Here is a 498,495-nt window from a genome sequence, read left to right as displayed (position 1 = left end):
AAATATGTTAAAAGTGTGGTGTGTATTTGTATTCAGCCCTCCTGAGTCAATACTTTGTAGAACCACCTTTCGGTGCAATTACAGCTGCAGGTTTTTTTGGGGATGTCTCTACCAGCTTTGTACATCTAGAGAGTGACATTCTTGCCCATTCTTCTTTGCAAAATAGTTCAAGCTCTGTCAGATTGGATGGAGAGCATCTGTAAACAGTAATTTTCAAGTCTTGCCACAGATTCTCAACTGGATTCAAGTCTGGCCTTTGACTGGGCCATTCTAAACACATGAATATGCTTTGACCTAAACCATTCCATTGTAGCTCTGGCTGTATGTTTAGGGTTGTTTTCCTGTTGGGAGTTCACAGTTCTGGAACAACATCCTATGGACAAATGAGACCAAGATCAACTTGTACCAGAGTGATGGGAAGAGAAGGGTATGGAGAAGGAAAGGAACTGCTCATGATCCAAAGCACACCACCTCATCAGTGAAGGTTTAAATACTTTTTCACGGCACTGTATAAGAGAGCCAAACTAAGATCTAGGGAATCTGTTACTTGTAAGTGCAAATCCCTTCAATGTTATCTCCTCATACATAAGACGACATAACCAGTTAAGTAAAATCATAAAATACTGGCATTTGCTCAACGCAGAACCAAAAGTTTTGGGTTACATCATGGAAGCCCCTGAATTTTTATATAAATTTGTTGCCTCGATTAAAGATAACTTAGTAAAGAGCCACTATCTGAAATGTAAACGGGTTCAGCTATGTTTAAAAACAGGCACAAACAAGTGTGGGTCATGCAAATACATTAACTGACAACACATGCAGCCGCCAGCAAGAGACAGGAGGGGGGAAGGGCGGACTGAAAGAGGAGGCATGGCATGGGACAGGGGTTAAGGGGAGGCACAGGCTGCAGCCTTGTGAATGTGATTGTCAGCCAGATAAAATCCACGGTGCTGCACAGACAAAGTTGATACTGCCAATGTTTACAGGTAATGTAAAAGAACAGAACAGGACTCTGGACAAGCAAAAGAGCAATACTGTAGACTTGCGGATTCAATCAGCAGCCATTCAACTGCCTTATCACATTCACAAAGCTGTGCAGGGGATCCGCTCTACAGCCGCCAAGTTTACACATCGTCTGGATGCAATTCTCAAGTCATTTGGCTGCTCATCACATCAATTCAGTAAAATACAAAAAGTCATGTGCAATTTGAGTAAGCTCATGGTGCTGAAGCCACCATGAGTTTACAGGCTTGGAAAATGCAGTTGAAGTAAGGGTTACTGATTTGACCAGCTGCAGGCAGTTCTTAAGTTGGGGGCAGCAAATGGGTTAAGGTTTCTTTACATCACAGGTCAGCAGGTGAGCTTCTGATAATGTGACCACTGCGATTAGCTGAGATCGTAAGCAGTGACTGGGAGTTGTTGGTGACAGTTAATTCACAATGCTGGAGTCACGGAGGGCACTCCCAGTATAGAACAGCAGCATCAGCTGTACGCATATATGTGGCAGCATGGTTTTAAAGCCACAAAAATTGTGTACAGCCTGTGGCAACAAGTTAACACATGAAATTTATGGCCTCCTCTTATGTAATCTTCATAGACATACAGTCAGGTCCATAAATATTGGGGCATCGACACAATTCTAAGCTTTTTGGCTCTATACAACGCCACAATGGATTTGAAATGAAACAAACAAGATGTGCTTTAACTGCAGACTTTCAGCTTTAATTTGAGGGTATTTACATGCAAATCAGGTGAACGGTGTAAGAATTACAACAGTTTGTATATGTGCCTCCCACTTTTTAAGGGACCAAAAGTAATGGGACAATTGGCTGTTCAGCGTGTGTTATTCCCTCATTATCCCATTTACAAGGAGCAGATAAAAGGTACTGAGTTCATTTCAAGTGTGCTATTTGCATTTGGAATCTGTTGCGGTCAACTCTCAATATGAGATCCAAAGGGATGTCACTATCAGTGAAGCAAGCCATCATTAGGCTGAAAAAACAAAACAAACCCATCAGAGAGATAGCAAAAACATTAGGTGTGGCCAAATCAACAGTTTGGAACATCCTTAAAAAGAAAGAACGCACCGGTGAGCTCAGCAACACCAAAAGACCCGGAAGACCATGTTAAACAACTGTGGTGGATGACCAAAGAATTCTTTCCCTGGTGAAGAAAACACCCTTCACAACAGTTGGCCAGATCAAGAACACTCTCCAGGAGGTAGGTGTATGTGTGTCAAAGTCAACAATCAAGAGAAGACTTCACCAGAGTGAATACAGAGGGTTCACCACAAGATGTAAACCATTGGTAAGCCTCAAAAACAGGAAGGCCAGATTAGAGTTTGCCAAACAACATCTAAAAAAGCCTTCACAGTTCTGGAACAACATCCTATGGACAAATGAGACAAAGATCAACTTGTACCAGAGTGATGGGAAGAGAAGTGTATGGAAAAGGAAAGGAACTACTCATGATCCAAAGCATACCACTTCATCAGTGAAGCATGGTGGTGGTAGTGTCATGGCGTGGGCATGTATGGCCACCAATGAAACTGGTTCTTTTGTATTTATTGATGATGTGACTGCTGACAAAAGCAGCAGGATGAATTCTGAAGTGTTTCGGGCAATATTATCTGCTCATATTCAGCAACATGCTTCAGAACTCATTGGACGGTGCTTCACAGTGCAGATGGTCAATGACCCGAAGTATACTGCAAAAGCAACCAAAGAGTTTTTTAAGGGAAAGAAGTGGAATGTTATGCAATGGCCAAGTCAATCACCTGACCTAAATCCAATTGAGCATGCATTTCACTTGCTGAAGACAAAACTGAAGGGAAAATGCCCCAAGAACAAGCAGGAACTGAAGACAGTTGCAGTAGAGGCCTGGCAGAGCATCACCAGGGATGAAACCCAGCGTCTGGTGATGTCTATGCATTCCAGAATTCAGGCTGTAATTGACTGCAAAGGATTTGCAACCAAGTATTAAAAAGTGAAAGTTTGATGAATTGTTAATCTGTCCCATTACTTTTGGTCCCTTAAAAAGTGGGAGGCACATATACAAACTGTTGTAAGTCCTACACTGTTCCCCTGATTTGGATGTAAATACCCTCAAATTAAAGCTGAAAGTCTGCAGTTAAAGCACATCTTGTTCGTTTCATTTCAAATCCATTGTGGGGATGTATAGAGCCAAAAAGATTAGAATTGTGTCGATGTCCCAATATTTATGGACCTGACTGTATGATCAGAGAATTGTGCAGTCATGTGAAACTGTTTGCTACTACATTTAATTTAGTAGCTTAGTCCACATGGAGTTGCGTTTAATATTTTTAATATTTAAAATGTAATATTTAGCAATAATCCAACTCCTAGCAAATAATTGCTGTTGATTTTGCTTTATATATGTTTTTTGCATTCCTCTGGTTTACCTGTGGTATAGGTACAAAGTATATATGGATAGGGGCAAGTGGCGCTACCTATCGTATGGTACCTATGGCATAGGGTTTTGTTCATTGTCTATTGGTTGAACTAGATGGATTTTTTTTTTAGTCTAACTATGTGAATATTTAACTATGATTTTAGTAGCACAAATAGGTTACTAAAAAAACTTTCCCTAGCCTCTAGTTAACCACTTAAGCCCCGGACCTTTTGGATGCCTAAAGACCAGAGGACTTTTTACAATTTGGCACTGCGCTGTTTTAATTGGTAATTGCACGGTCATGCAATGTTGTACCCAAACAAAATTTGTGTCCTTTTTTTCCCCACAAATAGAGCTTTATTTTGATGGTATTTGATTGCCTCTGCGATTTTTATTTTTTGCGATATAAACAGAAAAAGATAAAAAATTTTGAAAAAAAAATTGATATTTTCTACTTTTTGTTATAAGAAAAATCCAATAAACTCAATTTAAGTCATACATTTAGGTCAAAATGTATTCAGCCACATGTCTGGTAAAAAAAAAATGTCAATAAGCGTATATTTATTGGTTTGCACAAAAAGTTATAGGATCTACAAACTAGGGTACATTTTCTGGAATTTACACAGCTTTTAGTTTATGACTGCCTCATTTCTTGAGGTGCTAAAATGGCAGGGCAGTACAACCCCCCCCCCCCCCCCCCATGACCCCATTTTGGAAAGTAGACACCCCAAGGAAATTACTGAGAGGCATGTTGAGCCCATTGAATATTACATTTTTTTGTCCCAAGTGACTGAATAATGACAAAAAAAAAAAAAAAATCACTAAATGATATATTGCTCACACATGCCATGTTATATGTGGAATTGCACCCCAAAATACATTTTGCTACCTCTCCTGAGTACGGGGGGATACCACATGTGTGGGACATTTTGGGAGCCTAGCCGCGTACGGGGCCCCGAAAACCAAGCACCGCCTTCAGGATTTCTAAGGGCGTAAATTTTTGATTTCACTCCTCACTACCTATCACAGTTTTGAAGGCCATAAAATGCCAAGATGGCACAAACCCCCCCAAATGACCCCATTTTGGAAAGTAGACACCCCAAGCTATTTGCTGAGAGGCGTGTTGAGTCAATGGAATTTTTTATATTTTGACACAAGTTGCGGGAATATGACAAACTTTAAAAAAAATTTTTTTTTGCACAAAGTTGTCACTAAATGATCATATTGCTCAAACATGCCATGGGCATATGTGGAATTACACCCCAAAATACATTCTGCTGCTTCTCCTAACTGTGGGGATACCACATGTGGGACTTTTTGGGAGCCTAGCTGCATACGGGGCCCCGAAAACCAATCACCGCCTTTAGGATTTCTAAGGGCGTAAATTTTTGATTTCACTCCTCACTACCTTTCACAGTTTCGAAGGCCATAAAATGCCAAGATAGCAAAAAAAAAAAAACCCCAAAATGACCACATTTTGGAAAGTAAACACGCCAAGCTATTTGCTGAGAGGCATGGTGAGTATTTCGCAGCTCTCATTTGTTTTTGAAAATGAAGAAAGAAAAGAAAAAACATTTTTTTTTTTTCAATTTTCAAAACTTTGAGACAAAAAGCGAGATCTGCAAAATACTCACCATACCTCTTAGCAAATAGCTTGGGGTGTCTACTTTCCAAAATTGGGTCATTGGGGGGGGGGGGGGTTTGTGCCATCTGGGCATTCCATGGCCTCCAAAACTGTGATAGGCAGTGAGGAGTGAAATAAAAAATTTACGCCCTTAGAAATCCTGAAGGCGGTGCTTGGTTTTCGGGGCCCCGTATGCGGCTAGGCTCCCAAAAAGTCCCACACATGCAGTATCCCCGTACTCAGAAGCATCAGAATGTTTTTTGGGGTGTAATTCCACATATGCCCATGGCATGTTTGAGCAATATATCATATAGTGACAACTTTGTGCAAACAAAAAAAAAATTTGTGGTATCTACTTTCCAAAATGGGGTCATTTGGGGGGGTTTTGAATTGTCCTGGCATTTTATGCACCACATTTAGAAGCTTATGTCACACATCACCCACTCTTCTAACCACTTGAAGACCAAGCCCTTTCTGATACTTTTTGTTTACATGAAAAATGTATTTTTTTTTGCAAGAAAATGACTTTGAACCCCCAAACATTATATATTTTTTTAAAGCAAAGGCCCTACAGATTAAAAGGGTGGGTGTTTCATTTTTTTTCACACAGTATTTGCGTAGCGATTTTTCAAATGCATTTTTTTGGGAATAAACACACTTTTTTAAAATTAATGCACTAAAAACACACTATATTGCCCAAATCCTCTGCCTTCAAAGCATCTGACCACACCAAGATCGGTGTGATAAAATGATTTCCCAATGGCACTGTTTACATCCACCGAAATCTAAGTCATGAAATGCTCGTAGCTTCCGGTTTCTTAGGCCATAGAGATGATTGGAGCCATTCTGATCTCTGATCAGCTCTATGGTCAGCTGGCGGAACCACTGGCTGCATTCTTATGTTGCCTGTTGGGACAGGAGAGCCAGAGAAAACCAGGGAAGACGTGGGGGGGGGGGGGACATTCCCTCCCACTGCTTGTAAAAGCAGTCTAGAGGCTAATTAGCCGCTAGGATTGCTTTTACATGAAAGCCGACCGCTGGCTGAAAAGAATGATACCAAGATGATAACTAGACCTGCAGGCATTATTCTGGTATAACCACTCAAAGTCCAGCAACATGCCAGTACGCTGCTGGTCCTTGTTGGGCATATATTGCAATCTTTTTTTTCATGCAGCCTGTGGGCTGAACGAAAAAAAGAGATTGATCGGTGGGTATGCCCACCATTAGAATACCTCTCTTCATCCACCCACTTCTAATGATGGCCATACATGCACCATTTTGCTTTTAACTGTGGTGGTGAAATCACCTCCTACAGAGCTGGATTCACGGCTTTATGTATCGTGGGAGCAAACGCTGTTGCTGCCAGGATAAATAAATCCGCACTGCAACTGAATGGCGTACCTGCTAAGCAAATGATGGTTAACAATAAAACAAAGTAACATTACAGTATAACAGTAAGACATACCATACCTGCAAAGCAAATACAAAAAAAAACATAGTAAAAATAAAATAAATAATTTTTTTAACGCAATCTGTGCCTAAAATATATATACAGTGGAACCTCGGATTACGAGCATAATCCATTCCAGGAGTATATGCTCGTAATCCAAAGTACTCGCATATCAAAGCGAGTTTTCCCATTGAAGTCAATAGAAATGAAAAGAATTAGTTCCGCATTGACTTCAACGGGATCCAATACCGCATGCGGTCAGAGGCGGGGTGCGCCGGAGAGCCTCGGAAAAGGCCCGAGCACACTTCGGCTGACCTCGGCAAGACTCTGTTCACGAGCTTTTCCGAGGTCAGCCGAACTGTCCTCGGGCCTTTCTGAGCATTTCCGAACGCCGACGATCGGCGCTGTTCGGCTCCGGCACCCCCCACCTCAGGCCAAAAGCGGTACTGTACACCGCTTTTGGCCTGAATCCTGCTTGTTTTGCGAGACAACACTCGCAAAGTGAGTTAGGATTTTTGGAAATACAGTGCTCGTTTTGCTAAATGCTCGTTAACCATGTTACTTGCAAACCGAGGTTCCACTGTATGCTGAAGCATGGGGGCATCCGCCCCAAAAGTTAGGAGCAAATCGCTCCTCCACCCCTGCTGCCCCCATGCTTTGGCATATATGCTCTTTTTTTAAACTGTGGTGGTGAAATCACCTCCGACAGCGCTGGAGTCACGGCTTTATGTATCGTGGGAGCGAACGCTGTTGCTGTCAAGATAAAAAAAATCCGCGCTGCAGCTGAATGGCGTACCTGAAAACAAAAAAATGGTTAACAATAAAACACAGTAAACAGTAAAGTTTAAAAAAATTACATACCTGAACAGCAAACATGATAAAACATAACAATAAAACATTGCAGAATAGAATACAGTAAAAAAGAGCAGAACAATAGAGAGAATAGAGAGAGAGAACAATATAACGACAACTATTTTTAGTTTTTTTTTTTATATATTTTTTTTTTACACACTTTTTTTTGTAACTGTAACGGTTCCAGTTTCGGGTCTCTCAAAATGCAATGGCATCATGGAGACCCTGTGAAAGTGTGTCCTAGTCTGTGCAGTGCTGTACCCGAACGCTAATACTCAACTAGTGTACAGTAGTTACATATAGTTACATAGTAGGTGAGGTTGAAAAAAGACACAAGTCCATCAAGTCCAACCTATGAAAGTAGTATTAGTGTTCAAAACATTCACCAATGCAAAGACCAGGATTGTCAGGACAGGAGGGACAATAATAGCGGGTGTCACGCCTATATCCGTGCTTGCTGCAGACACGACATCTTCTTTGGGGGGCTTGTTGGGTAGGGGTACTCGGGAGGACATACGGAAAATGCCTTTCATGCAGCCGGCTTACTGCATTTGGATTAGGAAGGTGACAATGAGCACAGTCTGGAAACAGAAGGGCTCTGACGATCTCTTCCTGGAATTTAAGGAAGGATCCAGTCTGTCCTGAAGCTCTGTATAGCACATGAGCGTTCAGCAAAGCCAATTGAAATAAACAGACACTTTTTTGTACCAGTGTCTGGCCTTACGGGCAACTAGGTACGGCGCCAACAACTGGTCGTTGAGGTCCACCCCTCCCATATTTTGGTTATATTTGTGGACACAGGGGTTTCTCTACAACACCAGTCGCTGTATGAATTTGGACCGTCGTGTCTGCAATCTGTCTCCAATCTGATGATCAAACAAGTGACTTAAAGTGGCACACTCGTGTAATAATTGTCCACATACAATTGGTACCCCTTCCCGAATAAGGGTGACACCAAGTCCCACACAATCTTGCCAGCGCTCCCTATGTAATCTTGGCAGTTCTCCGGCTCTACGTGGCTATCTTTTTCCTTGTAAACCATAAAACTACATGTATAGCCTGTGGCCCTGTCACAGAGCTTATACATCTTGACCCCGTATCTGGCATGCTTTCTGGGAAGATACTGTTTGAAAGACAAGCGGCCAGAAAACTTAATCAGGGACTCATCAACGCAGACAACTTGATGGGGAGTAAACAAGGCTGCAAAACCTTGGTTAAAGATGTTTACGAGGGGCCGAATTTTGTAAAGCCGATCGTATCCAGGGTCTCCACGAGGACGACAGAGTTCATTGTTGTTGAAGTGCATGAACCGCAAGATCTGCTCGCATCGTGCCCTGGCCATGGAAGCAGAGAACACAAGCATATGGTGAATTGGGTGAGAGGACCAATATGATTGCAACTCACTCTTTTTAGTTATGCCCATGTCGAGGGATAGGCCCAGAAAGATCTTAAATTCGGAAACCGTAATTGGTTTCCAATCTCTGGCAAGGGAGGACTGGGGATTAGCGGCGATGTATTGACCAGCATACAAATTACTTTGGTCCACAATAGATCTTCGGTGAAAAACAGTGAATAAAAATCAAGTGACGTAAAATCAGCTGTTTCCACCTGAATGCCGGGTTGGCCAGTGAATAGGGGAAGTAAAGGTGCTGCAGAAGTGGTGGGTTCCCAATAAAGATTGGCGAATGCAGCAGGAAGGGCACTATGGGCTCAACGGGCCTGTCTGTCTTCTTGGTGGCAGCGGGACACTACTTGTGCTTGCCACCTCACAAGCTTGAACTGCACTTATGGGACTCGCCACGTCACAACGTTACTGCAGTAGTGGTTTGACTACGACCAGGGTGTACTAGGCTACTGGTGCTTGCCAGTTCACCAGAAGGATGAGCGGCACTAATACTTTTCGGCTCAGCAGAAGATTGGGGTCTGGTACGCTTGACCTTGGCAGGGACCACAACTCCGTCGTCAGAGCCATCTGTCATGGAGCTGCTGTCTACAGGATGAGTGACTTCCTCTTCACTATCGGTCATGCTCAGAAACGTGTAGGCCTCTTCACTACTGTACTTTCGATTTGCCATTTTGGGCTCTAAATTTACTGGTACAGTAGTGAGACTCACAGGTAAAAAAGCTCCTAGGCTGTCAGCAACTGTAACAAACGCTACCAAAAAAACTTTTGCGGAGGGGCAAAATGCAGGTGCTAGCAGGTATCTGGGCTGATCCCGCTAACACTGCGTTTTTGGGAACCCTAAACTGCTGGGGACGCTAGCATAGATCTGATCAGATATTGATCAGTTCAGATACTATACCACTAAGGGAGGTGTATATTGCGTGCGTGGGTGTTAGTGGTACTGGCACTAACCTGACGCTGCCTGGGGAGACGCAGACCCTAAAACCTAACTGATATCACCTGCCAGGCAATCAAGGGGGTTAAACCTTTATTAGATAATAAACGGCGGGTATAAAAAACAAACTAACTAGCGTCACCCGTTACAGTTACACGGTGATCACTGGTGAAAGGGTTAACTAGGGGGCAATCAGGGGGTTAAAACCTTCATTAGGTAGTATATGGGGGTACCTGACGGTGAACCTACTTACCTGGCTACCTAGCGTCACCTGTGACACTAATACGGCAATCAGAAAAAAGATTGCTTAGTGACACTGGCGACAGGGGTTAACTGGGGGGTGATCAAGGGGATAAACCTTTATTAGGGGGGTACCCTAGATCTAAAAGGGGCCTACCGCTAACTGCCCTACCACTTATAACAGTCACAAATGACACCAATGCAGTATTCAGTAAAAAAAAAAAAAAAACAACAAAAAACTGCTATTGGTGTCACTGTGACAGGGGGTGCAGGGGGGCTGATCAGGGGGGGGGGGGGGGGTTATGTGCCTATGTGTGCTAGTGTCAGTGTAGTGTTGGTGCAGACTCACAGTAGATGTTTTCTCTCCTCGGAAGTCGGAACGAAAAGGCTTCACAAGGAGAGATGACACCACTTCCTCTGCTTCTGTTTACATTACAGAAGCAGAGGAAGCTTCAGGCGCGATCGCGAGGGGGTGGCCATGAATCAGTGGCCTCCCCCTCAGCACGGATCGCTGCTGCCTGCCCGTGCCATTCTGCCGCAGTATATCTGCGTGAGGCGACCGGCAAGTAGTTAAAATTCTCAGTGGCAAGAAATTAAAATGTCTCATGTAACCAAGCCAAACTAGCTACATGGAGTTTGCCTGTTCCCCCCTCTTTGTGTGGGTAGTCGCAGGATGATTTGGTTTCCTTTATACGATGGGAGGGACATAAAAGTGTAACATCTTTTTAAGTCAGGGAATTCTGTGAATAGTTCAATACTCTCTGGAAGTTATTGTAAAGAATATATTGCCAACATAAATTGCTATTGTACTAAAACTACAAAAGAGCAAAAGTTAACTTTGTGTCTGTAGACTGATAGGCGACAGACTGTATAGACGGACAGGCCCCAACATTTTTGAACAGCTCTCAGCAAAATGCCTGTACACAATGGCTATAGACTACAAATTAGCATTTTTAGAGTTAACTAAATTTGTTGTAAACATTACAAGTTTTTTTGAGCTCTAAAGGGCTTTGTAATGGATACAACCCATATAGCCAACAAGCATACCATAAATTAAAAGCATTAAAAAGGAAAAATACACACTGTTTTACATGTAAATCAATATTTATTTTGGACTTGCTTTTTGCTCCATGATGAAAAACAAAAAATAGGCAACAAAAAACCTACATACAGAATTAAAAACAAAAAATTTGCAACATACTAATGAAATTTACATTTATACTAAAAGGAAACAATTGGTGAATGAAAAACGGCAGCAGCTTTAAAATATTTTGTACACATATTGAATGGGCAATTAACACTTGAAGACAATGTAAATATTTTATTATCTTACGTAAAAACTGTGGAGCATGTCACTTCTGGCTTCCTCACAATCATTAGCAACCTTGCAATTAAAAAGAATCTGCCATAAAGCACAGGCACCTATATTAAAAAATATTGAATAAATTGTAGCGCTAAAAACACACATACACGGAAGGTAAATAAAAAGTTCTAAGTGCATGTAAACGTAATGTCCCAAAAAGTAATATATAATCCAAAAGGACGATAGTCCACAGTGAAAGTGAATGATCCGTGTATCAATCCTGTCTGCTTCCCAACCATCAACTTGTATGTCATCAACTTTAGTGAATAGATGGAATACGCTTACCAGAAAGGTTGGATTCTACTGCCATAAGCATAGAATGGAGCTTGATGCCACCCAGGGCAAAGTGGTACGGTGTTGGAGGCAAGGGTAGAGCCTCTGCAAGGCCGGGATGTCCCCTCTTTATCCACCGAAGCAGAGCCAAAATGGATTCCAAAAAACAGAGTGATTTCTCAGTTCCCCAGGATATGTGGAAAGAAAAAGGAATGCTTCCACATAGTGTAACTCAGGGTATTTTTATTACTAAAAAACCACGATACATATAAAAAGTGATCACAAAGTAAAAAGCAGTGTATAGGGTCTATAAAAGCCCCCCGACGCGTTTCGGTCAAATGACCTTCAACATGCCCCTGTTGAAGGTCATTGGACCGAAACGTGTAGGGCGGCTTTTATAGACCCTATACACTGCTTTTTACTTTGTGATCACTTTTTATATGTATCGTGGTTTTTTAGTAATAAAAATACCCTGAGTTACACTATGTGGAAGCATTACTTCTTCTTTCCACATATCCTGGGGAACTGAGAAACCACTCTTTTTTGGAATCCATTTTGGCTCTGCTTCGGTGGATAAAGAGGGGACGTCCCGGCCTTGCAGAGGCTCTACCCTTGCCTTCAACACCGTACCACTTTGCCCTGGGTGGCATCAAGCTCCATTGATTCTATGCTTATGGCAGTAGAATCCAACCTTTCTGGTAAGCGTATTCCATCTATTCGCTAAAGTTGATGACATACAAGTTGATGGTTGGGAAGCAGACAGGATTGATACACAGATCATTCACTTTCACTGTGGACTATCATCCTTTTGGATTATATATTACTTTTTTGGGACATTACGTTTACATGCACTTAGAACTTTTTATTTACCTTCAGTGTATGTGTGTTTTTAGCGCTACAATTTATTCAATATTTGTTTTCCTTTTTGTCACATGGTTTGTAGCAGCTGGTTTTGTTTCTTTTGGGTAGCGCATTAATCATCCCCTTTTCATACCTATGTTAAAAAGTCACTAACGGAAGCTCCAAACCACACAGTGGTTTCAGGGTAGTGACTTCACAGGGAGTAAAGCTGAAGAGAATACTCTTGGAAGAAAAAACATTGCTATCATATAATGTTTTAACAAAGCATCATTAGAAAACTGATAAAATTAGTATTGCTGATAAAAAAAAAATGTGAATTAAAAAGTAATTATTTTGTGAAACTACTTAAAAAGGAAAGAAAATCAGAGCAGAGTATCCACGGTAAAGTGTTTACTATTGCACGTTTGAGCTGCAGATATTCTACAAAACATTCAATCTTATGTGAAATATGTTTCATTCAGCTTTTAGCACATTTCATATCCAAAGTATACATGCAACTGTAAATTAATAAGTGACCAAGCAACATACGATTACTAAATATTCCCTTTAGCTGAAATTACATAACCATGTACTGCATAGTTTAAACACGTTGGTGTTAAACAATTATGTTCCCTTGTATTTTTATCAAAGTGCTGTGCAAAGTTTACTTTTATATTAGTATTCATTTTTCTACTTGCCATGGGATACCACTGTAGTCTTCTGTAGTATATAAAGCTGAATATGATAACTGCTCTGTTTTGAAACATTAAATTCATAATGTGATCAATTTTGCATTTATATAATTTAAATGTTGTTTATTCTAACCACTGCTAATGACTGTGAATAATAAAACTATGGAGTCAAGTTTCATGTAAGTGCAAAAATGTTGGACAATTACATAACAGAAAAAAAAATCTAAACAATTTAGGCCTGTTTAATTGGCAGTGGAAGAACTGCTTAACATTTCCACAGTGCTATGTTTTTCTGTAAATGTATGCTCTTATTTTCAGGGTAATACTGTATGTCTCCAATGTACAAGGATTGGTTAGAATTACTCAGGATATAATGTCAAATGACTGTGGACTGGGACGGGTGACCATCTCATGTCCACAGTGGCAGGTAAACACTCAGCAGCTGACAGTTCTCAGTGGGAACATTGACAGAAGATGCTGGAAAACCTGTTCTGCTCAATACTGTTGTCTCACCAATAAGCAGTGCAAGCAACAAATCCTCTCCCAATTGTACTGATAAACGTGCTAGGTCAGCAGAACAGATTTAAAGCATCAAAACATTCAACTGCTTTCTAAATTTGGGTCTGGCTTTTGTAACCATCACACACATACAATACTTTTTTTACCCACTTTTCTTGCAATGGCAGAACAGCTAGTCTCTAGTTGAGTAATTAAGTTTAATGCATTCTGTCTGACCACCACGCACTCCTCAACATTATCCACTATCACACAGCAGGAAACTACTACTGCATTATTTAACAATATTTTTATTCCTGATTAGCCATGTCGTGAGAGCAACGGACGTGGAATTTTTTTCCCTTACCACATGAATGGAATGAATAACCAGGATTTATCCTTTAAAAGACCCTTCAAGTACAGATAAGTTTATCTGACAGAAATGCACTCAGTTCCTAATTTCTGTTTTGGCTGACTACATAGCAGCGCCTTTTCTGATCAGAAATCGCATGAAATGGTTTTAGCCCTGTTCATTTGTCTCCTGGTAAACTACAGAACACCTCCCACTTATCTCTATCATTGTTTTGTAGTCCACAATATAAAATAAACAGGACATAAAACAGTTAAGATTTTTTTTTGTAATTATTGAACAAATATAAGAAAATCCTTTCAATGGTATGGCAGACCAAAAGGGAGCAAATAGGAGGTAACAGGAATATGTTAGGGTGTACATACATTTTATTACCTGGCTTAGAGGTTACCTTTAGTAAAAGTAATATGGCAAAAAAAAAAAAAAAGAAATACAGGCAGCTGACAGTACATGTCAGTCAAGCTTGAACTTGCCTACCCCTCCCTTTATATTACAACAGGATCACAGCCTGCCAACAGCAAGAACTCCCATTAAATTGTATGATATGTTGTAAGTATACTTTCACAACTGTACTGTTACCCTGATTGCCCTAGACCTAGCCTAAAAAAAACAAAAAACAAAAACAACAAAAAAAAAACAAAAACAAAAAAAAGACTTGACTCAGAATGTGAAGATGGTGGCAGGCCTTTGGACTTGGAGTTGTAAGTATGCATCTAGCTGCCTTTTGCCATTATCTTGTGAAATACAGACAAAATACATAATACAATCTTGTTAGGATGCAGTTAATTAGGTCTATAAAAGTGTACTCCATTAGAAAGATGAAAGATGAAAGATTTAAAGTAGAAATCTATCAGAGAAAACAAGTTGTCAATGTAAACAATATGAACCAACTCAATATCTATGTCCTTACATAACAAATGATACTGGGGATAAGATGTGTCTAATGTAGAAAAATGCATAACAATATAGCATAAAATACACATCATACGACCATATTGATCAAGGTTAATGCATTAGTCGTCTAAAAATATGTTATAGTTATTAAAGAGTAAAAATAACACTGCATTCAGGAGTCTTCCCCTTAACATGATAAATAAAAATACACAAATCTCAAACTTTGAAACATGCACAAGTGCAACATATTGGCCTGAATACTGTTCGATAGCACATCATACAATTTATAAAGTAGAAACTGTTATACCCCTTTTCACACCGAAGCGCTGCTAAAACAGCCTCTAAAGATTGATAGTTTTTGCTGTGCTTTTTGGGCGCTAGTGGGTCGCTTTTTTAAGGTCATGTGCGAACAGTACTTAAGTGGATTTTGTATAATATACACTAACCCAAAGTTACTAACAGGCCAGCAGAAACCATTTTTTTTTCAGGAGAACAGCATTACTGTGTACCTCTTGCCACAGCAGACAGCTTTTAGGCTTAAGAATAGATTGGAAATTCTTTTTACGGAATGTCTGGGTCTTCTTAGCTCCGGCTGTTTGCATATATTGGGACCCAGGCCTGGACTGGGACAAAAATTTGGCCCTGGACTATATCCAGACCGGCCCACTTTAATTTTGCAAACATGCACAAAAAGAAGTGAACAAGTGAAGTGGGAGGGCTAACATAATTTCAGAAACCGGCATTGCCGCACAGCCATTGGCTGCCTTTCAGCAATGCAGCGGCGCTGAGGCTGAGCCGGGTTGCGCACCATGAAGTGAGGTGATGGGCAGTGCGGATGACAGGTCTCTCCGGTACCGGCCTGCCAAACCACCCTGGCCGTCCAACCCTGATGGCCACCCAAGCTCCCCCCCTTCACTGGCAATTAGCTGTTCTACTTTATTTCTCCTATAGGCAGGGCTGGCCCAAGACATTGTGCTGCCTATGTCCAAGAATAAAATGCAACTCCCCCCCCCAAAAATAAATAAAAATCACGCCCCACATCCATTATTTTATATCATGAGATGGTGAGAGAGAGGGAGTGAGAGAGATGGGAGTAAGAGGGGGGGGTTGAGGGAAAGAGGGTTGAGGGAAAGGGGATGAGAGAGAGAAGGGAGCTGAGAGACAGAGAGAGGGGGGCTGAGGGACCACATAGCACTGTCCCTGGGGTGCTCTCGCTGCTCTGCTCTTTCCAGCGGCTCCTTGCCAGCCTCCGCCTCCAGCCTGTCCTGCCCCCCAGTCAGCCTGTCCTCCGGCCTCGAGGTTCTGGGAGCGCCAGGGTGGCCGCGCCCGCTCTTGTTTGCCTCTTCGGTGGTCAGGGAGGGGCTGGAGCTCTTCTCCCTCCCGGGCTCTCACATCTAACTGCCTTTCTCGCTGGCCACCTTTCCCAAATCCTCGCCGCTGTTTGCTACCACGCTCCTGCTACCGCTGAATTCTGCATAAAAACCGAGCCACTGAGCCATCGGCCCACCGCGAAACTCCCGGTAGTCCCGATGGCCAGTACATACCCGTTGGGACAAAATAGTAAATAAAAGTTGAGGAAAATGGCCATGAAGCTTGCACCTTTAAAAATATATCAAAATCCATCTCTCTAATCTGGCATGTTCCACTTAAAAAGAGAATGTCACTTTACTTAGTCAGGACCCACTCATACTTATCTTCTCAACGTCAATGTCCCCCACACAGCAACAAAGTACTCAGAAATGAGGAAGCCTGGGTACTTTTTCTATAACACAGTGCTTCTTCCTAGGGAGAGGAGAGACTCGACCCTATATAAGCTCCAACACAAAATATTGGTTGAACTGGATGGACTAGACTATGTAACAATCCGAGAAAAAGCTTACATGATTAGGACTGCAATGGAGTGTGGGAAAGGTATGGACAGGATAAAGTGGACTTTTGCTGACATAATTTGTAGTGCTTATATTTTTTATTTTGTGAAGTTTAATAACATGTTTACCTTTTAAGAGAAAAAAAATCGTTTATATATCAGTGCAATTTGTATTTGATCACTTTTATACTAGACTAAACGAGAAAATATTCCTGAAAAGTGCGATTTTATATTCAGCTGTTAGATAAAACTATATATCTGTATGAAACTTTTGTTTCTGCTGTTTGATAAAACTATATGGAACTTTTGTTGTCTCATCTTAAAATGAATGGGTCATTGCACATTTTTACTTACATGTACTGTAAAAATAGAATTAGATGCATAAAAACCAAGTTAAAACTGTACATTTGTCCTAATCTCATAAATCGCACATTAAATTTATCCACCCTAAGAGACAAGTTATATGTACTCTACATAAGCAATGATAGGAGCTCGGAACAATCTGCTACCACAGACAAGGGCAACAGCTGATTAATCATATCAACATGCTCAAAACACCAAATCGCCAAACTGATACAGGATTCAGATGAAAGCAGATCCTCTATAGGGTCATTTAACAAAGAGGGACTTCTGTGTGTCCATGAAAAATACATCTTCTGAAACACGAGGGAGGTCGTTCAATGGAGATGGAAAATTCCTAGGTAGGACACAAAACTGTAAAAGAAAAAAATCATTGTTATTAAAAAATAGTCAAGAAACTTAACCACTGCACAGTAGTGGCTTACATATGAAAAATTCTGTCCAGGAAATGATTACTGTTGCATATGACAACCATATTTTTTTCAAGATATGCACTACAAAATGGTGATGCTGACTTTTTAATCTACACAATCTGCTGACACTGGATCCCCTTAGGTCTATAAATATAGAAGTCACATTTTCTCAAGCCCCGAGGAAGGAGGGGTGTGTGAAAGACCTTGAAATTTGATGGACTTGTATTGCTAATAAATGTTTCTGGACTCTAATTTCACTTCCAGATGTTTCCTGCCGCTTGTTGCATGGAAGTAGCCTCACTTAAGAAATCCAGCTGAGTAAGAGCCCTTTCATACTGGGGCGGTTTGCATGCGCTATTGCGCTAATAATAGCGCCTGCAAACCGACCCGAAAGTGCCGCTGCTTGCATTTCAGTGTGAAAGCCCCGAGGGCTTTCACACTGGAGCGATGCGCTGGCAGGACGGTAAAAAAAGTCCTGCCAGCAGCATCTTCGGAGCGGTGTGTATACCGCTCCTGCCTATTAAAATCAATGGGACGGCGCGGCTATACCGCCGGCAAAGCACCTCTGCAGAGGCGCTTTGCGGTGGTATTTAACCCTTTCTCGGCCACTAGCGGGGGGTAAAACTGCCCCGCTAGCGGCCGCATACCGACAGTAAAACGCCGCTAATAATAGCGGCGTTTTACCGCCGACGCCGTCCCCCGCCCCAGTGTGAAAGGGCTCTAATAGTAAAGTAGGTCATTCATGTTTCTGGAAATGAATGATCGGAGATCTATTGGCTCTTATATATGTATTCAGAAACAGAAACCTGGCAGAGGTTTTAACCCTTACACGTGCAATCCAAGACAAATGAAAAAGATGTGGACGCAATTGAAGTAATCAGCTGAAGCAGAGCCACAAAACACTTATCTGGCCAGCTCACCCAAGACCTTATTTATACAATAACTAATTACCTGTAAACTATCAAAATTACTAATCATTAAAACATCTTCACAATTGTATTGCTGCTCAGAATAAAAACTGCAGTGAAACTTTCCTTGCTGTTTGATATTCCCAAAAAGGTTAAAGTTGATGTAAACCCTTACATATACCAAATGAAGTGACTAGCCTCACGTAATACACAAAGATAAAACAAATCCTTTTACATAATTTGCACTCAGTCCTCTATGGCTTCCTAAAGCACACGTTCGTTCCAGAAGGCGGGGGCGGGGATCTGGGGTCACATACTGCAAAGCATAGAGCAGGGAGCTGAGTGTAATCTGAGAGGAGGGAAGCAACCCCAACTCTACACAGTCTCAAAAGGAAATATGTACAGCTGAGGCTATTAATCACCTGCTCTATGCTGGGGAGTGTTAGACAGGGCTGTCTCCCACGATTGCAGATATAGACTGTCTGAAATGATAGCAGAGGAATGACTGAGCAGACAGACATTACACTAGGTGCTTTGGATAAGTACACACTATAAAAGGCTTTGCTATGTTCATTTTTCTTTTCAGAGGTTTACAACTACTTTAACTTTAAAATGCATTCATATCAACCTTTCTAACCTGTTCCCGAGTTGTACTGTGGCAGAATGGCACGGACAGGCGAATCGCCGTCATACAACGTCAGGCGCGCGCGCCCCCTCGGCGGCCGTGATGATCGGATTCGATCCAGAAGCGATCAATCTCCAGGCCCAGGCCAATGAAATCTGGCCTGGACCTGGTGATCGGTCCTGGTGAATGAGATCCTTCCCCTGTCGTGTAACTGTAAACACTGACAGGGGAAGTGATGTCATCTCTCTTCGTGTCGGTCTTTTCCGTTCCAGACCAAGGAGAGATAACATCTAACAGTGAGTTGCACCAATACTACACTGACACCAGGTCGCGTAGGCACACAATTCACCCCCCGATCACCCCCCCAGTTAACCCCTTCACTGCCTGTCACTGTGTCACCCAGTACAGTATTCAGATTTATTTTGAACGCTGTACTGGTGTCATTAGTGACAAAAATCAGCGTTCTGGTAATTAGTCTTAGGCCCAGATAGGTCTAGGGACCCCCTTTAACCCCCCCAAATAAAGGTTTAACCCCTTGATAACCCCATCACCTGTGATCACTGTATAAGTGTCACGGGTAACGCAGTTTAGCTAGTGTCAGATTAGCGCCAGTAGCGCTAACACCCACGCACGATATGCCTCCCTTAGTAGTATAGTGTCTGAACAAATCAATATCTGATCAGAACTATATTAGCGTCCCCAGCAGTTTAGGGTTCCCAAAAACGCAGTGTTGGCAGGATCAGCCCAGATATCTGCTAGCACCTGTGTTTAGCCCCTCCGCCCAGCCCAGCCCACCCAAGTGCAGTATCAATCGATCACTGTCACTTACAAAACTGCAGCGTTCGCAGAGTCAGGCCTGATCCCTGTGAACGCGAACAGTGTTTTTGGTAGCGTTTGAATCATTCGCAGACAGTCAGATGCTATTTTTCTTGTGAGTCTCAAAACTGTACCAGTAAATTTAGAAACCAAAATGTCAAATCAAAAGGTACATCAGTGGAGAGGCCTACACGTTTGAGCATGACAGATAGTGAAGAGAAAGTCACTCATCTGTCAGATTCAGGCTCAGAATACAAACCTGTAGACAGCAGCAGCACCCTGACAGATAGCTCTGACGACGGAGTTGTGGTCCCTGCCAGGGTCAGGCGTACAAGACCCCGTTCTTCTTCTGCCGTCATGAGGTGCGAGAACCGCAGGTCCCTCATAGGGAGCAGAGAGCCAGTATTAGCACCGCTCATCCTTCTGGTGAACTGGCAAGCACCAGAGGCCTAGTACATCCTGGTTGTACATCCAGCACTGCAATAACACTTGGTGATGTGGCGAGTCCCATAAATGCAGTTCAAGCTGGCGAGGTGGCAAGCACAAGTAGCGTCCCGCTGCCACCAAGAAGAAGACAAAGACAGGCCCGTCGAGCCCATAATGCCCTTCCTGCTGCATTCGCCAATCCTAATTGGGAACCCACCTCTTCTGCAGCACAGGTACTCCCCCCCCCCCCCCCCCCCCACTGGCCAACCCGGAATTCAGGTGGAAACAGTTGATTTTATGTAACTTGATTTTTATTCGCTCTTTTTCGCCGAAGATCTCTATAGATCTATTGTGGACCAAAACAATTTATATGCTGGTCAAATCATCCCGCGAATCCCCAGCTGACCCTTGCCAGAGAATGGACACCAATTATGGTTTCCGAATTTAAGACCTTCCTGGGCCTATCCCTCCTCATGGGCATAGCTAAAAAGAGTGAGTTGCGGTCATATTGGCCCACTGACCTAATTCACCATAAGCCCGTGTTCTCTGCCTCCATGACCAGGACACAATACAAGCAGATCTTGCAGTTCATGCATTTCAACGATAATGAACTCTGTCGTCCTCGGGGTGGCCCTGAATTTGATCGGCTCTACAAAATTCGGCCCCTCGTAAACATCTTTAACCAACGTTTTGCAGCCTTGTTTACTCCCCATCAAGTTGTCTGCGTTGAGGAGTCCCCGATTAAGTTTTCTGGCCGCTTGTCAAACAGTATCTTCCCAGCAAGCGTGCCAGATACGGGGTCAAGATGTATAAGCTCTGTGACAGGGCCACAGGGTATACATATAGTTTTATGGTTTACGAGGGAAGAGATAATTACGTAGAGCCGGAGAACTGCCCTGACTACATAGGGAACGCTGGTAAGATTGTGTGGGACTTGGTGTCACCCTTATTCGGAAAGGGGTACCACTTGTATGTGGACAATTATTTCACAAGCTTGCCACTTTTTAGTCACTTGTTTAATCAAATTGGCGCATGTGGCACCGTGCGATCTAATCGCGGTGGCGGCTCTCCTTAGCGGCTTGTAGATTCCCGTCTTAGGCTGGGGGAGAGAGCCTGCTTGAGATGTAATAATTATCCCTCCATTTCACAGTGAGCAAATAAGAATCTTTTTGTTCTGTCCTCCCTTCACACAGACACGATGGTCCAAATTCCTACGGCGACTGGTGTTGTGGAGAAACCCCTCTGTGTCCATGAATATACAGTGGGGACGGAAAGTATTCAGACCCCCTGAAATTTTTCACTCTGTTATATTGCAGCCATTTTCTAAAAACATTTAAGTTCATTTTTTTTTCCCTCATTAATGTACATACAGCACCCCATATTGACAGAAAAACACAGAATTGTTCACATTTTTGCAGATTTATTAAAAAAGAAAAACTGAAATATCACATGGTCCTAAGTATTCAGACCCTTTGCTCAGTATTTAGTAGAAGCACCCTTTTGATCTAATACAGCCATGAGTTCTTTTGGGAAAGATGCAACACGTTTTTCACACCTGGATTTGGGGATCCTCTGCCATTCCTCCTTGCAGATCCTCTCCAGTTCTGTCAGGTTGGATGGTAAGCGTTGGTGGACAGCCATTTTTAGGTCTCTCCAGAGATGCTCAATTGGGTTTAAGTCAGGGCTCTGGCTGGGCCATTCAAGAACAGTCACGGAGTTGTTGTGAAGCCACTCCTTCGTTATTTGAGCTGTGTGCTTAGGGTCATTGTCTTGTTGGAAGGTAAACCTCCGGCCCAGTCTGAGGTGCTGAGCACTCTGGAGAAGGTTTTCTTTCAGGATATCCCTGTACTTAGCCGCATTCATCTTTCCCTCGATTGCAATCAGTCATCCTGTCCTTGCAGCTGAAAAACACCCCCACAGCATGATGCTGCCACCACCATGCTTCACTGTTGGGACTGTATTGGACAGGTGATGAGCAGTGCTTGGTTTTCTTCACACATACCGCTTAGAATTAAGGCCAAAAAGTTCTCTCTTGGTCTCATCAGACCAGTGAATTTTATTTCTCACCATCTTGGAGTCCTTCAGGTGTTTTTTTTAGCAAACTCCATGCAGGCTTTCATGTGTCTTGCACTGAGGAGAGGCTTCCATCGGGTCACTCTGCCATAGAGCCCCGAATGGTGGAGGGCTACAGCGATGGTTGACTTTCTACAACTTTCTCCCATCTCCTGACTGCATCTCTGGAGCTCAGCCACAGTGATCTTTAGGTTCTTCTTTACCTCTCTCACCAAGGCCCTTCTCCCCCGATAGCTCAGTTTGGCCGGACGGCCAGCTTTAGGAATGGTTCTTGTTGTCCCAAACGTCTTCCATTTAAGGATTATGGAGGCCACTGTGCTCTTAGGAACCTTAAGTGCAGCAGAAATTTTTTGTAACCTTGGGCAGATCTGTGCCTTGCCACAATTCTGTCTCTGAGCTCTTCAGGCAGTTCCTTTGACCCCCCATCATTTGCTCTGACATGCACTGTGAGCTGTAAGGTCTTATATCGACAGGTGTGTGGCTTTCCTAATCAAGTCCAATCAGTATAATCAAACACAGCTGGACTCAAATGAAGGTGTAGAACCATCTCAAGGATGATCAGAAGAAATCAGAAGAAATGGGCAGCACCTGAGTTAAATATATGAGTGTCACAGCAAAGGGTCTGAATACTTAGGACCATGTGATATTTCAGTTTTTCTTTTTTAATAGATCTGTAAAAATGTCAACAATTCTATGTTTTTCTGTCAATATGGGGTGCTGTGTTTACATTAATGAGGAAAAAAATGAACTTAAATGATTTTAGCAAATGGCTGCAATATAACAGAGTGAAAAATTTAAGGGGGTCTGAATACTTTCCATCCCCACTATAACCTTAAAATGGGAGGGGTGGACCTTAACAGCCAGTTGTTGGCGCCGTACCTAATTGCCCATAAGGCCAGACGCTGGTACAAAAAAGTGTGTATTTCAATTGGCTTTGCTGAATGCTCTTGTGCTATACAAAGCTTCAGGATGAACTGGATCCTTCCTTAAATTCCAGAAAGAGATCATCAGAGCCCTTCTGTTTCCAGACGGTGCTTTGGCCCAACTTCCCAACGCAAATGCAGTAAGCCATGAGAGGCATTTTCCGCATGTCCTCTCTGGTACCCCTACCGAAAGAAACCCACAAAGAAGATGTCGTGTCTGTAGAAAGTGCAGATATAGGCATGACACCTGCTATTATTGTCCCTCCTGTTCTGACCAACCTGGTCTTTGCATTGGTGACCGTTTCGAACGCTACCACACACTAGTTGAGTATTAGCATAGGGTACAGCACCACACAGTCCTAGGCACACGTACACGGGGTCTCGAAAGATGTGATGGCCATCACATTTTGAGAGACCCTAATCTGCAACGTTCAGTTTACAGTTTTTTACAGTTTTTATAAAAGTGCAAAAAGTGAAAAAAAAACACAAAAAAAAAAAAAAAACACACAAAAAAAAAAAAAAAAAGCCAAAAAAATAGTTGTGGTTGTATTTTTCTTCTCTCTCTATTGTTCTCTCACTTATGTTCGCTCTCTAATGTCCGCTCACTATTGTGTATATATATATATATATATATATATATATATATATATATATATATATATATATATATATATATATATATCCATATATATTTTGGGGTGTAATTCCACATATAACCATGGCATGTATGAGCAATATATCATTTAGTGACAACTTTGTGTATTTGTCATTTTTGAAACACTTGTGATAAAAAAAATAAAATATTTAATGGGCTCAACATGCCTCTCAGCAATTTCCTTGGGGTGTTTACTTTCCACAATGGGGTTATTTGGGAGGGGGGTGGTGTACAGCCCTGCCATTTTGGCACCTCAAGAAATAAGATAGGCAGTCATAAACTAAAAGCTGCGTAAATTCCAGAAAACGTACCCTACTTTGTAGACGCTATAACTTTTGTGCAAACCAATAAATATACGCTTATTGACTTTTTTTTCACCAAAGACATGTGGCTGAATACATTTTGGCCTAAATGTATGACTAAAATTGAGTTTATTAATTTTTTTTTATAACAAAAAGTAGAAAATATTTTTTTTTCAAAATTTTCGGTCTTTTTCTGTTTATATCACTAAAAATGCCAGAGGCAATCAAATACCATCATAAAAAAAGCTCTATTTGTGGAGAAAAAAAGGAAGCAAATTTAATTTGGGTACAACATTGCATGGCTGCGCAATTACCAGTTAAATCAGTGCAGTACCAAATTGTAAAAAGTGCTCTGGTCATTGAGCAGCCAAATCCTCCAGGGCTGAAGTGGTTCAAATCTCATATGGGAGCTCTGTAAGCTCTAACTGTGATATCAAAACATACAACACGAAAAGATAATAATAATAAAGCACACCAGAGGCTACTTATTGCAATTTATTTTGGACATAAGAAATAACAATTGACTGTATGTGTCCCCTTTCCCCCTAAGGGGGATCCCCCAACAACCCTCCCACCAGAAACCCAACACTTAACCCAAAACCCCCCAACCCCCACTAAGGCTCACCCCCCACTCCAGCAACCTGGAGCAAAAACTGTCCCCTATGTCTACCCTAATCCCCAGATAGAAAAGATTCTCCGATATCCCGCTTTTGAAGAGCTGTATAGAAAATGAATGCTACCAAGCCCAGTCCTTGATACGATGAATAAAACCAGCCACTAGGTAATTTTGTAGGTAGATAATGGAAGTTCCCAATTATCTTAAAGTCCCATATGAAACTCTATGCCTAGATGGATATCGGGCTTAAGCCGGCCATAGATGGATCAAATCTTGGTTGGTTTAGCAGGGACCAGCCGAGATTCGATCCATCTATGGGCAAGCTGGTTGTACTAAAGTCGATCTATGGAGGTTCCCCCCCCTAAATCGAGGTTCTCCCCCCAGCGTGCAACGTGCATTCATATTTTTAGCCCCCAAGTGCATTACTTTACATTTCCCTACATTGAACCTCATTTGCCATGCATTTGCCCACCCCTCTATTTTATCAAGGTCTTCCTGCAGAGTTGCTATATCCTGTTGTGAGGTTTTTGTCCTGCTTAGCTTTGTATAATCAGCAAACGCTGAGATTGAACTATTTATCCCAAACGCTATATCATTTATGAACGTGTTAAACAAGATTGGTCGCAGGACATAGCCCTAGGGTACCCTACTTATAACTGCAGACCATTGAGGAGATACGCTTTTCATCACCACTCTCTGGACACACTCCTGAAACTAGTTTACTATCTAGGTACTATCGTCAACACCAACAGACCTCAATTTGTGAACTAAGCATTTATAGAGTATTGTGTCAAATGCTTTGGCAAACTCTAGATACACTACATCCACCTGCCCTCCTTTATCCAGATTACAACTCACTTCCTCATAGAATGGCAATAGGTTGGTCTGGTAAGTATGATTTTTTTATAAATCCACGTTGGTTACTACTAATGATACTACTCTTATCTGCAAATTCCTGGATATGGTCCCTTTCATTCTATCCAATAGTTTGCAAACTATTGATGTTAGGCTGACTGGCCATTAGGTACATTTAGAAACATCTAGGCCCATTTTTGAATATTGGTACCACATCATCCTTTAAGGGGACAATATGTTCTGACTGCCTTTTTTTTTTTTACTATTAATATAGGTACATTTTTTGGGGATTCTTTTTACGCTCCTCCGCTATACATCTCTTGTGGTCTATTTTTGCTGCCCTGATCACACTCTTTCAAGGCTTATTGCATTCTTATTGGATCTACAATATACAGGCACTTACACAGCCAGGCTAACAGAGTACACAAGCGTAGAATTCCACACCAACCAGACACGGCAGGTGTAATTACATCACGGGTAGGCCCTGCCCAATGTGTTTCACTACCAATGAGCATCTTCAGGGGAATGGAGCATGCTCCATTGTGTATTGTGGAGTTAAGTAATAAAAAAAAATTGTGTGGCAGTGCAACACTATGATGGCTTCTTTTGGTTCTTCTTGTAGAATGAATATGCTGCATAGGCTCTGCTTTTAACCTTTTGGTGTCTGACCAGCTGGAGTTGTGAATTATTGCAGTAGTCCTGACAGGTGGCTCTTAAAGGGATATACACATCGAGCGCATATTGATCTCCATTAACCCAGGAGATTAACAACTTTTTGTAAGAGGCTAAGTAATTCATGGTCCACGTGGACTTTACACTTTAATCTTTAATTTTTTGCACTATGAAACTTGCACTAGTTTTCTATCTATTGGTTACTTTGATGTAGTGATTTTGGTATCCATTTGCATATTTGTTTATGTATGGTTTACATTTTCACTAGCACCTGTGGTTTATTTATGGTTTATACACTCACCGGCCACTTTTTTTTTTTCTTTTTAGGTACACCTGGTTAGCACCGGGTTAGACCCCCTTTTGCCTTCAGAACTCCCTTAATTATTTTGTGGCATAGATTCAACAAGGTGTTGGTCCATATTGACATGACAGCATCATGTACTTGCTGTAGATTTGTCGGCTGCACGTCCATGATGTGAATTTCCCATTCCACCACATCCCAAAGGTACATTATTGGATTAAGATCTGGTGACTGTGGAGGCCATTGGATTACAGTGAACTCATTGTCTCTTTTTAAAGAAACCAGTTTGAGATGATTTGAGCTTTGTGACATGGTGCATTATCCTGCTGGAAGTGGCCATCAGAAGATGGGTACACTGTAGTCATAAAGGGATGGACACGGTCAGCAAAAATACTCAGGTAGGACATTGCATTTAAACAATGCTCAATTGGTACCAAGGGGCCCAAACTGTGCCAAGAAAATATCCCCACACCATTACACCACCACCACCAGCCTGAATCATTGATAGAAGGCAGCAGGGATCCATGTTTTTATGTTTATGCCAAACTTCTGACCCTACCATCTGAATGTCGCAGCTGAAATCGAGACTCATCAGACCAGGCAACGCTTTTCCAATCTTCTATTGTACAATTTTGGTGAGCCTGTGTGAATTGAAGCCCCATTTTCGTTTCCTTAGCTGACAGCGTGGCACCCGTTGAGGTCTTCTTCTGCTGTAGCCCATCTGCTTTAATGTTCGATGTGTTGTGTGTTCAGAGATGGAATTCTGCATACCTTGGTTGTAACGAGTGGTTATTTGATTAACTGTTGTCTTTCTATCATCTCGAACCAGTTTGCCCATTCTCCTCTGACCTCAACAAGGCATTTCCCTCCACACAACGTCTGCTCACTGGATATTTTCTCTTTTTCGGATCATTCTCTGTAAACCCTAGAGATGGTTGTGCGTGAAAATCCCAGTTGATCAGCAGTTTTTTAAATACTCATACCAGCCTGTCTGGCACCAACAACCATGCCACGTTTAAAGTCACTTAAATCCCCTTTCTTCCCCCATTCTGATGCTCGGTTTGAACTTCAGCAAGTCATCTTCACCATGTCTAGATGCCTAAATGCACTGAGTTCCTGCCATGTGATTGGCTGATTAGCAATTTGTGTTACCAAGCAATTGAACAAGTGTACCTAATAAGTGGCCAGCGAGTGTATATGCACTAGCATTTTTTAAGTATTTGCAAAATTTGACATTGTTACAATATATGGATTTTTTGCTATCATATTGATTTATTTATTGTTTTGTATACCCATAGGCTACTATATAGGAAGTGCACCTGTTTATATAAATAAGGTCTTTCAGTTTCTTGTCTTCAAACATTCAGTGTGCTGCAGTCAAACATACACTAAGTGCAAAAACTCTCTCTTCATATATAGCTTTTATATATGTTGCCCATTGGAATATACAGTGGGGACGGAAAGTATTCAGACCCCCTTAAATTTTTCACTCTATTATATTGCAGGCATTTGCTAAATTCATTTAAGTTCATTTTTTTCCTCATTTTGTACACACAGCACCCCATATTGACAGAAAAACACAGAATTGTTGACATTTTTGCAGATTTATTAAAAAAGAAAAACTGAAATATCACATGGTCCTAAGTATTCAGACCCTTTGCTGTGACACTCATATTTAACTCAGGTGCTGTCCATTTCTTCTGATCATCCTTGAGATGGTTCTACACCTTCATTTGAGTCCAGCTGTGTTTGATTATACTGATTGGACTTGATTATGAAAGCCACACACCTGTCTATATAAGACCTTACAGCTCACAGTGCATGTCAGAGCAAATGAGAATCATGAGGTCAAAAGGAACTGCCTGAAGAGCTCAGAGACATAATTGTGGCAATTCACAGATCTGGCCAAGGTTACAAAAAAATTCTGCTGCACTTAAGGTTCCTAAGAGCACAGTGGCCTCCATAATCCTTAAATGGAAGGCGTTTGGGACGACCAGAACCCTTCTTAGAGCTGGCCGTCCAGCCAAACTGAGCTATCGGGGGAGAAGAGCCTTGGTGAGAGAGGTAAAGAAGAACCTAAAGATCACTGTGACTGAGATCCAGAGATGCAGTCGGGAGATGGGAGAAAGTTGTAGAAAGTCAACCATCACTGCAGCCCTCCACCAGTCAGGGCTCTATGACAGAGTGGCCCGACGGAAGCCTCTCCTCAGTACAAGACACATGAAAGTCCGCACGGAGTTTGCTAAAAAAAAAAAAAAAAAACACCTGAAGGACTCCAAGATGGTGAGAAATAAGATTCTCTGGTCTGATGAGACCAAGATAGAACTTTTTGGCCCCAATTCTAAGCGGTATGTGTGGAGAAAACCAGGCACTGCTCATCACCTGTCCAATACAGTCCCAACAGTGAAGCATGGTGGTGGCAGCATCATGCTGTGGGGGTGTTTTTCTGCTGCAGGGACAGGACGACTGGTTGCAATCGAGGGAAAGATGAATGCAGCCAAGTACAGGGATACCCTGGCCAAAACCTTCTCTGGAGTGCTCAGGACCTCAGTCTGGGCCGAAGGTTTACCTTCCAACAAGACAATGACCCTAAGCACGCAGCTCAATTAACGAAGGGGTGGCTTCACAACAACTCCGTGACTGTTCTTGAATGGCCCAGCCAGAGCCCTGACCTAAACCCAATTGAGCATCTCTGGAGAGACCTAAAAATGGCTGTCCACCAACGTTTACCATCCAACCTGACAGAACTGGAGAGGATCTGCAAGGAAAAATGGCAGAGGATCCCCAAACCCAGGTGTGAAAAACTTGTTGCATCTTTCCCAAAAAGACTCATGGCTGCATTAGATCAAAAGGGTGCTTCTACTAAATACTGAGCAAAGGGTCTGAATACTTAGGACCATGTGATATTTCAGTTTTTTTTTTTTTTTTAATAAATCTGCAAAAATGTCAACAATTCTGTGTTTTTCTGTCAATATGGGGTGCTGTGTGTACATTAATGATGAAAAAAATTAACTTAAATGATTTTAGCAAATGGCTGCAATGTAACAAAGAGTGAAAAATTTAAGGGGGTCTGAATACTTTCTGTCCCCACTGTACTGGCTAATGCCATTACCTAAAATGTTCTTAAAGCATTCCCATGTATTTTTGGTTCTATAATACCTTCCCATTTAATGTCCGACAGTATGGAGAGCAGTTTGGTAAAGTTTGCTCTCATAAAATGTATAATACTTGTGCTACCATCGTGTCTGCTTTTCCTGTGCTTTACAGTTAACATAATTGCCCTGTAATCATTGTTTCCTACGTTATCCCTTACTTCTGACATGGACATTCATTGTACTGTTCATTTAAGCACAAGAGAATCCATTTTGTTCTCACTGTTGAAATGTGTTCTGTAACCTTCACGTAACACACAGACACTTCTCCTACTAAACGCTCTCTACTCCCCCCTCCCTTTTCAAGGTTTTACTTTTGCAATTGTTCTATTCGCTAGTTTTTAATAATATATTTCTATTTTTTAGCTTTTAATAACATATTGCTATTTGTTAGTTTTTAATAACATCTCACACCACCCCTTTCTTATCTATGTATAAAATAACATGTAATAATAAATTTTTCACTGAACGGACATTTTAAACACAGTGATTGAGTCCTGTGAATCTGTTCCTGCAGCTGCAGTATTAACTTTGTTTTAGAGTCCCAATCAGAAATCAGTCATATCAGTCTTGGCGAGCCATAACAGGAGTTTGGCAGAGTCTCCAGAAGGAACCGCGCTTCGATCGGGATCATCGGGAAACGCAGACCTCAAATGCCGGCTAGGTAAGCTGCCCTTAAGCTTGCTATATTTCTGCCTTTTCCTATGTATCCTATCTGTCGGTTCTCAAGGAAACCAGACCACTCTCGGACCTTTCTGGTTGGGTAACGTGTGTGTGTTTGAATGTGTTTGTGTCCCCCTTCATGGGTTGGACTGTGTGTGGATAGGGAAAATCCTCTGCAGTTCCCTGCGTTGACTCCTTGTGGGCGACCTGGGTCAGAGGCGCATGGTAGAGTCAGATAAAACTCACAAAGAGAAGAGACGAGGAGGGTCTCTTAACCACTTGACGACCGCCTCACGCCGATGTACGTCGGCAAAGTGGCACGGACAGGCAAAATCACGTACAGGGTACGTGATTTGCCTTCCGCGGGTGGGGGGTCCGATCGGACCCCCCCCCGGTGCCCGAGGCGGTCGTCTTTTGTCCAGCGGCGATCGGTGATGAGGGGGAGACCATCCGTTCGTGGCCCCCCCCTCGCGATCGCCGCCGGCCAATGAAAACACTCCTTTGCTGCTGTATGCTAAACAGCAGCAAAGGAAGTGATGTCATCTCCCCTCGGGTCGGTATTTTCCGTTCCGGCCCGAGGAGAGAAGACATCTATGTGAGTGCACCAACACACACACACACAGTAGAACATGCCAGGCACACAAAACACCCCGATCCCCCCCCCGATCGCCCCCCGATCCCCCCCCAATCACCCCCCCCCCCCCTGTCACAAACTGACACCAGCAGTTTTTTTTTTTTTTTTTCTGATTACTGCATAGTGTCAGTTTGTGACAGTTACAGTGTTGGGACAGTGAGTATTACCCCCCTTTAGGTCTAGGGTACCCCCCTAACCCCCCCTAATAAAGTTTTAACCCCTTGATCACCCCCTGTCACCAGTGTCACTAAGCGATCATTTTTCTGATCGCTGTATTAGTGTCGCTGGTGACGCTAGTTAGTGAGGTAAATATTTAGGTTCGCCGTCAGCGTTTTATAGCGTCAGGGACCCCCATATACTATCTAATAAATGTTTTAACCCCTTGATTGCCCCCTAGTTAACCCTTTCACCACTGATCACCGTATAACCGTTACGGATGACGCTGGTTAGTTTGTTTATTTTTTATAGTGTCAGGGCACCCGCCGTTTATTACCAAATAAAGGTTTAGCCCCCTGATCGCCCGGCGGTGATATGCGTCGCCCCAGGCAGCGTCAGATTAGCGCCAGTACCGCTAACACCCACGCATGCAGCATACGCCTCCCTTAGTGGTATAGTATCTGATCGGATCAATATCTGATCCGATCAGATCTATACTAGCGTCCCCAGCAGTTTAGGGTTCCCAAAAACGCAGTGTTAGCGGGATCAGCCCAGATACCTGCTAGCACCTGCGTTTTGTGCCTCCGCCCAGCCCACCTAAGTGCAGTATCGATCGATCACTGTCACTTACAAAACACTAAACGCATAACTGCAGCGTTCGCAGAGTCAGGCCTGATCCCTGCGATCGCTAACAGTTTTTTTGGTAGCATTTTGGTGAACTGGCAAGCACCAGCCCCAGGCGTCAGGTTAGCGCCAGTAGCGCTAACACCCACGCACGCACGCAGCATACGCCTCCCTTAGTGGTATAGTATCTGAACGGATCAATATCTGATCCGATCAGATCTATACTAGCGTCCCCAGCAGTTTAGGGTTCCCAAAAACGCAGTGTTAGCGGAATCAGCCCAGATACCTGCTAGCACCTGCGTTTTGCCCCTCCGCCCGGCCCAGCCCAGCCCACCCAAGTGCAGTATCGATCGATCACTGTCACTTACAAAACACTAAACGCATAACTGCAGCGTTCGCAGAGTCAGGCCTGATCCCTGCGATCGCTAACAGTTTTTTTTGTAGCGTTTTGGTGAACTGGCAAGCACCAGCCCCAGGCAGCGTCAGATTAGCGCCAGTACCGCTAACACCCACGCACGCACCGTACACCTCCCTTAGTGGTATAGTATCTGATCGCATCAATATCTGATCCGATCAGATCTATACTAGCGTCACCAGCAGTTTAGGGTTCCCAAAAACGCAGTGTTAGCGGGATCAGCCCAGATACCTGCTAGCACCTGCGTTTTGCCCCTCCGCCCGGCCCGGCCCAGCCCACCCAAGTGCAGTATCGATCGATCACTGACACTTACAAAACACTAAACGCATAACTGCAGCGTTCGCAGAGTCAGGCCTGATCCCTGCGATCGCTAACGTTTTTTGGTAGCGTTTTGGTGAACTGGCAAGCGCCAGCGGCCTAGTACACCCCGGTCGTAGTCAAACCAGCACTGCAGTAACACGTGGTGACGTGGCGAGTCCCATAAGTGCAGTTGAAGCTGGTGAGGTGGCAAGCACAAGTAGTGTCCCGCTGCCACCAAAAAGACAAACACAGGCCCATCGTGCCCATAGTGCCCTTCCTGCTGCATTCGCCAATCCTAATTGGGAACCCACCGCTTCTGCAGCGCCCGTACTTCCCCCATTCACATCCCCAACCAAATGCAGTCGGCTGCATGAGAGGCATTTTTATGTCCTCCCGAGTACCCCTACCCAACGAACCCCCCAAAAAAGATGTCGTGTCTGCAGCAAGCGCGGATATAGGCGTGACACCCTCTATTATTGTCCCTCCTGTCCTGACAATCCTGGTCTTTGCATTGGTGAATGTTTTGAACGCTACCATACACTAGTTGAGTATTAGCGTAGGGTACAGCATTGCACAGACTAGGACACACTTTCACAGGGTCTCCCAAGATGCCATCGCATTTTGAGAGACCCGAACCTGGAACCAGTTACCGTTATAAAAGTTAGTTACAAAAAAAGTGTAAAAAAAAAAAAAAATATGAAATAAAAAAAAATAGTTGTTGTTTTATTGTTCTCTCTCTCTCTATTCTCTCTCTCTATTGTTCTGCTCTTTTTTACTGTATTCTATTCTGCAATGTTTTATTGTTATTGTTATTGTTATTATGTTTTATCATGTTTGTTTTTCAGGTGTGTAATTATTTACACTTTACTGTGCTTTATTGTTAACCATTGTTAACCATTTTTTTGTCTTCAGGTACGCCATTCACGACTTTGAGTGGTTATACCAGAATGATGCCTGCAGGTTTAGGTATCATCTTGGTATCATTCTTTTCAGCCAGCGGTCGGCTTTCATGTAAAAGCAATCCTAGCGGCTAATTAGCCTCTAGACTGCTTTTACAAGCCGTGGGAGGGAATGCCCCCCCCCCCCCCCCACCGTCTTCCGTGTTTTTCTCTGGCTCTCCTGTCTCAACAGGGAACCTGAGAATGCAGCCGGTGATTCAGCCAGCTGACCATAGAGCTGATCAGAGACCAGAGTGGCTCCAAACATCTCTATGGCCTAAGAAACCGGAAGCTACGAGTATTTCATGACTTAGATTTCGCCGGATGTAAATAGCGCCATTGGGAAATTGGGGAAGCATTTTATCACACCGATCTTGGTGTGGTCAGATGCTTTGAGGGCAGAGGAGAGATCTAGGGTCTAATAGACCACAATTTTTTCAAAAAAGAGTACCTGTCACTACCTATTGCTATCATAGGGGATATTTACATTCCCCGAGATAACAATAAAAATGATTAAAAAAAAAAATATGAAAGGAACAGTTTAAAAGTAAGATTAAAAAAGCAAAAAAATAATAAAGAAAAAAAAAAAAAAAAAAAAAAACACCCCTGTCGCCCCCTGCTCTCGCGCTAAGGCGAACGCAAGCGGCGGTCTGTCGTCAAACATAAACAGCAATTGCACCATGCATGTGAGGTATCACCGCGAAGGCCAGATCGAGTGCAGTAATTTTTCCAGTAGACCTCCTCTGTAAATCTAAAGTGGTAACCTGTAAAGGCTTTTGAAGGCTTTTAAACATGTATTTATTTTGTTGCCACTGCACGTTTGTGCGCAATTTTAAAGCATGTCATGTTTGGTATCCATGTACTCGGCCTACGATCATCTTTTTTATTTCATCAAACATTTGGGCAATATAGCGTGTTTTAGTGCATTAAAATTTAAAAAAGTGTGTTTTTTCCCCAAAAAATGCGTTTGAAAAATCGCTGCGCAATTACTGTGTGAAAAAAAAAAATGAAACACCCACCATTTTAATCTGTAGGGCATTTGCTTTAAAAAAATATATAATGTTTGGGGGTTCAAAGTAATTTTTTTGCAAAAAAAAAAAACTTTTTCATGTAAACAATAAGTGTCAGAAAGGGCTTTGTCTTCAAGTGGTTAGAAGAGTGGGTGATGTGTGACATAAGCTTCTAAATGTTGTGCATAAAATGCCAGGACAGTTCAAAACCCCCCCAAATGACCCCATTTTGGAAAGTAGACACCCCAAGCTATTTGCTGAGAGGCATGTCGAGTCCATGGAATATTTTATATTGCGACACAAGTTGCGGGAAAGAGACAAATTTTTTTTTTTTTTTGCACAAAGTTGTCACTAAATGATATATTGCTCAAACATGCCATGGAAATATGTGAAATTACACCCCAAAATACATTCTGCTGCTTCTCCTGAGTACGGGGATACCACATGTGTGAGACTTTTTGGGAGCCTAGCCGCGTACGGGACCCCGAAAACCAAGCACCGCCTTCAGGCTTTCTAAGGGCGTGAATTTTTAATTTCACTCTTCACTGCCTATCACAGTTTCAGAGGCCATGGAATGCCCAGGTGGCACAAAACCCCCCCAAATGACCCCATTTTGGAAAGTAGACACCCCAAGCTATTTGCTGAGAGGTATAGTGAGTATTTTGCAGACCTCACTTTTTGTCACAAAGTTTTGAAAATTGAAAAAAGAAAAAAAAAAAATGTTTTTTCTTGTCTTTCTTCATTTTCAAAAACAAATGAGAGCTGCAAAATACTCACCATGCCTTTCAGCAAATAGCTTGGGGTGTCTACTTTCCAAAATGGGGTCATTTGGGGGGGTTTTGTGCCACCTGGGCATTCCATGGCCTCCGAAACTGTGATAGGCAGTAAAGAGTGAAATCAAAAATTTTCACCCTTAGAAATCCTGAAGGCAGTGATTGGTTTTCGGGGTCCAGTACGCGGCTAGGCTCCCAAAAAGTCCCACACATGTGGTATCCCCATACTCAGGAGAAGCAGCTAAATGTATTTTGGGGTGCAATTCCACATATGCCCATGGCCTGTGTGAGCAATATATCATTTAGTGACAACTTTATGAAAAAAAAAAAAAAAAAAAAAAAAAAGTGTCACTTTCCCGCAACTTGTGTCAAAATATAAAATATTCCATGGACTCAATATGCCTCTCAGCAAATAGCTTGGGGTGTCTACTTTCCAAAATGGGGTCATTTTGGGGGGTTTTGTGCCACCTGGGCATTCCATGGCCTCCGAAACTGTGATAGGCAGTGAAGAGTGAAAGCAAAAATTTACACCCTTAGAAATCCTGAAGGCGGTGATTGGTTTTCGGGGCCCCGTACGCGGCTAGGCTCCCAAAAAGTCCCACACATGTGGTATCCCCATACTCAGGAGAAGCAGCTAAATGTATTTTGGGGTGCAATTCCACATAGGCCCATGGCCTGTGTGAGCAATATATCATTTAGTGACGACTTTTTGTAAATATTTTTTTTTTTTTTTTTTGTCATTTTTCAATCACTTGGGACAAAAAAAATAAATATTCAATGGGTTCAACATGCCTCTCAGCAATTTCCTTGGGGTGTCTACTTTCCAAAATGGGGTCATTTGGGGGGGTTTTGTACTGCCCTGCCATTTTAGCACCTCAAGAAATGACATAGGCAGTCATAAACTAAAAGCTGTGTAAATTCCAGAAAATGTACCCTAGTTTGTAGACGCTATAACTTTTGCGCAAACCAATAAATATACGCTTATTGACATTTTTTTTACCAAAGACATGTGGCCGAATACATTTTGGCCTAAATGTATGACTAAAATTTAGTTTATTGGATTTTTTTTATAACAAAAAGTAGAAAATATCATTTTTTTTCAAAATTTTCGGTCTTTTTCCGTTTATAGCGCAAAAAATAAAAACCGCAGAGGTGATCAAATACCATCAAAAGAAAGCTCTATTTGTGGGAAGAAAAGGACGCAAATTTCGTTTGGGTACAGCATTGCATGACCGCGCAATTAGCAGTTAAAGCGACGCAGTGCCAAATTGGAAAAAGACCTCTGGTCCTTAGGCAGCATAATGGTCCGGGGCTCAAGTGGTTAATGAGTGTTTTGTCTATTGTCATAAACCCCTTCTATCCACGTAGATAAGTGGAGACTATTCTTGTAAATCTGCAGATTTGCTGTACTATTTGTTTTAGAGGCAAGAGGGTATAGGCACAAGTAGAGAAGAGAGAAGACTGGCCAGTCATTATGGGCATTAAATTAATTAAGGGAATGAAGGGAGAGAGGCCTTCAGAAAATGCCCAGCGCAAGATGAGCGCTAGAGAATATATGAACCGAAGGTAGGGTTCTGCCTATACTGAGCCCCTAGATAAATGGGTAGAATGGACAAAGGGAACAGCTAAACCTTTAAAATCTGAAGGGACTTTTGATTTAAAAGTATGGCAAACTTTTCTGCACGATTATGGCCCACTACTGTGCAGTGAAGGAACGTGGAGAATAGCTTGCACATGGGAGACAGAAGCTAAAGTAGCAAATCAAACTGGCTTGACGGAGATATTTAATAAAAGTACTGCCCAAATTTACTACGTTTGGCCAGAAGACTCTGTAGAGGAGGACCCCCCACCTTATGTGGCTGCCAGTTTGGCTTTAAGGGGTCCACGCACAAAAGCTAAAGAATTAGATTACATGGAACACACAAAAGATGAGCTATGCAATATAGTAGAGAGCAGAGGTTTAACAGCCCCATATCAACCTACAAAGAGGGATTTGGCTCGTATCCTAGAAACAGATGATTGGCATAAATCAAAAGGCACATATGCAAACCTAGATCTCTCTGAACTTAAGGCTTTGGCCAGAGAAAGAGAGATAGAGTCTGAACTTCCAGAGCAAACCATAATTTCCAAATTGTGGCAGCAAGATGAAGAGAGAAGGAAGGGAAATGCCAGCCCTTCTGCCCCTGGCATAGAGAAATCTGTTGCAGTTTATCCTGTCAGAACCCAATTCGTTTTTGAAGGTGATGCTGTTGACAGTAAGTCTCAAATTAAATGGCATGTACCTTTTAGTCCCCAAGATATGAGAGCCATATTAGAGGGATTGGGAGATCCTAGAAAGAATCCAATTGGGTTTGCAAACAAACTTAGTGCTGCACAGGAAGCATATGAGGCTTCTGCTACTGACATTCATCAGCTTCTTATTAAAGCAGTGGGAAGCAACATGTCTGGCTATATACTTAAAGAATGTGGTGTAGACGTCAAAAATCTAGGTAAGATGGTTAGTGGACGGGAGGTTTGTGAGAAATTGAAGGAAAAATTGCCCCAAATATATGGACAAACCAGACATGCTGAATTTATGAATGCTAAGCAAGGGAAAGAGGAAGCAGCAGGGGCTTATTGGAGGCGGTTAAGTGATATGGCTGAGGAAGCAGAGAGGAAAAGGAAGAGGAAGAGGCAAAGGCAATTTCAGAAATCATGGCAATCGGGGACCAATTATATGCTACAATTGTGATGGGGAAGGACACATAGCCAAATTCTGCCATCTTCCTGACCGTAGACTAGAAAAGAGCTTAGAGGCACCTCATGCTGATCCCAGTTCTCTGCCAAAAGCAGTGGATCAGGCATAGGAAAATGGCATGCCAGTATCAATCATGTTAAATAGGGGAGACAATGGTCCCGAGGCCAGAGTAAAAGTATTTTTACAAGAACTCCCCTTTCCTGGAGGAGAAACAGAATTAACCTGTTTAATTGATACTGGTGCAAGCCGAAGTGTTTTTAATATAGAGGACTTACCTCCAGGATTATTATCTACAAATGTTATCTCTGGTGTTGGCCTAACCGGGACCTCTACTGATTTGGTTGAGTCCAAGCCACTTAAACTCAGGCTAGGACAGCAAACAGAAATTGTCACTAAAGTGTTAGTTTCAGACACAGTTCCTACCAATCTTTTGGGAGCTGACATTTTGAACCAAATTTTAGCAAACATAGACTACACTCCTACAGGAGTCCAAGTGGTCAGTAGTCTATCAGGAGAAGTTTTAAATTCTGCCTGTGGAGTATTTTTAATCCAAGACTCCACTCTGCCATTTCCACCAGAATTGAAAGAGATTCCCACTGAATTATGGGCCACCAGTAAATATGATGTAGGTCTGCTGGATTGCACCCCAGTCATGATAAAAATTAAACCAGGAGCCCATCTCCCACAGATTAAACAGTACCCACTGAGTATTGCTCAGACTGAGGGGATAAAGGATCAAATCACTCAACTGAAAGCAGCAGGGGTTGTTGTACCAATTAAGTCCCAGGTCAATACACCCCTGTTCCCAATTGCAAAGAAGCCAGACAAGAAGGGTGGGCAGGTGACATATCGCATGGTGCATGATTTGAGAGCCATTAACAATATAATAGAGGCAGATACCCCGATCGTGCCCAACCCCCACACTTTACTAAGTGGAATACCTGCCTCCAGCACCTGCTTTACAGTGATTGATCTTGCAAATGCTTTCTTTTCGGTGCCCCTGCACCCAGATTGCTGGCACCTTTTTTCATTTACCCATGATGCCCAAAAGTTAGCATGGACAAGATTGCCCCAAGGCTGTGTGAGTAGCCCCTCTGAATATAATACTGCGTTAAAGCAAGTATTGGACCAATGGTCCCCCTCACACCCAAACACTGTTTTGCTTCAGTACATAGACGATTTGCTTATTTGTTCTGATACAAAGGACATTTGTAGCAGAGAAACAGTAAGCCTTCTCCTGTTTCTCTATAACAGTAACAACAAAGTTAGCAAAGATAAGCTACAATACTGCCAAGAGAAAGTGATCTTCCTGGGTCACTGCATTTCACATGGAATCCGTCACCTAACCCCAGATCGAGTTAAAACTCTACAAAACTTTGAAAAGCCAAGAAATGTCCGGCAACTACGTGCCTTCCTGGGGTTAGTGGGATATTGTAGGGACTGGATTCCAAATGCATCAGAACTTATGGCTCCTCTATATGAGGCTACCACTAGAAACCCTTTCAAACTCACATGGGACAATGAATTGCAGATGAAGGAGCTTATTAAAATTTTGTCTGAAGCTCCCGCCATTGGACTTCCTGACTATACTAAGACTTTCTCGTTGTTCTGTCATGAAGTCAATGGATTTGCTGCAGGTGTACTCACCCAGCTACATGGAGACAAACAGAGGCCTGTGATGTATGTATCAGCCTCATTAGACCCTGTCATCAAAGGCTCCCCCAGTTGTATGCGAGCCATAGCAGCCTGCATTTTGCTGCTAGACAAAGTAACGGAGCTTGTACTAGATTCTGCTCTGATCCTGTATGTGCCACATGCAGTACAGGAAATTATGAATCAAGTAAATACTAGACATGTGTCTGCCAGTAGATTTGACAAGTACCAGTCTGCTCTTTTTGCTCCATCGAATTTAACAATCAAACGATGTGTTACTTTAAATCCGGCTACTCTTCTTCCTATAATTGATGAGGAAGATGCAACAAATAGTACTGATGTAGAACCTGAGAGTTTTTCTCATGATTGTTACATAGTTACATAGTAGGTTACATAGTAGGTGAGGTTGAAAAAAGACACAAGTCCATCAAGTCCAACCTATGTGTGTGATTATGTGTCAGTATATAGTTACATAGTAGGTGAGGTTGAAAAAAGACACAAGTCCATCAAGAATTGTATGGCTCTTATGGAGGTAGAAAGGGCCTCTGTCACACCAGCCCTTATCAGATTGTGACACACACTTATTCGTAGATGGTTCCAGATTTTACACTGATGATGGTCAGCCACACACAGGGTTTGCTGTAACCACTACAGACACCATTTTACATCAGGAAGCATTGAAACCCCAGATGTCAGCACAGGAAGCGGAGTTGTATGCTGTAGTCAAAGCATGTCATCTCCTAGAGAATCAAAGGGGAAATGTTTACACTGACAGCAGATATACATTTGGAATAGCCCACGATTTTGGGCCTATCTGGAAAGCACGGCACTTTCTGACTAGTGCAGGGAAGCCAGTGAGACATGCAAACTCATAGAGCGGCTATTTGAGGCCTTTCAGAAACTAGCAGAAGTTGCCATCTTGAAGGTAAAAGGGCATGCAAGGGGAAGTGACATGACAGCCAGAGGAAATGCTTTAGCGGACCAAGCGGCAAAGGATGCTGCCCTTATGGCATTTAGAGTCACATCCACTGTAGGGGTCGCCCAGGTAGCGGGGACAGTTTCCCCTCATCAAGAGCAGTGGGATGTAGAAACTCTAATTCAGTTGCAGAACCAGGCCCCTGATGAAGAGAAGGATAAGTGGATCAAATGTAATGCTACCCAAAATCAGCAGGGCCTGTGGAGCGCTGACAACAGGTGGTGTCTACCCAGGAGTTTGTACCCAGTTTTAGCACAGCTGGCACATGGCGTCAGTCATCTTGCTAAGGGCGCGATGGTGGCACTTACTGACTGCTATTGGATAGCACCTGGATTTAGTGCATTTGCAGCCAGGTTTTGTGCTTCATGTCTCACTTGTGCTCTGTACAATGCAGGGAGGCCTGTTCATGTTCCCCAAAGGCATTCTCCAAAGCCAGATTTCCCTTTCCAAAGAATTCAAATAGACTACATTCAGATGCCCAGAATAGGCACCTATGAGTTTGCTTTAGTGTGTGTTGACATGTTTTCAGGTTGGCCCGAGAGCTGGCCAGTAGCCAAAGCAAATGCAAAAACAACAGCAAAGAAAATTTTGAATGAAATAGTTTGTAGATATGGAGTTCCTGAAACTATTGAGAGTGACAGAGGAACCCATTTTACTGGGGAAGTAATGAAAGAGGTAATGGAAGCACTTCACATACAGCAAGCTTTCCATACACCTTATCATCCACAAAGTAGTGGTAAAGTTGAGAGACTTAATGGAATTTTGAAAAACAGATGTGCAAAAATTAAAGCAGATACAGGAAAAGGATGGGTGGAAGCTTTGCCATTAGCCCTATATTCTGTACGAACTACCCCTAAACAACCACATGGGCTGTCCCCCTATGAGATTTTATTTGGAGGGCCACCCAAAACAGGGCTATATTTTCCCCAACAGTTGCAGGCTTCTCACTCTAATCTGTTAGAATATGTTCAGATTTTGCAAAGAACATTGAATAAAATACATGAAGGTGTTTATAAATCTATCCCCGACCCAGATTCTGTTTCAGGTATTCACAGAATCCAACCAGGTGACTGGGTGGTGGTCAAGTGACACGTCAGAAAGCCACTAGAACCAAAATTTGACGGACCACATTTGGTGCTTTTGACAACCGGTTCTGCTGTCAAGTTGGAAGGAAAGCCCACCTGGATTCACGCCAGTCACTGCAAGAAAATCCTGAAGTGATGATATCCTTTGAAAAAAAGATGATAATGTTTCTTTTCTTTTTGTTGTTTGTGAGAACTGAGACATGGAAAAATAACCCTTTCATCCAAATGTTAAAATTGTATGCAACCCATAGCAACGCTAGTAACTGCTGGGTGTGTTCTCACTTACATCCCCAAACAGGAACAATACCCATGATAGCAATGCCTCTCAATTTCACTGATCTGAACAGGACCAGAAGAAATTGCTCAGCTTAAAAAAGTAGTATTAGAGCACAGATTAACGCTAAATTATCTCACTGCAGCTCAAGGTGGGATGTGTAAGATATTTCGCACTGACTGTTGTATATACATTTCTGATAATGAGGACATTATTAAAGGGCATCTTGCTAAGATAAGAGAACTACAGAATAAGGCCAGAGATATTGCTAAAGATGGATGGAACCCCTTTCAGGGTTTAGGAGGTTTTGGTGATTTTTTATATGGCATAGCAACATGGTTACAGAAACTAGGCGCTTACATTGTGATGTTCCTATTTCTCATGTTTGTTATTTACTTCCTCATCAGGCTATGCCTCTGTGTGACTACCCGCTGTACCAACAAATGTACCACCAGCCCTGATGAACCCATTATTGTGAGAAAGCTAGGAGAGAGCTGAACAGGACGCCGTCTCTCTGCGCCAATGTAACAGGAGTTACCAGCAATCGGCTGAACGTAACGCGGAGAAGAATGGTGTCAAATAAACAAAAGGGGGGAAATGACATGGACATTCATTGTACTGTTCATTTAAGCACAAGAGAATCCATTTTGTTCTCACTGTTGAAATGTGTTCTGTAACCTTCACCTAACACACAGACACTTCTCCTACTAAACGCTCTCTACTCCCCCCTCCCTTTTCAAGGTTTTACTTTTGCAATTGTTCTATTCGCTAGTTTTTAATAATATATTTCTATTTGTTAGCTTTTAATAACATATTGCTATTTGTTAGTTTTTAATAACATCTCACACCACCCCTTTCTTATCTATGTATAAAATAACATGTAATAATACATTTTTCACTGAACGGACATTTTAAACACAGTGATTGAGTCCTGTGAATCTGTTCCTGCAGCTGCAGTATTAACTTTGTTTTAGAGTCCCAATCAGAAATCAGTCATATCACTTCCACATCTGCTATCAGCTCTGGATTGTTCTTTGCGAATAGTAGGTCTGGCAGAGCCTTGTTTTTAGTTGGGGCATCCACCAACTGACACACAAAATTGTCCCCAAGACAACCCTTTCATGACTAAGCCTATTTTTGAAATTTGGTGTTTACAAGTTAAAAATCCGTATTTTTTGCTAGAAAATTACTTAGAGTACCCAAACATTATATATATTTTTTTAGCAGGGAATCTAGAGAATAAAATGGCGATTGTTGCAATATTTTTTATCACACGGTATTTGTGCAGCGGTGTTTTAAACGCAAATTTTTGGAAAAGGGACACTTTCATGAATTTTAAAAAATCCAGACAGTAAAGTTACCAATTTTTTTGTATAATGTGAAACATGATGTTACGCCGAATAAATAGATACCAAACATGTCACCCTTTATAATTGCACGCACTCGTGGAATGGCGACAAACTACAGTACCTATGAATTTCCATAGGTGACGCTTTAAAATTTTTTTACGGTTAACAGGTTTGAGTTACAGAGGTCTAGGGCTAGAATTATTGCTCTCGCTCTGACGATCGCGGTGATACCTCACGTGTGGTTTGAACACCGTTTACATATGCGAGCGCGACTTCCGTATGCGTTTTCTTCGCTGCGCGAGCTCGCGGGGACAGGGGCACTTTGAAAAAAAATTTTTTTTTTTTATTTATTTTTTTACTTTATAAATTGTGTTTTAAAAAAATTTTTTTTTTTTTTTTTTTTACTTTTATTGCTGTCACAAGGAATGTAAACATCCCTTGTGACAGTAATAGGTGGTGACAGGTACTCTTTATGGAGGGATGGGGGGTCTAAAAGACCCCCCCATCCCTCCTTTACACTTCAAAGTATTCAGATCGCCGAAAACGGCGATTCTGAATACTGTGTACCTTTTTAAATTCGGCGCCATTGGCAGCCGAGTAAACGGGAAGTGACGTCATGACGTCGCTTCCACGTTTACAACAAGAAGGCTGGAACGAAGCCGCTCACAGCTTCGTTCCAGCCCGCCCCCAGCCGCCGAAGGTACCCGATTGGACACCGGGCCTCCCGATCGCACGGGAGGCCCGGTAACAGCGGCGGGAGGCAGCGGGAGGGGGGGGTGTCCCCTCCCGCTCCTCCGGTATAACAACCGAGCGGCTTTTAGCCACATCGGTTGTTATACACGGGTAGCCGATCGCCCACTGTAAACAACGGTACCGGGATGATGCCTGCAGCTGCGGGCATCATCCCGGTATAACCCCGGAAAGCCGAGTACGCATATCTGCGTACGGTCAGCGGGAAGGGGTTAAAGAAGTGCCGAGCCTTAGAAGCATGGCCAGATTAACATAGGGGCTGATGGAGCTGCAGCTCCAGGCCCCTGTCTTAAATATCAGCCCGCCCAGCCAGCAGTATAAGCCCGATTTTCTCCTGTCCATAAACTTCTTAAAGCTGTGTGTAAATGTAGGGGTGTCTGGCTGCATCTGTGTTTGCTCACTGTGGTTATTACACTGTCACAGTGCACAGTTCCCCCCTGCACAAATGGGAGAGGCTGAGTCGGCTCTGCCTTCCCCCTCCTCTCTCCGAAGTCTGTGCAGTGAAGGAGCCGTGTGGGTGGGAAATTATGAACAGAACATCGGTAGATAGAAGGTGAACAGGATATCTGAGTGATGAGCCTCCAGGAACCATCCAAATGTGAGCTCAGTGACTGGACTCTTATGTCCCTTCCCCTTGTTTTTAACTTTTTTCTCCAGCAGTAGCTGTTATAACTGCAGCCAAAGTGTTTAGAATTGTGTCATCAGCATGTGGTAGTGCTTGGTCCCTTGTGCTTTTAGGTGGGTTCACACTGATTTGCTATGTTTTGGCCCATTGCTGGTGTATCCACATTTTTCCTGCGTTTTACCCACAGTCCTATTGATTTCTTTTAGGTTGTGTGTTTTTTCTGCATTTTCTGAAAGCGCACTAAAATTTCTACAGGCTACATATTATCTTTGGCGCACTGTCAGAAAATGCAGCAAAAACCTGCAACCTGATAAAAATCAATAGGACTGTAAGCTAAAACTGCAGATATACAAGCAGTGCGGCTGACTACAGCACACCAGTGTGAGGCTGTGAGCCCAAAGGCTTGCACACACAACCCCCCTGTATAACTTGGTCTGATCAATACTCCTGGCATACACACACACACAGCCATACCATCCCAGCTCAGGAGGGGTGGGGGCTCCAGGGATTTGATTGACTATGCAGGCCCTGTCCCTTTTATCCGTCCGGGCAGAGTCCTGGAGGCAGTGGCACACCGTATCTGGTGGCATGCTGCACACAGTTTCTGGTGGCATGCTGCTGATGGCAAGTGGCACACCGTTTCTGGTGGCAGGTGGCACACTGTATCTGGTGGCAGGTGGCACACTGTATCTGGTGGCAGGTGGCACACTGTATCTGGTGGCAGGTGGCACACTGTATCTGGTGGCAGGTGGCACACTATCTGGTGGCAGGTGGCACACTGTATCTGGTGGCAGGTGGCACACTATCTGGTGGCAGGTGGCACACTGTATCTGGTGGCAGGTGGCACACTGTATCTGGTGGCAAGTCGCACACTGTATCTGGTGGCAGGTGGCACACTGTATCTGGTGGCAAGTGGCACACCATGTCTGGTGGCAGGCTGTGGGTGGCAAGTAGCACACCGTGTCTGGTGGCAGGCTGCTGGTGGCAAGTGGCACACTATCTGGTGGCAAATGGCACACCGTATCTGGTGGCATGCTGCTTGCAGCAAGTGGCACACTGTATCTGGTGGCAGGCTGCTGGTAGCAAATGGCACACCGTATCTGGTGGCATGCTGCTTGCGGCAAGTGGCACACTATCTGGTTGCAGGCTGCTGGTGGCAAGTGGCACACCGTATCTGGTGGCAGGCTGCTGGTGGCAAGTGGCACACCGTATCTGGTGGCAGGCTGCTGGTGGCAAGTGGCACACTGTATCTGGTGGCAGGCTGCTGGTGGCAAGTGGCACACTGTATCTGGTGGCAGGCTGCTGGTGGCAAGTGGCACACTGTATCTGGTGGCAGGCTGCTGGTGGCAAGTGGCACACTGTATCTGGTGGCAGGCTGCTGGTGGCAAGTGGCACACTGTATCTGGTGGCAAGTGGAACACTGTATCTGGTCGCATGCTGCTGGTAGCAAGTGGCACACCGTATCTGGTGGCAGGCTGTGGGTGGCAAGTGGCACACTGTATCTGGTGGCAAATGGATCACCGTATCTGGTGGCATGCTGCTTGTGGCAAGTGGCACACTGTATCTGGTGGCAGGCTTCTGTTGGCAAGTGGCACACTGTGTCTGGTGGCAGGCTGTGGGTGGCAAGTAGCACACCGTATCTGGTGGCAGGCTGCTGGTGGCAAATGGCACACCGTATCTGGTGGCATGCTGCTCGTGGCAAGTGGCACACCGTATCTGGTGGCAGGCTGCTGGTGGCAAACCGTATCTAGTGGCAGGCTGCTGGTGGCAAGTGGCACACCGTGTCTGGTGGCAGGCTGTGGGTGGCAAGTAGCACACCGTATCTGGTGGCAGGCTGCGGGTGGCAAGTAGCACACCGTATCTGGTGGCAGGCTGCGGGTGGCAAATGGCACACCGTATGTGGTGGCATGCTGCTGGTGGCAAGTGGCACACCGTATCTGGTGGCAGGCTGCTGGTGGCAAGTGGCACACCGTATCTGGTGGCAGGCTGCTGGTGGCAAGTGGCACACCGTATCTGGTGGCAGGCTGCTGGTGGCAAGTGGCACACCGTATCTGGTGGCAGGCTGCTGGTGGCAAGTGGCACACCGTATCTGGTGGCAGGCTGCTGGTGGCAAGTGGCACACCGTATCTGGTGGCAGGCTGCTGGTGGCAAGTGGCACACCGTATCTGGTGGCAGGCTGCTGGTGGCAAGTGGCACACCGTATCTGGTGGCAGGCTGCTGGTGGCAAGTGGCACACCGTATCTGGTGGCAGGCTGCTGGTGGCAAGTGGCACACCGTATCTGGTGGCAGGCTGGTGGTGGCAAGTGGCACACCGTATCTGGTGGCAGGCAGCTGGTGGCAAGTGGCACACCGTGTCTGGTGGCAGGCTGCGGATGGCAAGTAGCACACCATGTCTGGTGGTAGGCTGCGGGTGGCAAGTGGCACACTGTGTCTGGTGGTAGGCTGCGGGTGGCAAGTGGCACACTGTATCTGGTGGCAGGCTGCTGGTGGCAAGTGCACACCATATCTGGTGGCAAGTGCACACCATATCTGGTGGCATGCTGCTGGTGGCAAGTGGCACACTGTATCTGGTAGCAGGCTGCTGGTGGCAAATGGCACACTGTATCTGGTGGCAGGCTGCTGGTGGCAAGTGGCACTGTATCTGGTGGCAGGCTGCTGGTGGCAAGTGGCACTGTATCTGGTGGCAGGCTGCTGGTGGCAAGTGGCACACCGTGTCTGGTGGCAGGCTGTGGGTGGCAAGTAGCACACCGTGTCTGGTGGTAGGCTGCGGGTGGCAAGTGGCACACTATATCTGGTGGAAGGCTGCTGGTGGTAAGTGGCACACTGTATCTGGTGGCAAGTGACACACCGTATCTGGTGGCATGCGGCACACTATCTGGTGGCAGGCTGCTGGTGGCAAGTGGCACACTGTATCTGGTGGCAGGCTGCTGGTGGCTAGTGGCACACTGTATCTGGTGGCAGGCTGTGGGTGGCAAGTAGCACACCGTGTCTGGTGGTAGGCTGCGGGTGGCAAGTGCACACCATATCTGGTGGCATGCTGGTGGCAAGTGGCACACTGTATCTGCTGGCAGGCTGCTGGTGGCAAATGGCACACTGTATCTGGTGGCAGGCTGCTGGTGGCAAGTGGCATACTGTATCTGGTGGAAGGCTGCTGGTGGCAAGTGGCACACTGTATCTGGTGGAAGGCTGCTGGTGGCAAGAGGCACACTGTATCTGGTTGAAGGCTGCTGGTGGCAAGTGGCACATCGTATCTGGTGGCAGGCTGCTGGTGGCAAGTGGCACACAGTATCTGGTGGCAGGCTGCTGGTGGCAAGTGGCACACCGTATCTGGTGGCAGGCTGCTGGTGGCAAGTGGCACACTGTATCTGGTGGCAGGCTGCTGGTGGCAAGTGGCACACCGTGTCTGGTGGCAGGCTGCTGGTGGCAAGTGGCACACCGTGTCTGGTGGCAGGCTGTGGGTGGCAAGTGGCACACCATATCTGGTGGCAGGCTGCTGGTGGCAAGTGCACACCATATCTGGTGGCAAGTGCACACCATATCTGGTGGCATGCTGCTGGTGGCAAGTGGCACACTGTATCTGGTGGAAGGCTGCTGGTGGCAAGTGGCACACTGTATCTGGTGGCAAATGGTACACCGTATCTGGTGGCATGCTGCTTGTGGCAAGTGGCACACCATATCTGGTGGCAGGCTGCTGGTGGCAAGTGGCGCACCGTATCTGGTGGCAGGCTGCTGGTGGCAAATGGCACGCTGTATCTGGTGGAAAGCTGCTGGTGGCAAGTGGCCCGCTGTATCTGGTGGAAGGCTGCTGGTGGCAAGTGGCACACCGTATCTGGTGGCAGGCTGCTGGTGGCAAGTGGCACACCGTATCTGGTGGCAGGCTGCTGGTGGCAAATGGCACACCGTATCTGATGGCAGGCTGCTGGTGGCAAGTGGCACACCGTATCTGGTGGCATGCTGCTGGTGGCAAGTGGCACACCGTATCTGGTGGCATGCTGTTTGTGGCAAGTGGCACACCGTATCTGGTGGCAGGCTGCTGGTGGCAAATGGCACGCTGTATCTGGTGGAAAGCTGCTGGTGGCAAGTGGCCCGCTGTATCTGGTGGAAGGCTGCTGGTGGCAAGTGGCACACCGTATCTGGTGGCAGGCTGCTGGTGGCAAGTGGCACACCGTATCTGGTGGCAGGCTGCGGGTGGCAAGCAGCAGGCCCTGTCCCTTTTATCCGTCCGGGCAGAGTCCTGGAGGCAGTGGCACACCGTATCTGGTGGCATGCTGCACACAGTTTCTGGTGGCATGCTGCTGATGGCAAGTGGCACACCGTTTCTGGTGGCAGGTGGCACACTGTATCTGGTGGCAGGTGGCACACTGTATCTGGTGGCAGGTGGCACACTGTATCTGGTGGCAGGTGGCACACTGTATCTGGTGGCAGGTGGCACACTGTATCTGGTGGCAGGTGGCACACTATCTGGTGGCAGGTGGCACACTGTATCTGGTGGCAGGTGGCACACTGTATCTGGTGGCAAGTCGCACACTGTATCTGGTGGCAGGTGGCACACTGTATCTGGTGGCAAGTGGCACACCATGTCTGGTGGCAGGCTGTGGGTGGCAAGTAGCACACCGTGTCTGGTGGCAGGCTGCTGGTGGCAAGTGGCACACTATCTGGTGGCAAATGGCACACCGTATCTGGTGGCATGCTGCTTGCAGCAAGTGGCACACTGTATCTGGTGGCAGGCTGCTGGTAGCAAATGGCACACCGTATCTGGTGGCATGCTGCTTGCGGCAAGTGGCACACTATCTGGTTGCAGGCTGCTGGTGGCAAGTGGCACACCGTATCTGGTGGCAGGCTGCTGGTGGCAAGTGGCACACCGTATCTGGTGGCAGGCTGCTGGTGGCAAGTGGCACACTGTATCTGGTGGCAGGCTGCTGGTGGCAAGTGGCACACTGTATCTGGTGGCAGGCTGCTGGTGGCAAGTGGCACACTGTATCTGGTGGCAGGCTGCTGGTGGCAAGTGGCACACTGTATCTGGTGGCAAGTGGAACACTGTATCTGGTCGCATGCTGCTGGTAGCAAGTGGCACACCGTATCTGGTGGCAGGCTGTGGGTGGCAAGTGGCACACTGTATCTGGTGGCAAATGGATCACCGTATCTGGTGGCATGCTGCTTGTGGCAAGTGGCACACTGTATCTGGTGGCAGGCTTCTGTTGGCAAGTGGCACACTGTGTCTGGTGGCAGGCTGTGGGTGGCAAGTAGCACACCGTATCTGGTGGCAGGCTGCTGGTGGCAAATGGCACACCGTATCTGGTGGCATGCTGCTCGTGGCAAGTGGCACACCGTATCTGGTGGCAGGCTGCTGGTGGCAAACCGTATCTAGTGGCAGGCTGCTGGTGGCAAGTGGCACACCGTGTCTGGTGGCAGGCTGTGGGTGGCAAGTAGCACACCGTATCTGGTGGCAGGCTGCGGGTGGCAAGTAGCACACCGTATCTGGTGGCAGGCTGCGGGTGGCAAATGGCACACCGTATGTGGTGGCATGCTGCTGGTGGCAAGTGGCACACCGTATCTGGTGGCAGGCTGCTGGTGGCAAGTGGCACACCGTATCTGGTGGCAGGCTGCTGGTGGCAAGTGGCACACCGTATCTGGTGGCAGGCTGCTGGTGGCAAGTGGCACACCGTATCTGGTGGCAGGCTGCTGGTGGCAAGTGGCACACCGTATCTGGTGGCAGGCTGCTGGTGGCAAGTGGCACACCGTATCTGGTGGCAGGCTGCTGGTGGCAAGTGGCACACCGTATCTGGTGGCAGGCTGCTGGTGGCAAGTGGCACACCGTATCTGGTGGCAGGCTGCTGGTGGCAAGTGGCACACCGTATCTGGTGGCAGGCTGCTGGTGGCAAGTGGCACACCGTATCTGGTGGCAGGCTGGTGGTGGCAAGTGGCACACCGTATCTGGTGGCAGGCAGCTGGTGGCAAGTGGCACACCGTGTCTGGTGGCAGGCTGCGGATGGCAAGTAGCACACCATGTCTGGTGGTAGGCTGCGGGTGGCAAGTGGCACACTGTGTCTGGTGGTAGGCTGCGGGTGGCAAGTGGCACACTGTATCTGGTGGCAGGCTGCTGGTGGCAAGTGCACACCATATCTGGTGGCAAGTGCACACCATATCTGGTGGCATGCTGCTGGTGGCAAGTGGCACACTGTATCTGGTAGCAGGCTGCTGGTGGCAAATGGCACACTGTATCTGGTGGCAGGCTGCTGGTGGCAAGTGGCACTGTATCTGGTGGCAGGCTGCTGGTGGCAAGTGGCACTGTATCTGGTGGCAGGCTGCTGGTGGCAAGTGGCACACCGTGTCTGGTGGCAGGCTGTGGGTGGCAAGTAGCACACCGTGTCTGGTGGTAGGCTGCGGGTGGCAAGTGGCACACTATATCTGGTGGAAGGCTGCTGGTGGTAAGTGGCACACTGTATCTGGTGGCAAGTGACACACCGTATCTGGTGGCATGCGGCACACTATCTGGTGGCAGGCTGCTGGTGGCAAGTGGCACACTGTATCTGGTGGCAGGCTGCTGGTGGCTAGTGGCACACTGTATCTGGTGGCAGGCTGTGGGTGGCAAGTAGCACACCGTGTCTGGTGGTAGGCTGCGGGTGGCAAGTGCACACCATATCTGGTGGCATGCTGGTGGCAAGTGGCACACTGTATCTGCTGGCAGGCTGCTGGTGGCAAATGGCACACTGTATCTGGTGGCAGGCTGCTGGTGGCAAGTGGCATACTGTATCTGGTGGAAGGCTGCTGGTGGCAAGTGGCACACTGTATCTGGTGGAAGGCTGCTGGTGGCAAGAGGCACACTGTATCTGGTTGAAGGCTGCTGGTGGCAAGTGGCACATCGTATCTGGTGGCAGGCTGCTGGTGGCAAGTGGCACACAGTATCTGGTGGCAGGCTGCTGGTGGCAAGTGGCACACCGTATCTGGTGGCAGGCTGCTGGTGGCAAGTGGCACACCGTGTCTGGTGGCAGGCTGCGGGTGGCAAGTGGCACACCATATCTGGTGGCAGGCTGCTGGTGGCAAGTGCACACCATATCTGGTGGCAAGTGCACACCATATCTGGTGGCATGCTGCTGGTGGCAAGTGGCACACTGTATCTGGTGGAAGGCTGCTGGTGGCAAGTGGCACACTGTATCTGGTGGCAAATGGTACACCGTATCTGGTGGCATGCTGCTTGTGGCAAGTGGCACACCATATCTGGTGGCAGGCTGCTGGTGGCAAGTGGCGCACCGTATCTGGTGGCAGGCTGCTGGTGGCAAATGGCACGCTGTATCTGGTGGAAAGCTGCTGGTGGCAAGTGGCCCGCTGTATCTGGTGGAAGGCTGCTGGTGGCAAGTGGCACACCGTATCTGGTGGCAGGCTGCTGGTGGCAAGTGGCACACCGTATCTGGTGGCAGGCTGCTGGTGGCAAATGGCACACCGTATCTGATGGCAGGCTGCTGGTGGCAAGTGGCACACCGTATCTGGTGGCATGCTGCTGGTGGCAAGTGGCACACCGTATCTGGTGGCATGCTGTTTGTGGCAAGTGGCACACCGTATCTGGTGGCAGGCTGCTGGTGGCAAATGGCACGCTGTATCTGGTGGAAAGCTGCTGGTGGCAAGTGGCCCGCTGTATCTGGTGGAAGGCTGCTGGTGGCAAGTGGCACACCGTATCTGGTGGCAGGCTGCTGGTGGCAAGTGGCACACCGTATCTGGTGGCAGGCTGCTGGTGGCAAATGGCACACCGTATCTGATGGCAGGCTGCTGGTGGCAAGTGGCACACCGTATCTGGTGGCATGCTGCTGGTGGCAAGTGGCACACCGTATCTGGTGGCATGCTGTTTGTGGCAAGTGGCACACCGTATCTGGTGGCAGACTGCTTGTGGCAAGTGGCACACCGTATCTGGTGGCAGGCTGCTGGTGGCAAGTGGCACACTGCATCTGGTGGCAGGCCGCTGGTGGCACACTATTTGGTGGCAGGCTGCTGGTGGCAGGTGGAACACTGTATCTGGTGGCAGGCTGCTGGTGGCAAGTGGCACACTGTATCTGGTGGCAGGCTGCTGGTGGCAAGTGGCACTGTATCTGGTGGCAGGCTGCTGGTGGCAAGTGGCACTGTATCTGGTGGCAGGCTGCTGGTGGCAAGTGGCACTGTATCTGGTGGCAAGTGGCACACCGTGTCCGGTGGCAGGCTGCTGGTGGCAAGTGGCACACCGTGTCCGGTGGCAGGCTGCTGGTGGCAAGTGGCACACCGTGTCCGGTGGCAGGCTGCTGGTGGCAAGTGGCACACCGTGTCCGGTGGCAGGCTGCTGGTGGCAAGTGGCACACCGTGTCCGGTGGCAGGCTGCTGGTGGCAAGTGGCACACCGTGTCCGGTGGCAGGCTGCTGGTGGCAAGTGGCACACCGTGTCCGGTGGCAGGCTGTGGGTGGCAAGTAGCACACCGTGTCTGGTGGTAGGCTGCGGGTGGCAAGTGCACACCATATCTGGTGGCATGTGGCACACTGTATCTGGTAACAGGCTGCTGGTGGCAAATGGCACACTGCATCTGGTGGCAGGCTGCTGGTGGCAAGTGGCACACTGTATCTGGTGGCAAGCTGCTGGTGGCAAGTGGCACACTGTATCAGGTGGAAGGCTGCTGGTGGCAAGTGGCACACTGTATCTGGCGGCAAGTGGCACACTGTATCTGGTAGCAGGCTGCTGGTGGCAAATGGCACACTGTATCTGGTGGCAGGCTGCTGGTGGCAAGAAGCACACTGTGTCTGGTGGCAGGCTGCTGGTGGCAAATGGCACACTTTATCTGGTGGCAGGCTGCTGGTGGCAAGAGGTACACTGTATCTGGTGGAAGGCTGCTGGTGGCAAGTGGCACACTGTATCTGGTGGCAAATGTCACACCATATCTGGTGGCAGGCTGCTGGTGGCAAATGGCACACTGTATCTAGTGGCAGGCTGCTGGTGGCAAGTGGCACGCTGTATCTGGTGGAAAGCTGCTGGTGGCAAGTGGCACGCTGTATCTGGTGGAAAGCTGCTGGTGGCAAGTGGCACGCTGTATCTGGTGGCAGGCTGCTGGTGGCAAGTGGCACACCGTATCTGGTGGCAGGCTGCTGGTGGCAAGTGGCACACCGTATCTGGTGGCAGGCTGCTGGTGGCAAATGGCACACTGCATCTGGTGGCAAGCTGCTGGTGGCAAGTGGCACACTGTATCTGGTGGAAGGCTGCTGGTGGTAAGTGGCACACTGTATCTGGTGGAAGGCTGCTGGTGGCAAGTGGCACACTGTATCTGGCGGCAAGTGGCACACTGTATCTGGTAGCAGGGTGCTGGTGGCAAATGGCACACTGTATCTGGTGGCAGGCTGCTGGTGGCAAGAAGCACACTGTATCTGGTGGCAGGCTGCTGGTGGCAAGAGGCACACTATCTGGTGGAAGGCTGCTGGTGGCAAGTGGCACACTATATCTGGTGGCAAATGGCACACCGTATCTGGTGGCATGCTGCTTGTGGCAAGTGGCACACTGTATCTGGTGGCAGGCTGCTGGTGGCAAGCGGCACACCATATCTGGTGGCAGGCTGCTTGTGGTAATTGGCACACCTTGTCTGGTGGCAGGCTGTGGGTGGCAAGTAGCACACCGTGTCTGGTGGATGGCTGCTGGTGGTAAGTGGCACACCGTATCTGGTGGCAGGCTGCTGGTGGCAAGTGGCACACCGTGTCTGGTGGCAGGCTGCGGGTGGCAAGTGGCACACCGTGTCTGGTGGCAGGCTGCGGGTGGCAAGTGGCACACCGTGTCTGGTGGTAGGCTGTGGGTGGCAAGTGGCACACCATATCTGGTGGCAGGCTGCTGGTGGCAAGTGCACACCATATCTGGTGGCAAGTGCACACCATATCTGGTGGCATGCTGCTGGTGGCAAGTGGCACACTTTATCTGGTGGCAGGCTGCTGGTGGCAAGAGGTACACTGTATCTGGTGGCAGGCTGCTGGTGGCAAGAGGCACACTGTATCTGGTGGAAGGCTGCTGGTGGCAAGTGGCACACTGTATCTGGTGGCAAATGTCACACCATATCTGGTGGCAGGCTGCTGGTGGCAAGTGGCACACCGTATCTGGTGGCAGGCTGCTGGTGGCAAATGGCACACTGTATCTAGTGGCAGGCTGCTGGTGGCAAGTGGCACGCTGTATCTGGTGGAAAGCTGCTGGTGGCAAGTGGCACGCTGTATCTGGTGGAAAGCTGCTGGTGGCAAGTGGCACGCTGTATCTGGTGGAAGGCTGCTGGTGGCAAGTGGCACACCATATCTGGTGGCAGGCTGCTGGTGGCAAATGGCACACCGTATCTGATGGCAGGCTGCTGGTGGCAAATGGCACACCGTATCTGATGGCAGGCTGCTGGTGGCAAGTGGCACACCGTATCTGGTGGCATGCTGCTTGTGGCAAGTGGCACACCGTATCTGGTGGCAGGCTGCTTGTGGCAAGTGGCACACCGTATCTGTAGGCAGGCTGCTGGTGGCAAGTGGCACACTATTTGGTGGCAGGCTGCTGGTGGCAGACGGCACACTGTATCTGGTGGCAGGCTGCTGGTGGCAAGTGGCACTGTATCTGGTGGCAGGCTGCTGGTGGCAAGTGGCACACCGTGTCCGGTTGCAGGCTGCTGGTGGCAAGTGGCACACTGTATCTGGTGGCAGGCTGCTGGTGGCAAGAGGCACACTGTATCTGGTGGAAGGCTGCTGGTGGCAAGTGGCACACTATATCTGGTGGCAAATGGCACACCGTATCTGGTGGCATGCTGCTTGTGGCAAGTGGCACACTGTATCTGGTGGCAGGCTGCTGGTGGCAAGCGGCACACCGTATCTGGTGGCAGGCTGCTGGTGGCAAGTGGCACACCGTATATGGTGGCAGGCTGCTGGTGGCAAGTGGCACACTGCATCTGGTGGCAAGCTGCTGGTGGCAAGTGGCACACTGTATCTGGTGGAAGGCTGCTGGTGGTAAGTGGCACACTGTATCTGGTGGAAGGCTGCTGGTGGCAAGTGGCACACTGTATCTGGCGGCAAGTGGCACACTGTATCTGGTAGCAGGGTGCTGGTGGCAAATGGCACACTGTATCTGGTGGCAGGCTGCTTGTGGTAATTGGCACACCGTGTCTGGTGGCAGGCTGTGGGTGGCAAGTAGCACACCGTGTCTGGTGGCAGGCTGTGGGTGGTAAGTAGCACACCGTGTCTGGTGGATGGCTGCTGGTGGTAAGTGGCACACCGTATCTGGTGGCAGGCTGCTGGTGGCAAGTGGCACACCGTATCTGGTGGCAGGCTGCTGGTGGCAAGTGGCACACCGTATCTGGTGGAAGGCTGCTGGTGGCAAGTGGCATACCGTATCTGGTGGCAGGCTGCTGGTGGCAAGTGGCACACTGTATCTGGTGGAAGGCTGCTGGTGGCAAGTGGAACACTATCTGGTGGCAAGTGGCACACCGTATCTGGTGGCATGCTGGTGGTGGCAAGTGGCACACTGTATCTGGTAGCAGGCTGCTGGTGGCAAATGGCACACTGTATCTGGTGGCAGGCTGCTGGTGGCATGAGGAAAACTATCTGGTGGAAGGCTGCTGGTGGCAAGTGGAACACTGTATCTGGTGGCAAGTGGCACACCGTATTTGGTGGCATGCTGGTGGTGGCAAGTGGCACACTGTATCTGGTAGCAGGCTGCTGGTGGCAAATGGCACACTGTATCTGGTGGCAGGCAGCTGGTGGCAAGAGGCACACTGTATCTGGTGGAAGGCTGCTGGTGGCAAGTGGCACACTGTATCTGGTGGAAGGCTGCTGGTGGCAAGTGACACACTGTATCTGGTGGAAGGCTACTGGTGGCAAGTGGCACACTGTATCTGGTGGCAAGTGGCACACCGTATCTGGTGGCAAGTGGCACACCGTATCTGGTGGCAAGCTGGTGGTGGCAAGTGGCACACTGTATCTGGTGGCAGGCTTCTGGTGGCAAGTGGCACACTGTATCTGGTGGAAGGCTGCTGGTGGCAAGTGGCACAATGTATCTGGTAGCAGTCTGCTGGTGGCAAGTGGCACACTGTATCTGGTGGCAAGTGGCACACCGTATCTGATGGCATGCTGCTGGTTGCAAGTGGCACACTGTATCTGGTGGCATGCTGGTGGTGGCAAGTGGCACACTGTATCTGGTGGCAAGTGTACACCATATCTGGTGGCAAGTGGCACACTGTATCTGGTAGCAGGCTGCTGGTGGCAAGTGGCACACCGTATCTGGTGGCAGGCAGCTGGTGGCAAGTGGCACACTGTATCTGGTGGAAGGCTGCTGGTGGCAAGTGGCACACTGTATCTGGTGGAAGGCTACTGGTGGCAAGTGGCACACTGTATCTGGTGGCAAGTGGCACACCGTATCTGGTGGCATGCTGGTGGTGGCAAGTGGCACACTGTATCTGGTGGCAGGCTTCTGGTGGCAAGTGGCACACTGTATCTGGTGGAAGGCTGCTGGTGGCAAGTGGCACAATGTATCTGGTAGCAGTCTGCTGGTGGCAAGTGGCACACTGTATCTGGTGGCAAGTGGCACACCGTATCTGATGGCATGCTGCTGGTTGCAAGTGGCACACTGTATCTGGTGGCATGTTGGTGGTGGCAAGTGGCACACTGTATCTGGTGGCAAGTGCACACCATATCTGGTGGCAAGTGGCACACTGTATCTGGTAGCAGGCTGCTGGTGGCAAATGGCACACTGTATCTGGTGGCAGGCTGCTGGTGGCAAGTGGCACACTGTATCTGGTGGCAGGCTGCTGGTGGCAAGTGGCACACTGTATCTGGTGGCTTGCTGGTGGTGGCAAGTGGCACACTGTATCTGGTAGCAGGCTGCTGGTGGCAAATGGCACACTGTATCTGGTGGCAGGCTGCTGGTGGCAAGAGGCACACTGTATCTGGTGGAAGGCTGCTGGTGGCAAGTGGCACACTGTATCTGGTGGCAGGCTGCTGGTGGCAAGAGGCACACTGTATCTGGTGGAAGGCTGCTGGTGGCAAGTGGCACAATGTATCTGGTAGCAGTCTGCTGGTGGCAAGTGGCACACTGTATCTGTGGCAAGTGGCACAACGTATCTGATGGCATGCTGCTGGTTGCAAGTGGCACACTGTATCTGGTGGCATGCTGGTGGTGGCAAGTGGCACACTGTATCTGGTGGCAAGTGCACACCATATCTGGTGGCATGCTGGTGGCAAGTGGCACACTGTATCTGGTAGCAGGCTGCTGGTGGCAAATGGCACACTGTATCTGGTGGAAGGCTGCTGGTGGCAAGAGGCACACTGTATCTGGTGGAAGGCTGCTGGTGGCAAGTGGAACACTGTATCTGGTGGCAAGTGGCACACCGTATCTGGTGGCAAGTGTGAGGTGGATTCAATGAGTGGCCGGCGGGGGAGCTGAGAGCGAGGCCCGACCCCAAGGGACAGTGTTCCTTACCTACTTTTGATCCGCTTCCAACTCATATAAAGCCTGCTTATCACCGTGAGTCGGTAAGCACATTCTACAGCCACGGTGGTGGGGTTTTTTCACTTCCCTCCCCTCCTTTTTTTGGGTGTTGTTATGTGCACACCAGGGTGTTTGGTATGTCTGTCTGTCCATGCCTAACATTTTGATATACTACACTATGGCCAGTTTTCTTTTGTTTGTTCTTTCTCCTGCATCCATTGAGGGGTTTTTAATTTGAAGACGGACGCTGCTGACTGGTCCACCACTTTAAAGGCCCTGGCAGGGTTTTTGCCATCCGCTCATATTACTAATACTTCTGGTAAGAGCAATCATCGCTCATTTGGATTATTACTCACATTCAAATTGAACATCCTACCATTTTGAAGAGTTGGACTTTATATCATTATTTTTAACTATTTTCAAATATTTGCTGATGTTAGGTTATACTACCATCTCACTTTATTTTTAGGATTTTTGTTTTAGCGCAGTTTATAATTTCTTTGTTCTGATTGGTGTTGTCGCACTGTTTACTGCTGCTTATCCCTATATGCTTCTAGCGCAGAATTTTTTGTTACTTATCTGGTGGCATGCTGGTGGTGGCAAGTGGCACACTGTATCTGGTGGCAGGCTGCTGGTGGCAAATGGCACACTGTATCTGGTGGCAGGCTGCTGGTGGCAAGAGGCACACTGTATCTGGTGGAAGGCTGCTGGTGGAAAGTGGCACACTATCTGGTGGAAGGCTGCTGGTGGCAAGTGGCACACTGTATCTGGTGGAAGGCTACTGGTGGCAAGTGGCACACTGTATCTGGTGGCAAGTGGCACACCGTATCTGGTGGCATGCTGGTGGTGGCAAGTGGCACACTGAATCTGGTGGCAGGCTGCTGGTGGCAAGTGGCACACTGTATCTGGTGGCAGGCTGCTGGTGGTAAGTGGCACACTGTATCTGGTGGCAGGCTGCTGGTGGCAAGTGGCGCACTGTATCTGGTGGAAGGCTGCTGGTGGCAAGTGGAACACTATCTGGTGGCAAGTGGCACACCGTATCTGGTGGCATGTGGCACACTGTATCTGGTAGCAGGCTGCTGGTGGCAAATGGCACACTGTATCTGGTGGCAGGCTGCTGGTGGCAAGAGGCACACTATCTGGTGGAAGGCTGCTGGTGGCAAGTGGAACACTGTATTTGGTGGCAGGCTGCTGGTGGCAAGTGGCACACTGTATCTGGTGGCAGGCTGCTGGTGGCAAGTGGCACACTGTATCTGGTGGAAGGCTGCTGGTGGCAAGTGGAACACTGTATCTGGTGGCAAGTGGCACACCGTATCTGGTGGCATGCTGGTGGTGGCAAGTGGCACACTGTATCTGGTGGCAGGCTGCTGGTGGCAAGAGGCACACTGTATCTGGTGGAAGGTTGCTGGTGGCAAGAGGCAAACTGTATCTGGTGGAAGGCTGCTGGTGGCAAGTGGCACACTGTATCTGGTGGAAGGCTACTGGTGGCAAGTGGCACACTGTATCTGGTGGCAAGTGGCACACCGTATCTGATGGCATGCTGCTGGTTGCAAGTGGCACACTGTATCTGGTGGCATGCTGGTGGTGGCAAGTGGCACACTGTATCTGGTGGCAAGTGCACACCATATCTGGTGGCATGCTGGTGGCAAGTGGCACACTGTATCTGGTGGCAGGCTGCTGGTGGCAAATGGCACACTGTATCTGGTGGCAGGCTGCTGGTGGCAAGTGGCACACTGTATCTGGTGGCAGGCTGCTGGTGGCAAGTGGCACACTGTATCTGGTGGCAGGCTGCTGGTGGCAAGTGGCACACTGTATCCGGTGGCAAGTGGCACACCGTATCTGGTGGCAAGTGGCACACCGTATCTGGTGGCATGCTGGTGGTGGCAAATGGCACACTGTATCTGGTGGCAGGCTGCTGGTGGCAAGAGGCACACTGTATCTGGTGGCAGGCTGCTGGTGGCAAGAGGCACACTGTATCTGGTGGAAGGCTGCTGGTGGCAAGTGGCACACCGTGTCTGGTGGCAGGCTGCGGGTGGCAAGTGGCACACTGTATCTGGTGGCAGGCTGCTGGTGGCAAGTGCACACCATATCTGGTGGCAAGTGCACATCATATCTGGTGGCATGCTGCTGGTGGCAAGTGGCACACTCTATTTGGTAGCAGGCTGCTGCTGGCAAATGGCACACTGTATCTGGTGGCAGGAGGCACACTGTATCTGGTGGCAGGCTGCTGGTGGCAAGAGGCACACTGTATCTGGTGGCAGGCTGCTGGTGGCAAGCGGCACACTGTATCTGGTGGCAGGCTGCTGGTGGCAAGTGGCACACCGTATCTAGTGGCAGGCTGCTGGTGGCAAGTGGCACACCGTGTCTGGTGGCAGGCTGTGGGTGGCAAGTAGCACACCGTGTCTGGTGGCAGGCTGTGGGTGGCAAGTAGCACACCGTGTCTGGTGGCAGGCTGCTGGTGGTAAGTGGCACACCGTGTCTGGTGGCAGGCTGCTGGTGGCAAGTGGCACACCGTATCTGGTGGCAGGCTGCTGGTGGCAAGTGGCACACCGTATCTGGTGGCAGGCTGCTGGTGGCAAGTGGCACACCGTATCTGGTGGCAGGCTGCTGGTGGCAAGTGGCACACCGTATCTGGTGGCAGGCTGCTGGTGGCAAGTGGCATACCGTATCTGGTGGCAGGCTGCTGATGGCAAGTGGCACACTGTATCTGGTGGCAGGCTGCTGGTGGCAAGTGGCACACTGTATCTGGTGGAAGGCTGCTGGTGGAAAGTGGCACACTGTATCTGGTGGTGGGCTGCTGGTGGCAAGTGGCACTGTATCTGGTGGCAGGCTGCTGGTGGCAAGTGGCACTGTATCTGGTGGCAGGCTGCTGGTGGCAAGTGGCACTGTATCTGGTGGCAGGCTGCTGGTGGCAAGTGGCACACCGTGTCTGGTGGCAGGCTGTGGGTGGCAAGTAGCACACCGTGTCTGGTGGTAGGCTGCGGGTGGCAAGTGGCACACTATATCTAGTGGCAGGCTGCTGGTGGTAAGTGGCACACTGTATCTGGTGGCAAGTGACACACCGTATCTGGTGGCAGGCTGCTGGTGGCAAGTGGCACACCGTGTCTGGTGGCAGGCTGTGGGTGGCAAGTAGCACACCGTATCTGGTGGCAATCTGCTGGTGGCAAGTGGTACACTGTATCTGGTGGCATGCTGCTGGTGGCAAGTGGCACACTGTATCTGGTAAGCTGCTGGTGGCAAATGGCACACTGTATCTGGTGGCAGGCTGCTGGTGGCAAGTGGCACACTGTATCTGGTGGCAGGCTGCTGGTGGCAAGTGGCACACTGTATCTGGTGGCAGGCTGCTGGTGGCAAGTGGCACACTGTATCTGGTGGAAGGCTGCTGGTGGCAAGTGGAACACTGTATCTGGTGGCAAGTGGCACACCGTATCTGGTGGCATGCTGGTGGTGGCAAGTGGCACACTGTATCTGGTAGCAGGCTGCTGGTGGCAAATGGCACACTGTATCTGGTGGCAGGCTGCTGGTGGCAAGAGGCACACTGTATCTGGTGGAAGGCTGCTGGTGGCAAGTGGCACACCGTATCTGGTGGCATGCTGGTGGTGGCAAGTGGCACACTGTATCTGGTGGCAGGCTGCTGCTGGCAAATGGCACACTGTATCTGGTGGCAGGCTGCTGGTGGCAAGAGGCACACTGTATCTGGTGGAAGGCTGCTGGTGGCAAGTGGCACATTGTATCTGGTGGAAGGCTGCTGGTGGCAAGTGGCACACTACCTGGTGTAAGGCTACTGGTGGCAAGTGGCACACTGTATCTGGTGGCAAGTGGCACACCGTATCTGGTGGCATGCTGGTGGTGGCAAGTGGCACACTGTATCTGGTGGCAGGCTGCTGGTGGCAAGTGGCACACTGTATCTGGTGGAAGGCTGCTGGTGGCAAGTGGCACAATGTATCTGGTGGCAAGTGGCACACCGTATCTGATGGCATGCTGCTGGTTGCAAGTGGCACACTGTATCTGGTGGCATGCTGGTGGTGGCAAGTGGCACACTGTATCTGGTGGCAGGCTGCTGGTGGCAAGTGGCACACTGTACCTGGTGGAAGACTGCTGGTGGCAAGTGGCACAATGTATCTGGTAGCAGTCTGCTGGTGGCAAGTGACACACTGTATCTGGTGGCAAGTGGCACACCGTATCTGATGGCATGCTGCTGATTGCAAGTGGCACACTGTATCTGGTGGCAGGCTGCTGGTGGCAAGTGGTACACTGTATCTGGTGGCAGGCTGTGGGTGTTAAGTGGCACACTACATCTGATGGCAGGCTATGGGTGGCATCTGGCATGCTGCATCTGGCGGCAGGCGATGGTGGCAAGTGACATGCTACATCTGGTGGCAAGTGACAAGCTCAGGTTCCCACTGATTCTGCATCATGGTGAGTTGAACTATTTCACTATATATTACAATGTAGTAAAAGAAATAATGGAATTTTATCATCCGGACGCTATATCAAGCATAGTGTCAGGATGATTTTAAGTGCCAACACCAGCCATTTGCCCGAAAAATCACCCCCGCCACCTATTTCCCTATCACCTCGAGACTACATCTCCCCTCATCTTTTTTTGGGAAGGGGGGATGTCCCTGAATGGCAGTTTGGAAATGTGGTCACCCTATGTTGCTGTTAGTGTGAGACTGCATAGCAGGTGGTGTTACATAGTTACATAGTAGGTGAGGTTGAAAAAAGACACAAGTCCATCAAGTCCAACCTATGTGTGTGATTATGTGTCATTATTACATTACATATCCCTGTATATTGCGGTCATTCAGGTGATTATCTAATAGTTTCTTGAAGCTATCAATGCTCCCCGCTGAGACCACCGCCTGTGGAAGGGAATTCCACATCCTTGCCGCTCTTACAGTAAAGAACCCTCTACGTAGTTTAAGGTTAAACCTCTTTTCCTCTAATTGCAATGAGTGGCCACGAGTCTTATTAAACTCTCTTCTGCGAAAAAGTTTTACCCCTTTTGTGGGGTCACCAGTACAGTATTTGTAAATTGAAATCATATCCCCTCTCAAGCGTCTCTTCTCCAGAGAGAATAAGTTCAGTGCTCGCAACCTTTCCTCATAACTAAGATCCTCCAGACCCTTTATTAGCTTTGTTGCCCTTCTTTGTACTCGCTCCATTTCCAGTACGTCCCTCCTGAGGACTGGTGCCCAGAACTGGACAGCATACTCCAGGTGCGGGCGGACCAGAGTCTTGTAGAGCGGGAGAATTATCGTTTTATCTCTGCAGTTGATCCCCCTTTTAATGCATGCCAATATTCTGTTTGCTTTATTAGCAGCAGCTTGGCATTGCATGCCGTTGCTGAGCCTATCATCCACTAGGACCCCCAAGTCCTTTTCCATCCTAGATTCCCCCAGAGGTTCTCCCCCCAGTGTATAGATTGCATTCATATTTTTGACACCCAAATGCATTATTTTACATTTTTCTACATTGAACCTCATTTGCCATGTAGTCGCCCACCCCATTAATTTGTTCAGGTCTTTTTGCAAGATTTCCACATCCTGCGGAGAAGTTATTGCCCTGCTTAGCTTAGTATCGTCTGCAAATACAGAGATGGAACTGTTTATCCCATCCTCCAGGTCATTTATGAACAAATTAAATAGGATTGGTCCCAGCACAGAACCCTGGGGGACCCCACTACCCACCCCTGACCATTCTGAGTACTCCCCATTTATCACCACCCTCTGAACACGCCCTTGTAGCCAGTTTTCAATCCATGTACTCACCCTATGGTCCATGCCAACGCACCTTATTTTGTACAGTAAACGTTTATGGGGAACTGTGTCAAATGCTTTTGCAAAATCCAGATACACCACGTCTACGGGCCTTCCTTTATCTAGATGGCAACTCACCTCCTCATAGAAGGTTAATAGATTGGTTTGGCAAGAACGATTCTTCATGAATCCATGCTGATTACTGCTAATGATATCATTCTTATTACTAAAATCTTGTATATAGTCCCTTATCATCCCCTCCAAGAGTTTACATACTATTGATGTTAGGCTAACTGGTCTGTAATTCCCAGGGATGTTTTTTGGGCCCTTTTTAAATATTGGTGCTACATTGGCTTTTCTCCAATCAGCTGGCACCATTCCAGTCAATAGACTGTCTGTAAAAATTAGGAACAACGGTCTGGCAATCACCTGACTGAGTTCCCTAAGTACCCTCGGATGCAAGCCATCTGGTCCCGGTGATTTATTAATGTTAAGTTTCTCAAGTCTAATTTTAATTCCGTCCTCTGTTAACCATGTAGGTGCTTCCTGTGTTGTGTCATGAGGATAAACACTGCAGTTTTGGTTACTGAAGCCCCCCGATTCACTCATGAATACTGAGGAGAAGAATAAATTCAATACCTCTGCCATCTCCCCATCCTTTGTAACCAGATGTCCTTCCTCATTCTTTATGGGGCCAATATGGTCTGTCCTCCCTTTTTTACTGTTTACATACTTAAAGAATTTCTTGGGATTTTTTTTGCTCTCCTCCGCTATGTGTCTTTCATGTTCTATCTTAGCCATCCTAATTGCACCCTTACATTTCTTATTGCATTCTTTATAAATTCTGAATGCTGTGGATGATCCCTCAACCTTGTATTTTTTGAAGGCCTTCTCCTTTGCTTTTATATGCATTTTTACATTGGAGTTAAGCCATCCAGGATGTTTGTTCGCTCTTTTAAATTTATTACCCAATGGGATACATTGGCTAATGCCCTTATTTAATATGCTCTTAAAGCAAACCCATCTCTCCTCTGTATTCTTTGTTCCTAATATTTTATCCCAATTTATGCCTTTTAGCAAGGTTTGTAGTTTAGGGAAGTTGGCTCTTTTGAAATTCAGTGTCTTTGTGTTCCCTTCATGTCTCCTATTTGTGTGATTTATACTGAAACTAATTGACCTGTGATCGCTGTTACCTAAATTGCCCCGTATTTCCACATCTGTTATCAGGTCTGTATTGTTGGTAATCAGTAGATCTAGTAATGTTTTATTTCTAGTTGGTGCGTCTACCATCTGACCCATAAAATTGTCCTGCAAGACATTAAGGAACTGGCGAGCCTTAAATGAATGCGCGGTTCCCTCCGCCCAGTCTATGTCTGGATAATTAAAATCCCCCATTATGATAACACTTCCCATCCTTGCTGCTAATCCAATTTGTGATAGGAGATCCGTCTCCACTTCCCCCCACAGGTTAGGGGGCCTATAGCATACTCCCAGTATTATTTTCCCCTTAGCTTCATCCCTTTGGAGCTCTACCCATAAAGATTCCACCTCCTCCCTAGCCCCCTCAGTGATGTCATCTCTCACATTCACTTGTACATTATTCTTGATATATAGGCATACCCCTCCCCCTTTTTTACCCTCTCTATCCTTGCGGTATAGGGTATACCCTTGAATGTTTGCCAGCCAATCATGAGAGCTGTTGAACCAGGTCTCTGAAATTCCCACAAAATCCAAATCCTCCTTGTACAACAGTATCTCTAGTTCACCCATCTTGTCCGCCAGGCTCCTGGCATTGGTGAACATGCCACATAGTTTAGACCGGTCACATATTGTCCTCGTATTGGGTGTTTCAAGACTGCAACTTGGACTTGCTACTATACTCACCTTGTGTTTTTGTGCTTTGGTTAACCTACCACTAATGCCCCCAATACTACCCTCTGGAATATCTTCCGCGCTGGCTATCACTGTCTCTGGACCCTCCCCCCCATCGCCTAGTTTAAAAACCCCTCTAACTTTTTGGCCATCTTCATTCCCAGCAGATCTGCACCCTCCTCATTTAGGTGCAGTCCGTCCCTTCTATAGTACCGGTTACCGACTGAGAAGTCGGCCCAGTCCTCCAGGAACCCAAACCCCTCCTTACTACACCAGCTCTTCAGCCACTTGTTTACTTCCCTAATCTCCCTCTGCCTCTCTGGTGTGGCTCGATGTACCGGTAGTATTCCTGAGAACACTACCTTGGAGGTCCTTTTCCTCAATTTAGCTCCTAAGTCCCTAAAATCGTTCTTTAGGACACTCCATCTGCCTCTGACTTTGTCATTGGTGCCAACGTGCACCATGACAGCCGGGTCTTCCCCAGCCCCTGCCAGTAATCTGTCCACAAGATCCGTGATGTGCCGAACCCGAGCGCCCGGTAGACAACATACTGTTCGGCGCTTCAGGTCTTGGTTACAGATTGCCCTCTCTGTCCTTCTAAGAATTGAGTCCCCTACCACCAGAATTTGTCTTTCCTTTCCCTTTGCTGCCCCCCCACTCTCACTGGAGGAGTTCTTCCCCTGGCAGCTAGGAGAGTCCCTCAACTCCAGCAGTGCTGGTCCCTGACTGGTTACACCAATGTCACTCAATGGAGCGTACTTATTGGGATGCTCCAGTCCTGGATCGGCCTCCCTGGCACTTCCCCCTCTACCCCTCCTGACTGTCACCCATCTACTCTTTGCTAGTGCCTGCACCTCTTTGTCTCCACCCGCCTCTGTGCTGGCCCCTGCCGGCACCTGCCGTGTACGTTCCTGGCTCACCTTTAGTATGGAGGGACTTCTCAGTGCTGACAGTTGCTTCCCCAGATTCAGAACCTGGGCTTCCAGGGAAACAATGTGCTTACATTTTGCACAGCAGTATTCGCCCTCGATCGGATGATCAAGGAACGCATACATGCGGCAAGATGTACAAAGAGTCGCCTCTCCACACCCGCCGGGCATCGTACCTATTAAATTTAGTGAGGATTTGGGGATTTTACCCTGTCCAAATTACCTAACAACTAGCTTCCTGGCACTAATACTCAAGACAATACACAGGTACACAATACACAAGTACTAACGATCCACACACACTACTCAGACAACACTCAGATACTCACACTACACAGGTACTATGACCCCTGTTATAACCTCCTGTTTTAAACTCTTGTTTATAACTCCCACTTAAAAAAGCTCCACTTACACCAAGCTCCACAGCTTCAAACTGAGCACGCTCAACTGAGTCCTACAACAAGTTAAATAGTCACCTGGGAGCAATTAACCACACCCTTAATTGATAGACTGATGAAACAAAAAAAAAAAAAAAAAAAAAAGCTATTTAAAAAGTGACAGCAAAAGGCAAGATAAAAACTAAAAGGAAAAGTCCCCAAAATGCAACCCAGCAAACACCAACAGACAGCAGCAATACACACACCAACAGACAGCAGCAATACACAGTTGCTGCTGCTCAGAGGCTGCACGGCTTATATTACTGGTGAGAGTATATTTAATTTGTTTTAGCAAAAAATGTTTGCATTTTCATTTTGTTTCCATAAAAAGGCCCACCAAAATCCTCAGCACCAGGCCCATGATGCTCTTAATCTGGCCCTGCTTAGAAGAGTGAGCAGTTCAATATCTGCACAATTGAAGTGCCCCGTGATGATTACATTACCCTGCCTTGCCACAATTTCCAACTGAAAAGAGATTGGTCTCCTCTTCATCCTTCAGGGTAGGGGGCCTGGAGTATACCCCCACTATTCAATTTCTTTTTGTTTCTTCCCTTTGAAGTTCCAGCCACAAGGCTTCCACCTCTTCCATTGCACCATTAGTAATATCATTCCTCGTGTTCACAGTACATTACTCTTGAAGTACATGCACAACCCTTCCCCCTCTTCTATCTACCAAGTTCCTTTGATAGAGGGAGTACTCCTGGACAGTTGCAAGCCAGTCATGTGCTGTCAAACCAGGTCTCTGTTACTCCCATGAAGTCAAAATCTACCTCATGTTGTATGAGTAGTTCCAATTCCTCCAACCTTCTAGCATTAGTGAAAATGCCTTTTAGTTTTGTAAGGCCGCATTTTATTTTATCCCTATTCATTCCGAACCTGCAGTAGGATTCTGCCAGCCCACACGTGTTGAACCAGTTACACTGACCACTGTTCTACTTCCTGCCCTTCATTTACTAGCTGAAAAAGCCCCCCCCCCCATTAACCACCTAGTTTAAAGGTTCCTCTATTTTTTCTTGGCCATGCTATTCCCCAATAGAGCTGCACCCTCCACATTTAGGTGTAATCTGTCCCTGTCAGAGCTGGTAACCGACTGAAAAAGTCTTCAGGTCAGTGTCTGAAACAAGCTGGGCATAATAGCAGCTATACTTAGCAATAGTTTTATTCGATGTTAGGAACTGCCAAGCCACCTTGAAGCCTATGGGTGTAAAGAGTAGTACGAAGGACTCTAGGGCTTTTGTGGGCCCAAATAAAGGTTAAAATCCGGTTCTGGAGTAGATGTAAATAAAAAGCTGGAACATTGATCAGCAGTGTCTGAAAATAACAAACCTTGCTTCTAAAAGGAAGTCCAAATAATTGACACAAAGACGACTGGAGTCACTGGAATTTCAGTTACAAGCAGCAAAACAGTCTGCAATGTTCAAAAGGCATCTGAGGGAGGTCCCGATGTGCAGAAATACATGTTACCAGGTGTGCAGCATAAACGAAGGGAACAAGTCGTCCAGTTTGGAATAGTCCCCAGAAGCCTTGTAACGGTTTAACCATTTGCCGACCGCGTTGTAGCTGAATGACAGTTACAGCGCGGTCGTTCATTTCTGGGAAGGTGTCTATTGACGTCCTTCCAGAAACGCAACCCTGTGATGTGCATCCGACAAGCTCTAGGATCACTGTGATCTTCGGAAACAGCTGATCACAGATCAGGGTAAAGAGCCAGTCATCGCGGCTCTTTACCAAAGGATCAGCTGTGTCCAATTACAGCTGATCACGATGCAGCCTTTGAATGGCCGTCAGTGCAGCCTTTGAATGGCCGTCAGTGCAGCCCATTAGTGCAGCTTAATCAGTGCACATAAGAGGGAAAAATTACCGGTTTGCTAAATTTCATAACAATGAAGAAAAACTTTTTTTTTTCAAAATGTTTGATCCTATTTAGTTTGTTTAGCAAAAAAAAGTCCCAGTGATAATTAACCACTTGCCGACCGCTGCGCGACAATGTACGTCGACAGAATGGCACGGGCAGGTATATCTGTCATGGAGCCGCTGTCGTCTACAGGATCCTCCCAGCAGGCGGGGGGCCCAATCGGCCCCGCCCCCGGTGCCAGCGGCGGTCAGCTTCATTTCAGGAGCGATCCATGCTGAGGGGGAGGTTACAGATTCATGGCCACCCCCTCGCGATCGCTCCTGACGAATGAGAAGCTTCCTCTGCTTCTGAAATGTAAACAGAAGCAGAGGAAGTGATGTCATCTCTCCTCATGCAGCCTTTTCGTTCCGGTGCCCGAGGAGAGAAGACATCAATATGAGTTTGCACCAACACTACACTAACACTAGTACACATAGGCACATAAATCACCCCCCCCCCCCCAGTTAACCGCTGCACCCCTAGTCACAGTGACACCAATAGCAGGTTTCATTTTTTTTACTGATCGCTGCATTGGTGTCATTTTGTGACTGTTATAAGTGTTAGGGAAGTTAGTGGTAGGCCCCTTTAGGTTCTAAGGCAGTGATGGCAAACCTTAGCACCCCAGATGTTTTGGAACTACATTTCCCATGATGCTCATGCACTCTGCAGTGTAGTTGAGCATCATGGAAATGTAGTTTCAAACCATCTGGGGTGCCAAGGTTCGCCATCACTGGTCTAGGGTACCGCCCTAACCCCCCTAATAAAAGTTTAACCCCTTGATCGCCCCCCAGGTAACCCTTTCACCCCCTATTGCCAGTGTCACTAATCGATCATTTTTCTGATCGCCGTATGTGTCACAGGTGATGCTAGTTAGCCTGTTATTTAGGTTCACCGTCAGCTTTTTATAGCGTCAGGTACCTCCAAATACTACTCAAAGGTTTTAACCCCAATTGCCCCCTAGTTAACCCTTTCACCAGTGATCACCACAAAAGGTGTTACGGGTGACGCTGGTTAGTTTGTTTTTTATACCCGCCGTTTATTACCCAATGAAGGTTTAACCCCCTGATCGTCCGGCGGGTGATATCAGTTAGGTTTTAGTGTCAGATAGGGTCTGCGTCGCCCCAGGCAGCCTCAGATTAGTGCCAGTACCGCTAACACCCTCGCACGCAGCATACACCTCCCTTAGTGGTATAGTATCTGAATGGATCACTATCTGATCTGATCTATACTAGCGTCCCCAGCAGTTTAGGATTCCCAAAAACGCAGTGTTAGCGGAATCAGCCCAGATATTTGCTAGCACCTGCGTTTAGACCCTCCGCCTAGCCACCCCAGTGCAGTATCGATCGATCACTGTCACTTACAAAACACTAAACACATAACTGCAGCGTGCGCAGAGTCAGGCCTGATCCCTGCGAACGATAACAGTTTTTTTGGTAACGTTTGATGCAGTTGCTGACAGCCTAGGAACTTTTTTTCCTGTGAGACTCACTAGTGTACCAGTAAATTTAGAGCCCAAAATGGCAAATCGAAGGTACACTAGTGAAGAGGCCTAGTAGTGAAGTGAAGAAGTCACTCATCTGTCAGATTCAGGATCAGAATAGGATCCTGTAGACGACAGCGGCTCCATGACAGATAGCTCTGACAACGAAGTTGTGGTTCCTGCCAAGGTCTAGCGTACCAGACCCCATCTTCTTCTGCTGTTGTTGAGGTGCAAGAACTGCAGGGCTCTCGTATGGAGCAGACAAATATTAGTGCCGCTCATCCTTCTGGTGAACTGGCAAGCGCCAGCTGCCTAGTACACCCTGGTCGTACATCCAGCACTACAGTACCACGTGGTGAGTTCCATAAGTGCAGTTCAAGCTGGCGAGGTGACAAGCACAAGTAGTGTCCCGCTGCCACCAAGAAGACAAAGACAGGCCCCATAGTGTCCTTTCTGCAGAATTCGCCAATCCTAATTGGGAACCCACCACTTCTGCAGCACCCATACTTCCCCCATTCACTGGCCAACCCAGAATTCAGGTGGAAACAGTTGATTTTACGTCACTTGATTTTTATTCCGTTTTTCATGGAGGATCTCTATAGATCTATTGTGGACCACAGCAATTTATATGCTGGTCAATTCATTGCCGCTAATCCCCAGTCCTTTCTTGCCAGAGATTGGAAACCAATTACTGTTTCCGAATTTAAGACCTTTAAGACCTTTCTGGGCCTATCCCTCGACATGGGCATAGTTAAAATGAGTATGTTGCGGTCATATTGGTCCACTGACACAATTTACCATATGCCTGTGTTCTCTGCCTCCATGGCCAGGGCATGATACGAGCAGATCTTGTGGTTCATGCACTTCAACAACAATGAACTCTGTTGTCCTCGTGGAGACCCTGGATAAGATCAGCTCTACAAAATTGGGCCCCTCGTAAACCACTTCAATGAACGTTTTGCAGCCTTGTTTACTCCCCATCAAGTTGTCTGCGTTGATGAGTCCCTGATTACATTTTCTGGCCGCTTGTCTTTCAAACAGTATCTTCCCAGCAAGCGTGCCAGATACGGGGTCAAGATGTATAAGCTCTGTGACAGGGCCACAGGCTATACATATAGTTTTATGGTTTACGAGGGAAGAGATAGTCACGTAGAGCCGCCGAACTGCCCAGATTACATAGGGAGTGCTGGCAAGATTGTGTGGGACTTGGTGTCACCCTTATTCGGAAAGGGGTATCATTTGTATGTGGACAATTATTACACGAGCGTGCCACTTTTTAGTAACTTGTTTGATCATCAGATTGGCGCATGCGGCACCGTGCGACCTAATTGCCAGGGCTTACCCCAGAGGCTTGAAGATTCCCGTCTTAGGCTGGAGGAGAGAGCCTGCTTCAAGTGTAATAATTTGCTCGCTGTGAAGTGGAGGCATAATAAGAATGTTTTCGTTCTATCCTCCCTTCACGCAGACACGACGGTCCAAATTCCTACGGCGACTGGTGTTGTGGAGAAACCCCTCTGTGTCCACAAATATAACCAAAGTATGAGAGGGGTGGACCTCAACGACCTGTAGTTGGCGCCGTACCCAATTGCCCGTAAGGCCAGATGCTGGTACAAAAAAAGTGTCTGTATACCTTTTTCAATTGGCTTTGCTTAATGCTCATGTGCTATACAGAGCTCCAGGACGGACTGGATCCTTCCTTAAATTCCAAGAATAGATCGTCAGAGCCCTTCTGTTTCCAGATGGTGCTCTACCTCACCTCCCAATCCAAATGCAGTAAGCCGGCTGCAAGAGAGGCATTTTCCGTATGTTCTCCCTAGTACCCCTACCCAACGAGCCCCCCAAAGAAAATGTCGTGTCTGTAGAAAGCGCGGATATAGGCGTGACACCCGCTATTTTTGTCCCTCCTGTCTTGACAATTCTGGTCTTTGCATTGGTGAATGTTTTGAATGCTACCATACACTAGTGGAGTATTAGCGTAGGGTGCAGCACTGCACAGACTAGGACACACTTTCACAGGGTCTCACAAGATGCCATCGCACTTTGAGAGACCCGAACCTGGAACCGAACCGTTACAGTTACAAATAAAAGTGTGAAAAAAAAAAAGTAAAAAAAAAAAAAAAAAATCTAAAATAAAAACAAAAATAGTTGTTGTTTTATTGTTCTCTCTCTCTTTCTCTCTATTTGCTCTCTATTGTTCTGCTCTTTTTTACTGTATTCTATTCTGCAATGTTTTATTGTTAACCATTTTTTGTTTTCAGGTACACCATTCAGCTGCAGCGTCGATTTATTTATCTTGACAGTAACAGCGTTTGTTCCCACGATACATAAAGCTGTGACTCCAGCGCTGTAGGAGGTGATTTCACCACCATAGTTAAAAACAAAATGGTGCATGTATGCCCATCATTAGAAGTGGGTGGATGAAGGGAGGTAGTCTAATGGTGGGCATACCACAGGCTGCTATATGCCCATCAAGGACCAGCAACGTACTGGTATGTTGCTGGACTTTGAGTGGTTATACCAGAATGATGCCTGCGGGTTTAGGTATCATTCTTTTCAGCCAGCAGTCGGCTTTCATGTAAAAGCAATCCTGGCGGCTAATTAGCCTCTAGATTGCTTTTACAAGCAGTGGGAGGGAATGTCCCCCCCACCGTCTTTCCGCCTTCCATGGTTTTCTCTGGCTCTCCTGTCCCAACAGGGAACCTAAGAATGCAGTCGGTGGTTCCGCCAGCTGACCATAGAGCTGATCAGAGACCAGAATGGCTCCAATCATCTCTATGCCCTAAGAAACCGGAAGCTACGAGCATGTAAACAGCACCATTGGGAAATTGGGAAAGCATTTTATCACACCGATCTTGGTGTGGTCAGATGCTTGAGGGCAGAGGAGAGATCTAGTGTCTAATAGACCCCAATTTTTTCAAAAAAGAGAGTACCTGTCACTACCTATTGCTATCATAGGGGATATTTACATTCCCTGAGATAACAATAAAAATGATAAAAAAAAAAAAGGAACAGTTTAAAAATAAAATAAAAAAGCAAAATAAATAATTAAAAAAAAAAAAAAAAGCACCCCTGTCCCCCCCTGCTCTCGTGCAAAGGCGAACACAAGCGTTGGTCTGGCGTTATATGTAAACAGCAATTGCACCATGCATGTGAGGTATCATCTCGAAGGTCAGATAGAGGGCAGTAATTTTAGCAGTAGACCTCCTCCGTAAATCTAAAGTGGTAACCTGTAAAGGCTTTTAAAAATGCATGTAGTTTGTCGCCGCTGCACGTTTGTGCGCAATTTTAAAGCATGTAGTGTTTGGTATCCATGTACTCGGCCTAAGATCTTTTTTTTATTTCATCAAACATTTGGCCAATATAGTGTGTTTTAGTGCATTAATATTAAAAAAGGTGTGTTTTTTCCAAAACAAAGCGTTTGGAAAATCGCTGCGCAAATACTGTGTGAAAAAAAAATGAAACACCCACCATTAATCTGTAGGGCCTTTGCTTTAAAAAAAATTTGTTTGGGGGTTCAAAGTAATTTTCTTGCAAAAAAAAAATATTTTTTCATGTAAACAAAAAGTGTCAGAAAGGGGAAAGGGCTTTGTCTTCAAGTGGTTAGAAGAGTGGGTGATATGTGACATAAGCTTTTAAATGTTATGCATAAAAATGCCAGGACAGTTTAAACCCCCCCCCCCCCTCCCAAATGACCCCATTTTGGAAAGTAGACACCCCAAGCTATTTGCTGAGAGGTATGGTGAGTATTTTGCAGACCTCGCTTTTTGTCACAAAGTTTAGAAAATTGAAAAAAGAAAACAAAAAATAAAATTTTTCTTTTCTTTCTTCATTTTCAAAAACAAATGAGAGCTGCAAAATACTCACCATGCCTCTTAGCAAATAGCTTGGGGTGTCTACTTTCCAAAATTAGGTCATTTAGGGCGGGGGGGGGTTTCACATATAACCATGGCATGTGTGAGCAATATATCATTTAGTGACTGTGCAAACAAAAAAAAAATTAAAAAGTTTGTCATTTTCCCACAACTTGTGGCAAAATATAAAATATTCCATGGACTCAACATGCCTCTCAGCAAATATCTTGAGGTGTCTACTTTCCACAATGGGGTCATATTTGGGGGGTTTTGTGCCATCTTGGCATTTTATGGCCTTCAAAACTGTGATAGGTAGTGAGGAGTAAAATCAAAAATGTATGCCCTTCGAAATCCTGAAGGCGGTGCTTGGTTTTCGGGGCCCCGTACGTGTCTAGGCTCCCCAAATAGTCTCACACATGTGGTATCCCCATACTCAGGAGAAGCAGCAGGATGTATTTTGGGGTGCAATTTCACATATAACCATGGCATGTGTGAGCAATTCATCATTTAGTGACAACTTTGTAAAAAAAAATTTTTTTTTTGTCATTATTCAATCACTTGGGACAAAAAATTAAATATTCAATGGGCTCAACATGCCTCTCATCAATTTCCTTGGGGTGTCTACTTTCCAAAATGGGGTCATTTGGGGGGGTTGTACTGTCCTGCCATTTTAGCACCTCAAGAAATTAGATAGGCAGTTATAAACTAAAAGCTGTGTAAAGTCCAGAAAATGTACCCTAGTTTGCATGGTGGGGATTAGAATAATTGTAGTGTAGTGTCTACCAGAGAATCATTAGGTTGTTTAAGAAATGTTCACAGCTATCTAGTGTAAAGCCAAATCACTGAATGTTTATGCTTAAAGCGGAGCGCCGCCAAAAAATTTTTTTTTTAAAGTCAGCAGCTACAAATACTGCAGCTGCTGACTTTTAAAACATGGACACTTACCTGTCCAGGGCGCCCGCGATGGCGGCAACCGAGGCTGAAGCGTCTCTCCGTACTCGGGTGCTGCCGCCTCCATCTTCGGTAAGGGAATCAGGAAGTGAAGCCGTGCGGCTTCACTTCCCGGTTCCCTACTGCGCATGCGCGAGTCGCGCATCGCAATACGGATGGTCCCTGCTGCCTCTGGGACCCGTGTGTTTCCCAGCAGGCAGCGGCATAAATAACCGCAGATTCTGCGGCTATCTATGCCGGAAGTGGGTACAGATACCTGTAATATACAGGTATCTGTACCCCCCTCCCCCCTGAAAGGTGCCAACTGTGTCACCGGAGGGGGGGAGGAATCTGATGAGTGGAAGTTCCACTTTTGGGTGGAACTCCACTTTAACGTCAGGATACGGAGATGGTCAGGATCCAGGCATAGCAAAGTCTAGGAAATTACATGCAGGCATATAGGCCGCAGGAAGCATTTGAAAGAGAATTGCTCTCTAGGGCTTATCTGTTTGCTGTGTAAAAATGCTTATTTGCAATGTCAATATGCATTTTTTACAGTTTGATTTTCAATACATTACCATACAAACTCTCAATTTGCTTATGCTTGTGCCATTTCAGTTCAGAGCCCCGATGTCTAAAAGTGCCCATCTACAGCAGTATCATTAGTACTATTCTTGCTATTTCTATCTATGTGTTCCCTAGTGGCCTTAAAGTGGTTGTAAAGGCAGAAGGTTTTTTTAATGCATTCTATGCATTAAGATAAAAAAGTCTTCTGTGTGCAGCAGCCCCCCTCAGCCCCTCTAATAGTTACCTGTGATCCATCTAAATCCAGCAAAGTTGCAGGAGTGTCTTGGCTGCCTGGGACTCCCCTCCTGTCAATCAAAGTCAGTCAGCCTATGAGGAGAGAAAGGGGGCAGGGCCGCAGCTCCGTGTCTGAATGGACACAGAGCTATGGCTCGACTCGGGTGCCCCCAAAGCAAACTGCTCGCTGTGGGGGCAGTCAACAGGAGGGAGGGGCCAGGAGCAACGAAGAGGGACCCAAGAAGAGGAGGATCTGAACTGCTCTGTGCAAAACCACTCCACAGGGTAGGCAAGTATAATATATAAATATAATATATAAATACACGTCCCGTGTCTGGAGGGAAGTGCTGGCTTGGCTCCAAGAGAATGTCAAAGACACTGAGCTTCACAAGTGCCACTAGCCTGCCCGCCCTGACAGCTTCTTTAAATTGCACAGCACCCCCTAGATCCAACCATGAGGAGGAAGAGGAGCAGAAGCAGCTCTCTCATACGAGTGAGAGGGGAGGAGGGAACTGTCAGCGGCAGTGCTGGTTCTGCTGAGCAGCTCTATCTGACTGTGATCCAGAGCTGTCAGTGAGCTCCCACCCCTCGGTGAACCAGTCCTGATCACAGCCCATTATCTCTCCACAGACCTTTTAGACCTCTCCCTGGAGCAGTTGAGCGGATTGTACAGCAAACTGGCAGGGACTCAGCACTGCGCTAATGGGGGATCCTTGCTGCCAGCTTAGGTGGCAGCTCTTAATTGGGCAAATTAGATGGCCCCTGTGAGTGCGAGGTCTTAGGCGACCTCCTAACTTGCCTAATTAAAGAGCCGCCTCTGGATGAAGGGGAGGAGGGGTTGATTAGAGGGAAGTAACTCAGAGGGTGAAGATCTGCTTTAAAAGGGAACTAAACCCTCCTATACATTACAACCAAGGAAGCGGCAATTGAGCGGCCTCTGTTTGACCTGCAGTTGCCATGGTGCTGCACAAGTGATCAGCTGTGACACCAGCCGTTTGATGGCTTCACAGTTTGGTTGAGAGCACAAGCAAATGTGACAGTTATCATTCAGGCTGGATTCACACCTGGGTGTTTTGAATATTGGGCAGAATGATGGTGATTTCAAAACGCTCTGCTAAAATGACAAATCGCACAATGTGAATTTCAGATGTTGTCATTTGAACACCTAAAAATGCGATTCTGCTGCGGTTGTAATGCACCAAATCACACTGCAAACGTGGCAAACCGCAAATAAGCTCCTACACAAGCTTCACGAGATGCGATTTTGCCACGATTCATTAAAATGAACGGCATCTGAAATTCGCGTTGTGCGTTTTATCGTTTTAGCAGAGCGTTTTGAAATCCAGGCAGAACTGCTAAGAGGGACTGAGGTTAGTTTTTTCACATTAATATGAGTCATACTCTCAATGATTTAGGGCTTTTAATGGTGTATGCCAAGGCTCACTGTTGGGACTCTTAAGGCGGGTACACACTAACAATTTTTTCCATGCAACCCAGCTGGTTGCATGAAAAAAAAACTGACAGCTCCGGTTCGAGCTGCTGTACTAACCATGCAAGGTTAGTTCAGCGATCTCTCCTGCTGAGCTATGGTGTTCAGACAGAAGGACGACCCCCTGCCAGATCACTCCGATCAGTGCTCTTTACCATTGGCTGAGCGCATTAATCGGAAGTTGGTCGGCTGTGGGTTTTCCAGACCGACATACACACAGGCCAAAATGTCAGATTTTGTTTTTTTTGGTTTTTTTTGAACCGGTCGTTTTCTCCTGACATTCGGCCAATGTGTATGGGGCTTTACTTTTTAACATAATTAAGAATAATAGAGTTTAGGATAAAAAGTACCATTTCATTGTTTACAGATGAAATTATGTAGTACAATAACATTCTTACAGGATGTCTACAATGTAAAAGCTGACCACAATGCACTAATTGAGCAACTATGTGGCAAATTAAGTTTAATGTTAACAGATAAATGTAAGTTATGCACCTGGGGTTAAAAACAGGAGAAGGAGAACAGATGCAAAGAGCATATAAAAAAGTTACAGAACATACCTTTTAAAATGTAGTCAGTTAGCAATGTTGGAACTTTTTCACTATCCTCTTTCATTGCACTGAGAACTGACGATGCAAAAAGAAAAAAGATATAGTTACATGAAAAAAGTTATTTCAGAGAACAGTAAATAAAATTATAAAGCATTATCAAAGTTGCACTAATACAGAACAAAATTATTTCTGGTTTCTCAAAGCCATCAGATACTTCATGGATCAACATTCTACAATGCTATTTCTTAGAAATCAATAGTCATATATACTATTATGTGCCTTATTTCAAATTTGGTCATTTTTCTTCTCAACCTACTGAGTTTTAACTAACTTGCGTTGAAGACTATTCCACATTTTTATAGCTTGAACTCTTTCTGTATTTGAAGGGTAAACCCTCAAAACACACACTAGTAGTTTTTTTTTTTTTTTTTCGTTTAACCCAGAGCGCTGAACGGAAAAAAAAACGATAAAATTTGAATCCCCAGCCACTTGCAGGGAATTCTGATTTTTAAAATACCTGTCTTCCGATGATCCGCTTTATTCCCCCACACACACACAGCTGCTGCATGAGGAAAATCCGGGGGGGGGGGGGAATGGTCGGTTCCAGTAAAAGCCTCTCCTGCTGGGGGTGTGGCTGGTATGGTACCATATGCTGATATGGTATGGTGAGTGCAAGAGCACGCGTGGAACTGGAGCTCCTGATCCCGTTTTATCTACGGGCTTAGCCTGCATTACTGGGTGACCTTGGCACCCCAGATGTTTCAGAACTACATTTCCCATGATGTTCAACTACACAACAAGTGCACGAGCTTCATGGGAAATGCAGTTTCAAAACATCTGGGGTGCCAAGGTTCGCCATCACTGGCCTAGAGCAAGCAGCGCAACACCCGCTCTAAACCGTCTACCCCCCACCTTTCCTCTTTGGCTGCCATCTTGCCCATGAGGCCTCTACACACCACCATGTCTGTTGGCACACAGACCTCCCTGGGACCTGAGGTGGCTGCCTCCCCATCGGGCGCAGACATCCTGGCTGCTATTACCACCAGCACGGAGAAGTGGACAGCCAAAATAGACTTCTTGGCCACGGACATCAGTCTAATCAGGAACGATCTGGACAGATTTTGCTCCCGGGTGACAGTATACACAGATTCCAGAGAACTGCGTGCTCTACAACTGCAAGTCGAAGCCCTGCAAGGAAAGAGTGATCAAAACTGAAAACTGCCTCTGGCGAAATAATATTTGGATCCTGAGCTTGCCAGAGTGTGCAGAGAGGAACAAGCCTGCGGAGTATGCCGAGCAGCTGAAGGTATTTGTTTAAGCTTGGTAATTTGCCATCCACATATGTGGTCAAGCAGGCACACAGGGTCCCATGGTTCCCCCTTGCCCTGGGAGCCCCCCTGCGACCGTTCCTGCTACGATTATTAAATTACAGGGATCATGACTGAATACTGGCTTCTGTGTGGGTGACCCCTGAATTGAAATTTGGGAACACCAAACTTCTCTTATTTCTTGATTACACGCAAGAAATACAGCTGCAGATCTTTCACTGAAATTCGTAGGAGGCTCTGGAAAAAGCGCATTCGGTTCAGCATACATTATCCCAGCAGATTGAGGACCGTTGGTGGTTGGGCCCGTTTTTTTTCGGCACCCCCCGAGGCGACCTCGAAGTGGCTTGACGCACGTTAAGACTGGTATGATATCTCAGTCCTGAGTCGAGGTTCCACCTTTGGCTGTACTACTTGTTTTTAGGCTAAATGACCGCAGCACCCCTCTATTCTGTTTGTTTCGATTGTTCTCGATTTTGATCTTCTCCCTTCTCTGCTGTGAGTCAAGTTATGCTGACCAATAAATGTTATCTGCCCCCCCCATCTTTTCTTTACCCACATATAGTGGCATATGCCGTTGAATACATCATTGAAGCTCCAACTGCTTTGTCAGGTTTTTCTGACTGTATCAACTACAAGCCGCTCGCAGTTCTTCTGCTCTTATCCACAAGACTTGGCTGTAGCCTGGTTCCAAATCACACTCTTCCGAAAAACTCCCCCTCCCGGTTCACATGTTGGCACTATAGACTGTAACCTTTAGGTCTTTCATATTAGACTTATTTAGTGCCTTACTGATCATAGTTTGGTTGCAATCACCAGTTAGTATAAATCTGTTATGGGTATTAGGCTCCTTATCTTCACCCTTCTTTGTTTTTGGGAAGCTGTTTTATATGGGCAGGGTATGCAATTCGGTGCTGTTTGGGGTTATGTTGCTTCCATGTTTTGTGGTGCTGCCCTACATGGATCTTGCTGCTCACGAGTTGTCCTAAATTGCAAATCTTCCTCCCTGTTTCCATAGTACTGTGTGTCCACTATGACTACCCGTGATATTGCCTCCTTTACCGTTCTTTTGTGGAATGTTCGGGGGCTCAACACTAAATTTAAAAGAGCTCTCTTATTTTAATATCTGAAATCTCACTCTCCTTAGTTAATTCTTTCACAAGAAACACCTCCTGGGCAGCAAAATCCTAGCTCTAAAAAAGCCATGGATACAAAAAGGCATTTCATGCCACTTATTCCACGTTTGCTAGGGTAGTGTCGGTGCTGGTACACAAGGGGTTTCCCTGCCTGATTGAAGAGATTCATACAGATCCCCAGGGTGCTAGTCCTTACTATGTGGTCTCAGAGATATACAATTGTTGCGATATATGTCCCTCCCCCTTTTCACCAATAGTTCTCAGTTCTGTATACCGTTCTGGAGAGGAACACCCCTTATTGTATTGCAAAAGTAATATTTATGGGAGACTTTAATGCCATTTTGTCGCCTGACCTAGATAGACCTGCCCCCCCAAATGCTTTTCCGCTGATCTCTCTGCCTGGGCTCAGGCAGCGGGGGACTGACTGAGGTTTGGCGATGGAAACATCAAAATACTAGATCTTACTCTTATTTCTCTGCCTCTTATAAGACTGCCTCCCGTATCGATCTGGCCTTTGCCAATTCCTCACTTCTCGTGGATGTAATGGAGGCATCCTATTTGCCTGGCGGTCTATCCGGCCATAGTGCCCTAGCTATAGTGCTTCACTCCCCTGCTTCCTGCAGTGCTGCTCTGTGACGGCTTTGTCCTCACTGGATCTCTCATCCAGACCTAACTGAAAAAAATCCCACCTCTATTGGCCGAATTCTGGGAACATAATGCGGGTCCTCCTCTCCTGAAAATACATAGGATGCCTTTAAGGAAGGACTCAAAATTTCAAGCCCTGAGCTACTAGCCAGGCCTTAAGGGTTACTCACCACCAGTTACTCCACCCAACCCCTGCCATGCCCCGCCCTAACCACGCCCTTATAAATTATCTCATGAAATTAAGTTACAAAAATAAATATGAACAACAACTTTATCAGTGCCCATCAGTGCAGCCTCATCTGTGCAGCCCCACCTGTGCCACGTGCAGCCTCACCTGTGCAGAGGAAGAGGCGAGCCGTCCGGATCAGCAGAGAGCAGAATAGCCCACTGTAATAGCTTTCATTTGAATTTCCCGTGTTCCACGCGTCACATAGCCCCACCTCTTGGCCAGACGCCTTTGATGACATCACGCGTCCCGCAATGGACTGGTGTTCTATCAATCCCAACAGCTCGCCTCTTCCTCTCCTCTCTTCCCCTGGCTGGGAAAACGTGCCAGAGGAACTCGGACCCGGCCCCCTCCTTTGCTCTGAGGCAGCCCCATGAACGTTAACAGCCATTTTCCAAAATGCGAGTGGAAAATTTGAGGGCTTCTTTAAGGCATATACTAGAGGGCAATAAATCTCCTCCATTGCTGCTAAGAAAGAACAAATGGCCACCACTCAACAATCGGTTACTGATCATACCACAATGTACAATACCAATCCTACAACTGGCAACTTTGACTTTGATAGCTGCCCAGAGGGAATTACAACTTCACCTGACAGAGGTTACCAGACTTGACATGTTCAAAAACAAACAGCGTTTCTTCGAGCAGGGTGACCAAAATAGTTGACTGCTGGCCATGATGGCCCAACATAAATCGACCACTCACACTTATCCCTGAAATTACTACCCCTGATGGCGAGACTGACACGCCCTCATCATTTTAGAAACGTTCAAAATGTTCTATGAAACATTATATAACTCCACTCTTTCCTCCGATTTTCAACTGAGTGATCTAAATGATTTCTCAGATCTCCTGATGCTTGGTTGGCTCTCGGATGTGGAGCGAGAAGTGCTGGTACAGCCTTTTATCGCTTTGGAAGTCCTAAATGCAATCTAGTCCTTCCCTTCAGGGAAAGTACCAGGCACAGATGGTCTCCCGATTTACTTTTATAAGTCAAACAGCGAGCTACTGGCACCACTTTTAAACTCCTTATATAACTCAGTGCCTCACAGACGGAAAATTACCTGCCTCTATGTATCATGCCCATTTAACGCTTATATACAAGTCCCCTGAGACTTCAGTCCTTCAGACCCATTGCTTTATTAAATAATGATTTTAAAATCCTTACGTAGCTACTCGCTCTTTGATTATACCCAATGTTATCTTCTGTGATAGACTCAGAGCCACAGATGTTAACCTCCGCAGACTGCATATTAACATACATGTCCAACAACCCAACACAAGTTCGCGAATGGTGACCTCGCTGGACATAGAAAAGGCCTTTATCGAGATGCATCATAGAATGGATTTCCCTCTGGCTTTTATAGAATGGCTCAAGGTGATATACAGTTGTCAAACTTCCTCGGTGCGATTGGGAGGTGGTCTTTCTACCCCCTTCGGGCTACAAAGGGGAACTAGACATGGGTGCCTTCTCTCTCCTTGTGTTATTCGCTATAGCTATCAAACCAGTGGCAGGGGCTCTGCACACCTCACCACCCATCAGAGGTCTTCGTATTAGCTTACTGGAGGAGAGGGTCGCCCTATACGCAGATGATATGTTACTCTCTTTACATTATGCAAGTTCGCCACGGCAGGGTGCCCTACAGGTTTTAAACTCCTTTGTTACAGTCACCAGAATTAAAATCATTGTAAAGTCTCGTTTTTTAAAAAATAAAAACAACAAATATGTTATATTTACCTGCTCTGTGCAGTTGGTTTTGGACAGAGCAGCCTGGATCCTCCTCTTCTTGGGTCCCTCTTCTAGGCTCCTGGCCCCTCCCTCTTGTCGAGTGCCCCCACAGCAAGCAGCTTGCTATGGGGGCACCCAAGCCGAGTCACAGCTCCATGTGTCCATTCAGACACAGAGCTGCGGGCCCGGCCCCCTCTCCCTTCTTATTGGCTGACTGACTTTGATTGACAGCAGTGGAAGCCAATGGCGCCACTGCTGTTTTAACCAATCAGGAGCGAGAGTCTCGGATGGCAGAGACATTCGAGGACATAGCTGGACAGAGATGGGGCTCAGGTAAGTATTAGGGGTGCTGGGAGGCTGCCACACACAGAAGGCTTTTTATCTTAATACATAGAATACATTAAGATAAAAAACCTTCTATCTTTACAACTCCTAAACTTGTTTCTTGTTTTTAAGATGACCACGGTCCCCTTAAGAGCTGACTCCTTCCATACTCACTACTTTGCGTGCCTGGAGGGTAGGTCTAGCTTGTGGGGGTTACCAAAAAACTGCTTTTTCTCCTAATGGACCGTTATCCATAAGTTACCAGATCCCTAAACTTGTACCAAGTATGGTGTTAAATTGATCTCACAAGTGGTATCACACAAGTCGTTAACCTCTTTATCTCAACTCTCTTCCACGTATAATATCCCTCTGCATTACCTCTTCCATCACTTACAGCTCTCTCATGCCTTTACTGCTCAATTCCCGCAGTCCTCCTGTATGGTTGTCCAATCGGAACTGGAGCAAGTACTCCCCACAGAGTGTGATAAGAAGCCTGCCTCACACTTATATTCCCACCTAATATTTGTGTCCTTACCCCCTCTTGAAGGGCTCTGGACTCGCTGGCAAACTGACATTCCTGCATTGGACAACCATGTTTGTGATGATGTCTGGGATTTCCCCTTCTGATCCTTGGTCTCAATACAATTCTTGTACAATTGTCTCAATACAATTCTTGTACAATTTAAAATAGTACACAGAGCATACTTCACGCCTCATAGGCTCCACATGATGAACCCAGATATTTCACTGGAACGTTGGAGGTGTGGTATCTCTCAGAGATTTCTCACACATTTTCTGGCACTATCCCAAGGTTAAGTTATGTTGGGAAGAAGTACATTGCTCCTTTTATATGCTAGAAAGAACATTGCAATGCAGTGGAAAAAGCCCTCTCCTCCATCCCTTTTCCAGTGGAAACTAGCAAATAATAGTCTCCCTTTGTACAAAGATACGTACATAAATAGGAGTTGCCCCAAAAAATATGATAAGGAATGGCGCAAATGGTTGGAGGAACACTCGACCGATTCGGCCATGTTGTGAGAAACCACCTTTTTTTCTGCAGTTAAGATGTTCCGGTTGAACACAAGTTTTGTCTGAGGTCATCTAAACTATGGTTACTATAAGGCAATGCCATCAATATGAGGGGCATTACTTTATTACATGGTGCATCCAGTGCCTTTCTGTCCTAATTCTGTTATGCATGTGCTATACGCATGCTATCCTAATCTTGTTCCTTTTTTTTTCTGCTGCCTGGCTCCCCTTTCACCAAAGCCCCCCCCCAACTGGGCTCCTAAATTTTTTTTTTTTTTTTTTTAAATAAAAATAAAAACTATTGATACCATCCACTGCTGCCCTACTGACACTGTCCACTTTTAACCACTTGCCGCCCGCCATATAGCAAAATTACATCAGCAAAGTGGCTTAGTTATCTTGGATCCGGATAATGAACCGGCGCACAGCGCGGCAATCGGTGGTTTGGCGTGTCAGTCTGACACACCGCAACTCTAATCTAGGTAAAGAGTCTGACGGAGACTCTTTACCGTGCGATCAGCTGTGTCCAATCACAGCTGATCAAGGTGTAAACAGGAAAAGTCATGTATCGGCTTTTCCTCACTCGCATTTGTCAGACGCGAGTAGAGGAGAGCCAGTCGGCTGCTCCTCTGACAAAGGGGGGTTTACGCTGATCATCAGCGCAGCCCCCCCCCCCCCCCAGAGGATGCACACCCAGGACACCACCAGGACCACCAGGGATGCCCACCACTTGTGACCACCCGGTATGCTATCTATGGCCACAAGGGATGCCAATCAGTGCCCACAACTGATGCCAATCAGTGATGCCCATCAGTGCCACCCACCAGTGCTAGTCAGTGCCGCCTCGTCAATGCAGCCTCATCAGTGCCCGTCAGTGAAGGAGAAAACTTAATTACAAAAGTTTTGTAACAAACGAAAAAAAAAATTTTTTTCAAAATTTTCATTTTTTATTTGTTTAGCAGAAAATAAAAATCCCAGAGGTGATCAAATACCACCAAAAGAAAGCTCTATTTGTGGGAACAAAATGATAAAAATTTTGTTTGGGTACAGTGTAGCATGACCGCGCAACTGTCATTTAAAACTCAACAGTGCTGAAAGATGAAAATTGGCTTGGGCAGGAAGGGGGGAAAGTGCCCTGTATTGAAGTGGTTAAGGTAGGCAAAGTTTATATTTTTACAGTGACATTTGTTTTACTATATTTTTTCTTACTATTTGGTTAGGCCTTGCCAGATAATTTCTGGGGAAAAAAATGGTGCTGAACCCTAGTGATCTTTGATCTCTCATGTTATTCAGGTAGATGTCCACCTCTCAAAGGTTGCCTACCCCTGCTATAGAGCATGATTATGGTTTCTTTCTTGAGTCAATGATTCTAATAATTCAATAAAAAGCAGAATGCTGTATTGTAACTACAAGATGGCATTGCATATTATTACATTTATACTCCAACTGGACACCAAGACCCTTCTCCACCATTGATTTACCCAGAAATGCCAGGAAAAAATGGCAGAAATAGGATTTTTATAACAGCTTACCTGTAAAATCCTTTTCTTGGAGTACATCATGGGACACAGATAATACTATGTGGGTATATAGGCACCTTCAGGTGATGGACACTGGTATACCCAATACAGGAAGTTCACTCCCTATATAACCCCTCCTCCCAGGAGTACCTCAGTTTTTGTAGCAAAGCAATATACCTAAACCCCAAAAGGGGTTTAGGGACTTTGTATCCCATGATGTACTCCAAGAAAAGGATTTTACAGGTAAGCGGTTATAAAAATCCTATTTTCTTTATCGTACATCATGGGACACAGAGCACCATAGTAATCACTATGTGGGACGTCCCATAGCAATGCTATTTGAGGGGAGGGAGAGACAACCCGTAGGGCACCCCCAGACTTGAGGACCTATAATGCGGCCTGCAGTACACTGCGCCCAAAGGCAATATCCTCATACCTCCTTACATCCACTTGATAAAACTTGGTGACTGTATGTACTGAAGACCAGGTTGTGGTATTATAGATCTGAGCCATGGGAGGCCTGGTGACGCATTGCCCAAGAAGAACTAACTGCTCTGGTAGAGTGCGCTTTGACTTGAAATGGTGGAATTTTACCCCTTAAATCATAAGTCTGAATTATAACCTGCCAAATCCACTTAGCGACAGTGGATTTTGACGCTGCCTGTACATTCTTAGGACCTTCAGGGCAGAACAAATAAGACATCAGTCTTTTGAATCTGAGCAGTCATCTTTAAATAGACTTTGACCGCTCTCACTACATCAAGACACTGTAGTGGCTACTCTTCCCTGAAACATGGTTTGGGAAAAAACGATGGCAGGACAATATCTTGGTTCAGGTGAAAACCTGAGATCACTTTTGGCAAAAAAACTGAATGAGGGCGCAACAGCACTCTGTCTTCATGAATAATCAAGTATGGCTCTTTAGAAGAAAGAGCAGCCAATTCCGAAACCCTCCTCGCTGAGGATATAGCAACCAAGAACACCAACTTCCTTCCTAGACTAAGGGAACATATTGTATCGGTTCAAATGGCTGTTTTTGTAACACTGACAAAATGAAGTTAAAGTCCCAAGGGTTCAAAGGTGACCTAACTGGCGGATTAATCCACATCACCCCTTGCATAAAACCCTGTACTAAAGAAAGTGTAGCAAGCGGTCCTTGAAATAAGACCGATAAGGCTGAGACTTGGCCCTTAATAGTACTCAAGGCCAACTACATCTCTACCCCTAATTTGAAGAAAAGGCAAGAATTCTGTCTATGATACATCTCCGAGGATGTCAACCCTTGGATTCACACCAGGAAACATAAGCCCTCCAGATTCTATATTATAAAGAGCTGGAAGCTGGCTTCCTTGCATTAATCAAGGTAGAGATAACTGACCCGGAAAGCCCACGTTTCTTCAGAATGTGGTTTACAATAGCCAAGCTGTTAAATCTGGCATTCGTAGGGTAGGATGGAATATCGGCCCCTGTGAGAGTAGGTCTGGCCGTAGTGGAAGGGACCATGGACCCTCCACTGCCATCTTTACAATTTCTGCATACCATGACCTTCTGGGCTACGCTGGGGCTACCAGAATTACCAGCTTTTTTTTCCAGTTTGATCCTGCAAAGAAGCCGTGGCAGCAACTGAATAATAAAAAAAAAAAAACCTAATTAAGTGAAAACTGACCCTGTGGGGTCACCACGCATCTGTCTCGCATGCGAGTAGATCCCTTGTCCTTGACATAAAGTTGACCAACTACATGTTGAACCTGGACGCCAAAAGATCTACGTCCGGGATCCCCATCATTGGCATATAGCCAGAAAGATTCCGGGGTGAAGGGACCACTCCCCCGGGAACAACTTACGTAGTCCGCCTGCCAACTCTCTATTCCCGGAATGAAGACTGCCGTTAGGCAAGAAACATCCCTCCCAAGCTAGAATATGGTCCCCCACTATGGTCCCTGGACAGTTGTCTTTTCCAGGACTGCTCTTCAACCTGAAAGGTTGGCATCTGTTACCAGATACTTACAGTAACTGGTATGAAGGTGTTTTTCTTTCTGCAGATTCCCGGATACCGAGCACCAACTGAGGCTCTGGTACCTTTGGGGACAGCCGCATTGGCAAATCTAAAGCTTGAACCGTTTTGTTATAAGCAGACAGGATACTTGTCAGAAACCATGAATCAGACCGAGACAGAAGTACAGTTAATCACACTTGTTTAATAATAATAAAAAGGTAAACAGAGTAAGTGTAGTCAATACATAGCCAGCGTTCAGTAACCAGATCAGGTAGTCAGCCAATGTCAGAGAGCCAGAGATCAACATAGTAGTACAGCAAGCAGGATCAGGAGCTAGAAGGGACGTCAGCCGAGCAAGTCTTCAACAGGAACTCAGGAGAAAGACTCTGAGATGTGACCAAAGGCGAAGGCAGAGATGAAGAGAGCTGGACGGCTTTAAGTAGGGAGGATTGATGAGCAGATCAACAACTGAGTCACTGTGGAGAGAAAGGAGCTGGCAATTAGCCGACAGCTGAGTGGCCAGCTCAGAGAAGGGCTGAGCCCAGCCCTGACAGTACCCCCTCCTCAACGACCCCTCCCCCTCAAAGGACCACCGGGCTTGAGGGGAAAATGTCTATGGAAATCATGGAGGAGGATAGGGGCATGTACATCCGAGGACGAGACCCAAGAGCGTTCCTCCAGACCGTACCCCTTCCAATGCACCAGGTACTGTATGCGCCCACGGAACCTACGGGAGTCAACAATGGATTTTAATTCATACTCCTCATGGTTCTCAACCTGTATAGGGTGAGGACGTGGCACCGAGGTGGTAAAGCGATTGCAGACCAAAGGTTTCAATAAGGAGACATGAAACACATTAGAGATGCGCATATTAGGAGGTCCAACGCATAAGCCACTGGGTTAATCCTGGGAAGGATACGGAAAGGCCCAATAAACCGAGGTGCGAACTTCCAAGAAGGAACACTCTGTCCCCAACCTGGTAGGAAGGCGCAGGCAGGTGTCTGCGGTCATCATGGAGTCTGTACCTATTGTTAGCATGTCACAAAGCCTCCTGGACTTGTGCTCAAGTGGAACGAAGACCACAGAGATGCTCCTCTAATGCAGGAATACTCTGCAGAACAAACGAGGCAGGCAACACGGAAGGTTGGAAACCATAGTTCGCCATAAACGGGGACAACTGGGAAGCTGAATTCAAGGCACTATTGTGAGCAAACTACGCCCACGGTAAGAGGTCTGACCAGTTATGACGGTCAGAAATATAGCAACGCAGAAATTGCTCCAAGGACTGATTGGCTTGTTCTGCAGCCCCATTAGACTGCGGGTGATACGCAGAGGAGAAAGCAAGCTGAATACCCAACTATGCACAAAAGGCTCGCCAGAACCAGTACACAAACTGACTACCCCTGTCCGAGACAATCACCTTGGGTAGCCCATGTAAGCAGAAGATCTCCCGAGCAAAAATAGAAGCAGGCAACTTCTTGAGTGGAATACAATGCGACATTTTTGAGAACCTCCATAATCAAAAGAAAAAAGGGGAATATTTGGGACTTTAAATGAGACGCAACGGGGAATATTGCACCTCCATCCCTTGTTGCTTTTGTAAAAAAGAGGGGGGAGGGTGGGACTTTAGATGAGGTGCGTGGGGTAGAGCCAGACAAAACCATATACATATGTAAAAAATTGTATTCTTTATTAGACCAAAGATAGGGCATGGATCAACCCATATAAACGCATAATAGCACATTGGCATATAAAATACAAAGTATCAACGTACATATTGAGGATAGTCACCAACATGACACAGAAAGCAAGTATTATAAATCACAGTCCCCCAAATGGAGTAGGCATAACATTATATCAGGGTAATAGAGCAATAAAAAACATCTAGAATTATAAATATGAGATGGATGCATCAAAATAAGCTCAACGTTTCGTGGACTTCTATCCACTCATCAGGAGCAAGTGCATCCCATATACTAAAAAAGGGATAAAAAAAAAAAATCAACATTATAGTTTGATATAACCACAGACTGGAGGGGTTGAGGGATTAAAGATGATGATGAACAAATAAACGGCCATAACTGAAAGTACTCACATAAGAGCTGATACTAGGCCATGAGGTACCACCTGCTGGAGGTCAGCCAGATAATTATGTCCAGCACGGGAGCTGAGGAAAGGACCCAAGCATGGATCAGGAGCACACACGCAGTCCCCCAAAAAAAAGTTTGTATGGAAAAATCTTGATGTAACCGTGGATGGGATTTCTGTATTGTATACAATAAAGTAAGTGGTTTGTTACCATACTGGTATAAATAAAAAGAAATGTCATATAGAGTAGATCCATCACCACAGTATAGAAGTATATTGTGGAGCATATCAACAAGGTAAACAGAATGAAAAAAATAGGGTGCCCGTATAGTAAGAATAGGGAAGAGGAGATTAATTTCTCCTGATTTCAGGAATCTCATGAAAAAGAGTAAAGAAATAATAGGATTTTTTAAAACAGCTTACCTGTAAAATCCTTTTCTTTCGAAGGACATCACGGGACACAGAGCCTCAGTAATTACTGATGGGTTATATAGGTATCACTGGTGATTGGACACTGGCACACCCTATCAGGAAGTTCAACCCCCTATATAATCACTCTCCCTTGCAGGGATACCTCAGTTTTGTAGCCAAGCAATATAGTGTATTAAAAGAGGGGTGGGACTTCTGTGTCCCGTGATGTCCTTCGAAAGAAAAGGATTTTACAGGTAAGCTGTTTTAAAAAATCCTATTTTCTTTCTCGAACATCACGGGACACAGAGCCTCAGTAATTACTGATGGGATGTCCCAGAGCAATGCTACCTGAGGGGGGGGGAACCACGACCAAGTAGGGTGCAATCAGACCTGAGGACCCTGTACCGCTGCCTGCAGCACACTACGCCCAAAGGCGATATCCTCATGCCTTCTCACATCCACCTGATAGAATCTGGTGAATGTATGAACTGAAGACCAGGTTGCGGCCTTGCAGATTTGAGCCATAGAGGCCTGGTGATGCACTGCCCAAGAAGCACCAATAGCCTTGTGGAATGTGCCCTGATCTGAAACGGAGGAATCTTCTGTTTCAAACCGTAAGCTTGAATGATCAACTGTCGAATCCATTTAGAAATGGTAGCTTTTGACGCTGCCTGTCCTCTATTGGGACCCTCTGGCAGCACAAACAAAACATCCGTCCTGCGGATCTGAGCAGTTGCCCCTAGATAGGCCTTAACTGCTCTTACTACATCCAACGAATGTAGAGATCTCTCTTCCGGAGAACAGGGATCTGGAAAAAAGGAAGGTAGAACAATGTCTTGGTTTAAATGAAAATCAGAAACCACCTTCGGTAAAAAACTAGGATGAGGGCGTAGTACCACTCTATCCTTGTGTATAATCAAATAAGGCTCCTTACAGGAAAGAGCTGCTAATTCTGATACTCTTCTAGCAGAAGAGATGGCCACCAGAAAAATTTACTTCCTTGTCAACAAGACCAAAGGAATCTGACTTATTGGTTCAAAAGGCTGTTTCTGTAACACAGCCAGGACCAAGTTCAAGTCCCAGGGGTTTAGGGGCGCTTTAACCGGAGGATTAAGACGCATCACCCCCTGCATAAAGTTTCGGACCAAATAATGCGAAGCAAGCGGCCGCTGAAATAATACTGATAAAGCAGAGACCTGGCCCTTGATGGTACTCAAGGCCAGCTTCATCTCTAATCCTAATTGTAGAAAATCAAGAATTCTACCTATGACATATTTCCTGGGATGCCAACCTCTGGATTCACACTAGGTTATATAAGCTTTCCAGACTCTATGATAAATCATCCTGGAAGCTGGCTTCCTTGCATTAATCAAGGTAGATATGACAGGACCTGAGAGCCCACGACTCTTCAGAACGTGGGTCTCAATAGCCAAACCGTCAAATTTAGCGTTTGTAAGGCAGGATGGAACACTGGACCTTGAGATAACAGGTCTGGGCGTTCCGGTAGTGTCCACGGGGAACCTACTGTCATCCTTACTATTTCTGCATACCAAGTCCTTCTGGGCCAAGCGGGGGGCCACCAGAAGTACCGACTTCCTTTCCTGCCTGATCCTGCGAAGGAGTCGTGGTAATAGCAGAATAGGCGGGAATGCGTAAATCAGTGAGAACCGATGCCACGGAATCACCAACGCATCCGTCCCGCATGCAAGAGGATCTTTTGTCCTTGCCACAAATCTGTCTATCTTTTTGTTGAATCGGGATGCAAAGAGATCTACATCTGGAACCCCCCATCTTTGGCATATGGCCCAAAAGACGTCGGGATGCAGAGACCATTCCCCTGGAAGTAACTGCTGGCGACTTAGATAGTCCGCCTGCCAATTCTCTATTCCCGGGATGAAAACTGCCGATATGCATGGCACATGCATCTCTGCCCAGACTAAGATCTGGTTCACCTCTTTTTGAGCAGCTCGGCTCCGGGTGCCTCCCTGATGATTGACATAAGCCACTGCTGTGGCATTGTCGGACTGGATCCTGACCAGACAACCCTGTAGCCTGATAGTCCAGGCCTTTAGAGCTAGATGTATCGCCCAGATCTCCAGAATGTTGATGGGTAAGGTCCTCTCTGTCTTGGACCATACCCCTTGGACCGCAGCCTGTTCCAGAACTGCTCCCCAACCTGACAGACTGGCATCTGTTGTTACCATCGTCCAGGTAACCGGTAGAAAGGATTTCCCATTCTGCATGTTTTCGGGTATTAGCCACCAATTGAGGCTCTGACGCACCGCATGCGACAGGTGCATCGGAAAGTCTAATGCCTGAACTTTCCTGTTCCAGGTTCGACAGAATACTGTGTTGCAGCATTCTTGAGTGAAACTGAGCATAGGGAACTGCTTCGAATGAAGACACCATCTTCCCTAGTAGCCTCATACAAAGGCGGACTGAGGGACCCTTCTTGGTCCTTACTGTCAGAATCAGCTCTCTCAAAGCAGTGATCTTTGCCTGGGGTAGAAATATTTTCTCCTGGCCTGTATCTACAATCAGACCTAAATACTCCAGTCTTCTTACTGGTTTTAGGAAAGACTTTTCTAAGTTGAGGATCCAACCCAGGTGTTCTAGATACCTGACTGTGGTCCTCAAGTTTCCATTCAAAGAGGCTACCGACCGGTCTATCAAGAGCAGGTCGTCTAGGTATGCTATGACAGCTATACCCTGAGCCCTTAATCTGACCAGAGGAGGAGCCAAGATCTTTGTGAACACTCGAGGTGCAGTGGCTATCCCGAAAGGCAGAGCCACAAACTGGAAATGGCGCCCTCCTACCTCGAAGCGCAGAAACTTCTGGTGAGCAGGAAAAATGGGCACATGCAGATATGCATCTCTGATGTCTATTGATGCCAGAAATTCTCCTCCCTGCAGGGTGGGAACTACTGTTCGAATTGATTCCATGCGGAAGGATTGAATCCTTAGGAATCGGTTCAGATCCCTTAAGTCCAGAATGGGCCTGACATCCCCATTTGGCTTTTGGACCGTAAAAAGGTTGGAATAGAAGCCCAATCCCTGGTCCTTTGCGGGAACTATCATAATGACCTCCTGCGACAAAAGTCGCTCTAACGCTAGAAGGAGCGACTCCTTTTTCTCTGGGTCTCTGGGAACACTTGATCTGAGGAACCGAGGAGAGGGGAATTCCTGAAACTCCAGCTTGTACCCTAAGGTTACCGTGGAGATTACCCATCTGTCCTGGAAGTCCTCCTGCCAGAGCTCTGAGAACTGTTGCAGTCTTCCCCCCACTCGAGTGAGCGGGGGCGCCCCCTCATGCAGAGGTCTTAGTGTTTTGCCTAGTAGGCTTCTTTCCCCAGGACTTCTTTTGTCCCTGGGGTTGACTCTTGTCTCTGGACCCCGATGGAGGCGGCCGTCGAGACTGCCTTGAGGCTGAAGCCCCCGACGCTGGGGAAAGAGTCCGTTTGAAAGAGGGACGCTTACTCTTCTTCTTGACAGGTAAGAGAGTGCTTTTCCCACAAGAGATTCTCTTGATATAGTTATCCAAGTCCTCTCCAAACAACCTTGCACCACGAAATGGAAACCCAGCCAGTAGCTTCTTACATGGTGCTTCGGCTGACCAATTTTTCAACCATAAGATTTTACGTATATGCACCAACCCCAGTGAAAGACGGGAGGTTTGCACGATAGAATCTCTAATGGCGTCAACCACAAAGCATAAGGCCGCTGGAAGGTTAGCAAACCCCTGGGCCTGCTGTTCAGGTAATACTTTGATGACCTGCTTAACATGGTCTCTTAAGTATTGACAGACTCCAATCGCTGCTACTGCAGGTTGGGCCACTGATCCTGCTAAGGAGAAAACATCCTTCAATAGGGATTCCATCCTTTTATCTACAGGATCCCTGAGCATCTGAGCATTGTCTACAGGACAAGTCAGGCTATTATTTACGGAGGAAATGGCGGCATCAATAGCCGGTATTCCCCACATTTTAATAAACTTTTGTTCCATCGGATAAAGTATTGAAAACTTTCTCGGCGGAAAAAAACGTTTGTCTGGGTGATCCCACTCAGAATAAATGAGCTTTTCAAGTAAAGTATGAACAGGAAAAGCATGTGCTGCTTGGAAAGGTTTCAGTGACCCCAAAGCAGAAGAGGATTCTTTAGCAGTTTCAGGTATGGGCAACTTAAATGTGGAGCGGACCAATCCAGTAAGGATATGCACTAAGACTTTCTCCTCTTGGGAAGTCGCAGAGAGTCCCTCTCCACCTGATTCCTCCGAAGAGGAATCATCCGTCCCATCCCGATCCTCTGAAAGGGATTCATCTCCTTTATCCCAGAGCTCCTCTGTCTGAGGGTCTTGGGGAACAGAGGAAAGCCTAGTGCGTTTTCTTCCACTGAGTGAAGACGTAATCACGGCCATTAATCTTTCCTCTAGACCATTAATGGTTGAGGAAAAAACCTCTTGTGTAATATATACAGGGGCTGAAGTGCCAGAAGCAGGTGTAGCCCCTGACCCCGATGGCTCTCCCTGGCTATCTTTAGGGGGGGAGGATGCTGCCGACAGGGGGCCCTCAGAACCTGAATGAGATCCCCTAGTGTCTCTGGTTCCTGGGGTGCTTGAACCTCTTCTACCCATAGTGCAAAGCAACAAGGTGTGAGGTATACAAATGAACACTGCCCGCTGAGCGATGTAGTCTGGCTAAAAGCCTTGCTACCCAATGCTCAGTCTGGTGTTACTTCAGTAAATGCTGCCTAGGAGAATGCCTGTGTCCCACCTTACATGCGACCGTCAGCTCTGTGTCTCTCAGAAGGCTGTGTGCACCTGTACAGAGTGCCTTTAATAGCCTGCAGCTGGCCTGAGTGGGAGTCTAAGCACCTGTGCTGACGTCCCGCCCCCTCCTCTACCGCCCCCCCCTTCGAGTTTTGAAAAAAACGAGTGCTTCCCGCGCTGGCCGACTCTCCTGTCATGCTTCTGGAGAAAGGCTGGGGGAGGGGAGAGAGAGAGGCTGGTAGCAAGATCTGCCTAAATGGCTATCTTCAGAGATGGTGGCCATTAGGCCACAGAGTCCGGGTGGTATAACCACTTTCTAGACCCCTGTGGCCCCTCTCTAGCCTGGGGGGGGAACATTCAAACATGAGAAATCCCCCCTTCCATCTTACCTTGCAGCCGGCTTGAGACGCTGGGACATAGACAGCGATGAAAAAACACTGAGACAAACAGTCAGCATGTGCAGGTTTGTGCTCTTGGCAGCTCCCGGTGGTCACAATAGGCATAGCATGCATTTACCTTAAAGGAGAAAAGCCACTAGAACTCAAAAATTCTGTGGAATCTCCTCTTACCTTATCCAGCTGCAGGGTGCTGTTTACACAGACCCAATCTTCACCTCTCACGGTGGGCTCCGTTTGAAAAAACCGTCAGAGACTGGGGCCCCCTACGAATAGGGGGATCCAACAGTTCTGGGACCGTAAAGCACCTCGCCAGAAATTAGGAAGTTTAAAGCCATTTTCTGATCTGCGGGGTCCAGCTCTCTAAAAAGAGAAGCATTACGGGTAAAACCTCGTTTCTTCGGACACGAGGCCCGGGTACCATTCAATTCGGCCATGAAAAGACACTTTGAATGGATCCGGTTCGCCTGGCTTGCCCCAGTATAGGATCTTAGGATATTCCCTTTGGAGCTCAGCACAGGACATCTTTACACGTCCATCACCTAAGACACTGGCGTAAAAACTGAGGTATCCCTGCAAGGGGGAGGGATTATATAGGGGGTTGAACTTCCTGATAGGGTGAGCCAGTGTCCAATCACCAGTGATACCTATAAAACCCATCAGTAATTACTGAGGCTCTGTGTCCCGTGATGTTCGAGAAAGAAATTAGTAATGCTTGTTATAGAGGAATTTAAAAATAAATCAAGAGCTTGCTATGTATTTACCCATGTAGGTCCTAATGGGATATGAACCAAAAATGGAGTGCAGTGTGGGACTGCTGAGAAAAGGTCACTGAAGGGGAACTGCAGGGTGAGCCCAGCGGGCAGCGGCACACTCGGCGTCGCACGCATGGCGTGGAAGGTGTGGCGCCGATGCACGGAGAAATCACCCGCCCAATCCCCCATCCCCATAATATGTGAGAAAGAGGTGAGAGGGAAGGCATGCAGTGTGCATCGCAGCTCCCGTGCAAACAAAACACCGGCCAACCTGTCAGCTGCAGAACACACTGAACCAATTCAGCTCAAGGGAGTAGAGACAATTACAGCAGCAGTGTGTCCATCAAAATCAGCTGTGTTCAATGTGGTATATGGTAACTTGACCACTAGGGGACAGATACAAGGAAGTGAAGGCTCTTGAACCACACACACCTCCATCCCTAATCAGTATCAAAAGAAAAAAGGGGAATATTTGGGACTTTAAATGAGACGCAACGGGGAATATTGCGCCTCCATCCCTGGTCAACCACCATAAGGATAACGGTGTTGCCCTGGGAGTTGGGTAACTCCACAATGAAATCCATAGGCAGGTGGGTCCAGGGCCTCTCTCCATTGGGTATGGGTTGTAGGAAGGTGTCGTGGAGTCTTACTCTAAGCACACACGGAACAGGAAGCTACGAAGGCGGTTACATCAGCACGTAGACTAGGTCACCAGAATTGTTGGTAAATGGCCCAAAAGAGTTGATTCTTCCCAGGGTGGCCAGCAGCCTTGGGAGAATGGTAAGTCTGGAGCACGGCAGTACGGAGACTCTGGGGAACAAAGCAGCGGTCACAAGCAAGAATTTTGTCCCCCAAAGGAGAAGTAAGACTGGTGCGAACCATAGCCAGAATACGATCAGGAGGAATCACAAGAACTGGTAATGACTCAATCTTGGAAGTGGAGGAAAATTGTCGTGACAAGGCGTCAGCCCTTACATTCTTAGTACCGGGTAAGAATGAGACAATGTAATTAAAAATCAAGAAAAGAGCCCATCGCGCCCTTCTGGGAGACAGGCGCTTAGCTTCAGACAAGAATGTGAGATTCTTATGGACAGTAAGAAGGAGAACTGGCACAGTGGTATCTTAAAGGAGATGTCTCCATTCTTTCAGGGTTAAAATGATCGCCAACAGCTTTCTGTCACCAATCTCGTAATTGCACTCTGCCGGTGACAATTTCTTGGAAAAGTAACCACATGGATGCATAGCGCACTCAGAGTTAGGACGTTGAGACAGAAGGACGCCGACTCTAGTCACGGATGCATCAATTTCTAGGATAAAAGGCAGCGTAGGATCAGGGTGTGACAACACAGGAGCAGAAACAAAGGCAACCTTGAGACTCTCAAAGGCCTTAACCACTTCAGCCCCGGAAGGATTTACCCCCTTCCTGACCAGAGCACTTTTTACAATTTGGCACTGCGTCGCTTTAACTGCTAATTGCGCGGTCATGCAATGCTGTACCCAAACGAAATTTGCGTCCTTTTCTTCCCACAAATAGAGCTTTCTTTTGATGGTATTTGATCACCTCTGCCGTTTTTATTTTTTGCGCTATAAACGGAAAAAGACCGAAAATTTTGAAAAAAAATGATATTTTCAACTTTTTGTTATAAAAAAAAATCCAATAAACTCAATTTTAGTCATACATTTAGGCCAAAATGTATTCGGCCATGTCTTTGGTAAAAAAAAAAGTCAATAAGCGTATATTTATTGGTTTGCACAAAAGTTATAGCGTCTAGAAACTAGGGTACATTTTCTGGAATTTACACAGCTTTTAGTTAATGACTGCATATGTCATTTCTTGAGGTGCTAAAATGGCAGGGCAGTAAAACCCCCCCCAAATGACCCCATTTTTGGAAAGTAGACACCCCAAGGATATTACTGAGAGGCATGTTGAGCCCATTGAATATTAATTTTTTTTGTCCCAAGTGATTGAATGACAAAAAAAATAAATAAAAAATTTACAAAAAGTTGTCACTAAATGATATATTGCTCACACAGGCCATGGGCATATGTGGAATTTCACCCCAAAATACATTCAGCTGCTTCTCCTGAGTATGGGAATACCACATGTGTGAGACTTTTTGGGAGCCTAGCCGCCTACGGGGCCCCGAAAACCAATCACCGCCTTCAGGATTTCTAAGGGTGTAAATTTTTGATTTCACTCTTCACTGCCTATCACAGTTTCGGAGGCCATGGAATGCCCAGGTGGCACAAACCCCCCCAAATGACCCCATTTTGGAAAGTAGACTATTTGCTGAGAGGCATGGTGAGTATTTTGCAGCTCTCATTTGTTTTTGAAAATGAAGACAGACAAGAAAAAAAAAAAATTTTTTCTTTTTTCAATTTTTTTTCACCATACCTCTCAGCAAATAGCTTGGGGTGTCTACTTTCCAAAATAGGGTCATTTGGGGGGGGGGGGGGGGGGGGGTTTGTGCCACCTGGGCATTCCATGGCCTCCGAAACTGTGATAGACAGTGAAGAGTGAAATCAAAAATTTACGCCCTTAGAAAGCCTGAAGGCGGTGCTTGGTTTTCGGGGTCCCGTATGCAGCTAGGCTCCCAAAAAGTCTCACACATGTGGTATCCCTGTACTCAGGAGAAGCAACAGAATGTATTTTGGGGTGTAATTTCACATATTCCCATGGCATGTTTAAGCAATATATCATTTAGTGACAACTTTGTGCAAAAAAAAAAAAATTGTCTTTTTCCCGCAACTTGTGCCACAATATAAAATATTCCATAGACTCGACATGCCTCTCAGCAAATAGCTTGGGGTGTCTACTTTCCAAAATGGGGTCATTTGGGGGGGGTTTTGAACTGTCCTAGCATTTTATGCACAACATTTAGAAGCTTATATCACACATCACCACTTCTAACCACTTGAAGACAAAGCCCTTTCTGACACTTTTTGTTTACATGAAAAATGATTTTTTTTTGCAAGAAAATTACTTTGAACCCCCAAAGATTATATATTTTTTTTAAAGCAAATGCCCTACAGATTAAAATGGTGGGTGTTTCATTTTTTTTTAACACAGTATTTGCGCAGCGATTTTTCAAACGCATTTTTTGGGGAAAAAAAACACACTTTTTTTAATTTTAATGCACTAAAACACACTATACTGCCCAAATGTTTGATGAAATAAAAAAGATGATCTTAGGCCGAGTACATGGATACCAAACATGAAATGCTTTAAAATTGCGCACAAACGTAAATACATTTTTAAAAGCCTTTACAGATTACCACTTTAGATTTACAGAGGAGGTCTACTGCTAACAATACTGCCCTCGATCTGACCTTCGCGGTGATACCTCACATGCATGGTGCAATTGCTGTTTACATTTGACGCCAGACCGACGCTTGCGTTCGCCTTTGCTTTTTTATCTTATTTTTAAACTGTTCCTTTCTTTTTTTTTTTTTAATTTAATCATTTTTATTGTTATCTCAGGGAATGTAAATATCCCCTATGATAGCAATAGGTAGTGACAGGTACTCTTTTTTGAAAAAATTGGGGTCTATTAGACCCTAGATCTCTCCTCTGCCCTCAAAGCATCTGACCACACCAAGATCGGTGTGATAAAATGCTTTCCCAATTTCCCAATGGCGCTGTTTACATCCGGCGAAATCTAAGTCATGAAATGCTCGTAGCTTCCGGTTTCTTAGGCCATTAGAGATGTTTGGAGCCACTCTGGTCTCTGATCAGCTCTATGGTCAGCTGGCTGAATCACCGGCTGCATTCTCAGGTTCCCTGTTGAGACAGGAGAGCCAGAAAAAAAACACGGAAGACGGTGGGGGGGGGGGGGCCATTCCCTCCCACTGCTTGTAAAAGCAGTCTAGAGGCTAATTAGCCACTAGGATTGCTTTTACATGAAAGCCGACCGCTGGCTGAAAAGAATGATACTAAGATGATACCTAAACCTGCAGGCATCATTCTGGTATAACCACTCAAAGTCGTGAATGGCGTACCTGAAGACAAAAAAATGGTTAACAATAAAACACAGTAAACGGTAAAGTATAAAAAATTGCATACCTGAAAAGCAAACATGATAAAACATAACAATAAAACATTGCAGAATAAAATACAGTAAATAAGAGCAGAACAATAAAGAGAGAATAGAGAGAGAGAGAGAACAATGAAACGAAAACAATTTTTTTTAATTTTATATATTTTTTGTTTTTTTTTTTGTTTTTTTTACACTTTTTTTTTGTAACTGTAACTTTTATAACTGTAACTGGTTCCAGGTTCGGGTCTCTCAAAATGCGATGGCATCTTGGGAGACCCTGTGAAAGTGTGCCTAGTCTGTACAATGCTGTACCCTATGCTAATACTCAACTAGTGAATGGTAGCGTTCAAAACATTCACCAATGCAAAGACCAGGATTGTCAGGACAGGAGGGACAATAATAGCGGGCGTCACGCCTATATCCGCATTTGCTGCAGACACGACATCTTTTTTTTTGGGGGGGGGGGGGGTTCGTTGGGTAGGGGTACTCGGGAGGACGTAAAAATGCCTCTCATGCAGCCAACTGCATTTGGTTGGGGATGTGAATGGGGGAAGTACGGGTGCTGCAGAAGTGGTGGGTTCCCAATTAGGATTGGCGAATGCAGCAGGAAGGGCACTATGGGCACGACGGCAATGTTTGTCTTCTTCTTGGTGGCAGTGGGACACTACTTGTGCTTGCCATCTCACCAGCTTGAACTGCACTTATGGGACTCGCCACGTTACCAAGTGTTACTGCAGTGCTGGTTTGACTATGACCGGGGTGTACTAGGCCGCTGCTGCTTGCCAGTTCACCAAAACGCTACCAAAAAAGGTTAGCGATCGCAGGGATCAGGCCTGACTCTGCGAACGCTGCAGTTATGTGTTTAGTGTTTTGTAAGTGACAGTGATCGATCGATACTGCACTTGGGTGGGCTGGGCTGGGCGGAGGGGCAAAACGCAGGTGCTAGCAGGTATCTGGGCTGATCCCGCTAACACTGTGTTTTTGGGAACCCTAAACTGCTGGGGACACTAGTATAGATCTGACCGGATCAGATATTGATCCGTTCAGATACTATACCACTAAGGGAGGTGTACGGTGCGTGCGTGGGTGTTAGTGGTACTGGTGCTAACCTGATGCTGCTTGGGGCTGGTGCTTGCCAGTTCACCAAAACGCTAAAAAAAAAAAAAAACTGTTAGCGATCGCAGGGATCAGGCCTGACTCTGCGAATGCTGCAGTTATGCGTTTAGTGTTTTGTAAGTGACAGTGATCGATCGATACTGCACTTGGGTGAGCTGGGCCGGGCGGAGGGGCAAAACGCAGGTGCTAGCAGGTATCTGGGCTGATCCCGCTAACACTGCGTTTTTGGGAACCCTAAACTGCTGGGGACGCTAGTATAGATCTGATCGGATCAGATATTGATCCGTTCAGATACTATACCACTAAGGGAGGCGTATGCTGCGTGTGTGAGTGTTAGCGGTACTGGAGCTAACCTGACGCTGCCTGGGGCGACGCATATCACCGCCGGGCGATCAGGGGGCTAAACCTTTATTCAGTAATAAACGGTGGGTGCCCCGACACTATAAAAAATAAAACGAACTAACCAGCGTCACCCGTAACAGTTATACGGTGATCACTGGTGAAAGGGTTAACTAGGGGGCAATCAAGGGGTTAAAACCTTTATTAGGTAGTATATGGGGGTCCCCGACGCTATAAAACGCTGACGGCGAACCTATATATTTACCTCCCTAACTAGCGTCACCAGTGACACTAATACAGCGATCAGAAAAACGATCGCTTAGTGACACTGGCGACGGGGGGTGATCAAGGGGTTAAAACTTTATTAGGGGGGTACCCTAGACCTAAAGAGGGCTAACACTAACTGCCCTACCACACTGTCACAAACTGACACCAACGCAATAATCAGAAAAAAAAAAACTGCTTGGTGTCAGTGTGACAGGGGGGGGGGTGATTAGGGGGTGATGGGGGGTGTAATGTGTGCCTGGCATGTTCTACTGTGTGTGTTTTACACTCACATTGATGTCTTCTCTCCTCGGCGCCGGAATGGAAAATACCGAGCCGAGGAGAGATGACATAATTTCCTCTGCTGCTGTTTGGCCAGGAGCGATCGCGAGGGGGGGGCCACGAATGGATGACCTCCCCCTCACCTCCGATCGCCGGGGGAGAAATGCCGACCACCTCGAGCACCGGGGGGGGGGGGGATGGGGTGCGATCGGACCCCCCCGCCCGCGGGAGGCAGATCACGTACAGGTACGTGATTCTGCCTGCCCGCGCCATTCTGCCGACGTATATCATCGTGAGGCGGTCGGCAAGTGGTTAATGGACGCCGGAGACCAACTCTGTGTGTTGCCATCTTTCCTGGTCATATCAGTCAGGGGCTTGACCAGAGAAAAGAAGTTATGAATAAACTCCTGATAATAGTTGGCAAAGCCAAGAAAATGCTGCAGAGGACAGAAACCCACGGGTCGAGGCCACTGTAGGACCGCTGAAAGTTTCTCTGGGTCCATCGAAAAACCAGCAGTGGAAATGATATAGCCCAGGAATCTCACCTGTTCACAATGGCAGCATCAATGAACAGGCCTGCAGCCCCAGAGTCGATTAGAGCCTGTATCTTGATGGACAACTCAGCCCAAGATGGGGCAATCGAAACCAGGGGCTTATCTTTCTGGAAAAATGGAGACAAAACAACGCCACCTAAGGTCTGTCCGTGACAGGACCTCAAGGTTTGGGCGTTCCCTGGACGGGTAGGACAAGACTTCAAAAAGTGACCAGCTACAATAAAGCCACAATCTCTCCCTCCTCCTAAGGGCTCTCTCATCCGCAGAGAGACGCGTGAAGACCAAGTGCGTGGGTTCATCTTCACAGACCGACTCGGTATAAGGAGGCATGGGAGGTGAGGGAGGCAAGGGTGGGACTGCAAAGCTCAGAGTCAAATGTACAGGAGGCTTCTGCCAGCGCTCCTTAAAAGAGTCTTTTTCTGAGTCTGGAGTCAATGAGGATGGCAAATGTGATCAACCTCTCCAGCTCAGTGGGTATATCTCAGGCTGCTATCTCATCCTTGATGTTAACCGAGGGACCATGAGAGAAAGCAGCCACAAGGGCCTCATTGTTCCAAGCAACCTCTGCTGCCAGAGTACAGAATTCAATGGCGTAGTCGACAACAGTTCTCGTACTCTGATGGACATGAGGCTCTTGGCAGCAGAAGTGGAGCGTGCGGGAACGTCAAATACCCTTTTGAAGGAAGCCACATATTCTGGGTAACTCAGGACCACGGGTTTTAGCGTCTCCCAAAGAGGGTTTGCCCAGGCCAAGGCTCTCTCAGAAAGCAAAGCTATCACAAAACCTACTTTGCTTCTGTCTAGGGGAAATGCCTGGGGTAGCATCTCAAAGTATATCTCAACCTGGTTGAGAAACCCTCTGCACTGAACTGGATAGCCCCCAAATCGCTGGGGAAGCGGAGCAGAACCAGACATGCCTGTTATAGAGGTAATACTCGAGGCGGGTGCCTGCACAGAGACTGGAGCAGCAGCAGGGACGTACCGGAGCAGCCATAGTGGAAGATTCCAGGTTAGCTGTGCGACTCAGGAGCATTTGTAACGCCAAGGCAAACTGATCCATGCAGTGATCCTGGTCATCCAATCTTGAAAAAATATTACCAACAAGTGGACTGACTGCATCTTCTGAATTCATGGCCTTCACCTACTGTCAGAAACCATGAATCAGACCGAGACAGAAGTACAGTTAATCACACTTGTTTAATAATAATGAAAAGGTAAACAGAGTAAGCGTAGTCAATACATAGTGCGTTCAGTAACCAGATCGGGTAGTCAGCCAATGCCAATGTCAGAGAGCCAGAGATCAACGTAGTAGTACAGCAAGCAGGATCAGGAGCTAGAAGGGACGTCAGCCGAGCAGATCTTCAACAGGAACGCAGGAGAAAGACTCTGACCAAAGGTGAAGGCAGAGATGAAGTGAGCTGGACGACAACCTCATGCAAAGGCGAATGGAGGAATCTCTCTTTGACCTGACCATCTGCACCAGCTCTCTTATGGCGTTGATATTGCCTGGGGCAAGAATGCCTTCTTCTGGGCTGTGTCTATGATCAGACCCAAGTACTCCAGCCTAACATTTTTTAAGGAAAACTTCTCTAATTTGAGAATTCAACCCAGACTTTTCAGGTATTTGGTTGTAATGCGCACGCTTTTCTCCAAACGTGCCACTGACTGGCCTATTAGCAACAGATCGTCTAGGTATGCCAAGACTTATACCCTGTGGCCTCAACCTGGCTAGAGGTGGGGCCAGAACTTTTGTAAACACCCGGGGTGCTGTAGCTAGCCCAAAGGGCAAGGCTACAAACTGAATTTGCTGATGTTATACTTTAAACCGCAGAAACCTTTGGTGAGCGGGAAATATAGGGACATGCAATATGCATTCCTCAGGTCGATAGTTCTCCTCCTTGTAGGATAGAAACTGCTGACCTGATCGACTCCATGCGAAAGGAGCGGATTTTCAGGATTTAGATTCTATAGTTCTAGTTCTCACCAAACTTTAAAAGGAGGCTCCTTTCCACACATTGTCAGTAGTAGTAGAGAATCTCCGGCCCCAAACTGGAACACATAATCGAGATATGATTAGTCACAGTATATATATATATATATATATATATATATATATATATATATATATAAAACAATAGGGCGGGATGCTGCTGTCCTGAAAGACTCATGGAAAACAAGTTACCGGTAAGTCTAACTTGAATTTTCCCTTATCGTTTTTCAGGACAGCACTTGAGAGGATAATAGAGACTTACCCCCCTAGGGAGGGACCACAGCCTACAAAACCTTTCTGCCAAAAGCCTGATCCCCTGCTGACAGGAGATCCAGTCTGTAATGACGGACAAACGTTAAGTAGCTTGACCACGTAGCCGCCTTACAAATCTGATCTGGGGTGGCACCAGCTCTTTCTGCCCATGTAGTGGCCTGGGCTCTCGTTGAATGAGCCCTAATTCCCAGCGGGGAAGATAAACCCATTTGAGAATAGGCTACAGAAATAGCGGTCTTAAGCCATCTAGCCAATGATGCTTTCGATGCTTGTTGGCCTTTTTTTGTTTTCAGAAAAAAGAACAAATAATGAATCTGAAACTCTATACCCTCCTGTTACTTCCAAATAATGTAATAGGATACGTCCTACGTCCAAATTGTGAAACTGCTCTTCCTTTGCACCCGAAGGGTTAGCACAAAAGGTTGGTAGAGTAACCTCCTGAGACCTGTTACTAAAGCTTGCCACTTTTGGCAAAAACCCTGGATCTACTTTAAGGACAACTCTATTAGGAAAAACTGACAAAAAAGGCTCTTTTACTGCTAGGGCGTGCAGTTTACTAATCCTTCTTGCTGAAGTAATTGCGACTAGAAAAATAGTCTTCAAAGTTAAATTCTTTAGGGATATGGCCTGTAAAGGCTCAAATGGTTCTTTTGCCAGAGCTTGCAGAACCACCGAGAGATCCTAATTTGGGAAATGCCTCACCGGGACCGGTCTAGACCTGGAAAGTGCTTTGAAAAATCTCATGATCAGAGTTTCTGAAGATAAGGATCTCTCCAGATAAACTCCAACGGCGGCCACCTGCACCTTGATGCCCCATACACACGGTCGGACTTTGTTCGGACATTCCGACAACAAAATCCTAGGATTTTTTCCTACGGATGTTGGCTCAAACTTGTCTTGCATACACACGGTCACACAAAGTTGTCAGAAAATCCGATCGTTCTGAACGCGGTGACGTAAAACACGTACGTCGGGACTAGAAACGGGGCAGTGGCCAATAGCTTTCATCTCTTTATTTATTCTGAGCATGCGTGGCACTTTGTCTGTCGGATTTGTGTACACACGATCGGAATTTCCGACAACGGATTTTGTTGTCGGAAAATTTTATATCCTGCTCTCAAACTTTGTGTGTCGGAAAATCCGATGGAAAATGTGTGATGGAGCCTACACACGGTCGGAATTTCCGACAACAAGGTCCTATCACACATTTTCCGTCGGAAAATCCGACCGTGTGTACGGGGCATTAGAGTGCTGACCGCCAGATTCTTGTCTGCACCTTTTTGCAAAAACTCCAGCACTGAAACTAGGTCTTTAACCTCCCTATTTTCAGAATGACAGAAAGAAACATAGACTTTCCATACTTTGGCGTAAATATCCCGGGTTACCTTTTTCCTACTGGAAAGTAACGTAGTAGTTAAACGTTCTGAAAAGCCTTTGCATCTCATTAACTGCTCCTCAGATACCAGGCAGTGAGTTTTAACTTGCCTACATCTGGATGATGCACTGGCCCCTGAATCGACAGATCCTGACTGAGCGGAAGATGCCAACATGGTTTGATTGCCAACTGAAGAATCGTGGAAAACCAAGCTCTCTTTGGCCAATATGGAGTAATCAAAATTATTGATACTCTCTCTCTCAGAATTTTTCTCAACACTAGAGGGATTAACCTGAATGGAGGAAAAGCATACCCTAGGTGAAAATCCCACGGATGTGCCAGAGCATCTACCCCAAGAGCAATTGTCTCTGTGAAGGGAGAAAAAATTTGGGAGCTGCGCGTTTTGTTTTGAAGCAAACAGGTCTACCTGCGGAAGGCCCCAAGCACTGGTGATTAATGCAAACACCTTCCTGTTCAGACTCCACTCTGATTCCTGAACTTTCTGTCGGCTCAGATAATCCGCTACTTCGTTTAATGTGCCTTTTAGATGGACTGCGGATAGAGGTAGTAAGTGGTTCTCCGCCCACTCCAGAATCTCTACTGACAGTAAGTGAAGAGCCCTGCTTCTTGTGCCTCCCTGTTTGTTCAAGTAGGCTATGGTAGTGGCATTGTCCGACAAAATCTGGACATGGCAACCTATGAGGTTTTGAGAGAAGAAAGCTAATGCTCGGGCAACCGCTTTCAGCTCTCTCCAATTTGAGGATTTTTGGGCCTCGAACTGGGACCATGTTCCCTGCGCTAAGGCCTGACCCATGTGGGCCCCCCATCCCTGCAAACTGGCGTCTGTTGTGACCACTTTTCCGGTCGGAAAAGACCAAAGACGACCTCTTTGCAGCAACACCTGACTTTTCCACCACCAAAGTGAACGTTTGACTCTGGTGGGGATCTTTATCTTTGTATCCAAACTCTCTGTCCTGTGGTTCCATGTCCTTAGAAGGAACCTCTGGAGAGCCCTGAAATGCAGCCTTGCCCGTTGGATGGCTGGCATGGAAGAGGTTAATGTCCCCAGAGCCGACATAACCTTTCGGACTGAAATCATTTGATTTGTTTGTAGCGCCGTTATTACCCTTTGAACCTTGATCTTCTTCTCTTCTGGGAGAAAAATCTTTTGCTCCACCGAACCTATCAAGTAACCCAGAAACAGTACTTGCTGAGCTGGGATGAAATTTGATTTTTGAACATTCACTATCCACCCTGGTGACTCCAAATGACTGCGGACTTTGTTCAAATCCTCCTGCAACTTTTCCCTGGATGGGGAAAAAAAGAGGTTGTCCAGATATGGAATTACCGCAATCCCCTGGAGTCGAAGAGGGGCGAGAGCTTCCGCCATTATCTTCGTAAAAATACGAGGAGCTGACGACAGGCCGAAGGGAAGGGTCCTGAACTGAAGATGTATAATCTCTTTGCCCATATTCACCGCAAACCTCAGGAACTTCTGGGACTGAGGTGCTACAGGAATATGAAGATAAGCATCTCTCAGATCGATTGATGCCATAAAACAATCTTTTGTCAGAATGTTCCTGACAGTGAAAATTGAGTCCATACAAAACTTTTTGTACAGGACTGACTTGTTCAGGGGTTTTAGGTTGAGGATAGGACGGAAGTTTCCGGATGGTTTTCTTATCAGAAAGATGTGTGAATAGAAACCCTGACCCTGTTCTCATGGGGATACTGGTATCACTACCTTCTGGTGCCTCAGATCCTTTAAAAGGTTCTTCATGGCCAGAGCCTTTGTTAGATCCCTTGGTAGGTTTGTTACAAAGAATCTTTCTGGCGGGCGATCCGAAAACTCTATCCTGTAACCTTGGGACAGCATGTCCAAAATATATAGACTTTTTGTCATGCTGGCCCAAAGGGGAAGGAAACTTTGAAGCCTTCCCCCCACCGGTACACACAAGTCATTGCATTTTCCCGGAGGCTGCAGGAGGATGGAAAAGGACATTTCTTTTTCCCTTACCCTTCTGCGATGCCCAATTTTTTCTTTTCTTCTGGGGTTTGGTTTGTTCCTGAGCCCTTTGGGAACGAAAAAAAAAACGTTTAACTGGCTGTTTTTTCTTTTTGATGGGAAAAGACTTCTTTTTATCAGCTGTTCTATCTAGAACAGCATCTAAGTCAGGTCCAAAAAGCAAGTCACCCAGGAACGGTATCCCACACAGCTTGTTTTTGGATGCCGCGTCCTCCGGCCAAGTTTTCAACCACAGAGCCCTTCTGGCCGAGTTGGCTAGGGCAGCAGATCTAGCTGTCATTTTAATCGATTCTGCTGATGCATCAGGTATAAATGCGACAGCGGCAGACAGAGTCGAGAATGAATCCAAAATTTCTTGTTTTGGTGAGTCTGCTGAGATATGGGCCTTAAGTTGATCTAACCAAAACTCCATATTCCTGGATATCACCGTAGTTGCCATAGCAGGTTTAAGATTTCCCATGATGGATTGCCAAGCCCTTTTTAGTAGCTGGTCCATCCTTTTATCCATGGGATCTCTCAACACCCCCATGTCCTCGAATGCCAAATCTGTTGACCTCGAAACTTGGGAAAACGCGGCATCTAGTTTGGGGTTTTTGTTCCAAACCGCCGCTGGATCTTCATCAAAAGGAAAACGCCTTTTTAAGGCTTTGGGAAAGAAAGGCTTTCTCTCTGGCTCTGTCCACTCTTTCTTAATAGCTTCAGAAATAACAGAGTGTACTGGAAAATTGCGATTTTTGTGTTCGCTAAGCCCTGCATACATTTTATCATGCAGAGATAACTCCTTTCTTTCCTCCTCCAGACCCAGTGTGGTATAGATTGCTTTTAACAGGCCATCTACCTGTTCTAAAGACAATTTAAATTTTGAAGGTAAATTTTCTCCTTCCTCCCCCTCATCAGAATCCTCAGATTGAGAGGGGAAATGTCCCTCTGGGGTAGAAGATGCCTCAGTCTCCACCGCCGGGACTATAAGTGAGCCTTGAGAGGACTGTGAGGTAGTAGGCTGACTCAGGGATGGGTTTGCTAGCGAAGAGCGAAATGATTGGATAGTCGCATCAAGTTCTTTTTTTTAACAGATGCAATCAAGTCGCTGCAAGCGGAAGAAGCTTCTACTTTAACTAGCAAATCAATACAGGCTTGACATAACGTCTTCTTCCATCCTTCAGGTAGCTTGGATTTACATGAAGGGCATTTCCTTTTTGCCACTGGATCAGAGCTCTTGGCCTGCCATGAGACAAAAAGAAGAAACCATCCCAGTGAGACAACCTGTCCTTTTCCCAAGGATGCTCACCACAGGTGCACAGTAAGAACTAAACTGCCTTATGTGCCCAGACAAGCCCCTGCCACCGGGGGGGGAGAGATAGAGAGAGAGACCCCACAGTACAAGGAGGACAGTATACAACTGCCCCTTACCTGGGACTTGCTGGTGCCTGTGCCTGTCCCACTCGCTGCCGCCATCGATTCCATCGAGGAGCGCTTGCTGCGTTGTGTGGCTAAAACGCCGGTTCCGGACCCCAATAGCGCCAGTGCGCCGGACCGGAACCGCTAAATAAGCACCAGCCCTATTCCTCCCCTTTCCCTTTGCGATTTCCAGCGGAAATGACGCGGCACGCCTGTTCCGTGGGCGCCGCCCCCTTTCCGGATGCCTCACTTCCGGCGGATGGAGCCCCGCTGCCATCCCCAAGATGGCGGCGGTGCAATAAGCAACAGGCAGTGGACCTGAGAAAAAAAACACAGTAAACGGCCACCGCCTGTCTTGCCGCCGCCTAGGAGCGATGCCCACGACAGTCAGACTCACCCTGAGCCCAGATGAAGAGGGAGAGGGAGCCCAGCCAGCAGCACCTAACATCAGCTGTGGAATGGGAGGAACAGCTCTCATGAGGTAAAAAGCATTTGGTGAAAAACACTGGAAACCTGAGCTCCCAGGACAGCACCTGAGAGCCCTGACTTCCCCACGAAGTGTTCCCTCCGGAGGAAACACAAAAACTGAATGTGTGGAAAGGAGCCTCCTTTTAAAGTTTGGTGGAAGAGGTGTTTCCTGTTTGCAAGGGGAGGAGTCACTCTCTCAAGTGCTGTCCTGAAAGACGATAAGGGAAAAAGAGGATTTTAACAGGAATTCCAACCTTTTATCTGTTGGATCTTTAAGCATTTGTGCATTGTCTACTGGCAAGTTAGACTATTATTTACACTGGAAATCGCAGCGTCAACTGCTGGTACAATCCATTTTTTGGAGAATTTCTCCTCCTTGGGATAGAGTGCTTTAAATCTCTTTGAGGGAGAAAATGCTTTCCCGGGTGATCCCATTCAGCATAAATAAGCTTTTCAAGTAATGCATGTACAAGAAATGCATGAAAAGGCTGTGAAGGTTTTAAGGAACCTAAAGGAGAAACAGAACTTTCAGCTGACTCCATTAGGGGTAGCTTGAAAGAGGCATGAACCATCTCCATAAGAGATTGTACCAGCAATCTCTCAGATTGCGAGGCTGAAAAAAGGTTAATCTACCGTTGTTTCCTCTGCAGAGGAGTAATCGGTTTGCCTTTCCTCCTGATTGCCTGAGGGTAGCACCTCATCCTCTACCCACTATTCCCTTGGTAAGAGGTCTGAGGGGACCTAACACGCTTCCTATCCTTTTGGATAGGGATGCGATTAAAGTCGCTAATCTTCCTTCTAGGCCCTGCAGAGCAGAGGAAAACACATCTTCAGTCATGTATACAGGGGCTGAGATGTGAGGTTACTGTTGTACCTCCCTTCTCCAGGGGGGAATTGTTCTAAATGAGGAATCCCCCCTGGCTTGCTGAGACCACACGTGCTGTTTAGCTGGTACTTCTGAGCTGACTGAGAAGCAACTAAGGTATGCATTTACTACCTCTAGTGGAGACTTTAGGCATGACAGCATTTTACATATGGAAGAAAAAAAAAAGCATAGGTGAACTTTTTACAGATACTGCTGTAACAGACAGATCCAAACTTCACCCATCACGGCAGGCTGTGTTAGCAAACCTTCAAGAACTGGGTCCCTATTATAGGGGTTCCACTCCCTTGGACCTGTATAGCATCCCACAGGAAAAACTTTAGGTAATGTAGCATGACCAAAAAGTCCTGGGTCCTGGGGTCCAGCCCTGCAAGGAGGCGTTGCAGGCAAAACCTTGTGCTTCATATACGAGGCCCGGGTACCATCCACCTTTGTTTCAGTGGCACTTTGGATGGATCTGGTCTATGGAGGCTGTTTAAATCCAGCAGGGATCCCTCCAGGTTTGGAGCTCTTCAGAGCACATCTTCACTCGTGATCAACACCTTAGACACTGGCGAAAAAATTGAGGTACTCCTGGAAGGAGGAGGGGTTATATAGGGAGTGAACTTCCTGTATTGGGTATACCAGTGTCCATCACCTGAAGGTGCCTATATACCTATATTTTTATTTAAAGTGGTTGCAAAGGCAGACTTTTTTTATCTTAATGCATTCTATGCATTAAGATAAAAAACCTGTGTGTAGCAGCCCCTCTCAGCCCCCCTAATACTTATCCGAGTCCCATCTCTATACAGCTATGTGCACGAGTGCCTCGGCCGTCCGGGCCTCTCCCTCCTGATTGGCGCCATTGGCTCCCGCTGCTGTCAAAGTCAGGTAGCCAAACAGGAGAGAGACGCGGCGGGGCCAAACTTCGGCTCCGTGTCTGAATTGACACAAGCTGCTTGCTGTGGGGGCACTCGACAGGAGGGGCCCAGAACGTCGGCGAGGGACCTAAGAGGAGGATCTGGGCTGCTCTGTGCAAAACCATTTCACAGAGCAGGCAAGTATGACATCTTTGTTATTTTTAAAGAAAAAAAACAAGACTTTAGAATCACATTAAAGCGGAGTTCCACCCAAATTTTGAACAATATCTGTATGTATTCTCTTCCTTGCCTAGATGCTGACATGCCGTTTAAAAAAATTTAAATCGCCGTAATTACCTTTTATTTTTCTATTCTTCTTTGCACTTCCTGGTTCTCCTCCCGTGGGAGTAGGCGTGTTTCTAGCCTCTCCCAGACTTCCCAGGATGCCACTGAGCATGTGCGGGAACGAGCAGTGAATGCTGGGAGCACAGCATTCACCACATCCAGGAAATAAATGCTTGTGGGCTTCAAATGCCCACAATGAAGATGGAAACCGCCTGCAGTGAATAATATAAGTTATTCTTTCCGATGAAATCTGACACAGGCGGACATATTACACACAATATGTGAGTATGTAATGCTGAGAAGAAAAGTTTGTGAATGAACTCAAAAAAAAAAAAAGGATAGATAGGTGGACCCCCGCTTTAACATCCACTGCTCGGATTTCAATAGATCATGTGCACAGGGACTCCTGGGAGATTTAACAAGCTTTTTTTCATCTGGTGGCAGTGCTTCAAAATAATTGAGCTGAACTCTTTGAGGACTCATAGAAGTAAGCCATCTGGAACATGTGATTTATTCAAATCAAAATCTCTTTATTAGATTACAGTAGCAGGAAAGGTTAAAAAATTTAAGAATTTTATTCTTTGCTGCTTTTGAAATATAACGAAAAGTGCATGTTTCCCCAACATTTCATATTTCTGACGAGTGTCTGTATATCTAGCTTACCACGTACTTGTATTAAAAAGTATCCTATTCTATTTGCATCGCTTTCTTTGTGTGAAATACCTGAATATCCTGCCACTCCCACCTGCTTTCATATTTCAAACTGACAATGCTAGGCATGAAAGCACATCCAATCCAGTTTGGCTAGATTTCTTTGGATTCTACTTGGGAGCACAGCTTGCCTGTCATCCAGTGGTCACATATGTGTTGCCACACCCCCCACACAGCTCTTCACTGGGAAGAACAGCGCACTGCTGTACACCTTGCATTTCAGTTTTAAACTGAATGGGATGTATCTTCTTTCGGATTACACTAAAGACAGAGACCTGAACAACTGAGACGTGAGACCCATGCTACATTTTTCAGAGTGACAGCATAGTGGGATTTCCTGAAGAAACCTCTCCATGGTGTTTGCTCTTTGCGAGTGCATCACGATAGAAGCGCAGGACAAAAAAGCATAGTTTGAAAAGCAATTGCGGGATACGGTGAGTTTAAAACATTTTTTTTTTTTTTTTTTAATTGTTTATTTATATTCAGAACCCGATCCCAGTGGACCAACAAGTTACACAAAACCACATTTATCACAAATCGATACAGAGTGATATAAAAGAAATAAACATACATTGCGGTTTCACAGCTCCATTAATCCTTCCACCAATACTTTATATTACAAGTTAGAGACCGCTGCTATTAAGAATATGCACTCTTTGTTACTCAGTTGGTTGTATAGAGTATTACTGTCCACTGGTTCGGTTCTCTTTTCTTTAATATAGAAACTAAGAGAAAATATATAGGAAAGAATAAGAAAATAGCAAGAAAAAGAAAGAGTAAGAGGGGAGGAAGGGGGATAGAGATGGGGTAGAGATATAAGGATTGGGGGGAGAAGGGGTTAAAAGGGGGGTTAAACCCCCCCCCCCCCGGCGGGCACGGAGTCTCTCGCGTTCTAAGTTTTTCTGGGGTTGACATTTCAGCTGGGGAGTATCAGTAGTGTGTTGTGAGTTTTGCGGTCATGGGGCCTCATCAGTCCTTCTCAGTGCTTGGCCCTCAGACGAGTATATAAACATGGTCCACAATTGCCAAGTTTTAGAGAACGTTTCTTCTCTATGTTGTGCCGTCAGAATAAGGTCTTCCATTTTTCTTATTTCCTCCACTTTCCCTAACCACATGTCAATAGTCGGCGGGGTGGGAGATTTCCAACAGAGCGGGATGCAGGCTTTAGCTGTGTCCAATAGGTGTCGTATCACCGATTTCTTATAAATTTTATCGGGAGTGTCTGTGGCGTGCAATAAAAAGAATGCAGGGTCATCAGTTATTGTCCTGTCAGTAAAAAGTTGAACTGTTTCTCGCACCACTTTCCAAAAGTGTGCTAATTTGGAGCAAGTCCAAAAGATGTGCAAGAGTTCCTTTTTCCCTCAGACACCTCCAGCAGTTATCCGATGTTGCAGGAAAAAATTTATGTAATATTGCTGGGGTTTTGTACCATCGAGAAAGTATTTTGTAGTTTGTTTCTTGGATCTTGGCGCAAATCGAAGACTTGTGCGTGAATCCAAGAATACGTTGCCTCTTTGTGGTGTCAAACCTACAATCTAGTTCTATTTCCCATTTCAACAGTCTCGGGGGTATAAAGTCCGTGGGAGGGGTATTTATAAGATTATAGGCCACTGATAACGTGTGTGGTAGAGCACCCTCCTCAGTGAGGAGTGACTCCAGAGTTGTGGGGATTCGATTGTTCTCCTCGGGTGGGGGTGGGATAGTGTTGAGGAAATGCCGCAGTTGGAGTGTTCGCATAAAGTCTAATCGGAATAGGCCATTAGGGTCAGAGAGTTCTCTATGTGTTCTCCAGCGTCCTCCAATGATATAGTGGGATGCTAAATGTAGCCCTGCCTCGCCTAGTTTCTGGAAGATTCCGTCTTCCAATCCCGGTTTGAATAAAGGGTTACCTATTACAGGGTATAGAGGTGAATTTTGGGATGTGAGGGTCTTCTGGGCATATTCGTGCCGTATTACCGATTAGCGGGTGTCGTTTAAGGTCTATTGGTATGCCCTGATAGCACCATGGAGTGCCCCCCAGTGGAATACTGGCACGAGATTGTTCTATATGGATCCATATCTTGGTCTGTTGGTGACGGCACCAGTCTATGAGCCTTCCCAAGTGTACCGCATGATAATATGCACGGATGTTCGGTAGCGCAAGACCTCCTGATTTTTTGGGGAGTACAAGTAATTTGTTAGGGAGCCTGGGTCTCTTCTTTGCCCATACAAAATCTGTAAAGACTGATTGTACCTGTTTAAAAAAGATGGAGGGGATATGTATGGGAAGTGCCTGCATAAGATATAAAATTTTTGGCAATATGGACATTTTCAAAATATTGCATCGGCCTAGCCAAGAATGTAGACCATTTTGCCAATTGGACAATAATGTTTTGATTTTTGCTAGCAATGGGGGGAAGTTAAGTTCATATAATTTGGAAAATGTTGCAGGGATATATGTACCTAAATATTTTAGGGCTTTATTCGTCCATTTTAGCTTGAAACTAGACTGGAGATTTGCAAGTTGTGCAGGTGGAATCCCTATCCCCATCACTTCCGATTTCGCTAGGTTGATTTTCAGGTTGGAGAGGGTGCCGTAAATGGTAAATTCTTTCAATAGGTTCGGGAGTGAGATTACCGGATTTGATAGTGAAAACATCAAGTCATCCGCGTAAGCGGAGACTTTATGTTGAGCTTGATTAATATACACTCCGGTTATGTCCGGGTTCAGTCTGACACGACACAGGAAGGGTTCTAATGAGAGTGCAAAGAGTAGGGGTGAGAGTGGACAACCCTGGCGCGTACCGTTCGTTATTGTGAAGGCATCTGATGTTACCCCATTAACCCTGACTCTTGCTGACGGTTCAGTATAAATCGCTGAGATCCAGTTTAGCATATTGCTTCCTAGGCCTATATGTCTAAGTGTGGTAAATATGAACGACCAGTTAACCCAGTCAAATGCCTTCTCGGCATCTGTGCTAAGGAAGACAGTCGGTGTGTTAGTTTTGGTGGCTTTATAGAGTAAATTCAGGACTTTGGTAGTGTTGTCCCTCGCTTCCCTAGATGGGACAAAACCTACTTGGTCAAGGTGTATCAGACTAGGTACCTGTTGTTGTATTCTAGTGGCTAGTATTTTAGTAAATAGTTTTAGGTCTGTGTTCAAGAGGGATATTGGACGGTAACTCCCGTATTGCGTCGGGTCTTTATCTTCTTTGGGTATCACTGCTATTTGGGCTTGTAGTGTATCGTGGTGGAGCTTCCTGCCTTTACCTAAGTCATTGAAAAGTTTAAGTGCTGTCCTAGTGACGGGAGTAGGGTTTTATAATATTGAATGGTCAATCCATCCGGACCTGGAGATTTTCCTTTTTTCGTATTTTTTATCGCCATATGTATTTCTGATAGCGTTATAGGTTCGTCAAGAAGGTCTCTCGTCGTGGTCGGTAGTGTTGGCATTTGGGAGTTTGTTATATAGTCTTTTATGTGCTCGGTGGGAGGTGTTTTCGTTTGTAGGTTGTATAATGTCTTGTAGTAAGACATAAATTCATGTGTAATCTGCTGGGGTAAAGTCTTCTTCTGTCCCGTAGGATTATAGACGTGTGGTATATATGACGCCGTTTTTTGCGCTTTTAGCGATTGTGCAAGTAATCTACCGCACTTATTGCCCGACTCGTATATCCTCCTACGGGAAATTTGGATTGCCGCCTTTGCTTTATAGTGTAAGAGGTCTGTTATCTGTGCGCGTATCGTGTCTAGTTCACTTCCCCGCATTCTGGTCGGTGTCTGTTTGTGGTCTTTTTCCAAGTTCTGTAGCTTAGCTAGTAGTGTTGTTAATTGTGTTGTCCTTTGTCTCTTCAACCGTGCGCCATGCTTTATAAGCACCCCGCGGATCACCGCCTTGTGTGCTTCCCAAATCAAACCCCCGTCTCCTTCAGTTGAAGTGTTAGTGTCAAAGTAGTGTGTTATTTTTTTTGTCACATCTGCGACTACATCTGGGTCTTGTAATAGACTTTCATTAAGTCTCCATGGGTTCCTTTGTCCCTTGAAATAGTCAGCTAGTGCACATTGCATTGAGACTGGCGCGTGGTCAGACCAGGTGATAGATCCAATTGCCGAACCCTTGACAGCATGCAATTGATTTTGAGGGATTAGAAAAAGATCAATGCGTGAATACACTTGATGGGGACGAGAGAAGAAGGTATAATCCTTCTCGCCCGGATGGGAGAGGCGCCAAACGTCTACGAGTTGTGTTGCATGGAGTGCAGAATGTATCCCCTTGTGTATACCTCTGGAGATCGATGAGGACCCTGTGGAAGTGTCTTCTGCGGGCAGTAGGGGTATGTTAAAGTCACCGCCAATGATAAGTTGACCCTCCGTAAAGTTTTGGAGTAAGGCTAAATGTTTTTTCACAAAAGAGTCCTGGTGGACATTTGGGACATAGAAGTTGGCGATGGTCACTTTAGCACCACCTATGAGGCCTTTTAAATATAAGAACCTCCCCATTGTGTCCGCCTTCATGTCTGTCAATGTCCACGGGACTTTTGCTGAGATCTGAACAGAGACACCCCTAGATTTAGCTGTTAAGTGCGTGGAGGGATATACTGTTGGGTAGTATCTGTTTTTAAGTATTGGGAGTTTATTTTCTTTAAAGTGTGTCTCCTGTAGCAGTATAATGTCTGCTTGCATTCGCTTCATGTCATTTAGTAGTATACGTCTCTTCTCAGGGACGTTGAGCCCTTTTACATTGAGAGTAATCACATTTAGTACCTCCATGCCCGCGTGTGGGTAGGGGGGAAAGGGAGGAGAGTAGGGTGGAAGAGAGTGAGATAGAGCAAGCAAGAATAAGTAGAGGAGTTGAAAGAGATAGTAGTTTGGTGTGCCTTGAGGGTATCACCCTCAGTCAGCACCAGCCAACAAGAGTTAAGGCTAAGAGTTTTAGCAAATAATTGCTTCAACGCCCACCAGGGAAATCCAGGTGAAGGCGTATGCCTATGTGGAGGTGAGTTCAGCAGGAGCCAAGAATGGAGGACCCTACCCTCCCCCAATCCCCCACAGACCAATAATTACATATGAGTATGTGAACAAACATATAATGCTTGTATGTGCCGGGTTAATATGTGGATACCAAGTGATACCGGTATTTAGTAACCCTCACTAATGACTAGCATGAACGATAACAGCAACATAAGAACATTTACAGTAAATATTTCAACCAGATATTTTTGCATATTACATCAACGGATTCTGTTTGCCCTTCTTATGATTAATAGTAATGCCTTCCCTTGCCTGTCCAAGATTAGCATGTCTAGGGGTGTGTCTTTCGACCTCCCTGTCTAGAGGCAGTGTATATGGGTCCTAGTGGCGATGTCCGGGAGGACCACCCATGGAGTATGCGTTATGTCGCCCTGCCATCTATCGCCTAGATGGGCTCCCAGCCACCACCCACCAGATCCCACACCATCGACCCTCCTCGCTACAATGCAATGGCCTCCCCAACTCCCCCCTCTCCCGCAGCGTAAAAGATATCCCTATTAAACGTCAGATTGCCATCCATCACTTCAGCACTTCCCTCCCCCTCCCCCCACACGTGTCCAGCCATCAACCCACATCGTCCTCCGAGGAGGTCCCGTGCGTGAACTGGATAACCAATCAGGAGAATGTCACTCACGCACGGTTCTGGCCAGGATCTCTGTTGTCCTGATTGTGGATCTACTCTGAGAGTCTCCTGGGGTTGTTCGTGGCTTGGAGCGCTGGAGCGCCTCTCTCTCCTCTCGGACAGATGCATTCTCGTTCGGACGGGGGGAGGGGGTGGGTCACCAGGGGGAGAGACAGTCACAATTCCACTTCCCATCTTTACCGCCCCATGTGTTCTCCACGGCATGTTAATCCCGCCAGGTCCAGACAGAGTAGAGAGCGGTGGATCACTGTGAATTGCTGGCAAGATGGGGGCCCGAGCAGACGTCTGCTGCAGGACAAAGGGGGCGGGGTTACATCCCGTACAGATCGACAGGGTCGGGTGGTGCAAGATCACTCATTTAGGGCTGTCTTTGGGGCAGTGCAAGTGTTCGCCAGAGCAAGTAAAGAAAACGAAAGTTAAAACTGAGTAATGAAAAGAACTAAAAATGCAACATTCTGTTCTCCCTCTTTACTGTTAAGACTCACGGTTGTTGTTTCCAGGCCTAATGCGAGAACGGCCTCTGGAACGTTGGGTGCGTGCAGGTGGGTTGGATCTTCCCATAGCCAGGCTAGGTCGACCAGTAGGTCGAGGGATTTTTTGCAGCCAGTCCGGTACCGGGATCGGTTCTGCCTCCATGAAGGCAAAGAGTGCTGGGAGATCTGCTGGAGTGCGCAGCATAAAGGATGCCCGTTCCGATCGAAAGGAGACTGCTAGCGGGTATCCCCACCTGTATGTATAGCCTTGTCTTCTTGCCACCTCCAGCACAGGCTTCAGCATGGCGCGGCGTTGTAGCATGGCTCTGGAGAGGTCCGGGAGGATTTGGATGTGTGCGCCGTCAAATTCAATATCTCCCCGGTCCCAGGCTTTCCGCAGGAGGGTCTCTTTTTGCGCGTATCGGTGAAGCCTGCATAGCACATCCCGGGGTCTGGCCGGGTCAGTAGATCTGGGTCCTAGGGTGCGGTGAATACGATCGATCTCCAGGTTGGGAGGTGGGTCTTCCATGAGTCTGTGGAAGATTGCCGTTGCTGTTTCGGCTAAGTCTTCAGGACCGGTGGCCTCCGGGATCCCACGTAGCCATAAGTTATTTCCGTGGCTACAGTCCTCCATTTCCTCGAGGTGAAGCCGCATCTCCTGGGCCTCGAGTATATGGACCTGCTGCAGTTGTTCAAGAGCTTGCACTTTGTCTTCCAGAGCAGAAAGTTTGTTCTCGCCGGCGGAGACTCGATTCTCCACATTGTGTAAATCCGCCTTTACCTCCTGAATGTCCTTACTGTGTGCCTCCTCTATCCTCAGGATTAAGGCCTCTATGTCTGCTCTTGTAGGGAGTGCTCTGACCATGCTGCGGAGGTCTTCCTCCACGGGGATCTGGGACGGTTGTGAGACCTCCATGTCTGAGCCGAATATCGCCGGCGTCCCCGTGAGGGAGATAGGTGTCTGTGTGGTTGCTAGAGGGAGTCTCTGCGATCCGACAGATGTGGTAGCCATGGAAGTTCCACGAGGTGCGGCTACAATGGCGCCCAGGGATGAGACCGTTTTGCCGTTGAAAAAGTACGGTATCCCTGGTTGTGTAGTCCGGTGGTTAGTTCCACGGGTAGCTGATCTTGTCCTGTATCGTTTGGCGCTGTACATGCCTCTTTCACATGTGTTTAAAGGTGTTATTTGGGCTGTGTAGGCAGGTTCGGGCAGGGAGCTCCAGCAATACACGTCCTACTCGGCCATTGCTAAGCCACGCCCCCCCAGTTTAAAGCATTTCTGATTGATTTTCTTAAATTATTTTTTTAAATGTTTACCATTATTATTAAAAGTAAAAGAAAATCTCCACTACTGGGATGTCCCCAGAAAAGTACTATAGGGGGAATCCATCAATGGGGACACTAGTTACATAGTATGTAAGGTTGAATAGGTGTACGTGTCAGTGTCGATAATAATTTCCCATATCCTTGTATGTTGTGTTCTTTAAGATGCACGTCCAAGAGTCTTTCAAAAATATCAATACTCCCCGCTAACACCACCAATTGTGGAAGAGATCCTTATCGCCCGGACAGTGAAAAAACCCCTGCGCAGCTTCAAGTGATTGTAAGCATTCGTTTTTTTTTTTTTAAATAAAAAACATAGCATACTTACCTCCACTGTGCAGCATAGGATGCATTAAGGTGAAAAAACACAAAGGTTTACAAACACTTTAGGTTAAACGGCTTCTCCTCCAATCTCATTGTGTGGTCCTGTGTCCTCTTACACTCCATGAGACTAAATTGTTTTTTTCCTACGCTGGGATCACCACTGAGGTATTTGTAAATCGCCATCATCTCCCCTCTCACCTCCAGCGAGAATAAATTTAGTGCTTGTAGTCGCTCCTCGTAATTGACGGACGTCCTCCAGTCTCTATTAATTTTGTTGCCCTTCTTTGGACTCTCTCCAGCACATCCTTTCTGAGGACCTGTGATCAGAACTGGACAGAATACTTCAGATGTGGCCTAACCAGAGTTTTATAAAATGGCAGGATTATAGTTTTATCTCTGGAGTATATCCCCTTTTTTATGCATGCCAAAATTCTGCCGGCTTTGGTAGCTGAAGCTTGACATTGCATGCTATTGTTCAGTCTGTCTTCTACTAGGACCCCCAGATCTTTTTTCATCCTGGATTCCCCCAGAGGTTCTCCCCCTAGTGAGTAGTTTGCGTTTATGTTTTTAGCCCCCAAGTGCATTACCTTACATTACTCCACATTAAACCACATTTGCCATATAGTTGCCCACCCCATTATTTTATTCAGGTCTTTCTGTAATATTTCTATATCCTGATGTGAAGTTATTGCCCTACTTATTTTTGTGTCATCCACAAAAACTGAGATTGAGCTATTTATCCCACCCTCTATATCATTTATGAATAAATTAAACAGAATTGGTCACAAGACAGAGAGCCTTGGGGTACCCCATTTGCCACTCCAGACCAGTCTGAGTACACGTTATTTATCTCCACCCTTTGGACATGCCCCTGTAATCAGTTTTCTATCCACGAGCAAACCTCCATACCTGCAGACTTCAGCTTGTAGATTAAGCGTTTATGGGGAACTGTATCGAAAGCTTTTGCAAAATCCAGATACACCACATTCACAGATCTCCCCCTATCTAGATGACAGCTCTCTTCCTTGTATAATGTTAACAGATTGGTCTGGCAGGAACAACCCTTTTCAACCACTTAAGCCGCGGACCATTTGGCTGGCCAAAGACCAGAGCACTTTTGCAATTCGGCACTGTACCGCTTTAACTGACAATTGCGCGGTCGAGCGACGTGGCTTCCAAACAAAATTGACGTCCTTTTTTTCCCACAAATAGAGTTTTCTTTTGGTGGTATTTGATCACCTCTGCGGTTTTTATTTTTTGCGATATAAACAAAAAAAGAAAGACAATTTTGAAAAAAAAAGCATTATTTTTTACTTTTTGCTATAATAAATATCCCCAAAAAATAAATAAAAAAAACTATTTTTTTCCTCAGTTTAGGCCGATACGTATTCTTCTACATATTTCTGGTAAAAAAAAAAAAAAAAAAAATCGCAATTAGCGTTTATTGATTGGTTTGCGCAAAAGTTATAGCGTCTACAAAATAGGGGATAGTTCTATGGCATTTTATTAATTTTTTTACTAGTAATGGCGGCGATCTGCGATTTTGACTGCGACATTATGGCGGACACATTGGACAATTTTGACACATTTTTGGGACCATTGTCATTTTTACAGCGATCAGTGCTATAAAATTGCACTGAATACTGTAAAAATGACACTATCAGTGAAGGGGTTAACCACTAGCTGGCTAGGAAGGGGTTAAGCATGTCCTAGGGAGTGATTCTAACTGTGGGGGGACGTGGCTACGAGTCACACGTCACTGATCACCGCTCCCAATCACAGGGAGCTGTGATCAGTGACAGCGTCACTAGGCAGAACAGGGAGATGCTTGTTTACATTAGCATCTCCCAGTTCTTCCTCTAACCGAGACGATCGCGGGTATCCCCGCAGACATCGAGTCCGCGGGACCAGCGATCCTACTCACTGATGTCGCGGCAGGCACGCGCGTACGCGATGGCACGGCGACAAATTCAAAGGGAAGTACAGGTTTGCCCATTTGCGCAGCTGTGCCATTCTGTCTACGTAAATGTACAGGCGGCAAGCTGTTAAACCCATGCTGTTTACTACTAATGATACTGTTATCTGCAGAAAAATGTTGGATATAGTCCCTTATCCCCTCCAATAATTTACCTACTATTGATGTATTGATGTTAGGTTAAGTCTTTTTTGAATATTGGTACCACATTGGCTTTTCTTCAATCAGCTGGTACAATTCCAGTCAGTATGCTGTCCACAAAGATTAGAAATAATGGTCTAGCTATAACCTGACGACTTTGAGGATTCTCGGGTGTAAGGAGGAAGAAGGAAGGTGTTTTGGAGGAAGAAAAATGCTATGACCCTAAGGACACCATCCCTACAGTCAAGCACGGAGGTGGAATGATGGCATGATGCTTTGGCGCTTTTTCTCTGCTAAAGGTTGCCAAATGCAACCTGTTCACAGGAGACCATCAGGAGAGAGACACACGCTGAATATCTTTATTCTTAAGTGTCTCCTTGTATACTAATTGGATGAAAGACATCTATTTCTAAGCCTGTCCATGTGCATATGCCCAGGATAATGGCGAGCTCCAGTGGCCAAAATATTCCGTTCGATGCGGTTTTTAATTATATGGAGAGTGCCGCAAGCATCTGATTGCTGCAATTAGTCTCTGCATCCTAGTTACCCCTGAGGAAGGAGTATCTTTTGTAGACTCTGAAACGCGTCACGTGAAGGATCAATTTTACTATCATCTACTTCCACTACTTGCAGTATCAGTTAAGGTTGACATGTACACTCCATGTATTTTCAATAAATTTTGATCTTTTTCTATTATACTATTTTGTGACTCTGTATAAGTGCCGTTAAAGTCCTACCCCAAGAGGAACCCTCTTTTTCTCTATATTCTGATATTTGGATGTTGGCACTGTGAAACAGTCATTGCTATTTCTTTATTTTTCTCTGCTAAAGGTACAGGCTGACTTTGCCACATTGAGGGGTCAATGGACGGGGCCATGTATTGTAAAATCTTGAATAAGAACCTTCTTCCCTCAGCCAGAACACTAAAGATGGGTTGTGGATGGGTCTTTCAGCATGACAATGACCCAAAATATACCACCAAGGCAACAAAGGAGTGATGTAGTCAGTCTCCAGACCTTAATCCTATAGAAAATGTATAGAGGGAGCTGAAACTGAGTTGCCAAGAGACTGCCAAGAGACAGCCAAGAAACCCTAAATTGTAAGTTCACCTTTACAGAAAAATCTGTAAGGTGAACTTACACAGTGTGGGGTGGGGTCCTGTGTAAGTTCACCTTACAGGTTTTTCTGTAAAGGACACTTTAAGTACTTAGAGAAGATCTGTAAAAAAGTGGACCAAAATCCCTCCTGAGATGTGTACAAACCTCATCACTAACTACAAGAAACGTCTTACCTCTGTGCTTGCCAACAAGGGTTTCTCCACCAAGTACTAAGTCATGTTTTGCTTGGGGATAAAATACTTATTTTACCCACTGAACTGCAACTTAAATTATAGCATTTGTTTTATGTGTTTTTTCTGGATTTTTGGTTGATATTCTATCATTTAAAATACACCCATGATAAAAATTTTAGACCCTTCATTTCTTTGTAAGTAGGCAAACAAAATCTGCAGAGGATCAAATTATTTTCGCCACTGTACCTCTGGCTCCTGTGCGTTAATATCTCCACCCTCCGCTACACTGGTCCCACCAGCACCTGCTGGGTAATGTCCAAGTTCCTTTCTATGTTACTGATGCTTCTCAGTGTTGCACCTGATTCTCCAGAACCAGGATCTGGGCTTCCAGAGAAACAACTCGCTTATATCTCACACAGCAGTATTCGCCCTTGAAAGTTTCATCAAGGAACGCATACATGGAGCAGGATGTGCACTGAGTGACATTTTGTCCGCTATTCTAGTGGGGATAAGGAAAGACTTGCTATTGGTACTCTACACTACTCCAAGCTCTCCTGGTGCTACAGCTACTCCAAGTTTCTCACAGTCACTCTCAGCTCCCAGTCTCACTCCCAGCTCCCAGCCTCGCTCCCAATGCTACTCTCAGCTCCCTGCGTCACTCCAAGTACTCCTACAAAACTACAAAAAGTTCCCAAGGTGCTCCAAGTTTCTATATTATGCAAATATTACTTCCAGTACCCAGTTACTATATTATGCAATACTCCCAGTACTTTAAGTTACTGTATACGCAAGGTACTCTCAGTACTCCCAGTTACGCCAGGTACTCTGTGCTCCCAGGTATTCTCAGTTACGCCAGGTACTCTCCGTGCTCCCAGTTACACCAGGTACTCTCAGTGCCCCCAGTAATGCCAGGTACTCTCATTGCTCCCAGTTACACCAGGTACTCTCAGATACTAAAGGTACTCCAAGGTACTAAAAGTACTCCCAGTTACTCACTATGATACACACTAATCACAGCCCCTTTCCCTCCTCTGTCAAAAAAACAAACAAAAAAAAAAACCCACAACTTTGTTACACACAATCACACAGCCTACTGTCCGTTTTCAGTGGCTGCTCCGCTCCTCCTGCTTGGCCGCCCCTGTACAGCTTGTCAACTCCAGCAGCCTCCCTCGGTCAGCCTGTGTCTCTCTGGTCTCGTGCCTGCCGCTTCTCCTGGTCCGACTATCACACCCCCAGGCCCTCTCCGGATCAGCTAATCAGCCCCACACTCACGGTCTCCCTGTCAGGTCCCGGCCTCTGCCGCCTCTCCTGAGCAGCTGATCAGCTGTCTCACTCCCGGTCCCCGCTGCCTCTCCCGGTCAGGTCAGTGTCTCTCGCTCCCTGGTCCCTCTCTCCAACGCTCACCCTGCTCTCACACAGCATGTCTCTCTCCCGCCTCCTGTGTCAGCTTAAGATAAAAATGAAAGGAAAAAAAATTGTGTATAGATATTTATAATCTTTTTTTTTTATAAGGGATTGCATTCCCTCTGTTTTCAGCTGCATAAGAGCTGGTGGGAGGAGAAGCAGCATCACACTGGTCTTTCCAGTGAATGGCTGAAAAGGGTGGGGGATGCCAGGACAAGCAGGAGAGAAGGCACAGCTAGAGAACTGACCAGGGTGTGTTCTGCTTAGTGTGGTCAGTTTTTAATAGGAAAGCAGAGGAACTGACAGCAACACCAGGGATTTCACACAAGTGAAGCAATACATAGAGAACAGAATACTTTTTCACACAAGTACATGGTACAGCAAGCACACATCAAAAATATAAAATGATAGGAAAACAAAGACTTAAAGTAAATCTCCCCAATTAAACACAGATGGCAAAAAAAACTGACATGAGTTATATTTAACCCTCCCTTACTCTATCCAAAATTAAACTAAAAATTAAAAAAAAAGTTGTGCCTGTGGTTCAACTTTAAGAGAAGTAGTAACTCTGTAGAGTTTACTCTGTGGGGTTTGCTTTTTGGGAGTGCAGCAGGACAGAAGTGCAGCAAGACAAAAGTTAGTATAGCAGCAGTTTGAAAACAGCACGAGTTTGAAGACAATTATCTTTGTATGGTAACAGTGTTTGAGTTTAAGTAAATATTTTTTAAATGTCTGGTTTAGTTCAGTGCAATACTTGCTTGGCATTTGTTTTTCGGGGTACTTTTTGGAAGCTGGTCTGCTGTCCCATTTGTATGCAGATTTCTAGTCCAGACGACAACATTGCTTGTCTAAATTTCTTGGTTTGCGCCCTCCTGAAATCAGGAGGCTGACTAAGCCAATTTGTTCTGTTGAGCTGCCTTGCAAAAAGCCACCTCTTCCTCAAAGACTGCGCAGGAAAAGGACAGAGTGGACAACTGGAAGAGTGAGGCCTGTGGACCATAAACATGTAGCTTTTGGCGAGATGCTGCATTACATTGTAGTAGGTACAAAGTTTGCAAACATAGCTGCTTTTGAGAATGGCAAACTTTCGCTGCATAGGAAGGCGGTCCCTAAGAAATTGCTTTGCCAAAAGTAACTGTTGTATCTGATGTTGCAACCCAAGCAAGTGTTGTAGAGAAGGCTCCTAAAAGGAGAAGTCATCTTCTTGTTGGTGATTCAATTGTAAAAATGTTTCTTTAGGAAATCGCGTGGAAATGTCAAAGGAAGTTAGGTGCTTACCTGATTCTACTGTTAGGAGAGATAAAAAGGTGTGTAGGTAGGTTTCCTACTGTGTTGATGTTAGCCATACTAGTGTGGCTGCCCTAAGGAAGGGGTTAACTCTACTTTGCATCCCCTGCTCACATTCGCAGGCTTTTGGGGTCCAGCCTCCTGTCCTGTGATATATAAAAAGGCAGAGGTTCGGGTCTCGAGAGCGTGGGTCACAGGCAGTTCGCCAATTAAATGCTGACCTTCAGAATACACCCAAGCCATGATTTTCTCCAATCAAGTTGTGCCAGCTATGGACTTCACCCATAAGAACTTTACCTATGCAGATACTCTGAGGCAGCCACTGTTTGAGTGAGTTAGTTAGGGAAAGGACATTGTGCCATGTTATGCTCATCATGCCAAGCTTTTAGAATAAGTTGATTAACAGCATAAAAGCCTGGTCTGACGTTACTCAAGGGGGTGCATATGGGGTCCTGCCGCACATACAAGGGTCGGAGTCTACTACCGCACATACATTGATGCCAGTGAGTAATTCAAATTAGTCTTCAATCCCCATTTTGGTTGTTAAATTTCATAATAGGTCTAATCCTTTTAGGGGTATCATTTTCACCCTGAAAAAGTAATCGCTCCCTGGGGTTGGTCTTCGCTTTCCTATATGCTTTCTTCTAATGATCTAATGGTTTCTATACACCTGGCATTTAGATATTGTCATTTAGGTATAAATTTAATCAGATGTGGGGGAAGGGCATTCCTGTAATGAAGGAGAAAGTTACCTTCTGTTTCTTTTCAGTATAAAATCTGTATCAATTTTTAACCTCAATATCTATTAAAATATATAAATAAAAATAAATAAAAAAAAAAAAGAAGACATTTTTTGGCCCACAAAAACGTAAAAATTCATTGATGTTTAATAGTTTAATAAATGCGATCAATAAATCACTAGGACCCGTCCAAAAAATTAGGATGCAATTGATATACCTATGCCACAATAAAATGTGGCGCAGGTAGATTGACAGGACATCAGAGGAAAAAATGTTCAGTTCCCACCCCTCCAGGTACAGGTTTGCATATGATGGGGCACACGTAGTCCCCAGCACCACTTCCCACACCTGAAGGTAGTGGGAACCCTCAAAAAATACACATTATGGGTTAATATGAATGAAAGCATTTCCAGGATAAAAGCGTTATAAGATGCCATCCCCACGCTTCTCTCCGGAAGAAATGATGCCACAACAGAAATTCCCTTCTCGTGAGGTATGCTCGAATATAAAGCTTCAACGTCGATAGAGGCGATAATAGTGTCTGCAAATGAATGGTGTCCTCCAAATAAGATGGAAGACTCTCAACGTGAGGGCATAAGTAATTGTCAATTAGCAAAATTGTTTATGCGTCAAAGAGCCTACTCCGGAGACAATGGGTCTCCCCAGTGGATTCTGTAGGTTTTTGTGTTTTTGGGAGCGTATAAAATGTGGGTTTGATGGGATGTAATACCTTCAGAAAATCTTTTGTCTCCCTGGAAATGAGCCTGTTTCCAAATGCCCAACCAACAATTTGAAAGAACCGTCTTTGGAAATCCCAAAACTGTGATCATTGATATTTTACAATACCATTGATTATTTGAAAGGATTTTTTTGCACATAAAAATACATCCAACCTCAGTCATGACTGAAAAATTGTTATTACAAGCAGAAGGGATGTAATGAAAGCACTGAATGTGGTTTCCCTAAAACAGTTATTAAAAACCTTAACCTGAGGTGATCATGTCCTAGACTTGGTACTCACAAATGGGGATTGACTGTCTGATGTTGAGGTGGGAGAAAATGTGGGTTGTAGTGCTCACCAATGTTTTGGGCTTAATATTAAAACAAAAGCTAAAAAATTAGATACAAAAACAAAAAAGTTTTAGATTTCAAATAGGACAATTTTTTCTGAAATGGGAGTAATTTCTAAAAAAAAAAGAAAATGAATTGAAAGGTTGGAGTAAAAAGACAGGAGTAAGTAATCTGTGGGCACTGTTAAAGCCTACCACCCTGGAGGCAATTATATGTCAGGAAGGTGATAAGAATAAACGGAAGTAAAAAAAAAACAATATGGCTCACTAAAGTAGGATAGTAAAGGAAAACAAATCAGCATATTGAAGGTTCAGGGAAATAGGAGATGTAGCTGACAGAGAAGAGTATAAAAATAGACAAAAGAAAGCCAAGCACGTCATCAGTACTGCCAAAGCACAGAAAGAGGAGGGAATTGCCAAATCTTTTGAAAAGGAGGTAAAACTTTTTTTTTTTTTTTTTTTAGGTACATTAGTGATAGCAGGAAATAATACGAGATCACTAAAATGAAAACTGGGCACAATACCTATGCTGAGGGAGACCTGGATGCAGCAAACCATTTAAACAATTACTTCTGTTGTGTCTTCTCAGAAATAAATTGTACTAACAATAAGGCCACATGCACATGGGGCTTTAGAAAAAAAGGGCTGCAAAGCCACTACCAACGCCAGGAAAAAGCGTCTGTAAAAACATGGTTTAAGAAGATTTATGCATTGGCGTTAATGCGCATTTAGCCGCGCTAGCTTTTAGCAGCGTTTCTCTGCCTCTATTCAAAAGCAATGGTTCCCTATGGAAGCCTATTGATTTGAATAGAAGTCACACCAGAAGTTGGATCAGGATAATCCGACTTCAGGTGCGGCTTGTGTGCTGAGGATTTTGAAGGGGAAACCCTCGCCAAAATGAAAAAAAAAACAAAAAAAAAAAAAAAAAAAAAACTGGTCTGGAGTGGGGCCACCCTGTAACATCATCCAGAGGCCCCGCCCCTTGTGATGTTACCGCCCCATCATGCAGTGGGCTGTGATGTCACAAGGGGTGGGCCTCAGGATGAGGTCACCGGGTGGCCCCACCCCATGTCCATAAAAGGAATAGCACATGGCGGCAATAGCATTACACCGGGAGAACGTGTCGAGACAACATCGGAAGAACAGAGGCAGAAGACAGCGGATAGAGGATACCCAGCAGAGGCAGAAGACAGCACAGAGAGGAGAAGAACCAGAGAGGGGAAGAAGACATCAAAGGAGGAGGGAGAAGAACCGGAGGATGAACACATTGCCGGAGGGAGAAGAAATCGGAAGAGACACCGGCGCTGCCTTAATAAAATTACTTTAAAAACCTGTGTAGTGCTTTCATTCTTGACACTTTTTTTGGGGTGAATGGGTAGGGGTACAATGTACCCCATACTCATTAACATAGGGTGGGGGGCCAGGATCTGGGGGCCCCCTTGTTAAAGGGGACTTCCAGATTCCGATAAGCCCCCTGCCCGCAGACCCCGACAACCACCGGCCAGGATTGTCGGGAGGAGGCCCTTATCCCCATCAACATGGTGACAAGGTGATTTGGGGTGCGCACAAAAACAAAAACACAATTTTGAAATAAAAAAAAAATGTAACTTTCGGCTATAAAACATATCCAATAAAAAAATGGAAAAAAAAAAAATCAAATTTCTCCATCAATTTAGGCGAATATGGATTCTGCTATTTTTGATAAAAAAAATCCCATTAAGCATATATTGATTGGTTGTGCAAAAGTTATAGCGTCTACAAACGATGAGATAGATGTATGGAATTTTTTTTTTTTTTTTTACTAGTATGGTGGCGATCAGAGACCAGTGACACTAAATACAGTGATTGGCGCTAAAAAATTAAAGACTAATTACTGTGGCTGGGTAAGGGTTAACATCAGGGACAATCAAAGGGTTACCTGTGTAACTTAGCACTTAGCCAGTGCTTGTGCACTGTGTGGGAGGTGCTTTTACGAGGGGAAGGCATAGATCATGTTCCTGCTACTGTAGAGCACATCTAAATCTGCCAGACTTGCTGATTAGAAGCTGAACCATAGGAACCTTGAGTGGAGTGTGAGAACAAGTTTTGCTTTTGACTGCTGTGTTGCATATTTCGTTTTTTTTTTTTGGGGGGGGGGGGGGTTTCCTTGCAGGTTTTTAACACCCTCTGTGTCACTTTTTAAAAAGCCTTTCTTTTTTTTTTTCTTTCCTTCCTTCAGCCTAGTAATTAAGGGGAGTGGTTAATTGGTCAAAGGTGCTTGAGAACTATATAAAACTTTCTGTAGAACTCATTTTGTGCCTACTGGAACTTAGACGAAGTGGAACTGGTATAAGTGGTGAGTTAAAAACCAGAGTTGAAAACAGGAGGTTATAACAGGGTTTAAAGTACCTGTGTAGTGCGAGTACAAGAGTGTTGTCTGAGTAGTGTGTGGATCGTTAGTACCTGTGTATTGTGAGTGCATGTGGGCCGCGAGCATACGCGGTCTGCAAGTACCTGTGTATTGCCTTGTTGATTACCTGTGTATTGTATTGTATTGTTGAGTAGTACTGTCAGGAAGCTAGTTGATGGTCATTTGGGCAGGGTATAATCCCAATCCTCATTAAATTGGTAGGTACGATGCCTGGCGGGTGTGGAGATGCAACTCGGTATACATCTTGTGGCATGTATGCGTTCCTTGGTTATCTGATCGAGGGCGAATACGGCTGTACAAAATGTAAGCACAATGTTTCCCTGGAAGCCCAGGTTCTTAATCTAGGGAAGCAACTGTCAGCACTGAGAAGACCCTCCACACTAAAGGAGAGCTGGGAACGTACCCGGCAGGTGCCGTCAGGGGCCAGCACCGAGGCGGATGGAGACAAAGAGGTGCAGGCACCAGAAAAGAGTAGATGGGCGACAGTCAGAAAGGATAGAGTGGGAAGTGCCAGGAAGGCTGATCCTGGGCTGGAGCATCCCAATAAGTACGCTCCATTGAGTGACATTGGTGAAACCAGTCAGGGACCAGCACTGCTGGAGCTGAGGGACTCTCCTAGCTGCCAGGTGAAGAACTCCTCCAGTGAGAGTGGGGGGGAAGGAAGCGAAGGGAAAGTTTAGACAGTTTCTGGTGGCAGGAGACTCAATTCTTAGAAGGACAGAAAGCAATCTGTGACACAGACCTGAAGTGCCTAACTGTATGCTGTCTACCCGGCGCTTGGGTTCGGCACATCGCGAATCTGGTGGACAGATTACTGGGATGGGGCTGGGAAAGACCTGGCTGTCATGGTGCACAATGGCACCAATGACAAAGTCAGAGGCAGATGGAGTGTCCTAAAGAACGATTTTAGGGACTTGGGAGATAAATTGAGGAAAAGGACCTCCAAGGTTGTATTCTCAGGAATACTACCGGTGCATCGAGTCACAGTAGAAAGGCAGAGGGAGATTAGGGAAACAAACAAGTGGCTGGGGAGCTGGTGTAGCAAGGGGGGTTTGAGTTCCTGGAGGACTGGGCCGACTTCTCAGTCGGTCACCAGTACTATAGAAGGGACGGACTGCACCTAAATGAGGAGGGTGCAGATGTGCTGGGACTAAGGATGGCCAAAAAGTTAGAGGGGTTTTTAAACTAGGCGACCGGAGGGGGGGGGGGGGGTGGGTCCAGAGGTAGCGACAGTCAGCGCGGAACATAGTCCAGAGGGTAGTATTGGACGCATTAGTGGTAGGTTGAGTAAAGCACATAAACCCCAGGTAAGTATAGTAACAGGTCCTAGCTGCAATCTCGGAACACCCAATAAGAGGATAGTATGCGACCGGTCTAAACTACGTGGCATGTTCACCAATGCCAGGAGCCTGGCGGACAAGATGGGTTAACTATGTATGTGTAGAGTGCTTCATAAATTGATGCCACTATATGGGTACCTTAAATAAAAAATAGGGATAATTGTAGACACGCACCCACACTCACTCAGGTTGAACTGGATGGACTGGTGTCTTTATTCAACCTTACTAACTATGTAACTAGAGATACTGTTGTGCGAGGAGGATTTGGATTTTGTGGGAATTTCAGAGACTTGGTTCAACAGCTCTCACTATTGGCTGGCAACCATTCAAGGGTATACCCTTTATCACAGGGATAGAGAGGGTAAAAAAGGGGAAGGGGTATGCCTGTATATCAAGAATAATGTACAAGTGAATGTGAGAGATGACATCACTAAGGGAGCTAGGGAGGAGGTGGAATCCTTATGGGTAGAGCTCCAAAGGGATGAAGCTAAAGGGAAAAATAATACTGCGAGTATGCTATAGGCCCCCTAATCTGAGAGAGGAGGGGGATGCGCACCTCCTATGACAATTTGGATTAGCAGCAAGGATGGGAAGTGTTATCATAATGGGGATTTTAATTATCCAGATACAGACTGGGTGGAGGAAACCATGGATTCGTCTAAGGCTCGCCAGTTCCTAAATGTCTCGTAGGACAATTTCATGGGTCAGAAGGTAGACACACCAACTAGAAATAAAGCGTTAATAGATCTACTGATTAACAACAATACAGACTTGATCACGGATGTGGAAATACAAGGCAATTTAGGAAACAGAGATCACAGGTCAATTGGATTCAGTATAAATAGTAAACATAAGGGAAATACAGACACCGAATTTCAAAAGAGCCAACTTCCCTAAAATACGAACCTTGCTAGAAGATATAAATTGGGATAAAATCTTAGGAACAAAGAACACGGAGGAGAGATGGGTTCGCTTTAAGAGAATATTAAATAAGGGCATTAGTCAGTGCATCCCATGAGTAATAACATTAAAAGAGTGAACAAAAGTCCTGGATGGCTTAACGCCAAAGTAAAAATGCACATAAAAGCAAAAGAGAAGGTCTTCAAAAAAGTACAAGGCTGAGGGATCATCATCAGCATTCAAATTTTATAAAGAATGCAACAAGAACCGTAAGGGTGCAATTAGAGCGGCTAAGATAGAAAACGAAAGACACATAGCGGAGGAGAGCAAAAAAAAATCCCAAGAAATTCTTTAAGTATGTAAACAGTAAAAAAGAGAGGACAGATCATATTGGCCCCATAAAGAATGAGGAAGGTCATCCAGTTACAAAGGATGGGGAGATGGCGAATGTATTAAATTTATTGTTCTCCTCAGTCTTCATGAGGGAATCGGGGGGCTTCAGTAACCAAAACTGCAGTGTTTATCCTCGTGACACATCACAGGAAGCACTCTCATGGCTAACAGAGGATAGAATTAGAAATAGACTTGGGAAACTTAACATTATTAAATCAACGGGAACCAGATGGCTTGCACCCGAGGGTACTTGGTGAACTCAATCAAGTAATTGCCAGACCATTGTTCCTAATTTTTACTGACAGTCTACTGACTGGAATGGTACCAGCGGATTGGAGAAAAGCCAATCTAGCACCAATATTTAAAAAAAGGGACAAAATACATCCCTGGGAATTACAGACCAGTTAGCCTAACATCAATAGTATGCAAGCTCTTAAAGGGTATAATAATGGACTATATACAATATTTTAGTAATGAAAATGGTATCATTAGCAGTAACCAGCATGGATTCATGAAGAATTGTTCTTGCCAAACCAATCTATTAACCTTCAACGAGGAGGTGAGTTGCCATCTAGATAAAGGAAGGCCCGTAGACATGGTGTATCTGGATTTTGCAAAAGCATTTGACACAGTTCCCCATAAACGTTTACTGTACAAAATAAGGTCTGTTGGCATGGACCATAGGGCGAGTACATGGATTGAAAACTGGCAACAAGGGCGTGTTCAGAGGGTGGTGATAAATGGGAAATACTCGGAATGGTCAGGGGTGGTTAGTGGGGTCCCACAGGGTTCTGTGCTGGGACCAATCCTATTTAATTTGTTTATAAATGACCTGGAGGATGAGGTAAACAGTTCAATCTCTCTGTATTTGCGTACGATACTAAGCTAAGCAGGGCAATAACTTCTCCGCAGGATGTGGAAACCTTGCAAGAAGATCTGAACAAATTATTGGCGTGGGCAACTACATGGCAAATGGTTTAATGTAGAAAAATGTAAAATAATGCATTTGGGTGGCAAAAATATGAATGCAATCTATACACTGGGGGAGAACCTCTGGGGGGAATCTAGGATGGAAAAGGACCTGGGGGTCCTAGTAGATGATTGGCTCAGCAATGGCAAGCTGCTGCTAACAAAGCAAACAGAATATTGGCATGCATTAAAAAAGGAATTAACTCCAGGGATAAAGCGATAATTCACCCACTCTACAAGACTCTGGTCCGGCTGCACCTGGAGTATGCTGTCCAGTCCTGGGCACCAGTCCTCAGAAAGGATGTACTGGAAATGGAGCGAGTACAAAGAAGGACAACAAAGCTAATAAAGGGTCTGGTGGACATTAGTTATGAAGAAAGGTTGCGAGCACTGAACTTTTTCTTGCTTGAGAGGGGATACGATTTCAATTTACAAATACCATACTGGTGACTCCACAATAGGGATAAAACTTTTTCACGGAAGAGAGTTTAACAAGACACATGGCCACTGATTAAAATTAGAAGAAAAGAGGTTTAACCTTAAACTACGTAGAGGGTTATTTACTGTAAGAGCGGCAAGGATGTGGAATCCCCTTTCACAGGCGGTGGTCTCAGCGCGGGGAGGGGGCATCCATAGTTTCAAAAAACTATTAGATAAGCACCTGAACGACTGCAACATACAGGGATATACAATGTAATACTGACATATAATCACACACATAGGTTGGACTTGTAAAGGAAATTTGTAAGGTCTAAGTTCTAATTGTATTCTATTTTGTATGTATTGCACACGGCACTAATAATGTTTTCAGTACATGTTTGCATTCTTTCGAGTCCCGATTAGAATTAGCCTGCCTATGTTACGCCTCTTGTTACCATAAGACCCCTTTCACACTGCCGGCGTTTTTCAGGCGCTACAGCACTAAAAATAGCGCCTGCATAGAGCCTGAAAAAAGCAACTCCATTCACTCCCGTGTGAAAGCCCGAGGGTTTTCACACTGGAGCGGTGCGCTGGCAGGGCGTCAGAAAATGTCCTGCCACGGCAGCTTCTTTGGAGCGGTGAAGGAGCAGTAAACTCACCGCTCCTCCCCCGCTGCTTCCCCATTGAAATCAATGGGGCAGTGCTGCAATACCAGCGGCGTTTTGCGGACAGATTTAACCCCATTTCGTCCACTAGCGGTGGGTTAAAACCGCCCCGCTAGCGGCCTAATAGCGCCACTAAAACGTTGGTAAAGCGGCGCTAAAAATAGCGCCGCTTTACCGCTGACGCCCCAGGCGGCTCGGTGTGAAAGCCCTCTAAAAGTACAATTTTAATATTAATGTGATACCTGTGTATTAAAAAACCTTCAATTGCGTCATAATAAAGCAGAACAGTTATTTGGAAAGATGCAGAGTATCTTTTGTGTCTATTCCCTTCTGCAGTAGTTATTAATTTGGAACCACTAATCAATATGAGGATAGGAGCTGCCTATCTATAAATTTCCAGGTCAGGTGGCGAGCTTTGCCTAGGAGAGGATTTACAGGTGACCCTGAGAATCCGAAACGAGGAGCTTGAGACGATCTGGGAATTTCTGATAATCAGCCGGCTGAGGTAAGCCTTTTGCTTACATTTGAGTTATCAGACTTCCTTGATCGGTAAGGCATTTTCGGGACAAAGGGTACCCATTTTACCCCCCTTAATCGAACTGTATCGATTGGTGGTTATATGTTATTTTGTCACTGTCTACGGTCCATCGGAGTGTTATAGATAAGAAAGGGAAGACTAGTGCTGTTAACAGGTTATATGTAGTACACATCTGCTAGATAAAGTAGTTTAGAGGCAAGAGGGTATGGGCACACGTAGACTGGCCAGTCATTGTGGGCATTAAATTAAGTAAGGGAATGAAGGGTAAGAGACCCTCAAAAAATGCCCAGTGCAAGAGGAGCACTATAAAAATATAAGAACCGAAGGTGCTGCTTCACCTATACTGAGCTCCTAGATAAATGCTTAGAGTGGACAGGGATCCACAACGGGTTACCAAAGTCCACAGGGACCAAGAATCATGCAGAGTAAACAGCTAGAGAAACAGCTATCTATGTGTGGTGGATGGATCAAGGGTGACAATTAACACTAGGACATTTTGATGTTAAGTTGTGTCATGAATTTGGGGTCAGGCACTACAACTAGTAAAGGTAAAACAGAGAAATGAGAGTTAAAACAGAATACTTTATATGTTGTCAGAGAGGGAAGATGGGAGGAGCACTGTGGCTGCCCGTCTGCACATAAAATCATAGAAGCTAGAGTATGTGAAGTATGGGATTACAGTACATTGGATGCAAAGGATATCAAAACAAAATAAGGAAAGCAGAATTTAAGCAGGGAAATATTAAAGCGTTAAAAGAAAGTGAGAGAATGATATCCATGTTTTTTGCACAAATGGGAAAAATGTAAGCGATTTTAGAGAGATATTCGTGTATGTGTGTGAATGCTGAAACCTTTAGGTTCATCTCTTGTGTCATGTATGCAGATGTGACCCCCTCCTTTGCGCTCTTAGTTAAAGATTGTAGCTGGGATGTGAGATCAGTGATAAGCTGGAAGGACACTATGCCAATTTCTGTTTTTTAGACAAAACTTTTATAATAAAATGTGCCAGGTTAATTAATCTAATGACAAACATTGTGATCACAATTATTTTGAATCTGTTTTCCAAACATGGTAAAATGAAGGTTACATTTAATTGTGTATTACACAAATTGAATATCCTTTGATAGTGGAGACAGTGCATTTAAAAAAGGGAAGTAAAATGTCCTCCTTTAAGGAAATATATCTGTGGATATACTGTATATTAGTATTAGGGTGTGATATTGAGATTATCACTTGAGTATTAAATTTCTAATATGAGTTTAACAATTTTATTAATAATATAGATATATTGTAACTGGTTTAGACAACCTTTGGTTTGAAATGAAATCCAGGTTATTGGGGAAATTTGTAAGATGGGATTCATTTAGATTAAGATAACAATTTTGTAATTTAACTTTTATACAATAGACCCTTATTGAGTGGAAAAAAAAGATTAAGATGAGGTTGTTAATTGGAATACAGCTGCCATAATATTTTACAAAGCCAAGATGGATGGGATACATAGGACGTTTTTCTACAGAAATAAAATCTAAAGGGCTGATTATAACTTGATGTGCGGGCCATGATGTGAGACTAATAATAATTAAAATTTAAATATAACAGACCCATCACATGAAGTCCACACACCCTGTTAGAATAGATGCCACCTGCAGCCAATTGTATAGTTTTTGATGTGGCTGAGAGCTTTCTGTTCTGTCAGATTGTTGGTCCTTTTGTTTTTATTTTTGAAATCCAAAGCAGAATGTGTGGATTGTGAAATGGTGTGCCCTTTTTCCTTGTAAGTGCAGTGGTATAAGCAGAAGAATATTTTGGATTTAGACCCGCAGGGTATTTTTATTTATTATTTTCCTAATGTCATAACATAAGGTCAGATGGAAACTAAGGACTTGTGTTATCTAGCTAAAACTAACAACAGAGCAAGCAATGAGAAATGTATAACCACTTGATATCCGCGCTATAGCTGAATGACGGCTACAGCGCGGACCTGAATTCCCGAATATGACGGCCTCCCCTGTGCACGTGCTCCGCGCGCGCCCTATAGGGCGCGCGCTGTGATCACCGAGTCACTGAGACTCGGGTGATCACCGATCCAAGTAAGGGGCCGGTCCCGGCCCCTTACCATGTGATCAACTGTCAGCCAATGACAGCTGATCACATGATCAAAACAAAAACTCTGTGATCTTTTTTTTTTCTCCTTGCGCTGACAGTGCGAGGAGAAAAAAAAGCCGATCACTGGCTCACCAGCAAGGGACATCGGTCCCGAAGAGGAGGAGGCAATAATGCCTCAATTGTGCCACCAGTACCCCCTGCCAGTGCCACCTTACATTGCCTCATCACAGTTCCCACAGTGCCCACCAGTGCCACGTATCAATGCCCATATGTGCCACCTATCAATGCCTACAAGTGCCACCTATCAATGCCCACCAGTGGTGCCAATCAGTGCCACCTAGCAGTGTTGCAGATCAATGTACCATATCAGTGCCCATCACTGCCACCCATCAGTGCCCATCACTGCCACCTATCAGTGCCCATCACTGCCACCTATAAGTGCCCATTGGTGCCGCCTCATCAGCGTACATCAATGAAGGAGAAAAATTACCCTTTTTAAAATTTTATATCAAAATATAAAAAAAAAAAAAAAATTTTTTAATTCGGTCTTTTTAAATTTTTTTAACAAAAAATAAAAACCGCAGAGGTGATCAAATACCACCAAAAGAAAGCTCTATTTGTGGGGAAAAAATGAAAAAAAAGTCATTTGGGTACAATGTTGTATGACCGCGCAATTGTCATTCAAAGTGCGTCAGCGCTGAAAGCTGAAAATTGGTAAGCAAGTGGTTAATATTGAAAGGAAAAAGTTGTCTTTTTGAAACATGAAACTGGAGTTCTTACACAAACAGCATGATAGAAAACAAGCCATTGTAATATATTTATGCAAGCTGGACCCAGTAATGAAGGGTTCACTCCAATATATCAGAGCTGTAGCTTTATGGAAAGGTGCTATTAGACAAAGTTACAGACATTATTTTGGTCAAATATATAATTTTTAATGGTCCCACATTCTGCGTAGCAAATATACAGCTAACTAAATGTTTGTCTAATGAAAGGTTCAAAATATGAATTTGTTTTGTTTATGTACAAATCTAACAATGAAAAATGCGTACATTTGAATCCAGCCACCTTATTGCCTCCATTGGAGGATGCTGGAGACAAAAGGAAAACCACACGTGTTAAATTGATGATGTAGGAATCAGCTGCTGTGAGCCCAGTGCAGGACACACTTCCTGAAGACCCAGATATTTAATATTTTGTAGATTTGATTCCCAGTTTTATACTGAGTATGCAGTTTATCACCCAGAAGGATACACTGTATTCAGAGTCATTGGATCCTTTTTCCCCAGCTCAAGAAGCGGAGCTCCATGTTTTAGCAAAGCCTGTGAGCTATAAAGAGAGTATATATACTTATTTCAATAGTCGAGATATAGAGAGCTTTTGGTTCCATTTGAAGGGCCAGAAGTTTGTTTTTACTTCGGCAGGTAAACCAATCAAGCATGCCAAGTTTGACAGTAAAAATAAATATTTTTAATGTACATGAGTATTAAGTTGCGTAATGTTATATATAACAAAAAATTGCTCAGTGCATATGCAGACATCTTGGGAAGTAAATTGCATACATATAAACAGAGTGTAAAACATGATTGCCATAACAGGGGGACCATAATACATATTTCATGAGTATAACTTAATATACAGTAAAATTCATAGTAAAATTCATAAAAATCTTTGTGGAAATGTGAGGGGTTACATCCTCAAAAGCTTGACGTGTTTTGTCGGTAAGCCGACTCATCAGGAGCGGATATTAAATATCTGTAAATAATGGAGATGTTCTAAATCAAAAAATGGGGCCCATGATATGGAAAGTATTATATGTAAAAAGATTTATATAGAGCGAAGAGATGGTCAAATCCACAAACTTACATCCCATTGGAACACTAAACTCCAAATAATCCCGGTGTGCAGGGGTCACCATATGCACACCGGGATTATTTACTGTATATTACAAGTTATACTCATGAAATATGTATTATTGTCCCCCTGTTATGGCAATCATGTTTTACACTCTGTTTATATGTATGCAATTTACTTCCCAAGATGTCTGCATATGCACTGAGCAATTTTTTGTTATATATAATGTTATGCAACTTGATACTCATGGACATTAAAAATATTTATTTTTACTCTCAAATTTGTGTTTGAATCTGCCTCATTTAAAGTCCCATACTCTTATTATTTTTTGAATTTATAATTAGGGATGGAGGCGCACTACCCCCCTTTCCTTGTGCGCTTCATTTAAAGTCCCAGTATATGGAGATATATATTCCCCCCCACTGGTAGACCAAAGGCCTTTAGACAGGAAGCGATCCCCTATAGAACCCCTCCGATACAGGAAGTACTTCAGTTTTGTAGCAAGCACTGAATCCTCAAAAAGTGGGGAGGAACCTCTGTGTCCCATGATGTACTCAAAAGAAAAGGATTTTACAGGCAAGTATGATTAAAAAATCAACAGCCATCAGACCTTAAACGGCAGCCCGCAGTACACTGCGGCCAAATGCCGAATCCTCGGCCGCTTGATAAAATTTTGTGAACGTATGCACTAAAGACCAGGTGGCAGCCTTACAAATCTGAGCCACAGATACCCGATGCTGAAAAGCCTAGGAGGTTCCTACACCCCTGGTAGAATGAGCTCTCACCGTAAAGGGAGGAGCTTTACGTTTCAGACCATAAACCTGAATGACCAATTGACGGACCCAATTGGCAATGGAAGCTTTGGAAGCTGCCTGCCCCTCCTTGGGTCCTTTTGGTAAAACAAAAAAGGAGACTGATCCTCAGATCTCCACAGATCTAGACAAAAAAAAACCTTGACTGCCCAGACAACGTCCAAAGAATGCAGTCGTGTCTCTTCCGCCGAACGAGGCTGTGAGAAAAAAGAAGGCAAAATAATGTCCTGCTTTAAATGAAAGGCCAACACCACTTTTGGCAAAAAGAATGGAACAGGTTGTAACATGACCCTGTCGTGGTGAAGGATCAAGTATGCACGAAAGGGCCAACAACTCCAACACCCTTCTAGCCGAGGTGATGGCCATAAGGTAGGCTAGCTTGCCTGACAGCAAATCTAATGGAATTTCCTTGATAGGCCAAAATGGTTAAACACCACTGGACCCGAGATGCCACGGTCCTTTAACACCCTGGCTTCAATAGCTATGCCGTCAAATTTAGAGACTGTAACTTGGGGTGGAATATAGGACCTTGAGACAGTAGATCGGGGCAACGTGGAAGCATCCATGGCCCATCTATTGTCAGTCTCACAATCTCCAGGAACCAGGGCCGTCTGGGCCAGGCTGGTGCCACCAGAAAGACTGGAACGCCCTCTCTCTGAATCCTGCGCAACAAATGTGGAAGGAGAGGGATCGGAGGCAAACCATAAACCAGGCAGTACTGGCTCTACCAGAGCATCTGCTCCGATTTCCAGAGGATCTCTTTTCTGGGACACAAATTGCTGTAGCTTGTTGTTGAACCTGGATGCCAGTAGGTCGACCTCTGGCCATCCCTAACATTGGCAAATTTCCTGAAACACCCCTGGGTGTAGGGACCATTCCCCCGGGCAGATCTGCTGGCGGCTGAGATAATCTGCCTTCCAGTTCTCTACTCCCAGGATATGGACTGTCGAAAGAATCAGCACATGTCCTTCTGCCCAGGCTAGTATGTGGTATACTTCCTTCAGAGCTGAACGACTCCTGATACCACCTTGGTGGTTTATATAGGCCACTGCAGTTGCATTTTTGGACTGAACACTGATAGAGCAGTCCTGAAGCTCCTCCGTCCAAGACCGTAGGGCTAGATGTACTGTCTGTAATTCCAGGACTCAAGTTACCGGGAAGGATCTTCCCTTTTGCAGGTTCTGATCTTGCAGCCACCAGTTTAGGCTAAAGCGTGCTCGAGGCGATAAGAACATTGGATAATCCGGGGCTTGTCCTCTCCTGTTCCAAGCTAAGATGTCTTGTTGTAAAGGCCTGGAATGGAACTGGGCATAGGGCACTGCCTCGAAGGAGGATACCATCCTCTCTAGAAGACTCATACAGAGCCGAATGGAGGGTTGTCTGGTGCCCCTAATCTGATGCACTTAATCCTTCAGGGCACAGATACTTGCGGGTGGCAAGAATACTCTTGCTTGGAGCATATCTAGGATCAGACCTAAATACTTTAGACTTTGAGCTGGTCTCAAGGTTGACTTTTTGGTATTTGTGATCCAGCCTAAGCTTTCAAAATACCGCACTGTGCATGTTATGCTCTGTTCTCGAGCCTGTAGCGAGTGATCTCTGAGCAGGTTGTTGTCCAGATACCCGAGCACTAGGATCTCTGGGGCCTAAAAAGACCCAGTACTGGTGCTAGGACTTTGTGAACACCCGTAGAGCTGTAGCAAGCCCGAAGGGTAGGGCCACAAACTGAAAATGATGTTCCTCTACTGCAAATCGCAGGAACCTCTGGTGAGGCTGAAAGATAGGTACGAGTAAATACGCATCCTTTGTATAGATGCAGGCTAGAAAGTCTCCCATCTGGAGTGAGGCTACTACTCAGAGGACAAACTCCATCCGAAAGGACTGGATCAGTAGATACTGGTTCAGGGATCTTGGGTCCAAAATGGGCCTTGTGTCCCAGTTTGGTTTTTGAACCGTAAATAGGTTCGAGTAAAACCCTGCGCCCCTTTTGGGTACAGGAACCTCTACAATCACTCCTTAATGAACTAAATGATGTAGTGTCTGAAACAATGTCTCTTTTTGTAGGCTCTGAGGGAACGCTGGATCTTAAAAACCTCTGAGGGGGAACCCCCCGCAACTCCAGCCTGTAACCGCGGGATATAGTTGAGGTGACCCACTCGTCCACATTCTCCAAATGTCCACAATGTGCAGCAGCCATCCCCCCACTCGCTGGAGTGGGGGCATCCCCTCAAAAGGAGGGCTTGGTGCTGGGTTTAGAAGAATTTTGGACCCAGGGCTTTTTCTGGCCCTGGCCTTGCGGCTTGCCCCTGGCCCTAGCGCCCTGTTGGCGGGGGAACTGCCTTGGCGCTGACACTTGAGGAAGTATTGAATCCTTTATGGTGTCAAAACACAGTGCTCGAGGAATATCTGCCTTATTTTCAGGCAGATCATCCTCCCGGTTAGGCATGTCAGGACGTCTGATCTGATCCTTTACGGACTGGCAGATACCAATTGCTGCAACAGCTGGCTGAATAGCTGAACTGGCCAAAGAAAAGGAAGCCTTTAATATTGACTCCAGTTTCTTGTCAACAGGGTCTTTCAAGCCCTGTGCGTTATCTACCAAGTTGAGTTCTTGTTTAAGGAGCAGACTGCTGCATCTAAGGCTGGCATGCTCAACTTCTCAACAAACTTTTCATCCATGGGATATAAAAGGGAAAACCTCTTAGGAGGAACAAAAATCGTGTCAGGATGTTCCCAATCAGCATACACTGCCTGTTCCAACAGAAGGTGTAAGGGGAAAGCCTATGTGGCCTGAAGAGGCCTCAGGGATCCCAAAAGAGGACCAGGGAGGCTCAGTAACCTCTGCAAGAGGCAACTTAAAGGGAGAACAAACCATTTCAGTCGGAGTCAGGATCAAAAGCCTCTGTGATTGAGAGGCAGACTCCAACTGGAAATCATCTTGTCCAGATTGCTCGGAAGCAGATGCATCCGCCAGGCCATCCACAGAATCCTGAGCTTTAAGCTCATCCCCATCCTCAACCCATTCCTGCTACAGACTAGGAGGCTCTGGGGAGGGGGGGATCTGTCACGCTTCTTGCCACCCTGCAGGATAGAGGAAATCATGCCAGCAATCCTGTGCTCTAACCCGGCTAGGGTTGAGGAGAGTGCACCCTTAGTGATAAAGGGTGAAGCAGTAGCGTTGACTGTAGGCACAATCCCAGATAGGCGCAGCGGCTCAGATTGCCTGGAAGCCTCTGGTCTTTTAGGGGATACAACACTAGGGATACGACTAGGTTCATCAGGAACTACTGATGACATAGGTGTGCCCTTCCCTGTAGTGTTAGTTCCACTAATCTTTTTTGAAGACATTTACTAGCCACAAAAAGGGAGTACCTGGGTGTAGTATTAACACACCTCAGAAGGGAGACCCTTTAACAGGGCTCACCAAGCCCCTATGCAACAATCCTGCTAAGCAACACCTGGTGACTCACGTGAACCGGGTAAGGAGAAATGAACCACTGCAAGTGCCTGGTTCAGAACCTGCTCTGTGTCCCACAGCTGCCTTCTGGAAGCACCGCATGCTTGGCATACACAGCAGAAATAAGCTGGCTATGCGCCGGAACGTTGCCGTATCCGCGAATGACGCAAATCTTCGTGCGCCGAACATAAAGGCTATGGCGCATGTGTGGTGAAGCCGCGTGCGCCATGGCCGCCAAACTGCTGAGCCCAGCGGCGCTTTTGCGAATGCAAGTGGGCCATGTGAACCAAGGCGAAATGGCGCACCGTCGCGCGCCATCATACAGATAAAAAAAAAAAAACAGCCAGACACCAGCAAAAAAGGTACACTTTGCAAACACCCACAGCTAGCGCGAAAACTCCCTTGTATGGTCACTGCACACAGGTGTCTAGTCTCTAGCTAGCTTGACTGATTGTTACAATCACTGGGACACCTCACAATAATAATAAAGGGGTTTCACTTACCCGTCCAAACTAAGAAACTAAGAGCCCAATCTTCACCCTTTACGGCGGGTTCCTGCCACTTGAGGACCTTCAAGGACTGGGTACCCTTTTAATATTTAGAGTCCACTCCCTTGGACCTATACAGCACCCTGCAGGAATGCCTTAGCGCTGTAGTGTCCAGGATTTCACTTTTCAGGGACCAGCGCCCGGAGGCCGCATTAAAGGCAATACCTCGCAGGATCTTGAGTCTTCTTTGCGAGGCTCGGGTACCATTTATCTAAGAAACATAAAGCCTGTGTCAAATGGATCCCATCAGTCAATCCCTTGATTCATTTAAGAACGGTTTGTGGGACTAGAGACCTGGAACTCAGACAGCTCAAAGAACCGTGCCATTCACCTTGCAGACACTGGTAAAAAAAAAAAAAAATGAAGTATTACCTGTATGGGAGGGGGTTATATAGAGGATCACTTCCTATCTAAAGACCTTTGGTCTACCAGTGTCCATTCACCTGGAGATAAAGTATAACCAGCAGGTAATGAATATTAGCCTAACTCTGTGTCCCATGATGTATGAAAAAGAAAATCTTCATTTTATTGAAAAGCCATAGTGCACAAACGCAGATAAAAACAGTCGATGCGTTTCAGCCTATAAGGTCTTAGTCATAACTACATTAGAGACATGAAACTTTCAAATAAATAGTAGCTCTAAAGATCACAGACTCCACCGGTTGTCTTGATTGGCCACAGGCAATCAAAAAAAAAAAAAAAAGAGAATCAGCCCCAATACATACTGGGTGATGTGTATGTCACTAATTTTCACACACCTTGTGGTGATCATATGAACATGTATGTACACACACACACACACACATATATATATTCATACACACATGCACAAGAAAAAACACCATAAAATTCAAAAAACAAACATTAAATTAAAAGAATATGATAATAACAATCCAGTTATGTGAAAGACCCCAGAGGAGAGAAAAGGCACTGGGGGGAGGCATTCTAATGTAGATGCAAATCCAGATCTCACCTCAGGTTTAACCCCTGAGGCAATCTAGTTTTTAATCTAGAAATCTCTCACCAGTAGCCTTCTCTCCCTATCACCTCCTCTGGGTGAGTGAGACAACCGTTCTATTCTTCTAAAACGAAATGAGGAAAGATCGCCCTGATGACATGCTCTACAGTGACGTGTTGCATTCAACATATTTCTAGCATTCAGATTATTTGTGCCACGATAATGTTCCCCTATGCGGGCTCTCAAAGGACGTGTGGTACAACCTACATATTGGAGACTGCATGAAATACAGGTGATCAGGTAAATTACATAGTTTGTGCCACAGTTAATATATTGCTGTATAGTGAATTCTTCATCTGCAGCAACAAATGTTTTACCCAATACACACAAGCTGCAGTAGTACCTATAGGTTTTTGTGTTACAAGGGTAACCTTCCAGGATAGAAGAGCCAGGTGGACTGGCATTGTTTATATGAAAAAAGACTAGGTGATAGTGCAGTCCCTAGTGTGGGGGCACGTTAGGCTAGAGAAATGGCAAGAGTCACTGTTGACTCACTACCTCTACTGGAAGTTTCTTTCAAGCATTTAAGGGTAACTCCACTTTCGTGGGAAAAAAGCAAATAAAAATTAATTTAATGCATACAATTGTGAATCAAGTCATATTGTAATTGAAGGCGTTTAAAAATTAAATTTCCTTTTCAAACTACAGCGCTGTAATTTTCTGTAAAAAGCAATATGGCTACCTGGAGGCGGTCTGTACACAGATGGTGCACAGAATACCCCCCAGAAATATCTTTTTCTGCTTGTGTTATTGGCCTACTGATTTTCCCATAAGTCTGCATTAAGATACAAGATGTAGACCCTGCCACTTTTCTCATTAGAGCCCTGCGGGTGCAAGCAGCTGACTGATAATTGCAAACCCACTTCCATACAGATTCATTCTGCACATGGTTACAAACAAACCTATTTCTTCAGAATAACAAAAGGTAGGAATCTGCAACAAAGTTTGTTAAAATCCCTGCTACGTTCAAAGATTACCCAGTGAGGAATGTTTTTTTTCCTTAACATAAGTGGAGTTACTCTTTAACTAGCCTTTCGGTAAAAAAGTATTTCTAAGATTTGTTTTGAACTTTCCTCCTGCTAATTTGAAGTCATGTTACCGTGTTCTTGATCTTGGCTTTATATTGAATATACTGACCTGCCTTCTTTACACCCTTGAAGTATTTAACACTTTAACCCTTAGGACGCATCTGTACATCTCAGGTTGAAGAGGTTATACTGGTATCAATATTTTCAGCTGTCGATGGACTTTCAAGTGATCCAGGCGGCTGTACAGCTGCTCAATCACTTCTACAGGGCGTGGAATGGCCACCACCACCTGTATGGGGCGCTCCCATGCGATTGGGGAGCCCGGTACCGCTGACACTTGAATACCTGGTGCACTCAGAGGGGAGGGAGGTACATCTATACCCGCCTCCCCTCTGTGATGTAAGAAACCGAAAGTGATAAGGATTTCCATTATTTTGGTTTCGCTTTGATGTTTACAAGCAGTACAGGCTTGTAAAGCATCTGGTCAAACCAATCTTGGTTTAATCAGATGCTTTTAGGGCAGAGGAGAGATCTGCAGTCTAATAGACTCCAGGATAGCAGTTTGATGAGGAAATCCCTCCTGTGGAGCAAGGGAATCCCTCCCCCTGGCGGAGGGCCGAGGAGTCATCCTGGCCGGGAGAACACACAGCGATTATTGCTAGCAGCTATAGCTGCTGGCAATATTCGCATAAAACATCGACAGGCTGGTTGTACCCAAGTTGATCAACTAAAGGTACAATAAAGCCTGCCCATACATGGTTCAAATCTCAGCCGGTTCAGCTGGGACTGTCACAGTCTATGGTGGCTTAAGAGTAACCGATCTGGAAACTACTAGACAGTTCAGGGCAATAAGCAGTCAGATCAGATAAGATAAGATAACTGAGGCATGAGGGTTGGAAATAGAGGGCTGGCTTAACATTTTTTTCAAGTTTGTCAGTGTTCAAACCTCCTGAAGGTGACAGCATAGCCAAAATGTTTTTTTTTTCCCCCTGGAATTCAGTATGTGTTCAATGACTGTCAGTGGAAAGGGCAGTTACTACAGTAAGCACCCTTTCCCATTCAAAAACAAATGAATCTAGGATGGAAAAGGACTTGGGGGTCCTAGTGGATGATAGGCTCAGCAATGGCATGCAATGCCAAGCTGCTGCTAATAAAGCAAACAGAATATTGGCATGCATTAAAAGGGGGATCAACTGCAGAGATAAAACGATAATTCTCCCACTCTACAAGGCTCTGGTCCGGCCGCACCTGGAGTATGCTGTCCAGTTCTGGGCACCAGTCCTCAGGAGGGACGTACTGGAAATGGAGCGAGTACAAAGAAGGGCAACAAAGCCAATAAAGGGTCTGGAGGATATTAGTTATGAGGAAAGGTTGCGAGCACTGAACTTATTCTCTCTGGAGAAGAGACGCTTGAGAGGGGATATGATTTCAATTTACAAATACTGTACTGGTGACCCCACAATAGGGATAAAACTTTTTCGCAGAAGAGAGTTTAATAAGACTCGTGGCCACTCATTACAATTAGAAGAAAAGAGGTTTAACCTTAAACTACGTAGAGGGTTCTTTACTGTAAGAGCGGCAAGGATGTGGAATTCCCTTCCACAGGCGGTGGTCTCAGCGGGGTGCATTGATAGCTTCAAGAAACTATTAGATAATCACCTGAATGACCGCAATATACAGGGATATGTAATGTAATACTGACACATAATCACACACATAGGTTGGACTTGATGGACTTGTGTCTTTTTTCAACCTCACCTACTATGTAACTATGTAACTATGTTGTCAAACATCCGTGAACAGGTTATCAGGCATGTAACTGTGTTTTATGAATAGAGCAAATGTTGCCAAATTAATTGTGTGATTGAAAAGTGCAGAAAGTTTTTATTTTTGTTCGTATTCCTGCTGAGGAGACTTAGCACATCCACCAGGACAGAAAATGATAAGAAATTCAAAACTTTACTACTGTCACCAGAAAGCGAAAATCATCAAAGTGGAACATCTGTTGAGATGGCAACTGTTGTATCACACAATTTCACTTTAGAGATATTTCCGCTTACTTTTTGTTGCGTCTCTGGGACAGAAGTGAAGAACTCAGAAAATCCCAAAAACTTGATAGGGGATTTAACAATTTCCTACCCTATCCAAAAGTGAAAAAGTGACTTCAGAAAAAAGGAAAATGTAACTGTTTTTAAACTCTAGCACAAAGTAAACAGAGACACGCCTACTTACTTTTGGTTAGTATCTGGAGATCTTCAACAGAAGGTGGAGTATTTTTTTTCTCATAGGGAATAACTGTGGTTAAATACTGTGAAAAAAAATATAAAACACTTTTGTTAACTATATTATAACTCTGCATTTCACATCTTGCATCACAGATAACTTAAATTGCACTCCTAGGAAGTGTCCTTATAAGTAACAATGATTCTCCTGTAGGACCATGAAAAAATGAAAGCCAAGGGGTGTCCATATGAACCACTCTTCATGAGCTTATAAGCTACACTAGAAAAATACCCGGTGTCTCATTTTTCATGCAAAACACCCTCATCTTTTTGAGTACAGAAAGAAAAAGCCTTAAAGTAGACATCCAGGCTATTACCAATTAGAAGGGGTGGGAGCAGGTTTATGCTTAAAGGGTAAGTTCACCTTTACAGAAAAATCTGTAAGGTGAATTTACACAGGACCCCCTCCTCATCCCCCCCCCCCCCCTCCAGTCCCGCTGACCTGGATCACGGCAATCTCCCGTTCTGAGCCCCGGTATATCTGCATCAGGAGTCCGGGGCTTAGAAATCCCTGCAGCTGAATCTCCAAAATGTTCCCCGTCTGGAGGGGCATTTTGGAGCAATCTAATTGGTCGGTGCAGTCACATGGGCGGCGCCGACCAATCAGAAGCCGCATAGCCTGTCCTGTCAGCTGGAAAGATCATGCATGGATACCGAGGGGATTTCTAAGGCCCGGACTCCTAACGCGGATATACCGGGGCTCAGAATGGGAGATGGCTGCGTTCCTTCTTTTACCAAGGGTAGAACCTCAGTAAGACTTTTACTGAAGTTGGTGTCTTTCTGCGCCAGGCATGTAATTTTCACTCATGTGGATTACTTTATTGTTCTGTTTCTTTTTCCCCAGTTCTCAACACCTGCTAGACCCTTTCCTGTGCAGCTCCCTTATTCTGGACTCCCTTCAACATGCACTTCAGGCATTCCATAAGCATCTAAATTTTTGCAGACTAAAGAAGTGCATCATATAATTTTGTCCTCCACAAGCTATTCTGTATAGACAGCACAATGTAGTTTAGATACTAGCATTAGGTGAAAATAGAGTTTTTGAATAACCAGCAAAAATCATTTCTTGGGGTACAGTATGGGACACCGCCTACATCTAGATCATATGCAGCTACCTTTAGGTGATTAGAAACTGTCAAAAAAAAAAAAAAGTTTGCAGGGATATCCTCTTATTTAAACCCTCCCAGCTAGACTGTAGGAAAAATATGGAGAATAGCAGGAACAGAGCAGAAGGACCAGTGGACTGTATTGTATTCCAAGAAACAGATTTTACTGAAAAGCCAAAAATCCTATTTTCTCAGTCATACAGGATAGGCCTAAAAACAGTGCAACTGACTAATGGGCAACACTGCAAACAACGGCAACAGGCTCACAAACAAATGGGTCAAAAAAGCCAATGAAGCATTAAACAGATCTGATACAGTGTGCCCTAACATGGAAGGGAGAGAGTGCATCTTTCATACTATAAGACCTAATGATAACTAGTCTGATCTACCTAGCAATGGGTGGTGTGAGGGTCTATCAAGGGGAATGTTGCTGCAGCCTTGGTTTTGTTTTTTTGCCAGAGATCAATCACCTTAAGATAGCTGCATGTAATCCAGTCGTAAGGATTAAAGTGGTTGTAAAGTCGTTTTTTTTCCTATAAAAATAACAAACATGTTATATTTACCTGCTCTGTTGCAGTGGATTTGCACAAAGCAGCCCGGATCCTCCTCTTCTCAGGTGCCTCTTCTATGATCCTGGCCCCTTCCTTCTGGCAATACACACCAAACTGAGCATGTGCAGAGTTACTCCAAAGGCTCTGTCTTATCAGAAGATAGACTGGGCACAGTGGAAGTTATCAGGAAGATCAGATCAGGAAGATCAGTTTTTTTTTTTCTTGAAAGGGTGCATGTGATCAGCACAGGGCCAAATCAGCAATGTCCAGAGGGTCAGGGGTCCTGCAGCCTCATAGGACAGTCAGAGAATGAAAACTCCTACAAGCTTTAACCAGATACCGATAGAAGTGACAAGACTGTTTTAACTGCTGATGAGAAAAGGTATTTAGCAGTGTATATTTACTAAAATAATTGCATTTCCATGTTCTGTGTATTGTGGAAGACCAGATATAGTGAATGCAGGGTCCTGGGTTTAGTAACACTAACTTTATTTTTTCACAAGTACCTACATTTTTTGCAGAGTACTATGTATTCAGGAAAACTAGGTACGTTAATACCCTTTCAATTTCTTGCTCTCCCATTGTCTTTTGAAAGATACACTGGAATCATGAAAAGTCCAGTTAAATTTACTTTAATTTGCCAATAAAAGTTTAGTTGCACTCAGGGCTTGCCGCATAATGAGTACATATTCAAGCTGGCCAACTGCAGTAAAGTGATCCTTCTCTGGCTAGACCCTATCAGACTTTACAGATTGACAAATTCTTACTTGCAATATTTGAAAATAAAAATCCTTATTTAAGCAAAAATTTGCTAGGAATGTATATGGGTATATGGTAGTGTGCAGAAGGATAACTGATACTAATTATGGAACGGGAAAGGATAACATACCACTCAAAAACATACCCAAGTACTGCAACATCTCAAAGGCTTAAAGCAAATGTGGTCCTACTTCAGAAATCTAATTTGAAATGCAACGAATGCATAAATCCTGGGTTGGGATGGTATTTGGCTTCCCTGTGCAGGGCTGCAGGTCTCATACTTAACAAAAATCTCCTCTGCCAGGTACTACACCAGGGATCTGATTTGGTGGAGAGCAGGTGGGCCTACCTGACCCTGGATTTGGTAAATAAAGAAATCCCTGACCTCAATCTCTATGGCCAGGGGAGAATCATGAAATCAGTGGGCCCGTGTTCAAGATCACAAGTGGGCCCTGTGATTGAGCACAAGGAGCGTGCTGTGGCTAAAAGTGGGTGTGGTTTAACCGCTTGCCTACTGTGTGTGTATATATGTATATATATATATATATATATATATATATATATATATATATATATATATATATATACATACACACACACACACACACATATACACACACAGAGGTTCTGTATGTATGTAATCCTGCACTTCCAGGTTGCGCACACATGCTGCCAGCGACCTGCTTCCTCTGTGATTGGACACAGTGGAAGCCAAATCAGTGGGTCTGGCGGATGCGATGTCCGCCGGGACCCGCCGATCATTTGGGACACAGGCAGAACAGCGCTCTGCCTATGTAAACAAGGCAGATTGCCATTCTGTGAGAAGGGAAGGTTGAGCTTCTGTGTTCCTACAAAGCAGGAACATGGATTTCTGCCTTCCCATAGTACAAGCACCCCCACACAGTAAGCACTCTCTAGGCACACATTTAACCCTTTGATCGCCTCTGATGGTAACCCCTTCCCTGCCTGTGTCATAGTACAGTGACAGTGCATATTTCTAGCACTGATCACTGTATTAGTGTCACGGGTCCCCAAAAAGTGTCACTTCCTGTCTGATTTGTCTCCCACAATGTCGCAGTTCTGCGATAAGTCTCTGATCACCGCCAATCCTAGTAAAAGTTTTAAAAAAATGCCATAAAATCTATCCCATAGTTTGTAGACGCTATAACTTTTATATTACGCTTATTTGGGAATTTTTTTTTATTATTATTTTTATTTTTATTTTTTTTTAACAAAAACATGTAGCAGAATACATATTGGTTTAAATCGAAGTACAAATTTTTCCATTTTTTTATTGGATATGTTTTATAGCAGAAAGAAAAAAATATTGTTTTTTTTTCAAAATTCAATCTCTGTATTTGCAGACGATACTAAGCTAAGCAGGGCAATAACTTCTCCGCAGGATGTGGAAACCTTGCAAAAAGACCTGAACAAATTAATGGGGTGGGCGACTACATGGCAAATGAGGTTCAATGTAGAAAAATGTAAAATAATGCATTTGGGTGGCAAAAATATGAATGCAATCTATACACTGGGGGAGAACCTCTGGGGGAATCTAGGATGGAAAAGGACCTGGGGGTCCTAATAGACGATAGGCTCAGCAATGGCATGCAATGCCAAGCTGCTGCTAATAAAGCAAACAGAATATTGGCATGCATTAAAAGGGGGATCAACTCCAGAGATAAAAAGATAATTCTCCCACTCTACAAGGCTCTGGTCCTGCCGCACCTGGAGTATGCTGTCCAGTTCTGGGCACCAGTCCTCAGGAAGGATGTACTGGAAATGGAGCGAGTACAAAGAAGGGCAACAAAGCTAATAAAGGGTCTGGAGGATCTTAGTTATGAGGAAAGGTTGCAAGCACTGAACTTATTCTCTCTGGAGAAGAGACGCTTGAGAGGGGATACGATTTCAATTTACAAATACTGTACTGGTGACCCCACAATAGGGATTAAACTTTTTCGCAGAAGAGAGTTTATAAGACTTGTGGCCACTCATTACAATTAGAAGAAAAGAGGTTTAACCTTAAACTACGTAGAGGGTTCTTTACTGTAAGAGCGGCAAGGATGTGGAATTCCCTTCCACAGGCGGTGGTCTCAGCGGGGAGCATTGATAGCTTCAAGAAACTATTAGATAATCACCTGAATGACTGCAACATACAGGGATCTACAATGTAATACTGACACATAATCACACACATAGGTTGGACTTGATGGACTTGTGTCTTTTTTCAACCTAACCTACTATGTAACTATGAGTTCGACTCGAACATTGGCAATTTGCCCGTTCGCCGAATAGCGAACAATTTGCCGCGGAACACCCTTTAAAAGTCTATGGGAGAAATCAAAAGTGCTAATTTTAAGGGTTAATATGCAAGTTATTGTCATAAAAAGTGTTTGAGGACCTGGGTCCTGCCCCAGGGGACATGTATCAGTGCAAAAAAAGTTTTAAAAACGTCCGTTTTTTTCGGGAGCAATGATTTTAATAATGCTTAAAGTGAAACAATAAAAGTGTAATATTCCTTTAAATTTTGTATCTGGGGGGTGTCTATAGTATGCCTGTAAAGTGGCGCATGTTTCCCGTGTTTAGAACAGTCTGAGAGCAAAATGACATTTCTAAAAGGAAAAAAAGTCATTTAAAACTACTCGCAGCTATAATGTTTTGTCGGTCCTGGCAATACACATAAAAGTCATTGAAAAAAAAACAGCATGGGATTCCCCCACAGGGGACCCGGAACCAAAATAAAAAAAAAAAAAAAAATGCGTGGGGGTCCCCCCAAATTCCATACCAGGCCCTTCTGGATATTAAGGGAAACCCCGCGCCAAAGTTTAAAAAAAAAATGGCATGGGGGTCCCCCTCAGAATTCATACCAGACCTTAAGTCTGGTATGGAATTTAAGGGGAACCCCGCACCAAAATTTAAAAAAAATGGCGTGGGGGCCCCCCCAAAAATCCATACCAGACCTTTATCCAAGCACGCAGAAGGGCGCAGGAAAAGAGGGGGGGGACAAGAGAGCACCCCCCCTCCTGAACCGTACCAGGCCACATGCCCTCAACATTGGGAGGGTGCTGTGGGGTAGCCCCCCAAAGCACCTTGTCCCCATGTTGACGGGGAGAAGGGCCTCATGCCCACAACCCTTTCCCGGTGGTTGTGGGGGTCTGTGGGCGAGGGGCTCATTGGAATCTGGAAGCCCCCTTTAACAAGGGGACCCCCAGATCCTGCCCCCCTGTGTGAATTGGTAATGGGGTACAAATGTATCCCTACTATTTCACAAAAAAAGACAATTCCCTTATTAATGTCTTCTTCTTTCCCGCTTCTTCTTCTATCTTCTTCTGGTCTTCCTTTGGTGTTCTTCTTCCTCCATCTTGTTCTTCCCCCACTTCTTCCTCTGCTTCTTCCTCCGGTCTTCTCGTCCGGCATCTTCCTCCAGCTTCTTCTTCCCCGCTTTGTCCTCCTGACGATCCGCCTCAATGGGAGTCTCCGGCTGTGTGACGCTTCTGTTCTTGTGACAGCTCTTATATAACGGAGGGCGGGGCAACCTGGTGAGCACGGGGACTTCCCTATGGCTTTCCCCACAGTGTCAGAGGGGGCAGGGTCACCATACCTGGTATGGATTTTTGGGGGGACCCCCACGCCATTTTTTTTTTAAATTTTGGCGCGGGGTTCTCCTTAATATCCATACCAGACCTGAAGGGCCTGGTATGGAATTTGGGGGGACCCCACACATTTTCTCTTTTTAATTTTGGTTCGGGGTTCCCCTGTGGGGGAATCCCATGCCATTTTTTTCAAGGACTTATGTGCATTGCCGGGACCGACAATTCATTATAGCCGCGAGTAGTTTTAAATGACTTTTTTCCACCCATTAGAAATGTCATTTTGCTCTCAGACTGTTCTAAACGCGGGAAACATGCGCCACTTTACAGGCATACTATAGACACCCCCCAGGTACGAAATTTAAAGGAATATTACACTTTTATGCCCCGTACACACGGTCAGATTTTCCGATGGAAAATGTGTGATAGGACCTTGTTGTCGGAAATTCCGACCGTTTGTAGGCTCCATCACACATTTTCCATCGGATTTTCCGACACACAAAGTTTGAGAGCAGGCTATAAAATTTTCCGACAGCAAAATCCGCTGTCAGAATTTCCGATCGTGTGTACACAAATCCGACGCACAAAGTGCCACGCATGCTCAGAATAAAGAGATGAAAGCTATTGGCTACTGCCCCGTTTATAGTCCCGACGTACGTGTTTTACGTCACCGCGTTCAGAATGATCGGATTTTCCGACAACTTTGTGTGACCGTGTGTATGCAAGACAAGTTTGAGCCAACATCCGTCGGAAAAAATCCATGGATTTTGCTGTTGGAATGTCCGATCAATGTCCGACTGTGTGTACGGGGCATTATTGTTTGACTTTAAGCATTATTAAAATCACTGCTCCCGAAAAATCGTCCGTTTTTAAAACTTTTTTTTTGCATTGATACATGTCATGTCCCCTGGGGCAGAAGCCAGGTCCCCAAACACTTTTAATGACAATAACTTGCATATAAGCCTTTAAAATTAGCACTTTTGATTATTCATGTTTGTGTCCCATAGACGTTAACGGTGTTCGAACAAATTTTTTGCATGTTCTGGATGTGAAACCATACACCATTTTCCTTCCACTTCACAATTATGTGCCACTTTGTGTTGGTTTATCACATAAAATCCTACTAAAATACAATTCAGGTTTTTGGTTGTAACATGACAAAATGTGTAAAATGTCAAGGGGTATGAATACTTTTTCAAGGCACTGTAATACTGATATCTGTATACGGAGTGCCACACCGTGTACATATATCAGTGTTATATATAATGAATAGCACTCAGTGTATAGAGATTAGTGTTACAGTATCTCAGAAAAGTGAGCACACCCCTTACATTTTTGTAAATATTTCATTTTATCTTTTCATGTGACAACACTGAAAAAATTACACTTTGCTACAATGTAAAGTAGTGAGTGTACAGCTTGTATAACAGTGTAAATTTGCTGTCCCCTCAAAATAACTCACACAGCCATTAATGTCTAAACCGCTGGCAACAAAAGGGAGTACACCCGTAAGTGAAAATGTCCAAATTGGACCCAAATTAGCCATTTTGCCAGCCCGGTGTCATGTGACTCAGTGTTACAAGGTCTCAGGTGTGAATGGGGAACAGATGTGTTAAATTAGGTGTTATCGCTCGCACTCTCTTAGACTGGTCACTGGAAGTTCAACATGGTACCTCATGGCAAAGAACTCTCTGAGGATCTGAAAAATAAAAAAGAATTGTTGCTCTACATAAAGATGGCCTAGGCCAGTGATGGTGAACCTTGGCACCCCAGATGTTTTGGAACTACATTTCCCATGATGCTCCACTACACTGCAGAGTGCCAGAGCATCATGGGAAATGTAGTTCCAAAACATCTGGGGTGCCAAGGTTCGCCATCACTGGCCTAGGCTATAAGAGGATTGCCAAGTCCCTGAAACTGAGCTGCAGCACGGTGGCCAAGACCATAGAGTGGTTTAACAGGACAGGTTCCACTCAGAACGGGCCTCGCCATGGTTGACCAAAGAAGTTGAGTGCACGTGCTCAGCATCGTATCTAGAGGTTGTCTTTGGAAAATAGACATATGGGTGCTGCCACCATTGCTGCAGAAGTTGAAGGGGTGGGAGGGTCAGTCTCAGTGCTCAGACCATACGTTGCACACTGCATCAAATTAGTCTGCATGGCTGTTGCCCCAGAAGGAAGCCTCTTCTACAGATGATGCACAAGAAAGCCTGCAAACAGTTTGCTGAAGACAAGCAGACTAAGGACATGGATTACTGGAACCATGTTTTACCGGGGGTCACTTACTTTGGGCGGGGGGCCTGTGGAACCCAGAATCTCTTGGAGAGGTTGGGAAACCCTTGTTTCAACTCTTCATGCACCTCCTATTTCTAAGTCATCCTAGGTTTATATATATAAAAAAAACTATTACTGGTTTATTTGATTCTGAACTTGACATGTTAACTGAAAGAGCTGATGACAGGCCTCTAGAATTGTGTGGGAGTCGAACAGTCTACTCCTGCTATAGTCTGTTGCCTACTAGGAAGAGGGGGGAGACCACGGTTTGTATTGTTAATTGTAATTAGGTCTTCTGCTATTGTTTGAAGGTTTGCTGTGTTTATTCTTATGATAATGTTTGTCTACAGTTAGCTTGAAGTCGTCAAGGCTGGTCTGCAATGTGACATCTGAGTCATCCAGGTGGATAGGATTAACCATGGGTCAGCCCTACTTTGTTAGCTAAACCATTGTGAGATGTTTTGGGTAAATATTTGGGTAATTGTGTATGTAGGGACTGACATACTTTTCAAGTGTATAAAAAGGCTGTATACTTGTCCAATAAATCATTTCATGTTCAAGCTGTGTAACTGAGCTAGTCTCACCTGGTTCTTCGTTACAATATATTGGCTGTAATATCTGATATCAGAATGCTCAGACTGGAGGAGGCTGTGTACTGACGGAAGCACAAGCGGAGTGCGACGGTGTTCCGTTATAAAGCCTAAAGCCAGCCATGCATATATCGAAATTTGTCCGGCCCCTTATTCACCGGCCGACAGTGTATTCTGGCGGTGGGGGTGGGGTGGGGGGGTTGTGGATGTGTAAATCGCTGGATAACGTGGATGGGGAAATCTAACCATTTTCTTTTGTTTATACAATCAAATAAAAGTGCAGCACTAAAAATATATACAGTGAATGATTAACCAAAAATTAAAAACAGCAATTAATGATCAAAGTTCAAAAGTGCATTGTGATAAAACAAAAAATCAATAAGTCTATTAAAGTGTCTCTATTGAAAAGAACTGGAAAGAGTTCCAACATGTATCAGACTTCAGCTGGAAGTTAGCATCTCATACAAAGGACATTCCACCCAAAATATGGTCTTCTCCACTGTGATATTCCTCCACCGGTATATAATGCACTCACCAGAAGATGAATAAAGATGAGCCTTGTATTATAAAACACGTGGACAGAGGTAGATAGATCTCAGCCGAATCTTGCATCAATGAAGGTGCAGCAGCAAAACAGCAGTACATCGGGGTACCCCTTCAGTGGGGTTAAACTGTGTAAAAAAGCTCACCAGGAGCCAAGAATGTAGCAACTATGGTGTAGTATTTATTAGATAAAATAGAAATACATGTACAAAAAGGCTATAAAACTTGTATAAAGTTGCAAGAAAAACACTGCTCCTGCCACGAGGTCCTGGTGGCAATAACGTCACTGTATAGGACCCTTCCCGACACGTTTCGTGCTCAAACACATTGTGAAAGAGATCTGCCCTTTGACAATATGTTTGACCACGAATACACATTGGGACATTAATGGGACATTAATTGATGTTTCACTTTGTTTTGAATTTTTGGCTAATCATTCACTGTATTTATTTTTAGCGCTGGACTTATTTGATTGTATATTGTTTGAGGATTGTATATTCACCTTTTTGTGCTAGCGGCTTTTTAACTGGTACACTGAGCGCTCACTTATTTTTGAATTTATTTTCTTTTAACCTTCTGATTGAATGAAAAAAAAATTTTAAAAAATGACTCATGTATGGACAGCCTAAGGGCAGGACGTTTAAGCCCACAAGAGACTTTTCACAGCTGTGTTATACAGCTGTGAAAAAATCAACAAAAATTAAATCAGTCCTAGGTTCAGATAAAGAAGAGCTAAGGGACTTTTTTTTACCTAAAATGCAGGAAATGCTTTAACCACTTGCCGCCCGCCATATAGCAAAATGACGGCGGCAAAGTGGTTTCAATATCCTGACTGGGCGTCATATGATGTCCTCAGGATATTAAGCCGCTGCGCACCCCCGGGGGCACGCATCGTGGCGATCGTTGTTGCGGTGTGTCAGTCTGACACACTGCAACTACGATCTCAGTAAAGAGTCTCTGACGGAGACTCTTTATCACATGATCAGCCATGTCCAATCACGGCTGATCACGATGTAAACAGGAAGAGCTGGTGATCGGCTTTTCCTCACTCGCGTCTATCAGACGCGAGTAGAGGACAGCCGATCGGCTGCTCCTCTGACAGGGGGGTCTGTGCTGATTGATTATCAGCACAGCCCCCCTAGGATGCCCACACTGGACCACCAGGGATGCCACTGGGACCACCAGAGATGTCACCACAAGGTATGCCACCCTAGACCACCAGGGATGCCAATCAGTGCCCGCAATAGATGCCAATCAGTGCCCACAATGGGCATCACTGATTGGCAGGCATTATTGTTTGGCACTCATTGGCATCCATCAGTACCATACATAACAGTACATCAGTGCCACCCATCAGTGCCCATCCATGCCCATTCACGCCCCAATATCAGTGTCACCTATTAGTGCCCATTATCAGTGCCACCTCATCGGTGCCCATCAGAGCAGCCCCATCAGTGAAGGCGAAAACTTACTTATTTACAAAGTTTTTTAACTGAAACAAAAAAATAAACTTTTTTTTTCACATTTTCGGTCTTTTTTTATTTGTTTAGTAGAAAATAAAAATCCCAGAGGTGATCAAATACCACCAAAAGAAAGCTCTATTTGTGGGAACAAAATGATAAAAATGTAGTTTGGGCACAGTGTAGCATGACTGCGCAATTGTCATTTAAAGTGCGACAGCGCTGAAAGCAGAAAATTGGTCTGGGCAGGAAGGTGTATAAGTGCCCTGTATTGAAGTGGTTAAGGCAGTGGTTCTCAACCTTCCTAGTGCTGTGACCCCTTGATAAAATTTTCCAAGTTGTGGGGACCCCTAACAGTAAAATTATTTTCATAGCGTGGATTGTCAGCACCGAAGGCAAGACAAGTAATTTGCGCCCCTAACCCAAGGATATTTAGCACTCCATGAGTCCCTTTCACTTGTACAGTATTAAAACCCCTTATGGTACATTGTGGATGTACCACTCTTCCTTTGCTCTCCTTTCTTTCCCTTTTATCTCTCTCTACCCTAATTTCTTGTTTTTTTCCCCCATCCCTCTCTCTAGCCGTCTTTCTTGTTCTTTCTCTTATTCTTTCTCTCCCTTTTTCTTTGTTCCTCCCCCTCTTTTCCGCTCCCTTCCATGTATTCTCTATTTTTATTCCTTCTCTTACTCCTTGGTGGGGGGGGGGATGGGATGAGTGGCAGTGCTGGCGGGGAGTTGGGATGAGTGGCAGTGCTGATGGGGGGGGTCGGATCAGTGGCAGTGCTGGGAAAGTTCTGATCAGCCAACTTAGGTGCTCTTGATCAAGGTCATCTGCTGATCTGAGAACTGTAGTGGGGACTTTTAATGGCAACTATAATCACAGGTAGTGTTACTCACTGTGTCTCTGGCTTCACCGTGTCTCCGACTTTGTGGTGTCTCGCAGCAGTAACCCCTACGCCGAAATCAGGAGATAGGGTCTTCTTCACCCCCTCCCACTTCACATTCCTCACCAGTCAGCTGAACTCTAGTCTCCGCCCCCCCCCCCCCCCAGCCATGAACTGAATGGGCGGCTGCGAAGAGGCTGAGTGGGCGGCCGCAGGCTCCAGGAACAGGCCAGCTGGGTGGCCACGAAAAGGCTGGGAGAGCCCCGGGAACAGCCCAGGATTTGGTGACCCCTAGCAAATCGTCATTCGACCCCCAGGTTGAGAACCACTGGGTTAAGGTAAAAAACGTTTTGGCTTTAAAACCACTTTAAGCTTAATTTTTCTCATGTCCTCCCCAAAAGCAGAATCTAAGCAACTCATATGCAAATACAAAGGAGTTTTTGCATAGTGTAATGCCTTTATATTTAAAGCACCAGGAAAAATACAAGCAACTTGTTGTAAATTTATTTTGCTAAGGCACCTGGCTATCGAGAATTAAAATAGAAAAATTTTAAGGAACAAATAGATTTAATAAAAGGATTACAAGAAATAGAAGCAAAGAGAGATCTTAGACCCAAAAATAAAGTGGGAGGGATAATTATTTTAGACAATAAAGAAAAAATGAAACCAGGATAAAGACTTTTGGCGGATAGGAGGTTCATTAAAAATATTAGGGGGAGATCAAACTAAGAAGTATTAAGGAACTAAAAAAAATTATTAAGGGATATCAGAACTAAAGATTATATAAGAGAGCAGATACTTGTTGCCCTTAAAGCGGAGTTCCGTTTAAAAGAAAAAAAAATTAAAAGCCAGCAGCTACAAATACTGCAGCTGCTGACTTTTAATAAATCGGACACTTGCCTGTCCCAGGGTCCAGCAGTGATGCGGGGGAACGAAGCCCCACTCATCTCCCCCTCCTCTCTGTGGTGCTGGCATTGTCACTGTGGGCGCCCGGCTGTGGCTTTAAAGCCGGGCACCCACTGCGCATGCGCAAGCTGCGCTGTGACTGGCCAGGCAATCATCTGGGACCTGTGATGTGTCCCAGATGATTGCCTAGAGGGAGGGGGGAGAGGTGAACTTACTTCCAGCGCCGCGATGCCCCGGGAGGAAGTGGGAGCTGGAATCCTCTAGAAAGAGGGTTTCCGCTCCCCCCCCCAAAAAAAATGGCATGTCAGGGGGTCACCTTCCCTTAAAGGGGAAATTACATTTTGAGTGGAACTCTGCTTTAAGCTCCAAAGATCCCAACCATTTACCAAAAATCCATTCTCCTGAAAGACTGATTATACATGCGAGGTTGTAAATATATGGACACACGTTTAGCAAATGTCCCATTTGTTCACGACAATTGATGTAACATCAATATATATGGGGAAATTCAACATGCCATTTACATTAAATTGTTTGGGATATTATTTGCTTTCAAAGACGTGCCAGGTACCATGACAAAATATTTACAGTGCCTTGAAAAAGTATTCATACCCCTTATTTCCATATTTTGTCATGTACAAAATGTATTTTATTAGGAATTTATATGATAGACCAACACAAAGTGGCACATAAGTGTAAGTGGAAAGAAAATGATAAATGGTTTTCAATTTTTTTTTTACAAATAAATATCTGAAAAGTGTGGCATGCATTTGTATTCAGCCCCCTTTACTCTGATACCCCTAACTAAAATCTTGTGGAACCAATTGCCTTCAAGCGTCACCTGTAAATTAGTAAATAAAGTCCACCTGTGTGTAATTTAATCTCAGTATAAATACAGCTGTTTCGTGAAGCCCTCAGAGGATTGTTAGAGAACTTTAGTGAACAAACAGCATCATGAAGGCCAAGGAACACACCAGACAGGGATAAAGTTGTGGAGAAGTTTAAAGCAGGGTTAGGGAACAAAAAAAATCCCAAGCTTTGAACATCTCACGGACCACTGTTCAATCCATCATCCGAAAATGGAAAGAGTATGGCACAACTGCAAATCTACCAAGACATAGCCGTCCACCTAAACTGACAGGCCGGGCAAGAATAGCATTAATCAGAGAAGCAGCCAAGAGGCCCATGGTAACTCTGAAGGAGCTGCAGAGATCCACAGGTCAGGTGGGAGAATCTGTCCACAGGACAACGATTAGTCGTGAACCCCACAAATCTGGCCTTTATTGAAGAGAGCCATTAATGAAAGAAAGCCATAAGAAGTCCAGTTTGCGAGAAGTAATGTGGGGGATACAGCAAACATGTGGAAGAAGATGGTCTGGTCAGATGAGACCAAAATTTAACTTTTTGGCCTAAAACCAAAATGCTATGTCTAGTGGAAAACTAACCCTGCACATCACCCTGAACACAGCATCCCTACCGTGAAACATGGTGGTGGCAGCATTATGTTGTGGAAATGCATTTCTTCAGCAGGGACAGGGAAGCTGGTCAGAGCTGATGGGAAGATTGATGGAGCCAAATACAGGGCAATCTTAGAAGAAAACTTTTTAGAGGAGTCTGCAAAAGACTTGAGACTGGGGCAGAGGTTCATCTTCCAGCAGGACAATGACCCTAAACATACAGCCAGAGCTACAATGGAATGGTTTAGATCAAAGTATGTTCATGTGTTCATGGCCCATTCAAGGTCCAGACGTAGATCCAATTGAGAATCTGTGGCAAGACTTGAAAATTGCTGTTCACAGGCGCTCTCCATCCAATGTGACAGAGCTTGAGCTATTTTGCAAAGAATGGGCAAAAATTTCACTCTAGATGTGCAAAGCTGGAAGAGACATATCCCAAAAGACTTGCAGCTGTAATTGCAGCGAAAGATGGTTCTACAAAGTATTGACTATGGGGCGCTGAATACAAATGCACGCCACACTTTTCACATATTCGTAAAAAAATTGAAAACCATTTTTCATTTTTCTTCCACTTCAAAATTATGTGCCACTTTGTGTTGGTCTATCACATAAAATCCCAATAAAATACATTTACGTTTTTGGTTGTAACATGACAAAATGTGGAAAATTTCAAGGGGTAGGAATACTTTTTCAAGGCACTGTAATATTTAATTTACATATACATGTCGTCTTTTGTTTAGAACAGGGGTCTCCAAACTATCTAAAGGGCCAGTTTACGGTCCTCCAGACTTTAGGGGAGCAGACTGTGGCCATTGACAGTAGAAATTGTACCGGCATCGGTGAGAGTAAACAGTGCTTATTTGGCATTAGAGGGCAGAATAGTGCACCATCATTGGTGTCAGTGGGAGGAATAGTACCCTGTTGTTGATGTCATAACAGGAATTATGCCTCTCTGTTTGTGTCAGTGGCAGGAAGAGTGCCCCAAAGGCCGGATAAAAGCAAGCAAAGGGGCCGCAGTTTGGAGACCACTTAGAAAATGGAAATGGATTACATTATGCAAGCCTCCTTTATTTGCTTATGAGATTAAAAAAAAAAAAAAAGCAAACCACAGGCAGTTAATATTTAACCACTTGCCTACTGGGCACTTTTACCCCCTTCCTGCCCAGGCCAACATTCAGCTTTCAGCGCTGTCTCACTTTGAATGACAATTGCGTGGTAATGCAACACTGTACCCAAACAAAATTTTTGTCATTTTGTTCACAAAAATAGAGCTCTCTTTTGGTCGTATTTAATCACCATTGGGCTTTTTATTTTTTCTAAATAAATGAATAAAGACCAAAAATTTTGAAATACTTTGTTATAAAATTTTGCAAACAGGTAATTTTTCTCTTTCACTGATGTGCACTTATGGGCACTGATAGGCTGTACTGATGGTCACTGATGGAGGCACTGGTGGGTACTGTTGGGACTACACTAATCAATGCCCTGATTATCAGTGTACATGTCCCCTTTACACAAGCCGGTTATTGGCTCTCTTCTCCTCATGCTGTCAGCATGAGGAAAGGAGTGCCGATAACCGGCTTCTTTTTACTTGGACATGATTGGACATAGCTGATCACGTGGTAAGGAGTCACTGATTGGTCCTTTACCTCAATCTGTGATAAGCAGTGTCCAGAGGATACTGATCACAGACCTTGCCACCTGTGCCCCGCAGCAGGCGCAATCATGGGAGGCCGTCATAGGACAACCTCCTAGAACTGGACGACTCCATTGTAGCCGTCATCCGTCTATAGCGCAGTCGGCAAGTGGTTATTACAACACAGGGGTGGCATGTAATCAAAATCTGGGAGTTCATTAGGACACATTGCAGGGTAATGGCCATTATGATTAATCCAAACCTGGAAGTGCCCGAATGGCTGTGTAGTACATATCAGAAACTGGGGGTCAGGTAATACACAGAGCCAAGTGATAGTCATAACTGTAAATATTTGGATTTGGAGGTTTGGTAAGAAACCAAGCAAATATCTGCTGGAGTGAATTGGATATTCTGGATGAACCTGAGGGTCCAGTATGACAATGCCAGCAGCAATAATTAAAAAGAATGATTGCCTTCAAATCATTGACCTAACAGAGCTGCAGAGAGACGTTATACCTCCTAAGGGCACCAAGCTAAAGTAACTAAAGCTAAAGTGAATTTATTCAGGATAGCAAAGGTTTATAGCCACAAGATGGGGACGTGCCTTTGAATTTACTAGAGTCCACCCTGCTAGAGGCAGATGCACAAACCCAGAGGTTTAAGTGGAACTTCACTCTTAGCTAACATTGACTATTTGTAATCCTTACTGTAATTTTTTTGTCAGAATTTTTTGATTTTTGGGGAAAAAAATAAAAACAAAAAGTTTCCTTTTTTTTAACATACGGTCAACGGTGCAGTACAGCGTTATAACGGGTGTGGTGGTAATCAAGGACACTGACTGATGACAGGAAAAAAAAAAATGAAAACTATTAGTTTTTTCCGATTTTTATATTTAAACACACAGTGACCAGAGCAATATAATGTTACCCTAGTAACATTGTAATACTCGGGAAGTGACCAGGATTTTTTTTTTTTTTTTTACATTTTGTTTGCTTATAGCAGTGCATTACATTGCTATAAGCAAGCATTCTTTACTGAATGAAACGGATTCAGTCTGTTTTGTTTTGATTAGCTGTGATTGGCCAGAGCTAATCACATGGTACAGATGGGCTATGATTGGCCCTGTCTGTACCATGTCATCACACTGGCCAATCACAACTAGCAACATAGTTGTATCCAATGGATGGCATGAAAGGAAGCCATCCATCATATACAACTGTCATATGACCGGCTGTGATTGGTCACAGCGGTTACATGGTACCGGCTGCGAGCCAGTACTCTGATCGGTCATGTCCCGTGGACATGGCCGGTGACAGATCACACCATTGCACGACCATGTGAATGGCGCATTCTGACAGGACGTCATATGATGTCCAGTTCAAGATAACAAAACCACTGTTTGGCCTGGAACTGGTTATATATAACATCTACAGTACCTAATATCAAAAGATTTGGAGAATCTGGAGAAATCTCTGTGCGCAAAGGAAAAGGTCAAAGAGCAATATTCGATGCCCATGATCTTTGGGCCCTCAGACAGCACTGCATTAAACGCAGGCATGATTCTGTGATGAACGTCACTGCATGGGCTCAGGAACACTTCCAAACATCACTCTGTCAACATAGTTCAGCGTGCCATCCAAAAATGCAAGGTAAAGCTCTATCATGCAAGAAGAAGCCATATCTGAACATGATCTAGAAATGCTGCCATCTTCTCTGGGCCAAATCTCAAGTAAAATGGTCTGTTGCAAAGTGGAAAACTGTTCTGTGGTCAGACGACAATGAGCACCGCACCCTCCAAACTAAAGAGGAGAGGGACCTTTTGGCTTGTTATCAGTACTCAGTTCAACAGCCTGCATCTCTGATGGTATGGGGGTGTATTATTGTGAATGGATTGGAAAAGCTTGCACAATTGGAAAGGTATCATCAATGCTGAAAGATATATACAAATTTTAGAGCAGCATATGTGCCTATCCAGACAATGTCTTTTTCTGGGAAGGCCTTGCATTTCAGCAAGACAATGATAAATTGCATACTTCATGTATGAAAAATAGGATTTTTATAACAGCTTACCTGTAAAATTATTTTCTTTTGGAGTACATCACGGGACACAGAGCCATAGTAATTACTATGTGGGTTATAGTCCACCTTCAGGTGCTGGACACTGGCACACCCTAAACAGGAAGTTGCCTGCCTATATAACCCCTCCCACTATTGGGAGTATCTCAGTTTTGTAGCAAAGCAATACATGTGTATACTAGAAAGAGGGGCGGGACCTCTGTGTCCCGTGATGTACTTCAAAAGAAAAGGATTTTACAGGTAAGCGATTATAAAAATCTGGGACACAGAGCCAATGTAATTACTATGTGGGATGTCCCAGAGCAATGCCAACTGAGGGGAGGCAGACACAAGTAGGGCACCATGAGATCAGAGGATTTATACCGCTGCCTGCAGTACACTGCACCCAAAGGCGACATCCTCATTTCTTTTTACATCCACCAGATTCTTTACAAGAAAGAGCAGCCAATTTCGATACCCTTCTTGCAGCAGATATGGTTACCAGAAAAAAATGTTTTTTTTCTTTTAAAAAGGACCAAGGTAATATGTTGTATCGGCCCAAAAAAAAAGGCTGTTTTGTAATGCCAACAAAACTAAATTCAAGTCCCAAGGGTTCAGGGGTTACCTAACCAGAGATAAAGCCGTGTTACCCCCTGAATAAAGTTACGAACCAAAGAATGCGAAGCAAGTGGTCGTTGAAATAATACCGATAAGGCTGAGACCTGTCCTTAGAAGCACTCAAGGCCAGCCTTATTTCTCACCTTATCTGCAGAAAGTCAAGGATTCTACCTTTGACCTATTTCCTGGGGTGCAACTCCTGGTTTCACACCAGGACACATATGTTTCCCACACTCCATAATATATAATTATGGAGGCCGGCTCCCATGCATTAACCAAGGTAGAAACTACTGAACCTGACAGCCCACGCTTCTTCAGAGTGTGGGTCTCAATAGCCAGACCGTTTAATTTGGCGTTTGTAAAGTAGGATGGAACACCGGACCTTGAAAGAGAAGGTCTGGCCGTGATGGTAGGGTCCATGGGTCCCCTACTGCCATCTTTACGATCTCTGCATACCAAGATTACCTGGGCCCCGCCGGGGGCCACACGAATCAACGACTTCCCTTCCTGCTTGATCCTGCGAAGTCATCGTGGAAGCAGGCAGAATAGGAGGGAATGCATAAATCAGTGAGAACCGATTCCACGGGAATAGCAAGGCATCTGTTCCGCATGCTAACGGATCCTTTGTTCTTGACACAAAGTTGTCGATTTCGTTGTTGAACCTGGATGCAAACAGATCTATGTCTGGGATCCCCCATTTTTGACATATTGACAGGAAGATATCAGGGTGAAGGAACCATTCTCCCGGGAACAACTGCTGGCGACTCAAATAGTCCGCCTGCCAATTTTCTATTCCTAGAATGAAGACTGCCGATAGGCAAAGTACATTGTTTTCTGCCCAAGATAGGATATGATTCACCTTTCTCTGGGCCGCACAACTTCTTGTGCCCCCTTGGTGATTAATATAGGCCATTGCTGTGGCATTGTCGGATTGAATCCTGGCAGGACAATACCGTAAACTGAACGTTAAGGCCTTCAGGACCAAGAGCTCTGCCTGAATTTCTAAAATGTTAATGGGCAAGGCCATTTCTGATCTAGGCCACTTCTCTTGGACAGTTGCCTCTTCCAGGACTGTTCCCCATCCTAAACAAAAAAGGTTGGCATAAGTTGTTACCACTTCCCAGGTAACTGAAGGAAGGATTTTCCCCTTAGTAGATTTTTGGATATTAACCATAAACTGAGGCTCCGGCGCACCCAGCCTACAGCACCTGGTATTTCCAGGTGGTCTCTCATCCGGGTACTAACCAGGCCCGACCCTGCTTAACCTCCAAGATCAGACAAGATCGGGCGCTATCAGGGTGATGTGACCTTAGGCTTTGGAGTCAGACACATTGGGAAAGTAGAGCTCGAACTAAGCCGCTAGGATACTGTTTTGCAGCAGTCTCGAATGAAACTGAGCATAAAGAACGGTCTCGAATTAAGCCACCATCTTTCCCAACCGCATGCAAAGTTGAATAGAAGAAATTCATCTTGCTTTGACCACCTAAACCAGTTCCTTTATGGCGCTGATCTTTGCCTGGGGTAAGAATACCCTTTTCTGGGTGAACCTATGATCGGACCCAAGTATTTTAGCCTTCATGTTTTTAAAAAAAGATTTCTCCTAGGTTGAGAATTCGACCTAGATATTCCAGGTAGTTGCATGTGGTGACCATACTTTGGTCTAAGCGGGCCACCGACTGGTCTATCAAGAACAGATCGACTAGGTAAACTATAATCGTTATACCTTGGGCCCTTAATCTGGCTAGAAGAGGGGCCAGAACCTTTGGAAACACTCAAGGTGCAGTAGCTGGGCCCAGAAAGCAGAGCTACACACTGAAAATGAAGATTTTCCACCTTGAAAAGTAGACATTACTAGTGAGTGAGGAAATAGGCATATGGGAGGTATGCATCTTTGATGTGGATTGACGCCAGAAGTTCTCCTCCTTGTAGGATGGAGATAGCTGATTTGGACTGACTCCATACGAAAAAAAGAGTGGTTATATTCAGAAATTAAATTTAGATTTTTGAGATCCAGAATGTCCATTCGGATTTGGCACCGTGAAAAAAAAAAAAAGAAAAAAAAAAAAAGGAGGTTTGGATTAAACCCTAACCTCTGTTCTTACATGGGGACCCCCATGATCACGTTTTTCTTTTTCTCTGGATCCTTAGAAACGTTTGAACGAGAAAACAAGGAGACGGGAACTCTTACAGGGAAATACAGTTTGTACCCTGGAGCCATTAGGAAGTCCCCCATTCGTCTTGACACTCTTCCTGCCAGATCCTTGAGAACAGCAGAAGAATTCCCCCTATTCGATTGAGCCTGACGGTGGAAACCGCCGTGACTGCCTGGAGGCTGATGCCTCTGGCACAGGAGAAGGAGCTTTAATACGAAAATACATTTACTCCTTTTCTAAAATGGCAAAAAGGGAGCTTTCCACTAGAATTTCTTTGGATGTATTATCCAAAACATCCCCAAATAGTGTTTCACAGCAAAAAGGAAGATTAGCCAGGAGCTTCTTACAAAGCGCTTAGTGAAGGGCGCAATGCCTGAAGGATAGAATCTCTCATAGCAACTATTGCAAACATAAAGCTGCCTCCTGGGCCTGCTGAGCAGGATAACCTTGAACACCTGTTTAAACTGGTCTCTCAACGATTAAGCAATTACTGTCAGAGCAGGCTCAGACACTCAATCTGCCAGTTCTTTTTTTTCCAATAGGAATTCACAGAGGATATAGCAGCGTTAATTGCTGGTATACCCTACTTAGTGAATTTCCTCCAACATAGGATAAAGTGTGAAAACTTTTTAGGAGGGAAAAAATGTTTATCTGGGTGATCCTCAAATAAAAAAGCTTTTCCAGCAATGAATGGACAGGAAAAGGCATGCACAGCTTGAGGAGGCTTTAATGAACCCAAACACTCAGTTAAGGGTACATAAATGCGGAGCAATCATTCAGCAAGAAATTGCACCATCAATCTTAAGATTGGAACAGCTGATTCTCCCGCATTTGACACCTCAGAAGAGGAGTCATCAGCCTCACCACAGTCCCCTGAGGGAATTCATCTTCTCCTGTCCCTAGTTCCTCAGTTTGAGGGTCCTGGGTAAAGGAAGAGAACCTGTCGCATTTTTACCCACACTGGGATGCGATTAACCACTTCGGCCCCGGACCATTTGGCTGGCTAAAGACCAGAGCACTTTTTGCAATTTGGCATTGCGTCGCTGTCATGGTTATGCAGTAATCTTTCTCTGTCAGCTTACCTTCTCCTCATGTGTTCAGACTAAGATCAGCCACTAACACCTGGCTGGTTTTATAACCTCTCCTCTAAGCATGGCCCCACCCCAGGCCCTATAAGGGAACCCTATATTAACCTGTGCACTGCAAGCCAGCAGTGCTGATCAACCATTGTGTGTTAGCTTTCGTGTGTACTTGCTGTGTTTCCTACATCTGATTCCAGTTACCGACTTTGGCCTGTTCTCAACTATTCCTGTCTGCTCGTGACCCTGACCTTTGGCATGTCCCCGACTATCCCTGTTTGCCTGTAACCCTGAACCTTAGCGTGAACTCTGTTGCTCTGTTGTCTTTGTCTGCTTGTGGCCCCGACCTTGGCTCTTTCTCTTACTATCCCTATCCTCCTGTTGCCTACTGTGGGTGTGAGCTGGGGGAACCTGGGGGTCGCGACCTGGAGCCAGTTGCAGCCCAGTCCATCCTCACCACTAGAGGCTCTGGTGAACATCTGCTGGCTCTGCGCCCCAGGGAATCTTACACTCTAACCCCGGTGGGATCCGTGCTGGTGTTCCAGCGGCCCTGCCTTCCTTACCACCCTGACTCCCATCCGCAGCAGTCAGCTGTAGGGTCCACTACCTTGCGGTGCACTCCTGATCCCAACAGTGTGCATCTGTCACCTAGCATCAAGGTGACCTGACAGTCGCTTTAACTGACAATTGCGCGATCGTGCAACGTGGCTCCCAAACAAAATTGACGTCCTTTTTTCCCCACAAATAGAGCTTTCTTTTGGTGGTATTTGATCACCTCTGCGATTTTTATTTTTTGCGCTATAAACAAAAAAAAATAGCGACAATTTTGAAAAAAAAAAAAAAACGCATTATTTTTTACTTTTTGCTATAATAAATATCTAAAATATATAAAAAAAACTATTTTTTTCCTCAGTGTAGACCGATACCTATTCTTCTACATATTTTTGGTAAAAAAAAAAAAAAAAAAACACGCAATAAGCGTTTATTGATTGGTTTGCGCAAAAGTTGTAACGTCTACAAAATAGGGGATAGTTTTATGGCATTTTTATAATTTTTTTTTTTTTTTACTAGTAATGGCGGCGATCAGTGATTTTTATCATGACTGAGACATTATGGCGGACACATCGGACAATTTTGACACATTTTTGGGACCATTGGCATTAATACAGTGATCAATGTTAAAAAAATTGCATATTATTGTAAAAATGTCACTGGGAGTGAAGGGGTTAACCACTAGGTGGCGCTGTAGGGGTTAAGTGTGCCAGTGATTCTAACTGTAGGGGGAGGGGCTGTGTGGGACATGTCACTGATCACAGCTCCCGATCACAGGGAGCTGTCATCAGTGACAGTGTCATTAGGCAGAACGGGGAGATGCTTGTTTATATTAGCATCTCCCGTTCTTCCTCACCGTGAGACAATCGTGGGTATCGAGTCCGCGGGACCCGCAATCACGGTCACGGAGCTCCCGGTGGATGCCCGCAAGCCGCCTCTCAAAGGGTCACATACTGGTACGTTAATCTGCCTGTACGTGCCCTTCTGCCGAAATATATCTGCATGAGGCGGTCGGGAAGGGATTAAAGTCGCTAAACTTTTTTTTTTTTTAATTATCATAAAATAAACAAGGGCTGCAGTGTTAAAAACATTTGCAGACATTTTATGGTCCTGATGCTCACTCTGGCATCCTACCCTGAGAGGGGGTGACTGGTCATTTGTAGAGATGAGTAGGCTTTCTAGAGCTTGAGGGAGACCCTTTTAGCTCTTTTTTGGGGGTGTTTCAACCCCCCCTTCTGACCACAGACCGATGCACAAAGCAGAGGTACTACCAGAAGAAATCGCATCCACTGCTTGAGCAATAGTCCAGCTACTGCCGTTGCTATTAATGCTCAGCCTGATGCAAATAGTAAATGTGTCACATAGGAAATGCCTGTATCACCAAAACCTCTTTCATGCTCTTCTTTGCTCTTAAGTCTCTCCGACAATTTTGCAGCCAGCATAAATGGAGTTCTTCTTTTTAAAAAAAAAAAAAAAACATACAGTACTCCCGTGTCGGAGGACGCCAAGGCTGTGCTAAGCCCCGCCCCTACATCACACCCCCCCTCCTTTCTTTTTCAAAAAATAGGATTTTTAAAACAGCTTACCTGTAAAATCCTTTTCTTGGAGTACATCATAGGACACAGAGCCTCAAGTAATTACTTAGTGGTTATGGGCCTACCTTCAGGTGTTGACACTGGTATAACCAATACAGGAAGTTGACTCCCCTATATAACCCCTCCTACTTCCAGGAGTCCTCAGTTTTTGTAGCCAAGCAATATACTCTCACCCCATAAAACAGAGGGGCGGGAGCTTGGTGTCCTATGATGTACTCCAAGAAAAGGATTTTACAGGTAAGCTGTTCTAAAAATCCTATTTTCTTTATCGTACATCATAGGACACAGGGCCTCAAGTAATTACTTAGTGGGACGTTCCATACCAATGCTACTAGGGGAGGGAGACACAACCCGTAGGGCATGCCCAGATCTTGAGGAATTATACTGCTGCCTGCAGCACACTGCGCCTGAAGGCGATATCCTCATTCCATCTTACATCTACTTGATAAAATTTTGTAAATGTATGTACTGAAGACCAAGTCGCGGCCTTGCAGATCTGAGACATGGAGGCCTGGTGACACACTGCCCAAGAAGCACCAACCGCTCTGGTAGAGTGCGCCTTAACTTGAAAAGGGGGAATCTTTCCCTTTAAATCATAAGTTTGAATTAAAACTTGCCAAATCCACTTAGCAGCAGTGGGTTTGGAAGCTGCCTGTTCTTTTTTTAGGACCCTCTGGCAGAATAAATAAGACATCAGTCTTACGAATCTGAGCAGTTTTCTTTAAATAGATCTTCACTGCTCTCACCACATCAAGACAATGTAGTGACTTTTCTTCCTTGGAACATGGTTTTGGAAAAAACGATGGCAGGACAATATCTTTATTCAGATGAAAGCCTGAAAACACTTTTGGCAAAAAGCCTGGACGAGGGTGTAACACCACTCTGTCCTCATGAATAATCAAATATGGCTCTTTACAGGAAAGAGCAGCCAATTCTGAAACCCTCCTTGCTGAGGATATAGCAACCAAAAATATCAGCTTCCTAGTCAGAAGGACTAAAGGGAACATTCTGTAATGGTTCAAATGGCGGTTTTTGTAACACTGACAAAACTAAAATTTAAGTCCCAAGGGCTTAAGGGTGATTTAACTGGCAGATTAATCCGCATCACTCCTTGCATGAAACCCAGGACTAAAGTATGCGTAGCAAGTGGTTTTTGAAATAAAATTGATAAGGCTGAGACTTGGCCCTTAATAGTACTCAGGGCAGACTTCATTTCTACGCCTACTTGTAGAGAATTCTGCCTATAATATATCTCCGAGGGTGCCAACCCTTGGATTCACACCAGGAAACATAAGCTTTCCAGACTCTATAATATATAGCTCTAGAAGCTGGCTTCCTTGCATTAATCAAAGTAGAAAGAACTGCCCTGGAAAGCCCAAGTTTCTTCACAATGTGGGTCTCAATAGCCAGATCGTTAAATTTAGCATTCGTAAAGTAGGATGGAATATCGGCCCCTACGATAGCAGGTCTGGCCTTAGTGGGAGAGGCAAAGGACCCTCCACTACCATCTTTACGATCTCTGCGTACCATGACCTTCTGGGCCATGCTGGTGCTACTAGTATTACCGACTTTCTTTCCAGCCTGATTCTGCAAAGAAGTCGAGGTAGCAACTGAATCGGAGAAATGCATAGATCAGTGAGAACTGATCCCACGGGGACACCAATGCATCTGTTCCGTATGCGAGTGGGTCCCTTGTCCTGGACGCAAAGTTGACTAGGTTCGTGTTGAACCTAGACGCTAGAAGGTCTACGTCCGGAGTCCCCCATCTTTGGCAAACAGCCTGAAAAATCTCGGGATGAAGAGACCATTCCCCCGGGAATAACTGCCCCCGGGACTCAAGTAGTCCGCCTGCCAATTCTTTACTCCCGGAATGAAAACTGCCGATAGGCATGGGACATTCTTTTCTGCCCAAGTTAGAATCTGGTTCACCTCTCTGAGCTGAGAGACTTTTGGTGCCCCCTTGGTGATTGATATATGCCACGGCCGTGGCATTGTCAGATTGGATCCTGACAGGACAATTCTTTAACCTGGAGGTCCAGGTTCTCAGAGCAAAATACACTGCCCGAATCTCTAGGATGTTGATGGGCAAGGCTCTTTCAGTTCTTGACCACTGTCCCTGGAAAGGCTGGCGTGTCGTTACTACTTTCCAGATAATTGGCCTGAAGGACTTTCCCTTCAGCAGGTTCTGAGTTAGTAACACCAACTGAGGCTTTGGGACACTCTTGGGGACAGCCGCATTGGTAAATCCAAAGCTTGAATCGTCTTGTTCCAAGCAGACAGAATACTGTTTTGAAACAGTCTCGAATGGAATTGGGCATAGGGGGAACTGCTTCGAATGAAGCTACCATCTTTCCTAACAACCTCATGCAAAAGACGTATTGAGGGATTTCTCTTTGACCTGACCATCCGCACCAGCTCTTGTATGGAGCTGATCTTTGCGGGAGGCAAGAACACCCTTTTTCTGGGCTGTGTCTATGATCAGGCCCAGATACTCCAGCCTTTTTAGTGGCTTTGAGGATTTCTTCAGGTTGAGAGTCCAACCTAGACTCTCCAAGTAACTGCTTGTAATAGCTACATCTTGCTTCAAGCGAGCCACTGACTGGTCTATTAACAACAGATCGTCTAACTAAGCCAAGACAGTTATCCCTGTGCCCTTAACTATGCTAGAGGTGGGGCTAGTACTTTTGTGAATACCAGGGGTGCTGTAGCAAGCCCGAAGTGCAAGGCTACAAACTGAAAGTGCCTTTGTTCTACTTCAAACCGCAGAAACCTATGGGGAGGAGGAAATATAGGGACATGCAGATATGCATCTCTAATGTCGAGCATGAAAGCATGAAAGCAGAGCGAACCATTTCAGTAAAGCTCTGTACTTCAGTTTGTGAAGCTGAAACATCAAGTATTGTTTCCTCTGCAGAGGATTAACCGTCTTGTCTTTCTTCTAAATTGTCTGAGGGTGATACCTCATCTTGTTCCCACAATTCCTTTGGACCCTCCATTGTTTGTAAAGTGTTTAAGGTGGGGGAGGGGGACCTAGGACGCTTCCTATCCACCTGGATGGAGGATGCGATTAAAGCCACTAATCTTCCTTATAGGCCCTGCAGGGCTGAGGAAAATGCATCTTCAGTCACGTATACAGGGGCTGAAGTGTGTGAAACAGTTGCACAACCGCTAGCTTCCAATGACTCGCCCTGTCTTGCCATGTCTGGTATCTCCGGAGAGGATGACAGTATGGTGGCATGACTGGGCCTGGGGGTGGCACCTTAGGTACCTTTACAGTAGCTCTGGAAGTCATAGTGCAAGGTACAAAAACAGAGGTAACAGAATAGATCTTTTTTGTTTTAACAACAATTTTCAAAAAGACAATGTCACCATAGGATCAGTCTTTTAAAATGCTGATAACAATATATTTCTTGTACTGAAAATGCCTGCTTTACACCCCTTACGTGCCCAGCGCTGCTGTGTCTCCTTAGTGTGATGTGGCCGTAGGCTGTAACACATTCTTATCAGCTTAGCTTTGCATACTGAGAGCGTTTGTGTTACAAGCATCAGGTGAAAAAACCTGATTGGCATCCTCAGAATCTTATCCCCTTAGCACCGTGTGTTTCCAGACTGTTCAGCTGTGTGGACGTCTTTACGTCCTACACACGGCATCACCTGTCTGTAAGAACACGCCCCTTAGCAACCCGCCCCCTCCTCTTCAGTATAACATAATCTGTGTGCACGCACGCACGCTGTTCTTACTAAAACACAGACAGGAGAGGGGGAGGCGGTGTTGCAGACAAGAGCCTGCAATGCCTGTAAAGCCGCTGTACGTACTGAAAGTACTGCCTGTAACAACAGGCTGGCTATTTTTGCATAAATACCCAGCAAAGGTAAGTGTATAAGGGCAAGTTTTATATATATATATAAAAAAAACTGGAATTGGCCACCGTGCCTCCCAGTGGAGGGGGGGGGGGGATAACCAGCAGATATATAGTCTTACAATAGTAGCTGTATCTACATGACATGATTTACATGAAGCAGAACTAGTAGCTTGTGGATAAAAATCCTATGCCTGTGTACTTCAGTTTGCTCTTGTATGGAGCTGCTGCATTTGCTGCCAGAGTACCTATAACCTGTAAAATTGCTGCTTCTGTAACTGCTGTATCCCCTTGATTCCTCTAGAAGAGGCCCTTGTTCACTGAGAACCCCACTCTGGCTGCTGAGACCACACATGGCTGTTGATAGCCAGACACAGAGCTGCTTGATGCATCACAGTAAGGTATGTGTAACTACATTTTAAAGGCATAGTTTTTAATATGGAAGGAAAGCATAGGCACCTTTTTACACTACTTAGCCTCTTCCCTTACCTTTTCCTTGCTGCAGGATACTGCTGACTTAACAGACAGATCCAACTTTCACTCATCACGGCAGGCAGCGTAGTTAAACCTTCAAAAACTGGGGCCCTCTTTAATAGGGGTTCCGCTCCTTTGGACCTGTATAGCATCCCTCAGGAGCAGCTTTAGGTAATGTAACAAGAGCAAAAGAGTCCTGGTTCCTAGGGTCCAGCTCTCAGAGAGAAGCTTACAGGCAAAACCTCATTCTTGAATCGAGGTCCAGGTACCATCCTATGGCCTCAGTGGTGAGAATGGATCTGGTTGTGGAGGTTTTTTAAATCCAGCATGGATCCCTCCCTGGAGCTCCTCAGAGCACATCTTCACTTGTGACCAACACCTTAGACACTGGCGAAAAAACTGAGGACTCAAGGAAGTTATATAGGGCAGTCAACTTCCTGTATTGGTTATACCAGTGTCAACATCTGAAGGTAGGCCCATAACAAGTAAGTAATTACTTGAGGCTCTGTGTCCTATGATGTACGATAAAGAAAAAGTTTTCCCGTGCAAGCACAGGCCTCCGATCCCACGGGATCGACTGAGTGAGGGAGGGATGGCGTGGAGGAGACCTGGAAGCCGCCGCCGTGTAGGGGCGGTGAAAGAAAAAACGGCATTGCCAATCATTTTTAGTTCTCCCTTATTCTCAGACTCATCAAGAGGGGAAGAGTTCAGCTCAGGTGGGGGTGTCTGGAGGAAGCAAAACCCCCCAACTTACAGAAAGTCTGCCTGCTAGCCGGAGGAAAGTCTGCTGCTTCTGTGACACAGCGTGACAATGAGCAAAGCATGAGAAGGTACGTGCTCCATACAGCCCCCCAGCGGTGACACTTAGGCAATGCCAACATTTACTTTAAAGGAGACATTTCATAAGAAAATTTAAAAATTCCTTAGAAAAACTCCACTTACCTTTCCCGCTGCAGGGTTTTCTGTGGTAAAACCAACAGACCCAATCTTCACCCTTGACAGTGGGTTCCGTTAAACCTTCAGGAACCGGGGACTCTCGGGGAACCCACGATCCTGGACCTGTAAAAAGCACCCCGCCAGTAAAACTTTATGGCCTTAACACCAAAAGTACTGGAGCCCGGGGTCCAGTTCTCTAAAAAGAGAAGCGTTACAGGCAAAACCTAGTTTCTTCGGATACGAGGCCCGGGTACCATTCAATTCAGCCTAAAAGACACTTTGAATGGATCCGGCTGCATAGCTAGCCCCAGCAAGGATTGCTTTAGAGGAGCACACAAAAAAAGAAGAAATGACCAAAGACCAAGCCTATTTGTAAAGAGGTGAATCTGAGTAACTAACGGGGCTTACCATTTACCCACTCACATTAAGAACACCTGTATGTTTAATCAACCTCTATATTGAGCGGCAATAATATTGCCGGACATAGGGTGATTGTCCTCTGAACTAGTCAAACATTTATACAGAAAAAACAGCAAAGAATACTGCAAAGCAGTTCTTCAACAAGGAACAGCTACCATATTGTTTACAAATCTTTATTAGTTATCAAAAATAAAAACAAAAATTAGAAAAAGGCAACTATGTTGCAGATAACTCATCCACATCAGATTACTATTACTAACAACATATAATTAAAATAAGACTAACGTCTTAAAGGACTTGGGTGGCCACCAGTACCTGATACACACATCTCACACAAACATCTACCATACACATGCAGATACAATCTTGAACCCGGGTTCGATATATGCTTCAATAGTCCAGAAGGGCTCCAGTTCAAATGGATATAGTGAAGACATCAAATGGTCAAGTAATGTAAATAATTGTCTGCATGAACTGGATTATTAAGATGGATATAAAGTTCACATACACGTGTTTTATTCCCGGTTAAACATGCATAAAGCAGTGCTGATATTCACAGCTAAGAAGCAAACTGTAATCTGGAAATTCAAGTATCTTCAGTGCTATTTGAAAATCACTGATCCAAGTGTGTACGTTCCCCAGTAGTGGGATATATAAATAACTGAACAATAGAAGAACCTATAGTGGTTGATTCTTACTCACATAGACTCCCGTCCATACATGGTCTCCTCGTTCAGAAAGAATATACGCTGACACGCTATGCTCTTGCGTCTATGTTGATTGACTGCAAAGTCACAGCATACGGTGAGCGGCAGAGTTCATATCAAACCAAGCAATGTCCATGGGCTGTGTAGAGCATAGAACGGAGAGCAGTATCCAGGTTCAGTGAATAATCATTAAGTGCAGAGGGCCGCTTCCGTAATGCTTCAAATTGTGCAGTATTGTTGCGGTTTTTTCTGTATAATTGCTTTAGAGGAGCTCAGCACAGCACATCTTCACTCGTGTCCAACACCTTAGACACTGGCGAAAAAACAGATACTCGCAGTAGTGGGAGGGGTTATATGGGGAGGCAACTTCCTGTTTAGGGTGTGCCAGTGTCCAGCACCTGAAGGTGGACTATAACCCACATAGTAATTACTATGGCTCTGTGTCCCGTGATGTACGATTAAAGAAACAGCATTGCTTCAAAGTAGAGGAATCTGGGTTCTTAAATGGCCTCCCTGCAGTCCAGACCATTCACCAATTGAAAAGATTTGCTGCAGTTTGAAACTGAAAATACCACAAATTAGGCCCAGGCCTGCAGTTAGAATCCTAAATCAGGTAGCATGGAATAACATTCCTCTCCCATTACTCCAGCTACTGGTCTCCTCAGTTCCCACACGTTTACAGAGTTTAAAAAAAAAACTCTGTAAAAAAAACTGTAGTAAACCTGGCCCTTTCCCAACTTTGTTGAGATGTGTTGCTGCCATCAACTTCAAAAATACCTTTTTTTTGTAAAATGGTACATTTTCTGAGTTTAAACATTTGATATGTTTTCTATTGTGAATAAAATATGGGTTTATGAGCTTTGCAACTCATTGCATTCTGTTTTTATGTAGATTTTACACAGCATCCCAACTTTTATAATTGGGGTTATACATCCCAGGAGTCTTCTGGAGGGGAGGAGGGGTTTTCTCAGCTAAGCACACCCACCTGCCTGCATGCCTTAACTAAAGACAGATGGATTCCAGCATGTAAATGCTACATGAATCATCTGCCAGTACACAAGATAGCAATGACAAGTAATGCTAGGGGGTGTTTTTCAAAGTGATTTCTCAACAAAATAAAGCATGTAGACATGAATGGATGAGTGAGACTGCTTTGAATATTAAAAATGAATCAAATAGTGTTTTGGTGCTCAGATGCAGTGTGGTTTTACTTTAAAGATTGTGCCCTCCATTGAATGCTGGGAGAAAAGGTGCATTAAAGGGCAAGTCAGAAGATGGATGTAAAAACTTTTCCAAGACCCTAACTATGCCTTAGCATATAGTTAATCAGCTATGAAGAAATACATTATAGCACAACAGGAAATTTCCAAAAGCAGGCTGTCCACCATATGAAATGACCGTACAAGGAAGAGACTAGTAAGGAAGGACAAGAGCCCTATGACAACTATTAGAGCCCTTTCACCCAGCGCGGCCGAGTCAGCAGGAAAACGGCACTATTTTTAGCAGCGCTTTTCCATTGTTTTAGAGGAGCTTTTTGGCCACTAGCAGCCGAATAAAGGGTTCAAAGCGCCCCAAAGATGCTGCTTGCAGGACTTTTTTTTTTTTTTTTTTTTTTAACGTCCTGCCAGCGCACCACCCCAGTGTGAAAGCACTCAGGCTTTTACACTGGGACTGCAGGGGGGAGGCATTTTTCAGGTGCTTTACAGGTGCTATTTTTAGCGCTAAAGCGCTTGAAAAACGCCTCCAGCGTGAAAGGGGTCTTAAAGCAGGATTCCGTCCTAAAAAAAAATAAATTTTAAAGTCAGCAGCTACTAACACTGTAGCTGCTGACTTTAAATAAGTACTTACCTGTCCTGGGTGCCCGCGATGTTCGCCGCCCGAGGCCAACCCGTCCCTCGGCTCTCGGGTCCCGGCACCGCCATCCTAGGAAAGGGAAACAGGCAGTGGAGTCTTGCGGCTTCACTGCCAGTTTCCTACTGCGCATGCGCAAGCGGCGCGGCGCTCCGTTCTGTGAATGGCCCCGTGGTGTTCTGGGAACACACAGTTCCCAGAAGACAATGGGGCCGCTCACCGAGGAGAAGAACTCACTGCGAAATAGGAAGAGGCAGGTTAGGAAGACTGCCTAGCAACAAGGGTTTAGGTAAGTTTAATTTTTTTTTTTTTTCCCAAATTTTTTTTTTTTATTTTTTTTTAGGATTTTTGTTGATTTTTTTTTTTTCAGGGTGGCCCTCCACTTTAAGGTAAAATCGTCAGTAACTGAGACTGAAGAAACTATGCATATAACTATTGCCTATTTTCTTCATTAGTCATAGCTTTATGACAGAGTAGCAAAAAATTGTTGACAAAAACTCTCGGAATCTTGCCTATTTTCCACATAGCTCGTGAGAAACTCTGAAGTAAAATGGTCTGAGGAGAACAAACTGAGCTGTTTGACCATCATAACTATATTAATGCCATGTATTATGTAAGCTAAACACTGCACATAATCATGAACATACCATACTCACTGTTAACCAGGTGGTAGAATTATACTGTGGGTAAATATAAACGGAAATCTTGAAGAAATACTTGATGCACTCTAAAGGCCTCTATCACACGGGGCAGATCCGCTCCCTCAGTGGGGGGGATCTACCCGTTGATCCCCGCTGAGCAGGCACACAGGTCCGTCTCTGCTCACTGTGCAGGGATGGACCCATCAGAGCCCCACTGTTCTCTATGGGAAGATCAGATGATGCATGCTGTCCATTTTCATCCGATCCAATTGACGGATGGCAAACGTATCACCATCCGTCTGTTTTGAGCAGATCTTGTTGGTTTTGTGGCAGGCAGGTGTCAGTGGACACATCTCCACTGCCATCCACCTGCCCTTGCAAGTCAATGGATGGCATGCTCAGATTGGCCTGAAAAACGGACAGGCGGATATTTGCAGGCCAATTGTGTGAAAGGGGCCTAAAAGAAACCCGAGCCCTTGGAGAGGATGGGCCTTGCAACAAAACAATGACCTCAAGTAAAGCTAAAACTTCTGACACAGGAATGAGAAGATTAACTCAACTATAAGATGCATAATCTTGGGTCTGCTCTGAGTAAAGAGTGGTAACTGTCAGTCACTGGCTCTGTGCTCTGCCTCTCCACTGCTCACTGGAACCGGCTGGGCTCCGGCTCATAGCAACACACTGATAGGCTGAGCCAGCTGCCAGTCAGGCAGTTGGGTGGATCCCGTCATTTTCGGGATCACTGCAGAGCCTGGACTAGCTCTGTGACTTCAGCCAACAGGAGACTTTAACCTGCTGTCAGCTGAACCTGGGTCACAAGAGTGCAGGACTAAGGGCACTCCGGTGACCCACAGGAGAAGTATGGCCAAAAGAGCTTGGGTCATTCTTCTCGTTCAAGCCACTTCACAGACATCTGTTTACCTTTGCCATGAAAAGGGTCTATATCTCTTGAACTAAGTAAAAAAAAAACAAAAAAAAAAAAACAAAAAAAAAAAATGTAATATATTAACAATATTAATAAATATATAAAATCCACTGCGATTCAACAATATTTTATAGGAACTGTATAAGTACTGTCTTAAACTTGAAAATTATATTCTGAAGTCTGAAGTAGTTCTTTAGTTCTTGAACCCATCACGGTTACCCCCTAGAAGTGTATAAATTACTGGCAGGTATGCACGTACAAAAACAAGTGACAGATGAAGTGAGGAAATAAGTTAGACAGCAGAAATAAGAGAAAAGAATCCCAGCACCTGTTTCTCGCCACCTGAACTCCCAAACGTCTGACGAAAACTATGCTGTATGACATTTGACAGACCTTCCATGCTGAAGCGCTACAGAGGCACAGAAGTACAGCAAGCAGTGGAGAAAGTAAGAGAAAGGTGGTTAGCAAGGTCTTTTATAATTGACATGTTATTTCAGACAAACTTGCAAGAAATGCAGTAACACTAACATCTTGTAAGCATTAGAAGAGGCTGGAACTATTTGACACTAGCGTGCACTTGGTTCAACTAAGATACCTAAACAAATTCCCTAATAAGCATACTATGATTTTGATTTGAAACAGAAAAGAAAGTATTACTGAAGTGATTAAGTATCTTCAGACACTGGACTGCCCTTATTTGTCCCTTACTTGACACAGCACAGTCACATTAGGTATAATTTTGTAACATTATGTATGTTTCTAAACAAAATACACGTCTGACACTGGGCTGATGAATTATTGTTCTTCAGTTAAAACATCTAAAACCTTAAAGCATCAACACCGGTACCACGTTTAGCCGCGTTTGCGTTTATAAGTGTTTTTAAAAGGAACCCTATTTTTTGGACCAGAAAACACAGAAATATGATGGTAAACTGCAGCAGAGAATGACATTTTGCGACCCGACTTTGACTCAGGGCCACTTGGTGCTACGAAGCCCAAATTTGGTGTGCAAATACAGTGGAACTAGCACAACAACATACCCAAAGTTGGGTTTCCTAGCACCGAGTGGCCCCAAGATACGGGGTCCCAAAGTCGGGTCAGAAAATGTTAAGCACTTTTCTGCAGCAGAGAATGACATTTTGCGACCCGAATTTGGGGCCCCATATCTTGGGGCCACTTAGTGCTAGGAACCCCAACTTTGGATATGTTGTAGTGTAGTTCCACTGTGTTTGCACACCAAATTTGGGGTTCCTAGCACTAAGTGGCCCCGAGTCAAAGTCGGGTCGCAAAATGTCATTCTCTGCTGCAGTTTACCATCATATTTCTGTGTTTTCTGGTCCAAAAAAAATTTGCACACCAAATTTGGGGTTCCTAGCACTAAGTGGCCCCGAGATATGGGGCCCCAAATTCGGGCTGCAAAATGTCATTCCCTGCTGCAGAAAAGTGCTCGGGGAGGGTTTTTGTTATCTTAACTAAACGCTTCTAGACGCAAACGCGGTAAAACGCGGCTAAACGTGGCATGCAAACACGGCAAAACGGGCATTTCTAAACACTGGTTTCAGCTTTTAAAAACATGTGTTCAGCATAGTTTGCACCTGTGTCTCGTGTGCATGGGGCCTTGAGGTGGATCCTCACCCTCCCAGTGAACTCTGCTCCTCTCCACAGCACTGATACTGGGTTACTGTTTTTTTTAATGAATTCACTTTTTTTATGGCTTAAAAGACTCGGCCCGCCCCCAACTTCAGGAATTTGCCTAGGCAAATGACACGGTTCCTCCTGAGATGCACGACGTGCAGTCCCATGCAGTAAGGAGGGGCTAGAGGTACCTACACCTGGAAGGGTCAGCAGCCGTCAAAGGCAAGATGGCGGTGCTGGACATGTGCAGCGGCTGCAGAGAGAAGGATCCCAGCAGCTCAACGCTGAACCCACTGGCTAGGTGAGTATCCTTACTGTGCCGAACACAGTATCAGGTAAACGGGGAAAGACTGAAGTTCTCTAAGTATTTGGGACAGAAAGTGAAGTAAAATATTCCCAATGGGATAAACAGCAGTAAAAACATATCTAGTCTAAAATAAAAAAATATGTGATTAACAGGGATAAAATCATTTTTCTTCACTTACTGAAAGAAGGAATTATGAGGGTTGCAGACCCCAAAAGCAAATAACCGGATTTCCAACAGACACTTATTAGCTTACTTCAAAACATTTCCTTCCTTGAACTGCATTCTAAACTCAAAGACTTAAAGTGTATTTCCACATTTGTAGCCAAATTGGGATAACACCTACTTAATATTTGTTACATGTGCCCATTTGCACAGCAGAACTTTAAAAAAAAAACCAAAAAACAAAATTGCAGATTACCTGTTTAGATACTCTGTTCCAGTCCCTCCAATTAATTAGGTATTCTTCTTTGATTATGAGGGGGCAGGGAGCAGGGTTTGCCATAACTAACCCTGTCTGCACTGTGCAGGCAGATCTTTATTATCATTTGCAAATAGATTTTAACACTATGACCTAACAAAGGGTTAAAGATGTAGAGACTGGGCTTCTAACATTGTATGGTAATGAGGATAAACTTGGGACAGGCTCAGTTTAATAATGTTCAAAAAACCTTGCAGTCAGACATGACACCTTCCCCTGAGAGAAAAACTAAAAAAACATTTAAAACACATTTTTTGTTAGCCATGTTGTACGAATGGGAATAGATCAGCATAGTATAGGGTTTTCTCAAAACTGGCTGCCAAAGTAGAAATGCACTTTATAAACCAAATATGTTGTTGCACACATTCCCGTAATGTCAAAATGTTAATCTTTTTCTTGTACATACACTATTGGCAAAAATTTTAGAACAGCGCCACTTTTCCAACTTATTGAATTCAAGCAGTTCAAGTACAGTGAATAACCTAAAATGGTACAAAGGTAAGTGGTGCTTAAAAATTGAAAAAAAAAATTAAATGTTATAATGTTAAATTGACTGCTTCCCATACCTAGGCTTCCCTCAAAAGGGAAGCAGTTATACCAGGATGATGGCTGCAGCCATCATCCTGGTATTGTACCTTAGAGTAGGTGATGGGTTTTCTGTTAAAAGTGATCGAATAGCTCTACAGCTACCCAATCACTTTAACAGGGGGTGGAAGAGGGTTTCCTTTCCATCACCACATTTCCCAGACTCTCCTGCCCCACTTCCATTCCCTCCCCCCTCTGTGATGTCAGAAAGAAAATGACAAGGATTTCATCACTTTCAGTTTTGGTTGCTTGTAAAGCAGCCGATCAAAACTATCTTCGTTTGATCGGCTGCTTTGAGGCCAGAGTAGAGTTTGAGGGTCTCTCTATAAAGAGGACCTGTCACTGCCCATGCTATCACAAGTGATGTTGCTCATAGCAATAGCAATAATGGTGATAGCAATAAAGTTCAAGGAAAAAAAATGTAAATAAAATAAATAATGAAATAAACAAAAATTGAAAGCTCCTTCATCCCCCGTGCTCATGCAAAAACGAGAACAAAAGGTCCCACAAATGTATATGGTGATCGCACCACATAAATGAAGAGGAATCGTCGTTAACATCAGAGTGAGAGCAACAATTCTAGCGCCAGACCTCCTCTAACTTTAAACTGGTAAACCTGTAAAGCCTTTGGATAATTTAAAGCAGAGTTCCACCCAAATTTTGAACAATATCTGTATGTATTCTCTTCCTGGCCTAGATGCTGACATGCCGTTTAAAAAAATTTAAATCGCTGTAATTACCTTTTATTTTTCTATTCTTCTTTGCACTTCCTGGTTCTCCTCCCGTGGGAGTAGGCGTGTTTCTAGCCTCTCCCAGACTCCTGGGAGCTAGTCTCAGGCTTCCCAGGATGCCACTGAGCATGTGCGGGAACGAGCGGTGAATGCTGGGAGCACAGCATTCACCACATCCAGGAAATAAATGCTTGTGGGCTTCAAATGCCCACAATGAAGATGGAAACCGCCTGCAGTGAATAATATAAGTTATTCTTTCCAACGAAATCTGACACAGGCGGACTTATTACAAACAATATGTGAGTATGTAATGCTGAGAAGAAAAGTTTGTGAATGAACTCAAAAAAAAAAAAAAAACGATAGATAGGTGGACCCCCGCTTTAATGTACTGTAGTGTTTTTTTTTTGCCATGTGCAATTTTATATCTATTTACTCAGCATAACATCTTTTATATTTTACCAAAAAATTGGGTATTATATTGTGTTAGTGTGCCTAAAATTCACGAAAGCAAATTTTTTCCTGAAAATTTGCATTTGATGAACCACTGCACAGATATTGTGTGACATAAAAAATTGCAATATCCAACATTTTATTCTTAAGGGCCTTTAATTTCTGAAAATATATATTGCTTGTGGGTTCTAAGTAATTTTCTAGCAAAAAAGGCAGGTTTTTACATGTATGTGAAAAATATCAGCATTGGACTTTCAATTAGGAAAAGAAAGTGGGACAGAGACAGGACTGGCAGACCAAAATCCACCAGAATCAGAAGACAAGTTTCTGAGAGTCAACTTGCATGATAGGCAGCTCATAGGACAAGAGCTTCAAACATCAATAATTAAGAAAGCCTCACTTAAAGAGGAACTACAGCCTGCTCACATAATTTGCACATCTGTGCCATTCTAAAGCTTCCCTCCAACCACTTTGCATATTATTTTATATATATATATATATATATATATATATATATATATATATATATATATATATATATATATATATATATATATATTATATAAAAAAAAAAAAAAGTATACAGAACAGGCCTTCAGTACACTACTCAGCGCCAAATTGTACCACCACTCTTGAGTCTCCTTCTCAATTTCTAAAGGCAGAAAATAATTATATGCGATATATATTAATAGCAGTGATGCTATAAGCCCATTAATCCTTTAACTGTATCAGGAATCACGTGAGGTAGCAGCCGTTTAAAGTACAGTAATAGGTATTACCATACAGTACAGTAATAAAAGGATCAAAATAGAGAAACATACAAAAAACAGTCTTAATTAATAAAACAGTCCAATGTTAAAACAGCGCTAATGCTGGATAAGTGTCCAACTCCACAGAAGAGTATATTCTCAGTTATGATGATGTAGCAAAATGAGTCTATAGTGGTGGGTGATCCTAGGTAGTGGATTGCATGTGCACCCTACACCAACTCCCAGTCTTCACCACGTGAGGAACTCTTTCCCCAATGGGGTTTAAACTCACCAAAACGTTGAAATAAATCAGCCTTAATCAATCATTTCCTTCAACCAGACTCCTATCATCATCTTAGAAGGCAGGCAAATGTTGTACTCCAAAGGGGTTCATAAAAACACAGAAATGCTTAAAATGAAGCCCTCCAGTGTCTTTATTATAAGCTTAACTGTGGATGTGGCTGGCCACACTGACGCCGTGCTTCTACTGCAACAAGCCAGCTTCATGAGTGTGTCCCTGTGAGCCACATCCACAGTTAAGCTTATAAAAAAAGACATAAGCGTGCCCCCTTGTCCTCTGTTGACCTTAAAGTGAAGAACTGTTTACCATGTTAAATATATGGACCACATATGTATTTATACATGTTGATAATATCCCCCCCTCTTCTCAACAGAGAGTAAACTCAGCTAATTTTTCCTCAAAGCTGAGCTCTTCATGTCTTTTATTAGTTTGTTTGCCCTTCTCTGCACTTTCTCCAGTTTCCCAATATCCTGCTTATAAACTGGTGCCCAAAACCGAACTGCATATTCCATATACATCACAATACAGAAAAGAATTTTGTAAACCCCAGCTAGGCATTGGATGCTATTATTAAGCCTTTGATCTACCAGAACACCCAGATCCTTTTCCACCATTCATTCCCCCAGTTGCACCCGCCCAAGTGCATAACTTTACATTTATCAACATTAATCCTCATTTGCCACACAGTTGCCCAACTAAACAGTGCATTGAGGTTGGCTTGCAAGTTTGATAAATTCTGTAAGGATGTTACCGTATATACTCAATTATAGGTCGATCCGAGTATAAGTCGAGGCCCCTAATTTACAACAAAAAACTGCGAAAAACGTATTGACCCGAGTATAAGCCGAGGGTGAGAAATGCAGCAGCTACTGTAATTGGAAAAAGAGGGTCAACAATGCCCATCTGGAGCTGTATACCCCCCTGTGGCCTGTGCATGTGTCCCTGTGTCCTGTGCATGTGTCCCTGTGCATGTGTGACCTACCTGTGTCCTGTGCATGTGTCCCTGTGTATGTGTGCATCCTACCTGTGTCCTGTGCATGCCTCTGTGTGCCGCTCTGCACCGATCAGGGCGTGATAAGGCCATTCTACTGTTCAAAAGCCGCTCCGCCTCCTCGTTCGTGATAGGCAGAACACTCCATTTCCCAGCAGTCAGCCTATCATGGACATTCTCTCATCCTCATACCACGACGAGGATGAGAGAATGTCCGTGATAGGCTGTACACTGACTGCTGGGAAATGGAGTTTTCTGCCCATCACAGACGAGGAGGAGGCGCGGCTTTTGAACAGTAAATGGCCGCCGAATGGTAATATCACACGCTGGCCGCCGTCTGTCTACATGACACGCTGATCAAGTAGGCAGACGGCAGGGACTCAAGTATAAGTCGAGGGGGGCACTTTCAGCCCAGAAAAAAGGGCTGAAAATCTCGACTTATACTCGAGTATATACGGTATTCCACTGCATAGCTTGGTGTCATCTGCAAAGATTACATAGGTGAGGTTGAAAAAAGACAAGTCCATCAAGTCCAACCTATAAAAATTGAAATGGTACTTTTAATCCCAGACCCTATATTATTTATAAATAGGGTTGCACAGATACCACTTTTGTAAGACCAAGTACTCGCCGATACTGATTCTTTTTTTGTTAATGTCATGCGACAGTGGTACGTGTCAGAAGTTTTTATATATATATATATATATATATATATATATATATATATATATATATATATATATATATATATATATATATATATATGATATATATGATATATATGATATATAGGGCTGCGAAAATTAACGATTAATTCCTCGATTAATCGTTAATTTTTTTGATCGGTTCTCACCTCTCCATCGGCTTCCGGGTCTTCAGGGAGTTCCGTCGGAGATCCGGTGACGTCACGGACATCGACGTCACCGGACTCCAGCCCCCCTCCTCCCCCAAGTGCCTCCGTCTGCTAAAGAAGGGAAGGGGGGAGGAGTCCGGTGACGTCGATGTCCGCGACATCACCGGACAGCCTGGACAGTGTTGGTAAATATGGATGTGGTTAACTAGGATCATTTAGTGAGCTAAGTTTAGGCAAATTTGATAACCTCCGTTTTTAACATTGTTGTCCTTGGAGGCTGATAAGCTGTGATATTTTTGCCGTGTGGGTCGGCTTCTGCTGTTGCCATGATGGCGGCGCTTGCTTTTGATTGACGTGTGACGTCCTAGCCATGCCCCGCTATGTCCGGCTTTGGCCGTTGCCATAACAACGGTGCTATTTAAATAGACTGTAGGGTGACGCCGTAGCCCCACTGAGGAAGTTCTGATTGAAGTAAAGTAGTTGGATCTGTATGTGCGTTATAATTAATCGAAATTAGTCGATTAATCGATTAAAAAAAAAATTGATTAATCAAACACGAAGATTTTAATCAGTAACAGCCCTAATATTTTATAATGCTCTTTTTTTGGGGGGGGGGGGGAGTGGATGGTGTCAGTGCTTATTTTATTTTACAACTTAACTTTGAAATATATATATATTTTTTTAAGCCTTGTTGGGGAGGGGGCTTTGGTGAGATATCAGGGGTCTAAACAAACCCCTGATATCTCCCCTTTGGGGCAGGGAAAGGGACTGAGGACACAGATTCCCCAGCCCATTCAGCTACACTGAAGATGAATGGACAGGAGACAGCGGCTCCTCTCCACTCATAAACTGAAGCATTGTAAACACAGTACGAAGGCGTGAATATACCAGTAAGAGGATCCCAGAGTGATATTTAAAGGCTGGATATTCCTTTATAATTTGAGGCTGGATATTCATAGGTTTAAGGTGAGAGTTCTGAGAGCACATAACAGTTGTGTGAAGGCACGAAATGAATACATATTAGAGACACCTCTAGCATGAAGAACTATGTGGATTGCATGTTTTTGGGACTTGATTTAGTACACCAATTTTGCACATTTATATTATATTATTGTTTGTGTTATTTTATTACTGCGCAAGATCACTTGTTATTAAAACACAGTACGATGTTTCAGCCATGAATGGACAGAGTCCGTGATCATGGACTCTGTGCATTTGGAAAAGGAAGGAGCCGGTAAATGACAGATTTACCGGCTCCTTCCTCCGCTTTCCATCCTTAAAGATCCGAGACATGGGGGGGACTAGGAGCACACAGCAAGAACCTGGGGAGGACATGCAGGGGGACCCAGGAGGAGGATACATACTCATGCAAATACTTATCAGCACCGATACTAGTATCGGTATTGGTGCAACCCCATTTATAAATACATTAAATAGTAAGGGTCCCAACACTGAACCTTGGGGTACAACACTAATAACTTTAGACTATTAAAATTATGAATCATTAACCACTACTCTCTGAATTCGGTCTTTAAGCCAGTTTTCTATCTATTTGCAAAGATTTTTCCAAGCCTTACACATTAGCCGTGTACCTTCAGCCTTGATCCTGCAGAGCAGGTGAGGAAGGGATTTTAGAGGAGGAACAGAGTAGATCACGCTAAAGAGAGCCCTCTGAGTCACCAGAGCATCCACTGCAAAAGCAAGAGGATTCCTGGACCTTGAGATAAACATTCTCAGTTTGTGTTGAACCAAAAACCTAGGTGAAGTTCTACGAGCCCAGACACTGAACACTGATGAAATCTGCTTGAAAATATCCCACGCCTGGGAAGTGCATAGCGTACAGTGCAGACACATACCAATGTAACATTCTGCCCAAGCCAGGATCTAATCACCTTCGCTTCAAGCTGTGAGACTTCTGTTTTTTCCCTGATGTTAGATATAAGCCACTGCCGTAGCATTTCCAAATTAAATCCTATTATGGATTACCTAAAAAAACTCTCAGGTCCAGCACTGAGGGGATAAACAAAATGTTCAGAGCTCCAGAATACTGATCAGGAGACAAGCTTCCTCTGGTGACCACATCCCTGCACTGAGAATATACCCAGCCTGACTGGCTGGCATCTGTTCCAAGAACCTTTCAAACCAGTGGAAGAAAGGATTTGCTCAACTCCAGCTTTGTACTTGTGCTCCACCAGGGTATGCCTAATTTTGTGGCACAGGTGAATGCAACAGCCCAGTGCCGGCCAGCCTCATGCTGTCAGAATGTTGTGTTGCAATGGTCTAGATTGACATTGGGCATATAGAACTGTTAAGAAAGAGGCCACCATTAAGCTTAGAACCCTCATGGAAAAAAGGAGGGTTGGCAGGCTCCTGGGCTCTAGAGTTCGAATGTGGAAGCAGAGGGGGTCTGCAGTCTATTGTGGAAGGAAAATTTAGGACAGGGTTGTGTCCAGGCCTATGTACTGCAAGCAATAAAATTAATTCTAATGCTTACTTCTGAATATTTAGTATCCATCTGAACTTCTGTAGGGTCTAGATAATTTGTTGGACATTGGCTGATAAAGCCTTTACAGACTGATCTTCCAGAAGAAGCTAGGCCACATATCCCATTATGGGGATGCTCTGAGAGTGAAGAAGAGCAAAAGAAGGGGCTAGCGCCTTGGTGAAGACCCATGGATCTGTGGCCATGCAACAAATTGGTTATGTTGTGTGCCCACTGCAAAAGGCCAACACCTGTTAGAAGTGTGAACTGGAGAGTGTTAGGTAGAGTGCAGGAAATAAATCCCCTTAAAGAAAGTCTTTGCACCGGTGACAGGCATACCTCCTAGAGGGTTTTCAGGGACAAGCTTCTATCAGTGGGTACAGCACAGCCTGTAAAGTTTTTTGGCTGACTCACACGTTACAACAAGAGTTTCAGTAAAGCCCAGAGCTCAAGGTCACAGTATAGGCCAGTCCTACTTATTCCTTCACAGTAGAGTCGAGCACATATTCCATGGCAATGTTCAGGATCAGACAGACAATTTGGAGAGCTGCCAATTGAGCTCCTTCAGGCTCTGCAGCAACTGTAGAAACATTCTAGAAGAAAAAGAATCTTCAAGTACAAAGAATATAGGAAAAATGTTTGCTTCTTTCAGAGGAGAGAGAACTGTTCACTAGCAAAAATCCCAATGTATTGTACCTGAATGATTTCATCCTGTGTCTCCTAAATACTTCCAGTCCAGGCCAATTCTGACATTTTTCACTAATGTTAAAATCAGATTTTTTTTTTTGCTAGAAAAATTGTTAGAACCCCCAAACATTATATATGTTTTCTGAAAGCAAAGGTCCCGGAGAATAAAATGGTGGTTGTTGCAATTTTCTTATGTCGCACAATGTTTGCACAGCCATTTATCAAACTGGCAGGAAAAAATACACTTAAATGCAGTTTAGTGCACACCAACACAATATGTGTGTATAATGCCACCTTTATTTTTTTTTGGTAAATATAGAAAAGATATTACGGCGAGTAAGTAGATACTCAACGTGCCACACATGCCCATGGAACTACAACAAACTATAGTACCCAAAAATCTGAATGGGTGACATTTTAAAAGCCTTTACAGGTTACCAGTTTAGATTTAAACATGAGCTCTGGTGCTAGTATTGCTCTCACTCTGACAGTCAAGATGATACCTCACATGTGTGGTGCAATCACCATTTACGTATGCGTACGGGACCAACATGCGCATTTGCATATGAGCACTGGGGACAGGGGTGCTTTCATTTTTTAAATTATAATTTTATTTACTCTTTTTTTTTCTTTTTCAACTGTATTGTTATCACAAGGGAGGAACAACATCACTTGTGATAGCATGGGCAGTGACAGGTACTCTTTATTGAGAGATCTGGGATTCATTAGACTCTTGATCTCTCCTCTGCCCTCCAAGGCAGTCAATCAAACCAGTACAGGCCCGAACAGGAGAAATCGAAACCAGGAGTGGCGTAATACACGTCACTTCTGGCTTCATTCGTCACAGAGGAAGGGAAAGAATGGATGTTCCTCCTGTCCTCTGTCTGCAGCTGGCCTGACCAAGTGCAATGGTCCCATGTTCCATGGTGAAACGAAAGAGCCCAGGAATGGCGACAGGAGGTGGCTGGGCCCCTCCCACACCCTGCAAAAGTGATTAAATGGCTGTAGGAGGTGCTTGGAACAGAGTTACATGAAATCCCATCGCCATCTACAAATTGATACCAGGATAATGGCTGCAGCTATGATTCAGGTATAACCACTTGTTCCTAAGGACGTACAGGTACGTCCTAGGGATGAGAAATAACTAAATGTACAATTAAATCCCAACTCCATGCAAAACTCAAAATCAGCCTGTATATTGGCAATAAGTTACCTTTCCTCTGTGCCTTTAGCAAAAATATATTCTTGAGACAAACAGTGATGTCCTCTTTCAAAGTCATGGTTTCCTTGCACTTTAATCCTTATTTTCCTGTCTTGTGACCAAATGCATTTGCCTGCTCTTGATCTACACAGGAACTGGCACCCCATACCACACCTTCAGTTCTCAGCGCTGTTGTACTTGACATAAACGTGTCAGGCCAGTTGTACACAGGCGTAATACTACTGAGGTTTACTCAGGAACCCGATGACAAAGTCCATGAGCAAAAAAACTGTGTGTAAAGACTTGAGTAATGTTGAGTAAAGGCAAGTAAATGTGTGCAAGTATATAGATGAGTAAAAATTTTTTTCAGTGCAAGTGTTATCATATACTCATTTATACTCGCATAAACATGCTTACAGACAAGTAAACACGCGTATAAGAGTAAATGACGGCACTAAAATGAAAATTTTCTATTTTTTTTTACTGCTCTGTACTCAACGCTGTATTACTGTGCACAGTTCCATTAATACAGGGTTGGGTCCAGAGCAGTGAAAAAAAAAAAATTTTTTTTTTTTTTACATTTGGAGTGCAGTAATTTATTTGCATACACGTGTATAATCGAGTATATTACAACACTGGCAATGAAGAAGAATTTTACTCAATTACACACTGATGCACCTTTACTTGCCTATACAGTACTCAACATTATTCAGGGATGTACACAGTTTTCTTTACTTACGGCTTTTCTGTCAACAAGTTCCCAAGTAAATCATTACACTCATTTACAACTGGCCTTAAAGTATTAAGATGTGCAGCATGCCAGCCATTTTCCAAAAAGTAAAAAGAGAAAAACGGGCAACTCTGAGCTTAGACTGTAAGCATTTAATAGAGTATAAGTACAATAAAAACTCACATAAGAGGTGTCACTAACCTTTTGTGATGGATGTCCGCCCATGCTATATGCTGTTCCTGGGGCTCACATAACCTTTTGTGATGGCTGTCCTGGCCAGCAAGATGCTGTGGCGTTCAAGTGAGATCGAAACCGAGGGCTGAACACAGCTGGAACACAGCGTTGGATGCGATGGCGTCACTGGTGTGCATGCGACGCATTTTGGAGCATGCGCACTAGGGAGATGTACACAGTATACACTCCTTTTTCAATCAACTCCCTAGTGTGCATGCTCCAAAACGCGCCGCGAGCAAGCCAGTGACGCCATCGTGTCCAACACTCCGTTGCAGCTCCCTCCACCCCTCAGTTTCGATCTCACTTGATCGCCACCACGAAAGGTTATGTGAGCCGCGGGAACAGCATAGAGCACAGATGGATGCCAGCGTCGTAAACGGGACTAACACGTGTCTGTTTACCGATACCTCCATAAATGCTTACAGTCTATGCTCGGGGGCGCCTGTTTTTCTCTTCTTTTCCACATGTTTGGAATCTGCATGGGTGCCCCCAGGGAATGCGGCTATCCGTGGGGGCACTCGAGAAGAGCAGGAGCTAGGAGCACTACTGAGGGATCCCAGAAGAGGAGGATCGGGGCCACTCTGTGCAAAACCCTTGCACAGAGGTGGTGGTAAGTATGACAGGTTTATTAAAAAAAAAAAAAAAACAAACACACACACACACACACACACACACACACACACAACCTTTACAATGTGACCAAAAGATAGCAGATGTAAAGCAATCCATCTAAACTGAAACTTTATCTCATTAGCCTGAACTGCTGCTTGCTCTCTTAGGCAGAACAGATGATATGATATGAAGCCAGTGTATTAGAAGGGTTAAACAAAGAATTGCCTTCTATAGAACTAAAAACATTTTTTTCTACACTTACTAGCATTAATGGTCAGTATGAGAGATCCTGCCTGTTTGCCTCTAGCACTGGCCCGGTAACAAGTGTTTCAGCTGGGGAGCAGAGAAAGATCCAAACAAGCTCTCCATAGCTCTGGACAATTTGGTTACAAGGCATGGCAGTGCTAAGAACAAAAATATTTAAACAGAGTAGCAGCAAGCCAGAAGAGAAGATTAAAAAAAAAACAAAAAAAAAAAAAACTATTTTCTCTGTTTTTCATTGGAAGACAAAAGTCTGTTCTAGATAATCCACCCTGACATCTCAAAGCAGTGCCACAATGGGGTGGGCAAGTAAACAGAAGGGAAAATAATGGTTTTAAAAAAAAAACTACAGGACAAACTGGCTGCAAAACTTTACATTGGCTGATACTGCCACATCCAGCATATAATATGGAGTCTGTATGAAATCAGCTGATACTGCCACATCCAGCATATAATATGGAGTCTGTATGAAACAGTAACAGAGTGGCTGCCTTATAAAAATTAGAAATTTAATCCTGATGGTAGAATGCCCAGGATACACTTATTGCCCTGCTTAAGTGTGCTGTAACTGGAAACAGTTGTTCTTGGTGCTCGATGGCATACATTTGGACATTGGATTGCTCGATTGAGCACGAGATAGTAGAAAACACTGCAAGGTCTTTATGTGGGCCCTTTACAATTAAGAGCAGGTTGTCTGCCCTATGTAACTTGGCTGTGGACTTTGAGAACTCCTAAACTGTCCCTACTATATCCAAGGCATGTAGGGCCAATTCCTTAGGGTGTACTGTTTTGGGACACAGTGACAGAAGCATCGAGTCCCCATTCAGGTGAAAGGCAAACACCTCTTATGGCATAAAGGACAGTCCTAGCATCCAGCGTTACTATTTTGTAGCACCATAGTAGAGAGAAATTAGTATATAAAAAGTAAAATACAGCCATCAGTATAAAACTAAAATATAGTATATAGATAAACCTACCCATCTATGTAAGATATTTTAGTTTTATATTGATGGCTGCATTTGACATGCTTTTTATATACTAATCAATCTCACACGGCAGCCAACATTTTTTCAAAGGTACATTTTGCAGCTTATTTTGTTTCTCTATCTACCCGTAGCTCGTATATGGCTAGTCTTTCACAGCAGACCTTTTTAAATGTTCTGCCTCACTTTTCTGAAATGTGACCTGATGGTCTGTATTACCTTTCTAGGACCTACTGAGGGTCACTGATATCTAACCTGTGAGCGTTTCCTTTTTTGGACCATCTGTTCTGTACAGTGTGCTCTGTATTTCCTCACAATATCTTTACTAGGCGAGTAAATATGGCCCTTTTACATAGTGGCGTGTACACTGAATTAAGCGTTTGGGCTTTCCTTACATTGTGGAAATAGACCCCACCCTTTATCTACCTATAGGTTTTCATTCTTAGATGCAGTATCTTTTTAAGCACTACTTGCACTCACTCTTGGTCCTAAACTATTTTAAGATAACCTTCCTGATGTTCAGCTCTGCTTCACTTCCCATATTCCCATAGTATGGAACTACCGCTATGTGGGACTTATTTTGGTATGTGTAGTATGCATAGACCAGTAATAATTTTCTTTTTTTTTGATTGGATATTGACTTACTATTTATGTCATATCTACATTTAGACATCTTATGGCTTAGTAGCTCGCTCCCATGCTCGCCCGGCAGATGCTACTTTTGGGGTCTCCATGGTAAATATCAGCTGTTTCCATCTGGCCTCTGGAGTAATCCCAGCAATCATATATAATTCTGTATATAAATAGTATATTATATTGTATAATAGGTGCTATTGGTATTATGATGTATGTTCTTTTTGATGTTTATAGAATCCAGCTCCCTCAAATAGACTCCTGAAGAAGCGAGCGACCACAAAACATGGTCCGTCAGACTACATGCACACTTTCATATAGGTTTTACACCTAATGGTGCCAATGACATCTACTGCGTTGGTGTAGTGCAGTTGTATAGAGGGCTAAATATATGTCTTTTGTAATTTTAAATCCAGTGTTATATCTGTACCAAGTAACATCCTCTTGCCCCTCCATTTTTCCTGTTTAAATACAGTTGTGCTCATTAATTTACATACCCTGGCAGAATTTATGATTTCTTGGCCATATTTCAGTGAATATGAATGATAATCCAAAAACGTTTCTTTCACTCATGGTTAGTGTTTGGTTGAAGCCATTTATTATCAATCAACTGTGTTTACTCTTTTAGGCTCGATTCACATCTATGCATGTTGCTTTTGAGCGTTTCTGCAGTGTTTTTTGCGGTGCTTGCAGCGTTTTTACAGCGTTTTGCTTTTTTTTTTTTTTTTTTTACAATTTTTTTTAATACTGTATACAGTGTAAAAAAAAAAAAAAAACGCAAAAAAGCAAAACGCTGTACTTGTGTTTTTGATACTGGTCCATTGAATTCTATTACATCCAAAACGCTGCATTTTGCATGAAAAAAAGTCCCTGACCCTTTCTAAAAATGCAGAGGCACAAAAATGCATTGATGTGAACATGTTCCATAGGAACCCATGTTAAAAAATTCCCATGCATTTCTGAAAAATGCATCAAAAAACGCATTAGTGTGAATGGAGCCTAAATCATAATGACAACAGAAACTACTCAAATGACCACTCCAAAGACATGCTGGTAGGTTAATTGGCTTCTGTTCAAAAAAATTGGCCCTAGTATATAAAGGTGAGTTGGGGACCTTGGATTGTGGGCTCCTTGAGGTAGGGACCGATGTGAGTGTGCAATGTATGTGTGGAGTGCTGCGTGAATTGGTGGCGCTATATGGGTACCTTAAATAAATAGGGATGATTGTAGACACACACCCACACTCACTCAGGTTGAACTGGATGTACTGGTGTCTTTATTCAACCTTACTATGTACGACCCAGATCAAAAGTTTACATACCCCAGTTCTTAATACCGTGTATTGCCCCCTTTAACATCAATGACATCTTGAAGTCTTTGGTGGTATTTGTGGACGAGGCTCTTTATCTTTTCAGATGGTAAAGCTGCCCATTCCTCTTGGCAAAAAAGCCTCCAGTTTCTGGAAATTCTTGGGCTGTCTTGCTTGAACTGCACGTTTGAGTTCTACCCAGAGTGGCTCAATGATATTGAGGTGAGGAGACTGAGATGGCCACTCCAGAACCTTCACTTTATTCTGCTGTAGCCAATGACAGGACGACTTGGCCTTGTGTTTTGGATAATTGTCATGTTGGAATGTCCAAGTACGTCCCATGCACAGCTTCCTGGCTTATGAATGCAAATGTTCTCCAGTATTTTTTGATATCATACTGCATTCATCTTGCCATAAATTTTGACCAAATTTCCTGTGCCTTTGTAGCTCACACATCCCAAAACATCAGCAATCCACCTCTGTTTCACAGTAGGAATGGTGTACCTTTCATCATAGGCCTTGTTGACTCCCTTCCAAATGTAGCGTTTATGGTTGTGGCCAAAAAGCTCAATTTTGGTCTCATCACTCCAACTGACTTTGTGCCAGAAGGTTTGAGGCTTTTCTCTGTGCTGTTTGGCATATTGTAAGCAGGATACTTTGTGGCATTTTAGTAGTAATGGCTTTCTTCTGGCAACTCAACCATGCAGCCCATCTTTCTTCAAGTGCCTCCTTTTTGTGCATCTTGAAACAGCCACACCACATGTTTTCAGAGAGTCCTGTATTTCACCTGAAGTTAGTTGTGGGTTTTTCTGTGCATCCCGAACAATTTTCCTGGCAGTCGAGGCTGAAATTTTAGCTGGTCTACCTGACCGTGGTTTGTTTTCAACAGAACCCCTCATTTTCCACTTCTCAATTAGAGTTTGAACACTGCTGATTGGCATTCTTAAGTCCTTGGATATCTTTTTATATCCCTTTCCTGTTTTATACAGTTCAACTACCTTTTCCCACAGATCCTTTGACAATTCTTTTGCTTTCCCCATGACTCAGAATCCAGAAGCGTCAGTGCAGCACAGGATGAAAGATGCAAGGGTCTGTCAGGAGTCCAGAAACTCACTGACCTTTTATAAACACACACACTAATGAGAAGCAAACAGATCACAGGTGAGGGTGGTTACCTTTAACCACTTGCCGACCGCCGCACAGCAATTTACGTTGGCAGAATGGTACGGGTGGGCAAATGGGCGATCGCACAACCCCTCCGCTTGCCTACAGCGGTCGGATTAGTTAGAAGACTAATCAGTCCTCAGGTCACGGCCAATGGTTTATGGCCTGGACCTAATGATCGGTTCTAACAAATGAAATCTTTCCCCTGTCTGTGTAAGTGCAAACACAGACAGGAGGAAGTGATATCTCTCCTCGTGAAGTCTTTTTGATTCCAGTGAGAGGAGATTGGATGTCTTACGGTGAGTTGCACAACACTACACTAACACCAGTACACATAGGAACACTTGCCATCCCTGTTAGGGCAGTTAGTAGTAGGCCCCGTTAGGTCTAGGGTATCCCCCTAAACCCCCCTAATAAAGGTTTAACCCCTCGATGGCCCCCCAGTTAACCCTTTCACCCCCTGTTGCCAGTGTCACTAATAGATCTTTTTTCTGATCCCTGTATTTGTGTCACGGGTGACGCTAGTTAGCCAGTTAGTTGATTAGTTCCACCGTCAGGTTTTTATAGCATCAGGTAGCCCCAATATATTACCTAATAAAGGTTTTATCACCCTGATTGCCCCATAGTTAACCCTTTCACGTTGTCACCAGTGATCACTGTATTAGTGTTACGAGTGACGCTGGTTAGTTTGTTTTTTATAGCATCAGGGCACCCGCCGTATATTTCCCAAAAAGGTTTAAACTCCCTGATCACCCGGCAGGTGATATCAGTAAAGTTTTAGCGTCAGTCAGGGTCTGCGTCGCCCCAGGCAGCGTCAGATTAGTGCCAGTAGCGCTAACACCCACACACGCACCATACACTTCCCTTAGTAGTATAGTGTCTGAACGGATCGATATATTTGATCTGATCGTAACTATATTAGCATCCCCAATAGTTTAGGGTTCCCAAAAATTCAGCGTTAGCGGAATCAGCCCAGATACCTGCTAGCTCCCGCGTTTAGCCCCTCCGCCCAGCCCACCCAAGTGCAGTATCAAGCGATCACTGTCACTTACAAAAACACAACACACATAACTGCAGCGTTCGCAGAGTCAGGCCTGATCCCTGCGAACGCTAACAGTTTTTTTGGCAGCATTTGAATCAGTCGCTGACAGTCAGGAGCTCTTTTTCCTGTGAGTCTCACTAGTGTACCAGTAAAATTAGAGATTAGGATGTCAAAACGAAGGTACACTAGTGAAGAGGCCTATACGTTTCTGAGCATGACAGACAGTGAAGAGGAAGTCACCTATGGCGGCACAGTGGTGTAGTGGGTAGCACTCTCGCCAAGCAGTAAAAAGGGTCGCTGGTTCTAATCCCAACCACTGACACTACCTACCTGGAGTTTGCATGTTCTCCCTGTGCCTGCGTGGGTTTCCTCCCACACTCCAAAGACATGCAGGTAGGTTAATTGGCTTCTGTCCAAAATTGGCCCTAGTATATGAATGTGAGTTAGGGACCTTGGATTGTGGGTAGGGATCGATGTGAGTGTGCGATGTATGTGTGGAGCACTGCATAAATAGACGGCACTATATGGGTACCTTAAATAAATGATATAATAGATGAGCATCTTAATGATACGCAATGTGCAATTGTGTATAGGGACAATTGTAGACACTCACTCAGGTTGAACTGGATGTACTGGTGTCTCTATTCAACCTTACTAACTATGTAACCCATCTGTCAGATTCAGGCTCAGAATACAAACCAGTAGACAGCAGCGGCACCCTGACAGATAGCTCTGACGATGGAGTCGTGGTCCCTGCCAAGGTCAGGCGTACCCAACCCCGTTCTTCTGCTGCTGTTGAGGTGCAAGAAACGCAGGAGCAGAGAGCCAGTACTAGTGCCACTCATCCTTCTGGTGAACTGGCAAGCACCAGCGGCCTAGTACACCCTGGCTGTAGTCAAACCAGCACTGCAGTATCACATGGTGATGTGGCGAGTCCCATAAGTACAGTTTAAGCTGGTGAGGTGGCTAGCACAACTAGTGTCCCGCAGTCGCCAAGAAGACAAAGACAGGCCCGTTGAGCCCATAGTGCCCTTCCCACTGCATTTGCCAATCCTAATTGGGAGCCCACCACTTCTGTAGCACCCGTACTTCCCCCATTCACTGGCCAACCCGGAATTCAGGTGGAAACAGTTGATTTTACGTCACTAGATTTTTATTCGCTGTTTTTCACGGAAGATCTCTATAGATCTATTGTGGACCAAAGCAATTTGTATGCTGGTCAATTCATCGCTGCTAATCCCCATTTGACTCTTGCCAGGGAATGGAAACCTATTACGGTTTCCGAATTTAAGACCTTTCTGGGCCTATCCCTCATGGGCATAACTAAAGAGCGAGTTGCGGTCATATTAGTCCAATGACCCAATTCACCATATGCCCGTGTTCTCTGCCTCCATGGCCAGGGCATGATACGAGCAGATCTTGCGGTTCATGCACTTCAACGATAATGGATTCTGTCGTCCTCAGGGTGACCCTGGATACGATCGGCTCTACAAAATTCGGCCCCTCGTAAACCACTTCAACCAACAGTTTGCAGCCTTGTTTACTACCGATGAGTCCCTGATTAAGTTTTCTGGCCGCTTGTCTTTCAAACAGTATCTTCCCAGCAAGCGTGCCAGATATGGGATCAAGATGTATAAGCTCTGACAGGGCCACAGGCTATACATATAGTGTTTTGGTTTACGAGGGAAGAGATAGTCATGTAGAGCCGGAGACCTGTCCAGATTACAAAGGGAGTGCTGGTAAGATTGTGTGGGACTTGGTGTCAACCTTATTCGGAAAGGGGTACCACTTGTATGTGGACACTTATTACACGAGCATGCCACTTTTTAGTCACTTGTTTGATCATGGAATTGGCGCATGTCGGACCGTGCGATCTAATCGCCGGGGCTTACCCCAGCAGCTTGTAGATTCCCATCTTAGGCTGAGGGAGAGAGCCTGCTTGAAGTTTAATAATTTGCTCGCTGTGAAGTGGAGGGATACTCGGAATGTTTTCCTTCTGTTTTCCCTTCAAGCAGACACAACGGTCCAAACTCCTACAACGACTGGTGTTGTGGAGAAACCCCTCTGTGTCCACGAATATTTAACCTTAATATGGGAGGGTTGGACCTCAATGACCAGTTGTTGGCGCCGTACCTAGTTGCCCGTAAGACCAGATGCTGGTACAAAAAAAAAAAAACCCCAAAAAAACAAAGTATCGGTATACTTATTTCAAATGGCTCTGCTAAATGCTTATGAGCTATACAAAGCTTCATGGACGAACTGGATCCCTCCTTAAGTTCCAGGAAAAGATCATCACAGCCCTTCTGTTTCCAGACAGTGCTGTGGCCCAACTTCCCAATCCAAATGCAGTAAGCCGGCTGCATGAGAGGCATTTTTCGTATGTCATCCCTGGTACCCCTACCCAACGAGCCCCCAAAGAAAATATTGTGTCTGTAGAAAGCGCGGATATAGGTGTGACACACGCTATTATTGTCCCTTCAGGGCTTTGCATTGGTGAATGTTTTGAATGCTACCACACACTAGTGGGGTATTAGCGTAAGGTACAGCACTGCACAGACTAGGACACACCTTCACAGGGTCTCCAAAGATGCTGTCGCATTTTGAGAGACCCGAATCTGGAACTGAAACGTTACAACCACTACAACCGTTACAGTTACAAATAAAATAAGTGTAATAATATATATATATATATATATATATATATATATATATATATATATTTTATTCATTTCAGGTACTTATATAGCGCAGTCAATTTACACATCGCTTTTACATATACATTGTACATTCACATCAGTCCCTACCCTCAAGGAGCTTACAATCAAGGGACAATTTAGACAGGATCCAATTAACCTACCGGCATGGCTTTGGAGTGTGGGAGGAAACCGGAGTACCCAGAGCAAACCCACGCAGGCACAGGGAGAACATGCAAACTCCAGGCAGGTAGTGTCATGGTTGGGATTCGAAAAAGTGACCCTTCTTACTGCTAGGCGAAAGTGCTAACCACTACACCACTGTGCCACCCATTATATATATCAGCAAAAATTGTTATTTTATTGTTCTCTCTCTCCATTGTTCTGCTCTTTTTTACTGTATTCTACAATGCAATGTTTTATTGTTACTATGTTTTAACATGTTTGCTTTTTCAGGTATAATTCTTTTATACTTTACTGTTTACTGTGTTTTATTGTTAACCTTTTTTTTTCAGGTACGCCATTCAGCTGCAGCACTGATTTATTTATCTTGACAGCAACAGCGTTTGCTCCCACGATACGTAAATCAGAGACTCCAGCGCTGTAGGAGGTGATTTCACCACCACAGTTAAAAAAAAAAAAATGGTGCGTGTATGCCCATCATTAGAAGTGGGTGGATGAAGGGTGGTATTCTAATAGTGCATACCCACCGACCAATCTCTTTTTTTCGTTCAGCCCACAGGCTGCATGAAAAAAAAGAATATTACAATGTATGCCCAACAAGGACCAGCAACGTACTGATATGTTACTGGATTTTGAGTGGTTTACCAGAATGATGCCTGCAGGTTTAGGTATCATCTTGGCATCATTCTTTTCAGCCAGCGGTTGGCTTTCATGTAAAAGCAATCCTAGCAGCTAATTTGCCACCAGACTGCTTTTAAAAGCAGTGGAACCCCCCCAACTTCCATGGTTTTCTCGGGCTCTCCTGTCCCAACAGGGAACCCGAGAATGCAGCCGGTGGTTCCGCCAGCTGACCATAGACCAGAACAGCTCCAATCATTTCTATGGCCTAAGAAACCAGAAGCTATGAGCATTTCATAACTTAGGTTTCGCCGGATATAAAAATGCCATTGGGAAATTGGCAAAGCATTTTATCACACCGATCTTGGTGTGGCCAGATGCTTTTGAGGGCAGAGGAAAGATCTAGGGTCTAATAGACCCCAATTTTTTTTTTTTTTAAAAGTCACTAAGTATTGCTATCATATTTACCATTCCCTGAGATAACAATAAAAATGATCAAAACAAGGAACAGTTTAAAAATAAAATAAAAAAGCAAAATAAATAATAATAATAAAAAAAAAAAAAAAAAAAGAAAAAGCACCCCTGTCTGGTGTCATATGTAAACAGCAATTGTAAATTCTGTAACGCCCTTAAAAAGCCTGAAGGCGGTGATTGGTTTTCGGGGGTCCTGTACACAGCTAGGCTCCCAAAAAGTTTCACACATGTGGTATCCCAGTACTCAGGAGAAGCAGCTGAATGTATTTTGGGGTGTAATTTCACATATGCCCATGGCATGTTTGAGCAATAGATCATTTAGTGTAATTTTTTTTTTTTGGTCCTTTTTCAATCACTTGTGACAAAAAAAAATATAATATTCAACATGCCTCTCAGCAATTTCCTTGGGGTGTCTACTTTCCAAGATGGGGTCATTTGGGGGGGGGGGGGGGGGGCGGGTTGTACTGCCCTGCCATTTTAGCACCTTAAGAAATGAGATAGGCAGTAAAACTAAAAGCTGCGTAAATTGCAGAAAATGTACCCTAATTTGTAGACGCTATAACTTTTGCACATACCAATAAATATACGCTTATTGACATTTTTTTTATCAAAGACATGTGGCTGAATACATTTTGGCCTAAATGTATGACAAAAATTAAGTTTATTGAATTATTTATTTATTTATTTTAACAAAAAGTAGAAAATATAATTGTTTTTCTAAATTTTTGGACTTTTTCATTTAATTAAAAATAAAATAAAAAAGCAAAATAAATAATAATAATAAAAAAAAAAAAAAAAAAAGAAAAAGCACCCCTGTCTGGTGTCATATGTAAACAGCAATTGTAAATTCTGTAACGCCCTTAAAAAGCCTGAAGGCGGTGATTGGTTTTCGGGGGTCCTGTACACAGCTAGGCTCCCAAAAAGTTTCACACATGTGGTATCCCAGTACTCAGGAGAAGCAGCTGAATGTATTTTGGGGTGTAATTTCACATATGCCCATGGCATGTTTGAGCAATAGATCATTTAGTGTAATTTTTTTTTTTTGGTCCTTTTTCAATCACTTGTGACAAAAAAAAATATAATATTCAACATGCCTCTCAGCAATTTCCTTGGGGGTGTCTACTTTCCAAGATGGGGTCATTTGGGGGGGGGGGCGGGTTGTACTGCCCTGCCATTTTAGCACCTTAAGAAATGAGATAGGCAGTAAAACTAAAAGCTGCGTAAATTGCAGAAAATGTACCCTAATTTGTAGACGCTATAACTTTTGCACATACCAATAAATATACGCTTATTGACATTTTTTTTATCAAAGACATGTGGCTGAATACATTTTGGCCTAAATGTATGACAAAAATTAAGTTTATTGAATTATTTATTTATTTAACAAAAAGTAGAAAATATAATTGTTTTTCTAAATTTTTGGACTTTTTAATTTAGATCGCAAAAAATAAAAATCGCAGAGGCAATCAAATACCATCAAAAGAAAGCTCTATTTGTGGGAAAATAAGGACGCAAATTTCATTTGGGTACAGCATTGCTTGACCGCGCAATTACCAGTTAAAGCAGAGCAGTACCAAATTGTAAAACAAGTCATTGAGCAGCCAAATCCCCTGGGGCTTAAGTGGTTAATAGCCATTCAAACCCCTTTGTGTCAACTTGTGTGCATGTTATCAGGCCAAAATCACCAGGGTATGTAAACTTTTGATCAGGGTCATTTGGGGAGTTTCTGTTGCCATTTTGATTTAGAAAAAGTAAGCACAGTTGATGGATAATACGTGGCTTCACTCATGGCTAACCATGAGTGAAAGAAATGTTTTTGTATTATCATTCATATTCTCTATAAAATGGTCAAGAAATCAAATTCTGCCAGGGTATGTAAACTTATGAGCACAACTGTACATGACTATAAGATGTTGGTACCAGCTATTTATTCATTCTGAGAATTTGACCTTTTTTCCACAAGAAACTGAATAATTGACATGGTAGTGTGGGTCGAGCTGGTTTTTAAATAGTGACAGTGGGTGTGGGGAGGAGATCCACAACCCGCAGTCACAGGGAGGGGGGTGGGGGTCGGGTGAGAGCTGCAGATGCTGGGCATGTAACATGTTCCAAAAGGTGAACTTGTCCTTTAAAAGGAAAAACATCAGACTTCATTAAGGAGTCAATCTACCAAAAACTGTTATTTCGGTCACTGGCCTGTTTAAATTTTTAAGGAGCTCCTTTGGCAAGATTTCACAGGTCTCCTTTACTACAATAAATAGTGAAAAAGTCGCTCTCTTTCTCTGTTATGATGGGAGGAGAGGATGCTGTAAAACTCCATTGTAAAGGGGCTGATCAGAATTGGAAACATGAATATCTACCCACGTCCATAAAAAAATGAGAGTGCACAATTCAACTCACTAGTGTGAGAAATATCAGTTCTAAGTGATCTGTCCATTAAATCTAAACCTATGAGAATAGAAATATAGACACTGCTCTGCCCCATCTCGTTTCTGTAAAGTGCAGCCTTCACGGCTGACATCCTGATGTTGGATTTAATATCTCGTGAATCAATGACCAAGCATGCATGGAACAAGCAAACAGCCCAGTCCCATTCTGTATACTTGTTCCAGGTTAGTGAAGCCAAGATCAGGATTAGTGTCTGGGACATACGCCTCTATAAACCAAAACAGTAGTCGCAACCCCCATATTTTGTTCTCACAGGTCCCCTGTAAGAGTTACTGTAAAATTCAATTCGCAAAGGCAAATGCAGCTTTACACTATAAATACTTTTCACAAAGACACAAGATTAGGAAAACATATGTACCGTTCCTGGTAAATGACTTCTTTCCTGCTTGCCATTCTGTGTGCTGTTACTTTTTAGCTTTTTCTTCTTTTTCACATTTTCCTTGTGCTCTTTTTGTTTATTTTGAACTTCAATTAGGACAGAAATGAAACTGTTCTTTACTTCTTTCTCAAACTCAAGCTCATCTCTTAAGGCCAGATGCTGTACCAGTTCCTCTGAATAATTCTTAATGGCAATCTCAATTTCCTCCAGAAGATCATTTAGCTCTGTAACAGTCATCTGCTTCACCCCTTTGCAAAGAAGACGGCAAAAAAAAAAAAAAAATCAAATTACAAAATATGCATACAAACCCACATTACATCCCAATTCTTTTCAGGAACGTGCAATTTGTAGTACCATCGTTTTACTGCACAAAAATGGACACACGTTTGTTTTTGATTGCCCCTGTCCACTGTGTTGCGTTTGAAAATGTATGTATGTGTGTATATATATATATATATATATATATATATATATATACACATATATATATATACACACACATATCTACACACACATAGATAGATAGATAGATACACACATATATATATATATATATATATATATATATATCTATCTATATATATCTATAGATCTATATATATATAGATATATATATCTATATATATAGATCTATATCTATATCTATATATCTATATAGATATAGATATATATATCTACAGTGGCTTGCGAAAGTATTCGGCCCCCTTGAACTTTTCAACCTTTTGCCACATTTCAGGCTTCAAACATAAAGATATAAAATTTTAATTTTTTGTGAAGAATCACCAACAAGTGGGACACAATTGTGAAGTGGAACGAAATCTATTGTATATTTTAAACTTTTTTAACAATTAAAAAACTGAAAAGTGGTGCGTGCAAAATTATTCGGCCCCTTTACTTTCAGTGCAGCAAACATACTCCAGAAGTTCAGCGAGGATCTCTGAATGATCCAATGTTGTCCTAAGGCTGGGTTCACACTGGTGCGACACCACAGCCGTCCTACTTTGGATCCGACTTTGCCCTGCGACATAAAGCCGGCATGTGTCCGACTTTCAATGAACGGGGATCCGACTTGGATCCCCGCCAATGCCCGGCATTGTTTGGTATTAGGGGGAACTCCGCGCCAAATTTTAAATAAAAAACCGGCATGGGTTCCCCCTCCAAGAGCATACCAGGCCCTTGGGTCTGGTATGGACCTTGAGGGGAACCCCCTACGCCGAAAAAACGGCATGGGGGGTCGCCCCCAATCCATACCAGACCCTTATCCGAGCACGCAGCCCGGCCGGACAGGAATGGGGGTGGGGACGAGCGAGCGCCCCCCCCCTCCTGAACCGTACCAGGCCGCATGCCCTCAACATGGGGGGTGGTGCCTTGGGGGAGGGGGCGCGCTGCAGCCCCCCCACCCCAAAGCACCTTGTCCCCATGTTGATGAGGACAAGGGCCTCTTCCCGACAACCCTGGCCGTTGGTTGTCGGGGTCTGCGGGCGGGGGCTTATCGGAATCCGGGAGCCCCCTTTAATAAGGGGGCCCCCAGATCCCGGCCCCCCACCCTATGTGAATGAGTATGGGGTACATCGTACCCCTACCCATTCACCTAGGGAAAAAGTGTCAATTAAAAAAAAACACTACACAGATTTTTAAAGTAATTTATTAGACAGCTCCGGGGGTCTTCTTCCGACTTCGGGGGTCTCTCCGGGTCTTCTGCCGGGCTCCTCCGCTATTTTCTGCTCTTTTGCTATAGCGGAGGAGCCCGGTCTGCTGCCTTCTTCTCTTCGGGGGTCTCTCCGGTTCTTCTCCGCGCTCTCCGGACCTTCTGCCGGGCTCCTCCGCTCTCTTCTGCTCTTTTGCCGCTCTTTTGCTATAGCGAAGGAGCCCGGTCTTCAATCTTCTGCCTTCTGCTCTCTTCTCCTGATGTTGACACGACGCTCTCTGGGGCTGGAATGCACTCTGAGCGCTCCGCTCTGACTTATATAGGTGGTGACCACGCCCCCTTATGCCGTCACAGTCCCTGGGCATGCTAGGACTATGACGGCATAAGGGGGCGTGGTCATCGGGTGATGACCACGCCCCCTAAAACGTCACAGTCCCAGCATGCCCAGGGACTGACGGCATAAGGGGGCGTGGTCACCACCTATATAAGTCAGAGCGGAGCGCTCAGAGTGCATTCCAGCCCCAGAGAGCGTCGTGTCAACATCAGGAGAAGAGAGCAGAAGGCAGAAGGCAGAAGATTGAAGACCGGGCTCCTTCGCTATAGCAAAAGAGCGGCAAAAGAGCAGAAGAGAGCGGAGGAGCCCGGCAGAAGGTCCGGAGAGCGCGGAGAAGAACCGGAGAGACCCCCGAAGAGAAGAAGGCAGCAGACCGGGCTCCTCCGCTATAGCAAAAGAGCAGAAAATAGCGGAGGAGCCCGGCAGAAGACCCGGAGAGCGCGGAGAAGAACCGGAGAGACCCCCGAAGTCGGAAGAAGACCCCCGGAGCTGTCTAATAAATTACTTTAAAAATCTGTGTAGTGTTTTTTTTTTAATTGACACTTTTTCCCTAGGTGAATGGGTAGGGGTACGATGTACCCCATACTCATTCACATAGGGTGGGGGGCCGGGATCTGGGGGCCCCCTTATTAAAGGGGGCTCCCGGATTCCGATAAGCCCCCGCCCGCAGACCCCGACAACCAACGGCCAGGGTTGTCGGGAAGAGGCCCTTGTCCTCATCAACATGGGGACAAGGTGCTTTGGGGTGGGGGGGCCGCAGCGCGCCCCCTCCCCCAAGGCACCACCCCCCATGTTGAGGGCATGCGGCCTGGTACGGTTCAGGAGGGGGGGGGGGGCGCTCGCTCGTTCCCACCCCCATTCCTGTCCGGCCGGGCTGCGTGCTCGGATAAGGGTCTGGTATGGATTGGGGGCGACCCCCCACGCCGTTTTTTCGGCGTAGGGGGTTCCCCTCAAGGTCCATACCAGACCCAAGGGCCTGGTATGCTCTTGGAGGGGGAACCCATGCCGGTTTTTTATTTAAAATTTGGCGCGGAGTTCCCCCTCAAGAACATCTGAGCACAAGTCGCGTGCCGAAGTCGGATCATGCAAGACGGCAATCCGACTTTGATCCGACTTCAATGATAGTCAATAGGCTGAAGTAGGATCAAAGTCGGACCAAAGTAGTACAGGGAGCATTTCTAAAGTCGGAACGACTTGTGTCGGACCAGTTAGGACGGCTCCCATAGGGAAACATTGGATTTCACACGTCATGCGACATGAGCTCCCAATGTCGGAGCGTTTGTCGGACCAGTGTGAACCCAGCCTCAATGACTGATGGTGATAAATAGAATCCACCTGTGTGTAATCAAGTCTCTGTATAAATGCACCTGCTCTGTGATAGTCTCAGGGTTCTGTTGAAAGCGCAGAGAGCATTATGAAGACCAAGGAACACACCAGGCAGGTCTGATATACTGTTGTGAAGAAGTTTAAAGCCGGATTTGGATACAAAAAGATTTCCCAAGCTTTAAACATCCCAAGGAGCACTGTGCAAGCGATCATTTTGAAATGGAAGGAGTATCAGACCACTGCAAATCTACCAAGACCTGGCTGTCCCTCTAAACTTTCAGCTCAGACAAGGAGAAGACTGATCAGAGATGCAGCCAAGAGGCCCATGATCACTCTGGATGAACTGCAGAGAACTACAGCTGAGGGGGAGAGTCTGTCCATAGGACAACAATCAGTCGTACACTGCACAAATCTGGCCTTTATGGAAGACTGGCAAGAAGAAAGCCACTTCTCAAAGATATCCATAAAAAGTCTTGTCTAAAGTTTGCCACAAGCCACCTGGGAGACACACCAAACATGTGGAAGAAGGTGCTCTGGTCCGATGAAACCAAAATCGAACTTTTTGGCCTCAATGCAAAACGATATGTTTGGCGTAAAAGCAACACAGCTCATCACACTCAACACACCATCCCCACTGGCAAACATGGTGGTGGCAGCATCATGGTTTGGGCCTGCTTTTCTTCAGCAGGGACAGGGAAGATGGTTAAAATTTAGGGGAAGATGGATGCAGCCAAATACAGGACCATTCTGGATGAAAACCTGTTGGAGTCTGCAAAAGACCTGAAACTGGGACGGAGATTTATCTTCCAACAAGACAATGATCCCAAAGATACAGCAAAATCTACAAAGGAATGGTTCACAAATAAACGTATCCAGGTGTTAGAATGGCCAAGTCAAAGTCCAGACCTGAATCCAATCGAGAATCTGTGGAAAGAGCTGAAAACTGCTGTTCACAAACGCTCTCCATCCAACCTCACTGAGCTCGAGCTGTTTTGCAAGGAAGAATGGGCAAGAATTTCAGTCTCTCGATGTGCAAAACTGATAGAGACATACCCCAAGCGACTTGCAGCTGTAATCGCAGCAAAAGGTGGCTCTACAAAGTATTAACGCAAGGGGCCGAATAATTTTGCACGCCCCACTTTTCATTTTTTTATTAGTTAAAAAAGTTTCAAAAATCCAAAAGATTTTGTTCCGCTTCACAATTGTGTCCCACTTGTTGGTGATTCTTCACAAAAAATAAAAATTTTTTATCTTTATGTTTGAAGCCTGATATGTGGCAAAAGGTTGAAAAGTTCAAGGGGGACGTATACTTTCGCAAGCCACTGTATATAGATATAGATATATATATCTCTATCGATCTATATATCCACACACACATACATATACACACAAACACTAATGACTTTATCAGACTAGTTTATTTTAACAGAGCTCAGATTTGTCTGAGGGTGTTTCTCAAACAAATGCCTTAGTAACAATGGGAACTCTTGATGGTTGTTGAGGTAAATAAGTTTGTAACCATTGTCAACAAACTGGTAAACCACCTGACACATAAAAGGGGTTGTCAGGCATAAGCTGGGAGCCTCTTATTATGCCTTAAACACCAAGGACAGTCTGTAATACCAGAAGGCTCCATAATCCATTTACATCGTAAGACTCATCTGTAACCAGTTAAGAGGAAGGCACCTGATCGCCAAAAGAAGAAGCCCGAGTCCAAGTTGTCAACGGAGATCACGAACACACAGTAACCGGAGTTAAGTAATTTTTAAGCATACTTTGACTGTGTATAGACCATAGTTTATTTGCTAGGCATTTTGCTTGTTATAGATATCTGTCAGTCTTGTATTGTATTCCTAATATTGCAATAGTTTTGCATGTACGGTATTTTTTTTCCAGTAAAAGCACATTTACAAACTGCAGAGGTCTCAGCTTCCTTGCTTATACCACAAAGCAACCTTGCTAGATAGATGCAAGCAAAACATTTGGGGGCTCGTCTGGGATCTGAGCTACAATTCAACTGAAGCAGACCTGTTTTTCTGTGGTGTGTTGTGTAGCTTGTACTAGGTAAAAATGCTGCGTAAGCTGTTTAGGGACAGCAAGGCTGCAGAGGGTTCTGGTGTCCATAGGGGAGTGTGCAGCTTACCTATCTGGGCCAGAGACAATGAGTGGGAGCCTCTTGGTAAAGAATTGGCAAAGTATGCTTCTCTCTTGAAGAGGAGGTAGAGGAGGAAGAGGAGGAAGAGGAAGAAGAGGAGGAAGAGGAGGAGGAAGAGGAGGAAGAGGAGGAGGAAGAGGAGGAAGAGGAGGAGAATCACAAAGGAAGAAGGGAGAAAGCAGAGGCAGAAGTTAAGGTATTAAAAGACCAGCTAGCAGTTGCTTCAGAGTGTGTTCATTCAACTGCTAGTCAGGCTGATGATTTGCAAGTGCGGTGTATAGCCTTCATGGCCAAATCAATTAATGCTTTAAGGAAAAGGAAGGGCTGTAAACCTGTTAGTAAAGCCAGGGTACGTGCCATTGTCACATCCCAAAACTGGGATTGTGAGGATGTGCGCTCCTCAATTGATAGTGAGGATGAGGAGATAGAGTTCGATGTTTCTGATGATGATCAACCAATGGGAAAGAAAAGGTGTGCCAGACTTCTCATTACTAAGCATAGGAAAAGGCAACATGATAGAGAGGTTATGGCAGATAGGGAGGTGCATTACCGCAACCCCAGAGATGTTGAATTTGAAGAAGTAAAAGGAGTCTACACAAACTGAACTCCATGAGCTAGCAAAACAATACAAACAGAGGTCCGGGGGAATCCCTATTGAGTTGGCTCCTATGTTTTTGTGGGATGAAGGGGCAGACAGTGTTCTTTTGTCAGGTAAGGAAGCAGTGGCTATGGTGTTAACCCATAATCCCCAACTGCGTCAGGCCATGAGAAAACCCCAAGAGTTTAGTGTCCTACACATGTGATGTCTTTAGCTGAAACTGGAGCTAAAATTACACTTTTGTAAGGAAATCTTTCACATCACAAAGGAGAATTGATTCATGTAGAAGGTTTGGGAGGGAAAACCACACCAGCAGTTAAGACACAAGTGAAATTGGCTATTAGCAAGGGACCTTGATTTTGGACAAAATGTTTTGGTATCAGATTTACTCAAAAATATCCTTGGGATGGATGCACTTCTAGGTCAGTCTATTCAGATAGGGTACATTCATATTCAGATATCCTGATAAAGCGTGCCTGATTAGGGTGGTGAAGGCTGTGGTAAAGGTCATGCGAAATGGACCCCTGTCTACATTCCTCCACCAGAGAAGCCAGTCTGTCTCAAGCAGTACAGACTTCCTGGAGGCCACAAAGAAATTGGGGAGACTATTCAAGAACTGTTGAGAATAAGGATCCTTAGACCTGCTGTAAGTCCTTTCTCGTCTACAGTGATCCCAGTAAAGAAACCTGATGGGACATATAGAATGGCTGTGGATTACAGAGGTCTAAACAAAATAGCACCTCCATTGAAGTCAGTTATACCTGATATGATCTCAATCATTGAGAAAACTGCTAAAGAGGCAGAAGAATATTATGCTGTGATTGACATTAATGGTTTCTTTTCTATTTTGATAGACCCAGAGTGTCAGAAGCAGTTTGCCTTTGTGTTGGATGGCCGCCAGTACACTTTCACCGTGCTTCCTGAAGACTATGTTCATTCTACAACGATTTGTCATGGACTGATTGCCCGAGATTTAAAGCGTAACTTCAGTAATTTTTTCATGTTTCCATCTATTAAATCTTCTGCCCTTGTTTTTTTTTTTGCAATTCCTTTATTTTCCATAAGTTGCAATTCAGAGTCAAACAAAGGAGAAATGAAGAAATGCAGCACAATAACAATGCAAACTCTGAAGAACACATGCCGACCGACCAAACATAACATAATATAAAAATGGTCAAATAAAGCAAATTGAATATGGAAATGGTCGCAATGTACACAGCCCATTTGGCAGATAGTAGTAGTAAGAGAAACCAGTAATAGACTCATGTGCTTGAAGCTATGCAACTACATTTCATCAAAATGATACATTTGTACCAGGAGGTATGCCTCCCGGTGGCCAATTGGACCCAGAATGAGGTCAGAGAAATTGAGCTAATGCAGATCAGGATATTCACATATGTGTAGAAAAAAATAGCACCTCGAACTGAGTCAGGTAAATGGTAAATGGGGTGGGAAGTAAAAAAGAGAGGGAGGGGGAGGGGGAAGAAAAGGAAGCAGTCATGAAGGGTACAAGTAGTGGATCAAACGTCCTTTGTACAGAAGGAGAAAAGGTTTTAAAAAGAGAAAGATATAGCCTCTTGCCCACGGAAGAGGACTAAGTCCAGGGGGTCAGCCAGGTTGCGAGACCTCTTGAAAACAAGCATCCGTGTACACAAAGTGTTCCCACGGTCTCCAGGTGTCACGGAAGGTCTGCTCTCGGTTGTGCAAATGTAGCTGTGCGGTCCTCCATGTCCCCAAGTTCATTCACTTTGGAAAACCACAAGAATTTTGACGGCAGATTCTCAGATCTCCAGCACAGGGGGATGCAAGCCTTGGCCGCATTCAGTAGCTGAATAGTGAGGGAAGCCTTATATTTCTTAATAGGATGGTGAGAGAGATGCAACAGGCAGGGTACAGGGTTCACCTCCAGGTCAACTTTGGTCAGTTGTTTGACAGTATCGATCACACCCCGCCACCCCCCGTAAATCAGTAAGAGACAGTGACGGGTCGGCTCTTTCCTATGGCATATGTGCTCTATTTCCGTGAGCTGGCGAGAAATGCCTGATGAGCGTAGGCACTTACGGAGGAAATTGCGCAGCTGAAGATTGCTCCAGAAATCCAAAGGGGGGTCCGCAGCCGTCACGCAGGCAGAGGGGGATAGTTGTCCATCCAGCTCCAGATAATCACATAAATGAAGGTGGTCATACGAAGCCAGTCGCTGAAAAAGGGTGTTTTGGAGACCTGGTACAAATTCTGGATTGCCCAGTATAGGCACCATGGGGGGAAGGTATTGGTGATATTGAAGAGTGCCTGAAAGCGTCCTTCACAACCAGCAGCGTGCTGCTAAGAGTGGGGTGGTCCCTAAGGGCTCTCGGCAGGGGCAAGGTGGTCCATGGCCAGCTCTTCGCCATACCATGGCCACCCTCTGTTTCGCTTCAGCATGGCAATGCCAGTCCACTATCCTAGTAAGATGTTCCGCCTTGTAATAAGCCCGTATGTCTGGGAGACCAACTCCCCCCTGATGCGTCGGAAGATGGAGTTGAAGCTTGAGGCAAGGTCTCAGGTGGAACCATACAAATTCCCTGAACATAGAGCTTAAAAAAATACCAGGGGAAGGCCGATAGGCAATGCCTGCAACGAATATAACACCTTAGGCAGCATGGTCATAAGAGCATTGCAGAGCCCAAACCAGGTCAGGGTGATTGAATGCCAGTGAAGCAAATCAGTTTAAAGACGGAGGAGCAAAGGAACAAAGTTGGCCGAATAGAGAGCAGAGGGGCCAGGTTAATGTCGACTCCCAGATAGCGGATGGAGGCAGCCGCCCAACACAGAGAAAGTGAAGAATGCAAGGATGAGGCCTTTACATTGTCCATCATCAGAACAGATGATTTGGACAAATTAATATGGAAGAAGGAGAGGGTGCCATAATCCTGTAAAGACTGAAGTCATTTCGGAGAAGCAAGCGGGTTTGTAAGGAAGTAAAACAGATCGCCTGCAAAAGCAGAGCTTTAGTAATTTTTTCAACTTTCCATCTATTAAATCTCCTTTTTGTTTTAACTTTGGATAGTAAAACATTTTTTTCTGACAGTAAATACTTTATACAGCCCACTTCCTGTTTCTTTTCTGGTAAAAGGCCTAGGCTTATGACATCATGCCCAGCTCGCTCTTACTCTCGTGAGAGTTTGCCAGGAAGCGAGGGGGATGAGTCATAAGAGGGCCAATGAGAGCTGCAGAGCTGGAGGTGTGCCTCTGTGTGTCTGTGTAAATCCAGGAAATGAACAGGCTGCAGCCTAAGCTGCCCACAGTTAAAATGGTTGCAGCAAGACTCAGTGGAGGGAGATTTCTGCAGCATATTTAGCAAGTACAGAATCACAGTATATATAAAGGTTTGAGGGAAGCTTCAGAACAAAGATGTTTTTATTACAAATGTGAGCAGACTACAATTGCTCTTTAATTACCCTGAATTTGAAAGTCACTGTGTTTCACTACATTGATGACATCATGATCTCTGGGACAAAAGAAGATGTAACTGAAGCACTGCACCTGCTAAAACAGCACATGGAGAACAGAGGACGGGCTATCAAAAGACAAAGTCCAAGGACCTGCCACAGAGGTGAAATTCCTGGAAATGATGTGGACTGGGCCACAGAGGAAATTTCCAGAGACAGTTGTGCAAACTGACCAGGCACTGTCACCCCCTACTACCAAAAAGGAGGCACAGAAGTTCATTGGAGTTTTGGGAGTCTGGAGATCGTTCATCCCACATCTTGGACTGATCCTGAGGCCTATATACAATGTCACCAGAAAAAAGGCCGAGTTCTCATGGGATCCAGAGCAGCGGACCACATTCCTTGCTGCTAAGGAAGCCATTTTGAAGCATCAGGGAATAGGACCCATGAGACAAGGAGTACCATTTCAGCTGGATGTAGTGGAGCAGGATAGTATATCTTGGAGTCTGTGGCAGCCAAATGAAAAGAAAGGACTAAGAGCAATACCCATCGGATTCTGGTCCAAACAACGGACATGGTCACAGAAGAGATGCACGCTCCTAGAGAAGTACCTGTTTGGGGCCTAAACAGCACTTCAACATGTAGAGACCATTGCAGGAAAGGACACAGTCACTATCCATACTGCACTGCCAATAGCAGGATGGGTAATAATGGACTGACCACTAGGGCAGCGGTATCCCAGAACCATACACTGATTAAATGGACGTGGTACCTGCAAAAAAGAGGGGGTATTGCAGCTGGGGATGTCAGAGACATTTCAAAACAGTTGGCGGGGCTTGCACCCAGCCAGAAGAAGAAATCCCTGTGCTGCAGTCATTCCCCATTCAAGAGGCTCCACCCTTTGAGTCTCTGTCGAAAAATATGAAAGAGTCAGCATGGTTCACTGATGGTTCCGCCATAGTTACCTCGTCTGAACGCTAATGGACAGCAGCATCCTACAACCCAAGTACAGTCCTGCAGGAGACCGGAATTGGAGGTTCTAGTTAGTATGCAGAGAGAAAGCTGTAGTGATGACTTCAGGAGGATCCTTCTCATGTCACCATCTACACCGACAGCTGTGCGGTCTTTAAAAGACTGACAACTTGGATGCCCACCTGAGAAGTCCAATGAATGGATGATTCATGGAAAGGTGGTGTGGGGAGGCTAAGGAAGTCTGGGACTACATGTGGACGAAAGCTCACTCCCGCACCATAACAGTGGGGCATGTTGACGCACATGTGCCCCTGGTACCCAGACTTTGAGAACTATAACAGAGTGGCAGATGAAATTGCCAAAGTGAATACAGTTGTGCCAATTGATCTGTCTTGATGACACTATCTGGCATTTGGGGCAGAAAGCAACATATAAATGGGCACAAAGTATTGCCTATATCCATGTACATGATAAAGTCTGTAATAGGGAACTGTACAGTGTGTGGCAAAGTGCGATGATGGTCATTGCAAAAGTTCTCCACTGGGTTGATTAAGAGGCGCGAGAAGCCTGCAGAGATCTGGCAGATTGACTTCATCGTTCCCTGCCCTAGGGAAACAATTGAATGAGATATTGTACTGCAGTGGACAGCTATTCAGGACTTTTGCTTGTTCATCCTTGCAAAACGTGCAGATCAAGCCACAACGCTTCAACTGCTCCAGAAACATGTCTTTGCTTATGGTTGTCCCAAAGTCCAAAAGAGATAATGTCTCACACTTCGCCGGATCAACAGTAAAGCAATGGGCCAAAGATTCTGAAGTGTACTGGTTGTGCCACATCCCATACCATCCACAGGCAGCTGGTTTGATAGAAAGATACAATGGGCTATTAAAGGACCAGATACGCAAACCTACATCCACACATACACTAAGGGGGTGGGATTGGGTCTTCACACAGGCAGTCATGTTAAATTCCAGTCCAAAAGGACACCATATGAGAGGATGGTGGGGGCTGGGGTGCAGAGCTCAGTATTTACGTAAGGTTCCTGAAAGAACAGGGCTTAACAGGTACAATGTTACTGTTTCACATGACATAGAACCAAAAGTGACATATCTGAAGCCCATCTAGGAATGAGAGGAAATCCAGCAGGGGGGTTTGAAGTTATATCTGTATGAGCTTCAGGATAGTGGCTGGGACTCCGATTGGTTAGTGGATACTTCTCAGCAAGAGTGGAAAGTGAGGCTGTATAACATCAAACTAAGAGGTGCACCAAAATTTTGGCCGCCGAAACTTATCGGCCGAAAACTGTGTTTTTTAATTTGGCATAATGAAAAAAAAGCCGATACCGAAAGGGGGCATGGGCCGCCCATTGCGGGAGTGTCATCCTGGCGCGCCCAGTCTTCCACTCCCTCCTCCTCACCTCGATCTCCGTGTTACACGGAGCTGAATTGCCCGGCCACATTAGCAATGTCCCGTTATCCTGTGATAGACGGCACACTGATCCAATGGTGGGACACTGAATCAGCGTGACGTGATTACAGGAGGCGGGACATTGTTACTGCGGCCCGGGCAATTCGAATCCAGCTCCATGACACAGATTGCGACTGATGCGGGCACAGGCAGGCTGCATATGATGGGCACTGGTGGGGCTGCTGGGCAATGGCAAGCTGCATATGATGGGCACTGGTGGGGCTGCTGGGCACTGGCAAGCTGCATATGACGGGCAATGGTGAGGCTGCTGGGCACTAGCAAGCTGCATATGACAGACACTGGTGGGGCTGCTGGGCACTGGCACTGGTGAGGCTGTTGGGCACTGGTGGGACTGCTGGGCACTGGCAGACTGCATATGACGGGCACTGGTGGGGATGTTGGGCACTGGCAGGCTGCATATGATGGGCACTGGTGGGACTGCTGGGCACAGGCAGGCTGCATGCGACGGGCACTGGTGGGGCTGCTGGGCACAGGCGGGGCGGCATGCAACGGGCACTGGTGGGGCTGCTGGGCACAGGCAGGCTGCATGCAACGGGCACTGATGGGGATGCTGGGCACAGGCAGGCTGCATGCGACGGGCACTGGTGGGGCTGTTGGGCACAGGCAGGCTGCATGCGATGGGCACTGGTGGGGCTGCTGGGCACAGGCGGGGCTGCATGCGATGGGCATTGGTGGGGCTGCATGCGACGGGCACTGGCGAGGCTGCATGCGACGGGCACTGGTGGGGCTGCTGGGCACAGGCGGGGCTGCATGCGACGGGCACTGGCGAGGCTGCATTGATCTCTTGTATCATGCCTGGTAGAGGTCCTCCAAATGGAAATTTTGCTAATAAGCAGTGTGTTTAAGTTTAAGTAAGAGATTGCAGACATGATACAAGAAGTGGATAGAGATTGTAGACTGCATTTTTCTTGACCTTTCTTGCATTAAAAGGTGCCAATAATGGCCAACAATAAATTCATATTAATTTGATCTGATATTAATTAAAAAGTTGAATATAATACAATTATATATAAAAAAATTTTAAAAACTTATTTTCAGTATCAGTTTTCGGCCTATTGCATCCTTCATTTTCGGCACCAAAATTTCCATTCGGTGCACCCCTACATCACACCTTCCAAAATAAACAGCAGTGATCTTCTGGGAAATATCAGTATATTTTCTCTCCTCCCTGTTGATGTTCTTTGGAAGGGTCAGAAGTAGATACAGGCAGGTGGCAAAGTGCTGGTCAGAGAGCCAGGCAAGAAGTTAGAGGAGAGATTGTAGCTATAAGGCCGGGGTCTACTGTTTATGTATTATTAGAAGGAACAGATAATGCGTTTGTTTTCCACTCCACAGGCAGTCTCCTATTTGATCCATAGGAAGCCCAGAGAAAAGTGGTTTCATGATAGACAGAATGATGGAAGACCGCAAGAGCTGTGGAGAGCAAACCTGGACTTGTTTCTAAAGAACTTTAGAATTGACTTTATAATTAACTTTTAGCCAAAGACTGAAAGGCATTCTCAGTGACAGGAATATGGGAGGGGTTCCATTCAAGAAAAATGTTTAGAATGAGTTTAGTAATGAAGAGATTTTGTGTGTGTAGTTTGATAGAAAAATCAAGGGCGGAATGTGTTGCATTTGATTAATATATATACACACACACAATATATATATATATATATATATATATATATATATATATATATATATATATATATATATATATATATATATATATATATATATATATATATATATAGATATATATATCTATAGATATATATATCTATATATATATATGTATATATATATATATATATATATATATATATACACACACACACACATTCTCACAAAAGTGAGTACACCCCTCGCGTTATAAATATTTTATTATATCTTTTCATGTGACAACACTGAAGAAATTACACTTTGCTACAATGTAAAGTAGTGAGTGTACAGCTTGTATAAAAGTGTAAATTTGCTGTCCCCTCAAAATAGCACACAGCCATCAATGTCTAAACAAAAAAAGTGAGTACACCCCTAAGTGAAAATGTCCAAATTGGGCCCAATTAGCCATTTTCCCTCCCTGGTGTCATATGACTCGGTGTTACAAGGTCTCAGGTGTGAATGGGGCGAAGGTGTGTTAAATTTGGGGTTATCGCTCTCACTCTCTCATACTTGTTACTGGAAGTTCAACATGGCACCTCATAGCAAAGAATTCTATGAGGATCTGAAAAAAAGAATTGTTGCTTTACATAGCCTAGGCTATAAGAAGATTGCCAAGACCCTGAAACTGAGCTGCAGCACGGTGGCAAAGACCATACAACAGTTTAACATGACAGGTTCCACTTAGATGTACGAGTACTGCCAGAATTGCTGCAGAGGTTGAAGGGGTGAGGGGTCAGCCTGTAAGTGCTCAGGCTATAAGCCGCACACTGCATCAAATTGGTCTGCATGGCTGTCGTCCCAGAAAGAAGCCTCTTCTAAAAATGATGCACAAGAAAGCCTGTAGTTTGCTGAAGACAAGCAGACTTGGTGGGAGTGTCATGATCTGGGGCTGCATGAGTGCTGCCGGCACTGGAGAGCTAAAAGTTCATTGAGGGAACCATGAATGCCAACATGTACTGTGACATACTGAAGCCAAGCATGATCCCCCTCCCTTCGGAGACTGGGCAGCATTCCAACATAACGACCCCAAACAAACCTCCAAGATGACCACTGCCTTGCTAAAGGTGATGGACTGGCCAAGCATGTCTCCAGACCTAAACCCTATTGAGCATCTGTGGTGCATCCTCAAACAGAAGGTGGAGGAGCGCAAGGTCTCCAACTTCCACCAGCTCTGTGATGTCATATGTCAGTGGCAACCTGTGAAGCTCTGGTGAACTCCATGTCCAAGAGGGTTAAGGCAGTGCTGCAAAAATAGGATTTTTATAACAGCTTACCTGTAAAATCCTTTTCTTTGAAGTACATCACGGGACACAGAGCCATAGTAGTTACTATGTGGGTTATAGGCCCCCTTCAGGTAATGGACACTGGTACACCCTAAAACAGGAAGTCCACTTCCTATATAACCCCTCCCACTACTGGGAGTACCTCAGTTTTTGTAGCAAAGCAATACACGTGTATGCTAGAAAGAGGGGCGAGACCTCTGTGTCCCGTGATGTACTTCAAAGAAAAGGATTTTACAGGTAAGCCGTTATAAAAATCCTATTTTCTTATCGTACATAACGGGACACAGAGCCATAGTAGTTACTATGTGGGATGTCCTATAGCAATGCAAACTGAGGGGAGGTATACACAACAGAATTAGGGCAACATGAGACTAGAGGAGTTATACTGCTGCCTGCAGCACACTACGCCCAAAGGTGATATCCTCATGCCTTTTTACATTTACCTGATAAAATCTGGTAAAATGTATGGATTGAAGACCAAGTTGAGGCCTTGCAGATTTGAACCAGGAAGCTTGGCGATGCACCCCCACGAAGCACTAACAGCCTTAGTGGGGTGTGCTTTAATATGAAAAGGTAGAACTTTCCTCCTTAAACCGCTTTTCGAATCCATTTAGAAATAGTAGATTTCGATGCTGCCTGTCCTCTTTTAGGAAAAAATAGTGTAGCGCTATGTGCATATACAAATCATAAATATAACATATATGAACAGTGGATTAGTTCGTCCTTTGCGGGACAAAAACAGTATTGAAAGAACACTAAGTGGTACAAATAGGCATATGAAAGTGACTACAATAAATGGATAATATAAATCCGTATTATAAACACAAATATTAAGTGTATAAAAAACGTATATATGTAATAAATCAAATAATATAGTCCATTTAATATTTAGGTCAATAGTGACTTGTGGAATAGAAAACCACCACCAAAAGTCTATAAGGATAAAAATGAAAAAAATATATAAATGAAAAAAAATATAAAAGTAAAAAAATTCCCAGGGTTTCCTCCTAAGCGAAATGGTTCACTTCTAATAGATGAATATGCACTTGAGACGGCGGCGGCACACGGGCAGCATTTGATATGGCACAGTGACTGCGATTGATGTTTTTTTCAGAATTTTTCAGTTCGTTTGCGCCCCCATATAAATTTTGAGCACCAGCCGCCACTCGTTCGGACAACTGAAGTCATCCTGCTCATCAGGGGTCACAGCTGCGGTGAGACCCCCCCTCCTCCCCCTCTTTTTGGAAGCCGAGGATCATCTGACGATTTACCCTGCCAGACCTGGTGGTCATTAAGCTTTCTTAGACTTGTGAGACGTAAGTCTTCTCAAGTCACCTGATTCCGGTAAGCCTCCTTAGATGCTTCGGTAATGGTCCTGCCACCTATCTAGACCTTTCACCCATCTGTGATCTATCTATTCATCTATTAGAAGTGAACCAGTCACGTGTCTTCATCCCCCTGATGAAGACACGTGACTCCCCGTGTCGAACACGCTTAAGGGAGGGGCCAGGACGGAGCGGACAGCACAGAGCTGAGTTGTGAGAATCTGATACCCCACAGCACGCCGATCGCAATTTTTAAACCTATATTGTATGGTGCACAGTAGCACCTGGAAAATGTGAGTACCCCATTGTGGGGAGTGTGTGTTTTTTCATTTTAATAAATATTGTTTGGCGGAATTACACTATATAGTCTCTCTTTACTTTCTGGTATGATGTCTATGGAGCCATAGGGAGCCTGATTGGAGGTCGTATCTTGCTTGCTATACAGAGCCCGGGGGTGGCTCCACAGCGTGATTTGACACAGCTGATTACTGTGTCACACGCTCTAAGGTGAGCGCAATCACTTTGGGGGTCACTGAGGCACATCACGGCATGTTTTGTGACACCTGGACTCAGCACGTTGGATAATCTGGACATTTAATTTACTCTTTGAACACGATTATGCACAGAACCTTCTTTTGGAAATTTTTTCTGAACACTGTTATATAAAAAAAAAATTTTTGGATGATATTTCACCATTAGGGATTACATTGATTTATTTAAGACTCACTTGTCACTCATATGAATGTATTGAAGTATTGCATGTTACACTTGTGTGAAGTATTGCAAGTACTGCACGTCTTTTTATTATTTTTATTTATCCATTCATTCATTATATGCAGAATATTTATAACTAGGTGTTTTTTTGATTCACTTCGTATTAATTTGTCTATTTATTTTATGCACACATAGTATGATTATGTATTGAAATAACCTATTTTATGCACATTGCACTTAGGAGGAATTAGAGATATATTTATATTTATTTTTTATATTTTATATATTTTTTATGGTTTCTGGTATCACTATGGTGAACAGTTACATATGATATACACTTAAGCGCAGCGCAATTTTTTTTTTTTTTTTATGGTTTTAAAGAAGATTTCTTCTAGGTTGAGAATCCGACCTAGATATTCTAGGTAGTTGAATGTGGTGACCATACTTTGCTCTAAGCGGGCTACCGACTGGTCTCTCAAGAACAGATCGTCTAGGTAAACCATAATCGTTATACCTTGGGCCCTTAATCTGGCTAGAAGAGGGGCCAGAACCTTTGTAAACACTCAAGGTGCAGTAGCTAGAATGAAAAGCAGAGCTACACACTGAAAATTAAGATTTCCCACCTTAAAAAGTAGATATTGCTAGTGAGCGAGGAAATAGGTACATGGAGGTATGCATCTTTGAGGTCGATTGAAGCCAGAATTTCTTCTCCTTGTAGGATGGAGATAACTGATTGGATTGACTCCATGCGAAAAAAAGAGCGGTTATATTCAGGAATTGAATTTAGATTTTTGAGATCCAGAATATCCATTCGGTTTTGGAAAAAAGGTTTGAACAAAACCCCAACCTCTGCTCTTACATGGGGACCACCATGATAATTTTTTGCCAAAAGATGGTCCAATGCTTGAGAGAAAGACCTCTTTCTCTGGTTCCTTAGGAATGTTTGATCTGAGAAAACGAGGAGACGGGAACTCTCGGAACTCCAGTTTGTACCTTGGAGCTATTGAGGAAGTCCCCCATCTGTCTCGACACTCTTCGAGCGAGCGGGGGCGCCTCCTCATAAGGAGGCTTCAGTATTTTGTAGTTTTCCTCCCCAAGACCTCTTTTGTCCCTGGGGTTGACCCTGAGGATTACCTTTTGAACTTGACGGCGGAGGTCGTCATGGCTGCCTGGATAATTTAACCACTTCAATACAGGGCACTTATACACCTTCCTGCCCAGACCAATTTTCAGCTTTCAGCGCTGTCGCAGTTTGAATGACAATTGTGCGGTCATGCTACACTGTACCCAAACTACATTTTTTTCATTTTGTTCTCACAAATAGAGCTTTCTTTTGGTGGTATTTGATCACCTCTGTGGTTTTTATTTTTTGCTAAACAAATAAAAAAAGACCGAAAATTTTGAAAAAAAATAAAAGTTTTGCTTTTGTTTCTGTTAAAAAAAATTTGTAAATAAGTACGTTGTCTTTCACTGATGGGCACTGATAAGGCGGCACTGAAGGGCACTGATACGTTGGCACCAATGAGTGGGCACTGATATGCGGCACTAGTAGGCGGCATTGATGGGTGGCACTGATGGGCACTTATGGGTGGCACTGAAAGGCGGCACTGCTGGGCACTGATAGGCGGCACAGCTGGGCACTGATACGTGGCACTGATGGGCATCCCTGGTGGCACTGGCAGTGGTAGGCATTGGAGTGGGCACAGATTGGCAGCTGCCTGGGCACAGATTGGCAGCTGCCTGGGCACAGATTGGCATTTCCCTGGGGGTCTAGGGGCATACCTGGTGGTCCAGTGTGGATGGCTTTCCTGGTGGTCCTGTGCTGATAAACAATCAGCACAGACCCCCCCCTGTCAGGAGAGCAGCCGATCGGCTCTCCTCTACTCGCGTCTGTCAGACGCGAGTGAGGAAAAGCCGATCACCGGCTCTTTCTATTTACATCGTGATCAGCCGTAATTGGACACGGCTGATCACGTGGTAAAGAGTCTCTGACGGAGTCTCCGTCAGAGACTCTTTACCTAGATCGGTGTTGCAGGGTGTCAGACTGACACCCCGCAACAATGATCGTCGCGATGCGAGCCCCCGGGTAGCGCAGCGGCTCGATATTCCTGATCACGTCATATGACGTCCGGTCAGGAATATCAAAAACCTCTTTGCCGCCGTCATTTGGTAATAGGGCGGGCGGCAAGTGGTTAAAATACATTTACTCCTTTTCTTAAATGGCAAATGGGTACTTTTTCCACTAGAATTTCTTTGGATGTATTACCCAAATCATCCCCAAATAGCTACCGCAAAAGGAAGACTGGCCAGGAGCTTCTTGCATGGTGCTTAGCGAAGGGCGCAAGGCCTGAAGGATAGAATCTCTCATAGCAACTATTGCAAACATAAAGCTGCTAGTAGCTTGCCAGATCCTGAGCCTGCTGGGCAGGATAACCTTGAACATCTGTTTAAACTGGTATCTCAACGATTAACCAATTACTATCAGTGCAGGCTGACACACTAAATTTTCTCCACCATAGGATAAAGTGTGAAAAAACTTTTTAGGAGGGGAAAAAATGCTTATCTGGGTGATCCCACTCAGATACAAAAAGTTTTTCCAGCAATGAATGGACAGAAAAGGCATGCACAGTTTGAGAAGGCTTTAGCGAACCCACTCAGTTAAGGGTACATAAATGTGGAACAGACCATTCAGCAAGAAATTGTACCATCAATTTTACAGATTGTGAAAGATGATCCACCTGCATTTGACATCTCAGAAGAGGAGATATTAGCCTCACCACAGTCCCTGAGGGAATTCATCTTCTCCTGCCCCTAGTTCCTCAGTTTGAGGGTCCCTGGTAATGGAAGAGAACCTGTCGCATTTTGTCCCACACTGGGATCCGATTAAAGATGCTAACCTTTTTTTTTTTTCAATCCTATCATGGCTGAGGAAAAAAGACCTTTTTAGTAACATAAACAGGGGCTGCAGTGTTGAAAACATTTACAAACATTTCATGGCCCCGATGCTCACTCTGACCAGCTACCCCCTCTCAGGGGAGGATGCCATTGTAGAGAGGAGTAGGCTTTCCAGAGCTTGAGGGAGACCCTTTTAGCCCTTTTTTGGGGGCGTTACAACTCCTCTTCTCACCTTAGCCCAATTCACAAAAGGAGAGGTACTATCAGAAGAAATCGCATCCACTGCTTGAGCAATAGTTCAGCCACTGCTATTAATGTTCAGCCTGATGCAAATAGTAAATGTGTCAAATAGGAAATGCCTGGGTCACCAAAGCTCTTTCATGCCCCTCTTAGCTCGTGTCCCTCCGACAACTTACAGCCGGCACAAATGGAGTTTTTACAACACACTCCAGCATCGGCGTTGGAGGATGTCAATGCTGCGCCAAGCCCCGCCCAATCTGTCACATCGCCCCCCCCCTCCTTTCTCTTTCCAAAAAAAGATTTCTCACGCAAGTGCGGGCCTCCGATCCGCAGGGATCGGCTTGTGTGGGAGGGAGGGATGGCGAGGAGGCGATCTGAAAGCTGCTGCCACGCTAGGGGCAGTGAAAGAAAAAAAACCAGCATCGCGGATCGTTCTTTAGCTCTCTCCTAATGTTCAGCCTTTTGAAGAGGGGGAGAGTTCAGCCCAGGTGTGGGGGGGGGGGGGTGTCTGGTGAAGCAAAATCCCCCACCGAACTTACTGGAGCCTGCCTGCTAGCCGGAGGAAAAAAGCCTGCTGCTTCTGTGACACAGCGGGATCTCTGAGCAAACATGAGAAGGTACGTGCTCCATACAGCCCCTAGTGGTGACTCTTAGGCATGACAACATTTTACTTTCTAAAGGAGACATTTCATAAGATAATTTTAAAAATCTCTTAGAAAAACTCCACTTACCTTCCACTTACCTTTCCGGCTGCAAGGTTTTCTGTGGTAAAAACCAACAGACCCAATCTTCACCCTTTACGGTGGGTTCCGTTAACAAACCTTCAGGAAACGGGGACCCTCGGGGAACCCACACTCCTGGCCCTGTAATAGCACCCCACCAGTAAAAGTTTATGGCTCTAAAATACCAAAATACTGGATCCCGGGGTCCACGGCTTCTTCGGACACAAGGCCCGGGTACCATTCAATTCGGCCTAAAAGACACTTTGAATGGATCCGGCTGCAAAGCCCCAGCAAGGATTGCTTCAGTGGAGCTCAGCACAGCACATTTTTACTTGTGACCAACACCTTAGACACTGACGAAAAAACCGAGGTAGAGGGAGGGGTTATATAGGGAGTGGACTTCCTGTCTTAGGTTGTGCCAGTGTCCATCACCTGAAGGTGGTCTATAACCCACATAGTAACTACTATGGCTGTGTCCTGTGATGTACGATAAGAAATAATGGTGGCCACAAAAAATATTGACACTTTGGGCCCAATTTTCACTTAGGGGTGTACTCACTTTTGTTGCCAGCGGTTTAGACATTGATGGCTGTGTGTTGTTATTTTGAGGGGACAGCAAATTTACACTGTTATACAAGCTGTACACTCACTACTTTACATTGTAGTAAAAAATATTTACAAAAATGGGAGGGGCGTACTCACTTTTGTGAGATACTGTGTGTATGTATATATATATATATATATATATATATATATATATATATATATATATATATATATATATATATATATATATATATATATATATATATAATATCTCTGTCTGTCTGTCTATAAACTAATGACTATCAGACTTTTTTTTTTTTTTTTTTTTTTTTTTTTTAACAGTGATCAAGTTTGTCTGAGGATGTTTCTCAAACAAATGCCTTGGTAACAATGGGAACTGATGGCAGTTGGTTGTTTGTAAACAAGTTTGTAACCATTGTCAACAAACTGGTAAACAACCTGACACATAAAAAAGGGGTTGTGAGGCATAAGCTGGGAGCCTCTTATCATGCCTTAAACACCAAGGACAGTCTTTAAGACCAGAAGGCTCCATAATGCATCAACACAAAAAGACTCATCTTTAACCAGCTAAGGTGGTATGTGACCACCATGTCAGACCACCAGCGCCAAATGTCAGGGACCGCCAGCGCCAAATGTCAGCGACCGCCAGCGCCAAATGTCAGGGACCCCCAGCGCCAAATGTCAGGGTCCGCCAGCGCCAAATGTCAGGGTCCACCAGCGCCAAATGTCAGGGTCCACCAGCGCCAAATGTCAGGGTCCACCAGCGCCAAATGTCAGGGTCCACCAGCGCCAAATGTCAGGGTCCACCAGCGCCAAATGTCAGGGTCCACCAGCGCCAAATGTCAGGGTCCACCAGCGCCAAATGTCAGGGTCCACCAGCGCCAAATGTCAGGGTCCACCAGCGCCAAATGTCAGGGTCCACCAGCGCCAAATGTCAGGGTCCACCAGCGCCAAATGTCAGGGTCCACCAGCGCCAAATGTCAGGGTCCACCAGCGCCAAATGTCAGGGTCCACCAGCGCCAAATGTCAGGGTCCACCAGCGCCAAATGTCAGGGTCCACCAGCGCCAAATGTCAGGGTCCACCAGCGCCAAATGTCAGGGTCCACCAGCGCCAAATGTCAGGGTCCACCAGCGCCAAATGTCAGGGTCCACCAGCGCCAAATGTCAGGGTCCACCAGCGCCAAATGTCAGGGTCCACCAGCGCCAAATGTCAGGGTCCACCAGTGCCAAATGTCAGGGTCCACCAGTGCCAAATGTCAGGGTCCACCAGTGCCAAATGTCAGGGTCCACCAGTGCCAAATGTCAGGGTCCACCAGTGCCAAATGTCAGGGTCCACCAGTGCCAAATGTCAGGGTCCACCAGTGCCAAATGTCAGGGTCCACCAGTGCCAAATGTCAGGGTCCAAGTGCCAAATGTCAGGGTCCACCAGTGCCAAATGTCAGGGTCCACCAGTGCCAAATGTCAGGGTCCACCAGTGCCAAATGTCAGGGTCCACCAGTGCCAAATGTCAGGGTCCACCAGTGCCAAATGTCAGGGTCCACCAAAAAAAAAAATATAAAAAATATCATAGTTTGTAGACGCTATATTTGCGCAAACCAATCAATATACGCTTATTGGAATTTTTTTTTACCAAAAATGTGTAGCAGAATACATATTGGCCTAAACTGATGAAAAAAGGACAATTTTATTTGGGTACAGTGTTGCACAACTGTCAGTTAAAGTAACGCAGGTCCATATCGCAAAAAATGGCCTGGTCATGAAGGGGGTAAATCTTCCGGAGGTCAAGTGGATAAACACTCCAGTATGTTCCCAACTATAGAAATTAATCTAACAGGTCTATAGTTACTTAGTAAAAACTGTGACCCCCCTTTTAAATATAGGCACCACATTGGCCTTACACCAATCCTGTGCTACTATGCCAGTCATTGGAGTCCCTAAAAATTAGAAACAATGGTTTTGAAATGACAGAACTCAATTGGGAACACTATCATCATTTAAATGCTACAAAGAATATAACAGAATATGTAAAAAAAAAATTAAAAAAATCAAGGATGCAAAAATTTTAAACGACATATTGAAGAAATTTTTGGAGTTTGTCCTATCTTTTGCAAATATATTAATAAAAAAGGTCAGGTCTGAGCATGTAAGCCCTTTACAAAATAATCTAGAGTGGATGACTGGGGACAAAGAGAAGGCAAATGTATTAAATACCTTCTTCAGCTCTGTGTATACAAAGGATCATGGGGGAGCTCAAGTTCATAATGGGGGTGGTAGTGACACAGCCCCAAATGATCCACAATGGCTAAAAATTAATATGGTCCAGAAATATTTAGACAGAATAAAAGGTGAATAAGCATCTGGACCAGATGGCATACACCCACTGATCCTAAAAGAATTGAGCTCTGTCATTTCAAAGCCATTCTTTTAAATTTTTAGGGACTCTTTAAATGACTGGCATATTACCACTGGATTGTCATAAGGTCAATGTGGTGCCTATATTTAAAAAGGGATCAAAGTCTTTAACAAGCAACTATAGACCTGTTAGTTTAACTTCTATAGTTGGGAACATACTGGAAAGTTTAATAAAAGATCTCACAGATGGGTTCTTGCTGGAAAAAAAGTATTTTAAACAGACAACTTCTTCATGAAAGACAGAAAAGTTGTCAAACAAATCTGATTTCTTTTTGAGGAGGTAAGTAAAACCTTGTAAAGAGGGGTGGCTTTGGACGTAGTATACTTGGATTTTGCAAAAGCGTTTGACACAGTTCCCCACACACAGCTAATGTGTAAGGTAAAGTCTACAGGCCTGGAAAGATCATTTTGTAAATGAATAGAAAACCTGTTAAAAGACTAAATTTAGAGAGTATTCGGGGTTACTGATTCTTACTCTGAATGGTCTAAGGTTATCAGTGGTGTACCCCAAGGTTCAGTGTTGGGACCCTTACTTTTTTGCTTATATTTATAAATGATATAGGGTCTGGGATTAAAAGTACCATTTCAGTTTTGTTTGCAGATGAAACCAAGCTATGCAGTGCATTACAAGCCGGCCTCAATGCACTGTTTAATTGGGCAACTATGTGGCAAATGAGGTTTAATGTTGATAAATGTAAAGCTATGCACTTGGGGGCTAATGCCCCGTACACACGTTTCGATTATCGGACAACAAAAGTCGCTTTGAGACAGATCGTTTGAGAATCTGATCGTTAGTACACAGCTTTCAACAGTCCATCCAACCAAATCCAAAAGGGACAAACAGGAAAACTTTGGTCGGACGACAGCCCATCGTACGACAATCATGTAATCAGTACAGTATGCATCTGCTAAAAGTCGATCGACAAACACCACGCATGCACGGAAAATGGAAAATAAACCAGAAGGACACAGGGGTCACACGCATTTGACATCATTTAAAATACGTAGCAACGCACAGCGGAAGATTTTTCCAGAATCGTACGACAAAAATCTTACACACATTTTGCACTGTTGTATTCGATCTTAGTCTTATGCAACAAAATGCGAACGATCTGTCGTTTGATAATCGGATCGTGTGTACGGGGCATAAGCATGTGCATGCATCATACATACTAGGGGGAGTGCAACTGGGGAAATCAATGGTGGAGAAGGATCTGGGTGTTTTGCTAGATCATAGGCTTAATAATGGCATGCAATTCCAAGCTGCGGTTTCCAAAATTAGCAAAGTATCTTGTATTAAAGTATTACCAAACCCGCAACAAATCTGTCTGTATAAGCAGAATAACATGCTTGTTATACTCACTGTGGAACTTAAGGGGTTAATCCTACACATTGTGTAAAAAGGCAGTTTGATCCTGTATGGACAGATCTTCCCCCTCCTGCAGGGTCTATCTTGGCAAGGCCAGATAAGACACAGTGAGGGTAGTACTGCTGCACATGCTCAGTTTGGTCTCTATTGCTGGAGAGAATATTTCCTGTTTGAGCTGAGCTTTTCAGATCACATGATATTAACGTCACACATGTGGGTGTGTATACAGATCCTAAATGACAGCCCAGTCCCTCCCTCTTCCTCCATGCCCAGTAACTAAAAAAGAACACAGTGGGTGGGATGGCACATTTAAATCGGGCAGACCCTGCAGTTTATCATGTGAATGTGGTATACAGATCAGCCAAAAAGGCATATAGTGGCAGTATTTTAATGTAAAAAGATGATTTATAAGGGTGCAATAAGGGCCTGGAGGCAAAGATAGAACACAAAAGAAACATAGCGGAGGAGAGCAAAATAAAATCCCAAGAAATTCTTTAATTATGTAAAAGAGGGAGGACACACGTTATTGGCCCCATAAAGAATGATGAAGGCAATCTGGTTACTAAGGATGGAGAGATGGCGAAGTTATTGAATATATTCCTCTCCTCTGTCTTCACAAGGGAATCGGGGAGCATCAGTAACCAAAACTGCAGTGTTTATTCTCATGACACATCTCAGGAAGCACCCTCATGGCTAACAGAGGACAGAAATAGACTTGGAAAACTTAACATTAATAAGTCACCAGGACCAGATGGCTTGCACCCGAGGGTCCTTAGGGAATTCAGTCAAGTAATTGCCAGACCATTGTTCCTAATTTTTACTGACAGTCTACTGACTGGAAGGGTACCAGCTGATTGGAGAAAAGCCAATGTAGCACCAATATTTAAAGCGGAGCGGCACCGAAAAAAAATGTTTTAAAAGTCAGCAGCTACAAATACTGCAGCTGCTGACTTTTAAAACATGGACACTTACCTGTCCAGGGCGCCCGCGATGTCGGCACCCGAGGCCGAAGCGTCTCTCCGTCCTCGGGTGCTGCCGCCTCCATCTTCGGTAAGGGAATCAGGAAGTGAAGCCGTGCGGCTTCACTTCCCGGTTCCCTACTGCGCATGCGCGAGTCGCGCAGCGCAATACGAATGGTCCCTGCTGCCTCTGGGACCCGTGTGTTTCCCAGCAGGCAGCGGGGGGGGGGGGAACAGGATGTGGCGTAAATACCCGCAGATTCTGCGGCTATCTACGCCGGAAGTGGGTACAGATACCTGTAATATACAGGTATCTGTACCCCCCTCCCCCCTGAAAGGTGCCAACTGTGTCACCGGAGGGGGGGAGGAATCTAATGAGTGGAAGTTCCACTTTTGGGTGGAACTCCACTTTAAAAAAGGGACAAAATACATCCCTGGGAATTACAGACTAGTTAGTCTAACATCAATAGTATGCAAGCTCTTGGAGGGGATGATAAGGGACTATATACAAGATTTTAGTAATGAAAATGGTATAATAGCAGTAATCAGCATGGATTCATAAAGAATCGTTCTTGCCAAATCTACTAACCTTCTATGAAGAGGTGAGCTGCCATCTAAATAAAGGAAGGCCCGTTGACGTGGTGTATCTGGATTTTGCAAAAGCATTTGACACAGTTCCCCATAAATGTTTACTGTAAGGTACGTTGGCATGGACCATAGGGTGAGTACATGGATAGAAAACTGGCTACAAGGGCGAGTTCAGAGGGTGGTGATAAACAGGGAGTACTCAGAATGGTCAGGGGTAGAAAGTGGGGTCCCTCAAATTTCCAACTTTTCAGCGTCCAGCCAGCAAAATGTGAAAAAATAAAAAACCTTTTCCGCACACCCACAGTAGTTTTACTGCAAGTGGGTGCCAGCTACAGGCCAGGGACCTACCTGTGCATCACCCAGCACATGCACACTGGTGCAAATGTGGCTTGTTGCTGCAATCACATGATCACAATGTAAACACAACTGTTGTGAATGGTTTTCACTGTGCTGTGCTTCATATTGTGATGCAGTGATTGACCCTCAGCTATCACATGGTACCTGAGCCAATCACAGCACCCTGTACCATGTGATAGCTGTAGGCCAATCACAGCATCATAATATTAATCACAGCTGTGAAATGAAACCCATTAATGACAGTTCAAAGCATTGCTGTTACAGTGATCGGTGACAGTATGTAAAAATTAAAAAAAATGTTTTATTCATTTTCCAAAATTTGTGACAAAAAATTACAACTTGCCCCTTACTAAATACCCCAGACTATCTAATTTCCAAAAAGTGGTCATTTGGGGGTATATGTATTGTCCTGGCATTTTAGGCCATCAAAAAATGAGAAGAGGCTATCAGGATTGATCAATTTCAATTATATATACCATTGTTTGTAGATGCTATAACTTTCGCACAAACCATATACAATATACATTTTTTGTATTTTTTTTTTTTACCAAAGCCATGTAGCTAAATACATTTTGGCCCATTTATGAAGAAATTTGATTTTATTAACCACTTCAATACAGGGCATTTAGACACCTTCCTGCCCAGACCAATTTTCAGCTTTCAGCGCTGTCGCAGTTTGAATGACAATTGCGCGGTCATGCTACACTGTACCCAAACTAATTTTTTATCATTTTGTTCCCACAAACAGAGCTTTCTTTTGGTGGTATTTGATCACCTCTGCGGTTTTTATTTTTTGCTAAACAAATAAAAAAAGACTGAAAATTTGGAAAAAAATAAAAGTTTTGCTTTTGTTTCTGTTAAAAAAAAATTGTAAATAAGTAAGTTTTCTCTTTCACTAATGGGCACTGATAAGGCGGCACTGACAGGCACTGATACGGCGGCACCGATGAGGTGGCACCAATGAGCGGGCACTGACGATGGGCATTGATGGGTGGCACTGATATGCAGCACTGATGGGCATTGATAGGCGGCACTGATGGGCACTTATGGGTGGCACTGGTTGGCACTGAAAGGCGGCACTGCTGGGCACTGATAGGCGGCACTGATGGGCATCCCTGGTGGCACTGGCAGGCATTGGAGTGGGTACAGATTGGCAGCTGCCTGGGCACAGATTGGCAGCTGCCTGGGCAGGATGCTCTTGATCAAATGTAAAGAAAAAAGTCTTAGGGGAAAATAAATTAAAGTGGTTCTAAAGGCAGAAGGTTTTTTTTATCCTAATGCATTCTATGCACCTCACACAATTGTCATGCAAAGTGCAAGAGCGCTGAAAATTGCCCTGGGCAGGAAGGTGGTAAAAGTGCCCTGTAGGCAAGTAGTTCATGACACAGATTTCAAAAACGTTCCTTTGCGAGTCTGGTGCATGCTGACATCATTGCATAACACAGTTAGTGCAAATTTGTCAGCTGCACATTCATGCTGAAAATCTCATGTTCAACAACATCTTAACCACTTCCTGCCTGGCCTATAGCAGAATGACGGCCGGGCAGTGGTTCCGTTATCCTGACGTGTTTCTAGATAACAGGCCAGCGAGTGCCTGTGGGAGCGTGCAGCGCTGCAATTAGTGGTGCAGTGAGTCAGTGACACACCGCAACTCCGATCTAGGTAAAGAGCCTCTGACGGAGGCTCTTTACCACGTGATCAGCTGTGTCCAATCACAGCTGATTACTGTGTAAACAGAAAAAGCCATGTAAATGGTTTTCCTCTATCGCGTCTGACAGACACGAGTAGAGGAGAGCTGATCGGCTGTTCTTATGAGGGGGGGGGGGGGTTTGCGCCCCCCGCCCCCAAGGATGCCCACCCAGGACCACCAGGGATGCCCACCATGGATGACCAACAGGTATGCCACCCATGGTCACCAGGGATGCCACTCAGTGCCCATAAATGAGGCCAATCAGTGCCCATCAGTGATGCCCATCAGTGCCACCCATAAGTACCCATCAGTGTAGCCTTTTAGTGCTGTCTATCAATGCCCATCAGTGCTGCATCAGTAGTGCCCATTAGTGCCACCTCATCCGTGCCCTTTAGTGAAGGAGAAAACGTACCTATTTACAAACTTTTAGAACAGAAACAAAAACTTTTTTTTTTCAAAATTCAGTCTTTATATTTGTTTAGCAAAAAATAAAAACCCCAGTGGTGATCAAATACAACCAAAAGAAAGCTATATTTGTGGGAACAAAATAATAAAAATTTTGTTTGGGTACAGTGCTGAATGACCACGCAATTGTCATTTAAAAAGAGACAGCGCTGAAAATTGGCTTGGGCAGGAAGGGGGGGGGGGTGCCCTGTATTGAAGTGGTTAAAGGACTTTTATTGGATTCAGATGTGGAAAATGACAATTTGCGTGCCTCAGCAGAAATTGAGTCATCAGACCAGGATACATTTTTTTCAGTCTTCAATTGTCCAGTTTTGGTCAGCCTGTGCCCACCACAGCCTTAGGCTTAATGTACACGGGATGTTTTAAAACCTCTCCTGAACGATTCTCCTTGACAGATAGTAACGAAGTTTAAAAATGTCAGTTTTGGCGCATTTACATGCCCCTTTAAAAAAAAAAAAAAAATGATATTCAAATAGTCAAAAATGTATCTCCATTAAAAAACACCTGTAAAACGAAAGGCGGCTAAACACGAGTTACCGTGTTTACAAGCATTTGCTGTTTCAAATGCCTCTGAACATCCGTCCTGAACGTTTTTTACTGCTTTCCTAAAAATGCTTCTAAACTCAGAAACGACTATAAACAACCCTGTGTACAGTGTAAGTTAGAAGCTGATTTGCTACCATTCACAGCTGCACCAGATTTTGCACTCTCCAGTTTTAATAAATCAACCCCAATGTGGTCATCCTCATCAAGGTTTGACGTATGCTGCATTGAGATGTTTTTTCCCCGATTCCTCTGTCAAGATTGATAGCACTATCATCAGCCCATACTCGCACACCAAAGTTCTAGTTGTAATCCTGGACTCTGAACTATCCTTTCGGCCCCACGTCCAAATCACCGTCCAAATCTTACCACCTCAGCCTCCAGAATACCCCCCTTGCTAACCAATGACACCACAAAGCTCCTAGTTTATGCCCTGGTCATCTCTTGGGTTTTAAAATTCTAACAACTTACAAAGCCATCCACAACTTCTCCTGTATTGAAACTGTACCATCTGCCCTCATGTTGTAAAGTGCTGCGCAAACTGTTGGGGCTATATAAATCCTGTATAAAAATAATAATAATAAATCGGGCAGAGAAGCGAGAGACAACACCCTAAAAGCCATTAATATTGACAAATGGCTAACCTCTATTCAACAACATGGATTTTTTCTATCCCTGGATGCAGAGAAGGCGTTCGATAGAGTGGCATGGGACTACCTGTCAGAAGCACTTAAAGTATTTGGCATACGAGATCGCATGCTACAATTTATCTTGGAACTCTACTCCTCCCCAACTGCTAAGGTCAGAGCCAACGGCCACCTATCGAACGACCTTCTCCATAGTGAACGGAACTCACCAAGGCTGCCCTCTCCCCATTAATATTTGTTCTCATCTTGGAACCGCTACTCAAACGCCTTAGGTCCAACCCAGACATCAAAGGAGTGACCATCTCCAAGACTACATAAAAGTTAGCGGCATTCACAGACGACATCCTTTTGTTTCTGACAGAACCACACATTACACTGCCCAACTAACTTAAGTAATTTGCCACGTTTAACACACTAACCAACCTACAAATCAACCTTGCGAAATCGGAAGCTCTGAATATTTCCCTACAAAAAGAGGCCCTAGCGCACTCTCAAAGTAACTTTTTGTTCAGGTGGAACCGAGATTCGATCACCCATCTTGGGATCCAACTGACATCTCAGTTATCAGAATTATATACCAAAAATTACTTCCTGATCCTTCACCACATTCAGAATGACCTGAAGTCATGGTCGCCGGGCATCTTCTCATGGTTTGGGAGGGCGTCCATAATCAAAATGAACATCCTCCCGAGAATACTGTATGTTATGCAAATGAAATTAAAAGGTGGCACAGGCTTTCCCTATATTGTCAAATATCACTGGGCGTGCCAATTGACGAGAATAATAGATTGGAATGTTCATACCCATACGAAAGCATGGCCGAACATCGAAAATGCATTCTTCCCCATACCAATATGGCAACTACGGTGGACCACCCCAAGGTATGTTCCACCAGGTTGCAAACAACACCCCCTGATTTACAACACTCTACAAATCTTCCAGAAAGCATGCCGTCAATGCCAAAATTTCCTCCTTACTGGGCCCACTAACCCCCATCCGTAACAACCCGGATTTCCCATCAGGCCTATCAGATTTGTTCCTTTCAAAAACCTGGCCCCATACTGACATGAAGGCAGAACACTTCTTCTCCAGGGACACCTTTCTGACTCTACCCAGATGTCAGGACAATCCTTCCCATTCTGTACATACTGCCAGCTCCGACATTTACTCACTCACCCACAAACACGCTCCGACTATGCTAGACAACTCACACCTTTCGAAGAGATTTGTACCAAAAAAGAACCGCAAATTCATTTGATCTCTGACATAAAGTCTATCCTATTCTCGGACCACAACCCCAAATCCAATATCGCAAGCCGTAGCTGGGAAAGGGAACTCTCGATTAACCTCTTAGAGAATGGGAAAACATCTATTCTTACAGTGCCTTGCAAAAGTATTCAACCCCTTGGCATTTTTCGTGTTTTGTTGCCTCACAACCTGGAATTAACATGGATTGTTTGAGGATTTGCATCATTTAATTTACAGAACTTGTCCACAACTTTGAAGATTTTTTATTTATTTTTTTTTTATTGTGAAGCTAACAAATAGGACAAAATAACAGAAAAAAAGTCAATGTGCATAACTATTCACCCCCCTAAATTCAATACTTTGTAGAGCCACCTTCTGCGGCTATCACAGCTCCAAGTCGCTTTGGATAAGTCTCTTTGAGCTTGCCACATCTTACCACTGGGATTTTTGCCCATTCCTCCTTGCAAAACTGCTCCAGCTCCTTCAAGTTGGATGGTTTGCACTTGTGAACAGCAATCTTTAAGTCTGACCACAGATTTTCTATTGGATCGAGGTCTGGGCTTTGACTAGGCCATTCCAACACATTTTACATGTTTCCCCTTAAACCACTCATGTGTTGCTTTAGTAGTGTGTTTGGGGGTCATTGTCCTGCTGGAAGGTGAACCTTCGTCCTAGCATCAAATAACACACAGTAGTACAGGTTTTACTCAAGAATATCCCTGTATTTAGCACCATTCATCTTTCCCTCAACTCTGACCAGTTTCCCAGTCCCGACTGCTGAAAAACATCCCTACAGCATGATGTTGCCACCACCATGGTGTTCTTTGGGTCATGTGATGTGTTGGGTTTGCACCAGACATAGCGTTTTCTTTGATGGCCAAAAAGTTCAATTTTAGTCTCTTCAGACCAGAGCACCTTCCTCCATACATTTTCGGAGTCTCCCACATGCCTTTTCACAAACTCAAAACGTGCCATATCTTTGTGAAAAAAAAAAAAAAAAGTGCCATTTTATTTTTGCTGAAATTAATGGCTTTCTTCTGGCCACTCTGCCATAAAGCCCAACTCATGTACAGATACTCCAGTCTCTGCTGTGGAACTCTGCAGCTACTCCAGGGTTACCTTAGGTCTCTGTGCTGCCTCTCTGATTAATGCCCTCCTTACCTGGTCCGTGAGTTTTGGTGTGTGCCAGTCTCTTGGCAGGTTTGCTGTTGTGCCATGTTCTTTCCATTTGGTTATTATAGATTTGATGGTGCTCCTAGCGATTATCAAAGATTTGGATATTTTTTTATAACCTAACCCTGACTTGTACTTCTCAACAACATTGTCCCTTACTTGTTTGGAGAGTTCCTTGGACTTCATGGCAGTGTTTGGTTAGTGGTGCCTCTTGCTCAGGTGTTGCAGCTTCTGGGGCCTTTCAAAAAAGGTGTGTATATGACAGATCATGTGACACTTAGAATGCACACAGGTGGACATAATTTCACCAATTATGTGACTTCTGAAGGTAATTGGTTGCACCAGAGCTTTTTTATGGGCTTCATAACAAAGGGGATGAATACATACGCACATGCCAATTATCAGTTTTTTATTTCTGAAAAATAGTTTTATGTATATAATTTTCGAATTTTACTTCACCAGACTATTGCGTTCTGATCCATCACATATAATTCAGATTAAAAAAACATTGAACTAAAGGCTGTAATGTAACAAAATAGGTAAAATGCCAAGGGGGGCTTTTGCAAGGCACTGTATATCTACAAGGGGTCAATCAATGTATCCGCGCAGGAAAATGGCTTCAAAGTCTTTTCTAGATGGTACAAGACCCCCCTTAGACTACATAAAATCTCCCCCACTATTCCCCCCAATCCAAAATTTAGGGAAAGAGGTACAACGCTTCACTCCCCTAATCACAACCTACCAGATAGAATTTACCCCAGCCCAAATGCTTCTACACCACTCCACCATCCCAAAGAAAAAGATCAACACTCACTATCTCTACACCTTATAAAAGCTGCAAAAATGTGTCTCCTAACTCGCTGGAAGTCCTCCGAACCCCCAACCATTGCGGACTGGATCAGACGCATAAATAAAGTGGCAGAAAATGTAGGACTTCGTTTACCAAGCCAAAGACTCGCTCCGACCAAATTCAGGAAAATCTGGTCTTGCTGGCATCACTTCAAAACAACGGATGAATACGCCCACCTATTGTCTCAGTGATACTTGAGGGAACATGTCAGGTTGGAGGAGGAAAAGTAAACCCTTTTCTCCTTTAAGCTACCCGCCACACACACACACACTTCTCCTTTCCTATTCTTTCATACACATACCACACTGAGTCCAAATAACATATCTCTACATAAAATACGATACCAACCACCAACTTCTACCTAGGCCTTTTATCCCCTCCCGTTAACTAGATCTGCTATAGCAATCCTCACCCGAGAGGAGCTTCTCTACCTTAGGTCCCCTCTCCCCTCCCACTCAACTGACCTAATAGGTTCTCCCCACCGACTCAATTAACCTACCTGAACGCAGAATATGCTCACTAGATTCACCTTCACCTGTGAATTGCTAGTGGTCCGGTGACCGCAATCCCACAGGACCTAGAAACATTAGACACCTAACCAATGGACACCACTGTGCATCCAACCCATAGCAGCATACAACTATCTCTAAAAGGGAAACATGACCAGTAAATCTATACTCACCCCCTATTATCGCCGAAGCTCTCTAAAATGTTTACCCTCGACCAATTCCGATATAGTGAAAATACCCCAAGAAGCATGAGGGTTCACAGCTACCCTAACGGTCAAAGCGTACTACAATTTAGACATTTTACAAATGTACTAATATTGTGCATTATATATTTTGTATACAATAAACTTTGATTTTGGAGGGGGGGGGTGGGGGGGATTATATACAGTGGGGCAATAAAGTATTTAGTCAGCCACCAATTTGTGCAAGTTCACCCACTTAAAAAGATGAGAGAGGCCTGTAACAGTCATCATAGGTATACCTCGAATATGAGAGACAAAATGTGGAAACAAATCCAGACAATCACATTGTCTGATTTTTGAAAGAATTTATTCGCAAATTATGGTGGAAAATAAGTATTTAGTCAATTTTAAAAGATCATCTCAATACTTTGTTATATATCCTTTGTTGGCAATGACAGAGGTCAAAACGTTTTCTGTAAGTCTTCACAAGGTTGTCACACACTGTTGCTGGTATGTTGGCCCATTCCTCCATGCAGATCTCCTCTAGAGCAGTGATGTTTTGGGGCTGTCGCTGGGCAACACGGATTTTCAACTCCCTCCAAAGGTTTTCTATAGTGTGGAGATCTGGGGACTGGCTAGGCCACTCCAGGACCTTGAAATGCTTCTTACGAAGCCACTCCTTTGCCCGGGCGGTGTGTTTGGGATCATTGTCATGCTGAAAGACCCAGCCACATTTCATCTTCAATGCCCCTTGCTGATGGGAGGAGGTTTGCACTCAAAATCTCATGATACATGGCCCCATTCATTCTTTCATGTACACGGATCAGTCGTCCTGTTCCCTTTGCAGAGAAACCCGCCCCAAAGCATGATGTTGCCACCCCAATGCTTCACAGTAGGTATGGTGTGCTTTGGTTTGCAACTCAGCATTCTCTCTCCTCCAAACACGACGAGTGTTTCTACCAAACAGTTCTACTTTGGTTTCATCTGACCATATGACATTCTCTCTTCTGGATCATCCAAATGCTCTCTAGCAAACCTCAGACGGGCCCGGACATGTACTGGCTTAAGCAGGGGGACACGTCTGGCACTGCAGGATCTGAGTCCCTGGCGGCATAGTGTGTTACTGATGGTAGCCATTGTTACATTGGTCCCAGCTCTCTGCAGTCATTCACTAGGTCCCCCCATGTGGTTCTGGTATTTTTGCTCACCGTTCTTGTGATCATTTTGACCCCACGGGCTGAGATCTTGCATGGAGCCCCAGATCCAGGGAGATTATCAGTGGTCTTGTATGTCTTCCATTTTCTAATTATTGCTCCCACAGTTGATTTCTTCACACAAGCTGCTTGCCTATTGCAGATTCAGTCTTCCCAGCCTGGTGCAGGTCTACAATTTTGTTTCTGGTGTCCTTCGACAGCTCTTTGGTCTTCACCATAGTGGAGTTTGGAGTGTGGCTGTTTGAGGTTGTGGACAGGTGTCTTTTATACTGATAACAAGTTCAAACAGGTGCCATTAATACAGGTAATGAGTGGAGGACAGAGGAGCCTCTTAAAGAAGAAGAAGATACAGGTCTGTGAGAGCCAGAAATCTTGCTTGTTTGTAGGTGACCAAATACTTATTTTCCACCATAATTTGCAAATAAATTCTTTCAAAAATCAGACAATGTGATTGTCTGGATTTTTTTCCACATTTTGTCTCTCATAGTTGAGGTATACCTATGATGACAGTTACAGCCCTCTCTCATCTTTTTAAGTGGGAGAACTTGCACAATTGGTGGCTGGCTAAATAATATATATATTAATAATAACGTAGCCACTTCTGGAATTATTCTTTAACTGAAGCCGCCCCCCCCCCCCCCACCCGACTTGCATCTTCATGATTTTACACCATCCACATGATCTGATTAGATAATTGCCTGAATAAATTGGTGTACAGACATAGATAATCTGCTCAGAGTGTACTGTTCAATGAGTAAAGCCTAGTACACAGGGGCCAAATGTCGGGCGGCATAGGCAGGTTCAATAGAAACTGTCCGACATTCAGGCGGTGTGTACCGCAGACGGTTCGGCCGGCTTCTGTTGATGGGGCATGAACGAAAAAGGTCTGCTGATCGGCTCCCGATCAGCGCTTTCAGCCAATGACAGAGCGCTGACTGTAGAGTTCTGACGGGGGGGCATCCCCCTGTCAGGACACAATAGAAAAAGCAGGGGAGATCGCTGTACTAACATTGCATACAGCCATCAGTTTGTTTGTTCAGCCCTGCTGGGTGGAATGAAAATAAAAAACTACCAGTGTGTACTAGGCTTAAGTTCCACTTATACTTTAACATGATTCACGGGAGAAATTCTGCCTTACCAATTTTTGGTAAAATATAAAAGTTAATGTTACGCCGAGTAAATAGATGCCAAACACGTCACACATTAAAATTACGTAAGCCCATGCAACCCCCTTAATGACCAGGCCATTTTTTGCTATGCAGCACTGCATTGCTTTAACTGACAATTGCGCAGTCGTGCGATGTTGTACCCAAACAAAATTGATGTCCTTTTTTCCCACAAATAGAGATTTCTTTTGGTGGCATTTGATCACCACTGCAGTTTTTATTTTTTGCGCTATAAACAAAAAGACAGAATTTTGAAAAAAATATATATATTTTTACTTTCTGCTATAATGCATATCCAAAAAAAATATTAAAAAAAGAAAAACAAAATGTTAGGCCAATATGATTCTGCTACATAGATATTTTTGGTAAAAAATAAATAAATCGCAATAAGCGTATATTGATTAGTTTGCGCAAAAGTTCTACGCCTATAAAATAGGGGTTATTTTTATGGACTTATTTTTCTTTATGTTTTTACTGGTAATGGCAGCGATGTGCGATTTTTAGCGGGACTGCGACATTGCAGAGGACAAATCTGCCCCCAAGTGACACTTTTTGGGGACCAGTGACATTATTACAGTGATCAGTGCTAAAAAAAAAAAATGCACTGATCAATGTATAAATGACACTGGCAGGGAAGGGGTTAACACTAGGGGGCGATCAAGGGATTAACTGTGTTTCCTGGGTGTGTTTTAACTGTGCGGGGGATGGGCTCACTGGGACAACACAGATTGCTGTTCCCGATAACTAGGAACAGCAGATCACCTTGTTGTTCTCCGTCATAACGGGGATCAACCTTGATTACATAGGCAGATCCCCATTCTGCCTCTCTGTGGAGCGATCACAGAGTCCGCCGGACCCGCGAGCTCGCTCCTGCGGTGCGCATCAGGTCCACGTGTGCCCACAGTATCTATTACATGGAACGACGTACAGGTACATCATTTTGTGCAATAGAGCCGACCTACTGCAGTATATGTACGGTGACTGGTCGGCAGGTGGTTAAAAGCCATTACAGGTTACCACTTAAGATTTACAGAGGAGGTCTGTTGCTAGAATTACTGCCCATGATCTGATGTTCGTGGTAATACCTCACGTGTGGGACGATCGTTGTTTGTGTGAGGGACTGACATGTGCATTAGTCTTTGTGCAAAAACACGGGAGAACAGGGGCACTTAAAAAAAAAATTTTATTACTTTTACACGGTCACTTTTTTTTTTAATCACTTTTATTGCTATCACATGCAATGAAAACATCGGTGAGATCACGTGTTTTTGATTTTTTTTAAATGGTGCCGTTTACATCCGGGTAACCCAGAAGTGATTTAAGGTCATAGTTTCCGGGTTACTAGATCAGAGCCCAGCAAAACTGATCAGGTCTTTGCTGGGCTATCTGATCAGCTGGCAAACCACTGGCTGGTCAACTGGGACTCCCAGGGGGACGGGAGATCCCGATCGAGCTTCAGAAGGCAGCGGGAGGGGGGGACATCCCCTCCCACTGCCTGTAAAAGCAACCCAGTGGCTAGTTATCAGGTAGGATTGCTTTTACAAGAGAGCTGACTGTCGGGTATATAAAAAAAAAAAAACGGTATTGGGATGATGCCTGCAGCAAGCATCATCTTGATACTCTGAAGGTAGGAGGAGCTGCGAGCGCCACTGGGGGACCCCAAAAGAGGGGGAAAGGGATTTCTCTGTGAAAAACCATTGCACAGAGCAAGTATAACATGTTTATTATTTTAATTTTTCTTAAAAAGAACATTTACAATACTATCACTTTAACAGGAATTTGCACGCAATTATAGGAAAAAAGAAAAGTAATTTTTTGGGGTAAAAAAGTGAGTTTACTTTGCACCCACAAGATTGTAGTGTTGCATAAAAGGAGATGACTTTGAAGTCACATTTGGTAAAGTCCCCACTGGCTAGGTTTCTCTATCACTGTTGGAGGAGTAAGTTTCATGCATGTTGCATATCTTGAGGCAATTTTCATTCAAGGACACAGCATCTGCCTTTTACTTTCATGTTGGATATTCTGCTTTGTTAATCTACATATTAATGAAAACTATCCAGGTTACAAGAACGTTTTGCAATCTAATGCTGGGTAAACATGGGCTAAAAATCGGCCTCACAACCAGGTTCTGTCGAACAAGCATGCTGGAAAACCAATCCCTGTGTCAGAACACAATAGCTTAGCGGGCGAGATCATCATATACGGTGACCGCTAGGTTGAACAAAAAACGTAATGTGTGTAACAGGCTTTAATTTACCCTCACTTTGCTAGAATTATACACACAAATATTTTATGAAAAAAAAAAAAAATGCACCCATCTTATAGGGGGGTTGATTTACTAAAGGCAAATAGACAGTACACTTTGCGTGTGCAGTTGCCCTCTGCAAGTGCAGTTGCTCCAGAGCTTAGTAAATGAGGTAAAGCTTTATTTTACAAAGAATACACAATCACATGCAAGGAGAAAAAAAAAAGCATTCTGGTTTGCACAACATGACTGGTTAATGGAAGTCAGCAGAGATTTACCACATTTACTAAGCCCTGGAGCAACTGCACAGTCTGTTTGCCTTAAAACGGGATTCTGGCCATGAATTTTTTTTTTTAAGTCAGCATCTACAAACACTGTAGCTGCTGACTTTAAATAAATACACTTACCTGTCCTGGGTGCCCGCGTTATCGGCCGCCTGAGGCCGACCCGTCCCTCGGCCCTCGGGTCCCGCCACCTCCATCCTAAGGGAGACAGGCAGTGGAGCCTTGCGGCTTCACTGCCAGTTTCCTACTACGCACGCGCGAGCGAGCGAGCGGCGATCTTTGAATGGCTCCGTGGTTTTCCGGGAACACACACAGTTCCCAGAAGGCAACGGGGCCGCTCAGCTAGGAGCAGAACACGCCGCGGAATAGGAAGAAGCAGATTAGGAAGACTGCCTAGCAACTAGGGTTCAGGTAAGTTTAAAAAATGTGTTTGTTTTTTTCAAATTTTTTTTTTTTTTTTTTTTTTTTTAAGACTTTTCATGCTATTTTCTGTTTTAGGGTGGCCCTCCACTTTAAGTAAATCAACCTCTGTCTTTTTATTGAAGACTCCCATCTGTTGTATTCAGCACTATGCCTACTATGATTCTCTTTGCTTTGCCTAAACTCTTGTACCTAAACTCTTCATGTGGATCTTTATACACACTGCAAATCCCAGCAGCAGGAATCTGTGAAAGAGCTATGGCAATGCTAGAGCTGCACAATTAATCATTAAAAAAAAAAAAAAAAAAACACGCTCGATTCAACACCCCTCACGATATTAATCAGGCATTTCCACGATTATATGTAAACAGTGCAGGGCTGTTTTTTGCTCAGAGCTGTAAAAAAAAAAAAAAAAAAAAAAGCCTGCAAATTTTTATCAACATTGGTCATCACTGAGAGATAGCGAAGAGAAGAGATACAATGTAACATTTATTTCTTTTAGATCAAAGGGATGAACATCAGTCTGTAAATGAGGTCAGTTTAACCACTTAAAAAGAGGACCCGTCATTGGCTACAGCAGAATAAAGTGAAGGTTCTGGAGTGGCCATCTCAGTCTCCTGACCTCAATATCATTGAGCCACTCTGGGGAGATCTCAAAAGTGCAGTGCATGCAAGACAGCCCAAGAATTTACAGGAACAGGAGGAATGGACAGCTTTACCATCTCAGAAGATAAAGAGCCTCATCCACAAATACCACAAAAGACTTCAAGCTGTCATTGATGTTAAAGGGGGCAATACACAGTATTAAGAACTGGGGTATGTAAACTTTTGATCAGGGTCATTTGGGTAGTTTCTGTTTTCATTAAGATTTAAAAAAAAAAAAAAAAAGAGTAAACACTGTTAATTGATAATAAATGGCTTCAGCCCAACACTAACCATGAGTGAAAAAAAGTTTATGTTTTATTAATTTTCTCTGAAAAATGGCCAAGAAATCATAAATTCTGCCAGGGTATGTAAACTTTTGAGCACAACTGTATATATGCACGTCTGTGGGGAAGTGGTTAAAGTGGGACTAAGCCCTGCTATCTTTTACAGCCAAGGAAGCGGACATTGTGGCCTCAAATTAATCTGCAGTTATCATGGTACTGCACGTGCGATCAGTTATGACACCAGCTAATTGACAGTTCAATTGAGAACCCAACTGACAGTTAGCACTTTCAGCATGCTTTGAATGTAGCTGTTTTGAGAAACGGTTAAATGGAAGAGTTTAGTTCTGCTTTACCTACAATGAATTGCATGCAAGGTTTCATATAAAGACACAAATATGGCATGCCATAAATGCTAGTGGATTGACTCCATAGACCCTGTGCACAGAACAGCAGGAGTAGAATGAAAAGATTGGCATATGATCCATTCATGAAGTCGGGATAGAGTTAAGTTAATCTAATAGTAAAGGCAGGTTTTAAATGGATTTATGGAAGGCTGGGTTCACATATATGCAAATTGGACGCATTTTAAGCCACATCCAATTCGCCATGTGAACGGCTCTCAATGGAGCAAGTTTACACATGTCCAGGGCAGCCATGGTGTGGTTTCAAAAAGGGTCTTGTGCATTTTTGGGTCCAGAATCGCACCTGAACCAGTAAACAGGACCGCCGCGGATCGCAGCTGCACACAGAAAGGCAGTGGGAGATCCCACCAGAAAGGCAGCAGGAGTGTCAGGGCTGCCTCAGCCCTTCCTTCTCTGAGCTGGCCACACAGCTGTCGGCTAATTGCCAGCTCTCCTTTCTCTCCACAGTTAACCAGCTGTTGTGGATCTGCTCATCAGTCCCACCTACTTAAAGATCTCCAGCTCACTTCATTCCTGCCTTCGCCTTGGTCACATCACCAGAAACCATCTCCTGCGTTCCTGTTTAAAGACTGGCTTTTGCTGACATCCCTTCTGGCTTCTTATCCTGCTTGCTGTTCCTCTACTTGGATCCCTGACCTCTGGCCTGGCTGATTACCTGATCTGGTTACTGAACTCTGGCTTGGCTGATTACACGATCTGGTTACTGAACTCTGGCTTGGCTGACTACCCGATCCGGTTACTGGACTCTGGCTATGCTTTGACTATGCTTATTCTATTTACCTTTTTATTTTTATTAATAAACAAGTGTGATTTTACTGTACTTCTGTCTCGGTCTGGTTCATGGTTTCTGACAAGGAGATCCCACCAGAAAGTCAGCGGGAGATTAGGGAAGTAAACAAGTGGCTGAGGAGCTGGCGTAGAAAGGAGGGGTTTGGGTTCCTGGAGAACAGGGCCGATTCTCAGTCGGTTAACGGCTCTTTAGCAGGAACAGACTGCACCTAAATGGGGAGGGTGCAGCTTGGCTGGGAGAGAAGATGGCTGAAAAGTTAGAGGGGCTTTGAACCACCTAAGGACCGAGCCTCTTTCTGAGATTTGGTGTTTACAAGTTAAAAACATTTTTTTTTGCTAGAAAATTACTTAGAACCCCCAAACATTATATATTTTTTTCTAACACCCTAGAGAATAAAATGGTGGTTGTTGCAATACTTTGTCATACCATATTTGTGCAGTAAGGTTAGTCCAATTTTTTTTATATTGTGAAAGATAATGTTACGCAAAGTAAATTGATACCAAACATGTCACGCTTCAAAATTGTGCCCGCTCGTGGAATGGCGACAAACTTTTATCCTTAAAAATCTCCATAGGCGAAGTTTAAAAAATTCTACAGGTTGCATGTTTTGAGTTACAGAGGAGGTCTAGGGCTAGAATTATTGCTCTCGCTCTAACAATTGTGACGATACCTCACATGTGTGGTTTGAATACCGTTTTCTTATGCAGGCACTACTCACATATGCGTTCGCTGCTGCACGCGAGTTCGACTAGACGTGTTTTTAAAAAAATCAATTTTTTTCTTATTTATTTTACCTTTTATTTTTACAATGTTCTTTAAAAAAAAAAATTGTGTCACTTTTATTCCTATTACAAGGAATGTAAACATCCCTTGTAATAGATAAAAAAAAAGCATGACAGTACCTCTTAAATATGAGATCTGGGGGCAAAGATGCAATAAAAAAAAAAAAAAAATAATAATAATAAATAATAATAATATTAAATGTCATTAAAAAAAAAAAAAAAAGTCCCTTTAAGAGCTATGCAATGTTATAGGAAACTTCCCCTCACTCGTCTTCATGCCTAACAGGAAAGCAGACCCGATCGCCTCCACCGATGCCGGTGGCTCCGGTAAGCGGCGGTAAAAGTGAGCTCGCCGCAGAGACCACTTTTATCTGAAAGCGGACCGCCCGCTGAAGAAGAGGTTACTGGGGTTATGGCAGCTAGCTGCTGCCATAACAAAGATAGTCCTCTTCAAAGTAGTGACGTAAAATGTCGGCAGGCGGTCTGGTAGGCCTCGGTTCACACTGGGATGACTTGTCAGGCGACCTAGTGTCCTGTTCAGTGCAATGGAACCATTCTAATCGTAGCGACGCAAGTCGCTCCGACTTAGAAAAAGGTTCCTGTATGACTTTGGGGGCGACTTGCATTGACTTCTATACAGAAGTTGTTTTGCAAGTCACCGCTGAGTCGTGTTCTGGGTCGCCTGAGGCAGTCGCACTGCAAGTCATGCTGCCTCAGTGTGAACCGACCTTTAGTGGTTAAACTAGGTGATGGGGGGGGGGGTCCAGACGTAGAGATAGCCAGTGTGGAACAAAGTTGAGGGTAGTATTGGGGACAATAGTAGTAGTAGGTTGACTAAAGCACCTAAACCCGAGGTAAGTAAATTAATAAGTCCTAATTGCAGCCTCAGAACAACCAACAAGGAGTACGCGGCCAAACAAAACTATGAGGCTTGTTCACTAATTCCAGGAGTCTGGCTGACAAGATGGGAGAACTAGAGCTACTGTTTGAGGATTTCGATTTTGTGGGAATTTCAGAGACTTGGTTTAAAAGCTCCCATGATTGGCTGCCAAACCATTCAAGGGTATTCCCTATATCGCAGAGATAGGGAGGGTAAAAAAAAAAGGGGGGAGGGGTAAGCCTGTATATAAAAGACTGATGTACAAGTAAGGCCCCTTTCACATTTGTGCGACCTGAAAGTCGCGTGACTTTGTCACAATTTTGACAGGACTTGAAGCAATGTTAATGTGTAATGTTAAGGTCTATGGACCTCAAGTTGCATCAAAGTCAAACCAAAGTAGTACAGGAACTACTTTGAAGTCACACATCTGAATGGTACTCATTGAAAATCATGGGATACGACTTGTCATGCGACTTTGCAGTCCCAAGTCGCAGGACAAGTTGCACATGCGTGAAAGGGGCCTTAATGTGAGGGACGACATCACTAATGGAGCAAGGGAGGAGGTGGAATCCTTATGGGTAGAGCTTCAAAAGGGAGAAAACCAAGGGGAAAGTAATACTGGGAGTATGCTATAGGCCCCCTAACCAGAGGGAGGAGGAGGAGGCGGATCTCCTATCACAGTTTGGAATGGCAGCAAGGATGGAAAGTGACATTATAATCGGGGAATTTTATTATCCAGACATAGGGCGGAAGGAACCGCGCATTCGGCTAAGGCTTGCCATTTCCTAAATGTCTTGCAGGACAATTTCATGGGTCAGATGGTAAATGCACCAATAAGAAACAATTCCTTACTAGACCTACTGATTACTAACAATACAGACCTGATCGCGGACGTGGAAATAGGGGGGCAATATAGGAAACAGCGAATACAGGTCAATTAGTTTCAGAATAAATCACACAAATAGGAAACACAAGGGTAATACAAAGACACTGAATTTCAAAAGAGCCAGCTTCCCTAAACTGTGCTCCTTGCTAGAAGATATAAAATGGGATAAAATCCTAGGAACAAAGAACACGGAGGGAAAATGGGAGCGCTTTAACCACTTCAGCTCCAGAGGATTTTACCCCCTTCCTGACCAGAGCACTTTTTGCGATTCAGCACTGCGTCGATTTAACTGACAATTGCGCGGTCGTGCGACGCTGTATCCAAACAAAATTGATGTCCCCCAAAAATATATTTTTAGGGGACCACCACTTCTTAAAGGGGACGTACTTGTACGCCCTTTTGCCTACCAGCTCCATTCTGCCGACGTACACCGTAAGCGGTTAAGAACATATTGAATAAAAGGTATTGGCCAGTGCATCCCAATAGGAAGTTGTGACGGGGGTCACTTTGGGCGGGAGGCTTGTGGAACACAGCTTACCTTGGAGAGCACTGGAATCTCCTTGTTCAGCTCCCTCAGCGCCTCCTATGTGTAAGTGACCCTGTCTCTATTAGGGGCACAGGGTGACCGAGAACGCCAGTCTGATCTGCACTAGTCAGACTCACTGTACACCCACATTGGAATAGTGGGTCTGTGTGTAATAATAATATATAGTCTCATACTGTTGTAGACTCTTTGCTAGATCGTTTGAAGTGTGGCTGTATCCCATTGTTCTGTTGTTTGTGTCTGCCTTGGGAGCAACCCATTATGGGATGTATATAGTTACATAGTGACATAGGTGAGGTTGAAAAAAGACACAAGTCCAACCTATGTGTGTGATTATATGTCAGTATTACACTGCCTGTGGAAGGAAATTCCACATCCTTGCCGCTAATACAGTAAAGAACCCTTTTCACAGTTTAAGATTAAACCTTTTTTCTTCTAATTTTCATGAGTGGCCACATGTCTTGTTAAACTCCTTTCTGCAAAAACGTTTTATCCCTATTGTGGGGTCACCAGTACGGTATTTATAAATTGAAATCATATCCGCTCTCAAGCGTCTTCTTCAGAGAGAATAAGTTCAGTGCTCACAACCTTTCCTCATAACTAACATCCTCCAGTATTCGCTCCATTTCCAGTACATCCTTCCTGAGGACTGGTGCCCAGAACTGGACAGCATACTCTAGGTGCGGCTGGACCAGAGAGTCTTGTAGAGCGGGAGAATTATTGTTTTATCTCTGGAGTTGATCCCCTTTTTAATGCATGCCAATATTCTGTTTGCTTTGTTAGCAGCAGCTTGGCAATGCATGCCATTGCTGAGCCTATCGTCTACTAGGACCCCCAGGTCCTTTTCCACCCTAGACTCCCCCCAGAGGTTCTCCCCCCAGTGTATAGATTGCATTCATATTTTTGCCACCCAATATGTCTCTGGATCAGCTGTGAGGGGGGAGGGGGCATTTTTCCAGCAGCCCCTCCCAAAGACAGTCTACTGATGAGAAGTTGGAATACACCTGTGTCATGCTACTGCTGGAGGTAAAGTCTACCCCGCCCGGTTTTATTATGCAAAGAAGGGGGATTGTCCTCTGAGTGTATATCTGTGTGCCTTTGTTCAAATAAACAGTTCATGTTCCAGCTTTGTAGCCAAAAAGAATACTGCCTAGTTCTTGGTTGCAAGTGGCTGTAAAATCTATATTCAGACTGGAGGAAGCGGTAAATGACTGAAGCACTCAAGTGGAGTGTGGGACATTCCGTTACATTGGTGGCAAGCAGTGGGAGGCTTCCTGCAGTCTGGAACATCCAAACCTCCACAAGGTCTGGGTAGCAGGAGAGGAGAGGTACAGATACCAGCCCCCATGGAAGAGGAATTCGGAAGGCGGTTGCGAGAGATGCGGATACAGCACAGGGGGACCAGTGTCACAGCAAGTCCTGCTGAGATGGTAGGATTCTGTCCGCTGGGAGCTCTGGAAGGAAGCGCTAGGCCGTGAGCAGCAGCATCAGGGAAAAAGTCTCTCCTCCTTCCAGGAAAGGTACTGGTTGCAGTACGGAGTGCTAATGGGGCTTTTGGGGAGACAACGGCACAAGGACTGGAAAGCTGAGTTAACCAGGCTGGTCCAGGCAGAGATGAGGTTGGATGAGAGCTACAGAGCCCTCCGCTGCTATGTAGCCCAAATGTGCCTGTGGACAGCAGACAACACCCCAACAGAAGGCTTTGGCTACGCCGGCCTGGGGCTGTTATTAGGCTGTCCGAGGACCCTGACATTGGGAGAGATTTGGGGTGGAGTTAGGAAGAAATCTTCCTTTGCACAATGTCATAAGCCTAGGCTTTTTACCAGACAAGAAACAGGAAGAGGGATGCATAAGGTATTTACTGTCAGAAAAAAATTTTTACTATCCAAAGGTAAAACAAGGGCAGAGGATTTAATAGATGGAAAGATGAAAAAAATGACTGAATTTCCACTTTAAATAATGTACATGAAACAGTTGATTAAACGCAAAGAAATGTAAAAAACATGTAAACTATCTAAATAAAATAATCAAAATAAAGACAGCATTTTAGGAGGTTTCTGTGGAACTCAACAAAAGGATGTTTTAACATATGTGTTAGCTTGATTACTTACGATCTTCATAGTTACTATTTGTAGAGGACTTCTTTAGTGTCTGGATCTCCTGTGAAAGCATAGAAAGTCTGTCTGACTGGTAAGGAGTATCTTCCTCTTCTGGATCAGGAGATTCCTGCATCATTTCCTCAATCTCTTCTATAACCTATACAGAGAAAAAAGGATAGGAGAAAGGATACAACCGACTAGTAAGCATCATAGTTCTGAAGGTCTATAAACCCCTATAGCCTTAAAAGAGAATTGGAAACAAAACTTAAAAATGTAGGAAACCATGGGTAAAATTGAAGAACCAGCAATTTAGATGCCATGCAAACATTTAGCCCACCATCTACCCGATTAAAGTAGTTTTGCAAATAAAAGTCACCGCCAGCAAGACGCAAAGACATTCAACTTACATTCAATCTAGAACCTAGGTAAAAAGTATGCCTGTCAGTGGAATTTGGAAAGTTGAAAAAAACTATCAACTCATTTGGTTGTATGCTTGTTCTGGTGGATCACTGGAGCATCTACAATGGAGACCAACTTCCCTTTTAAAGCAATGGACTCCATCACATTATCAAGCAAAGGCCAATGATAGTTTCTTTAAAGTCTTCGTAGAAGAATGGACTAAATTCGCTAGAGGCAATAGGAGTGTATGAGCTGAGGACACCCATTACAGTTGCACCACATGGCAAAAAACTAGGTCCAAAATAAGGTAAGGCCTTGTTTTCTCACAAACTCAAGCAGCTGGTGCTAATGAGAGTGGCAGGCAGCCAGAGGTAACCAAAGTCAAGGTAGGCCGATGGTGAAATGAGACTGAAGACCAAACGGTCCACGTGGTGCTTCAGAAGCAGCAATGGGATGTTTCTTCCCTTCAGTAGAAAGAGCATGCTAAACCCTTACTGTAGTGAAACCAGCTGTGATGGGATTTTTTTTCCCTAAAAAGTAAAAAAAATTGAAACAACAAAAAAGATAACTCCAGGTGCTAAAGCTCCACTGGTATTACGCGCAAAGTAGGTCTTTAGAAACTGGGTTACACCTAGGGCTCTGACATGGCTATGGATCCAAATACCACTCTGTGGCTAAATAACAGCACACAAAATTTATGTAAAGCTCCACAATGCAAAGCCCTGAACTACAAAGTCACATTCCAGGCTAGCCCCAAAATCCTCAAGTCCAGAAGAGTCAAGGTATGGTCTCCAAAATTGTTGCTGAGGATACACTGATCCAAACAGCTTGCTGTGTAGAAACTAGCTAAAGCAGAAATTCTTGAGTGAAATCACTAAATTAACTACGGTGTAGATTTAAGTTAACAAAGATAAAAAAGAAAACAGAAGAACAAGGCCCCTTTCACATGGGCGTCGGCCGCCGTGTCCTTAACAACCGATGAGTCAGCTGTCAGCTGAATGTGAGGAAAAAAAAAAAAAAAAAAACACGGCGTGGGACCCTCCCCCCGGGCCTTTGGGTCTAGTATGAATTCAGAGGGGACCCCCCATGCCACTTTTTTTTTTTTAAATGGCGTGGGTTCCCCACCCAAAATCCATACCAGACCCTTATCCGAGCATGCAGCCCGGCAGGTCAGGAAAGGGAGGGGACGACCTTGACTGTCACTGTCAGCTTTTTTAATTTAATTGCCAGCTTTTTTTCCCTTGGGCTTTAGAGCTGTCATTTGGGGAGGGGGGGGTGGTGTACATATAGTGAGGGGGCAGTCTGTACAGACAGGCTCCCTCACTTGCCGATGCGGACTCGTCAGCTTTTAAATCTAATTGACGCCTTTTTTTCTATAAACAGTGCAGAACCAGAGCTGTCAAAGAAAAAAAAAAAAAAAAAAAAAAAAAAAAAGACATTCCTTGGCGCAGAGAGATAATGAAGAGATACACTGCATCTCTCCGGTTCATAGACCCAAGGAATGAACTTCCGTCTGTAGATGAGGGCAGTTTAACCACTTAAAGACAACCTTTTTCTGACACTTGTTGGTTACTAGTTAAAATCTGTATTTTTTGCTAGAAAATTACTTAGAACCCCCAAACAGAGAATCAAATGGAGGTTGTTGCAATATTTTATGATCTTTATTCTAAGCAAATAGTGATTCTCATTTTATCCAGAATCATGCAGCTTAACCACTTGCCGACCGCTGCACGCCGATATACGTCGGCACAATGGCAGGCAAATGGGCGTACCTGTACGTCCCCTTTAATTGGCGGGGGTTGTGGGCCTGTGCCGCGGTGGGTGTCCCACGATCGTGTCATGGAGAGGCAGAACGAGGAGATGCCTATGTAAACAAGGCATTTCCCCGTTCTGCCTAGTGACATGACAGGGATCTACTGCTCCCTGTCATCGGGAGCAGTGATCGCTGTCATGTCAGTGGTAGCCCACCCCCCCAGTTAGAATCACTCCCTAGGACACACTTAACCCCTTGATCGCCCCCTAGTGTTTAACCCCTTCCCTGCCAATATCAATTACACAGTAATCAGTGCATTGTTATAGCACTGATCGCTGTATAAATGATAATGGTCCCAAAATAGTGTCAAAGGTGTCAGATGTGTCGGCCATAATGACGCAGTCACGATAAAAATTGCAGATCACCGCCATTACTAGTAAAAACAAAATAATACAAAATGCCATAAATCTTTCCCATAGTTTGTAGATGCTATACATTTTGCACAAACCAATCAATATACGCTTATTGCGATTTTTACTAAAAATATGTAGAAGAATACATATCGGCATAAACTGATGAAGATTTTTTTTTTTTTTTTAATTCTGGGAGATTTATTATAGCAAAAAGTAAAAAATAGGTTTTTTTTTCAAAACTGTCGCTTTTTTTGTTTATAGCGCCAAAAATAAAAACCGCAGAGGTGATCAAATACCACCAAAAGAAAGCTCTATTTGTGGGAAAAAAGGATGCAAATTTTGTTTGGGTACAGTGTCGCATGACCGCGCAATTGTCAGTTAAATCGACACAGTGCCAAACTGAAAAAAAAGCGCAAGTGGTCAGGAAGGGTGTAAAATCTTCCTGGGCTGAAGTGGTTAAGGACTCTCGGGTATAAGCCATCTGGTCCCGGTGATTTATTTACGTTAAGCTTTTTCTAATCTTTTCCCAATTCCAGTCTCTGTTAGCCAGAGGGGTAGATCCTGTGGCTAGTTGCTAACCATACTGTCTTGGTCGGTATATTTCTCCTTTTCCTGTGTGAAGGCTGAGGTGAAGAAAGCATTTAACAGAGCTGCCTCCTCCTTATTTATAACCACCTTCCGTTCCTCGTGCTTTATGGGGCCTAAGTGTTTCGTCCTCACCTTTAATATATTTAAAGGCGAGGATATATTTAAAAAAAACTTCTTGGGATTAGGTTTACTCTCCTCCGCTATGTGTCTCCCATATTCTTTTCTAGCCGCCCTAATTATGTTCTTACATCTCACATTGCATTCCTTGTATTGTTTGAATGATGACAATGACCCCTCTGCTTTGTACTTTTTAAAGGCAATTTTTTTGTCCTTTGTATATTTTACTTTTTGGTTCAGCCACCCAGGTTTACCCTTTGTTCTGCTATATTTATTACCCCTTGGAATGCATTTGGTGATACATTTATTTAATATGTTCCTAAAGCATTCCCATTTTTCCTGTGTGTTTCCGCAATGTTTCAAGGATTTGGTCCCACTTAATATCCTGCAGCATTTAGCGCAGTTTAGAAAAGTTGGCTCTTTTGAAATCTAGTGTTCTTGTACTCCCCTCATGCCTCCCTTTTCTATGATTTATTTGGAATGTAATAATCCTGTGGTTGCTAGTTTCCAAGTTGTCTCATATTTCCACAGCTGCCATGAGATCTGTATCATTTGTAATTAAAAGATCTAGCAATGCGTTGCGCCTAGTCGAGGAATCTACCAATTGGGACATGCTGTCCTCTAATGAGTGGGCTGTCCTTTCTGCCCAGTCAATGTAGGGATAGTTGAAGTCCCCCATTATGACGACATTTCCCTGTCTTGCTGCCATTTCTAATTGTAAAAGGAGATCCAACTCCACCTTTTCCCTCAGGTTAGGGGGCCTGTAACATACCCCCACTAGTAACTTCCTGCTTACTTCCATCCTCTGGAGTTCCACTCATACGGACTCGACCTCCCCCCTTGCCACGAATGTCATTCTGCTCTTCTACCCATAAATCATTCTTGATATATATATCAAGACAAACCCCTCTCCCTCTCCTACCCTCCCCTCCGATACAAGGAATACCCCTGGATGTTTGCCATTAAGAAGTTTAAAGCAGAGTTTGGTTATAAAAAAAATATCCCAAGCTTTAAACGTCTCACGGAGCACTGTTCAATCATTCATCCAAAAATGGAAAGAGTACGCACACCTACCAAGACATGGCCGCCCACCTAAACTGACAGGTCGGGCAAGGAGAGCATTTATCAGAGAAGCAGCCAAGAGGCCCATGGTAACTCTGGAGGAGCTGCAGAGATCCACAGCTCAGGTGGGAGAATTTGTCCACAGGACAACTATTAGCCGTGCACTCCACAAATCTGGCCTTTATGAGTGGCAAGAAGAAAGCCATTGTTGAAAGAAAGCCATAAGAAGTCCCGTTTGCAGTTTGTGAGAAGCCATGTGGGTGACACAGCAAACATGTGGAAGAAGGTGCTCCGGTCAGATGAGACCAACATTTTACTTTTTGGCCCAAAAGCAAAACACTATGTGTGGTGAAAAACACTGCACATCACCCTGAACACATCTTCCCCCCCCCCCCGTGAAACATGGTGGTAGCAGCATTATGTTGTGGGGATTCTTTTCTCCAGCAGGGACAGGGAAGCTGGTCAGCGTTGATGGGAAGGAGCCAAATACTAGGCAAACTCAGAAGAAAACCTGTTAGAGGAGTCTGCAAAAGACTTGAGACTGGGGAAGAGCAGGACGACAACATACAGCCAAAACTACAATGGAATGGTTTAGAATGGCCCAGTCAAAATCTAGACCTAAATCCAATTGCGAATTGGTGACAAGACTTGAAAATTGCTGTTCACGGACACTCTCCATCCAATCTGACAGAGATTGAGCTATTTTGCAAAGAAGAATGTGTAAAAATGTCACGCTCTAGATGTGCAAAGCTGGTAAAAACATACCCAAAAAAGTCTTGCAGCTGTAATTGCAGCCAAAAGGTGGTTCTACAAAGTACTGAGGCTGAATACACATCCTCAGATATTTGTAAAAAAAAAAAAAAAAATAGAAAACCATTTATCATTTTTCTTCTACTTCACATTTTTATGCCACTTTGTGTTGGACTATCACATAAAATTAATTTACGTCTCTGGTTGTACTATGATAAAATGTGGAAAAAAGTCAAAGGGTATGAATACTTTTTCAAGGCATTGTATCTTTTGTTATATTCAGGGCTAAAATGGACAGCTGCCGGAGAGGTAAACAGCAGCAGCTTCCTCTCCGGTAGCTGTTCATTCCGACTGTGGTAGGGAGCAGTGTAATGCGCGATTCAGTGCATCACACAGCTCCCTTTTTTTTCTCACTGAACTTTATTTGAAGTGTACAAAAGTACACTTCATTCCTGTCACTATACGGTGCACTGCGATAAAATGTAGCACGCCTGCATTTTATTGCAGCTCCGGACTGCAATGCAGTGTGAACGGGACAAATGCGAAAAACAATTATTTTCTGTGTGTCCTTGTGGTGACCAGTGTTAGTGCAGCAAAAAACACTGGTCACCACACCAGTGTGTGATTCAGCCTCACTGTGATGACTAGAAGGAAAAAAGGGAGAGCATTACTTTACCTGCTCGGCAGTGAAGAGTGGCTCTTCATTTATGCATGATACAATGATTGAATGCATGTCTAATTGTTCCCTTAACTCCTCGTCATCAGATAGGTCAATATTTAGACTGTCATTTGTCTGGAAAAAAAAAAATGAAATTTTGAACAGTATTATGTTTTGTTTGGATTGCCACAAAGTACAAACAAGAGAAAATTCTATAACTGCATTTGTGTTTCGGGTCTACATACCTGCTGAGGCCCACTCTCATTCTCCTATTTAGATTTTATAATAAAAGCGGAGTTCCACTCTTTTGTACGTTTATTAAAAGTCAGCAGCTACAAAAAAATGTCTTATTAAAAACAGGCATTCACCTGTCCCACATCCAGCGATGCGGCCGCCCAAAGCCTCTCCACGGCGCCAGCACTGCAAGTGTTGCCACCCGGCTGTGACAGCCTCACAGCTGGGTGCCCACTGCGCATGCACGAGTCGTGCTGCACTCTTAGTGGCCAGGCAATCTTCTGGGACCAGTGACGTGTCTCAGAAGATTGCAGAGAGGGAGTGGGAGAGGAGCAGTTGTGGAGGGGGAGAGGAGGAGTCACCTAGGTGGCAAGGTGACGAGAGCAGGAAGTGGAAGCTGGGTACCTGTCAAAACCAGGTACCCACTCCCCCCACCCCCCCCCAAAAAAATGACATGCCAAATGTGGCATGTAAGGGGGCAAGGAGTGCCTAACCATTACGGACCGCCTGCCGTCATTATACGGCGGCACTTTGAAGAAGAATATCGTTATCGCAGCAGCTAGCTACCATAACCCTGGTATCCTCTTCTTCAGCGTGCGGTCCGCTTTCAGATAAAAGTAGTCTCTGTGGCCGATTGGCTGCGAGATCACTTTTATCAGGTGCCCTCTGATGCTTACCGGAGCCACTGGCAGTGGCGGAGGTGATCACATCCTCTCCCCTCTGTGGTATGGAGCTGAGTGAGGGGAAGATGGCCCCCACTTGGCTCCCCACCATTGCAGGATGGAAGCGACGTCAAAACGTCACTTCCGCCCATAGCTTTTAAAAAGGAACATTTTTTTTTTTTTTTATTGCATTTTAGTGTAAATATAAGATCTGATGTCTTTTTGACCCCAGATCTCATATTTAACCACTTGACCAATGAGCACTTAAACCCCCTTCCTAACCAGACCAATTTTCAGCTTTCGGTGCTCTCACGTTTTGAATGACAATTACTCAGTCATGCAACACTGTACCCATATGAAATTTTTGTCCTTTTTTCACACAAATAGAGCTTTCTTTTGGTGGTATTTAATCACCACTGTTTTTTTTTATTTTTTGTGCTATAAAAATAAAAAAAAACGAAAATTCTGTTAAAAAAAAAAAAAAAAAAAAAAAAAAAAAACACATGCATTTTTCTTAGTTTCTGTTATAAAAGTTTGCAAAATTAGTAAATTTTCTTCATATATTTTGGCCAAAATGTATACCGCTACAGGTCTTCGGTAAAAATAACTCAAATTGGTGTATATTATTTGGTCTTTGTGAAACTTATAGAGTCCACAAGCTATGGTGCCAATCTCTAAAAATTGATCACACCTGATGTACTGACGTCTTATCTCATTTCTTGAGACCCTAACAAGCCAGGAAAGTACAAATACCCCACAAATTACTCCTTTTTGGAAAGTAGACATTCCAAGGTATTTAGTAAGAGGCATGGTGAGTTTTTTGAAGTTGTAATTTTTTCCCACAATTCTTTGCAAAAATCAAAATTGTTATATTAGCAGGTTCTCACACACAGCATATGCACAGCACAAATTACACCCCAAAACACATTCTACTATTCCTCTTGAGTATGGCAATACCACATGTGTGAGACTTTTACACACAGTGGCCACATACAGAGGCCCAACATGCAGGGAGCGCCATCAGGCGTTCTTAGAGCATAAATTACACATATCATTTCTTGACTACCTCTTACACTTTTGAAGGTCCTGGAGAACCAGGACAATGGAAACGCCCCAAAAATGACCCCATTTTGGAAAGAAAACAAGCCAATGTATAATCTATGAGGCATATCGAGTCTTTTGAACATGTCATTACGGCGATACCACATGTGTGAGACTTTTCCACATCATGGCCTCATACAGAGGCCCAACATGCAGGGAGCACCGTCAGGTGTTCTAGGGGCATAAGTTTCAAATCTAAGTTGACTATCTATTACACTTTTGTGAGACACTGTATGGATATGGCATGGATGATAGCTGATGTGGCATGATGGGGATGGATGAGCCGTGGCCAAGTATGGCCGAGTACGGCTATTGCTGAGGATGAATGAATGGCTGAGCATGGATGGATAAGTATGCTGAGCATGGATGAATGAGTATGCCGAGCATGGATGGCTGAGTATGCCGAGCATGGATGGCTGAGTATGCCGAGCATGGATGGCTGAGTATGCCGAGCATGGATGGCTGAGTATGCCGAGCATGGATGGCTGAGTATGCCGAGCATGGATGGCTGAGTATGCCGAGCATGGATGGCTGAGTATGCCGAGCATGGATGGCTGAGTATGCCGAGCATGGATGGCTGAGTATGCCGAGCATGGATGGCTGAGTATGCCGAGCATGGATGGCTGAGTATGCCGAGCATGGATGGCTGAGTATGCCGAGCATGGATGGCTGAGTATGCCGAGCATGGATGGCTGAGTATGCCGAGCATGGATGGCTGAGTATGCCGAGCATGGATGGCTGAGTATGCCGAGCATGGATGGCTGAGTATGCCGAGCATGGATGGCTGAGTATGCCGAGCATGGATGGCTGAGTATGCCGAGCATGGATGGCTGAGTATGCCGAGCATGGATGGCTGAGTATGCCGAGCATGGATGGCTGAGTATGCCGAGCATGGATGGCTGAGTATGCCGAGCATGGATGGCTGAGTATGCCGAGCATGGATGGCTGAGTATGCCGAGCATGGATGGCTGAGTATGCCGAGCATGGATGGCTGAGTATGCCGAGCATGGATGGCTGAGTATGCCGAGCATGGATGGCTGAGTATGCCGAGCATGGATGGCTGAGTATGCCGAGCATGGATGGCTGAGTATGCCGAGTATGGATGGCTGAGTATGCCGAGTATGGATGGCTGAGTATGCCGAGTATGGATGGCTGAGTATGCCGAGTATGGATGGCTGAGTATGCCGAGTATGGATGGCTGAGTATGCCGAGTATGGATGGCTGAGTATGCCGAGTATAGATGGCTGAGTATGCCGAGTATGGATGGCTGAGTATGCCGAGTATGGATGGCTGAGTATGCCGAGTATGGATGGCTGAGTATGCCGAGTATGGATGGGTATGCTGAGTATGGATGGGTGAGCATGGATGGATGGATGTGTATGCTGAGGATAGATGGATGTGTATGGATGTATATGCTGAGGATAGATGGATGTGTATGGATGTATGAGTATGCTGAGTAGGGATGGATGAGCATGGATGGATGAGTATGCTGAGCATGGATGGATGAGCATTAATGGATAGATGAGTATGGATGGATGAGTATGCCAAGTATGGATGGATGAGCATGGATGGATGAGTATGCCGAGTATGGATGGGTGAGCATGGATGGATGAGTATGCCGAGTATGGATGGATGAGTATGCCGAGTATGGATGGATGAGTATGGATGGATGAGAATGCCGAGTATGGATGGGTGAGCATGGATGGATGGATGAGTATGCCGAGTATGGATGGGTGAGCATGGATGGATGGATGAGTATGCTGAAACAAAAAGAAGAGAGGGCGCACCGACCTAGCGCATTACCACTGGTAGCGTTTATTAAAAAGTAAAATAACAAGAAACATACTCACAAACGAGCTTGAAATACAGGCATGGACATGGACTGCAGGTTTGTAGTAACAAACACCAGAATAAAATGGGACCAGACGTCAAGTAGATGCGGCAACGGCTAACGCGTTTCGGGGGCGAGCCCCTTTCCTCAGAGCCTAAGCGGGTGGTGACTGCTTACAAGTAAGAGCTCCTCTATATATGTGTGCATACATGCAACCAAGCCTCCCAATGATCACCAGCACCAGCCCACCATGGCCCCACCCCCTTCCCAAAGGCAAAAAAAAAAAACAACAAAAAAGCCAAAACAAACCACAGAAACCCTCCCAGCTGAAAGGACCCTCTCAGGCGTCACCATGTATTCATGGTAACACTATAGTAGTCTCACATCCGAGAAAAAGCGTGCATATAAGTCGATATTCCTAGATTGTAAGCTCTAACGAGCAGGGCCCTCTGATTCCTCCTGTATTGAATTGTATTGTACTTGTACTGTCTGCCCTAATGTTGTTGTAAAGCGCTGCGTAAACTGTCGGCGCTATATAAATCCTGTATAATAATAATAATAATAATTATTGGTATAATAAATGTACCCAATCATAGTGCACAATAGAGGACTTTTCCTGCGGGCTAATACAGGTCATCTGGGACTATAATATGGCCACCTGGTAAGTATAAATGTGAAAGTAGGCAGGCAAAAGTAACCTTATCAACTCATCTGTGTCACCTCTGCAGATCAAACAGTCATAATGCACAAGAAAGGACTATATCTACGTGCTGATTAGGGACTGTCCAGGGCTATACCACAGTCCCATCCCAAGTATATAAGTATAGGTGTGGACAGGCAGAGGTAGCAGTACCACCTGTGCCACCTCTGCAAGTAGGAAAAGTAATACCAGCTGTACTTACCGAAGGGGGCTCCAGAGGACCTTCGGATGGCTTTAGAGGGCTCCAGATGCCGGTGGAACGCACGCTGCCTTGAGGACCCGGAAGTTCGGATACAAATGCGCTCCACCGGCGGTATCCGGCTACCCAAACCGTCATTTCCGCCCGCGCATGTGCAGTAGACACAGGCCGGAAGAGCGGGTGGATATGCGTTCCACCCCACTACCTCCGACCACTTCAGCCCATACTCGCTGTGAGCGAGAGTGTATGGGTGCGCACGCATATCCTCTGCGCAAACTCGCAGATGTAGAAGGATGTGTGAGGCTGGTCGTCACCTGGGTAGACTCAGCATAATGACATACATTGCTGATGCAATGGTAATGAAACCACATCATCAGAGAGGGGGAGGGAAAGGGGAGGGTCAGAGAGAGACTGATGCTGATGCCGGGAATAATTCAAGGGACACAGGCAACATACCCATAATGCACAGAGGAGATCAGCTTACCGAGCAATCGCCAGAGAGTCACTTGCCAAGAATATACAATTGAATAAAATTAAATAAAATATTAATGTTATATTAATAGACTACTCGTTGTAGTCAATGTAGAAACAGTTATTAATGGCAGATATGAAATGTATCCGCAAAAATATATTGAAAAAACCTACATAAAAATTAATATTTATATTAAAAAAAAAAAAAAAACGATATAGAAATCAAATTTAAAATAAATTGAATGTAATGAAATGAAATGAGAGTCGCATGTGCATCTACATACTGCATAGCAACACATAATGAATCGCAAGGCAGACCTCAACTAAAGGCTATCGATATATGTGTATGTATACACACATGCCCTCTCAAGACAAAAACTAGTAAGTCAATGTTGGTATACATGAGAGAAGTGATTAACCTTACTTGATCCAACAATGGGACATAACATTAAATAAATAGGGTTAAATTGCAAGCAATATAAAAATATTGGAAAGTACACCAATCCATTCATTGGCTTCATATCGCTTGTGTTAGTAGTATCTCCCCCTTTGTTCCTCTACTTCTGTGTTGTGGTTTTTTGTTTTTTCTTTCCGACCCCTCTTCCCCCCTCCTTATCTTAGAGTTTCCTCCCTTATACACATCTCCCATGGCCATGGGAGATATCGAATTTCTACCCTAAGTGCCGGTTCACACTAGACGCGGCACGACTTGCAGGTCGCCTCACCGAGGCGACCTGCACACGACTGCCGGGGCGACTTGCAAGACGACTTCTGTATAGAAGTCTATGCAAGTCGCCCCCAAAGTAGTACAGGAACCTTTCTTCTGAGTCGGAGCGACTTGCGTCGCTCCGATTAGAACGGTTCCATTGTACAGAACGGGAGGCGACTTGTCAGGCGGCTAGGTCGCCTGACAAGTCGCCCCCGTGTGAACCGAGCCTTAGACTGGGAGGGTCTCCATCTGAAATGCTGGGGCCCCTTTCCCTGATAAAAATATAAATTAGTTAGATATCCACCACATGTAGTATAAGGTTTTTTATGGCTGATTTATGCGATTCTATGGGGGGGTTGTAATTATACTTAATTTAATTTACGTTATTTACTGCTATATTTACTTTTCGTGCATTTGCAACAGTATATGTGTTCTTCTTATTGGGTAGAGTTCACATCACCTGTGATCTACCAGATACCAGCGGGGACATGACGCTAGAGAGTCCTAGGTTAAGAATATATCACCTACTTTGGTGCAATTTTATTTATCCATTTGTTTTTTGCTATAGCTTCGGCTATATACGATATATGTTTAGAATGGGTCGACAGGAGCGCATCTATTTGTGCACATATGTTGTGCTCACCTCCCTATTTAATAGTTTTATGATTTTAATACCAACAGAAATCATTGCGTTTCGTTTGTAAGAGCATGGATGGATGAGCATGCAGAGCATGGATGGATGAGCATGCAGAGCATGGATGGATGAGCATGCAGAGCATGGATGGATGAGCATGCAGAGCATGGATGGATGAGCATGCAGAGCATGGATGGATGAGCATGCCGAGTATGGATAGATGAGTATGGATGGATGAGAATGCCGAGTATGGATGGGTGAGTATGGATGGATGGATGAGTATGCCGAGTATGGATGGGTGAGCAAGTATGCCGAGTATGGATGGGTATGCTGAGCATGGATGGATGGATGGAAAAAAAAATAAATAAATTTAACGTTCCCTGTCCTGCCAAGCTCGTGTGCAGAAGAAAACACATACATGAGTAGCGCCCGCTTATGAAAACTGTGTTCAAACCACACATGTGAGTTATCACCGCGGTCGTTCGAGCGAGAGCAATAATTCTAGCACTAGACCTCCTCTGAAAACATGCAACCTGTAGAATTTTTTAAACATCGCATATGGAGATTTTTAGGGATAAAAGTTTGTCACCATTCCATGAGCGGGTGCAATTTTGAAGCGTAGAACGTTGGGTATCAATTTAGTCGGCACAACATCATCTTTCATAATATAAAAACAAATTGGGCAAACTTTACTGTTGTCTTATATTTTTAATTTAAAAAAGTGTATTTTTTCAAAAAAAAAAAAAAGTGTGCTTGCAAGACCGCTGCGCAAATACGGTGCAACAGAAAGTATTGCAACGACTGCCATTTTATTCTCTAGGGTGTTAGAAAAAAAATATATAATGTTTGGGGGTTCTAAGTAATTTTCTAGCAAAAAAAAAAAATATATATATTTTTTAACTTGTAAACAAGTTTGAAAAATAGGCCCTGTCTTAACCACTTCAGCCCCGGAAGGATTTACCCCCTTCCTGACCAGAGCACTTTTTACAATTTGGCACTGCGTCGCTTTAACTGCTAATTGCGTGGTCATGCAATGCTGTACCCAAACGAAATTTGCGTTCTTTTCTTCCCACAAATAGAGCTTTCTTTTGATGGTATTTGATCACCTCTACGTTTTTTATTTTTTGCGCTATAAATGGAAAAAGACCGAAAATTTTGAAAAAAAATGATATTTTCTACTTTTTGTTATAAAAAAAATCCAATAAACTCAATTTTAGTCATACATTTAGGCCAAAATGCATTCGGCCACATGTCTTTGGTAAAAAAAAATGATGTCAATAAGCGTATATTTATTGGTTTGCGCAAAAGTTATAGCGTCTACAAACTAGGGTACATTTTCTGGAATGTACACAGCTTTTGGTTTATGACTGCCCATGTCATTTCTTGAGGTGCTAAAAAGGCAGGGCGGTACAAACCCCCCACAAATGACCCCATTTTGGAAAGTAGACACCCCAAGGAAATTGCTGAGAGGCATGTTGAGCCCATTGAATATTATTTTTTTTGTCTCAAGTGATTGAATAATGACAAAAAAAAAAATTACAAAAAGTTGTCACTAAATGATATATTGCTCACACAGGTCATGGGCATATGTGGAATTGCACCCCAAAATATATTCAGATGCTTCTCCTGAGTACGGGGATACCACATGTGTGGGACTTTTTGGGAGCCTAGCCGCGTACGGGGCCCCGAAAACCAATCACTGCCTTCAGGATTTCTAAGGGCGTACATTTTTGATTTTACTCCTCACTACCTATCACAGTTTTGAAGGCCATAAAATGCCCAGATGGCACAAACCCCCCCCCAAATGACCCCATTTTGGAAAGTAGACACCCCAAGCTATTTGCCGAGAGGCATGGTGAGTATTTTGCAGCTCTCATTTGTTTTTGAAAATAAAGAAAGACAAGAAAAAACAATTTTTTTTTCTTTTTTCAATTTTCAAAACTTTGTGACAAAAAGTGAGGTCTGCAAAATACTCACTATACCTCTCAGCAAATAGCTTGGGCTGTCTACTTTCCAAAATAGGGTCATTTGCCACCTGGGTATTCCATGGCCTCCGAAACTGTGATAGGCAGTGAAGAGTGAAATCAAAAATTTACTCCCTTAGAAAGCCTGAAGGCGGTGCTTGGTTTTCGGGGTCCCGTACGCGGCTAGGCTCCCAAAAAGTCTCACACATGTGGTATCCCTGTACTCAGGAGAAGCAACAGAATGTATTTTGGGGTGTAATTTCACATATTCCCATGGCATGTTTGAGCAATATATCATTTAGTGACAACTTTGTGCAAAAAAAAAAAAAATTGTCTCTTTCTCGCAACTTGTGTCACAATACAAAATATTCCATGGACTCGACATGCCTCTCAGCAAATTAGCTTGGGGTGTCTACTTTCCAAAGTGGGGTCATTTGGGGGGGTTTGAACTGTCCTGGCATTTTATGCACAACATTTAGAAGCTTATGTCACACATCACCCACTCTTCTAACCACTTGAAGACAAAGCCCTTTCTGACACTTTTTGTTTACATGAAATTTTTTTTTTTTTTTTTGCAAGAAAAATTACTTTGAACCCACAAACATTATATATTTTTTTAAAGCAAATGCCCTACAGATTAAAATGGTGGGTGTTTCATTTTTTTTTTCACACAGTATTTGCGCAGCGATTTTTCAAACGCATTTTTTTGGGAAAAAACACACTTTTTAAAATTTTAATGCACTAAATAACACACTATATTGCCCAAATGTTTGATGAAATAAAAAAGATGATCTTAGGCCGAGTACATGGATACCAAACATGACATGCTTTAAAATTGCGCACAAACGTGCAGTGGCAACAAAATAAATACATTTTTAAAAGCCTTTACAGGTTACCACTTTAGATTTACAGAGGAGGTCTACTGCTAACAATACTAAATAAAAAGTGTAGCGCTATGATGATGAAACAGATGTAGGGTGTAGGACAGAAGGAAGCCTGTTTACATTTGAAGAAACCAATAACTTCATCCAATCCAAAACCTATATGTGCTAAATAGTGCCGTGAATATGGATATGACATCCAATATCATCACTCGTGTAAATAAAAAGATGCTCTATCTCGCTAGGAAGAGCAGAAAACATCAAAAAAAACTGAATGTATAAAACGGTTAATATTGATTACAACATCCAAACTTATCAGTGATAAAGAAAATATATAGTGTCAGAAGTGTCCATAATGTAAATGGATGAAACTCCCAAATAAACAATATAAACATATTAGTCCATATGTTATACGGTGTGGTTGGCCCAAATTAAATCCCAGGCGGGTGGCATCACAAGGAACTATCCAATTTTCAGTAAAAGATGGAATACTCTTACCGACTTTGATGGACTCACAGGCCTTTGGCGGTGAGTCAACTAGGCTTGTACTGTCTTATGATGGATGACAGTGACAGGATGGCTTGTACTCCAGAAGGGTTCTCCCTCAGATGGGGGGCCAGGAATCCGCCCAAAAAGGTCTCCGCAGTCTCCGTCTTTGTCAGCATGCATGGACCATATATGAGGAAAAAACAAGGAGCCTCCACATGGTGTAAATCCAAAAAACTATTTTTCCAATAGCATTTATTAGATCACTCAAGATCCTCAAACAGTCCAACAAAGTTAAAATTAGCAGAATCGATTCGGGTAATACAAAGTAGATAAAAGTTGGTAAGCGTGGTAAAGGTGGCTGGGTACAGCAAAGAAACCCGACCGGTTTCGTCTAAAAAGACTTCGGCTGGGGTATATGCTGTCCTGCCACCTCCACGCTTTTATACATACACAATAATAATCCATTAAAAACAGCTGTTACAGCGTCGTGCACGCTGACTTCCTGAAACAATGGCGTGCGTTCCAACCTTAGTCATGTGTTATCGAAATTAGCCAATGGGGAGACGAAATATTGGGTCCGCCTCTACCCACCAAGCCTCGATGTGGATAACGTCACGCTATGCGCACTCATTGGACAGGAGAGTGCGTTCCTCAGTAAATCACCCAATCGGAGCCAACGCCGTATGACGTGCACACGACCAACATCATGTGGTAACGTCTGACGTGCTGGTAGGTGTACATCATTGTATTATACCGGAAGTAAAACACACATCGCGGAGGCTGTTGGAGCGCAAATGCGTTCCAAAAGGGTCATAGAGGAAGGAAGTAATAAATGTACAAGTTAAAATAAAATAAGAATACGGCTATCATTATACTCTGCCGCAATAGTAGAAGTATGACCCCAGATTTGGAGTGTAATTGGATACCCCGTTAATTAAACTAAACTATCAATTCTGGAAGTCAGTAAGCATTACGGCAGCATTATACTTATTCTTAAATATATACATATATGCATGAAATATGCATACATATATATATACTTTAATACTCATCTCAAATTATATCAAGTCATGGCACATAGGTGATTAGTGTCCCTGGAAGGAACAGGGAACCATGCTAGAACTCCATATTAACAGTATTTCTCTAATTAATTTAAAATTATAAAAAAATATATATAAAAAAATGTATTTTTCTTGAGCATAATGTTAATGGTAGAACTAATCTCTATATGTAAGGGGCCACCTTATATTAATTGAAAATGAACCCACAAAAGTGTCCTAACATAAATGGGGTTGATTTCAACCAATAATATTATCAGTATAGCTAGGAGTAAATGAATAAAAGGAAAGGATCAAGATTGATTGATGAATGAATTGATGTCCCACTCAACATTCAACCCATATGGCGTGAAACATCTTAATTGATAAATCCAAAAAGTTTCAAGCCTTGATACTCCTCTTATGCATGACTCTCCTCTCCAGTGGGGGGTAAATTTGTCTATAATTTGAAACTTAGTGCCAGTAGGATCTCGATTGTGACAAACTAAATAGTGGTTGGGAACACTATGATTTGTACGTCCCTTTTTAATAGATTTAATATGTTCATTGACCCTTATAGCAAAAGTACGAATAGTCCGCCCCACATACTGCTTCCCGCAAGGACAAGTGATGAGATATACGATATATCTCGTGGAACATGTAACAAAATGTTTAACCAAATATTCTTTCCCCGTGATGGTTGATCTGAAGGTATCAATCTTCCGAGATTTAAGTGTATTGTATTTACACACCCTACATTTTCGACATGGAAAAAAGCCCTTCATATTTTGGAAAAATGAAGGGACAACTGGGGGGTCAGTTACATTGGGTGCAATTTGTCCCCTAAGGGGCATAGCCCCTCTGTAAATCACCCCAGCTTGTTCCGGGAGCACTGGTCCAAGGACGATATCGTTTTTCAGGACATTCCAGTGCCTACGGAAGATATCCTTAACTTGTTTGTGTTGAGTTGAAAAATTCGTAAGGAAGGACCATTTATGTTTATTTTCTACAATGGGTTTAGGTTGTTCAGAGATAAGTGAATTCCTATCTACTAAGGCGACATTATGTATCACTTCATCTATCTCTGATGCATCATACCCTTTATCAATAAATCTCAACTTCAACACATCAGCTTGGTTGAAATAATCGGTGAGTTTTGAGCAGTTGCGTCTGATCCGCAACATCTGACTCCGGGGAATAGATTTTAGCCATGCTGCGTGATGGCAGCTGTCGATCGGAATGTACCCATTCCGATCGGTGGCCTTGAAAAAAGTTTTGGTGGTGAGGTGGTTATCAACCACTGAAATCTCTAGATCGAGGAAATGAATGGTCGACTGACTGGCCTCATAGGTCAACTCTATCCCGATCTGGTTGTTGTTCAAGAAGCGTATAAAATCGTCCAGAGATTCCATGCTACCTTTCCATAGGAGGAGGATGTCGTCAATGTACCTAGCCCACAACACCAGTTGCGGAGGGTCTAGGGCATAGACGACATCCTCCTCCCATTTGGCCATAAATATATTGGCCAGACTAGGGGCAAACTTTGCCCCCATCGCTACCCCCTTTTTTTGGAGGTAGAAATCTCCACTGTACCAGAAGTAGTTGTGTTTGGTGGCAAAACACAATAAATCCATAATGAACCTCTTCTGAGTACCTGGAATTGTACCATTCCTGGAAAGGAAAGAGTGGACCGCTTCAAAACCTGCATTGTGGGGTATACAAGTGTAAAGCGCCTTAACATCCGCTGTAGCAAGAATAAGGTCCTCACTGTATGTGACACGTTCAAGTTTGGCAATAGTGTCCTTAGTGTCCCTTAAGTAAGACGGTGTGGATTTCACTAGCGGTTGGAGAAAGAAATCGATATATTTCCCGATACGGGATGTTATAGAATTTATGCCACTTATGATGGGGCGACCAGGGGGTTGGGTGACATTCTTGTGGACTTTCGGTAAGTAGTAAATGATAGGAATGCGTGGAGCAGTTGGGACAAGGAAACTTTTCTCCTTCTTGTCGAGAATTCCCAGCTGAGAACCAGTGTCTATCAAGTCCACCAAAGTTTTCTTAAACTCAAATGTAGGGTTTTTAGTTAGTTTAAGGTAGGTGTCTGTGTCGCCAAGAATTCTCATCATCTCCGTATGGTAATCTGCTTTATCGAGAATAACGATCCCACCCCCCTTGTCAGCTGGACGAATGACAAGGTTTTTACGTTCACAAAGGGATTTGAGTCCAATTTTTAGGTTGGGATCATTATATATTTTTTTATCTGGTAACTTATCGAGATCTTTAAGGACCAGATCTCGAAATACTTTAATAGAGGGTGCCACTGAACAGGGAGGATTGAACAGCGATGGGTTAGCTAGGCCTGAATGGACAGCATGTGATGTAATATCAGTAGTCCGAGGTTTGATAGGATTGGACATGATATATCTTTGGATGTTCAACTTCCTGATGTATTTATGTACATCTATGAAAGTTGAAAATTTATTTAATTTTTTTGGGGGTACATATTTCAGCCCTTTATCAAGTACTGATTTTTCGGCTTTTGTTAGTTCTACGTTGCTCAAATTAAAAATGCCACTGTCTTTTAGACACGTTTTCTTTTTCCTGGCGCGCCACCCCCCTCGGGTGCCGCGCCCGGATTTGGGTTTCTTGAGTAGTTTTCCCCCTCCTTGTGAAAATCCTTCCTCAAGGATGGTCCTGGCAGGTTCTGATTGTAATTAAATGGTGATCTCATATGATATCCATCATCCCTATCAGAGTAGGGGTATCTGGAATATGGGTCATCTAATAAATGCTATTGGAAAAATAGTTTTTTGGATTTACACCATGTGGAGGCTCCTTGTTTTTTCCTCATATATGGTCCATGCATGCTGACAAAGACGGAGACTGCGGAGACCTTTTTGGGCGGATTCCTGGCCCCCCATCTGAGGGAGAACCCTTCTGGAGTACAAGCCATCCTGTCACTGTCATCCATCATAAGACAGTACAAGCCTAGTTGACTCACCGCCAAAGGCCTGTGAGTCCATCAAAGTCGGTAAGAGTATTCCATCTTTTACTGAAAATTGGATAGTTCCTTGTGATGCCACCCGCCTGGGATTTAATTTGGGCCAACCACACCGTATAACATATGGACTAATATGTTTATATTGTTTATTTGGGAGTTTCATCCATTTACATTATGGACACTTCTGACACTATATATTTTCTTTATCACTGATAAGTTTGGATGTTGTAATCAATATTAACCGTTTTATACATTCAGTTTTTTTTTATGTTTTCTGCTCTTCCTAGCGAGATAGAGCATCTTTTTATTTACACGAGTGATGATATTGGATGTCATATCCATATTCACGGCACTATTTAGCACATATAGGTTTTGGATTGGATGAAGTTATTGGTTTCTTCAAATGTAAACAGGCTTCCTTCTGTCCTACACCCTACATCTGTTTCATCATCATAGCGCTACACTTTTTATTTAGTTAATGTGCACAAATACAGTCGTTTTGTAGTGTTGGCTGCTTCATTTGTTGGATTGGCGCGGTATTCCACTTATCCATTTTGCTGACTTTTCCGACTTTATTACTGCTGCCTTTCCTTGTTTCTATAGTCAAGGGTTGAAATCATAATAATGGATATCTTTGACTATCGGAGCAATCGTACGTTTAACATCGAAGGTGTTTTTACACCCCTGAATAGTGATTCCGAAATAGGAGGGCTATTTTTAAGGCTAAAAAATCTGATGGTTTCCGAGCTTCACTTGGAATGGGACATAGCCTTTCTTGAGCAATATATGAAGGAGCGTTTAGTCCCAAGAGGTTTGAGATGGAATATCCATCCCCAACAGGGTGAATTAGACCTCGAATCCTGGTTCCGTTATTTTAACGAGGCAGGACTCTCCCTACTTGGGTTCCTAATTGAAAAAAAGCGTTTAAGGAAAATAACCTTAGACACAGAAATCAAAGAAATCAGGGATAAGCTCCTCCCCCATAAAAAATCAGCTGAATATAACTCACTCTCTACTAACCTTAAAGACCATTTAGAAAAGGAAGAACGTGAACAGAGGGTTAAAAAACAGAAAAAGTACACAAGGGACATCTGTGACTATAAGAATGGATGTGTGTTTAATTGGCAGGATAAAAATCCACCAATCACGCCCCCAGAGACAGGGCAAGCACCCATTAACAGTCTAGCCCCTCCAAGTTCACAACAAACAATGAATAGAATTGTATCTATTAAACATGATGTATACCATTCACCAGTTAGACCCTTCACACCCATACCCCAACATAAGAACCCAACCTCCAGTAATGGGGGAAGGGGGAGGAATAACAGAGGTAGGGCAAAGGGAAGTAGGAACCAAAGACCATATCATGAATATCATAGACAGGATTCGTCCCCCTGGAGAAGAAATAATGACCATCACGATCATTACTCAGATTATCAATACCCTCAGAGAACTCCGGTTCATACACAGAACAGGTTCTCACCTCTTAGAGAGAGAAGATTTAATGATGACCCATATTCCAGATACCCCTACTCTGATAGGGATGATGGATATCATATGAGATCACCATTTAATTACAATCAGAACCTGCCAGGACCATCCTTGAGGAAGGATTTTCACAAGGAGGGGGAAAACTACTCAAGAAACCCAAATCCGGGCGCGGCACCCGAGGGGGGTGGCGCGCCAGGAAAAAGAAAACGTGTCTAAAAGACAGTGGCATTTTTAATTTGAGCAACGTAGAACTAACAAAAGCCGAAAAATCAGTACTTGATAAAGGGCTGAAATATGTACCCCCAAAAAAATTAAATAAATTTTCAACTTTCATAGATGTACATAAATACATCAGGAAGTTGAACATCCAAAGATATATCATGTCCAATCCTATCAAACCTCGGACTACTGATATTACATCACATGCTGTCCATTCAGGCCTAGCTAACCCATCGCTGTTCAATCCTCCCTGTTCAGTGGCACCCTCTATTAAAGTATTTCGAGATCTGGTCCTTAAAGATCTCGATAAGTTACCAGATAAAAAAATATATAATGATCCCAACCTAAAAATTGGACTCAAATCCCTTTGTGAACGTAAAAACCTTGTCATTCGTCCAGCTGACAAGGGGGGTGGGATCGTTATTCTCGATAAAGCAGATTACCATACGGAGATGATGAGAATTCTTGGCGACACAGACACCTACCTTAAACTAACTAAAAACCCTACATTTGAGTTTAAGAAAACTTTGGTGGACTTGATAGACACTGGTTCTCAGCTGGGAATTCTCGACAAGAAGGAGAAAAGTTTCCTTGTCCCAACTGCTCCACGCATTCCTATCATTTACTACTTACCGAAAGTCCACAAGAATGTCACCCAACCCCCTGGTCGCCCCATCATAAGTGGCATAAATTCTATAACATCCCGTATCGGGAAATATATCGATTTCTTTCTCCAACCGCTAGTGAAATCCACACCGTCTTACTTAAGGGACACTAAGGACACTATTGCCAAACTTGAACGTGTCACATACAGTGAGGACCTTATTCTTGCTACAGCGGATGTTAAGGCGCTTTACACTTGTATACCCCACAATGCAGGTTTTGAAGCGGTCCACTCTTTCCTTTCCAGGAATGGTACAATTCCAGGTACTCAGAAGAGGTTCATTATGGATTTATTGTGTTTTGCCACCAAACACAACTACTTCTGGTACAGTGGAGATTTCTACCTCCAAAAAAAGGGGGTAGCGATGGGGGCAAAGTTTGCCCCTAGTCTGGCCAATATATTTATGGCCAAATGGGAGGAGGATGTCGTCTATGCCCTAGACCCTCCGCAACTGGTGTTGTGGGCTAGGTACATTGACGACATCCTCCTCCTATGGAAAGGTAGCATGGAATCTCTGGACGATTTTATACGCTTCTTGAACAACAACCAGATCGGGATAGAGTTGACCTATGAGGCCAGTCAGTCGACCATTCATTTCCTCGATCTAGAGATTTCAGTGGTTGATAACCACCTCACCACCAAAACTTTTTTCAAGGCCACCGATCGGAATGGGTACATTCCGATCGACAGCTGCCATCACGCAGCATGGCTAAAATCTATTCCCCGGAGTCAGATGTTGCGGATCAGACGCAACTGCTCAAAACTCACCGATTATTTCAACCAAGCTGATGTGTTGAAGTTGAGATTTATTGATAAAGGGTATGATGCATCAGAGATAGATGAAGTGATACATAATGTCGCCTTAGTAGATAGGAATTCACTTATCTCTGAACAACCTAAACCCATTGTAGAAAATAAACATAAATGGTCCTTCCTTACGAATTTTTCAACTCAACACAAACAAGTTAAGGATATCTTCCGTAGGCACTGGAATGTCCTGAAAAACGATATCGTCCTTGGACCAGTGCTCCCGGAACAAGCTGGGGTGATTTACAGAGGGGCTATGCCCCTTAGGGGACAAATTGCACCCAATGTAACTGACCCCCCAGTTGTCCCTTCATTTTTCCAAAATATGAAGGGCTTTTTTCCATGTCGAAAATGTAGGGTGTGTAAATACAATACACTTAAATCTCGGAAGATTGATACCTTCAGATCAACCATCACGGGGAAAGAATATTTGGTTAAACATTTTGTTACATGTTCCACGAGATATATCGTATATCTCATCACTTGTCCTTGCGGGAAGCAGTATGTGGGGCGGACTATTCGTACTTTTGCTATAAGGGTCAATGAACATATTAAATCTATTAAAAAGGGACGTACAAATCATAGTGTTCCCAACCACTATTTAGTTTGTCACAATCGAGATCCTACTGGCACTAAGTTTCAAATTATAGACAAATTTACCCCCCACTGGAGAGGAGAGTCATGCATAAGAGGAGTATCAAGGCTTGAAACTTTTTGGATTTATCAATTAAGATGTTTCACGCCATATGGGTTGAATGTTGAGTGGGACATCAATTCATTCATCAATCAATCTTGATCCTTTCCTTTTATTCATTTACTCCTAGCTATACTGATAATATTATTGGTTGAAATCAACCCCATTTATGTTAGGACACTTTTGTGGGTTCATTTTCAATTAATATAAGGTGGCCCCTTACATATAGAGATTAGTTCTACCATTAACATTATGCTCAAGAAAAATACATTTTTTTATATATATTTTTTTATAATTTTAAATTAATTAGAGAAATACTGTTAATATGGAGTTCTAGCATGGTTCCCTGTTCCTTCCAGGGACACTAATCACCTATGTGCCATGACTTGATATAATTTGAGATGAGTATTAAAGTATATATATATGTATGCATATTTAATGCATATATGTATATATTTAAGAATAAGTATAATGCTGCCGTAATGCTTACTGACTTCCAGAATTGATAGTTTAGTTTAATTAACGGGGTATCCAATTACACTCCAAATCTGGGGTCATACTTCTACTATTGCGGCAGAGTATAATGATAGCCGTATTCTTATTTTATTTTAACTTGTACATTTATTACTTCCTTCCTCTATGACCCTTTTGGAACGCATTTGCGCTCCAACAGCCTCCGCGATGTGTGTTTTACTTCCGGTATAATACAATGATGTACACCTACCAGCACGTCAGACGTTACCACATGATGTTGGTCGTGTGCACGTCATACGGCGTTGGCTCCGATTGGGTGATTTACTGAGGAACGCACTCTCCTGTCCAATGAGTGCGCATAGCGTGACGTTATCCACATCGAGGCTTGGTGGGTAGAGGCGGACCCAATATTTCGTCTCCCCATTGGCTAATTTCGATAACACATGACTAAGGTTGGAACGCACGCCATTGTTTCAGGAAGTCAGCGTGCACGACGCTGTAACAGCTGTTTTTAATGGATTATTATTGTGTATGTATAAAAGCGTGGAGGTGGCAGGACAGCATATACCCCAGCCGAAGTCTTTTTAGACGAAACCGGTCGGGTTTCTTTGCTGTACCCAGCCACCTTTACCACGCTTACCAACTTTTATCTACTTTGTATTACCCGAATCGATTCTGCTAATTTTAACTTTGTTGGACTGTTTGAGGATCTTGAGTGATCTAATAAATGCTATTGGAAAAATAGTTTTTTGGATTTACACCATGTGGAGGCTCCTTGTTTTTTCCTCATATATGGTCCATGCATGCTGACAAAGACGGAGACTGCGGAGACCTTTTTGGGCGGATTCCTGGCCCCCCATCTGAGGGAGAACCCTTCTGGAGTACAAGCCATCCTGTCACTGTCATCCATCATAAGACAGTACAAGCCTAGTTGACTCACCGCCAAAGGCCTGTGAGTCCATCAAAGTCGGTAAGAGTATTCCATCTTTTACTGAAAATTGGATAGTTCCTTGTGATGCCACCCGCCTGGGATTTAATTTGGGCCAACCACACCGTATAACATATGGACTAATATGTTTATATTGTTTATTTGGGAGTTTCATCCATTTACATTATGGACACTTCTGACACTATATATTTTCTTTATCACTGATAAGTTTGGATGTTGTAATCAATATTAACCGTTTTATACATTCAGTTTTTTTTGATGTTTTCTGCTCTTCCTAGCGAGATAGAGCATCTTTTTATTTACACGAGTGATGATATTGGATGTCATATCCATATTCACGGCACTATTTAGCACATATAGGTTTTGGATTGGATGAAGTTATTGGTTTCTTCAAATGTAAACAGGCTTCCTTCTGTCCTACACCCTACATCTGTTTCATCATCATAGCGCTACACTTTTTATTTAGTTAATGTGCACAAATACAGTCGTTTTGTAGTGTTGGCTGCTTCATTTGTTGGATTGGCGCGGTATTCCACTTATCCATTTTGCTAACAATACTGCCCTCGATCTGACCTTCGCGGTGATACCTCACATGCATGGTGCAATTGCTGTTTACATTTGACGCCAGACCGACGCTTGCGTTCGCCTTAGCGCGAGAGCAGGGGGGGACAGGGGTGCTTTTTTTTTTCTTTAATATTTTTTTGCTTTTTTATCTTATTTTTAAACTGTTCCTTTCATTTTTTTTTTTTTTAAATCATTTTTATTGTTATCTCAGGGAATGTAAATATCCCCTATGATAGCAATAGGTAGTGACAGGTACTCTTTTTTGAAAAAATGGGGGTCTATTAGACCCTAGATCTCTCCTCTGCCCTCAAAGCATTTGACCACACCAAGATCGGTGTGATAAAATGCTTTCCCAATTTCCCACTGGCGCTGTTTACATCCGGTGAAATCTAAGTCATAAGATGCTCGTAGCTTCCGGTTTCTTAGGCCATAGAGATGTTTGGAGCCACTCTGGTCTCTGATCAGCTCTATGGTCAGCTGGCTGAATCATCGGCTGCATTCTAAGGTGCCCTGTTGAGACAGGAGAGCCAGAGAAAAACACGGAAGACGTGGGGGGGGGGGGCATTCCCTCTCACTGCTTGTAAAAGCAGTCTAGAGGCTAATTAGCCGCTAGGATTGCTTTCACATGAAAGCCGACCACTGGCTGAAAAGAATGATACCAAGATGATGCCTAAACCTGCAGGCATCATTCTGGTATAACCACTCAAAGTCGTGAATGGCGTACCTGAAGACAAAAAAATGGTTAACAATAAAACACAGTAAACGGTAAAGTATAAAAAATTGCATACCTGAAAAGCAAACATGATAAAACATAACAACAATAAAACATTGCAGAATAGAATACAGTAAAAAAGAGCAGAACAATAGAGAGAATAGAGAGAGAGAGAGAGAGAACAATAAAACGACAACTATTTTTTTATTTTATATTTTTTTACACTTTTTTTTGTAACTAACTTTTATAACTGTAACCGGTTCCAGGTTCGGGTCTCTCAAAATGCGATGGCATCTTGGGAGACCCTGTGAAAGTGTGTCCTAGTCTGTGCAATGCTGTACCCTACGCTAATACTCAACTAGTGAATGGTAGCGTTCAAAACATTCACCAATGCAAAGACCAGGATTGTCAGGACAGGAGGGAAAATAATAGCGGGTGTCACGCCTATATCCGCGCTTGCTGCAGACACAACATCTTTTTTGGGGGGGTTCGATGGGTAGGGGTACGCGGGAGGACATAAAGAAAATGCCTCTCATGCAGCTGACTGCATTTGGTTGGGGATGTGAATGGGGGAAGTACGGGTGCTGCAGAAGTGGTGGGTTCCCAATTAGGAGTGGCGAATGCACCAGGAAGGGCATTATGTGCACGACGGGCCTGTTTGTCTTCTTCTTGGTGGCAGCGGGACACTACTTGTGCTTGCCACCTCACCAGCTTGAACTGCACTTATGGGACTCGCCACGTCACCAAGTGTTACTGCAGTGCTGGTTTGACTACGACCGGGGTGTACTAGGTCGCTGGTGCTTGCCACTTCACCAAAACGCTACCAAAAAAATTGTTAGCGATCGCAGGGATCAGGCCTGACTCTGCAGTTATGCGTTTAGTGTTTTGTAAGTGACAGTGATCGATCAATACTGCACTTGGGTGGGCTGGGCTGGGCGGAGGGGCAAAACGCAGGTGCTAGCAGGTATCTGGGCTGATTCCGCTAACACTGCGTTTTTGGGAACCCTAAACTGCTGGGGATGCTAGTATAGATCTGATTGGATCAGATATTGATCCGTTCAGATACTATACCACTAAGGGAGGCGTATGCTGCGTGCGTGGGTGTTAGCGGTACTGGTGCTAATCTGACGCTGCCTTGGGCGACGCATATCACCGCCGGGCGATCAGGGGGCTAAACTTTTATTAGGTAATAAATGGCGGGTGCCGACACTATAAAAAATAAACGAACTAACCAGCGTCACCCGTAATAGTTATACGGTGATCACTGGTGAAAGGGTTAACTAGGGGGCAATCAAGGGGTTAAAACCTTTATTCGGTAGTATATGGGGGTCCCTACGCTATAAAACGCTGGCGGCGAACCTAAATATTTACCTCCCTAACTAGCGTCACCAGTGACACTAATACAGTGATCAGAAAAATGATCGCTTAGCGACACTGGCGACGGGGGGTGATCAAGGGGTTAAAACTTTATTTAGGGGGGTTAGGGGGGGTACCCTAGACCTAAAAGGGGGCTACCACTAACTGCCCTACCACACTGTCACAAACTGACACCATGCAGTAATCAGAGAAAAAAAAAAATTGCTTGGCGTCAGTGTGACGGGGGGGGGGGGGGGTGATTAGGCGGTGATCGGGGGGGGATCGGGGGGTAAAGGGGGGTGTATTGTGTGCCTGGCATGTTCTACTGTGATTTGTTGTGTTGGTGCACTCACATTGCAGTCTTCTCTCCTCGGCGCCGGAACGGAAAATGCCGAGCCAAGGAGAGATGACATCACATCCCCTGCCTCTGTGTACTACACAGAGGCATGGGAAGAATCTCATTGGCTGGGAGCGATCGCGAGGGAGGGGGCCACGAATGGATGGCCTCCCCCTCATCTCTGAACGCTCCCAGATCAAAGCGTTAGGCAGTCGGCAAGTGGTTAAAGCGCAAGTTCCACTTTTGGGTGTAACTCTGCTTTAAGAATGTAGTGGGATGTGCTAGATGCACAAACATGTGTGAGAACACACATAACTGCCCAATGGCAGAAGTTCTTCCAGTTGGAGTATCCAAGATATGCTAACACATATCACAGTCAACCAGAGACAGAAACAAACAACATTGACTATTCAACAATATGTTGATTTTCTTACAAGCCATCAGTGATTTCACAATTGCTCACGATATTTATTAGGCAACGTCAGCAAGAAATGAAACCATGACAAATCAGAGGCAATACCAAATAACCTATACTACAGTGAATTGATTTATTTTCAAATTGAAAAACATGAATTTTTTGGGGTCTAAGACCCCATGTACATGGGACGCTGAGGCAAAGTCCTCTGAACAAATTTGTTTGCCTGTGTCCTGTGTATATGTGCATGCGTCATGTACCTGTGTCCTGTGCATATGTGTCATGTGTCCTGTGTATATGTGCATGTGTCCTGTACCTGTGTATATGTGCATGTGTCATGTACCTGTGTCCTGTGTATATGTGCATGTGTCCTCTACCTGTGTCATGTGTATATGTGCATGTTGCATGTGTATATGTACCTGTGTATGTGTTTGTGTGCATGTGTCTGTGTGCATCCTACCTGTGTCCTGTGCATGCCTCCGTGTGCTGCTCTGCACCGATAAGCGTGTGCTATTCCTATTCGGCGGCCATTCACTGTTCAAAAGCCGCACCTCCTCGTCGTCCATGATAGGCAGAAAACTCCATTTCCCAGCAGTCAGCCTATCACGGACATTCTCTCATCCTCATACCACGGACGGGGATGAGGGAATGTCTGTGATAGGCTGTACACTGACTGCCTATCACAGACTAGGAGGCACGGCTTTTGAACTGTGAGAGCCAAGAGCCGCTGCCGAGTGGTATGCAGCACACGCTGGCCGCCGTCTGCCTGCATGACACGCTGATCATGTAGGCAGACGGCGGTGACTCGTGTATAAGTCGAGGGGGGCACTATCAGCCCCAAAAAAGGGGCTGAAAAATTTGACTTATACACAAGTATATATGAGATTCATTCTCTCTCTCTCTAGAGAGAGAGAGATATATCTATATATAGATATATATCTATATATATCTATATAGATATATATAGAGATATATAGATATATATAGAGATATATAGATATATATAGAGATATATAGATATATATAGATATATATAGATATATATATATATATATATATATATATATATATAGACATCTCTATCTATCTATATATCTATCTCTATCTATCTATCTAGATAGATAGATAGATAGATAGATAGAGAGAGAGATGTATTTTGTTTTTCCTTTATTTTTTGTATAAAAAAATATTTTGTCTATTTTCTATATTTAAACGTTAATTCAATTTTTTTATAATTTATAAGATTTTTTTGGGGGCAAAATTTGTTTAATATTTATAATAATTAAATATTAAATTGATTAATATATTTATTGGATTTTCTTAGCTGTATATGGTATTATTTTTGTTTTTAAATTACTTTAAAAAAAATATTTTGTCTATTTAATGAAAATTTAAACGTTAATTCAAATTTTTTATAACATTTTTGGGCAATTTTTTCTAATATTTATAATAATTAGTTAAAATGGAATTATTAACATAAATTTGACCAGGGCAAAATGGATTTTTTTTCAATTTCATGAAACTGTTTGATCAAGTTGGGGGTCAAGCTCAATAGTAGGGTCATCTTGGTCAAATCTGAATATATGGGTCAAATTCCAATTAAAATTTGGATAGAGCAATGCCAGTGGTGTATTGTATTGCATCAAGGGCTATATATGGTCTATGAATCAATCAATCGCAAGTAATTAAAACATTTCTAACTATATTTTTTTTATGTTTTTTCATTGTTTTCCATCATATTTTCAGGTCTAAAATATAGGGTACCTTTAAAAACGCTTATAAACGAAAGGGCGTCTAAACGCAGGTACCCGCTTTTGGCGTCTGAACCCATTTTTTTGCTTCCAAAGAAACGCTGTTAAACGCAACTGCATAAAAACGGCAATAAACGAGACTGTGTACATGGTCACATAGGATAACATTGAGTGAGTTCAGGGGCAGTTGCAAAAAGCATCCAACTGCTTCTGAACGTACGTTTAACAGCGTCCCGTGTACATGGGGCCTAAGGCCTCATATACACTGCTAAACGGACGTTTAGGATCAGTTGGGCATTTTTTTTCAACTGCTCCTGAACTCTCTATGTTCTTTTATCAGTACATGTACACAGAGTCGTTTCTAGGCAGTTTAGAGGCTTTTTTTGGAACGCAAAAATATGGGTTTAGAATCTGAGTTTAGAGGCATTTCAAGCACCAAACACTTCTAAACACGGCTAAATGCGGTAACTCGCGTGTAGCCGTGTTTCGTTTACAGGCATTTTTCATTTTTGGCTATTTTGAAAAAAATATATTTTTTTTAATTTGGTTTTAAAAACGCTTTTAAAAATGCAAACACGGCAAAACGCCGCTAAACGCGGCATGTAAATGCAGCAAAACGGACGATTTAAACGTGGGTTACTATCTGTCAAGTTAAATCGTTCAGGAGAGGTTGTAAAAAACGTCCTGTGTACATGAAGCCTTAATGTGATAGGATTTCCTGGGGACAAATGACCTATTTACGGTTAAATAGAAAAATTTACACTAATCTAGTGCAACATGGATAAGAACAGCCTCAAGTGTCCTCTGTTTCCAGATAACTAAACTGGGCTATTTTTTTTGTAGGAGCTTCCCAGCATCAGGAAAAAACAGATACATTAAAGTAGCAGAAAATATTTATGTTATACAAATAACAATTTTTATTAATCATAAGAGCGGGTAAATAGACATGAAGTTGACACTATTTGACTTCAGCATAACAGCAATAGGACCAGTGTATATCGAGTAACAGTAAACAATAAAACAGACAATAGGGGGTCGTTGCTGGCTCCATATAAAAATGTTAGTTATCAAATAGGGTCTGCTATGGACCACGACAAAACCCAAAGAGGAGAAAAAAAAGAAAGGAAACAGCAGAAAAGAGAAAGATAGGGGGGGGGGGGGGGGGGAATATAGGAAGGCTTAACTATCAGCTCAGGGCAGATCCTCTCGTCTGCCATTCCTCCCAAAAACTTTATCATGCATTTCCAGCCTATCCTGTAATCTGGCTGTCATTTTTTTCCATCAGCTCTATGCAGGGCTTTTTTTCTCAAACAATAGGTGCTGGAACATAACCACGGCCCCACAAAACTCCTTCCTTCCCTTACACACACCCTGCAAATCACATCAAATAGTGGGTGTGTTCAGTCAAATTTAAAAAAAAAAATACGAGGGTCTTAAAGGGGCATTAAATACCAAAATTGCATTACATACAGAGTGCAGAGTTGTCACTTGTAAACACAGAAACCAGACTTCTGTGTTTACAAGCGATTGTGGTGAGCAGGCACCGAAGGGTCTGAGCCAGAGGTGGTGGAACTGAGTTCCACCAAATTCCCCCTGAAAAAAAGCCCTGGCTCTAGGTCTTTTATTCTAGTATACAGTAAAAAAAATGTACCACAACTAAGAGAAGATTGTAAAGTTCTGCACTTATGTCTGCTTTCTTGCATTACACAAGTGCATGTGTTGATTGTTCACATAACACATAGAACAGATTTTTATAAATTTCCTATTGCAAATGTTAGTTGCCTGGCAGCCAAGCTGAAGACATTAGATATACATGTAAAACTTGTGTAGGGAGATTTGTTTCATCTCCGTGTATCATCCTAAGGTATTCACTTCTCTGGGTATATGTGAGGGTTTACATCCACTTTAAATTAAACCTTCATTAGAGGAAATATGGGGCTACCATTGGCAGCTTTCTGAAATTGCTAATTTACTGGCTGTAGTTCTGAACCTTGACTGTTCTAAAATGCAAGTGACAGGGTAAGCCTGGCTGCCTAAGAGCTGGGAAAAATGTGGAATAGACTGCATCGAGAGCTGGTTCTGGCCAGCTCAGTAGATTGCTTTAAAAAAGGCCTGGATTCTTTCCTAAATGCACACAATATAACTGGGTACTAACATTTATAGGTAAAGTTGATCCAGGGAAAATCCTATTGTCTCTCGGGGGCAGGTATTTTTTCCACCTGCTGTAGCAAATCGGATCATGCTTTGCTGTGGGTATAGAACTGGGTATATGGGATTGTATGATTTTTTTTTTTCTCTTTTATTGGTTGAACTAGACGGACTTGTGTCTTTTTTCAACCTAACTATGTAAGTTTTACTTCTGCGCTCCTGAAATGCAGCCAGCAATACAGCAATGATATCGAACACATGCGCAGTAGTGGCCAGTCTGTACTGCAACTACTGTCCATGCTCAGGATACTGCTGTCATACAGTGATGTCAGAAATGTGGCAGTAAGATCCCACATGCAGGGGATGTTGCCATGTTTTTTGATGACATACTATGGAGGCAATGCATTATGCAAGCACAGTAGAAGCAGTACAGACCAGCCACTACTGCACATGCTTGGGATCACCACCATATATTGCTGGAGCACAGAAGTGAAACCACAAGTTGCATTCCCAATATGTACACCATACGCATGCATGGGCAGATACTGACTTGTACTGAGCGGGTGCAGGGATATGGAATATAGCACAGTGGCAAATGGCACACATATAGGTGATTATAATGCACATGTGCAGAATCTTGCCACCACATTGCTGGAAGCCCAAGGAGGCTTAAGCTGAAGAAGAATAAAAGAAAAAAAAAAAAATCACTCACACAAAAACCTGCAACAGAGCACGGGGAGGTTGATTTAATAAAACTGGAGTGTGCAAAATCTGTTGCAGCTCTGCAAATAAACCATTCAGCTAGCTTCTAGTTTTTTTTGTGTCAAAGCCTAATTGAACAAGCTGAAGTTAGAAGCCAATTGTCTACCATGCACAGCTGCACCAGATTTTGCACTCGCCAGCTTTAGTAAATCAACCCCTATGTGTCAGGCATATGTACAAAAGGGTAGAGCTGGGCAATTTTCTCCAAAAAAAAAAAAAAAAACTTGATTCACGATTCAAATTTTTTTTTTTTTTTTTATGGACACCGAGCCGGTCCTGAGTAAGCGGCGGAGACAGCCGGAGAACGGCGGAAGCCCTCTCCCTCCCCCGATAAAAGTGATCTTGCGGTGAATCCGCCACTGAGACCACTTTTATCTAAAAGTGGACCGCTGGTAGTTTTTAAAAATACCGGGGTTATGGCAGCTAGCTGATGCCATAACAACGGTAACTAATGTCAAAGTAGCGACGTATAATGACGGCGGGCGGTCCTTAAGTGGGTAAAGCTGAGTTCCACTCAAAAGTGGAACTTCCGCTTATCCATCTGCCACCCCCCCCCCCCCCGGTGCCACATTTGGCACCTTTCAGGGGGTGGGGGTACCCGTTTTTGACAGGTACCGGCCCCCACTTCTGGAGACGGCGCCGTGTTCACCCCCCTCCTCCTTCCTCTGCCGCCGGGCCAATTAGAAAGCACATGCACAGTAGGGAACCATGCAGTGAAGCCGAAAGGGGACCCGGCAGTGAAGCCGAAAGGGGACCCGGCAGTGAAGCCGAAAGGGGACCCGGCAGTGAAGCCGAAAGGAAACCCGGCAGTGAAGCCGAAAGGAAACCCGGCAGTGAAGCCGAAAGGAAACCCGGCAGTGAAGCCGAAAGGAAACCCGGCAGTGAAGCCTTTCCAGGAATGCCGGCGGCTACACACAACAGCAGATCCAAAGATCGGCTGAGGTGCCGACATCGCATCGCAGGCTCTCTGGAGAGGTAAGTGTCAATATATTAAAAGTCAGCAGCTGCAGTATTTGTAAAAGAAAAATTACGCTGCGCTAGAATGTACTATATTGCGCTAAATAATAAATCAAAATGTGTATGTATCTACAAACATAAGAAAAACTTAAATGCACGTAAAATAAAATAATTAAATGTATACCCCCACTGGGTAAAGCACAAACAGTGGTGAATAAATGATTTAAGGTGAATAAAATTACTCCTAAATATAAATATACACAAATATATATGAACACACTAACGTGCAATATGCAAGATCAAATCAAACAAACATGCTAAGGTGCATTATAAAAATATAAAATAAATAATTCCAAAAGTGCTAAGTGCCACACAGTACATGTGAAGAGAACAGTCCTTATTGCAACGATAATAAAGGTGATAGTGAAATCCTGTAGATTAATAGCAAAAAGGTGCTTAAGCTAAGTGTCCAATGTAGTTATTTTCCAGCATGCTCACAACTTTCTCTGTGCCACAAAACCATGCTTAGGTGCAATCCGGTGGCCCCCCAGGTAATGTGCTCACCTTGGAGCGTGTGATCCAGCTGCTACACCGAGTCAAAACACGCTTTTGAACCACACCAGATCTCAGGCTCCAATGCGGTATGCAAAAAGATATATGAGAAAAAAAAGCTTGATGGTGTGATATTGTTTTAAATTTATTAAATCAATATAAAAACACACTCCCCAAATGGGATACTCGCAATATTAAGGTGCGTCAGTGCACCGCTCTATAGAAAGCGTACAAACAATGAACCGGTCTAGGAGTATGGTATGCGTCTCAACACTGGCAGATTCACTAACTCTCGCTCTGTCCTGGCCTGTCCCCTACGTGTGTTCGACACAGGGATCACGCGTCTTCATCATGGGGATTGAGTATTTGTAACTGCTGACTTAAATTTTCGTGGGGGGGGGCTGGACCGCCTCTTTAAAGAAATAAAAACGTAACCACTTGCTAACCGCATCACTTACACATAAGGCGGTAAGGTGGCTCTGCTGTGCCAGATCACATACTAGGTATGTGATCCAGCACTTTCGGTGGGTGGGGGGGCCCACTGGCAACCCGGCTGTGCTGTGATTATACACAGCAGATGCTGATCAGCGGAAGACTGTTGGCACCCACCAATCAGGAAGACACACAGGACACAGCCCTGCCTATGTAAACAAGGCAGAGCTCTGTCCTGTCAGTGGGGAAATTACGGATTTTCTTTCCCCGCAAAGCAGGGAATCAAATCTATTACTTCCACATTCTCGGAAGACGGAAATGCCTTCTTAGCATCCTGCTTGCACTAAGACACTGTATACTAATGTCCCTTTTCTGGGGTTATTCACTCCTCCACTGGTGAATCTGCCCCCCCCCCATTTACTCTCCCCTTTTTTTCTTCCTTTCTCTTCTCCTTACCCATATGGTTATTATTATCCCAGATCAATGATCTAGAGAACAGATCCAGAAGGGAAAACTGCAGAATCAGGGGACTCCCAGAATCAATCACTGACACCATGTCTGTGGTGCAAGACTTTCTCCGACAGCTGATCCCTATCATCTCCTCACACAAACTGGAGATCGATCGAGCACACAGAACTCTGGGACCCTCCAGGAAACATGGCAAACCCAGGGACATCGTAGTAAAGCTGTGCAGACATCAAAACCCCCTCACTTGCAGGGGGCATGCCGTTCAAGTGTTTGCCGATATCTCACTGACCACGATACAAAAAAGGAGAGCCCTGAATCCCCTTCTTGCAGTACTGTCTCAACGTGACATTAAATATAGGTGGGCCTTCCCCTTTGCTCTGAAATTTGACTACAAGGGCAAGACGCACTCGTTTCACAGCTTCCAAGACGGAGAATGACTCCTATTAGAATTAGACCTTCGCCTCATCTCACAAGAAGCAGCGATGGACCTCGGCAACTCCCCTGCAGGATCTGCCAAACGCCCCTCACAAGCACTCTGACAAATGTTTGGGACAAACCTAAATTCAAAAGATCCAAGGAAACCAAACTACCATGACACTCCAAGGCAAGCTTTTTCACAACAATTTAAAAGGATTTACTTTTTACAACCCCCCCCCCCCCGAGTTCAGGAACGATTCATATTTTTTTTTTTGTTTTTTGTTTTTTTTCTCAGCCATATCATCTTTTGCTTCTTGATCCCATCCCCTCCTCCCCTTTTTTTTTGTCCTTTTTCCCTATAATTGCAGTTCAAGAGGCAGTCCGAGTTCCCAAAGGTTTTTTCTCCTTTCTTTTCCAAGTTCCAGCTTGATTACATGGACGTTAATGTTGTTAGTAAGCTGTTATTTTATACCTTTTGATCATTTGCTCTGCACAGGGCTGTGGTCTTTTTCCCCAATGGTGTGTTCCTGGGAGGCCTGAACCCCCCCTCCCGTTTTTTATTTTGGGAGGAGGGACGGGTAACTTGGGGTTGCGCCCCCGGAGCCTCCTGACCCCCCAAATTATAATGCTGTTATTTTTTTTACACAGTTATTTCTAAGGTGCGCCGAGGTTGGGGCAGTGATGCTGACCCACCAGCCACTCCGTTAAGAGTAGCAACCCACAACGCTCAGGGTTTAAACTCCCCCACCAAGCGCAGGAAGGTTCTAGACTATATGAAATCACGCAAAATAGATGTCCTCTTCCTGCAGGAAACACAGTTCCCGACCAAATACAAGCCCACCTTCCAATTCCCCCTGTTTTTCTTAGCGAGTGCTGAAGATAAAACTAGAGGGGTGGCTGTTCTTATTTCAAGAAACTGTAGGTTCTCATGAAGTCGGAACAGAGGGATCCCGAAGGGAGATATATTCTAATCAAAGGCACAATTGATGGCCATCTCTACTCCTTGGTAACCTACTACGCCCCCACCTCAAACTTTTCAAAAACTTGGAACCCCTGCTAGAGGGCTCCATAATCCTAGGCGGGGACTCAAATGTAGCTTTTGATCAGGGTCTAAATAAATCCAAACCCCCCCCATGCCCAAGCCATCCGCTGAACTAGGAGTAGTTCAAAGATTACCAAAATGGTATTTCAGCAGGGCCTCACAGACATTTGGAGAGAACCGAACCCCTCTAAAAAGGATTACACGCATTTTTTACATGCACTTCAGTCCTATGTCAAAATTGATCATCTTCTGGTCTCGAATGCCCTTATTCCTTCGGTTAGTAAAGCACAAATTATTGACAGGGTTTGGTCAGACCATTCCATGTTAAATATTGCGATAACTAACCGAAACCCTACAGCTAAATCTCCCTACTGCCGACTAAATGAAACAATCCTATAGAATAGAAATTGGTCATCTCTGAATATTTTTCACTGAACACAGCCGACATCTCGGCAGAGACTCTACGGGCAGCACATAAAGCCACTATTAGAGGTAAAATCATCCAAATCACATCCCAAATTAAAAAGGCGAAAAGGGTTGACATTGAGAACCTGGAAAAAAGCTTCCAGGCGCTCCGTCTGGAACACAAGAGAGACCCATGTTGCTTCCCCTCGTCCCGCCTGGACTCTGCCTACCTTGAACTGAACCTAGCACTAACAGCCAATGCAGACAAAAGTATCAGATGGCAAGGGGCAAAATACTACCATCAAAAAGGACAAGCCTGGGTCTCTTTTGGCTTCCAAAGTTAAACCGCGCTCCTGCACAAACACACCTTCCCCAAAATAAATATAGCTGGCCAACCACCCACGGCAAACCCCATCATTATCATGGAAGCTTTTCACAAATTCTATGCGGACTTGTATAGTGAACAAAAGGTGAAAAGGTTCCCTGATCTCACTTTATCGGAGGACCATAGAGACAGGCTCGAAGCTTCAGTCACAAAGGAAGGAGTGTTCGAGGTGATTAAAAACCTGAAAAAACACTCTGCCACGGGTCTAGACGGGTTCTCCATTCCCTACTACAAAGCCTTTGCACACACAATAGCACCATATTTGGCAAAATTTATCAACTCCAAATCCAAAGGAGACCCCCTGGACACGCATTTGAATGCAGCGTTCATAACCGTCATCCTTAAACCAGACAAAGACCCAGGTGAAGTAAATAACTATAGACCCATATCCCTGATCAATAATGATCTAAAAATAACGACTAGAGTAATGACCGAGCGCCTTGCGTCCTTTATCGGAACATACATACACAAAGATCAAGTAGGGTTCATCCCCGGAAGACAAGACCCTGACCAAATTAGAAGAGCAGTGGATGTGGTATCTATTTTACAATCTGGGTGGGATGGCGGTCATGATCAAGCCTGGATGCTGTTGTCGTTAAACCTGCAAAAGGCGTTCGATTCAGTCTCTTGGGCCTACTTATTTGCAATACTAGAGCGATGGGGCTTTGACTCTCAATTCACAGGACTCCTCCAATCTCTATACTCTACTCCCGAGGCCAGGATCAAATTGCAGGGGCTATATTCAGACCCCATCAAAATAGCAAAAGGAATGCGCCAGGGATGTCCTTTATCCCCGCTGATCTTTGCTATAGCAATTGAATCGCTAGAAATTGCCATTCACTCCAACCCAAACATAGCAGGGGTCCGATGTGGACCCAACGTCCATAAATGTGGCTTGTTCGCAGATGATCTCATTCTCTTTGTTACCTCCCCCACCACATCCCTGCCAGTCATATGTAAATTTGTGGAAGATTCTGCTGGGATCTCGGGTCTACAAGTTAACTATACCAAGTCACAAGCACTTAACGTCTCTCTCCAGCCGTCACTGGTGGCCCAGTTGAAGGACTCATATCGCTTCTCGTGGAGAGAATCCTCCATCCGATACCTCGGAATAAGTCTTACCACCAAATTTGAACAACTCTACCAAGCCAACTACCCCCCCCCATCTACAAAAAACTTGAAACAGATCTCAAAACAGTGAACAGTGGCACCCACATCAGCTCTCCTGGTTGGGCAGGATTAATTCTATCAAAATTACCCTACTTCCTAGACTACTATATCTCTTTCGCTCACTCCCAATATCCATTAGAAAGGAACATCTTTCATCGTTCCAAAGTAAAGTAGTTAAATTTATCTGGGGTAAATCGGGCCACCACCTTGCACGGCAAACCCTATAAAGACTGAGGAATAAGGGGGGATTGGGCCTCCCCAATCTGTTCTGGTACTACCAAGCAGCCAGACTAGCTCAGCTTTCCATGGTTTACTCTTGAATGGTTAGACCAGACAGGGTAGATATGGAGTGACAGGCGGTCCCATCCTTCACTCTAGACTTTCTCCTATAGTGCTCTCCCAAGGCTAGGCCTCCTATCCTATCACCTTCCCTGCCACACACTTTGGCGATATGGGATAAACTCAGGAACTCCCAATCTTTAATTTCTCCTTGCAAACCCTTAGCACACATTTTCTATAATCCGCAATTTCACCCGGGCATGGACATCAGAGCATTTTGGTGGTGGCTTGACAGGGGAATGTATCGGATCGGGCACTTTTTCACTTCTGCAGGACACATCTCCCTCCCCCATTGTATTAAGATCCTTGATCTACCCGATTTACTTGTCACTTGCTCTAAATAGCAGGAAATCTCCATATATGCTGGCATGGGAGGCAGATACGCAGGAAACCTGGGACTTGGACACCGGGCATAAAGCCTTTTCCAGATCATTCAAGGGTATCCTCAATATATCATTAGCAGAAGCTAGTCTGAAGGTCATCAGATGGTACATGACCCCCCTCCGGCTTTCTACTATGTTTCCTTCAGTCTCCCCTTTATGTTTCCGAGGATGCCAAATGAGGGGAACTATAATGCACATATGGTGGGAATGCCCCAAAATCAGAAGTTTCTGGAACAAGATCTTTCAAATAGCCTCCAAAGTCACAGGACTTGTGGTTCCCAAGTCTCCCTCAACAGCCCTTCTAAACCGATTAATTCCCAATATTCCAAAAGTCTCTCAAAAACTATTATTCTTTATCTTCCTGGGTGCCAAACTCACCTTAGCTAGAGCCTGGAAGCTTCCCAAGATCTCAATCATAGCGGCCAAACGCAAAATATCTTGGATTATGTCCCAAGAGAAGATGGTGAGCTCCATATCGAACACCTCAACCCAGTTCAGGGAGACTTGGGAACCTTGGGCCGTCTATATGGGAGTGGGCAACTCTCCGATCACGCGTCAACCGTAAAGATTGTTAAGGTCTGAATGACTGACTGCACATCCCCTTTCTCTTTACTTCCGACTGTCCGCTTTCTACTCTACCCCCTTAACTTCCCCACACCTACTTTTTATGTTTGGGCTTTGTCCCCTTGTTTTGGTGTCCTGTAAGCGGACACACACTTTGTTCTATTCAACTGAGGGCTATAACCCCGTTCACACCATGTGATAACATAGGCCTTACGACACTAAGTTCAAATCTAGATGTATATGGAGCTTACAGATCTCACCAACGCCTGGTGGAGTTCCGTTAGGAAGCGGACCAGTGGGTAGGGGTCCATTCATCCCTCCCTTGCACAGTTAGATCCCTTTCGGTGTGAGGGGGAGATTGATCTATACCCCAAGACCTACTGGGTTTCCGGCTGTCGAGTTGTTAATATACATGCACCCCAGGCCATAGTAAAGCTAGCACCAGATTACATGACAATTCTTTAGATCTTCTTCATATGACAGTGTACTGCTGTATATTTTTTTTCATGTGTTGGTATGTTTTGTTTGTTACTTGAAAAACAAACATTCGAAGGTAAAAAAACGAGGCTTGTAAATACCAATTTAGTGCGATCTTCAGGCCGGTCATATGACTCGCAGCCGCTACACAGCTCCAATGAATGGCTTCTGCAGGAGGGGCAGAGATCTCCCTCTGAGGTCAGCCAGGGAGGTTGCATGGCCACTCAGCCCTTCCTGCAGTAGTCCTGGAAACCGGTCGAGAGTCAGGTGACCAGGCCTGAAGATCATGCTAAAAAAAAAATAAAAATAAAAAAATAATAATATATTAATAATATATTCGATATTTACAAGCCTCGTTTTTATAAAAGGATTTATACAGTGTGCTATGCCCAACTATAATACAGGGGCTGGCAGTGACCATATATAAACTTTTATTTCTTCTAATAGCAGTAGGGATTGGGGGGGGGGGCGACAGAGACACAGACACGGAGCTGACAGGCAGGGAAGAGGGGGAGAGAGGAGAGCAGAGAGCACAGCTGTGGATGACGAAGGGAAGTACACTGATCACTCTGGTCAGGAGCCCTGATTATCGTGGTCAGCGCAGAGAGGGGGATACAGGAAGTGGCAGGATCAGGCAGGTTTTTTTTACAGTTTAGAGAGGGGCAGATTCTTATGGACAGTGTTGCATGACCGCTCAATTATCAGTTAACCACTTTAAGACTAGGCTTTTTCTGGCACTTTTTGTTTACAAATTTAAAATTAGTATTCTTTCCTAGAAAATTAAATTTAATTTATAACCTCCAAACACTAGTTAGGTCCATAAATATTGGGACATCGACACAATTCTAATCTTTTTGCCTCTTTACACCACCACCATGGATTTGAAATGAAACAAATAAGATGTGCTTTAACTGCAGACTTTCAGCTTTAATTTGAGGGTATTTACATCCAAATCAGGTGAATGGTGTAGGAATTACAACGGTTTGTATATGTGCCTTCCACTTTTTAAGGGACCAAAAGTAATGGGACAATTGGCTGCTCAGCTGTTCCATGGCCAGGCGTGTGTTATTCCCTCATTATCCCATTTACAAGGAGCAGATAGAAGGTCCAGAGTTAATTTCAAATATGCTATTTGCATTTGGAATCTGTTGCTGTCAACTCTCAATATGAGATCCAAAGAGCTGTCACTATCTGTGAAGCAAGCCATCATTCATCATCAAACCCATCAGAGAGATAGCAAAAACATTAGGTGTGGCCAAATCAACTATTTGGAACATCCTTAAAAAGAAAGAACGCACCGGTGAGCTCAGCAACACCAAAAGACCCGGAAGACCACAGAAAGCAACTGTGGTGGATGACCGAAGAATTCTTTCCCTGGTGAAGAAAACACCCTTCACAACAGTTGGCCAGATCAAGAACACTCTCCAAGAGGTAGTTGTATGTGTGTCAAAGTCAACAATCAAGAGAAGACTTCACCAGAGTGAATACAGAGGGTTCACCACAAGATGTAAACTATTGGTGAGTGCTCAAAAACAGGAAGGCCAGATTAGAGTTTGCCAAACAACATCTAAAAAAGCCTTCACAGTTCTGGAGCAACATCCTATGGACAGATGAGACCAAGATCAACTTGTACCAGAGTGATGGGAAGAGAAGAGTATGGAGAAGGAAAGGAACTGCTCATGATCCAAAGCATACCACCTCATCAGTGAAGCATAGTGGTGGTAGTGTCATGGCATGGGCATGTATGGCTGCCAATGGAACTGGTTCTCTTGTATTTGATGATGTGACTGCTGACAAAAGCAGCAGGATGAATTCTGAAGTGTTTCAGGCAATATCTGCTCATATTCAGCAAAATGCTTCAGAACTCATTGGACGGTGCTTCACAGTGCAGTTGGACAATGACCCGAAGCATACTGCGAAAGCAACCAAAGAGTTTAAGGGAAAGAAGTGGAATGTTATGCAATGGCCAAGTCAATCACCTGACCTGAATCCGACTGAGCATGCATTTCACTTGCTGAAGACAAAACTGAAGGGAAAATGCCCAAGAACAAGCAGGAAGTGAAAAAATTTGCAGAAGAGGCCTGGCAGAGCATCACCAGGGATGAAACCCAGCATCTGGTGATGTCTATGCGTTCCAGATTCAGGCTGTAATTGACTGCGAAGGATTTGCAACCAAGTATTAAAAAGTAAAAGTTTGATGGATGATTGTTAATCTGTCCCATTATTTTTGGTCCCTTAAAAAGTGGGAGGCACATATGCAAACTGTTGTAATTCCTACACCGTTCACCTGATTTGGATGTAAATACCCTCAACGTATACATTTGTCTTGAGCAGAGACCCTAGGGAATAAAATGGCGATCGATTGGGCAAAAAAATACACTTCAATAGGTTGAAGAAAAAACATAATATATACCCCAATTTTTTTGTAAAATGTGAAAGATGATGTTACACCAAGTAAATAGATACCCAACATGTCACAGTTTAAAATTACGCACACGTTTGTGGAATAGCAAATTCCGGTACTTAAAAATCACCATAGGCAACGATTTAAACATTTTTACAGGTTACCCGTTCACAGTTACAGAGGAGGTCTAGCGCAAGAATTATTGCTCTCGTAATATTTGCAACGATAAATCACATGTGGTGCAATACCGTTCACATATGCGTGCACAACTTGCATATGCTTTCGCATCTAAGTGCGAGCACGGAGGGAAGGGGGGCGATTTAAATGTTCACATTTATTTTACTTTATTTTTACTGTCCCTTTATTTTTATTTTTTGCTCACTTTTTATTCCTATTAAAAGGAATGTAAACATCCCTTGTAATAGTAAAAAGGATGGCTGGTCCACTTTATGGAGAGCCCTAATCTTTACTTTACCTGTAACCACTTCAATACCAGGCATTTTCGCCCCTTCCTGCCCAGGACAATTTTGAGCTTTCAGCGCTGTCGCATTTTAAATGACAATTGCGCAGTCATACAACACTGTACCCAAACTAAATTTTTATAATTTTCTTCCCACAAATAGAGCTTTCTTTTGGTGGTATTTGATAACCTCTGGGTTTTTTATTTTTTGCTAAACTAAAAAAGACCGACATTTTTGAAAAAAAAAAAAAGTTTTTCTACGTTTGTTATAAAATTTTGTTTTCTCCTTCACAGACAGGCACTGATGAGGGGGCACCGATGGGCACTGAGGCGGCGGCACTGATATGTAGAATTGATGGGCACTGACAAGCGACACTGATATGCAGCACTGATAGGCGGCACTGACTGGTGTTAATACTGGGCACTGATTAGCACAGTGATGGACACTGATTGGCACTATGGTGGGCACTGATTGGCACTGGCAGGAGGTTATGATAGGGCACCGATTGGCAGCTTATGGGTACATTTGATGGGGTCTGTGCTGATAATCAGCGTGCTGATTATCAGCACAGACCCCCCCTCTGACAGGGAGAGCCGCTGATCATCTCTCCCTGTCAGTGCGAACCGAGGAATGCAGTTTACCGGCACTTCCGGGTTCTCGCGATGATCACCTCTGTCCGAGGCTTCTTATCACGATTGGAGATGTGGTGTGTCAGACCCCGCGGGCATGCGCCGACATGTTATTCTGCTAGACATCATATGACGCCCAGTCAGGATAACAGAACCACTTCCCAGCCATCATTCTGTTATAGGCCGGGCGGGAAGTGGTTAAGAAGCAAAAATCATACTGATATTGGTACATCCCTAATTTGTATACTTACCTATTCTCAGAACACTCTGGCCCAGTCACATCATTGGGTTTTAGCGCCTTCTTCAGTGTAGAGGTGGGACAGCATACAACGGATGCCCCATAGTTAGCCTTTTAGGTAACGTCATCGCACAGGCTCTGCAGCTGTTGGTGGCCATCTCTCCTCTTCACTGAAGCTGGTGCTGAGACCCGATTCATGTGACATTTACAGTGCTATATGGGTACCTTAAATAAATAATATTATAATAGACGAGCATCTTAATGAGACAATGCACAGGGGTAGGGAGAATTGTAGACACAAACCCATACTCACTTGGGTTGAACTGGATGGACTGGTGTTTTTATTCAACCTCACTAACTATGTAACTATGTAACACAGGTATTTTAGGTGATAAAGGGGGCCAAATTACACAGCACAATCACTGTGCTGTATAATATGTTTTTAAGAAACGGGATCCACTTTTTTTTTTTTTTTTAGGGTTATAAACACGAAGTATAGTTGGTGTTTGACTGAACTTTAACTAATAAAAACTGCAAGAAGGCAGCTCTTTATTGCAGGAGAAATAAGCAGTAAGAACACACCTATCTGCCTGCTCGCATCTTCTACTGAATGGCCACTGAGCTGTGTATGCGCAGCTCAGCGTGCATTCCCGACATAATCCGGCTGTGCCAGAATGACAGACCTCCATGCACTTGCAATCCCCTGACAAGCCAGTCAAGAGGCTGAAAACCCAACACCGGGAAGTACCCAGGGAGAAGATGGCAGCGGCCGGCGAGGGATTTACCCATTGCATCCCTGAAGTGGAGGCGAGTATTTCTGGGAGTTTAGCTCCACTTTAAGAAAAGCTCAACATTATACCAAGTTTCTTCTTCTCCCCCCAGTCAGGAAAAAACAAAAAAGGATTACAAAGTACTGGATTTTTTAGCGTTTTTTTTTCCACTTTCTTCTTTTATACATGTACAACTGTTGCTGCATGCATAGAAGTGTAAACAGGCCGTAAAAGCTAATTTGCCACCATCAATTTTAATACTTACAGCTTTCTCCGCAAGGTTTAGTGTTGGCAAGTGCAATGCTCTCGTATGAGAGGATTTCCAATCCACAGGCATTACATTGCCATAGTTGTCATTCAAAGCGTTCCAGATTCTGAAATGGAAATACACAAAAAAAAAAAAAAAAAAAAAACACACTGTAAATGAATAAGCTGATATGCAGTCTACTCAAATTTACAACCCCCAACTCCAAAAAAGTTGGGACATAAAAAAAAAAAAAATACATAAAACAGAATGTAAAAATTAGCAAATCTCATAAACCCATATTTTTTCACAATAAAAGAAAAACATATCAAATGTTTAAAATAAGAAAATGTACCATTTTTAGGAAAAAAAAAAACAAAGGAAATTGGTAGCAACACATCTCACAAAGCTGGCAAAGTACAACCACAGTGTAATATCCCCTTTATTTTTAACACTACCCTGTAAACATTTGGGAACTGAGACCAGTTGCTGGAGTTTTGAGATAGAAATGTTGTCCCATTCTTTCCTGAGCATATGCTGCTCTAAAACCTGGATATATACAGTATCTTTCAGCACTGATGGTCTCTCCTGATGTGCAAGCTGCCCTTTCCATACACTCGAATGCACCCCCATACCATCAGAGATGCAGGCTTTTGAACGGAGTTCTGATAACAAGCCGGAAAGTGCCTCTCCTCTTTAGTCCGGAGGACGAGGTACCCATGGTTGGCAAAAAAAAATAAAAATGTGAAATTTCAATCCATCTGACCACAGAACAGTTTTCCATCTTGCAACAGACCATTTTAAAATGAGCTCTGGCCCAGAGAAGACCAAGACGTTTCTGGATCATGTTCCGATATGACTTTTTTGCATGGAAGAGCTTTAGCTTGCATTTTTGGATGGCACTGTGAACTGCGTTCACAGTCAGTGATTTTAGAAGTATTCCTGAGCCCATGCAGTGATGTCCACAGAATCATGCCTGTTTTTAATGCAGTGCATTCTGAGGGCTTGAAGATCACCGGCATCCAACATTGCATTTTGGCCTTGCGCACAGAGATTTTTCCAGATTCTTGTAATCGATTGATATTATGTACTGTAAAATGATGATATATTAAAAATCCTTGCAGTTTTATGTTGAGGAACAATAGTTTGACAATTTTTAGATGCAAAGGAAGGGGGAATGGGGGGGGGGGGTTAATGGGACTTTAGGTGAAACCCATCATTGGGGTAGAATGAATCAATCAATATTAGTAAATACAATATTTATTAGTACAGATGTACATAGTGCAAGGTAATATGATAGTAACTCAGAAGGTAACATACAGAATTATAATAAACATGATTGGTAAATCACATAATATAAAAAAAGATGCATTATATAACCTTATTCCACATGATTTATAATAGAATAGCAGTATACCCAAATATGTACAAACATGATTGGATCATGAATCAATTATTTATTACCAAACAAGTAAAAAACCCATGGTAAAATGCATGATTGCTGTGACATAGCACCAGTAAAAGCTTGACGCGTTTCGTGGATAATTTCCACTCATCAGGAGCAGCTGTACACAGGAAGTATCTATAATAAAATGTAAATTGGCCGTTAATAGTAGTGACTATAGGTTTTTTTGTTCCCTCTTCCTGCCTTAGTTACTACTATTAACGGCCAATTTCCATTTACGCGTCAAGCTTTTACTGGTGCCATGTCACAGCAATCATGCATTTACCATGGGTTTTTACTTGTTTGAATCATGAATGAATTTTTTATTACCAATCATGTTTGTACATATTTGGGCAGTGATGGGAGTAAGTCACACATGTGCAAGTCACAAGCAAGTCTCAAGTCTTAACCTTAAAGTCACAAGCAAGTCCCAAGTTACTGTGGCGAAAAGCAAGCAAGTCAAGTCGAGTCACAAATTAAGGCGAAATACTGATCTACCCCGAAGCCGGGACTCGGGGGGAGCTTTCTTTTGTGTGTGTGTGTGTGTGGGGGGGGGGGCGGCTTTTGCCTAGGCCAAGACACAGCACTGGTGGTGCCAAGTCATTGCAAGTCAAATAGCCCAAGTCAAAGTCAAGTCGCAAGTTATTAGTGACAAGTCAAAGTCAAGTCGAGTCATTTATTTAATTTTGTCAAGCAAGTCGCAAGTCCTCAAACAGGTGACTCGAGTCTGACTCGAGTCAAGTCATATGACTCGAGTCCCCCATCTCTGGGGTATACTGCTATTCTATTATGAATCATGTGGAATAATATTATATTATGCAATAACACTACAGTAGCTGCCATAGCTCTTGTGGAATGTGCCACAATGCCCTCTAGAACTGCCTGTCCTGAAACCAGATAAGCCTGCCTGATTGCCAATTTCAGCCACCTTGCAAAATACCTTAGAGGCCCTACAACATTTCTTGGCCCCTGAAAATAAAACAAAAAAAAGGTACGAGTCTTCCTATGGTCCTTAGTCCTAACCAAATACTGCAGGTCACCCCTCCTACCATCCAACATGTAAAATTTCCTCTCCTGGTCACAAGAATGATTCAAAGCAAAAGAAGGTAAAGTAATATCTTGACCCAGATGGCAGCTAGAAGCCACCTTAGACAAAAAAAAAAAAAAAAAAGCTAGATCCGTTTTAAACATCACCGAAATCGAGAACAATCTGTAGAAAAGGAGGTCTTGCTCACAAAGTCTCCAGTTCACTAACCCTCGTAGCAGTCATCACAATGAAAGAGCAGATCCCCGACGCGGCAACATCCAAGGAGGTTCCATCGTCAGATTGGAGGAGACAGAGAACCAAGGTCTACTGGGCCACTGCAGAGAAATTAGAATCAAGGTGATCCTCTTGTTCCGAAACTTCCTCAGGACCACCAGCAATAATGCCGGGGGGGTAACAGAGGAAACTGGCAAGGCTTGACTAGTGCATCTACCGCTAAACGCTATGTCCCACCTGTTTACGCCTTTTCTCCTGACACAATCAGGTCTATGTAAGGGGAACCCCAGCCTTGTGCGATGACCTTGTAAACTTCCTGATTGAGACTCCAATTAGACTCCCTCAGAAGTCTTCTGCTGAGAAAATCTGCCACCTGGTTCAAGTTCCCCTTCAAATGAACTGCTAAGACTGATGCTACATTGTCCTCTGCCCATTTGAGGAGCTCCAATGACAGCAGCCATAGAGTGCTGCTCCGGGTTCCACCTGCCTGTTGACATAGGCCACACGGTCTAAATTTGCATTTGCTGTTCTTGGAGCTACCTCTGGAAGGCTTTGAGCTGCAATCAAAGGGTTTCCTTGCTTCCTCTGCCTGCTAAGTGCCCTGAACTATCGCCAACTCCAAATGGGCTCTGCACCCCATTGTGCTTGCATCTGTTGTCTTCCTCTTGACTGGGAAGACCCACAGGAGCCCCTGCAAAAGGTTTGCCCCTCCTCCACCAGTGTCTTTTTTTTACCAGAGTCAGAAACTCAAATCATTGAGTCCAATGACTTAAGGCGACTATCCCAAACCTCCAGGATGAACAGTTCCAGGGATCGCAAATGCAACCCCGCCCACTGCACCACCGGAATAGATAACAGGTCTAAGACCAACATAGCTTAAGAAAACCAACTGATTTCCTAGTAAAAAAACTGACTGCCCCGATTAGCCTCTCGATCTTTCCCTGTGGAAGATAGACTTTCTGGTCTGTCGAGTCGAGCTCATACCCCAAAGATAACTCCCTGTGCCTGGACCAGATTCAACTTCTCCAGATTCAGGAGCAACCCCCAGGTCCTCCAAATATTTCTGCTCCTTCCTCAGATCTTGTAAAAGTTGATCCTCTGCGCCCATAAACAGGTAATCCAGATATGCCACCACTGAAATGCCCCTGGGGTGTAGAAATGCCAAGGCTTTCGCCACAACCTTGGTAAACACTCTGGGCGACGAGGAGAAGCCAAGGGCCAGTGCTCGAAACTGAAGATGAATCATAAGTCTATTTAGACCATAACAGCCTGGGGGAAGGAGAGATCGCTGGAGAGACTGCTGAAAAAAATCAAATCCATCCGGAAGCTTTTGTATGCAATGGACTCAGAGGTTTCAGATTCAGTATCAGCCTTAACTTACCTGATGATTTTCGAACAACATTAGAATAAAATGCCCTGCCCACCTCCGTAGGGGGAACTTTGACTATCACCTTGTGATCTTTTAACTCCTGCAGTGATGAAAGTAAAGCTGAAGCTTTCTTTGCACGTCAGCAAATCTGCAACCAGCAACCTCTGCAGCGGGGGGGGGGGGGGGGGGGGGTGTCTCGATAACAAAATCGGTAAACCCTCCTCACAATTCCTAAAATGAATTGGTGGTGACCACCCAGCCTTCCTCCCACGCGGGATGACCATCATTGGGACTTCTGGGCCTGGTTGGATGATTGTGGGGGGGGGAATAAATCGTTCCCCCCTTCCCTTGCCACTTCTGTGACCACGATTTCATACACACTATTAGATTTTCTGCAGATTTTTGTCATTAGATTTCCCAAAACCTTGTAGTACAAGGGCCTGCCTGATTGCATACAAACTGAAACTCTTAAGGTTTAACCTCATATTATAAGTTTTTGGTAAATCTGAAAACAAAAATCTGCAGAAAAATCGGAGTTACTTACCGGTAACGACCTTTTCCAGGAGTCTTTCAGGACAGCACCATACAGAGACCTTGGCTCCTCCCCTTTTGAGGAAACACCGCCTTCAAATTTTAGATTTAATCCTCGCGGCTCCCCCCGGCCCCTCAGTTCTTCAAGAGGACCTCCGGCTAGCTGGTGAGACACAAGAACACGTCATAACTTTTTATCTTACCTGACGTTCTTCTGTGACGAACTCTTCAGAAATGTCCCTGAACTAGGGTGGGTATCTGTGCTGTCCTGAAAGACTCCTGGAAAAGGACGTTACCGGTAAGTAACTCCGATTTTCCCATCTCCGTCTTTCAGGACAGCACCATAGAGAGGATAAGCGAGCACTTTACCTTAGGGTGGTTCCTGTTCCCTCACAGGATTCAAACAGAAGGTGGGCAAAACAATTTCCTGGCCTTTATGAAAAACCGAGGCCACCTTTGGCAAAAAAGCTGGATCGGTTCTAAAAATTACACGGTCTGGAAATACCTGAAAAAAAAGGTGCCCTAATAGAAAGGGCTTCAAGTTCACTCACTCTCCTTGCCGTAGTGACTGCCACCAAAAACACCGTTTTGAGGGTAATCCATTTTAACGTACAAGTCTCTAATGGCTCAAAAGGTTCCCCCGTAAGGGCCTGTAAAACCAAAGAAAGATCCCACATTGGGAAGGGAGAGACCCTCAATGGTCTCTGCCTACTCAATGCTCTAAAAAAATCTAACTATCCACGGATCAGAGGCTAGTTGTCATCTAGAAAAACGCTCAGAGCGGAAACTTGTCCTTTCAGGGTGCCAAGGGCTAACCCCTTGTCCGCCCCTGATTGCAGAAACTCTAAGACCGCTATGGAGCTGTGTACATCAAAGGAAGTTTCTGTGCACCAGCTATTAAAACGCTTCCACGTTTTTTGGTAGATAACCTGGGTTTCCTTTTTTCTGCAACTTAGGAGGGTCTCCACTAAGCGATCCGAGAAACCCCTGCCCCTCAGCAATTCCTCTTCAGTAGCCAAGCCGCAAGGCTCCATCTCTCCACCTGGGGACAACAGATTGGCCCCTGGGAAAGAAGATTCTCCTGGACTGGCAGAAACCAGGGAGGTTCCGCTGCCAGACTCCTTAAGATGGAAAACCAAGGCCTCCTGGGCCAATGCTGCGCAATTAGAATGAGGGTTGCGTTTTCCAGCTGGAACTTCCTCAGTACGGCTGGGATCAGTACCGGAGGGGGGAAAGCATAACAACTGGCGAAAGGCCAGTTCTGAGCCAGTGCGTCTACTCCTAGAGCTCCATCCCATCTGTTCAGGGAGAAGAAAAGATGAGCCTTCTTGTTTTCTCTCAACGCAAAGAGGTCTACGCATGGCCTTCCCCACTTCTGAGATATTGCCTCGAAAACCTCCTGGTTCAAAACCCAGTCGCCTTCTCTCAGCACCTTCCTGCTGAGGAAATCTGCCATGAGATTTTGTTCTCCCTTCAAATGCACCGCCGAGAGGGATAGATACTTCGGCCCACCTGAGAACGTTTTCTGTCAGGGCCCACAGGGGTCTGCTCTTGGTACCCCCCTGCCTGTTTATGTAGGCTACAACTGAGGAGTTGTCCGACCGGACTCGCACATGCTGCCCCTGAAGTTCCTTCTGAAAGGCTCCGAGAGCTAAAGCTACCGCTCTCAGTTCCCTCCAGTTCGAGGATCTTTTTGCCTCTTCCCTCAGCCAGACGCCCTGAACCATCCGGGCATCCAGATGCGCACCCCAACCTGTGCCGCTTGCATCGGTCGTAACACACCTGGACACTGGAAGAACCCACTCCAGACCCTGTGAGAGATTGGCCCCTCTTCTCAACCACCATAAGGATCTCTTGATCTGACTTGGCACCATTATCAGGGAGTCCAAAGACCCCTGACTGTGGTCCCAAACCCTCAGGATGAAGAGTTGTAAAGGGCGAAAATGCAACCCTGCCCACTGAACTGCTGGAAGCGCTGACGTCAGTAAACCCAAGGCTGACATAGCCTTTCTTACTGATATCTGTTGGCTGCCCTGGAGTAACAACATCGCCTTGTTCTCTTCTGGATTTTCTCCAAGAGAAGGAAGACCTTCTGTTTCGTTGAATCCAACAGGTAACCTAGAAAGATTACCTTTTGTGATGGAATCAAGTTGGATTTCTCCAGGTTCAAGAGCCAACCTAGATTTTCCAGGGTGTCTCTTGTAAACTGTAGGTCCCGCGACAATTGTTCCGGGGAAGAGGCAAACAGGAGCAAATCGTCTAAATATGCGATCACTGAGATGCCCTTGATTCACTGGAAAGCTAAGACTTCTACCATAACTTTGGTGAAGATGCGGGGGGGAAGAGGATAGCCCGAAGGGAAGGGCCTTGAACTGCCAGTGAAATGTCCCTTCTCTGGTATTCATCGCCAGCCTGAGGAACCTCTAACACCCTTCTGCGATGGGAATGTGTATGTAGGCATCCCTCAAGTCCACCGATGCCATGAAGCAGTTTGGGGGAAGGAGTGTTCTCACCGAATAGATAGAGTCCATTCGGAACCTCTTGTAGGTGAGCGAGACATTCAGAGGCTTCAGGTTCAGGATGAGTCTGAACTTCCGACGGTTTGCGCACCACAAAGATATGGGAATAAAAGCCTCTGCCCGTCTCTCCTTCTGGAACTCAAACTACCACCTCCTGCTCCTCCAACTCCTGGAGAGAGGAAAGAAGAGCTGCTGACCTTTCTGCGCATTTTGGAAGCGGGGTGATCAGGAGTCTGCGTGGTGGCAATTCTGCAAACTCCAACCTGTACCTTCTTCTTATGATCTCCAAAATAAAATGGTTGGAGGTGATCCTCTCCCACTGTGGGAGGAAGCACCCCAATCTTCCTCCTACCGTGGTTCAGTCACTTACTCTTTTTGGGCTGTACAGGAGGGCGAAAAATAGCCCCCCCACGCCCTTTACCCTTTTGTCCCCAACCCTTTTTCTGTTGTTCAGATTTTGGGGGGTCCAATTTCTTCCAGGGCCGAGACTTTTTTAGTCTCTGCAAGTTTCTTTTTAAAAGGAAAAATCCTTTTTTCTGTCAGCCGTCCGATCCAAAACGGCTTCCAGACCTGGTCCAAACAACAAGTCCCCTGTGAGAGGAATCCCGCAAAGTTTAACTTTAGATGCGGTATCCCCCTGCCACGTCTTAAGCCATAAGGCTCTTCTTGCTTAATTGGATAATGCAGCTGATCTTGTGGACATACGCACCGATTCAGCCGAAGCGTCCGCCAGATAGTCCACCCCTTTAAAGAGCATAGGAAAAGATGACAGGATCGTTTCTTTAGAAATCCCTGCCTCTATGTGCGCTTTAATCTGCGTCAACCAATATTCCATGTTCCGTGCCACCACTGTGGACGCCATGGCGGGTTTGAGGTTACCTAGGGAAGAATCCCAGGACTTTTTCAAGAGGGAATCTATCCTCTTGTTCATGGGATCTGGGAGTGCCCCCATGTCCTCAAAGGCCAGGTCGGTATGCCTGCAGACCTGCGAAAAGGCTGCGTCTAGTTTAGGAGATTTATTCCATACCAGCGCCTCCTCTTCTGCGAAGGGAAATCTACGTTTAAGCGCTCTTGAAAAGAAAGGTTTCCTTTCGGAGTCTTGCCACTCTTTTTTAATGGCGTCGACCAAGACCTCGTGTACTGGGAACACCTTCTTCTAATGTTCCCCTAGGCCCCTATACATCTGGTCGTGGAGTGATAACTTCTTCCTTTCCTCCTGGATTCCTAAAGTGGTATGGATGGCTCCTAGGAGCTCCTCCACTTCCTCCAGGGAAAGTTTGTAACGAGAGGATCTTGTGGATTCCCCCTCCACCTCCTCTCCCTCTGATTCCTGGGAATCTGAAGAAACGCTATCAGGCTCCTCCTCAACCTCGATTCTGGCGCCTCCTGGATTCACTCCACTTCCCGAGGGAGCATCCATTAAGAATTGAGGAATACTGTTGTGCTGGTGGAGAAATAACCTGAGGCTGTGGCAACTGAAAACTGGAAAAAAGTGTTTTAAAAGATTGCACAGTGCTAGAAAGCTCCTTGACGGACGCTGCTAGATCCGAACACTGTTCTACTGACCGCTCCCTCACTAACCCCTCTATACACTCCTTACAGAGGGGCTTGGACCAAGAATCCCCCATCGTGGTTCTACATGAGGGGCATTTTTTCTTGGTATTGTGGGGCGACTTGCTTTTCTCTGTAGACTTGCCCTGTAAATAAATATAAACGAGAGGGCAATCAGCCAAATTATCCACCAGCACTACTTTGGAGGGCCACCAGGGGTGCACTTCCCAGGACCAAGCACCACCAGGGACCCGGTCACAACCCTTCCCCCCCACCACCAAGGGGAGATTAACACCTGTGGAGCTTACAGGAAAAGGTAAGGGAACACCACCCCAGGGTTCCTCTTAGAGTGGCTGGTGCAGGATTCTCTTGGAGCGGTTCGTGAAGCCTCTGCTTCCGACATCTCCTCTGAGGAATGTGGTCTCCCAAGCCTATGTGCGGTCCACCACAGCAGAGATGAGGCAGCACCAGCCGAACGTGCGGTCCGCTTTCGACTCTGTGACCGGAACCGGAAGTCACGGGTCAGACGGAAGCACTGACCTCTGCTGGAAATGACGTCACCCGCCCTCCAACCCAGCGCTCAGAGCTCCCACGCTGCCCGCTAGTGCAGGGCGGTCTCCTGTGCCTCTGCCTATGCCACCGCTGGGCAGACGAAAGCGGACCCCTCCAGCTTACAGATTCGCAAAGAGAAGCAGGAGGAGCGTGATGTGCAGACATTTGAGGTACCCAGACACACTAGCCTCACAGACTGCAGTGTAAAACAAGAGAAAGAGAAAGAGAGAGAGAGAGAGACAGACACCTTTGTCCACCCCCCTCAGCTCATCCTGTACTTAGCCTCAGCCTCCCTGGCTGATCCAGCCTTGGCCCCTTGCGATGTCTCCCCACCGGAGGAAACACCAGAACTGAGGGGCCGGGGGGAGCGGTGAGGATTAAATCTAAAATTTGAAGGCGGTGTTTCCTCAAAAGTGGAGGAGCCAAGGTCTCTCTATGGTGCTGTCCTGAAAGATGGAGATGGGAAATCTAATAGTGTGTAAAAACCCAACCCTGGGCCAAACAGTAGTCCCTTGTAAATGGGAGACCACAAAGTTTGACCTTCAAGGCTGTGTCTCCCTGCCAGGTTTTCAGCCACAAAGCCCTACACACCTAATTAACCAATGATGAAGACCTAGCAGACATCCTCACTGACTCTGTGGAGGCATCTGCAACATAATCCATCCCCTGCAACAGTATGGATAAAAGAGGCAAATATTTTTTCCCCTAGGAGTATCGGCCCCTCTATGTGTGCTTGCAGCTGTGAGGGGCCAATACTCCATGTTGCAGGCGACTACCGTTATAGCCATAAGCCATAGCCGGCATAAGATTTGCCAGTATCCCATGTTTTTCGAGTCCATTCTCCTATTCATGGGATTCATCAGCATTCCTTTGTCCTTGAAAGCCAAAATCGGTCTTTCTGCAAAAAAAAAAAAAAAAAACAAACACACATCCAGGTTGGAACATTTGGTCCAAACCAATGCAAAATCCTTGTCAAATGGAAACCTTTGTTTTAAGGATCTCAAAAAGAAAGCTCTCTCGGGGTCTTTCCTTTCTTTTTTAAACGGACTCAACCAAAAGTTTGTGTACAGAAAATACCTTTCCATTTCTGTTCCCCCCAGACCCCGATACATCTGGTCATGCAAAGACAGGGTATTTTTTAACCTCTTGAATGTCCAAGGTGGTATAAATCTCCCCTAGCAGGTCTTCCACCGCATCCAGAGAAAAATGTATACCTTTGAGGTCCCCCTAGAACCATCCTCAACCCCCTCAACTTCAGATTCTGCCTGGGAGCCAGTGGCTATACCATCATATTCCTCCTCACTTGTTCTCACTGTAGTCCTCGCACTAACAGACTGGGGGGGCTGGGGGGGACTGGCAGTGGCCCTGCTGAGCTATTAGCCTGGGGCTGCGACAGGGAAGTTAGCTATTAGGGATTTAACTGACTGTAAAAGTAGCTGATTGCTCCCCCTAACATAAGTCACCAAGTCGTTACATTGAGAGACTGACTGCTCCCTGACTAGCCCCTCCACGCAGGATTTACAAAACACTTTAGTTCGAGACTGAGTCTAGCTGCACGATGGGGCACTTCCTCTTCATCCCGTGAGAAGTAGGTCTGGGTTTTCTCTGGGGTTTTAGCCTAGAACGAAACAATGTTGGAAACCACCTTAAAAACTGGGCTGCTCATCCCTCAGCTACCCCCACCACAGTGCAAAAGATAATGGTCCGCCACTGGGGAGCTCTGTCGGCCCCTGTGACAATTCAGTGTCCCCCACCAGGAAGGAAGGAAGGAAAAAGAAAGTCTTGCACTCTTCTTCTCAAACTAGGTGACAATGCATACTCAATTTGAGTCAGAGTACGATAAGGAGAGCAGGAGGCTGCTTCTTGGAGACTTGGAATAGACTACAACCCTGAACAACAGGATTTTTGTTACTCACTGTAAAATCCCTTTCCCAGAGTTCATTGAGGGACACAGCTCCTTATTTATCCATTAGCAAACAGGGTTTTATAGCACCAATAGGACACCAAGCAGGGGGGGGGGGGGGATCGGGACCTCCTATGGGCAGTCCTCTCTGGGCATAAAACTCCCTCTCTGCTATAGGCTTCCAGTCAGTCACAGTGTCAAAGGAGAATTTCCATAGAGGGGTGGGTGCTGTGTCCTTCAATAGAGAAAGGGATTTTATGGTAACAAAAAAAAAAAAAATCCACTCTTACGTCTTCTTTTTCCATTACCAAACAGGGATGTCCTCGAGCAGTGCCACAACAATGGATGGGCAAACCAACTACTGGAGAAATAACCCAGGGCAACCCTGCCAACCCCAAGGGGTGCCTGAGAGCCCAAAACAACGGCCTGTAAAACTGAGGTCAAAAAGTCATGCCTTTCTTCGGACCGTCCATGAGTACAAAGAGAAATCGAACCTCCGAAAAGCAGCCGACACAGAAAAGAATGCGCAAATCAGGCAACCCCAGTTCAAGGAGTGCAAGGCCACCTTTGTAGGTACGACAGCCAAGGACACAGGGAAGAAAAGGATAATGCCCTCATTCAAGTTAAAACCCAACACCACCTTTGGAAAAAAAAGAAACGGAGGGTCGAAACCCCACCTTGTCCCTTTCCAAAACCAGATAAGGTGGTATACAGGAACAGAGCCACCATACAGGACAAGGCCGCCAACACAGACACTGCGCTGAAAAGATAGCGCCTAGGAAGGCAACGTTCGGCAAGAGCGCAAGCAAGGGAATAACCCAGATGCTCTTAAAAAGGGAGGCTTCAGAAGAGCCAACACCAAAATCAAGGTCCACGCGGCAACAGGGAACACACGGGGAACCCCTTAAATGAAGCTGCAGACCAAAGAATGCAGAGCCAAGTGGCGCTGAAAAAAAAAAAAAATAGCCAGAGAAGAGACTTGGGCTGTGATTATACTTAAAGCAAGCTTCTGATCCACACCACGTTGCAAGAAGGCCAACACCTGAGCCACCAAGAAAAGGTGAGGCTGAAACCCCAGGGCTTTTTACTAAATGACATAGGCCATCTAGGTGCAATGAGAAAACTTCCAGAAGGTAGACTTACGAGCCTTTGTCTTTCAAAAGACAAGCATTTAATGGTCTTTGACTTTTGATATCTACTTATATTGTCTTCTACATTGATGGACCTTCATACATCTTATACGATTGGATCCATGTCCCCATGTTGGTAACTGGGTACCTGTTGACCTACTGTTAAGTAGAGGGTGTTGTAATGATTTTAGTATGTGTGTGGTTTTAACACTAATTGTAATAAAGTTTTTGTTTTGTTTTTACACGTACTGCCTCATTTTGTGCCCATGAAGTTCATTCTTTTTTTGAGATCGTATATTTCACTCTCTCAATCCTTTTTTCTCCAATAGTTGGACACTGGCAAGGTGAGGGTCCTCCTTCCTTGAGCCTTTAACAGAGTCCAGATCACTGAAGCAGTCAACTCCCTGTCCATCCTGGCTTACAACAGCCATGCCATCAAGCCAACAACAATTAAACAGGGCAGAACATTACGTATTTGTTATGTGTTCCCATTCACCCAAAACATACCTAAAATAATTTTAAAAGCTTTTTACCAATTGCAACAAGTTCACCCACAGCATGGCTGTCCCAAAAACCCCATGTAACCACTTTGTCAGCCCCTTGGCGATTCTGTATAACCAGGATTTTATACGTACAAATAAAATGTGTACTATGAGAAGGAGTTTGTTTAATCTCCCTTCCTACATCTAAAAGTATAGTTTTGTCTCTGTAAGAATTTTTGTTTGCTGCCACTAACTTGTGCGCCATCCTGGGAAGGTGATTTGGGGAAAACAACTTAAAGTGTTACTAAACCCACAACCATAAAAATTAGTCTGTTTATGCAGTAAAGCATGCCTGTTATACTCACTGTGGAACCTAAGGGGGATAATCCTGTGCATTTTTTTAAAAAGCGGTTTAATCCTGTCTTCTCTGAACCTCCCCTTCTTTTACTGTCCCCAATCTGCTGATAGAACAGAGCCCTAGGAGGCACTCTGCACATGTTTCTCCACATTTTTTTGGGAGGATGCATGTGATGAGGAGTAAAGAAAGTATGTAGCTTGTGGGGATTCTAATAAAATAACCCTATTGCTTTACTCTGTCTGCCAAGCACAGTTTGTGTAAAGGCCAAGTTCACCTTTACAGAAAATAAATGCACACATTTTTGCAGAAAAAAAATTTGCTTTTATTATTTTTTGCCTGCAGGAGCATGGAAAGCATTGCACCTATGATCAACAGATCACGGGTGCAATGTGTCCAGCCCATACCTCTATACAAGCCAGCTGACTACAAGAGCGCTCATTGGTGCACCTGAAGCCCATTGAAACTGCAAGTCTGTCTGCCATGGAGGAAGACAGTACTTGTAGTTTATTTTTAGCTTATTCAGTCACAGAAATCTGTGAGGGAATAAAGCGACTGTGTGGGTGGAGCCAGACTAAAACTCTCCATTAAAGATGTGCATATTCTGCTGGCCATACTGTGGAATGCTTTGATGAAAATCACTGCCTAAACTCTGTTCAGAAACTAACACACAGTGGCGGAATTACCAAGGTCGCAACAGTCGCACTTGCTACGGGGCCCGCCTCTCATTCCGCCTCTGTCAGGGGGCCCCAAGTGGGGGTTCTAGTCACACGGCTCTGAGCAGACAGTGTCTATCTAATGGAACAGCACAGAGCCAGCATTGACAGTTCTATCTCCCCCTCCGTCCTCTCTCGCACGGGATGAGACAGGACACAGCCGATCTGCTCCCCCTCCCGTGTGTGCTCCACGGGAAATGTGAGCTTGTAAGCTTCGCACTTGACTGCCCGCAGAGCACACGCGCGTGCGTGCACACACACACACACACACACACACACACACACACACACACACACACACACACACACACGAGAGGGGAGGGGGAGAAGGGGGAGCAGATCGGCTGTGTCCCGTCTCATCTCCTGCGAGAGGACAGAGGGGGAGTTAGTCAATGCCAGCTCTGTGCTGTTCCATAAGATAGACGTGGTCAGCTCAGAGCTGTGCTGAGAAGGCAGACAGCACTGATGAGTATTTATAGGAGGCACCGATGAGCACCAATAAAAGGCATTGATGGGCACTGATGAGCACTGATAGGCAGAACTCATAGGTAGCATTGGTGAGCACTGATAGGCAGAACTCATAGGCAGCATTGATGAGCACTGATAGATGCTGATAGGCAGCACTGATGAGCACTGACAGATGGCACTGATGGGTAGCATTAAAGAGCACTGATAGGTGGCACTGATGGACACTAATAGGCGGCATTGATGAACACTGATAGGCAACACTTGTAGGCGGAATTGATGGGCACTGATAGGTGGCATTGTAGAGCACTAATAGGTGACACTTATAATTGGGGCACGGATTATAAGTTTAAACAATTTACTGACATTCTTGATGGTTAAAGGCAGTCCATTCCTCACACAGACACAGCGTGGGAGGAAAGGGCAGCGGATATCTGGCAAGTCTGTTTACACGTGATCAGCTGATCACATGGTAAAAGGGCCACTGTGATTGCACTGAATGCACGTCCCAGGGGACACACGGGAGGCAGGGTTCTGGGAGGATGTCCAATTTTGGGACACCCTCCCAAAATTGGAAGCCTGGGGCTCATCATGGTTTCTTGCACAGGGGCCCTGAAGGTTCTAGTTATGTCTCTGCTAATTGAGAGGTAAACAAGAAATCCTGGACAGCCGCACTCAAAAGTAATCATCAATCTTAATTTAAATATGATCATAAAAATACATGCCACAGCATCACAAAGCAGGAAAGCTGACGCATTTCACACTGTAGTCAGTGCTTAATCATAGCTATGATTAAGCACTGGCTACAGTGTGAAACATGTCAGCTTTCCTGCTTTGTGATGCTGTGGCATGTATTTTTATGATCATATTTAAATAAAGATCGAAGATTACTTTTGAGTGCGGCTGTCCAGGATTTCTCGTTTACCTCTCAATTACCAGCATTGCCTGCACCTGTTACTTACAGCATGGCAAAAATGTTTGTTCCTCACAGACCCTTTTCAGAGAGGCGATATTTTTCTCTCTCTACGTCTCTGCTAACACATATGGTAGTGTTGATCTCTAAAGGTAGCCATTCACGGTAAGCCTGTGGTGCTGTACGAGCCTGTATGTACAATAATCTACATTTATTCAAATGCAGTCATGTCATCTTCTGGAACAGCGCCTTTTGAACCACTGGGCCTAATCTCTGATGCACAGCAATTATAGCTGTCCTTAAACGAGTACTTGTCCATGGAGCCTGCTCGTAGTGCTTTGGCAACACAGCTGTCAGTGATTTTATCCCATGAATTTTTCTCCCGTGTCATGACCTCTTGCAGGCTAGGCTTCAAAGTTTCCATGCTGATTTCTCTCCAATTTTCAATGTATTCATTGATTTCCATGCGGACCAATAGTTCTTGAATGGCTTGTTTATTGCAATATCAAGAGTCTGGAGATAAGCAGTCATTCCTGCGGGAATCATTACTTGATCTATTCTTCTCTCTACAAGGAAGTTCATGTCTTTTGCTGGCTGAATCTCAGACTAGCAGACCTCTTTGGCCACCTCTCAAAACAAGTGGTAGCATTAAAATCGACCCACTTCCTTATAACTGCTTGTGTACACCAGGCTTTTGGTTTCCAAGGACATAAATGCCTGAAACACGTTCAATCTTTTTCAACCTTTCTTTCTGTCCTGACGAATTGCCAAAATACAGGCAACATGTGCACTTTCATAACCAGTGGAGGGAAAATAGATTGACGAGGCTCTCCTCTGATCAATTGTCGTTTGAGATCCTTGGCCCATAAAGACTGCAGTTTCATCCATTGCAATTATGTTGGATAGTTCATATTTGGACAAGTCAATGCCATCAACAAAGGACTTGAATGCAAGTTTAACAACTTCAGTAGCTTCCAGCTTGAACAGTGTTGTCGATCTTCCTAGAGACAGGTAATTTCACTGAAGGAAGCCATCCAGCCAGTGGTGTGATGCTTTGAATTCTTCTGGGGATATGTCAAACGGTGGTGCAATTGCAAGGGCAAATATTTAAATATCAGCCCTGCGCACAACCAACAGCAATCCATTCACAGGTGATGTCTTCCAGCTCAAGAAATAATGGCTGCTGACCTGACCCACACTTGCGCTTCTTAGCATTTCCCCTCCACCTTTTGACTGAGGTTACCGTACTCTGCTCGCCATTTTCAGACCATTTGGAGATCTAACTTCATCTCTTTGCAGAAAGCCGTAAGATTCTTGCCTTGGGAGTGCTCAACGATCCCTTTCTAGTACTCGACGGAATATCGCTTTCTTTTTGAAACTCATCTTGTCTGGGGATCAAAATACCATACCGTATGAATACTGTAATATGCATCAGGTGCACACCAAGTCTCAAGTCTGTTGTGCAGTCTTAAAGTGGTTGTAACCCATAATAATAATAATAATAATAATAATACCTGTTCCTTTAAAGCATAATATAGACAGTACAGTGCTTGTGCTGTGTCATTTACCCCTCTTTTTTCAAAAGTTCCTGCGTCCCCCGTCTTCTCTCCCCTCCCACTGTCAGGTCAGGAGTCAGTTTTTTTTTAAAATGATTAAAATTATGTCAAAACATCTTGCTTAAAATCCTTATAAAATTATGTAATCCATTTTAATAACAAGATTATACTGGTATAAAAGGTGCAGCGTGTTTCCCTTTGTAACAGTTTTATGGAAAATACCTTTGTTAACAGCTCCCCTGGTCTCTCACATGATCTGCTCTTTTTCGCCGCTCTGAGATCCCCGCTGACGTTCGCCCGCTCCGAGCACTGCAGAGGGAGGAGCCACAGACGTCAGCCGGGTGGAGAAGAGAAGAGCCGAGACCCCCGCTGACGTCAGCCCGCTCTGTGCACTGAAGAGAAGGGGCCGCAGATGTCAGCCGGGAAGAGAGAAGACCTCCGGGTCAGCGGCGGCTGTAAAATATGGTATTTTTTAATACAGTTACAAAAGGGAGAGACACACTGCACCTTATACCAGTATTATCGTTTTACAGTTTTTTATGTACTTAACCAAGGCTTATTATCAGGGTAGGGCTTACATTACAGCCCTCCCTGATAATCACGCTAGGTCTTATTTTCAGGGTAGGGCTCATTTTCAGGGAAAACACAGTAGGAGTCATCCAGGACAACACAGGAGAGTACTTCCCAAGAAAGGCTTCTAAAACAAAAAAAAAAAAAAAAAAAAAAAACCCACCACAACACACTCGTCCAATGCAATGTTATAACAGCATATGGTCCAAACTTGTCTTGCATACACACGGCCACACAATTGTTGGCCAACAACAATGAATGAACATGTGACGTACTATACGTACTACGTTGTTTTTCAGCTCTTTAGCGCCACCCTTTGGGCTCCAAAAATTGTGGAGAATGCTTGGATATGTGTTTTTTACACCCAAATGACAGTTTGGGTGTAGGCAGTTACATTTAAAAAAATACAATGTAAAATTGACAAGGGACACCAACATAGTTGTATCTTCGATCTTAAAAACTACGGGATAATGGTCCTGTGGTAACTTGCCCAAATAAAAAATAAATAAATATTAAATAAAAAAAAAAGCATAATAATATATTATTCTCGATATCACTAGAAAAAAAAAAAAAGCCTTTGAAAATTTGTTTGCAATAACTCCATCAGTATCACCAGCAAAGCAGCTTCATTATTATCCCATTAAAGATGATATAAAAATGAAGGAACACTAGTGTCGTTTAAATGTTACAAAGAATTTAACAGAATATGTAAAAAGGAAATCAAGGATGCAAAAATTCAAAACGAACGACAGATTGCAAAAGATAGTAGGACAAACCCCAAAAAATTCTTCAACTATATTAATAGTAAAAAGGTCAGGTCTGAGCTTGTAGGCCCTTTACAAAATAATCTAGAGTGGGTGACTGGAGACATAGAGAAGGCTAATTTATTAAATACTTTCTTCAGCTCTGTGTATCCAAAAGAGCATGGGGGAGCTCATGTCCATAATGGGGGTGGTATTGACACAGCCCTGAATGAGCCACAATGGTTCATTCAGGGCATCCACCCACGGCATCCACCCACGGATCCTAAAAGAATTGAGCTCTGTAATTTTAAAGCCACTGTATCTAATTTTTAGGGACTCATTAATGACGGGAATAGTACCACTGGATTGGTGCAGGGCGAACATGGTGCCTATATTTAAAAAGCGATCAAAGTCTTTACCAAGTTACTATAGACCTGTTAGTTTAACTTCTATAGTCGGGAAGATACTAGAGCATTTAATAAAAGACCACGTAGACTAGTTCTTGCTGTAAAAAAATATTTTAAACAACAGACAGCATGAATTCACGAAAGACAGAAGTTGTCAAACAAACCTGATTTCTTTTTATGAAGAGGTAAGTAAAACCTTGGACAGAGGGGTGGCTGTGGAGGTGGTATACTTGGATTTTGCAAAAGTGTTCAATACAGTTCCGCACACACGGCTCATGTGTAAGGTAAAGTCTACAGGCTTGGAAATATCAGTTTGTAAATGGATAGAAAACTGGCTAAAAGACAGAATTCAGAGAGTAGTACTTAATGATTCTTACTCTGAATGGTCTAAGGTTATCAGTGGTGTACCCCAAGGTTCAGTGCTGGGACCCATACTTTTTAATATCTTTATAAATGATATTGGGTCTGGGATCAAAAGTAACATTTCTGTCTTTGCAGATGACACCAAGCTATGTAGTGGAATAACGTCCTTACAGAATGTCTCCAATTTACAAGCCGACCTCAATGCACTGTCTAGAAATGTCAAGATACGCACTTGGGGGCTAAGAATATGCATGCATCATACATGCTAGGGGGAGTAAAACTGGGGGAATCCGTAGTGGAGAAGGATCTGGAGGTTTTGGTGGATCATAAGCTCAATAATAGCATGCAATGCCAAGCTGCGGTTTCCAAAGCTAGCAAAATCTTTCTTGTATTAAGAGAGGTATGGACTCCAGAGAGAGAGATATAATTTTGCCCCTATTCAAATCATTAGTAAGACCTCATCTGAAATATGCAGTTCAGTTTTGGGCACAAGTTCTCAAAAAGGATATTGGGGAACTGGAGAAAGTGCAGAGAAGGACAACCAAACTGATAAGAGGCATGGAGGAGCTCAGCTATGAGGAAAGATTAGAGGAACTGAATTTATTCACTCTTGAGAAGAGGAGAATAAGGGGGGATATGATCAACATGTTCAAATATATAAGGGGTCCATTAGGGTGTTTCATTTTTCCAAAGATGTGATTTTTGTATGACTTTGCTTATGCCCCGAGTCTCAGTGATGTAAAAGATATATATGCCAAATTTCAAGAAAATTGGATACTATTTAGGAGTTGCACACACTGATCACTTTTATCAAAGCAAAGTCTGTGGGCTTCACTTGATAAGAAGTCATATACAACAACGCTGGATGAAGAAAGTTCCGTTCAAGGCTTTCTAGAAGAACAAGTGAAAATGGATAACTACACCCAAAATGTCCTAAAAGATGGAAGTCATACAAGAGAACACTACAAAGAGTTATTACAACTCTCACTCCTGTACTTAGGAGGTTGGTCTAAAAACGACTTCAGTTTCAGGATCCCAGGGGCACTGCATCAAGCAAGGTGGATGGCAAAGGCAATATATGCACTTAAAATTGTCCTCTTCACTATACAGTTGAATATTCCTTAACGACAATTGGAAGGAATGAAACGGGTTGCATATTTTGTCAGCCTCATATATATATGTTCACTTTTGGCATAAGGCAATTGTAAGTTGATGGGCTCCAAAGAATGATTTGGATATGCTACAGCTTTTGAGCACTTACCCAGATGCAGACGTAAAAAAATGTGCTCTCACAGTTGCTAAGAGACGCCTTTGGTATCTGTCAGAAACAATTGTAGGATTGGCTTTTTTTGGACGAACGTATTACTCAGCCTGTTAAGGAAAATATGACTAAAAATTTAGAGAAACCAAACCTGCAAAGAAAAAGGAAGTGAAACGATTAGAGAGTAAAAACATGGTTTTTGAAGGAAAAGACCTGAGCCATTTCGTTACTAATAAAACAAAGACATTCTTTGAATTGTTTGGGATCCACTACGTGACAGAATACAAGAGATTGCATAGTTCAAAGTTGATTAATATAACACGTTTTGTCTATCATATTACCTATTAATCTTAGTGTATAGTTTTAAAAGCATTTTAAGTTTGTGATTTCTAGTTTTCCCAATAAAAGTAATTAACACTGAAAAATTTTATTTTTTGCCTACTTTTACAGATCAAAGTGTGCAACCTCTAAATATTATCCAATCTTCTTGTAATTTAGCATATATATATATATATATATATATCTATATCTATCTATCTATCTATCTATCTATCTTTTACATCACTCAGACTCGGGGCGTTTGCAAAGTCTGCAAAAATTTTACAGTTTATTTTTTTCCATTAGAACATGAAACACCCTAGGGTCCATATAGTGAACTTGTGTTGAGTTATTCTCTTTACGGTCAACACAGAGGACACAGGGGCACTCTTTACGTCTAGAGGAAAAGAGATTTCATCTCCAAATACGCAAAGGTTTCTTCACAGTAAGAGCTGTGAAAATGTGGAATAGACTCCCGCCAGAGGTGGTTCTGGCCAGCTCAGTAGATTGCTTTAAGAAAGGCCTCGATACTTTCCTAAATGTACATAATATAACTGGGTACTAACATTTATAGGTAAAGTTGATCCAGGGAAAATCCGATTGCCTCTTGGGGGATCAGGAAGGAATTTTTTCCCCTGCTGTAGCAAATTGGAGCATGCTCTGCTGGGGTTTTTTGCCTTCCTCTGGATCAACTGTGGGTATAGAATTGGGTATATTGGATTGTACGATATTTTTTACTTTATTTATTTATTTTATGATTGAACTGGATGGACATGTCTTTTTTCAACCTGACTAACTAGGTAACTATGTAAAGAAAATGAGAATTGTGCGCTGCATTTGGAGATGTCATAATTTGCCACGTCAGGAATGTTAATTCTCCATTACGAATGCTAGTTTACAAGACCGACCGCTTCTGGGTCATCCTTGCTTCTGAGGTTGTACTTTGGACTTTTGTCCGACGGACTTGTGTACACACGCTCGGAAAATACAACACACATTTGTCTGCGGAAAATTTGAAAACCTGCTAGCCAACACGTGTTGGCGGAAAGTCCAACAATTGTCCGACGGAGCATACACACGGTCGGATTTACCGCCAACAGCCTGACATCTAAGATTTCCCGTCAGAAAGTCCGATCGTGTGTACGGGCCCTAACTCTGGTTTTCTCCCATCGTCTGTCCAGGACAACACAGGAGAGGATCAGCCTTCCTCCCGAACGCCTGATCTTGCGCCGAGAGAACGTACAACCTACTGTATAATGTTTTCAACAAAACTCTTTATTAGGTACAAATAAGGGTATACAGTGAGCACGACAGTAAGCACTTGTAAAATGCTATACATCGTACTAACGTCTTGAGCAAAGCAAAGGTATACATGACAGAATCATACAGAGATGGCAATGCATAGTCATACATAGCTTGATGGAAAAGAAGGTATTCAAGAGGTGTCCACAAATAATATACCATGAGAGTGTAGAAGCATAGGCGAGGATAACCTTATACAGACTGATGATGCTCAATTCAGTTACAGGTTCAACGTCTAAAGAGGTAGATACCGGGTCTAGCCAGCAATCAAATATTTTCTGGTATTTGGTCAAGCAATTTTTATGCATGTAGATGACCTTATTGTAGGGTAAAGACCGATTAATCTCCCGCATCCATTCCCTGAGTGATGGTGTGGGAACCTGGAGCCAATTTCTCACTATTAGTAATCTAGCAGTAAATCGTATTTCTTGTAGAAAAATATGATGTCTATTCTGTTCCTGGACTGGGAGTAGCCCCATCTAGTACTGTTTAGGGCATAGAGTAAGGTGAGCCCATGTCATCATGTAGAAATCTCACTACTTGCTCCCAGTAACCATGGATAGCAGGACACAACCATAGTAGATGGTAGAAAGAAGCATTGTGGTCGCCACATCTGGCAAGAGGGGTCATGGTGAGGCTTGTAGCTGGCCAAACGGGCGGGTGTAAGATAGGCTCTGTGTAGTATATGGAGTTGAGCAAGTCTATTTGATAGCTTTGGGGAGACTTGCTTACATGCTGTCAAATTGTCTGACCATTCTTCATCTTACAGCTCCCCCACATCCGCCTCCCATCTGGTTTTCAGCTTAAAAGCCAAATCTGTCGCTGCAAGCTTGAGGAGACTGTTGTAAAAACAGGCCTATTACTGGTAAATTGGGAACTGAGTCTCCAAATTGTGCCTGCAGTGCATGGCAAAGCTGAAGGAATAGGAAAAACTTGGAATTTGGAAGATCAAAATATGTGTATAAACCTGCCACAACAAAATATGTGTGAGCTGCCACAACTACAAAAAAAAAATCCCAAAAATTACTATGAAATGCCAGCACTCACCACTTTCTCAAAATGTAAACATATATACCCAAGGTGCGGCGCTAAGAATTATATATAAAATAAACAGCTAACAGGATAATTAAGTAAAATATACCCAATTATAGTGCAGGAGCTCATTAGCAGATGAAAAAAGTGCAAGTGTTCAGTGTGTATATGCACAGTCCTCAATATTGATAACGTCCCGTACACACGATCGGAAATTCTGCCAGCAAAAGTCCGACGTGAGCTTTTGGTCAGAAATTCAGACCGCGTGTATGCTCCATCAGACTTTTGCTGGCAGAATTTCCGCCAGCAAAAGATTGAGCGCAGGTTCTCCATTTTTCCAACGGAAATTCCGATCATCTGTAGCAATTCCGACGCGCAAAATTCCTACGCATGCTCGGAAGCATTGAACTTCATTTTCTCTGCTCGTCGTAGTGTTGTACGTCACCGCGTTCTTGACGGTCGAAAGTTCAGAGAACTTTTGTGTGACCGTGTGTATGCAAGGCAAGCTTGAGCGGAATTCCGTCGGAAAAAACATCGAAGGTTTTTCTGATGGAAATTCCGCTCGTGTGTATGCAGCATTAGCAAGAAAAAGTCCATTAGCTGGAGACGTGCAGAAGGAAGGCAATACAATCTCCTGCAGCATGTGGAATTTTGAGGTCACCTTTGGCAAGAACCCCCGGATCAGTGTGCATTACCAGCCTGTCCCCAAAATTTGTGGGTAAATAGAGAGCGCTTGCAGCTCGCTAATGCGTCTGGCTGTCGAAATTGCAACCAGAAAGGTTTTGAGAGTAAACGCATTTTAGAGACAGGTCATCCTCCTGCGAATGTTTTATCCAACCCTGCAACACAACTGCCAAAGCCCATTTGGGTAGAATCCTAAACAGAATGGGCCTAATCCTGGTTAACCCCTTAAAGAACCTGCTGACTAGAATTCTAACGCCAAGGTCACCCCATGAACTTTCAAAGTACCAATTGCCAGCCCTTGGTCTGCTTCACCTTGTTAAAAACTCCAAGACAGCTGGAATACCTGCAGACACCTTCCTGGTGTCTAACCATGAACAAAAAAAATTAATAAATAAAAAAACTTTCCAAAACGTGAAATAATTTGCTTGCGTCACCTCCTTCCTACTGGATAGGATTGTGTTCACTACTCTATCTGAAAGCCCCTTAGACGTCAGGAGGCTTTAAGACACCAGGCCGACAGTTTTAAAACCCATACACACTATTAGATTTTCTGCAGATTTTTGTCTTCAGATTTACCAAAACCATGTAGTGCAAGGGTCTGCATGATTGCATACAAATTGAAACTCTTAAGGTTTGACCTCATGTTATATGTTTTTTTTTTTAAATCTGAAGACAAAAATCCACAGAAAATTGTATATTGTGTATGGGGGTCTTAGACTCTGCATTTTCGGCAACAAGTCTGGGCCCTGTGAGAACATATTCTCTCTGGCAGCATGAAGAGAGGTTCTCCCACCAGACGCAACAGTGTGGAAAACCAAGCCCTTTTCGGCCGATACGAAACCACTAGAATCATTGTTGCGTTTTCCTGTGCAAACTTCCTCAGGACCAGAGGAATAAGCTTGAATGGGGGAAAGGCATAGCAAAGGAAAAACTCCCACGTCTGTGCCCTTGGCCCCTTCGTTTCTTTCCAAGGAAAAATATGTTGGAACTCTGGCATTTGACTTGCTAGCGAATGGATCCACCTGTGAAAGACCCCACTTCTCTGCAATTAGCTGAAAGACGTCCCCGTTCAGCAACCGCTCTGATTCTCTAACCTAGTGGCGACTCTGGACCTGAATGTGGCAAATGCCCTCAGAGCCTCCCAAATCACCTGCAGCTCCCTCCAACTGGCTGATCTTTGGGACTCCACTCTGGACCAGGGCCCTTGGGCCACTTTAGTTCCCCAGTGCCCCCCCCCCCCCTTTCCTCAGGCACTGGCGTCTGTGGTGATACAGACAGACACTGTGAAGTACCACAGAAGACCCCGAACAAGGTTTTTCTTCTCCCTCCACCACCACCGAGATCTTTTGGTCTTTGAAGATAGGTGTAAGGCCCCGTCCAACGATCGATGACACCCGTCCCAGTTCCTCAAGGTGTGGGCAGGCAGACATCTGGAATGGGCCCTTGCCCATGGAACCACTGGGATCGTTGCTGCCAAGAGACCCAGACTAGACATGGCTGTCCAGATGGACAATGCCAGATTGCTTTGCAAACAAGCAGCTGTATCCTTTACTTTTTTTTACCTTCTCCTCCGTAAGGTAGACCTTCTGCATTACTGAATTTACCCTGTATCCCAAGTAGCGCAGGTCCTATGACGGGTCAGGTTTGATTTTTTCCCTGTTTAATCACCCTAAGCCCTCCAGGAAAGGAATAGCCACCCACAGATCCTTCTGCAATTGGGACATGGAGGAGGCAAAAAATAAAAGGTCATCCAAATACGGGATGACCGACATCCCCCTTAACCTCAGCGGAGCTAGTGCCTCCGCCAGGATGTTCGTAAAAAAATCCAGGGGGGGGGGTGAGGGGGATGAGGACAGGCCAAAAAGGCAGGGTCCAGAACTGGAGATGGTGAACATTTTTCCCCCCACTTGATCGCCACCCTCAGGGACTTTTGCAATTCCTTGTGAATCGGGATGTGTAAATATGCGTCCCTCAGGTCAAGGGAGGCTATAAAACAATTTAGAGGCAGACTTGCTTTTTTAAAGATTGCTTGCATTCGAAATTTCTTGTAGACCACTCCCTTGTTTAGTGGCTTTAAATTCAAAATTAGGCAAATAGAAACCTTGATTTATCTCTTGCTGCAGTACTGGAATATGAACTCTCTGGCCTACCAGGTCGCCAATTACATAAAGACAGAAGAGCTGCCACCTTCTGAGGATCCCTGGGAGGGGAGGTTACAAATGTTCTTATGGATGGAGTGCCCTTGAACTGAATCTGATAACCTTCCCTGATTATCCTCAGTATGCATACATATGGGGCAATCTTTTCCCACTGTGGGAGGAACAGCCCCAGTCTCCCTCCAACTGGACCAAGTCATTGGGTTTTTTTTTTTTTTTTTTTTTAGGAGAGGGTAAAAAAAAAAAAAAAAAAAAGCCTTTCTGGAACTTTTACACTTTTTACTGAAAAAGCTTTTTTCCTGTCCGCTGTTCAGTCTAAAACCTTCTCTAGGTCCGGAACAAACAAAAGATTCCCTTCGAAAAGGAATGCCACAAAGTCTTATCTTTGAGGCTGGATCCCTTGACCAGGATTTCAACCACGGAGCCCAGCAAGAAGAGTTTACCAGGGCTGTGGCTTTAGCCAAAAACTTGACAGATTCCATTGAGGCATCTGCCATATAACCCGCTGCCTTCTGCAGCATAGGCAGTGAATCCAGGATTTCTTTCTGTGAGGTTCCCCCTTACAGATGGACCTGTAGTTGGTCTAACCAGACCTCCAGGTTGCGGGCCACCACTGTTATAGCCATTGCTGGCTTTAAAGGGTAACTCCACTTTCGTGGGGGAAAAAAAAAAAATAGCAAATAAAGAAAAAAATAATATAGCACATATAATTGTGACACTAATCATATTGTAATTGAATGTTATTAAAATTACCTTTCCTTTTCAATCTGCAGCCACAGTAATGTTCTGAAAATGCATTGCAATATGTCTACCTGGAGTTGTTCTGTACACAGAGTGTGCACTGACCACTCCTCAGAAACATAATTTCCTGCTTGTGTGATTAGCTCACCAATTTTCCCAGAAGTCTGCCTAAGATACAAGTCAAATTTCAAGCATTCCCTGCACCAAAAAAAAAATAAAAAATGTTGTCATTTTTGGAGAGATACTTTCAATAGGAGTACATCTAAAAGGGATGCAGGCCCAGTAGATTTCCTCATTAGTGCCCTGCAGCTGCACACCTGACAGTTAATTATGAAACCACTCCCATTAGACCCAGTCAGTACAGAGGCACAGACAAACGCACATGGATTTCTTCAGAATAAGTTTTTCTTCTCAACAAAAGTGGAGTTACGCTTTAAGTTAGCCATGACTACTTCCCATGATCACTTCAATAACACCTCCATTCGTTTGTCTGTGGGTTCCTTTAGGACCCCCATGTCCTCAAATGTGACTAATTTTGAACTTTTTCCTACACAGGAGGGGTCCTCGTTAAAGGGGAACCACTTCTTCAGGCTCTTGGGGTAAACTTTGTCTCAGGCTCCACCCACTCTCGATGGAATCTGATAATGCACTACGTACTGGGAATACCCTGCCTTGATCCTCCTTCAGGGACTGGTACATTTGATCATGAAGGGACAGGGAAAGCTGTTCTTTAATATCCAGCATTTCATAAATCACGCCAAGTAGGGCATCCACCTCCTCGAGTGAGAGCTTGTACCTAGGTGATTTAGCCCCTTGTTCCAGAATAGCCTTGGATGAAGCCGTTTCACTCAGCTCCTCCAAGGAATCTAGATCTTCCTCTCCCGTTCTATTGCCCTCCCCTTGGGCTGAAACGAGGGGTACTTCAGCTGGCTGGTTAGGGGGTTTTAAGGTCCGACAGCATAGACTTAATTGCTGGCATCTCCTTCTTCACGCCCCAAATGAAGTCCTTACACACTCCCACTGACTCTTTGTATACCAATTGGTCTATACACCGCTTACAGAGCGGTTTGTTTCAGCTCTCCTTAAATTTAACCAAGCAAGATGGCCACCTCTTCCTCTTCAGCTTGACCGGGGGTCTAAGGAAACCTTCACCTCATGACAGGTAACACAGCCCCCCCAGGAAGCCTTCCCATGCTCTAGGGGGAACAGAGTTCCATCACCTCCTCCAGAAGAGAAAACACAAAAGACTGAGGAAGGGGAATGATGGCTGCCCTTTAAAGACTTAACCATTTGTTTTTAATGCCTCCGGGGGTGGAGCCTGTTTCTCCTGTGCTGTACTAGACAGACGACTGGAAAAAAAAACGGTTTGCTGTAACTGCTTAAAAAACATTGGCTGGAGTTTGGCTTTAATGGGTCAATGCATCTAAATCTGCTATCACATCTAACACTCCACTCCCCCCAGACTGTCAATGTTGAGGCCCAAAAGGTGACTCTGCTGCTCTTTTATCCAGAGTGAGAGCACTCTAATACAGGATGTGTGTTATTGCAGGTGTTCCGTCAGAATAGGCGACCATTGTGCCTAATTTTTACTGACAGTCTACTGACTGGAATGGTACCAGCTGATTGGGGAAAAGCCAATGTAGCACCAATATTTTAAAAGGGCCCAAAATACATCCCTCAGAATTACAGACCAGTTAGCCTAACATCAATAGTATGTAAACTCTTGGAGGGGGTGATAAGGGAACTATATACAAGATTTTAGTAAAGAGAACGGTATCATTAGCAGTAATCAGCATGGATTCATGAAGAATCGTTCTTGCCAAACCAATCTATTAACCTTCTATGAGGAAGTGAGTTGCCATCAAGATAAAGGAAGGTCCATAGACCTTGTGTATCTGGATTTTGCAAAAGCATTTGACACAGTTCCCCATAAACGTTTACTGTAAAAAATAAGGTCCGTTAGCATGGACCATAGGGCGAGTACATGGATTGAAAACTGGCTACAAGGGCGAGTTCAGAGGGTGGAGATAAATGGGGAGTACTCAGAATGGTCAGGGGTGGGTAGTGGTGTCCCCCAGGGTTCTATGCTGGGACCAATCCTATTTAATTTGTTCATAAACGACCTGGAGGATGGGGTAAACAGTTCAATCTCTGTATTTGCGTACGATACTAAGCTAATCAGGGCAATAACTTCTCCGCAGGATGTGGAAACCTTGCAAAAAGATCTGAACAAATTAATGGGGTGGGCAACTACATGGCAAATGAGGTTCAATGTAGAAAAATGTAAAAACGCATTTGGGTGGCAAAAACATGAATGCAATCTATACACTGGGGGGGGGGACCTCGGGAGAAATCTAGGATGGAAAAGGACCTGGGGGTCCTAGTAGATGATAGGCTCAGCAAATGGCATGCAATGCCAAGCTGCTGCTAACAAAGCAAACAGGATATTGCCATGCATTAAAATTAAGGGGATTAATTCCAGAGATAAAACGATAATTCTCCCACTCTACAAGACTCTGGTCCGGCCACACCTAGAGTATGCTGTCCAGTCCTGGGCACCAGTCCTCAGGAAGGATGTACTGGAAATGGAGTGAGTACAAAGAAGGGCAACAAAGCTAATAAAGGGTCTGGAGGTTATTAGTTATGAGGAAAGGTTGCGAGCACTGAACTTATTCTCTCTGGAGGGGATATGATTTCAATTTACAAATACCATACTGGTGACCCCACAATAGGGATAAAACTTTTTTGCGGAAGGGAGTTTACCAAGACACGTACCCACTCATTAAAATTAGAAGAAAAGAGGTTTAACCTTTAACTACGTAGAAGGTTCTTTAGTGTAAGAGCAGCAAGGATGTGGAACTTCCTTCCACAGGCAGTGGTCTCAGCGGGGTGGCATCAATAGTTTCAAGAAACTATTAGATAAGCACCCGAACGACCACAACATACAGGGATATACAAGGTAATACTGACATAATCACACACACAGGTTGGACTTGAGTCTTTTTTCAACCTCACTCACTATGTAACTAGGTCAGATTAGGTAATGGAAGTAATGTTACATCAGCTGAATACTTACTGCGCATGTGTAGCAGGTTGGCTAATGTGACAGAACACCTGCAGTCAGACGGTGGCAGCGGACATGTGACTACACCCAACTACATCTTGAATTTCACAATAATGTTATCAATAAACTGAGTGGATATAAGTAAATATATAGTATGGTGTTAAACCGTGCTTGGTGTTGAGAAAATGCAGCCAGCACTACAAGACAGCTTGTGCAAAAAAGGGATACAAAAAGCGCAGCGCTAAAACATACAAATGTGAATTGATACGAATCATAAAGTAAAAAATTTGTACAAATACATAGAAAAAAAACTCATAAGGCAGACATGAATCCATGGAGAAAAGATAGGAGACTCGACAGTGTAAAACCGTACGTAAAATTTATTTCTTAAAAAAAAAAAAAAAAAAAAAAAAAAAAAAAAAAAAAAAGGTAAATTGCTCACATTTCAGTAAAACATCAAAAGCATAGAAAGTCCAGTTGTAGTGGCATAGACAGGACTACTGTCCTGTCTATGCCACTACAACTGGACTTTCTATGCTTTTGATGTTTTACTAAAATGTGAGTGATTTAACTTTTTTTAAAATAAATACATTTTACACTATGTCGAGTCTCCTATCTTTTCTCCATGGATTCATGTCCTAGAGGAGTGTCGATGAGAGGACTCCACACCCTGAAAGGTTCTATAAGTCTATATACCATTCCATTGGTTACGGTGGTTGTCGGCATTTGGTGATAATTCCAGTAAAGATTCCTTATTTAGGTGTTGAGACACCAACGCTAGTATGACCCATTTGGTATATGATCCTGTTTCGGTAAGCCTCCTCACACTATATTCGGTGGTAGAAGGTTCTCACAGCAAGGACTTCTTTTTACTTGGGTGATTGAACATTAACATTTGAATCACGAATACATAGACTCTCTTTTGAAACATGAACTGTTTATGAGCTTATGAGTTTTTCTATATTTTTATACAAATTTTTTCACTTTAGGATTCATACCAATTCACATTTGTACGATTTATGTTTTAGCGCTGCACTTTTTATATCCCCTATAAGTAAATATAGTATATTGACATCTGTGATGCTGTTTTGAATGTTAAATTTTGAAAGAAGCTGGACGTCAGCAGTAGGAATGTGGCAGAGACCATCTTGGTACGCCCCGCACTGGTCAGAGCTATACCACTTTGAAAATGTAACATGAAAACAGCACGACAGATCTGAATATACTATATTGATTCATATACGCTCACTTTAGTTAGTTAAAAGACTGTGAAATTCAAGACGTAGCTGGGTGTAGTAAGATGGATAATATGAAGTAAAAGGAGTGGGTGTGGCGCCGCTAATGAGGTAGAAAAGATAATGTGCAAAAAAAGTGATAAGCAAAGTGACAAGCAAAAAGGTGATTAATATCATAAACCATGAAAATATGCAAAACTGCAATAATTATGCCAGCAAGGGCAAAAACTGTGCAAATAAGCAATTATGGTACAGATAAACCAGTAGTAACCCAAGTAAACATCCTGTATGATTCATAAATAAATACTAAAAAAGTTTCACAGTGTTCATATGTATAAAAACTAATTCATAAACATATATAAAAGTATTTCATGTGCATTAAAAATAAATATAAAGTCAACTGGTGCCAAAAAACACGTGATCAAAAATTTAAAAAAAGTCTAAGCCTGGGTTCACACTGATGCAAATTTACAGCGGGATTGATGCATTTAGGAACACACAGATTCGCAGGTCATATAAAAAGCATAGTATTCCATGGCTTTTGTTCACATATATGCGTTACGAATTTGGTGCGAGAAAAAAAAAAAAAAAGGGTCCTGTGCGTATTGAGTGTGACGTAAATTCCTATGATGCAGTGGGAATTTTATCTTCATAGGCTTCAATTGAACTTGCAGTAAACTCGCAGCACACAGTTTACATCTCTGCAAATTGTTCACTGTCGGCCTCCTGAAATTCACTGTAAAATCACGGTAAATTCGCACCTGTCCACCTCAAAAGGCAAGGCAAATTCACACCTCACACAGAACAAAAAAATGGATCAAATTCGTAGTACATCACATCGTAGTAGTGTGAACCTAGACTTAATATAAAAGTGAAAAGCAGTGCTGAAATATCCACACAAGCGTGCAGTGTCCATGTCTCACTCATGCTCCCCCTTATGAGATTGCACTCACCAGCTAGAAATCCCAACTCAAGGGGTAGCTCGCTTTCACAGTTGTGAACAAGTCTTTCCACGGATGTCTCACGCTCCTTATCGTGTTGAGTCACATATATCATGTAGGGATAATAAAAAGCCTCCATAGCATAATTCCGTAAACCATTTAATGGATAAAAGTAAATATTGCACTTGCATCAGGTTAAGGGTAACAAGCATTAAAAAGCAGGAAATACGGCACTAGCTGCACTCAACGGATCCAAACCTTAAGTAACATAATGACGCTCTAGCTCCGCCTTACACGTTTCGTCATCAAGATATCATCAGAAGCAGCCACTGATTATTTGTGCAATCATATAAGGGGGAGCACGAGTGACACACGGACACCGCCCACTTGTGTTGATATTGCAGCACTGTCCTTCACTTTTATATTTAGAGACTTTTTTGATTTTTGATCACGTGTTTTGGCACCAGTGGACTTTATATTTATTTTTTATACACATGAACACAAACTTTTTTAGTACTGCATTTATAAATCATACAGGATGTTTACTCATGGTGCAGATAAACCAGTAGTAACCTAATTGCTTGTTTGCAGTTTTTGCCCTTGCTGGCATATTTATTGCAATTTTGCATATTTTCATGGTATATGATATCACTTTTGCTTGTCACTTTGCTTATCACATTATCTATTCTACCTCATTAGCAGCGCCACACCCACTCCTTTTTACTTAACATTATACATTGACATCTGCTTTGACAGGTAGATTCAATGGGGACAGCAGCTTATTTCTTAACGTCTTTATATCCTTACATCTAGTCAATAGCGCGGTACTATCCTTCCCCTTCCTTTTGGGTGTAGCAAGATGTCCGCTGGCATCTTATGACTGCAGGTGTTCCGTCATGCGGATTACATATTCAGCTGAGGGAACGTCACTTCTGTTACCTAATCTGACGGCTCACCTATTCTGACAGAACACAGGGCTTGACAAACATGCTTTGAATCTAGGAGCCAGCTATGAAAGTTGGGAGCTTTTTTTTTTTTTTTTTAACATAGCTTCATTTTCAATGACAAAAAACACTTCTCTTATGTAGCCCTGATGTGTATCTTTATAGATGCAAAACACAGGTTTACATATGGAGAATCCACAGAGCTGTCCATATGTGAAGATAAGAAAAGAAACAAAAAAACTTTAGCTCTGCTGCAAGAAAAAACAGCAGAGCTAGTTTTTTTTTTTTTTTTTTTTTTTTTTAGCAGGTTAACCACTTACCTACCGGGAACTTTCACTCCCTTCCTGCCCAGGCCAGCTTTCAGCGTTGTCGCACTTTGAATGACAATTGCGCGGTCATGCAACACTGTACCCAAAATGAAATTTTTATCATTTTTTTTAAACAGATAGAGCTTTCTTTTGGTGGTATTAAATCACCACTGGGTTTTTATTTTTTGCTAAACAAACATAAAAAGGCTGAACATTTTGCAAATCAGTAAGTTTTCTTCTTCACTGATGTATACGGATGAGGCTGCACTGATCGGCACTGATTATCAGTGTAAATGTACCTGTCAGAATTGCTGGTTAGGCAAGACTGTTTACAATGTGATCAGCTGTGAAGGATACAGAGTGCACCCAATGCACTTAATAGGTGCCCTCCCGGGAACTAGCTGACCGCGTTGTTTAGCAACCAGCTGCCTGGCGCCTGGAACTGCATGTCCGGGGCTTCGGGCAATAGGAATTGCTCATGCCCGACAATAGGCTGACCAAAGTCCAGGCGCCACAATGCAATTTCTAGTCACCATGGTGACCAGTATTTGTCGAGCCATGTGTTACTGGCAATATCACCAGGTAAAAAAAAAAAAGCAGCCTGTAAAAAAGGAAACTAATGCAGCCACCACATTCAATGATTTGGTTAGCTGCAACATATTACATTTTTGATTTATTACTACTTTAAGACCCCTTTCACACTGAGGCAGTTTTCAGGTGTTTTAGCACTAGAAATAGTGCCTGAAAACTGCCTCCCATTCATTAGAATGAGTGCTTTCTAGAGCTGCACAATTAATCGTTAAAAAAATCATGATCTCGATTCAACCCCTCTGACGATCTCCAATACAGTGTTTGCCAATTCATTCATATAACAAGTGGAGAGACTTTATCTGCTTTCTCAGCTGTCAAAAGAAAATATATGGCAGTCTGCCAAGTTAACAGGAAACATAACTAATGCTTCCTTATCAGATCAAAAGGTATAAACTTCTGTGTGTGAAGAAAAAATCTGGGCATTCTGCCAAGTATTTAACAACATGAAACATTGTAAATAACTTCCTTCTTAGATCAAACTTCTGTGTGTAAATGCAGGAAGTTTAACCACTTAAGGTCCAAATCTTTTTCTGACACTTGTTTAAGTTAAGATCAATATTTTTTGCTAGAAAATTACTTGGAACCCCCAAACACATATATACACATTATATATATATATATATATATATATATATATATATATATATATATATATATATATATATATATATATATATATATATATATCTATCAGAGACCCTAGGGAATAAAATGGCAATTGCTGTCATATTTTATGTCACACTGTATTTGCCCAGCGGTCTTTCAAATGCAATTTTTGAGGAAAAATACACTTCAATGAATAAAAAAAAAAACAAAAAACAAAACAGTAAAGTTAGCCCAATTTTTTTTGTTTCAATGTGAAAGATGTTACCCCGTGAGAATCGTGATCCATCTTCTAAGCAAAAAAATCGTGATTCTCATTTTAGCCAGAATCGTGCAGCTATAGTGCTTTCACACCCAGGAAGTTAGAAAAAGTCCTGCAAGCAGCATCTTTGGGTGGTTTGGGAGCCCTGTATAAATTTCTCTCAAAATGCTCCTGCCCATTGCAATGAATGGGCAGCACTTCTGAAGCGCCTGAAAAGCTGCTTTCAACCAGCAGCGCTTTACACCGTACGCACGGGCGGCCCCAGTGTGAAAGGGGTCTAGTGGGCAACTTCACTTTCATGGGGGATAAAAAAAAAATTATATATAATAAATATAAATATATTGTAATTGAATGTTATTAGAAATTACCTTTCCTTTTCAATCTGCAGCCTCTGTAATTTTCTGAAAATGCATTGCAATATGGCTACCTAGAGTTGTTCTGTACACAGAATGTGTACTGACCACCCCCCAGAAACATCATTTGCTGCTAGAGCGATAGGCTCACCGATTTTCCCAGAAGTCTGCCTAAGATACAAGTCAGATTTTGGGCATCCCCTGCAACAAAAATGTAATTTTTGGCAAGATATTTCCAATAGGAACATGTCTAAAAGGATGCAGGCCCAGCAGGTTTCCTTATTAGTGCTCTGCAGCTTCACAGCTGACTGATAAGTTATGAAACCACTCCCATTAGACCCACTCAGAACAGAGGCACAGAGGAACAAACAGAGGTAGGAATCTGCAACAAAGGTTGTTATAATCCTTGCAATGTGCATAGTACATTGATCACCCAGAGGGTAGAGCTGCACGATTAATCATTAACCACTTCAGTCCCGGAAGGTTTCACCCCTTCCAGACCACTTTACAATTTGGCACTCCGTTGCTTTAACTGGTAATTGCGCGGTCATGCATTGCTGTACCCAAACTAAATTTGCGTCTTTTTTTCCCCTCACAAATAGAGCTTTCTTTTGGTGCTATTTGATCACCACTGTGGTTTTTATTTTTTGCGCTATAGACAAAAAAAAAAAAAAAAAAAAAATTATATTATATATATATATATATATATATATATATATATATATATATATATATATATATATATATATATATATATATATATATACACACCTTAGATTGTAAGCTCCTTGAGGGTAGGGACTGATGTGAATGTACAATGTATATGTAAAGCGCTGCGTAAATTGACGGCGCTATACAAGTACCTGAAATAAATAAAATATACATACACACATACATACACACACTTTTTTTTTTACTTTTTGCTATAATAAATATCCCCAAAAACATTTTTAAAAAACAAAATTTCTTCATCAGTTTAGGCCAATATATATTCTTCTATATATTTTTGGTAAAAAATAAATAAATTGCAATAAGCGTATATTGATTGGTTTGTGCAAATGTTATAACTTCTACAAACTATAGGAAAGATTTATGGCATTTTTATTATTTTTTTTTTTTTTTTTTTTTTTTTACTAGTAATGGCGGTGATCTGCAATTTTTAGCAGTATTGCGACGATGGACAGATGGGACGCTTAACACATTTTTGGGACCACTGACAATTATACATTGATCAGTGCTATAAAAATGCACTGATTACTGTGTAAATGTCACTAGGGAAGGGGTTAACACTAGGGGGCGATCAAGGGGTTAAATGTGTGTTTCCTCAGTGTGTTCAAACTGTATGGGGATTGGATTGAGTAGGTGAGGAGACATATCTCTGTTCCTACATAGTAGGAACAAACGACATGTTTCCTCTTCCCTGACAGCACAGGGATTTGTGTGTACACACACACACAAATCCCTGTGCTGGCGTTCATGAGCGCGCGTGGCCGGCGGTCGCTGCCAGCCACACGCATCGGGACCCCCGCCGTGCTGCGGACGCTCATGCCCTCTGGTGGCTCTTAAAGGAAACCCCCGTACAGGTACGGGGTTTCGTGCAGGGGAGCCATTCTGCCCCCATAAAGACAGAACCGGTTAAAGAATAGAGATTGAGGGGGTGCATGCGCGGAGGCTCTGAAGATGGCAGTGTAGGACCGGAGCTCCGCACAGAGCCGGCCATACAGCAGAAATAAAAGGCAGGTAACTGCTTTCAGGAGTTCCTAAAAATAACTGGAACAGATTGAGGAGACCCCAGGGCACCTTTCTATATAGATAAGATAAGAAGAAAAAGCCCTGCATCTTATCTTAGAGTCCTTTGAAAAGCAGTCATTCTCCACAAATGGTGGGAGTACCTCAGATAACAGTTCAGTCAGGAGCTGAGGTATCCACAGTAGGCAGACAAATTGTTAACCCTGCGACTCTCTCATATGTTCCACAATTATCAGGATTAGTTCCTTCTCTTAACATGTCATCTCCTGAAACTGCAGTAACTTTGATAGAACGTTCTGTGGGACTTATGGAAATGCACTCGCTGGATGCTAACCCTATTTACCCTGACTCTAACTGTACAAACAGTGCAGACTCCTGAGGTAACTTTTAATGTGACTGAATTATTTGCTAGAATCTCTGAATTGCTAGACAAAGGACTAACCCAAAACGCTGACAGAATTACAGGGGAAATAAGGGCAGATTTCCAGTCCCTGGGAAAAAGAATTGAACATATAGAACACAAGCTAGATGTCACTATCTCCAAGACAACCCAGAATACTGACCATTTGCAGTTTTTGCAAGAACAGCTTGACACTGCTCAGACTCGTATTGACGACCTTGAGAACCGTTCGAGGAGGGATAATTTTCGGATCAGAGGACTACCAGAATCAATTTCTGATGTACAAACGGCAGTTCAAGATATTATCAAATCCTTGATCCCTTCAGTTCCAGCTCATAAATTAGAACTGGATAGGGCACACAGGTCCCTTGGCCCTCTGAGGAAGGATGGATCCCCAAGAGACATTGTAGTAAAAACAAATTTTTATTCTATCAAAGAAGAAGTGATGAAGAGATCTCGTCAACAGGAACAGATTCAGTATCAAGGGTCAGACATCCAAATATTTGCCGATATTTCCCCCTACACCATACAAAAGAGGCGGTCATTGAAACCCCTCTTGGCAGCACTCACCAAGAAAGACATAAAATATCGTTGGGCCTTTCCGTTTGCCCTGAAATTTATTTACAAAGGCAAACAACATACATTTCATAGCTTTCCAGAGGGTGAACGTCTGCTGTTGGACTTGAAGCTCATTACACTTGAATCTGACATGGAAACAGCACCCACACAACAGGGTTCAGCTAAACGTCAATCCCCTACAAGCCCACCTCCTTCACATTGGAATAAAGCTAAATACAGGAAAGTCAAGGATAACATCCCACCCTGATGAGGAGTCTCATAACTCTTCTGTGTGAAAATTTCTAATTTTTATTTTTTCTTTTCTTGCCATGTTCCTCAGATGGAAAAGAAAGGAGAAAAAAAAAAAAAAAAGGAAAAAGAAAAACTTTTTTTTTTTTTTTTTTTTTTTTTTTTGTTCATAAATATCGAACCTAGACTGACTTGGTTCTTGCTAAAAAAGACTATTAAAGGAATATAGTTCAGTGGTTTTTGTATAGTTTATCTGAGTCAAAGACTTTACCACTTACACTGAAATCTAGTCAGTTTGGACTCATAGTTTTTTGGGTTTTTTTTCCCTTCTCAATTTTTACTCTAGCTAGATAGTTTGGATTGCTATCTCAAAAGGGGGTTCCTGTTAGCGGGTCCTGTACTTTGAATATTTTATAATTTTTTCATATGCTGTCACTGGCCGGTGCTGATGCATTGTGCCTACTACTCAAACCAGTTATTTGCTGCTTTGTGTGGTAGGTTTCTAGCCCTTTTTATGGGCTGTTTAAATATTTTTGTTCTGAATGAGGGGAGGCTGGTTATGGCCTTTCGGTGCTTTATATATCCATGATGTCTCTTTATGCCTATTCTTTTTTTTTTCTTTTCTTCTAACCTCTTTTTTCTTCTAGCCTGTCTGCCGATGAGATTTCCTTATAAGGTGTATTTAGAAATGTTAATCCCAATAATAGTAAACAATTTTTTCTTCTCTGCTTTTTCTACCACATGGAATGGGGTAGATGACTGTGGATTGGTCAGCGTTATTTTCTTTTTGATCCATGGCTGGTAGTAATGCTACTTCTTCCCCCCTACGTATTACCTCCCATAATACTCAGGGGTTGAATTCCCCAGTCAAGAGACGAAAGGCCTTTCAGGTCTACCGTGCTCGTCACATTGATGTAGTTCTCCTACAGGAGACTAATTTTCCACTGCGGTACACTCCCTCATTTTTACATGCACACTTCCCAGTATTTTATTTGGCTAATGCTGAAAACAAAACGAAGGGAGTAGCAATTATTTTTTCTAAACAATGTAAATTTAATTTTAAAATGGAACACAGGGACCCGGAAGGAAGGTTTTTATTGGTTAAAGGTACGATTGATAAGTTATATACTTTCATTTCTTACTATGCTCCTAATAAAGGACAAAACACAGTTCTTCAGACAATTGTTTAAGACCCTTGGCCCACTTATGGAAGGTGATTCTAATACAGCCTTTGATACTGGTGTGGATAAATCTAATCCACTTAAAGCACAATCAGTTAGACCCAGCAGAGCTAGTTTACAAATAGCGCGAATTATTTTTCAATCAGGTTTAACTGACATTTGGAGGGAACTAAATCCAAACATACGAGATTTTACTCACTACTCAAATCCACACCAGTCTTATTCGCGTATAGATCACATCCTTGTCTTTATACATCATATTCCATTGGCCATTACATCCTCTATCTTAGACGTAGCTTGGTCAGACCATTCCATGGTTCTATTAACAGTAAGAAGAGATAATTATGGACAACAGGGTTCTCATTGGACTCTTAATCAATCTATGTTGCAGGACCCCATTATAGTTTCTGAAATACAGGAGGCTCTGCAGGAATACTTTTGCTTTAATGATGTGGGTGATATTTCTGCAGAAACTCTATGGGCGGCTCACAAGGTGACCATTAGAGGTAAACGAATACAAATTTCAGCGAGACGAAAGAGAGAGAGAGTGTGTCAGAAAAAGAGAGATTGGAGAGTGATTTTATTAATCTAAGTAAACATCATAAAAGAGATCCCTCCAATGTTCCTATTTCCAAGCTAGACGCGGCTTGGACGGCCCTGAATTTGGCTCACACAACAAAGGAGGATAAATCTATCAGATGGTCTGGGGCCAAGTTTTACCAGACCAAAAGACAAAATAGGAACTATGCTAGCACATAAATTGTCTCCTAGGCTTCGTTCACACGCTCTTCCTAAAATTAAACAGGCGGATGGTACCTTTACCCTAAATTCACAGCGCATAATGAAGGGATTCCAGGACTTTTATGCTGAGTTATATAAGGCAGAGATAAATTCTAACCCCACTAAAATAGACGAGTTCCTAGACAACTTACATCTTCCAAAACTAACTACTACTCATAAAGCAGAAATGGATGCTCCCATATCCATTGAGGAGGTGTCAGAAGTTATAAAAGCCTTGAAGGGTGCTACAGCACCAGGGCCTGATGGCTTCTCTACCCCTTATTATAAAACTTTTTCTGATCTTCTAACCCCCTACCTCACTAGATTCTTCAACTCCATGACTAAGGACACTGGGATAGGTAATCAACTCAATATAGCATATATTTCTGTAATCCCAAAACCAGATAAAGACACCAGCCAAATAGAGAATTATAGACCTCTCTCTCTAATTAATAATGATCTTAAAATATTGACCAAAATATTAGCTAACCGATTGGCTTCATTTATAGGACTATATATTGATAAAGATCAGGTGGGGTTCATCCCTGGTAGACAGGTTCCCGATCAAGTGCGAAGGAAGGTTGATCTTATATCAATAATGCAATCAGAATGGGATGGAGGTCAAAAACAAGAAGGAATGCTACTATCGCTGGACCTCCAGAAGGCATTTGATTCAGTTTCATGGTCATATCTTTTTGCAGTCCTTAGAAGATGGGGATTTGGACCAAATATTTTAGGAATCTTGGAAGCCTTATATTCAACACCAGTAGCCAGAGTCAGACTTCAGGGAATTTTCTCTGACCCAATTAGGATTGACAGGGGCACACGACAGGGCTGCCCCCTCTCACCCCTGATATTTGCTATAATGATTGAAACCTTGGCAATAGCCATTTGTAATAATCCAAATATCAGGGGGATTCAGTGTGGCCAAAACAATCATAAATGCGCCCTGTTCGCTGATGATCTTCTGCTATTTTTATCCTCCCCAATTTCCTCTTTACACGAGATATGTTCATTGCTCAATGAATTTGCGTCAATTTCAGGACTAAGAGTGAATATGTCTAAATCTCAGGCTCTCAATGTATCCCTCCCAAGCTCTATGGTCTCCCAATTACAGGAAACATATGAATTTAGCTGAAATAATTCATCAATTAAATATTTGGGAATTAATATAACTCCCAAGATTGAGAATCTGTATCAAGCAAATTACCCCCCAATGTATCGAAAACTTGAGGCTGATCTCAAGACTTGGGAGTCACACAATATTGCCTGGATTGGTAGAATTAATTCGGTCAAGATGACCTTATTGCCTAGACTTTTGTATTTGTTTCGATCCCTTCCTATCCCGATTGGAAGGGACCATCTAAAAACATTTCAAGGTAAACTTAATAAATTTATTTGGAACAAGAAAGGTTCACGTCTATAAAACCGTAGCTTATTTAATCTCCCTAAGCAAGGTGGATTGGGTTTTCCAAACCTCCTATGGTAATATCAAGCAGCCCAATTAGCACAATTGTCCGTTATATACCTTAAAACTGAGCAACCAGATTGGATATTAATAGAAAGCCAAGCAGCTCCTACATTCTCCATGGAATATTTACTATGGTGTCCTCCCAGGAACAGGCCTCCAATACTGTCACCAACCCTTTCACAATCCCTTTCTTTGTGGGATTCCCTTAGGAAGTTTCCTTCCCTGGTTTTGGAAATACAACCATTAGCTCATCTGTTCCAAAATCCTCTATTCCAACATGGCATGGATGTTGAGGCCTTCAAGTGGTGGAGGGACAAGGGTGTGTACCGCATTGGTCAATTTTTTTCTTGCACAGGCCCAGGCTTAAACATTTTATAGATGAACTAGATCTTCCCTCTACAGAAAAGTCTAGATTTTACCAGATCTCAAGCTTTGTTCACTCTTTATGGAAAACTAAACCTAATCCTCCAAGATTTACAGCATATGAAGGTTGGTGTGCACAAGCCACGGAGCGGAAGGGAGGGATTTCTGTGATCTATGCTTCACTTGCTTCCAATTCCGTAAAATTACCATACATGTTGGCCTGGGAGAAAGACCTTCAGACTGAATGGGATCTGGAAGACTGGTATGAGAACTATTCTCATTCGATCAAAGGTTTATATAATACTTCACTCATCAAAGCTAATGTTAAAATATTCACGAGATGGTACTTGGTTCCCACAAGATTGGCAGCAATGTTCCCTTCCACTTCACCCTTATGCTTTAGAGGCTGTCAGGGAATAGGTTCTATGATTCACATATGGTGGCAATGTCCCAGAATCCGAGGATTTTGGAATAGGGTCTTCCACATCATACGAAAGGTTACAGGTTGTGCTATCTCTCAAACACCAGCGATTGCCTTGCTGAATGGAGTCTTGCCGCATGTCTCTAAAATCACCCGTAAATTGATTCTGTTTATATTGACAGGAGCCAAATTGACTATTGCCAAAGCATGGAAGAAGTCTTCGGTATCTCTATTGTCCATGAAAAGGAAGATTTCATGGATAATGGAACAAGAAAAAATGGTTAGTTCCTTATTGGACAAGGCCACACAATTTGAAGCCACTTGGGAACCCTGGGCTCGGTTTATGGGAATTTCTCTGATACCGGACATAGGTAGCAACACCAATCGCTGATTTTTGAGTTTCACATCGGAAAGACAGGCATTCTATACTCTTTTTCTGTACGATTTCTTTATCTTCTTTCTTCTCCCCTAGTCTTTTTCCTTTAAATATCTTCTTTTTATGTTTTAGGAACAGTATAATTCCTTAAAGTTACATAGAAATTTTCAGGTTTATATACTAATTTTTCATGCTAGGGTCAGAATGTCTATTTTTGATCTATTATAATGGGAACATTATATTGTACCCCTGATAAATTCCATAATAATCTTTGAGCTGGATATAACAGACTGTTAATAATATCTCCTCTCTTCTCTCAAATAAAAGTTTATAAGAGAAAAAATGGATAATGAGAGGGAGAATCCTCACCCCTCCTTGGACACAGTGTGATCCCCTTTGGGGTGTCGAAGGGGGAGTGAGGTTTCAATATATCTTACAATAAGCAGGTGTACAATTTGAAATTGAATGGATATAGTCAAAGTTAAGAGTTTACATTATATTACTTATATTTTGTTTCTTTATATTGTTAGTGCTGTTCTCCACAGTAATAAGACAACCAATAGACTGTGATCACATATTTTGAATTCGCTGTGAAATATATTGTACTGATTTTTTGTTATGCTGATTATACTGTACTATTTTTTCAATGATGATAATAAAAAACTTGAATGAGAAAGAATAGAGATTGAGATTCTATGATCTTAAAATAGCGTTTTCCTGATTCTATGTAACAGGTGCAGAGAGTTCTCTGCTCACTTCTGACAGCTGACCAAAAAAAAAATCCAGGCAGCCTGACAAGTTTTATCACAGCATTGCTTAGGCGGACATAAAGGAGAAACATTGTAAAATGTAGTTCTTTTAGATCAAAGGAATGAACTTCGGTCTATAAATTAGGTCAGTTTAACCACTTAAAGAGGAACTGCAGTCTGCTCACATAATTTGGAATAAAAACATCTTTGCCATTCTGAAGCTTCCCTCCAACCACTTTGCATAATTTATACATACTGTAATTCTGTACTTGCCAAATATGCTGTAGAAATCTCCCTCCACGGAGTTTGACTGCAACCATTTTAATTGTGGGCAGCTGCAGCTGCTGCCTGTTCACTTCCTGGATTTACACAGAGGCACACCCCCAGCTCTCACTGGCGCTCTTATGACTTACCCCCCTCCCTTCCTGGCAAACGGAGTGAGAAAGAGAGCTGTGCATGATGTCATAAGCCTAGGCTTTTTACTAGACAAGAAACAGGAAGTGGGCTGTATGAGTTATTTACTGGCAGAAAAAAAATGTTTTACTATCCAAAGTTAAAACAACAAGGGCAGAAGATTTAATAGATGGAAAGTTGAAAAAAAAAATGACCGAAGTTCCGCTTACTAAACCTTTTTCTGACACTCGTTGCTTACAAGTTAAAATCAGTATTTTTTGCTAGAAAATTACTTGGAATCCCCAAACATTACATTTCCTTTTTTTTTTTTTTTTTTTTAGCAGAGACCCTAGAGAATGAAATGGCAGTTGTTGCACTATTTTATGTCAAACTGCATTTACGCAGCGGTCTTTCAAGCGCAATGTTTTGGAAACAATCTGCCTCTCCTCACAGAACAGGGATTTGTGTGATAGCGCACACACACGTCCCTGTTCTGCCTCTCTGGCGCACCACAAGCATCGGCACCCCCGCTCCTGCTATGCCGCTTAAAAGGAGCCGACGTACAGCTACGACAGTTAACCACTTGACCACTGGGCACTTAAACCCCCTTAATAACCAGACCAATTTTCAGCTTTTGGTGCTCTCACATTTTGAATGACAATTAGTCATGCAACACTGTATCTATATGAATTTTTTGTCACAAATAGAGCTTTCTTTTGGTGGTATTTAATCACCGCTGGGTTCTTTATTTTTTGCGCTATAAAAGAAAAAAGACCGAAAAATCTGTAAAAAAATTAATTTTTCTTCGTTTCTGTTATAAAATTTTGAAAATTAGTAATTTTTCTTCATATATTTTGGCCAAAATTTATACCGCTACATATCTTTGGTAAAAATAACCCAAATTAGTGTATATTATTTGGTCTTTGTGAAAGTTATAGCGTCCACAAGCTATGGTGCCAATATCTGAAAATTTATCACACCTGAAGTACTGACGGCCTATCTCATTTCTTGAGACCCTAACATGCCAGAAAAGTACAAATACCCCCCAAATTACCCCTTTTTGGAAAGAAGACATTCCAATGTATTTAGAAAGATGCATGGTGAGTTTTTTGAAGTTGTCATTTTTTCCCACAATTCTTTGCAAAATCAAGTTTTTTTTTTTTTCACAAAATTGTCATATTAGCAGGTTATTTCTCACACACAGCATATGCATACCACAAATTACACCCCAAAACACATTCTGCTATTACTCCTGAGTATGGCGATACCACATGTGTGAGACTTTTACACAGCGTGGCCACATACAGAGGCCCAACATGCAGGGGAGCACCTTCAGGCATTCTGGAGCACCCATGCCAATTCTGACATTTCTCTCCTACATGTAAAAATCATCATTTATTTGCTAGAAAATTACATAGAACCCCAAAACATTATATATGTTTTTTTAGCAAAGACCCTAGAGAATACAATAGCGGTCATTGCAACTTTTTATCTCGCACGATATTTGCGCAGCAATTTTTCAAACGCATTTTTTTTGGAAAAAAAATGTTTTTTGCTTTAAAAAAAAAAAACAAAACAGTAAGGTTAGCCCAATGTTTTTGCATAATATGAAAGATGAAGTTACGCCGAGTAAATAGATACTTAACATGTCACCTTTCAAAATTGCACAAGCTTGTGGAATGGCGCCAAACTTCGCCACTTAAAAATCCCCATAGGCGACGCTTTACAGAGGAGGTCTAGGGCCAAAATTATTGCTCTCGCTCTACCGATCGCAGTGATACCTCACATGTGTGGTTTGAACACCGTTTTCATATGTGGGCGGGACTTACCTTTGCATTCGCTTCTGCATGCGAGCACACGGACAGGGGCGCTTTAAAAAAAAATTTATTTTTATTTTATTGTTCATTTTACTTTATTTATTTTAGTTTGACACTTTTTTCCAAAAAAAAAAATTTTTGATCACTTTTATTCCTATTACAAGGAATGTAAACATCCCTTCTAATAGGAATATGGCATGACAGGTCCTCTTTACAGTGAGATATGGGGTCAATAAGACCCCAAATCTCACCTCTAGGCTGTGCCTGAAATTAAAAAAAAAAAAAAAAAAAAAAAAAAAAAAAAAGGATCCTGGCTTCGATCGTAGAGGTGAGTCGGTAGAAGCACCGGAGGGCGGCGGGAGGGGGGGATGTCCCCTCTCGCCTCCCGTAAGAATGATCAAGCAGTGTAACAGCTGCTATGATCATTCCTATGGTGTAGGGAATCGCCGGCTGAAAAAGATGATATCTGAATGATGCCTGTAGCTGCACCCATCATTCAGATATCCCCGCACAAAGTCAAGGACGTCGTATGACGGAAGGCCGGAAGTGGTTAAAACGCTTTTTTTTTTTTAACACAAAGTTGTTCATTTATACAATATTTTTAACACATAGCATGTACATATCAAAAATGACACCCCAAAATAGATTCTCCTACTCCTCCTGAGTACGGCGATACCACATGTGTGAGACTTCCACAGCCTGGCCACATACAGAGGCTGGGTATGGCTGAGCATGGCCGGGTATGGCCGAGCATGGCCGGGTATGGCCGGGCATGGCCGGGCATGGCCGGGCATGGCAGAGCATGGCAGAGCATGGCCGGGCATGGCAGAGCATGGCCGGGCATGGCAGAGCATGGCCGGGCATGGCAGAGCATGGCCGGGCATGGCAGAGTATGACTGGGTATGGCAGAGTATTGCAGAGTATGCCTGGGTATTGCAGAGTATTGCGGCTTATGGCAGAGTATTGCAGATTTTTGCGGGGTATTGCAGAGCATGGCTGGGTATGGCAGGGTATGGCAGAGTATGGCTGGGTATCACTGAGTATTGCAGAGTATGGCTGTGTATCACTGAGTATTGCAGAGTATGGCTGGGTATCACTGAGTATTGCAGATATATAACATTATATATAACGTTAAACGCTTTTTTTTTTTTAACACAAAGTTGTTCATTTATACAATGTTTCTAACACATAGCATGTACATACCAAAAATGACACCCCAAAATAGATTCTCCTACTCCTCCTGAGTACGGCGATACCACATGTGTGAGACTTCCACAGCCTGGCCACATACAGAGGCCGAGTACAGCCGAGTATGGCTCAGCATGGCAGGGTATGGCTGAGTATGGCTCAGCATGGCAGGGTATGGCTGAGTATGGCTCAGCATGGCAGGGTATGGCTGAGTATGGCTCAGCATGGCAGGGTATGGCTGAGTATGGCTCAGCATGGCAGGGTATGGCTGAGTATGGCTCAGCATGGCAGGGTATGGCTGAGTATGGCTCAGCATGGCAGGGTATGGCTGAGTATGGCTCAGCATGGCAGGGTATGGCTGAGTATGGCTCAGCATGGCAGGGTATGGCTGAGTATGGCTCAGCATGGCAGGGTATGGCTGAGTATGGCTCAGCATGGCAGGGTATGGCTCAGCATGGCAGGGTATGGCTGAGTATGGCTCAGCATGGCAGGGTATGGCTGAGTATGGCTCAGCATGGCAGGGTATGGCTGAGTATGGCTCAGCATGGCAGGGTATGGCTGAGTATGGCTCAGCATGGCAGGGTATGGCTGAGTATGGCTCAGCATGGCAGGGTATGGCTGAGTATTGCAGGGTATGGCGGGGTATGGCTGAGTATTGCAGGGTATGGCGGGGTATTGCAGGGTATGGCAGGGTATCGCCGAGTATGGCAGGGTATGGCTGGGTATGGCAGAGTATTGCGGGGTATTGCAGAGTACTGCGGGGTATTGCAGAGTATTGTGGGGTATTGCAGAGTACTGCGGGGTATTGCAGAGTATTGCGGGGTATTGCAGTGTACTGCGGGGTATTGCAGTGTACTGCGGGGTATTGCAGTGTACTGCGGGGTATTGCAGTGTACTGCGGGGTATTGCAGAGTATTGCGGGGTATTGCAGAGTACTGCGGGGTATTGCAGAGTACTGCGGGGTATTGCAGAGTACTGCGGGGTATTGCAGAGTACTGCGGGGTATTGCAGAGTACTGCGGGTTATTGCAGAGTACTGCGGGTTATTGCAGAGTACTGCGGGGTATTGCGGGTTATTGCAGAGTATTGCGGGTTATTGCAGAGTATTGCGGGGTATGACTGGGTATGGCAGAGTATTGCAGGGGTATTGCAGGGTATGGCAGAGTATTGCGGGGTATGGCAGATTATTGCAGAGTATTGCGGGTTATGGCAGAGTATTGCAGATTTTTGCGGGGTATTGCAGAGCATGGCAATATATATATAACAGATATATAATATATATAGCAGATATATAACATTATATATAATGTTAAAACGCTTTTTTTTTTATCTGGGTATCACTGAGTATTGCAGAGTATGGCTGGGTATCACTGAGTATTGCAGAGTATGGCTGGGTATTGCGGGGTATGGCAAAGTATTGCGGGGTATGGCAGGGTATGGCAGAGTATGGCGGGGTATTGCAGGGTATGGCAGAGTATGGCAGGGGTATTGCAGGGTATGGCAGAGTATTGCAGGGGTATTGCAGGGGTATTGCAGGGTATGGCAGAGTATGGCGGGGTATGGCAGAGTATTGCGGGGTATGGCAGAGTATTGCGGGGTATGGCAGAGTATTGCGGGGTATGGCAGAGTATTGCGGGGTATGGCAGAGTATTGCGGGGTATGGCAGGGTATGGCAGGGGTATTGCAGGGTATGGCAGAGTATTGCAGGGGTATTGCAGGGTATGGCAGAGTATTGCAGGGTATGGCAGAGTATTGCAGGGTATGGCAGAGTATTGCAGGGTATGGCAGAGTATTGTGGGGCATACCAGAGTACTGTGGGGCATACCAGAGTACTGTGGGGCATACCAGAGTACTGTGGGGCATTGCAGAGGGCATTGCAGAGCATTGCAGGGCATGCAGAGTAGTGGGGATGGCTGAGCATGGATGGATGTCTCTGTGCAGCGCTGTGGGCACTACACATGCAGCCCACAACGCTGCAGCCATCCATCCATCCCCCTCTCCGCTCACAGCGTACCGATCGGTACACAGAGGGGAGGAGAGGAACTGGCGTCATCAGATGACGCCGGTTTGTTTACATGTGATCGCGCCGTCATTTGACGGCGCGATCACATGGTAAACGGCCGCAATCAGCAGCCATTTACCGGGATCTGTGATGCGCCGGGTCCTCTGGACCCGGATGCTCTCGAGTGCGCGCCCTAGGGGGCGCGCGAGAGCAGAATTCTGGGAGGACGTCCCTGGACGTCCTCCCAGAGTTAAACAATCGCCCTGTAGCCGTCATTTGGCTATGGGCTGGTTGTTAAGTGGTTAATGGAATCGTGCCAACCTGCCACAGTATAATGACGGCTGGTTGGCAAGTGGTTAAGGTCGTGAAGTGGCCTAGCCAGTATCCAGACCTTAAGGGTCGGTTCACACATGGGCAACACGACTTTAGCGCGACTTTGTACCGCGACTTCAACGCGGCTTCAGCGCGACTTTAGCGCGACTTCAGCAAATTACGAGGCGACTTGAAGTCGCCTCCATGACAGGCGACTTCGCCTGTGGCCAATCACCTCTCTGGGAGGGAGGGGGGGAGGGAGGGGTTTTCTCTGCAAAGTCGCTTGACTTTACAGAGAGATCCGACTTGCAGGCGACTTACATTGAGTTGAATGGGTACAAGTCGCCTACAAGTCGGATAGAAGTAGTACAGGAGTCTTTTCTGAAGTCGGAGCGACTTCAGTAGTGTCAATTAAGACGCTCCCATTGCCTACCATGTTAACCTAAATGCAAAGCGACTTGGGGCGACTTGGGGCGACTTGAGGGCGTACAAGTCGGATCCCAAGTCGCCCCAGTGTGAACCGACCCTAAGCCTTTAGAAAATTTATGGAGGGAGCTGAAACTTCGAGTTGCTAAGCGACAGCCAAGGAACCTCAAGGATTTAGAGAAGATCTGTAAAGAAGAGAGGACCAAAATCCCTCCTGAGCTGTATGCAAACCTGGTAAACAAGTACAAGAAATGTCTTACCTCTATGCTTGCCAAACAAGGGTTTCTCCACCAAGTAATAAGTCATGTTTTGCTTGGGGATCAAATACTTATTTTACTCACTGAACTGCAACTCAATTTATAACATTTGTAGCATGTGTTTTTTCTGGATTTTTGGTTGATATTCTCTCCCCATCATTTAAAATCCACCTATGATAAAAATTATAGACCCTTCATTTCGTTGTAAGTAGTGGGCAAACTTACAAAACCTGCATGGGATCAAAAAAAAAAAAGTTTCCCCACTGTAAACCCAACATTTCATATTCCCAATATGTGCCTGCTGTACTTGTATGAAAAGGTATCCTGTTTTCTTTGTATTGCTTCCTTTATGTGAAATCCCTTGTGTTCCTGCCGATTCCTCTGTTTTCCTATTAAAAACTGACCACATCAAGCATGAGAGCTCAGCGTGGTTGGTTCTCTAGCTGTGCTGGGAACTCAGCCTGCTCTCTTCCAAAGAGCAGACTTGTCCTGACATCTCACCCCCGGCATACCTATTCATGCTTAGTGCACTGCTGTTTTTCCCCTTCTCTGAAAGAAGGTATTTATCTGCATAATTTTAAACAAACATTTACACTTTGTAGCATATCTTGGTATAACAGAGGGGCTGACAGTAATCCTACTCTGACTTTACTGGCAGCTACTAATAGCGGCAGGAGATCACTCACACACAGGAGCTGACAGGCAGCGGGAGAGATTAGAAACTGCGGGATAATGGAGGCACATAAACTGACCACAGTATCATGGATCAGCAGCCATGATTATTGTGGTTTACACAGGAACAGGCAGGATGAACCAGGTTTTTTACAGCATAGAAAGGGACATATTAGACAGCACAAACACTATGCCGTTTGTTTAAAAGTCAGCAGCTACAAATACTGCAGCTGCTGACTTTTAATACATGGACACTTACCTGTCCAGGGAGCCTGCAATGTTGGCACCCCAGCCGATAGATTCCCAGGGGCTGCCGCCACCATTTCTGGTAAGGGAACCCGGCAGTGAAGCCTTTCGGCTTCTCAGCTTATTCCCTACTGAGCATGAGCGAAGCACGCTGTGCTTTCTAATTGGTCCAGTGGCTGGGGGCCTAACTTCCTGTAGATGGGGCCACGGCCCCAAAAACAGGCCCCCGTCCCTCCCTGAAAAAAGGTGCCAAATGTGGCACCGGAGGGGGGAGGAGGTGTAAAAGTGGAAGTTCCACTTTCGGGTAGAACTCTGCATTGACAATGCCCTACTGTTAGTGCAGTTTGGTCACACCCACCATCTCCTGACGTGCTCCCCTCCTTGAGGGGGGGGGGGGGGTAGGTGCTGGTTGAGTACCTGCACATATTCTCCGAAGTTCAAAAAAAAAAAAAAAAGGCATGCAAATCAAAAACTGTCAGATATGTTAAGTGCAGTGAATTAGGCTCTGTTCACACCACAGAGGTGCGACCAAGCTCACGCCTTTTATTGCACATTTCGACCAGCCCAGTTTAAAAATTGCACTGCACCAAGAACGCATGGCACTGCGCGCATTTGCAAGACGTAGCGTAAGAATGAATAGCACCATGGTACATTTGCACAGTGACAGAGTGTTTTTGTGTATTGTGGGAAAGCACACAATTTTGCGCTGCCACAACGCACTGGTGTGAAGTTGAAGTGCACAGTGCTGAGACACAGCCGGACTACCTGGATTGTGCAATCAATGATAGAACATGACACAGGCAGAACACACTCACTCGTCATCCTTCATGATGCCCTCCTCAGTGATGGGCCTGACGGGGGCGATGTTCCCGGTGTCGGTGCTGTAGTTGCGGAAACAAACAGTGAGCTTCTCATCGAAGTCATTGACCAGGTCCTCCATGGACTTAAAGTCTCCTATGATGTCCACAGTGAAGCTGTTGTCCAGCTCCGCCAGGTCCTCCAGGGTACTCAGGCCTCCCTGGTTGCATGGCTTGCTACTGGCAGGGTTGGAGTTCACCTTGTCCAGGCTGTTGTTGGCCTCCCCAGAGCTGGACGGGGGACGGAACTCATAGAAATCCTGCCAATCCTCATCGAACTGGGCTAGCGGTGCCGCCATGTCAGGGTCCCGTGTTGGGAGAGGGGGAAGCAGACGCTCCCCGGTTCTCTACCTCTCCCCCTCTTGCTTCTAGAAGTATGCACTGTGAGTACACGTAGTGTACAGGGGGAGGCGGTGTCCGCTCCCTGACTGTCACTCTAGTGAAAGTAGGGAACTCTCTAGACGTGTTTACACTAGGACCGTGAGAGCTTCCCAGGCTTGAATGAAGGGGAATGTGGGAGGAGCTCAAACCACGTGACTTCCATAAACTTTGCTGCAGTTGTCCATTTTAGTTTCTGGCAGAGTGACGTCACCTGTTTTTCCCGACCTACGTCTGGATTATCACATGAAAGTGGAGTGAAATCTGTGTCCTAGATGTGACTGTGTTTTCATGTACCTTAACTATACATAACGAGCACAGAAACACGGTACAGTTACCCATGGCTCACACTGGAGAATGTTATTGTTATCCCTAATATTATCCACTTCAATACCGGGCACTTTTACCCCCTTCCTGCCCAGGCCAGGTTTTCAGTGCTGTCACATTTTGAATGACTATTGCGCAGTCATGCAACGCTGTACCCAAATGAGATTTGTATCATTTGTTTTCACACAAATCGACATACCTCCCAACATTTTGAGATGAGAATAAGGGACATCTACTAACAAATGTATCTAGGCATAGGACACGCCCCCTGCCACACCCCCTTAAAAAGAAAATTCATTTTAAAAAAAAGGTTAATTAAATTCACAAGGACTTTTTTTTTACCACTACTATTCCTTTATATTGGCTCTTAGACCCCTTTCACACTGAGGTGCTTTTCAGGCGATTTCAGACTAAAAGAAAATGCCTGAAAAGCTCACAAAAACCTATTTCCATTAAAACCAATGAATGCTTTCACACTGGGGCAGTGCACTGGCAGGGAGGTGAAAAAACGCCCCTCTACATTGAAATGAATGGGAAGCTCTTCAAAAGCGCCTGAAAAACTCTTCAAAAGCGCCTGAAAAACTCTTCAAAACGCTTAGTGTTTTACTGACAGTTTAGAAGCGCCTCAGTGTGAAAGGGGCCTTAAAATGTACATATGCAGCAGTTTGGGCGTGTCCAAGATGGCAACCTGAGAGCCCTTGCACACTGGGGCGGTTTGCAGGCGCTATTGCGCTAATAATAGCGCCTGCAAACCGCCCCGAAAGTGCCGCTGCTGTCATCCCAGTGTGCAAGCCCCGAGGGCTTGCACACTGGAGCGATGCGCTGGCAGGACGGTAAAAAAAGTCCTGTCAGCAGCATCTTCGGAGCGGTGAAGGAGCGGTGTGTATACAGCTCCTTTACCGCTCCTGCCCATTGAAATCAATGGGACGGCGCGGCTATACCGCCGGCAATGCGCCTCTGTAGAGGCGCTTTGCGGTGGTATTTAACCCTTTCTTGGCCGCTAGCGGCCGCATACCGACGGTAAAACGCCACTAATAATAGCGGCGTTTTACCGCCGACGCCGCCCCCCGCCCCAGTGTGCAAGGGCTCTTAGAGGACACGGGTTTCAGAGCTCTGCTGGCTGATTTACGTTTATCCTGATCCCGGGCTGATTTCTCCCAGTAACCGAATTGATCCATACAAGACACGGCGGAAGGCGAAAAAACTTTGTTTCCTATAACTCCCGGAGGATACAGCCCTGCACACGGACTCCCATGTGGCGGAGTCCCCCTGGCCACTCACAAACATGGCGTCGCAGATGGAGGCTGAGGACTTGGCGGAGATGGCACAGCTTGGTTTTCCGGAGGTGATGGCTGCAATTGCCTCCTGCCAAGCTGAACTGACGAATAAGATTGAGGCAGTGCAGTTAGATGTGGGCTTGATCCGCCAGGACATAGACAAGCTCCGATCGCAGGTGTCGGAGGTGGAGCAGCGCGTGGGGCTGACGGAGGATACCATCACGGAACACACTGCCTCCATCCGCACTTTACAGACCAAGGTTCGTGCCCTGGAGTACAAGGTAGACGATGCCGAAAACAGGAACCGGAGGAACAACCTCCAGATCGTGGGCATGTCAGAAGGGGCAGAGGGGAAGAACCCAACAGTCTTTGTGGGGGAGACTGCTGCCAGCTGCCCAGTTCTCTCCGTATTTCACTGTGGAGTGTGCCCACCGGATCCCTCCTGTCCCTGGGTCACCGGGCTCCAACCCCCGCACCCTAATCTTCCGGATGCTCAATTTTAGGGATCGAGACGAGATCCTCCGGGCCACTCGCAGGGCTGGTGAGTTGAAATACCAGAATAAGATAAATAGAGATATGTGGCGCTAACTCAAAGTGCATAAATGTGATGAAATAAATATAATCCAATTCTACAAGTAAAGTGCATATGCGTAAAGAGCAAAATCACATAAATAAAGTGACTAAACATCCATTAAATTCATAAGAAGTGACATTGGATAAATAACAGTGAAAATTCATGAAATATGACATCAAATAAATAAACAAATCCAAATGAAGGTGAATAAATCCAAAAATAGTCTAAAAGTGCATCAAGATAAAAAAAATCACAAATTTAGAAAAAAAATTTTAAAAAACCGCATGAGATAAAAAAAGTTGCATGCAATAACAAAAATCGCATAAAGTGCAAAAAAGTGCAGAAACGCTATAAAAATAGTCACAAGTCAATCCAATTAATGTAATACAGTTCCAACGTGAACAAAGTGAGTCTTCATAAAACAGTTTGTGCAAAAAAATAGATGAAAAAAGTGCAAGCACAAACGATGATAGGTGACAGATTCTTCTTAACCACTTGACCACTGGCCACTTAAACCCCCTTAATAACCAGACCCATTTTCAGCTTTTGGTGCTCTCACATTTTGAATGACAATTACTCAGTCATGCAACACTGTATCTATATGAAATTTTTGTCCTTTTTTTCACACAAACAGAGCTTTCTTTTGGTGGTATTTAATCACCGCTGGGTTCTTTATTTTTTGCGCTATAAAAGAAAAAAGACCGAAAAATCTGTAAAAAAATGCATTTTTCTTCATTTCTGTTATAAAATTTTGCAAATTAGTAATTTTTCTTCATATATTTTGGCCAAAATTTATACCGCTACATATCTTTGGTAAAAATAACCCAAATCGGTGTATATTATTATTTGGTCTTTGTGAAAGTTATAGAGTCCAAAAGCTATGGTGCCAATATCTGAAAATTGATCACACCTGAAGTACTGACGGCCTATCTAATTTCTTGAGACCCTAACATGCCAGAAAAGTACAAATACCCCCCAAATGACCCCTTTTTGGAAAGAAGACATTCCAAGGTATTTAGAAAGATGCATGGTGAGTTTTTTAAAGTTGTCATTTTTTCCCACAATTCTTTGCAAAATCAAGTTTTTTTTTTTACTTTTTTTTTTTTTTTCTTCACAAAATTGTCATATTAGCAGGTTATTTCTCACACACCGCATATGCATACCACAAATTACACCCCAAAACACATTCTGCTATTACTCCCGAGTATGGCGATACCACATGTGTGAGACTTTTACACAGCGTGGCCACATACAGAGGCCCAACATGCAGGGAAACACCTTCAGGCGTTTTGGAGTGCCCAGGCCAATTCTGACATTTCTCTCCTACATGTAAAAATCATCATTTATTAGCTAGAAAATTACATAGAACCCCAAAACATTATATATGTTTTTTTAGCAAAGACCCTAGAGAATACAATGGTGGTCATTGCAACTTTTTATCTCGCACGGTATTTGCGCAGCAATTTTTTTAATGCTTTTTTGGAAAAAAAAAACAGTTTTGTGCTTTAAAAAAAAACAAAACAGTAAAGTTAGCCCAATGTTTTTGCATAATGTGAAAGATGAAATTACGCCGAGTAAATAGATACCCAACATGTCACCTTTCAAACTTGCACGCGCTTGTGGAATGGCGCCAAACTTTGCTACTCAAAAATCCCCATAGGCGACGCTTTAAAATTTTTTACTGGTTACATGTTTTGAGTTACAGAGGAGGTCTAGGGCCAAAATTATTGCTCTCGCTCTACCGATCGCAGCGATAACTCACATGTGTGGTTTGAATACCGTTTTCATATGTGGGCGGGACTTACGTATGCGTTCGCTTCTGCATGCGAGCACACAGGGACAGGGGCGCCCCCCCTTTTTTTTTTATTGTTCATTTTACTTTATTTATTTTAGTTTGATGCTTTTTTCCAAAAAAAAAATTTTTTGACCACTTTTATTCCCATTACAAGGAATGTAAACATCCCTTGTAATAGGAATGTGGCATGACAGGTCCTCTTTACAGTGAGATATGGAGTCAATAAGACCCCACATCTCACCTCTAGGCTGGGAAGCCTGAAATAAAAAAAAAAAAAAAAAAAAAAGATCCTGGCTTTGATCGTAGCGGTGAGTCGGTAGAAGCACCGGAGGGCGGCGGGAGGGGGGGACATCCCCTCTCACCTCCCGTAAAAATGATCAAGCAGTGGAACAGCCGCTATAATCATTCTTATATCGAGTAGGGAATCGCTGGCTGAAAAAGCTGATATCTGAATGATGCCTGTAGCTGCAGGCATCATTCAGATATCCCCGCACAAAGTCAAGGACGTTGTATGACATCCGGCGGGCGGGAAGTGGTTAAAACGCATTTTTTTTTTTAACACAAAGTTGTTCATTTATACAATATTTCTAACACATAGCATGTACATACCAAAAATGACACCCCAAAATAGATTCTCCTACTCCTCCTGAGTACGGCGATACCACATGTGTGAGACTTCCACAGCCTGGCCACATACAGAGGCCGAGTACAGCCGAGTATGGCTGAGCATGGCTGGGTATGGCTGAGTATGGCTCAGCATGGCAGGGTATGGCTGGGTATGGCTGAGTATGGCTCAGCATGGCAGGGTATGGCTGAGTATTGCAGGGTATGGCGGGGTATTGCAGACTATGGCGGGGTATTGCAGAGTATGGGGGGTATTGCAGAGTATGGCAGGGTATCGCCGAGTATGGCAGGGTATCGCCGAGTATTGCAGAGTATGGCTGGGTATGGCAGAGTATTGCGGGGTATTGCAGAGTACTGCGGGGTATTGCAGGGTATTGCAGAGTATTGTGGGGTATTGCAGAGTATTGCGGGGTATTGCAGTGTACTGCGGGGTATTGCAGTGTACTGCGTGGTATTGCAGAGTACTGCAGGGTATTGCAGAGTATTGCGGGGTATTGCAGTGTACTGTGGGGTATGGCAGAGTACTGCGGGGTATTGCAGAGTATTGCAGAGTATTGCGGGTTATTGCAGAGTACTGCGGGGTATTGCAGAGTATTGCGGGTTATTGCAGAGTATTGCGGGGTATTGCAGAGTACTGTGGGGGGGAATTGCAGAGTACTGCGGGGGAATTGCAGAGTACTGCGGGGGAATTGCAGAGTACTGTGGGGGAATTGCAGAGTACTGCAGGGTATTGCAGAGTATTGTGGGGGTATTGCAGAGTATTGTGGGGGCATTGCAGAGTATTGCAGGGCATTGCAGAATAGTGCAGGGCATTGCAGAGTAGTGAAGGGGAGAGAGGAACCGGCGTCATGAGATGACGCCGGTTTCATTATGAGGTGTTCCCATCATCCCTGTGCTGAGTTCCCAGGTCTGTACACCTGCTGTGCCCATTATGGGGTGTTCCCACCACCCCTGTGCTGAGTTCCCATGTACTTACACCTGCTGTGCCCATTATGAGGGGTTCCCACCAATAGGCTGCACTGATGGGCCTGTACTGATCATCAGTGCCTTGATTATCTGTATACATATCTCCTGTACAGGACCAACGCTACCTATAGACAAGGTAGGCGCCGGCCTAGAGCACACATCGGTCGGGCGCTGTACTGATGCCCCCCACCACCTCCAAGCTCAGTGACCCACTCCACCCCCAAAAAGGTAGCAAGCTATAAAAAGGTGGGGTATACATGGGCAGGGCAAAGGGGGTGGAGTCAGGGGTGGAGCCAAAGGGGGCAGCAAAATGAGGTTTCCCCTAGGGTGTCAAAAATCCTTGCACCAGCCCTGCGTGTGTTTAAAACTGGGTCGGGGGAGTGATCCAAGGAGGCTGGTACTCAACAGGCAGCATCTCTGGTACCTCCCCCTACTTCTGGAGCTTGTGAGACATTTACAGAAGAATAAAAGGGAGGTTAGGAGGAGCTGCCTGGAGTATTCATGAGGGCCCTGACCAATCCCCAACAGATGGGTTGGCAGGCTCCCTCAAATACTCAGGGTCAGCCCAGCAGGGCAGAAGAGTTTGGGTGAAAGTTGGAGTGCTAGGAGGCTGTTGGTCAGCCCTTGAGGGTAACCCCCTAGTTTGGGGAGGGTGACCTTGGGCCTGGGAGCTCGGGTGCAGGAGGGGTCCTCTGACAACCCAAGGAGGAATCCTGTCCAGTGGCATGGGAGCAGGTGTAAGGACAGCAGGAGCCAGTGAGCACTTCTGAGAGATCTCCAGTGAGAAGACAGCCAGGAGGGCTGGTGAGTGAGACAGTTGAGGAGGACTGAGAAGCAGCCTGAGAGGACTGGGAAGAGCAGTCTGAGATGGTTGCAGAGTCAATCTGGGAAGACTGTGGAAGATTAGCCAGGAGGGCTAGTGAAAGAGGAAGCTGCAGCCAGGTGGGCTGGGAGTGCCTGAAGAGGTGGTGCTGGGATCAGTAGCCACAGAAGAACAGCTGGGCACTAGGACTTTGCTACACAACCAAGAGGCCCGCGGTCCCTGGCTGTAATGGGTCTTTGATTCATCTGACTGTGCCCTTTTTGTCAGATCACCTAACAGTGTGCCAGCTGTTCCTGGGATTTTTGTGCTACAAGCAAGTTATGTGCTGGAGGAGCTGCAGAGTGTGTAAATAGTTCTTACAGAAGAAGTTGTCCCTGAAGTTTTGCAAGTCAAGAGGGCATCCTATAATACCCCTATCCCCATCCAAGTTTATTCCCCTCAATAAAACACAAAAAAACAAAGCACTGGATTATTTCCTAACTGTAGTGTGCTTGTGAAGGTGCAGTGTGCCTGGCTGTGCAGGGTGGGGGATCCCTTTCTACTTGTGGCTCCTTAGAGTGTACATTTTTTTTTTACTGAAAACTGGCCCTTTGTTCTGAAAGTTTGGAGACACCTGGCCCAGGCAGTAAAGAGTAATGGTTTGAAAGGAGGCAACTCCCCAAGAGAAGTCTCCATCTCCAATGCAGGGGAAGGGGACAAAAAATTGGACTATCCCGGTACCCTGGACAGATTAGTCATCAGATAAAACATAAGAATTTTATTGGTACATAATTAAAAAATATAGTATCCAGATACAAAAATTGCAATTAAAAAGTTGTACATATTTGTTTACATTACAATGGTACTCACTCCATGGTGGACATAAAGAGTATTACATTTCCTCAGTGCACGATCATCCTCAACATGTTTCGCGGCTACTGACCGCTTCTTCAGGAAGAATACAACATAAAATCTATGAATAAAGTGACAAAATTTATACGTTAAGCAACAGTTTTTAATGCCTATATACAACGAGACAGGTAATATGGGGAAATATTCACTCGCTTACCAGTGAAAGCCCAAGACAGCAATGTCACCAGAGTTTCCCTGTGGTGGACATGGGGGACCAGATAGGTGAAGGGTTTACTAGGGTTGGTAAGCCACTAGAAAACAGAGTTTATGTTAGTACGCATATGTCCATACATAGTTCAATACGTGAGTTTAGTAAACATATAGTACAAGTAACTGACAGGGGGAAAAAAGGCAGAAAGTGCCCAAAAAGCAGGTTGAGGTGGGGTATACAGATCCCCACATACACAGACAATTCTGGGGTATGAGCATAAAACCAGCCAAGGATCAAGAAATTCCAAACTGATCTGCAATGGGAAAGTTACCAATAGGCAGATGAAAGGATCAACCATAGCCTAGGAGAAAGATAATCCCCCTTTAAGTAATAAGCTGGATGACAATAAAAATATGAGAAGGCTATGTATACTGGTATCCCTCCAGCATGATAATATGTGCCAACAAATCAAGGGGAGACAGTCTCCACGTTTGAACCGGTCCTTAAATAGATACAATGCTGCTGCTCACCAGATGTATTGCCTCCTTCAATATCCCCCCTGGACGACCGTCCACAGCATCATCCAACGGGCATGGCCCGCTAGATATAGTTCCCGGCATCTAACACTAGGCTGGATAGGCGTGGCGTGAGACATCACCAGGTCAGATCCCCCACAATGCACGCGTGTGAACCACATGCGCATGAGAGTTGCAGGTCAGGGATCAATGAGCCCACATTGGCTCCACCCCTGACTCCACCCCTTTGCCCTGCCCATGTGACAGGAGGTGGCACTATACAGGAAGCATTGGCTCTGATTCTTTTAGCACTGGCTCCAGTGCTGCACAGCTCCTCTAATTACACTACTGGTCGGATAGAGCAGCTGCCTGAGACTGAGTTAGTTACATGCTGCAGCCTGCAAAGCATGCAGACGCGGAGGGAAACCAGTGGCCGGGCGCTCCTAGGCAGCAGTGCGCCCTAGGCGGTTGCCTAGTTTGCCTAGTGGTAGCACCGGCCCTGTGTAGGATAGCCCCTCGTTAAGTCCCAGTGGAATGGTGGCATTGAGTCTTTCGATCCACAGCATCTCACGCTGTAGAATCGTAGCATCCTAATTGCCACCTCTGGGGTCCTCAGGGATGGTCTCATGGACCATGAACTGGACTGCTTTGGGATTAAATCTGTGGTAAAGGCCTATATGGCATCCAATCGTGGTAAGTTTACCATTTGTAGAGTAATACAGATGGTGGCGTGATTCTCAGATTGTCTTTCCTATGTAAAAGGCATTACATATACAGGTCATCAGATATATAACTCCCCTAGTACCACAGTCGGCATGTGTGCGAAGTATAAAGATTTGTCCATTAGGCAGTCTATGTGTGGTGCCCTCCTTGATCCATGGGTATCATGGACAGTGTCCACATGAAAAGGTTCCCCGAGGACCTGGAGGGGTCCGCAGATCAGATCTGTGATGGCTCCTTGTAAAGCAATCCCTAACAGAGGTAGCCCTCCAGAAAAATAGTTCTGGGGTAGTCCTGACATATCTGTTAGTTGTTGATGGTGAGCCAAAAATCGTTTAACTATTTTTATTGTGTCTGACTGTTTATTCCTAGGTTGGCCATATAAAAGTGAATTCCTAGTGCAGGCCAATGCCCGATTGAATGCCTTCCTCAGGTTCGTACAAGAGTAGCCCCTGAGTAAAAGGCGCTCCCGATGGGCATTGGCTTGTGAACGAAAATCTTCTTCCTCTGTGCAGTTTCTGCATAACCTCAGAAACTGCGCATAGTGAATGCTATGCACCAAAGGTCTAGGATGTGCACTGGATGCATGAAACAGGGTGTTGCCCGCTGTAGGTTTACGATGATGAGTTGAACTCAATTTGAATATCACAGCGTTTGTCCCGACATGTTTCTGAAAATCACATTGGAGTGTACTTTTCCTTCTTCAGGGGAGATTTAAAATTGGGTAAATTATTGTCATATCTGTAACACAAATATGTATAGCAATATAAACATAATATTTGTAACATAGGCATCAAAGTGTAATTTAGAGCCTGTAGTATCATATTGCAAAGTAATGATGTAGAAAAAGCTTACATATTATTGACTCATTGCAAAATAGATGAATAAAAACAGCAAAGAGAAATACATGCTAGCTGCATGAGTCCACACACACGACATTGAAGTTATCCGTGTGTCCATAGGCTAAGCCCTGAGATGCATTCACAAGGGACGCCTGATTTCACAGCAGCGAAGAGGTCTGGGCACTGTAAGGACAATCATGACAGGAAGGTGATTAAATCAACCTTATCATGTTGCAGAGTAGTAAAAACACAAAAAAAAAAAATAGTAATAGAATGTAACAAATACATGGACAAAAAGCCATGTCTATATAGTAACCATTATAGTGATGTTATTTACCTTAGAGTTGAGGCATGATATACAACTGACATCAAGGCAGCGGCCAGTGGACTGACACAGGCCAGCCAAGTGTCAGCATTGATATACCTGGTCTGATTGGCATAAGCCAATCAGATGGTCCGCTCTGCCTGATCAGCTATATGTAATACAGCTGATCGCTGAGGTCAGAGCGTCTCACTGACATGGGGGCACACGGCGTAGCCACTCCCCAAGGGCGTGATGACGTCACGTGTCCCCGTGTCACCGGTGTGAGGAATGCTAGCCGCTCGTCAAGGAGACGGCAGCAGAGACGTGAATAGGCTCCTCCTGGTGCAGTGGTACAAGGGCATGGACAGGAAATATGTCTAATGCCCACCCTGCACCAGTGGAGCCCACCCGCCGGGTGTCTGCATACATCGGCACAGCCTGGGAGCGGGGCTGAAGAGCCACCTAGTGGAAGAAAAAATGTAGGCAGCCAGCAGGTTTGCAATCAAAGGAAAAACACAGAAGAATAAAAGTGATAATAATACAAAAAAAATAATAATACAGGGGGTCCCCGGGTTACAAACAAGTTAGGGACTGTAGGTTTGTTCTTAAGTTGAATCTGTTTGTAAGTCGGAACAGGTACATATTTTAAGTGTAGCTCCAGCCAAAAAAACTATTTTTAAGCTTTTTGGATAGCATAGGGAAGGGTTAACACCCCTGTAACATTTTTTTTGCTGTGTGTGCCCCAATTCAGAAGATTTCACCTCACTTTCTGTCCCAATGACAATTGGATTTTGAAAATTTTGGGTTGTTGTGGAAACAAGGATTGGTGATAAAGCATCAGTGGAGGTACCTTTTCCCCATAATAGCTCTTACAGGAATACATTTCCCTTCTTAGGGGTAGGTTCCCTCTCACTTTCTGTTGTCTTCCTCCGTTTGTAAGTAGGAGTCGTTTGTAAGTCGGATGTTTGTAACTAGGGGACCCCCTGTAATAGGCATCACAAATACTGGACAAAAGTGACCAAGGATAACAGGGATTAAATTACTGGCACACATGGTTATATTCTATGGGCAAAGAATCTTTGGCAAATGCGGGTAGATGGAAGATTTATATGCACGTAAGTTATAGCAGTATAGACATACATCTGAACAGATAAATCCCCTCTTGGGGCGTGGCTACGCCACGCGCCTCCATGTCAGAGAGACGCTCTGACCTCCGCGATCAGCTGTATTACATATAGCTGATCAGGCGAAGCGGACCATCTGACCAGGAAAAACAGTCTCTGCTGCGCTTTTTTCACTAGAAAAAAAGTATTTTGAGACCATGACAACTCCCTTGTAATATGTACTCCCAAAAATGTAATAGTGTCCACCCTTTCCACCTCCTCACCACCTATATGAACCGGGCATCTACTTACTATGGACTCTTCACTGTCTCCATTTGTACCAGGTACTCCTGCTCTCACATATAGGAGAGCTCCCTCCGTAGGCGACAAGATAGTCACAAGATAGTCACGTTATATTTGTGTTTGATGAAATCAACAAACTATGTTGGCTGCTTTTAATATTCTTTTTAGTTAGCGCAGATATTTGGTTACTTTTTTATACGCTCAATAGTACCTGAGTTTCTGGATGTTTTTAGTAACAGGGGGCCGAGACTCTTCCTCCCCACCGCTCATACGACTGTCCGATTGAGTTGCTTCCAGGGGCAGAGATCCCTTTTGGAGGACATCTTGATTTTTTCCACATCCCTGGATCAACACCGGAAGCATGTTAAGATTGTACTCTGCCGACTCCGTCAACATGGGCTATACGCAAAACCCGAAAAATGTGAATTAGAGCGGCAGAGTATCCAGTTCCTGGGTCTGGTAATCTCCACTGAGGGATTCAAGTTGGATCCACAGAAGGTTACAGCTGTTCTGGACTGGGCTGCACCATCAGACAAAAAGGGGTACAGTGTTTAGTTGGTTTGTTGGTTTTGCAAACTTTTATCGCAGGTTCATCAAGGGGTTCTCCACCATCATTTCTCCAATCACCCAGTTGACAAAATAGAACGTTCGGTTCCACTGGAATTCCGAGGCTCAAACTGCCTTTAAAACGTTAAAAGGACTTTTTACCTCTGCCCCCATCTTGAGTCATGCGGATCCCTCCTTACCTTATCTACTTGAGGTAGACACCTCAGAAACATAGGTAGGGCCAGTCATTTCCCAGCGCCAAGGTCTCAAGGATTTAATGCACCCCATAGCCTTCTTCTCCAGCCGAGAAGAACTATGATGTGGGTGATCGTGAACTCCTGGCCATTAAGGCTGCGCACGAGAAGTGGAGGTACCTGTTGGAAGGAGCAGCACATCCTATACTTATTTACACTGACCACAAAAATCTGGAGTATCTGAGAACCGCCAAACGACTAAAGCTATCTAAAGCGCGGTGGGCGTTATTCTTCTCCAGATTTTCATTCCACATTACCTACCAGCCGGGGTCAAAGAACATCAAGCCAGATGCCCTCTCCCGTATGTTCGATGACCCCAAGGAAATCTCAGCTCCAGACACCATCCTATTCGATAGCAACTTTATACTCCTTCAGTCATATCTGATGACCAGCCTAAGACAAGCTTCAGCAGAAATATCCAGCCCACCAGGAGTCACCCTGTTGCCCAAGGATGGGTTACTTTGGAAAGGCAATAAAATCTTTGTACCAGAAACCTTCCAGACAAGAGTACTGAGCCTTTGTCACGACAACCCCCTGGCTGGCCACTTTGAGGTCCACAAGACTATTAAACTGAATCAGTGCATGTTCTGGTGGCCGAAACTTGAGAAGCACTGCAAGGAATATGTCAAGTCATGTATTGTCTGTATTCAAAACAAGACTGCTAGAACCAAGTCTTGGGGGCTTCTCAGACCTCTATCAATCCCTGACAGACCATGGAGCATGATTGCTATGGACTATATAGTAGAACTACCCCTGTCTGAAGGGTGTACGGTATCTTTGTAGTTGTTGACCGCTTGTCTAAAATGGCCAACTTCATACCACTAAAGAACACATCTTCTGCCATGGAGACTGCCCAGGTTTTCATCAGGGAAATCGTCAGATTGCACGGAATTCCAACGAACATTGTGTCAGACAGGGGGGTCCAGTTCACCTCTCTCTTCTGGAGAGCACTATGCAAGGTCCTGAAAATTGAACTATCCATGGCTTCTGCTTATTATCCACAGACTAATGGACAGACCGAGAGGACAAACCAAACCCTCAAACAATATATTCGATGCTTTACCACATTTGTCCAGGACAATTGGGTAGGACTATTACCCTTAGCAGAGTTCGCTTTTAATAATGCCAGCCATTCAGTTACAGGTCAGTCTGCATTTTTTGCAAACTACAGGTTTCATCCAGTGTTCCTACCTAACATTATCCTTGAGTCTCCGGTTCCAGCGGTACAGAGCACTGTCGATTTCTTGAAGCACAATAACAAACTACTGCAGGAAACTATGGTCAAGGCACAGGCAACCAACAGAAGGACATATGATAGGAAGACAAGAGAAGAATTTCAACCAGGTGATCAGGTGTGGTTGTCTACTACCGACCTCAGAATGGCTTGCCCCTCGAAGAAGCTGGCACCTAAATTTATTGGTCCCTTCCCGATTAAAAGAAAACTAAATGAAGTTTCTTACGAGCTCCCTTTACCGGATTCACTCAAGGACCATCCAGTGTTTTATGTGTCCCTGCTGAAACCCACAGTACCAGACCCCTTCCGGACAGGGAATTGGGGCCTCCTGAACCTGTAATAGTCAACGGGGACGAGGAATATGAGGTGGAGGCTGTCTTTGAATGCAGGAGAAGGGGTAATCGACTACAATATTTAATCAAATGGAAGGGGTATGGGCTGGAAGAAAACTCATGGGAACCCCAGCAGAATGTCCATGCCCAAGAACCGATCCAGGCCTTTTTCCACAGCCACCCTCAAAAGAAGGTTCTTTTAGGCACCTGGAGGTTGCCCTTAAGGAGGGGGTAATGTCATGGACGCGCTGCGCTTATCGCTGCAACTAATCCTTTGGCTTGTCTTGACCCTGCTCTGTCTATCTGTCTACCTGACCTCCTGTTACCAACCCTGCCTGAACTTTGACCATTCGCTGCCTGCCGCTTCTGCCTGACTGATCCGCTGTGTATGACCTGGCTAGTCTAACCTTGCTCCTGCCTGCTTGACCTGCATCCGTGTGCATCTGCATCTGCTGCCCCTCAGCGCACCTGCATCCGCTTACTTGCATCCACAGCAATCAAGGCTGTTCCTGTCTCTGTCAGCTGACATCATCTCCAGCCAAGTGCACCCTGCAGGCACTCATAGCTCACTGTTCTCCGACGGTCACTGTCCCAACTCCAGTGATCCCAGAACCAGGGCTGTACGAGAGGTCTCCCTCTGCACGTCAGGCTCACCTCCAAGGTATGTATCAGCTTCACACGTCTCTCTGCAGATGAGAGGGGCTTTAGGAGGAGGGATAGATTGTGCCTTTATTGTGGCCAGGTTATGGATTCCCTCTATTTATTCCATATACGTATTAAATTGTCTATTCCTATAGTTAGCTAGTCTATTAAAACTCTAATAATGCTACTGTTGATAGTACAATGATATGAGGTTAGCTATGAAAACAAACACACTGCTTAGTAAAACAACCTCTTATTTATTTCCCAAGAAAATAGGAAATGTTAACATAGAACACTAAAGAAAAATATTACAGAGCATTTAAAATGCAAAAACATCAGTAATACTTTATGTAAGGTTGTCCTATAGATATTGTCTCGTCAACTGGGCTCAAAATGGCAAAAGATGGCCATGAGGCATGAGAGCCATCAGGCAAGAGAGCCAAGAGATTTCCCTTTGGTGAGCACTTTTAAACTCTAATCATACAGCATCCAGACCCAACCCCATTGCCAGCCCATCTAGGTTTCTGACAAATCAAAGTAGTTACGAGGCAGTTCTTCTTAAAATATTATATTTCTGTCCATCCTGCTGTATTGGCCTCTAGGGGCAGCATTCTTCTATGTATCATCGCTATGTGACCTGGGTCATCTTCAGTGACTAGTGGCCCTTTGATCTTATGTAGCCCACCTTCATCAATCATCTTGGCAGCAATGGCCCTCTTTGAAGCTTGCTTGCAGAGTGTTAATCAAGGATTTCAATCTTATCACACCAGTTGGTCAGGAGCCAAGCTTTTGTTCCCATACCCCCTGCCCGGGGCATGAATCGACACCCTGCTGGGTCAACTTACAACTTCCAACTTAAGTCAAGTGGTTGTATCAACCAGAAAGAAAACTCCAGAAATATGATATTAAACCATTTTTGCCATCCAACATATGCCCCTTTGCACTTAAAGGGCTGTCACGGGGGCTACATACCTGATGTGAGACTGAAGTAGTGGGGGGGCCTCCCTTGCACATCGGGTCCTTAAAGCCTCTGGAGATGGAGACAGAGACTTGGTGGGGACACCGATTGGCAGGGGTGCCAAGGGTGCAGAGCACCGTGCAAGCCTTAGTCTGGGATCCGAGCCGAGGTCAAACACAGTTAGGCAACAAAGCATAAAAGGGTTAATCAGAAGAACAATGGTCAAGATCCAAGCCGGGGTCAGTTCCAATCTGGCAGCTGAGTACAAAAGGGGCAAAGAAGTAGAATGGTTATGGTACAAATCTGAGGTCAATGGCAAGCAGCAATCAAGAGTAGTCAAACAGGTTTCCAGGTCACAACAGGTTCAGACAGATCACACACTAGCACAGGAACAAGGGGGACTGAAGATAATACAGCAATTTAGCAGTGTCTGGGCTGGGCTTATATTAGGAAGTTTGAGGTCACTTCCTGTGCTCCTCCTGGGCATTTTCCCGCCTTTTTCCATCAGGTTGATGTCACTTCCTGTGCACCTCCTGGGTATTTTCCCACCTTTTTCCATCACATTGAGGTCACTTCCTGTGCGCGTCCTGGGCATTTTCCTGCCCTTTTCCATCAAGTCTTCTGCGCAGGTGCGGGTTGGTGCCTGAGGCATCTTTGGCGCATGCTCAGTTGGCACGGATTTCCTCTTGCAGCAATGCGCCATTGAGGCATGCGTAGTAAGCCGTGGACTCTTACAGAGCCCCCCCTAAGGGGTGGCCTCAGTACGCCTGTCTGGGATAAAGCTTGCTGAAAGAACTGCCGGTGAAGATCTGGAGTGTTGATATGCGACTCGGGTTCCCAGGAATTCTCTTCACTGTACCAGAAATTGGCGTCCACAGACCCTTCTATGGCACTCCAGGATGTCCTCCACCTCGTACTCCTCAATCTGTTTAATCATAGAGGGAGGCGGAGGACAGGCCCCACGTTCCCCAAAGGGGTTTGGTGCCAAGGGCTTCAGGAGGGAGGCATTGAGGATCTGGTAAGTTGAGGGCAGTTTGAGTTTGTAGACAACAGGGTTGAATCGAGACAGGACAGGGAAGGGACCAATGATCTTAGGGCCGAATTTCTTGGAGGGACAGGCCAACTTCAAATGCCTGGTAGACAACCAAACCTTGTCTCCCGGTTGAAGATCCAGGTCCACCCGTCGCCTTCGATCATAGATGGTCTTGTAATCCAGCTGTGCCTTGGCCATGGTATGCTTTAGGAGCTCTAAGTTGTTGTGTAGAAACTCCACTCTGTTCCAGACAGCCGGGACCGAAGCAGAAGGGGGTAGGACAGGGGAAAAAGAAGGGTGGTACCCCAGGTTGGCATAGAACGGTGATTGCTTAGTGGTAGAATGTATTGCGTTCTTGTATGCTAATTCTGCCCAAGGAAGTAGGGATGCCCAATTGTCTTGGACAAAGGTGGAGAAGCAATGATGGTACTGTTCAAGAATTTGGTTTGTGCGTTCTGTTTGTAGGCTGAAGTGTAGTGGTTCTCTATGTCTAGTGCAAAGCAGAGCTGCTTCCAGAATTTAGAGGTGAATTGGACCCCACGATCCGATACAATATTGCTGGGGACCCCATGGAGGTGTATGATCTCCTTGATAAAAGCCTGAGCTGTTTCTGGGGCAGAAGGAGTGCCAATCATAGGAATAAAATGAGCCATTTTTGTAAGGTGGTCCACAACAACAAATATGGATGTAAACCCATCAGAGGGTGGCAGCTCCACTATGTAATCCATGCTGATCTGTTCCCAGGGTCTGGAGGGAACAAGCAGGGGGCGTAGGAGACCCCATGATTTATTCTTTTCCGTTTTGCTGTGACTTGAAGAATTGACATAAGCGCGGCAGTTTGCCTTGAGGGTAGGCCACCAAAAGGTTCACAAAAGCAGATCGGTGGTTTTGGTCATCCCAAAATGCCCTGCTAACTTGTTGTCATGGCAGAGTTTGAGCACAGGAACTCTCAGTTGAAGGGGCACAAACACAGCATGGTCATGGAAGAAAAGTCCGTCCTTTTCTTGCAGATGTTCTCCTGAGGGCAATTGGTCTAGAGAGGAGTTCAGTTTAATCCTGGACAAGAATCATCCGTAAGTAGGAAGAAATTATAGGCAGGGAGTATCGCGTCCGTTGTTGGCGAGTTATCTGATGTGGGATACATGCAGGATAGAGCAGCAGGTTTACAATTCTTGGATCCCGGAAGGTACGTGATATGCATTTGAAATCGGGTGAAGAAGAGAGCCCATCTGGCTTGTATAGGTCTGAGACATTTAGCTGTATGGAGATATTCCAAATTCCTATGATCAGTGTAGACAAGTATAGGGTGCGAGGCTCCTTCCAATAGATATCGCCATTCTTCCAGGGCCAGTTTAATAGCAAGGAGTTCCCAGTCACCTACATCATAGTTCCTTTCGGCTGGGGACAACTTCCTGGAAAAGAAGGCAACAGGATGCAAGATGGCTGTGGTTTCGTGGCGCTGAGAAAGGACTGCCCCAAACGCATTCTCTGAAGCATCGACCCCCAAAACGTAAGGCAGGGCTGGGTCATGATGACAAAGGACTGGGGCAGAGGTGAATTGCTTCTTGAGTTTGTCGAAAGCCGTTTGTGCTGAGAGGGACCAAAGAAAACGGCCGTTTTGCTTGGTGAGTTGTGTGATAGGTGAAATTATTGACGAGAAGCCTTTAATGAATCAATAAAAATTGGTGAATCCCACCAATCTCTGGACGCTCTTATGGTCCGAGGGTGCTGGCTATTCAAGAACTGCAGTTACCTTCTGGGGGTCCATAGAGATGCCAGAAGTTGAAATAATAAGGCCAAGGAATTGTATGGTATCTTTCTCAAACTCACATTTTTCAAGCTTGTCGTAGAGTTTATGGGCTCGGAGGCTTAAAAGGTCATTTCGCATGTGGATGTGATGTGCCTTGAGGGAAGGTGAAAAACCAAGGATGTCATCTAAGTACACTATCATAAAAAGGTCAAGAAAATCCCGAAAGATGTCATTCACCAAGTGTTGAAAAGTTGCTGGGTGATTACACAGCCCAAATGGCATGACCAAATTCTCAAAATGGCCAAACCTAATACAAAAGTCCATTTTCCATTCATCGCCCTCTCTTATCCGTATTAAATTGTAGGCCCCCCGTTGGTCCAATTTTGAGAAGACCTTAGCAGTGCAGAACCTCTGAATGAGTTCAGGGACTAGAGGCAACGGGTATAGATTCTTGATTGTGATACTGTTTAATTCTCTGTAGTCGATTCATGGTCTTAAAGAATGGTCCTTGTTTTCCACAAAGAAGAGTCCAGCGCCAGCAGGAGAGGTAGAGGGCCGGATGAACCCTTTCCTAAGATTGTGTCAGAAACCATGAACCAGACCAAGACAGAAGTACAGTAAAATCACACTTGTTTATTAATAAAAATAAAAAGGTAAATATAGTAAGCGTAGTCAAAGCATAGCCAGAGTCCAGTAACCGGATCGGGTAGTCAGCCAAGCCAGAGTTCAGTAACCAGATTGGGTAATCAGCCAAGCCAGAGTTCAGTAACCAGATCGGGTAATCAGCCCAGCCAGAGTACAGTAACCAGATCGGGTAATCAGCCAGGCCAGAAGTCAGGGATCCAAGTAGAGGAACAGCAAGCAGGATAAGGAGCCAGAAGGGATGTCAGCAAAGCCAGTCTTTAAACAGGAACGCAGGAGGTGGTTTCTTGTAATGTGACCAAGGCGAAGGCAGGAATGAAGTGAGCTGCCTTCGAGACGAGCAGATTCACAACAGCTGGTTAACTGTGGAGAGAGATGAGAGCTGGCAATTAGCCAACAGCTGGGCGGCCAGCTCAGAGAAGGAAGGGCTGAGCCAGCCCTGACAGATTGTCATCAATGTATTTTCAGAGGACTTCTAATTCAGGTTCAGAGAGTGGGAAGATCCTCCCAAATGGTATTGCAGAACCAGGAAGAAGCTCAATGGGGCAATCATATGGCCGGTGAGGCGGCAGGGATTCAGCCCCCTTCTTGTCAAAGACGTCCAGGAAGTCTCTGTAAACCTGGGGGAGAAGAGTGTTGTCATCTGTGGAAAGGGGTTGAACCATTAAACAGGCTCGTTGTGGGAAACAGCGGTGTAAGCACAACAGGTCACAACAGGTTACAACAGGTTCAGACAGATCACACACTAGCACAGGAAAAAGGGGGGACTGAAGATAATCCAGCAATTTGGCAGTGTCTGGGCTGGGCTTATATAGGGAAGTTTGAGGTCACTTCCTGTGCGCCTCCTGGGTATTTTCCCGCCTTTTTCCATCAGGTTGATGTCACTTCCTGTGCACCTCCTGGGTATTTTCCTGCCTTTTTCCATCAGGTTGAGGTCACTTCCTGTGCTCGTCCTGGGCATTTTCCTGCCCTTCTCCATCAAGTCTTCTGTGCAGGAGCGGGTTGGCGCCCTGAGGCGTCTTTGGCGCATGCTCAGTTGGCACGGATTTCCTCTTGCGGCAACGCACCATTGGTGCATGCCTAGTAAGCCGTGGACTCTTACAAGGGCGCATATCACCCTTCTTCAGACACGTCTCCTATGGAACAGTCCATAAATGTCTTAATGTGTTGCGCTTCCCAACATGTGCTTCAGAAACAGTTCCTATGGAACAGTCCTTAACTGTCTTAACGTGTTGCGCTTCCCAACTTGTGCTTCAGAAACTGCTCCTATGGAACAGTCCATAACGGTCTTAACGTGTTGTGCTTCCCAACATGTGCCACTTTGCCCCTGAGGGACACACCACCATCATTCTTCAGCGACAGCTTCCATGTCACCATTCTGTGTCTTCTCCTTTCCGGTATCTTCAAAACAGGGTGCAATACAGGCAAGGGGTGTCCATTCACCAGCACACACTCTGAGCAACAAATTAACCAGCTTTCAGATACAAAACCTTGAAAAGGGCCTTACTCACCCATATTACTAACAAAATACACATATGTCATACTATACCATCACATAAATCAACCCATTACCATAATATATGCATATTGACCCATCAAATGACGCGTCCTGCTCCCAATCTCCTATAACTCTTTATTGTAGATATGGATCAGCATTAGGCAGGCTTGCTCAAAGTGACTTTTTCTACCACAATTCTGGCATGTCAGTGGTACTTCTGGACTCCGAATTGGCAGCAAAGCCTTTAACTCGTATGAGGAGACCTTACTGTCAATTCGTCCCTCAACTTGCATCTTCCTATATAAATGTCGAGTTGACCAGCACATATAAACCTGAAACAATGAAAAAAACACAAAATTCCATCCCTGTGCCTGGATTTCAGAGACCATGCCCAGGGTATACCATGCACCCCTATCTATTTTTAGGTTCAAGGAACACCCTAGATCCATGACTAACGTTACATCGGTATCCTTTAGGACAAATGAAAACAAACTCGTCTATGTCCCAAATAATACCCAGGTGCTTCCTTCCCAGCAATGATCTCTCCATCCAGTACACAGAGTGAAATATCTTGTCAACATTTCTCATTCACCACCGTGCATTGACTTGGCATACCAAGAACATCATGGTCATGCCTCTGACGGAGGCAAATATCAACCTGCCTCCAGCTTCTATCCTCTCTGATCACAGGTGGGTAATTTAGCCTCAGATGCAACAAGATAGAATCCCCAGTTAGTAAGCCCATTGATGCCACCAAATATACAGACCGAGTCTGCACTTCTGTATATGGGAACAATGAGGAAGCATAACACCTTTCACAATCCAAACTAGCACAGTCCATCCAGGCATTCGACCACCACTTTGGATTAGTGTAAGCGAAGTGTTTTGGCAAAGTCTTACTGAGCTGTGATGCCGACTCATAAGGCCACTGCTCCTCATACAGAGACTGTACAATCAGCTTGAAGTTGGTTGATACCTCCACCTACCCCTGCGTGCATGCCAGAGCCCATGACAGATTTCTGTCCTGTACCACCATACTCTCTACTAACCTCTGAACATGGTACAGAATGCTGAGCCACTTTAACCTGGGTATTTATGTGACTTTGTTGAATGTTTTCAAGAATGTCATTAATCTCCCTCTGAGTAACAAAGCCCCGCTTACTATCTGAAGCTATGGCTGAGAGTTTGTTCCTCGGGATATCGATGTTATAGTTGCCAACATTGTAAAAAAAATTTTAGGGACACTTTTTTGGCTGTAGGTGGAGTCACATTATAGTTAGGGGGCAGGGCATGCGTTAGTAGGCGTGGCATAGGGAAAAGTGCGCCACACCAAAAAATGGCTGTGGTTTAGTGAATTATTGGGCGTGGCTTAAAGGGGTGTGACTTGAAGTGGGTGTGGTTAGAGTCTGAGATGAACGATGGATGGAGGGAGAAAGAAAGGGAGAAAGAAAGGGATGGAGGGAAAGCAGGCCCAGATCCTACACCGCAATAGAAATATGTGTATTTCAGAAAGTTTAGCAATCAGCAAATAAAGATACTCCAAACACCTGGTGTTAGTGCTTCAATCATCCCGGCACCATGGTTGTTATTGTGTCAGGATGATTGAAGCGCATTATTATTTTTATTATTACATTGTAATATACAATTAAATAGTTCAACTCACCATAATGCAGAACCAGTGGGAGCCCCGAGTGTGTCACTTGTCACGTCGCCTGCCACCAGATGCTATCAGGTGTCCCAAGTAGAGTCCCTCCTTACATCTCAGGTGTCCCCAGCGGAGTGCTTCCTTACATCTCAGTGTCCCCAGCGGAGTGCCTCCTTACATCTCAGGTAGGTCAGTATGCAGTGTAGGGGTCCCTCTATGATAGAGGGTAGGTGAGTGTGGGGGTCCCTCTATGACAGGGTGTAGGTCAGTGAGGAGTGTAGGGGTCTCTCTATGACAGGGGGTAGGTCAGTGTGGAGTGTAGGGGTCCCTCTATGACAAAGGGTAGGTCAGTGTGGAGTGTAGGGGTCCCTCTATGACAGGGGGTAGGTCAGTGTGGAGTGTAGGGGTCCCTCTATGACAGAGGGTAGGTCAGTGTGGTGTGTAGGGGTCCCTCTATGACAGGAGGTAGGTCAGTGTGGAGTGTAGGTGTCCCTCTATGACAGAGGATAGGTCAGTGTGGAGTGTAGGGGTCCCTCTATGACAGAGGGTAGGTCAGTGTGGAGTGTAGGGGTCCCTCTATGACAGGGGGTAGGTCAGTGTGGAGTGTAGGGGTCCCTCTATGACAGGGGGTAGGTCAGTGTAGGGGTCCCTGGCAGTGGGGGGCATAGTACACACATGCAGTGTGATGAGGTGGGCCCCCCATTCATTCTCCCGGTGCTGTGTTGCTCACAGTCTGGGCACACATGGCCGGTATATGGTGTGCTGTACAATGCTGAGCCCGGGGCACATCCTTGTCTATGCGGGGAGCCTCCGGCATGCTGCCCGTCTTCTTCCCATACACCAGCCCAGGATGAGCACGGCCTCTACTCACCCCTCACACGTCCGGGCACCGAGCCCACACACCGCACACGGCACTGGGAATCGGCCTGATTAGTAGGCTGGGACCGGGAGACACTAACATGGCGGACAGAGACTGAGGGGGAGGAGGCCTGACACAGACGGAGCCTAGGGTTGCCATTTTTTCTTCAAGCCAAACTCAAACACTTTAGCGGCGCATGGCACATTTTTGTGTGCTATAGGATTTTAAAAGACCTGGAGGAGAGCAATAATGCGGCATGCTTTGCACGCCGCGGGAAACAGTTGGTGTGACCAATTTGCGTTAACAGGTGGTAACAGATTGGTGTCTGACTATCTTGGTTACTTGGGAAGCCACAGTCTGGTCTTAATAATGCGTCTGGGTTTTAGGCAGACTGAAATCCAGACACATGATTCAAAACCTGAGCTACTCAGGTTGACCCCCGGACAGGTGGCAATCCTAGGAGTCATATCACAGGGGTATGCCCCCCCCCCCATAACACAGGGTCAGTGTCACCCACTTAATATAGGGGTCAGTATTAAGCCCTCCATAATACACTGGCCCCCCACAGAGGAACCTATTAGATCAGAATCCCCTTATATCAATGCTCCCCTTAGAGACCCAAAAATACAAATTTTAAAAATGCAGCACAACCTCAATAATTGTGAATGATGGTGGGAACCCCCAAGGATAATCCAAGTATTAATACACTCCAATCTTATTTAAACATACATACAGTTTAATCTCCACACATATAATACTGTATGAATAGTGGTGTAAATCCATTCCAAAATGTGTTGTGCTAATATCCAATTTATAAACTCCTTTTGAGTTAGATACATTGGATATTAGCACAGCACATTGTGGAATGGATTTACACCACTATTCATACACTATTATATGTGTGTGGAGATCGAACAGTATATACTGTATGTTTAAATAAGATTGGAGTGTATTAATACTTGGATTATCCTTGGGGGTTTCCACCATCATGCACATTTTTTTTTTAACATTTGAATTAATATAATTATAGGGGGAGGTTGCACTGCAAGTTTAAAAAACATTTTTTAGCTTTTTTTTTTTTTTTTTTTTTTTTAAGCTAAGAGTCCCCTTTATCCGATTCTCTTTAGAGACCAGTCCAGTCTCTATTTTACTCTTTATTTATACAACAATATCTACATTCCATTAGATACAATATCAAATTAAATGTTCAATAACATAGGTATCTAAATCATCAATTTCCTAACTACATAGTATTATATGATAAATCCCTACGTCTTGGCCCACTCTAATGCCCCGTACACACGGTCGGATTTTCCGATGGAAAATGTCCAATCGGAGCGTGTTGTCGGAAATTCCGACCGTGTGTGGGCTCCATTGAACATTTTCCATCGGATTTTCCGACACACAAAGTTTGAGAGCAGGAGATAAAATTTTCCGACAACAAAATCCGATCGCGTCAATTCCGACCGTGTGTGGCCTGTTCCGACGCACAAAGTGCCACGCATGCTCAGAAGAAATTTCGACACGGAACAGCTCGGTCAGGTAAAATTAGCGTTCGCAATGGATACAGCACTTTCGTCACGCTGTAATGTTAAAAATGGTTTAATACAACGCACTCGCTTCTTCTTTATAATGTGACAAGAATTAAGTAGTTTTGCTGCTCATATTCACACACGCTTCTCACAAACTTATTTTTGTGTTTTTTTCTTGGGATTCCCGGAATATATTGTTATTTGTCACATCTGACAGAATTTCTTTTTTTTTTGTTTTCTTTTTTTTGTGATTTAAAGCCATTTTTGGTTTAGATTTTAGGTTTGTATTTTTTCCAAGGCTGATCTTTGTTTAATGTTATTTTTACTACAGACTATTTTTGTGTGTGTTTTGTGTGTCAAGTTACCACAACACCATTGATATCTTTTATTATTTAATCTCAAGGAGATTGTTTGTTGTTGGTGTCCCTTGTTAATTTCACATTGTATTTTTGAAATGTACCTGAATCCTCACAAACAAACTGTCCTTTTTGAAGTCAAACACACATAGGCAAGTATAATTCAAAATAAAATTCCTTTATTAAGGGCTCAGAACCAAACAAAGAGGGAGGCAACACTGGATAAACATGAGAAATTAGCGAAGCCTGGGACCCCCAGGGCAGACATCAATTCTTGAACATCAAAATTGGTGGCCTGAGGAGTCCATATGTAAGGGAGGGCAGTCTGGTCCAGAAGACCCAGAGATCCGGAAAGCATCAGATGACATCTGTGTCCCCAGGCTGTGGTACCACAAGAGGCTGCATCTTTTGGCCGACCAGACTGGATCCAGGGTCCTCACTTTCTGGTCTTCCTTCCACGCTTCATTCCAGGCTGTGGCTGTGCTGTTGGAGATGTGGCAGGAGGAGGAGTAGGACCTGGAGGAGGAGGAGGACCTGGAGGAGAAGGAGGAGGAGGAGGAGGAGGACCTGCAGGAGGAGGACCATCTGTGAGTTCGCAAAGGTGTGTCTGAGATGTAATTTGGCCCCTCATACCTTTATTAAGAGCCTCCAATATGAGCGACTCACACATGAGTTGTTGTCCCTCCTCCATCCTCTGCATTTTAGAGGCAATGATGGCAGCAATGTCCTCCTCCACGGTGTGTGGTGCTCCCAGGGCCTCTGTAGCCCTCCAAAAGAGGCCTATGGCAGCCTCCTCTAGGGCACTCCTCCTCCTGCCACTTTCTCTTTCCAGGTGTTGGGGAGGGACCGGCATATCAGGCAGCCGGCTCAGCCCGGCCACCTCCTGGCTGAGACTTCCCTGTGTATGAAAAAGGGACATGGTTTTATTTTTTGCATCATCAATCACAATCCTAAATTAGTACTCCAAACTAACATCTAGTTAACATCATTGATTGGGCAACCAGCAATATTTAGAGGAATGCTATACCTGGCTCAATCTGGGCTCCTCCACATGTTGTTGCCTGGAAGGCCCAGGTTGGGCGTCAGAAGCCTCAGCTGGAGGGGAAGGAAGCGTGGAAGGAAGACTGGAGAGGGATGACCTGGGTTCAGTCTGGCCTGCCAGAAAATGCAGCCTGTCATAGTACCACATCCTGGGGACATAGATGTCATCTGCTGCTCCGGATCTCTGCGAATCCTGGACTTTCTGGCACTCCCTTACATATGTGCTCCTCAGGCCACCAATTAGGATCTTCAAATATGTGATGTCTGCCGTGGGGATCACCTGCTTCACAATTTCCAACAAATGATCCAGTGCTGCCTTCCTCTTTGTTTGGTTCCTGTAATGTGGGTGGTTGATCTCCCACAGACAAGGCAGCTCCCTTAACATATCAATGAATATTGACATGAAGTCATTATCTCTTAATAAGATATCCATGTTCACTGCAAGACACAACACAAGACAAAGCCTAATGTCAGACAAAACTCTACTAATCTTGTTACAATATAGGCCTCAATCTAGAAGCAGTATAGGCACAAGTTTGTCTCTTACCTTCGTTCTTACGATCGGCGCGTCCAATGCTCCTTCGTCCGCTCACAGATCGTACGTACTACGCACGCGTGTTACGCTTTATACACACTGCACATGCGTTTAACTCCGCCCGCCCCTGACGTTCTTTCTAGTCTATTCCCCGCCCCTTTTCGTTCAGCGCAGTGGGTGAAGAGCACATGGCGGAGTCAGAGCAGGTGCGTGCTAATTATAGCAACGAGGAGGAGGAGGAGGAAAGCCCGGATCCGGACACGTCCAACCAGAAGGAGACGATTTAAGGCCACAAATATGTCCTTTGGGGAGATGTTGGAGATGGTGGACATCCTGAAGAAGGCCGACTATGATAGAAAGTATGGGCCTTACCCCAACCCCAATATCAGAAAGGCCAAGATCATGGCGAAAGTGGTCAAAAGTCTGCACAGGAATTTCGGGGTACGACGATCGAAAGATCAGCTCAGGAAGCGGTGGTCGGACCTGAAATTAAGAGGGCCCGAGCAGTACCGAAAGATCCGGAGAGTGCTGCAAAAAAGTAAGTAGTTGTGCTGTGTTCCTATTCTTTTTGTCTTTATTACGTTTGTGCTGCTCCATATGCTTTTCTTAATTGTACAGTTTAAAATGTCAATTTTAATGTTCATGGGCCCATTATTCGTTCGTATCAAACATTTTTTTTTCGCCCTCTAAAACACCATTGTTTAGGCCATATGCATTTTCCAACATTTTTTAGGGCCTACTTGGATTCAAAATATTTGGTTGTGTAGATGGGTTTGTTACTAGAATGAACTGCAAACTAGATTCTGTGTAAGGAGAGGACACTCAGCAGCTGTTTTCACATCTGGACGCTGGAGCACTAGTGTGGGACACAAGAACACCATTTTTATTAGGGGGGGCACACAGGTGCTCCAGTGTATACTATAGGGGGATCTCCATCTGTGAAGCTTGTACTAAACAGGTAAAGTATTGCAGGTTGACAAAGGACAATAAAAAAGCGACATCTTGGAACTCTGCTAAAATTGACAATTGTACCCCACTTCCAAGCAATGTTTCCTAATTATAGTTCTGCCATAAAATCACTGTGTGCTAATTATACCATTTTTGTTTTACATAGGGGAGAAAAGACTCGGAGGACACCCCTCATCCGAGGAGACCAGAGACCCCCCACCTGTGGAAGAAGGTGAAATACCCCCAACCCAAGTGCAGCAGGAGGAGGAAGAAGATGTGGTTGAAATTGGCACCACAACAGGTGAGTGTATGCGACCACAGACTCAGGTAAGAGATGGATGCTGGCAGATTTTTGATACCTGTTTTTGTTTGGTTTCTCTCTTTTTAGGTGATCGTGTTGTTAGGGATCGAGATCCTTTCACATCAAAAAGTGCCCAGATCTTGATCGGGGAGATCATGGGGTGTAATTTAGAATTGGAGAACATCAAGACAAAAATCAATGATGTGATTAAAAAAAATAATAACATCATTGATGTTTTGGGGCGAATTTAATACCCCACAAAATCACTTTTGTATTTGTGTGGTACAATGTTTAAAATAGTTTTGCAATGTTTCGAAAAGCCAAATTTGGAGGATGCACACAGTGTGCCAACATGTGCTATCTGCCATCACGGGAGATCAATGGATGCGTTTTGGGGGTGCAACCCCTTCCTCAATAATAAAGTAGCGGTGAGGAAGGGCTTGCTCCCCCAAAACATGTCCCTTGATCCCCCGTGATGGCAGCTAGCACATGTTGACATTCGTAAATTGGTGTGCATCTTAAAAATTTGGCTTTTCAAGGGGTGATTTGACCCCATCTGAACGCAATATCAAACACAGTTCCTAAATACTCATGTCTGATATTGCCTTCAAGTTTTACCATATGTGAACTTTGTAAGTTCAAGTTTTTTGTCTTTCTTGTTGGTTTTACACAGGCCTGTTTTATCGTAAATGGACATTTCTATTTTTGATAATGCCACCCCAAAAATTGTTATACAACAAACATGTTGGTTTGTTTTAAAACCTTTTCTAAATGCACATGTGATTGTGCAGGTATTAAAAAGTTTGTTAATCATGAATGTGTGGATTATTGTCTCAACACTACAACACTTTTGTGGTGATGTAATTGCTGTTTTCGGAAAAAATGGTGGTTATTTCCTAAGGGCAAATCCTCTTTGCACTACAAGAGCATTTTCATTGCAGTTTCAAGAGCACTTGTAGTATAAAAAGTGTATACGCCTTTAGTATATAACAGCCAACAGTGCTTTGTATAAGGTTACACAATCACGCCATTTTCAGGACTCCCCACATTGCTGTCAGGCTCAGCTAAAACAAACACAAGCAGTAAATGCAGTAGTATAGGAAAGATTTCCGCGCTCACAGACCAAGGCTTGCAGCCCCCCCCCTTTTTTTTTTTCCCTTTTCAAAAGGGTGAGATATATATTGAATTTATAGATAGGGGTGAGTGGCGCTACCTGTGTTGGATACCTAGTTACATGTATATTCTCTACTGGGTGCGTAAATTTGCACTACTCAAAAAGTAAAAATAATATAAATTACAAAATAAATATGTGCCAATATGGACTAAATGTCCCGTGACAGTATGTGCAGCAGATAAATCCTTATTGTGTAAAAAAGTTCAAGTACACCCACATCAGTGACAGATTAATCAGAATATATAATCACTCTAATAGCCGTCCCCTCTAAATACGTTGAAGGGGATAGATGAAATAAAACTATAAGTAAAAATCCTCCTTCCACCTCATGCGATCATTAATCAACAATCTGCTACCAATTATTGGTATAACATCTGATATACATATACCACATAATCTCCCCAGCAAGCAACAGGGCAGCAAAATATAGCCTACCCGCAATACATCAGCGTTAAAAAACACCATATAATAGAAGTGTAAATCCTTGTGAAAATATTTAGAACCACATTAAATATATAAAGAAAGTGTATTATAAAAATTGAAAAAAGCGGAGGCGGAGCTATGTACCTACGTCACACGCGGAAGTCGGAGAGAGTGTGGAGCGCAGCTCTATCACACTATGGGAGCCCTGTCTCTTTCTTATGAGGGGAACCCAGAGTTCTGAAGGACATACTCTATCTGGAGTGGCAACCCCCAGGGACAACTTTACTGGAACCCTAGACGCCATCGAGTGCTGGAGAGTATATGCTGATTACCCCTGTAGGGGTGCATGGAGTTGGTGAGTGGGGATCCTTGAGGGGGAGCACCGGAGTCACTGGATATCAACTGTCGCAGTCACAAAAGTCACTTTGCACAGAATATCTGAATGTGAAGGAATTATATGGAACTTTTCAAGCTGGGACTTTCACAACAAAATAATAATTTTTTCACAATTAATTTTTTCACAAAAATTTTTTTTCAATTTTTATAATACACTTTCTTTATATATTTAATGTGGTTCTAAATATTTTCACAAGGATTTACACTTCTATTATATGGTGTTTTTTAACGCTGATGTATTGCGGGTAGGCTATATTTTGCTGCCCTGTTGCTTGCTGGGGAGATTATGTGGTATATGTATATCAGATGTTATACCAATAATTTGTTTGCAGATTGTTGATTAATGATCGCATGAGGTGGAAGGAGGATTTTTACTTATAGTTTTATTTCATCTATCCCCTTCAACGTATTTAGAGGGGACGGCTATTAGAGTGATTATATATTCTGATTAATCTGTCACTGATGTGGGTGTACTTGAACTTTTTTACACAATAAGGATTTATCTGCTGCACATACTGTCACGGGACATTTAGTCCATATTGGCACATATTTATTTTGTAATTTATATTACTTTTACTTTTTGAGTAGTGCACATTTACGCACCCAGTAGAGAATATACATGTAACTAGGTATCCAACACAGGTAGCGCCACTCACCCCTATCTATAAATTCAACAAGCAGTAAATGTCCACAAAGAATTTATTTTTTTTGCTTTTTTATTTGAAAAAGGCTTCACAAAATTGCAGGCATATTGACGGCCCCCCTACCCCCAAAGAACTCCAGGTATCGTAACCGGACATTACGGGCACTCAGGGAGGGCAAGCCAGGACGGCCGCTTTCAAGCGCCGTCAGTGTTGTTTCAGGGATCACTCCGGCCTCAGGCCCAACTGAGCCAGCATAGTTGGCCGAATGTTTCCGTAAAAAGTTATGGAGAATACAGCACGCCATGATTATATGATTAAGTTTATACTCCACCATATGGATAGGTGTCAGAAATAGGCGGAACCGGCTGGCCAGGATTCCAAATGTGTTCTCCACCACTCTTCGGGCTCTGGCCAGCCGGTAATTAAAAACCCTCTGTTCCGGGGTGAGGGTCCTCATCGGGAATGGCCGCATAAGATGGTCCCCCAGCGCAAACGCTTCATCAGCAACGAACACGAATGGGAGTCCTTCCACATTGTCCTTTGGAGCTGGCAAGTCCAAGCTGCCATTCTGGAGACGCCTGTAGAACTCCGTCTGGGCGATGACTCCACCATCGGACATCCGGCCATTCTTCCCCATGTCCACATACAAGAAGTCGTAATTAGCCGACACCACCGCCAACATCACAATACTATTGAACCCCTTATAGTTGAAATAGTACGACCCCGAGTTGGGTGGTGGGATGATGTGGACGTGTTTCCCATCAATTGCCCCTCCGCAGTTATGAAAGTCCCACCGCTGGGCAAAGTGGGAGGCCACAGTCTGCCATTCCTGTGGCGTGGAAGGAAACTGTTGAGGAAAACAAAAATAAATGAGTATTTTTGCACATAAACATGGCAAGCAGATTAGACACAAACATTCTTTACCAACCTCCAGATAGCATTTAGTAAGGGGAATTTAACAACGCCAAAGTATAAGGTACACCTATCATATCCCCCCCCCTCTCATGGGCCATTTCTAACATTATGGGGGGGTGTGGAAATATTGGACAGGTAACCCTCTTCACTTCATTGAGAGATGAATGCCTAAATACAGGGTATTACTTGGAACAGCCCCTCCTTAGTTACACTATTGGCAGCCCACTGGACAGGTAAGAAGTGTCATAATACAAAGATATAAATACACACTGTACACATTTGAGGACATTTGGACATTCTGCTATTACCTGTCAAGATAATAATAGGATACAAAAACTTGAAACAATACCATTTGAAAGTATACAGGCAGGCCCTTGCACTACATGCTTTGGGGAATCCATCCATAAATCTGAGCACAAAAGAGATGGGTATAGTGTGTATGGGTTTGGCAAAGTCAGCAGATAGATGATTGAGAATAGATAGAGAATTGGGATCAGCTGACTTAGCAGTTGGGGGAGGGAGGGTTACTAAAAATGATTTGGGGACACCACAAAAAAAAGCCTCTGCCACTCTGCCTGAATTTAAAGCTAAAATAACATTTCTAAACATTTTAGGGGGTGTTTGGGGTAAAGAACTACTATGGAGCTGATAAAATACATTGTTTTAAGTGACTACATGCGGTGAATATAGGGCCCGTAGAGCATGCTGGGGAGGTTAGTGAAGGACAATCTGTACCTAAAAAAGCTGGAGGACCTAAAAAATTAATTACATAAAACTAGCATGCATGAGGACAAAGGGGACATTCACAGCATAGTCCAAACATGGTAATTAGGGAATGAGGAAAGAAATATAATATATTAGCAAACATTAAATACAATGAAATGTGATATTAAAGGATAAAAATCTTACCTTCATATACTCCTTCTGCAGGACCTGGATGATGGCAGAATAGGTCTCTGGGATAATGATACCCAGAGCCTGGGGGGAGATGCCTGTCGAGAACGTCAAGTCCTGCAGACTTCTCCCTGTCGCCAAATACCGCAGGGTAGCGACGAGCCTGTGCTCCGGAGTGATGGCTTGCCTCATGCAGGTATCCTGCCTGCTAATATAAGGGGTCAGCGAAGCCAACAAACGGTGAAACACGGGGTCCGTCATCCTGAGAAAGTTCCTGAAATCATCAGGATTATTCTCACAGATCTCACGGAGCAAAGGCATATGACAGAACTGGTCACGCTGAAGCAACCAATTCTTGGTCCATGAACTCCTCCCCACCCTGTTCATGGACTGGACTTGTGTCAAGGTCAGGACTCCAACACCAAGCCCCCGCACAGCACGAACTCTACGAGGAGTACGCATACGCAACTTGGCTAGAAAACGGTCGGCTGCTCAGAACGAAGTAACAGAACGCACTGAAGAACAGCAAGGCCTGTGAAGAGTGACCTGAAAAACAATAACAAACGAACAAGAACACAATGACTAAGTCATGCGGAACTTGCTTGCACGCACTGAAGAGCAGATACAAACCCACAAGCACAAACTGAACGGCAGAAAACGATCTGAAAGCCACGAGTCTGAAAAAGTGCGAATCGTCTCTCACCAAACTTTTACTAATACGAGATTAGCAAAAGGAGCCCAAAGGGTGCCGCGCTTGGTTCTGAACTGGCCTTTTCTAGTCTCGTCGTACGTCACCGCGTTCTTGGCGATCGGAAATTCCGACAACTTTGTGCGACCGTGTGTATGCAAAACAAGTTTGAGCCAACATCCGTCTGAAAAAATCCTAGGATTTTGTTGTCGGAATGTCCGATCCATGTCCGACCGTGTGTACGGGGCATTATTCTTTCTTTCCCCTTTATCTCCCTTTCCCAAAAAAACCCCCCCAAAAAACAAAAGGAAACCCTCCCCCCTTCCCAATTTCCCCCCACCCCATATCCCCCCCAACAGATGGACAGGACACACTCTGGGGGATCAAATGCCTTATTCTCCCAGCTAACTTTCCAAGAGTGACTTCCCCTCCTCTGAGAATATAAATTTTTCCCAGTGCGACCATGTTTTACTATATTGTTCTCTTTTTTCCAGAGCCGCGTGCACTAGGTCTTCCATTGCTTCGATACTCCTCACCTTGTTAAGCCACATAGCGATTGTGGGGGGGAGGGGGGGGGGTTTAGAATTTTTCCAACATAAAGTAATCCATGCTTTAGCCGCATTGACCATATGACACAAAACTGATTCCCTAAATATCTGGATTGGCAATTGTGAGCAATGTAACAGGAAAAATGTGAGGTCTTCTCGTATTGGAAAATCTGTAAAATTTTGTGCTATCCTCTATACCTCAGCCCAGTACTTTTTAATCTTAGGGCAAGACCAGAAGATGTGAAATAAAGTACCTCGTTCTTCCTGACATCGCCAACAACTGTCTACTGCTTCTGGGAAGATTTTACTTAATACCGACAGTTTATGATACCACCGCGTCAGTAGTTTGCAATACATCTTATGGATACGTGTACAGATCAATGTATTTAATGCGAGATATGAGGTGAATGTCCTATTCAAGTCTTTTTCCCATCTGCTGAGACTCGGTAACTGAAAATCTTCTGGAGGGGCTACCAGCAGGGAGTATATCTTGGAGAGTGTATTTCCCAGGGGTTCTCCTTTCTCACAGTATGTTTCATATTGTGCTTTCTGCCATCTATAATTTCCTGGGTGTCCTAATGACCCAAAAAAATGACCCAGCTGCAATGCTTGCCAAAGTCCTAGCCTATATCGACCCTCTGGATGCGTCCGTATGGCGGTCGTCGGCCAGTTTTCTGTCTCTAAAAGGTGAAAGGCTTGAAAAAATCCTTTATCCCTTATACTGCTAAATGGTCCCGTCTCTACTCCTGGGGGGAAATCCGGGTTTCCCAGTATAGGATATAATGATGATTGTATGGATGAGAGTCTAGCGGCCTTGCAGACCATATGTCCTATTCTAAGTGTAGGGCCTATCCTAGGGTATTTCTTAAGAAGAATTGGTAATCCTGCGGAATACCACATTGCCCTAGATAGGGGGATCTGACTAAACTGTTGCTCCATAACCGCCCATAGTTTAAATTCACTATGTCTGCAGCAATCAACTATTCTACTAAGGTGTGCCGCATGATAATATTTAAGTGTGTCCAGTACCGCTATCCCGCCCGAGTTTTTGGACATTCTTAAGAGGCATCTGCAAAGTCTCGGTTGTTTCTGTGCCCATATAAATTTAGTGAAAAGCATGTTAATTTGCCGGAAAAAGACTGCTGGGATCACTATAGGGAGTGCCTGAAACAGGTATAAAAATTTCGGTAGAATGCTCATCTTTATGGTATTGCAACAGCCAAACCATGAATGCATTCCCCAATGCTATTTTTCTAACAGGACCCTAATCAAGCTTTAGGCCTCATGCACACGGACGTTTTTACAGCCGCGTTTTTGAGCGTTTTTTGCAGCTTAAAAACGCCTGTCTATGTTAGTCTATGGCTTTATGCCCACCTAGACGTTTTTGAGCTGCAAATGGCATAGGCGTTTTTAAGCTGTAAAAAAAAACCCAGGACCAGTGCGTTCCGTGGCGCAGCGCTAGAGCTGTAAAAACGCGAAACGCGCAAAAACGCCGCGGTGGCGTTTTTTCACGTTTTTTAGCTCCGGTGTTTTTTTTGCTCAAAAAAGTTGATTGGACACTGTAATCTCTGTAAAAACAGGAAATTCCTGTCTGGACATAGATTACCCAAGAGTCCTTTGCACAGCCGTGTGACTGTGGGTAGGAAAAAGAGTTGAAGATGGCAAGTGCTGTTTCTCAAGTGGAGCACATAACTGCTGTACAGGCCCATCCTGAACTGTGGAATGTGTCACATCCACTTCATGGAGACCACATCCGAAATTTGAAAGCGTGGGAGGATATCAGTGCTGCCATTACCCCTGGCTGGGAAGAATTAAGAAATGCTGAAAGAAAGGAAATAAGTAAGTCTATTTTCCTTGAATGCATGATCTGTTTGTGTGTAATGTAAATGAAGATTGCATATTTAACCCTTTGTTTTCCACGTTATTTTAGGCAAAATTATACAGCGCCGCTGGAAGTCCCTACGCGACCGTGTCAGGAGGGACCTCACGGACGAGGAGAAGGCAGCACGTAGTGGAGCACCAGCGCCTGCGAAGAGACCACATGTCTATCACACAAATTTGCTGTTCTTATGGCAAAATATGATGAGCAACACCAGACCGTAAGTTTTTTTTTTTTTTTCATATATTTGCCCATGTACATTGCTTTTCAGGCGGTATGTTCCATGGCTATTGTAACCACTTGCCGAACGCCGCAAGTACATATACGTCGGCAGAATGGCACAGCTGCACAAATGGGCGTACCTGTACTTCCCTTTTAATTTGTAGCTGTGGCGGTGCGCTTTTCCCATCGCGAGTTCCGTGAGTCTGACCGCGGGTCCTGCGGACTTAATGTCCGCGGGACACCGGCGATCCCCTCATGGAGAGGAAGAGGTTAACCCCTTCACTGCCAGTGTAATTTTTACAGTAATCATTGCAATTTTAATCGCACTGATCGCTGTAAAAATGACAATGTTCCCAAAAATGTGTCAAAATTGGCCAATGTGTCCGCCATAATGTCGCAGTCAGGATAAAAATCGCTGATCGCCGCCATTACTAAGAAAATAAAAATTATTAAGAAAAATGCCATAAAACTATCCCCTATTTTGTAGACGCTATAACTTTTGCACAAACAAACTTTCTTAACTGAAATCTGTAGAAGAATACATATTGGCCTAAACTAAAAAAAAAATTTTTGATTTATAAATTTTTGGGGGGATATTTATTACTTAAAAAAATTAAAAATCAAACTTCTTTTTCAAAATTTACACTGTTTTTTTGTATAGCGCAGAAAAAAAAAAATAAAGCGCAGAGGTGATCAAATACCACCTAAAAAAAGGTCTGTTTGAGGGGAAAAAAAGGACATCAATTTTTTTTGGAGCCACGTTGCACGACTGTGACGAATTGCAAAAAGTGCTCTGGTCTTTGGCCAGCTAAATGGTCCGGGCTGAAGTGGTTACGTTTATACATTTTGTATTGTCTGCGGGACAACTTCTAACATTACACAGAGAGAGGTGGATGCAGAAGAGGCAGAGGTTGAGAGACCAAGCAGTCCCATGATGAGCACTGGATCTCCACGTGCAATCAGCGAGGGAGGTGTTCAGTGCACAGATGAGGTAACTGCTTATGTCTGCCTGTCTATCTCATTGTCTGTCTGTCCATGTACATGTTAATGTAAACATCTTTGTTCTTTTGCAGGAATCCAGGGCCTTGGAATCTGTGTCTACTGCCAGTCAGCAAGGTGGAGAGCAGCGCGGTCGTGGCGGTGTTTGTGGCCGTGGGCGTGGACGTCAGACGAGGGGCGGGTTCAATCTGGAGGCTGATGACAGAGTGCTAGCACTGCTGCAGGATGCGTTTTTAGACACCAGCAACCCACGCGCCTGCTTCTGCCGCAGCCTATACCACATCCTGGAGGACATTGGGGGAGACCAAGAGAAGCATTGTATGGATCGCATGTACGGTATTGCAATGCAATACCGACAAGCAAAACTAAATGGTGGGCCACCTCCATGCGATCCATATAATGCTTCTCATGATCCCCCGATGGCCCCTGGGACCTCAACAGTGCTAGCACCCCCCTCTCACTATCAGCCCCCTCCTCAACGCCAACCACCACCTATCCCATCCCAGACCTCATTCTACACCCCGAACTCCTATGGTGAATTTCCACCTTCCACCTCCCATTTTCAGCCCTCATACCCTGTACCCCGCTACCAGCAGGATTTTTTGAGTGATCGCCAGGCCCTAGTATTACCCCGTCCCCAATCCCCACATCCCCAAAGTGGCCAATCATCCACCAGCACCTGTCACCAGTTGTGATCCCAAACCTTTTATATTGTTCTAATAAATATATTTTTTTCTTGAAAATAAATGTGTTAAATTTGTCTTTTATATAAAGCACAACAGCACTCCTTTGCACTCTGCTTGCCCTGAAGGCAGAGTGCAAAGGACTCTATCGTACTCTGTCTTCGGACAAGCGTAAGCTAGCTCTTTTTTGGGCTTAGTCTAGGCTTACCCAGAAGGCAGAGTCAAATTGACTTGTTGAACAATCGTTGATAAATGGACATAAAAATAACAAACTTCAATTTTGAAATGCTTTATTTCAAAAAACACAAGAAAGCAAAGCTAGATGTATTCCAAATATTTTTTACACATAATCATTCTGCCATGATACCTCTCCATCAGGGGATTAAAAAAATTCTGCAAATTGGTTTCGAATGCTCATGACACGTGCCGTTGAACGCAAGTCCATAAATTGAACCCTCTGAAATTGGTTACTGGGCTCCTGTTCAACATGATTTCTGTCACTGTCCCGCAGAAAATTGTGCAGAACGCAGCATGCCAGGACGACTTTAATGGTGTTGTCAACATCCAATTGCATACTTGTCAGCAAAACTCGCCATTTGGCCGTGCACACCCCGAATGCACATTCAACAACACGGCGTGCACGGCTGAGCCGATAATTGAAGATCTTTTGTCGTCGGCTGAGACCATAGCCACTGTATGGCCTCATGACATTTTCAGCCAGTCCAAAGGCCTCATCTGCCACCATGACTAATGGCAAGCTGGGTTCTTCAGTGCAGGATAGAGGCCTGCTTTCAGGAGTATTGAGTCGTCCCTCATGTAGACGACGTCCGAAGGCCGACTTGCAGAATATGTGGGCGTCACCTTGGCTTTCATATGCTCCCACATCAACAAAAAGAAATTTAAGGTGTGCATCGGACAATGCCAGGAGGACCACCGAAAAATATTTTTTGTAATTAAAATATGACGATCCAGAGTGGGGAGGCTTCTTGACCCTGATGTGTTTCCCATCAAGGGCTCCTATACAATTTGGGAACTGAGTTTTTTCCCAAAAAGTGTCGACAACTGATTCCCAGATGTCTTCTGTTGGCTCTGGCATTACAGTGTTATGCAATTACTCCCATATTGCCACACATGTTTCCTTTATTATTTTTGACACTGTTGTGAGGCCAAGGAGGAAGTAATGATGCAACGAGGCATAACTTTGTCCTGTGGCAAGGAACCTAAGATAACATAATAAATTTAGTTATTGAAAGAGAAAAGCATAAAAATAAGTCCTAACCCTACCCTTAAACCTAACCCTATCTCCTAACCCTAACCCCTAACCCTATCTCCTATCCCTAACCCTATCTCCTAACCTTATCTCCTAACCCTAACCCTATCTCCTAACCCTATTTCCTAACCCTAACCCTATCTCCTAACCCTAACCCTATCTCCTAACCCTATCTCCTAACCCTATTTCCTAACCCTAACCCTATCTCCTAACCCTATCTCCTAACCCTATCTCCCAACCCTAACCCTATTTTCCAACCCTAACCCTATCTCCTAACCCTATCTCCTAACCCTAGCCCTATCTCCTAACCCTATCTCCTAACCCTATCTCCTAACCCTAACCCTATCTCCTAATCCTATTTCCTAACCCTAACCTTATCTCCTAACCCTATCTCCTAACCTCACCCTATCTCCTAACCCTATCTCCTAACCCTATCTCCTAACCACCTTTATAGATGTCCTCAAATTCACATGCAAACTTAGCATCCAGAGGCATTGTTTGGCCCAACCACCCAAACCTTCCATAACCAACACTAACCCTTCTAGGATAATGGCCACTTCTTTGGAAGAAAACGCCGTTTTACATTTAGGATTATGTAATCCTTCTTTATTCAACCCCCCTGGTACTCTAGCGCCTTCTGTTCAGGTGTTTAAAAACCTTGTCTTGGAGGATCTAGAGAAATTATCTCATCACAAAAAGAGGGTCTATACCAAACCTGACATTAAGACAGGTCTTAAAGCTCTGTGTGAAAGAAAAAACCTGATAATCCGTCCCGCCAATAAAGGTGGTGGGATTGTTGTCTTTGACAAAACAGATTATTTGAAAGAAATGGGTAAAATTTTGAGTGACACTGACACTTACAGTCCCATCCCCATGGATCCCACCACCACCTATAAAAAGGCCCTGCTACAATTAGTTGATGAAGGTTTTTCCCTGGGGATCATTAATAAGAAAGAAATGAATTTTTTAGTTCCCCACGTTCCACGGATCCCAGCCATTTATTATCTCCCCAAGGTCCATAAGGACCCAGTCAATCCCCCTGGCTGACCCATCGTCAGCGGGATTGACTCGGTCACAGCCCGGATCGGGAAGTATGTGGACTTCTATTTACAGCCTCTGGACCGTTCCACCCCTTCTTTTCTCAAGGATACTAGGGATACTGTCAGGAGACGCAGGTCGCCTCAGTCCGCCGGGCTTCGGGGCGCATGCGCGGTGGACTAGTACTTCGACGTACACCCGTTTGCAGGCCAATGGTGCGGCGCGCGCGGGTGCACGGCGGTCCCCGTGTGCGCGCCATCACCCGTGCGGATGCCCGGTAGCGCATCACACTGACGTGCTCGCCGGGGAGGCTACTTCTGATGGCTCCAGCGCCCAGTCGGGTTGCTGGTTTGTCGTCAGCTGTTTCCTGTCTCCCTGTACCGCTGAATCTCCTTGTTCCTGATAACCTGTGCTGAACCTTTGGCCTGTATTACGGACTACTCTGCCTGCCTGATACCCTTTGACCTCTGCTTGTATTACGGACTACTCTGCCTGCCTGATACCCTTTGACCTCTGCTTGGATTACGGACTTCCCTCTGCCTGATACCCCGGTTCTGACCTCTGCTTGTACAACGGACTCTGCTCTGCCTAATACCCCGTTTCTGACCTCTGCTTGTGCAACGGACTCTGCTCTGCCTGATACCCCGGTTCTGACCTCTGCTTGTGTTAACGGACTCTGCTCTGCCTGACTACCCGGTTCTGACCTCTGCTTGCTTAACGGACTTCCTGTTCTTTAGTTCCCCGGTCCTGAACGGCACCCGCTTGTGTACCTCCGGTCAGCAACTAAAGACTTTCACCAGGCCTTCCTGGAACCCCTCAGTTACCGGAAGCCCGTGCCTCCGCGTGCCCCCTGCTCCCTGTATCATCTCCAGGGGCTTGGGTGCGCGTGGTCGTAAGGGCGAGCCGCTCTCGAAATCTTGGCCTCGGTGAGTATTAGTCGTGACAGATACCATTAAACTTCTGGAATCTGTTCAATTCAGGGAAGGAATGATTCTTGCCACAGCAGATGTGGCAGCATTATATACATGCATACCCCATGATTTGGGCTTTGAGGCTGTTGAAAGTTTTCTGTCTAGAGACGCTTTTGAAATTTGCTATGAGGCATAATTATTTCTGGTTCCAGGACCAGTTTTATTTGCAGAAGAGGGGCGTGGCAATGGGTGCAAAATTTGCGCCCAGCCTCGCTAACCTCTTCATGGCGCAGTGGGAGGAGGATGTCGTCTATGTTGACCGGAGGCCAGAGTTGGTCCTTTGGGCCAGGTGCATAGACGACATCCTCCTCCTGTGGGATGGAGACCGTGCCTCATTGAATGACTTCATGACTACCCTCAATCAGAACGACTGGGGGATCTCTTTGAGTTATGAGGCTAGTGCCTCCAAGATTCACTTTTTAGATCTTGAGGTCCTGGTGATACACGACCATTTGGAATTTAGAACTTATTTCAAACCCACCGACCGGAATGGTTACAATGGTTACATTCCGGTCGATAGTTGTCACCAGGAACAATGGCTTACAGCGATCCCACACGGTCAATTTTTGAGGTTACATCGCAATTGCACCAGAACATCTGATTTTTTGTCCCGGTCCCAATTACTTAAGAACAGGTTCTTGGAAAAGGGTTACAGTCCAGATCTTTTGGATAGGGAGATCAATGCCATTATGACATTGGAGAGAAGCTCCACTTTGATCGAACGTCCGAAGAGCACTCTCGATCCTAGGTTTAAATGGGCTTTCACCACCACCCATTCCCTTCAATCAAAACAAATTAAAAATATCTTTAGGAAACACTGGAAAGTGCTCCTAAATGACAGACTACTAGGCCCAGCTCTTCCAGAGCAAGCTGCAGTCATTTTTAGGGGTGCACGATCCATTCAGGGGCAGATCGCCCCAAATATTATAGATCCTCCCAAGAAAGTTTCCTTTTTTCAGGACTGTAATGTATACTATCCATGTCGCAAGTGCAATGTGTGTCATCACAATATAGGGGGGCGGCAAAAGATGTTAACATTCACGTCTAGTGTTACGTCCCATATATACCACATGAAACAATTTGCCACATGTTCCTCACAATATATTGTTTATTTACTGACTTGCCCCTGTCACAAGCAGTATGTTGGTCGTACCATCAGGACCTTCACTATCCGGGTTAACGAACATATAGCCAGAATCAAAGGTGGTAAGCGTAAACATACAGTACCACGACACTATTTACAGTACCACAACAAAGACCCTTCTGGCACGCTCTTCCAAGGTGATCAATAGATTCGTTCCCCATTGGAGAGGCGAGCCACGTCTTAGAGGTGTTTCTCGCCTCGAAACGTATTGGATTCATGAGTTGAGGTCCTACTCTCCATTTGGTTTGAACGTTGATTGGGACCTCAACTCTTTTATTGATCAGACATAATTGCTATATAATACAGTTTTGCCTTGCAGTTGATTGATATTGCATTTTCTCTCATCTACACCTCTGGGGTTCCCTAGTTCCCCTTATTTCTCCCTTCCCCTCCCCCTTCCCCCCCGGCTTTATATAGCTGTCGGTTATCTGGGTCTACAACCTTCAGTTTACACATGCTTCCCCTCATTCATATATGATACGACCTGACCAGTCCCCCTGTTCATTTTACACAACTTTTCATTCATTGTATTCATTTTTATTCATTTGTTTCATTTATCAGGTTTTATGTATTAGATATTCTATGTCTATTATATATCAGTTTTACATTTAAGAATATTTATTTTTCTTGTAGGCAATGCATTTGCTATTTAATAACATGTATTGTTTATGCAATGTAATCCATTTACCATTCACGGAATGTTTTGTTTGATATTCTCTATCATTGTTCATGTTAAGAGTATATTATGGTTATTATTCTGGTCCAACAGGATTGCCATATTCCGTTTTTTTATTTGCCTGTTTTGATTCATCTATGATACGATGTTGCACCTATTCACTGTGATTGTCAGAGATCCATTTACTATACCAAGGTGAGGACGCGCAATGTATTGCGATGTGTCCTTTCCCGGCGGCCCAGTGAAACTTCCTCCCATAGGATCATGTGACTAGGAGACGGACGCGGCGAGCCTGAGGGCTCCACGCGATTATCTTTTGTTTACATTCCTGGCGTCAGTGTTTCCTTGGTCCTGACGCGCGGTCATGTGATACCGCCTCCGTCCTGATCACGTGACGAGATATGATATTTGGCGGGCTTCTTACCGCTACGTCATGTCCTTTGTTTGACACGTGGGCGGAAGAATCCATGGTGCAGTCCCCTCCCAGCTGGTTTATCTATTAGAGGACATACCTGCCTGTCTTTTCATTATGCATTTTCATAGGTTCTGCCTGATTTGGTTACACATTTCCGGTTTTGTGTGTTGCTATTCATCCAATGAGATGTGACTTGATTGCCCTTCCCATGGATTATGCAATTTATGATCATTTATAAATATGAGCAGTGTGGAGTGGGTTGTCCATGCCCCGGTTGAAGACCATTGGGTTGAAACGCATCGGACGGTTACCCCCTCTCCATGCTGCATTTGTTATTAATCTTGTGATCGCTATTTTATTATGTATGTATGTATCCCCCTGTTTTTACTTGCACTATGCGGAAGCGGTGATTTTTTTCTTTTACATAACCTCCGGACAAGAGCAATATTTCTTCTGGAGATCTGTGCTGGTCTGTTACTTTGAGGCTCCGCACATGGAAACCTGCACCCTGGGCACCCACCGAATGTCCTTTGGAGCTCCTGCCAGCTGAGGTTCATCCTGCCTGTTCCAACATTCCGGATTTCCTTTTCCTAGCCTGATGGGGCTCATTGCCTGATTGACTCCATGTCGCTGACAGGGGAGTCCACCTCTTTCGGTAAGAGTACCCATCCTTTTTCATTTATTTGATGTTGAGCACCACCGATGTTATTCCAGTCCCACGGCTCTACATTACACTCACCAGTCCTTTGGGACTTCAACCATCCACTTTCGTCCTTCCTTCAGTGTATGGACATGAGTTAACACTTTATTTACACATTATTCTTTATTTGGACTACATGGTTTTTTCATCACATTATTTACTACCAAGACCACACTTGTGGACTTGATTTATGGTTACTTTTTCCATAACTATATTATTGTCTAGCGCTGCATTTTTTATCTTAACCCTATCTCCTAACCCTATCTCCTAACCCTAACCCAATCTCCTAACCCTATCTCTTAACCCTAACCCTATCTCCTAACCCTAACTCCTAACCCTATCCCCTGACCCTATTCCCTAACCCTGACCCTATTCACTAACCATAACCCATATGTGTATTCATTTACCTGAGTGTCACTAGCAGCTGTTCCTCCGGTGACACAGAGCTCTGCATCACAGTGTCCATCCTTGTGAGCCTTGGCCTGAGCCTCTCCAACAGGTCAACAAAGAGCGGCACTGACATCCTTGTAAGGTTAAGGAATTTTGTCGGATATGAGCGCAGTTGGGAATAAATATTGCCAAAGTACCCCATAGAAAATTGATTGGATACCATTGGATGCACCCAAAATTGACGTCTGCTGCTTCTCTCCTCCTTGTGTCTCCTTCTCCGCAGCCTCCGCAATACAATCAGAAGGATTGCCTCATCGATCTTCTGGACGACAGGATCCATATTTCTCAGAAAAATACACAAATTGAACATAGACTCAAACAGACTCTGAAACACTCTCTCCTCTCTGTCTCTCCTACCAAAATGGCACCGACACATGCTCATTAACATATTTTCTTTGGTTTCTGTGGCATTGTGGGAAATTTGGGAGTGTATATAGCTGAGAGATGTGTTTTTCATTAAAAAACGCTACTTAGCGCTAACGCTAAAAAACGCGCAAAAACGCTAATGCAAAACGCGGTAAAAATCGCATTTTTAACAACGGTTTTTCCAGGCGTCGAACCTAGCTTTACAGCTCATTTTTTAAAATGTCCATGTGCATGAGGTCTAAGAAGGGTACATTATTATTATTATTATTATTATTATACAGGATTTATATAGCGCCAACAGTTTACGTAACGCTTTACAACTTGAGGGTAGACAGTACAAATACAATACACTTTAATACAGTAGGAATCAGAGGGCCCTGCTCCTTAGAGCTTACAATCTAAGAGGGAAGGTCAAGAGATACAAGAGGCAATAACTGTGGGTGATGTGCTGATTGAGAAGATAAATGTACAGTTGTTAGGTGGGGGCCAGATAGGCTTCTCTGAAGAGATGAGTTTTCAGGGATCGTCTGAAAGTGGATAAAGTAGGAGAAAATCGGACGGATTGGGGTAGAGCATTCCAGAGGATGGGGGAGGCTCTGGAGAAGTCCTGAAGGCGAGCATGGGATGAGGTGACAAGGGAGTTTGAGAGCAGGAGGTCTTGGGAGGAGCGAAGAGAACGATTAGGTTGGTATTTTGTGACTAGGTTAGAGATGTAGCTGGGGGCCAGGTTGTGGATGGCTTTGTAAGTTATAGTTAGTATCTTGAATTTAATTCGGTGACTGAGTGGCAGCCAATGGAGGGATTGGCAGAGGGGTGTAGCAGACGCTGAGCGGTTTGTGAGGTGGATGAGCCTGGCAGCAGCGTTCATGATGGACTGAAGTGGGGATAGCCTATTTAGAGATAAACCAATGAGGAGGGAGTTGCAGTAGTCGAGGCGGAAGATGACCAGGGAGTGGATTAGAAGCTTTGTGGTGACATTGGTTAGGAAGGGGCGTATCTTGGAGATGTTGCGGAGATTGAGGCGGCAAGTTTTGGATAGTGATAGAATGTGGGGTCGAAAGGTTAGTTCAGAGTCCAGGATTACACCTAGGACCTTGGCGTGGGGAGATGGGTTGATAGTTGAGCTGTTGATATTGACAGGGAAATCAGGGGAAGTGGCACCTGAGGGAGGAAATATCATGAGCTCGGTTTTGGATAGGTTGAGTTTGAGGAAGTGATGTGACATCCAGGCTGATATGTCTGTTAGTAAGTTGGTAATGCGTGAGGAGACAGATGGAGAGAGCTGGGGGGTGGAGAGATAGATTTGGGTGTCATCAGCGTAGAGATGATATTTAAAGCCATGGGAGGCAATCAACTGACCCAAGGAGGTGGTGTAGATTGAGAAAAGGAGAGGTCCAAGAACAGAACCTTGGGGGACCCCAACAGAAAAAGGAAGAGGAGAGGAGGAAGTAGAGTTGTAAGTGACACTGAAGGAGCGGTGTGATAGGTAGAATGAGAACCAGCGAAGAGTACAGTCTCGAAGACCAAAGGAGTGGAGTTTTTTGAGGAGGAGGGGGTGGTCCACTGTGTCAAAGGCAGCAGAGAGATCCAGGAGAAGTAGTACAGAATAGTGTCCACTGGTTTTAGCCATTAGTAGGTCATTTGAGAGTTTAAGGAGAGCAGTTCCCGTGGAGTGTTGAGGGCGAAAACCGGACTAAAGGGGATCAAGAAGTTTATTCATGGTCAGATGGTCGCTTAGTCGGTTGTAGACCAGTCTTTCAAGAAGTTTGGAAGAGAAGGAGAGTAAGGAGATGGGACATAAGTTGTTGAGATTGGTGGGGTCCAGTGAGGGCTTTTTAAGTATGGGGGTGACTAGCGCATGTTTTATAGAGTTTAGGAAGATGCCACAAGAGAGGGAGAGGTTGAAAATGTGAGTTAGAGAGTGTAGAATCGAGTCAGAGGCTGAGCGTAGCATATGCGAGGGAACAGGATCCAGGGGGCAGGTGGTTAGATGAGTGTTAGATAAAAGTTTAGCAACCTCAGTAATAGTAGCAGGGTTGAATGAAGGAAGTAATGATTGTGTCTGTGGACATGGGGTGTTGCATGGGGGAGGTTTTTGCGCATTGGTGATCTCCTCATGAATTGTATCAATCTTAGTTTTGAAGTGATTGGCAATCTCCTGGGCAGTGAGTGAGTTGGTGGGTGGAGGCAGTGGAGGACAGAGTAGAGTGTTGAAGGTAGAGAAGAGTTGACGTGGACTGGATGAGAAGGTGTTAATGAGTGTGATAAAGTAGGTCTGTTTGGCAGTGTGAAGGCAGGAATAGTATTTTAGGAGGGCAGATTTATATTGTGTGAAGTCTTCCTGGGTCTTATGCCCCGTACACACGGTCGGACATTGATCGGACATTCCGACAACAAAATCCTAGGATTTTTTCCGATGGATGTTGGCTCAAACTTGTCTTGCATACACACGGTCACACAAAGTTGTCGGAAAATCCGATCATTCTGAACGCGGTGACATAAAACACGTACGTCGGGACTATAAACAGGGCAGTAGCCAATAGCTTTCATCTCTTTATTTATTCTGAGCATGCGTGGCACTTTGTGTGTCGGATTTGTGTACACACAATCGGAAATTCCGACAACGGATTTTGTTGTCGGAAAATTTTATAGCCTGCTCTCAAACTTTGTGTGTCGGAAAATCCGATGGAAAATGTGTGATGGAGCCTACACATGGTCGGAATTTCCGACAAGAGGGTCCTATCACACATTTTCCATCGGAAAATCCGACCATGTGTACGGGGCATTAGTCTTATGCCACAGGCACTCAAGAGCGCGGCTACGTTTTCTGAGTACATAGTTCAACACAAAAATATTAGTCAGATTTGGCGAGATATTTGTACCTAGATATTTCAATGCAGATGTTGTCCAATTAAATTTGAACTTAGTTTGTAAGGTGTGACACAGCGATGCAGATAAGGAAATCCCCATACCCTCTGATTTAATGTAGTTTATTTTGAAGTTTAATAAACTTCCATACTTCTCTATTTCTTTCATAAGGTTAGGTAAGGAGACCTGTGGCTTAGTCATTGAGAAAAGTAGATCATTTGCATATGCAGAGATTTTGTATTCCGAGTCTCCTATTTGTAACCCTGTAATATCCGGGTTTAGTTGGATTTTATTCAAGAGGGGCTCTAACAAGAGAGCAAATAATAGGGGTGATAGGGGATACCCCTGACGGGTGCCGTTTGAAATAGAGAAGGTGTCTGAAAACACACCGTTAATCTTTACCATTGTTTGTGGGGCTGAGTATACGCTAGTAATCCATTGCAGCATTTGATCCCCGATACCCATATGCTTCAACACCCCAAACATAAATTCCCAATTCATCCTGTCAAACACTTTTTCAGCATTGGTATTTAAGAAAACACAGGGCACACCTGTATGGTTAGCATGATGTATCAGATTAAGCGCTTTCATAGTGTTATCTCTTGCTTCTCGAGAGGGGTTAAACCCCACCTGGTCCAAATGTACCAGCTGAGGAAGCTGTAATTGAAGACGCGAGGCCAGTAATTTAGTCAAAATTTTCAGGTCTACATTTAGTAGAGAAATTGGCCGATAACTACCACATACGGTTGGATCTTTTCCTTCTTTTGGAATAACAGATATATGTGCCAGTAATGTGGTTGGCGAATATCTGACAGATTGTCCTAGCCCGTTAAATACTTTGGTCATTTGTGGTCCTAACAATGGTAAAAAAGTCTTGTAGTATTGTATGCCGAATCCGTCCGGTCCTGGTGCTTTCCCTGGTTTAACGCTATTTACTATTTTTTGTAATTCTTCAGTTAATATTGGTGCTTCCAGCTCCTCCTTAACCTGAGATGGGAGATGGGGCAGCTGTGCCGAGATAAGTTACTCCTCTAAAGATGGGGGAGTTGTGGGTATTGGTAAGTTATATAAGGAGGCATAAAATTCCCCAAATACCTAAGCAATATTCTTTGGCTTAGTTATCAACTGTCCCTTATTCCCTTTTATTTGACGTATATATGCTGCTGTCCGTTGTTCTTTAGGGGTTTTAGCCAGTACTTTACCAAATTTTCCTCCTGATTCATATGACACTTTCCTCCCTGCTTGAATTAATGCCTTAGCTTTAAAATGGAGGAGATCTGATACCTGTCTCCGGAGATGGGCCAGATCCTTCCCCCGTTTGTAGATCCAGTATTCCTTTGTATTGTATTTCTAGAGCCTGGATGTCGGCAAGGAGTTTTGTTAATTGTGCCTCCCTTGCTTTCTTAATACGGGGCTCATGTTTGATTAGGACCCCTCTTATGACCGCTTTGTGTGCCTCCCACACTATACCTGGATCGATTCCTGGTATATCGTTAATCTCAAAATAGGCCATCAGTTCCTTAGACACACCCGCTAAAACTTCAGGATTTTGTAACAAGCTCTCGTTCAAGCGCCATTGCCACTTCGAAACATACGGGGAGTTAGATAACGAGAAATGCATCATAATCGGTGCGTGGACAGACCAGGTTATATTTCCTATAGAAGTGTCTAGGTCCGAAGGTAGCAGGTAGTGTGGGACCAAAAAAAGATCGATATGCGAATATGACCGATGCGGGGTAGAAAAGAACGTATAGTCTCTCTCTCCTGCATGCATCACCAGCCACGCATCAATCAGCTGCTGGTCATAGAATATTTGCACCACCCTTTTCCTTACACTGCCGATATGCCCAATGAGGTGTCTACTTTGGCTTCTAAAGGGAGACTGAGGTCCCCCCCAAAAAGCAATGTACCTTCTATAAATTCTGTAAATTTTAAGAACACTTTAGTCAGGAAAGAGTCTTTTTGGGTATTAGGCGAGTAAATAGTAGCTAATGTCACTTTGTTACCCCCAATATGACCTTTATGACCTTTCGGAATAGCTATCAATGAAGGACCAAGGCACCCGGCCAGCGATCAGAATTGAGACCCCTTTCGACCTTGTTTCCTGATTAGAAGAGTGGTAAACCCAAAGAAAAAATCTGTTTTGGAGGAGATGAAGTCCACCCTTCTTAAAATGGGTTTCTTTTACAAACACTATTTCTGTTTGAGTTTGTTTCAGATCATTTAAGAGCATCTTCCGTTTTTCAGGGATGTTGAGTCCCTTGGCATTTAAAGAAGTTACGAGTATCGTGTCCACCTTTACTATGGGGGGGGGGGAGGGGAGTAGGTGATGGTAAAAACCAACCTAAACCACGTAAAAAAAAAAAAAAAAAAAAAAGGAGGGGGGAGAAACGGAAAACCCCCTCTCCCCAACTAATTACCCTAAGGGGAAGCACTTACTACTGAACCTTCTGGTCCATGTGAGCGCAGGCCTAAATGGGGGGAGTGGTCAGAGAGAGCCGGGTAGTGGGACTCCCCACCTTTTGCCCTCCAGCATTTAAAGAGAGAAAAAAAAAACCTTATGCCAATAAAATGCAACACTTAATTACATCATTTTCATTATGCCATCTTTATATACAAGGAAATCAAAGAAAGGGTTAGGACAGGGGTAGGAATAAAAATAATAAAGAAATAGATCTAAAAAGAAAGAATAAATAACTAAAAATAGAGTGGGAGGGTTAGAGATCCCATCCAAACATCTCCAAACCTCCCACATCTCATTCTCTAACATTCTATGGCAGGGAGTCCTCTCAAATATCCTCTCATTTACTTACCCGCCCATCCAATCCTTCTCATGCCTGTCTTCTTTTACGTGTGTGCTAAATAGTCTAGGGGGGTAGGAGAGAAACCCCTATAATTCAACCCCTTCACCCTGTGCCATATATATATATATGTGATTGATCTTGCATCCATAATTAGTGCTCTATCTCGCACCTCTCCCAATTTATTTCTAGTGCTATATAGTGTGTGTTACTTACATCACCTATCCCACTCCTCTCTCCTCCCCCTTTTTTTGGGGGGGAGGAACAAAACCATGCACCTCTAAGTTACCCAACTCAAAAAAAAAAAAAGAAATAATTAAGGAGCAACAAGCCCCACATCAAACCCCACCAAAAACCCACACCCAACCAAAACAAAAAGAGTACTAAAAAAATAGGATTGGACCTGTGCGGGAGGGGAGGGGGTGGGGGGCACATATCCCCCCCCCCATGGCCCAAATTTGTGTTTATAACAGTGTTTTAAACCCGTAAATCTTTATAATCTCCTCCCTCTATGTTTATTCTATATTTAGTGTTTAAGTGATCATGTGTCATACGCAAACCCATTTATCCCCAAATAGGGGAAAAGAAAAAAAAAAAGGACCCCCCCAGAAAGAAAAAAAGAAGAAAAAATATACAGGGTCTCCCCCTGCCCAACCCGTCCAAAGCACAACCCTCTCCCTTTACTGCCACACGTATTTTATTTTGGGTGTTTTACGTAACAATAAGGAATTTTGGCCTCCGCCCAAGGAAAAAAAAAAAAAGAGAAAAGCCATTATATTTTACACCGCCAAGCGGGAGCCTCTTAAACAATACAAATGTAGGGTATACTCTAGGGTATACTCTGGAGTACTCCCCTCCTAAAAAGAGAACAAAGCCAAAAAAAAAAAAAAAGAACAAAACATCACGCTAGGGGGGAGCAAAAAAAAAAAATAATAAAGGGGGGGAGGGGAGCAGAGAAATATCAAGCACATAAAAAAAACGTTTTCCCCCTTTTTCCTTCTCCCCCCCCTCCACACCCCTTCCTCCTTCTGAGAAGGTCCCCTGCATCATGCCCTCCCCTTCTCCATCGATAACATTAGTAAGTCCTGTTTCCCATCCCCCGTCCATAAGCCTTCCATGTTCTTCTTTGCTTTGCTTTGCTTCTTTGCTTTAACCTTCTACTAATGGTTTTGAGGTCCTCCTTACCCCTTGCTCTTTAGTCCCTTGTGGTGACAGTCCTGGCCTCCCTAGTTGAACAGGCCTTCGCCGTCCTAGTCTCGGTATTGGTTTTAACCAGTTGGAGATCGGTATTACCTCCGTCTCCAAGAAGGTGAACAGCCTAGGTAAGTCTGCGGGGCTAGATAGGAAAAAAGATAAAGGGCCTTTCCCCACGGTTAGGGAGATAGGGAACCCCCACCGATATGAACACCCCAATCACCTGATTTTGTCCAATAATGGGCGTAATAGCGCCCTCCATTGCAGGGTATTCCTGGAAATGTCTGCAAGTATTTTTATTGGGGCTCCATTGAAATCGATCTCTCCTACTACCCACACCTTACGAAGGATAGCCTCTCTATGAGAGTGACAAAGCATACAACATATTATATCTCTAGGCCTCCTTAGGTCTGTTGAGTGGGGGCCCAGTGCTCTATGTACCCTCTCAAATTCAAAGTCCTGAGGGGCCGCCGGTATAGCCAATTGCTGACATATTTTCAGAACAATAGATTGTAGTGCCTCCTCCCCTGTATCTTCAGGGACCCCTCTTAGCCGTAAGTTATTGCGGCGGCTCCGGTCTTCAAGCTGTTCCAGATGGAGCTGTAATGATGAGACCTGGGCAGCTTGTGAATCCTGCGCCTGCTCCAGCTGGGCCACTCTTTTCTCCAGGGCGGTCGATGCTAATTCACCTGTAGAGATCCTATCCATAAGTGACTGCACCTCTACCCAGATAGTTTGAAAGTCTTTATGATGTGCCTCCTCCATATGGAGAATCAGCGTCTCCATATCCACTCGGGTAGGTAGAGCCTGGAGTAAAGCTCTGATGTCCCCTTCCCCCATCGCAGGCTGTGTAGTTCTCAGCTGTTCTTGTGCATTCTGCCATGGAGGAGACACACAAGGTGATTCCGGGGCCACCGAGATAGCAGGGGCTGGCTGGGCTATCATTGCGGATTCTAGGTGAGAAACGCTCTGAGCCTCTATCATTCGGTTCTGTAGGGCGGCAGACCGTGTTTCCGGGAAGTAGCGCTGTATCTCTGGTTGGGATTCCGCTGCTGTATGCTTCTCCTTCCCCATTCTTATGGTAGACATTCCGGGAAGGCTACTGCATTTTTGGCTGCTGTATTATCGGCTGATATGCTGGAAGGCGATAGGAGCTCTGATGGCGTGCGTCCTCACTCCACCACCATCTCTGGATCACGCCCCCCAGAGACCAGTCTCTAAGGGGGGTGTTGTTGTAAGGGGACTGTGAAATAATGGGTGTCGCTAAGGAGGGGGGGTGATATATAGACATCCTTATATCATAATGTGGGTCTCTAAAGGGGGTGCTTATATAAAGAGAGTTTCACTTATCTAATAGAGGTCTCTAAGTAGGGGGTGCTGATATAATGGGGAGTCTCTAAGTGGTCAACAGCATTCAGAACCCCCTCCTCCCTACAGACTCCCCCCATTAGCTCAGATTCCCCTTCCCTTATATCGATCCCCCCCTCAATTAGATCAGGGACCCCCCATCCATGTCCCCTGCCCTGAAAGACCCCCATTAGACTGCCTAACTGAGAGCCGCTTCGAGCCAGGAAGTGTGGGAGCCGGAGTTTGGGTGTGGAGCTCCTCTACTGTAGTGCTATGTTCCTTTCTTCCTTCCATTGTGTGTGGGGGGGGTGGCTTGGGGAGAAGTGTTTCGGCAAGACACAGAAATCAAGAAAAATCCGAACTGGTGCATTCACTCACAGGGCTGCCGTTAGAAATTATTGGGGCCCCGTACAGCCTATCTCATGGGGCCCCCACCCCCTGAGGAGGGAAAGAGGGAGGTGCAAGCGCACCGCTCCTGTGACACAGCACCGGCTGATTCAGGGCGCTTTGCAGTGTTGTAGCGCCAGCAAAGCGCCCCAGTGTGAAAGGGACCATAATGTTTCTAAATCGCAACCCCATGGAGTTAAAATTTTTGGGGGTTGAGAAAGCGACCAATCATTGGAGGGGAGGCAACTATATTCAGCAACTGAGCCACCGTATGAAACCAAGGTAGGGGTGCCTACAGGGTTGAACGTCGAATTCGATCTGAATTGCTTCATCTCAGATCGTTAAATACAGATGATATTCAATAAGGGTTAATTATTGGATTTGCACATAAAATTTACTTATTATAATGTTTAGGCTATGTTTTCACTAGTGCGTCCCCAAAGTCGCGCGATTTACACTGCGACTTTGCGATGCGATTTGTGGTGCGATTTGTTGCGACTTTAAAAATGACTTTGTGCGACTTGGATGTTCTGTGATTTAGTCATAGTGATGTAATTCCTTATCCTGTTTAGTTATTTCCCCTTCCTCTTTCATTGTCACGTGTTGTATGTTTGTTAGCAAACATGTTGGCTATGCAATATGTTGGGTCAGCAGTCATTTTGGCTGCTGTAGCAGCATTTATAGATGAAGAAGAGGAGGATAACCGGAGGAGGAGAAGGCATAGGTTTTGGATCCATCCCATCATCGCCCAAAGGGAAGTGAGAAGCCAGTTTGGGGTCCTTTACAACGACCTCCGTGCTCATGAAGACAAATTCTTCAAGTACACAAGGATGTCAATTAGAAGGTGAGAACATTTTTTGATGTCAACTTGCAAATGCTGCCAGATATATTTAGGAAAATGTGTATATGCCTGGTCAGTATGACTCTTTTTAGAATTTTTAGGTTTGAATAGCTAGAAGTGTTAACTATAACCTGATCAAATTGTTTTAAAAATGGAACTCGTTTTTAAATGTTTGATTTTTACATGGTCAATGTAGATAATAGCCATATTTTTTCTCTTTACAGTTTTGATGAATTGTTGGCTTTGCTCTCTAGTCATCTAGAGCGACAAAACACAAGTTTCCGAAGGAGTATTCCAGCTGTTGAAAGACTCATTATAACATTGAGGTAACTTTTCATACCTGCTTTTTCTTCTTCTTAACTTCTATGTGGCATTTGGATATCCACATCATTCTTTCATCCTCTTTACATGAAGTAAAAAAATAAATACTAGCATGTAATTGTGCGTGAGATTGTTTTTACAATATTAACTTTGCCTCTACATCACCAGTGTCTTTCTCCTGCTCCTCTTCTTCCTTCACTTCCTCAGGCACCTCCTTCCTAGCTCATTTTTTTTAGTTTATTGAAGTAGTTTAGTGTAAATATGTATCATTATAATAAACTGTATGTACTTTTCCATTTTAGGTACCTGGCAACTGGATATTCCTTTGCAAGTTTGCATTATGAGTTTTTGGTTGGCAAAACTACTGTCAGCAATATTGTCCACGATACCTGCAGAGACATCTGGAATGTCCTTAGGGATTTGGTCCTGAAGAAGTTCACTTGCGAAGATTGGTGCAAGATAGCGGAAGTTTTCTGGGATCGTTGCAATTTCCTGAATTGTCTTGGGGCAATTGATGGAAAACATATGAGGGTAGTGATGCCCATCGCAGTGGAACCAAATACTTTAACTACAAAAAATATTTTTCTTTTGTATTACTAGCAGTGGCTGATGCCAATTATTGTTTTAGCTATATAGACATAGGATCATATGGCAGCAGCTCAGACTCCAGTATTTTCCAAAGATCATCATTTGGAAGAATGTTGAGGGAAAATGGTCTGGACCTGCCACAGGACTGTCCGTTGCCAGGAACAAATGGGCCGCCAATGCCATTTGTGTATGTTGGGGATGAGGCCTTTGCTCTCAGTGAGCATCTATTAAGGCCTTATTCCAATAGGTGTCTGAGTGAAGAGAAGCGAATCTTCAATTACCGGTTAACGAGGGCAAGACGAGTGGTAGAATGTTCATTTGGCATTTTAGCCAACAAGTGGCGTTTGCTACATACACCGATTAATTTAAAACTTGAGAATGCAATATCTGCAGTAAAAGCAGCATGTGTGCTTCATAATTTTGTTAGAATTCGTGATGGCTATCTTTTTGAAGATTCCCTCATGCAAGATCTGGAAGGTGCACAATGGAGTGCCAGTAGGGGCACCACCAATGGTGCCACTGTGCGTGAGGGATTCTCGTCGTATTTTATGTCTGCTGCTGGTTCTGTCCCCTGGCAGCAGGATGCCATTGCATAATGTATGTCATGCATTTTATTGTAATATTATTTAGATGTCTGTTATGTTTCATTGCATCCAAATGCAGAATAACAGGTCATTAACACAAATTCGAAAAAAGGATAAGTAGAAAATGCATAATGTAACTAGAATAATTTTTATTTTCCTGAATTTTGTGCAAGAATGCACCCAAATTTTTTTTTTTTTGGTTTTGGTGAACTACACCATTTTTTTTTACTTTTTAACAAGCACAACAAATATTAAAATAATAAAATATCACTTTGAACAACACAAAAATAAAAGTAATAAAAAAATAAAATATATAATTTGAATCTTTTTTACAAGACAAATCTTTTTGCAAGGAGGCAAAAATAAAGAAATAAGTTCCATGAACTCAAAAATTCAACAGTTGTTGTTTTGGCCTCCTCAACCAACCAAAAAAATATAGAACAAGTCTTAAACCCACAGCAAAAATTACATACAATTGCTCGTATGTTTTGTTTTCAGTGGTCCCGGAAACTGAACTATTGGTTGGTCCAGGGAAATCCACTGATGGACCAGGGTAATATTTCCTTTGAAGAAAAAGCTGAACCTGACTGGGTGTAGGCAGCCTAAGTTGGTGAGTGGTTGGGGGGCCAAGGGTAGAGGTAGTGGGGGCAGGAATTGGATGCAACATGCGTGGCCTTGAGGGATTCAGCATATTACCATACTGGTCACAGTATGGACGGTTTATTGGTGGAGCATACAGTGTACTTGGAAAGTGAGTGTATTGTTGATAAGGGGGATATTGGGGAAGGTGGGGTTGCGTATATGCTGAGGATGTTGTTGGCCCCTCACCCACAAATGATTGAGCAGTTGACATCAAAACCATCCTGAGTGCATATTTTTTCTCAGGGGGTACCTGTTTACATATGCCTAAAATTACAGTGAGAAATGCTGTGTCTTCACACTGGTTTTCAGCCATTTTAGTGGACATTTGACTGACTACATCTAAAATTTTATCCATGGGTTTCACAGGCCAGGCACTTCCCCTTGAAGATCTTCGCAAAGGCCTAGAGACATTGCTAGGCCCTGGTTCTGCATCCTCCTCATTCATTGAGTTTGATGTTGACCTTGATTCATCTACGAACAGTTCCTTGTCAACATTGTCTTGGAATTGTTCTTGTTTCTCCTCCGCAGCAGCTTCCTCTGACTCATCTTCTGCTGCCAAACCCTGTGTGCTGTCTTCCCAGCTTGCTTGGGTTCTGAAATACAAATCACATATTTTTAAAGTAAGCACTACAATTTGATATGTACAATTCGTAACATATGCCTGCTGATAACTTACTCTCACATTTCCAACACTGGTTTTAAAAAATCAAGATCCCCGGCATGGGCATATGGGGCTAATCTTTTTGAGCCATAAACCACTCCTTCCTTCTTTTAATTTTCGCAAGTACCGGTTGTAGCAGTCTTTGAGACTTCTCCATTGAGTTTGTAACGAGTGCACTACAAAATATAAAGCAAATAATAAATTAAAACAAAAAACTTTATTAACTGCCTATAGGACATTCATTTGCTAGGCTGCATAATTGATATGGATGGTGTTAAAACAACCGCTAAATATATTACCCATGACACCTGCATAATTTTCCATGTGCTGGAGGATGTTGACAGGGCCATCTTTAATATTATTTAATATTATTAGAAATATTATTTGCTGGCCCACACACACACACACACAGATTTACTTTCCTGCAGTCACAGGTTACAGGAAAGTAACTATATAAATTCCACCATCAACACAGATAGTGTTGACATTGGATTCCCTCCTGCCAAACCATTGTGATCTCCTGGCAGGAGAAGCGGTCCCCACCAAGAAAACACAGTGCACATTGTTAACACACACCAATTGGTTGCAGAATATTTAAATAGGTGCAAGGCGCAAAGTGCTAAGCAGCATATATCAACCACTTACTTTTTGAAGAACGTTCTGTGGCTGATAAAGAGTCCCAGGTCTCATAATATATGCGAGCCACTTCCAACCATGCTCTCTCCTTCTTTGCGTGATCTTTGTAACCTGGATCTCTGAGGTCATATATTGCCGGACGTTGTCTGACAAGCCTAATAATTTCCTCGTTGTCATGAACTTGTCGCTTGTTTTTTCTAGCCCTACGCATGCTTCCTGCTGTCTTCCACACTCACATACATCAATATAGGAAGTGATGTATTTGGGAGGAGCAGAGATCATGTGCTTTCGTAGACAAAGTCGGCAACAAAGTCGCAGTGTCAGACATGTACATACGACTGCATTGCGACTTAATACCTTTTTATGGAGAACAAGTCGCACCGAAGACGGAACAAAGTAGTGCAAGAACCTTTTTTGGAGTCGCTGCGACTTGAGTCGCACCAATTAGAACGGGGACCATTGAAATACATGGGTTTTGACTTGTCATGCGACTTGACATGTGTCAAGTCGCAAAAAACTCGCAGTAGTGGAAACAGAGCCTCAATAGTTTTTTAAATAATGTTTTTTATTTTGAATTCATAAGCGTATGCTGTATGTATGTGAAAGATGGCTGTCATGACGTTTTAATTTTAAATATAACTTTTTATATAGTTAAATAGTTAAACAATCAACAGATCATGGTTATGATCTGATTAAAGCTGCGTCTTCTCTTCATCGTTGTGCCTGGCCAGAGAGGGGTGCTGCATTCACCTTGTAGTAGGCTGTCTGGCTCTGGTGCCTTCGTTGTAGAGCTGGATTAGCATGCTGATCATGTGACAATGCCTTTCGGCCCATTAGGCCTCTCTTTTGCTACGGCAATGTATGCAATGAGGAGGCGGTATCCGGATGCTAATCACGCCTTTCAGGCGTCCTTGTCGTTATGGCAATGCACGCAATGGGGGGCGGGCTCCGGATGCTAATTATGTAAGGTGGTATATATTAAAGGAAATTGACACACGAGCCTCCGTAATCGCTGAGGAAGTCCCGCCCACAGGGACGATACGCATGCGAGAGGACTCCGTGACGTCATTGCAGCCACCTTCTCTGTCTCGATGAGACGTTTGATGCTGGACGCTATGCATCCTAGCACTGGGATTACAGTGCTTTGATTGTGAGTAACATTTTTACCTTAATAATAGATGCTTTTAGTAAAATCAGAGAGCACTATGTATGTTTCATTGATTTTACATGGTCACCACGTTCCCATCTACTGTGTATGAGAATGTCATCCTGCTGCTGCAGTAAAGAGGCTGGATTTCGATCTTTGGACCACTTATGCCCTGTACACACGGTCGGACATTGATCGGACATTCCGACAACAAAATCCATGGATTTTTTCCGACGGATGTTGGCTCAAACTTGTCTTGCATACACACGGTCACACAAAGTTGTCGGAAAATCCGATCGTTCTGAATGCGGTGATGTAAAACACCTACGTTGGGACTATAAACGGGGCAGTAGCCAATAGCTTTCGTCTCGTAATTTATTCTGAGCATGCGTGGCACTTTGTGCGTCGGATTTGTGTACACACGATCGGAATTTCCGACAACGGATTTTGTTGTCGGAAAATTTTATAGCAAGCTTTCAAACTTTGTGTTTTGGAAACTCCGATGGAAAATGTGTGATGGAGCCCACACACGGTCGGAATTTCTGACAACAAGGTCCTATCACACATTTTCCGTTGAAAAATCTGACCATGTGTACAGGGCATAGGAGGCAAATTTTCACCTTTGATTACCTTTGTGGGAAATGCTTGATTGACCTATCTGTTAACTCAGAGGCCTACAGTGCGAGGTGAGCGGCCTGTATATTTGGTGGTGGAAGCACTAATAAGGACACACGTAAATTGCAATGTTTTTCGAGTACCTTGATCGCTACTGAGGAGAATATTCTTACCTTTTGGTGTCATCTTTTTACATCATCTTTGGCTCTCATATTACAGTATATGAACTGGGACTATTTATATGGCTCTCATCTGCCAGATATTATTCTAATGTATTTTTTGGGTTATGATTTTTTGTTTTTAGCGCTGCACCACTTTTTCTTTTATGTACTCATTCAAGGGGTGCTAAATATTGACCTTGAGACCTTCAGCTGCTTACGTTAGGATTGTTCTTTGGTTTTGCGCTGACTGAACCCATATTTGTTTACCTTGGTTAAATGGTTTAAATTTTTTTTTGCATTGATACGTGTCCCCCAGGGCAGTACCCAGGCCCCTATACCCTTTTATGGCCAATAACTTGCATTTAAGCCTTCAAAATGGGCACTTTTGATTTTTCAAGTTTGGGTCCCATATACTTTAATTGAAAAAGAGTTTCCCCCATTAGAATTCATAGAAAAAAATTCTATGAATAAAAATACAGCTTTTAAATTTAAGCATATGTTTACTCTCTGAACCTTTAAAGCCCCAATAATGGGGGGAAACTCTTTTTCTATAGTTTTATAGGGATGTGGCCGCATGCAGCAGATACAAACCTCTAATTTATGGGATAGACTTTATTAGGATTTGCATCCAAACTTTTGCGATGTTCGAGAGTTCTAGCGTGAACCGAACCGGGGGGGTATTTGGTCCAACTCTATTATACATTTGTAGTCCTGGTTCACAGCACTCCTGAGCCACAGTTGCGTGGATTGGGTTGTGACATCTCACAGGTGCCCACACACAGCTGCAAACTCTCTCCCTCTCTCTGCCATGGATGGGCAGAATCGCTAGACAGGGAGAGGAGGAGGGTGGAGAGAGAGATGACCAGAGGACATCTGCAGTCACAGCCATGGCTTGAGGAAAGCCAGCCCACTGCCATAGATACACTGTTATTGGCTGTATTGCAGCCTGGCAGAGGAAGAACCCGCCCATGGAGATAGTAAAGATGGCGAGGAGCCTCTTGTAACTGTGGGGGAATGTAGTTCCTTGGATCACCAGTACAGAGTACAGATTCAACATCAATACCACAGGTTCTATTCAACAGAGTAGAATAGAACAACCTCCCTAATCTCCACGTAAATGGACAGTGACACCCTAACTTGGAACATTATTTGAGGACTAATGCCCTTTGCCATGGGATACAAATACATTTGAGTGCTCCAATGTAGGTCTCTCGGGCTCAACATTTAATACCATACTGGCCAGTGGGAGGGGTTTTGGAGAAACTGAAGGACCTTTTAGCTTATAGTACTGCATTTGGTTAGGATCTCCCTAGAGTTAGGGCTCAGGTACAAAAATACTCGATCCTCTCATTGTTTGTTGCATTGTACAGATTTGTTTATTTTTCTATTGTTTATTGCTGTCACTTTTTTATTGTTGCCTTGTTGGGTGTGTAGCTGAAATAAATCCTCCTGTTCCAGCTTTGGTGTGTCAAAGGGTTTTGCATTGCCGAAAGGATCTTTGTGATCTGGAATCAAGGGATACATCAGCGGTCCCTTGGAGGGGTAGGCACTACACAGAGGTACATAGAGTTATGCACATGGGGCTTCAATATTATGGAGATAGACAATGTAACACTGTCTGCTATATTCATACAGCTATCTTTGATGACTCAAAGATAACATTGCTGGAGCCTATATTTTTCAGTCCAGATGGCCATGGAAACATATTACCTGTGCATGAACAAACATCATCTGTGTGCGACGTTGATTTGGCATCATAGCTCAGAGGTCTGTGACTGTGCCAGAGATATATTGCATACACTAAAGTACGATATACACTGCATAACTAATGACCTAAATAAAGCATACTATTCAGAATAAGCTATTTAATGGGCTAATGTTGCTTGTATTAAATGAATAAAGTTAAAAACATATAATTAGGTGGACTAAGGCAGCACTAGTAAGCATCATTTGACTTCAGCATGACTGTGGTCTTTGTTTTTAAAATAAGGTGACCAAATTTTTAAAATTAAATCCGGGGACATATTTTTTTATTGGCAAATGGTAAACTATTTTATAAGCATATTTTCCTAAAATTATATATGCAGTATATGTGTTTATGGAATGATTGTATGATATATACGTTATTTCTCACATTTTGTCCATGAGATAAATAAAAGATACTTCTTAAAAATTTTTGGGATATGACTACCAAATGTTAAGAAGAGATAGAGAAAAAACTTTTCAATGCATATTTTGTAATTTATTCTTACCAAAGAAGCGCAGAGGCACGTTATGTACAGAGTGCAGAGTTCCGGGCAGTGGCGTAGCATGGGGGGTGCAGGGGGTGCAGTGGCCCCGGGCGCGATATTTAGGGGGGCGCCAGTATGTATCACTGGCTGCCTCCTCCTAATTTCTAATTCTGTGTCCCCGGGCTCCGGCCGCCATGTTAAGTGTCCAGCGATGATTGGGTGTATGGGGGTCATGTGAGGCGTAGGGCTGGCCTGTCCTCGATTGCTCCTGAAGTCCCGCCTCCGCACATGACCCCCCATACGCCCAATCACAGGGCGCTGAACATGGCAGCAAGAAGAGCGCAGGGGAGAGAAGAATGTGAGCCGCCGCTGTCTTCTACTCCTCCGGATTGATGCAGCCAGGATAAGAAGGTGAGTGACAGTCATGTTACTGGGAGGGGGAGGGGGGGGCGGGGTGAGGCGAGAGAGAGACTGTAGGCAGGACAGTATAGTGTAGTGTAGTATGGTATGGAGGTCAGTGTAGTGTAGTGGTCACTATGGGGGGCAGTGTAGTGGACAGTATAGTGTAGTATAGTGGACAGTATAGTGGTTAGTGTAGTATAGTATAGTGGTGGTTAGCATAGTGGTCAGTATAGTGTAGTTTAGTATGGAGGTCAGTGTAGTGTAGTATAGTGGTTAGTATGGTGGTTAGTGTAGTGGACAGTGTAGTGTAGTATAGTGGTTAGTGTAGTATGGTGGTTAGTGTAGTATAGTATACTGGTTAGTATAGTGGACAGTGTAGTGTAGTTTAGTATGGAGGTCAGTGTAATGGACAGTATAGTATAGTGGACAGTGTAGTATGGTGGTCAGTGTAGTATGGTGGACAGTGTAGTATGGTGGACAGTGTAGTATAGTGGACAGTGTAGTATGGTGGTCAGTATAGTGGTCAGTGTAGTATGGTGGTCAGTATAGTGTAGTATAGTGGACAGTGTAGTATAGTGGTCAGTGTAGTGTAGTATAGTGGTCAGTGTAGTATGGTGGTCAGTATAGTGTAGTATAGTGGTCAGTGTAGTATGGTGGTCAGTATAGTGTAGTATAGTGGACAGTGTAGTATGGTGGTCAGTATAGTGTAGTATAGTGGACAGTGTAGTATGGTGGTCAGTATAGTATGGTGGTCAGTGTAGTATGGTGGTCAGTGTAGTATGGTGGTCAGTGTAGTGTAGTGGACAGTGTAGTATGGTGGTCAGTGTAGTATGGTGGTCAGTGTAGTATGGTGGACAGTGTAGTATAGTGGACAGTGTAGTATAGTGGACAGTGTAGTATAGTGGTCAGTGTAGTATGGTGGTCAGTGTAGTATAGTGGACAGTGTAGTATAGTGGACAGTGTAGTATGGTGGTCAGTATAGTGTAGTATAGTGGTCAGTGTAGTATGGTGGTCAGTATAGTGTAGTATAGTGGACAGTGTAGTATAGTGGTCAGTGTAGTATGGTGGTCAGTATAGTGTAGTATAGTGGACAGTGTAGTATAGTGGACAGTGGTGGTCAGTGTAGTGTAGTATAGTGGACAGTGTAGTGTAGTGGACAGTATAGTATAGTGGACAGTATAGTATAGTGGACAGTGTAGTATGGTGGTCAGTGTAGTATGGTGGTCAGTGTAGTATGGTGGTCAGTGTAGAATGGTGGACAGTGTAGAATGGTGGACAGTGTAGTATGGTGGTCAGTGTAGTATGGTGGTCAGTGTAGTATGGTGGACAGTGTAGTATGGTGGTCAGTGTAGTATGGTGGACAGTGTAGTATGGTGGTCAGTGTAGTATAGTGGACAGTGTAGTATAGCGGACAGTGTAGTATAGTGGTCAGTGTAGTATGGTGGTCAGTATAGTGTAGCATGGTGGTCAGTATAGTGTAGTATAGTGGACAGTGTAGTATGGTGGTCAGTGTAGTATGGTGGTCAGTGTAGTATGGTGAACAGTGTAGTATGGTGAACAGTGTAGTATAGTGGACAGTGTAGTGTGGTGGACAGTGTAGTATGGTGGTCAGTGTAGTATGGTGGTCAGTGTAGTATGGTGGTCAGTGTAGTATGGTGGTCAGTGTAGTATAGTGGTCAGTGTAGTATAGTGGTCAGTGTAGTATGGTGGTCAAGTGTAGTGTAGTATAGTGGACAGTGTAATATAGTGGACAGTGTAGTGTAGTATAGTGGTCAGTATAGTGGACAGTGTAGTATGGTGGTCAGTATAGTGGACAGTGTAGTGGTCAGTGTAGTGGTAAGTGTAATATAGTGGTCAGTATAGTGGTCAGTATAGTATAGTGGTCAGTGTAGTGGACAATGTAGTGTAGTGGTCAGTATAGGAATCAGGTAGGTCAGTACTATTGTATTTGAAGGGACTCAGGGATAGCTAAAAGTCCGCAGGTTGGGGGGGGGGGGGGTCGCAGTGTAGTATAGTGGTCAGTGTAGTATGGTGGTCAGTATAGTGTAGCATGGTGGTCAGTATAGTGTAGTATAGTGGACAGTGTAGTATGGTGGTCAGTGTAGTATGGTGAACAGTGTAGTATAGTGGACAGTGTAGTATGGTGGACAGTGTAGTATGGTGGTCAGTGTAGTATGGTGGTCAGTGTAGTATAGTGGTCAGTGTAGTATAGTGGTCAGTGTAGTATGGTGGTCAAGTGTAGTGTAGTATAGTGGACAGTGTAATATAGTGGAAAGTGTAGTGTAGTATGGTGGTCAGTATAGTGGACAGTGTAGTGGTCAGTGTAGTGGTCAGTGTAATATAGTGGTCAGTATAGTGGTCAGTATAGTATAGTGGTCAGTGTAGTGGACAATGTAGTGTAGTGGTCAGTATAGGAATCAGGTAGGTCAGTACTATTGTATTTGAAGGGACTCAGGGATAGCTAAAAGTCCGCAGGTTGGGGGGGGGGGGTCGCAAATTACTTGCCTTGCCCCGGGTGCTGACAACCCACGCTACGCCACTGGTTCCGGGTGTACTATGTGCCGAGTTCAGGGCTGCACCCAGAGATGGTTCAAATCTTAGCAGGTCTCTGCTAAACCAGGCAAGATTCTAATCATCTATGGCTGGCTTAGTAGATGTAAACCCACTTTGAAAAAAAAAAAGAAACTAACCCCATGCATGACAAAGGCATAATGAGCTAGTATGCATAGCATACTAGCTCATTATGTAATACTCACCTGAGATCGAAGCCCTCGCTGCATTGCCCGTACACAGCACCGGCCGGCGACATCACTCCCGGGGGTTACTTCCGGGTATCATGGCTCCGGCTCTGTGATCTGCCAGAGCTGCGATGACGTCACTCCTGCGCATGCGCGCGGGAGTCACCGGTAACGGCACACTCACTGAAGCAATGGGCCTTATGTGTTGTTGCTTCAGTTTGCTTCAGTGCGGATGTGCCGATGACATCGGTACATGCAGGGGATAGGGGATATCTCCTAAACCGTGCAGGTTTAGGAGATATCCTGGGTAGCTAAAGGTAAGGTTTATTATAGGCTTACCTGTAGCAAAAAGTGGTCTGTAATAACCAAAATAACTTCTTTTTTTGGGTAAATGATATATTTATATAAAGAGTTATTACAGAGACTACACTATCACACCAACGTAGTGCAACAGTATAGCAAATAGTTATGACAATATTGGTAACATACACAAATACTCCTAAATATATATATTTATACCAGGGAGCTCCCCCTGCTTTAAACTGTAAAGTCACTACCCTTTGTAACTAGATGCAGGGCCCTGCAATAAAAGAGATAGTCCTGATGTCTTCAATCTTCGCTAGCTATGAATTTGTAATTGTAATCCACAGAGGGTTCTTCTTGGGTGTTGCGCAGTGTAAGGTAATACACTAAGACAATTATAATCCAGCAGATTGATTAAGTGTTCTTATACGAAGAAGACAAACATCTAGTATCAGTTCTTGAATACTGAAGTCTATGCAAATGTAATGTTCTCCAACTTAACTTGTTCCGTGGGACTATCAGTCCCAGCAATACTCTGTAACAGTTCTAAGTGTGTGTGGTATTAAACAAACTTTCGGGTGTTAACCCTCTCACCGCACTGGATCCGGACAAATGGATGTCTCCGTTTCAGCAGTTCTCAGTCTGTATGGAGCCACCACCACGCTGTCACACTGGTCCGTTTCCTAATGACTAGGAGTCCTCGGTTACCTCCTCCACGGGTCTCCGGAACGATCACTTCTGCTGCTCCAGCACACTGGGATCAACAGCAGGATCCTTGCTGCTGCTCCGCTCCTTCACGAAGTAGGCCGCAACCCTGTGGGACACACACACCCACAGAGTTCTGCTGGCAGGCCACGCGTCCCAAGAACAAGAGACTAAGATGGCCGCTCCCGAACCTTTTATACCCTCCACAATGCAGTTCAGTTCTCCCTGGTCCATAAGCATTGTGGGTAGGTCATAGTTAATGTTCAGAAGTAAACAATCAATCACTTCCATGTCACTTCTCTTAATGATGAAACATAAAAGTCTGGTACCTTTTCAATTGTCCACAAGATGGCACTATATCAACTTATGTCCTTTATAACACGCATGACTTAAAAACAAAAGTTGTCAGCGCTACACTAATATAATGATCAGCTAAGGGGGAGGAGTGCAGAGTATATGGCAGTGGGTAGTATGTGCAGGAGAAGAGTGTGGCGTATATGGTGGTGAGTAGACATGTGCACAATGAAATATCTTGTTTCAGAATTTCGGTTTCGTCCGAAAAATTTATTTATTTAGTTATTCCCGAAATTCATTATTTATTTAGTTTTGTTTAAAATGCATTCGTATGAAAATCCAAATTAAGGTCGAATCTGTTAATTTAAGGCTTATGGTATGGAGAAAAGGTGTAGCGCTCAAAAACATTAAATATAATAAAACAATATAAAGTTCATATTTTAAAGTTCATCTATGTGTAAGGAAAAGTGGAGCCAATCAGAGCAATAGCCACCAAGGATAAAAAATTCTAATGAATGGAATCCACCATGGAGGGAACTTCTGAAGGGGAAAGAAAGCCCATCACCTTCACCCAAAATAACTGACCCTTACCATCAGTGTATGGGCTATACACATAGTATGTAACCAGATGATAATAGGAAGGATCATTCCAGATTAAAGAGCAATCCACTGCACATGCAATCCCAAAGCATCCCTCTCCCAATGGACCAGATGGAAAATCCTAGGAGCCCCTCCTCTCAACAGGATAAATTGCCAGGTGTATTCCAATAGGCGAGTGGTAGCTCGAGAATCATATACATGTAAAAGGTAGAAAAGGAACGCTCATTGCACAGACTTCTTGATAAGGGATATTTATTGGAAAAATATGTTAAAATAAACTCGCATTTACTGAGAGGTAGAAAAGCAATGAGAAGCGACCAGCGCTTCTAACTATCAAGATGGCCCGCCGTATCTCCGTCCATCTGCGTCCAGCGTCACTCGTCTCTGACATCACCCAACGTTTCGTCATCAACATGCGTCTTCAGGGGCTTATGGTGTCTGTCGGATGCAGGCCCGTCACAACAGGACAGGCAAAACAAGCAATTGCTTGGGGCCCGAGCTGGCCTGGGGCCCCAGCCGCGTCGCCGGCTGCCGCTTCCTATAAGCTGCAGCCTGTAGCGTGGCCGAGCTCCTCTTTCTTCCTCCTGCAGTCTGTGCGGTACAGGACTCAGGAGATTCAGTTTCCTGTTCCCAGCTGGACTGACAGGAAGTGCACACACTGAGTGCTCACTTCCTTTCAGTCCGGCCAGCCGGGAACAGAAAATTGAATCTCCTGCCGCGAGGTACGCGGTAGCCAGGGAGCTATTTTGCTATTTTGTCCATTTTGCTTGGGGCCCCCAAATTCCTTAAAATGGCCCTGGTCGGATGTTCTAAGAAGATTCAACGAAGCAGCTAAACTGTATGATGCCGCAATCGTACATTTCTGGTCGAATGCTCTGCCCACAAGCTGTAGTAGAATTCTAATGTTGTTTGACTAGTAATAATTATAATTATTAATTATTATTACTAGTCAAACAACATCAGAATTCTTCTATAGCCTATGGGCGGAGCATTTGACCGTGAATGTCCGCTCGCGCCAATTTATGTTTTCAGCTGCTTCTTGTCGACCGCAAGTTCGATAGACACAGATCGCTATTTTCACCGTCATGTCGAATCTTCTATTTATCTATATCGAACTTGTCGCAACGATACGAAAATAGAATGGATATGAAAATAAAGCATTTCTTTATTTGGGATCTTTCGGATTTCGGATTCTGCGCGTTCGTTATCGTTTTGTTAAAACGAACACGAAAATCCCAGAAATTCAGACAAAAATGCATTCGGACGATAACGAATGCACATGTCTAGTGGTAGGTAGCATGTACAGGATGGTGTCAGCGCAAAAGACAGTGTAAAAAAAAATGTTTATTTTTTTATTTATTATTACTTTTTTACAATTGTGTTTTTTTTACAAACATTTTGTGAGGGCAGTGGACGGTGTTAGTAGTTATATATATATTCTTTTTTTTTTTCAAATATTTTTTTCAAAGTGCTTCGGTTGGGGGGGGGTGTTTATCATTTTTTATCATTTTTTTTTACTATTTAATTTTCTTCTTATTGTTTTTTAAATTTTATTCACAATTCTTTTTTGGAGGGAGGAGGTTGGCAGTGGATCGTATCAGTAGGGCGGTGGCTGGTGTCAGTAGAGAAGTGGACGGTGTCAGTACTTTTTTTATTTTTATTTTACATTTTTTTACAATTTTATATTTTTACAATTTTTTAAAATGTTTTTATTATTTTTACAATTTATGTACAAGCTTACAGTGCTCAGCTACTCAATTACATATTTGCAGGCTCCTTCAGAGGGGGGAGGGGGACCAGAGGATCACAGAGGGGGACCGGAGGAGCACAGAGGGGGATCTGGGAGTCGGAGAAGCACAGAGGAGGGAGCCAGAGGAGCACAGAGGGGGACCGGAGGAGCACAGAGGGGGACCCGGGGAAGCACAGAGGGGGACCCGGGGAAGCACAGAGGGGAAGGTGGAGGAACACAGAGGGGGATCGGAGAAGCACAGAGGGGAATCAGAGGAGCACAGAGGGGGGAGCCGCAAGGGCACAGAGGGGGATCGGTGGAGCACAGAGGGGGAGCCAGAGGAGCACAGAGTGGGACAGAAGGAGCACAGAGTGGGATCAGGGAGCCAGAGGAGCACAGAGGGGGAGCCGGAGGAGCACAGAGGAGGATCTGGGAGTCGGAGTAGCACAGAGGGGGAACGGAGGAGCACAGAGGGGGACCGAAGGAGCACAGAGTGGGATCAGGGAGCCAGAGGAGCACAGAGGGGGAGCCAGAGGAGCACAGAGGAGGATCTGGGAGTCGGAGGAGCACAGAGGGGGACTGGAGGAGCACAGAGGGGGACCCAGAGGAGCACAGAGGGGGACCCAGAGGAGCATAGAGGGGGAACCGGAGGAGCACAGAGGGGGAGCCGAGCCGGAGCAGCACAGAGGGGGAGCCAGAGAAGCACAGAGGGGGACTGGAGAAGCACAGAGGGGGACCGGAGTAGCACAGAAGGGGACCCAGAGGAGGGCACTGGGGCCCAGAGATTAGGGACATTTGATGGGCAGTCGGCGAGTTACAAGCACCGATCTCCCTGTGTGGCTTTCAAAGAAGCAGCTGACAGGCACAGGAGGGAGAGGAGGAGAAACGTCTGTCAGTTGCTTCACTGAAAGCCTGCTCAGTGCTTGTAACTTGAAAGTCTGATCAGTGCTTGTAACCCCCCCACCACCGCACCGATCAGTGCCAGGGACAAAACCGGAGACAGACTTGGTCCGGGGACAGTGTCCACAGTCTGGGGACGTTTAGTCACCCTATTTTAAAGGGCCGGATGGTACATTTACCATAACTTGCCAACATTCACCTGATTTAAAAAGCGAATTAGCCATCAGTTCTAGCAGCACATTAACCCTCACTGAAGAGTTTGGCCAATATCTGCATTTGTTCTTGTTTTCCTGTTAAATGCTGGATTCTGTAACATTCACTGAGTGCATAGGGCAACAACAGCCGAATGAGCCTGGATGCAACCAACCTACAAACATGCCACTAAGTAAATACTGTAAATTTATACTGTTAAATTTAAATGTTGATTAACATTAGCTGAATGGCCTATCCATTCAAATTATATATATAACAATAATTAGCTGGAATGATAATAATCTAAGCCATGGTGTGATACTTGAACCAAATTAATTTATAGCTACTGCCTTTGTGGTTAGAACACCATTATTCTTCTCCTGTGGTGAAGATTTGTTAAAAAAAATTACAAATGCGGTATGCGTTAAGAGGTCAGAGATTCGCATTGGCAAAAAAATACTTAAACAGTTAAACACTACCATCTAGTGGATTTTTTGTTTTGTTTTACAAGTATAACCAAACTGACTTTAAAGGTACCAAAATATGTAACTCAGAAAACATAAGCTCACAAAATCATTAGTTAAAGTCCCCATTATGACATTATGTAAATTGATAGAAAACTATGTCCAAGTGGAACTGGTCTAAGTGGTGAGTTAAAAACCAGAGTTAGTGGAACTGGTCTAAGTGGTGAGTTAAAAACCAGAGTTAGTGGAACTAGTTTAAGTGGTGAGTTAAAAAACAGAATTTAAAACAGGTGGTTATAACAGGGGCCATGGTACCTGTGTAGTGTGAGTACCTGAGTGTTGTCTGAGTGGTGTGTGTACGAGTGCACGTAGGTCTGCGAGTGCACGTAGTTCTGAGAGTGGTCTGCGAGTGCACGTAGTTCTGCGAGTGCACGTAGTTCTGCAAGTGCATGTAGGTCTGCGAGTGCACGTAGGTCTGCGAGTGCACATAGTTCTGCGAGTGCACGTAGTTCTGCGAGTACATGTGTACTGTCTTGTTGAGTACCTGTGTATTGTCCTGTTGAGTATTAGTGTCAGGAAGCTAGTTAGGTAAATTGGACATGGTATAATCCCCAATCCTCATTAAATTTAATAGGTACGATGCCCGGCGGGTGTGGAGAGGCGACTCGTTGTACATCTTGAGGCATGTATGCATTCCTTGATCATCCGATCGAGGGTGAATACTGCTGTGCAAAATGTAAGCGCATTGTTTCCCTGGAAGCCCAGGTTCTGAATCTGGGGAAGCAACTGTCAGCACTGAGAAGTCTCTCCATACTAAAGGAGAGCCAGGAACGTACACGGCAGGTGCCGGCAGGGGCCAGCACAGAAGCGGGTGGAGACAAAGTGGTGCAGTCACTAGCAAAGAGTAGATAGGTGACAGTCAGAAAGGGTAGAGGGGGAAGTGCCAGGGAGGCCGATCCAGGGCTGGAGAATCCCAATAAGTACGCTCCATTGAGTGACATTGGTGAAACCAGTCAGGAAACAGCACTGCTGGAGCTGAAGGACTCTCCTAGCTGCCGGGGGAAGAACTCCTCCAGTGAGAGTGGGGGGGAAACGAAGAGAAAGGAAAGACAGATTCTGGTGGTAGGGGACTCAATTCTCAGAAGGACAGAGAGGCCAATCTGTAACAAAGACCTGAAGCATCGAACAGTATGTTGTCTACTGGGCGCTCGGGTTCGGCACATCACGGATCTGGTGGACAGATTACTGGGAGGGGCTGGGGAAGACCCAGCTGTCATGGTGCACGTTGGCACCAATGACAAAGTCAGAGGCAGATGGAGTGTACTAAAGAACGATTTTAGGGACTTAGCTAAATTGAGGAAAAGGACCTCCAAGGTAGTATTCTCAGGAATACTACCGGTACATCGAGCCACACCAGAAAGGCAGAGGGAGATTAGGGAAGTAAACAAGTGGCTGAAGAGCTGGTGCAGTAAGGAGGGGTTTTGGTTCCTGGAGGACTGGGCCGACTTCTCAGTCAATAACCGGTACTATAGAAGGGACGGACTGCACCCAAATGAGGAGGGTGCAGATCAGCTGGAAATGAAGATGTAAAAAAGGCCAGAAGGTCAAATGCTGTGCTAGAAATAAATATATTAAACTTGAAATAAATAAAGAAAGGAGAGCTGCCAGCACCAAGAGTCTACAATACAAAACCTAAAAGTCATAAAGTGAAAAACAGGTGCAGCGCTAATATCACAAAACTGATATTCCCAAAAAAATTTCACCAAAGACAAATACTAACATCTTGAAATGGTGAAAGCAATCTAAAAAATGAAAACTAAAATGAAGTACCAACTCCAAAGATATTTTTAAATTCTAGTAGACTAGTGAGTAGAAATTGTGAATATTACATCACCAATGAAATAAAGACACTCAAAATAAGATAAATAATAAAACATAAAACATAAAAAGTGTAACTATAGAAAACTCATATAAATTCATGTTAACGGGTGATAAATAATTATTCTCAACCGTGGGTGAAAACACTCCAGATATGAGTAACTCTAGATCCAAATAAGAAATATTGAAGTTTATCTCAAGGTCATATGAGAAAGTAAGTCATATGTGAGAAAGTACAAATATGGAAAACTAAGGCAAAGTCCCAGTGTGAAAAATAGAAGTCCCAATAGTCTTGCAGGAAGAAAAATCGGCCAGTGAGTAATGCAACAAAACAAATCGTGACAGAGGATCCCTTATCCAGAAAAACTGAACACCCGAGGTGAATATATATTCTCCTTACAGACTGAAAAGACCAATTCGTTGGTCTCACCAAGCCCAGGGAATTCTGTCTCCCAAAAACCTATAGGACATTTGAGAATGCTGGATCTGTATCACTCAGTGTCACTCAAAAACATAAAAGCAGAAAGGGCTCCCATAGTGTAGCATTTGAGTATAAAATGTATTGAGCTCAAAAGAATTGCACTTACATAAAACAGCTGAATAAGCGCGATAAAACACACAACATCCCAATGGATCCGAACGGCGGCGTCTCCCGAGGCTTCCTTCGCCCGCTGTCCACTACAAACCATTACCTCCGAAGAGGAAAAGCGTGATGATGTCAGAGATGCAGGCTCCTCACTACGTGTTTCGTCACTAGCGGACATCGTCTGGGGATTGGCTGCAATAGCTGAGTCATCACGCATGTCATAAAATAGTGCCGCAGCACCATCTTTACTAAGGGCTGTAGGGGCACTTACGATGGAAGTGTATAAGCACCACCATTATATCTGATGGCATGTCCAAATTCAACTGAGCGTAATAAGGAAGCTAGGAGACTTGAATAGATGCCAGCACCATCTAGTGGCTGAAAAAGATACTAACGTATTAGAGATACTAATGTATTAAATCAATGAGAGGTAACAGCAGAAAGCAGGCATCGGAAGCCACAACAGACGCCGAACGGCGGATTAAATTAGTGCAAGGGGAAAATTAAAATACATAATATACATATCTAAAATTAGATTAGCGCATAAAAATGCACAACCTTAAAGGTAGAGAAAACAGGTTAAATAAATATATTAATATTAAACATACTCCATCAATTGTCTCATCCTTATCATTAAAAATAATATAAAAATATTATGAAACCCAATTATAAGATGAAAAAAAAAAAAAAATAGAAAATAGAAACAAGGAATATAAATTCTAGGCATTATTAAGAAAACAATTTATCATCCCAATCTCATATTAAAAATCCACTTCGTTTCGAGCCGAGAAACAGACCTAATCTTGTTAGTACCCCTCCAATGGGGTTGAATTTTGTCAATGGCTAAGAACAAGGTGCCTTTGATCTTTTTATCATGATACTTAGCGTAATGCCTAGAAAGGTTATGCTTAGTAAAACCACGTTTGATATTCCCTACGTGTTCTTCTAAACGTACATGTAAAGCTCTTTTATTTCGCCCAATATACTGTTTCGAACTTGGGCTCGGGATTAAATATTCTACACACTCCGTAGAGCATGTAATGAAAGACTCAATAATATAAGATCTATTCATCTGAGTAGAGTCAAAAGTCTCGCATTTTCTCCCCTTCAAGGAATTAACCTGGCAGATATTACATTTCCTGCAGGGGAAAAAACCTTTCATCGTTTGAAAAAAAGAGATCCTGGGGGCAGGAGGCGGAGCCTAGCGGAGCAGACATGCATTGTTAGAGCTCCACACCGCTGAGGAGAGAAGAGAAGGACAAAGCGGAGCCTGCAGGCTCAAAAGGTATCCATTTGAACCTTTTTGCCCATGGGAACAAACTGTGAAAGTTTGGGCAGGAAATATGGTACTGGGAGGAAACCGTGGCAGAAATAAAAATCACCTCACAAAGAGCTCACAGGCACTCACTGCAGCTGAAGCAGCTCCAGTCACCTCACAAGATACAGCATCAGGGCGCTCTCACAGACAGAAAATGTCACAGCAAGACTCTCCATTTGAGTCCGATACAGAACAAATCCTCTCACAAACTTCTCCACAAGCCTCCTCAGTATCCCCAGTAATATTATTACAATTTGAAAAGATGCTTCATAAGGCTTTAAAACAAACCTCAGACCAAATAACAAAAAGCCTAACCAAAGAAATAAGAGAGCTGGGAAACCGCACCGCAGCCCTAGAAATAAAAATGGATGAAATTGAAATTACAACCCAAGAAAATATAACAGAATTGGAACAATTAAAAAAAGAGAATTTAATACTTCAAACTAAGCTCGAAGATTACGAAAATAGAGCCAGACGTTCAAACTTGCGCATAAGGGGAATACCTGAAACTGTGACAGACCTGCAATCTACTATTACTGCTCTATTACAAGAACTAAAGCCAGATATCCCTATTGAACATTTAGAACTGGACAGAGTACACAGAGCCCTCACAGCCAAAAAGAAAGATGGACCCCAATGTGATATAATCACAAAATTTCATTATTACAGAACGAAAGAACAATTGCTGCAAGAGAAAAAAAGGAACTTAATTTTCAAGGACACAATTATCAAATTTTTGCTGACCTATCCCAACTTACTATTACAAAAAGACGATCCATGAAACCCCAACTAATGGAACTGCAACGCCACAACATTATGTATCAATGGGGCTTCCCCTTTTCAGTCAGATTTAACTACCAAGGTACAATTTACAGAAGCAGATCAGCAGATGAACTACAACAAACCCTTTTAAAATTAAATCTGACAGAACCCACAAGCAGCAACACTCCCACACGCAGAAGAATGGCATCATTTTCACCTTCAGGCAGCACCCAGAAAATTTCAGAACAAAATGGGAATCATCATTCTCACAAAAGAGGCCGTTATGCCACATCATCCATGGACCAAGAAGATTCAATGGACTGACATCCCAATTCCTGATATCTCTTCATTTATTATACTAAGAGATGGTTCTTTATAAAAAAACCTATATTTATAACTGAATGTAACTGCATTCTGATAGTCACACACTGTGTGGGATCATGTTACATTCCAGTTATATTTCTTATTACTTCTGATTCATATAGCCTTAGAATATATAAGTGAAATAAGGAAATTCTTGTTCAGTTATATATTATCAGGTAATAACAATAGATTTATTACTTTTTAGGACAAATATGTTCAATAATCCAGAAGTAATGGAAGCTTTTTCTTTCTTTTCTTAAAACAAATATATTATTACCTAACTAGTTCCTAGAATTATGTTTTTGTTTATTCTAATCTGAAGCAATACAACCTCAATTTTATGAGTTAACATATCTAAACAGATACATATGAATAAAATATGTAATTGTTTACTCTAAAAGGGTTAAAATCCCAAAATAATTCAAACTATCTTCATCAATACCAAAGTTATTAACAGTACCTTTCTAACTGAATTATTTAGCCTAGGGCAAGACTAACCATATACGACCACCCTGGAATAAATAATTTCAACAAAAACTATATTCTGCACTCCAATTAATGAAACATCATTTTGATGTCTTTTGACATAGCACTTCTCTCCTGTAAGCGGAAGATCTGTTTACCCCCATTAGCCCTCCTCATTCTCCCAACCATATTATGTGGGAGTGTGACGAAGGCACTTATTCCCCTGAGAGAGATATTTATTCTCTTTCACGGGTAAATTGTGATTACTTGCAAAAAATTATTTATACAATGTATCATCTAATCTCATAAGTTTTTTGTTTACTCTTTACTCCAGAATTCACTGGTTTCTTTTCTATCTATTCATCTCTTCAGTCCACACAGGTTGATCTGCGCAGTCAGCTCTGCATAACAAAAAGTAAGTCAAAACTATTTGATCTATTGCCATGGCACCACTGAATATACTTTCCCTGAATGTTCAGGGAATAAATGTCCCTCAAAAAAGGACCAAAGCCTTCCGTACTTTCCATAACAAGAAGGCTCACATAGTATGCCTCCAAGGACACACACTTCACCAAAGATTCTATTCCAAAATATATTTCTCCTTTTTATCAACAAATTTACACGGCTTCAGCCTGTACCAAGCAAAGGGGAACTCTAATTGCATTTCACAGATCCACACCATTCACCTTATCATCAGAAATTAAAGACCCAGAAGGTAGATACCTGATACTCATGGGTTATATAATGGATACAGCAATCACAGTGATTTCCTACTATGCTCCTAACAAACAACCTACACCATTCCTCTCACATATATTACAAGTGATTAATACACACAAAATAGGAACAGTGATAATGTGTGGGGATTCGAACCAGGTCCTCCTCCCATTTCTAGATAAATCACCTTTTACACCATCCAAAATAACCTCTAGATTACCTTTTTCTCAACTTCTTTCCAAATACAATCTGGTAGATTCGTGGAGAGAAAGTAACCCAATGAAAAAGAAATTCACTTATTTCTCACACCCTCATCAAACCTTCACCAGAATAGATCATATTTTTCTAACAATAGGAATGATACCAGAAATTATTGCTTCAGATATAATTCCGATTCCGTGGTCTGCCCATAATGCAGTATACACTACTATAGCCTCAGCCATACCAAAAGCGCATGACCCAACGTGGTATTTACTGGACATAATGCTCAAACACCCACTACATCAGATGGCCATTGAACAAGCTTTAAAGGAATACATATCAATTAATAATACAACAGACATCTCCCCAATAACACTGTGGGAAGCTCATAAGCCTGTCTTGCGTGGTACAATACAAAGACAAATGGCATTATTTAAACGGGAACGCAAAAATCTAGCAAAAAAACTAGAACTCAATTTTAATGCAGCCTACATATCATTTCAAGATAATCCATCTCAGAGTACAAAATCTCATCTGGAAAAATCTAGATTGGAATACGATCTATTTCTCACTGAGTCAGTTGATAAATCCCTCAAACGCTCCAAACACAATTTCTACATGAATACAAACAAACCAGGTACATATTTGGCTCGGGCATTAAATTCAACTAACAAATCTTTCAAACCAATACGTTTGAAATTATCAAAAAATGTTTACACTTGTAATCCAGTTAAAATAGTCCATAAATTTCACTCACATCTCGCAACTTTATACAAGACAAACAATGAATTTAATCCTACAGAGGCTGAATCCTTCTTCTCAAAAATAACCTTACCTGAGTTATCTCAGAATCAAAAAAGCAGTTTGGATGAGCCTATAACTATAGATGAAGTTGCTAACGCCATAAAAGACCTAAAACTTAACAAAAGACCAGGCCCAGACGGCTACTCGGCTTTATACTATAAAACATTCTCAGAAATACTCTCTCCCATTCTCACTGAAACTTTTAACAAACTTCTAGATGGACATTCTTTTCGGCAAGAAACACTAATGGCAATTGTTTGTATGATCCCAAAACCCCTTTCTGATGATACTTCCTGTGTGAATTATCGGCCTATCTCTCTGTTAAACCTCGATATTAAATTACTAGCAAAAATAATAGCAAAACGCCTTAATAGCATTATAGGAAAATTAATACATAGAGATCAAGTAGGCTTCATGCCAAATAGACAGGCAGGCGATAATATACGCAGGGCAGTGTTATTGGCACATATTGCTAAAAAACGGAAAATCCCTTTATGTTTTCTATCTCTCGATATTAAGAGGGCATTTGACACAGTATCCTGGCAATATATGCAATATTCATTACAAAAATGGGGTTTTGGACCCCACTTTTTAACATGGATCAAAGCATTATATAATAAACCCAAAGCCTATATAAAATATGCTGGATACAAATCTGAAGCCTTTAATATCGAAAGAGGTACCCGACAGGGTTGCCCATTATCTCCCTTATTATTTGCCCTTATACTCGAACCCATGGCCCAATACATCAGAACAAACCAAACTATAACTGGCATTGAAGTAGGAGGTATTACACACAAATTATGTATATTTGCAGACGATATATTACTTTTTCTATCACCACAGGTCTCTGGTCCTAACTTAATACCTGCTCTTGATGGATTTGCAGCCCTATCCGGCCTTATGATTAATCCTAAGAAATGCCTAATGCTTAATATTTCACTTACAAACATGGAATTGATCCCGGCTAGGGCTGCACTCCCATTCACATGGGCAGAAAAATCAATCCCATATCTTGGAATTCATTTAACAGCATCTCATTCTGACTTATTCTCAACCAATTATCCTCCTGTATTAAGACAGATCACAAATCTAATAAAACAATGGTCGCAACTTCCTTTATCCTGGATAGGGAAGATTAATGCAATCAAAATGACTATTCTACCCAAATTGCTTTATCTATTCAGAGTCCTCCCTATTCCAATTCCTTCCTATTTTTTGAGAATAGTACAAAAAAGAGCAACTTCGTTTATATGGGGCTCTTCCAAACCACGTATACCTATACACACACTGCATCTTCCCAAAAATAAAGGAGGCCTGGGATACCCTAATTTTACTAACTACTACAGAGCAGCACATTTGGCCAGTCTGTCCAAATACCATGCAAAACAGGAAATCCCATTATGGGTATTTATAGAGGCTTCAGAAAATGACCCTCTATTAATATCAAATTTATTATGGCTTGATCCTAAAGACCGCTTTAAAATTCATAATCCCATAACTAAACACTTCTTATCTCTCTGGGATAAACTAAAAACCAAATATCAGTTACAATCTCCACACAATCCTCTCCTTTCTTTTATCAGAAATCCGGCCTTTTATCCGGCATGGATCTATCCAAATTCTTTTAAAGCTTGGACAACATCAGGCATTCAGACACTAAATGACTTCATAGCATCTAAATCATTCCTTTCATTCCCATCGCTTAGAGAAAAATATGATCTACCAAACTCTGAGATATTTAGATATCTCCAAATCAAAAATTTCTATACACCATTCCTAAAGGGGGATACACCATTATCCCAATTATCCATTTTTGAATCAATCTGTACAAAAGATCCATTTGCTAAAGGTACAATTTCATCACTTTATAATCAATTATATGGAGTAGCAAATCTTAATAGACCCTCTTACGTTCAGAGGTGGGAGGAGGACCTGGGACGAACTTTAGAAGACACGGACTGGTCTAACATATGGCTCACATCTAAGTCATCTTCACCCAACATCTTAGCACTGGAGACAAATTATAAAGTCCTAACTCGCTGGTAGCTGTACCCGCTAGAGTGGCAAAATATTCACCTAATACCTCAGCTCTTTGTTTTCGAGGATGCCCAGAAATAGGCACATATTTACACATATGGTGGACGTGCCCAGTAATCCAAACCTTCTGGAAAGAAGTCTTCGTGATTGCATCTAAAATATTTAAAAAAATAATACAACCAGATCCATATTTAACTTTACTTAATCTAAAACCGGAATGGTTAACACTCTCTCAATTCAAACTTATGATCCAACTAATAACGGCTGCAAAACAAACAGTGGCCAAGGCATGGAAATCTCCTACATTGGTACTAGCAGAAACAATTCACAGAATGAATAATACAATGTCCCATGCTAAGATGGTAGCCATCGATCAAAATCAAATTCCAAAATTTGAAAAACTTTGGCATCCTTGGATAAAACAACAGTTCCTGTCAAACTTCAATGACTGTCCTGTTGCCATGGTAACAGATTAAATGACTTACAGAGACACCCATTCTAAGGCTTCAAAGAGAACTAAAAAGAATAATAAACTGACGAGCGGGACAACCTTGTGGACCATACCTCTACCTTTCAACCCTTTTTCTTCTTTTTCTTTCCTTTTCTCCACCTTACGATTAAAGCTCATTATCAGAATTTATTTGACCTATATACACTCTACTTGTAAACAATATGTATAGTAGGTATAAATCATTTAAATACCTACAAAAGTAACTAAGGAAATGATATATATCTTTAATTTAGGTTTACGTAAACCCAATGTTTAATATTTGAAATTTCATGATATTTACCTATATAAACCCTACTGTAAAACAATGAGCTTACTTTATAGATCCTTGTAAACTTACTTTATGTATCTTTATAACATTGTATACTCAATAAACTTCTTTTGACAAGGAAAAAAAGAGATCCTTTTAGGGGGATCCACAACGCTAGGAGCGATACTATGAAGTAGAGCGGGGGCTCCTCTATAGATGACTACCGGTCGGTCCGGGATGACTGGACCTAAAATCCTATCACTTTTCACTATATTCCAATGTTTGTTAAAAATCTTCTTCACAGAATAGTGTTGATTGGAATACCTAGTGATCATAGAATAACCAAATTTGTCATCTAAAGCTTGATTAACTCTCCTAGGGCCGTTAATCATATGGTCTCTATCCAAATCTCTAACACTTTTGATGGTCTCATCAATATCCTTCTCCTTATAGCCTCTATCTAAGAATTTAGTCTTTAAGACTAGAGCTTGTTGTTGGTAATCTGAAATTGAGGTGCAGTTACGACTAATTCTTTGGAATTGGCCTTTAGGTACTGCACTAAGCCATGCTGGATGATGACAACTGGTTAATGGGATAAAGGCGTTGCGGTCATTCTCCTTATAGTAGGTGGTGGTAGCCAAACATCCATCCCTGACAAAGATGTTAAGGTCAATAAAATGGATCCATGACTCACTCGCTTCATACTCCAAGGAGATATCTCTATCATTGGAGTTGAGTTTGTCAAAAAATGCCTCAAGGGAGAGTAAGTCACCCTCCCATAGGAGGAGAACATCATCAATGTACCTTCTCCAAAGGCGCAGTTCACTCGGGGGGTTCGTGTCTATTACCTCCTGTTCCCACCGAGCCATAAATAAATTGCCAGGCTCCAGGCGAACTTAGTGCCCATAGCAACGCCACGCGTTTGTAAAAAGAAGTTACCCCCAAACCAGAAAGAGTTGTGGCTTGTTGCAAAGATCAAGAGCTCTACAATGAAGTCCTTCTGTAAAGTTGTCAGGGTATGATCCTGTTCCAAATAAAATTTAACCACCTCCAAGGCATGTTGATGTGATATTACAGTGTATAAAGAGGCGACATCAGCTGTCACCAAAATACAGCCTTCTCTCCACTCACAATCTGCCAGAATTTTAATAACTTGAGATGTATCTTTCAAGTGAGAGGGGGTTGCTGCAACCAAAGGTTGTAAAAATTCATCAACATATCTCCCAATTCTGGCTGTTACAGAGTCAATACCGCTGATGATAGGGCGGCCAGGGGGTTTGGACAGACTCTAATGGATTTTAGGCAGATAGTATATAACTGGTATCCTCGGCGCAGAAGGTACGAGATATGCTTTTTCTTTTTTATTGACAATACCCAACTGAAAACCTCTATCAACCAAGGACAAAAGCTCTCTTTTATACTTGGCTGTAGGGTTTGAGGCCAGTTGGGTGTATGTTTGCTTGTCCGATAAAAGCCTATTCATCTCTTCCAAATAGTCACTTTTATTTGGGCGGCACAGTGGTGCAGTGGATAGCACTTTCGCCTAGCAGTAAGAAGGGTCACTGGTTCGAATCCCAACCACGACACTACCTGCCTGGAGTTTGCATGTTCTCCCTGTGCCTGCGTGGGTTTCCTCCGGGTACTCCGGTTTCCTCCCACACTCCAAAGACATGCTGGTAGGTTAATTGGATCCTGTCTAAATTGTCCCTAGTATGTATGAATGTGAGTTAGGGACCATAGATTGTAAGCTCCTTGAGGGTAGGGACTGATGTGAATGTACAATGTATATGTAAAGCGCTGCGTAAATTGACGGCGCTATATAAGTACCTAAAATAAATAAATAAATAATTTAAAATAACAATGCCCCCACCCTTGTCTGCGGGGCGTAGAATATCATTACGTGCACGAATCTGTTTCATACTCATTTGAAAGTCGTTGTTACTATTAAATCTGGGTATTTTAAGAGCCACTAAGTCCTTAACTACCATCTCTTTAAAGATTTGAACGGACGGGACCACGAAGCCCGGAGAGTTGAATAACCAGGCATTAGACAATTTGGTATGGCGAATGTGGGCCATACCCATTCCGCCACCATCCTCAGAAGGTAGAGGCCCACCCAAATTATTCTCATCCTGAGAATTAACATTAGGTGTCCTACTTGTCATCAAAGTATGAGATCTACTAGTACCAACTGGTTCACTCCAGTTATCTGTAGAGTTAAAGGGGGGTTCCGGCCGCAATTTTTTTTTTTTTTAAAGTCAGCAGCTACAAACACTGTAGCTACTGACTTTTAATAAGGACACTTACCTGTCCAGCGAGCCCGCGATATTGGCCCCCTGAGGCTGATCCGTCCATCAGATCGGCCGTCGGCGCATCCATCCTAACTAAGGGAAACAGGCAGTGGAGCCTTGCGGCTTCACTGCCCGTTTCCTACTGCGCATGCGTGAGTCGCGCGGCGCTTTGTGAATGGCCCCGTTGTTTCCTGGGACACACACAGTTCCCAGAAGGCAACGGGGCCGCTCGCCGAAGAGGAGGAAGCGCAGCGGAATAGGAAGAGGCAGATTAGGAAGACTGCCTAGCAACAGGGGTTTCAGGTAAGTTAAAAAAAAAAAATTTCAAATGTTTTTTTTTTTAATTCTTTCAGAATTTTAATGCTATTTTTTATTTTAGGGTGGCCCTCCACTTTAAGCAAGAGATATCTTTTAACATTCATCTTGCGGATGAACCTATGAACGTCAATAAAAGTCTCAAATTTATTTAGTGTACGAGGGGGTGCGAATTTCAGTCCCTGATTGAGAACTCTCTGTTCACCTTGAGAAAGTTGAACCGAGCTCAAATTGAAAACACCACTAATATTTATCGTTTTCTTTTCTTTGGACCTGATCCTCCTCCCCCCTCTGATGCCTCTCTTTCTTTGTGTCCCCTTTTGGGCCTGTTGTTGCCCATGGGAAAAAAAACGTGACTGTTCCATTCTCCCAAAGTCTGAAGGGGACTCCAGTTGGTCTTGTCTCTGTCTAATTGGATAATTGACAAATTGGTTTGGATGCCTAGTAATAACAGACTCAGCCTCACAATTATCATCTCGATAATATGAAAGGGGAGCAAATCTATTTTGAAGAGGGATTTGGTTACCCCTAGGTGTCTGTCTGTTAAAACCCATTTGATAACCTCTAGGGGTTTGCCTGTTGGCACCCATATTATAACTGTTAGAATAGTGTCTGGGGTCATCTCTATATTCCCTTTGTCCTTGATGGTCATAATCGCCAGCATACTATTTATATGACATGCGTGATGACTCAGCTATTGCAGCCAATCCCCAGACAACGTCCGCTAGTGGCGAAACGTGTAGGGAGGAGCCTGCATCTCTGACGTCATCACGCTTTTCCTCTTCAGAGGTGATGGTTTGTAGCGGACAGCGGGCGAAGGAAGCCTCAGGAGACGCTGCCGTTCAGATGTTGTGTGTTTTATCGCGCTTATTCAGCTGTTTTCTGTAAGTGCAATTCTTTTGAGCTCAATAAATTTTATACTCAAATGCTACACTATGGGAGCCCTTTCTGTTTTTATGTTTTTGAGTGACACAGAGTGATACAGATGCAGCATTCTCAGATGCCCTATAGGTTTTTGGGAGACCGAATTCCCTGGGCTTGGGGAGACCAACTAATTGGTCTTTTCAGTCGGTAAGGAGAATATATACTCACCTCGGTTGTTCCGTTTTTCTGGATGAGGGATCCTCTGTCATGATTTGTTTTGTTGCATTACTCACTGGCCTCTATTTTTCACATTGGGACTTTGCCTTAGTTTTCCATATTTGTACTTTCTCACATATGACTTTGAGATCAACTTCAATATTTCTTATTTGGATCTAGAGTTACTCATATCTGGAGTGCTTTCACCCATGGTTGAGAACAATTATTTATCACCCATTAACGTGAATTTATATGAGTGTTCTATATTTACATTTTTTATGTTTTATTATTTATCTTATTTTGAGTGTCTTTATTTTATTGGTGATGTAATATTCACAATTTCTACTCACTAGTCTACTAGAATTTAAAAATATCTTTGGAGTTGGTACTTCATTTTAGTTTTAATTTTTTAGATTGCTTTCACCATTTCAAGATGTTAGTATTTGTCTTTGGTGATTTTTTTTGGGAATATCAATTTTGTGATATTAGCGCTGCACCTATTTTTCACTTTAGAAATGAAGATGGCCAAAAAGTTAGAGGGGTTTTTAAACTAGGTGATGAGGGAGAGGGTCCAGAGGTAGAAATAGTCAGTGCAGAACATATTCCAGAGGGTAGTATTGGGGGCATTAGTGGTAGGTTGACCAAAACACATAAACCCAAGGTAAGTATAGTAGCAAGTCCTACAGTAGTTGCAATCTTGGAACGCCTAATAAGAGGATAATATGCAACTGGTCTAAGCTACATGTTCACCAATGCCAGGAGCCTGGCGGACAAGACAGGCGAACTAGAGATACTGTTGTACGAGGAGGATTTGAAATTTTGTGGGAATTTCAGAGACCTGGTTCAACAGCTCTCATGATTGGCTGGCAAACATTTAAGGGTATACCCTTTATCGCAAGGATAGAGAGGGTAAGAAAGGGGGAGGGGTATGCCTATATATCAAGAATAATGTACAAGTGAATGTGAGAGATGACATCACTAAGGGTGCTAAGGAGGAGGTGGAATCCTTATGAGTAGTGCTCCAAAGGGATGAAGCTAAGGGGAAAATAATACTGAGAGTATGCTATAGGCCCCCTAACCTGAGGAGGAAGGGGAGACAGATCTCCTATCACAATTTGGATTAGCAGCAAGGATGGGAAGTGTTATCATAATGGGGGATTTTAACTATCCAGACATGATCTGGGCGGAGGGAACCGCACATTTATCTAAGGCTTGCCAGTTCCTAAATGTCTTATAGGACAATTTTTTTGGGGTCAGATGGTAGACGCACCAACTAGAACACTGAATTTCAATAGCGCCAACTTCCCTAAATTCCAAACCTTGCTAGAAGGCATAAATTGGATAGAATCTTAGGAACAAAGAACACAGAGTAGAGATGGGTTTGCTTTAAGAGCATATTAAATAAGGGCATTAGCCGATGCATCCGATTGGGTAATAAATTTAAAAGAGCGAACAAAAGTCCTGGATGGCTTAACTCCAATGTAAAAATGCATATAAAGGTGAAGGCCTTCAAAAAATACAAGGTTGAGGGATCATCATCAGCATTCAGACTTTATAAAGAATGCAACAAGAAATGTAAGGGTGCAATAAGGATGGCTAAGATAGAACATGAAAGACACATAGCGGAGGAGAGCAAAAAAAAATCCCAAGAAATTCTTTAAGTATGTAAACAGTAAAAAAAGGAGGACAGACCATATTGGCCCCATAAAGAATGAGGAAGAACATCTGGTTACAAAGGATGGGGAGATGGTGAAAGTATTGAATTTATTCTTCTCCTCAGTCTTCACGAGGGATTCGGGGGGCTTCATTAACCGAAACTGCAGTGTTTATCCTCATGACACATCACAGGAAGCAACTCCATGGTTAACAGAGGACAGAATTAAAATTAGACTTGGGAAACTTAACATTAATAAATCACCGGGACCAGATGGCTTGCACCCGAGGGTACTAAGGGAACTCAGTCAAGTAATTGCCAGACCACTGTTCCTAATTTTTACTGACAGTCTACTGACTGGAATGGTACCAGCTGATTGGAGAAAAGCCAATGTAGCACCAATATTTAAAAAGGGCCCAAAATACAGTATCTCACAAAAGTGAGTACACCCCTCACATTTTTGAAAATATTTTATTATATCTTTTCATGTGACAACACTGAAGAAATGATACATTGCTACAATGTAAAGTAGTGAGTGTACAGTAGTGAGTGTACATTTGCTGCCCCCTCAAAATAACTCAACACACAGCCATTAATGTCTAAATTGCTGGCAACAAAAGTGGGTATACCCCTAAGTTAAAATGTCCAAATTGGGCCCAATTAGCCATTTTCGCTCACTCGCTCATACTGGTCGCTCTCTGAGGATCTGAAAAAAGAATTGTTGCTCTACATAAAGATGGCCTAGACTATAAGAAGATTGCCAAGACCCTGAAACTGAGCTGCAGCACAGTGGCCAAGACCATGCAGCGGTTTAACAGAATAGGTTCCACTCAGAACAGGCCTCACCATGGTCAACTAAAGAAGTTGGGTGCATGTGCTTAGCGTCATATCCTGAGGTTGTCTTTTGGGAAATAGATGTATGAGTGCTGCCAGCATTGCTGCAGAGATTGAAGGGGTGGGGGGGTCAGCCTGTCAGTGCTCAGACCGTACGCCACACACTGCATCAAATTGGTCTGCATGGCTGTCATCCCAGAAGGAAGCCTCTTCTAAAGAAGATGCACAAGAAAGCCTGCAAACAGTTTGCTGAAGACAAGCAGACTAAGGACATGAATTACTGGAACCATGTTCTATGGTCTGATGAGCCCAAGATAAACTAATTTGGTTCAGATGGTGCTGCTGGCACTGGGGAGCTACAGTTCATTTAGGGAACCATGAATGCCAACATGTACTGTAGCAGAGCATGATCCCCTCCCTTCAGAGACTGGACCGCAGGGCAGTATTCCAGCATGATAATGCCCCCAAACACACCTCCAAGATGACCACTGCTTTGCTAAAGAAGCTGAGGGTAAAGATGATGGACTGGCCAAGCATGTCTCCAGACCTAAACACTATTGAGCATCTGTGGGGCATTCTCAAACGGAAGGTGGAGGAGCGCAAGGTCTCTAACATCCACCAGCTCCATGATGTAATCATGGAGGAGTGGAAGAGGACTCCAGAGGCAACCTGTGAAGCTCTGGTGAACTCCATGCCCAAGAGGGTTAAGGCAGTGCTGGATAATAATGGTGGCCATGCAAAATATTGACACTGTGGGCCCAATTTGGACGTTTTCACTTAGGGGTATACTCACTTTTGTTGCCAGCGATTTAGAGATTTATGGCTTTGTGTTGAGTTATTTTGAGGGGACAAAAAATTTACACTGTTATACAAGCTGTACACTCACTACTTTACACTGTAGCAAAGTGTAATTTCTTCAGTGTTATCACATGAAAAGATATAATAAAATATTTACAAAAATGTGAGGGGTGTACTCACTTTTGTGAGATATTGTACATCCCTGGGAATTACAGAACAGTTAGCCTAACATCAATAGAATGTAAACTCTTGGAGGGGATGATAAGGGACTATATACAAGATTTTAGTAATGAGAACGGTATCATTAGCAGTAATCAGCATGGATTCATGAAGAATCGTTCTTGCCAAACCAATCTATTAACCTTCTATGAGGAGGTGAGTTGCCATCTAGATAAAGGAAGGCCCGTAGACGTGGTGTATCTGGATTTGGCAAAAACATTTGACACAGTTCCCTATAAACGTTTACTGTACAAAATAAGATCCTTTGGCATGGACCATAGGGTGAGTACATGGATTGAAAACTGGCTACAAGGGCGAGTTCAGAGGGTGGTGATAAATGGGGAGTACTCAGAATGGTCAGGGGTGGGTAGTGGGGTCCCCCAGGGTTCTCAGGAAGGATATACTGGAAATGGAACGAGTACAAAGAAGGGCAACAAAGCTAATAAAGGGTCTGGTGGATATTGGTTATGAGGAAAGGTTGCGAGCACTGAACTTATTCTCTCTGGAGAAGAGACATTCAATATACAAATACCATACTGGTGACCCTACAATAGGGATAAAACTTTTTCGCAGAAGGGAGTTTAACAAGACTCGTGGCCACTCAATTAAATTAGAAGAGAAGAGGTTTAACCTTAAACTACGTAGAGGGTTCTTTACGGCAAGGATGTGGATTTCCCTTCCACAGGCGGTGGTCTCAGTGGGGGGCATTGATAGTTTCAAGAAACTATTAGATAAGCACCTGAACGACCGCAACATACAGGGATATACAATGTAATACTGACATATAATCACACACATAGGTTGGACTTGATGGACTTGTGTCTTTTTTCAACGTCACCTACTATGTAACTATGGGCAAAATCCTGTGTTCAGAGAGTAGCAATTAATGATTCATACTCTGAATGGTCTAAGCCAGGGGTGGGCAACCTTTGAGAGGTGGAGATCTGCATCTACATCTAGATCTACAACATGGAGGAGATCAAAGATCACTGGGGTGCAGCACTGGTGTCAGTGTGCTCTCAGTGCTGGTGTCAGTGTGCTCTCAGCGTGCTTTCAGCGCTGGTGTCAGTGTGCTCTCAGTGCTGGTGTCAGTGTGCTCTCAGTGCTGGTGTCAGTGTGCTCTCAGTGCTGGTATCAGTGTGCTTTCAGCGCTGGTGTCAGTGTGCTCTTAGCGCTGGTGTCAGTGTGCTTTCAGCGCTGGTGTCAGTGTGCTCTATGTCAGTGCTGGTGTCAGTGTGCTCTCAGTACTGGTGTGATGGAGCACACTGACACCAGCGCTGAGATAGAGAGTACTGACACCAGTACTCTTAATAGATGCAATTAATTTTTATTGCTTGAATTATTATTTTGTTTCCCATTATAGATGTTAATGGGGCCTCATGTCTAGCTTATGCCTAAGGCCTCACAAAGCCTAGAGCCGCCTCTGATCAGAGACCCCTGAGATGAGACAAAACACCATCTAGCCTAGCAATTCCCACTCAACTATGACATTTCCTACATCCTACATTGTGTTTATTGGTTTAACCCACAGTTGCTGATGAATCCAGCCATGCTTGCCAGACTTTCGTGAACTTTTTTGCACAACCTCTTTCCCTATATGTAGCTTGGTACAGGGGTATCACTGAGTTGATCAATCCCTTCCAGAAAGACAATGTGGGTGCATTTGACTTTTTCCATTTTAATAGAATAGCTTTTCTGCCATAAAATAAACCTATATTTAGCAATGTGCAATGTGCCAGAGAGGGTACCACCTCCTCCACCAACCCAATGAGGCAGACCCTAGGAGTTGTAAGTACTGGAATACCGAGCACCTCCGACAAACAACCTGTGACCTCTGTCCAAAAGTTATGAATTTCTGGACACCCCCAGAAGATGTGTTCAGCATCCGCTGGGGAGTGTACACTCCTCCAGCACCGGCTGTCGGAGGATGGATATATACGCGATAGCCTAGCTGGGGTGAGATAAATGCGATGTAGAAATTTGAACTGAAATAATCGATCCCTGGCTGAGACTAAATGCTTAAAAGGGTGATCCCACATATCTTCCCAGTCTTCCCCTTGAATATCTGGAATTTCCTTCTCCCATCGTTCCCTGCATCTGGATACTCCCTGCGATGTTTTTTTAAATAGGGCTTTATATATTGTTGATAAAGGTTTAGTTAGGTCCTCCTCCTTTAAAATGGTTTCAAGTGTTGAAGGTAGACATTCTACCCTTCTGTCACCGAACTGTGCCTGAAAGGCATGGCGCAGCTGCAGGTACCGAAAGAAAATAGAGTTCGGTAAATTGTGTCTTGCCTTAAGTTGATTGAAAGTAACAAGATCTCCTTCCCCGGTGATATCCTCCAGTATCTTAATGCCCCTACCAGCCCACACCATAGGATCTGGGATGGAGCAGAAGTGTGACAGATTCGGGTTTAACCACAAAGGTGCTGAAGGTGTGACTCCCAGATAACTAGGTTATACCAGAGTAGTAGCGACCTCCCAGGCCCTAATGGTGGCTTTCATTGAAACAGTTATAGGTAAGCCGGATTTCGGGCCCCTGTAAAGTGCCAATCTTAGGCTTTCATAAGACTCCATGTGTGCCGCTTCCAGAACTGTAGCAGAGTCCCCATCATCCGCCGTCAACCAACACCTGGCAAACACCATCTGACCAGCCAGATAATATTTTTGCCAGTCCGGAAGCGCCAAACCCCCCTGCCCCCATGGTTCTTGAAGGATTTTTATACCAATTCAAGGCGAGTGTGGGTACCAGATGAAAGATCCTATTATTCCATTAAGCGTGGCATAAAAAGCTTTAGGGATCCATGTGGGAGAGTGATGCAAAAAGTACAGCATAACAGATAAAAATTTCATTTTAATCAAACTAACTCTTCCTAATAGCGAGAGTGGTAATTTCTTCCAGACCTGGGTCTTTTGTTTCAACCTAGCCACCACCGGAAGAAGGTTCAGTTTCATATACTCTTGAATGTTAGCGGTGATTTTGACCCCTAAGTAAGTGATGGAGGAAACCCATCGCAACGGTAAAGCATCATCTCTCTGTGCCTGTGCCTTGGGACCTAATGGTAATATAGACGACTTGCTACAATTCACCTGTAGGCCTGAAAAAGTGGCAAATTTGTCCAGGATCGGAAGAGCAGCCCTAAGAGAAGGCCCCGGATCTCAAAGGAATAAGAGCAAGTCGTCAGCATAAAGCGCTACACATTCTGTAATCATTCCCACCTGAATCCCTCCCACCTCTCCGGATTGCCTCAGCGCTCTAGCAATAGGCTCCATCATCATAGCAAAAATAAATGGGGAGAGTGGACACCCCTGCCTGGTGCCCCCACCAATTATAAAAAAGTCAGAGACCGCCATGCCCAACCTGTTTGCCGTCCGAGGATCACTGTACAACATCGCTATCCAGCGACGAAAACCAGGACCGAAACCTAACGCCTCCAATACATTATGCATGTAGGTCCAAACTACTGTGTCAAAATCTTTTTCAATGTCAATGGAGACAACAACTTTAGCTGGAGACTCAAAGGTATCTAGTTGGAGATGGGTGAACAATGTCCTCAGATTCGTGTCTGTTGACATGCCAGGCATGAATCCCGTCTGGTCAATATCTACAACTGTTGAGATGACCTTTGCCACCGTAGTGCTAAAACCTTGGCAAGAATCTTCAGATCCATATTTAGTAAAGCAATAGGGAGATACGAGGAACATTCCTTGGGATCCTTGTCCGGCTTCAGGAGGAGCACCATATATGCCTCCATCATTGACGCCGGCAATGCTCCCTGTTCCCAGCAGTATGCAAAAAGTTTGTTTAATCTAGGGGCCAACTGAGACAAATACGCCTTATAGAAATCCGCAGGGAACCCATCTGGGCCCGGCGCCTTCTGAGGGGGGAAGGCATGTATGGCTGCCTCTACTTCCAGAACAGAAATAGGTTCTTCTAGAGCTGCAGTATCTGTTTCTGATAATTTTGGCATGGACATAGAATGCAATAACTCAACCAAATCCAAGGGGTCATAGGGAGGGATGGGTGAATACAACCTTGAGTAAAAACGTACAAACTCCTCTAAAATGTCCACCGGTTCAGTAAGTGGGATCCCACCCTCCCCCTTCACTACAGGAATATTAACTGGCGTCTTTTGTTCAGCAGCCAGGTTGGCCCAAAGCTTGCCATTTTTATCCCCTTCAGCAAAAATGGTCTCCGTTCTTTGCCTGACCTCATTGCTGGCTAAAGTTGCAAAATGTAAAGCGACTGAGCGTCTAGCCTCCAGAAGAGACACATAACTGGCCTCTGAAGGAGAGTCTGTATGAGTCTGTGCAGCCTCCCGTTCATTTGCCAGGAGAAGCTCACCCTCCTGACTCTGGTACTTTTTGGCCGATTTAATTGCAGAGATGCACTCTCCCCTCACCACTGCCTTAAAAGCATCCCATTCTAAAGTGGGGTTAGTCAAACCCTCATTTGATTTCCAGTAATTATCTATGAATGTTTGAACATGAGTAATCACCTGATCTTCCAATAGCCAACCCGGTGACAGCCTCCAACACCCTTTTTTAATTCCCGAGGGGAAGGCAATTGTAAGCATAAGAGGGTCGTGATCTGAGACCCTACCTGGCAAATATTCTGACTCGCATACATGTTTTAAGACGAGAGCCTGGCAGCGTTGGAGGATTCTAGCACCGGGTTAATGATTGCATTATAGTCTCCTATAAGAAGTACCGGGATATGAAGGAAGGGAGCCAACGTTACTATTAAATCATATAGTAGTTTTAACTGGAAAAGAGGAGGTAAGTATATGTTAACCAGCAGGATTCTATTATTGTATACCTCCAATGAGACCACCACATATCGTCCCCCCGAGTCTGTAACCACTTGATGGATTGTACATGCAATTGCCATACTTATCAAAATGGATACACCTCGTGCATAAGTAGAATATGTAGAATGGATCGCCCTCTGAATCCAGTGTTTGCGTAAAGATAAAATTTTGCTGCCCTCCAAGTGAGTCTCCTGTAGGAGGACGATATGTGGTTTTATCTGCTTGAGGTATTGGAAGACCGCTGCTCTCTTAAACTTGTTATTCAAGCCCCTGACATTCCACGATAGAATTTTGATTCTACTATCCATCAGAAAAGTTAACACAACATAACATCTCCAAGATAATTTGTGAGTGGGGCGAGATAGGCGGAAACGCCCCATATGAGGACAATGTATTCTTAAAGACATTCCTGTACAGCTTATATAATTCCCGTGGCAGTGGTCTAACGAAACCCCCCCTACTATCATACCAGAAACTGTAGAACCATCAAAAAAACTTAATGGGAGACTCCGTCGGCAGTCCATGTAGGGAAAGCTTGCATCTGACCGTTCGTAGCAACCTGGGTGTATTGAGACCGGTCAAGTGAATAAGCATGGTGATAAAGATCTTAACGCATAATGTACAACCCCGAGCAATACTTGTTGATCATGAAGAGTATTCCACCCTGGAGCGTGTTCTGTCATGTGGAAGAAAAAACTATTTAAATACACTGGTAGCAGATCAGAGTTACTACAGGACACAGGCCCAAGTGTGTCAGAGAAACGGAGCTTGAAGAAAAACCGTATTGCATCAAACCATGGGGAATACTGACCGATGAAAAAACAAATAAGAGAAAAAAGACAAAGAAAATGAAAATAACTAGCAGAAGTAAGCCTTCATGGGTTTTGATCCAGCCAGTCGCAGGTATCTTGCGGTGTTTCAAAAAACTTCACTGAGCCTTTATATTGAACCCGGATATGACTTGGGTATAACATGCTGTATTTCAGCTCTTTCTCTTTGAGCCATCTCTTAACATCAGTGAAGGATCGACGCCTGCGTTGTGTCTCCACTGAGAAATCAGGAAATAGCATGATAAGAGCATTCTCATATTTTAGTTCCTTATGCTTCCTCGCCTCAGCCAGCAACATGTCTCTGTCCTTATAATTTAAGAACCGGACCAGAAAAGGAAGTGGTGGGGCACCCGATGGCCTAGCCCCTGTGGGGACTCTGTGCGCCCTCTCGGCCACATATGTGGGGGGGAGATCACCCAGGGTTAATAGCGTTTTAAAGAATTGTTCAGCAAAATTTGATGGGGCAGACCCCTCCACCCCCTCAGGAAGCCCCACCACTCCTACATTGTTTCTGCATTGACGGTCCTCAGTGTCGTCTACTCTGTGTTGTAGAGACCGGACCATGCCCTTCAGCTCATTTAATTGTGAGCCCTGTGTGTGGGAAACATCCTCCACCTCAGAGATTCGATCTTCCGCCATTGTCAGCCTGCCTCTGATCTTATCAAGGTCATGGCCAAGCAGTCTATACGATTTACAAGTTCCGTTTTTTGAGGCCGCTATGGCTTCCAGGATTGGACCTGTGATGGCACCCGTATCTACCTCCATCTCATGCGGCAGGATGGAAGGGATCTCCGGTGCCTGCGGAGGTGAAGTCGCATGCTGCGCCATCCTCGCTGTCTGTGTTTGGGCGCGCTGTGCGGCAGAGACGGGAACCAAGATGGCGTGGGAGGAGCTAATCGCCATGTTGTCTTGGGAGCGTAGCTGCCTCTGTCCTGACGGCGGTTGTAAAGTCTGCTTAGCTTGCTTCTTTGCCGCTGAAGAAGGCATCGTTACAATCCCGGTCAGTTCCCCCAGGCTAGGGACACTCTTACAGCGGGTAATAAACGGTCGGTCAGTCGCAAACAGGATAGTTTAACCACTTAAGGACCAGCCTCGTTTTGGATTTTAGGTGTTTACATGTTTAAAACAGGTTTTTCTGCTAGAAAATTACTTAGAACCCCCAAACATTATATATGGTTTTTCTTCTAACACCCTAGAGAATACAATGGCGGTCATTGCAATACTTTTTTTTGCACCGTATTTGCGCAGCGGTCTTATAAGCGCACTTTTTTTGGAAAAAATTCACTTTTTTGAATAAAAAAATAAAACAACAGTAAAGTTATCCCAATTTTTTTTTATATTGTGAAATATAATGTTACGCCAAGTAAATTGATACCCAACATGTCATGCTTGAAAATTGCGCCCGCTCGTGGAATGGCGTCAAACTTTTACCCTCAAAAATCTCCATAGGCGACGTTTAAAAAATTCTACAGGTTGCATATTTTGCGCTACAGAGGAGGTCTAGGGCTAGAATTATTGCTCTCGCTCTACCGGTCGCGGCGATACCTCACATGTGTGGTTTGACCACCGTTTTCATATGCGGGCGCTACTCGCGTATGCGTTCGCTTCTGCGCGCGAGCTCGTCGGGACAGGGGAGTTTTAAAAAATTTTTTTTTTATTTTTATTATTTATTTTACAATATTTTATTTATTTTTACACTGTTTAAAAAAAAAAAAAAAATTGTGTCACTTTTATTCCTATTACATGGAATGTAAACATCCCTTGTAATAGAAAAAAGCATGGCAGGACCTCTTAAATATGAGATCTGGGGTCAAAAAGACCTCAGATCTCATATTTACACTAAAATGCAATAAAAAAAAAAAAAAAAAAAAAAAAGTCATTTAGAAAAATGACATTTGAAAAAATATGCCTTTAAGAGGCGTGGACGGAAGTGACGTTTTGACGTCGCTTCCGCCCAGCAGTGTCATGGAGACGAGTGAGCGCCATCTTGGCCTCACTTGTCTCCAGACAAACCACGGAAGAGGACGCAATCGCCTCCGCCGCTACCGACGGCTCCGGTAAGCGGCGGAGGGCACCGGATCGCGGCGGGAGGGGGGGGGGCCCTCTCCCGCCACCGATAAAAGTGATCTCGCGGTGAATCCGCCGCAGGGACCACTTTTATCTGAAAGCCGGCCGCCGCACGAAAACGGGGATACCGGGGTTATGGCAGCTAGCTGCTGCCATAACAACGATATCCCCGTTCAAACTTAGGACGTATATAGTCGTGCGGCGGCCGGGAAGTGGTTAATGGATGCAAGCCGGAGCTCTCAGAAGACACATCCTGCCACGATCACATCTGGCCACCCCCCCCCAAAAAAAAAAGTATATATATATATATATATATATAAGACAACAAAATATGCACAGCCTTGAGTGTGTGAAAAAAAAGAAATTAAAACACAAAAATGAATATAATATAATACAATAAGATTAATGCCCTGTACACACGATCGGACATTGATCGGACATTCCGACAACAAAATCCATGGATTTTTTCAGACGGATGTTGGCTCAAACTTGTTTTGCATACACACGGTCGCACAAAGTTGTCGGAATTTCCGATCGCCAAGAACGCGGTCATGTACACCACGTACGACGAGACTATAAAAGGGCAGTTCAGAACCAAACGCGGCACCCTTTGGGTTCCTTTTGCTAATCTCGTGTTAGTAAAAGTTTGGTGAGAGACGATTCGCGCTTTTTCAGACTCATGGTTTTCAGATCGTTTTCTGCTGTTCAGTTTGTGCTTGTGGGTTTGTATCTTGTCTTCAGTGCGTGCAGGGAGTACAATTGACTTGTCATTGTGTTCGTGTTCGTTCGTTACTGATTTTCAGGTCGCTCTTCACAGGCCTTGCTGTTCTTCAGTGCGTTCTGTTACTTAGTTCTGAGCTGCCGACCATTTTCTAGCCATGTTAAGTACTCCTCATAGAATTCATGCTGTGCGGGGGCTTGGTGTTGGGGTCTTTACCTTGACACAAGTTCAGTCCATGAACAGGGTGGGGAGGAGTTAATGGACCAAGAATTGATTGCTCCAGCGTGACCAGTTCTGTCACATGCCTTTGCTCCGTGAGATCCGTGAGAATAATCCTGACGATTTCAGGAACTTTCTCCGGATGACGGACCCCGTATTTCACCGTTTGTTGGCTTTGCTGACCCCCTATATCAGCAGGCAGGATACCTGCATGAGGCAAGCCATCACTCCGGAGCAGAGGCTAGTCGCCACCCTGCGGTACTTGGCGACGGGGAGAAGCCTGCAGGACCTTAAGTTCTCAACAGGCATCTCCCTCCAGGCTCTGGGGATCATTATCCCGGAGACCTGTTCTGCCATCATCCAGGTCCTGCAGAAGGAGTATATTAAGGTAAGATTTATCCTTTAACATCACATTTTGTTGTATTTAATGTTTGATAATGTATTGTATTTCTTTCCTCATTCCCTAATTACCATGATTGTAATATGCTGTGAATGTCCACTTTGTCCTCATGCATAGTGGGTTTTTTTTTGCCCTTCATACATATTTGCCTTCACTTACCTCCCCAGCATGCTCTCCTGGCCTATATTCACCTTGTGTAGTCACTTAACAATGTATTTTGTCAGCTCCATTGTAGTGCTTTACCCCAAACACCCCCTAAAATGTGTAAAAATGTGATTTGTGCTTTAAATTCAGGCAGAGGGCCAGAGGCTTTTTTTGGTGTCCCAAAATCATTTGGGATCCTCCCTTCCCCCAACTGCTAACTCAGCTGATAACAATCCTGTATCTGCTGACTTTGCCAAACCCATACACACTATACCCACCTTTTTAGTGGTCAGATTTATGAATGAATTCCCCAAAGCATGTAGTGCAAGGTCCTGCCTGAATACTTTCAAATGGTCCTGTTTGAAGTCTTTGTATCCTATTATTATCTTGATAGGTAATAGCAGAATGTAAAAATGTGCTAAAATATGTACAGTGTGTATTTATCTCTTTGTATTATGACACTTCTTACCTGTCCAGTGGGCTGCCAATAGTGTAAAGTAAGGAGGGGCTGGCCAAAGTAATACACATTATTTAGGCATTCATCTCTCAATGAAGTGGAGATGGTTACCTGTCCAAAACATCTCCCCCCCCCCATAAAATTTTACAAGTGGCCCATGAGAGGGGGGGAGGAGGAATCTGATAGGTGGACCTTATACCTTGGTCTTTAAATACTCCCTAAAATAAATGTTATACTGATGTTGGCCAAGAATGTTTGTGTCGAATCTGCTTTCCCTGTTTATGTGCAAAATGATTAATTTATTTTTCTTGTTTGACTTCACAGTTTCCTTCCAACCCACAGGAATGGCAGACTGTGGCCTCCCACTTTGCCCAGCTGTGGGACTTTCCTAACTGCGGAGGGGCAATTGATGGGAAACATGTCCAAATAATCCCACCACCCAACTCGGGGTCATACTATTATAATTATAAGGGGTTCAATAGTATTGTGATGTTGGCAGTGGTGTCGGCTACTTATGAGTTCCTGTATGTGGACGTGGGGAAGAATGGCCGGATGACCGATGGTGGAGTAATCGCCCAGACGGAGTTCTACAGGCATCTCCAGAATGACAGCTTGGACTTGCCACCTCCAGAAGACAATGTGGAAGGACTCCCATTCGTCTTCGTTGCTGATGAAGTGTTTGCGCTGGGGGACCATCTTATGCGGCCATTCCCGATGACGACCCTCACCCCGGACCAGAGGGTTTTTAATTACCGGCTGGCCAGAGCCAGAAGAGTGGTGGAGAACACGTTTGGAATCATGGCCAGCCGGTTCCGCCTATTTCTTACACCCATACACATGGAGGAGTATAAACTGAATCATATCATCCTGGTGTGCTGTGTTCTCCACAACTTTTTAAGGCAAAATTCTGCCAACTATGCTGCCTCAGTTGGGCCTGAGGCCGGAATTCAAGTAAATGAACCAACCCTGACGGCGCTTGAAAGTGGCCGTCCTGGCTTGCCCCCCCTGAGTGCCCGCGAGGTCCGTCTTAGATACCTTGATTACTTTGCGGGTAGGGGGGCCATCAATATGCCAGACAATGTCTAATACATTTTTAAAATTAAAAAAATCATTTTAACTACTAAAATTTTTGGTGACATTTACTGCTTGTGTTTCTTTTAGCTGACCCTGACAGAAATGTGGGGAGTCCTGAAAATGTTGTGATTGTGTAACCTTAAAAAGCACTGTTGGGTGTTATTTACTAAAGGAAAATACACTTTGCACTACAAGTGCACTTGAGCCTGCACTGAAACTGCACTTGTAGTGCAAAGTGGATTTGCCCTTAGGAAATAACCCCCATTGTCACTGAAAACACCAATTTTACCTTAACAAAATTTTAGGAGCATTGAAACAATAATCCACACATTCTTGAGTATCAATCTTTGTAATACCAGCACAATCACATGTGCATTTCTAAAAGGTTTTTAAAACAAACCAACATGTTTGTTGTATAACAATTTTTTCGGTCACATTTACTTTAAATGGACATTTCCATATTTTTTAAACAGGCATATTTCAAACAAACAAGAAATACACAAATCTGGAACTTACAAAGTTCAACTTTTGTAGAAATTGAAGGCAAAATCAGACATGAGTATTTATAATCTGTGTTTGATATTGCGTTCAGATGGGGTGAAGTCACCCCTGTAAAAGCCACATTTTGAAGATGCACACAAATTGCCGAATGTCAACATGTGCTAGCTGCCATCACGGGGGATCAAGGGACCTGTTTTGTGGGTGCAACCCCTTCCTCTCAGCTACTTTATTATTGAGGAAGAGGTTGCACCCACAAAACGCATATATTGATCTCCCGTGATGGCAGATAGCACATGTTGACACACTGTGTGCATCTTCAAAATTTGGCTTTTCTATAAAATGGCAAAAAATATTAAAAATGTTTACATTACAAATACCACAAAAAAGGAAGGGATTTGGAGGTGTTTTAAACTCTACCTAAAACATCAGTAATGTTCTTCATTTTGTTTTTAACATCATTGAAGTTTTTTCTGGATGTTTTCCAAGTCCCTATTACACCCCATGATCTCCCCGATCAGGATCTGTGCACTTTCACTGGTGAAATGACCTGGATCCACAACATAACGATCACCTAAAAAATAGAGAAACAAAAACATACCATGTATTATAAATATGCCGGCATCCATCTCTTACCTGAGCCTGTGGTCGCAGACACTCACCTGTTGTGGTGACTATTTCCACCACGTCTCCTTCCTCCTCCTCCTGTTGGCTTTGGGGGATTTCACCTTCTTCATGAAGTGGAGGGTCTGTTGTCTCTTCTGCTGAGTGATGTCCTCCGAGTCTTTTCTCCCCTATGTAAAAAAAAAATAGGTATACTTAGCACACAGATATTTGATGACAGAAATAGGAATATGAAACATTGCTTGGAAGTGGAGTACAATTGTCTGTTTTGGCAGAGTTCCAAGATGAAGAAATATTTTTTTCCTTTGTCAAGCTTGAATACTTACCTGTTTTGTACAAGCTTCACAGATGGAGACACCCCTATAATATACACTGGAGCACCTGTATGGGGCCCCCTAATAAAAAGGGTGTTCTGGTGTCCCACACTAGTGCTCCGGGATCAGGACGTTTCTGGCTCCGGGCTTTCCTCCTCCTCCTCCTCATTGCTGTAATTAGCATGCACCCTGTCAGTTCCCTGGAAGCTTAGGTCCTGAAGTGCTCCTGGTAGTTGTATTATACCTCTCAGCAGCCACTATGCGATCACCGGGAGCCACACTGGTGCTGGCACGCACTTCTTTGAAATGGGCCAGCTCTCTTGTGACAGAGGGAATCTCCTGGAACTTTTCTGCACAACTGTAGCGCTCAACATCTGCAGCCATCTCATCCAAGGACTAAGGCTCGGACTGAGCCACCCATCGGTGGAGCTCCCTGGGTAGCCCATGCAGGAAACGGTCAAGTGCTACTCTTTCCACAATCTGAATGGGTGTCTTTTCCTCAGGTTTCAGCCAATCTTGAAACAAGTGCATCAGGTGGTAGAGCTGCCCACGGGCAGGCTCTTGTCAAAGCACCAGCCATGGACTCGGTTCGCAATTAAAGCGACAGTCACTCCCAGCCTTGCTAGGATTTCTGCTTTCAGGAGCTTATAATCCCGTGCTGATTCAGGGGTCAAGTCACAGTATGCTTGTTGGGGGTCTGCGGTCAGGAAAGGAGCCAGTACATGTGCCCAGTCTTTATCAGGCAGACCTTCCCTTGCTGCAATCCGCTCAAACACCGCTAGGTATGCTTCCACTTTGTCTAAGGCCGTCATCTTTTGCAGGGTCCGCTGCACTGCCTTCCGGGGGTCACTCTTTTCAGCGGGGTCACCGTTCATTTCAGCCTGCTGGGTCACCGCCTTTTGTAATCCCGCTATCTGTTCACTCAGTAAGCAGTTTGTTTCCTGTTGTACAGGGACTGTCTGCACCAGGATCTGTTCTTGCCGAGCCTATGCTTGTACCAGGGCCTGCGCTTGTGTATTAGCTAGTACCAGCTGCATAACCACGTCCTCCATGGCTTGTTCAGAAGATTTCACCGTCTGTGCAGCTTTAACCCAGGACATGGAATTGGACCGGACCCCTCAAACTGCCCGATGCATGCTCCACCAATTGTAGGGGACCAGAGGGGTGGACAGCTGGCTCAGAGACAGTCCATTAAAACAAAAGTGGCTATATTCAGCAAAATGGCAAAATAAACATAAGATAAGACAGACTTGTCTTGTCACACGGTTGTGCACACAGGTACAGCTCTCAATTCAGCAGCACACAGGCTTAGAGGTAATAGTTCATGGCTCCAATCACAGCTACAGTCTTTATGTGGTTAAGCTCACCCAGCAGGTACACCATCCAGCAATGGACATTTTCATACAGCGTGCTGCTGTGTTTCTCACTCCTACTCAAACAGCTCCTCTCTGACACTTTCAGCCCAGCTGACAATAAGCAGGTCTGAAGGGGAAGTACCTGCCCTCTTCGATCAACCCCTTCTAAACCCTGCCCCAGACTGACCCTCTTGTGTGAGACTTGGTGTCACCCTTTTTTGGAAAGGGGTACCACTTGTATGTGGACAATTATTACACAAGCACGCCACTTTTTAGTCACTTGTTTGATCATGGAATTGGCACATGTGGCACTGTGCGATCTAATCACCGGGACTTACCCCAGCAGCTTGTAGATTCCAGTCTTAGGCTTGGGGAGAGAGCCTGCTTGAGATGTAATAATTTGCTCACTGTGAAGTGGAGGGATAATAAGAATGTTTTCGTTCTGTCCTCCCTTCACGCAGACATGACGGTCCAAATTCAAATGGCGACTAGTGTTGTGGAGAAACACCTCTGTGTCCACGAATACAACCTTAACATGGGAGGGGTGGACCTCAATGACCAGTTGTTGGCACTGTACCTAATTGCCCGTAAGGCCAGACGCTGGTATAAAAAAGTGTCTCTGTATTTATTCCAATTGGTTCTGCTGAATGCTAATGTGCTATACAAAGCTTCAGGACGAACTGGATCCTTCCTTAAATTCCAGGAAGAGATCATCACAGCCCTTCTGTTTCCAGACGGTGCTGTAGCCCAACTTCCTAATCCAAATGCAGTGAGCTGGCTGCATGAGAGGTATTTTCTGTATGTCCTCTCTGGTACCCCTACCCAAAGAAATCCCCAAAGAAGATGTTGTGTCTGCAGAAAATGCGGATATAGGTGTGACACCCACTTTTATTGTCCCTCCTGTCCTGACCAACCTGGTCTTTGCATTGGTGAATGTTTTGAACACTACCATACACTAGTGGAGTATTAGCGTAGGGTACAGCATTGCACAGTCCTAGGGCACACTTACGAAGGGTCTCGAAAGATGAGATGGCCATCACATTTTCAGAGACCCTAATCTGGAACGCTTACAGTTTACAGTTTATATAAAAGTGCAAAAAAAAAACCACACAAAAACACAAAAAAAATTAAAAAGCCAAAAATTGTTCTCTCTCTTATGTTCCCTCTCTATTGTCCGCTCTCTATTGTTCTGTATCTATTGTTTTCTCTCTATTGTTATTGTATTTTAGAACTGTAATGTTTTATTTTTACTATGTTTTATTGTATTTGCTTTGCAGGTATGGTATGTCTTACTGTTATACTGTAATGTTACTTTGTTTTATCGTTACCCATCATTTGCTTAGCAGGTACGCCATTCAGCTGCAGCACGGGTTTATTTATTCTGACAGCAACAGCGTTTGCTCCCACGATGCGTAAAGCCGTGACTCCCCCACTGTAGGAGGTGATTTCACCGCCACAGTTAAAAAAGAGCATATATGCCTAAGCATGGGGGCAGGGGTGGAGGAGCGATTTGCTCCTAACATTAGGGGCGAATTGCCCCCATGCTTCAGTATATATTTTTTAGGCACAGATTGTGTTAAAAAATCAAGTTGTTTTATTGAGTTAATGTTTTATCATTACCAATGTTTGCTTTTCAGGTACGCCATTCAGCTGCAGCACTGATTTATTTTTCTTGACAGCAACAGCGTTTGCTCTCACGATACAAAAATCAGCGACTCCAGAGCTGTAGGAGGTGATTTCACCGCCACAGTTAAAAAAAAAAAATGGTGCATGGCACCAGGACAGGCTCACAGGAGCTTGGCTTCTTTTTGCCATGCCAGTGGCTAATGATAAAGGGTGCATGCACGGTCCTGTCACCATTAAAGGAGGCCACAAGGAGGGCGAGCAGCGACAATGCATGCATCAGTGAAACTGTCCCTCTAGTCTTCCTGCTGGAGCACATGCTTTGTGGAATCATGGACAGTGCAGAACAGCAGGAGGAAGAGGAGGACTTCCTTTTCTCTCAAGACCCTCTTTATGCAGATAGCATTCCTGCGGGGCCGCCAAACACACAGGAAGAAGAGGAGAAGGAGGATTGTGTCAGCATGGATGTAGAGGATAACATGCAGCAGTCTTCAAGGGATAGTTTTCCGTCCCCAGAAACCCAAGCTGTTGAACGTTGCTGGGAGGAGGTAGTTCCTGACAATATCATCCTTAGTGACCCAGAGGAATCTAATCCCTCTGAAAACTTACGCTGCATAGGCTCCCTGATTCTGCAAAGCCTGCAAAAGGACCCTAAGATTTGTGGTATCAAGGAGAGGAATCATTACTGGCTGGCAACCTTTCTTGATCCACATTACAATGGTAAAGTTGCACAGCTTCGCAGAGGGAACAGAGGATGAAACATCTTCAGGACGCCTTGAAGAAAAGTTTGTGTAACGCCTTTACCAGACCCTGGGAGGTTGCCATTTCCTGGTGCTGGACAACATGTTTCTGAGGCTTTGTTCTGTTCAGGGGAAGAGCGGTGGAGAAGGTGGCCAGCTGACCGATGCCTTTAAATAATTTTTCAGTCTTCAGCGCCCCAGGGCATCCAGGGCATAGGTTCAAGCAACCATCAGCAGCGTCTGCATTATATAGTGCAGGAATATCTAGGGGCAAGAGCAGACTTGGAGACCTTTCCAACTGAGGTTACTGGGTCTTGAGGATGGACCACTGGCCAGAACTTGCTAAATATGCAATCGAGCTACTGGCCTGTCCTGCATCCAGCATGCTTTCTGAATGCACATTCAGTGCTGCTGGAGGGTTTGTAACGGATCAAAGAGTGCGCTTGTCCACAGACTCCATTGATAGGCTTACATTTATAAAAATGAATCAGGCCTGGAACAGCAGTTATCAAGCCCCTGATGCTGATGTAACTGATTGAATTTGCTAGGGATTTCTCTTTTTTACTTTTTCTTTTCATTATTCTTTATTTTCTATTTTCTATGGTGTCCTACCAAGGAGACCAATGGATGACCTTTATGTCTTTATGTCTAAACTGCACAAGGACTTTGAACAAAAAGAGTCTCTTGACTCTGAACTATCATCAATTGTTCTAACCCTTAGCCAGACTTTAGAGAAAAAGTCCCTATTACACTGGCATATTAAATCCTTTGAAGAGTACATTACTGAAAACCTGAACCCTTTTTCTGCTCAGGGTACAAATTGTCCCCACCTTTGACAATCTTGACCCCAGTTTTAAAATTGCCTGGGAGGAAAATGTAAAATTATGCTCAAAAAATATGATGTCATTGTTAATCAATGAATATTAAAAACGCATAACAGGTCTGGATGAGAAATTAAAAAAAAAAAAAAAACTACAAATTCAAATGTTACCTCTCAAAACGCATTCTCTCTATGCTAAATCTGAGGAAAAACTAAAATGTCACTTGGAACAATTTAACAAAAATATTCTAATTAAAAAAGATAAAAAAACTACAAAGGGATAGAAAAGCTTTTGAAGACAGAAAAGTCTACAAATGGCAATTAAATCAAACCAATGCTAGGTTTTCGGTAAAATCAAATAGAAGTGTACGCACTAATAACCACGAATTTCCTGTACATTCACCTATAGCCTCTCCTCTACAGTTTTTCTCTCAACAAAAAGGTCGGAGACGACAAAAACGTCACCGCCGTGGTGATGAATCACATGACGAATCCTCTCACACGGAGGGTTCCCCTCCAAGGACAGGTAACGGTAGTCACTCCCGGTTTAATACCAATAGTGACTTATCAGACATACCCACTCCAGTAGTAGTTCTGGGTCCTCCTTGCATGCATCCACTAATTCAATAACCACATGCTCACAATCTGTAACTCCAGGTACTTTTTGAGACCAAATGAGAGGCTACTCACAGACTCACCAAAAGAAATTCCAATCACACCTACCAAAAACTCACAAAACCAACAAGCAAAATGCATGCTAAATGTGGTCAATTTATCTTCACATTCACTTACCCCACAGGAGATGGATGTCCTTGCACGTGGCCTCAGTTTCTGCCCAGACTTCTGTCTGGACAGATTTGGGGCCATCAAGGACATCCATCTCTTTATTCGCAAAATTCTACTGAAAAGTCTATATGCTAAAAAGTCAAGTCCAGACTCTGGACAATCGAGTCAGGATAAGCAAGCACTGGATAATCTAATCATTCTATTAGAAGAGAACGAATCCAAGGACCTCATAGACTCAGTTAATATAGAGGCCCTCCTTTTAGCGGTCGATGACATTTCCACCAGGCAAACACAAGCACATGTCCCTGATCCTTTTTTTATTACAGTAGGTCCCTGATCCTTTACTAAAAAAGAAATCAACCCTGTATCCCTCACCAAGCTCAAATCACAAAGAAGGAAGTTATCCCCCAAAAAGAGGTTTTCTAGGCAGCAGGCAATAGGGGAATGATAACACCAAGTTAAAATTTATATAAACTTTATTGAGACATGATTTCAAAATGACAATGGGATTAAAATATGAGCTATGGTACAGGAGATATATAAAAAAGCGGAATGGCGCATTTAGAAACTAAACACAATGGTACAAATGTTCAAGCGCTTGGATAAATACTGACGTGTTTCGACCCAGTCGGGTCTTCTTCAGAGGATATGTATGCGCTGTAGGAAAATTACATGCATGAAGAATACATCAATATAATTCCATATGGACATATGTAGTGTATGTAAAGATAAAAGACGTCTTACCAATCACATGTGTATAGCCATTTCTCCTGAACCTGAAGTTCTCTGAGACTCCTACCACCCGGCTCCAGCCGGGGTCCCCCAGCCAGCCAACACACCACCGGAGAAAGCCGAGCACAACTGCGTAACTTACAGAGGGTTACTGTTGTGGAGATTCCCTAAGGTCGGCGAGGGGCGTGAGGGCACGCAAGCAGTACCTGCAATCTAAACATCAGGCAACGGCACTGTCAGTGCTTATAAAAAGATACGGGCAGAGATGTGTGCACAATTATATAATGAATAAAAGGATTAATAATTATAATTTTTATTTTTATTTTAGTTTAGGCTTTTGTATCTAATTAATACAACCAGCGGCATAAAAGTATATACTTGATAATAGAATAAATTATAATATAAAATGACAACTGGGAAAGATCGAGGTTTGACAATGTGTCCAAAAGTACAAATGGGTCAATGAACATTTTAATAGAATTTATTGGAAAATCTAAGATAAATAAGGGAAGGATGACAAGGGGAAAAGAAGAAGTATAAAAAACCCGGACAAGTGAGGAAAAGAAAAAAGGGAGATAAGGAAGGGAAAATAAAAAATAAAAAAAAGGGGGGGGGGTGAGGGAATAGGGGGAAGGGAGGAGGGGGGAGGGATAAGAAGGAAGGGAAAAGAACAAAAGAAAAAAGGGGATAAAGGAGAAAGAGAAAAAAAAAAGGAAAAAAAGAGAAGAATAAAAAGGCAAAGGAGAACACTGAGTGATCAGCAGAAAAGGAAGAATAAAGAAGTAACAGTGAGTTCAAAACAGCAAACGATTAGGGTGAGCAAGTGAAAAGTGAGACTGAAGTGTGAGAGAAGGTGCAGGTGTGACGAAAGAGAACGTGAGATGAAACCACAAAGACTGGAAAAGAGAAAGAAAATTAAAAAGAAAATGTGTATGTTTGGAATGGTGTGAATGGGTGGGAAGGGTCAGAGAGTGGGGTGAGGCTATAACAAGATGAAAAAGTGAAAAAGTGGAAACAGTAAAACAACACAACATGGTCAAAAAATAAAAACTAAAAAAAAAAAAATATAAAAAATTAGGGCAATGAAAGTGTGTGCATGTGATGAAAAAATGAGGAAGAAAGGGGATAAAAGGAATTTGTTTTACTTTATGGATGGGAAAAGCATGGAAGGTATGCCAGCAGAAAAAAGAACATGTTGGGGTTGCACAGAAATGGATGTTTTAAACAGGAGATTGCCAAATCCAAAATATCCAAAAAGTTAAATTGAATTAGACGCCATCAGGCATTAAAGGGACATGGACCTGAGGTGCAAAATATGCAGCGTCAGGTCCAGACCATAAGAGTGTAAAAATATAACCTAATGTTACCTGTGACAGGGTTGCTTCCGGATCAGTAACCCTCCTGTTGGAGGTATGGTGATCAACTGAAAGTTCCCCCAAATTGCCTCCAACATTAAATATAGAAGGCTAAACACTGGTTGGTTGCCATAATGGGCCGCAGGTGCATGCTGGCCACCCCCACCCCACTTCACCTAGGTAGGGACAGTGCCGACATTCCAGCACTCCACGTGTAACACACCCAGCGTTTGGGAAGACGGCCGTCCCAGCATTGCCGTCACTTTCGCCAAAACTGCGTGGCGTTGTGACGTAAAGCGCGCGTGGGCACCGCAGTGCGCACACGCGGGCACAGTCAACGCCGCTGGCAGGGGATGACACGTCCAAGATGGTCCAGCCATCTAGTGGACATGTAAGGGAAGCGCAGTGCCCTGCGCTTGCCTCCCCCTGCCAGGAAGAAACACAATGGCAAGGCTAAAGTCTCCAAGGAGGTGGCAAGCCCAGGGAACCCAGACCGGAATCGAGATAGGAAGAAAGGAGAAACTACAGGGCATATAATACACATGTCAAGGGTGTCTACAACATTATGCATAGGACTGCAGTGTGAACTACCGCTCAAAGGCAAACAGTGCTGACAACTATAGTGATATATGGTATAGTGGGTAGATAATTAATTAGTAGTTATTATAATGATGATGTAAGTACTCTTCCGCAGCAACCCAATTCTTACAGAGAGATGCACTTTATTGACTTCCAACACAGAACAAAGTCCAAAGTCCACAGATGACAAAAATCCAACAGAGTAAATATAACTCAGAGTCCCATGTTTCCTAGACCTGCGCCTTCATAATCACACACAGACAAGACTGACTGAATGGCAGCTTAAATGTCCTCTCAAGTAGGGATGAGCCGAACACCCCCCGGTTTGGTTCGCACCAGAACCTGCGAACGGACCGAAAGTATGCGCAAACTTTAGAACCCCATTAAAGTCTATGGGACTCGAATGTTCGAAATCAAAAATGCTAATTTTAAAGGCTAATATGCATGGTATTGTCCTAAAAAGGGTTTGGGGACCTGGGTTCTGTCCCAGGGGACATGTATCAATGCAAAAAAAAAGTTTTAAAACTGCCGTTTTTTCGGGAGCAGTGATTTTAATGATGCTTAAAGTGAAAAAAAAAGCGTGAAATATTCCTTTAAATATCATACCTGGGGGGTGTCTATAGTATGTCTGTAAAGTGGCGCGTGTTTCCCGTGCTTAGAACAGTCCCTGCATAAAGTGACATTTTTAAAGGAATAAAAGTCATTTAAAACTGCTTGCGGCTTTAATGTAATGTCCGGTCCCGGCAATATGAATGAAAATCAGTGAGACAGACGGCATGAGTACCCCCCCCCCCGTCCCTTACCAGGCCCTTTGGGTCGTGTATGGATATTAAGGGGAACCCCGCACCCAAATTAAAAAAAGGAAAGGCGTGGGGCCCCCAGGCCCTATATACTCTGAACAGCAGTATACAGGCGGTGCAAAAAAGACAGGGAGTGTAGGTTTGTTGTTAAGTAGAATCTGTTTGCAATTTTGAACTGGTACATTTTTAACCACTTGGCGACCGCCGCACGACGATGTACGTCGGCAGAGCGGCATGGGCAGGCAAAAGGGCTTACCTGTACGTCCTTGCCTGCCCGCGGGTGGGGGGGCCGATCGGACCCCACCCGGTGCCTGCGGTGGTCGCATTCAGGTCAGGGTCGATCAAAGGTGAGGGGGAGGCCACTCATTCATGGCTCTCCCCTCGCGATCGCTCCTGGCCAATGATAGACTTCCTCTCCCTCTGTAATGTAAACAGAGGGAGAGGAAGTGATGTCATCTCTCCTCGAGCCGATCTTTTCGTTCCGGCGCCGAGGAGAGAAGACATCCAAGTAAGTTTGCACAACACTACACTAACAGTAGAACACGCAGGCACACTTGTCACCCCCCTGTCACCCCCCAGTCACCCCCTGATCACCCCCCTGTACCCCCTGTCACACTGACACCAAAAGCAGTTTTTTTTTTTCTGATTATTGCATTGGTGTCAGTTTGTGACAGTTATAAGTGTTAGGGCAGTTAGGGTTAGCCCCCTTTAGGTCTAGGGTACCCCCCTTTAGGTCCAGGGTACCCCCCTAACCCCCCCTAATAAAGTTTTAACCCCGTGATCACCCCCCGTCGCCAGTGTCGCTAAGCGATCATTTTTCTGATCACTGTATTAGTGACACAGGTGACACTAGTTAGGGAGGTAAGTATATAGGTTCGCTGTCAGTGTTTTATAGCTACAGGGACCCCCCATATACTACCTACTAAAGGTTTTAACCCCCTGATTGCCCCCTAGTTAACCCTTTCACCAGTGATCACCGTATAAGTGTTACGGGTGACGCTGGTTAGTTAGTTTGTTTTTTATAGTTTTAGGGCACCCGCCGTTTATTACCTTATAAAGGTTTAACCCCCTAATTGCCCGGCGGTGATATAAGTTAAGTTTTAAGGGTCAGATAAGGTCTGCGTCGCCCCAGGCAGCGTCAGGTTAGCGCCAGTACCGCTAAAACCCACGCACGCAGCATACACCTCCCTTAGTGCTATAGTATCTGAACGGATCGATATCTGATCCGATCAGATCTATACTCCCCAGCAGTTTAGGGTTCTCAAAAACGCAGTGTTAGCGGGATCAGCCCAGATACCTGCTAGCACCTGCGTTTTGCCCCTCGGCCCAGCCCAGCCCAGCCCACCCAAGTGCAGTATCGATCGATCACTGACACTTACAAAACACTAAACACATAACTGCAGCGTTCGCAGAGTCAGGCCTGATCCCTGCGATCGCTAACAGTTTTTCGGTAGCGTTTTGATACAGTCGCTGACAGTCAGGAGCTTTTTTGCCTGTGAGTCTCACTAGTGTACCCCTAAATTTAGAGCCCAAAATGGCAAATCGAAGGTACACTAGTGAACAGGCCTACACGTTTCTGAGCATGACAGATAGTGAAGAGGAAGTCACTCATCTGTCAGATTCAGGCTCAGAATACGATCCTGTAGAGGACAGCGGCTCCATGACAGATAGCTCTGACGACGGAGTTGTGGTCCCTGCTAAGGTCAGGCGTACCAGACCCCAATCTTCTTCTTCTGCCCTTAAAGTGCAAGAACCGCAGGGCTCTCGTATGGAGCAGAGAAGTACTAGTGCCGCTATTCCTTCTGGTGAACTGGCAGCACCAGCGGCCTAGTACACCCTGGTCGTACGTCCAGCACTGCAGTAACACTTGGTGACGTGGCGAGTCCCATAAGTGCAGTTCAAGCTGGCGAGGTGGTAAGCACAAGTAGTGTCCCGCTGCCACCAAGAAGACAAAGACAGGCCCGTCGTGCCCATAGTGCCCTTCCTGCTGCATTGGCCAATCCGAATTGGGAACCCACCACTTCTGCAGCACCTGTACTTCCCCCTTTCACTGGCCAACCCGGAATTCAGGTGGAAACAGTTGACTTTACGCCACTGGATTTTTATTCGCTGTTTTTCACAGAAGATCTCTATAGATCTTTTGTGGACCAAAGCAATTTATACGCTGGTCAACACATTGCCGCTAATCCCCCCTTGCCAGAGATTGGAAACCAATTACGGTCTCCGAATTTAAGCTCTTTCTGGGCCTTTCCCTCAACATGGGCTTGAATAAAAAGAGTAAGTTGCAGTCATATTGGTCCACTGACCCAATTTACCATGCGCCCGTGTTCTCTGCCTCCATGGCCAGGGCACGATACGAGCAGATTTTGCGGTTTATGCACTCCAACAACAATGAACTCTGTCGTCCTCGTGGAGACCCTGAATAAGATCGGCTCTACAAAATTCGGCCCCTCGTAAACCACTTCAACCAATGTTTTGCAGACTTGTTTACTCCCCATCAAGTTGTCTGCGTTGATGAGTCCCTGATTAAATTTTCTGGCCACTTGTCATTCAAACAGTACCTTCCCAGCAAGCGTGCCAGATACGGGGTCAAGATGTATAAGCTCTGTGACAGGGCCACAGGCTATACATGTAGTTTTATGGTTTATGAGGGCAAAGATAGTCACGTAGAGCCGACAAACTGCCCTGACTACATAGGAAGTGCTGGCAAGATAGTGTGGGACTTGGTGTCACCCTTATTCGGAAAGGGGTACCATTTATATGTGGACAATTATTACACGAGCGTGCCACTTTTTAGTCACTTGTTTGATCAGCAGATTGGAGCATGTGGCACCATACGACCTAATCGCTGGGGCTTTCCCCAGCGGCTTGTAGATTCCCGTCTTAGGCTGGGGGAGAGAGCCTGCTTGAAGTGTAATAATTTGCTCGCTATTAAGTGGAGGGATAAGAAGAATGTTTTCGTTCTCACCTCCCTTCATGCAGACACGACGACCCAAATTACTACGGCGACTGGTGTTGTGGAGAAACCCCTCTGTGTCCACGAATATAACCAAAATATGGGAGGGGTGGACCTCAACGACCAGTTGTTGGCGCCGTACCTAGTTGCCCATAAGGCCAGACGCTGGTACAAAAAAGTGTCTGTTTATTTATTTCAATTGGCTTTGCTGAACGCTCATGTGCTATACAGAGCTTCAGGACGGACTGGATCCTTCCTTACTTTCCAGGAAGAGATCGTCAGAGCCCTTCTGTATCCAGACGGTGCTCCACCTCACCATCCCCAACCAAATGCAGTAAGCCGGCTGCATGAGAGGTATTTTTCTTATGTCCTCCCGAGTACCCCTACCCAACGAGCCCCCCAAAGAAAATGTCGTGTCTGCAGAAAGCGCGGATTTAGGCATGACACCCAGTATTATTGTCCCTCCTGTCCTGGCAATCCTGGTCTTTGCATTGGTGAATGTTTTGAGCGCTACCATACACTAGTTGAGTTTTAGCGTAGGGTACAGCATTGCACAGACTAGGACACACTTTCACAGGGTCTCCCAAGATGCCATTACATTTTGAGAGACCCAAACCTGGAACCGTTACAGTTTTAAAAGTTACAGTTAAAAAAAAAAAATGTAAAAAAAAAAAAAAAAAAAATACACAAAAAAAATATAAAATAAAAAAAACAAAAATAGTTGTCGTTTTATTGATCTCTCTCTCTCTATTTTCTCTCTATTGTTCTGCTCTTTTTTACTGTATTCTATTCTGCAATGTTTTATTGTTGTTATGTTTTATCATGTTTGCTTTTCAGGTATGTAATTTTTTTATAGTTTACTGTGTTTTAACCATTTTTTTGTTTTCAGGTACGCCATTCAGCTGCAGCGCGGATTTATTTATCTTGACAGCAACAGCGTTTGCTCCCACGATACATAAAGCCGTGACTCCAGCGCTGTCGGAGGTGATTTCACCACCACAGTTACATACTTCAGCATATATGCCGAAGCGTGGGGGCAGCAGTGGGTGGAGGAGCGATTTGCTCCTGCCTTTTGTGGGAGGATGCCCCCATGCTTCGGCATATATATATTTTAGGTAGGCACAGGTTGCGTTAAATGTTTTATTTTTTACTATGTTTTTTTTGTATTTGCTTTGCAGGTATGGTAAGTATTACTGTAATGTTACTTTGTTTTTTGTTAACCATCATTTGCTTAGCAGGTACGCCATTCAGTTGCAGCGCGGATTTATTTATCTTGACAGCAACAGCGTTTGCTCCCACGATACATAAAGCCGTGACTCCAGCGCTTTCGGAGGTGATTTCACCACCAAAGTTACATACTTCAGCATATATGCCGAAGCGTGGGGGCAGCAGTGGGTGGAGGAGCGATTTGCTCCTGCCTTTTGCGGGAGGATGCCCCCATGCTTTGGCATATATATATTTTAGGTAGGCACAGGTTGCGTTAAATGTTTTATTTTTTTACTATGTTTTTTTTTGTATTTGCTTTGCAGGTATGGTAAGTCTTATGCCCCGTACACACGGTCGGATTTTCCGATGGAAAATGTCTGATCGGAGCGTGTTGTCGGAAATTCCGACCGTGTGTGGGCGCCATCGGACATTTTCCATCTGATTTTCCGACACACAAAGTTGGACAGCAGGAGATAAAATTTTCCGACAACAAAATCCGATCGCGTCAATTCCGACCGTGTGTGGCCTGTTCCGACGCACAAAGTGCCACGCATGCTCAGAAGAAATTCCGACACGGGACAGCTCGTTCTGGTAAACTTAGCGTTCGCAATGGATACAGCACTTTCGTCACGCTGCAATGTAAAAAATGGTTTAATACAGCGCACTCTCTTCTTTATAATGTGACAAGAATTAAGTCGTTTTGATGCTCATATTCACACACACTTCTCACAAACTTCTTTCGTTACTATTTATCGGGATTCCCTCAATATATTTTGATTTCTCACATCTGACAACATATTTGTTTTTTTGTTTTTTTTACTTTAATGTAGAATCTTTTTTTGTGTTTCTCTTTTTTTTTTTTTTTTGGTGATTTTGATTTGTACTCCCGAAAATTTTTGTGTGTTTTTTGTGACAAGTTCCCACAACACCATTGATATGTTGTTCGATTTAATCTGTAGGAGGAGATTGTTTGGTGTTGTTGTCCCTTGTTAATTTCACATTGTACTTTAGAAATGTACCTGAATACTCACCAACAAACTGTCCTTTTTGGATGAAAACACACACAGGAGAGTAGAATTTACCTAAAAATATTTTATTAAGGGGTCACAACTATAAACAAAGAGGGAGGCAACGCTGGAGAAACTGCAGAAGTGGGCGAAGCCTTGGACCCCCAGGGCAGACATCAATTATTTAAAAGCAAAATTGGTGGCCTGAGGAGTCCTTATCTAAGGGAGGGCAGTCTGGTCCAGAAGTCCCAGAGATCCGGAAAGCAGCAGATGACATCTGTGTCCCCAGGCTGTGGTCATACGAGAGACTGCAGCTTCTGTCAGACCAGACTGAACCCAGGGTCATCACTCTGTGGTCTTCTTTCCACGCTTCCTTCCACGCTGTGGCTGTGGTGGTGGAGTTGTGGCAGCAGGAGGAGGAGGAGGAGAAGGAGGAGGATCATCCCTCTCCATGACATCCGTCTTGTGTGTCAGTTCCCCACTCTCCCCCTTCCGAAGGACTTTATAAATCAGGTCCTCAGAGATCTTGCGTTGGCCCTCCTGCATGCCCTGCAATTTGGTGGCAGCCATGCAGGCAAAGGCCTCTTCAGGACTGGGGAAGGCTCTGAGGGACGCCGAAGCCTCCTGGATCAGCCTGTATGCTGAATCCTGCACAGGACTGGGAGTGGCCTTCCTGGCCCTTTTATATGGCAGGCGGAGGGGAGGGACCTGAGACTCAGTCATGCTGCGACTTGTCCCAGGCTTCTCTTGGCTGCCACTTAGCCCCGCCTCCTCCTGGCTGCCACTAATCCCCGCCTCCTCCTGGCTGCCACTAATCCCCGCCTCCTCCTGACTGCCACATTCCACAGCCTCCTCCTGGCTGAGGTCTTCCTGTGTATGAAAAAGGGACATAGTTTTAGTATTGTTTTCATCAATCACACACAATTTTCACCTCCTGACTGCTGCAAATTCAATGTTAACAAATATAACAGACTATCCTTCTGAGCCCAGCATTTTTCATTCTTGTCCCAATTATTTTTGCCCACTACTGTCTATTGATATGTAAAACACTTTTTTTCATCAGCAATTAGTGATCAATAATAACATCTAGGAAACATCATTTATTTATTGCCCAGAAATCAGTAGAAGAATGCTATACCTGACTCCAGCTGGGCTCCTCCACTTCTTCCTGGCTGGAAGGCCCAGGTTGGACATCGGAAGCCTCAGCTGGGATGGAAGGAAGTGTGGAAGGAAGAGTGGAGAGGGATTCCCTGACTTCAGTGTGGTCTGACAGAAATCGCAATCTCTCATAGTACCACAGCCTGGGGACATAAACGTCATCTGCTGCAGCTCCGGACCTCTGGGAATCTGTGACCTTCTTGCGCTCCCTAAGATAAGTGCTCCTCAGGCCCCCAATTTTAGCTTTTAAATAAGGGATGGTTGCTGTGGGGACCACCGGCTTCACCAACTCCAGCAGTTTCTCCAGCGCTGCCTGCCTCTTCTGTTTGTGATTATAGTGGGGGTGTCTCACTTGCCACAGACAGGGCAGCTCCCTGTACTTGTCTATGAACAGGGGCAGGAAATTGTGGTCGTTGAACCCATCCATTTTCTCTGCAAGACACAACACATGACAAACCCTAAGGTCAGGCCAAACTCCCCTAATCTTGTTACAATATAGGCTTCAATTTCGAAGCAGTATAGGCCCAAGTTTAGATCCTACCTTCGTTAGCACGATCGGCGTCTCCGATGCTCCTTCCTCCGCTCACAGATCGTACGTAAGACGCGCGCGTTACGATTTATACACACTGCGCATGCGTATAACTCCGCCCGCCCCTGACGTTCTTTCTATTCTATTCCCCCCCCCTTTTCGTTCGGCGCAGTGGAGGAAGAGCACATGGCGGAGAGACAGCAGGATAGTGCTAAGTACAGCAACGAGGAGGAGGAGGAAAGGCTGGAGCCTGAAACGTCCCGATCCAGAAGGAGATTGAAGGACTCAAATATGTCCTTTGGGGAGATGTTGGAGATGGTGGACATCCTGAAGAAGGCCGACTATGATGGAAAGTATGGGCCTTACCCCAACCCCAATGTCCGAAAGGCCAAGATCATGGCGAATGTGGTCAGGAGTCTGCACCGGAAATTCGGGGTACGACGATCGAAAGATCAGCTCAGGAAGCGGTGGTCGGACCTGAAATTACGAGAACATGAGCAGTACAGAAAGATCCGGAGAGTGCTGCAAAAAAGTAAGTAGTTGTGCTGTGTTCCTATTCTTTATGTTTATTACGTTCGTGCTGCTCCATGTGCTTTTAGGAACTGTTGTACAGTTTAAAATGGCAACTTTCATGTTCATGGGCACATTATTCGTTCGGATCACACATTTTTTTTTTCGGACTATAAAATACCATTGTTTAGCCCATATGCATTTGGCCACCATTTTGAGGCCCTATACTTGTCTTCAAAGAATTGGGTTGTGTAGATGGCTTTGTTACTAGAATGAAATGCAAACTAGATTGTGTGTAAGGAGAGGACACTCAGCAGCTGTTTTCACATCTGGACACTGGAGCACTAGTGTGGGACCCCAGAACACCCTTTTTATTAGGGGGGCCACACAGGTGCTCCAGTGTATACTATAGGGGGGTCTCCATCTGTGAAGCTTGTACCAAACAGGTAAAGTATTGCAGCTTGACAAAGGACACTAAAAAAGCGACATCTTGGAACTCTGCTAAAATAGATCATTGTACCCCACTTCCAAGCAATGTTTCATCTTTATAGTTCTGACATCAAATATCTGTGTGCTAATTATACCATTTTTGTTTTACATAGGGGAGAAAAGACTCGGAGGACACGGACACCCCTCATCCAAGGAGACCAGAGCCCCCCCCCCCTCTGGAAGAAGGGGAAATACCAACACAAGATGAGCAGGAGGAGGAAGACGTGGTGGAACTAGTCACCACAACAGGTGAGTGTCTGCAACCACAGGCTCAGATAAGAGATGGATGGCGGCATTTTTTTTAGACCTAATTTATTTTGGGTTTCCTTTCTTTTTAGGTGATCGTGAGGTTGTGGATGAAGATCCTTTCACATCCGAAAGTGCCCAGATCCTGATCGGGGAGATCATGGGGTGTAATTTACAATTGGAAAACATCAAGCAAAACATCAATGATGTTATTCCAAAATATAAAAACATCATTGATGTTTTGGGGCGAGTTTAAAGCCCCTCCAAATCACTTTCTTCTTTTGTCTGCTACAATGTGCGAAATGTTTTTGTGATTTTTCCCAAAGCCAAATTTGGAGGATGCACACAGTGTGCCAACATGTGCTATCTGCCATCACGGGAGATCAATGGACGCGTTTTGGGGGTGCAACCCCTTCCTCAATTATAAAGTAGCGGTGAGGAAGGGCTTTCTCCCCCAAAACACGTCCCTTCATCCCCCGTGATGGCAGGTAGCACATGTTGACATTGTGAAATTGGTGTGCATCTTCCAAATTTGGCTTTTCCAGGGGTGATTTCCCCCCATCTGAACGCAATATCAAACCCAGTTCCTAAATTTTCATGTCTGATATTGCCTTCCAGTTCTACCAAATGTGAACTTTGTAAGATCAAGATTTGTGTCTTTGGGGGGCGTGGCCAAGGCAGGCATGTGAGAGGACGCATCTCCCACAGCTCCCAGCAGTGATCCGGTAACCGATCCTCTCCCAGCCCACATACCGACTTTATTTTGCCCTATGTAGCACGGGCACGATCCTGAGACCCCAGGGGATCATCCGCCGGCTCTCTGCACCAGAGGAAAGTTCCGAAAAGGACAAACTGAGATGACGGGCCTGGAGATCCAAGATGGCGCCGCGGCGTCCTCAGTGAAGCACACACCGCGCGGACAGGACAAGCTGAAAGACTCTTGGCCTAAAGCAAGTAAGACACCAAAACTTACTGGCAAAGACGCCCCTAGAGACATGATCTACTATGCACAGAAAATGGCTGGGACACTGGGAACAGAGCAGTCATCCAGCCAGGCTGGGACACATGCTATGCAGGCAGACATCACACAGGTGCTCTGGGGAGAGGAGGAGGGGGAGCAGTCAGCCCTTGCATCTGGGGAACCACAAAGCCCAGCGGACCCGGACGCTGTACAGCCTACTTTAGCTGACATACTCAGAGCTGTGAACAATTGCACAGCTTCAGTTAACACCTTGAAGGAGCAATTTGGGGGTCTGAGAGAAGATGTGTCATTACTAAGGCAAGACATGCAAAAGATGCGTGAGCGCACCACGGCTGTGGAAAGCAGAGTCAGTGACATGGAAGACCAATTACCACCTATAACACAAGATACCAGAACAGCACTGCAATTAGCCAGGGATGCATGCGATCATGCAGAGGATTTGGAAAATCGCTTAAGGCGAAACAATGTTCGCATAGTGGGGTTGCCTGAGAAGGTGGAGGGCAGGGACCCCACTACTTATGTTGAAAACTGGCTAATGGAACTTTTTGGGAAAAATGCATTCTCCCCAATGTTTGCGGTGGAACGTGCTCACAGAGTGCCCCTTACACCCTCCTCCACCAGGGGGCCCTCCAAGATCCATTCTCACAAGAATTTTACATTACAAGGATAGAGAAGCAGTGCTGAGGCATGCTCGAGAGAAGGCAAATGTTCTCCACAATGGTGTCCGGGTATCCTTTTATCCGGACTTCTCGGCAGAAGTCCAGAGGCGCAGAGCTAAATTCACTGACGTGAAACGCAGACTGCGACTTCTGCAACTCCCATACGCTATGCTATATCCGGCGAAACTTCGGATTGTGGTGAGAGGCCAAGCACAGTTCTTTGAATCCGCTAAGGACGCTTCAGTCTGGTTGGACAGAAATGAGCAGGCATTGAAACGGCAGGCTCCACAAGACGAAGACTAAAAGGACTGAACCGGCTACTTGCAGAGGGCTGGGATACTAGAAAATGTCATTATGTTCCTTTTTTCTAGATGGGCAACCAGAACATACCTTATCCTTTATTTCCAGTGTTGACAGATGTTCCTTGGCTGGGGGACTGAATATTCCTAAGCAGTGCAATGAGAGCGAATTGGACCAAAAGTTGAATTTACGAATGATCATTTTCAGTAAAAAAGAGCGATGGAATGTCGCATACGTTGCTAAAGTTGCCATGTTGGCAGAATGTGCAGTTTATAGCAGAAGAAAGTTTTCTTTTTCACCACCCCCCACTGAAACGGGGAAGACCCTAGCAATAAGAGTTACAAGCAGAACGAAGGATACCTCAACAGGACACGAATTCATCAAACCTACGGCAAACCTAGCAGAACCTCGCTACAGAAATGGATCCACTACCTTGCACAGGCGCACACAAAGTACCGGTCAATACTACTCACCTACAAGCAGACATGGCGGACATCCCAATAGTATCCTGGAACGTTAGGGGACTACACTCCCCATTGAAGCGTACCATGATTCGCATGTGTTTGAAGAAGTACATCCCCGGAATTCTCTGTTACCAGGAGACCCACTTGACTGCGGACACTGTGAGCTTCCTGGGATACTCCTGGGTAGGAAAGGCCTATCACTCCACGCACACCTCATATTCTAGGGGGGTGAGCGTGTTGATCCATGGCAACCTGGACTTTGAAGAAATCGCAAATGAAATTGATAGTGAAGGTCGTTATGTTTTTCTTCATTGCAGGTTGGGTACACTGACTTGTGTGCTGGCGGTGGTATATATTCCCCCCCCCTTCACGGCAGCGGTGCTTAGGTCTCTGCTGACATTTATGGATGGCAGGCCTGATGCACCGCTGTTGGTAACGGGGGACTTTAATTGCTGCTTAAATCCAGTTGAAGATAGACACCCAGGACCCGGAGCCTCTGCCCTCTCCAGGGCTACCCCCCTGGCGCGGTTGTTGCAAGAGGTGGGCTGGGTGGATGTCTGGAGACATAGGAACCCTGGAGTTAGACAATTTACGTGCTTTTCCAAAACCCATGGATGTTTATCTAGAATTGACCTGGGGGTGTGCAGCTTAGACATGCTCCCGTTTATTTCTGATATGATACATAGGCCACGCAGTGTATCAGACCACTCACCAGTGGTTATACGGCTTATAATTGCCCCAATAGTTACACTACCTAAAGCCCCTTGGAAATTTAATGCTTTTTGGTTGAAACTGTTCCGCTCACACGAGGGGATAGTTGGGAGCATGTGTGAGTTTTTCCGCACCCAGGATCCAAATGAATCGATGATTGGGCAATGGGATGCCTTTAAGGCATATTTGAGGGGTGTGTTAATTGCTGAAATTAATAAGGTTAAAAAAGACTCTTCAGCACTTAAAAATGAACTTGAAACTAGAGTACAAGAGATGGAACAATTGTATGTCACGGATCCTTCCGATTCGACCAAGGAGGCATGGCAGGCGGCTCTTTCTGCATACCGCCAACTGCTGTCCTCATCGGCCGACAAGAAGAGATTCTTTGCTAAGCAGGCGTTTTTTGAGGAGGGCGAGAAAACAGGCCGCATACTGGCGAGAATCGCAAATGCATACCAGAAGTCCCCAACTATAGGTGCTATTAGGACTAAGGAGGGAAACATAGTTAACACTAGGGATGAGCCGAACACCCCCCTGTTCGGTTCGCACCAGAACATGCGAACAGGAAAAAAATTCGTTCGAACACGCGAACACCGTTAAAGTCTATGGGACACGAACATGAATAATCAAAAGTGCTAATTTTAAAGGCTAATATGCAAGTTATTGTCAATAAAAGTGTTTGGGGACCTGGGTCCTGCCCCAGGGGACATGAATCAATGCAAAAAAAAGTTTTAAAAACGGCCATTTTTTCAGGAGCAGTGATTTTAATAATGCTTAAAGTCAAACAATAAAAGTGTAATATCCCTTTAAATTTCGTACCTGGGGGGTGTCTATAGTATGCCTGTAAAGGGGCGCATGTTTCCCGTGTTTAGAACAGTCTGACAGCAAAATGACATTTGGAAGGAAAAAACACATTTAAAACTACCGCGGCTATTGCATTGCCGACAATACACATAGAAGTTCATTGATAAAAACGGCATGGGAATTCCCCACAGGGCAACCCCGAACCAAAATTAAAAAAAAAAAATGATGTGGGGGTCCCCCTAAATTCCATACAAGGCCCTTCAGGTCTGGTATGGATATTAAGGGGAACCCCAGCCAAAATTTAAAAAAAAAATTGACGTGGGGTTCCCCCTAAATTCCATACCAGACCCTTCAGGTCTGGTATGGATTTTAAGGGGAACCCCACGCCAAAAAAAAAAAAAAAAAAACGGCGTGGGGTCCCCCTAAAAATCCATACCAGACCCTTATCCGAGCACGCAACCTGGCAGGCCGCAGGAAAAGAGGGGGGGACGAGAGTGCGGCCCCCCCCCTCCTGAACCGTACCAGGCCACATGCCCTCAACATTGGGAGGGTGCTTTGGGGTAGCCCCCCAAAACACCTTGTCCCCATGTTGATGAGGACAAGGGCCTCATCCTCACAACCGTGGCCGGTGGTTGTGGGGGTCTGCGGGCGGGGGGCTTATCGGAATCTGGAAGCCCCCTTTAACAAGGGGACCCCCAGATCCCGGCCCCCCCCCTGTGTGAAATGGTAAGGGGGTACTTACCCCTACCATTTCACTAAAAAACTGTCAAAAATGTTAAAAATGACAAGAGACAGTTTTTGACAATTCCTTTATTTAAATGCTTCTTCTTTCTTCCTTCATCTTCTTCTTCTTCTGGTTCTTCTGGCTCTTCTGGTTCTTCCTCCGGCGTTCTCGTCCAGCATCTTCTCCGCGGCGTCTTCTATCTTCTTCTCCTCGGGCCGCTCCGCACCCATGGCATGAGGGGAGGCTCCCGCTCTTCTCTTCATCTTCTTCTCTTCTTCATCTTCTTCTTCATCTTCTTCTTCTTCTTCTCTTCTTCATGTCTTCTCCGGGCCGCTCCGCAGCCATGCTGTGGCATGGAGGGAGGCTCCCGCTGTGTGACGGCGTCTCTTCGTCTGACGGTTCTTAAATAACGGGGGGGCGGGGCCATCCGGTGACCCCGCCCCCCTCTGACGCACGGTGACTTGACGGGACTTCCCTGTGACGTCACGGGGAATGCCACAGGGAAGTCCCGTCATGTCACCGTGCGTCAGAGGGGGCGGGGTCACCGGGTGGCCCCGCCCCCCGTTATTTAAGAACCGTCAGACGAAGAGACGCCGTCACACAGCGGGAGCCTCCCTCCATGCCACAGCATGGCTGCGGAGCGGCCCGGAGAAGACATGAAGAAGAGAAGAAGAAGAAGAAGATGAAGAAGAAGATGAAGAAGAGAAGAAGATGAAGAGAAGAAGATGAAGAGAAGAGCGGGAGCCTCCCCTCATGCCATGGGTGCGGAGCGGCCCGAGGAGAAGAAGATAGAAGACGCCGCGGAGAAGATGCTGGACGAGAACGCCGGAGGAAGAACCAGAAGAGCCAGAAGAACCAGAAGAAGAAGAAGATGAAGGAAGAAAGAAGAAGCATTTAAATAAAGGAATTGTCAAAAACTGTCTCTTGTCATTTTTAACATTTTTGACAGTTTTTTAGTGAAATGGTAGGGGTAAGTACCCCCTTACCATTTCACACAGGGGGGGGGCCGGGATCTGGGGGTCCCCTTGTTAAAGGGGGCTTCCAGATTCCGATAAGCCCCCCGCCCGCAGACCCCCACAACCACCGGCCACGGTTGTGAGGATGAGGCCCTTGTCCTCATCAACATGGGGACAAGGTGTTTTGGGGGGCTACCCCAAAGCACCCTCCCAATGTTGAGGGCATGTGGCCTGGTACGGTTCAGGAGGGGGGGGGCCGCACTCTCGTCCCCCCCTCTTTTCCTGCGGCCTGCCAGGTTGCGTGCTCGGATAAGGGTCTGGTATGGATTTTTAGGGGGACCCCACGCCGTTTTTTTTTTTTTTTTTGGCGCGGGGTTCCCCTTAAAATCCATACCAGACCTGAAGGGTCTGGTATGGAATTTAGGGGGAACCCCACGTCAATTTTTTTTTTTAATTTTGGCTGGGGTTCCCCTTAATATCCATACCAGACCTGAAGGGCCTTGTATGGAATTTAGGGGGACCCCCACATCATTTTTTTTTTTTTTTTTTATTTTGGTTCGGGGTTCCCCTGTGGGGAATTCCCATGCCGTTTTTATCAATGAACTTCTATGTGTATTGTCGGCAATGCAATAGCCGCGGGTAGTTTTAAATGAGTTTTTTCCTTCCAAATGTCATTTTGCTGTCAGACTGTTCTAAACACAGGAAACATGCGCCCCTTTACAGGCATACTATAGACACCCCCCAGGTACGAAATTTAAAGGGATATTACACTTTTATTGTTTGACTTTAAGCATTAATAAAATCACTGCTCCTGAAAAAACGTCCGTTTTTAAAACTTTTTTTTGCATTGATCCATGTCCCCTGGGGCAGGACCCAGGTCCCCAAACACTTTTTATGACAATAACTTGCATATAAGCCTTTAAAATTAGCACTTTTGATTTCTCCCATAGACTTTTAAAGGGTGTTCCGCGGCATTCGAATTTGCCGCGAACACCCCAAATTGTTCGCTGTTCGGTGAACTTGCGAACACCCAATGTTCGAGTAGAACATGAGTTCGACTCGAACTCGAAGCTCATCCCTAGTTAACACGCCTGAAAAGGTGCTGCAGGTACTAAACGCGTTTTATGAAGATTTGTATAAGCCGGGTACATCTTATACATCTGACGAGTTAGAACAATACTTAGGACAGATAGATTTCCCTAGATTAAACAAAGATCAGAGAGGGCTCTTGGAGAATCCCCTTACAGTGGAAGAACTACAGGAGGCGGTTGGATCTTTTCCTAACTGCAAAGCGCCCGGGGAGGACGGAATTCCCATAGAAATATATAAACAGTATCCTACTGAGTTACTACCCCAGTTACTTAAAGTCTTTAATAGAGCCCGGGAGGAAGGCCACCTACCAATATCAATGTCAAGGGCCAATATTATTTTGTTACTCAAACCTGGTAAGGATCCAGTAGATCCAGCGGCGTATCGCCCGATCTCCCTGCTACAGAGTGACGTGAAAATATTAGCGAAAGCTTTGGCCATTAGATTAAATGGAGTTATCACTTCAATCGTCCATGGAGACCAAGCTGGCTTCATGCCCAATAAATCGACGGCAGTTAATTTGAGAAGGCTATTCCTTAATATGCAGTCCAGAGCAGATAATATGGGTTCCAGGGCCTTGCTGTCACTGGATGCCACTAAGGCATTTGACAGCATAGACTGGAACTATCTGTGGTCGGTCCTGCAGAGTTTTGGATTTGGCCCCCAGTTTGTATCTTGGATTAGGCTCCTTTATAGTCGACCGGAGGCCGCTGTGAGGGTTTCCGGCTATCTTTCCCCAAGCTTCGTGTTGAGGAGGGGTACGAGACAGGGATGTCCCCTGTCTCCTCTCCTCTTCGCGCTGGCTATTGAACCATTGGCGATCGGGATCAGGGCAAATCGGGGCATTACAGGCTTCTGCTATGGTGACATGCAGGAAAAAATTATGTTGTACGCCGATGACACTATGCTCCTACTCGGTGACACTGGCCCCTCCCTTCAGGAGGCCATGTCGACCATATCTAAATTTGGGAAGTTCTCTGGCCTGCATATAAATTGGTCAAAGTCTGCCCTTCTTTTATTAGATGGAGATGAATCACAGGAGGTATGCGCCACTTGTCCCATCCCGATTGCCACTACTTTCAAGTACTTAGGGATCCAAATCACGTCCCAGCCCTGGGACTTTATACATTTAAATATATTTCCACTCCTACAGCGCTTCAGAGACAAAATTAAGACCTGGAACTCTCTCTTAATGTCAGTAGCAGGTAGAGTAAACCTAGTGAAGATGATTCTCATGCCACAGTTACTTTATTTTCTACATAATACCCCTATGGTTATCCCATTAAAAATATTTCACATAGTAAATGCCATTTTCCGAACCCTTATTTGGAAAAATGGTCCCGCCTGGATCAAATTAGAACATCTACAGAGACCCAAGGACTGTGGTGGATTGGCATTGCCCAACCCATGGCTGTACTACCTGGCCTCTCAACTGCAGCATCTGATTGGTACATTTGTCCCGTCACAAAACTCATCTCACAGGCTAATGATTCACACAGTGGGTAAGGGTCCGATTCACATGGCTTTAGAGGCATTGGCCTTCACTAAACCACATAAAAAATACCCAACGTTCAGTCTTATTCAAAAGGTGTGGAATAAGACCAAATATCTCCAGAACGTAGATGGATATACGGAATATAGTCCCATTTGGCACAATGACACATATGGGGAACTAGCTAAATTACAATGCGGAGCTCGTTGGAAGCAGTTTGGAATCACTCATATAAAGCATATATTTAGGGAAGGTGTGTTGCGCACATTTTCTGACTTAAAAGAAGCTTATAATTTGCCAGCATCAATGTCATTCTACTATATGCAACTTAGACACGCAGTACAGACACAGGGCCGCTCCTCGGAGTGGCACTTATCGCCAACCCCGGTTTTCAACCTTCTGGGGGATGCTGGCTCATCTAAGGGATTTATCTCCCAATGCTATGCTATCCTGTTGCAATCCGTGATGAGACACCATCCCTTGAGGGTGAGAGAGAAGTGGGAGACAGAGGTGGGACAGTTGGATGGGGATCAGTGGGAGGAGATCTTTCAGGCAGTGAACCAATGTTCACTTAATGTGTCACAAAAACTCACCCAACTATATATACTATTGAGAACATACTATACCCCGCATAGATTACACTTAATGAACAGGCTGACGGAACCAACATGTACTAGATGTAAACGTGAACATGGTGACCTGATACATATGCTGTGGAGATGTCCCAAGTTACACATGTACTGGGCAGGAGTGGTACAAAATATCAACTCAATCTTTAATGTGAGTCTTCCACAGGACCCTAGAGCGTGTCTCTTGGGTGCTTTGGAGGAATACGGATGGGAAGGACACAACAGAGAAGCTGTGCATAGAGTACTTTTTCAGGCCAGAAGGCTGATTATGACTCACTGGAAGTCCGATAGGTCCCCGACTGTTAAGGAGTGGACTGAAAGTATTAACACGACTCTAAAAATGGAAAAGTTGATTTACCAACATAGAGGTAGCATGCCAAAATTTGAAAAAATATGGGGTCCATGGTTAGATGTACCGGGATTAGCACCTATGGAACTGGTATACGACAGGTTGTTAGGAATCAATGCTGGGTGAGACATGGATAGAGGTTAACTGTGATTGGAACTAGCTTTTAGCTGTTATATTGAGATTGCTACTTGGCTATTGGATTATCTGTTGCATAAGAGGTACTGTGTAATCCTGTTTACAATGTTTGTAATGCTTTCCCTGCAAATTTAATAAAATCTTGTTGGATTAAAAAAAAAAAAAGATTTGTGTCTTTCTTGTGGGTTTTACACAGGCCTGTTTTCTATAAAATGCACATTTTGATTTTGGATAATGACACCACAAAATATGTTATACAATAAACATGTCGGTTTGTCAGAAAAACCTTTGGTAAATGCACATGTGATTGTGCTGGTATTAAAAAGATTGTTCATCAAGAATGTGTGGATTATTGTCTCAATCCTACAACACTTTTGGGGTGATGTAATTGTTGTTTTATGAGAAAATGGGGGTAATTTCCTAAGGGCAAATCCTCTTTGCACTACAAGTGCAGTTTCAGTGCAGTTGCAAGTGCACTTGTAGTGAAAAGTGTCTTTGCATTTAGTAAATAACAGCCAACAGTGCTTTGTATAAGGTTACACAATCACGCCATTTTCTGCACTCAACACATTTCTGTCAGGGTCAGCTAAAACAAACACAAGCAGTAAATGTCCACAAAGAAGAGCCTGGGGGGAGATGCCTGTCGAGAACTTGAGGTCCTGCAGGCTTCTCCCTGTGGCCAAATACCGCAAGGTAGCGACCAACCTCTGCTCCGGAGTGATGGCTTGCCTCATGCAGGTATCCTGCCTGCTGATATAGGGGGTCAGCGAAGCCAACAAACGGTGAAATACGGGGTCCGTCATCCTGAGAAAGTTCCTGAAATCATCAGGATTATTCTCACGGATCTCACGGAGCAAAGGCATATGACAGAACTGGTCACGCTGAAGCAACCAATTCTTGGTCCATGAACTCCTCCTCGCCCTGTTCATGGACTGGACTTGTGTCAAGGTCAGGACCCCAACACCAAGCCCCCGCACAGCACGAACTGTACGAGGAGTATGCATACGAAACATGGCTAGAAAACGGTCGGCTGCTCAGAACGAAGTAACAGAACGCACTGAAGAACAGCAAGGCCTGTGAAGAGCGACCTGAAAAACAGCAACGAGCGGACAAGATTGCACAGAAAACTCCGATACGAACTGACGCCACGCACTGAAGAGCAGATACAAACCCACAAGCACAAACTGAACGGCAGAAAACGATCTGAAAGCCACGAGTCTGAAAAAGCGCGAATCGTCTCTCACCAAACTTTTACTAACACGAGATTAGCAAAAGGAGCCCAAAGGGTGCCGCGCTTGGTTCTGAACCGGCCTTTTCTAGTCTCGTCGTACGTGCTTGACGTCACCGCGTGGTTGTCGATCGGAAATTCCGACAACTTTGTGCGACCGTGTGTAGGCAAAACAAGTTTGAGCCAACATCCGTAGGAAAAAATCCGAGGATTTTGTTGTCGGAATGTCCGATCAATGTCCGACCGTGTGTACGGGGCATTACGGTGTATACTGTAATGTTACTTTGTTTTTTGTTAAAGCGGGGGTTCACCCACACCGCCAAAAAAAAAAAAAATATTAAAAGCCAGCAGCTACAAGTACTGCAGCTGCTGACTTTTAATACATGGCCACTTACCTGTCCCAGGGTCCAGCGATGTCGGCAGGGGGCGCCGAGAACCCGCTCGGTTCTCGGCAGCTGCCGCCGCCATCCTAGGTGAGGGAATCAGGAAGTGAAGCATTGCGGCTTCACTTCCCGGTTCCCTATTGAGCATGCGCAAGTCGCGCTGCGCGTCCCAAATGGTCCCCACTCTCTCCTGGGAGCTGTGTGTTCCCAGGAGACAGCGCGGTGGGGACAGGAAGAGGCGTAGGCTCCCATGGGAGTCTATGCCGGAAGTGGGTGCAAATACCTGTCTTAGACAGGTATCTGCACCCCCCTCCCCCCTGAAAGGTGCCAAATGTGACACCGGAGGGGGGGAGGGTTCAGAAAAGCGGAAGTTCCATTTTTGTGTGGAACTCCGCTTTAACCATCATTTGCTTAGCAGGTACGCCATTCAGTTGCAGCGCGGATTTATTTATCTTGACAGCAACAGCGTTTGCTCCCACGATACATAAAGCCGTGACTCCAGCGCTGTCGGAGGTGATTTCACCACCACAGTTACATACTTCAGCATATATGCCGAAGCGTGGGGGCAGCAGTGGGTGGAGGAGCGATTTGCTCCTGCCTTTTGCGGGAGGATGCCCCCATGCTTCGGCATATATAAACGGTGCATGTATGCCCATCATTAGAAGTGGGTGGATGAAGGGAGGTATTCTAATGGTGGGCATACCCACCGATCAATATCTTTTTTTCGTTCAGCCCACAGGCTGCATGAAAAAAAGTTTACAATATATGCCCAACAAGGACCAGCAACGTACTGGTATGTTGCTGGACTTTGAGTGGTTATACCAGAATGATGCCTGCAGGTTTAGGTATCATCTTGGTATCATTCTTTTCAGCCAGCGGTCGGCTTTCATGTAAAAGCAATCCTAGCGGCTAATTAGCCTCTAGACTGCTTTTACAAGCAGTGGGAGAGAATGCCCCCCTCCTCCCCACCGTCTTCCATGTTTTTCTCTGGCTCTCCTGTCCCAACAGGAAACCTGAAAATGCAGCCGGTGATTCAGCCAGCTGACCATAGAACTGATCAGAGACCAGAATGGCTCCAAACATCCCTAGGGCTTAAGAAACCGGAAGCTACGAGCATGACTTAGATTTTGCCGGATGTAAACAGCGCCATTGGGAAATTGGGAAAGCATTTTATCACACCGATCTTGGTGTGGTCAGATGCTTTGAGGGCAGAGGAGAGATCTAGGGTCTAATAGACCCCAATTTTTTTTAAAAAGAGTACCTGTCACTACCTATTGCTATCATAGGGGATATTTACATTCCCTGAGATAACAATAAAAATGATTAAAAACCATAAAAATTAAAGGAACAGTTTAAAAATAAGATAAAAAAATCAAAAAAATAATAAAGAAAAAAAAAAAAAAAAAGCACCCCTGTCCCCCCCTGCTCTCGCGCAAAGGCGAACGCAAGCGTCGGTCTGGCGTCAAATGTAAACAGCAATTGCACCATGCATGTGAGGTATCACCACGAAGGTCAGATCGAGGGCAGTAATTTTAGCAGTAGACCTCCTCTGTAAATCTAAAGTGGTAACCTGTAAAGGCTTTTAAAGGCTTTTAAAAATGTATTTAGGTTGTCGCCACTGCACGTTTGTGCGCAATTTTAAAGCATGTCATGTTTGGTATCCATGTACTCGGCCTAAGATCATCTTTTTTATTTCATCAAACATTTGGGCAATATAGTGTGTTTTAGTGCATTAAAATTTAAATAAGTGTGTTTTTTCCCCAAAAAATACGTTTGAAAAATCGCTGCGCAATTACTGTGTGAAAAAAAAAAAATGAAACACCCACCATTTTAATCTGTAGGGCATTTGCTTTAAAAAAATATATAATGTTTGGGGGTTCAAAGTAATTTTCTTGCAAAAAAAAAATAATTTTTTCATGTAAACAACAAGTGTCAGAAAGGGCTTTCAAGTGGCTTTCAAGTGGTTAGAAGAGTGGGTGATGTGTGACATAAGCTTCTAAATGTTGTGCATAAAATGCCAGGACAGTTCAAAACCCCCCCAAATGACCCCATTTTGGAAAGTAGATACCCCAAGCTATTTGCTGAGAGGCATGGCGAGTCCATGGAATATTTTATATTGTGACACAAGTTGCGGGAAAAAGACAATTTTTTTTTTTTTTTTTATGCACAAAGTTGTCACTAAATGATATATTGCTCAAACATGCCATGGGAATATGTGAAATTACACCCCAAAATAAATTCTGTTGCTTCTCCTGAGTACGGGGATACCACATGTGTGAGACTTTTTGGGAGCCTAGCCGTGTACGGGACCCCGAAAACCAAGCACCGCCTTCAGGCTTTCTAAGGGCGTAAATTTTTTGATTTCACTCTTCACTGCCTATCACAGTTTCGGAGGCCATGGAATGCCCAGATGGCACAACCCCCCCCCCCCCAAATGACCCCATTTTGGAAAATAGACACCCCAAGCTATTTGCTGAGAGGTACAGTGAGTATTTTGCAGACCTCACTTTTTGTCACAAACTTTTAAAAATTGAAAAAAGAAAAAAAAAATACATTTTTCTTGTTTTTCTTCATTTTCAAAAATAAATGAGAGCTGCAAAATACTCACCATGCCTCTCAGCAAATAGCTTGGGGTGTCTACTTTCCAAAATGGGGTCATTTGGGGGGGGGTTGTGCTATCTTGGCATTTTATGGCCTTCAAAACTGTGATAGGTTGTGAGGAGTGAAATCAAAAATTTATGCCCTTAGAAATCCTGAAGGCAGTGATTGGTTTTCGGGGCCCCGTACGCGGCTAGGCTCCCAAAAAGTCCCACACATGTGGTATCCCCGTACTCAGGAAAAGCAGCAGAATATATTTTGGGGTGTAATTCCACATATGCCCATGGCATGTTTGAGCAATACATAATTTAGTGACAACTTTGTGCAGAAAAAAAAAAAAAAATTAAAAATTTGTCACTTTCCCGCAACTTGTGTCAAAAAATAAAATATTCCATGGACTCAACATGCCTCTCAGCAAATAGGGGCCCCGTACACGGCTAGGCTCCCAAAAAGTCCCACACATGTGGTATCCCCGCACTCAGGAGAAGCAGCAGAATATATTTTGGGGTGTAATTCCACATATGCCCATGGCATGTTTGAGCAATACATCATTTAGTGACAACTTTGTGCAAAAAAAAAAAAAATTAAAAAATTGTCACTTTCCCGCAACTTGTGTCAAAATATAAAATATTCCATGGGCTCAACATGCCTCTCAGCAAATAGCTTGGGGTGTCTACTTTCCAAAATGGGGTCATTTGGGGGGGGTTTGTACTGCCCTGCCATTTTAGCACCTCAATAAATGACATAGGCAGTCATAAAATAAAAGCTGTGTAAATTCCAGAAAATGTACCCTAGCCTTCAAAACTGTGATAGGTTGTGAGGAGTGAAATCAAAAATGTATGCCCTTAGAAATCCTGAAGGCAGTGATTGGTTTTCGGGGCCCCGTACGCGGCTAGGCTCCCAAAAAGTCCCACACATGTGGTATCCCCGTACTCAGGAGAAGCAGCAGAATATATTTTGGGGTGTAATTCCACATATGCCCATGGCATGTTTGAGCAATACATCATTTAGTGACAACTTTGTGCAGAAAAAAAAAAAAAAATTAAAAATTTGTCACTTTCCCGCAACTTGTGTCAAAAAATAAAATATTCCATGGACTCAACATGCCTCTCAACAAATAGGGGCCCCGTACACGGCTAGGCTCCCAAAAAGTCCCACACATGTGGTATCCCCGCACTCAGGAGAAGCAGCAGAATATATTTTGGGGTGTAATTTCACATATGCCCATGGCATGTTTGAGCAATACATCATTTAGTGACAACTTTGTGCAAAAAAAAAAAAAAATTAAAAAATTGTCACTTTCCCGCAACTTGTGTCAAAATATAAAATATTCCATGGGCTCAACATGCCTCTCAGCAAATAGCTTGGGGTGTCTACTCTCCAAAATGGGGTCATTTGGGGGGGGTTTGTACTGCCCTGCCATTTTAGCACCTCAAGAAATGACATAGGCAGTCATAAAATAAAAGCTGTGTAAATTCCAGAAAATGTACCCTAGCCTTCAAAACTGTGATAGGTTGTGAGGAGTGAAATCAAAAATGTATGCCCTTAGAAATCCTGAAGGCAGTGATTGGTTTTCGGGGCCCCGTACGCGGCTAGGCTCCCAAAAAGTCCCACACATGTGGTATCCCCATACTCAGGAGAAGCAGCTGAATGTATTTTGGGGTGCAATTCCACATATGCCCATGGCCTGTGTGAGAAATATATCATTTAGTGACAACTTTGTGCAAAAAAAAAAAAAATTTGTCACTTTCCCGCAACTTGTGTCAAAAAATAAAATATTCCATGGACTCAACATGCCTCTCAGCAAATAGCTTGGGGTGTCTACTTTTCAAAATGGGGTCATTTGGGGGGGTTTTGTGCCATCTTTGCATTTTATGGCCTTTAAAACTGTGATAGGTAGTGAGGAGTGAAATCAAAATTTTATGCCCTTAGAAATCCTGAAGGCAGTGCTTGGTTTTTGGGGCCCTGTACGCGGCTAGGCTCCCAAAAAGTCCTAAACATGTGGTATCCCCGTACTCAGGAGAAGCAGCAGAATGTATTTTGGGGTGTAATTCCACATATGCCCATGGCATGTTTGAGCAATATATCATTTAGTGACAACTTTGTGCATAAAAAAAAAAAGTGTTACATTCCCGCAACTTGTGTCAAAATATAAAATATTCCATGGACTCAACATGCCTCTCAGCAAATAGCATGGGGTGTCTACTTTCCAAAATGGGGTCATTTGGGGGGGTTTGTGCAATCTTGGCATTTTATGGCCTTCAAAACTGTGATAGGTAGTGAGGAGTGAAATCAAAAATTTACGCCCTTAGAAATTATGAAGGTGGTGCTTGGTTTTCGGGGCCCAGTACACGGCTAGGCTCCCAAAAAGTCCCACACATGTGGTATCCCCATACTCAGTAGAAGCAGCTAAATGTGTTTTGGGGTGCAATTCCACATAGGCCCATGGCCTGTGTGAGCAATATATCATTTAGTGACAACTTTTTGTAAATATTTTTTTTTTGTCATTATTCAATCACTTTGGGACAAAAAAAGTAAATATTTAATGGGTTCAACATGCCTCTCAGCAATTTCCTTAGGGTGTCTACTTTCCAAAATGGGGTCATTTGGGGGGGGGGTTTGTACTGCCCTGCCATTTTAGCACCTCAAGAAATGACATAGGCAGTCATAAAATAAAAGCTGTGTAAATTCCAGAAAATGTACCCTAGTTTGTAGACGCTATAACTTTTGCGCAAACCAATAAATATACGCTTATTGACATTTTTTTTACCAAAGACATGTAGCCGAATACATTTTGGCCTAAATGCATGACTAAAATTTAGTTTATTGGATTTTTTTTATAACAGTAGAAAATATCATTTTTTTTCAAAATTTTTGGTCTTTTTCCGTTTATAGCGCAAAAAATAAAAACGGCAGAGGTGATCAAATACCATCAAAAGAAAGCTCTATTTGTGGGAAGAAAAGGACGCAAATTTCGTTTGGGTACAGCATTGCATGACCGCGCAATTAGCAGTTAAAGCGATGCAGTGCCAAATTGGAAAAAGTCCTCTGGTCCTTAGGCAGCATAATGGTCCGGGGCTGAAGTGGTTAAAGTGTAGCTCCAGCCCAAAAATCTATTTTTAAGCTTTTTGGAAAACATAGGGAAGGGTTATCACCCCTGTGACATTTGTTTTGCTGTCTGTGCCCCTCTTCAGAAGATTTCACCTCACTTTCTGTCCCAATGACAAATGTTTTTTGAAAATTTGGGGTTTTTAGTGAAACAAGGATTGGTGATCAGTGGAGCATCAGTGGAGAGGAGACACGTTTTTCCCATATTAACTCTTACAGGAGAGAATTTCCCTTCCTAGGGGTAGATTTCATCTCACTTCCTGTTGTCTCCTTCCGTTTGCAAGTAGGAGTCGTTTGTAAGTTGGATGTTTGAAAGTATAGGCCTGCCCTATATACTCTGCAGAAATTGGGGCCTTAGGTGTTGGTGTTGCCACAACACTGTAAGCCCTCACAGTTACTCTTGGTGGGCGCAGGAACATGCCCTGCTGTGAAATATTACATTAAGAATTGTAATTACATACCATTGTTGAACAGGGGCAGAAAAATTGGGCCTTTGGTGGTGGTGGTGGTGCTGGTGCCCCAACACTGTAAGTCCTGTGATGGAGATATTGAATTCCATATTTATATCAATGAGTTTCAAGCAGACCATTGCAAGGACTCCAATTAAACTGCCTTGCCCCATAGAATGTATGTATGTATATGTATATATATATCTACGTGTATATGTGTGTATATATATTTATGTATGGGTATATATATATATATATATATATATATATATATATATATATATATATATGTATATATATATAATTGTTTTAATATCATGATAGGACACAGCTAATATTGTTTTTTTTCCCAGTACACTGAATGGAACCAGGGAAGGTCCCCATGTGTTAATTGAATCAAAGAGTATTGGCAGACATTGTGTCTCTCGAGTCCTTGAAATGCTAATATATGATAGTTAAACAAGTAATCAGGCTCTCAGACAGAATGGCACCGGACCTCTTAAAATCTTAGCATGAACTTCTGGACAGCTTCAGATGTGACCAATCAGAATTGAAGGCAACTGTAAGCCAATGAACTTTAGGCTTCAGGGGTAGCCAATCAGGATTCAATGCCACTTCCGAACCAATGAGGTGACCCTGAGTTCTGATTGGTGGGAGTGGGTTTTAACAATATAAAACCAAAAACCTGGAGAGGCTAGAGCTCTTCGGCTGACGGTCTACATGAAGGATGGTTACGTAAGACTTCTCCATACAATGTATCTCTATGTCTCTTTTCTTTCCTGTAACCTTTTCTATCGTAGGATTTGGCCTTAATACCTTATTAATCTCTTGATAGCATGGGTATGACCATTATAGCAATATTTATTATCATTGGTAACATTGTTGTTTTTAAGGTTGTATCATTTATGTTATAGTTGCTAATCTCATATTAATACAAGTTTCTTTTCTGTACAATAATAAGTTTAAATAAATTAGATTGCTACCCTTTTCGAACAGGTATCATTCGTCCTTAATTTCATGGGTTGATTCATATATAGATAAAAGGTTTTAATCACTTATGTATCATTAAGTATATAAGAGAGGTAGGTATAAAGGTAGCCTTGTCAGATGGTGCCCCGCGTGAGGAAGTTTAATGTTGGGGGTGAACGCGATTTCTTGTATGGAAGACAGAGCTGGTTTTGTGTTTACCTGTCTCCCATCTGAATACCCAGACTAAAAAAAAAACTTATCAGAACTTTCCTGTTTACCTTTTGTCTATGCTAATTCTTTGATGAGACTGATTTTGAATAATGCATATGAGAAATAGAAATGGAAACTGCATATTGTGTATGATTATAGATGTGGGATTAGTTGCAACCTGCAATGTATGGATGGCTGAGCAATATGTTACATTAGAATATGTATGTGGAAAGGGCTACTCCCTGTGCACAATAGGAAGGGGGAGGGTTTCTTTTTGTTTTGTAGCTAAAAAGACCATGCAAGCATTCACTGTGGGTGGGATGGTCTCAGGATCCCAGGAACGCTGTTTGTATTTCTGAGATGTTTTTTTCTGTGAAAGCTGATGCCAGAATAAGTATTGAACTTTGTTTGAGAAAAGAGGGTATGTTCGAACTGTGTTATATTGTGGTTTATATGGCGTTGTTTCATTGGATAGCATGTGTTGCTAAGTGTGCACTCTCAATTGTGCAGCAAGATTACATACTGTTCAGTGGAACTATTCCTAAACTGTGTGTCCATGATTAAGTGTGCATTTACAAATGTGTAGTCAGTCTTTGTGGAGAAAGAGTCTAGTGAAGAAGTCTGATTTAGCAGGATCAACAATTGCATTTCATGTGCTGGTGTTTTAGTGTGCCCCTTTTCTCAGTGGCCATTTTGTGGTCGCCGTGAGACTGTGGCTCGATGTTCATTTGCAACTACCATTTTATGTTTTATGTAACTTTTGGCTTTTTCGGATGTGTTGTTTGGTTGGAGAGCCTGTGTTTGAGGCCTGCCAAGGTCCCTAGTGGTATGCAGAATGAAATGTTTGTAAGTGTTCATTTAGTATCTCAAATGTGTAATTTTGTGGGGAGAAATTTTAGTTTTGGCAGGAAAATGCGCCATTTTGTTGTGGCCTGGCTTTCGTCTGCCATTTCCTTTTGTTGTTACCATGTGACTGTGCTGTGGTTTTCGTCGGCCATCTTGCTGTAGTCTACCATGTGGTCGTGGCCTGGCTTTCGTTTGTGCTGTTTGGCCTGTGGGTTATCCTATAGGGGAAGGTGCAGCCACCATTCCTTTGTGTGTGAAACCATGTGACATGAGCCACCATTTTGTTTCTAGGCATTATTTCTGTTTTAAGTGAATGTAAGCTTTTGTAGCTGTTCTGTGTTTGTACTTCAGTAGAAGAGTGGCGATTTTTGTATTGGATTTTGGTTTTGGCTGGAAAATGCACCATTTTGTTGTCGCCTGGCTTTTGTTGTAGTCACCATGAGACCATGGTCGGCGGCCATTTTGAGAAGTGCAGTTTAAGGATTTTATGCTTTTTAGCCTGTAAATCATCCCAGAGGGAATGCTGCTCCAATTCCTTTGTATGTGTGTAGCCATCCAGTCTACTTTGCATTGAATTTAATAGCTTTAACTGAGTTTTTGTACTTTTAGCGGTGCGTGTTTTTAAATATTTTTGGAGTTCTTCAGGGGGCACTTCATTGTTTTGAGGCTTGTATTGTATATCCTGCAAGAGTTTAGGAAGGGGGCAATTTATTCTTAGATATCTCTATGCAGTTATGGTTAGGGGGCAGGATGTTTGGTCCACTCTGGGAGTGGCAGACAGAAGAGATGTACTGTTGTCAATGTTTATTTTCCACTACAGTGATGGGAAAATTTGGAGATAATAGGGAACTTCTTGGTCAAGGGAATTGTCAGACAGTATATGTGGTTTTCGTTCAGAAATTACATTGACTTTAAAAAAAAATGTTAAAAACAAGTTAAAATTTCAAACATTTTTTTCCATTCAGCGAAGGTACAAAGATTTTTCGTCTGAATATTCTTGTCTGAAAACTGATCTGTGTGACCAGCATGAGGCTCGGTGCATGCCTATGCAGTTTGCTTTTGATCTGTTTCTGCAGTGCTTTTTGCTGTGCGTTTTTGATTTTTGCGCACGTGATTTTGCTGAGATTTGCGTTTTGTTTTTTTTCTGGCCAGGTTGTTGTAGGTTAGATTGGAGGACACAGGTTACTGCAGGGGCGCATTGGATGTTTTTCTGCAGCTTCTCCATTGAAGTGTATTGAACAGAAGAGGCGCCGTTTTGCGTTGAAGAGGGAGTCCCTGACCCTTTCCAAATATGCTGCGGTTGGGGGGGCATGCATGTGAACGTGTCTCATGGGAGGCCATGTGAATGAACTGTAGTACGTTTCTGCAAAAGGCACCAGAAAAGCACATAGATGTGAACCAGGTCTAAGACGTTTATTAACATAATGGGGTTGAGAAGGCTAGGATTGGCCCTTTGTGGTGCAGGGGGGAGCAGATAATCGCTACTGTAAGGGGTTCATTTTTTACTGTAGAATGGTGAAAGTTATATTTACGTTTGCGATTGTTTGCTCTTTTTGTACTATAGAGGGCTTATTTTGTTTTTTAACACCCATTGTGTTACTGGCCGATTGATCGATTTTGTAGTCGATTGATTTTGTGGTCGATTGGTTGTAGATTTGTCGATTAGTTGTTTCAGCCCTAGTATAAATCTGTCTCTTTGTAAACTACTAACTGTGGATGGTGAGCTTTGTAATTAGACCTGTATACACTGGCTATATTATAAACTGCTACCAATCATATTGAAATTAGGTGTGCCTCAGTTAACTGCCTCCTGTACTACAAGCACACATAGGGCCCTGATTATCCAAGTTTATGTTAATCATTATGGAGATAACAGAACTAATAGCCCTTCGTTAAGCATTTCCTTTAGAATACCTCTGAAAAGTCCACGGGGGAGATTGAACTATTATAGTTTGGAAAATCTCCAGCCTGTATTTTTTTGAAGGACTATAGTCAGAACAGGGAACATTAGGAGTAGTATGCTAGCAGCCCGCTCAGGCCGTGTAAAATAACCGGAATGCGGGGGCCGGTTATCGTGATAAAGGCGCAAACCATAACCGCTCCGAAAGTAAAGCCGCGGGGTTCTCTGTAAGCAGAGTCCAGAAAAAATTGTTCTGACAAGTAGTGAAAAAAAAAAAGCAGCAACGGTGACAGGGGCGGTACCTGTCAACCCAATCATGATTCAGAGGGTCGCTACCTCTGGAGGATCAACCTATAAAAGGTTGGGAAATCAGGGTAGGGTCCAAGTGTCCGTAAGGATGGGTTAAATATGGGCCCTAGGATATTCGTGATTGGGATTGTTGGACGAGGAAGAGGTGTTCTAAGAAGGGTTAAAACTTAAATATGGGAAGATATGTACCGTGATCATCACACAAAGATGGCATGGCCATATGACTTCAGTTGCCCAGTCAGATAGAGGCAACGGATTTGGGTATGTCTGAATTCAGGGGGACATCCTCCACACCTAAGGTATGTACCAACAAGAATAAATCCCAGGAAGGTAAAAATTGCCCCTATATTTTGTAAGCCGCAGGTAAAAACTACTAATCCAGGAAAGGCCATCCCACAGTCATCTAAAACAAAGACCTTTGTTAAGGTGTTGTACCACTTTAAATAAGATAAAATGCCACTTATGTGGTTTACTGGGCCATATCGCGAGATTCTGTCTATCCAGTTCCAGTCAAAAAGTCGGTAAGCATAATCCATATAGGACCACAAGACGTGATTTTGAAGTGTACCCCTCACGCTTCGCCACATGGCCAAGGTGTAGGAAGTATGGACCACCTGGGTCAGGGGTCCCATTCCAAACTCCTGAGAATGCGTCCATACAGGCTGAGAAGGGGCTAATGAAATGGGATGGATCTCTGAAAGAATTTCAACCTTACCAAACAGATGTTATGGGTTTAAGAAGAAGTACAGGGTATTATAGAAAACATGCTGATATGTGTGATGTCTAAAGGTCATCTTTAACCTAGCTAATTGTGAGTGTGTGTGGAGTATGCAATATATGTCGTGTTGTGTGACGTTTGTTCTCAGCTGCTGACAGCCCACCCAAATGACCCCCCTTCTTTCTCACCAGGTCTGTGAAAAGGTACAGCGAACTGTATTGATATGCAAATGACCTGAGCCAAGATAATAATCTGTACTAGTGAATTGAAAGATACATGTACTAAAATGAGTTTGTTTTCCAGGAAAACAGTACTGGAGAGGTTCTTTGTGGTGAGGTATTATCATCTGTTGATAAATGGTACTGCTAAAAGGTTTATTACAGATTGCTAATTTTTTTCAACCATGGTGAATACATTTTTTTGGGGGGAATTATTGGTATACCATAAAACAAAAAATCCACGTGGTGTTAAGATGTATTAAGTAATACATATTAATGATAAGTTGAGCTCAACAATTTTTTGGTATCTTAAAAAAAAAAAAAAGTGCACTGTTTATGTAATGTAATATAATGTATATTTGTGTTTCATATGCTAATGTCTTGTTACAGGTATAACCATTGATTCATTGTTTCTAGGCGAAAAATGGAATGTTTATTACTAAATTTTTTCAGTGTTTTATCCCTCAGATTCGATAATTGGGTCTCACGGCTTTCCAAACAAAGAAGATCACAGCCTCCATAGACAATTTTTTATTTTTCCTGGTTTTAGCACCATTATCTAGTTGATGCTTCTATTTGTCAGCCCATTCGGCTGTGTTTTTGACTACCTAAGTGTTGTATGTTCTGATCCAATTCTAGAAAATCAGTGGGTATGCTGACTTGTGTAGATTTGTTTAAGACTGCTTACCCCCCCTGCGGTTATGGTAATTAGTTACACCCAGCTAGTGCTTTCTTTTCAAGAGTGGCTCTTTGCCTTAGGCTAAGGTATGTTAATGTACGGTACCTAGCAATCTGTGTGTCCCCAAGTGTATTTGAAACCAGCTTACGGCCCAGTGACACTGTTCTAATGTGTCTGTGGCGTATCTGTCACTAATATCTGTGTGTTTCAAGGCACAGCGGTCGGCTCATGTACCCGCTACTGTTCAGTGATCCCGGCGCCTCAGTGCTGTAAGGGATTTTTTTTCTTTGTTTGTTAGCAGCAGTTCCTCGAGCTGGATACACATTATGCAATTTTTGTTTTCCAATTTCCTTTAGATGTACCTGCAGATATTTGGTGGCATCAATGGGCTTACTGACTGAGGATTCTATCTTGTTGCATTTGAGGCTAAATTACCCACATGGGATCAGAGAAGATGGAAGCTGGAGGCAGGGTGATACGTCCCTCTGCCGAAAGCATGACCATGATGTCCTTTATAGGCCAGGTCAATACATGGTGGTGAGCGAAAAATGTTGGGAAGATATTGCACTCTGTGTTCTGGATGGAGAGGTCATTGCTGGGAAGGAAGCACCTTGGTATTATTTGGGACATAAACGAGTTTGTTTCTGTGTCCTAAAGAATACCGATGTAATGTTAGTCATGGAACTAGAGGGTTCCTTGAACCTAACCATAGGTAGAGGTGCATTGTATACCCTGGGCATGGTCTCTGAAATCCAGGCACAGGGATGGAGTTGTGTGGGCATGCTGTATTCTCCTCAGTGGATACCCATAGTTGTCCCTCCTGTCCTAGACTCCTTGCGTACCTTAACTAGTGGTCTGTGTCCTGCATGACAGGAAGACCAGTGCCCCATAAGGTGTGCAGCCTCTATAAAGAAACTAGTGTACCTGGTGTAAAAATAGTGCTAAAATCTTGTGAGCCACAAATGGGTTAATGCTTTTAGTGTGAATAAATGAACCTAATTCAGCTGCACACACTAACCACGTTCCATACCGTGTATATGCCAAAAATAAATAAATATATATGTATGCGCTAAAGGCTATAAATACGTGAACAAAGAATATAATAAATCTATACAATATTAAAAATTATTATAAATTATAAACAGTGTCACACACCTGTGAAGAAAGTGACTATAATCCACAATTGAATATATGAAAAATGGTAACATGCACCATGCAAAAAAATGTGAGAAAAAAAAAAAAAAATCCTTTAAATGATTAAAAAAAATATATAAGTGCTACTTGATAAATAAAGTGTCCGAAACCAATTCATACAAATGAATATATCTCAGTCCAAGCCATTCATAAGAGTATATAAATCAAAGTGCACAATAGTGTCCAAACAAATAGCAGGCAATCCTCATGCTGTTTTTTTTGAAAAAGTGCTAAATATTCCTCATGCTCTTCTTATGAGATGTGCACATTAAGGCATGCTGCAGTGCTCTCCAGTGACCCCCAATGGATAATGCGCTCACCTTAGAGCCTGTGACACAGTAGCTAAACAGTGTCAAAACACGCATTAGAGCCACTCCAGGGCTCACACAGGGTATGCTGGTGATGATCTGTATCTCGCTCAAATGGTGACATATATGAAAGAAAGGAGACTCATAGCATAATACCGCCAGGAATTTATTTGAAAAGCCCTAAAAACAATCCCTCCAGGAGGGTACTCACAATGCTTGGGTGCGTCAGTGCACCATCCTATCCAAAACATGCAATACAGATGAATCCTGTGGCGTGCGGTGCGGTGTTCAATCCTCTGCCTGTCTGTGTGTAGAAAGCTCCGTCCTGCCCCTCCCCTACGCGTCTTCGGCACAGGGTATACGTGCCTTCATCTGGGGGATCTAATAGGACGGGCGCTCTATGTGTAATTTATACTATCACAGCGGCCATTTTGCCTGGGACCGCTGACATCCATTAGAGATTTTATATCCTGTGACACGATAGGGGTTGTTTACGCGTTAAAATGCCCATGCAATTACATCTATGTGGGGCGGACTATTAGGGCTTTGAAAGACCGTTTAGAGGAGCATGTAAGGAATATACGTAAGGGGTCTGACAAGCACCATCTGTGCATACATTTCAAACGTGTACATAATCAAAGCACGGTTGGGATGAAGTTTTGGGGGATAGAGGTACCCAAACGCCACTGGAGGGGTTCCAATTTTGTAAGAGAAATTAGTAAACGTGAATCATGGTGGATACATCAGCTCGGCTCCATGGCCCCGGGAGGGCTCAATAAGGAGTTCGATTTAAGATGTTTCTTGAGTAATTATTGACTTTAGCTTTTTTGTATCCCACCTAGATATCCACATTTTACAGTACCTAATAAGTTTTTTACAGGTTTTTTATGGGTATACGTAGTAGATTATGATGATTTACTTGATTTTTATTGGATTCACTCTAGCCACTAAAATAATATTTTTGCACATCAGGGAGCGGTCAAGCTTACCTAGTGCCTTTCACGAAGCACTCCCCCATATTTATTGTTTTTTGGTATAACGTACTCCTGGATTACTTAGCACTTTTTTGGTACTTAAATGATCGCCTGATCAACATGCATGGTATGGCTCATATGGATTTACTTTTCCCCTCTTACCATTTGGGGAGGTGATTAATATATATATATTTTTTAGATATTTTTTATATATTTGTTAGGTGTCATTACTAGATAATAATTGTGATATTCCAAGATTAATATGCATTTTCAGGAATACTTTCGTTTATATTTGAAATTTTATTGTATCTACTGTATTCCAGATATATATATTTTTTAGGTATAGGATTTTTTATATAAAATTTTTTGTATTTATTTTAAATATATTTCATATTTCATATTTTTTATTTTTTATTTGTGAGTTTCCTATCATACAGCAATAAAAGTTACAGGTCCCTTTAAGGGTTTTTAGGATCCCACAATGATGATTGTGCTGTATTACCGATGTGAGAAACATACTTAGTCCTCAGTATGGTTTTAAACATATATATTTTTTTATATTTTTTTAATATATTTTATATTGTTATAGATTATGCCATGAGATTTATACATTTGTAGTTTTTTGTTGTTCCATATATTAATCGCTAGTGCAATTACCGTTATTTGTGGTGTGCGATATGGTGTCTACTCTGATGTGTGGCTCTGTCCTGCATTAGGATTATATTTATGTAGATAGGGTTAAACATCGCTTACTATAGCTTTTCATTTCCTGCTTTCTCTAAAATATCAAGGCTGGCACACAGCGTCATTTGCTGTTGATGTTTTTACATAGCTGGAGCCTAACACTAGGATGTCAGCGATCCTAGGCAAAATGGCCGCTGTTGTTCTTTACATAGCTGGAGCCGAACACTAGGATGTCAGCGATCCTAGGCAAAATGGCCGCTGTTATCTTTTACATAGCTGGAGCCGAACACTAGGATGTCAGCGGTCCCAGGCAAAATGGCCGCTGTGATAGTATAAATTACACAGAGCGCCCGTCCTATTAGATCCCCCAGATGAAGGCACGTATACCCTGTGCCGAAGACGCGTAGGGGAGGGGCAGGACGGAGCTTTCTACACACAGACAGGCAGAGGATTGAACACCGCACCGCACGCCACAGGATTCATCTGTATTGCATGTTTTGGATAGGATGGTGCACTGACGCACCCAAGCATTGTGAGTACCCTCCTGGAGGGATTGTTTTTAGGGCTTTTCAAATAAATTCCTGGCGGTATTATGCTATGAGTCTCCTTTCTTTCATATATGTCACCATTTGAGCGAGATACAGATCATCACCAGCATACCCTGTGTGAGCCCTGGAGTGGCTCTAATGCGTGTTTTGACACTGTTTAGCTACTGTGTCACACGCTCTAAGGTGAGCGCATTATCCATTGGGGGTCACTGGAGAGCACTGCAGCATGCCTTAATGTGCACATCTCATAAGAAGAGCATGAGGAATATTTAGCACTTTTTCAAAAAAAACAGCATGAGGATTGCCTGCTATTTGTTTGGACACTATTGTGCACTTTGATTTATATACTCTTATGAATGGCTTGGACTGAGATATATTCATTTGTATGAATTGGTTTCGGACACTTTATTTATCAAGTAGCACTTATATATTTTTTTTAATCATTTAAAGGATTTTTTTTTTTTTTTTTCTCACATTTTTTTGCATGGTGCATGTTACCATTTTTCATATATTCAATTGTGGATTATAGTCACTTTCTTCACAGGTGTGTGACACTGTTTATAATTTATAATAATTTTTAATATTGTATAGATTTATTATATTCTTTGTTCATGTATTTATAGCCTTTAGCGCATACACATATATTTATTTCTTTTTAGTGTACCTGGTGGCAGGTGGTTTTTAATCCGGGTATTCTGACTATTTCCCATCCTTAGGAAAGAGAGGCTTAATGGAGACTGTCTTTGGAGCTGGAGGTCTGGCACTGGGTACCTTAAAACACTATGGAGCTGGAGATATTCAGGATCACATTGGGGGGGTCTTGTGCTACAAATCAGGGAAGGGGTTAGGAAAGAAAACTTTCTCTGTCCAGCATCACTTTGCAGGCACAGGCAGGTGGGGGTAGTATCCAGGTTGCCTATGAGTCGTAATAGATTGCTGGATGATTCAGTTCCAGGATCGTCAAAAATCTTACTTGCACCGTTCTCATCCCTAATGGCAGGGATGGAACATTGTGCAGATATCACGGTCAATCTGGGTACTATCCTATCAGACTCTACTGGGTTACACCCTGGAGTCCATATTGTTCTGATGGTTTGAGTATGGACAGCCTCAGATGACTGGTACTGATGAGTGCTAGAGGAAGGTAGGGGTTGTGCTATTGGAAAAGGCAACAATGCTGGCACAGGAGGGGGTCACGTCTAATAGATGCCAGGGTAGTGTCCCAACTGGTCCTAAACAAAGTTAAAAATACGTGAGACTGGAGACCAGGGTACTGGTGCTGGTATCACATGTCTAATGATGCACTGTTTTCAGCATCAGGTTAAATGGTACTCAGCAGGGTACACTACCTCAGGGAGTCTATGGTACACCTCCTTTGGCCCGTGGCATGGATATAGCAGGAACACTGGGTGGTACCCCGATCACCCCTGAAGAAAGGTTTTATAGCAAACCTGACATTCCCTTACACCTACAGAAACTTCCTCTGGGATTTGGGCTGAGTTAAAAGCTTGGCTGATTGATTTCGGACAACAGGATGAAATATTAAATGTACCAAGAGATGCTGATAAACAAGCCACCATACGACTCACCCATGATCAAAATAGATTGATCCAAGTATCCCACGCTGTAGACGCAGACGCTAAGATTTCCTGGTGGGAAAGTTTATTTGGGTACAGTCCTAACGCTACAGCTTTCCTAAGCATTTTGCTACACCCTGTTGTTGTCCTAACCTGTGCAGCCTTATTGCTTTTCCTGATGCAGGTAATAATGTGCATTACTATCAGGAGAATGAACGCCAAAGCTATGAGAATGTGCACCTCAACGAGTTATCTTCTCTCAAGGAACAGAAAGGCCACTAACTCAAAAACAAATCTCTGAGGAAGCCAGATCCAATCCAGATCAGTACAAAGAAGTTGCGCATTTAAGAGAGGACCCTAGAACTATATTGTTATAGGGATAAGCCTCTTCAATTTTTAGTAATAAAGTGCAGTCAGGTTTACCTAAATTCTAAAAGTTTTAATCATTTTTTATTATTTCGTACTTATTTTTTTTTTTTTTTTCTCCCTTTTGTTGTTAATATCTGTGTACCTGACCTGCAAAAATATTGTTAATGGGAGAGGAGTTTTTTTTTAAAGAAAAACATTTGTTTTTGTTTTTTATTTTTTTATTATTTTTTTAACCAATGTATTCGTTTTTTTTGTTTTTTTCATTATTATTCTCACTATTTTTCCTGTTCATTTTTCATTACTCACCTCTCTTCCGTTCCTTTTTCTTCTTTAATATTATGCTCTCTAAGTTTTTCCTTTGGTTTCTATCTTGCCCACAAGTACCATATTTTAACTAAAGTATCCCTGGACATCCAGTTTTTATGTCTTAATGTAATTCCACCTCCCCTAGTCTACCTACTGCTCTAATCTGAGCCCCGTGAGCAGGTGTTGTGAACCCAGGGACCTGGCAATAACAGACAGTATTGACTATCCCTATCATCAAGGGCCGTGGATGATACTGGCTGTTGCTCAGACTCTGTACCCTGTGGGGATCCCACTCTACTCATCCACATTACACCCTTTATGAGTATTTAGTCTTAATGGCCAACACTCTGCTCCTGTCCGGCATTTCTCCAATATCTGTACACTAACGTTCTCCTCTCTCTTTTTGTATTCACGCACGACTGTCTGGAGGCCCGCCTGACCCCCACCTGAAGAAGCAACGACCACCAAGTTATTTTTTGAGATAAATGTGTCACGAATAAGACTTTCCTGAACTTTCCTTCACCATGTTGAAAAGTGCTGTCTCGCGGTCCGAAACAATCGATGCAACCATTACATGGTCTTACAAAGTTACAGGACTAGATATGCCAGGATCCTGCCATCAATGTTGGAGTTCCGCTCTTCCAAGGCAGAGGGGCCATGAAACATTGCAGTACAGACACTCATGGTTTGGATGTGAAGTCTCAAAGGCACCAGGATTTCTTTGCTGTCCTAAGCCTACCTTGAGGAGTTGCGGCGTGTTCAAGAAAGGAAGAGGAGGCCGCAGTGGCGGGAAGGGTCGGGGCTTCTGGGCTGTTGTGGGTGGGTGCAAGATCATTGAAGGAGGACATAAGTTCAAGAATGAACTTCAGGGGGAAATGTGATGGAGATATTGAATTCTATATTTATATCAATGAGATTCAAACGGACCATTGCAAGGACTCCAATTAAACTGCCTTGCCTCATAGGATGTATGTATGTATGTGTATATATGTATATATATATATATGTATCTACGTGTATAAGTGTGTATCTATGTGTGGGTATATATATTTATATATGGGTATATGTTTCTTAATATCATGATAGAACATAGCTCACCTTAGGAATGTAGTTACATTGATGGGAACCCGAGAAGGCCCCCCAGGTGTTAATTGAATCAAAGAGTATTGGTAGACCTTAAGGCATCCATTCTTCAGGGGGCCATTAACATGCTTCCAATACACTGGTGGGAACCAGGAAAGGTCCCCAGGTGTTAATTGAATCAACTCACCAGGGGGCCATTAACATGCTACTATCGGGACTGTTTGGGCTGGGAGATCAAAGGAGATCATTCATTAATTCATAGACTATGAGGCACCGAAGAGTCTCAATGTTCCAGCAATGTCCGGGCATGAACTTTCGGACAGCTTCAGATGTGACCAATCAGAATTGAAGGCAGCTGTAAGCCAATTAGCAAAGAGGCTTCAAATGTAGAAAACCAGACTTTGAGACATCTCTGACCCAATCAATATGTTGCATCTGTTGATTGGTGGAGAATGCATATAAAAAACGGAAAGGGCTAAATGGTTTGGCCCTGTCCAGCCCGAGACCATCTAGGGGATATGCTGTCTGAGTAATGTATACTGGTATCTCTTTCTTTCTTTATAACCTTTTTGTATCCTAGGATTTGTCTTATGGTATTGTATATCTTGTATATGTCCATTGTAAACATTTATGAGTTCGGCCTAAATTAACTTTGCAGCCTAGAGCAACACTGTACTTATGACATCACTGGAGATATATGATAAATCCTAATTATTCTAACTTTCTTTTCTGTGTAA

At 44.1% G+C, this 498,495-nt stretch overlaps 1 protein-coding gene and 1 pseudogene across 3 annotated transcripts; both read right to left on the bottom strand.

The window, feature by feature from the left end:
• Positions 1-16,795: 16,795 nt before the first annotated feature.
• On the bottom strand, positions 16,796-352,664 carry FEZ2 (fasciculation and elongation protein zeta 2). Of its 3 annotated transcripts, XM_073627652.1 has the most exons (9): positions 352,088-352,664; positions 301,060-301,168; positions 261,461-261,577; positions 255,715-255,859; positions 208,687-208,955; positions 183,823-183,903; positions 149,824-149,899; positions 78,215-78,280; positions 16,796-17,424 (listed from the first exon to the last, which is right to left on the bottom strand). In XM_073627652.1, exons 1-9 carry the CDS (start codon positions 352,426-352,428, stop codon positions 17,408-17,410), a joined length of 1,221 nt encoding a protein of 406 aa, XP_073483753.1. In that variant the 5' UTR covers positions 352,429-352,664; the 3' UTR covers positions 16,796-17,407. The 3 variants fall into 3 exon arrangements, with proteins under 3 accessions (XP_073483753.1, XP_073483754.1, XP_073483755.1); XM_073627653.1 differs by lacking the exon at positions 183,823-183,903; XM_073627654.1 differs by lacking the exon at positions 261,461-261,577.
• Positions 169,498-169,616, bottom strand: LOC141141659 (5S ribosomal RNA; annotated as a pseudogene).
• Positions 352,665-498,495: the final 145,831 nt, after the last annotated feature.

Source organism: Aquarana catesbeiana, linkage group LG04 (assembly GCF_042186555.1).
Source record: "Aquarana catesbeiana isolate 2022-GZ linkage group LG04, ASM4218655v1, whole genome shotgun sequence".
Lineage (NCBI taxonomy): Eukaryota > Metazoa > Chordata > Amphibia > Anura > Ranidae > Aquarana > Aquarana catesbeiana.
This window is presented reverse-complemented; position numbering and strand designations above follow the sequence as displayed.

What these genes read in the sequence shown, in the direction of transcription:
- FEZ2 (XM_073627652.1), bottom strand. Translation starts at nt 352,428, where the DNA reads ATGGCGGCACCGCTAGCCCAGTTCGATGAGGATTGGCAGGATTTCTAT. An exon ending in GGCATCATGAAGGATGACGA is followed by an intron (nt 301,169 to 352,087) that starts GTGAGTGTGTTC and finishes TTTCCATTTCAG; the next exon opens with AATCTGGAACGCTTTGAATG. An exon ending in GAAGTCATTTACCAGGAACG is followed by an intron (nt 183,904 to 208,686) that starts GTACATATGTTT and finishes GTGCCTCTGTAG; the next exon opens with CGCTTCAGCATGGAAGGTCT.